Below are 576,716 nucleotides of genomic sequence, written 5' to 3' on the forward strand. Positions count from 1 at the left end.
TAGGTCTCAGGTTTGCACACTTTATGAGGGTGACTGTTTGGGGATAGGGATCACCAGTACAGAAAACACTGGAAGAGGATCAGGTTTGGGGAAGAGGTTAAAGCCATCTATTTTGGATGTGATGTGTTTGAGGTTCATTTGAGATATCTGAGTTGAGTGAGATACAATGGGCTGAAGATTTCTCTTGGGTCATTATTATCAGAGTTTTGGCCATGGGTGTGATGCTAGGGAAAGAACATGGAGTGGAAATAGCAGAGGGCATGAGGAACTCCAACATCACATCTGATCTTGGGCCCATTCAAAGCTCCGTAGAGTAATGCTATTGGTTAAATGAAATACCATATGCTCTGTGCCTGGTGCATAGTAGGTAGTATCTAACAAGTGTTGGATATACCTTCCTTCTTTCTGTTTTTACTCTTCTCCCTGTATTTAATTCCTCTCTTTTTTTCTGGCTGTAGAAACTCAATCTGAGTCAGCCAGAGAGTCGATGTGAATTCTTCCAACTGGAGAGGCCCGCGGGGTACCTGATGCCTGTGGCAGGTGTGCACTCCCCTCCTCTGACTCAGGCCTGGAAAGCCTGCCTCTCGAGAGCATTGGAAGCTGAGCTAAGGGTACTTTGGACTTTTGTTCAGTTGACTAATGAACAATGCTCAGAGAGCCAATTCTCTTAGCACACCCAGCAACATCTACAGAGAGATCACACTTTAGGATGATAATCATGCCATCTTACATTTCTAGAACATTGTATTTTTTTTTTTTTTCTTACAGAGAGTTTTCACTATGATTATCTCGGTTGTTCATCTCAGGATTTTTCATTATAAAACGTATTTGCATATTTTATTTACCTATCATCCTTTTCCCACTGCTGAAACAATAGCATACTGAGCAAACACGCATATGGATGGCTTACCAAGTCACTCCACTCTTATCCTCGAGCTTTCTTTCTCTTGTGTTCCCACTATTTTTTAAATCATGCATTTTATCTTCCTGGCCATATTCTTTCACATATATTCCCCAAATCATCATTCTGTTCTCTTTCCTTTTATTTTTGGCATGTGCCCTCTTCATCTCCACCCCCTGATACCGAAGGTTCTGGCCCTGCAAGCCCATTGTTCTAGCACATTCTGAGACTCACATTTATGACTCCACTTTGTTGCTCTCCGAGGCAGGTGCTGTTTATTCTGCATGGAAGCTTAATATGACCTTTAACTAGACATTTGTTATGCAGGACAACCTGGTGATCATACAGCCTCATCCAAATTCTTCCTTTGCCCCTGGCATCTTAAAGATTCCTTTTTCTGCCTCTTGTCTCAAATCGCTCCTTTTTTTATTTTTCTGCATAGTATTCTCCTGATTTTCCTTTCTATATTCTGAATCCTTATTTTCTCCTATCTGTGTTCATTCTCTCAATGTGCCAAGCACCTACTACAAATCAGACTTTGTACCAGGCTCTGAGGATGCAAAGCCCCACAGTCTGGTCTTGGACCTTGAAGTGCACATGGTTTGCAACAGTGGGGGGTGTCTCACCTGGTGGCACATTTGAATCATCATCTGAGGTGCCTTTAAAAAAATACTAACAGCAAAGTCCTAGCCACAGGGATCTGATTTAATTGGTCTTGAATGGGACCCAGGCATTGTTATTTTTTTTTTTTTATTTTTTGCAGTTTTTGGCTGGGGTTGGGCTTGAACCCACCACTTCCGGCCTATGGGGGCGGTGCCCTACTCCTTTGAGCCACAGGTGACGCCTGGCCTTGTTACTTTTTAAAGGAGATTCTAGGGTGTGGCCAGGGATGAGAACCACCCTTGTCTAATGAATGAGACACACAGAAACGAAGGATTTGAACACAATATGGGGGCAGAAGTGAGCACCATGGGCTGGTGGGGAATAGAAGGAAAGCCTGTCATCTGGCCGGGAAACGGGAAAGCAGCAAAGGTTACCCAGAGAGGACAGCTCAGTGCCCCATCTCGTCCCAGAGGGCCTCTCTCAGAGTCCTCCCTTCCTGCCAATCTTCCAGTCAAGCGGGAGAAATGAAAGTCTCTCCTCCAAGGAGAGAGTTACCTTCTGTTTTCTTAAGGAATGGAAGAGCGATGAAGAGCATGGCTTTGGGAGTCACAGACACCTTCAAATCCCAGCTCTGCCACTTCCCAGCTGTGCGATCTTAGGTAAATGGCTTCAGCAGTCCTGAGTCTCGGTGCTCTTGTCAAACTAGTGTGTGCGCTTACACATGGGTGTGTGTAAATCGAGGGAGCACCAGTATGGGATGCCCTGTGCCTTGCCCTGCCTTACATACAGTAGGTGCTCAAGACAGTATAGCCATATAATTTTTAGGTACTGCCAGCACCTCTCCCAGTGGCAAGTGCTCAGGCAACTGTTTTTGCCCTGCTGGTGTGTCCCTGCTCCAGGGGGACGCGTCCCCTCCTGTGCCATTGTGCCGTCCTTGCAAGCCCTCCGTGGGCATGCTTCTCTCCAGGGCTTTCTCTTCTCTTCCCTGGTTGTTTTGTACCTTTTTGGCCTCCAGAGTTCTGGCCAACATTGCTCCCGCCTCACTGCTCTCAAGTGTATCATGTTTTGAACGTGATGACTCTCCTACAACTTGCTGTTTGCCCCTCTGTGATTTCGCTGACAATGGCTGAATGGTCTGCTCGGCACCCGCAGCCTTTTCTGCTGCTGCCGCCGGTGTGAGTGGTGGGACTTCAGCCATGGCAGTGGGCTCCAGCTTGTCAGAGCTGCCTACCATCCTTTTTTTTTTTTTTTTTTGAGACAGAGTCTCACTCTGTTACCCTGGGTAGAATGCTGTGGTGTTATAGCTCACAGCAACCTCAAACTCTTGGGCTCAAGAGATCCTCTTGCCTCAGCCGCCCAAGTAGCTGGGACTACAGGTGCCAGCCACAACGCCCAGCTATATATATATATATTTTTAAAGTAGAGACAGGGTCTCATTCTTGCTCAGGCTGGTCTTGAATTCCTGAGCTCAAGGGATCCACCTGCCTCAGCCTCCCAGAGTGCTAGGATTACAGGTGTGAGCCACTGTGCCTGGCCTGCCCACTTTCTAAATGCATCACTGTCACCTTGGCTAGCCATCCCTCTTCCTGGGACAGCCATCGGAGGCTTGCTCAGTCTTGACACAGCGCCCAGAAACAGATGCTAACTCCCTGGGAACACTTTCCTGGGTTTATAGCTTGGACAGTTTTGGAATTTTGCTACATGCTTCCTCTACAGCCTGCCTCCCACGTTCTCTCAGCCTTCCCTCGCCCCTGAGGCAGAGCTGTGGACCCTGGCTGCTGTTCACACGTTTATCACTTCTCACCATTCTCTGCGCACCCTCCTCTCTCAACTGCGCAGCCACCTCTGACCGCCTCGCCCTCCTGGAGAGAAAGCCAGGGTAGTAGGCAGGGGTGCAGGGCCAGGCACAGGCGTTTATTTTTCGCAAGTATTTTCTGCTTCAATTAGCACCTTAATTGTTTCTCTTTTCCCTCATTATTATTTACCTCTGCAAATTTGATTATTTTACTCCATAAAACTTCTAAATTCCTTAAAACTTTCAGCTGTGAAAGCCTTTCTCTTATTGTCTTTCCAGATGGTCGAACCCCGTTTGGCTTAGGAAGGGTGAACAAGACTCCCTTTTTATTGGTCTTCATGTGGACTGATGACACCCTCCCAACCAGATAGGCCTTCCTGCACTCTCCAGCTCCTCTCCCGGGGAGAACTCATCTTGCTGGAGTTCTTAAAACAGGCCTGGGAGATCCGCAGGGGGAGCAACTATTATTCTTGTTTTTAAAGTAGGAAGATGAGACTTAGCAAGGAAGGGACTGAGGACTGGAAGGGGAACTGGCTCTGGGAGCTGATGCAGCCAGTGAGAAGAGAACTGGGAAAAGAATACGTGCCAAGGAATTCCCAGTTCGTTGCTTGGGGGAGAAGAAGGGCAGATACTGGAGCCCCTAATGCCAGTCATCATGTGAAAGGTGCAATAAAATGTCAGAAATGCATACACAGTGTGAAAAGTTCAAAGGAAAATTCATTAAGTTCAGAAATACAGGTATGCTTAGGACTGAAAAAAAGATAGGAGTGGTCTAATCACTTATGGGACTCACTGTCACTCTGCTAAAGCAGAGAGAAAAACCCAAGAGCCAAAGGGTCTTCCATGGACTGGGGCCCTGCTGAGTGCTGGAGCTATTTTAAACACCTTCTATGCTTTTTTTCTTTTTTTTGCCAGGGCCCGGTTTGAACCCGCCACCTCTGGTATACGAGGCTGGCACCCTACTCCTTCAAGCCACAGGCGCTGCCCCTTCCATGCATTATTTTGTTTAATATTCACAACAGATGAATGACCTACTAGGCTGATATGATTATTCCCACTGACTCAAAGCTCCCTGAGGTCAAGGCACATGCCCAAGGTCACAGAATGACTTAGTAGCTGATTTGGGGTGAGAACCCAGCTTTCCCCCACCACATTTTCAAGACTCTGTCTCACAGTCTGCCCAGTTTTATGAAGGAGAGATGTACACGTGGCTTCTGAGGGAGGGATACATTCCTTGAAAGAGGCTGGAATTGGGGAGGACAGCTCTGTCCCTCAGGCCTCCTGCTGGCTGCAGCACCCTGGCTGGGTGGAGTCATGGGTGTGACTGTATGTAGCTGTCCTTTCCTTAAGCACACAGAGAAGGAAGGTTTCCTGCTTGGGGATAAAGTTCAGAGAACAGCCTCACCCAGAAGGTGGGGCTGGGTACTGTGGTGCTGGCAGGCTGCCCACTGGGAATAGCTAACCAGAACACCTAGGATACGGCGTGATAAGGGCTATGACAGAGCAAGGCCCCAAGTTCATGCACTTTTCTCCGGGTGTTAGACTCTCCCCACCTCCACCCTTTTCATGCTTCCCATGCCATGGAGAGCCTGTGGCTGGGAGTCAAGATGTATGCTCTCCCCTTCTAGGCAGAGTTCAGGATCCATGTTTCACAGTCTTTCATTCTTAGTGCGTTTCCTGAGCCCGCCCCACGCTGAGGCCCTGTGTAAATACTGGAGTTGGTGAGAGACTCACCGACTGCTGCTCACCATCTCACCTCACCCGCCCAGAGCACCTTCCCTGGTCCTCAGTTCTTCCTCAGTGCACATCTCAAATGTCGCCTAAATTGATAGGATGGGTAATGACGTGTGATGTAGCTAACACTGTGTGCCAGGTACACGTATGCATTTATTTAATACTTTTAACAAACCTACAGCATAGATATTATTCCCATTTTGCAGATAAGAAAAATGAGGCATAAAGAGTAGCCTGTCCAAGATGACACTGTTAGTAAACGGCAGACCTAGGATGATACCAAGTCTATTTCCAAACACAGAAGTTGGAAGCTTGGTGTGGGGAAGGAGCCTGGCTTGGGGTCAGATCCTGGTCCCATCACTTTAAGCATAATGAATACCTATTTACCCACTATCGAACTTTATCAAACCTTAACGTTATGTCGTATTTGCATCAGATCTCATTTAAGGAACTAAACCATTATTGAGAGGTGGCTTAGCCATTTTGAACCTCAATTTTCTCATCCCTAAAGGGAATAATACATCCAACAACATATAGTTGTTTTTGAGGTTTGAAAGAGCTAAAAAATGAAATTGCTGATTATTTGTACATAATAGTAAGTATTAATTTCTTTCACTTCATGTCTTCCAACTTTGTTTTCTTAATTTTTACTTTTTTGAGAAAGAGTCTCACTCTGTTGCCCTGGGGTTGAGGTCTGTGGCATCACAGCTTACAGCAACCTCAAGTGACCCTCTTGCCTCAGCCTCCCAAGTAGCTGGGACTATAGGTATCTACAACCACACCTGGCTAGTTTTTCTATTTTTAGTGGAGATGGGGTCTCGCTTTGCTCAGGCTGGTCTTGAACTCCTGAGCTCAGGCAATCCACTGGGCTTGGCCTCCCAGAATGCTATGATTATAGGCGTGAGCCACCGTGCCCAGCCGCATCTTTCAACTTTGAATCAAATATTTGAATATAAAACTTCAGCATAGGATAGGATGTTAGATCTGGAAAGGATCCTAGCAATGATCTGGTCCAATGCGTTGGCTGAAAGGTGAGGAAGGGACAGCACCTGCTCCGGGGCAGTCACACACTAACCTGGTGATGGCAACAGTGATCGTGACTTGCCTTTTCTAATATCTGTCCTGCCTTCCTCCTTAGCAATAGTACTCCTGGTTTTCAGTGGAGCTCTTGATGTCTCAGAAAAAAGATTCCTGCTTTTCCTTGGTGCTAAGTGTGGTCATTTGACTATGTCTGGGCAATGAGATGTCAGTTAAAAAAAAAAATCACAGGATACTTTCTAGAAGTCTCCTTTAAAAGGGAGGAAGCTGGCCCTTCTCCCTTCCTTCCATCTTGTTGCTTGGAAGGCAGATCTGGTAACTGGAGCTCTCCATGTCATCTTGGGACAGGAGGATAAGCCACATTCTAGGAATGACAGTATCTTCATGCTATGCTGAGTTATGGGCCCCTGGATTTATTTCACATGAGACAGAAAGAAACTCGTCTTGTTTAAGCCACTCTTACTTGGGTTTCCTGTTACTAGCCGTCTAACCTAATCCTGACTGACGGTAGATACAGACTAAGGCCAAGGTCAAGAAATGTTTACTGAGTTGATGGTGGGTCCTCCAGAGGAGCCCGGGCTGTCTTTTCCCATCTCGGCAGGTATCTGTGAAAGAATCTGGGATTTTGGACGGCACCTGTGGCTCAAAGAGGTGGTGCGCCAGCCCCATATGCTGGAGGTGGCGGGTTCAAACCCAGCCCCAGCTAAAAAAAAAGAATCTGGGATTTTCACAACAAAACACCTTGAAGCCGTAAAATGACTTCTCTTGCCTTACGTGGCTAGAGTTAGAAGCCTGTGTTGTGGCTGGAAGACGGTGCTCTGGTATGGGGGTTGGCGGGTCAGGTCAGGGCTCTGTCAGTCTTTCCTCTTTAGCCATTTAGGGACAAACCTGCGGGCAGAACTATCCTTCGGTTCCAAACATGGTTCTCTGCATAAGGTTCATCCCTCAAGCTCTAAATGGAGGGGCTGAAGAAGTCCGAGAAAGCCAGGAAGGGTTAGTGAGGCAGCTGGATTGCCTCTCATGTTCCTCCTGCGGCTACAGGCATGTTTTGAAATTGATGGTTTCTTTCTTTTCTGCAAAAAATTGTTCCTCTCTTTGCTTTTTATCTATTTTCTAAAGTAGTTTTTTCATCATGAAATATTTTCTAAGATCAGCCAAGAATAGAAAAGAGTATAATGAATACTTATTTACCACCATTAAGCTTTATCAAATCTTAACATTATGTTATGTTTGCATCAGATTTCATTTAAGAAACCCAAACATTACTGACATAATTGAAGCTCCCTGCGTACGCCACGCCCACCCCATTCTTCTCCTTCCTCCTCAGAGGTAACTATTACCATGAATCCAGAGATTATCATTCCTAGGTATGTTTTTACACTTTTGCTTCATATTTATGTATCCATTAATACAATATAGCATTATTCAGTAGAGGTTTAAATTGTACATACAAATTACAGCATATTCCACTTATCCCTGAATATTCCATTGTGTTAATTTACCACAATGTGTTACTCTATTTTCCTGTGGATGACTATTTATGCTATTTCTCCCCCCACACCTTTATTTTTTATAACCTGGACAATGCTGGGATGAATTCCTGTACTTACCTCCTCCTGGGGCACAGTGAGAAAATGTCCTTAAGGCAAGTATCAGCCAACCACAGTCTATATGCCAAATCTGGCCGCCATTTTTTTTTTTTGTTTTTTTTTTTATTAAATCATAGCTGTGTACATTGATATGATCATGGGGCATCATTCATTAGCTTTACAGACCATTTACCAAGTTTCACATATACCCTTGTAAGATGCACCGCTGGTGTCGCCATTTTTGTATGGGTCCCTGAATTAAGATTAGTTCTTACATTGTTAGAAAATTTGAATTTTAACTTTTAAAACTATAGTAAAATACATATAACATAAGATTTACTGTTTTCACTGTTTTTCAGTGTACATTTCAGTGGCATTAAGTACAGTTACACCATTGTTTACCATCACTGTCATCCATTTCCAGAGTGTTTTCAACATCCCCAGCTGAACCACCGTCTCCGTTAAACAGTGACTCCCATTCATCCCTCCCCCAGCCCCTGACAACCACCACTGTACTTTCTGTCTCTATGGATTTGAGTACTCTGGGTACCTCACCTGAGTGGAATCACACAGCATCCGCCCCTTTGTGACTGGCTAATTTCACTCAGCATATAGTATCCCTAAGGATTGTCCACATTGAGGCGTGTGTCAGAATTTCTTTCTTTTTTAAGGCTGAGTAATATTTCCTTGCATGTGTATGTCCTCTTTTGTTTGTCCATTCATCCGTGGATGGATGGTTTTTACATTTTTAACGGTTAAATAAAAGAAGACTGTTTTGTGGCATGTGAAAGTTCTATGAAATTTTAATTTCAGCCCATTAAAAAGTTTTGTTGGAACACAGCCTCAGGCATTTATTTAAGCATCGCCTGTGGCTGCTTTCCCCACTAAAATGGCAGATAATTAAGTGGTTGCAACAGAGACCATATGGCCCGCAAAGCCTAAAATATTTACTATCCGGCCCTTTACAGAATACGTTTGCCAAGTCCTGTCTTGTGTTATGAAGTTACCTAGAAGGGAGATGGTTGAATGGCAAGGTACGTGCATCTTCAGTTTTCCTAGATATTGTCAGATTGCTCTCTTCAGTGATAGAACCAAGTACTGTTGTGTTTGGGTTTTTTGGTAAACATTTTTTCCTTTTTAAACAATCAGATTCTTTCTTTAAATGAAGGTGCTGGGAGAGTCCTGAAAGGGCATCCAGAAGTCAGTTTTGTTGTTGTGTAACAAACACCTTTAACATTTCCAAGGCTTACAGCAAACATTTATTTTGGGTGACCTGCAACGTGGCTAGAGTTTGGCCCATGTGTTATGGGCTCACTGCAGCTTGATTCCAAGCTGTGGGGTGGGTCCAGGCCTGCTCCACACGCCACTCATCTTCCCTGGACTTGTACTTAACTGAGGCACACTCCTTTCATGGAATAAGGCACAAGAGGGGTAGGTCCAGTGGCACAGACACATTTCAGGGCCTTGTTAGTGTCGGGCAGTCATCCTATTGGTCAAAAAGTAGGTAAGACCAAAGTCAAGGGGCTAGGAAACACATTCTATCTACCGTGAAACCACAGTAAGAATGTGGATGGGTATAATTCTGCTAGACAGGAGTGAAGATCTGGGACCAATAGTTGAGTCTACCATAGGCACCAATTTTTTTTTTTTTTGAGGCAGAGTCTCACTTTTCTGCCCTTGGTAGAGTGCCTGTGGCATCATAGCTCACAGAAACCTCAAATTCTTGGGCTCAAGTGATTCTCTTGCCTCAGCCTCCCTAGTAGTTGGGACTATAGGCATGTTCCTGAACACCCAGCTATTTTTAGAGACGGGGGAGGGGTGTCTCGTTCTTGCTCATCATCTCGTTCCCGCCTCAGCCTCCCAAAGTGCTAGATCAATTTTCTTTCTTTTTTTAGATTTCAACTTTTCTTGAAAACCATGTGTAGAATTGTAATGTATATGGAGAAAAGTGAAGCTGCCCTGATTGGGGTGATGATGGACTGAACTCTGCCTGCTCAGTTTCCCTCTACTCCCCTGCAGGGCATAGCCCTGTTCCCCACCACTACCCCAAGCTTCAAAGAGTGTAGTTTGATAATCAGTCCTCTAAGTAGTTTCCTCTTCTAGGAGATATTAGAACACTTCCTCTCCTGCAAGACCCAGGGATCTGAAGCACTTGGAGCAGACCTTCTCTGACCTTGGGTCTCAACATGTGGCCCAAAGGGTGCCCCCTAGTGGCCACCCCTGAGTGCTGGCAAGGTCAGGTGACAAGCTAACAAATGAACCTGATTTTTTCCGTGACTCAGCCTCAACTGGTTGGTTTGCTGCAACTTCAGCTCCTTCCTGCCTCTGACTCACGTGAAGAGATCCTCATCCTGTGGAGCAGTCATAAGTCCCTGTCAGGTGAATAGTAGCTTTTGTCATTGTTGCCTTTTATGGGGGTCTAAGGGCAGGGAATCTGGTTGCTGTTTCCACAAGTGAGCCCCAGGTTAGCCCCTTTCCGTGTGGCCTCTCTGATGCTTTACTCTCCAGAGGCAGTGTGGAAAGTTCAACTGTAGGAGTTAAAGTGCCCAGGTGACGGGGCAGACTACACCCTCCTCCAGGCCTGTGAGGTTGCTCTGCATAGGTGCTAGACCAGGGAGCCAAGTCCCCCTCCCCCCTCCCCGCTGCCCCTCTCCACGTGGCAGTGGAGCCAAGCTCCCCACCCCCCGGCACTGCTCCCCAGGCTCAATCAGCAGCTCCAACTCCATGCTTGATGTTTCCCATTAGGTCTTCCCAATATTCTTGTCCTTTGCTACTTTACAGGATCTGTGCTTTTGCTCTTGGAATCTAATTAAGATGAGTGATTTAATGCAAACGACCCTGGGAAGTCGCAAGAAAGGCAGTGGCATCTCTCATTCCTACAGGGAAGGGTGGTGGAGATGAGGAGGAGGCGTGGCCTTGGGGTCCACAGGGGCTTTGTGTCGTAGTCATTCATTATACAAATGAGCACCTATTTTGTACCTTGATCCAGGCTAGGCACTGAGAAGATAGTGACAAATGAGAAAAAAAGGCCAGACACCTGTTTTTTTACCCCCACCCATTTGCTGTCGAGGTCTTGTCCCATATGGAGATTTGCCAGTATTGGCTTCTGTGCGTCTGGCTGCTCCGCTGTGAGGAGACGCTGAGACGTGCGCTCACCCCAGCCAGCCAGGCTTTACGGCTCTGGGTGCTTCATCCCTGAGCTTGCTTTGCCTTTGAAATAAGGACCTCGAATCTGTCATCTAGGGTTACCTTCTTCAGGTCTGAACCCCCAATTCTCCCCCTATTCAGCCCTATCCTGAGCTCTGACCCCCTGGTTCTAGTGGGTTCTTGTGAAGCACTGAATTGAATTCTTCTGATAACATAATTAGGTAAAAGCCCACAGACTTCTTCTGATGGGAAAACTGAGCGATAACTAACACCACCTTTTCCGGAGGGATGAAGGGTTAATCAGGAGAACAGCAAGTTTCCACTTCTAATGGAGAATGTTTAAGGAAACAACTGCGTAGTGCAGCTGGCCTCTCCTTCTCATGGGGATGCCTCTGCCCTTGTCTGTCTCCTCTGCCTCCCTGCCTCTTTGCCCCTTGTCAAACCAGACTCTCCAATACTCCCAGCAGCTGAAATCTATGTGCACACTTGAGAGTTCCGGGTCTGCCTCGCTGGCCGACCGTGAACTCTGAGCGTGTTTGCGGGGTTCTATTTTAAGCAGCGTGGGTTCAGAGCTCAGTTTCAGCCCTCTGTGTGGGAGCCCCCTAGCGGGACGCTGGCCATCTAAATTTCAGATCCAGTGGAGTGGCTTAGCTGGGATCATTCCTCCAGGGTTGCAGCTCCTTGTATTTTGAATGATTACTTTTAGACTTTTAGCCTTAGGACTTGGCATTTCAGAGTGTTAGGTCTCTGGACAGCTTAACTTATCTACATTCTTGTTGACCTTTAATCAATAAAAGATGGTCTTGGCTTAACCAAGGGACAGATTGTGTTTTACAAGGTTGCTTTCGTTATAGAGGCTCAGGGGTAAGACGATGCCTTTCCCACTTTAAACAGTCAAAAGCAGCCATTTTAACCTCTTTGGATGGGTATGTGTGTGGGAGTGAAGTGGAGGGAGAGAGACGATATTGGAAAAACACAACTTTATATATATCCCCATCTTTAGACCGTAACCCGTCCTCATTTTAATTAAATGTCCAGAGTCACAAATGTCCAATGTCGGTATTTCTATATGTAAAATGTAATGGACGTGTTTGTGTGTGTGTTTGGATGAGAGAGTAGCGGAGGCTAACACACATCTTTCTTATGGAACCATAATGGGGTTTGAGGATGTTTCATTCTTTCTCGTGGAAATCTTAAATAAGAATGCAGTGGAGCTGAGGCAGGCCATGCATTGATGGGGGCTCATCTATAGCTCTTAGAACACAACAATGATAGTAACTTTTATTAAGCTCTTACTGAATGCTTTATCTCACTGAAAACTCACAGGCTCCTAAATCTTTTGCACTATTAGCATCCCTCTTGACAATTAGGTCACTCGACAGAGCATGGCAGAGGGCGGTTGAACTCAGGTCATAATTGGCATCAAAACTCTGTAACCTCCATCCTGTAGTGACCAGAGATGTTGGAATGATGCTTCCAATGGAATGTTTCTTTTTCCTTTTGACAGAAATATTTCTTTTAAGGATGGGTCAGAGGCCTAACAGCAAGACTGTGTATTTCCACGTCCAAGTTCTTACACTTCACTGGGCTGCCTACATAGCCCAAGATCCATGGCTGCCTCTTGGGAAGTTGTGGAAAAAAATGTCATTCTTTTTGCTCAAAAATACCACCCCCCCACCTTGGTGGCTCTTTAATGAGGACACTATTCAGTGAATTGCAGTTCTCTTAAACTTTTTTTACCGTGCTGATCCGTTATGATTTTTTAAGAGAAGTGTTAAAGCACCTACTTTGTGTAAAGCAAATTCACGTGTGCTATCTCCTTATTCTCCTCACACCAACCTAGAAAGGGTGAAGTAGGCATAATTATTTCCAGTTTACAGCTGAAGAAATGGAGGCGGGAATATAGCCTTTTTTTAGTATACGGAGACTAAAAATACCATAAGCAAAACCACCAGGTAGGTGGCCAGGAGGCACAGTTGGAGAATGATGGCTTCAAAGGGTCCACAGAGATCATCAAATCAGAACATCTTACTTCACAGTCCAGGAAACTGAATGGGGGGTAGAGGAATGAGGCAGCCTGTCTCACATCACCCAGAGGGTATGGACGGAGGGAACTTAATACTGCTCTGTGCTGTGAACCAGAGTGCATTGACCTTGGTCCAAGTGACATTTGGGACTAGATAATTCTTTGTTGTGGGAAGCCGTCCTGTGCAACCTCCCTGTAGGATGCAGCCTCCCTGACTCCTATTCACTGAATGCCAGCTGCATGCTCACACCCCAGCTGTGATAATCAAAAATGTCTTCAGACATTGCCAAGCATTCCCTGAGGGTGGGGTGGGGTGGGTGAAAAACCATCCCCAGCTGAAAACCATTGCTATATAAGATACCCCTTCCAGGCCCTTAAACAGTGTGAACCTGGAGTTCAGCTCGTCCTTTGTAGGTGGAAGGGAAATTGTTTTGGGGTGCTAAGTGGAGAACATCCTTTCTCCCCATCCAAACTCCTAGCATCTTAGGAGAATTCTGCTGGAGCTCCAGAAGTCAGCCTGGTGAGAAGACCTCTCAGAGAGGTGTAGGGAATGAGAAATGCTGATCATTTTCTCTCTTGCACAGAGGAAGATGTCCAAGTTCAGAGGGTTGAATGCACCTTTAGAGCCAAGCATGATTTCTTTTCCACGTACCATAAACAGCCCCACAGAGTATCCAGGTTCATTGTTCCTCAACTCTGGGGCTCTGAGCAACACTGTCAGAGGGCTTCTTTTATGCACTCTGTGTCAATCACAAGGGCAGTGTGTGAGTGCACAGTTAGCCTCTGATCACAAGGGTAGTGTGTGTGTGCACAGTTAGGCTCTGATCACAAGGGTAGCATGTGAGTACACGGTTAGTCTCTGATCACAAGGGTAGCGTGTGAGTGCACAGTTAGTCTCTGATCACAAGGATAGCGTGTGAGTGCACGTTTAGGCTCTGAACACAAGGGTAGCGTGTGAGAACACAGTTAGGCTCTGATCACAAGGGTAGCATGTGAGTACATGGTTAGTCTCTGATCACAAGGGTAGCGTGTGAGTGCACGGTTAGGCTCTGAACACAAGGGTAGCGTGTGAGCGCACACTTAGGCTCTGATCACAAGGGTAGTGTGTGAGTACATGGTTAGGCTCTGATCACAAGGGTAGTGTGTGAGTACACAGGCTCTGATCACAAGGGTAGTGTGTGAGTGCACAGTTAGGCTCTGATCACAAGGGTAGTGTGTGAGTACATGGTTAGGCTCTGATCACAGGGGTAGCGTGTGAGTGCACAGTTAGGCTCTGATCAAAGGGTAGCGTGTGAGTGCCCAGTGATGCTCTGGGGAGTTAAATCTGGTCCCTGCTCTGGCTCTTACTTCCTGTGGGCCGTGGAGCAGTTCACTTTCCCTTTGGGGAGCTCTGTCCTCACATTCATATGATGAGGACCCAGACTGCAGAAGTGATGAGCAATCTTTGCGCTGTTCCACTCAGCCATCCCATACTCCCTGAGAATCAAACAGGGCAAACAAAAGTGTCCACAGGTCATATTGATTTTCATTAAAAATGACAGTAGTTTTATTAAGTCCTATGGAGGAATATATGTAATACTTAGAACTCAGATTAGCCTGTTTTGTTGACAAGAAGGATGCCTATAAAAATGACTCTCTCACCATTGAAATGTTAATAATTTGGCTTCTTTTTTTTTTTTTTTTTGTAGACAGTCTCACTCTGTCACCCTGGGCAGAGTGCTGTGGTGTCATCGTGGTTCACAGAAACCTCAAACTCTTGTGTTCAAGTGATGCTTTTGCCTCAGCCTCCTGAGTAGCTGGGACTACAGGCATATGCTACTATACCTGGCTAGTTTTTCTGTTTTTAGTAGAGATGGGGGTCTCACTTTTACTCAGGCTGGCCTTGAACTCCTGAGCTCAAGTAATCAACCAGTCTCAGCCTCCCAGAGTGCTAGGATAATAGGTGTGAGCCACCGTGCCTGGCCATAATTGGACCTTTTTGAGAAGCAGCGCCAGGGAGGCAGGTTTCTAACTATTCGTTCTAAAATTACATCATGAGCTCTGTGGCAAAATGAGATTGGCCACAGGTCAGGTGTCACTGAGGGTGGTCTGAAAAGTCTTGTGAGCTCTGATGTACAGAGTACAGGTAGATCTGTACTTTTTTGCATGTGCCAGGAGAGTGCCCCCTGGTGGTAAAACCTCAAGCTCCACCCAATCACAGCAGTGTCCTGTGGCTCTGGCAGGAAAAGGTGGAGGGGTTTTGAAATAAAATCAAAGCTGGCTTATTGAGAGAGTAACTGGAGAATCACATTGTTTGGAACCTTCCAAGAGGTGGTTATGGATGTTGGGGCTTTTAGTGAAGAGCTTGGATTTTGGAGTCAGACATGGTTTCAAAACACTGCTTAAGGCTGTAGGTACTTGGATAAGTTACTTAGCTACGCTCTGCCCTGATCTATTTGTGAAAATGAGATGATAATAAAACTCGTACCCACCTCTCAGATTTGTTTTAGGAGTAAAAGAAAGGAGTGGGGGCTGAGAGAATGATTGAAGATGAAGCTGGAAAGAGGGTCTTAGCACGAGGTACCCTGCTAGAGTTCAAACTTGACTTTTGAGATGAATGGGAAGCTTGGCCGTCTAGCTAGTAAAGTTTAAATAATCGTAAATCTTAAAGTAACACAATAGGACTTGTGCATCAGAAAGAAAATTGGTGGCAATGTAGACAAGCAAGTGGAGGGACCCGAGAACTGGGTGGTGGCAATGGGGCTGGGAGCTGGGAAGGATGGTCTGGAAGTAGTATTGTTGGAATGTGGTGCATATTGAGATGTGAGGGGAAAGGGTGCCGCCAAATACAGCAACATGCATTTGTATAGCTGTTAAAATGCTTTCCCATAAACCTTCTTACTTGATGCTTAATTTTATGTACTAGATATTATAATTATCATTCCCGTTTTGTTTGTAAGGAAACTAGTGGTCAGAGACCTTAAGCCACAAGATAAGACAGTAAGCAGCAAAGTCAGAACATTAGACGTGGGTATTTGGTTTCCAATTCTGGCTCTATCTCTTAGATCACACTGACTCTCAAGATTAAGTGTGTAGCCACTGAGAGAGTGAGATTCAGTCCTGGTCCAGGGTTGTGCAATCTTCCTAGTTGCTAGGAGTCTCTGATAATTAGAGTCCTCAGGTTGCTAGGCAACCCAAGTTGTGAAGAGTTTCAGTTTATTATTTCAGTTTATTATAGGGCTTGGGTTGTTAGAAGCCCCAGGTTATTCACTTTTTCAATTGATTAAAAGCTTCATGTTTCTCAAAGGCCCTAGGTTATTAGAGACATCAGGTTTTTTGGGGCCCCGGGCTGTTAAGAATTTGGGCTCTTGAAGTCATTAGGTTGTTAGTCCATCCTGTTGCTAGGAGTCGCTGGGTTTGTAGAGGCTATGGGTTTGTAGCCACCTTCGCCTTTTGAAGGTGTTTGTTTACTCAAAGCCTCACTTTCTAGTAGGCTTTCCCGAGGCCCAAGTTGCCACCAACACAGACTCAGATCTTTAGGTCCGTTGGCTGCCCAAAGCTGTGGGTCAGCCAATGAGTTTTCTCCTATCCACTCAGCCTCTATCTGGTCAGAGTAAGTGAAGTATATGTTTTCATCAGATGTTTCATCATAGCTGACTTTGTTCAGATTCCGTTACTGCACACCCTAATTCATTCTACTCAGAGCTCCAAGTGCTTACTTAGGTAATGGTGGTAAGACCTTCAGAGCAGCAACTTCGTTACGATGTTGAAGCATACTTGGGTTATGTTTCTGTTGTAATCATTCACTGTCTAGTCAGTCAAGTTTAAATACTCTTAAGTCAGAGTTGGTGAAATAATCTGGAGTTGACAGCCTTTCACTTTCAATTATTTCATTATTGGAAGTGATTTGTCAGAACAGTGCAACTAGCCTCTGTGTGTTTTTCGTTTGTAAGAATGACTTTTTATTTTCAAATAATTATAGATTCATAAGAAGTTGCAAAATAGTACAGGGAGATCCCATGTACCCTTCATCCAGTTTCCTCCAATGGTTACATCTTTTATGACTATAGTACAATAGCGAAATCAAGACATTGACATTGCTACAATGTGTTTATAGTTCAATGTCATTTTATCACATGTGTAGATATGTGTGCCCACCACCCTAATCAAGATATGGAACTATTCCATTGGCACAAAGATCTCCCTTGGGCTACCCCTTTACAGTTATGTTCATCTATCCCCTCCTCAACCTGTGTGTTTTAAAATGTATTTACCTAACCTCTCTTCAGCACCTGTGTGCCTCCCCCAGTACGAGGCCTTGCAAATACAGAAATAAATACAATAGAACCTTCACAGTTGATCACCTCCCTACATTGATGATCTGCTTATATTGATCTAATTTTCATAGATCAGACATGCACCACAGACATACATCAGTACAGTAGGCTTAGTTTCTTATGCTGACCACCTCTGTATGTTTACCCATTTATTTCAGTCCCTTTGGTGGTCAGCTTACAGAGGTTCTGCTGTATAATACACTCCTTGCTCTGGAAGAGCTCAGGGCCGGGGCCACAGTCACATACATTACAAATTATAGTGTAATATGGTAATTCTAGACAGGGATAAACTCGAGGTGCTGGGACAAGCAAATTGATTGGGGGAGCTCAGGGGTTACAGACTGTTGGATTAATTCTTTCTGCAAAAGTTATAATACTGGGTTGCTTTTGAAGGATGAAACAAAGTTATCTGATACCTAGTGAGGAAGGGCTTTCAGGCAGGTAAATCTGGGGAAGAGTCGGTAGTTCAGAATTGCCAGAGCGGAGGGGGTCAGGGGAGGGGTGGGGAAGTGCTGGGAGGTGAGGCTGGAGAAGTGGCAGGGGACAGACCATGGAGGACCGTCTGGGCTGTTGACTGAATGGGGTGACCCAATCCCTCAAGTGATGGAGACCCTTCGAAAGTTTAAAAAAGGGGGGGATGGTGCATTTGGCCCTATCATAAGCAAGAGCCCTCTGATGCAGAGAGACCAGGCAGGAAGTGACTGCAGGGCCAGATGAGAGATGTGAGGGCTTCAGCCAGAGTGGTGGGAGCAGATATGGAAGAACTGTCTTTGAACTTGTGAGGAGATCAGGATGGGAACACAAAGCACCAAAGAGATGAACAAGCACTTTCTCCAAGATTGATGCTTTTCCTTCGCCTTTAGGTTACATCAGTTTCCCAGAGAGAAAATCCTAGGATACAAGTACAAGGAGATGAAAGCAAGGAGCCTGATTCCCTGCTTATCTAGAGATCTTGCAACTGCAGCAGGGCCAATGCAGCACAAACCGGGATGGGGTTAAACAATCTCACAGCATTCCTCTGCAACATCCGTTAGGCCCATGTTCAGAGGGGTTTCTGACAATTCAAGTGCTGTTCTCAAAAAAGTTTATTTCTGCACCATCCAAATGAATAACAATTAAAAGTAGCCTTTTATTGAGTGTCTTCTTGGTGCCTGCGACCGTGTAAGATGCTTTGCATGTTATCTCGTTAATCCCCGTGGGGTGGCAGTTCTTTTCCCTGTACTGGTGAGGATGCCAAGGCTGAGCAAGGCTAAGTGAACTTCCAAGTCACAAGCTTTATGAAATCAGCTTTTTTTCATAAGTTTTATGAAACCAGGGGTCCAGCCCAGCGCTGCTGCCCCAAGCCTGCTGCCCCATACTTCACAAGCCACAAATCACAAGAGGAAGGGAAGAACATCAGCTTGGAGGGGCACCAGGTCCAGGAAGGGAATGGACATGCATTGAGGGACTTTTTTGTTTGTTTGTTTCTTTTTGTTTTATAATTATAGCTGTGTACATTACTGCGATCATGGGGCACCATACACTGGTTTTATAGACCATTTGACATATTTTCATCACACTGGTTAACATAGCACATAGAGGGACTTGATAACTGTTAAATGATTTTCTCCAACTTCACATGAGGCATATGTCCGTCAGCGTTCTCTAGAGAAACAAGCCAACAGGCTGTACCTATTTATCTACATGTGTTTATTTATTTATTATTTTTTTGAGACAGAGTCTCACTTTGTTACCCTCAGTAGAGTTCTGTGGCATCATAGCTCACAGCAACCTCAAACTCTTGGGTTTGAGTGATCTTATCTCAGCCTCCCAAATAGCTGGGACTACAGATGTGCACCCCTACACCAGGCTAGTTTTTCTATTTTTAGCAGAGACAGGATCTTGCTCTTGCTCAGGCTGGTCTTGAACTCCTAAGCTTGAGCGATGGATCTGCCTCAGCCTCCCAGAGTGCTAGGATTACAGGAGTGAGCCACTATATCAGGCCTATTTACGCCTATTTATGAGAAAGGGAGAGATTGTATGTGTGCACGTGTGTTATATACATATAAATTCAGAGAAAAAGAGAGAAAGAGAGAGTTGGATCATGTACTTATGGAGGCAAATCTCAAGACCTGCAGAGTGAGTTAGAAACTGGAGGCCCAGGAAAGCTGATGGAATATGTACATAGTTCCAGTCTACAGGTGGCGGGCTCAAGACCCAGAAAAGTCAGGTGTTTTGGTTGGAGTCTGAAGGCTGACGTCTCTGATGTCTCTGGTGGAAGGCAGCCAGGCAGGAGGGAGTCTCTTACTTGGGGGGAGGTTCTGCCATTTCCTCTATTCAGGAGGAAAGTGATTAAGTGATTGGTTGAGGTCCACCCGCATTAGGGAGGGCAGCCCGCTTTACTTTGTCTGCTGATTTAAATGTCAATTTCACTCCAAAATGTGCTCACAGAAACACCTAGAATAGTGTTTGACCAAATATCCTGTGGTCCAAGTGGACACATACAATTGCCCATCACACCGGGGAAGATAGAATAATAAGGGAGTTACAACACTAAAAGAATATGATGGTGTAAAACTACTAAGTGTAGGGGTAAGTGGCTTTACACAAAGCGTGGGCCAGGTGAGGGTCCTCATCTAGGAGCTCTAGGCTTGCCCTGCTTGGAGCCGGAGGTGGATTCAGCTTCTCCTTGCCCACAGTGGCCCTAGTGTTCTCTGGGCCAGCCTCAGCAGTCTCCTGGGCTGAGGTTCTTCTGAATCACTGACTGAGTGCCTTTCATTCATTTCCTCATGTCTTTACTCACCCTGCACTTTTTAATCTTTGTTCTTGACCCTGAGAAAATAAGCAGGAGAGACACAACAGGTATCTGCTAATTGGTGGGAAAGATAAAGGAGAGGATCCTGGTAGAGGGTGAGAGATGCTGAGATTATCATGTGCAGGAATGTAGGTAAGTCAGCTCCAGGGGTCAGGGAGGAAGTCAATGCTCTAAGGAGGACTAGAAGCTAGCCAGGGAGTAGGGACAGAAAAGTAGATTTGACATAAGAGATCAGACAATTAAGTTCTCAAACTCATCCAAGAAAAAGTGCTATATGTACCTCAATGCTGAATATCACTGCTGTCACCTCCAAAGTACTCTCCCTGGGAAGCCATGCCCCAACACCAGGGCCTAGTTCACCCTTCCCAGCTCTTTTTCTTGCATGAGTTTGTGAGCTTAATTGTCAGACCTCCATAACAATGGTTCTAATGACATTTCAGTAAAAGCGTTCTAAAATTGCTCTAAAGGGTGGACTAGGCTCTGGCGCTGGTGTGTGACTTCCCAAGGGGGCTACTTCAAAGGTGACCATAGTGATACTCAGCAATGAGGTACACAGTACATTTTCTAGAATGAGTTCAAAAACTTCATTGTCCAACCTCATACATGATGGCTTAAATAAGCCAGGAATACAAAATGTCACTCATTAGGGAACTCTAAGAAGTTTGGTTGGAAGGGGTGCTTTGGAATCCCCTGGAAGCATTATGAAAATACTAATGCCTGGGTCCCACCCCCAGAAGTTTTGATCTATTGGGCTTGGCCTGGGGTGGGGCCCTGGAGTCAGTAGCTGTTCTAAAGTGCTGCTGGGCAGCAGGCACAGGGCAAGCCTTGTAGGAGAAGCTGCTGAAGAACTTGAACTTGGAGGAAGCAGTGGAGGATCTCTTTTAGGATATGGTCAAGAATCTGAGCTTGTGATGGGGACATAGGAAAGACTCGTGCAGAGCTCAGTGGAGAAATAAGGACCCTCTGGACTCCAACCGTGGCCTCATCTGCCCTCATAACTGTTTCTTCGAAGCAGCTGTTTCTTATTCCCCACTTAAAAGTGAAAGTCAACTGGGAAATAACAAAACACGTAATAAAATAAAAATAAGCTGAAAAATGACTCAATAAAAAGAAGCAATAAAATAGTAAAAGTGGGCCGATGCAGTAAAACCCCCAAAACTCAACCAGACAGAATCACCACCAAGGGCCAGGCAATAAAAACAATAGCTAACAACGTTCTGGCCCAAGTGTTGAACATCTCCATGCACTGAGGCAGCTGAGCTTCGCCACCCCCCAGGATGGAGGGAGGATGATTGTTCCCATTTTACAGAGGAGGGAACTGAGGTTTGGGGAGATGAAGTGCAGTGCTCAAGGTCACGGCAGGCAGGGCAGGGTGATGACTGTATTTTAATCACAAGAAAATGGAGGTCAACTTGCCAAGACCATAGAGCCAGTCAGCGGCAGAGTAAGAAATTGAACTAAGATTTTTTTTTTTGAGACAGAGTCTTACTATGTTGCCCTTGGTAGAGTGCCATGGCATCACAGCTCACAGCAACCTCAAACTCTTGGGCTTAAGCGATTCTCTTATCTCAGACTCCCAAGTAGCTGGGACTACAGGTGCCCATCATAACACCTGGGTATTATTTTGTTGTAGTTGTCATTGTTGTTTAGCAGGCCCAGGACAGGCTCAAACCCATCAGCCTCAGTGTATGTGGCTGGTGCCCTAACCACTGAGCTATGGGTGCCAAGCCTGAACTCAGATTTTTTAACTTAAGTCTAGAGCTCTTTTTCATCAATAAAGGTTGAAGACTTGCTGTACACTGGAGTCATTTGGAGAGCTTTGAAGACAAACTGATGCTAGGCTGAGTGTGGTGGTTCATGCCTGCAATCTGAGTATCTTGGGAGGCTCAGGCAGGCAGGAGGATTGCTTGAGGCCAGGAGTTTGAGACCAGCCAGGGTAACATAGTGAGACACCGTCTCTACAAAGAAAACAAAAAAAGACATATTGATGCCAAATAGACATTTCTTCAAAGAAGATGTACCAACTGACTAACTGGTATTTAAAAAAATGGTCAACATCACTAGTCATCAGGGAAATGCAAAACCACAATGAGACAACACCTCACACCTATCAGGATGGCTAATGTCACCCCCCCCAAAAAAAAATCTCAAAAGACAATGAGTGTAGATGGTGAGGGGGTGAGAAATTGGAACCCTTGTGCACTGTTGGTGTGAATGCAAAACAGTGTAGGTGCTACAGAAAATAGTATGGAGGCTCTTCAAAAAATTAAAAATAGAATTACCTTATGATCCAGCATTCCCACCTGTGGACATTTATCTAAAAGAATTAAAATAAAGATCTTGAAGAGATATTGCTGCTCCCATGTTCACTGTGGTGCTATTCACAATAACCCAGAGGTAGAAGCGATGTAAGTGGCCCTGCCCGGATGAATGGATAAACAAAATGTGGTGTATACACACAGTGGAGTTCTACTCAGCCTTACAGAAGGAAGAAATCCAGACAGAGGCAATAATATGGATGAACCCTGAGGTCCTTATGCTAAGAAAAATAAGGCAGTCACAGAAAGACAAATGATTCCACTTAGAAGAGGTACCTAGGGTAGTGAAATTCATAGACTCAAAGAGCAGAATGATACAGTGAGGGGTTAGGGGGAGGAGGAAATGGGAGTTACTAATCAATGTGCGTAAAGAGTCAGTCAAATAAGATGAACAAGCTCTAGAGATCTGCTGGGCAACATTGTACCTATAGTCAACCATACCATACTGGACGTTTAACAATTTGTTAAGAGGGCAGATATCCTAAGTGTTCTTGCCATGGGTAAAAGAAAAGGAAAAGAAGGAAGGAAGGAAGGGAAGGGAAGAAAGGAAGGAAGGAAGAGAAAGGAAGGAAGGAAGGAAGGGAAGGAAGGGAAGAAAGGAAGGAAGGAAGAGAAAGGAAGGAAGGAAGGGAAGGGAAGGAAGGAAGGAAGGAAGAGAAAGGAAGGAAGGAAGGAAGGAAGAGAAAGGAAGGAAGGAAGGAAAGGAAGGAAGGAAGAAGGAAAAAGAAAGAAAGAAAGAAAAGAAAAGAAAGAAAGAAGTCTTGATACTGGGCCAACTCTCAATTCTAACTTGGGTAGTCTGGGTGGGGTCCGGGCAGGTAGGGTGAGCATGGTGTGAGTCAACTTATTGATGGCTGACCTAGGGCCTTCTTTGCAGTGATTTCCAGTATTTATCAAGAACCTGGTAAGTCAAGCACTTTGTAGCTGTCTCTATGACCCCTCCTAATATTGTCATCCTTACTTGGGAGTTGAGGAAATGGAGAAGTGAAGTCATGCTCTCTCACACCCAATTGGTGGCCACTAGGGCCCCTGTCCAGCCCTGGTCTGTCTGACCCCAAAGCCTGTGCTGTAGCTGCCGTGCCACATAGCCTCCAGGCAGGGCCCCTGGGGGGGCAGACCTGGCATCATACACCTTTTCCTTATACTTTTCTGTCCTTTAAGCTTTAGCATCAATACTGTAACCTCTGTCCTGTCCCTACTGGACAGTCATCAACCAGGTGGAGAAAGGGAGTGGTTTGTGGCTCAGGATTCAGGAAGAAGAACTTTCTGGGAGTCGAAGGAGCTCAACAGTGAGATGGGCTGTCTGGGGAGGTGGTGGGCACCATAAGAAGGACGTGTTGGGAGGAGGAAAGTCATCTCTTAAAGGAGAGAGAGAGAGAGAGAGAGAGGGAGGGGCAGGCCAGGGTGTTAGGATGAGATACCCCTAACATGCCCCTGGAACCTGCAATCAAGGGGCTCAGGTGGACTGGTCAAAGCACAGCAGGGGAGTGTTGTTGGAAGATGATCTCACAGAGCTGGGAGTTCTAGAAGGCCCAGGTCAGTCTGGAGCTGCTCCTTCCCATCATTCTCTTCATACTGGGTGCCTGGGACCCTGGCAGTGTCGTAGGGGGCGTGCTGAGCTGAAGCAGGGTTTGGGGCCACGGCTGCTACTGCCCTTGCCACCACCATCCCAGCCCTGGTGGGAAGCACCCCTGATCAGTGAGCCCCCTTTCCCTCCTTCCTGCAGCTGTCAACCAAGGCCCTAGGTGGGTCTGTCCAGAGAGGGGCATAGAAACAGCCAGGTGGTGGTTAGAGAAGAGGGGTATCCTGGCGTGGGAGTGAGAGGAGCTGAGGGAGATAGGAGAAGACCTTGCTCTTCTGGCAGGTCTCTGGTCTCTGAATCAACAGACCTTGAACCCCTGGGCCAGCTGTGAAATACTCAGATAGAATTACTTTTAAGTCATTTTGCTCAGGACAAAAAAAAAAAAATCAAAAACAGTCACTGTGAAAGCAGTCGATTTGGCTTTCTCCTCTGCAAATTAGGGATATGAATCCTACTGCCCTGAATTATTGAGAGGATTAGATGAGATTAAGTCAGAAATCCTCCAGAAAAGGCCTGGCACCATGCCCACAGATTTTAAGAACTGGACCAGGTTACGGCTTCCTTCCCTCTCCCTCCCCATGTGTTGATGAGAAGGGCTCCTGTCCTTGTTGTCACGCCTTCCAAGGGACTTCAGTTGAAGCAGCCGCCGCTGCTTTCGGCTTGGTTCTCAGGATATGCAGACAGATTGAGCCCAGGCCACTGTTCTCTGGAGTTCACTTTGGCGTGGGAAGGAGTGACTCTGTTACAGACTAGTGTGACAGAGGAAGGTGGAAGATAGGGCGCTATGGGATTTGGGGGGGGCAGTGGCCTGCCAAGGGAGTCTCCCCGGGGAGCCCACTTCTGATGCAACCCTTGAAGTATGAGTGAGAGTTACCATGAAGGGAAAACAGAAGGTTAATGTTCTAGACGGCAGGATCATCATGATGACCGGCAATGTGGTGTTGCTGGACCCTAAAGTGTGAGTGCGGGAGGGGTCAGCAGGGCTGGGTCTCGAAGGGAGCAGTGACGAGGGGCATCAAAGGCTGTCTCAGGGCTGGGCTGTTTATTTAGAAAGCCCATTCTGATGCTGCATGTGTGTAGAATAGTTTGGAAGCTGTGATGATGGCCCGTGCTCAGGAAAAGATGGAGTTCTTGGAGGGATGGTGTCACTGGCGAGACTTGGGGCTCGGTTGGTTGGGGATGGGTGAAGGCTGTGGAGGTGAAGATGGAGGAGTGTAGGATGGCGTCCATATTCCAGTTTGGATAAGTGGCCAGCCCACAAAGGGAAGGGAAGACAGGCAGGGGAGCAGATCTTGGTGGGAACCCTTGTTCTGTTCAGACATGCTTTGTTGGAGGTGGCTGAGCGACACCAGCTGGAGGTCCCCAGGAAGCAGTTGCTGCTGAGGTCTCAGGGGAAGAAGCATTAGGAGGCCCTAGGCCCACAGGTGGTGGTAACAGCTGGAGGGTTTCCTGATGTGGGAGGAAGGAGGACTCGTGGTAGAAAGGCCTGCAGTGCACATCAGCACTTGGCCCGGCCTGAAGTGGATTCCACAGAGGAGGATGGGAAGAAAAAGCCAGAGGGGGAGGAGGGAACCCGAGAGAGGGGAGCACCATGGAAACCAAGAGGGGCGAGCATTTCAACAAGGGGGGGTGGGTGACAGTGGGAAGTGCGGCTGAGAGCAGGGGCCACTGAACCTGGAGAGCAGTTCTGGAGAGTGGTGGTGATGGGAAAACCCATTTCCCTGGGTTGGAAAACAAATGGGAGGTGAGGAAGTGGCAATCCCCAGCCCCATGGGTTTGGAGGAGAAGAGGGAAGAAGACAGGTGCGCGTGGACAGAGAGGAGGCTTGGTGGGAGCTGAGAGCTCAGCATGTCTGTGGACCCGGAGGCAGGAGGAGCAGGCAGGGGAGGGCCGACTGATGGAGCGAGGCGTGGAGATGGGCAAGGAAGGAATCTAGAGCTCAGAGGGAAGACGGGCCTAGGCACGGGCGGGGGCCTCATCCTCACACTGGGGGCTGGAGCGAGGGTGACGCGGCTGCTGCCGAGCTTGCCAGTGGGATGGGGCTCAGGCAGAAAGGAAGACATCCCACATGTGACCACCTTGCTTTTCTCGGTGCAGCAGGAGGTGAGGGCATCTTCTGGGAGGGAAGGAGTGGGACAGGGTGGGAGGTGAGGTGCTGAAGGACTGATCCCCAGGGCTCCCTTTGAAGGAAACAGGGGAGAGAAAGCCGACCAGAGACAAGTCTTAGTATTAGTGTGAGCTGGAGCTCACACCAGAAATAACAACTAACCTATTTTTAGTGCAAAGAGCTAAGTTCTTCCTGCACCTCTGTCTCATTTATACTTTCAACAATTGTATGAGGCAGGTGCTATTCATGTCCGCATTTCATACACGAAGAAAATGAGGCTCAGGGGAGTGTCCAGAGTCAGAGATGTAGCCAGGAGTGGAGGGGGTGTTCAAACCCAAGCCTTGCTGCAAAGCCATGCCCTTTACCAGCTCGTCATCCTCAGTCATTCAAGGTCCCGTGGGGCTTGGAGACCAGGGACACCCTGTATGAGGTTGTGCAACCTTTGACTTTCACCCTTTGACTTTGTGAAAGGCGGACTAAAGGTGGTGGGGGGGTAGCAGTCATGGAGAGATGTGGGGAGACGTGTCAGAGGTGTCATCAGAGGGAGGTTAGAAGGTTGTAGTGGTGGGGAAATGATGATGTGGGAACAGGGCCATGGGAGTGGGGCACTGAGACGGTGTGTGTATGTGGGGGCATTAGGTGCGAGAAGGAGAAAGCCTTGAGACCAAAGCAGCCAGGTGTGAATGTTCCCAGGGGATTGGGGACCGGCTCACAGATGATGATCAGAGCCAATGACCAAACCGGACAGGGCTGGGGGCTTCCAGGGAAAAGGGGTATTTGCAAGGCTTTGGTCTAGAAGAGGTGGTGGGGAAAAGGGCACTTTCAGGGCTGTGTGGGGTCTTCTGTGTGGAGAAAGAGCAGTGTTCCCTGGAGAGGGCTAGGGATAGCATGTGCTGGGGGAGCCCTGCTTCAGCTAAGGTCGGGAGATGGAGGCTCAGTGCCAGGCCCCTTGGCAATCGGGCTGAGGGATGGGTTTACACTGGTGGCAGTGCTCAGCCCACCCCCTCTGGGAACATCTGCTCACGGCCATACCATAGTGGGGCTTTGGATTCGTGTAACTTTGGTTCCAGCTCAAACTTTGCCCAGGCGTAGTTGTAAAATCTTGGGCCTCAGGACTAAAAACCACCTAGCAGTAGTATGGCGCTCAGAATGGGTTCATTTTCTTCCTTTCCCCTCCTCTTCCTTCAGCTGCGGGCCGGGGTGGTGTGAAGCAGAATGGGGAAGGAGAGGGGCTGTTCTCGGAGCCCCTCTCTGGGCCTCGGGGGCCTGACTGCTCAGGGCTGTGGTCTTCTGCCCGCTCCCCTCTCCCTGTTCCCAGGGGCGTGCTCAGGCCTGTCCCTTCTCCTTCCAAGGAGTAGCTGTCTGTGAGTGGACCACCAGGGCTGGTGAGCTGCCTGCCACCCCGAAGCTCAGGTCTGAGCCAGAGTGGCCGGGGCCCTGTGCCCACCGCCACATGGAAGCCAGGAGGGGGGCTCCCGGGAGGCAGCTGTGCCCACCTGTGATCACGGTGCTGGCCCTCACTTCTCTGCTCAGCTGCCTGCTCGCCTCCAGCGAGGCCAAGGTCTACAGCCGCTGCGAGCTGGCCAGAGTGCTGCACGACTTCGGTCTGGATGGATACCGGGGATACAACCTGGCCGACTGTGAGAACCCCTCTGCCTGCTTCCCTTCTCTCTGACTCCCACCCTTCTCCTACCCACCGTCCTCGTCTGTCATTCAAGGGGTCGCTCTGGGAGCTTTTTGAGCTTTAGCTGTCATCTGTGACACCAGGGTTACGTGAGCTGAGGGGTAGAGTTCGCTCAGCCCTGAGTTTAGCACACAGTAGGCAGGTGGCAGGCAGCCAGCCTGGAGTCACCCCTTCTTTCTCCCTTGCTGGTGAAGCTTGCAGTCAAAGGAAATGAACAACTTTGTACCTCGAACTTCATCATGGTCACAAGGATCAGACGTTCCTACTGACGTTTAGGAAAGGCAAACTGACTTCTGTGAAGTACAGTCACGTCTGGACTCTTTTTTTTTTCCTCTAATTCCAGCCCCCTCTATAGGTCCTGCCTGTGCCTTCCTAACCTTGCCTCTAAAAATTCAGCTCTTGTAAATTCATTCATCACACTTATCGGGCCCTGCTGTGTGTGTGCTGACCAGTGAGGAAGTGGGGAGATCGCTAACCTTAAGAGGCGGAGGCCTGAGGCCCAGTCCTGTGCCCTACTGTTTGGTAGCTGAATGTGACCTCAGGCCGGTCACTGAGCCTGAATAGATGCATCTGCTGTGGGTGGGTGGGCACCTGCATGTGTGGGACCTGTCCTTTGAGTGCTCCGGCCTAACCCGAGGGCCTGCGCTCTGCTCTGCACAGGGGTCTGCCTTGCTTACTTCTCGAGCGGCTTCAACACAGCTGCTGTGGACCACGAGGCCGATGGAAGCACCAACAATGGCATCTTCCAGATCAGCAGCCGGAAGTGGTGCAAAAACCTAAGCCCGCAGTCCTCCAACCAATGCCAGATGTACTGCTCTGGTAGCCGGGCCGGGGCACAGGGCTGGCTGGGGTTGGGCCCCTGCACCAGCCTGTGCTTCTTCCCCTGCCTTTCTGTCTGAGTGGGGGTCCCCCCTAAATGAGGAGAGGGAGATGGGATGAGTGATGAGGGTGGATGCTCCCTGACTCTGATTTGGGGTCCCAGAGGAGATTGGCTTTGGTGCCGTAGGAAAGAAGGGGAATTGTTTCTGAGAGCAGAGGTGAGGGAGAGGGTGGTGACACCTGTGCTTCTGGAGTGGTCAAGAGGCAGGACTGGATCTGGGGCAGAGGAGGATGTGGGTGAGTGACAGGGAGAGAGACCCCCTCCTATGCCCGACAATGCCTCCCGTTCCCTCATTGTGTGTTTCCATGGCTTCCCACCCCAGATTTGTTGAATCCTAACCTCAAAGATACTGTTATCTGTGCCATGAAGATAGCCCAAAGGCCCGAGGGTCTGGGCTACTGGTAAGTGAGTTGGGCTGGAACACCCAGGTGGTGTGGCCAGGCCTGGTGGGCAGTAGCAGGGTACTGGCCCCTTTCCTTGCCTCATTTTGGTTGAGGACCCACATCTCCTTCCTGTTCTCTGAGCAGTGACTGGTGATGGCAGCTGATGTGGTCTCTCCTCTCCCCTGTTCCCTGTTCCCAGGGAGGCCTGGAGGCATCACTGCCAAGGCAAGGACCTCAGTGACTGGGTGGATGGCTGTGAATTCTAGGATCCCCACCGGATGGACCAGACCACGCACAACAGGCTGGGAAATGTGGTTTGGTTCTCCACCCAGGTGTGGGAAGGCAAGCCAACTAATAAAGTCTAGTTTAACACTGATGTGGTTCTCAGCTTCCAGTGTGTTTGTAGGTCCCTTGGGGTCTAAGCACCAGATGCTTCCTCACCTTACCCGTCCACCCGGGCTGGCTTCAGGTGGACTGTAAAAGGCCTGCCATTATTCCTGGTGGTCTAGGGTGGGCGGATGGGGGGTGTCAGTGCCTATTTTGTCCACATCTGGCAGAGTTTGGACCTAGGGCTGCCAAATTTAGTAAAACAAATAAATTATAAAAGCAAACAACAACAAAAACAGATGCCCCGTTTTGGATATATAATAATCGCTTTTAAGTAGAAATATCTCCCAAATATTTCATAGGGCATACTTATATTAAAAAATTATTTGTTGTATATCTGAAATTCAAATTTAACCAGGTGCCCTATATTTTACCTGACAACCCTAGCTGAGTCTGGGGTTGTGAGCTGCAGACAGTGGCCATTCTGCCTTGGCCCTCCGGCTAGAGCCTGCTGACACACTCACTCTTGCCACCCTGGGGTGTCGCACATGGAGGGACAGCCGCCCGGGCTTCCGCTTCTTCTCTCGCCTGCTCTGCAGTGCCCTCTTGTGGCAGGAAATTCAAGTGTTGCTGATGGAGAAGGTGGGGCCCCTTCTGGGTTAGGAAGTCACCACGTGCTGTCCACCACCGCTAGGACGCGGGAGGCTCGAGTTGGGGGGCTTCGGTGGCTTTCAGGCAGCAATCTACACAGCCAGTGCAGTTCTTGCTTTCCTCGGTACACGGCCTGCGGGAGCTCAGCCGAAGGCAGCGCTGTTCCCCACTAACCTGTAAGGATGGAGTCTGAAAGAGGGAGGTGGGTGGAGTCTCAAGACCACAGTGAAAGTAGTGGCAACAGCAGCCATGGAGGTGACAGGGGGATGTGTGAGAGGGTAGCAGGGTACTGGCCCCTTTCCTTGCCTCATTTTGGTTGAGGACCCACATCTCCTGATGAGATGAGGGTCCTGAGTTTGGACTGTAGGTTCTTCTGGTTTCAAAGAATGTTGTAGGTACTGAATTGTTTGAGACATAGCTGGTGACTCCTAGGGAGGGGAGGGGACTACCATGTCGCCTCCCCATTTTCCATCTCTGAATGCCACTGGGTCACCAAATACCAAGGGGCGCTGGACATCCACTACTGCTGAGGCAGACCAGTCCCTTTCCACTGCTGGTCTGGTGAAGGTGATGATAGAACTTGAGAGCTGCTCATTTACATATGGGCACCAGCGAAGGACCCTGCTGGGAATGGGAACTTCCATGACTAAGGGACCCATTACATCAAAGGCTGGGAGAAGCTGCTATCTTTTAAATATTAAAGCAAACCCTGTGTGCCTACTGTGTGGTGTGCATTATCTAATTTACACCCTGGAACAACAGCCATGTTGTAGGGACCATTATGATCACTATTCTATAGGAGATGAATGGCCCCATGTGTGGTGTCACTCACTGTACTTTGCAGAGGGGTTCTTATGGTCACCTGGCCAGAGACCTGTGTCCCATCTGTCTTTGGATGATCTGTGCCCTCTACTTCCTTGTACTTCAGATGTCTGCTGCCTGCATCACCCGATTGCTCCACTGGGCCTCATTTAGCTCATCTGGAAAAGGAGTGCAGAAGTAGGCAGCGTGAGGCTCTTAGAACTGAAGGGAGAGTTGTCGAAAGGATTTGGGGACTCTGGGATGGCATCATGGTCTCAGGGCCACCCACAGTGGAGCTGGGCAGGGGTCAGGCCTTGACGAGGAATCCAGGAAGCCTGGCTGGGTGGTTGCTCTGGAGCAGGTGAAGATGGAGGATTATCTAGGGGAGAGTTCCCGACCTCCCTGGGGAGGGACTACCTGGAAGTGTAGCCAGGGGAGCTTCAGGCTCAGCTCCCAGGTCGGTTAGAGCACCAGGCTGTGTCCCGGTGCCTCCCTGTCCCTGCTTCCATATTGTTCTCACTCCTTCTACTTGCCATTAATTCTGTCTACTTACCTTCTTACTGTCTCTGGAAACTATCCCTCTTTCCATTCATACACAGTTGCTTTGAATCGAGCCCTCATTGCTTCTTCCTGGGGACAATTGCAGTGGCTTCCTAAGACTGTCCTTGCTTCTAACATTGATCCTTGCTAGGCCACCTCCTCCTTCAGAGTGAATTTTCCAGCCTTGTATCCTGGCCCTAATCTTTGAATTCAAGTTCCTTGGTTTGATATCCAGGGTCTTTCATGACCAAGGATCAGCTGACTGGTACAGATTCATCTCTCAACTATTCAGAAACTCTTGCTGATCTGGGTTCTGTTTCTGGCCATCAGTTCCCTGAGCGTAGCATGTTGCTTCAGACCTTTCACCATCACTGACTGTTCTTCCTCTCACTCATTATACTCCAGTTAATAAGCTCTGTCCTTTGAGTGCAACAAGCTATTTGTACCACAGGGCCTTTGCACATGCTATTCAGTCTTCATTGAATGCCATTTCCTCAGATCTTTGAGTGGCTATTCCTTTCTCTTCAGTCAGACCTTGTCTTAGGTATCTGCAAATCTGCCTGCCTGGCAACTTCTACCCATCTCTCAAGGCTTCAGTCAAAGTCTGCTCTAACTCAGCCAGCCAGCCAGGCCTAGGTGCGGCTCCTTCAGTGAGTGCCCTGGGCCTTGGGAACTTTCGTAGCTCTTGCTGCTCGGGTTTTTGTGTACACATCTGTTGTCTACCTCTGTCCAACTAGAATCTGTGTCTTGATATAAGAATTCTCAGTGCCTACCACAATGCCTGGCACATAGAAAATACTTGTGGGGTGATGGAGTCAGAGACCCCAGCCTGGTGTTAGGACATCTTCCTCTTCTTCCAACTGGTGTACTTTGGTGTCCGCCAATCACTTTGTATTGGGCTTATTTTAACTTGGTTATAACTCCATTTGAAAAGAAGCTCATCTGGAAAGCTTTACATTAAAGACAAACGGCCCGTACAAGTGACAATTTAGCCAAATGAGCTCCTTCTTTCCAAGGATGGCGTAGAGAGCAGCTTCAAGGAGACAAGATAGCCAAATCCCCCACCTCCTTATTCACAGCAGGGGTGGGTATTACTTATCAAGCAAACAAAAAATCCCGCCCTTGTAGCCCTGCTCAGAAACAAATGAGATGTCACCAGTGGGGTGTGTTTGGAGGCTCAGTGGCAGCCAGAAGACATTATGCACACCCACTCTTTCCCAGATGCAGCAGACGCAGTGGCTGTATTCTTTAAGAACCAGACCGTGGGAATGGCTGCAAAGAAGAAGCTACAGCTGCTTTTTGCATACACAGGTCTCCTCAGCCTTCAAATCTCTACATGCATAAAATAATTGTATGAAATCACATACTTTCAAGTTTTCCTGTTCCTAGTCACTTTCTGCCTGTTCATTCATTTTGCCATCTGTGGGAAATGTACTTAGCACACAAGCCGTGTGCGGCAGGTACCAAAGGTTTAAAAAACTGATGAGAGGAAAAATCTTAAAATTGATCGAATCCTATCCAGCCTTTTTTCCCCCTTGATGTAAATTGAAAAGTGACAGACATTGTGTCGTTTTAGGAGAAGAGATGTCGGTGGCTCTTTGTGGTGCTGTCATGTTTTGAAGGATTGTTTAGCACTTTCTAGATGGGGTGACTTTGCCTAATGTTGGTGGATCCCTAGGGACTCATGAATGGGCTTCAGGAGTCCACAATCCTCTCAAAATTGTATGCGAAGTTATATGTATATCTCTGGGACCATGTGCGTTTTTTCATAGCTGTCACCTTATTTTTCGGGAGTTAGTGACCCAAATGCGATGAAAAAATCAATGTTTTACACAAAGAAAAAGAACAGAGGAGGTGTTTTATACACCTTAGCTCATTTAATCATAACCCTGAATACTAGGTACTAGCTAGCTAGCTCCTCATAACCCTGAATAATAGGAAATCATCGTTTCCCTTTTGTAGATGGGAAAACAGAGGCTCTGAGCAGTAAAGCAAATATTTGCCTAGACACCTCATATTCATTTGCAACTTAGACTAATGGACTGTTGGAGGTGGGACATACCCAAGGGACTATCGGCCCATTTCAAAGTCTCCTCTTTTATAGAGGAGGAAACTGAGGCCCAGAGAGGTGAACTGCCCAAAGTCATGTGGTCAGATACAGTAGAAATGGGTGAGGAACTTAGTGTTTTGGCTCTCTCTGTCCGAAGTCTTTGCCGACCTATTTGCTTTGTTCCTGTAAAAGCAAGTGAGCATTGGTCAAACCAAATTCGTAAGAGATTCAGCTCCTCCCACCTGTCCTCAGCAGAGTTGGGTCTCGCAGCCCTGTTTCACAAGCCCTAAGCACCTCTCCCTCCACCCAATACTTAATCAACTAGCCTTAGAAATACATAAACACACACATAAACAAATTCCATGTGCTAAGACACTAGGATTCTCATGTGAGTGGGAAGGAAGCCACTAGCTAAATAAATCAGCCCTTGGCTTGGGAGGTATCTCTAGAGACTCCCAGGGAGCAAGGAAAGAGCTGGAAGGTCTCTGGGTTGGATACCCTTCTTAGCATGGGGATGAGGCCCTGCATCCTTTGGCACCTGCCTACCTCTTGGTGGTCACTTAGGACATTTCCCCCTCACTGCTTTGCTTGTGTTCCCCAGAACCTTTGTGCAGTCCCTTGAACTGGGGCTTCTCCCAGCCCCCTAGGTTGGCAAATGCTGCTCTCTCCCTCCCTTCAACTGGAAAACTTGGGTGCATCTTTTATAGTCATTTGTTTAGTTGTCAGCATTCCCTGCTCAGATTATAAATTCCTGAAGGCAAGTGCCTGGCAAGTGACTGACAGTCAAGGCATCCCAGCCAGGTGACAGGTGGACCTGTGCTCTCCATGACTCCGCCCGTCCTCCCTTCCCCGCTCCCTCCCCAGCTGTGCCAAGGAGCTGTTCCTACAGCCCGGGCTGTGCAGAGAGGGTAAGGGCATGGGGTCAAGGCCGGCTGCAACCCTCTGCAGAAGCAAATTCCTTGCCCTCTCTGAGTACCCCCTTTCTCTTTTGGGGTCATGAGATTTGTTGGGACCTCATGGAGGCCCTCAGCTCTGAGCAGAATTTGGTTCTCAAAATCGAACTGAATGATCTGAGCTTGTGGGGGAAGAGGTTTTTCCTGGGTCTCTGGGCTTGGGTAAGTTGTGCGGGGAGCCTTACCTGTGGGGACATATTCCCCACCAGGATCACACCTGTGGGCAGGACCTGCCTCTGCCCTCCTTCCCAACCCCCCACGAGCCTTTCTTCCGAGACCCTCTGTGGACTCTGGTCTCCCCCTCATCAGTGCTTACAGATCCGCAAACTCCTCACCAGGTGTGTTCACGGTTAAAACTCCCATAAAAATAGCTTCCAACTGGAAAGAGGAAAATACAATAACTCTGGCCTCCCTTTGCCTAAAACACCAGAGCAGTGGTGTGTAAGCAGGCAGCTTCGTCCCTTGGCAAGGATTTCTCAGTCCTTTCACTCGCTTTGACGGCAGCCCACCGCATGTGTTCTGTTTCTGAGGTCATGTGCCATTAATTAACTAATTTATCTGACCCTCTGAGGTCACTGGGAATTCAACCTTGTGTTCCAAATTCCCGGCCTTCGTGTCATTGCTTGGATCAATCCTGATAATGTGACATGTCCTTGAGTCTGCTCTGTCCAGCCCACCTCTCCAGGTCCTCACTAAGGAAATGACTGTACACACGGCTACTTGTTTGAGATGATGATAACAAAACACACCTAGGAATGTAGATGGTGTCTTTTGTTAACTACCGATTAATAACCAGTAGCTAACTATTGATTTGTTCTCTTGAATTATATATATATATATATATATTTTTTTTTTTTTTTTCTTTCTGTAAATAGGTAAAGAATGTAGACCTGGTCCATGCTGAACAAAACCAGAATCCCAGAGTCAGTAGGGGCACATCCCCATGTGAGCCCTGAAGCAATCCAAACACGTTCAAATATTCTTTGCACCATCGCAAATTGATCTAAAATTTTTTCCTGCAAAAGAAGTCAGAAAGCCAATGAAGCTGTTCAAATAGCAACTTGTGCTATAGATTTTTAAAAAATGTATGAAGCTGTTAAATTGGAACAGGCAGGAGCATAGAAGAGTCTCCCAACTCACTGAGTAGATATTTAATTTGGTTCCTGGCCTTGATGGGAGCAGTTTGAGGCCACCCCCCTGCAGATCCCTGCTCTCCTGTATCTGAAAGTCTTTTAAGTCAAGAGTGAGTTTGTCTTAGGAGAGGGACTTCCATGCCCTGGCAAAGTCTGGAAAAGGGATCACTTTCAGTCCTTCTTGCTTTAAATGAGTCACCTTGGTGGGTCTATAAATGGAATAGTGAGCTTGGGAGCTTAGAGGAATGGCTTGGCACTGCCACTCACTTGCTGGGTGAGCCCAGGCCAGTTTCTCCTCTGCTCACTTGGACAATCAGAGCATCAGTTGTGTCATTCAAAGGGCCTGTGGAAGCAGAATAATGGCCTCAAAGATATCTCCATCCTGATTCCTGGAACTTGTATATTTGTGACCTTACATGGTAAAAGAAACTTGGAAGGTGTGATTAAGTTAATAACCTTGGGCGGGAGTATCATTCTGGATTATGTGGTGGGCTCAGTGCAATCACAAAGGCCTTTAAATTGAAAATGAAAGAGATAAGTGGGAGAGAACTCAGAGATAGAGGGAACTGTGACTATGGAAGAAGGTCAGAGTTTTCTGTGATGTGAGAAGGACTCGCCCTATCACGGCTGGCTTTGGAGATGGAGGAAGCAGCCACAAGCCAAGGGATGTAGGCAGCCTCTAGATGCTGGAAAAAGCAAGGAAATAGATTCTCCCCTCAAAACCCAGAAAGAAATGTAGCGGACACCTTAATTTTAGCCCAATAAATGCCAGACTCTTGACCTACAGAGTCAAGATGACCCTGTGAGCTCATCTATTCGTGTTGTTTTAAGCCACTAAGTTCGTGGTGATTTGCTAAGGCAGTGATAGAAAATAAAACAGGGCCATTTCCTGCAACTTTGCTCTCTGTTGCTAAGAATTAAAAGTTAACAGTTCAGGCAGCCCCTACTGAGAGATTGCCTGGGAGGAGGCATCACAGAGTGTACTGTCCCATCTTCTTTCTGGGTCCCTGTACTGCCAACTCCTGGGAACTAGTCCACTGGACAGGGGAGGTTGTGCTGTTGTAGTACTTCAATCCTGAAGGGGCCTCAGGAGAGCATCTGGTCCTGCCTCTTCCCTGTGCACGGGTGAGGTAGCAGCTGTAGCCTAAAACTGAGGGAGCGGAGGCCAGAGAGGGACAAGGTCTCATCCATTGTCACCCAGCCACTGAGAGGAGAAGGTCATGGGGCCAGGGCTTTCAACCCCTGGCATAAGACTCTTTTCGATTCATAACAGGGGGTCTTGAAGGAGAGACAGAGAGATAGACAGAGGAGGTTGGATGGCAGAGCAGGGCCCAGATCCTGATCCCTGTTCTATACACAAGGGGGAGGGCACAGCCACGTTAGGGCTCTTTCCTGTCTTGCGGGAGACTTTCACGGGGAAGGGACTGGGAAGGAAAAGGTTGCGCTGGAGGAGCTGCTGTTTAGGATGCCACGGGGGAAGGATTGTGCCCGAAGGAGAATCTCCCTTGCCTCTGGAGGCTTTAAAGGGTGCACCCTGCCTCATCTTCTGCACAAGCACCTCTTCTCCCCCACCTCTGTCTCACTCAGACATCCTCTCAGGAGAGCAAATGTGACCCTGGGAGGGACAGAGCAGGTTGGTTTGCTGGAGGTGTGGAGTTTTGAGAGAAGGTCAGATAGGATGGTGTGTGGGAGGTGGCTGTGCCGGGCCTGTGTCTGGCCCAGATTCACTGGCAGGGTCAGGAAGAGTCAGGGCAGCAGACAGAAGAACAGAGGGACACGGAGGCCTCCTTTACGACTTCCAGATCTGAGTGGCATTGTTCTGGCGGCCATGTGCCTGTGGTGTAGGGCAGCGTCCTTCTGGACGTGGCCAGGATCTGTCAGTGGGTCTTGCAGCATTTACATGGCTGTGTTCAATCGTTTTCAAAGAGTTAGAATAGAATAAAAGCATAGGGTGTGCACATTTGGTAAAGGTAAGTGTTGCTGCATACGACTTTCCATACGCATCATCTACAGTTTTTGAGCTGGCAGGTCCGACCCTTCCCTAAGTCTTAGGGAGAGAGCCCTGGATGTGGAGAAAAGGCAGAAATGACTCAGCCATTTCCACAAGACCAGCTTTTAATATGACTGTGGTTTGAAGCACGAATAAATAAACGCCAGAGAAAATGGAAAAACCAAACTTCAAAACATCAAAAAAGCATAAAACAAAGCAAAGCATAACAAATCTCCAACAGACAAACATAGAAGCCCCCAGATGAGAAGAATCAAGACTATACAGTTGTGTCACGGGGAGAGAGAGACGACATGGGCACCATGGATGACGCTGGAGTCACCCTGGCCACTGTCAACAGGCGCTGGGGCGGGAGAGAGGCTGACACGGGTCACCTTCTGTGACGAAGCCCCACGGGCCAGCTCGGGGCAAGGGGTTTGTGGGCAGGTTAAGAACCTTCACGAACCACACGAGGACCGAATGAAGCAGAGAGTTCTGTGGTTTCCCTCTGATCGTGCAGTTCTGATTCCAGGGTGGCCTCTTGGTGACTTTGGAGCTGGAATCTGGTCCCACTGCACGGGCAGCAGAGTGACGCTGGAAACCGCACAGAGGAATGTCATGTACAAGACAGACGTGGAGGTGGCGCCGTAAGAAGTCTGAGCATGCAGGTGCTTTATACATCTGGCAGTGAGATGTGATGGCAGGTTGGTTCTTGGACAGTTCCAGAGTGTGACTCATCTCTCCTAAGAGGGACGCACGGCGGGGCCCAAGGACGCACTGTGTCAGCTGTGGCCAGAGCGAGGTTTTGGCAGCTAGTTTGCAATGTGTGCATAGGGGGCTCTTGCTTCTTTCCAGCGTCAGGGGCCATCCCACCTGAGCTTGCTGTCCCCTGTCCTGTGTCTTGGGCCTTAAGGTCTGTTTGGGGGATGCTGGGCAGCCCGAGGGGTGTCAGCAGGCAATCTCCTCCAAAGTCCCCAGGGCCGTCTGCAGGGGTACGTTCACAGTGTGGCTGATGGTTTCAGAGTGGTTTGGCATCGTGTCACAAGTGCTCTGGAGGGAAAGGAAAGACGGGGGTTTCTTAATCATTCAGCAAAAATTCATTGCGATGCCACCAGCAGCCCAGTCTAGGCCCTGGGGAATAAGCGTCCCCATTCTGGGTTGCTCCTGTCCCCCACCACTGATTTGAGGCAGATCTTGAGGCATGAGACCAAATGGAATCTGACCATTGTCTCCCTGGATGCCCCCTAGGGCAGCGGGAGGGCTCCTTGGATCTGTATCTGAGTGGTCTCCAGCCTTCGGCTGGGTGGCCCTGAGTCCTGCCCTCTCCCTTGGGGGCTTCCTCTGGGGCTTTGGTGGGGTAGGTAGGTGTAGCCTGTGACTAGACCTGAAGGCAGCAAATGCCAATTGCTGAGGCTGAGCAGGAAGGGTGGAAGCCCCCAAAGCTGTGGTCCCCAATCCCCGGGCTGTGGACCAGCACCGGCCTGTGGCCTGTTAGGAACCATCAGAGTGGGGATCCCACTGTAAACTGCACAAGGGAGGGAGCCACGTTGTGAGCTCCTTTTGAGAAAATAATTCTTCCCCACACCTTGTAGGTGGAAAAATTGTCTTCCATGAAACCAGTCCCTGGTGCCAAAAGGTTGGGGACCATTGCCCTAAAGATGAGAAACAGAGTTGGTCAGAGCTGCCCAATGGACCTTTAGGGTTAAGCTGGCCCCTGGGAAACATAGTTGTGGGTCCCAGAGCTGGGTTTGTTCTTTAGGCTGGTTCTCAGGCTGCCGTGGGATGGGAACCAGAAACTAGCCGGGAGGCTGGACCGGGGATCTAGGGAAGAGCTGGAACACGGGACAGGATGGAGGGGGAGGTTATGACACTGAGACCTTCTGAGGGAAGGTGAGACTACGGGAGTGGACAGGGGACCACTTAGCCTTTACTATGGCCCAGGCACTGAGCTGACTGCTCTACAGATGTGATCTCACTTCACCTGCACACTCCCTGAAGGCTGATTTGGTGCAGATCCCCCCAGGCACACAGCTGGGCCAGCTGAGAGCACAGCTTGAGCCCCTTCCACACTGCCCTCCCCTCAGCAGAATCTGCTTATGTTCAACAGAGGCTGCAGGGGTCCAGAGAATCCTGCAAGATTTGAAGCCAGGTAGAAAGACAGTATCTAAAACAGAAACGGGAGCTCGTATAGTGGGACGTGGCTGGAATCCACTTTGGATTTGTCGACTTTAAGTAGGCAGTGGCCACTCACTGGGCACGGTTCTCCTAGAGCTGAAGGTGCTGATGTGGGGCCCACTCCTGGTGAGGGGGGAAGCGGGTGATATCTGCACCAGTCAGCCAACACCTGGGCCCAGGAGTGGACTGTGTTTGGGAAGGAGAGTGGTGGACAGCCAGAGGGGGCCGCCTGTCTGGCTAAGGAGAGACACAGAGTAGGGCAGAGGTTAGGCTGCTTGGGGTCCGGCTCTGATGCTCATCAGCTGTATGACTTTGGTCTTCGGGCTTCAACTGCCTCACATACAAAATGCCTGATGGTATAGCTACAATGGATAATGTTGCTACTACCAACTTCACGGGGCCCCATACTTTATATCCCCTTCAAATGGCCTGGAATGCCCACAGTGCCCCCTGCTTGCATTTTGGGGAATAAGGGAGTACATACATGGAGGTTCTCTGTAACCCCCATGCTGTCAGATGAAGGAGCAGCTCCCTTGCCTAGGAGAAGCGGGATTGGGCCAGGCAGGACCTACCCTTGGAAGCATCTCCTAAGCTGCACTCTTGGCTTACCCAGTTGTCTTTGGGACGGGTCTTAGAGATAGCCTTGAGGCTCAGTTGGAGTGTCCTTGGATTTGGGAACTCACAGGGTATCCCCAATCCAGGAAACGTGTGCAGCGAGTCCCATCCTTCCTGCCCGGCCCCAATATCTGGTTTCCTATCGCCCGTGAAAGCCAGAGTAGCAAAGTGCTCTCTGGCAAGGCGTGCTCTTACCACGTCCTCCTCATGGCTCCCTTCCTCCTCCTCTTTGCCAAGCAGGTCTAATAGCTTCTCTTTGATCAGCTGCAAGAGAAGCAGGAAGGGGTTGGTCAGGCTGGGAGGATGGTGCAAAGGCAGAGGCCCTTCCTTACTCAGCTCGGCTGGGGACCTGTGGAGCAGCCAGGGGCTCTCAGGCGGTGGCACAAACTCAGCCTCACAGCTGGTTCCATGTGCCCATCTGTCTGACTCCAACCTTTGGGCAAAAATGGGATTTTTTTGCAGGAGCTAGATCTCGAAAGAGGTAAAAAAAAAGGCTCCTCCCTGCCTTGCATCGTGGACGGCTGTCTTTGCAGCGAGAGAGCTAAGTGGCCTGTGCTGGTGTGTCTGTCTTTTCTGAGGCTGGACCTAAGGGACAAGAGGATTATTCACTTTCTAGGTCTGACAGCTGCACAGTTGATGAGATCAGGACATGCCCGAGTTCATAACATTTTATTCCTAGCAATAAAAAGAAGTTCTTAAACATGTTACCTGGTGTGATTCGATGGCCATAACTTTGTATAGCTTTGTCACAAAATTAATAAAGCAGAATAAAATCTGACCATGGGACCTGTTTCAAGTTTGGGATCACCATTCAGAGAGGGATGAGATCCTCCAGAGGATGCTGGTCATGGGGGCACTACCCTGTTCCCAGTGGCCTCTGGTCATGAACAGCCCTCTCTGGGAGGAAGAACACTGCCCAGGAGGTGTTTGTTGGCTGTGCCTACACTTGAGAGATTTTGGAGGACTTCGCAGGTCTGGGCTCATTGTAGGAATTCTGAGGCCATGGCCTTTTCCAGGGAGGCAAAGTGCATTGCTCATCTCACAGCCAGGGGTGTGGACTTTTCTGAGTGAACATAGGGTGGGGGGACAAAACCTAGGGCAGCCCCATCCACAAGCCTGTTATTAGGTGCAGGCTGGAAGACTGACAGCCCCTGGAACTCCCAATGCCAGCAGCTACTGTCTGTTTGAGGGGCTTTCAGGGGTTTTCTTCCAGCTGCTCTTCTCCCCCTCCCCACTTTTTTTTGAGTCTTCCTCTGTCATTCTGGATAGAGTGCTGTGGCATCATAGCTTACAGCAACTTCAAACTCTGGACTCAAGTGATCCTCTTGCCTCAGCCTCCTGAGTAGCTGGGACTATAGCAAGCGCCCAACACAATGCCTGGCTAAATTTTCCATTTTTAGTAGAGATGGGGTCTCGCTCTTGCTCAGGCTGGTCTCCAACTCCTGAAGCCCAAGTGATCCCCTTGGCCTCCCAGAGTGCTAGGATTACAGGTGTGAGCCACTGTGCCTGGTTCCAGCTGCCTTTTGAGGGTGACACCTCTGCAGTCTGATGGCAGCCTGAAGCCACCCTGGGTTCTCCTTGCACGGGGTTGATGAGAATTGAGGGGAAGTGCCCCTTCCCTAAGACTGGCTGGGCCATGGAAGACACTACGCAGGTGACGGGCCACCTGAGCACACACACTGTCATCATAGGAAGTCCAGATGGCGGCGCCATCTCCTCAGCCTCAGGCCATTCTCTGTGTGTGTGGCCTGAGTGTGTGTGCAGGTATGGACACACCCATGTAGGAAGCCACCACCTCCAGCCTAGCTGTGGTGGGGGGCTCAGAGCTGGCCTTGCACAGTCTCACCTCCCCCCCTCCCTGCCAGTGTAGACACCCACTGCTCTGCCCACTCTCTGAGGATGGGCCCATGGCTTCCGTTTATCTCACATCCAACCTCCCTAAGACTATCCCCACCCCAGGCCTAGGATTTGGTGATCAATGATATCGGTGGACAGGAGAAATCAGGCCCTGGGTGGAGAGAGGCCACCATCTCTCCTCTGCCACAGTTCCCAACGTGGGGCATGACAAGGCACCAGCCTGTGGTCTTTCCCTGTGCACAGCCCCAGATCTTACCTCATAGATATAATCAAAGAGCTCTAGTATTGTGAGGATACTAGCACCAATAAACAATCCCATCTGACCGCCAATATCACCTGGAGAGAGAGGAGGAAGGCCAAAGAGGTTGTCTTACTCACACAGCTTCCAGGAAGGGGTGATGAGGCCACAGTGGAACCCAGACCTACTGAAGCATCCCCTCCATGGGAGCCTGGGCCTTGTCGCATGGAGGCCGGGCCTCTGGCAGCCCCCTCCCTCACTGCATGGCTCTGAGACCAGTGGGGCTGAGGGCTAACCTGATTGCTCATTGGAGGGGCTTAGACTAGCTCTCACACCACAGGGGCATGGGCTTGTTCAGAGACAGTCAGAACCACACTGTGTCCTGCTTGGGCTCCATGCTGGGAATACGGAGACAGGATCTGTGTGGTCCTCGCCCTGGGCATGGGCTCAGTCTACCCTAAGAGGCTTGTACCCTGGATGGGTGGTGGCCCCAAATATGCCCCTGACCTACCCATTCATGGCCTTCAGAGCCACTTTGGCGGTGCCTCTGCCTTTGGGGTAAGGTAAATGTTTAATCGGACTCTTTCTAGAGCTGAAGTTCTTATCCTGGGGCGGATGGGCCCCCTTGGTCAAAGTTTTCTGGATTTGTCTCCAGATCCCCTTGCATCAAACTCTCCTGGGAGACTTACAGTCAGTGTTGATGCTGGATATAGCTTAGGCCTATAGAATCAGAACCTCTGGGGTTGGGGTCTGGATGTGTGTGTGGGAGGGAATGATTCTCAGGTCCACTCTCTGGAGAGGGCTTCAGATGGCGGGAAGCCCTCCTGAAATTGAATGCAAACTGTGTGTGCACCTGGGCACTTGTAAGAGTGTCCATAGCTATTAACAGATTCTCAAAGGGGTTCTGACCCCCTAAAAGCTCAAGATGCTCTGCTTCAGAGTCAGCATGGTATGGAGCTGGGGAGTGACCACCGCTGGTGTGCGGCTTTGATGAACCCTGACCTTCGCAGTAGCTTTGCCTCCAAGGGATGTTTGGTGGCAGTGGGGGTTGGAGGGGCTTGGAGGAGATAGACTGTGGAGCGACCTTCTCAGCTCTGATACCCAAGGGGGTTGGCCTCTGGAGGGAGGGACAGAGACAAGGGCACACTGGGGATGGGGAACAGTTCCACGGAGATGCCAGGTTGACCTCTTGCTCTGAGAACTCTCTGGTGGGTAGTTCTGGGCCACCTGTCCCCTGCTATGGCTGCCTGGGGGCCCCACCACATCTCCAGGTGAACAGCAGAGATGGTGGGGAGGGTGCTGGGCTCAGAGTGGCTCCCCCTTTTCCTCCCTCCCTCCCTGCTCTTGCTAATGTCTTTAATGGAGGCTTCTGGGGGAGTGTGTTCCTACAGACATGCGTGTTACGTGTGAGGTGTGTGTGTATACATGTGTGCAGTGTGGGTCTGCAGTGGGATGTGGAGGGGTATGTGCCAGGGTTCGGGGTGCACATACCTGTATATGTGCAGAAGCCGGCCAACGTCTGGCTGTTGATGGTTTTATATCAGTGGCTATCTCTACCCGGGTTAGGCCCATGAGTGTGTGTGTGAGAGAGAGAGTGTGTGGGCAGAGTGAGTGTGCAGGAGTGACATGGGCCAGTGGGTGGGTGACATGCAGCCTGCCTGCCCAGGGCTGTGTGTGCATGGGTGTGTCTCTGCAGCTGTGTGACCAGCCGTGGGGCTGTGTGGCCTGTGGACCCATAGGTTTGGTGTGTGCATGCGCAGGCTGGGGTGGGGTGTGCCACAGGTGGTGTGAGTGCCTGGGAAGTGCCCATGTGCATTGACACTGGGAGGTGAGAAGGGGCCACGTGACACTGAGGGAAGGGCGTGCCGGGCCTGCTGCTGAGGGCGCCTGAGCACACATGCTGTCATCATAGCGAGTCCAGATGGCAGCACCATCTCCTCAGCCTCAGGCTATTCTGGGTGGGAACAAGATGCTGGGAACAAGCTCATCCTCATATGTGATGTGGATGTGACAGATTCAGAGCTCAGACCCTCCTTGCTCTGAGAGAGAGAGAGAATGACTCTGAGTCTGTGCCAGGGGAGGGAAGGGGACATGAGATGTATCCTGAGTCGTCTTTAGGAAATAAGGGTCTGAGCCAGCACAGGGCAGGTGGCAGCAGGGTGGTGAGAGGCCTCTATCTCTGGTATATGGCCTCGACTGTGGGGCCCAGCAGGTTGGTGCCTTTGGAACACAATGACCTATGAGGCTGAGTGACAGCCACCTTAACTCAGGGGGGACCGGGGCTATGGCCCTTTCCCCAGCCTCCTGTAGGTGTAGAAATGGTCAAATAGCCCCCGGACACACCAGGTGGTCTTGAGTCCCTGGCATGGTCACTGTCCAGGTGCCAGAAACTATTTTTTATGGCCCTTCTCTGGGCCAGGGGGTTATCATATTTAACCATCACGACAAACTCATACAAATGGGTTGAGCTTCAGCAAGGTGAAGCCGCTTGCCCTATTCTCACAGCTGGTGTGCAGTGGCCTTGCATGTAAAGCCATTTCTTCTCTTATACATCCAGGTAGAGGGCACCGCTCCCTGCTGGGATGCCGCCCTCACCTGGTCCAGCTCAGGCAGCCACCACCCAGGTGTCAGATCCTTTCTTGAGAGTGAGTGGGAGTTGGAGAAGGGCTTGAGAAGGGCAGGTCCTTTAACTGTCTGCTCTCAGGCATCTTGAGACTTTGGGTCTGGGCTGGGGCAAGTTTGAAGTGAACTCCCATTATGTGCCCATGGGCCAGGGAATTCCTGGGAACTTGGGGTGGCAGGCAGCTTTGTAAGTATCTGGGGAAGGGGCCCTTCGTTTGTGTTTGACAAAGGACTCTTGCTCCAGGGGTCAACACCTGGCATTCCCAATGCCACAAATTTGCCCTCCAGGTGAAGCTCCAGGGGACCTGCCAGTGCCCTGCCTGGGGGCCACCTTCCCTCCCTCTGACAGCTCCTTCCTCCCTTTGTGGCTCTAGATTCTGACTCCAACCCAGGGGCAGAAGACCATGGAATCCCAGAGGGCAGGGCTGGACAGGTCGTGAGACACCTTTGAGCTCACACTCTTCATCGTGTAGATGGGGAAACAGAGGCTTAGACTGGGGGATGAACTGGACCTGAAATCTCCACCATCCTGGGTTTCTCCCCATTCTGGGGCAGGAGCAAGAAAACCAAAAGGCTAGACTCCTCAGGAAGCCGCGTGTATAGATCCACCTGACCCCCGGCCCACCCCCACCCCCAGCCCCCTACCATCCTCTGAGAGATGTGAAAACTCGTCCAACTTACCAAGTAAGGCCGCGACTTCATACGCCTTCTTCTGTTCAATTGTCTCGTAATTGAGAGCTTCAAAAAATATATCCAGAACAAGGATGTTCTCTCTGCCGAGGGAAGATTTGGTACCAAACGTGGTTAGAAGCACGGGCATCCGCAGGGGGCAGCTGACACAGCTTTCCCACGCAAAGATGGAGGAACGGGGGTCCAGGGAGTGAGACAACTTGCCTGAAGTTAGAGCTGGTTAGTGGCAGAGCTGGAGCCTGAAACCAAGTGTCCTGACCCCCAGTCCTGGACCGGGGACCTACATCAGCTGCCCCCTTTTGCCCTTTATTTCTACCTCCCCCCTCTCTTTGCACCCTTATCAGGAACCTGCCTGTCTTCTCAGTCTCTGAGCCTGCATAGGGCCTGCCTGGGTCCTTAGCATGAAGAGTTTCGTAATCTCCCGACAAGGCTTGCCTCAGCTGTGGTTCCTGCTGCAGCTGGCTCCCGGCTGGCCCTTGCCCTCCTGAGATCCTCCACATCCCAACAACTCTTCCTGGCATTGTTGCTGTGGGAGGCCCTGCCCTGGCATTGCTGAGTCTGTTGCCAAAGTCAGGGAAGGTTTTAGGGAGCAAACCTTTGTCTGGCTGGGTTGAAGGTGGGGTGAGTGTTTCTGGCAGAAGCACAGTGGCTCATTCTGCTCCTTTGGGCAGGTGTGTTAGCGGGACACATCTTGGCAGTCAGTCGTTACTGTCTGCCCACTGTCTGCCGTGCAGCGAGGCTTGGCATCTCCTTTAACTTGGCTCACGCTACCCTCATGGCCCCTTTGTTCTCAACCTGCTGAGCAGAAGCTATCCCAGGATGGGGTTTGGGGACTGTGTTGGCAGGAGTTAGTGGCTGGGGAAGAGAGGAGCAAATTCTTCTCTCGCCACTCAGGGCTCACGGAGGAGCCGTTCAAAGAAACACATCTCTTGTCTGGTTGGTGGCAACTGCCTCCTAACAGGCTCCCTTCTTCCCATCTGGCTTGCACCCGTCTTCTGTACTGCGCCTGAAGGATCTTCCTAAGACTGCTAAGTTGATTCAAATTAAATACAATTACAGTTCAGTTCCACAGTCACACAAGCTACGTTTCAAATGCTCAACAGCCACGCGTGCCCAGTGGGTTCCACGTTGAACACATTGCAGCTATAGAACATTCCCTTTATTTCAGAGGGTCCATCCTCCCGGGGAACACTGGTCTGAAATACAAATTTGAGTCTGTCGCTCCACTCTGAAAGTTCTTCAGAGGCTGCCTATTGTCTTGGGATGAGCCCACTCCCTGCACCCTGCACACCCTCCAGCTCACCCGGCAAGACCCCTTTGCTCTGATAGGTCCACCTTCCACTTCGAGATTCTCCTAACTGTTCTGTGCTGATTCTCTCTGCCTGGGCCCCCCTCTTCTCCCATATCTTTCCTTCACATATTCTATGAAAATGCATTTTTTGAGTGCTGTGGCAGACACTCCATTAGTATTTGGTAGGCAGCAGAGAACAAAAAAAGACAGGTTTCTCCCCTCCGGGGGCTTCCAATCTACCTGGGCAGGCAGGTGCTGACAAGGAAACCATATGGGTGTATAATTACACACTGTGGTGTTGTAAAGGAAAATGGACATATCAGGGTCCTTAGAAAGAAAAGGATCAAGAGGGGACCTAATCCACCTGTCAGAGGAGGTGACATTTACATGGAGATCTGCTTAATGAAAAACCAGTTGGCCGTAGGGACCTGCCCAGGAGAGAACGTCCCACCCAGGAAGGAATGAGTGAGCCAACCCCACCCCAACTTTTACATTCCCACCCTGCCTTAACCCCGTGCTGACTTCTTTTTCTGTCTCACCCAAGTGAATAAAGGCCATGTTACCCACACACAACCTGGACTTCACTTCCTTTCATTCATGTCTCAGAATAACCTCCCGTTTTTGGTCCCGAAGCTCTCCATTGGGAGGAAAAGTATTTCAGGCAGAGGAAAGAGAAACTGCAGGGTCCACCTGGGCAACTCCTAAAATTCTCTGAAGCTTTCCGTGCCAGCTGCAGTTAACCTCTCCCTCTCTCACACCGTCTGCATTTCTCCCGTAGCCTACTCCACGCAATCAGACTCAAGTTCCGCTGTGTACTTGTCTCTCTATAGACTGCAAGCTCCTTACGGGCAGGGGTTGCTTCTCGCTCCTCCTCTTTGCCTTCTGAGTTGAACTAACCTCTTACCTTGGCCTTCCTCCTCCATTGTCCCAAATCTCCTGATCATTTCCCCTCTACCTGCCCACCGTGACCACTTAACTTACGAGATATATTTTTCTGATTTGTTGAATTTCTTCTCCAGGTACTTGGCTGATGTCTTGCTGGGGATCTTCACCATGGAGAGCTCTTTGTTGTAACGAGTCAGGTTGCAGGGTGTCCTGCACAGACAGTAATTGCTGTCCTTTTCTGCCAGCAGACCTACAGGGAGACGGGGAAGGGGCTTAGTCAGGTGTTGGAGCTGGGGACTGGCAGCTGGATTCCAGCGCTGGGAAGTGATATGGAAGGAGGTGTAGGGATTGTTGAGTTTTAGGGGAACTGTGTGCTTCCTTTTATTGCCATGGCACTTCTAAAAAATTGTTGAAGTGTCACCACTTTGGCAGAATGGGATCCAAAGGATTCCCAGCCTCTTCAACTTGCCAGGAGTCTCTACTCTGCTCCAAGCCTCAGTGTTCTCATCCACAGAGTGGGCCACTGTTAAAGCAGACGTGGGAGACTATTTTACCTGACAGCCAGGGCTCTGTGGTTTTCCAGCTGAGGGTCCCTCCTAGCCTATGCCTAACTGCTTTGCCTGCTGGGTTAGGACATAGGCAAGGGTCCTCAGATCCTTTCCCTGCAGGCAGCATCCAGCTTCTGGAACTCTTTCTCCCTCTCCTTTCTTCTTCCACTTAGATGATGTGGTTTAATGCACCATCTCCCTCTAACAGAGAGAGAAGGCAGAACCCTTCTCGATCAAACATCAGCCAGGCTCATCATTAGCCAGCCCTCTTGTCATCTAGGCCTTGACCTTGGATCCCATCCTTGCTGGGCCCACCTGGCTCAGTTTTAGCAAGACTCCTGATAAAGTCAGTGTGGAGAGAGTCCCCTACCTTAGATATCTGATCACCTGGTCTGCCTTCAGCAAGAATCCTAAGTTAGGGCGGCGCCTGTGGCTCAGTGAGTAGGGCGCCAGCCCCATATGCCGAGGGTGGCGGGTTCAAACCCAGCCCTGGCCAAACTGCAACCAAAAAATAGCCGGGCGTTGTGGCGGGTGCCTGTAGTCCCAGCTGCTCGGGAGGCTGAGGCAAGAGAATCGCGTAAGCCCAAGAGTTAAGAGGTTGCTGTGAACCGTGTGACGCCACGGCACTCTACCCGAGGGCGGTACAGTGAGACTCTGTCTCTACAAAAAAAAAAAAAAAAAAGCTTAAAAAAAAAAAAAAGAATCCTAAGTTAGTTTAGCAAGAACCCCCTCCCATGGATGAGACATCATTCTTCCAGGTTATTTCCCATCTACCGACCTGGTACCCTGCTTGATGGCTATGAGTCACCAGCCATGTCTGCTGTAATCTGAGTTGAACCCCATCTCTGTCCCCTATTATAACTTGACATCTGTGGCAGTAACCCCGAGTAAAGTCTGCCTGTTTTAATAAGAGTCGGAACAGTTTTTTTCTTTAACCCCACCCTCTCCCTTTCCTCCAGCGACCTCAGTATTTCTGGTGTCCCTTGTTTATTATTGAGTCTTTGCACCCGTTAGAAGTCACCCTGTCTTTTCTCAGCCTGGCCTCCCCTCTCTAGTCCTCTTGGGGGCATCTGGGCCTGAGGCCAGCACTGCCCCACTTTGCTCCAGGAAGTGCAGCTGCTGAACCAACTCAAGGGCACATTGTTTAAAATTCTCTCTGCTGCTTTTGATTATAAACCACCTCCCGGGTCCAGAGAGAGCCAGGCGTGTGGAGTGGGTCTAGCTTGGGGGCTGCAGCTTGTCTGTGCCAGTTCCCTCCCTGATGGTTTTCCAGCTGGGGGTTCAGCCATGAACACCCAGCAGGGCTCTTGGAGAGGAGGAGGGGCGGCTCTGTGCCCCCCACCCCCCGCTTGCACACACGGACTGAAAACCTGGCCTCACCTGTCCTGTCTTCCCTCACATCCCTGGGTCTCAACAGAGCACGGAACGGGGATGATGGGACTGCTTTGGAATAACCTTGCCCTCCTGTGGATTCCACTAGAATGTGTAAGGGGAGGTGTCACCAGACTCCATTGTCCATCCTCTCTCCATCTTCATTCTCTCCCCTGCGTTCCTGAGCACCCCTTCCCTCTGAAATCTGTTCCTTCACCTCTATCTCTGCACCTCCTTTCTCTCCCCCAGTCCCTTTCCCAGCCTTCGTCCCTTGCACCAATTGCCTCCCAGCCTTCTCTTTCTCCTCCTCTCCCTCTCTTATCTCTCCATTCTGCTCAGTCTCTTTCCTCTCACCCTGCTCTGAGCCTTTTTCCGCCCATTCTCCCCCTCCCTTCCGGATGACCTCTATGATCTCACTCTCAGGCTCTTGGCCCCATCATGCCCTCTGCCCTCCCCCTGGCCCCCATACTGACCTAGGGCAGGCTCTGCACACTCCTTGTGCTGCTCAGGGGTACAGAAAGGGGCATCCCCTGCAAAGAAGAAACACAACAGGGAGTGACTTAGGCAGGGACACTCACGTCTCCAGCACCTCCCCTGCTTGGGCTTGGGGAAGTGAGTGCCTTCTGGTTCTGGTGTTGGCAGCAGCCTCCCACTGGACAGTCAGAGGGAGCCTGGGATCAGAGTGAACCCAGAGCCAGGAGATTCAGTTCTGATCTGCTGCGTGAGCTTGGGCAGACCGTTAACCTCACTGAGCAGGAGACAGCAGGATGTGCCTGGCTAACCAGCTTCTGTGGGAGACAGGTGAGCTTGCCTTCAGGACTGACATTGGGGAGGGGGTGGTAAGCACCTTCTAAACCCGGGCCATCATCACATCCTTTAGCCCAAACAGGTACCCTTTGAGGTAGGAAATACTATATCCCTTTTACCCATGAGAGATTGGGGTTTAAGCATCCCGCCTTCCTAGGACCCCAGGGCTGGAAGTGATGGAGCCAAGCTTTGCACCTGGGTCTCTGATCTGGAGGCTGGGGCTCTTTTCAGCAAAATAAAACTGCTGTATGGGAGCAAGAGGCTTTCTGTTTCTACTTTGCTTTGCTCTTTATTTCCGCATTAGTAACTGAGATGTCACTAACAGGGTCATGGAGGGAATGATGAAAACCTCCACTGTTTGCCTTTGGCTCAGGTTTCACTGGGGAAGATGTGGCTGGTGGCTCAGTCTAAGCTGCAAGCAAATAATATTAACCAGTGCTGGCATATTTTGGGGTGAAATCCTCTGCACCTTTTTTCACCCTTGAATTTCATTTTATTTCAGAAAAAACATTCCTGAACACTTGATCTGAAGGCTGATGGTTGAGAAGGGGGCTTAGAGTTGAGAGGGGACAGAGACATCTAATCAGCCGTTCCGGCGTCTGTTGCCCATTTGTGTTTACTCCAGTCTGCTTTTCAAGCAGTGGAGAAGGGAGAGAAGGCAGGAATTAGGAACTGTGAGTAATACCACACTACCTGGGAAAGGAGAAATCTGTGTTATCGAAATGGAAATGCAACAGCTGAAAGTACAGAAAGATTCAGCAGGCTCTGTGCTTCATGCGGGGCTCCAAATAACTAACGTAGGGTTATAACTCTGCAAATGCTCCAGAGAAGTTTCCCCGAGTCCCGTGAGACAGCATGGTGAGGAGACCTCTCTAGGACCACAAACAGCCCCTCTAAATAGTGAAAAGAGAAGTACAATACAGAATAATTTCTAAGAAATGTCGTATTGAATGAGGCTCGAATTCTGCCAAGCAGTCCTGCTATGCGGGGTTCGAATTTGTAATTTGTATGTTCACTATATGTAAAATAAATTTGTGATTTTCTAAAACATCGTTGTATTTTGATAAATAGCACAGAAGTAAGCTTCAGCTCTTCTGATGGCTAAATTTTTCAACTGACTGGTTATACATAATAGTCTGGCTTTGACAATGACCAGGAAAGTTTCAGTTATCGCCATAGGAAGACCACCGAGTCTACCGAAACTGTACCATAAACACTGGTGAGAGAGAGGAAAAAAAAAAAAGCAGTGTTAGAATTTCCTCTTTGGGCTCTCTTTATGGAAACATAGGATCTGTTTTTTTAACCAAGTGCTAATGTTAAAGTCCACCATAATAACTTTTTCTTGCCATTTTCCCCAAAGCCCTTTTCAGAACAGAAGAGCTGGATGCTTCCTCCTTTCCAGGAATAGATTAAGTGACATGTTTCCCTTATTGCTCTGTCTTCTAGGAAGCTCAGGTAATTTTATTATTATTATCATTATTATTATTTTATTTCATTTTATTTTTGAGACAGAGCCTCAAGCTGTCGCCCTTGGTAGAGTGCCGTGGCATCGCAGCTCACAGCAACCTCCAACTCCTGGGCTTAAGCGATTCTCTTGCCTCAGCCTCCCAAGTAAGAGGGGATTACAGGCACCTGCCACAACACCTGGCTTTTTTTTTTTTTTTTTTGGTTGTAGTTGTCATTGTTGTCTGGCAGGCCCAGGCTGGATTCCAACCTGCCAGCTCTGGTGTATGTGGCTGGTGCCTTAGTCGCTTGAGCTACAGGCGCCGAGCCTGGTAATTTTATTATTACTATTGTTAAAATAATACAAATTTATTATCTTACAGTTTTTCAGGTCAGAAGTCAGACACAGGTCTCATGGGGCCAGAATCAAAATTTGGGGAGCTCTATGTTCTTTTCTGGAGGGTCTAGGGAAGAATCCATTTCCTTGCCCTTTCTGGCTTTGAGAGGTCACTTCCATGGATTCGCTGGCCACCCAATGCATTGATGACCCTCTATCTTCAAAGGGAACAAAGCTGAACCTTTTATTATAGTCACATCTCCCTCTGACCCTCGTTGGAAAATGGAGATTAATTTTTTTTTTTTTTGTAGAGACAGAGTCTCACTTTATGGCCCTCGGTAGAGTGCCGTGGCGTCACACAGCTCACAGCAACCTCCAGCTCCTGGGCTTAAGCGATTCTCTTGCCTCAGCCTCCCGAGTAGCTGGGACTACAGGCGCCTGCCACAACGCCCGGCTATTTTTTGGTTGCAGTTTGGCCGGGGCTGGGTTTGAACCCGCCACCCTCGGCATATGGGGCTGGTGCCCTACTCACTGAGCCACAGGCGCCGCCCAATGGAGATTAATTTTAAAGACTCATGTGATTAGATTGGGCCTACCAAAATAATCTCCCCATCTTAAGGTTGGTTAATTTTAATTATATTGGGAAAATCCCTTTTGACAGAGGCAGTTTTAAAGATCAATAATTCTAATCTTAGATACTTAAGAAATTTCTGGTTAATAATGAAACAATTCAGAATTTAGCTATAAGGATTTTCATTTTAGTTTGAGTTTTAATAGAAAACAGTTGGTATTGAACTACATATCCAATATAGGAATTTGGTTAAATTTAAATAGCTATGACCTAATAATGAAATATAAGCAGCCACGAAATATAATAACAATGTTCGTGGCACATAGTAGGTCTTTAGTCATTAACATGACTTTTGGGCTGGCTGTGTGGCTCACGCTTATAATCCTAGCACTCTGGGAGGGTGGATCACTTGAGCTCACGAGTTCAAGACCAGCCTGAGCAAGAGAGAGACCCCATCTCTAAAAAAAAAAATAGCTGGGCATTGTGGTGGGCACTTGTAGTCCCAGCTACTCAGGAGGCTGAAGCACGAAGTTGGCTTGAGCCCAACAGTTTGAAGTTGCTGTGAGCTATGGTGCCAGGGCACTCTACTAAGGGCGATAGAGTGAGCCTCTTGTTTCCAAAAAAAAAAAAAAAAAGAAAGAAAGAAAGAAAGAAAGAAAAACAAACCCCAAAACTGTGACTTTTGGTTCCTTCTTCCCATGTGCTAATATAACAATCACAGACTTCTTCAGAATACAAGGTAATTTATGTCCTGGCCTAATAGATTGGGCCTACCTCCATCACACATGGCAGGAAAAGAGAGAACTTAGATAAATTCTTGAGAATGTGATCCTCACTTGCTTCTCTCTGTTTTCATGTTTATCTCAAACAAAAGAAGTTCAATTTCTACTTTATTTGGTCCTGTTTTCTCCCAACCATCAGCTTTCCCCACGTGCAGTTTCTGTAATCTATGTAAAAATGTTCTAGCGTAGTTCATTGATTTCACACACATTTTAGGGCATTTTAACATAGGACATGGGATGCATCTTAAATCAATGGTGTATTGTAATGTAATTGGTAGAATATTTTCTCTTTGTGATACTTGAAATATGGGTTTATCCTCAGATCAGTGAGGATAAACTGATTTTATTCTTATAACAGTTAATCATGTTTTAAAGATAAGAAGGTGAGAACAGAGAAGTTCAGTAACTTGTGCCACATCACACAGCGAGTAGAAGAGGCTGAATTACGAAGCAAGGCCTCTGTCTTTAGCCCATCTCCTTGCATGCTGCAATGCCAGGCTCTTCCTATACAAACCAGCTACCACTCTGCACTTCAGCCTCTTACACGCGGCAGCCTCTAATGAGATGGCTACATGCATTATTAGTCTGACAACAGAAGTGTCAGTGCATGCACTTTTATTTGCTAGCTACTAGACTTTTGCTTCATTTGAGAGAGTGCTAGACATTTGGATGCAGGAAGGGAAACATCTGACTGAGAGCAATAAACATCTGGATACTTAGGATGTACGACATCAGGATGCAGGAATTGCAAGCCTCCCGTTAGCTGGACACAAAACTAAAAGGTAAGAGCAGCAGACAACTGGCAAACACTGAACACTGAGATGAATGTCCTCCAAACCTCAGAACTTCTGGACACCAGGATGCTGCCTTTGTGGATGAACTGGGTGTTTCTATCTGCCCTCTAAAGGTTTAGGCACCAAATACTAGAGTCTTCCCAGCGGAACATCCTTTTGGATCTGAGTGGAGTGGATGAAGCATTGCAATGCCCGTTAAAGTGAGGATGCAAAGGAGGTCCCACGTGGCCCCGGCGGGGCGCTGCAGCCACCCTGCCCTGCGCTCACCTGGCATGTGAACCATGCGGCAGTTGCAGTTTTCCACTATGTAGCGGGTCTCACAGTCAATCCTACAGGCGGTGATGCTGTAAACAGGAAAGAAGTCGAGTCCCATCTCTGAGGATCGGCACTCACCCCACGGTGGGGGCAGATAGGTGAGCTGCAAGACAGAAGAAGGGGGCAGTGGTCAACCCTGCTGCTGGCTCAGCTTCAAGAGACGCAGCGGCTCATTCCTTCACTTATTCAATCAACAGACACTCACTGAGTATCTGCTACATGACGATCTAAACTCCACTGACCTTGTGGGCCTTCAACATCTGGCTCCAACATGATTTTTCCTACTTTATCTATTATAACCTCCCCCTGAGCACTGTTCTCCTCAGTCACCATGTGACTTCCTATTCCACACTTTATCCCCTCGCATCTCGTGGAATGACCCAACTCAATTCTACCCTCTTGGCTTGAGACATTGGAACCCCAGATTAGACTTGGAGGAAGAAACCCACAGGAAGATTTGGGATGTAATGGCTTTTGGTGCAATCCTCATTATCCATGATCCTTGGTCTGGACTAGAACAGCTCTTAGTGCCGTGGTGAGGATGATGCTCCTTTGGAGAAAATGACAATCCTATTCTCAGAGGTCAACTGAGCATCAATGTTCTTCTAGCGCCATGGTTCTTGCCTGGTGGGAACGGGAGGGTGGAGGATGAGGGAACTAATGGTTGTTGAGCATTTACTATGAGTTAAGCACCAAGTCCTTCACAACAATTTTTTTTTTAAGATTGAAGAATAAACAATACCATAAAATGTATAATATTTAAGTGCATAGCACGAGTTCTGGCAAACCTAGGCAGCCACCACCCCAACTAAGAGAGAGGACATTTTCATCACCCCAGAGAGTTCCTGTCTGTCCCTTTCTAATCAGTCTGCAACTCGCCTGGGTTGTTACTGTTATGAATCCTCTCACCACACCTTGGCTTTGCCAGCTGTCAAACTTCACACACATGAAGGTTTACGCTGTGTACTCTTTTGCGTCTGCTTCTTCCACTCAGGAGAATGTTTTTGAGATTTATTCACGTGGTTGTGTGTGCTAAGAGTTCATTCCTTTTTATTGGTGAATAGTTTCCCAGCGTACGAACACACGACAATTTGCTTGTCCACTTACCTGATTATGGGCATTTGGATTGTTTACAGTTTTGGGTAATTATGAAAAGTCTCTACACGTATTTATTTATAAGTTGTTTTGCGGACATATATTTTAATTTCTCTTGAGTAAATGGTTAGGAGTGGAAGAGCTGGTTCATAAGTGTAGGTACAACTTCATAAGAAACGGCCCAACTGCTCTCTAAAGTGGTTCTACTACTTTATATCCCCATTAGTAGCATATGAGAGTTCTAGTTGCTCCACATGCCAGATTGTGACTTCAGAAGTGTACAGTTGTCTCTGGTTTCTGTATAGAGTTCCCTCATGATTGATGATTTTGAGCACAATGTTGTGTGTTTATGGGCCATTTACATATTATCTTTTGTGAAGCATTTGTTCATGCTTTTTGATCATTAAGAACAACGTGTTGGCGGCGCCTGTGGCTCAGCGGGTAGGGCGCCGGTCCCATATGCCGGAGATGGCGGGTTCAAACCCAGCCCCGGCCAAAAAAAAAAAAAAAAAAAAAAAAAAGAACAACGTGTTTATTTTTGATGTTTATCATCGAGTCATAAGAGTTCTCCATATATTCTGGATTCAAGTCCTTCGTCAGACATATGTATCATTAATATTATCTCTGTACTTCCTATAGTCTCTTCCCTCTTTTTCTTTCCTTTCCTTTTTCTTGAGACAGAGTCTTACTCTGTTGCCCAGGCTAGAAGGCGGTGGCATCAGCCCAGCTCACAGCAACCTTAAAGCCCTGGGTTCAAGCGATTCTCCTGCCTCAGCCTCTCGAGTAGCTGGGACTACAGGCACCTGCCACAATGCCCAGCTTGTTTCTCTAGGGTCTTGCTCTTGCTCAGGCTGGTCTTGAACTCCTGAGCTCAGAAAATCCACCTGCCCCGGCCTCCCAAAGTGCTAGGGTTTATAGGCATGAACCACTGTACCTGGCCTTCATTTTCTTTCTTTCTTTTTTTTTTTAAAAGATGCTCTTTATATTTAACTTTTTTTTTTTTTTTGACTGGGGCTGGGTTTGAACCCACCACCTCCTGCATATGGGGTCGGTGCCCTAGTCCTTTGAGCCACAGGCACCAGCCGGCCTTCATTTTCTTAATGTTATCTATTTTTCCAACTTTTAAAGCAACCTCATTAAGATATAATTTATATACAATAAAATACAAAAATTTTACTGTACAATTTAATCAATTTTTATACCCTTATAATGACCACCCTAATCAAGATACAGAGCATTTTCACAAACCCTCCCCAATTCCCTATTTACAGTTACTCCCTTCCCCACAACCTCCAGGGCGTCCACTGATCTGCTTTCTGTCATTACAAACCAGTTTTTTCTGTTCTGGTCCCACGTATTCTATATGAACAGAACCATGCAGTATGTATGCCTTTGTGTCTGGCTTCTTTCTCTCTGTAAAATGCTTTTGCGATTCATTCATATTCTTGCCTGTATCCGTAGGTTCATCCTTTTTATTGCTGAGTTTCACTTCTTCTTGTCTAGTCTTTATTCTTTTATTTATTTATTTTTTCTTGTCTTGCCGCATTGGCTAGAAACTCTACTATAATGTCAGAAAAAACTGGAGAGAATATCCTTACCTTGTTTCTGATCTTAGGAAGAATGGGCTCATTAATTCACCATTAAATATGTTAGATAGCTATGACTTATATTTTTCTCAGATGCCCTTCTCAGATTGAGGAAGTTCTGTTCTATTTCGAATTTGCTGAGAGTTTTATATCAGTGCGTGCTATGCTTTGTGATTTCTGCTTCCACTACAATGATTTTTTGCCTTTATTTTGTTCATGCAGTGAGTGATATTGATTGATTTGGAGATGTTAAATGCACCTTACCTTTCTGGGATATATTCCACTTAGGCATGATTTCTTATTCCCTTTATATATTGCTCTATTTGATATGTTAATATGTTGTGGAGGGTATTTGGCACCTATGTCCCTGGTGGATATTTACTTTCCTGGTAATATTCTTGTCAAGTATTGGCATTCTGATCCTGCTGATCTCATAAAAAGAGCTATGAAGTGTTTCCTCATTCTCTGTTTTCTGAGTTTGTGTGGACTTGCTACCATTTCTAACTTAAATGCTTGATAGAATTTGCCAGTGAAGCCATCTGGACCTGGTGATCATATGCGTGCGTGTGAAGATTTTTAATTATGAATTCAATTCCTCTAATAGCTATAGAGATGCTCAAATTTTCTATTTTATTTTTTGTGCTGATTTTGGTAAGTTGAGTTTTCATGAAGAATGTGTTCATTTCATCTAATTTTTTGAATTAAGTCGTATATAATATTCCCTTATTATTTTTCTTTTTTTTTCCCTTATTATTTTTCAATATCTGTAGGCACTATAGTAATGTTTTCTCATTCTTGATATTGGCAACTTGCACTCTATTTTTTCTTATTGTTAATGATTTCTAATTTAATTATATTTTGGTCAGAAAACATACTCCCCACAGTTTAATTCCTTTATAATTTATTGAGATTTATTTTAAGGTCCAGTATATGTTCTATTTTGGTGAATGTTACATGTGTGCTTGAAAAGTATGTGTCCTCTATTACTGCTGGTGTAGTGTTTTATAAAAGGCAATGAGGTTAAGGTTTTGATAGCTTAAATCTTCTATTAACTTTACTGACTTTTTTCTACTTGTTCATCAATTGCTGAGTGAGAAGTACTGAAATGGATTTGTCTATTTTTCCCTTTAGTTCTGCCAATTTTTGCTTTGTCTATTTTTGAAACGTATCATTAGGCACATACATATTTAGGATTGCTACATCTTGATGAATCAATCCTGTTATCCTTGTGAAATAGCCCCTTTATCACATGCAGTATTCTTTTCTTGAAGTTTACTTTGAGTAATATAGACATAGCAGCTTTATTATGCTGTTTTTCTTTTTCCATCCTTTACTCTCTCTCTCTCTCTCTCTTTTTTTTTTTTTTCTGAGACAGAGTCTCATTCTGTTACTCTGGGCTAGAGTGCTATGGTGTCAGCCTAGCTCACAGCAACCTCAAACTCCTGGGCTCAAGTGATTCTCTTGCCTCAGCCTCCCAAGTATCTGGGACTGCAGGTGCCCGCCACCTGCCACAACACATCTGGTTCATGTTTCTATTTTTAGCAGAGACAGGGTCTCATTCTTGCTCATGATGGTCTTAAACTCCTGAGCTCAAGCAATCCACTTAAGATTACAGGTGTGAGCCATGGCACCTGGCCCATCCTTTTACTTTTAACCTGTCAGAATCTCCATATATTTAAGGTTCATCTCGGTTCGGGAGTGTTTTTAAGGTACATCTATTTGAGAGTTGAGAGTTGCTGTTTTATCCTACCTGACAATTGCTGCCTTTTAATTTGAGGGTATGATCTATGTAAACCTAATGCAATTCTTTTTTTTTTATTAAGACAGAGTCTAACTTTGTTGCCCTTTGTAGAGTGCTATCATGTCATAGCTCACAGCAACCTCAAACTCTTGGGCCCAAGCAATTCTCCTGCCTAAGCTTCCCCAGTAGCTGGGACTACAGGTGCCTGCCACAACACCTGGCTATTTTTTTTGTTATTGTTGTTTAGCAGGCCCGGGCTGGGTTTGAATTCACCAGCCCTGGTGCATGTGGCTGCTGCCCTAACCACTGAGCTCCGGGCACCCAGCCTACCTAATGCAATTCTTGATATGGGTCAGTTGAAGTTCTTTGTTTCTTAATTGTTCCCGCTGCCAGTTTTTCTTTTGTTCTCTCTTTCCTGATACCTTTTAGGTTGATTGAGTGTTATTTTAGTAGTTCATTTCCTCTCTGCTGACTTTTGATTTATACCTCTTTGTAGTATTATTTTTAGTGGTTGCTCTAGGATTTATGATATTTAGTCCTTCACTTTATCACAATATAGCTTGAATAAATATTATACCAGTTCACACACAACTCTATTTATAGATTTTTTGTTGTTTATGATATTGTTTCATGTATTCTGTTTCTACATCTGTAATATATACTCTATAATTCACTGTCATTATTTTTGTGTTAAGCAGCCCATGACTTTAAAAGAAGTTAAGAAAAAAGAAAACATGTTTTTATTTATCCCCATAAACTGTTTTTTATTATTCAACATTGTTCTTGTAGAGCTGTACTTCCCATTTGATGTTATTCCCCTTAACCTGAGGAACTTCCTAGAACATTTCTTGTAGAATGGGTTTACTCGTGGCAATTTTTTTTTTTTTTTGCAGTTTTTGGCTGGGGCTGGATTTGAACCCGCCACCTCCGGCATGCAGGGGCTGGCGCCTTACTCCTTTGAGCCATGGGCGCCACCCTGTGGCAATTTTTTTTTTTAGTTTTCATTTATATGTACAATGTCTTAGTTTTGTCCTTATTTTTGAAACATATTTTGGCTGTAGAAAGGTTGATAAGTGTTTTCTTTTTTTCATTGTTTCAGGATAATTGAGGGTACAAAGAATTAGGTTACAATGTTTGCATTTGTTAGGTAAAGTCCCTCTTATAATCATGTCCCACCCCCAAGAGGTGTCATACACCCTAACATGGTGGGAGCTCCCCCATACTGCTCCCTCATTCCCCTGTCCCCTACCTTGAATTGATTTGAGTTTTTCTCTTATATGGGTGTGTATTAGATCGTCTACTGGCTTCTTATTAGAATTGGGTACATTGGATTCTTGCTTCTCCATTCTTGTGATACTTTACTCCATCTGGGTTAATACAAAAGAGTAAAATCTCCATCTTTTTAATGGCTGAATAGTATTCCATGGTATACATATACCACAGCTTGTTAATCTATTCCTAGGTTGGTGGGCATGTGGGTTGTTTCCACATTTCGGTGGTTGTAAATTGCGCTGCGATAAACAGTCTAGTGCAAAGGTTGGTGAAGAATTTTCTTCCATCATTTTAAAGATGTTATTCCTCTGTTTTCAGGCCTCCTTTTTTTTTGATGCGATTCAGTCATAATTCCTTTTATTGCTTTCTTGCATATATTGTGTCTTTTTTTCCTCCCTCCGGCTGCTTCTGAGATTTTCTCTCCATCTCTGCTTTTCAGAATTTAAGCTACATCATGCCTAGGTGTGATTTTCTTTGTAGTTATCCTGCTTGGGGATTGTTGAGAATCCTGGATCTGTGAAATGATGTTTTTGAAAAAAACTGGAAAAACACGAGGCAATATTTCTCCAATCATTTTCAATTGTTTTTCTGCCCGATGCTGGCTCTCCTCTTCGAGATGGCAATTACACACACGTATGTCTACTTGATATTGCTGCACAGATCACGGGGGCTCCACGTGCTTTCATCCGTCTTCCTTCTCTTTGTGTCTCATCTGAATAATTTTTATTAACCTGTCTTCAAGTTTTACTGTTTTGTATCCCATCTTCTGCTGATCTCAGACAATAACTTGTAAATCTCAGATATTGTATTTTTCAGTTCGAGGACTTCCATGTGATTTTTAAAACACGTTTCCATATCTTGCCTAAAAGTTTCTCATTATTTACACGTCTTTCTGTGATAAATTAGCATGTCTATTATTGTTATTGTAAAGTGACTGTTTTCTAATTCCAACCCTGGAGTGCTACATAGATCTGTTTCTAGGGACTGGTTCTTTTCTTTTCATGTTCTCTCTCCTTCCTCAAGTGTCTAATAGTTTTTGGTAGCACCCTGGAACAGTCGTTTTTTTCATTGGATAGTGGACATTGTAGAGAACTCTTTCTAGTGACTCTGGATAGGCTATCTTCCTCTGCATAATACAGAGTTTTGTTTTGGCAGGTAGTTAAATTAATGGTGACTTGTGTTGATTTTTGTGGAGGGATTGTTTAAGGCTTTGTTCAAAAGTAGGTGTATTTTAGTTTTTGCCTGAGTCTCAGGTATAGCCCTTAGTCTTGGGAATAACAGACACTTCTGGGGTTTCCATGGAAAGCCTGAGTTGTTTATCAAGTCTTTCTAATGTGGTGGAACTTAAATTACAAAATCTTTCTCCCCTGCAGTGGCAGCTGCTGAAATTATTGCTCAGCTCTTTCAACTGCTGGTTTCCTCTTGGGCTTCTTCGAGTCTCTCTCCATCCATATGCAGTTTAAGCTTCACATTAGGATTTTAGAGGTCTTTATGTAATAATTTAGGGGATCCCCCAAGAGGGGACCAAGTGGGTCCCCTATTTCTAGCATTTTCCCTCATAATTTTCAGCCTTCCTGGGAACCACCCTGAACTCTAATTTCTGGCTCTTTAACTTAATGCCTGCTGGTTTCTGGTTGAGTCCCATCCCCAGTATTCCCTTACAACTTTGAAATACCTTCAGGGGAGAGGCCAGGTAAATAAATGTGTTCCCTCCGGTTTGTGCCTGTTTTTCCTTTTTTTCTAGTGCTGTCAAACAGCGCTTTGAATACATTTTGTCCAGAGTTTATGATTGGTGTTTCCAGGAGGATTAGTCTGATATTAACTATTCCGTCCTTCCTGGAAACAAAAAGTCTCAAGATGTGGTTAATTTAATAGTCTCAGGACTTTTTTTGAGGTGGTCCCATTTTCATTTTATTGATGGGAAAATTGAGTGTCAGAGAGGTTATGTAGCCTGTGCAAGATGACACACCTGCTGAGTGACAGAGCTAAGAGATCTCTGACCCCAAATTTATGCTTGTCACATGGTAGGTACTATGGTGCCCCCATATAGAAAGAAATCAGGAGGAATGGAGAAACACGCCAAGGAGGACTTTTCACACCTCTTTCCTTTTGTTTTTCTCGGTTTCTCCGTTCTTCCTTTGCCATGGGAGTTTGCTTTACTCTCTCTCATCTTCCCCTTTTCAGTTTATGAGCTAACCCTGCTTTCGCAGAGATTTCTTGTATGACCTTGAATAAGTCACTGCTCCCAGCTGGACCTTAGTTTTCCCATGTGGATTTGGGGTTAGATCATCTCCAAGGCCCATGAGAGGGTTGCGATTCTATGATTTGGAATGGACTGGGTCCCCTGTATTGTTCGAGAGTGGATGCATGGGGCGGTGCCTGTGGCTCAGTGGGTGGGGCGCCGGCCCCATGTACTGAGGGTGGTGGGTTCAAGCCCGGCCCCGGCCGAACTGCAACAAAAAAATGGCCGTGCGTTGTGGCGGGCACCTGTAGTCCCAGCTACTTGGGAAGCTGAGGCAAGAGAATCGCTTAAGCCCAGGAGTTGGAGGTTGCTGTGAGCTGTGTGAGGCCACAGCACTCTACCGAGGGCCATAAAGTGAGACTGTCTCTACAAAAAAAAAAAAAAAAAAGAAAGAGTGGATGCATGGATGTGGGAGGATGAATTACATCTTTGGGCAGGGGCAGGGATCTCAAATGATGAAAATTAACTTTGTGAAGGGGGCATGTCTCTTCTACTAAAACAGATTCTTTGCAATGAGTGGACAAGGACTGTAGCTGGTGATGGGCCAAAGTTTATTCAGGGTCAGACACTCCCCTTTTTGGTTGCAGAGGTCACGATTCCGATATCCCACCTACCCTGCTATAGCAGACTCATCATTTGTTCCATCAGCTTCTCTGAAGCCTCATGCACAGCAGCAGCTGGAAAATTACAGTATGCACAGCACCGACTCTGGCTTGCCAGTGAGTGTCTGAAAGTGGGTTGGAGTATTTGTTTATCCTGGGCAAGCAGAGCCTCAGGGGGACACTGAAGCTCTGTCTTCAGATATCTGAAGGACTGTCTCATGGAAGAAGAATTAATTTGTTTTTGGGCATCCCCGAGGGAAAGATAGATACAAGAATAGTCGTAATAAGGGATGTGGGATGATAATAACATTTATTGATGTTGCAGGCACTGGGGTAGGCACGTTATATGCACTGGATACATGCCGGCTCAACATAAGGAAGAACTTTCTATTCCACTAGTATAATTCAATAATACAATTGTTGTCTTGGGAGTGTGCTCCCCGTCACTAGAGCTGATCAAGTAGAAGCTACACAACTACTTGGCTGGGTAGGAAGAGAGAGATTCAGGCATTGGGTGTACAGTCAGATGAGGCAACATCTAGGGTCTCTTAAGCCCCCTATGTCTAATCATGTACTCGAAATCTATTACTTTAATTTGAAAATTAGAGATGGGGAAGGACCCAGACAGAACCTTGAACTCCCCTCTTTCCTGGGATAGCTGTGTGACTTGGGGAGAGCTACATAGCCCCCAGCCCCAGCTTTCAGTCTCTTCATCTGATTCAGTAAGATGAGTTCAGAGCCCAGTGGCTAGCAGGTGCTGACCAGGATTCAGTCCTCACCCCCTTCCCTGATTAACTGCTTCGTGTTTTTCTATCCTTTCTTCAACACACTGCCCCACTCTCCTCTCTTCTCCTTACACGTTGGCTCTATAGGCCAGCAAATTGCTGTCCTTTTTGGCTTCAGTTATTTTGATTTGGTTTCTTGTGATAAAGAACCTTGCTTAATTCCTCATTTCAGACCAGCACGTCAAGACGTCTCCAGGCAGCTGAATCTGAGGGTGTGGAGCCAGAAGTGTGATCCAGGCTAGAGATGTGAGTGTGGGGGTCACCAGTGCATAAGACACGGGTTGAGCCAGCCCAGGAGAGAGGAGACGCCCAGCCCTGAGCCCCGAGGTGTTCCCCATTTATCCGAAGGCTCTTCCTCCCCTGCTCTTTCTCCTTTGTGCCATAAAAATGGGGGCTTTGATAATGGCTCAAATTTATGAACTGCGCAAGGAACTCAGAACTTTTATGATGGAATCTCCCGGTGCTTGCCTTTCATCACTCCACTGTACCGAAGCCTCTCGCAACAGTCGCCTTCATTTTATAGAGAGAAGCTGCTGTTTGCTCCTAGGCCTGGGGATGGACGTCCATCCTGGTGGTGGTCCTCAAGCAGGGTCTCCCCCAGCCTCTCCCAGACCGCAGATCCCGAGGCTCACCAGCAGGTGGCGCTGCAGCCAGCGCGGCCGCAGAGGCCGAGTCTGTGCAGCCGGGGCGCGAGGGGGTCCAGCCCCCGCTCGGCTGGCTTTCCTCTTTAGATCCGCAGCCTACACCCTGAGAACTTGACTCAGGGCGGGGGATGGGTGGTTGAGTGCTGTAAGTGAATGCCAGGAGGAGGACGAAACTGTGTAAGAGTATGTTGTTCCTCTCCTGGAAGGGATAGGAAAGCACTAGAGGAGGGAAAAGGAGAGGGGAGACGCTCATGGAGCTTATTTCATAGGCACTGGACACCTGCCCAGCCTCCTGCATCAGGGGTGGGACACACCTGTACCGAATCCCTGCTGGTTCTCACTAAGCCACGTGGCTGAGACCCTGGCTTGGCTTCTGCTGGGAATGCCCGTGTGCTGGGTTTGAGTCCGACTGGGCCACTCGCTTCGCTGGGGGACTTCAGGTGAACAGCTGAGCCTCTCCGACCTTCCCTTCCGATGACAGTCACCGCGACAGTAGCTACTTGAGAGGGGCGCTGTGAGTCTGGGACGCGATAAGGTATGCGTAGCTCAGCTGTTACCCTCCGTTGACGTCTGGACCCACGTAAAACTCAGCCCCTCATTAAGTTCCCTGGAAGGCCCACCTGCCCCAGGCATCCAAGCACAAGGGAGATGTCAGAGGTAGGTGGAGGAGGGGCCGCAACAGAGGGCACCAACACCTTCCGCGGGACTCCCCTGCTCCTTCCCTGGGCCTCTGGCCCCTCCCCACTTTCTCTCTCCTGCGTGCTCTCCGTCCGGCCTTTCCCAGAGCAGAATCAACATAGACTCCCAAGCAGTCATCATATTCTAAAGTCTCAGCACATGGCAACATCCTTCCCCACAGTCTTACCTTATCATAATATTTTCCCAAGGAAAGCCAATTCCCTCCCTAAGAGGAATTCTAAAGCTGGATGTTGGCTGGGCCCCGTGGTTCCTACCTGTAGTCCTAGCACGCTGGGAGGCTGAGGCAGGTGAAGTGCTGGAGCTGAGGAGTTCGAGACCAGCCTGAGCAAGAGTGAGACCCTGTCTCTATTAAAAATAGATGAATTAGCCAGGCGTGGTGGCGGGTGCCTGTTGTCCCGAGCTACCAGGGAGGCTCAGGCAAGAGGATCACTTGAGCTCAAAAGTTTGAGGTTGCTGTGAGCTATGATGATACCACTGCATTCAACCCAGGGCAACAGAGTGAAACTCTGTCTCAAAAAAAAAAAAAAAAAAAGCTGGATGTTAGGATGTTTTTCAATTCCTTGTAGTGTAACAAGATGGAACCCCTCCAAGAAGGTGTGCTGCAGAAGAGAGGCTGAGTACCCTGAAGCCCTGGCTGCTCTCCAAGTGGGCATTGCCCTTCTATCTCCTGGAGTCCAGTGAGCAGGGTCTGGAGCCCACCAGGCCACACCTTTGCATCAGTAACACAGAGATACACTCTGATGATCTGTGCCCCCACGTGTTTTGGGCGGTTTCTGAAGTGTTCTCTCTGGAATCCTTATTATATCCATGTACTTAGCTGCGAAGCGAGCGTCCAGAGGTTTAAACCTTTTCTTCACTGCAGTGCCAGCAATGAAATCATGCTGGGAGAAGAGCACTGGTGGGGCAGGAATTGTCACCTCTCTGCGCCTTATTTATCTGCTGCATAGAATCAGGAGTCTGGACCAGATATTGAGAAACTCCAGAGTTTTGAAAGTCTTTGAGTCTTTGTACATCACTTACTGCAGTCCAGGACAGAGGGTGGTCAGTGGGTGGGCGGCTCTCAGATGATTTGTCTGGTGTAAATATTTGGCTCAGAACATGTTTTCTTCCCTTCCTCTGTCTGGAGAAGCTGACCAAGATGAGGCCAGTGTGACCCTGGCTCAGAGCCAGCAGAAAGCCTTCACTCTAGGAAAAACTGCCTTGAGAGTGAAGGCAAAAAAAAAACCCCTTTGCAATCTTTTTCAGAAACCATAGTCAAAAGGGTGTTCAGTTTGCTCACGGAAGCTTTGATTGACCAGATAATACTCAGCCTGAGGGAGGTGGCCTCTAGGGGGTGCAGGGAGAAGGAATGGGGGTGCCCTCTGGACTGTTACTTTGTTGCAGGGCCTCAGAAGGGCTGTTGTTGTTTTTTTTTTTTTTTTTTTTTTTTTTGTACAGACAGAGTCTCACTGTACCGCCCTCGGGTAGAGTGCCGTGGCGTCACACGGCTCACAGCAACCTCTTAACTCTTGGGCTTACGCGATTCTCTTGCCTCAGCCTCCCGAGCAGCTGGGACTACAGGCGCCCGCCACAACGCCCGGCTATTTTTTGGTTGCAGTTTGGCCGGGGCTGGGTTTGAACCCGCCACCCTCGGCATATGGGGCTGGCGCCCTACTCACTGAGCCACAGGCGCCGCCCAGAAGGGCTGTTGTTAGCCTTGCCAGCCCAGTGGTCTAGCTCAGATGAACCAAGTACTTCATTTACTCCTAGGACGTGTCAGGCACGGGGCCAGGCACAGGTGAGAAAACAAGGTATCTGCTCTCCAGAGGCTCCTGTTTGGCAGAGTTCTTCTTGCTACCATCTTGGGGTATACCCCCAGCACCCTGAGGCCTATTCTCTCTTTTATCCTCCAGCTCGCACAGCTAAAGGGTTGGGGGAAGAACACTGCACCACCACTGACAGGCTGTGTGGTTTTGGTCAAGTTACCTGACTACTCTGGGCCTCAGTTTCCTTATGTGCAAAACAGAGATAGTAACCTGGAACTCCATCGGCGCCTGTAGCTCAGTGGGTAGGGCACCCGGCCACATACACCCAGGCTGGAGGGTTCAAACCCAGCCAGGGCCAGCTAAACAACAATGACAATGACAACAACAAAAAATAGCCGGGTGTTGTGGCGGGGGCCTGTAGTCCCAGCTACTTGGGAGGCTGAGGCAAGAGAATCACTTAAGCCCAAGAGTTTGAGGTTGCTGTGAGCTGTGACACCGTGGCACTCTACCCAGGGTGACATAGTAAGACTCTGTCTCCAAAAACAAACAACAAATAAACAAACAAACCTGGAACTCCCAGAACTTCTTGGGGGTTAAATGAAACAGGGAAGAGAAGCACCTTACATAGTGTTTACACGTAGTGTTTGTTGTGCCCAAGTCTGTAGGTTAGAGAAGCACTTAGGAAGCACTTAGAAGAAGCACAGGTGTCAGTCTGATGGCTGGTCCCACTTGCCCATCCTAATTGGCATCCCTGTCTCCAGACAGACCCATATCTCTTCCTGCTCACTTGACTTCCTGGCACATAGTAGGTGCTTGATACTTGTTTGTTGAATGAATGAATGAATAAGTGAATTTCCCCATCCTGCTTTCTCCTGGTCCAAGTGCAGAGGACCAGTACAAGGGGCTGTCTCCTCTAAGCCAGGCAGGAGCAGAGGGTCCATGCTGGTCCCCACGGGCTCCATACTGAGGTAGGGTCAGCCCTGGATCACATCTGAGTCCTGGACCAGCTGACAGCCAGGTTTTCCTGTATGACCTTGGGCATGACACCCACCCACTGCATCCCATCTGTAAGAGGCACTGTGCTCTGAGAGGCTACCAGTTGGCCTTTCAGGGCCTCCCTTTTCCACCTTGTGCCTTGTGAGCTCCCCTCTTTTTCCCACCATCCACTACAAGGCAAACTTCTGTCTTGCCTACCCGGATGGAGAAGAAATCAGAACCTGCTTTTTGAGTCATAACTTTCGGTTTGGTGTTTTTATTGCCTCCTGCCGAATGATTTAAGTGCGTTCACAAATGATTATATTGCGCCCCTTTTAAACAATTCGAAAATCAAATAAAACGCTAAAATCAAACCCACCAATCAGCCGGTAACAGAGGCAGCAATGGGGTCTCAGGGGAGACATGTCTTTCAGGCAGCACAGAAGCGGGGGGCCCTCTTCCCCTGCCCTGCCTGGCTTCAGTGAGGGTTGAACCCACAAGGTCAAAGCAGAAAGGAAGGGATCAGGAAAAGCAGAAGTCACCATAGAGAGATTGGACAGTTATAACTGACCTGCCAGCTGGTGCTTATGGTAGGTACTTTAAAAAATATCTCTCTTAATCCTCACAATGACCCTGTGCGAGTAGGGTAGGAACTAAAATAAAATCTTAATAAAAATAAATGGTTCTCCCCTCAGCGACTGACTGAATGGACCCCCATCTTGGATGCCTAAAACCGAGTTGCTAGCATTGAGAAAGGAGATCAGGTGTGCCTCCTCGTGTCCCTCCCCTCTTAGCGACGTCCTTCGTGGCCCACTGACTCCTAAGTCTCTGCAAGACCTACCTGGAGCTCCTCAATATACACAACAAACCACTGGAGTCTGTCCGGTACTTTGACTCTGATTAACACTTTATCTTCTTCCTTTTTTTTTTTTTTTAAGACTTTTACTATGTCACCCTTGATAGAGTGCCATAGTGTCACAACTCACAGCAACCTCAGACTCTTGGGCTTCAGTGATTGTCTTGCCTCAGCCTCCCAAGTAGCTGGGACTACAGGCACCTGCCACAGCGCCCAGCTATTATTTTGTTGTAGTTGTCATTGTTGTTTAGCAGGCCCAGGCCGGGTTTGAACCCTCCCGCCCCGGTCTATGTGGCCAGTGCCCTGACCACTGCATGACAGACACCAAGCCCAGACACTTTATCTTAAGCATTCCTTTTCACTGATTCCTGGTCTTTTACACAGATAACTTTCAGTGATTGTTAGCTAAAGACTCTGTAACCCCACCTATAACTGTGCAAGCTCTGCTTCCAGATGTCCCACCTTTTAGGGCCAAACCAACGGATGATTTCCATGGATTGATTTGTGACCTGTCTTGTAATCCCCATCTCCCTGAAATGTACAAACTCAGACCGTAACCCCACCACCTTGAGTCCACGTGCTCAAGGCTTCTTGGGTGTGGCTCCAGTCATGATCCTAAAACTTGGCCCAGAATAAACTTCTTTAGATTATTTTACAGTTTGGCTTCTTTTCTGTCAACAAGGAAAACCCACAAAAAAAAAAAAAAAAAAAAAAAAAACAAGGGTGAATATGGACTGGCCCAAAGACTGTAGACTAGCTGATGCTATAAACACAGCTGACATTTGTGGAAACCTACTAGGTGGCCCTTGTAAGCATTTGCCTAGTACTGACTCACTGCATCCTCATAATAGCAGTACGAGATTGGTACTTATATTGTCTCCATTGAGAAGCCCCCATGAAACTGTGGCCCAGAGTGGTTGGCTGACCCTGGTTACATAGATAGTGGGTGAAAGAGCTGGAGGGGAACCAGGCGGTCTGTGTTCTTCATGACCACCTTACCTGCCTTGCTGAAAGAAGGAATATGCCACAGCAGGGTGGAACCACAGGAAGCAGAGGTAATTATTGCGTGGGTGGGTGGAGGCCATCATGGAGATTTGACAGATGGGAACTTGTGTTCTTTGGACCTCAGTATGGGAAATAGCTATTAGATTATCTTGCCCTATGCCACGTCACTAAGAAATGGCAGGGGAAGGATTTAGTCCCGGGATTGTCTGACTGCTGGGCTACAGGTTGGGAGCCAGGGACATCCCAATCTCTGCTTTGTTCACCTGCTGCCCTCCCTGGGAGACTTAGTGTTTTTATCTGTGACATCTGAGTTCAGAATAGGTCATCTTGAGGGGTGGTCTATGAGTACTGTAAGTGGCAGGTGCTCTACCAGGCAAACCACCTCCACCATCCTCACTACATGGCAGACATCACCAGTCGATCACAGATATGGTCTTAGCACTTACCTAAACACTGTCATTTGATTGAAATTGGAAATGAGAGGAAATGTTCCATTTTGGGAGGCTTCATATGTAGGAACCATCAAACCACACATTGCTAAATATTCTCAGAGAATAGACAAAACTTATTATGTATTATATAAAATATAGAATGTGCTCAGCATGACTTCCTGGCAAGAACAGCAACCACACCCTGCTCTCTTGCGAAGGAGCATCCCTGGCTGGCATGTGGACCATCAGACCAAGTAAGGAATCACCCCATCAGAATTCAGGGATGCTCTGCTCCTGTGCCAATCACATGCAGTTTGTTGTGCTGACTGGAAACTCAGTAGCAGCCGTAGCTGATGTAGGACTTTAATGAGCAACTAAAATTAATTTAAAAAGTGAACTACCCAGGGTTTGTGACTAATAAAATAATAAGCTCATATCCATTGCCAAAATGTCTAGGAGTGGGAGAGAATGTGACAGGAGCAGAAAATGTGAATTGGTTATTCAAAAAAAGCAAGAGGATTATTTATTTTATTTTTTTGGAAAGACTATAACTTGCTTCCTCTTAACACAACTTTCACCTTGAGCCTTGCTTGTTCTAAATATGCCTCTGAAGCTTGACAAGAATCCTTTCAGCTTTGATGCCGTGGGGGCAGAGACAGCCTCTGCAGATTTGTTTTCATCCGTCCATCCACCCACTACCCACCTTCCACATCGCTAATAAACATTTATTAAGCACCTAACCTGTTTCAGGAGCACTGCTAGGAAGGAAGGCTATGAAGATGAAAAAGATGGGATCCCTACACCCATGGGGCTTCCCAGTTAGAAAGAACAGACACACCTGTTACTAGGAAAGTGACCAATAATGTAGAAATGGGGAGTAGGGGGATGAAAGTAGTTTATGAGGCAGATCAGGACTGGGAAGGGTGTTTTGGGAAAAGGGAACTGCACAGGCAAAGGCACAGAGGTATAAAGAGTCCCAACTCGCACGGCAGGCTGCCAGAGGGGTGAGCAGCAGATTGGGGTGCAGCAATCAGGGCCTGGGGATCGGCCCCAACCTGTACCAGCTGAGTGACTAAAATGCTCTCCCCAATTGTGACTGTGAATCCTTCAAATGCAGTGAATATACATCACTAGCAGGTACAGCCTCTGCTAAATTCCTGTCCTCCCCACCAGTGAAAGGGCTGCCTCGGCAGAAGAGCATTTTGAGTGTCTGTGTGCAGGTCACTGCACCATTATAATCACATCTTCATGGGGACACCATTTCTTGGGTAAATGCTGTCTGTGCCGCCAGAAGCGTGTTCTCAGCAAATCGCCTCGGTGTGTGATTTGTTGATTGAAATAGAGAGAGGAGAAGGGATCCAGGGATGCAGGCTGGGAGATGGCCTCACACAGGGGAAGGAGCAGAGGCTTCGGGGTCAGGCAGGCCTGGCTCCGTCCCTTACAGGCTGAGGTAGGGCTGGGACTTGACCTCTCCAGTTTCCTTCAGCCCCTCCCACCAGGGCTGGCCAGCACCTGCAATGTGCTTTGTCTTTCTCTGTCCAGGGCCCAGGCAGGTCAGTGCAGCTGGGGTCCTCAGGACATAGTACGGGGGTCCTGATTCTTCCAGCCCTTTCTCTGACCAGCACTCTCAGCTCTGTAAGCTGGAAAGTGGCAGTTGCAGTCTAGACTGTGTCTCTACCCTGCAATTTCTTTCCTCGTCTTCCTCTGCCTCCTCTTCCTTCTTTTCTTTTTCTGGTTGCATTTCTGTATTTCTAAGAAAACCCCTCAGTCCAACTTCTACCCCTGACTGAAGAGTCCTGTGGAGGCAGCAGGGGTGACCGTTCTCTATGCTAAATTGGGCTGTTGCAGAGCTTCCTGGTACAGCTGTGTGGGGTGTGTACTGCACATCTGTACAGTAAGAGGCTGTACTCCCCTGGACTAAGGGTGTGCAGGGGCAGCCCTGAGCAGTCTGTCTCCCTGGACTCTGCTCCGTGGCTGGTCATCCATCTTCAATCCCTGTCCTCCCACTCTTTCCCTTAACTCGTATAACATTGACATTGTCCCTCCTACGGGAGACATTCCTCTGTGAGTGAGCAAAGCAGGGGACTCGGGCATGGTCAGTCATTTGTGGGCCACGAACTGGCCATTTCTCATGATCTCTTATTACTTTGCTTTATTCCAATGGTTTTGTTTTGAAATGGAAGTTGGGTCCAGTTAGAATATTCACTTTATGAATATTTTTAAAAGTGGAGCACACCATTAAAGTATGTAGTCCGCATTTCCTGCATTCGCTACAGATGGAGCACAGAATTTGCGACAATTTTGGCTTTGGTTTCATTTAAAAGCCACTTTCCATACATCTGAGTGGGGAGTGAGGGGCTGTCCTGGTCCCAGAGTGGCTTCTGCCCAGGCTGGGGGTGTGAATGAGCGGGTGCTGGGTGTGTGTGCAGGGGAGCTGGACACAGGGAAGGGAAGCCTGCCCACTCTGGTCTCTGCAGCCCTCCTGTCCCCCCCTCTGGCCACTTGCCACCTTGTGCCCTACATTACCCCTCTACCAGCCCCAGAACAGATTCTGAATCGGGGCTGGAGGAAGTGCTTTTAGCCACCCCAGCAACCAAGCTACAGGTCTTAGTCCCGAGTAAAGAAGGGAGGGGCTGCTCGCGTGGGCAGCCAGGGGCCTGGGTTCCTGCACGTGCAGCCTCAGCTAATCCTCACCATCATTCTCGCGTTAGGGGTCAAGTGGCAGCTGCAGTAAGCCGATAGCTCCATGCCCGGCACTCCACCAGGGGGGTCCCTGGAGGCCCAGCAGAGGCAACAGAATGAGCCTGAGTCACCTTCTCTCTGTGGGACTCTTCTGTGGGGGCAGAGCCAACCCGGGACCCCGTGCTCAGGAGCTGGGGGAGTTTCTTCCCCGTGCGTGTGACACTGCATGATTGAGGCTCTGCTGTGTCCTTCTAGACCTCAGGCGACCTGGCAGCCAATAATTGTCATAACATTCATCTTTTATTGTCCCTCCCTGTATCTTCTCAGTGGGGATGGGGGGGGTGTTACAGGTGTAGCATACGAGGGTTTGCTATGGGATTCTGCAAAAGTGAGATGTAGAATCCAAAGCCTCTGCTCTTGAGCCACTTGGCTCTCCAAGCTGGGGGAGAGTTCTTGGTTCTAATCTCTGTAGCTGTGTTCGGTCCCACCTCGGTGCCTGCCTTCTGTCCAGGCTGGTCTCTGGTTTTGGTGTTTGTAATACCACAGTGTGTTCCACAATTCCCTAAATAATTAAATTTCATGTGGGGCTCATTTGAATTTTGAAAACCCATCTCTCTCTCTCTCTCTTTTTTTTTTTTTTGAGACAGAGTCTCAAACTGTTGACCTGGGTAGAGTGCCGTGGTGTCACACAGCTCACAGCAACCTCCAACTCCTGGGCTTAGGCGATTCTCTTGCCTCAGCCTCCCAAGTAGCTGGGACTACAGGCGCCCGCCACAACACCTGGCTGTTTTTTCGTTGCAGTTGTCATTGTTGTTTTAGCTGGCCCAGGCTGGGTTCAAACCCACCAGCCTTGGTGTATGTGGCCAGCGCCCTACCCACTGAGCAAAACCCATCTCTTGTTATATGTTAGTCCTTCAAACCGTGGCCTCCTTTCCCCGCCCTCCTAGAAATGCTGCAATCTTGGCACACTGGGTCACATGGCTCACATGAGTCAGAGCTACTTTATAATCTTAAGAAAAACTTCTTTTCCACTAAATGATTTGAATTTGGTATAGCTGAGCTGTGTGGCTGCCAGCACTGGTTTTAAAGTCTGTGGGGTGCATCACAAAACAGTTTGAAGGGGAATTGGGCAGACACCACCCTTCACAGACATAATCATGCATGCTTTGGTCATTAGGAAGGACTTCAACGGAAAGATAAATACGCCACCCGCTTCAGGAGTTCAGTCATCCATATGTGTCATAGACTGTATTGTGGACGTTGAAGCCTAATTCCCAGGTTAAAGGGCTCAATTTCTGGAGGAACTGTACATGTCCTAATGCATATACCTTACTGGTTACGGTTATTACTCTCACTCTATAGCAAAGGAAACTGAGTCAGGAGAGGTCATCTCACCTGCTACAGGTTACACAAATGGTGAGGTCTAATTCCCCACATCTGCTCCAGGTCTGATGCCCTGGGTCTTCAAAACCTGACTGGTTCCCCTAGGCCCCCAGACAGGGGTTCTGCCTGAGTCCTGCAGTCCTTCCCAGGGCCTGGAGTCCTAGGTTGGGTTTAGGTCTCTGTTGGTACAGAGTCCTGCCTGCCAGCCTGTACTGTGGAGTGTGGCTGCACTCCACAGTATTAGAGAGTTAATTTCACATGGAAGGGGCAGTTGGGTCCCAGGTATTCTCTTCTCTTAGGTTGGCCTGCCCTCCTGGCTGGGGCCTAAGAAGAACACGCACCCTCACATTCCCAATTGGGGCCCAAGGGGCAGCATCCATGTCCACACAGGACAACACGTGGGCTCCTGAAAGAGATCGTGTGGGGATTAGAGAGGCGGGAGGGGGCAGGCGAGCTACTATGTGATGCCAAGAAAAGGGGATAGAGGGCGTGCCTGTGGCTCGAAGGAGTGGGGTGCTGGCCCCATATACTGGAGGTGGTGGATTCAAACCCAGCCTTGGCCAAGAAAAAAGAAAGAAAAAGGGACATACTTCGGAATTGGGCACGTCTGGATTCTAATCCACAGCTGTCTCTTCATCTGCAGAAGGGTGACACCAATCCTACCCCACCGGTTTGCCATGGAGACTGAACAGAATGGCCTGTGAGAGTGTTAACACAAAGGAACATAGCAAGTTCTCACTCAATAACTCAGGAGGTAGCCTGGTGTGGTTAAAAGACTGGACTGTGACTTTAAGCAGACCTGAGCTTGGGGTCTAGCTCTCTCTCACGTACTGGCCTGGTTTCCCCACCTATAAATTGGGAATAACAGTACACATTTCCCTGCTTGAGAATTTTTATATTTCATCAGTTGTAAGACATATCCTACATCCTAACATCTACATTCTACATCCTAACAGGTCTCTAACACTGTACCATCAGTGACCTCTCAGTATGGTGTTAGAGTTTAACTGGTACTATATTCCTTTCCGACTGTCACATAAAATAACATTGACCCTTATAGTTGTGGTCACCTTAGATTCTATGAAATCCAGTACATGAACTTGTGATTATGAATGGCTCAGCACAGGGCCTGGCACAGAGTGGGAGCTAGTCGATGGCAGCTGTTATTGCCCGGAGGACCATGCACAAGTTTTAAAGTATCTTTGAGCTTTGGTTACCTCATCTGCAACACTGGAATAATTATCTCTACTTTATAGGGCTAGAGAGCATCAAATGAGATTAACAAATAGACTGAGGCATCTACCAGACCTTCTGCATGTGACAGGAGCTCTCCAATACCCTCCTCCCCCCTAGGACTACACCTCCGGAAACATCCCCTTTTCAGATTTTTGGCCCCGGTCAGGTAGGCTACCCAAGGGAGGGGAGGGGACTCCTCATGTCTGAGCTTTCTGGGCTCTGCAGGGAAATCTTACCTCCTGCTCACAGTTGCCTTCAGGTGGTCCCAAGGATCAGGCAAGGCTTTTTGAACCAGTAGGGGAGATGAGGAAAGAAACCTGCTTGGCTCCAAGAAGACCTTGACTGAAGACCTGGAGTCTAAGCCTGGGGATTGCAACTAAGAAGATGTAACCCCTTGAGCCTTCTGCTGAGGTTGTCTTTATATTTGGATGAGGCTGCTGGGAAAATCCCCCAGTTCTTGGATCTCAGTGGAGAGATCACTCCTCGACCTCCACCTGCCCCTCAGGGGAACACCCTCCATGTTGGGGACAGAAGGGAGCATGTGCTGGCTTTGGTTGTTGCAAAACCAACTGGCAGCATCCCTTCTCTGTGTGCACAAGACACCACAGTCTGGATCGGGATCAGCCAGAACTAGTGTCAAATCCTGTTGTGGGTAACCATGGCCGCATGATGTTTGCTCCACAGGTCTCGGTGTCTTTATCTTTATTATCTGCAAGGTTAATGCAGATGTAGGGTCTGCCATACAGTTATCAGTGCTTAAAGTTATTAAGCTGCCTGCCCCGCTTTTCTCTTCCCCTACTCAAGTGCTTTAGAAAGATCATAAGAAAAGACCCTAAGCGATATTGACTTCAACTACAAAATGCTCAGATGTCTTTCCTGCTGCTATGATACTTGTCTTTGAAGTGAACCTTCCCCTGGAAATCTGTAACATCACAGATGGGCAGATGCAAACGATTAGGCCACGAGGAAGTCCCAGGGGTTCAGCATTCAAAGAGGAAAAAATAACCCTCATTTAAGCCCTTTGCTTGACTCCTTGAAATTGTCCCATGGCCCTGGGCCCTCCTGCTTGAAGGTGGGGAGAAAGGCACGTGGAAACACCATGACGGAGGGTAGGAGCAGAAAGCCTAGACTGACACTTTGCATAGATCGGTTACCGGGTAGGCATTGCTGTTAATTTCAGCTACCTGGAAGAAGATTCTCAGACAGACACAGGAAGAAACTTGCCCTTGGTCTAAGTCAGGATTCAGACTTGACACTAAAGCCGTGTACCACTAGCCTGTAGTCCCCATAGCAAGGTAGCCCTCCTGTCCATGACAGGTGGTAAGCCACAGCCCGCATTTTATCAGGGACCCATTGAGAGAGAGTCCCGTATGTGTCAGGGTGCTACACTGAAGCTCTTCTCTTCCCTTCGCAATGATGGACTGATACATCATTGCCATCTTCCAGATGAGAAGACTGAGGAGCACAGAAGCAAAGTGGGTTTTCTTTTTTTTTATTTTTAAAAATTTATTTTATTTTTTATTTTATTCGTTTTTGACAGAGTTTTACTTTGTCATCCTCTGTAGAGTGCTCTGGTGTCATAGCTCACAGCAACCTCAAACTCTTGGGCTCAAGCAACCTCAAACTCTTGCCTCAGCCTCCCTCCGGAGTAGCTGGGACGACAGGCACCTGCCGTGATGCCGAGTATTGTTTTAGAGATGGGTTCTTGCTCTTGCTCAGGCTGGTCTTGAACTTGTGAGCTCAAGCAATCCACCTGCCTCAGCCTCCCAGAGTGCTGGGATTACAGGCGTGAGCCACCATGCCTGGCAGACTCAAAGTGGTTTTCTTGAGATCGTTTAGCAAGTCATAGGCAGGGTTAAATGAGAATCCAAGGTGTTGGACGCCCCGTCCTACCACGCATTAGCTTGGTGACCTTGGGCAGGTTAGTGAGCCTCTTTGTGTACAGGTAGCTCTGGGTGAGATAGGGTTTTTATGAGCTAATATATAAACAGAAAATAGCACATTGCCTATATGACATATAGCTGGCATTCAATAAGCAGAGATCCTATCCTTTATCATTGGGAAAAGAAGTATTTTGGTTTGCCTTAAGAAAATCCAATCTGTAAAATTCATAACTTTGGGTCAGGGTAGGCATTATTTCAATTATTCAAGGATCCACGATTTTCATGAAGGGTTTATCCAGGGTCCTTGAAATGGCAGCTACATACGCACACTGCCATGCCTGATTACGAGTCATTAGTTACTCGACAGTGATGTTAGTGGGAAGAGAGAAAGAGCGAAGCCTGCATTATCGAAAGCCAGTGCTAGGACTGCTAGAAATCAAATGGTATTACAGGAAAAAGTAGGTCTGAAAGAGTACCCAAGGGAAAGATTTCATTTAAAAATACCCATCTCACCCTCTTTCCTTGCAACCCATCCTTTTGTTGTTCAAAGCAAGATAGAAATGCACGGAGCCAGGCACCCTTAAACATTTCCCCTTCAACTCTAAAAGTGCAGTGACTGGTGATTGGAATGAGCCTTCACAATGTAAGACGCCAGGGTTGTAATTGTTAATACTTTTGGCCGTAATTTATCCTGTTTTCCCTTTGGGTAACTAAATAGCTTTGATCACGAGTTGCCCATTTGGCTTATAAGTCTTCTTGATGAATCGCTCTCATTCTCCCGGTCCCTTCTCTGGGCTGCGGTAATTCTTGACAACTGCCTTGGAGCCTCAGTCTCCTGTGGATGCAGCGGGGAAGAGCCATCTATTAGGAGGAACACGTGGAGAACAAAAAGCCCCTGGCTTTGGGAGTTGGCAGGTGGAGGGAAAAGCTCTGTCCTCAAGACAGAGAGGGCAGAGCCCCGGATGAGGGACACCATCTGTGCCCAGTGATCTCCAGTGTGTGAGGCACCCCAACTTGTTTAGGATTCTTGGATCAGGGGTAAGTGGGCAAATTCTGCCTACTGAGCTCCAGTGAGTGCCCAGAGCATCTTCATTAAGAAAATGCCATGTGCTAAACTGTGTACTCACTGCACAGATAACCAAGAGCAGCATAGTAGAGATCATGAATGCTCCAGTATTGAAGGTTTCATCTTTCTAGGCTGATGGCTTTCCCAGTTCCCACTGAATCTAGGTGAAGTCTGTGAGTAGTTCTCACAAATGAGGTGTGGTAGAAATGATGTGGGACCTGTTGGCTGTGGCAGTTAAGAGTAGAGGTACTCTCGGGAGGCTGAGGCAAGAGAATTGCTTAAGCCCAAGAGTTTGAGTTTGCTCTCAGGAGGCTGAGGCAAGAGAACCACTTAAGCCCAAGAGTTTGAGGTTGCTGTGAGCTGTGACGCCATGGCACTCTACCAAGGGCCACATAGTGAGACTCTGTCTCCAAAAAAAAAAAAAGAGTAGAGGTATTCTCTTTTTCCCTAGATAATAGCTAATGAGAGAAGAGCCTGAAAACCTGGAGGAAGACAGAGACCCAAGATGGAAGAAGCCTGGATCCCTGAATGACAGCGTGGAGCAGAGCCCCACTGCCATTGCATTAGCCTACAGTATGAGTGAGGAATAAATTTTTATTATGTTAAACCACTCTGATTTAAAGGTTGATCATTATAGCAGTTAACCTCACCTGTCTAATACAGGCAAAACTTTATTTAACAGAATTCAAGTTCTCCAACTTAAGAAAAACCCAGGTGGCAGTCTATTCTGGGTTAGCAGGGTGACTTCTATTAACTAGGTCGTATATTGCAATTCATCTCTGATAGCTGCTAAATGGAAGTTTAGCTTATACATTGAAGAACATTGGCTAGATGGATTCTTAATTATTAGACCATATAAATTATTTTTTCAGGGGGTTGAAAGGAAGAACATGGCCTTTCTATAAAAGGACCTTGAGCCCTCTGTTTTCTCCCTTAGCCTCCACTAGATATATGAGCAAGATTCCATCTCCTCAAGTCAATGCAAGTGTCCCTTCTCCACGAGTTGAGACTGTCATCTTTCTTCTGGACGATTGCAACGAATTTCTAACTGGCCCTCTGCCTCCTGTGAACCCCCCTCCAATCCGACCTTCGTAAAATGAAGATCGAATCAAACCACTCTCCCCTTTGAGAATATCCAAGCTTCTTTTCTTCAGAAGACCCTCCATGATGTGTCTTCCTATCTCTATTTTCATTTTCCCCCAAACCATCAGGCTCTCTTCTCTGTCTTTGCTCTTCTCCTTTTCTTTTTTTCTTTTTTTGTAGAGACAGAGTCTCACTGTACCGCCCTCGGTAGAGTGCCGTGGCGTCACACGGCTCACAGCAACCTCTAACTCCTGGGCTTACGCGATTCTCTTGCCTCAGTCTCCCGAGCAGCTGGGACTACAGGCGCCCGCCACAACGCCCGGCTATTTTTTGGTTGCAGTTTGGCCGGGGCTTGGGTATGAACCCGCCACCCTCGGCATATGGGGCCGGCGCCCTACTCACTGAGCCACAGGCGCCGCCCTGCTCTTCTACTTTTCTGATGGATTATTCTTCCTGCTTGTCAGCCTGCAACCACTGGCCCAGCCTCCAAGGCTCAGTGTGTGTCCCTCTGCCAAGAAGCCTTCGTCATTCACTCCTTCTGGTGTCCAGGCTTGAGTTCTATCCCAGCACCTGCAACACCTCTTATTTATTTATTTATGTTTTGAAATAATTTTATAGGCAAGCGTTCTCTCCATGCAGGGAATGGCATAAATGTTAGGGATTGCAAAATTTCATAGTTTCCATATACCAATTATTTCATTTTGGATGACTTCTATAACATTACACGAGATACAATGTTCGTTTTGTCAAAATAAGGTATTGAAATCTTAAAACATTAAAACTTAAAAGTTTCTCAAACAAGGTACCAAATATTTCTCATGTATATAAATTCCTAATTTTGAAAGGAAATATATTTCCGAAGGATAGAGGTCTCATTTCATGCTCCTCTGGAGTATTTCTTTATCTTTAAAAACATTATTAACTATTTAATTCATTCATTTATTTTTTATTAATGTAAGGGTATATTCAATTAGCTTACATTGTTTGTGTTTGTTAGGTAGAGTCCAAGTTGTAGTTGAGCCCTTCACCCAGGAGATGTGCCATACACAATGTTAACCTGAAACTAGTGGATGAATGACTACGTGCCCACACGAGAGAAACACACATTTAAATTCAAGAAGGGGGAGGGAGGAGGGGATTTGGTAAGCTCTCACCTATCGGGTACAATGTAGGGATATATGGCACACCTCATTGTATTTATTGCCTGACAGGCCCACATCCTGCTAGCCTTCAAGCTTTCTGGGGAGGGACATAAGGGACTGATGTCTCTTCCCTAGAGCTAGCCCAAAGGTGGGGCTGAAATGACTGGAAAACTCCTGGACTCTGTTGCTGCTAATCAAGCCAGTAACCAAGACAACTTTCCCTCCTTGTGCCTCAGTTTCCACATAAACAAAACTGGGAGGTTGCTTGTCAAGGGACCGTCCTGGATGGTCTTTCAGGGTCTTTCCAGTTTCAGCGTTCCAGGATTCTATGGTTTTACCACTAACAGTGCAGTCATGTGAGCGAAATCAATACTCAAGAGTTTTTTTCTGTGTACAAGCCACAATTCTTCTGAAGACTGTCCTGGGGGGGTGCATGTGGCTCTCAGCTTTGCCTGACACCAGAGAGAATTTATCATCACAGAACAGCTTATGGTGCAGGTTTAGCAAATGTGGCGTCTCAGACGTTCCAGCGTTTCATTTATCAAGTAAACATGGCTTCGTTATTTAGACTTCAGTCACTTGGCTCATAAACTATCACTCAGATATAAAAACTGGGGTAAGATGTCCTCTTTTATTGACCCTGATGAGAAATGGGCACCATCAATTATGTCTCAGCCTGGGAAGAAAGGCCATTTGCAGGCTTGTAACTTGTTACACAGTCACTATTTTAGGACATGATACAGAGTGAGCAAGCATTCTCAACATCACAGTGCCATTACACGTGGGCTCAGGGGGTTTCATCACCATTGGCCACGCTGCCGTGGGAAAGCTTCCTTCCCTCTACCCAGCCCATGTTAGCCCCTGGGTCAGGGCTCTCCTACATGAGTTCTCCAGGGCTACTGTTGGGGAGGTTCCCCCCACTCCCGGCACTCCAGGAATACAACATAAGGGAGTCAATCGTATCTAAGGGAGTTACATTCATAGGTTTAACAAGCTCGAGTGAGAATGTGGCGGTTGTGTCATGATGCTGGCAACCCTTCCCTGCCAAATGCCTGGCTTTGGGCACATCGGATTAGGCCCCTGGTGACTACAAGTGCAGAGACTCCTTGGGCACTCCCTACTCAGTGCTGGCCACCCGATTCATCTGACTCCAGCTAGGCCCCTCACCTCCTAGCTCAGCTGCTGTCTTTTCCTCTACTGCTCCAGGATGACTGTTTCCCCAGCAGTCTCCTTTGGTTTCCAAGGGCCTCTGGGGTCAGCCAGTCTTCTGACGACTTCCCGTTCCCCCATCTACTCCTTATTCCTATATCATGGCTGAGTTTTCTGATATGCATCTGAAGTCCTTCCTCTTCCAGGAAGGTTTTTTGGCTTATTCTTCCATTTGGCTTCTTCACTCCTGCCACACTTCCCATCTGATTAGTGGGTGCTAAGTGGGCATAGTTCTGTGCCACCACTTATCTTTTTGTTCTAGAGGCTTCAGGATCTTTGGGAACAGAGCCTGCCTGGTGGTTCTTCATGACCCAAACTCCCCTTGGTGCAGGACACCCTGGAGATTCTCATTAGCATTTGTTGCATGACACCATCACAGAAGTTGGGGAAGAAATGATTCCTCAGGTGAAAGTCCAAATCCTTAACTTGGTCTGCAGGCTCTGCTTGACCAGTCCCACCGGCCTCTCCATTTCTTCTTGTTCTATTTCCTGACCCAGGCTTTCTCCTCTGTCATGGGATCTGCTCACAAGCTGATTCTTACCTCTGTGCCTTTTCTTTCTTTCTTTTTTCCTATCCCTCCCTGTGCCTTTTCTCAGGCTGTTTGCGATGCCTGGAATGCCTTTCCTCTCACTTTTCACAAAGTAAAGGGTACCAATCCATTGAGACCAGTGTAGACAGCAGTTCCTCCAGACAGCCTTCCCTGAGCTCCACGTCTGAGTGAGGACCCCTCCTCTCGCTGTCACAGCACCCCGTGCTTCTCTCCTGGCACTCGGCACGAGGCCTCATAAACAGCAGGTTACACCCTGGCCTGCCTCCCGCACCAGGAGCTCCTGAGGGTGGGGCTCCCATTTAAGAGTCCAGACCGTGAGATGCTTGTTGAATTAATGAATGGACAGATGGGGGTGGGGGTGGGCCATGGGAGTCCTGCTGGGGCTAGAAATAAGAAGATACAAGGAGACTTCAGGCTGAGGTCCAGAGGCAGGCATGAGCAGCCAGGCCCAGACCGGGGGTCAGGGATCCAGTGAGGTGACGGGATCTCTGTGGCTGAGTCAAGGAGGGTCCGGTATTCCCAGCGGGGGTCCCAGGAAGGGGCGGGGCAGAAGGGAAGGGCTCAGTAAGGGCAAGGGGGTGCTGGAGGTGCTTGTCTGGGCCCAGCCCCAATCCTGTGCCCCACCTCTGGCTCTTAAAGGGATGGCATGCGCCTCTGTCCTCACTGCCTTCCTTCCTATTTCCGCTCAAAACAGACAGTCCCTCACAGTGTATGCAAGCACAGAATGAAAGGGGGCGCCATGTAAATTCTTACTGACCGTGAGCAAGCGGTGGCTCCGTGTTCTCCTCAAACAGATTCTGTGTATGTGGGTGCATGTGTGCACATGTGTACGAGTGTGCGTGTGTGTTTCTCCAACTGATCAGTGCCAGAATCGTGAGGGTATCCTGTTCCAGTGCAGACGCCGGTTTGTGAGGACCAGAGCAGGGCCTGAGACCCTGCATTTCAGACAAGTTGGTGGTGCTGAGCTGCTGGCCCGGGGACACACTGAAGAACCAAGAACTGGTGAAAATCAGAGCCTCTCCCCCGGGCTCCTTAAACATATTCTTTGAAGATAAAGGTTATGGGGGTATGGAATTTCCAGAATGTTTATGTCAAGAGAGACCAGAGCTATTACCGTATATCATTAAATCTAAGACGATGACCTTTGTAACCATTTTTCTGCATACCACAAAGAAAAAACTACACTGATGGATAATGGTAATGGTGCATTGTAAGACATCGCCATTTCACTGAGATGTGCAATGTGTGGCTTAGCATGGGTGGAATGGGATACTCGATGCAAACATTCCCTTCTCCCCTCTCTGGGACTGCTGGGCTGGCAGGAGATGGAACTGGAACTTGCTGTGGTTTCCTTTCCTGAGAGGCCCAGAAGGTGCTTGGAGAGCATTATAGGCCCTGGGAAGGGGGAGATTTCACCAGGCTCCCAAGGAACCTTCCAGATCCCCAGCTCGGACCTGTATTGCAGGCTGAACTCCATCGGGAGGAAATCCTTTCTGTCCCTTGGCAATCTATTTCTACTAAGAAACCTCAAGCCTTTTATATTCAGGATGTCTTTTCCTTTTTGTTCAGGAAATTCAGAAGTTAAATGAATCCCAGATGGCACAGTTTGAGCCTTTCTGCCCTTGGCCACTCTTTACAGGAATCAGAGGAAAAGAAACTACTCCGTGTCCTCTTGGTCCCAGCTCCTTCATGATAAACGGTGAAATTAATTGAATAGTGGAGCTGGTGCACCCAGGGCAGTGGTTCTTAACCACACCGTGCATCAGAATTGCCTGGGAATGCTTATATGAACCACAGTTGCCCTGGGCTCACCCTGGAGATTAGAATTCAGTTGTTCTGCTGCAGGGGCCAAGTATTAGTAGCTCTCCAAAGCTCCCTAGGGCATTCTCATCCTAGAGTGAGGTTGAGAACAGTTAATCTTCTAGTCCAACTTATTTGACAGATGAGAAAACTGAGGTCCAAAAAGGCCAAGAGATTTGCCTTATGATAGGTGGCAGAGATGGGGCTTCATTTTCCCCAGGTTATCTCTGGATTCTTCATTCAAAGGTCCTACTGAGCACACACAAAGATACATAGCTGTGTCTGCTTGCATGTGTGTGTACATGTGTGTGCATGCCTGTGTGTGGGAGACAGGGAGAGAGAGAGATTTACTCTGTAGTGTACAATTCATGCAAGACTTCATGTTAAAAATGGACATGCTGGGTGGCGCCTATGGCTCAGTCGGTAAGGCGCCGGCCCCATATACCGAGGGTGGCGGGTTCAAACCCAGCCCCGGCCAAACTGCAACCAAAAAAATAGCCGGGTGTTGTGGCGGGCGCCTGTAGTCTCAGCTACTTGGGAGGCTGAGGCAAGAGAATCGCTTAAGCCCAGGAGTTGGAGGTTGCTGTGAGCTGTGTGATGCCATGGCACTCTACCGAGGGCCATAAAGTGAGACTCTGTCTCTACAAAAAAAAAAAAAAAAAAAAAAAAAAAAATGGACATGCTTGGTGCTTTTTACCTAATCATCACTCTTGACAGGTCTTGGGGGTGGGGTGGGGGGAGATAACCTTGTCCCAGCCCACCCCATCATGGAATTTAGTCTTCCTTAGGGAATGGGCACATTACCATAGCTCACAGGCCTTGTTTCCCAGCCTTTGAGCCATGTTAGGGCTCTCTCTGGGCCCTCTCCGAGTTCCCTATTCCCTGCTATCAGACAGCCAAGAGCCTCACATCTCCATAGTCACGTGCTGGGCGTTCAGGGCTGGTGACCTGGGATGCTCTATAAAGTTTACTGGCCAATGAATGACTCATCAGGAATCAATATAGTTCCCATCTGGGAATGCTCTCAGAAAGAAATTAATGGGAAGAATGGGCTATTAAATTATGCTGGAACGAACTACCCCATTGAGCTGGTATCTGTAAGCAGGTGATCTGCTGTCATCAGGAAGGTCTAAGTGTGTTTTCAACCCTTCTCCTGCTGCCCAGGGTTTTCTTCTGAAGCCAATGAAGGGCTCACATGTGCTGTCACTTGCGTCATCTCCTGAAGCTAATGACCATCTGTTGAGAGGCCCAGGCTGCATTGTACCGAGGTCTCTCTGGATTTTGAACTTGCTTGTTTATTTACCTCTCCAATGTCAACAGGCCCAGTGTGAATGTGTGTGTGCATATGTGTTTGTGTGTGTGTAAGGAGATGGAAGGGAGTGAAAACAGCAGAGCAGGACTAATTTAGGGCCGTCAGCTACACAATTAGGGCCCCAGGCACTGAATGGTAAGTGGGTTTTACAGTCCTACCTACTATACAATAGTTTTCCAACTTAGGGGTTCATCTGTGTTACTGCGAGGCTTGTTAGAATGCGCATTCCTGGGCCTCACCTTTAGTATCTGATGCAGGAGATGTGGGGGAGCCAAGGATATGCCTGCTTGCCAGCTGCCTCTGACACACTCTGAGTTGGAGCACATCTACCTTAAGGAAACTTCACATTAAATAGTAGGGTGATGATGGGCAACATTACCCTGTGAGACCTCAGTACTGAGCGTAAATCAAAAGGAAGGATTTGATGACTTTTAGGTATTTTCCAGCTCTGTTTACCTGTCATTTCCCTACCTATCCAGGGAGGTAGATACGAAGAAGATGGCCGAAAGCCAGTGGATAAGGCATGAAAGTTTATTTATTTATTTAGAAATAAGAGTCTCACTCTGTCTCCTTGGGTAGAGTACTGTAGCATCATCACAGCTCACAGCAACCTCAATCTCCTAGGCTCATGTGATCCTCCTGCCTCAGCCTCCTCAGTCGCTGGGACATCAGGACCTTGTCATGACTAGGTAAGCTTGCCTGGCTAGCGTTTCTATTTTTATTAGAGATGGGGGCTTGCTCTTGCTCAGGCTGGTTTTGAACTCCTGAACTCAAGTGATCCATCTGCCTTGGCCTCTCAGAGTGCTAGGATTACAGGTGTGAGCCATCGTTCCCAGCCCAGTGTGAAAGTTTAAAATGCTGGCTGTCATGTGTTCTCAGCAAGGCTAGCTTTGTTATAGGGATTGACTGCCACCCCTAGAGCCTGCTTTTCTGAGCAGAGCAACCAATCACTTTCTTGCAACAGCCCTCCAGGGAATGGAGGGAAGATGGTTTTCAAGCAGAGGCCCACTGGTTCCCAGTTGAACTGCACAGAATGGCCTTGGTCTGTGGTCTTGCTTCCAGGGCTGAGTCAGGGTTGGAGGTTCCAGAGGGGGCACTGGTTGAAGTCTGCAGTGGCTAAGTCAGCCCTGTCACATAGCCCAGTCGTATAGTCGTAGGCCAGCCTAACTTCAGGGGCCATCTGAGCTAGCACACTTATCTGGGATTAGAGGTGGGAGCATCTGGAAGGGCACAGAAAATGGACGGTGCAACTGCACAGATTCAGAACAGAGTACCTGGCTGGGCCTTGCTTTACAAATCCAAGTTACGGGTAAAAGTCAAGAATACAATTTATAAATTGATACTAGTCTGTTTTCTTTTGAGACAGACTCTCACTATGTTACCCTTGGTAGAGTGTGGTAGCATCACAGTTTATAGCAACCTCAAACTCTTGGGCTTAAGTGATTGATTGTCTTGCCTCAGCCTCCCAAGTAACTGGGACTACAGGCACCTGCTGCCACAACGCCCGGCTATTTTTTGATTGTAGTTGTCATTGTTGTTTGGAGGGCCTAGTCTGGATTCAAACCCACCAGCTCCGGTATATGTGACTGGTGTCCTAGCTGCTGAGCTACAGGCGCTGAGCCATGCTAGTCTATTTTCAAGGAACTGCATATTAAAACATTTCAAAAGGCTATGGTGGGATGCCCTCTGTATAACCACACAAGTCCCTGGACTATAAATGGCAATTACTAGGAAATTAATTTTGACCAGCAAATCATAGAAGTGATTGAAATTTTACAAGGGATTTTCATATACATAAGCTTAGTTATCCTCATAATAACCCCTGGGAGGCAGGTAAGGCAGGCTGGTAAACCAAAGAATAAGTGTTTAATGACAGACTTAATGTTGGAACTTGGGCCTTCTTTCTTGAAGCTCGGAGCTGTGGTTTATTTTGTAAGAGTAGATTTCCATGTTTTGTTATTTTCTAGCAAAGCAAACCTGTGGTTTATTTTGTAAGAGTAGATTTCCATGTTTTGTTATTTTCTAGCAAAGCAAACCTGTTGTGCTCTTAGCGTGACTGAAACTTTATTTCACTAAAATAAAGTGAAGTATCTGTACCTGATTTTTTTCCTTCATGAGGAGTGCAAAAGCTATCTTTTTGCTTCTTGCTATCACCTTGCTTCAACAGAGCCCAGGCCACGATACAGCTGTACGAATGGCAGGCCCTGGATTGTCTTGCCTATGGCTGTCAGCTGCCCAGTAACCATCTAGCTTCCTTCGGTCCTCTGTCCCTCTTCCCTTTTCTTTTTTGCATGAAAGTCTTTGAGAAAATACATTTGGCACTATATTTTCAAGAGACTTACAAATGCTCATTTCTCTTGACCCAGTAATCTCATCCTTTTAGAAACTAACCTTAGGAAAGAATTAAAATTAGCCTAAGAAAAAGATGTTCAGCGGAGTATTATTTACAATAGCAAAATCAGATAAAGCCATTCACGTGTTCAACAATAGAGGGGTGATAAGTAAATGATATGTCCTTTTGATGGAAATATTATGCAATCATTAAAATGATGGCTGTGAAAAGAGAAAACACTTTCCACATGATGTTAAGTGAAAATATGCACCTGCTTATACTGTATGATTATGGCTCCCCCCAATAAAACAAAACCCAAGATAAAAAACCCCACAAAACTACATGCAGAAAAAAAGAGATATGAAAAGGTATTTTTAAGTATAAAGCTCAAGATATTTTTTGGTGGTTAAATTTTTATTCTTTCTATTTTTCTGCCCTTTTGGAGGTTACAATCATGCACATATATAACTTATAAAATGAAAAGATATCATTCTTCTGCATAGTACTGTGAGGAGTGATTAGGAACGTGGAGCTAGAGACAGGCTTTGGCTTGAATTAGAGCTTGGTCACTTAGCAGGCTTGTGGCCTGGGGTAGCTAAGCCCAAGTTTCCTTAGCTGTAACATGGGGACATATCAAAGCTAACCAACAGATTTTTGGGGGGATGTTAAATTAATTTACTAAAGTTAATGGTCCATATAGTGGCTCTATATGTGTTAAAATGATTGCATGTATTATTAGTCAAATAATATGTGGGAGAGGATGCCTCCCCCGGCTTCCTGCAGATATTTATATTTATTTATTCACCCAGTGGGTATTTATTGTTTACCATGTGCAAGAAGTAGCAGCAAGGGAATGTTTTCTGTGTCATTAACCTCAGCCTCATGAGACATAACATGTTGAGGAGAGAAAACAGAAAATTGAATACAAATCGGGCTATATAATCGAACAATAGACAATGGAGCAAAATGAAAAAACCTGTGTAGCAGATTCTCAAAGTTTTGATTCCATTTAACCCGTCCCACAGACCTTTGAAATTGGAATGATTTTCATTCTACTTTGACAGATGAGGACTGAGAAGGGAAGGCCCCTGTTCAAGACCCCACACTGGGTAAAGGTGGAGCTGGGCTTCTGCCTCAGGCCATTCAGATACTAAAGCTGCATGCTCAGCCACCTCCCGACCTATGGCACAAGGGCTCTCCTTGACCATGTGCTTCCCCATTGTGGAAGGGCACTGAGGCCACCTCTCGCATCTGGATTTCCCTGGGGGCAGAGTGAAGGAGGCCCCTCCTGCCGGTCTTCCCTTGGGCGCTGATGTCTTTCTTTCTGGGAGAAGGCAACGGCTTCACTGCCATTCAGGGGCAGTAAGAACTTCTGGAATTGGGGACTTACCAGTGAGCCATGAAGGTTAGCGAGAACAACTCGAAACACATCTTATTGAAGACTTTTGAAAACAGTGGTCCCTTGGGGGAGAAAGGCTGTCTCCTAAAATGTGCTAACCATGGCATGTACAGCATATAGATTCGCACCCCACCAACTGGGGCGAGGTTCTGGACCCCCTGAGCATCTCATACATATCCAACAGGTGTGCAACAGGGATTTGGGTTGCCCAGCCTTGTGCTAGGCTTGGGCTGGAGGGTGAAGGATGTCCTTCTGGGCCATTGAAGAGATAAGACACACACACATATTGAAGAATTTAGGTTAAAAACTCAGTGTCTGAATTCTGAACCAGGATCAGAAAAGCGAAATTTTGCAGGGCCTGCCTCTCCCATCTAATCCGTTGCCTTCACTTTACAGATGAACAAACTGAAGACCCGGAGAGGAAAAGTGACTTTGGCAGGGACACCCAGCAGTGGGGCAATGCTGTTAGTCCAGGATAAAGTAAGTCAAGGCAGGCTTTTGGAGGTGGTAAGCCACCTGCGCGTCTGGAACCATGACCTTGAGTTTTGAAGCACAGTCATTCATTCACAAACATTTCTACATGTTTCCTGGGGCCAGTCCTCTGCTGGGCACCAGGGTTGTAAAGATGAATGTTTAGAATGTGCCTTACAAGGTGCACCTGGTATAGTGTGCGGACAGAGACGAGAGGTAGAGAGTACAGGTGGTAAGTGCTATCTTGGCAATAGGTGGCAGCCTAGGCTACCTGGGAAGGTGAATTGGAGGCTGTGAAGTGATGAATAAGTTACCAAACAGGCCAAGAGAAAGGGCATTGAGGCAGCCTGGGCAACAGCATGGGCAGAAGCCCAGACTATTAAGTGAGCATGGCTCTCTAGGGGACTGACAGGACGTTGATAATGACTGAAATATAGTTCTTCAGCATAAAAGATGGGGCCAACTCATGGCAGGGCCAGGCCTGGGCAAGGGTCGGTAGGTGCTGCTGTCAGAGGAGGATGAGCGTCCAGGAGTAAAGAGAACATCTGTACAGGATAACTCAAGTACAGGAAAAGACCTCTGTGGGCATCTGAGAAGGCTTCTTGGAAGAGGGTACGTTTGAGCTGAGCATGGAAAGAAGTGTTGGATTTGTACATAAGGAGCAAGAAGAGATGGAATTCTGAAAAGCAGAACAGAGCAGGCAAGATTCAGAGCCAGGAACCCGCAGGGCACAGCGAGTGCTCCGTTTGGCAGAGCGTTGACGGCATCAGGTGTGAACTTGGATAACTGGAGGCCTTGAACGTTGGTGTCACAAAACCATACTTTATTCTTTAGGCAAGGAATGCTGAGGGTGACTGAGTGAGGGTGGGGCAGGCTTAGGGATGCCTGTGATGTCTGATTTTCCAGAATGCCTCAGTTTCCTCAAATATACCTGGAACTGTCCCATCAGGGCAAGGGAGAAGCAGACACATGACTCAGATAAAGAGGAAAAGAAGTGAACTTTCATGTTTCATGGTTAACTAGGGCATGGAGGTGGGCCAAGGTGAGGCCAATTGTACCTTCAAAATCACTTCGTGCCTTGGCTGTTGGGAATAACTTTAATGCTTCATCAAGCAGCCCTCTCTCAGGACTTTGCACCCTTGCCCAGCAGCCTGGGCCCCAAACAAAGGGGCCACGTCCCAGGAGACTCCTCAGTCCTGGGCAAATCAAGACGGTTGGTCCTTCCAGTGGCAACTCCTGGAAGGTATAGAAAGCTACAGAAATTTTAATATAACTTTCAGTCTTCCCATCCCCAAATTATGAATTTAAGCAGTTGCGGCTTAAGGTCAAGCCCTAAATTGGTGAATTTATAGGTATAAAGTTATTAATATCTTATACCACCGTTTTATATCTATGGAATCTGTGCTGTATCACCTCTCTCATTCGTAATATGGATAACTTGTGTTTTTTCTCCTTTCTGATGAATCTGGTTAGAGGTTTATCAATTTTGCTAATATAAAAAAAACATCTTTTGGCCTCATGATTTTCCTGTCTAGTTTTTCAATTTATTTTATTGATTTCCACTGCAGTCACTATTTCACTTCTTGTGCTTACTTTTGATTTAATTTGCTCTTCTTTTTTTAGTTTCTTAATGTGGAAGCCAAGGTCATTGATTTGAGACTTTTCTTCTTTTCCTGATACAGGTGTTTGATTCTGTAAATTTCGCTCTTGGGGCTGGGCTCATGGAATCTCACAGACTTTCATATGATAGGTTTTCGTTTTTATCTACTTCAAAATACTTTCTAATTTCCCTTTTGATTTCTTCTCTCACCCATGGATTATTTAGAAGTGGGTTATTTTGCTTCTAAATATTTGGGTGTTTTTCCCCCAGGTCTCTCTCTGTTATTGATTGCTAATTTGGTTTCATTATGATCACAGAACACATTCTGTATGACTCGAATCCTTTTAACTTTATCGAAGGCCCTGAATATGGTCTATCTTGACAAATGTTCTGCGTGTACTTGAAAAAAAATGTGTGTTTTGCCCTTGTTGCATGGGATGCCGTATAAATGTCCATTAGGTCAAACTGGTTCACAGTGTTGTTTGAATCTTCTGTATCTTTGCTTGTTTTCTGTCTACTGGTCCTATCAATTATTGAGAGAGGGATTTTGACGTCTCCAGCCATAACTGTGGATTTGTCTGTTTTTCTTGCAGTCCTATCAGTTTTTGCTTTGTGTGTTTTGAGGCTCTGCTATTAGGTTTAGGACTAACAGTTTAGGACTGTTAGGTGCTCTTGATGAATTAACCTTTTTATCATTATGAAATGATCTTTTTATCTCTGGTGATATTATTTGATCTGCGGTCTACTTTGTTTAGCCATTTCAACTTTCTTTTATTAATATAAGTATGGTATATGTTTCCATCCTTTTAACTATTTACGTCTTTATTTATTTTTTCTAGACAGAGTCTCACTCTGTTGCCCAGGCTAGAGTGCCATGGCATCAGCCTCGCTCATAGAAACTTCAAACTCCTGGGTTTAAGCGATCCTCCTGCCTCAGCCTCCCAAGTAGCTGGGACTACAGATGACGGCCACGATACCCAGCTAGTTTTTTTATTTTTGGTAGAGATATGGTCTTGCTCTTGCTCAGGCTGATCTTTAACTCCTGGGCTCAAGCAATCTACCCATTTCAGCCTCTCAGAGTGGTAGGATTATAGGTGTGAGGCACTGTACCCAGCCTATATCTAAAAAATATTTTGGGAGGGTGACCAGCACATAGCTTGGATGCAGGGGTGGGGAACCTGCAGCTTTGGGGCCACTTGTGGCCTTCTGGATCCTTGAGTGAGGCCTTTTGCCTGAATCCAAATTTTACAGAACAAATCCTTTTATTCAAAGGGGTGCAGCAGAGAAAGATGAAGATTTTCTTACCTTCTTTGGTGTTTAAAAAAGAACAGACTTGAGCTGGGTGCGGTGGCTCATGCCTATAATCCCAGCACGTGGGACGCCAAGGTGGGTGGGTTGCCTGAGCTCACAGGTTCGAGACCAGCCTGAGCCAGAGCAAGACCTTGTCTCTAAAAAAAAAAAAATAGCTGGGCCTTGTGGGGGGCACCTGTCATCCCAGCTACTTGGGAGGCTGAGGCGGGAGACTCTCTTAAGACCAAGAGTCTGAGGTTGCTGTGAGCTGTGTCGCCACTGCCCTCTACCCAGGGCTACAAAGCGAGACTCTGCCTAATAAAAGAACAGTCTTGAAATCAGAAAGAAGGCAGCAGTCTCCCCACCTCCAAACCATTTGCATGAAATGTGATGAGTGATGTGTTAGATTTAAGTCCATTATCTTGTTATCTATGTGTTTATGCGATGTTCTATATGTGTTTCTGGTCCCATTTGTTCTTTGTTTCTTTTCCTCATTTTCTGCCTTCTTTTAGAATAAATGAAGGGAAAGTATTTTGGAGCTAAAATTGGACTTTTTTTTTTTTGGTTGGGTTATAAACTGAAAATTTTTGTTTTGCTGTTTTAGTGGTTGTTGTAGCGTTGATGGTATAAATCCTTCACTCATCACAGTCTACCTTCAAGTGATATTATAGTGTTGCGCGTAAGGTGTGAGAACACTGCAGTGGTATTCTTTCATTTCTCCCCTCTTGGCCTTTATGGTATTGCTGGCATTCATTTTACTTATACGTATGTTGTAAACTGTATAATGCATTGTTATTAATTAGGGAGTCAATTATCTTTTGAGTAAATGTAAATAATTAGAGGTCATGTTATGCATTTACCATTGTAACTGCAATTTCTGGTGTTCTTTGGCCCTGTTGCCTGGATCTGTATTTCCATCTGATGTCATTTTCCTTTTACTTGAAGGAAAATCTCTTGGCGTACAGATCTGCTGGTGGTGGATCTGCTCAATACTCAGCTTTTATTTGTCTGAAAAAACCTTAGTGTGCTTATTTTTTAGAAGAAATTTCACTGGTATAGATTTCTAGGTTGGAGGTTTTTGATTTTACTACTTTACAGATGTTACTCTGCTGTCTTCTCTCTTGCACTTTTTCTGATGAGAAGTTTTGTCATCCTTATCCTTATTTCTCTGGATCCCATTTTTTTTCCTCCAGATGCTTGTAAGATTTTTAAATCTTGTAAGGTTATTTTTCTCCAGATGCTTGTAAGATTTTTAAACATTTTTTTCTTACCATTGATTTTGAGTGAACTATTTTTGGCATAGTTTGGTATAGTTTACTTCATGCTTCTTGGGCTTGGGGTCATTAGAGCTTTTCAGACATGTGGGTACATAGTTTTCATCAAATTTGGAAAGAATTTGGCCATTGTTTTCTCAAAATTTCTTTTCTTTTCTGCCTTCCAACCCGCCTCTTCCCACATCTTCGAAGACTCCAAATACACGTTAGGACACATGAAGTTATCTCATGCCTACTTGATACGCTTCATCTTAATTTTTTTTTCTCTCGTGGGTGGTGCCTGTGGCTCAAAGGAGTAGGGCACTGGCCCCATATACTGGAGGTGGTGGGTTCAAACCTGGCCCCAGCCAAAAACTGAAAAAAAAATTTTTTTCTCTCTGTGTTTCATTTCTATTTCCTCAAGTTAATTAATCTTTTTCTCTGTTAACATTTAATTTGCTCTTTCAGTATATTTTTTTATATTCAGTAAATCCCATTCAGTATATTTTTCATCTAAGACATTATCGTTTTTAATCCTTAGAACTTTAACTTGTTTTTTTACAAAATACATTCCATATCCGTACTTTGAACTTATGGGATCTAGCTGTAATTGTTTGAATATCCTTGTTGGCTATTTGTAACATATGTTAGTTCTGGGTTGTGTTTGATTGATTGATCGCTCACCTCATTATAGATCATATTTTTCTATTTCTTTGCATGCCTGGCAATGTTTGATTGGATGGCAAACATCATAAATTTTATTATGTTGTTTGTTGGATTTCTTTATATTCTTATAAATATTCTTGAGCTTTGGTCTGGTACACACTAAGTTACTTGGAAATAGTTTGATCCTTTTGGGTTTTGCTTTAGTTTAGGGCTAATTATTTGCCATTACTGAAGCAAGACCCCTGTGGATATTTTACCCAACATCCCATGAATTACGGGGGTTACCAGTTTGACTGGCAGCAATAGGCATTATTCCCAATTCTATATGAGTGCTGGGCACTGTTTTCCTCTAACTCTGTCAGTTTGTTCTTTCCATGGCCTTTGGTAATTTTCTTTCTTTTTTTTTTTTTTTTGCAAGTGAAACAGAAGTTTATTAAGAACGAGTAGGGAAATTTATTTATTGAGCAAAAAGGAAAGAGGAAAATAAAATCCTTCAAACACAACAGATTGGGCCCCAAGTTGGTTGTCACTGAAAACTAAATGTTAAGATAAGATTATACATATTATCTAACCTTGTTGATCTGTGACTGCAAGGGAATGGAACATATGTTCCTTTGTTTCTCAACTTCTGGCACCAGGAGCCTAAATTTTAAAGTTAAAAGTTAATCTACTGTATGTCTTGAAACTTCTATAAAGAAACTGTTTATAAGCCTCCCTGGTTATTTATGACTTTGATAGAATGTCTTTTTTTTGAAGGATGCAAAACATTACAGTTTGTTTTACTGCATGACGCTACATAAAAAATTACTGAAAACTGTAAGGCTGAGATACAGTCATTGATAAGCTCATTATTAACTGTACACTTAAGATAGGTGGACATACAATCTAAAAACTAGTTCCAAAAAGTACATAAACAATTTCACACAATGAGCTTTAAAATATGGTTGAAATTTGTACTTTCATATTACTAAAAAGTGCTTCAAATGTACTACTGGAAAATTGTTCTTTATAAATTACACTGGGGTAATGTCAGATTATAAACTGTAAAAGGCAATCATTTTATAGAATTAGAACGCTAATATACATAGTGTGATAGCCAAACTTACTTGAATCAGTTTTCAGTTCTCACCCAAATTGTTGATATAACATTAAAATTTTTTTATCAGATTGTATATGAAACCCGCACATTGTACCCCTTGATTGCACTAATGTACACAGCTATCATTCAACAATAAAAATAAATAAATTAAAAAAAATTTTTTAAAAATCTGTCTAATAAGCAACAAAAGTCTATTGAATTCAAGTTATGCCATGTTGAGTGATAAAATCTCTAAATAAAATCCACTTCTCTTTACTTTCTAAAATGTGTCTATAGGTAATTAAAAAGCACATATGTGGTTGGCATTCTGTATCTTTCTTTTTATTTATTTATTTATTTATTTTTTTGAGACAGTCTCACTATGTTATCCTCAGTAGAGTGCCATGGTGTTACAGCTCACAGCAACCTCAGACTCTTGGGCTTAAGCGATTCTCTTGCCTCAGCTTCCCAAGTAGCTGGGACTACAGGTGCCAGCCATACCTCCCAGCTGTTTTTTTTTTTTGTTGTTGTTGTTGTCATTGTCATTTAGCAGGCCCAGGCCGGGTTCGAACCCACCAGCCCCAGTGCATGTGGCCGGTGCCCTAACCATGGAGCTATGGGTGCGGAGCCATGGCATTCTGTTTCTAATGGAATGCACTGCCCTAGTGAAATGTGTGAATATATTTTACAAAACACACATAGAAAAATGTTGCTATGGCTTGTGCTCCAGCTCATGCATATAGTCTCAGATACTTGGGGGGCTGAGGCAGGAGGATGCCTTGAGCTCCAGAGTTCAGGTGACTGTGAACTGTGATCGAGCCATTATATGCCAGCCTGGGTGACAGTGCCAGATTCTGTTTCTGAAACAATGAAAGAATAAATAACTTGAGATGTAGTCTTAGAAAGAAATACATGGAAAAACAAGGAACTATATCAAACAAATGGATGACTCTCATAGATGTATCATTGAGTGAAAGAATTCAATCCCATGCCTCTCTCCTCCTCCTCACTACTACACACTTCACGTGCCTATTTATATGAAAATAAAGGTATCTGCTGAACCCCCAGGGAGGACCCTCTACAGATCTCTGCAGTTCTTCCTCAGTGGAGTCCCCTCCTCTCTGGGACTCTGTCCTGTGAACTCTACCTGCCTTGGTCTTTCTGGACTCTTAGCTCTGCTTCCTCAGCTCAGGGAGTTATTAGCCTCTGCCCAGGGCTGCATGAGGGGCCAGGAACCTCTCTGGGATGTAAGCTGGAGCAATCCTAAGGCTCACCTTTTCTTGTTTCCCATCTCTCTGGGGTTGCCCTCTTTTAGTTATCTAATAGTCAGTATCTTGATAATTGTTTTTCATCTACTTTGTTTTTCTTGTTTGAGGTGAGAGGGTAAATCCATAGTCTGTACCTACATCTTGGCTAGAAGCAAAAGTTAGAGACTCCACTGCCACCATGGTCCAAGCCATCTCAACACCAGGCTGCCTTTAATACTGGGATAAGTGTCATTCTGAAGTAGGCTTGAGTCAGAAGAGCTGCTTCTACTGTGTGTTGGTGTCACTCCATCCAGAATGAGGGGTGCAGCTACTTCACAACTTGCAGGACTTGCATCGCTTTGCCAAATCTGTTTCTCTCAACAGCCAAGTGGGCTATCCCCATGAGGTCTTTTTACCCAGTTGACAGGGAGAGAGTGTGAGGCCTAAAGAGGGATAGTTGACCTGCCCATGCCTTCCTAAGACAGCGAATGGGAGCCAGGACTGTACCCAGGGCTTCTAGTCTCAACTCTGGGGCTGGCCTGGCTGCCTGCTCTCTCCTGCATAGCCAGGCAGCAGTCCGAGGGCTTAGCTTTCATTCCTGATCTGTAATGACACATTCACTTCCCCACTGGGAAGAGGATGAACAATCCAGTCCCCTGCCAGAAAATACACGGGAAAGAGATGCAAAATGAATGCCACCCCAGGTGGGCCTCGGTGCTGCCTGGGTGTGTGGCACGCAGGGTACAAGCCTGTGTTTTTTGACAGTTAACATGGTGTTAATATGAGTGTGTTTCCTTGGAAAATTTCAACAGTGACTCACTCTCATTTCTAGTAGGATCAATTGAATAATGAGCATGCCTTAGGGAGGGAATAGCCGGGAGTCAAGTCAGGGCACACTTAACCACAATGGTTGCTACTTCTCAGGAAGTGGGTTGCTGTCACAAAGCAGTTTCTTGAGAGCTTGTAAAATAGCATAATAGCCATCACATTCAAAGAGAAGCTGGCCTGAGAAAGGGACGTGTGGCTCTGAAATGAATTCTCTTTTATCAAGGGTCTCATTTCCTCACAGTTACCAGAGAATTACCAGGAGTTCTGTCCACATGGAGTGGTCAGAGGCTCTGGTCCCTTTGGTGGCCTGTGAGCTCAGAAGCAGTGTGGATTGGTGCAGAGAGCACAGGCTGTGGAAGCTGAAAGGTCTGGGTGTGGATTGCGCCTCTTCACTACCGAGCCTTTGTCTCCCCATCTGTAAGATGGGCACAGGGAAGTCTGTGTTGTAAGCAGGTTGTGATGGGGTGGTCTAGAGAAAGAAGCAGGTGCATGGTGCTTCCTCATTGCCAACATCATTCTGGTGGTCCTGAGACACTAAGAATATGGAATCAGTTAATAAGGAGAAAGTAACATTAAAGTCCAATGATGAACAAACTGGACCAGAGGAGATCGTGGCAACCTGCCCCACCCAGAGCCCTACTGAGAGGGTCCAGCCTCTACTGGGCTTTGGGCTAGGGCAGTGGTTCTCAACCTTCCTAATGCCATGGCCCTTTAATATAGTTCCTGTGGGTCGTGACCCACAGGTTGAGAACCGCTGGGTTAGGGGAGCTTCTGAGGAGGTGAAAACCTCCTGTGAGCTGTATTAGGAGGCCTGGCAGCAGAGGGAGAGGGGAGAGGACCCTGCATACATGGAGTAAGGAGAGAGAGTCACAGAGAGCAGGGCCTGGCTTCCCAGGTCTGGGACCAGCAGGTGCACGCTGTTTGCTTTCCAGCAAGCCCTCCCAGCCATACTAACCCTTGTCTGGCATCAGCCCCGAGCTCTCTGCTCCTGTGCTCCCAAGAGCCTAATAAGGCAGAAACAACAGTAGTATGTGCAGACAGGAAACTGCAAGGAAAGATTCCAAATCATAACCGTTATTTCTTCTAAGTAGGGGCGCTATGGTTAGTTTTTGCCTATTTTTCTGTCCTGCTCCCTGCCCTGGAATTTCTACTAGGCACATATAAAGATCTTCAAGGAAAAACAAAATGAAAGCAGGACCCAGCGGCCTGGGGCTGCCATGGCTCCTTCGCCCTGCGCGTGCCCACCCTTTAGAAGGGGCTGTGTCTTTGCTGGTGGCAGGTTTGCGTGGCTCCCCTCCCTTTCCCCAGGCCTTCTGGTCATTTCTACTTCCCATTTGCTGAGCTGACCTTCCTGACACTGGGGTTTCTTACAGCACCTGCCCAGGGGGAGACTTCTGGGTCCTATGTCCAGGTTCCCCGGTCTCTTAGTTCCTCGGAGCGGAACACCTGGGGTGCCTGAAGGCGATGCTGCTCAGCGGTTAGAGACGACCAGGCTTTGGTGTCATCTGGTCCTCATTCCAGGTTGTGCCCCTTTCTAGATGTGTCCTTGTGTATGTTTGATCAAACTCTCCGTGCTGTAGTTTTATTTTCTGAGAAATGGTTTCCAGTCATTTCTGCCGGATGAGATGCGAGAGGCAGGTAAGGGATCGGACGCGTTTAGAAAGCGCTGTTCTCCGCCGCGGAAAACGGTTTCAGGGAATTGTACCAGTTGTGACGTCTGCTCCACTGCAGAGACCCCTCTGAGAGGTGGGGAAGCCCTGCTGGTTCTCCTTCAGCCGAGGTGCTGAGCATGTCTAAGCCCAGGCTCCTTCCTGCCTCTGGCTTCAATAAGCTTCAGGAATGAGGTGGGACTGTCTCCCCATCACCCTGAGGGTTACAGAAGCAGCTGCCCCAGTGATGGGACTGGTTTCCTGCTTGATCTCAGGGCAACCTGACCACCCCAGCCAAGGTGGCCCACTCTTCCTGCGCCTGGTGCTGGCACCCATCAGGCCTGTGGGTGGCGATTTGGGGCTCAGCTCGGTTCAGTTCAGCACAGACTGAGCCTCTACTGGACCTGAGCATTGGGACAGGGGCTTGGTGGGGATGGGAGTGAGTCTCAGTCCCAGAGACAGACATGGAGTGAGCAAAAGGCCTGGATGTGCGGGAGCTACAGTAGGGCAGGGACTGTAATTTCCTAAAACTGAGAGAAGGACATGCCAGTGAGGCAGCCCAGAACCTGATGGCTTTGAGTTGGAGGGAGAAAATGTGGCTTTAGAAGCTAAGGAATGGCTAAGGACAGTTGTCAATCTACTCCAACCTACTCAACTCAACTCAAGCCAACCCAACTGAATCTCATCCAACCCACTGAATGAATGAACTCAAGCCCACATGGCCTGGGGGCTGGCATGGGGACTGGCATTGCTAGAACTTAGGAATCCTTCAATAGTTTTAAGAACCGTGGTCTCTCGTTGCAGGGGGACTTTTCCTTTTTTTAAACTAACTTCAAAAACAGACAAAAATCTAGGTTAATACTATAAAACCTTTTTGTAAATAGCTGCATCATGTATACCCTTAAAAATTGCACACTTAGTACGTGAAAACACAAATTCATTCTTGTTATAAACATTCCAGGGATCTAGAAACAGTGGAAAATTGTTCTGCTCACTCTCTTCTGTTCCTTTTCTCTTGGTATGGTCTGCACCTTTCTAATTTTTCTGGGTACTACATGCATAATATGTGCATTTATAAATACACGTATATAGTTTAGTGTGTGGCAAATAGGATCACATTATATATATTGTTCTGCAACTTGTTTTATCCACATACAAATAAGTCTTGGGAAACTTCCTCAGTGGACCTCTAAATCTCTCCTTACCCAGTTTTACTGTTGCAGGGGGTGGGGGTGCTGAAAATACATATGCATTTGCCCTCCTGAATTTAATTCTTCTTTCACTGATGAACATTTAAGCTGTTTCTAAATTTCTGCTCATACCAACAGTGCTGCAGAAAAGATCTTCATCCATGCCTCTTGGGACATGTTTATGTATTTCTTTAGGGCAGATTCCAGGAGGTGAAACTGCCAGGATGAAGAGAATGCATGCTTTTTTATTTTAATAGGTCCTGCCAAATCCCTGCACATCACCCCAGCCCAGAGGCTCCAGGTTACACTCCCTTCAATAGTGTTCTCATCTGCCCTCTCCCAGAGATGGGTGGTTTCTCTGCTGGGGTCCAGCTCCCCTTCTACTCACCTACACTCTCCTAGGCTTGCCTACAGACCTCAGCCCAGTGCCATTTTCCTGTCCTTTGTCACCCAAATGCGTCAAGGCCCCATTTCAAGGACTCTGAGTGCTATTGCAAAACATATAGCAGATAAATCAGGGAGTGATCACTCATTTCAGAATGATTTGTTTTTTTCTTCCACAAGTGGTCCGACTGCAGGGTTTAGAGCGATCAATGAACCAATATTGATTAGGCCTGTCATTTATTCATTCATTGACTTACAACAATAGGCTTGGGCCACGTGCCGCGGAACCCTTGCCTTCAAAGGGCGTTCTCTCAGTAGATGGAACAAGACAGGAGAATAACTTGTGTTATTAAGTAAATTGATATTAATAGCCAGTTGGATGATGTAAACATTTTACATGGAGAGAAAGAGGGAATGACAGAGGGAGAAAGAGTGAGAGAGAGAGAGATATCTCAATGAGAAACCAGAGGTGTTTTGGAGATAGAGCAGTCTAGCAGACAAGCGCTAAGATTTGCAAGCCTACAGAGAATGATTACTGGGCTGTCACAACATAAACAAATGCAAAGGCCTCTTCAGCTCTAATGGCTGGGCCACAGTTGCTTTCAAGCGTGAAGGAGGAGGGGAGAACAGGAAAGAGATGTCTTTTTCAGGCACCCTTGCCAAGGGAGGGTGACAGTCAGTTAGGACTGTACATATTCATTCATTGAGGGAGGGTGACAGTCAGGACTGTACATATTCATTCATTCATTACAGTTGATGTTTCCAAAAGATTTTTTTTTTGTGTGATTTTTTAACCTTTAAGGAAAAGATAACACAGTGGTTAGCCTACAACTCTGAGTGTCCTCTACAGACTTTTTTCCTCTGTTACGAAAAAAGTCGGAAACCAAGGCCACACTGTTCAGAGTTCAGAAAGAGAGACGCTCGTGCATCAAAAGATAATGTGGTACTGGGCAGCAGGACCCGGCCAATGTTCTGATTTATTAACTTGTCTCTGAGTAAGATAAAGTAGGTGAGTCAATAGACATCAGACCTTCTTTTCTCTGCCTGGGTCTAAGGAGGAAATAAGCCATTGAGAGATAAGCCACCTCCTTCTGATGTCAGAGCCAGGGCAGAGAAGGTGCAGGAGAAGCTGGTTTCCCCTGATGGATGCTAGTGAGGGTGGGCGCCACCCAAGGTCTAGCCTTGCAGCCAGGCTGCCATGTCAGTTACTAGCATTTCTAGCTTACATTTCCCCCCATGTATTTAACAAAAGGGCTTTAAAGAAATATCCTAAGGCTGCTTAAATTCAGTTCTACTACATCTGAAGGCTAAGCAGAACTTAAATGGATGGTAAATTATTGAGGTTAGCCCTCAGAGATCGTTGAACAATATTCCATCTAAGAATTAGCAACTCGAATTCTTTCTCTAAGAAGGATACTGGGGGTACATGACACACACAGATAAAACTCTTAATCCATGATTGATTGATTGATTGATTGATTGACTGGCTGCCTCTCTTGCTTGCCCGTGAGCTCTGAGAAAAACCAGGCCAGGCTTGGTCACTGTTGTGTCCCCCATGCCTGGCACTTAGTAAATGCTCAGTAGAAGAGTGAGTCACAGACTTGGGCAGGAGGGAGGCTTGAGGCCTGTGTGCGGGGCAGCATGTAGATGGGAGGGGGGTGTGCTGGGCTATGTGGGATTTAACCACGGGGAATGGTGATAGCTGGAGCCAGTTGGTGGATGTTAGACTCTGTGTTATGGGTTGGGAAAGACATTGATAGGCACCAGGCAGGGCATGACATGATAAGGCCCCCCGCAGTCCATTCATTCATTCATCCCATTCAATTTATCAAGCATCTTCTATATGCAAGGCACTGTCTGAAATAGATATAAAGAACAGAAATAAAACAGAGTCACATCCTTGAAGAGTTACCACACTGGTAGGGGAGATAGAGCTAAGTAAACAGATAGTTCTAACGTATACATTTTATGCTAGAGATTCCCACAGCATACTCCAGGATGGTATTCTGGAGGAGGTACATCTGAGATGACTCTTGAAGGAAGGACTTGTGGAGTTAGGGGAGGAAAGGGTGGGAAGGGTGTTGCTGGCAGAGGGAGAGGCAGGGGCGAGGGAGCTGCTCAGGAGTATCACGCTGCTGTCTAACATCGCCGTGTGTGGAGCGGGAGGTTGGGGTGTGTGAGATACTGCTGAAAAGGGAGCTGGAGCCAGACCAGGAAGGGAGATGCTAGGAAGTATATTTTAGAATGATCCTGTTGGCGCAGAGAATGGATCGGAGAGGGAAAAGCGGACAGCAGGGATCCCGGTAAGCTATTCTTACCCAGGCAAGGAATCATAAAGACCTGAATTAAAGTAGCGTCTGGGGTGGGGGATAATAACAGCTAGCATTTATTGGGCACTCAGTGTATACTAAGAACTGTTCTGTGGGTATCACAGGTATTAACTTAGTGCTCCAGCTACCCTCTGAGGTAGGCACTGCCATCAGCTCCATTCCACAGATGGGTAGAAGGAGGTGCCAGGTCCTACATCTAACTGATGTGGATTTGCACTCAAGCCATTCGCAGGGTCAGGGAATCTAGGGAGAGCAGCAACTTTGGGGTGCAGCTGTGGCGATGAGAAGAGGTTGAATTAATTTAGGCTGTTGATTTGAGATGCCCATGGGACTCTAGCACCTCCACTGTTAAGCCTGGAGCTTGGCAAAGAAGTGTGGGCAATCGGGCAGTCATGGGGAGGGAGAGGACAAACACAGCACCCTGGGGCAACAGCAGAGAAGGGCTGGCAGGGGACCTATTGCTTATGAAGGGGCCAAGGCAGGGAGGCGAGAGGAAGCCAGTGGGAGCGGAGAGGAGGGAGTGTCTCAGGGAGGGCGTGGTCGACAGTGGGCATTCCATAGAGAACTGGGGAGGGGGGAGACAGAGGGGTATCCTTGTCAACAGAGGTTGGTTTTAGTCATAGAGATGTCACGGGCAATGTCGGCAAAGAAAAGTTTCAGTGGAGTACTGGAGTTGGGCTGGAAGAGAAGGGAGGTAAGGAATAGAGCAGAACAGGCCCCTTATCCACGGGGGATGCGTTCCAAGGCCTGCAGTGGATCCCCGAAACTGGGAGTAGCACCAAACCCTGAATACACTGTGTTTTTACTGTGCATGCATACCTATGATAAAGTTTAATTTATAAACTAGGCACAGTATGAGATTAACAATAACTAAGAATAATTATAACAACACGCCAGCGTCGTTGCTCTTGCCCTCTGGGGCCATTATGAAGTAAAATACAGGATATGGAACCCAGCGCTGCATCGGATCCCGTCAGCTGGTAAGTGACTAATGGACAAGTGGTGTATGCCATGTGCACAGGCTGGACAAAGGGACAATTGGCATCCCCTGGCTGGGATGGTGTGTGATTTCATTATGCTACTTAGAATGGTCTGCAATTTAAAACTTCAGAACTGTTTCTTTCTGGTGTTTTCTATTTAATATTTTTGGGTCATAGTTGACTGTGGGCAACTGAAATTGTGGAAGGTGAAACGGCAGATGTTGGGGGGACGATACCATAGAGAGAACCCTTTGGTGACTCTGTTACAAAGTCAAGGAGACGGAGAGGCTACAAGGCAGAGGCGGAGGTAAAGAACGGTTTTATCTCCTCCTAAGACCTGAATATGTTTTTACATGATAGTTTTTGGATTCCCCCACTAGCACTGGGCACAATCCCTAGCTCATCCTAGCCAATTGGCCATTCTGTTAAGACCCCGTCTCATCTTCCCCACCACTCCCCTGCCATCAGTTTCCACCTTGAGAAAATCAAGGTCACATTGTTCAGGGAAAAAATGGTGGCAACCCGACTCTTACCATAAACATTTGGGGATCTGAAGCCACTTTGGTGGCTGAGGCAACAAGTGATTAAACAGCTGAGCTAGTAGATGTTTAAATGATTCTTGTTTTCAGGCTATTTATGGGAAGCAGTGTACCCTGTTGATGCTGAAGGGAATGGCCACACAGCAGCTGTCTCACCCTGGTGCCTCCATGCGGTGGAAACTGCCATATTTATGCAGCTTCAACTTTGGCCATTTGGAATTCACCAAAAGCATGTATAATAAATTCTCTCCTCTCCTTGGAAAAAAAACAACTGGGCAGGCCTCCATTTCTAATGAGGCCTGTGAAGCACAGATATTAAGGACCATGCATCTGGCTGTCAGATTGACAAATGAGTCTTCTCTTTTGAGAGGCACTTAGGAAGTTGTATTTGGAAGCTTGAGTGGAGGTGTGAGAGGCAGGAGGTGGGCATCTCACCCAATGGCTGGGCCTTTTTATTTGGGGGTGGAGTGGGGGATACTGCTTCTGGCCATGAGCCATGGCAAGATTCCCTCTAAATGTTGTAAATGTGGCCACCTTAGGCCAAAGACAAAGGCTTATGTTTCTGCAGGAGCCAACAGGACCCAGACAACTTGCCAAAGACCCAACCAGGGCTGGTAGGACCTAAGCATTTGTGTTTGCCTTTATCATACCCTCAAATAGGCCAGGGGGGCAGCTGTTAGTTGCAAGACTCATTTGATGCATGACTACAAGACCTTCTCTTGGCACTTTAGACACAGCTCAGGTGAGCTACCAACGTAGAGTCCAGATTGTGGAGTGGACTCATCCCTGAGTGCTCATTCCTGATAGTCATGAGCTTGTGGATGAATGTGTTCTTGGTGAGAATGGGATGCCCCTGGGCAGTGACTTCCAACCCTGGCTCCCCCAGGCATTTCTGAGACCATCAAATATAAACCCAGGTCCATCTTTTCCAGAGAATTTCCTGAACAATGGGGCTGGTGAACAACTGATTTCCCAGAACCTCCAGATTCACTCCTGGGTCCACCAAGAAGTACAAGCAAAGTGGTTGAATAAGTGTTTGATGAAGACACGGATAAACATTAGGAAAACAATATTTGCCCCCAGGCCCTTTAAGGAGGGGTGAAAGATGATGAAAGCTTCTGATATCACATCATGATTGGGAGTGCCACCAGGACAAAGAGTCTGATTGGTGATGTCAACCTAGAAGGCAGTTTAGTGTTGTATTCTGACCACACGGACACCCCAGCTTTACACTTTCACTTATGTCCATTTCGTTTATTTAATGCTCCCCAAATTCCAGAGTTCTGTCCCGATTCTCTATTCTGTTCATTGGCTCCCATCTACACACACCCCTTTCATGAGCTTTGTTTTTGATTAGAGTGTTTAAGTTTGCAATCAGAAATGATACGGATATCATCACCTGTCACAGCTGAGCTTCACAGCCTCAGGGAGAAGGAGGGCCCTCGAGGCAGATTTTAATGGGCATTTTGGAAGAGGTGAGTGGGGAGAGATGAGGGAGGAACTAGAAGATAGCACTGGGCAGTCCATTCATTCTTTCCACAACAGTTATCTATTGAGCTCATCTGCAAGCAAGGCACTCAGAATCTGAAAGACACAATACTTGCCCTCGGGAGCTCCCAGTCTACAGTGAGACAAAGGCTGATGAAGGCTGGAGAGGCAGATGTCTGTCAGGAGCAGAGATCCCCAAGGGGAAGTGAGCTTGCAAGGAGAATGTTATATCTCTTAGGAATGTGACCCAAAGTGCCAAAATCCCAACTTCCTTCTCGGAGCACTCCAAGGCAGGGACCAGGTCTTTCTGACCTTCATTTTCCCAGCACATTTGGTGCACAAGGCGTACTTGCTGAAGGAATAAATAAAGGTACAAAGTGTTGTATGGAGCCGCTACCTGTTCCTTGGAGGGAAGCAGGACGGGACAGGGAAGCCATGGTCTTTGAGTAATATCTGGAAGCATGAATAGACTTTTGCCAGGTAGATAGGACAAGAAAGGCTTCTGGGCAGAGGGAACAGAGGGCGCAGGCCCACAGAGGCAGGCAGCAGGAGCATGGGGTGCATGGCCCCCCACTACCAGGATGTGGGGCACATGCTGGCTGGCAGCAGCCGGGCTGGGAAGAGCCTCAGGAGATGTTCTAAGGGAGTTAGATTAGTTAGATTGTTGAAGATCCCTACCAGCCCTGGAAGTCCAGGCATGTAAGGGGCTCAGCTGGGGAGTGGTATGAACACTGTGTGTGTGGGCTGAGGAAAGGGCACTGCCAAGGAGGGTGGCCAGGGACGCTTTCCTAGAGGTTTAGGGCTGCTGTCCACCCCAGGTCCCGCTTCTTACCAGAGCAGGGGAGGGTGTTCAGCTCACATCCTTGTCACAATTTACCTCCAAGCCACAGCATGAAGGAGGGAAGAGCAGGAAGTGGGTGCAGAATTGCTGTCAGCCAAACTTCCGGGTAATCCCTTTGCCCTTGAGTGAGCACAGGCAGGGACTCCCCGGCTCTGAAAGCTGGAGGCCTTTTGAGGTCATCTTGATTCCTCTCATTCCACAGATGGCAAAACCAAGGCACAGGGTTGGGGGAGCGACCTGCCCAAAGCCCCACGACCCAGCAGGACTAGGGTCTGTGCCCCTGGGCTCTAGGTGGGTCTGCTCTGCCCAGCATTGGGCATCCTTGTTGTTTTGGGCTTATGGCAGGAAAAGAAAATGCCCACCAGCCAATCCCTCCCTGAATTGGCGCCCGGTGCACTCTCCCTAGAGTGTTTCCCTGAGTTATAACCGTGCAGTGTGGCGGAGCAGAAAGAACATGGGCTTGAGAGTCTGATGGATTTGGGCTGAAAGCCCAGCCCTGCTGTCTCCCAGCTATGCAGCCCTGAGCAAGTCTCTTAACCATGCGGTTTTGTCATCTGGAAAGGGGAGATAACAGTACCTCCCTTGCAGGGCTGTTGTGAGGGATTGAATGATGTCCCGTAATGCCTGGCAGAGAGTGTGCGCTCCCAGTAGTAACTGCTGTTCTTCCACCCCTCCCAGGGCTCTGCTCCTATTTCTGTTTCCAGCGTGTTTTCCTGCCGCCTGCCTCTGGTGGTCCTGGGATTGTGCTCAGCAACTGAGCCAGGCGGGGGCATTTCTCACGCCGTTTTGGAAGGCAGGGACATACCTAGGCTTAATTGTGTTGGGAGCAAATGCAGATTAAAAAATAGCAATTTTTTGTCTCTGTTATGGCTCAAGATTGTATTCTTTTGGATTACAAAATAAAATGAAAAGAAACGGAAAGGTGTGTGTGTTGTGTAATTATGCACGGCTGGGATAATTTTTTCCATGCCAAAGGACTTTCCCACTTGCAAAAATAGTCACAACAGGATTCCTTTAAGTTACCAGCTCCTCTTAGGGTTCTTACTCTGGGGTCAATTTCCCAAGCAGGATTCACACCAACCTTTCAGAAAAGAGCTTTCTATTCCCTACTGCTTTGTTGCCCCTAGCCCTCCTGCAGGATTCTCTTGAACTTGGAGCTGAAGCGGCAAAATTCTGGATTAAGGGGGATGCAGCCGCCATATTTCATTGATGTGCCGTAGACTGCCAGATGCACTATGGTTTTATGGACCACGGATAAGGAAAGACACTGTCCATTGTTAAGACTAGTTTGACCATAAAACAAATCCTGATTTCAGACATGTTAAAATGTGGAAACAAATGTCTCTAACAAGCGGTGAAATTCCGTGTTTGAGGACCATGTCAACAAGATAGGTTAGCATCCTTGTAGGATGAGAACATACAATTGGGGAATGATTGCCAAGTTTTACCTGGCTTATCATCATTTTTTCCCTTTGTTAAAGAAACCACTCATCTCTGCAGAGACTGGGTCTGTATCTCCACCGCTTCGCTCATAGTAGGTGTTCAACAAATATTGCTGAATAAATAACCAGAACAGACCCCCATTATAAAAGGCACGGAAAGCCCAGCAAAGAAAATAAATCATTCATCATTCCCCCACTGTGGGTATTTTGGCTTTTTTCCTTCAAGTCTTATTTCCTATGAATATGCTCTTTTATATTACATGTAAACATAACATATTATTAGATTTCGCTCGGGGATGTGTTTTTGTATTTTTCTATTAATATAAATGAAATGATGAAATGAGATGATGCGGAAATGCTTTGAAGACTGTAAAACGTTTAACAAATATCTTATTAGTTGTAATAATCATGAAAATACTTCTATGAATGGGGCTGATTTTCTGAGAATATACTTCAAAGCAAACAACAAATTTGTCTTCTGAAGCTGGGAAGATAGTCTATTTTCTCATCCTACTCACCACGGGGAGTCCTTCTGTTTCAAACAGGGAAGAGAAAGAGGGACTTAAGGCCACTTAGAAGTCATCAGTTCCAATGTCCCACCCAACTCAGAAATGTCTTCCATCTCACTAATGGAGGGGGGGTGGGGAATAAGCACGTTCTCCCCCAGAAAAAGAGCAGCCCCCAGAGCACTTCCTCCTCTCCAGCCTTTGCTGGGGGCAGGGGGAGAAGTTACTCTCTGGGTCTCAAGGCATGCTGTTTGCTCACTCTGCGTGCTGTAGCATGTACACACCACACACATGTCAACACAAGTAAATAAATTCATGACGGCGGCCGCAGGTATATTCAACAAAGTCAGGTTTGCCTTGGACAACCAGTTAAAAATGTACTTGTAGACAGTCAGAGAATTCATATACACATTTGTTAGTTTAATCTGTGCCTGGTTCTTTGAAGGGATGTGAGTTTGTTCACTCAACAAAAAGGAGTGCTGAAAAGTGTTCTCTTTATGAACAAACTCCTGCTGGGCTCCAGGGAACCCTCTCATTGACTAGGTCTTAACATTGGCCTATGAAGACTTGAATGAACACTAAGCTAGTTTCTGACTGCTCCAGGCAGTGTCCCTAGGATGAATCCAGCCCCACTTAAAGGGGCCACCTAAGGAAACTCAAGGCTGCCAAAAGAATTTACTATTTGCTCTAGCGAACACTTGAAACTAAGGCCCTTGCTGCTCAGTCTCTGGGGGAGGGCAGGAGCCCAACTTCACCAAGTCTGCATGGGTTTCACAGGGACCAACTCACACTGTCCTCCTGGGTTTCATAATTTTCCACTTCTCCCGACTCTGCTCCCTCTCCTCCTTCATTCTCCCTTTGAGACACCCGGTCCCCTCTATACAAATCAGATTGGGTTCAGTTCACACTGGGCCTCCTTCTTTGTTGTGGTAGCATATTACTGCTTAAAATCTGCTCTTACCATATCAACTGGTGTCTTGCTTTGTTTGCCTTTGATGGTCCTCAAGAGCCCACCTAGACTAACAGCCCCAGGCTCACTTAGGCTGCCTGTCCCTGGGCTCACCTTTACGGGATAATCCATGTTCTCACTCTTCCTGACTCTCGGATCCTTAGCCCTAAACTTGTCCCCCTGCTGTCTGCCTCATATCCTTCTTATTTGTCTTCAAGGATGCATTTTTCCGGTTGTACCATGTGGTTCCCACCTTGCACACCCTTGGGCACTCATTTCTGCTCGTACCATCTGTCTCAGTCTCTGGGAGCCCTTAGAGGCCAGGCCAGCTTCCTCGCCTCCCCGCACCCTGGCCCCTGTTTCAGAGCTTCCATTCCACCTCCAAAGTGCTGCCGTGAAGGTTGACATTGGCCTTCTGAGACCAGAAGATGAGACCTACACCATTGTCGCTTTCCAAGAGGGTCAAACGTATAGCTCATTTATAGATTTAAAAGCAGTTTCTAATGCAGGTTATTGCTTTATAATGTGGCTAAACAGCTGCAATCATGACTAGATGAACGATGACATTTGAATTAGATTTTAAAAGCAAACTGAGCTTTTAAGCTATGCGCATACTTCTTTCTTACACTCCATTACAGTTCTCCCCAGGTCTCCCCTGCTCACGCCCTGGAGCCGGATGCCTCCACCACTCTGCCTGAAGCCTCCTCCAGCAAATTGTCTTGAATGATCCGGTTTAGGATTCCCTCCCAGTCATAGCCTCTTGAGCTTTTATTCTAGACAAACCAGACACCAAGTATCCAGGAGATTAGAGAAAGAAACTGTTCATGTCTCTTCACAGTCCTGCTTTGAGACTTCCTCCCTACTGAGAGTTTGCAAAGGCCTCCCTTCTGAGATGTAAGACCGACTTTGACGTGAGGCTTTGCCTGTTTTCCCTCTACCAGCTGACAGAGTCCATGCAGCAGCCCCGGCTGGACGGGGTCCCCTTCCCAGGGCTACATCAGAGAGAGAAGGCAGGAGCCCAAGCATGAGAGTTCACACCCCTTAAGCCCTGTGGCAGGAGAGGGATGCCTTCATCCCTTTTGTCTTTGTAGGTTGCTTTGAATTGTATGAAGACAATGATGAAACAAATCAAACTCTGGTTAGCAGTTTCCTTCAGCATCTTCTGCCCCCCCAAAAGAAAACTCTATTAAAAAAAATTAACTTGCAAAGTCTACTGTGACAGAATGTTCTGGAAAAGAACCCCCCCCTCCCCCCAACCAATTCAGTGAAAAGGAAAATAAGCTGGGTTTCCTCATTCAATTTGGTTGGTCCAATTTCAGGAACCAACAGGTGGTACAGGAGATGTGGTGAATGGGGTTAGCCAACACCTATCTCTCGTTTCAGCCCGAAGCCCTGGGCCACGCTCAGCCCTGTTCTAGCCTCCTGGGTGGATTCAGAGCCTGCCGAGAGTGGGGATGCCTTTTCTCCTCCTTTTGCCTCTGCAGGTGGCTGGGGTATGCTGAGGACCCCCAAGCTGGGGAGCCCAGGGAACTTACCCTCTGCTCTTGCGTGGCCACGAAGGTCTGGAACCCCGGAGCCACCCCAAAGCCCAGCTCTTGGATGAAAGGTGGCTCAGATTGACTGTGGATCTGAACTTTCACTCCTGCTTCAAACGTCGTTTCCTCTGAAAGAACAAAGGTGGACAGAGCCACGGGTCAGTAACAACAGATGGTCATGGAGTCTTGGAATTGAAAAGCTCAAAGAGATGCTAAAAAGGCTGTGTGGTAGGCAGAATCAAGTCCCCCAAAGACGCCCATGTCCTCATCTCTGGAGACTGTGAAGAGATTATCTTATTGTATAGCAAGAGGAACACTGGAGATGTGATTGAGATGTGATCTTGAGACAGAGAGACTACCATGGACTATGGTAGTCTGGATTGGTAATATGGATTATTACCATTGGTAATAATCTCCATTGGTAATATGGATTACACTGTGGGCCCAGTGTAATCACAGGGTCCCAGTAAGAGGGAGGAAGGAGCTTCAGGGTCAGAGAGAGAATGGAAAAATGCTCTGCTGCTAGCTCGGGAGATGCAGAGCTTCTAGAAGCTGGAAAAGGCAGGGGAATGGATTTTTCCCTGGAGACTCCAAAAGGAACACAGCCCTGCCAATAACAAAAAGCACTCAAATCAGTCGAGCCTGGTGAAGCTCACTTTGGATTCCTGACTTCCAGAATTTTAAGGTAATGAATTTGTATTGTTTTCAGCCACTACATTTGTGGTCATCTGTTGCAGCAGCTGTGAGAAACCATAACAATTCAGGTCAGAGGCCAACTCCTGCCTCAGTTGTCAAATCTATAGAATGGGATTATGAAGCGAGTCAAGCTCCTTTATTTCATTGACTGACTTTCCTGCTGGGCCATGAGCTGAAGGGAAAGATATCAAGAGGCAGAAAACACGATGATGTGGTGGTGGAAATGAAAATGCAGGGCTTACTTGTCTGCCAGCGCACCCCCCACCTTGGAGCTGCAGGAGACGGGTGACTGGGGGTGAAGCTTCCCCGCATTTGTACTGTGGCAGGAGAAGTAGCCCTTGGCAGCGGGAGGTGGCAGCTGGCTTGCAACGGGTGGAGAACCACTTAGGGGGTTGTATCAGCCCACAGTGGATCTCCTTTTCTCTCACACTCTCCAAACTGCCTTCAGAATGAGCTTTGCAAAGTGCAAACCTGCATAACTCTCCCCCTTGCTCAAGGGAGCCCAGGCTCCTTAGTCCGCCCTGTGCCAGCCTCGCTCTGGGCACCCTTCTGCTCTGAGGCACTATGTGGTTGAGGCCTCCAAGCCTGCCTGCGTTTGGTGTCACTGGCCCCTGTTCTGCATGAACACACGAGCGTCTCCTGCCTGGAATGTCTTTCCATGCTGTCCACCTGACGGTCTCTCCTGCCTGGAGTGTCTTTCCACGCTGTCCACCTGATGGTCTCTCCTGCCTGGAGTGTCTTTCCACGCTGTCCACCTGACGGTCTCTCCTGCCTGGAGTGTCTTTCCACGCTGTCCACCTGACGGTCTCTCCTGCCTGGAGTGTCTTTCCACGCTGTCCACCTGACGGTCTCTCCTGCCTGGAGTGTCTTTCCACGCTGTCCACCTGACCGTCTCTCCTGCCTGGAGTGTCTTTCCACGCTGTCCACCTGAAGGTCACTCCTGCCTGGAATGTCTTTCCACGCTGTCCACCTGACGGTCTCTCCTGCCTGGAGTGTCTTTCCACGCTGTCCACCTGAAGGTCACTCCTGCCTGGAATGTCTTTCCACGCTGTCCACCTGACGGTCTCTCCTGCCTGGAGTGTCTTTCCACGCTGTCCACCTGACCGTGTCTCCTGCCTGGAGTGTCTTTCTACGCTGTCCACCTGACCGTCTCTCCTGCCTGGAGTGTCTTTCCACGCTGTCCACCTGAAGGTCACTCCTGCCTGGAATGTCTTTCCACGCTGTCCACCTGACCGTCTCTCCTGCCTGGAGTGTCTTTCCACGCTGTCCACCTGACCGTCTCTCCTGCCTGGAGTGTCTTTCCACGCTGTCCACCTGACGGTCTCTCCTGCCTGGAGTGTCTTTCCACGCTGTCCACCTGACCGTCTCTCCTGCCTGGAGTGTCTTTCCACGCTGTCCACCTGAAGGTCACTCCTGCCTGGAATGTCTTTCCACGCTGTCCACCTGACCGTCTCTCCTGCCTGGAGTGTCTTTCCACGCTGTCCACCTGACCGTCTCTCCTGCCTGGAGTGTCTTTCCACGCTGTCCACCTGACGGTCTCTCCTGCCTGGAGTGTCTTTCCACGCTGTCCACCTGACCGTCTCTCCTGCCTGGAGTGTCTTTCCACGCTGTCCACCTGAAGGTCACTCCTGCCTGGAATGTCTTTCCACGCTGTCCACCTGACGGTCTCTCCTGCCTGGAGTGTCTTTCCACGCTGTCCACCTGAAGGTCACTCCTGCCTGGAATGTCTTTCCACGCTGTCCACCTGACGGTCTCTCCTGCCTGGAGTGTCTTTCCACGCTGTCCACCTGACCGTCTCTCCTGCCTGGAGTGTCTTTCCACGCTGTCCACCTGACCGTGTCTCCTGCCTGGAGTGTCTTTCCATGCTGTCCACCTGACCGTCTCTCCTGCCTGGAGTGTCTTTCCACGCTGTCCACCTGACCGTGTCTCCTGCCTGGAGTGTCTTTCCACACTGTCCACCTGACCGTGTCTCCTGCCTGGAGTGTCTTTCCACTCTGTCCACCTGACGGTCTCTCCTGCCTGGAGTGTCTTTCCACGCTGTCCACCTGACGGTCTCTCCTGCCTGGAATGTCTTTCCACACTGTCCACCTGACCGTGTCTCCTGCCTGGAGTGTCTTTCCACGCTGTCCACCTGACCGTGTCTCCTGCCTGGAGTGTCTTTCCACGCTGTCCACCTGACCGTGTCTCCTGCCTGGAGTGTCTTTCCACGCTGTCCACCTGACCGTCTCTCCTGCCTGGAGTGTCTTTCCGTGCTGTCCACCTGACCGTCTCTCCTGCGTTATCATTTCCACCTCTCGATATCCTCCCTTTCAGCTTATGGCCCAGCAGAAAAGTTAGTCAACGGAAGTTCGTCACTAAGATTAGCCCTCTAACGTCACCCAGAGCCACTCTTCCACACCTGCCTGCTGAAGCCTCTGCCACACCACGTGTGATGATCCTTGATCTGACTGTCCAAGGTCTAGGCCAGTGGTTTTCAACCTTCCTAATGTCACCATGTGTTTTCATTGTTACGAAGGGGTTGCGACCCATAGGTTGAGAACCGCTGGTCTAGGCTTTCTCTCTGGATCTCAGAGGTCCTGCACAGGGCCAGGCACACAGCAGGCACTCAGTGACGCCTATTGAATGAACGGATGGGAGGTGTGTTAGTCAAACCTCCCTCGCATCTTAATGGGCAAGGCCAATCTGCAGTTCAAATCAAGGAATGTTCTCAAAGAAGAGAATGGAGAGAGGATGGATACATGCAGGTATGAAAGACAGAGGAGGGCGGAAAGTAGGGTTGGGGGTCAAGGAAGAAGGGAGGGAGGGTGTGTCAGCACCGGGGCTGTGGTTTGGGAGGGTTTGGGGACAGACTGTAGCTGGCACAGCAGAGGAAGGCTCAGAGGGAAGGGCTGGGGCCAGCCATGGGAATGGGCGCGACCCGTGGAAGGCCTGGGGGCTTTGGACCAAGGCAGGAGTCCAGAGCTGGGTGAGAGTTCCAAGGCCAGGGTTACATGGAAAGAAAGGTCTGGTCAGCAGACAACCAGGAGGAAGGACAGGCAGGCCTTTCATAGTCTAGAGAAGTCAAATGGCTACCACAGGGTTTCAGGGAAAGAGACCCTCGGCCAGGGGTCCTCTCAGATATGGTTGACGGAGCAGGGGATCCCCTTCCTCCAGCACAGTCCATTGTTCTGCAATTTTTTCACCTAGATCACCCTGTCCAAACTCCAGCCCATATGCCCCTGTACACCTGCGGTTTATGTCAATGTCTCCCATCGACGGTGAAGCCCTCGAGAAAGGAGAGATGGCGTCTTATTCATTCCAGGGCCCCAGCGCCTGGCCCGGTGCCTGCCCCACAGATAAAGCCTCAGAAAGGCTTTTAGATCAGGGAGGACTGCCTGCTTCCTGATGTCTGCCCAGAGAGGGGCTGGGGAGAGGGCCAGGAGCCCGGGCAACAGGGGAGAGGAGGGAGCCCAGGTGATGCTGGAGTTGTGGGATGCTTGTGCCAGGAGGAACTGAGATGGCAGCGCCCTCAGTGAGCTGTGGGAGGGAGCAGGAGAGATGCCAGAACTTGTTTTCCAGGGCCAGTTGCAGCTGTGTGCTTACTACACACACAGCCCAGCCGAAGAAGCCTTACAGACAGCAAGCCAGGCTCTAAGGAGAGGACCTGGGGCCAGAAGAGGGAAAGGAGAAAGGAAACCTTCCCTCAGGAATGCCACATGGGCTGGGCGAGACAGCTGGCTGCCGCCCTTACTAAGGACTGCCCAAGGCTAACCTGGGAGGGTTAGGATTTGGAAGAGGGGCTAGTTTATTCCAGAAGCTACAGGTTTTTTTTTTTTTTTTTTAATATACAAACATCCAACAACCCGATGGACCTGAATGGGAGAGGGGGATGGATAGGGCTTCTGCTCTCTTTGGAACAGTACTGCCCAGAGGTGCTTTCTGGGAAAATGAGAATGTTCTGTCGCCTGTGCTGTCTGCTGTGGAGGGCTGCGCAAGGCAACTTGTATGACTGAATTTTTCATTTATTTAATTTCAATTAATTGCAGCTTAAATTTAAATAGCCACATGTGGCCAGCGGCCACCTTACTGAACAGTGCCGTTTCAGAACACACGTCTGTGAGCAGCCGCCAGCCCTCTCAGAGCTGCGAGGTGATAAGGACCTTGCTGTCCTTCCTCGCTGAGCAGGTGCTCCGGAGGGTCCCTTGTGCATGGGTGCTGGGTGATTGGGGCAGGGTTCTGGGCAGGAGAATGGTGTGTATTCATGATCAGACCACAACAGCTGTCCCAGATGTCCCTCTCAATGTCCCCTGCTGCCCTGCCTGCCCCCCAAGCTTCCCTAAAGCCTTATCCCACATCTCTGGATAGCAGCCACAGCTCTATCTGTGGCCTCACACCTGCCCTCACTCTCCTCACTTGCCTGGGCATGGTGTGAACACCCTAAACACAGACCGTTAGAGTGAAGGTGATGTCAGACCTTCAGAAGGGCTCAGGCCAGAGGGCTTGGGTACCACTTCCTAGGACCTACACCCAGAAAGTCTGATTCAGTCACTCTGGGGTAGAACCCAGGAATCTGCATTTCCAGGCACTCTGCTCCAGCTTATCTGAGGTCAGCCACATTTGGGAAAATAGCAATCAAGTCCAGGGAAAAGAAGCAACTCTCCCAGGGTCACGTAGTGAGTCAGGAGCTGTGAGGGGTAAGGAGCCAGTCTCCTCGGTTCTAATTCAGGACTCTAATAAGATGTGACCAAGTGTCTTGGTTCATAGGTCTGGGGTTCCGAATGGAGGCCGAGGAGAGGGAGTATCTTTTTCATTATCATATCCCTTAAAGCCCCTAGACCGTGGCTTACAGAGCTCAGTATACATTGAATGGAGCAAAGGAGTGTGTCTGCTGTTCCCTGCCCTCTGGCCAACTGAGAGTCTGCCCATGTCCTTGTGAATACTGAGGAATACCAGCACCTCATGACCCAGGAGGCCTCACCTGCTGACAGGCAGATGGGAGTTCACACACAACAACAATAATAGCAGTAACAACAGTGGGGAATTGCTCATGTCATTTATGGTCCCAGTGCAAAATGAACATGTGGGACTCCTTCCTAAAAAATTATTGTTAACCAGTAAATTAGTTTAAAAAATCTGTAAAAGTCAACATTCTTCTTAGAAAATAAAAGAATTTCAAGAGGGTGATCGCAGAGCACTAAACCAAGTGTACTGTTGCCTCTCTGAGCGCCCAGCCCTGTGTGATGCCCTGGTAATAACCTGCATTGGCGCTGGACAGAATTGTTCACATCCTGATATCCCTCTCATCACCAAATAATTCAACACTGAGTTCCTTCAAAGAGTGCAGGCTGTTAATGCAGAGAAGGATTTGTTTACCCATCGTGAGTGCCAGGATTTGAGGCCCCAGAGAGCGAGCAAGCAGAGAGGAATGGAAACTGGTACATACACGGTGCTGGCAGCCCTTGTTAATTGGGACCAAGCTGAAACCCAGACAGCTCAACATGAAAGAAGATGCCGAATCCAGGCGACTGGGGTACAGCAGAGTCCAACTTGCAGAAGCCAGACTCTCCCAGCACTTCTCAGGAGCACAGCCGTGGCTGGCACACGGTGGGATCTACCTGCTCCGTGGCTGGCACATGGTGGGATCTACCTGGCAGGGGAGAGGAGTGCCTTTTCTGTGGGTGCAGAAAGGAGCTGGGAGCTCTGCCAGAGGAGGCAGGAGAGAGGGGCAGAATGCATCGTGGCACAGGGGAAGTACATCACAATAAAAGAAGCTTACATCTTTAATCTTTGCAAATTACGGGAAACACACCAAGGAAATAAACGCTGGAGAGAAGTGGGAAGAAAAGTGTCTTTGAAAAGCTGGGGGAATTTTCTAGGCTCAGACAGGGGATGTGCTGATTATAAAGCTATCTTGTTTTGGAAAACTTGACTTTACAGCAGTGGGTGGGTGAGGGGACCCTAACTGCCCAGATGGCTTGAGAGGAGAGGGTGGGAGGGCAGCCAGCCATGGAGGGGTGTCTTGCGGTCCAGCAAGGGCCCTGTGCAGGGAGCTGCTCGCTGTGCTCCTACCCTCGAGCTCCCCCACTCCGTTCCCACCCTGGGACTTTGAGTTGCAGAGACTATTGAGGGGCTCCTGGCCCTCTGGTTCTGGTTGGGATCAGGCAGTGGTGGGCCAGGGTGGGAAGCTGGAGGGAGAGAGGAGAGTCAGGCTGGAGCATTCACTCTCTCCATTCTCCTTGCTGGGCACCGTGGGCTAGTGGCATGTCACTTTGGAAGGCCACAGTTCTGGGTGGGTGGGGGAGTTGGGGAGCAGCTCTTCCTATCCCTCTCTCCTTGGGTCCAGACACCAGCCCCTTTTTTCTTCCCTTAGGTGTGGTCCTGGCTCTCCTCGCTCCCAGCCCGAGGGCCTCACACTTCCACTTTTGCTTTCCTAAGCCTTGCCCACACCTTTGTGAACAGTTCTTGATTAATCTCTTCTTCTAGTCCCCAATTAGAGGGTGCTATTGATTTCTGATGGGTAGACCATCCCTGGGCTCTCACTTATCTGCTAAGAGACAGCAGCAGGAATAACAGCCATGATGTTTGAGTGCTCTTAGGGATGGAGACCTCATTCCCTTCAGTGGAAACCATGGTTTCCAAAGAGTATCCTTATAGGGGCTGAAAACTGCCTGCTTGTAGATTTTACCCTGTCCCCCATCTTACTTTAGCTCCACCCCTTCTTCTACTCCACACTTCTTCAAGGATCTTGAAGGTAGATCACCCCCATCCCAAATGAGAGAGTCAGGCATGGTGAGAGAGGTGCAGAGAGGGTCCACGTTTTATTTATGTTTACATGCCCAGTGCCTGGCACAGTGATGCTCATTGAGGTGAACAAAGTACCTGGCTGACCTCCCACCCCACTTTGTTTTCCAGATGTGCCACTGACATGCTGGAAGGTGAGTGGATTTGTCCAGGTCTCGTGGTGAGTTTGCAGCCAAGCTGGTCCACACAGGGGTGAGGACCCCTGTGGAGGCAGCTGACAGTGAGTTACGGGTAGGTGGGAGGCTGTGTAGGGACTCATAGCCAGGGGTGAATGAGTTCATGGGGGCTCAGCAGGGGCCCAGGCTGGGACGCCCATCTGTAGGGACCTGGCTGGTGTGACTGCTTGTGTGGCTGGTGTCTTCCTGGTCTCTGCTGCCTGTAAAATCATGTAGCTTGAACACTGGGAACCTAGTTTGTCAAGGTTCATCCTTTGGGACTCACCATTTTGGGCGATCAGAGAGAGAGGCCTGCAGAGTCCCAGTCTGCGTCTATCAGGCCGCTGGGCTCACACCCTGCAGCGGCTCCTCTGTCTGCCACTGTCAACCCACTGCTGTGGTGCCACTCTGCATTTCCTGGGGACTGAAAAGCATGTGTGTGCATGTACCTGTCGTGTGTGTGAGATCAGAAGAGAAAGAGACAGACAGAGAGAGAGAATGGGAAAGAGGGAAAGTATCTCTGAAATGAAGGGCCATTGCTTTATTTCTTCCAGTTTCTCTAAAGCATTTCCTGAGCTGCTGCTTTGGAGTTCAGAGAACAGAGAGAAAGAGCTGACCCTTGGGAGGACCAGCGGTGGAGCTGGGCGCTTCACACCATTCTGCATCTATCCCCTCAGCCACTGGGCAGTCAGGCGTCAGATGCCTGCTGTGGGCACGTACTGCTGGCAAGGGCTGGGGCTCTAGCAGGAGGCCGAGCAGAGTCTCTGTCTTCCCGGAGCTCACCCTGGGGGGCTGAGAGGGGTGGAGAGATGGCTGCTGTCGGCCAGGGCAAGGAGAAGCAGAGCAGCGGGGCAGGGTGGGTGTGGCTCTCCTGGGCAGCAGTCAGGGAGAGGCTGTTCAAGGCGACAGTGGCTGTGCAGCAACCTGAGTGGAGCTGGCACGTGAGCCAGGGGACGACCGAGGCAGCAGAAAGACAAATGCCCTGGAATAGGGATGCCCTTGGCCCATTTGCAGGGAACACCCAGGAAGCCAGAGTGGTAGGGACATTTACCCCTCGCAGTTACCCTGAGAGGTAGGAGGTAGCTCTCCCATTGTATGGATAGGCAAACAAAGGCTCAGAGGCCTCAGCTTGCCCTGGCCACACAAAGCAAATCCAGAACCAAATTCTTATCTTTCGGGCTACAAGGCCTGCACCCTCCACCTCGTGGCCTTGCCCAAATGCTTAGTGTTTTTCCAGTGTCACTGGTGACATTCTGCGTTGGTTGGACCCCTTGGGACTTTTCCATCTGGGTCCTGAGCTGCTGAGCTTTGAATCCCTCTGGGACATGGCAAACATGAGGTCAGCTTTGGGGTTTACCCACAGACCTCATCTTACTGGATCCTCCCAGCTGTCTCCAGGCAGGTGTCCATATCTCTATTTTATGTGGTATTAAGTTTTATTTTATTTTCTCCATTATCTTCATTTTACAGGTAAAGAAGTCAAAGCTCAAAGAAAGGAAGGGACAAGCCCAGAGTCTATGAATTGGGGCTGCATAGTTTTGGAACTAGGAGAGCCCTTGACACTTCTTTAATTCAACTAACTTTTTGTCTTTCAGATGAGGAAACTGAGGTCCACAGAAGAGAGACCAAACCCTACGGCAGGTGGCAGCAGGGCAGAGCCCAGGGTCTGAGTCTCTTGACTCTTTGCCCTCTTCTGCCCTCTGTTAGCTAGAAGAGCACTGGTCCCAGATGACAGGCCAGTAAGTTCCAAGATGGGCAGGGATGGGCCCAGCAGCCTTTGTTTGTCCATCTCAGAGTTCAAGGGAAAGCCCAACGAGTGTGGGACAGTGACAGTGATGGGGACCAGAGTCTCAGGCCTAGTCCTAGAGAGCTCTAATGGGAAGGGCCTTCTGAATGCTGTCTGTGGTCAACTAGGGGCTCCAAAGAGGCCCGAGGTCTAGAAAGAGAGGCAGAAAAGGACATCAAGAAAATTACTGACTCTGAAATCACAGAGGCCTGGGTTTGACTCCTAGCCCCTCCCTTAACAGCTGTGAGACCTCGGGCAAGTTACATTGCCTCTCTGAGCCTTAGTTTCCCCTTTGTTAAAATGAATGGGGGCCCGTCTCCATTCTTTAAAGAATTTTAGCTTTAAAATTCTATGTGCTGAAGACCATGTGCAAATCTCTTCACCTCACTGCATCTCATTTTAATCTTCTACAAAATAGATTAAAAAAAAATATACGGCTGTTTGGAACTCAGTCAGCAGAGGTTGAATTTTCTAAAGACAGCACAAAGAGCTCACCCACTGCCGTCTCTCTAAAATTGGACGGTGAGCGTCTTGTTCTCCCCCTCCCACCTCCCCTTGTCAGGGAGGCCCAGGAAAGTGGCGTCCCTCCCCAAGAAGATCCAAAACCATTCCGGAGATGGGCAAGCTCACGCTTGACTGCTCACAGGTGACATTTTGAGGCTTGGCAAGCTTCCAGAAGAAGAAAATCAACATTGTGGCTCCACGTGGGATGGGCTGCAATTGTCTGTCCAGGGCAGCTGCAATGTTCTTGTGAGTGGCTGGAGATTCAGGAGATCAGGTGGCCACAAGAATTTGGTGAAAGCTGCAAACTTCAGTTTCTCCTGGAGCACACTAGTATTTCAAAGACCCTATGACATCAAGGGCAGAGACGAATACACTCTGTAGAACTGAGTGTTACCTAAAGCAACATTTTTGTTTTTTAAGTTTTCATGAAGGAACACTATCTCTTGATGGAAAGAACGAAGGAGGATTAAACCAGATGTGGATTCAAATATGAGTTCTAATATCTTTTAGCCATGGGATCATGGCACAGTCCCTGAACATATTCAGGAGCACTTACTGCATTTGTTAAATCTGTTACATGATTAGAACTTCCCTCTGTCATAAGAGTGGAGAGGATCAGAGGCCAGGATGCCGGCAGAGCTCTTTATACACTGTAGAGGGATGCACCCACTTTGGGGAAGGAGACAGTTAATGTTAGGATTTAGTTATGTGACCGAGAAGTGTGGCTACACTTGCATTACTGCTAAACACAATATTTTCAAAACACACATTATTGAAGGCACCGCATGCAGAGTTGGGGTTAGTCTCATTACAAAATGATTTACCCCAACAATTCTTTAAATAATGAGTTTCCCTAGTACATTCGGGCCCAGAGATTGCAAATTACTTGATAGGAAGGCTGATGATACTGGGTGGGTGACTGGCATCCAGGAGATTTTGAAAAGCTACCAGAAAGTCTTTGAAATTATAGGGGAAGTCTGTGGATGGTTAAGGTTCTATTTATAAAAATTCTGTTTACACACACTGACGGCGGAAGTTAGGTACAAGCAGATTGCAGGACAGATCATGTATATAGATTGTGATGTGATTATAGAATTCGAAATCATCCAAAGCATTACTGCATTCATAGTGACTTTGTGTTATCGAATGTTTTCTCAATCAATGAATAAGAAAAGCATGATAACTTTCATGTGAGGGTGATGGCTGAGAAATATTTTTGATGTTAAGACCTTCCAAATGGTGAGAAACAGTGGTCTAGATAAGAGCTTTTCACACTTGAAAGTACATCTGAGTCACTTAGGGGACCCAGTTACAGGGCAGGTGCAGGTGGGCTGAGCCTGGGATTCTGCATATCCGACATCTCCCAGGTGATGCCAGTGCTGCTGGTCAGAGGACCACTTTGAGTATCAGGACTCACAGGAGAACATCTATGTAGGGTCCTAAAAGAAATGTACACATATTTTAAGCAATGTTATCTATGTTATTACCTTTTGAGGTTGAATAGAAGGGACTGTTACTGGTACATGTTCATTTTACTTGCAATATGTATGCTTTTCTGTATGAAATAATTAATTCCAATAAGATCTCTTAAAATGTGCGTACATTTTTGGGGCACCCCCTGTATACTTTAGCAGAACACATCAGGCCCCTGGTGTGATCTGGTCTCTCCTTACCTCTCCGACCCCAGCTCTCATCCTTAAAGCCAGATGCCAGCACAGCTCCAGGCCGTTCTTGGCCTTTGCTTCTCATCCTCCTCCCTCTGCTCGGGACCTCATCTCCCCGGGACCCCACATCTTCCTCCAACCCCTGCACACTGCACAGCATCCTGCCAAATAAACCTGAGACGAAAAGCCAAGGTCATCCCCTCTCCAAAGGTCCTCTTTTCCTGCCTTCCAGAACTGACCACCACCTCCTTTGTTTTCCATCTATCTTGTATCTATTATAGCACTTGATGACATTAATTGTTCACCTTTCCCCTGACCCAATTGCAAATGCCTGGCACTCCTTAAGCACTTTATTATGAAAGCTGTTGGATGGATAAATTTCCAACTTCTGTATAAAAAGAGCCCACAAGGTATTCCCTAGGTTGTAAAATCTTCAGAAACCTTTATCACTGGAGTGCCTGGCACATAGTAGGTACACAATGGAGATTTATTAAATAGGAGACACAAGCAGGTCTCATTCCTCTGCTTTTGGATGTTCTCCTCTGATCACTGCCTGGCTGGCTGGGAGTTTTAACTAGACCACATATACAGGGTTCCATAAAGTTCTTGCGCAATTTACTATGTGAAACTATTTTAAATTGCACATGAACTTGTATGCAATGATGTCCACCTGTATTTTCTCTTTTTCCTTTTTTTGACTCTTCTTTGAGCCCTTTTTATTGTTGTTGTTGTTTTTCTTTGCAGTTTTTGTCCGGGGCTGGGTTTGAACCCGCCACCTCTGGCATATGGGACCGGCGCCCTACTCCTTTGAGCCACAGGTGCCGCCCCACCCTGTATTTTCTGCATAGCACTTAGTATGTGCTCTAGGCAGGTCTTCCCAGAATGATAAAAGTCAAGTTGCTGGGCAACACTTGTGGCTCAAAGGAATAGGGCACTGGCCCCATATACCAGAGGTGGTGGGTACAAACCTGGCCCAGGCCAAAAACTGCAAAAAAAAAAAAAGTCAACTTGCTTCTGGCTGCTTCACAGGCACCTGCCTCCAACAGTGCTTCTGATTTATAGCACCAGTGGAGACCCCCCTCCAGCACGGAGGCCCACTCGGACAGTGAGCACAGTATCTCTGCTGGCTACTCCCCATCCCTGTGCTCTGGACTCTCAGAATCCAGGCCAGAGCCTGCTCCTCTCATTCTAGGAAGGTCCTTAGGACCTGGCGCCACAAGTATTTTTCCTGGGAGCGGCAATGTCAGAGAAACCATAGCAACCATCAGCATCCACGCCTGCTATATCCCATTTGTAACGGGAGATAGGAAACATGCTACCCCTGATAGCTGCTCAGGCCTTCCAGCTACTCTGAACATTTATGATTATTTTTAATTTAATTTGTATTTTTATCAAAGCAATATATGTACATAATTTAAAAGGCCAAATGGTACTGCGAGGCTTCTAATGAAAAACAGCAGCTTCCTGCCCCACCTCTTCCTACTCCTTGAGTCCCGCTTCTCAGAAGTAACAACTCTCACCTAACTGTTTGAGAGGTTTATTTCCACGGATGTTAACTGCTTGGCAGTTATTTCTTGGTTTTAAAAAATTTTAAATCCTATCTACTGAATTCCTATCATGTAGGAATCATCCACGATCATATTATACTGGCTGCGTTTCCTACCTAATCACAGGAGATGAGGATCTAAGCTCCTGAGATGAAGTATTGCACCCACTTCCTTTCTTATCACCCTCCAAATACAGGTATATGATGGTTTGGTTAAATCATTATTCCGATTTTACATAACTATCATTCTGTAAATATTGTCTCCAGCCCAGCCCTGTAGTATATAATGTTTTTAACCTCTTTCTTGTGACACGATTTTGTTTCCTTTTGTTTTGTTTTGCTTTGCTTTCTCCTTGTGGGTTTGTTTGGCTTGCTGGGTACTATCACTAGAAATCTCAGGACTCTATGGGTGAGCTGTAAAACACCTCTCAGTACAGCCAGCCGGATCAGTAGGGGTCATCCCTGCTGGGCCTGCCCTGTCCTGCTCCAAACTGGAACAATTGCTCTCTAGACCTCCTGCTCAACTGTCATCCGGGTTCTTCTCTTCATTCTTTTCGGGGAATTCTCCTTCTGTCAGATCCCCCGTTTCTGGCTTACACAATCTTCTTTCTTGATTTACATTTGCATGTGCTGGTAACTTCCTGAACAAGTCTTTGTGGGAGACAGACTTTGTTGAAACCAAATTCTACCCTTACTCTTTGTTTGTAGTTTGCTGGGTACAGAATTCTATCATAGACAAGAAATTTTTCGTCTCCCAATTGGAAGGCATCATTCCATTGTCTTTTGGTTTCTACTGCTTCTGTTGAGAAGTTTTGAGCCATTCTGATTCTAGATCTCAGATGTGTGACTTGTTTTCTCTTTCTGGACACTTATAAAATGTTCTCTTTATTTCCTTTAGCCTGAGTTTTGCCAGGATATTACTTCATTTGGTTGTTTTGCCATAATTGCAGGCAGGACTTGGTGAACTCTTCATCTAGAAAATCATCCACTTCAGTTGAGAAGTTTTGCTGTATTAGTTCTTTGGCACCGTCCTCTTCTCCATTCTTTTGGTTTAATTATTCTAGAACTCCTTGGATTAGAATGTTGGACTTCCGACTTAGAAAAAGAGGCGGAGCAAGATGGCAGCCGAGTAACAGCTTCCTTGCATCTGGGCACCGTGAGTCTGGGGAGATAGGACTCCAAGGCATCTCTGGCTGGTGGGAACTGCCTATCATCACTCCTATGAAGATACAGGGAGTCAGCGAGAGACTTCTGGACCCCAAGAGGAGGACTAAAACAGTGGAAAACCGGCAAGTGGTCGCGTGTGTTCAATCCGTCTAAACCCGCCCACAACTGTAAGTTCAGTAGCAGCGAGACTGCAAACCAGAAAGGCCTTACCTGTGAACTGTTTTGATGTCCTTGGACTTGGCACTGAGTTGAATTGCCTTGGGGAAGGCCTGAGCGGGAGTGCGGAGAACTTTGGCCGTTGTCTAGGGCCCCAGTCTGAGCCGCTGAGCCAGACGGAGCTAATAGTGTTTGGTGGTGGGTCACACGGATCCATTGTCAGTGATCTGCCCCGGCAAGCTCCGCCCTCAGGGTCACAGAGCTAGAAACGGGTGGGAGCTGGTAACCCAGCAACCAAGTAGCCTAAGGGTGGGGTTTGAGCCGCCTTGCAGCCCTAACCCTCAGGGGCAGAGTGAGACCGTTTTTGGCACACTGAGTAAGTGGATAGCCACTTCAGCAGCGATTCCAGCGAGAAAGCTGGGAAAGCTTCTGCTCAGCAAGTTTACAAGTCAAAGTGCCTTTTAAGTAGGCTGAGGAGAGATTTAGGGTGTCTACCTGCTGGGGTTTGAGAAATCAGCAGCCTCCAGTCGTATCAGAACTGTGACTAACATCTCATACCCCAGAAGACCACGTGTTGCCCAGACAATATTCAATAACATATACAAACTGCTTTGTTTTTGGTTGTGTATTTTTTTCTTCTTTTTTTTTTGGTTTGGTTGTTTTTTTTGTTTGTTTATTTTGACGTTGCTGATGTTCTTTTGTTTTTTTAATTTCAATCTTTTCCACACAGATCCCTTTTTCTTTCTCAATTTTCCTAGTTTAATTATAATTTCCCATTGCTGCCTTTTTTAATAACTTCAACTTCATTTTTGCTAGTGTTTCTACCAATATAATTTGGTTTTTCACCCAATTTTTTCCCCTTAAAATTTTCTGTTTGCTTCTTTTGGTTTGATTTATAGCATTTTTGTCTTTCCTCTCTACTTGGTGGAGGTGGGGTACTGTGTCTGATCAGGTTAGCAAAGAGCTGCTGACCTCAAGGGAACCACGCAACTGGGCACCCCCAGAAGGTGGGGTTTTTTAAGGTTGTGTCAAAGTACTCTACTGTACACCTATATTGCCCTGTCTCCCTCTTTCTGTGCCTCTCTTCCTTTTGTCAATATTCCTTATACCCACCCCCTCTCCTTTCTCTATCTTTCTTTTTTTCTTATCACTCAGTCCTCCTTTCTTTCATCCCCTTTTTTTGCTCTTCAACCTTCCCACCCTTCTGGTCCTGTAACCCTTAGTCCACAGGCACAAGAACTTAAAGAGCAAGAGGAAGTGAAAGGAAAATTAGGGCAAGGAAACAGATAAAAGAAATCACTCATGAGGAAGAATCAGCAGAAAACTCCAGGCAACATGAAGAACCAGTCTAGAACAACCCCACCAAGGGACCATGAGGTAGCTACTGCAGATGATTCCACCAGTATAGAAATGTTAGGAATGACAGAAAGGGAATTTAGAATACACATGTTGAAAACAATGAAAGAAATGATGGAAACAATGAAGGAAATTGCTAATAAAGTGGAAAATAACCAAAAGGAAATCCAAAAACAGAATCAAATAAGAGATGAACGATATGAAGAATATAAAAAGGATATAGCAGACCTGAAGGAACTGAAACAGTCAATTAGGGAACTTAAAGATGCAATGGAAAGTATCAGCAACAGGTTAGACCATGCAGAAGAAAGAATTTCAGAGGTAGAAGACAAAGTTCTTGAGATAACTCAGACAGTAAAAGAGGCAGAAAAGAAGAGAGAGAAAGCAGAACGTTCACTGTCAGAATTATGGGACTTTATGAAGCGTTCCAACATACGAGTTATAGGAATTCCAGAAGGGGAAGAAGAATGCCCCAGAGGAATGGAAGCCATACTAGAGAATATTATAAAAGAAAATTTCCCAAACATCACCAAAGATTCTGACACACTGCTTTCAGAGGGATATCGGACCCCAGGTCGCCTCAACTCTAACCGAGTTTCTCCAAGACACATTGTGATGAACCTGTCCAAAGTCAAGACAAAAGAAAAGATTCTGCAAGCTGCCAGGAGTAAGCGCCAGTTGACCTACAGGGGCAAATCCATCAGAGTTACCGCAGACTTCTCTAATGAAACTTTCCAAGCAAGAAGACAATGGTCATCTACCTTTAATCTACTTAAACAGAACAATTTTCAGCCCAGAATTCTGTACCCTGCTAAGCTAAGCTTCAAAATTGACGGAGAAATCAAATCATTTACGGATATACAAACATTGAGGAAATTCGCCACAACAAGACCAGCTCTACAGGAAATACTTCAACCTGTTCTGCACACTGACCACCACAATGGATCAGCAGCTAAGTAAGAACTCAGAAATCAAAGGACAAAACCTAACCTCCACACTGATGCAAAAGATAAAACTAAGCAATGGACTCTCACCATATAAGACGAATAGAATACTACCACACTTATCAATTATCTCAATAAATGTTAATGGCTTGAATTCCCCACTGAAGAGACATAGATTGGCTGACTGGATTAAAAAACACAAGCCATCCATTTGCTGTCTGCAAGAAACACACCTGGCCTCAAAAGACAAATTAAAGCTCCGAGTCAAGGGTTGGAAGACAATTTTTCAGGCAAACGGAATTCAGAAGAAAAGAGGAGTTGCAATCTTATTTTCAGATACATGTGGATTTAAAGCAACTAAAGTCAAAAAAGACAAAGATGGTCACTTTATATTGGTCAAGGGAAAACTACAACAAGAAGACATTTCAATTCTAAATATTTATGCACCCAATTTAAATGCTCCCAGATTCTTGAAGCACACCTTACTCAGTCTGAGCAATATGATATCTGATAATACCATCATAACAGGGGACTTTAACACACCTCTTACAGAGCTGGACAGATCCTCTAAACAGAAATTAAACAAAGATGTAAGAGATTTAAATGAGACCCTAGAACAACTATGCTTGATAGACGCATATAGAACACTCCACCCCAAAGATAAAGAATATACATTCTTCTCATCACCCCATGGAACATTCTCCAAAATTGATCATATCCTGGGACACAAAACAAATATCAACAGAATCAAAAGAATTGAAATTTTACCTTGTATCTTTTCAGACCATAAGGCACTAAAGGTGGAACTCAACTCTAACAAAAATGCTCAAGCCCACCCAAAGGCATGGAAATGAAACAATCTTCTGTTGAATAACAGATGGGTGCAGGAAGAAATAAAACAGGAAATCATTAACTTCCTTGAGCATAACAACAATGAAGACACAAGCTACCAAAACCTGTGGGGTACTGCAAAAGCAGTTTTGAGAGGAAAATTCATCGCTTTAGATGCCTACATTCGAAAAACAGAAAGAGAGCACATCAACAATCTCACAAGAGATCTTATGGAATTGGAAAAAGAAGAACAATCTAAGCCTAAACTCAGTAGAAGAAAAGAAATATCCAAAATCAAATCAGAGATCAATGAAATTGAAAACAAAAGAATCATTCAGAAAATTAATGAAACAAGGAGTTGGTTTTTTGAAAAAATAAATAAAATAGATAAACCATTAGCCAGACTAACTAGAAATAGAAAAGTAAAATCTCTAATAACCTCAATCAGAAACGATAAAGGGGAAATAACAACTGATCCCACAGAGATACAAGAGATCATCTCTGAATACTACCAGAAACTCTATGCCCAGAAATTTGACAATGTGAAGGAAATGGATCAATATTTGGAATCACACCCTCTCCCTAGACTTAGCCAGGATGAAATAGACCTCCTGAACAGACCAATTTCAAGCACTGAGATCAAAGAAACAATAAAAAAGCTTCCAACTAAAAAATGCCCTGGTCCAGATGGCTTCACTCCAGAATTCTATCAAACCTTCAAGGAAGAGCTTATTCCTGTACTGCAGAAATTATTCCAAAAAACTGAGGAAGAAGGAATCTTCCCCAACACATTCTATGAAGCAAACATCACCCTGATACCAAAACCAGGAAAAGACCCAAACAAAAAGGAGAATTTCAGACCAATCTCACTCATGAACATAGACGCAAAAATTCTCAACAAAATCCTAGCCAATAGATTACAGCTTATCATCAAAAAAGTCATTCATCATGATCAAGTAGGCTTCATCCCAGGGATGCAAGGCTGGTTTAACATACGCAAGTCTATAAACATTATCCACCATATTAACAGAGGCAAAAATAAAGATCACATGATCCTCTCAATAGATGCAGAAAAAGCATTTGATAAAATCCAGCATCCTTTTCTAATTAGAACTCTGAAGAGTATAGGCATAGGTGGCACATTTCTAAAACTGATTGAAGCTATCTATGACAAACCCACAGCCAATATTTTACTGAATGGAGTAAAACTGAAAGCTTTTCCTCTTAGAACTGGAACCAGACAAGGTTGTCCTCTGTCACCTTTACTATTCAACATAGTGCTGGAAGTTCTAGCCAATACAATTAGGCAAGACAAGGAAATAAAGGGAATCCAAATGAGAGCAGAGGAGGTCAAACTCTCCCTCTTTGCTGACGACATGATCTTATACTTAGAGAACCCCAAAGACTCAACCACAAGACTCCTAGAAGTCATCAAAAAATACAGTAATGTTTCAGGATATAAAATCAATGTCCACAAGTCAGTAGCCTTTGTGTACACCAATAACAGTCAAGATGAGAAGCTAATTAAGGACACAACTCCCTTCACCATAGTTTCAAAGAAAATGAAATACCTAGGAATATACTTAACGAAGGGGGTGAAGGACCTCTATAAAGAAAACTATGAAATCCTCAGAAAGGAAATAGCAGAGGATATTAACAAATGGAAGAACATACCATGCTCATGGATGGGAAGAATCAACATTGTTAAAATGTCTATACTTCCCAAAGCTATCTACCTATTCAATGCCATTCCTATCAAAGTACCTACATCGTACTTTCAAGATTTGGAAAAAATGATTCTGCGTTTTGTATGGAACCGGAAAAAACCCCGTATAGCTAAGGCAGTTCTTAGTAACAAAAATAAAGCTGGGGGCATCAGCATACCAGATTTTAGTCTGTACTACAAAGCCATAGTGGTCAAGACAGCATGGTACTGGCACAAAAACAGAGACACAGACACTTGGAATCGAATTGAACACCAAGAAATGAAACTAACATCTTACAACCACCTAATCTTTGATAAACCAAACAAGAACTTACCTTGGGGGAAAGACTCCCTATTCAATAAATGGTGTTGGGAGAACTGGATGTCTACATGTAAAAGACTGAAACTGGACCCACACCTTTCTCCACTCACAAAAATTGATTCAAGATGGATAAAGGACTTAAATTTAAGGCATGAAACAATAAAAATCCTCAAAGAAAGCATAGGAAAAACACTGGAAGATATTGGCCTGGTTGAAGACTTCATGAAGAAGACTGCCATGGCAATTGCAACAACAACAAAAATAAACAAATAGGACTTCATTAAACTGAAAAGCTTCTGTACAGCTAAGGACACAATAACCAAAGCAAAGAGACAACCTACACAATGGGAAAGGATATTTGCATATTTTCAATCAGACAAAAGCTTGATAACCAGGATCTATAGAGAACTCAAATTAATCCGCATGAAAAAAGCCAACAATCCCTTATATCAATGGGCAAGAGACATGAATAGAACTTTCTCTAAAGATGACAGACGAATGGCTAACAAACATATGAAAAAATGTTCATCATCTCTATATATTAGAGAAATGCAAATCAAAACAACCCTGAGATATCATCTAACCCCAGTGAGAATGGCCCACATCACAAAATCTCAAAACTGCAGATGCTGGCGTGGATGTGGAGAGAAGGGAACACTTTTACACTGCTGGTGGGACTGCAAACTAGTACAACCTTTCTGGCAGGAAGTATGGAGAAACCTCAAAGCACTCAACCTAGACCTCCCATTCGATCCTGCAATCCCATTACTGGGCATCTACCCAGAAGGAAAAAAATCCTTTTATCATAAGGACACTTGTACTAGACTGTTTATTGCAGCTCAATTTACCATTGCCAAAATGTGGAAACAGCCTAAATGCCCACCAACCCAGGAATGGATTAACAAGCTGTGGTATATGTATACCATGGAATACTATTCAGCTATTAAAAAAAATGGAGACTTTACATCCTTCGTATTAACCTGGATGGAAGTGGAAGACATTATTCTTAGTAAAGCATCACAAAAATGGAGAAGCATGAATCCTATGTACTCAATCTTGATATGAGGACAATTAAGGACAATTAAGTTTATGGGGGGGGGAAGCAGAAAGAGGGATGGAGGGAGGAGGGTGGGGCCTTAGTGTGTGTCACACTTTATGTGGGCAAGACATGATTGCAAGAGGGACTTTACCTAACAATTGCAATCAGTGTAACTGGCTTATTGTACCCTCAATGAATCCCCAACAATAAAAAAAAAAAAAAAGAAAAATTAAAAAAAAAAAAAAAAAAAAAGAATGTTGGACTTCCTGGATTGATCCTCTAATTTTCATATTTCTTTCTCTCTCTATTTCCACCTATTTGCCTTTTTGTTTTACTTTTTTGGAGGAATGTCCTCAATTCCAATCCTTCCATGGATTTTAAAAAAATGTTTGCAATGATATTTATAAATTTAATTTCTTCTTCTCTGAATGTTCCTTTTTAATAGCATCCTGTGTTTGTGTTTATGGATGCAGTAACATTTCTTATCTCTTGAGAATTTTAATTAAAGTGTTTTGATGTTTTCTGCTTTATTTTTTATTTATCAAACACATACTGTCTATTATTATCCAGCCAGTTTCTAAACACTTCATAAATATTAACTCATTTCAATGCTCCTAACAACCCTATGAAATACATAATATTATTGTTCTCATTTTAGAGGTGAAGAGAGGTTAAGTAACTTGAGGCTCAGAGAGGTTAGGTAACTTGCCCAGAGTCACACAGCTGGTTAATGGTACAGCCGGGATTTGAACACAAGCAGTGTGGCTCTATTTGTGCTGTGGCCCACTGTCTTTATTTCCTCAATGTTTCTTTCTTGTTTGGTTTTGGATCCTGTTCTATCAGTGGTTTCCCTCAATGTCTGGCTCTTTGTGCCTTCCTGGTTAAGAGGTCGTTAGAGGCTGCCCAGCCTTTCCTTGTGTGTTTGTGGACTTAGGAAGGACTTATCACTCTAAGGGGACCTTACATAGGCAATTTGAGGACTTCCAACCATTAATGTCTGTGGCTCTTTCCTCTGAGCTCATCAGTTTCTGCAGGAAGGGATCATCCAAACTTCTGCTCAGGGGTGGATGGGGTAGATGAGTCTGACTGAGGTTCTTGCTACTCAATGAGCAGAATTTTTGTAGAGCTCCTCAGCTGGGCCTGATCTCCCCCAGTCCTGTTTCAATATTATCTTCTGCTGGGGCTGCGGTGTGGGGAGAGATCTTTTTTTGTTTGTTTTGGGCCGTGGGCGGATTATCTGGGGAACTAACAGCTCCTTTTCGGGACTTTTAACTAATTCTTCTGGGGTGAGCTGTACCTCTTATTCCTGTCTTCAGCAGCGGGGGGTGCCTTGAATTCTTGATAATTTCTGGGGCTTCTAGGGTGAGAACTCCTGACTTTTTTTGGCCTCCCTGGTGTGGGCCCTTAGTTTTCAGCCTTGTCTGCTCTGCCACCTCAGTTGCCACTTACCCTCTGCCTTACATCTTCCCCAATTTTCTGACATCTACACACTGCTGTTTTCTCTTCCATCTTCTTTGTCCCATGGGTTTATACTTAAAAGAAAAAGCCTCGATTGTCATTTATGTGGGGTTTGGGAAAGAGACCTCCTGTAAACATATATGTTGAACCCACAGTGTTTAATCAGAAGGCTAGATTGCCATCTTCCCTGAGGCTCTGGTGCTCTGCGAATATGTCATGAACAAAAATGTCATGAACTTCTTCCCATCCTGGGAGAAGGCAGAGATGCTTAGAGTTGGTTTCTGGGATGGACACAGCCATAGCACCAAGCAACACTTTTTCGTAACAATAAAAATTCCACCGCCCATCTAGTGGTTTTCAAACGTGGCTCCTTGGGGTTGGAAGTAGGGAGCAAGGGAGAAAGCAAACAGGATCCCCATCTCCAGTTGAGCCGGAGATGTTCTGCTTTTGTCTGTTTTCCATGTGGGGACTGTGCTAAAGCTTTCTTTCAATATAATGATAATGCTTTTGGAAAAGAACAGAGGGAAAAATAGACAAGGAGGACCATGGCAGACCTACCATTATCCCATTCTCTCACCAGAGACATCGCAGAACCTTTTCCTCGAGCTATTTTCATGGCACTGCTTCTACAATCACATTTTGAATATTCAAGGAATTTGGTGATCACTTTTGGGTTTGGGTACGGGTTTTAAGCTTGGGTCACTACTTAACCAGGTGTGTGCCCCTGGAAAGCTTACAACCTCTCTGGGCCTCCATGTCCTCCTCCTTCAATGGGGATTATAATGCCTTGTCAGGAGGGTAAGCAGGAATGTTCCTGGCACATAGTGTAGCTACTCATTAACTTTAGCTTCTCCCTTGTTCTGGCCCTAGCAGTGTGCACAATTCCAGTAATTTTGTTTTCTCTTAATATGGATTTATCACTGGTATATATCAGTGAGCCAAGATCCCTGACCTCTTGAAAGGGGCAGAGAATGAAAAATAAATAAGTGAATTTTATATGGCATACTTGAAGGTGATACATGCCAAGGAAATAAGAAAATGTCAAGCAGATATAGAGGGGTGGGAGTGGGGGGTGGGGTTACAATTTTAAACAGGGTGGTCAGGGCAGGACCTCATAGAGAAGGTGACACTGATATCTGAGCGAAAGCTTGATACAGGAAGGCAACTAGCCACTTGGATATCTGAGCAATGAACATTCTAAGCAGAGATTACTAGCAGAAGCAGGTGTCCTAAAGTAAGAGTGTCCTGGAAGCAGCAGGGAAGCCCACGTGACTAGAGCCGAGTTAACGTGGCTGGTAGGAGGTGATGAGATCAGAGGGACCCTGGGTGCCAGATCTTTACTCCTATTGTAGCACAGCTTTCGAAAAGAATTCTTTTGCTTAAAATTATATCTAATATATTATTGCATTTATGCTTATTTAACACTGGGCTTTGGGGAAATCAAGACTGAATATATTTGATAAAATAAGCGTATTTCATCAGAGTAAATGAAAGATAAAAAGGGATGAGAAAAGAAGGTGCCTACATATGGTCTTTTCAACCAAGGGTGTCCAGGCTTTTTTTTTTTTTTCTTTCCCTGCCACACATTGGAAGAAACAGCATTGTCTTGGGCCACACATTAAATACACAAACAATAAGGAAAGCTGATGAGCCCAAAACGGGTCTGTGCATGCTTTTCGTGATATCTGACATCACAGATAAGCAAAACAGGCCTCAAATCATACACGTACAGCCCATGGGCCAGAGGCTGGACACCCCTGAATGTATTTAGACGTTGAGTTCCTTGGAGAGCTCCCTGCACACTGATTCTGGTTTCCTCGGATGTAATTCACTCTCAACCTCACCTCTCCCATTGTGTGGCCATTCATGGGACAATGTGCCCAGCACCGTTGTTCTTTTGGGAACTCCTTCTATAACCATTCCTCACCCAGCCTCCTCAGGGTTTACCTGTATTATGAGGGAACTCACGCCCCTGCTCACTGCTGATTGGTCCAGGGGCAGGCACCTGACTGGATCTGGGCCAATGATTTCCTTCCCTGTTTTGTTTTTTTTTTTCAAACAGGACACAGTCAAAACAGTCTCCTGCTGGTGGTGGAATCTGTAAAATATAAAACTCAGGATCCTATTGGGAGACATGTATGGAAAAAAAGTGTGTGGAAAAAGCCTGCCTCTAGTAAGAGAGAATGAAAGAGATTCAGAGAGAAGAGTGAGAGGGCCGAGGACGGAGGAGCCCTCGGTTCTAGTTGTTTCTGGCGCTGCTTCCTTGCCTCTCCTGCTGGCTGATTGTTAGCTTGTCTTGGGTTCTGAGGGCAAAACAATTCCTTTTATGCCTGAGCTTGTTTGATTTAGGTTTCTCTCACGTGCAACCTAGATAACCCACTGCCTATTTCTTTTATCTTTGAAGTCACTCAGAGGTTTCTACACAGAATTTCATTTTTAACAACCTCCCCCCTGCCTTCAATTTAATTTCCATTAAAAACCTCTGGCCATGACGTCTGCACGTCTATAGTCCAGGACAGCTTTTCTGAAAGTGCATTTTGTGAGATCTTCATAAAAAAGAAGGTTTCCATGGTCAAAGGCATTTGGGAAATAGGTGCTGCATGCAATATTCCTATCTTGGAAATTTAAGATGTAGCACATCACAAACTCCTATGATGAATAAATGCGTTTAATGTTGTCTAATCAGGGTTCCCTAGATTCTTTTTGGACCCCAGGTCCTTTTTATTTTCATGCAATATCCCAAACTCCTGACATTCCACAGGGCCCATTTTAGGGTACACTCTCTAGGTCCCCCAGTGACTGAGCCCACCTTCTTTAAAATGGCATAGTACCAGGGTACCCCACACAGAGATGCTTGCCCAAGGGCATTGTCAGCCTGGAGGAAGGGACATTTTTGATGATTTTCATAGAGTCATCCACAGTCTGGGTGTAACCAAAGGAGGTACCTTTCTCTAACTCACTTCTTGATGCGTTACATGTTGACCATGGCCTTGTGAACCATTGCTACCTTCCCTAAAGATCCTTCCTGTTGGTCAGAATTATGTCCAGAGGAGTTATTTCCTCCTTAAATATTTGAGAGGTAAAGCTATCTATGTGGCAGGAAGAATGTACTAGAGACTCTGCTTTGAGCAGAATGGGCCTTCTGGATATTGAAGTACTTCAGACTCCCAAAGTGTGAGATATTTGCAACATCCTCTGCCTCTGGATTTTCTGCCTATCCCCCACCTACGGGGGGGTCGTGATCATCCTTCCACTGCTGACTGTGTGCAGAGAGCTCTCATTTGAACTTTACAGCCATGCTGCAAAGTTACTGGGTTTTATTTGCTTTGTTCATCTCCATTTTACAGATAAGGAAACAAAGGCTCAATCAGCTGTCCTCAGTCACAGAGATAGGAAAGGAAGGGCTGGGATTTGACCTCGGGTCGGTCTGACCCTATCATGCCATTCTTTCTGTCCTCCTACACTGCCTCTGCCATCAAGCTGCCTGTGCCACTCCTCAACAGCCACATTTTAGTTCTTTTCCTTTCTTTTTCATGGTTACCCAAATACCTCCTGTGAGGCCCTGGCTCCTTCCTCTGGGGACAGAGAGGTGGGAATCTCAAGGAAAGAAGATGGCATTGTGAGGCCAGCTGGCTCGGTGCGTCAGGAAGGCTGCCTCTGGATGGCCACGGCAGGGCTGGGCCTGGCTCTACCCACAGTCCTCGGGAGCAATGACCAAGCAGCAGAAGTGTCTGTACCTCTTCTGCGTCTTCCTGGACAATCATTCCTCACCTGCCAGAGCCTATGTCTCATCCTTGGCTTCTCTCCCACCCACGTAGGACTCACCCCACCAGACCAGGAAACAGCTTGAGGCGACCAGATTCTCCAAGAGGCAGCTCCTTGCTTAGTGGGTTCTCAGCCTGAAGAAAGGGAACTATGGAGGTGGCCCTGATGTGAGAATTCAGGGGCCCTGCTTGGGGGAAGTGACTGAATCTCAGCCTTCTTCTCTGGCAAATGGGGGCAAGGAGTTCTGCCGGTCACTCTAGGCTATGGTGAGGGGGAAGCCAGGAATGAGGAATATTGCAACCCCTGAGGAATGCTGGGAGGTGGTTTCAAGATAAAAAATCCCAGAAGCCAGCTTGGTGCCCATAGTGCAGTGGTTAGGGAACTGGCCACATGCACCGGGGCTGGTGGGTTCGTACCCAGCTGGGCCTGCTAAACAATGACAACAACAACAAAAAAAAATGGCTGGGTGTTGTGGTGGGTGTCTATAGTCCCAGCTACTAGGGAGGCTGAGGCAAGAGAATCTCTTAAGCCCCAGAGTTTGAGTTTGCCGTGAGCTGTGACACAATAGCACTCTACCCAGGGCAACATAGTGAGACTCTGTCTCAAAAACAACAACAACAACAACAAAAAAAAAATCCAAGAAGCCACCCAAAGCCACCACTAACTGCTGCCCGATATGGTAGCCACTAACCCCCTGTCCCCCCTGGCTGTCTAACTTTAAATTAATAAAATTAAAATTATATTAAAAAATTCAGTTCCTCATTCTCCTAGCTGTATTTCTAATGCTAAGTTGTAGCTGGGCATTGTGGCAGGTGCCTATCGTCCCAGGTACTTGGGAAAATGAGGCAGGAGGATCTCTTGGGTTTAGGAGTTTGGAGGTTACAGTGAGCTATGATAGTGTCACTGCACTGCAGCCCGGGCAATGGAGAGAGACTCCCATCTCTAAAAAAACCCGATAATAAATAAATAAAGATAAGTGTGCAATCACCATGGTGGGTTGTGGCTAATCTATTTGGACAACACAGGCAGAGAACATTTCTACACCCCAGAAAGTTCTATTGGACAGCAACGATCAGTTTCTTCCCTAACATGTTTCTTCTGCCCCACCCCCCTTTGAACCTGTCCTTCCTGCAGACTGCTTCCCCAGAAACCCAACCTTATAAGAAATGGTTCAGGGGTGTACAACCTGTGGCCTGTGGGCCGCGAGTTGAACACTCCTGAAGTGAAAGGGACCGATCTCTCATTTAGGGGTACAGCTCAAGGACCTGACAGGCATCCTGTCTTCTGCGTCCCTGTCAATGACCTGCCCAGTGTCAGGCACGGGGCGAGCCCTTAATCCTGACGATAAATTAGTCCTGACTTGGTATAGCTCGTGGTCCAGTCAGGATGACTAATGGTGCAGAGCTTGGGTCGGAACAGTCCTCATTGTATAACTTCAACGATGTCATTGCTTCGTGCCAGGCCTTAGGGGGATGAGGATGGTCTACAATAGATAGTCTCAGAGGTTCTTCCCTGTTCTGACTATCTGTGGCTTTGGGGTACAGAATGCAGACCTCCTGGGGTAACCCAGTGGTCAGAGCCCTGCAGGGCCTTCCCCGCTTCCTGGGCCCCAAGCTGAGGGCCCAGGGCCTCTCTTCTTGCCCTCCTCAGACTCCTCTCCTGTCCCCCTGGCAACCCTCTCATTGTGACCAGCCTTAATCTTACTTTGGATCTGTTTCCATGCTTCTCCTTCTTCGTCATGTCTTTACCCTCTCTTCCTGGTGAAACTTCAACCTGTCGGCATGCCTTGGCGTATGGCTGCATCACTCTAATCTCTGCTTCTGTTGTCACACTGCCTGATCCTCTGTCTGACCTTCCTGTATTGCTCTTATAAAGACCTTTGTGGTTATGTCAGGCCCACTTGGATAATCCAGGACTATCTCAAGACCCCACCCAAATACCCTGTGCACTATGGTGCTGTCACGGAGCTCCTCTGTGACTGTGTGTCTCTCCTCAGATCAAGGACTTGGTCTTTGTTACTTTAACATCCTTACTTTAGTGTAAAGCCTGAGACAGTATACAGGGTTACTGAACAGTTTGCTGAATAAATAAATGAATGCCTTAAATAGGTGTCAAGGCCCATACACCTGGGACCCCCTACAGCTCACATAGGCCAGCGTCTAGGCCCCCGAGTCCATGCTTTGGTTTTCCAACACTTCACGGCCCCTCCACCTTCCTGTTGGGCAGGAGCCTGCTTTCCTTTTGCCTGGACTCCTAGCTGGATCAGGATGGCTGGAAGGGGAAGAGGCTGGTCCATCCTTTCCTCTTCTGAGGTCAAGCCACTTACCTGCTCCACCACACCTGCTCCTTCAAATCTTCCCCAGTGCATCCTCTCCATACCTCCCGCCCCCACCCACCTTCCCTCTCCAGTATTCCCATGGCCCGCCCCTCCCCTCCCCTGCGAGAGCTGAGGAAACCCAGCGCATCCCAGCCCATGCCTGGGACATCTTTACACATGTCACAGACCCCTGCTGGAGAGCAGGCCTTCCCAGGGTGGGCGAGGCCTGGCCACCTGAGCCAAGCCAATGCTTCAGATAGGTCCTGCACCCCTCTGCCATTGCCAGCGCCCCGGTCCCCATGCCCAGCTCACCTGTCTCTCCCCAGATGGGCAGGTACTCGTCCTGCTGAATGTCCAGCATGAGCTCCAGCCCGTTGCCTGTCCCCCCCTTGACTGTGGTGAGCAGAGGTTTGCCATCCTCGCCTGAGTTAAACATGTAACACTTCCCATATTTTGTAAACACCTGAAGGAGAGAAGAGAGAGAGAAGCACATGGGTGACTTCAGATGGAGGTTCACAGACTGGAAAGACCCCCGAACTCTCAGTGCAGGTCAGAATCTCCACAGCCCCTCACGATCACCCCTCCTGGAACCACTGATTCTTCTCCCGGGCTGATGATATGAATTTTGCCAGGTAGACTTCTGGCATCTAAGAATAAATTTGACATCCTTTGGGGTTTGTTGCAATAGGAGCTTATCTTCCCTCCCTCTGAACACTGGCCCGGGAGGCCCTGTTTATTTCCAGGCGTTACCTATCATATGTGTGGTCCCGCGCCTCTGATCACACCTCCAGCTCCAAGCTCTGTCCCAGGCTCCAGAGACACCGATCTCACTCCTCTGACCCTCAGCTCGACCTCAGCCTCCCCCTACCCCATCAGACAATTCTTCTGCACCCATGTCCCAGGAAACAGCATCGTCACCTGCTGAGGGGCACAAGTCAGGCCCTCAGAGGAGCTCAGTGCCTGCCAGGACTCACTCTGCACCTGTCTTGAATTCAGCTCTTTCTCTTCTATGCTGCTGTGATTTAGGACTCAGGAATTTCTTGTCTGGACTGCTCTGGGCACCTTGCTCAACTCTTGGACTTCAGACAACCTTCTCCAGCTCATCCTCTAAGCTAACCATGGTGCACTCTTTCTGGAATGCAGATCTGATCCGTTAAACCTCTTCTGAAAACCCATCAGGGCTCCGTCCCCTCAAGCTGAAATCCAGACCCGCCTTGCCCCATCTTCCATGACTCCCTCTGCCTGTTCCTCCTGTCTTTCCTCCTGCAGCTTCCCACCTGACCCACAGGGATCTGCTAGCAGGTTGACTAAGGGCTCACGTCTAGCCAGTAGGCTCAGGGATCATTTCTGCTTACTCACTGCTTGCTATCCACAGGGGTCCCAATGGGGTGCTCTGGAAATGTGTGAATGAATGAGAGAGCAGGTGAGTGGGTGGAGCCAGACCAAGTCACTTGCCCCACCGCAGACACGCCCAGCTCTTCACACACGGTGGCTTTCTGTTTCTTCCTTCTGCCACCTATAACTCCTCTCATTCCTCTTTCTGCCCGGACAACCTCCAGCTGTCCTCTAAGAACAGACCAATACATTTCCTCTTCCAAGAAGCCCTCCTGAGACCCTGGACCAAGCTGGTTACTGCCCTGCCTTGCTGCTCCCCTCACGCCTTCACCATAGCCCCCGCCTGGTGGCCCTGAATAGTTGGTTCTGCATCTCTTCTGAATTGGCCTCTGCCTCTCATTTCTGAGTCCTGGCCCTTGGCGCATGGCTGGCGCACGGCAGCTCTGTCCACTTTTGCTTGATGAAAGCATAATTACAGAGAGTTATAGTGGTGGTGTGGGAAAAGCTCAGGGCAAGGAACGCAGAGATTTTTATCCAAGTTTTGACATTGATACTTAAACCTTCCAAGCCTCAATTTCTCCATCTATAAAATGGGAGTTCTCGTCTTTGCCTTTGCTAACACTCAAGGTTATGAAAATGATCAAATGAGGTAAGGCATGCAAAAGTGCTTCAAGAAGGATAAAAGCTTTCTACAAATGCTACGGGTTATTATGGTTATGGAACTGCTTTGGAACCTCAAGCTGAAGCCAAATTACATCTGGCAAAATTGGCTGGAAGAGAGCCAGGCTGACTGTGCTGGATCCCTGCAGCTCCTGGAATTTGGGCCCAGGCCACCTCCTGGACCAGGCTTTCCTGCACTGTCCCGTCCTGCAGGATGTAGGTCACAGGGAAGCTCGTGGCTTCCCTTCCTTCAGTGCAGAAAAAGGTGAGTAGCAGGAATGAGCACTGGACACTGTTTCTTTCATGTGATCTTGATAGCTAGATGAAAGGAAGGAAAAGGAGCCTTTGCCATATGCCAAACATTGCCAGATGCTTACTGCTGTTGTCTCATCTAACCCTTGCAACCATGACCTTGGCGGGGGGTACTGCTATGCCCATTGAGCAGAAGAAGAAACCAAGGCCCAGAGAGGTTAAGTGACTTGCCTAAGTTCACACAGCTAGTAAATAAAACGACTGGGATTCACTCCATGTCTAATTCTAACAGACATACTCCTGGTGTGCCGTCCTGGGAGGGACTTGAGGGTTTTTGTCACTGGGATGTTTTTGAGCCACATCCTGCTCTCTCTGCTTTGTTTTTCACATCACCCACTTCATATGCATGTGTTCCTACTATATGCAAGGATTAGAGGGATTGCAAGAAGTATGTGCCCCATTTTCTGTCTTCAGGCCCTGTAGGAAGTGCTAACTGAACACCAGATTCTGTATATTTCTCCAATATACAAATCAGCTCTGAGTAGCACTATTCCGGGACAGTCAAGGCCCACTCTTTCAGCTTCATAGTGGGGGAGAGCAGCTGGAATTAGCACGAAGTCCACATCAAATGTGGTTTTTCAAAGAACTGAGTTTTATCGTCACTACCGCATCTAGCTAGCAATTGAACTTGGCTAATGCACTTGTCCCTTGGAGAGATGATCTTGGGGACCACTGTCACGAAGAGATATGAGCATTTTATAGTTAGCACATCCATCACATGGGGTTCAACACATCTGGAATAACTTCTGCTGTGTTCCAACAGAACTTTTATTTTTTGTAGACACTCCAAGAAGCCTATCTCCAAAATTGCTTATCATATTCATTTGCCTATCTGTATGATGAGATTTGCAAGCAAATGTATATTTCAGCTTAGTATCAGATTTCTGCGAATTCCCACTCCATCATTCAGCCCTCCCCACTATCTGGGCCGCAAACTTCAGGCTGGGGTTAGTGTGGCATCTACTGAAGTCGCCTGTGATCCCAGTCCTGCCAAAACATGCTGAGTGTTGTTGATAAAGTTGATCCTCCCTGAGTGTCTGAGGATGAGGACAAAGAGTATTAAAGATCAACTCATGGAATACTATTCAACCACAAGAAAAGACGGAGACTATACTTTTTGTGTTTACCCAGATGGAGTTGAAACACTTTCTTCTTAGCAAAGTATCACAAGAATGGAGAAAAAAATTATCCAAAGTACTCAATGCTAATATGAAACCAATATGTAAACAACCACAAGCCCACACTAAAGAAAAACACAAGTATAGTCTGTGGAGGGGGAGAGGAGAGGAAAAAGAGGGGAGGGGGGAGGAGGGAGGGTGATTGGCAGGATCTCACCTAATGTGCACAATGTGAGGGTGTTCAGCACCCCCCTGGGTGAAGGGCTCAACTACAACTTGAACTTTACCTTAGAAATGGAAACAATGTAAACCAATCGTTTGTAACCTCACATCAATCTGAAAAAAAAAAAAAAAGATCAACCTGTTCACTGCCCTGCTTTACAGATAGCGAAACAGAGACCTGGGAGGGAGGAAGTGACTTGCCAAAGGTCACCAGCCTCCCTCAGTTTCCCCACTGACAAGAAGAGATGAGGGCCTATGGGGGTGCTGAGGTATCCCATCTCTGAACTTCCATTGATCGTTGTCTGCGTACCTGCGTTGTGCAGACACAGAGCAGATGAGTCCTCCTAGCGCGGGATGATGAGCGGCGGGGTGGCGCTCAGGGACTTGCTCCCCTCCCTGGCTGCCCCTGGCTGGGGCTGGCACTCATCCTGGCCCAGGTGGCGGCTCCCAGTGGTGCCCTCAGTGTCCATCTAATTTTTTGCTCCTCCTCTTGGGGTGGGGTGCTGGGGCAAGTTCACAGCTGATATAGGTCAGCTGTGAGTGGCAGGGGAGTGAAACTAGGAGGTGACATGGCCAAGTCTGAGAGGTGACCAAGTGAAAATCTATGCTAGTCAAATTCTATGTCAAGTCAGAACCATGAGGAGGAGACCTAAATTCCTCTATGACTTCTGCTGCATTTAGGATGAAGCTCCCAGTGCTCCCTGGAGCCCTGTACAGCTCAAACCCTATGCCCTGTTTTCCCCTCTCATGTGCTTCAAACGTCCTGGCCTCTTCAGTTCCCAGACCCGCAGCCCGTTCTTTTCCCACCAGGCCTCTCCATGTACCCCCTCCTCTCTCCGTTTCTTCTGCCTAAAATGTTCTCTCAACACAGGTTGCCAGGCTAACTCCTGATCAGGCTGCAGCTTGAAAGCTACCACCTCAGAGAGGTCTTACTCAGCTACCCCAGGCCATGGCTTCCAGCCTTCATTTAAATTGGGGCTTGTTTTTTCAATTCGTTTTTGTTTTGGGGGTGTGTATGTGAGAGAGGGAGAGAGAGAAAGAGAGAGAGTGTGTTTTTTGAGACAGTTTCATTCTGTCACCCTGGCTAGGGGAATGAAACCAGAGTGCAGTGGTATCATCATAGCTCACTGCAACCTCCACCTCCTGGGCCCAAGTGATCCTCCTGCCTCGGCCTCCTGAGTAGCAGGGCACTACACGTATACATCATCACACCCAGCTAATTTTTAAAACAATGGTTTTGTAGAAATGAGGTCTTGCCATGTTGCCTGGGCTGCTCTCAAACTCTTGGGCCGAAGCGATCCTCCTGCCTCAGCCTCCCAAAGCACTGGGATTATGGGGGTGAGCCGCTGTGCCTAGTCTGGGGCTTATTGTTTTACAACCTCACACCCTCCCATATGTTTCCTTTATAGTATCTGTCAAAGTATGTGACTAGATGAATATTTATTTGTATAATTATTTGTTGAATGTGTTTTCTTTCTTCTAGACTGTAAGCTTCAAAGTGGAAGGGACTGTGTGCCTTTTGTTGAATGAATGATCAAATGAATAAATGAACGCTCAGTGAGGCTCTGTGGCTCCACCAGAAGGGCCCTTCCCTGCCGGTGACTCACCAAGGCTCCGGCCGAGCTTGTAGTGACATGGGCCTCCTCTCCTTCCCTCCCTTTCTTGGCGGTGGCCTTCTCGGCTTCCCACTCGATCGTACCTAAGCATTTCTGCTGGCTTCTGCATGAAGGTATCAGTGGAAAGAACCCTTTCAGAAACTCAGATGTCTGGGGGCAGTTAACTTTCATGGGTGCCAGCAAAGGGGCTCAGAGAAAGCCCAGTGCTTGCCAGTTGCACACTGTTGCCAGGCTCCCTGCTGGGGCTACTGAGCCAGCTGCTCCTGCCTGGGTTTTTTTTCAGAGGATTATTTTCCTTTCTGCTCAACATCAAAGGCCAGAAAACCATTTACATGTGGCGCAATTTTGCTACAAACTTGGGACAAGATGCACCTCTCCTTCTGCATTTTGGGGCATAATGCTGTGTAAGAACACACGCTTCAAATTGACGCCTTGTTGCCCCCAGCCGGAAAATACCATTTGTTTGAGTTCAGCCTGTCAGGCTGAGCTAGCGGCTTCTTCAGACTTGCCATTCTGCTAGGCGCTTCTTTGCTTTCCCGGTAAGTGCTGACAACCCCTTTTGTGGATGGCACGGCTGGATTTACTGGGCTGCAAAGAGTCTAGAATTGCACTAACTTGGGTTGGTTTGTAAGAATCAAGTAAGAATTAAGAAAGATGTATGTTTCAAACCTGGATCTCCAGGAGTGAGGGGAGCTTCTGAGATAAAAACAGGCCCCATGATAACCATCTTCATCGCTGACATTTGCACAGTGTGTTACTATCCAGAGACGGGGTCGACGTAGAACTTCAACTTTCTCAACGGCCCTGCCAAGTTGCGTTGTACTCATGCCATCATAAGAAAGACCCGGACCCCATTGCAGGTGTAAATCAGATGGTGATTTATGACACCTGCGCTGGCGGGCCGCCGCCCCAAAGGGCAAACAGCGGCGAAGAGAAAAGCAGGCTGTCTTTTATACGATTTTTGTGCTGTGTTGGCAGGCAAGCTGGTGAGCACAGAAGCAGGACGTGGCGGTCAGCTCAGGGGTGGGGTTACAGTCAGGGGGGCTACAACGTGGCGGGGTTACGGTGAGTTGGCTCAGGGGGTTCCGTAGTGGCAGTTGGCACCAGGATAAACTTAGCGTGGGAAATTTTGCTTGAGTAAGCTTCCCACCATTGTTTACCCATTGCCACGGGGTTGGGATAAGTTCTACCATTGTTTTACCTGTGGCTAGGAGTTTTTTGGGAACTCAGGGAACTTCCTTGTTCTGAAACCTGTTCTCAGACTTAACCCAAGGGGCGTTTGAGATGCACGGGGACTCAGGCTGAGACGGTTAGGGGCCTTTAGGGGTCTCTCTGCTGGGTAGTACGGTTGGAGGGAGGGAGCTAATGATTCCCGAGCTTCTGCTCTGTGCTGGGCCCTGCTTGGTGCTTTTGTAGGTATTATCTCATTCTTTTTTTTATTAAGTCATATATACATAGATCATGAATACATTTATGCCTTTGTGGGATTCAATGTGTTGATTATTTGTACAAATTGGAGTGCTTACATCCTGCTAATTAACAAATAGAGAGGTAGATGTATGGAACAGAATTGAAGAGCAAGAGATGAACCCAGATACTTATCGTCCTTTGATCTTTGATAAGCCCATCAAAAATATAAACTGGGGGAAAGATTCCCTATTAACAAATGTTATCTCATTCTTAATGATGGTCTCAACCACCATGCTGCAGAGGCATCTTACAGTCACACCCCTTTTTCACAGGCGAGGAAACTGAAGCTGCAGAAGGGAACAGGGCAGAGATGGGAGAGCCGGGACTCAGGAGTGAGACCTTTCCATCTGGGAGTTAAAAGGATGATAGCAAGGCATCTGGCTGATGCCCTGTCAAGCCATGGTGCCTTTCCTGACTCCAGTTTCCTCATCCACAAATTGGACAAGGTAATTGTGCCATGTTCTTTTGAGGGCTAAATGAGAGAATGTAAGTGCATTCTTTTGGAAGATTGTGTGGCAGACAGCAACTCATTATGAATCCATACGAAGGGGGGAGTACTAGGTTCCTCTTTTGGGGCAGAAGAAAGATGAGTTATTTAGGTTATGGAGAGGGGACCAGAGAAGACTGAAGAATGGGGGAGTTGGGGTTCCTATCCTCTCTGCTTATTCCCGCATGATACCAACTCCATCTTAAAGTACCTAAAGGGGATGAAAACAGCCATGTGCCACTGGTTCCTGATTCCCCAGTGATGTTGAGTGTGCTCTTGGAAGCCCAGGGTAGTCCACGAGATTACTAGGGGCCAAGGAGATCTGTAGGAGGCAGAGCTGCTTCAGGGCATACAACATACTTTGAAGATCCAAATAGGAATTCCAGTAACTGAATAGCAGTTGCTTATTGGTGCAGAGGATACCACGGATCTAAAACACATTCCAAATCAAAGAAATGCAGAGTGGGGGATGGGGAGACAGTCGCCGAGGCATTCCAGTAAGTCATAGAGTAGCCAAGCCCCAGCCTGGCCTTGCTGCCCTCCCTGGACAGCTTTCAGTGCTGCTTGCTCTATATTCACCATCATTAGACGAGCAGCCCTGTGAGGTTGGTATTATCTCTATTTTACAGATGAGGAAACCGAGGCCTAGAGAAGCTGAGGCAGGTCACAGAGCTAGGAGGTGGAGAAGGCAGGGCTTCTCTTATTCCAAAGCCTATGCTCTTTGACTCCATCCCCCATGACTATAGCTCACACCCTCACCACTCTCCCAACCTGCTCTGCTCCTGGCAAACTGGTGAGGCTAGTGCTTCACTAACATTAGGGGTTCCAACCTGGTGCTGCGGCAGGTGCATCTTGGAGCCAGAGGAGTCGTAGAAGAGTGCAGACACCAAAGGTCATCTCCAAGCTTCTGATTTTATACATGGGGAGTCAAAGGCTCACAGAGATGCGGTGACATTTCCTGGGCCACACAGCTAGTTTGGGGGCAGATTTGAAGTCTGACTTGGGCTTGATGGCTTAGGCCTGTGGTTCTTCCTCCAAGCCTGTTGTTTGCACATGCCAGGGGTTGGAGATGATGTGTAGGGTTCCTCTCCCCGGGGCACTACATCCAGGGATAAGAGTAAAATTGTCAAGGCTTGGCATGACCTGTTGGGACTTTCTGCCTTACAGAATTCAGGAAATGCAAAGTGGAGCCCTGGCTGGGAGAGGTTAGGAATGGCTGATACCCACGAAGACACGGTTTTCTGCTCCAATTAATAGTGCAAACAGCATTTCTACACCATGTACCTACTTAAGGAGATAAATTATGTATAAGCCCCCTTAAGGACTGTTGAAACATCCACTTACCAGCACACAACTGGGTCTGCGAGCATCAAACCTTCTAACCCATTCATTAGTCCTGACCTTTAGGGTTTTTCCTCTCTTCTTTCTTATTACACTTGAAGGAAATGAAATTGCACTGCTCTAAAATGCCTCTAAAACTTAGCTTTTTTTTTTTCCCTTTTCTCTGAGTTGATTCTGTTTTCCTCTCAGTGAGTTACTAGAATTTCTCATTAGGCTGTTTTCAAAATAATGTGCTTGTGAAAGCCAATCCTTTCGTTTTGTTTGTTTTGTTGCCCCCCTCCCCCAACCTTTCAAACTCCACAAACACATTTCACACAATTGGGAAGTGTGAAAGTGAGTCTGTCAAATGGGTTACCAGGCTCCCAGTAAACAAAATGAATCTGTCTTTTGTTTTCTGAAGCTGTAGTTAAGGAGACTGGAAATTAAATACAGGCTATTGCAGTGGCTTGTGCCTGTAATCCCAGCACTCTGGGAGGCTGAGGTGGGTGGATTGCTTGAGCTCAGGAGTTCAAGATCAGCCTAAGTAAGAGTGAGACCTGTCTCTACTAAAAATAGAAAAATTAGCTGGGCATTGTGATACATGCCTGCAGTCCCAGCTAATCAGGAGGCTGAGGCAGGAGGATTGCTTGAGCCCAAGAGTTCGAGGTTGCTGTGAGCTAGGATGATGCCATAGCACTCTCCCCAGGCAACAGAGTGAGACTGTCTCAGAACAATAAAAGAAAGAAAAGGAAAATTAAATACAGCCAGAAGTCATAGAAGCAAGGAGGCTGCCTAGATGGTTACCTCTTTGAAGGCAATGGTCCTTACAAACCCTGCCTCCTCATTCATCTGTTCCTACAGCAGGAGCTTTTGACCACTTTTTTTGTTCTAAGAAGTGCCACACGACTGTGCTCTTTCCCACAATGAGACGAAAGAAGTGATTTCAACAAGTATCCATGAAAGCATCTCCACGTGGCCCGGGCCATGGCTGGGAAGGAAGGAGATGAAGAGAGGGCAAATTCGAATGTAGCCCCTCTGCCCCCTCCGCCCTTCTCAGTCAAGAGGCCACCATGTTTTTGGGGACCTCATTAATGTCCTTCTCCTTCGAGGTTACTTTTCTGGGGAAAAGAGACGATGAACAGTTACGGAGCCTTTGCCATGAGGGGACGCTGTGCTGGTTGCTTTGAATGTCCCCAGGCTGCTACGGTTCACGGAGCCCTTTGGTGAAGAGTTGTTCCCCCCCAACTTGCAGGTGAGAAAACTAAGACCCTCAGGGGCTATCTACTTTGTCTGAGGTCCTACAGCTAGAGGGGGGTTTGCTCAACATTCCCCCTTCCGTGTCGATGCTGTTAGAAGAAGGCTTTGCATTAGCCAACCGCACGGTATGGTAATGTGACCCCCCTCCTCCCGGCTCCGGAGCCCATCTGCTCAGATGTGACATTTCCTGCGCCACTTTCACTAAGAGGCAGAAGCTCTCCCGTCTCGAGCCTCTGAGCTCAGAGCGCAGCCGGGGCCTTGTCTGCTGGGCAGCTGTCCAGAGAGCTTCAGACCATGAGGAAGAGATGTGTGAATGCTACTCAGAAAAAAGAGCATCAAGCTGCTGCAAATGTGTCTGTCAGTTGGGAAACAACATGGAGGGGAGCAACAGGCGGCTGGCTGGTAGTGTTCTCCTTGTAATGTTCTCTTGGTGGACACTGACCGAGGCAGAGGGACAAAGGGGAAAAAAGCACTCACCACACCGGTGTCTGTGGATGAATCCCCCCTGACCACACATCTGAGAAGCCCCGGCCGCTGGGTTGGGCCCATTTGGGATTATGAAGAGGGAGCTGGGGAACCAGAAGCCTTTTGGGTGAGACTGCAGCTGGGCTGTTTAGGGAGCGGGTTGGCAGGGATCTGGGCTTGATGGAGACTTCAAAGGGGGCACGAGGACAGGTTGGTCGCTCTCTCTTCGGAGGACTCTACTGTCTTTCTCCTGAAGATAGGAGGGGTTGTGTCATTTCCACCTCTGCACTCCCAGTGCCCGGCCCAGCTCCTCACACAACCTTTAATGAGAGGTTTGGGCGAAAGAAAAAAAATCAAGCATGGAACTGGGGACTAGGCAACCCCAGCTTCTGATGCTGGCTCTGCCACTGGTTTGGGGAAGTCATTTCACTCTTTTGGCTCTCAGTCTCTCATTTTGGTTTTAACAGCATTTCTTTTATTTATTTATTTTTTTATTAAATCATAGCTGTGTACATCAATATGATCATGGGGCACCATACACTTGGTTCATAGAATATTTGACACATTTTCATCTCATTAATTGAATGAGTCTCTCATTTTGGAACGGTTGGTGAAAACTTTCCAGATAGGGTTGTTGTAAAGATCAAAAGGGCTGTAATGGGTCTGCAAGTGCCTTGCAAAACACCAAAACTCCCTAGTCCAGGCAGGGAGCCTTCCTGTTTGTGGTTTGTTTAACACTGAAGGAGCTGGGGAGGGAAAGAGGTGCTCCTGGGCTGTGGCTGGGAGTGCATCTGAGGTGCTATTCTGTCTGGGAGCTCTCATTCAGTCTGTGAGCATCTGTAGAACAGCTCTTGTGTTCTAGGCACCACACCAGGCCTTGGGGATACAGACGTGAGCCTACCCTTCAGGAATTGCCCAGTGGGGAGGGGGGCCTTGTGGAGTGTTATTGGCTCGTGCCAAGCATTGTGAGAGCACCCACGAGTAAGCCGCCTAATGATGGTGGGCAGTGGTGGTGGTGGTGGTGGTGGGGAGGTGTGGGAATATCATGGGATTTTCTCTAGGAACAGTGGTGGTGACAGCAGTGGTATTTAGCAATTTTCAACAGATCCCCTAGACTGACTGCTGGTCTCAGGGGGTACTAATGTTCTCAGACAGGCCAGTGGTGCCAGCCCATGCTTCTGGCTGCCCCGTGAGCCCCGCCTGTCTGCTTATCAACCCAGCTCTCTTGCACTCTTGCCATGGAGTACAAGGCAAACAAGTACAAACTCTGACCCTCTAAGTAGACAACTATGGCTCTGCTAAGAGGTGGAGAGGGTGAGTGGAGGAACACAGACTTGGAGTCAGAGCATCCTGGCTGAACACCTGCTACATCCCAGGGACCGTGCATAGTGAATAATGGCGCATAGCTGTCAGGGAGTGGATAATTATGAAGACAGAGAGGCCATGACTGAGAACAGTTGGCCCCTGATTCTCTCCAGGTGAACCTGTCAGCCTCAGAGGTCTCCAAGCCTGGGTCTCTCGCCTGCTCATCAGCGACAGGGCACCAAACCAAACCTGGGTGTGCAGGACCAAGGCACGTAAATTACATAAGGAAGAGCATATTTCTAGTGAGCCATGGCTGACTGCAAAGGGCACTCACCTGGCTGCAGCCAGACCAGGGAGTGGGACTCAGGGAGGTTCTCTGCTTGTAGCAAGGCAGGATCCCAGAAAAGAGTGAAGGAGAATGGGTGGCCACAAACTGTCCTGTGCTCCCATCTGCTTCCCCCACTGCCTGTCTCTGCTGCCCCCACTGCTGCTTCCAACCCTACTGACATGCTTTCTCTGGCCCCAGCCCCGTTCCAACTCCCAGGTGAAGCAGATGGGAGTCAGCGTGTGTTCACAGCACAGCAGCCAACACAACACCCAACACGCTGGGGACGAGGCCCCGGGTCTGCCACAGGTGGCAGGACATCTTGCTCTCCATTCTGATTACCCAGGACATGGTGGATTTGAAGTGCCTGACAGGAGGGATCCATAGGATAAAATTAGTTAATAATATTATGATTATTTATAGAGATTCTGCACCTGAGCTCTGATATCTGGGCTCCTACAGGATGCGATTTCAGGGTTCATGGTTCTCATGGCAAGTTTTTCTTTTTTAAATACTTGATGTTATTTTTGTTTCTTTTTTAACTGAAAAATTCATGGAGTACAAGGCAATGTTTTGATACATGTGAAATGATCAGATCAGGCTAATTAACATTTCTGTCACTGCACATAGTTATTATTTCTTGGAGGTGAGAACATTTCCAATCTACTCTCCTAGCAATTTTGAAATATACGATACGTTGTTGTTAACCTAGTCACCATGCCGAGCAGCCAGACTCACTCCTCCTGTCTGATGGCACTCTACCCTGTGACGGACACTCCCAGTTCCCTGTCCACTCTCCCAACACTGCCCCCGTCAGCATTACAAACGGCCAACGGATACATGAGAAAAATGCTCACCATCAATGACCGTCAGGGAAATGCAAACCAAAACCCCAAGGAGATAGCACCTCCCACCTGCTAGATTGGCTATGATCAAAAAGGTGAAAGATAGCAAGGATTGGTGAGGAGGTGGAGAAAAGGGAACGCGTATCCACTGTCAGTGGAAATGTGAATTCGTGCAGCCATTTTGGAAAACAGGATGAAAGTTCCTCAAGAAATTGGAAATAGAAGTACCGTGCCATCCAGCACTCCTGGGTGTGTATCCAGAGGAGCTGAAATCAGTCTGTTGAGGAGATGTCTGCACTCCCACGCGCACTGCGGTGCTATTCTCAGCAGCCAAGACATGGGAGTAGCTGGAGTGCCCACCGGAGGATGAAAGGATTAAAAAGAGTGGTGTTTATGTACACAAAGAAATACCATTCAGCCTTAAAAAAGAAGGAGGTGCTGTCATGTGTGACAACGTGGATGAGTCTAGGTAAAAAAGGCATCATGCTAAAGGAAATAAGCCAGGCACAGAAAGAGAAACACCCTATGATTTCACTTGTATGTGGATTCTAAAAATGACGAATTCGTAGAGAGTAGAATGGTGGTTACCATCACAAGGTCTTTCTTTTTGAGATAGAGTCTCACTCAGTTGCCCTGGGTAGAGTGCTGTAGCGTCACAGCTCACAGCAACCTCAAACTCTTGGGCTCAAGCCATCCTTTTGCCGCTGTCTCCTAAGTAGCTGGGTCTATGGGCACCCACCACAACGCCTGGCTAGTTTTTTTATTTTTAGTAGAGATGGGGTCTCACTCTTGCTCAGGCTGTCTTGAACTCCTGAGTTCAGGCGATCCACCCGCCTTCGCCCCTCCCAGAGTGCTAGGATTACAGACATGAGCCACTGCGCCTGGCCCATTATAAATAAGTTCTTTTTTTTTTTTTTTATAAATAAGTTCTTTTCACAGTTTCCTGCCTAATCCTGCCTGTGATTACAGCCCTATTCCTGCTTTTAATTGTTGCCTGCTGGATTTGTAGGAATACGTGCCTGTCTGGTTTTGCTGTGGCTGTGTACAGATCCCTTCTGGAACATTCCTTCGATATTCCTGCGGAAGAAGTTTACATCATCCTGGTTGAGTATTTCTGATCAGCTGAACTTTACCTTCCCTTCCCTTCCCAGCTCCTGGTCTAGACACCATGGGGGCAGCTTACCCCTCCTACTGCGAGCATGCTTTATGCTGGGATAACCAACCCCGAGATAAGACACATATCAGACCTTGCACCTGCCTCTTACGCACCTGTGGACAGTCCCCTTCTTGTGAGCAGATGTGGAATGGGGCAGGGGAGAGGTGGGAATCAGAAGTGTGTTCTGTTGTGATTCTGGTTAATTTTGCATTATTCTACAGGGCTTCATTGAAAGTGATGCATCAGTGGAAATGAAATGATGGTTTATGATGTTTACAGAAGAAAAGCAGATGTTCCAATTAATGCCAGGGTGGAAAACAATCCCAAGGCAGGCTGATTCGAAAAGCTGGTCAGGAAAAGGTCAAACAGGTAACTACCAGCCAGGCACTAAAATCCTCAAACCACATTCTTACCGATTTCATGTTTTCTCATAAAATCATATTTCAGTTTGTCCAGGAACTGTTCAATGTCCTTGTCTTCTAGTTCTTTCCTGCAGCTGGTCTGGGAGATGGAGTTGCACATGACTTTAGTAGCACAGCTTACGCGGTGAATGTTCAAAGCCACCCTAGATTCTCAAATGCAGAAGGCTTTCTGGAGTTTAATCAGATTGCTTTCCTGACATGTGAGCTCAAGGCCTGGCTGGCAGACACAGAGGATGCTGCCTTCCCAGCTCCATAACCCATCACAACGCTCTTTCCCTCTGGGGCTCACGGTTGTTCTCAGCCAGAAAATTCTGGGTGCCACTATGAGTCTATTGGTGTTGGTGAGTGAGATAAACCCTCTTGGTCATCCTTGTCCCAGAAGAAGGGAAGTTCTGCTGGTGGTCCCAGTGTTTCTCTAATGAGGGGCGATGCCCTGGAACGGGCAGGTGCCAGAGGGTGCCCTGGAACGTTGGGGGGAGGTCCGGGTAGGTGCCAGAGGGCAATATGAGGAGCCCAGTTTGAGGCTTTGTGTATGTAGGTGTAGGAAAGAGTGTTTGGATTTCTCTCCCACGGCTTTGGGATCTGGGACAAGATGAAATAGTCTAGGCTTTCTTCCCAGGGGAAAGCACCAGGCATTCCTGGTAGCCTGGAATAACTGTGTAGCATGAAGGCGTGAGTTTGTAGCTGCTGCTAGGTAGGCTGCCACTCTTGTGCCCTTGGCTTTAAAGGTGCACAGAACCTTTCTCTTGGGTGGATTGTGGATTGCAGAATGCAATGTGTTACTTAGCTTGCCAGATGCCAGGAGCTAGGGTGGACTTGCCAAGCTTGCTCCTTCTATTGCTGTGTGAGCTGAATGTGACCTCTGCCCTCCATGCCCGAGTTTCTCTCCGGTCCTGCCAAATTAAACCACTGATAATTGCTGCACCGAGGGACTTGGTGACAGAGGCAGAGGTAGGACTTGCCTGTTTCAGAAATATCACTTAGACTTGGCCCCTGCACTGTAGTGGAGACAGCATGGACTTTGCAGTCAAATTATGACTCTGCCATTTATTGGATTTTTACGTTGAGCTAATATTGACGGAGCCTCCTCATGCCTTACTGTCTGATGCTGGCCGATGAGAGTCCCAGGTGAGTATAGCTTTAGCGTGCCACTTGACTTAGAATCTGAGTATCAAAAGACTTAAGATGATTAGAGGCTTTCAAAATGAAAGACAAAACATTCTTTAATTCATTCAACATCTAATGAGCACCTATTCCATGTCAAATCCCTTGCTGGGTTCTGGGAATACAAAGACAAATAAGACATGGCCACTGCCCTGAAGTAGTTCACGAGCTGTCAGAAATGAAGATGAAACAGCTACAGAGCAGGGAAGAGAGAAAGCAGCTGCAAGATCATCACGGACTGGTGCACGTCAGTGTGCACAGCACAACCCTTCGGGGCAATTACAGAAAGCTGGGTCCACCTGTGTCATGTTCGGTCCTGCCCGTCATTCCTGCTGAGCCCTGCGCATTTGCAGCAGGACCTGTTTTCTGCTATTGCTTTTGTGTCGGCACACCCTGCAGCCTGTCTATCCCATCCTCTCCACGCCCCACCTCCTCTTTGGATCTTTGGATCAGGACCAGTGTCAGGACAAAGCAGATGAAGACCCAGGGCAAGAAGTGTAAAAAGGCACTCCCTTCCTGGAGCTACACTTGTCCTAACCTGAGAGGGGCACCCTCTTAAATTTTGCACCTTATCCAGGTCCTGCTTGGGATAAAGTCAGATGAAGATAGGAGCAGAGACAGATGTCACGAAAGTGAGCCACTTGCAATGAACTCACAAAGTAGACACTATCGTCCCATTGACGGGTGAGGAAACCGAGACTCAGAGGAGGTGAATTACTTGCAGAGGCTTCATGTGCGCAGAAGTGGTGGAACAACACAGGGCTTTTTTACTTGGGTAGGTTCCGGGTGGAACCCAGTTTCTGCCAGTCCTGAGCCCTGTGACCTTGGGCTGGTTACTTACTTTCTCTGAGTTTCTATTTCCTCATCTGTAGAATAGGGATGATGAACACTTCTTGGGGTCACGTGGGAATGAAATCCAGGCTCTTCCGTTTCTGTCTCCATGACTCTGCTTTGCCGTGTGTCAAATGCTCCGGGGTTGCCGTGGGGACCAAGGGAGATAATGGACGTGCTAACCCACGGTGCAGTTCTGAGGGGTTCTGGGCAGTATCAAATGTCAGTTCTTTAATGTGCTTTGCAGTGGTGGTTCTAGCCCTGTCTTTCGTCTGTTCTGGTGAGTGATGGGGGTAAACATTCGTTTGCCTGGTGAGTGCTTTTGGAGGTTCTTGGTAATTGCTGCAGGTCTTTTCCAGAGGGATAATTGAGACTTATGCAACATGCCAGGCTCTTTACACGCAGATCCCATGTAAACCCCCCCCGAAACCTGACTCTTACTCCCATTGTTAGGGAAGAAGAAATGAAACCCGGGAGAGGGTGAACAACTCGCCTAACTTTGTAGAGTGTGTCAGAGGCAGACCTGGGATCCCAACCCATGTCTGTCTCCTTAAGAAGCTCCCCACTACACAGACTATGAAATAGAGACAAAAAATACTTGCTCATATTTCTCAGCAATGGGATTAAACCTAAGATTTGCGCTTGAATGTGTTCCAAGGAGCCAGAATATGAATTAGACCAAGTGCAAGCCAGTATATTGAGACTCTTGAGTGGCAATTACTTCTCAGGCATGGCAGAAGGGTCGCCTGGTGCTGACTAATGAAATGAGTCTTTGCTCTATCCCCAAAATTCAGGTGAAGTTTCAGAGCTTTGTTTCCCAAAGCCAGAGAATCGAGGGAGACGGGTTAGTAGCTTTCTACAGGTTTAAGTCTTGTTGGTTCTGCTTCACAATATCGCTGCAGTTGATTTCTTCCCCTTAACCCTGCCTAGCTTCAGCCGTGCAGCGGGATGGAGCTGCTCCTCTCTTACCTGGCGAACCACACGGCCTCCCGCGGGGCCTCCCTGCCCCACGCCCTGCCTCCCACATCCATCTTCCACAAAGCAGGCAGGGGGACCTCTCTGGAAAGCAGACTCCCCTACTTATCCCATGGTTGCAAACTCCTTGGTTGGACCAGGACACGGGAACGCCTGTGACCCAGGCGCCATGGTACCTCCTTACCTCTAGTTTCCTGCAGCCCATGGGTCAGCTCTGCCTTTGTTCAAACACACCATCTACTTCCTAACTCCCTACCTGCAGGCATGCTGACTCCTCTGCTCAGAACATACTCCTCTTCCATTGAGTTAACTCTAACTCATACTTCATACTCCAGCCTGGGAACACTTCCTCCAGAAAGCCTTCCCTGATTACCCACCCTCTTCCTCAGAATCTGTTAGGTGCCCTCCTGAGGGCTTCGGCATGCTTGCCGACACCCTGTCACACTGGATGGTCTGCTACCTCCTGCTTGAACTTGACTCCTCTGAATGAGGGTTGGGTCTGGGGAAGCAAGTTTCCTTCAGGGTGCCATGCAACTTCCCTGCAAGCGGTGTGATTGTCATTGATGCCCATCTCTCTACGTGGGGCTGTGAGCTCCAGGCTGTCTGGCTTTCACACCCCGCCCAGGTGCACTGGGAAGCAGACTGCAGTTGGGAACCTGCCTGCAAGGTCTACCAGGCAGTGTTCTTGGGCTCCCCACCTATGGCTCACACTTATGTGGCAGGAGCAGTTGAATGCCCATGCAATTGCACCAGAGGCCTCAGCTGACCCACAGGCATGTTTGGAGCTGGAGTGGCCCTTCAGAGTGGTCCTGGATTGAGACTTGGGGCCAGCTTTGACATGCCCACTGGATTTGGGCCAACCCTGGGGAAAGGACATACCCCGGGCAAGGCTTCTCTCTTCACTCGAGGGCAATTCCTAGACGGGGAATTTCCAGAGTGCAGAGCTGTCATCTGCCAACTCTGGGTGGAGGAGTGCCTCGGTGTTGCAAGGGTGACCCTAGCATCTACCACACTGCCATAATCCTGGTTGTCTGCTAATTCCAGGGATTTAGCAGGTAACTGACAAATGCTGAATAAATAACACATCCATTTATTGATCTCTCTTTGTTCCACCCCTAACAAAGGGGTGAGATTGTGTTTTAATTATTTACCCAAGTACAGGGCCTAGCTTAGCACAGGTACTCAATAGGAATCTTTTTTGAATGAATGAATGAATGATAAAATGAAAGAGTTAATGCAGTAATTTATTTTCTTCAAAGTAGGAACTTGGCAGGTTGGCAATTCCTCCCACAGCAAACCTCTCCTGTCCTCGGGGCTGCGGGTGGCATATGGCTAGAAAGAGGTTAGGTAAGGAGGAAGTCAGGTTTTTTTTTTTTTTAATCAATGTCACCAGACAATCCCCTGGTGACAAACAAGGGACAGGCTGGTGACAACCAAACAAGGAAATGGCCGGAGGAACTGGGGGTATTTAGAATGGAAGAGAGCAGATTTAGAGAGAATCACAACTGCTATCTGCAAATAGTCTGAAGAGGTATCATTTGGAAGAAAGAATCAATGGATTCTGTTCTGCTGTGCAGGAGAATTTGGGTTGGACATAGGCGAGGAACTTAGTGATTAAAGTGCCCAACAATAATCTTTCTGGGGAGATAGACATATTTTATATCATGATATGGGTATGGGTTACAAACGTGCATTCATTTGCCAAAACAATACCGGTAAGACATCTCATGTGAATGTACATAAATTTTACAACAAAAAAGAAATATTAAACCATGGTCATTGCCATCCTTCTCCTTCCTCCTCCTCCTCCCAGGTGAGGGATGGGAGTGTAGTGGAAACACTGGAGGGCCTGAGTGACAGGTACATGGGGTTCACTGTACCATTCGGATACTTTGCAGATGTTTGAAATTTTTCATAACAAAATAAATAGATGTTAATTATTTAACAATGGTGAAGCAACCCCAAACAGTTTTATTGTCTTCCAGCTGGACTGCATTGGAAGGCAGTGAGCTCCCCGTCACTAGAAGTAGTTATGCAAGTATGAAAATGTGTGTTCCTCAACCTCTGTACCCCCCAAGAGCCCCAGATGTTGGAGGCTGAGAAGGAGACTGCAGGATAACCCTGGGCAGCATCCTCACGCTTTCCACCTGGTAGGGGGCCTTGTCAGGTCTGTCTGGTACTGCGGAGGGCCTGGGAGAGAGCTGGCTTCTCCAGAGCCAGGAAGTGGAGTCAGAGCGCCTCATTCAAGATTGTGGGAGGTGCTGGGGGTGGAGGCAAGGCCCTAACCTGGAAGCGGGGAGTGGAGGGAGGTGAGAATCTGAGTCAGGATGAGGAATCACAGATTTGGAAAGCAGCCCAAGCCAATGACAGCGTGCGTTTGGGGGTTCAGATCCATAGGCCACTACTCACCAGTTGTGTGTGCATGTGAACCGGAACGAGGGACCTAATCTCTGTGAGCCTCAGTGTTCTCATCTGTAAGATGGGAGACAGACTACTTCACAGGGTTGTTGAGAGGATTAAATGAGCGTGGGCATCCGGCATGTAGCCTGCTAAGCTTATCACAGTTGTTATTATTTCCAAGGGGCAGAAAAGCCCAAGCAAAGCTAGTATCCAGTGGGAAGAAGGGGATGGGGTTTGAAGGCCTGCTTCAAATACCAGCTGCCACTGCAGGCTTACATTCTCCGGACGGCTAAGGGATGGGTTTCTGAATGGGTCAGCCTGGCGTAAACTGTGTGTGTGGGGGGGAGTCTACAACAGCCCTTCCACTGATAAAAATCTAGGACCCTCCGGTAGTGATTTTCAACCAGTATGCCGTGAAAAATTTTAAAGATCATTAATTAAATTATTTTTGAAAGAAACTCAAAGAACAGCAAGTATATTCTTTTTTTTTTTGATCAACATAATTTAAGCGTGCCGTGAGTTCGAGTGTGCCATGAGATAGAAAGGTTGAAAAACACTGCCCTAGAGGAATTCCGAGCAATTGTCAGGAGTAATTGCTAGGCTTCTGTAGAGCCTGGATCATTCCCATCTCCTGTGGAAGTACACAGTGCTAGAGAGCTGTTTGTCCACACTGTGAGGACGTAGTACCCCAGTGACGCCCCCATGGCTCCCAGACCTACTCAGCTGCAGCCTCTGAGGCCTCTGAGGCCTCTGTCCTGACCAGGCTCTGAGTCCCACACAGTGAATCCCACAAGGCAGGAAAGGATCTTTGTCTCTGGCCCACCCTGGCCCACCACGGTGTCTAATGGCTGTGTGCTGGGTAGACAAACAGATGCATGAGCTATGCCTGGGAAAAGGCACGTGGTGCTCTGTGAGGGTGGGAGAAGGTCACTCTGGTCTGCAACAGCCCGCTATCCTCAAGAGGCTGATGTCACTGCAAGCGGGCAGCCCTGTGGCAGACAGTGGCAGCCTCTTTCCTTCCCTGGTGGGCTCCGAGGTCTGTGTAGCTGCCCCACTGAACACGCCATATATCACACACCTAACGGCGCATTTTAGAACTTAAGTGGCAACCACCAAATGGACCCAAGAAGGAAATTAGAGCCAAGCACACAGTGCAGAGGAGAAAAAACAAATCAAGAATAGCCTTGGAGAAAATGGGGGCAGATATAATCGCCCTGAGACAAAACCATCTCTGAGCACTGAGAGGCCAGGAGGAGCTCCTTGTATTTAAAAGGAGCCCATTATGGAGAGTGGGGCTAGACACTGGGCACGGGCAAGGCTGGCCCTGCCCTCGGTGTTCTAAAATGCCCTATGACCTCCTCCCAGGTACCTATTCAGGTTTTCCTTCAATGAGTATTCTGGCACACCTACTATGTGGCTCAAAGTCATATACCATAGCATTTATACTCACAAATGCAGGGACAAATTGTCTAGCTTCAAATACTGGCTCTGCCCAAGGGCAGTTAGTTAATTTCCCATGACTCTGTTCATCTTTGTAGTACCCTCCACCTTACAGGGCAGCCATGAGATTAAGAGATAACATGGTTAAAGGGTTTGACATGGCAGTGGGTATGTCCCCAAGGCTCTCTTTCTTCCTGAAGCACACATTCTAACGTGCTGGTGGAGGGAGAGCACTGTGGTCCTGTGTTTCCAGATGCCCTGAGTCCAGCTCAAGGACTAGCACAAGGAGGCGTGCAGGGATTTTATCTGAACAGAGCACAGAGCTCGAGTGTGCACACACACACAGACATACGAGCACACATACCGACAGATACGCTCACTTGTGCTCACACACACATGCCTCCTCTGGACCCTCCGGTCCTTAGCAGGTAGGTGGAGTTTTCCAGTTAATGGGAAGACAGCTATTCCTGGGGCCTGGCTTTATGCAGATGTCTTCATTCCAGGAATCTCTCGTTTCTGGCATCTGAAGTTTCCCTCTCTTTAGAGCTTGGCTCTGCATTTGATGTTTTTTAAAATTGTATTTTGTGCTGCATTTATTTCTACATGCACGTCGTCTGTTGGCTCAGTCCATCGTGAGGACGGAACTAGAAATCACAACCTGCATCTTAACAACATAGAAATGAACAGGAAAGGGCTCCTACCCTCGGCACTGTCTAGTTTCTCTTGGCTGGGGGGACAGGTGTGTAAGCAAATAGCTACAATAAACAAAAAAAAGACATGTGGAACATGGAAGGATCAGTGGCACATACCAGGGGAGAGCCAGGCTTGGGCTGAGTGACCAGTTCTGGACTGGGAGAATCGGAAAAGGCTCCTGGAGAAGGTGAGCTTTTTTCCATGGCTGGATGGAGAAGGCGGCTTTCAGGACATCCAACGTGGGGAAGGGCAGAGGGAACAACATGAGGGAAGCACAGAGGCGTGAGTGCACGCGTGGGGTGCTCTGTGAGCAGCTAGCAGGCTGGTGGGATGGCAGGGAGCCTGTGGAGGTAGGAGATGCTGGGTGGGACGGGAAAGATAGGGTGGGCCGAATGATGGGGACCTAAAGACTGGGTTAAGACTATCATGTAAAACAGATAGCTTACATAGCCAGGCGCTTAGTCCTCTGTGGCTCTATGTGTCATTACGCCCATTTTAAGGATGAGAAACTTAGGCTCTGAGAGGTTACAAGACATTCTACCATGAGCGAATTATTATCCCAAACTTAGTTCTTTCAGTACATAACTAAGGGCGAAGATTCAAACTCAGACCCGTGAGCCCAAGCGTATGACGCTGCTGCCATGAGGCAGCTCAGAACCCGCACGGACTTCAGGGAATTCATGGCGAGGCAGGGCTGTAACGACCCCCCAGGGCAGGCACTGCCGTGAGATGAAGACCCGGTCGGGATCCCTCCACCTCATCACTACCATCCAAAAGAAATTAGAAAGGGACAGAGAAGCTGAGTGGAGGTTACAAGCAGAAGAGAAGGCAGAGAGATGTCAGTCAAGGCTCTCAGAGGGCTTGGGGGTGGCAGTGCAGGACAAGGGAACCAGTTCTCCTTCCTCAATAGAGAGTCTAGAAATACCACAATATCTCAGCTCATTTGATAGGACAGAGAACTGGGGTACAGAGAAAGGAGCCCCAACTTCGACTTTGGTACTTGATTGACTGATAGATATCCCATTTCAGATGAAGACAGGGTGACTCAGGGAAGGAAGGTGGCTATCCCAGAGTCACCTGCTAACGAGTGGCAAACCCAGGCTTTCTGACTTCCAGGCTCGCCTGCAGTCGTTCCGCTTAGCTGGGCTGCCCAGGTGACCATCCTCCTCTTCCCCACTGCACCCCAGCCACGTGGGACCTCCAGCAAGTGCCTGGAATATGCCCTGCTCTCTCCTCCCTCCATGGAAAACCCTCTCTAGGAGTTCCCTGCCTGGAAAACCCTTTCATCCCTTCAAGTGTTTACATGGATGGAGCTGGAACACATTCTTCTTAGTAAAGTATCTCAAGAATGGAAGAAAAAGTATCCAATGTATTCAGCCCTACTATGAAACTAATTTATGGCTTTCACATGAAAGCTATAACCCAGTTATAACCTAAGCATATAGGGAAGGGGGAGAGGAGGGGAGGGAGGGGGGAGGATGGGCGGAGGGAGGGTGATTGGTGGGATTACACCTGCGGTGCATCTTACACGGGTACATGTGAAACTTAGTAAACGTAGAATGTAAATGTCTTAATGCAATAACTAAGAAAATGCCAGGGAGGCTATGTTAACCAGTGTGATGAAAATGTGTCAAACTGTTTATAAAACCAGTGTATGGCGCCCCATGATCGCATTAATGTACACAGCTATGATTTAATAATAAAAAATAAATAAATAAAAATGGTTAAAATGGGAAACTGTATGCTATATATACATATATTACCATAATGAAAAGAATGAGGTAAAAAAAAAAAAAGAGGCAGTGGAGGCATCCCATCTGGGCAGCCTTCCCTGAATCACTGCCTTGCTGTGCCTTGCTGGGCCTTGTTCCTGGGTTGATTTTTGGTATCTGTTATACTGTGGAATTTATATGTCTGTCTCTCCCTTTGATTTCAGGCTCCCAAAGGGCACAGATTTGCTCTTGTTCATCTCTGTATCCCAGGGTCCTATGCAGGCATATGGCAAGCTCTCAATCACTATTACTGTATTGATTAGAAATGCCCTTGTGGGGAAAAGGGGCTATGACAAGATTGGGAAGGGGCAAAGATGCTGCCAGGCAGGGGCAGACAGGCACCACCACTGACTCCCTCGTGTCACTGTGGGGCTGAGGGAGGGCTTGAGCATAGAAGGCATTTAGCACCGGCCTAAGGGCATAGGGACAGAGGCAAGCGGGGCTGGCAGCCCTAGGGACAGCTCAACCCTGTGTCTGCCTATTGGAGTCAGTCTCTGGAAAAGTACCAGTGAATTAAAGCTCCATAAAAAAATCAATTAAGTCCAAACTCATTTATGCCTTAAGTTCCCCCAAGCCAGTGAGCCAGAATGCAAACTGGGACGATATTTCTCCATTTCTCCCCACATCTACATTGGTCTCCAGTGAAGCAGCCATGACACATTTTATTTCAACTATAAATGCGGCAGATAGACTGATAGTGAAGTAACGGCTGCTGGGGGCCCTCATCTCACTGAAGGTGCTGTCCATGTCCTGACCCTGGACTCTGACAGAGCACTGGAATCTGTGTGTGGGGTGTGTGCGTGTTTGCATGCGTGTACCAGGGGTGTGTGCGTTGTGTGTGTGCAACTATTGTTTGCCACCTCTGTAAGTGCAATTTGCACAAGTGTGTTGATTCACCCATTTATTCCACACCTATTTATTGAGCTCCTATTATGTACTGGACATTGCACTTGCCTCTGGTGTTCTTGGGATGAAAGAGAATGTCTCAGCCCGACCCCTTGTGGGTTCTATAGTCCAAAGGTCTAGGAGGGAAGACAGACCATCCCAATAACGCGTACAGAATGCCATGCGATTGCAGACCTGCTTGAATACCTGGGTGGGCTCATGGCTGGCTATCTGTGTACCCATCTGCTTGCATCAGGGAGTGAGTGTGTGTGTATTGTTGTTGTGTGTAAGCTAAGTCTCTAGCTGGCTCAGATTGAAGACTTACTCTGAAGGCAACTGCGATTTGGCGATAGCCCATGTGCTGTGATTTGTATGTGTGTGGGTGGGGCAGAGATGAGAAGAAAGAATTACAATTGTCAGGAGCATCTGAGTCCGAACAAGGGAAACAATACCTAAAGAGTGAGTACAAGGCACTCTCCTCTCATTTCCCCTTGAGCTCACATGGCCATTGCCCACTCACAAGAACCCTTCGGAGGCTGGGGCTGGCCCTTGTTGCTGGGGTGGTTGGAGAAATCCTGGACTGGGATGATGGGGACATGAACTCTATTCCCAGGCCTGCTGCTAACTAGGAAATCCACTTTCAATGGGGCATGTGGAGTTAGGAGTCCAGAATCTGCCACTTTACTAGCTGTGCAACCTTAGGCAAGTCTCTTAGTCTCTCTGAGTCTCAGTTTCCTTACCTGCAAAGTGAGAGTAGTAATATTGTCTCAGGCTAGCGTCACAGGCTTTCTGTGACAACCCTGTCCGAAAGCGTTCATACAACCATGGGATGTAGCTAACATCACTGACACTTGTCACTCCTACTCTGAAGAGCCACCGCTGGCTAGGCCTTTCTAAAGCACACTATAACTCCTCTTGTACCTGACTGTTTGCAGAGTACTTTCCAAAGTATTGTCCAGAAAAACACTATTTTTGTGAGATGCTTCATAAGGTGAAAAAAAAGACTCTGTGGTCAATTAGATTTAAAATGCTATGCTAAATTGAGTCAAACGTATTTGTTCTTGCAGGACTTCTCAGAGCGTTGAATGTGCCAATGTACATTGTGAATCTCCAAGAGGATGGCAGAGTATGCACCAGTTATGTCGTAGGTTGTATCCCTCCAGGGGCTAGACTACAAGGCCAGTGGTATGTTTGGGAGGGGACCGCAGGCAGCCCCAGTAGGGGAGTGTGGAGATGAGGCAGGGAAGGGAAAGCACCCAGTATAGGGTGCATTCTGAGTGAGTTCCGCATGGATGACTGGGCTTAACTCCGAGAGATGGTGAAAAATCATATGGCAAGAGCAGGGAGGAAGCTGGGTGTTCGTCTGCTCACTCCCATTGATTATCGCTTGAGAGCTGCTCCTGGAGGGTTGACCTGCCCTGTGCTCCTAGAATGTTCCCAGGCCGGGGGATGCTCTCAGGTAGGAGACTCTATGTTCAGGAAATCCTTGATAGCAGGAGAAGAATGTGTGGAGGTGACATGGACGGAATGCTGAGAGCTTCTGCTCCAAGTTCCTCTTCTGGCTTGATCTCCCAAGGTACAACATCCCACACAGATTAGTCAAATCTATTTTTCCAACCTTATCTCTTTCTATTCCCCCTTACCCTGAAAGACAGGCTGCAAGGATCACTGTAGCAGGAGAAGAGTCGAGGCAGGGGGTCACAAAACATTTCTTCCAACCAGGACTTTCCTGGGACCTTCCAGACCCCTTTGCACAAATGTACACTTGATGTAGCCTCATGAACAGGGCCCGGGACTCATTGTGGGGGACAGAGGTTCCTAAAAGGTGGTTCTCCAAGGTATCCAGCACGGCGAATGCCAAAATTCTCGCTGGAGAAGCCAAGATTGAGGCTGTTAAGCTTTAAGTACGAAGTGCCGTGAGGGGCCACAGATGGTCGAGGAGGGCCAGCGCAATACTGGAATGTCCCTTTATAATCCACTGCCTCAGGGGTACCCTGGTGCCCCAGGGAAGCCACGCTGGATTGCTCCGAGAGAATGTCAGAGCTAGAAGCACAGGAGCCCAGGGGATTATTTAACCTTAATCACATAAATACAGATCGATCTAAAAAATGGTTGTCTATTTTAAATTGCACACGAACTTAATGGCAACCCTGTATCATGAGAATTTGGGATGAGAGAAGCGAAAGACTTCCCTGATGTCACTCAGCAACCTAAGAGCAGGGCCTTAGAATCGCAATGCATGTTTCTTGCTTACTGGTGAGACCTTCACTCTGGGCTCCTCAACTAACAAACCTCCTCCTTTGACCATAGCCGACGGGTCCCCTGATGAGACAATAACCCACGTGACTTCCCTTTGCTCAACCCCTGCCCCCCAATCCCCCACCTTCAGTGGGCGCCACCAAATCCCTCACTTCCCCCTTCTGCTCACCACTGCATATCCCTCGGAGGGGTCCCTGCCGCCTCAGGTAGTAATAACATTTCTGATTTTCAGACATGTCAGCAAGTTTTGCCAGGCAAGGTGAGGGAGCGCGAATGCTAATCCTCTGTCTGGGGACTACGTTAATATACTAGGCTCAACTGACATTTGAAAATTGCTTATTTTAATTGGCCGCTTTTTGTATCTCCAAGTCCAGGATCATAGAGTATTTAGTGATGGTGGCTGGACTGGAAGAAGTGCTGGCCTGGGAGTCGGAAGGCTGGTGAGCTGAAAGTCCTGGGGAGCTCAGGTCCCTGGGGTATGACCTTGGTGTGGAACTTCTCAAGTCTAGACCTCAGTTTTCTGACCTGAAAAGTGAGGGGTGGGGCTGGACAACCCCTAGCTTTCCATGATTTCTGACTGTGAGACTCCCATCAACTTTGCCTTGAATTCCAGGTCTACCAGCAATGTCATCTTGTCGCGACTTTGGGACTACTGTTTTATACGCTGGGGACAGACTCTTTCCTGTTTACCTACTGGACTTATCTCCCAGGCCGTTTATGGCTTCAGGGGGGCCAGCTGCGTCATAGCTGCTTGGGGACGGTAATAAAATACAGATTCTTAGGCCTAGCCCAGAGCTTCTGAACCAGACCCTCTCGTGGCAAGGCACAGAATCTGGCCTTTAAATAAGCTTCTCAGGTGTTTCTCATCAGTCTTGAGTTTAAAGATGCCGGCTTATTTGTATTTTACCTGGCACTCCCAGATGGTACGCTCGCCTTTCCCTTTAGCTGGCTGGGCCCACTGAACATGCTCTGAAGAATTGCTCTGTGCCTAATGTCTGAGCAAGTTTCTTCCCACTCCCTAACTCTGGGATAGCTTTTGAGTATGTTGGAGAGGGATTGTGATGTGGAAGGAAAAGCAGGAGCTTTGGAATTACAGAAGAATCAGAAGCGCAGCCCCACTACTGATGATCTTTGTGACTTTGGGTGAATTTCCCAACTCCCTGAATCTTGATTGTTCTCCCCTCTTTAATGGGAGCTATGGCAATAAGCAAACATATGTAAGTAGCTGCCACCTTGTACAAGCTTAGGAAAAGCTATTCCCTCCGCCCTAGGGGCTGAGGCCTGCTGTGGTTTGTTTGAGGTAGGTGTCACTCCACACGGGGTGATTGGGCTGAGGCTCACTGGGGACCTGATACAGAGAGCCTCGCAGTGGCTGGAAGACTTTTGCTGAATTCCCCAGCCTTGTCCTGCATGAGACCCACTGCTCCCTGTGTGCGTCGGTTAAAGTTTAATTGGCTCCTCTGTGAGGCATGCATTATTAAAGACATGATGGATTGGCTATTAAACCCAGCCAGGCTGCCCCAGTGAACGGGGACTCTCCCAGGGCACATGCCATCCAGGCCACAGGAAGAGCTGCAAGACAGCTCAACAAGATGGGGATAAACTTTGTCCTGGATGGCGGCGGCAAAGCTTGAGCAGAGCAGCACAGGGGCCTCCTGCAGAGCTCTGGGGGTTCTGAGTTCTTCATTTGCAGCTTTTAGTTTGTGAAGATAGACAGTCACCTGTCTCCCCCATCGGACTAGGGGTTCCTTCAGGACAGAGCTTTGTCTCTCTCATCAGATTGCGACTCCTCTGAGGACAAGGCTGTTCCTCTCCCATCAGATTGGGGCTCCCGTTAGGGCAGAACTGTGCACTCTCCATCAGGCTAGGTTTCCTGGGCAGGGACCCATCTCCACCATAAGTCAGAAGGACTCCTCTTCAAGAGTGAAGTTGCCCATGGCCCCAGACGTGGTCTATTATACATTTCTCTCCCAGCCCCAAGGCTCCAATTGCCCTGACGGCTCTGCCCTTTGCTTTGTAAGCAGTTAAAAAACAGAAGGCAGCCAGCTTTCTTTTACAGGTGGTTGGTTTTTTTTTTTTTTATTGTTGGGGATTCATTGAGGGTACAATAAGCCAGGTTATACTGACTGCAATTGTTAGGTAAAGTCCCTCTTGCAATCATGTCTTGCCCCCATAAAGTGTGACACATACCAAGGCCCCACCCCCCTCCCTCCGTCCCTCTTTTTGCTTCCCCCCATAACCTTAATGTCATTAATTGTCCTCATATCAAAATTGAGTACATAGGATTCATGCTTCTCCATTCTTGTGATGCTTTACTAAGAATAATGTCTTCCACTTCTATCCAGGTTAATACGAAGGATGTAAAGTCTCCATTTTTTTAATGGCTGAATAGTATTCCATGGTATACATATACCACAGCTTGTTAATCCATTCCTGGGTTGGTGGGCATTTAGGCTGTTTCCACATTTTGGCGATTGTAAATTGAGCTGCAATAAACAGTCTAGTACAAGTGTCCTTATGATAAAAGGATTTCTTTCCTTCTGGGTAGATGCCCAGTAATGGGATTGCAAGATCAAACGGGAGGTCTAGCTTGAGTGCTTGAGGTTTCTCCATACTTCCTTCCAGAAAGGTTGTACTAGTTTGCAGTCCCACCAGCAGTGTAAGAGTGTTCCCTTCTCTCCACATCCACGCCAGCATCTGCAGTTTTGAGATTTTGTGATGTGGGCCATTCTCACCGGGGTTAGATGCTATCTCAGAGTTGTTTTGATTTGCATTTCTCTAACATATACAGATGATGAACATTTTTTCATGTGTTTGTTAGCCATTCGTCTGTCATCTTTAGAGAAAGTTCTATTCATGTCTCTTGCCCATCGATATATGGGATTGTTGGCTTTTTTCATGTGGATCAATTTGAGTTCTCTATAGATCCTAGTTATCAAGCTTTTGTCTGATTGAAAATATGCAAATATCCTTTCCCATTGTGTAGGTTGTCTCTTTGCTTTGGTTATTGTCTCCTTAGCTGTACAGAAGCTTTTCAGTTTAATGAAGTCCCATTTGTTTATTTTTGTTGTTGTTGCAATTGCCATGGCAGTCTTCTTCATGAAGTCTTTCCCCAGGCCAATATCTTCCAGTTTTTCCTATGCTTTCTTTGAGGGTTTTTATTGTTTCATGCCTTAAATTTAAGTCCTTTATCCAACTTGAATCAATTTTTGTGAGGGGGGAAGGTGTGGGTCCAGTTTCAGTCTTTTACATGTAGACATCCAGTTCTCCCAACACCATTTATTGAATAGGGAGTCTTTCCCCCAAGGTATGTTCTTGTTTGGTTTATCAAAGATTAGGTGGTTGTAAGATGTTAGTTTCATTTCTTGGTTTTCAAATCGATTCCAAGTGTCTATGTCTCTGTTTTTGTGCCAGTACCATGCTGTCTTGACCACTATGGCTTTGTAGTACAGACTAAAATCAGGTATGCTGATGCCCCCAGCTTTATTTTTATTACTAAGAACTGCCTTAGCTATACGGAGTTTTTTCCAGTTCCATACAAAACGCAGAATCATTTTTTCCAAATCTTGAAAGTAAGATGTTGGTATTTTGATAGGAATGGCATTGAATAGGTAGATTGCTTTGGGAAGTATAGACATTTTAACAATGTTGATTCTTCCCATCCATGAGCATGGTATGTTCTTCCATTTGTTAATATCCTCTGTTATTTCCTTTCCGAGGATTTCATAGTTTTCTTTATAGAGGTCCTTCACCTCCTTCGTTAGGTATATTCCTAGGTATTGCATTTTCTTTGAAACTATGGTGAAGGGCGTTGTGTCCTTAATTAGTTTCTCATCTTGACTGTTATTGGTGTATACAAAGGCTACTGACTTGTGGACATTGATTTTATATCCTGAAACATTACTGTATTTTTTGATGACTTCTAGGAGTCTTGTGGTTGAGTCTTTGGGGTTCTCTAAGTATAAGATCATGTCGTCAGCAAAGAGGGCGAGTTTGACCTTCTCTGCTCCCATCTGGAGTCCCTTTATTTCCTTGTCTTGCCTAATTGTATTGGCTAGAACTTCCAGCACTACGTTGAATAGTAAAGGTGACAGAGGACAACCTTGTCTGGTTCCAGTTCTAAGAGGAAAAGCTTTCAGTTTTACTCCATTCAGTAAAATATTGGCTGTGGGTCTGTCATAGATAGCTTCAATCAGTTTTAGAAATGTGCCACCTATGCCTATACTCTTCAGTGTTCTAATTAGAAAAGGATGCTGGATTTTATCAAATGCTTTTTCTGCATCTATTGAGAGGATCATGTGATCTTTTTTTTTGTAGGGACAGAGTCTCACTGTATTGCCCTGGAGTAGAGTGCCGTGGTGTCACACAGCTCACAGCAACCTCTAACTCTTGGGCTTACGCGATTCTCTTGCCTCAGCCTCCCGAGCAGCTGGGACTACAGGCGCGCGCCACAACGCCCGGCTATTTTTCTGTTGCAGTTTGGCCGGGGCTAGGTCCGAACCTGCCACCCTCGGTATATGGGGCCGACGCCCTACTCACCGAGCCACAGGCGCCACCCGGATCATGTGATCTTTATTTTTGTCTCTGTTAATATGGTGGATAACGTTTATGGACTTGCGTATGTTAAACCAGCCTTGCATCCCTGGGATGAAGCCTACTTGATCATGATGAATGACTTTTTTGATGATAAGCTGTAATCTATTGGCTAGGATTTCGTTGAGAATTTTTGCATCTATATTCATGAGTGAGATTGGTCTGAAATTCTCCTTTTTGTTTGGGTCTTTTCCTGGTTTTGGTATCAGGGTGATGTTTGCTTCATAGAATGTGTTGGGGAAGATTCCTTCTTCCTCAATTTTTTGGAATAATTTCTGCAGTACAGGAATAAGCTCTTCCTTGAAGGTTTGATAGAATTCTGGAGTGAAGCCATCTGGACCAGGGCATTTTTTGGTTGGAAGCTTTTTTATTGTTTCTTTGATCTCAGTGCTTGAAATTGGTCTGTTCAGGAGCTCTATTACTTCCTGGCTGAGTCTAGGGAGAGCGTGTGATTCCAAATATTGATCCATTTCCTTCACATTGTCAAATTTCTGAGCATAGAGTTTCTGGTAGTATTCAGAGATGATCTCTTGTATCTCTGTGGGATCAGTTGTTATTTCCCCTTTATCATTTCTGATTGAGGTTACTAGAGATTTTACTTTTCTATTCCTCGTTAGTCTGGCCAATGGTTTATCTATTTTATTTATTTTTTCAAAAAAACAACTCCTTGTTTCATTAATTTTCTGAATGATTCTTTTGTTTTCAATTTCATTGATCTCTGATTTGATTTTGGATATTTCTTTTCTTCTACTGAGTTTAGGCTTAGATTGTTCTTCTTTTTCCAATTCCATAAGATCTCTTGTGAGATTGTTGATGCGCTCTCTTTCCGTTTTTCGAATGTAGGCATCTAAAGCGATGAATTTTCCTCTCAAAACTGCTTTTGCAGTATCCCACAGGTTTTGGTAGCTTGTGTCTTCATTGTTGTTATGCTCAAGGAAGTTAATGATTTCCTGTTTTATTTCTTCCTGCACCCATCTGTTATTCAACAGAAGATTGTTTCATTTCCATGCCTTTGGGTGGGGTTGAGCATTTTTGTTAGAGTTGAGTTCCACCTTTAGTGCCTTATGGTCTGAAAAGATACAAGATAAAATTTCAATTCTTTTGATTCTGTTGATATTTGTTTTGTGTCCCAGGATATGATCAATTTTGGAGAATGTTCCATGGGGTGATGAGAACAATGTATATTCTTTATCTTTGGGGTGGAGTGTTCTATATGCATCTATCAAGCACAGTTGTTCTAGGGTCTCATTTAAATCCCTTATATCTTTGTTTAATTTCTGTTTAGAGGATCTGTCCAGCTCTGTAAGAGGAGTGTTAAAGTCCCGTTATTATGGTATTATCAGATATCATATTGCTCAGACCGAGTAAGGTCTGTTTCAAGAATCTGGGAGCATTTAAATTGGGTGCATAAATATTTAGAATTGAAATGTCTTCTTGTTGTATTTTTCCCTTGACCAATATAAAGTGACCATCTTTGTCTTTTTTGACTTTAGTTGCTTTAAATCCACATGTATCTGAAAATAAGATTGCAACTCCTCTTTTCTTCTGAATTCCATTTGCCTGAAAAATTGTCTTCCAACCCTTGACTTAGAGCTTTAATTTGTCTTTTGAAGCCAGGTGTGTTTCTTGCAGACAGCAAATGGATGGCTTGTGTTTTTTAATCCAGTCAGCCAATCTATGTCTCTTCAGTGGGGAATTCAAGCCATTAACATTTATTGAGATAATTGATAAGTGTGGTAGTATTCTATTCATCTTATTTGGTGAGAGTCCATTGCTTAGTTTTATCTTTTGCATCAGTGTGGAGGTTAGGTTCTGTCCTTTGATTTCTGAGTTCTTACTTTGCTGCTGATCCATTGTGGTGGTCAGTGTGCAGAACAGGTTGAAGTATTTCCTGTAGAGCTGGTCTTGTTGTGGCGAATTTCTTCAATGTTTGTATATCCGTAAATGATTTGATTTCTCCGTCAATTTTGAAGCTTAGCTTAGCAGGGTACAGAATTCTGGGCTGGAAATTGTTCTGTTTAAGTAGATTAAAGGTAGATGACCCTTGTCTTCTTGCTTGGAAAGTTTCATTAGAGAAGTCTGCTGTCACTCTGATGGATTTGCCCCTGTAGGTCAACTGGCGCTTACTCCTGGCAGCTTGCAGAATCTTTTCTTTTGTCTTGACTTTGGACAGGTTCATCACAATGTGTCTTGGAGAAGCTTGGTTAGAGTTGAGGTGACCTTGGGTCCGATATCCCTCTGAAAGCAGTGTGTCAGAATCTTTGGTGATATTTGGGAAATTTTCTTTTATAATATTCTCTAGTATGGCTTCCATTCCTCTGGGGCATTCTTCTTCCCCTTCTGGAATTCCTATAACTCGTATGTTGGAATGCTTCATACAGTCCCATAATTCTGACAGTGAACGTTCTGCTATCTCTCTCTTCTTTTCTGCCTCTTTTACTATCTGAGTTATCTAAAGAACTTTGTCTTCTACCTCTGAAATTCTTTCCTCTGCATGGTCTAACCTGTTGCTGATACTTTCCATTGCATCTTTAAGTTCCTTAACTGACTGTTTCAGTTCCTTCAGCTCTGCTATATCCTTTTTATATTCTTCATATCGTTCATCTCTTATTTGATTCTGTTTTTGGATTTCCTTTTGGTTATTTTCCACTTTATTAGCAGTTTCCTTCATTGTTTCCATCATTTCTTTCATTGTTTTCAACATGTATATTCTAAATTCCCTTTCTGTCATTCCTAACATTTCTTTATAGGTGGAATCCTCTGCAGTAGCTACCTCATGGTCCCTTGGCGGGGTTGTTCTGGACTAGTTCTTCATGTTGCCTGGAGTTTTCTGCTGATTCTTCCTCATGAGTGATTTCTTTTATCTGTTTCCTTGCCCTAATTTTCCTTTCACTTCCTCTTGCTCTTTAAGTTCTCGTGCCTGTGGACTAAGGGTTACAGGACCAGATGGGTGAGAAGGTTGAAGAGCAAAAAAGGGATGAAAGAATGGAGGACCGAGTGATAAGAAAAAAAAAAAGAAAAATAGAGAAAGGAGAGGGGGTGGGTAAAAGGAATATTGACAAAAAGAAGAGAGGCACAGAAAGAGGGAGACAGAGCAATATAGGTGTACAGTAGGGTACTTTGACACAAGCTTAAAAAACCCCCACCTTCTGCGGGTGCCCAGTTGAGTGGTTCCCTTGAGGTCAGCAGCTCTTTGCTAACCTGATCAGACACAGTACCCCACCTCCACCAAGTAGACAGGACAGACAAAAATGCTATAAATCAAACCAAAACAAGCAAACAGAAAACTTTATGGGATAACATTGGGTGAAAAACCAAATAATAGTGGTAGAAACACTAGCAAAAATGAAGTTCTAGTTATTGAAAAAGGCAGCAATGGGAAATCATAATTAAACTAGAAAAATTGAGAAAGAAAAAGGATCTGTATGGAAAAGGTTGAAATTAAAAAACAAAACAACATCAACATAAACAAAAAAAACAACCAAAACAAAAAAAAAAAAAGAAAAAAAAAACACAACCAAAAACAAAGCAGCATGTATTTGTTATTGACTATTGTCTGGGCAACATGTGGTCTTCTGGGGTATGAGATGTTAATCACACTTCTGATACGACTGGAGGCTGCTGATTTCTCAAATCCCAGCAGGTAGACACCCTAAATCTCTCTTCAGCCCACTTAAAAGTCTGAAGCTTACCCAGGAAAGTGCTTGGCGCTGGAATCACTGCTGAAGTGGCTATCCACTTAGCAGTGTGCCAAAACCGGTCTCACTCTGCCCCTGAGGGTTAGGGCTGCAAGGCGGCTCAGACCCCACTCTTAGGCTACTTGGTCCCTGGGTTACCAGCTCCCACCCGATTCTAGCTCTGTGACCCTGAGGGCAGAGCTTGCCGGGGCAGATCACTCACAATGGCTCCCTGTGACCCACAGAGAAACACCATTAGCTCCGTCTGGCTCAGCGGCTCAGACTGGGGCCCTAGACAGCGGCCAAAGTTCTCCACACTCCAGCTCAGGCTCTCCCCAAGGCAGTTCAACTCAGTGCCAAGTCCAAAGACACCAAAATAGTTCATAGGTAAGGCCTTTCTGGTTTGCAGTCTCGCTGCTACTGAACTTACAGTTGTCCGTGGGTTTAGACAGATTGAACACATGCAACCACTTGCCGGTTTTCCACTGTTTTAGTCCTCCTCTTGGGGTCCAGAAGTCTCTCGCTGACTCCCTGTATCCTCAGAGGGGTGATGATAGGCAGATCCCACCAGCCAGAGATGCCTGGAGTCCTATATCCCCAGACTCACGGTGCCCAGATGCAAGGAAGCTGTTACTCGGCCGCCATCTTGCTCCTCCTCCGACTACTTCTTTTCAAAGAAGAAATGGCTTCTTTTACAAATGTTTAGGAAAGCTTGTCTTCGTCACCTTTGTCTCTGCAGCCCGCTCCGGCTGCAGGTGCCCTCGGCGCCGGCTCCGTGGCTCCTGCCGCCCCCACGCCTACAGCTGCTCTCCCTGGCGGCTTGTTGCTTCCTGGCTCTCTCCTCCCCACCCAAGCTCACGCGCGGGAGGTTGTTGGGTTTTAAGTAAAGACAGTTCAAATAATTTATGTCCTACTCAGAGGGAAAACTGGGGAGAGGAGGGAGGGGTAGGTTTTCCTGGTGAGGAAAAGCACCATAAAACGTCCCGCTAAATGCTCACTTGCGGCCTCCAGGCCTTCAAGTGCAGAGCAAACACCCATGATTTAAGTTACGCTCAAGGGACGAGTTAGTGCTACAGCTGTGACTGCAGGTTTGACCTAACATTTTGGGGTTGAACTTGGGCTTCCCAGTAGACAGAGGACAGAGAGGGGAGAGCTGGCTCCTGGGAGAGGACAGGATGGTCTTGTAGGGTTGGTGGGAGTTCCTAGCAGATATAATTCCCATCCCATGGGCTTTAGGTCTTATTCATTAAATTTATACTCTGATCTCTAATGGCAAGAGCTGGAGTAGAAGGTTAGGACCTGGGTTTCTTCCAGCTCTGCTGTAAACTAACCAGGTTCCCATGGGTGGATCCCTCACCCTCTCTAAACCTCAATCTTCAATGACTTGTGCTTTTTCTTAACACAGTCTGTAATTATATAGGGTACCCATGAAGTCTAAAAACTTAGGTGAATATACATAACATCAGTAAAGACATTCTTCACTTTGTTACAGAATAACACACTATCCGTGCTTGCAGACATTACTGGCATATCCGTGTGTGTGAGATGATTTGGTGAAGACCAGGAGTTTTTGTCCTCTCTTGGCTCTTCAGCCCTCTGCACAGTGCCTGGCGTGTACGGAGAGCTCAACACATATTAATTAAATGAATAAATGAGTAAAGTGAACAGCAAGGCTTATCTGGGGAGTGGGAGGGTAAGGAAATACAGCGAGGACTCAAAAAGTGGGCTTTGAGAGAACACGCTCAGATGTGTGGGACACCCAGCTCATTAGCCAGTCCCTTTAGAGGTAGGATTTCCACCCAGAGGATTTGGTTGTGATCAAAGAGACAAGGAGAGGGAGTTAAGATCCAGCATGCAGAGATGAATCCACACTTGTCACTGGGCTGTTTCTGAGCATTTATAGATCCTTTCTCTGTCTTCAAAGGATAGCTGTATCCTTTCATAAAGGGTTAGACTCTGGCCCTGAGAATTTGGACTCATGGTAGGTCAATTCACACCCAGCTAGGAGTCCTCAGCAAAGCAGAGAAGCTCTCTCTTTCTTTCTCTCGCTATCTGAGAGAAACACTTTGCACAGGTGTTCCTCTTACCTGTAATGCCCAGCCCCTCCCTAGTCCATTTGGCTCCATATTCTAAGGCTCAGCTCAATGACCACATCCTCTATTCAGGAAGAACTGACCACTTTCTCCTTTGTGCCTCACTGGACAAATAGGTATTATTTTATATGCATCTGAATAGCTTAGAAGTAAGCCATTTAGTATCTATTCACCCACGTTTCCAAGTTTGATGGACACCCTTTAGGTGTATCCTGCAGATGGTAAATTCCTTTGGCCATTGGTGTGGTCAGGTTAGAGTGTATGGCACCTCCCCCATGGGCCCTGTCCATGGTCCTGAAGGCTAGAGTAGTGTTTTCCTGGCCCCTGGAACATGGGTGCTTCCCTACCTTTTTCTATACACAAATGAAAAAGCTCAATAAGGGCTTGGTGGTGGGCTGAGAGAAGAATCCACAGTGCTTAGGGAGACCCAAAGGAGGAAGCGATTAGTTCTATCTCTCCAATGCAACTCTGAAGCTTGCTAGGGTGCTGGTTGGTGATGGTCACTAAGTGAGAGAGGAGTGTGGGAGGGGTGCATAAGCCTCTGAACTTGCTTTTCATAGATGCTCGTTAAACAGGTAAAATATAAGTATCCTGACATGTAGACGTGTCAGGTGGACCACACTTAGTGATAGCTAGAGGTTGGACTTGGGGTGTGCTAAGATCTTTTGCATTTTAGGAAGCTATGAATTGTTCATTTTGAATAGTATTAATATCATGATGAAAAGTAATTATTACCTCCTTTAGAACATTTACAACATAATTTTAAAAGTGCAATTGATCAAACACCTAGTATGTGCCTGATGCTATGAGAGTTGCTTTTGTTTTTCATGTATTATCCCTAATCCTCCAAATAGCCCAGTTAGGGAAGCTATTTATTATTCTCGTTTTTGGAAGAACAGAGAATGGTTAGAATAGCCAAACAAGCAGCTCAAGGTCACAGAGCCAGTGAAAAGTTAACTCCAGACTTGGTCTCTACAGACAGCGTGTGGGTTTTTACTAGTCTATACTACCTCATCTTTTGCCTATTGCCTAGCAACAGAGAAAAAGTTTCCATAGCAACAATAGTAAAATAAATATTAGTATTTAGATAATTTGATTTTTTTTTTTTAAAACTGATTGCTCAAACTCTAAGCAAGTATTTCACATCTGGAAATGTAATGGAAGGAAATAGTCCTATGGAAAAGGTTTATGCACAAAGAAATGTACTGAAGAATTTTTCATAATCTTAAAAAAGCGACAAGAAATGTCCAGCAACAGGGGAATGATTAAGTGCAGTGCGGTGCTGCCTTGGGTGTAATAAACCTGGTCTGTTGTAATGATTAGCCCTTCTGCAACATCAGGAATATTGTTGGCTCTGTCTTGCCTGGTGGGGAAAGGGCAGAAGTGGGAGTCCACAGAGAAAGGGGAAAGAGGGGGACCAGGAGGGAGTTTGAGAGCAGGAAAGGACAGGTGGAATCCCCACAGCCCTTCATCCTGGTTCCAACTCTTCCAAGACCTCAAATGCACTTGAACCCTGTGAGATACTCTATCATTTTCCCAATAAACGCCTCCCTTTGCCCGTTAGTTAGAATTGGCTTTCTTCTATGTATAAACAAGATAGCCCCAATTTAAACAGCAGGGGTTTAATAATCTGTGTTAGTAGGGAAAAAAATGTAAGGCTGCAAAGGTGAAATGTGTAGTTCCAAGGTGGCAAATCTCTGGACCTGCCAAAAGCAGCCCGGGGGGGAAGAACCAGGCATAATCACTGGAGCAGGTGTACATAAACCCCAGAGCTCATGAGGGATGGGGAGCTGGGCACCAGGGTGGGCCTAATGTGGCAGCTTTAGGACGTGTACCTGGATGCCCAGCCTCCCAGAAAACTCACCTGTCTGCAGATACTACAGAAGTCAGACGAGTACAGTATGAATCTGCTTCTTCATTTTCATTAGTCTAGAAGTTCCCTGACAACCAGGGTTTTCTTCCGTTGGGCTCTGCACTCCCAGGGCTAGCACAGGGTCTGCTGCAGAGCGGGTGCCAAGTGAGCGCGGCTTCACTCCCTGGAGGCAGACTGGGGTTGCATTTCAGCTCCCTTCTTGCTGCATATATGGGGTTGCTATTTATACATAGTCTCTCAGCTTCAAACCCACCCTTCTATTTCCTTCTCTGATGCTGGGGCCAGGTCTCTGCAAACTACATTCTCCAGATCCCTCTTGCCAGGAAATGGGTAGGCCTGGGTGGCCTTGCAGGAGACTGGAAAAGGGACCTTCTACCAGCTTCCAGCTCAGGTCTACATCCCTCCAGCATGGGAGGACATGGATGGCCGTAGTCTCCGGGTTCTTTTGGCACTCCCAGCACCACGCAGTACCCATCCTACCAGACACTTCATCTTCTGGGCTGCCAGCCCTGTCTCTGGTCTAAGCAACCACTGGGCAGCATGCCAGCATCTCTTTGGCACCTGCCTGGCAGCAGCACCTCCCAAGTAGATCCTGCTAACACCGTTTCTCCCCCTTCCCTCCCAAGCGCCAGAGCATGGAAACAGCTTCCTGTAGTCGCTAATCTCCAAGTTACCTCCCCACCCCCCTTTATGGTCCTCCAGCCTTTAACACAACATGTGTAAAAAAATTCCCAGATTAAACAGACTTCATTTGAAATTTCTTGCCTATTTCTGTATTCTTGACAAGATAGAATGTATTTAACCTTTTTTGAGTTTCAATTTCTTCATCTATAAAAATGGGGGAATAATCCTTCACTCAGGAAGATACTGGGAGAGTTCAATGACACGACAGTCTAGTTCCCGTCAGAGCAGGTGCTAATAGATGCTGGTTACTCCCTTTGCCCCCTGCCCCAAATAGTCAGCCCCTCCATGCAGGGAATTTCTCCTCTTGGTGACTCACTGAAAGAACTGGTCTCTAGGAATTGTGTCCCGAGGGGCAAGAAGCCTCACTCTCCTGCCAGTCAACACACAGGCAGGGCCAGTGGAGACCCCCAGCCCCGTGGAGGCAAAAGTATTCTAAACATTTTCAGTCTTCAAAACCCTTTTCCTCCTCTTAGCACCCCTATCTTAGTCACTTGAGCAGATTCTAATTTGGTCTCTGAAATAGTCTTCCATTGCCCCAGGCAAGTGCTGTTTCACAACAGAGATTTGGAGTCAGTGACAAATCCCTGGAAGTCAGCAGAGTGAGGAAAGGGGAAAAGCAAAACCACCCATGTGACAGATGAATGAATGACTCCCGGATGAACGGCTGAATGAACACCCCTGGCTACTGCGTTCTGGGTTTGGTACTCAGAGAGCATCACCTTTTGCATCCATGTTACAAATGAGGAAATTGACACTCCGGGGAGTTAGGGAGGAGGCTCATGTCTTAGCTTCCAGGTGGCAGAATTGCAGTTTGAAGCCCACCTGACCAGCTGGAGACCTTTTCTCTAGGTCTTCTGATTTAGCTGCCCACTATCAAAATCTGGGAAATAGGCTCTGGAATCTGAATAGGTGACATTCAGATCACACTTCTCAGATGCTGAGCTGCTGCCAGACTCCCAGACAAACAGCCAGAACTTCTGGGCTAAGACAAGAACATTTTGTGCAGATGAGGCAGAAAAAAGATTCTGTGCCCAGCCCGTGCTTCTGGAGCAGGGAGAAGACGTCCATGCCAGCATCACACCTGTGTCCTCACCTGCTGAACCTTGTCTTTGGCTAGCTGGATTACAAAGAGCAGCTGAGGTCTAGGCTGAAAGGAGGGGAGAGGGGGAAAGGGCTTGGAAGGACCCAAAAGTCTATAAGATAAATGGCAAAGGCACAAAGCTGTCAGTCTGAGAGGTCTTATTACTTCAGACACTCTCAAGGGGGAACCCAGCCCATAGAAAACCCAACCTGGGCCACCCTGGAGGGCTAATGTCAATCCCAGGGTCAAATTGAGAATTCTCATTTTCACTGTGGCTGTTTCTGTCTTATTCCTTCATGTCTCTCAAACAACTAACTCCTCGCTCTGAAAATTTGCTTGCTTATTTTTACCCTACATTTGAGGGTTTAATAACATCTCCAATTTGGATAAGGTTAGAGTAACTGGATAACCTATTACAAGGATGGGGTAGATGGAGGGAATGCTATTATTTTTATCATTGTAGAAAATTTGAGGAAATTTAACTATTTTAGAAAGTACAAAGTGGACAGCGAAAATTATCCCCCCCCCCCAACAAAAAGCAGATTTAGAAAGCAAATAAGAGAGAAACCAGCGGAAGCAAACATTGGAGATGGGTTAGAAAGTGCATGTGATCTGTGAATTCAGATCTAGATTTTCTGATAGCTGCATCTGAAAAGAGAAACACTTTTATCATTGGCTAAGATGTGGTGCAAGTTCAGCTGGTGTTTAAATCTAGAAAGACAGGTGGGCTGATGTTGTTGTACCAAATAGAAGCAACTGCAGCTTTGACAACATTAATATACACCTCTTCTTGGGCTAGAGGAAAGAAGTGTATTCTCGCCACATTTCAATTCACGGTTTCTCTTTTTTCTTTCTTTCTTTCTTTTTTAACGTGCAGCAAGACACAGCAGGATTGTCTTAGAAAGACCAAGATGTAGCGGCACAGAGAAAGCAAAGTAAGCCTTCCATGTTTCCACCATAGGTTTTAATCGAGGGAGAATATGTTAATGATTTTTTCTAATGAGCAAAAATGACTCCATACCCCGGAGAAGTCCAGGCCCAGTGCCAACTTAGACTTAGCTGGCAGGCAGGGCAAGGAAGGAGACTAATATTTAGTAAGCACCGTACCTTCATCATCACTTTTAAAAACTTGAAATGAGCTTGTGGACCTGAATCCAGCTTTGACTCGGGGGCTTCCCTCTCTGAGCTGGAGTTACCTGCTGCACTCATCTTCATCACAGATTGGAGGGCCGGGATGCACACTCAGTAAGTTCACTTGGAGTGAGGCCATGTCCACGCCGGGACAACTCTAGAAACCCACTTCACTTTCCTGAACAGATAGGGAAACTGAGGTCTGCAGAGGGGCAGAGATGGGGGTGGAACTAGGCCTCTCCCTCGAGACAAGGAGAAAGGCAAGCACCATGAACTGTGAAGTCCTAACCGCGATGACTTGTCAGGGCACAGGGTGTGCACAGTGAACACAGCGCTTTCGCACCTGCTGCGTCATTTCGTCTGCCTCACAGGTTGGCAGGGAGATGATTAGACCTTATGTTTGTAGCGAGCGTCATATTGCACACACGTCGTATGCTCCCATGTACGCCAGGGCAGCGACGGCTAAACCCATTCCATGGATAATTAACTTGGGGTTTGAAAAGGGGAAATGCACGGCTCAAGGTCACACAGGAAGTGGCAAAACTAGGACTTCAATCAGGTCACCTGACTTCATATTTAGGTTTTGTTCAATATCGTCACGCTGCCTTCCACGTCAGTATTGGGATGGGCAATGCCCACACGAGGGAAAAACAATTAGTAATGGGATGGGCTGTGTCGTGGTTCTCAGCTTTTCCGATGCTGCGGCCCTTTGATACAGTTCCTGGGGGTCGCGACCCACAGGTTGAGAAGCGCTGGGCTAGAGGAAGCACACTTGATATTAACACACCGTTTCCAAAGTGAGTGATGCTTAAGAGCCTAGGGTCTAAGGCCAAACTTCCCGGGTTTAAACCCCAGTTCTGCCACTTACGGCTGTGTCCCGTAACCTCGCTGTGCCTCAGTTTCCTTATCTGTAAAATGGAGAGAATAATAGGACCATTCTTGTTGCTTTATGGTGGAAATTAAATGGCTAAGACAGAAATCACTCAGAAGGATATCCTGCTCATCCTCAGTGAATATTTATAATAATATTTATATATTTTTAATATTGATACTTATAGAAATATATATTTACAAATATTTATGCATTTAAATATTTATATGTTTAATAAATAAAAATAAATATTTGTTTATATAATATTATTATATAATATAATATTTATATATTTATATAATATTTGTAGAATATTATTTATAATAATAATGATAATAAAGTAATATAAAATAAAAATCTTGACACATCTTTTCTGACACTTTAGTTTCAGACTTCTGTTACATTTATATTTTCTTTTGCAGAAAAATGGAAAATATAAAAACAAAGAGAATGAAAAAATCACTATATTCTCTCATAGCAATAATCATGTTTTCATATTTTTCAGCTGTCTTCTTCTAAGCACATGTAGAACTATGTACTTTGGTAGATTTTTATAATGTCTGTTGTGGCTCAGTGAGCAGGGCGCTGGCCCCATATACCGAGAGTGGCAGGTTCAAACCCAGCCCCGGCCAAATTGCAACAAAAAAATAGCCGGGCCTTGTGGCGGGCGCCTGAAGTCCCAGCTACTTGGGAGGCTGAGGCAAGAGAATCTCTAAGCCCAGGAGTTGGAGGTTGCTGTGAGCTGTGTGATGCCACAGCACTCTACTGAGGGCAATAAAGTGAGACTCTGTCTCTACAAAAGACAACAATAACAACAAAACAACAGCAACAAAAAAGAAATAGGTGTCTTCCTATACCATTAAGTAGTCTGTAAAAATAGAACTTCCAGCCATTACAAAATAATGCCGTTCTATAGGGGAACCATAATTTATGTACTCATTACATAAGGGCTGTATACAGTTGGGTTTTTGTTTGTTTTTGAGTGAAGATACTGTGTCTGCTGTTGCCTCCCAGACACAGTGCCTGGTACACAGCAGGTGCTTAACAAGTATCCACGTGAATGAAAACTCATGTTTTAATAGGTGTTTCCAGAGAGTTCACACCAATTTATATTCCTACCTTCATCACTTGAGTGGATTCCTTATTGTAATCTTAGCAGCATTTGATTTAAAAATTAGAAACAATCTTTGCCGATTTGTTAAGCAAAATATGGGGTATCACAGTTTTCATTGTTTATCTGATTAATAATGAAGTTGAAAATGTATTCATATTTTAATTAGCCACCTGCATGGTATTTTCTCCTCTTTTCCCTTTCTGCCTATTTTCTTTCCATCTTTCCCACTTTCCTTTGAAGGTACCATTTCTGCAGGATCAGGTCTCAGCCCAGCAGTCCTGATACATTTCCTCGGATGCCCTCTAATCCCTGAGGTTCATAACAGTGAATTGGGTGCTTGCTAATTATTTTAAGGTAATTGCATGAATAAATTCAGATGCTCATTAATTCTGCGAAAGCTGTGACAGCTCTCAGGTATTAATGAATTTCTCGCTCAAGTTTAGGGAGCTGGCAGTTGACACACAGCTTTCCTGACATTTCAGCTTCACATTGCCATTTTGTTTTCCTGTAATTCCATGCACACCTGATTAAAGTTCAATTACGGCTTGGAGGAACTTTCATCGTAGGCGTTAGCATCCAGTTAATTACTGAGAAGTGATGACAATTGAAGACAAATGGATTTTATTTCCTATCATGACAACAAATCCCCTCCCTCCACTCCCACCACCTGCCCAGTACAGGTGCGTATTTCTTTGGCATGAATACACGACCTGCTGTTCAGGAAATAGAAGAACATTCCAAAATTGGAGGGGCAGGCTATTTGATACCTTGCCTCCTAAATGTCCAGATACTCCTGGAAAGATGTCCATCATTCTCTTTTTGGAATATCTTTAGAACCCAAAGTCTCACTTCTACCAATGATTACTTACTCTAGGGTTGTCTTATTGACGAGTAAGAAGTTTCTTTCTTTAGTCAGAGCGATGCTATTCCTGCGTTAATTTCTGCCACTTACTCTTATGTGACCTTAGAAAGTCCTCTTGCTATGGTTTTCTCATTTCTAGATTGATGGTCCTTGCTATGGTTTGAACATGCACCCAAAAGTTCACCTGTTAGAAACATAATCTCCAGTGCAAGTGTGTTGAAAAGTAGGACCTTTAAGAGGATTTTAGCCATGAAGCCTCTGCCCTTCTGCATGAATTAATGCCATTATTGTGGGAGTGGGTTAGTTCCTGTGGGACTGGGTTCCTAACAAGAGGATGAGTTCAGCCCCCTTCCCTCCCCTCCCCTCTCCTCCGTTTCTCCACCTCCCTCCACCCTTCCGCCTTCTGTTATGGGATGACACAGCAAGGAAATCCAAGTTCCAGGGGCCTGGAACTTGGACTTCCCAGCCTCCAAAACCGTAAGAAATAAGTCTCTGTTCTTTATAAATTACCCAGTCTCAGGTATTGTTATGGCAGCACAAAATGGGCTAAGACAGTCCTGGAGTAATGACCTTGTGTCAAGTCATAATTCTAAAGTATGAGATGTAAGTAAAGTGCTTCACACACGAGAGTCACGCAATAAATGTCTCCCCTTTCTGCAATGCCTTTTGTTTCAACAAGAGGGTGGGAGGAAACCAGGGCTGATTAAGGGCCTACCATTAATGTCATCTCACTGGGGACTTCCTCTACATCATCTTATTTAGCACTCACTACAATCCCATGGAGAAGACACCATTATCACCTTTATAGATGAGGGAGCTGAAGTTCAGAGCGGTTCAAGGTCACACAGATTTGGTGGTGCGTTGGAACACTACCAGGTCGTACTGGGCATGGTGGGGTTGGCCTAGGAGAGGGGTACCAGGGAGCACAAGGAGCATACACTTCTGCAGAGTCAAGATGCCTTCACAAAGCTGCCTAACGCTGCAAGGTCATGAATGTTTCAGAGGTGGATGAGATGCCTACAGACGGGGTCAGTAGAGAAAGCTTCAAGGAGGACAGTCTGAGTTTGGTCTCCAAGGTGAGATGATTCAGATAAGAAGCAAAGCAAAGCAAGAGGAAAGAACACTAACAACTAAGGCAGAGAGGTGGACAAGAGAGCAAGGGGGATGGATGGAGGAGTCCCTGAAACAAAAGGTTTGCACAAGGAGGCGGGAGAGAGAGTGCCGAAAGAGAGGTTGGCACTCAGACCAGGGAGGGTTTCAATGTCAGGTTGAAGGATCTGGACTTATTCTTGGGACTCAGGCCCCAGAATGTCAACCCTAGAGAGAGCCTCAGAGGAAAGAGTCAAACAGGGTTCCCTGCTCACTACCCCTTCCCTGCTGAGTTACACTGCACATGAGCAGTCCTGAGCAAAAGAAAAACACAGAGGGCATTTATTTATTTTGTTAAGTTTTTACCAGGAAACTCTCATTTCAATGCTATTTTATTTCTTTAAATTGGATCTAGAAGCTTGGCAATGGGAACCCTCCCTGACCAGGCTGAAAGGCAATTCTGTTGCCCCTGGGGTTTCTCATTCCGAGAAGAGATGCGATACCAAAGGCTAGGATGGTGCAGCCACTTCCTCCTAGAAGGCCCCTTCTTCATCTTCCTTTGTTTTTCAATTTCCAGGATTTTGTGGCTCGTATTTAACTCACTTGGCTGTCACAGCCCTCCTGGGACAGGTGGTCATCCCCATTGCGGAGATGAAGAATAGAGTCTGGGGGCTGAAGTGCCCTCCCAGGATCGCACAGCCAGGGAGGGGCAGAGTCCTCACCAACAGTCAGGGCCACCCTCTCCTTTCCTGGCTGACCTGGCTGCCATTCCTGTTCCTTGAAGGAGGAATCATGTAGAATGGCTTCACTTGCAGGGGTAAGAGTCACTGTGGGAAGGAAGATCTAGGGGCATGTGTACTAACCGAGAGTGACACAGAGGCATGGGGACAGTCTAGGGAACTGAGGCATATATTCCCTGAGGGCTTGCTATGATCCCTACCCTCATGCACACCTTCCCATCTTTGGTTGGGTGGTGAGGGACAGGTGTGTGTGGGGATTACTCGGGTGCAGTAATGGTAGTTTTTGATGTCCTATTTTGGTGATAGTTTTGCAGGGTTTATACTTTCACAATTTGTGTGTTTCCTAGGTCATGTGATTAATTTCATGTCGATGGTGGGCACTCATGTTTCCCTCCGTTCCCCTTCAAGGTGAGACTGATGTATTGCCCAATGCTGATGGCGCCATGGGCAGAGGCCTCTGGCATCAGCTCCTTTAGGGACGGCCTCACCTGGAGAGGGGAGCTCCTCCCAAGACCTCACCCCCTGCTCAGACAGCCCATGTCCACTCTGGATCCATGCACAGTTGCAGAGGCCTGGCCACCACGGCCCTACTTGGGGTAACCAAGGGGGCCACTGGGCTCTGAGCTCCTGTGGGTATGGTTAGGGCTCTTGCTGGGTCTGCTGAGTCATGCTTTCACCTGCTCCCCACCAGCTGTCCTGTTTCCTTCTCCTCTGGTCCAAGTCCTGATCCCAAGGGTGCTCCTTCATTAGACTCTATGTCAGAGTCAGCTTCCTGGGAACTAGAGTGACCAGGCACCCCAGGTTGCCCAAGATGTGGGCCACAACAGTCCTGGGCAAACCAGGACCCTGCAGCAATCCACTTCTTTTATTGTAGGGAGGGGAATCTCACTATGCTGTCCAGGCTGGAGTGGCTAGTCACTAAATCCTCAAACTCCTGGGCTCAAATGATTTTCTCAGCTCAGCCTCCCTTGTAGCTGGGACTACAGGCAGGTGCTTCCATGCCTGGCTCTGTCTGTATACTCTTATACTTTCATGGTGACAAATTATCTTTTATTTTTTAAAAAGTTGGTACTACGTAAAGGGGCATGTGTGATGTCCTTCTTAACTCTTCCCTAACAACTCATGGCAATCTTGGAGAAGCAGTTATTATTATTATCTCCCCAATATTGGGGAGGCAGGTTTTATTAACCCCAAGAAATTAGAGGTCAGAGAATTTAAGAGAATTCTCCCAGGCCACACAGCCCAATAACCATTTGAGAGTCAAACCCAGGCCCACTGGGCCCAATGCTTGAGCTCTGCCCTCCAGACCTTTTTAGTTTTATGACATATACTTTGGTTGTATGTTCCAAACCACACATGCAGGTAACTAGGGAGGCAGTGCAGAGAAGCGCCTACTGAATTCTAAATATGCCTGGAGTTTTTTGAGAAATAAAATCGCACGCTTCATTCCATGCCCACCTCCCGGCGCAGGTCTAGTTTGAAGCATCTGAACTTTCTGCTAATTACTGTCACATTAATTAAAAAATAAATCCCCTCTAATTTCATAACAGGTGGTTTGTGAGGCTGGAAGAGAAGTCGAAACTTGTGTGTAATTAGTCTGTGGTGTATTTGCATTTCTAATTGCGCTGGAGGACGCTGAGGGCCAAGCTTCCAGTCGCCTCCCCGTCTTTCACTTCCACTGCAGCACCGAGCTGCTGGCGGCTGGGCAGGGCCCCCTCTCCAAGCACCAGCTGTCAGTGCAGCAGCTCCAGCTGGGGTCCCAACACTTCCAATCCACACGGAGATCCACCGGGCTGGCGGGAGCCTGGGGCACATCAAGGAGCTCAGCACCCAACCCCACCCCTGGTATTGGCCGGGTGCTCAGTACATGCTGGCCGACTGTGGCCGGTGCTGAGCTAATCCTCACCTTGCTTATCTGACAGTGCGCTCGGATTTGCCCCACGGGTGTGTCTGCACATCCGTCTGGAAACCAAAGGTTTGTGGACTGAATCCATTTCCCCTGTGACTTCAACATCACTTTGGGTACAAGCTATTGTTTGTCAGGAGCATCTTAATGCTTATGATTTAAGTTTCTTTGGCCACTTCTGCCTCCACAAGTCTTTTTGTAAGGGAGTTAATGAGCCACACAATGCTATTTATGTGCATCGCAAGTACTTTTTCCTACGGCCTTAACTTAATGCCAGGGGAGGACATTCAGCTTGGAGTCAGTCTTACCAGTGGTTAAATCCTGGTTTGACTGCTGTGCAGCTGAGAGACCTTGGAGAAGTCCCTTAAATCACTTTGAGCCTCAGAGTTTTTTGTGTCTACAAAATGAACAAAACTGCAATTTGGTCTTAAGTTTCTCAAACTTCGCTACACATTGGAATCACCTGGGGAGCTTTGAACACTGCTAGTGCCTGGCGCCTAGAGCTGGGGGTCGTGGGGCCGGGTGGCTGGGGCATCACATTTTTCGAAAGCTTCCCAGGTGGATTTATTGTGCAGCCAGGGCTGGGAACTGCTACGTGAGTGCCTCAAGGTGCTAAGAAAATGCTGGTTCTAATCATCCCTTTCTTTTGCCCAGGGCCATGGAGCTGAACCACACTGGGTCTAGAACAATGGTGCTAATGCCGTGGCCCTTTACTACAGTTTCCGTGGGTCATGACCCACAGGTTTAGAACCTCTGGTCTGGGAGGAGCTAGAGGTCCCACCCTACAGGGCAGGACGGGGACCCAGAGACTGCAACTGGCTTGTAAGATGGTGAAGGCTTGGTGAAGGCCATGAATGATGTCATTGAGGAAATGGCACTATATTTTATTTGGGTCCAGCCTTACATCCACCCCTATTTGATTTCTATAAGATAGGCACCGTGACATCCATTTATAGCTGAACAAACGGAGGCTTTAAGGTAAGTGACTACATATCCTTTAAATAACAGAGCCGCAAGCCAAATGCAGTCTGATTAGAAAACTCCTCCTTTCCCCTATACACGTGGCCTTCCTTGTGTCAGTAAATGGCTCATTATAAGTAAACTATATCCTTGTAGTTTCTTCAGTTAGACACCCTGGGGTCACCGCCTCTCTTTCTGTCACATCCCGCATCTAACCAGATAGGAAATCCCCCTGGGTGTATCAAGAATCCAAGTGTGTGGCCATCTCCCCACTCCCACCTTGGTCCAGGCACCTCCATCTTTCACCTGGAACACTGACAGGTCTCCCTGCTCTTCCCTATACAGGATCTGCAGCAGAGTAGCTGTGGTGACTTATCAGTTGTTTCCCAGACCCAGCCTGCCATCAGCTTCAGAGCCATGGTCCGCACCACGGCCTGCCCTGCCTCTGTGGGCTCACCTCCCTCCCTGCTGGCGCTGACTGCTTTCCCGCAAGCTTCTGCCTGGAATGCTCTTCCCGGGGGTGCATTCCACGTGGCTTGCTCCTTTCCCATCTTCAAGGTTTTCAGGATGACTGAAATGTCACCTGTTTGAAGTAGAAATGAACGCATGGCCCACCCTCTGCTCCTCTTCTGTTTCACTTTTCTGGCTCATCACTGTCTGGAATCCTCTGCGATGACCTTACTGACTTGCTTATTGTTGTCTTCCCCGATTAGGTCTGCATCTGTGTTTTTCCCGCTGTTCCACCCCAGGTGCCTTGAACAATGCCCAGCACTCAGGAAGTGCTGAGCAAATACTTGCTGAGTGAATGAAAGAATCCCGCTGCTGCCCATCCGGGGAGAAGTGAGATGACCTCTGAGCTGTGGCTAGTGAAAAGACAGGGGGTCCCCGTTGGGGAGGTGTGTCCTGGCAGCTTGCACCTCTTCTCCTGGGTCTTGGGTGGAGGAGGACATGGTTAGACTGTGAGGGGCAGGTGGCCCCAGCCTGCACATCACCAGGCTCGCTGCCTTATCCTTGCTTTGTTCTCTCAGCCCCTCCAGTTCCTCCTGTAATGCTGTTAATACTATTTTATGGATGAGGAAACCGAGGCTTAGAGAAGTTCAGGAACTTGTCCAAGGTCACACAGCTAGGGAGTACAAAAGACGACATTCCAGGCCAGGCACGCTGACTGTCGCTCCTGCTTCTCCATCCAGTGTATCAACCTCAAGTCCTCATGAACTGGGACATCACGGTCCCTCGTTTTCTACTCAGCCTGAAGCCATCCTTTTGTCCACTGTTTCCTGGGGCAACCTGGTTCGTCCAGAGCCAGAGTCTAGGGCAGAATTTCTCAATCTGGGCACTAAGGGGCTAGATAGTCTTTTGTTGCAGGGACGGGGTGTTTTGTGGGTAGAAGGATGTTTAGCAGCTTTCTTAGCCTCTACCCTTCTCCTCCCACAGTTGTCACAACCCAAACTGCTACCACATATCTGTCCCCTGGGAAGTATAATCCTGCACAGTTGAGTGAATGAAGGGACGGCCCAGGGGACCTGTGGAATATTAGCCACTGACAGGGCCCTGGTCTATGCTGTAAATGCTGGGGATCTCCAGGAGGATGCCGAACTAATCCCATAACACAAACCCTCTTTTTGTTCTTTTATGTCAGTGGATCTCAACTGACTCCTTGGGGGTCACCACAACATGAGGAACTGTATTAAATGGTCACGGCATTAGGGAGGTTGAGAACCACTGTTTTAGGTGAATGACTGACTCTGCCAAAGAATTTTCACCTGTCACAGGGCCTGCTTCTCAGTGTCCTGAGAAATGCAGGATAGCTCGATTGGCTCTGGAGGCAGACTTCCTGGGTTCCAAACCTGATTCCACCATTTAGGGGCCACGTGACCTCTGCTGGCCACTCACTCTCTCTGTACCCTATTTGTGCAATGAAGACAGTCCCTGCACCCCACTCTAGTGTCGGAAGGGTGCATGAGACGATGCCTGCATACAACTTACTGCAGGGACAGGCGCGTGCCCGTGTTCAATAAAGGTCAGCCCTCATAATTAAGTGATGTGTGAGGAGTTACTGAACATCAATATTCACAAATGAGATAAGCTGGAGTTTACCGCAGACTCTGAGTCAGTGATCTAGCCCAGAAGTCTGGACGCCAAGCAAACTGGGCGACACGGCCAACTCCCGCCACACCTGAGCCCAGCTGAGAGTTCGAGCCAGTGACGGGGGATGGTTACCAGCGAGGACGTTGGCAGCGTCGTCTCCAGTTGGTGCTACTCTCCAATTGCCACCGTTCTCGTTTTTTAATTATAAATCACCATTAGTTTAGTTTCTTCATTACCCATTTAGTTGATTGTGGTGTGTTTGCTTAACAACAGTAATTAGGGCTTATGCTTTCTCAGTGGCTGGGTTTTGAGGCGTGTATGCCTCGCTGTTCAGCTATGAATCAGCATCTCCTGTTCCTAAAACAGATCCTTCCCTTGTCTTCCCCCCAAATCGCTTGCATTGTAGCACTGTTGTATTACGTCTGAGTTTTCTTCCTGTTAGACAGAGGGGATGGGAGGGCGGATGGCATGGTGCCCTTTTATGCTGCTGAAGTGGGCTGCAGTCCAAAAGATGGGGCACACGGTTCCAGATCAATCTTTTCTCTCAGCTGGGGGTAGTGACTCATGCCTGTCACCCTAGCACTCTGGGAAGCCAAGGCAGGAGGATCCCTTGAGCTCAGGAGTTTGAGACCGGCTTAGCAATAGTGAGACACCCCCCCACTCCACTCATCTCTACTAAAAAAAGAAATGAGCCAGGTGTGGTGGCAGGTGCTTGTAGTCCCAGCTACTTGGGAGGCTGAGGCAGAAGGATCACTTGAGCCCAGGAGTTGGAGGTTGCTGTGAGCTAAGCTGATGCCATGGCACTTTAGCCTGGGCAACAGAGTGAGACTCTTGTCTCAAAAAATATATATATATTTTCTCTCCCTCCTATTTTAGAGAGAGAACTGAGGCCCAGAGAGGTGAAGGGTCAGAGGTCACACGCAGCTGCTAATATCTAGTTCTCCTAATTACCTCCCGGGGGCTCTTCTTCCACGTACCACATGACCTAGGCCAGTTCTCTTCCCTCCAGGAAGGACTTTGGGTCCTAAGAGAACTGGTTTGAAATTGCTCACTCTTGGGTTAGGGGCGCCTCCTGGATCTTCCCACATGGTTCTGGTTTGCAGCAGAGACATGTAATGTGTAAGGCAGGGACTCTGGAGTCAGACTATTTAGGAGCTGTGTGACCTGGGCAAGAGATTGAATGTCCCTGTGCCTCAATGTCTCTGAAGGTTAAGGTAGCACTCACCTCCTAGATCTGGAAGAATGCAGCAAGATGGTTCGGGTAGTTTGCACAGTGCTTGGCACACAGAAAATGCCCAGTGAATGATGATTATTGCTAATATTTTTAGGTGTCCAGAGCTGATGTCCTACTCACACCTGGAGCCTCTCAGGAAAGAGAACAATTTACAATGCTTTAAAGTTTAAAAACTAATTTTATTTGCAGAATCTCATTTGATCCTTAAAGCAACTGGGGGCGAGGATTATTATCCTTGTTTTATAGATAGGAAAACAGTCTCAGATATGCAGTGATTTAAGACTTGTGGTTTGACAGCCAGACAGACCTGACACTGCTTCACTCCTGACACCGTTGCACTCAGGTCCTGACTCAATGCTCTCTGCCTCTTCACTTACACCCCACTCCGTGGTCACACAGCCCAGAGCTGCTTTCTATTCATTTCTGGGCCACTTGGAGACCATTCTCCCCATGTTCTGCATGGACAGAGCCTCTCTCCCATTCCCTTGCAAGCGACCTTACAACAGAGACTGTTATTTCTTGAAAAGTTATATAGGAGAGGGTGGCATAGAGAGGGGATGCCCCTCTGATAGGACAAGCCCTGAGCACTGCTCACAGGTGGGCAGAGGCCCTTGGGCATTTCTGAAGATCTGGCTGCCAGCTAACCCTAGGACCTCTGAGTCATTCAGCAAGAATGCTTGGAGTGAACAAATCTGGGGCAAGGTCAGGAAACATCTTCCACTGAAACTGAAGCTAATAAATTTGACATAAAGGAGGTAAGATGAAGCCATCAGCAGCAGAGACCCAGTCTGAGGGACAGCTTGGGGCTGGGTTGCTTGAGAATTGAGGGGATTCCACAAATCTTATCACAAGCCTGGAATGGTAACCACGAGAGAAGTAGTGACATACATTGTTATAATGAAGACAAGGGTCTGTTTCAGAATGAAAGAGTCGCGATTCAGGTATCTCCTGTGCTAAGGAAGGGCTGGGGAGCCTACTGACATGAGCATCCCAGTCCTCCTGCTACAGTGTGAAAGAGGACTAATGTTTATAGAGCACCTACTGTGTGCCAGGCAGTGTGTCAGACATCATGTCTTCTTATGTGTCCTTTCATCTCCAACCGAATCGTTCCTACCACAGGGCCTTTGCACATGCTGCTCTTCCTGCTGCTTCTGCCTGTCCTTTGCATGGATGTCTCCTTAACACCATTTAGGTTTTAACTCCAAGTTTGTCTTCTCTTAAAAGCCTTCTCCAATCCCAGTTAAAGCCATATCTCGACCCCATGCCACCATCACACTCTGGCATACTGCCCTCACCTATTTTACCTTCTTTAATGCACTTATTTACACCCAAACATTTTATTTATTTGCTTTCTCATTATCTACTTCTCTCAGTAGAATGTAAGATCCTTGAGGGTAAGTTTTCTTTCAGCCTTATTCACAACCATATACCGGAGGCCTAGAATACTGCCTGACACATAGAATTTGGTCAACAAATACCTTGGTACCCAGAGGCTGGGGATTTTTCCCTTGCATTTTATGTGAACCTAGCCAGGATCCCAGGTGATAATACACCCATCTCAATCTGCACACAGGATCACGGAGCATGAGCGACTTTCCTGGCTAATGTGTGACAGAGCCAGGATTTGGACTAGATCTTAATTTCAAACCTGTACCTTTGAGACATCACATTGCTTCCCCAGGGACCTCAGATCAGCTTAATGTACAACACTAGCTGTTAGCATGACCAAGATACCTTTGTTTCCCATCAAGCAATGCTTCCTAAGGAGATCTTGCTGAGAGAAGGAGGTGCTGATCACAGGACATGAATCTTTCATGCCCACCAGTGAACTGCTGCACAGAAAGTTAATCACTTAGCATTCTATTCACGGTCCAGTTTTTCTGAGAGCTTGGTTAATACCAGCTCCTATCCCTGCCTCAGAGAAGCGGTAACTCCTCGGGGGCGGGGGGTCCACATCCAATTAGCTCCTGATCAAACAGCTGGGAAGTAAATCCTGCGCCCACCCCCTGAAGTTTGAGTGGCTGCCACGTGGTCTTTGGGATGAATGAGGCACGCTCAGATGTCACTTGTGTCAGCACCTTGGGCCAAAAAGCATCACTACGCAAATGTTACCTGGAATATCTCCTCAACCCCAGAAGGGTAGCCCAGTTTTTTTTCAAGTGATATCAGATAGAACAAGATTTCTAAACAAGCAAAGGCTGTGTCTAGAAGTCAGCTGTGGGAATGCTCGCCTGGCTTCCTGCCAGTCCCAGCCTATCTCCAGCTGAACCCCCAGCCCCCATTGGTAGGCTGAGCCCCGACCAAGGCTCCAGAACATGCCTGGACTCCAGCCAGTCTCTCCTCTGGGCAAGCTTGGACTTCATGCTCTACTTTAGTCACTGGGTAAACATGCACGTGGACTTGGCTCACTCCTGCATCCCAGATCTAGTGATCAGGAATGCATGTCACAAACAAATTGCTATTTTGCAATGGCATGGATGTGGGGGCAGTGGCCTGTTGCTTCTCTGCCTTCCAGGTAGCAGCTCCTCTGGTGGGTACCTTCTGTGGGTTACTCTGAGGGCCATCTGGTGACCCATCCTGGAGCCTGGTCCTTCATTTTTTCCAGCCATTTTGAAAGCACCCGATTTCCTTTCATGAATCCCTTTTATGAAATGACTGTTTCTCTTTCCTGCACTGAACTCTGACACAGTTTACGATGGGTGTGGTCTTGGGCTCAGCTCTGGGGACAAGGAGGCAAGCCCCACATGGTCCTGCTCCCAAGATGCTCAATCCACCGGGCGGGAGTGGGGCTGGGTGGTGTGAGAACACAAAGGGAGCCACTGGCTAGACGGCTGGCAGGGGAAGCTCAGAGGCTGCAGATCACGGAGGTGGCATCTGGGTGTCAGAGAGGGCTCCCCTGAGCAGAAAGAGGGCAGTTTATACAGCAGAGAAACAGCGGCACAAAGTTCTCTGCAGAGAGAAGTATGCAGAGCTCCCCAGAAGCCTGCCTCCTGCCTCTGAACGTCCCTCCGAGGGGGGGCCCGGCTGCCTTCAAACGGACTCTCCACCCTGCCTCTACAGGGTCCTGGCATGCCCCCACCCTCATCTGCACCCCAAGCCCTCCCATGCTGCCTCTGCTTCATTCTCTGAGGCCAGCCCCTACCAGTTGTCATCTGCCTGCCACCTGCCACCACCGATGAGAAGGGGATCTCACCTAACCTTCACTTAGCACTCACGCATGCCAGGAATAAGGTGCTGAGTGATCTCCACACACCAACTCATTCGCTCATCCGTTCATTTGCTGAGCGCCTGCTAGATCCTGGAAACTGCTCTAGGCATGGGAGACATTGCATGGAACAAAACAGACCCAAGTATATGGACCTTACATCCCAGCGAGACAGACAGGTGATGAAGAAACAAGTCCTGCATGATACAGAATATACCAGACAACGGTAAGTGCTAAGACAGGACCAGGGGCCAGGGAACGCCAGGGCCAGGGCTGTTTTAGATGTGTAGTCAGGAGGGTCTCACTGAGAAGGGGCATTTGAATAAAGGGGCGAAGGTGGGGAAGGAGCAGCCCATGCAAACATTTAGGGGCAAAGCACAAGGCAGGGCTGGGGGAACCCTGAGCCCCGCAGGGTTAGCCACTGTGCTGACCTCCTTCCGAGGTGAGGGCTCTGAGAGAGCTAGGGTCTTGCTTGGGGTCCTGTCACTGGGATTCGAGGTGTGTGTGTCCTGCGATACAGAACACGCTGACACACCCTGCTGCGGCTCATTCTCTCCTGATTTTGGCTCCAAATCCGGGCAGGGTTGGCCTTTCTGACCTGCCTGTGTCCTGGCCCAGGGGCTGCCCCCAAGCCCTGCCACCAGATCGCCTCTCTGCTCTTCCTGCCCTCCCTGTGCTCTGCACTGACAGCTGACACAGAGCTCACCTTGCTTTGGGCAGGATGGTAGTTTCTATATTTAGGCAACCCATGAGTCTTTTTGGGATTCTGATGAATCGCTGTTTTCCTGGGCTCTGGCTGGAAACATTCATCCCTGTGATTCAAACGTTAATGCTCCCTGAGGCCTTTCCCAAGGGAGTTACTGTGGGGGGGTGGGGGGAGGATTGGATGTGGCAGGGCCTCCTCCAGCCGCTGACCCAATTCCTTGTAGCCTAAGTCTCAGGCAGGAATGGAGATGGCATTGGAGGGGTTGAGAGCTCACCAGGCTCTCTGGAAACAGCTGTCCCCTTGCACACCCCAATTATACATCCGCAGTCACTCTCACAGACTACAGACAGTCTGTCTCACACACACCTGCACAAACCTCCTGACTAGTGCGGGGTTTGCTCAAGGTTTGGGCACTCTGGGGCAGCTGTGTCCTGCACTTGAGCCTTTAGGAATAACAAACTGCCCTCGGAGTCAGGAACTGCCCCAGAACTGCCCAGTAATCTTCTGAGGCGAGGACCTCTCAGAGGGACTCTCGCCTTGTCTGAGCTTCCCCCGCATCCCCCCTCTGTCAGGAGCTGGCCAGTTGGCCATTTCTTCTCCTTGACACATTGCTAACCACCAACACGACACCAGGTCCCCACTGTCTCTTCAGCATGCTCTGTCTCCACCCTTCCCTCCATCCACATGTCCCCTTCTTCTCAGCTCATCATGTGCATTTAAGCTTCCCTGCTATTTCCACCACACGCAGCTGATTGAGAGGTAAAGACAACAGGGACTAGGTTGGCAGAGGTCACAGCAGCTGGCCCAGAGGCCCCTCTCAGCCCTGGGATCCTACCTGGGCCTGCTCCGGACCGAGAATTCCCAGTGGGGACTCCCTGTGCTAGGAGGTCTGTGGTTTGTCTACCAACCCTGCTCATCTCTGGTCCCAGAGCTGGGCCCTTGTAAGGAAAGAAGGGGGTAGAGGCTAAAGAGATCACTGTGCTAAGGTGAGATCGGCAGAATATTGGACCTGGTGGTCAGGCTTGGTTTAGTCTAATTGTCTCAACATTCACAAGAGAAAACTAATGCCTGTAACGTCACAGAATGGCTCAGGCTTGGATCAGGTTTTCTCAGTGTTGGGCTGTGTTCTCAGGTGAGCGTACTTGTGTACATGTATGTGTGAATATATGTGTGAATACAGCAGTTGTACGTATTTCAAAGGCTGGTTGGGAGGGTGTTTGGTAGGGATGGGAGATCTGATGATTCTCTAAATAGGTTCAGCTCATGAATTGGCCCCCAAAGGCCTTCTTTCTTGGTTCCTGGACTCCTGGTGTCACTTTGACTAACCTCCTTCTCATCCACTTCAGAGCTCAGCTCCAGTGAGAGTGACAAAGACGTCTCTCCTGGGTTCCTCTGGTAAGATCCCCAGCCACTTGGAGGAGAGGAAGAAGGACAGTAAAGACAGTGGAGAATTTCATTTTCACGTCTTACTGAAGGTGTTCCCTCTAGACTAGTTTTAGAGTAGACTTTCACTCATCATTCATTCCATCACTTGCTCAATAATTATTTATTGGAAACCAACTGAGATATTCCAAACATTATGTGGGGGGATAATAGGGCCAAGGATTCCAAGGAAAGGATCAAGGACTTATACCACATCTTGGGGAACTCCTCCTTTATTACCGTAGCGGACACGGTACTACCCAGAGACATTAGGCCTGAATGGACACTGGGCTTGGTCTGAACTGGACTCAGTTCCAGGGTGGGAGAACTTTGACAGAACAGTCAATAATCATCATTGGTGCTATCATTTATAGAGTTCTTCTGCCAGACACTTGTCTAAGCACTTTCCAGAATTTACCCAATTACTCTAATTTTTGATTTCTTCCACTAGAAAATGAGGAGGATAATCCCTTCCTCACCCTGTTGTTGTGAGGATTAAATAGATAAATTAGTGGTTATAAAGTTACCAATATATCGCTTGGCCCATAATAGGTGCTCAATGAATGTTACTTCTTTCATTCTCTTTTCTACTATCAAATAGCTCATAGTCCAGAGGGGGAAATCATCTATGAAAGGAGATGATGAACATAAAGTTAAACGTCAAGTTCCAAAGGATAGGTGGGACTAAGTGCTGTGGGGGTGTCCAGAGAGCAAGGAGTTTCCTTTTGCTGAGAAAATTAAGAAATGCTCGGTCCCACGTTGTTTCTGGGGTCCCTAAACCTTGCCTCACCTTCTCAACTACAAGTGCCAATGGCATGCCTTGTGCCCTGTGTCCCCTCTGTGAAAGTGGGACCTGCTTCCCTAGGGCCTCAGATAAAGCCCACTCCTCCTGGTCTCTCATCCTTGCAAGTGACCGGAGGGAGATGGCTGCAGGGAGAGACAGCGAGAGCTGAGGTGCTGGCAGAGCCTAGAGCCGGAGCATTCAGGATTCTGCTCCCCGGTCCTGGGGGAACTGGCATTGCATAAAAGCTGGCTTTGCAGAATGCATCTTGACAACTCATCAGAGAATGTCAAATTCAGCTAAAGCTTGAGAAATGACAGTGATTTGTTTGTTTCCACTGAAAAGCTGAAAAAAGAGGCAGGGTTTTGACTCGTTCCAAAGAAAAGAGCATCATTTGGCAACAGACTGAAATCACAGAATCACAGTATCTTATGTCTGGGAGAGACAACAATACCTATTTTATAGAGAGGTTGTGACAATGAAATGAGCCAATGAATATAAAATACCTCATACAGAGTCTGGCACATAGTAGGTGCACACTGACAGATCATGTGATCCAACTCCCAGATTTTAAGGAAGAAGCACCATCCTAGCTCGTGACACTCAACATGTCTCAAACCACACTTGCCATCTGCCCCTCCTCTCTCAATACCCTCTCATTTTATCATCCAGCAACCCCTTTACCTTTCATTTCTCTTGATGCTACCACCCTGCCAAGTGGTGAGCCAGCCAGTGCTGAGTGAGAGACTCCTCTCCTGACCTCACAGGGGTTCTGCCCCCACAGTGGCGCCTACCTCTGCATCTAGCTTCTGAGCACTGCCACCACCACCCTAGCTGAGAGTTCTGTGTCATTTCTCACTGCACCATTGCCACAACCTCCAAATCACCCCCTCCCATTTCCCATCTCCAGTTTTTGTGTCTCTTATCCCCAAGCAATTCTACTTACGATTCTAAATGAATTTACCTAAGGTGGTTCTGCCAGTATTGTTTAATTTAAAAACCCTCAATGGCTCCTCACTGTCTACTGTATTAAATGCAAACTCCTCATTTGACTTCAAGGTCTTAACCCAATAGTACCCTGGGCCAACCCTATGAGCTTGGTTCAGCAAAACTAAATCATCTGCTATTTCCCAATTATAGACTCTGTGTCCCATTTGCCTACCCTGGGTCCTCTGCTTGACATGCCTTCCTCAGTCCCCAGTTGCTTCAGTCTAACTCATCTCCTGGGGGCCTTCAAATACCATTTCCTACAGGGAGGCAACCCTCCTGTTTCTACCACATGCTATGGTTTGAATGTCCCCCTCCAAAAGTCGTGTTGAAATTTAATTGCTTTTGTAACAGTATTAGTAAGTGGGTCCTTTGGGAGTTAATTGCATAATGAGGGCTCTGCCTTCATGAATGGATTGATGCCATTACTGGGAGAGTGTGTTAGTTATCAAGGGAGTGGCCTCCATATAAAAGGATGAAGTTTGGCACACTTTCTCTGTCTCACACACGCACTTTTGGCTTCTATCTTCTGCTGGGGGATGACCCTTGCCAGACACCAGTGTCATGTTCTTGGACATCCCAGCTCATAGAACCACAAGCCAAATAAACATCAGTTCTTTATAAATTACCCAATTTGTGGTATTCTGGTATAACAGCAGAAATCAGACTATAATATAAAGTTGGCGCCTAAGAGTGGCACTGTTGCTATAACAAATACCTGAAAATGTGAAAGCAGCTTTGGAACTGAGAGGTGGGTATAGGCTGAAAGAACTTGGAGGAGTAGTCTAGAAAAAGCCTGTTTGGCACAAACAGAGAAGCATGAAGGGAATTTCTGGGGAGGGGTCAGAAGAAAAGGAGAGCTGTAGGGAAAGTCTGGAACTTCTTAGAGACAACATAAATGGTCATGACCAGATTGTAGATAGAAATATGGATGGTCAAAGCCATTTTGATAAGTTTGTCAGACAGAAATGAGGAACAAGGTACTGGAAACTGCAATCAAGTCCATTCTTTTTGTGCAGCTGCAAATAACTTGGTGGAATTGTTCATGTCCTAGGAATTTATAGAATACAAAACTTAAGAGCAATGAACTAGGCTATCTGGTGGAAGAAATATCTAAGCAGCAAAGCTTGCAGGCTTCTCTATGGCTACTTTTAACCACATACAGTGAGACACAAGAAGAAATGAAGACAGAATTTACAATTAAAAGGAAAACAGAGCAGGAAGAGTTAAAAAATCTCAGCCTGACTATCTAAAGAATAAAAAGGCACATTTAGGAAAGCAAACCCAGGATGTGTTCATGTCAATCCTTTGCTAAAAGACATTAATATGAATAGAAGGAAGTGAGGTGCCATCCATCAAGACAATGGGGAAAAGACCCTGAAGGCATTTTGGAGACCTTTGAGGATGTCCCTCTCTTCCCAGGCCCAGAGCTGGAGAAGGACAGATTTGGGGGTGCAGGTTAGGGGTACCCTCCATGGACTCATGGCCCATGGCTGCCTTGGGACTCTGTTCTCTATATTCCAGCATAGCACTTCTTGGCTTCCCCAGCTGTAACTCAAGCAGGCCCAGTTGTGGCTTGACCTGGAGGGTAGAAACAGTAAGCTTTGGCAACACCCATGTGTTGTTAATTCTATAGGCATGTAGAATGCAAGAGCTGTGGAGGCATGGTTTCCTCCACCTAGATTTCAAAAAATGCCATGAACTTCCCAGAAAACTAGGCAGGAAATTTCCACAGGGGAAAAGCCACTGCAGAGTCCCCATTAGAGCAATGCTTTGTGGAGCCCTGGTAGTGGGGCCACCCCCAAGACCACAGAACTGTGAGGCCACTAGCATGCAATTCCAACCTGGGGAAACTTCATGCATGCAACTCAATGACTCCAACCTGAGACAGCTGAAGAGTGGGTTGATCTCAGCAAAGCCACTGGGGGCAGGGCTGCCTGAGGCCTGGAGGCCCAACTCTTGCTCCAATGTATCCAGGAAGCAGGGCGTGGACTCAAAGATTATTCTCCAGTTTTAAGTCTTAACATTGTTTTCTCTGTTGGGCTTTAGATTTATTTGGGGCCAGTTAACCCTTTCTTCTTGCTTACTTCTCCCTTCTGGAAAGGGAATGTCTATCTTATGCCTGTCCCACCACTGTATTTTGCAAGTGGATAACTTGTTTAAATTTCATGGGCTCACACATGATTTGCTTCAAGATGAATTGTTCTTTGAGTCTCACTCATATCTGATTTAGAGGCTCTTGACTTTGGACTTTTGAGTTGGCAATGGAATGACTTAACACTTCTGGGAACTATTGGAATGAAATAAATGTATTTTTTTTGTGTGAGAAGGACGTGAGTTTTGTGGGGCTGGGAGTAAAATGCTATGGTTTAAGTGTCCCCTCCAAAACTCATGTTGAAATTTAATTGCTGGTATTAAGAGATGGAGCCTTTAAAATGTGATTATGCTATGAGGGCTCTGCTCTAGTGAATGAAATAATGGTATTGTCATGGGAGTGGATTAGTTACTTCTTATCTCTGCTCACAGGCTCACTTCCACCTTCCACCCTTCTGCCACGGGATGACCCTCACCAGATGCTGGCACCATGCTCTAGGACTTTCCAGCCTCCAGAGCCATTGAACTAAACTTCAGTTCTTTATAAATTACTCAAGCTGTGGTATTCTGTTAGAGTAGCAGAAAATGGGCTAATGCACCAGATGTTATCATTTTTTTCCCCTGTGAATCCTCAGAACATGATGGCTTAACCCTCCTATGAGATACTCCCCACAGCAGACCCTGTGTCATGAACACTTGTGGACAGGTCTTATCCACTATGAGGAACCTAAGTTGCCTTTGAATCCTTTACAATGCCAAACAGGAATGTGAACACTGCAGGCACTAAGTAAGTGTCAGCTGGTCTGCACTGTGGCATTTCTACTGAATGGCCAGGTCATCCACCCTGGGTTAAGCCTGTGCTGCCTTCTGCTCAGGAATGAGACGTCTAGAAATCTGGAGGCTCTTGGGCTGCTCTGGTTGATCAGCAACTGCAGATAGTATAAAACTGCCAAAGTCAGAGACCCCTTAGACATCATCTGATCTAATGTTATCATTGTATAGAAGAAACTGAGGCCCAGAGGTGGGCGATGACTTGTCTGGGGTCACACAGAGTCTGAACTGTGACTAGAATCTTAGAGACAAGAGGGGACTTAGATGTTGCTAGCTGAATGAAGTGATTCATTACTTTATTCGTTCATCTATTTAAACTTTCTTCACTGAGTGCCAGAAACACACCAGGTACTGCATAAGGTCCCTGAGGATTCAGAGATAAGACAGAGTCCCTGCTCTCAAGTGATGTACCGCTTAGTTGGTTGAGGAGTGGAAGAAACAGTTATGTCAATAGACAGTCTGTAAGGAGAGAGGTGAGTGAGGGGAGTACAGAGGAGGGCACCCCACCTGGCCTTGGCCAAGGGTAAAGATGATGTCTTCCATTGCTCCTGGGGTTACCCGCACCTCAGCTCCTGCTGCGCTCAAAGATGAGTCTCTTCCTCCCAGTGCCTCTCCCTGCTGTCCATGGTGCTGACACAGGGTTTGTTTGAAGCAAGGAAATGGGGAAAGGTGCGTTACCTCATCCAGAGATCCGTGGTGAAAGTTCACATAGACGAAGCTTGAAAACCACTAATCTCTGTGCCTTACTAACAGTGACTACGGTTACAAATGAGCAAATGGAAGCTCAGAGAGGTTGTGTGATGTGCCCAGAATAACACAGGTCGTAAAGGGGGAAGCTTGGCTTTGAATCCGTGTCTGTCCATGTTCGAATCTCTCCTCTTTCCAAAATACTACCCAGAGGTACACTGGAGACCCCTGGTGTCTCTTGTGGTCCTGGAGACACTGGAGATGACCCCACAAAGCTTCAGAGTCAGTAAAACTGCCGAATCTTATGTACTTCTCTCCACATGCAGAAGACATCTGGAGTAGATGTTTACGATGGGCACCACATTCCCAGCCCTCGCTGCTACTTCTGATAGTTACAATTCTCCTCCAGATTCTACTGTAATACCATCGTCAGGATGGATTAGGTTCTTTGCAGCCTCTTGGTGACCTTTTGTACAACGAAGTGCTGAGGACCCCTCAAGATGAGTCAGTTCTCTTGAGACCCAATCATGTCCTGGCTAGCAAAGCAGCAGAGGAGACGGAGCTTTCTGGAAGCTAATGACATGGAACCAGCAGTGAGGACTGTGCTCCCAGCAGTGTTGGAAACATGCAGAGTCATTATGTGGGAACGTGGGAGTCCTTCCAAGGTAACCAAGTGTAGCCAAGCCGTTCTTTTGGTATATTTTTCCTTAAGTTTAACTCACCTGAAGTTTATTTTTCACAGAAATTCCTGGCAGGGCAAAGTCACTGTATTTGGAGGAGACTCATGATCTAAGTGGCAGGATTTGGATTCAGAGAGACTCAACACTTGGAAGTCTAGATTTAAGAAACCCACTGACAGAAAGATTCACCTCTAAATTCCCTCCATATAAGAAATGGCTTGCCATTGTCATTTTCAAACAGGTCATTAATTGTTTAGCTAGGAGGTGGGGGAGTGTGGTGTCAGACAAAGTTAAAAGCACAAGGAGGAAAAAAAAATTTCTAACAACCAAAGGTCCTTTAGGAGAGCTCTCGAAGTATAGCCGGGAGGTGGGGTGGCACCTTAATCACCAGGGCCTGGTTTTGCAGCACTGCTCTTCCCCTTCATGTGGGTGTCACTGAGACGTTGTCCAAATATTTGTGGCTCCTTCACATGCACACCAAGAGACTTCCCATACTTAGCAAACAAAAGGAAGGGCCGGCAGGGCTGGAAACCCAGCAGGACACAGCGTGAGAATTTCCTGCACTAAGGACTGTGGGGATCTTATAGGTCAAAAGACTAGAGACCAGATTGCCCAAACTGTCATCAGACACCTTTCTACTACATTCACATCAAATGTTCACCCCACTTTTGCTGGGGATGTGGTATTTTCCACTTCTTAAAGCAACACATTCCACATTGCTTGGAAGTTGTTCTTGCTGAACCCAACATATGGAGCTCTGCTCAACTGGCCTAAGTATGCCCTCTTCCCCTCCACAGCTCTTCAGATGTGTAACTCCACCAAGGTGAATTTCATGAACACCGGAATTGGCTGCTCAGACGCCAATGTCTACATGCTCAGGAAAACATCAAATCCCTCAGTGAACACTGGTGATTTGATACATTACCTCTGTGCACCAAAGGGGCAGCACCAGGGCCCCAGGAATCAGAAGACCCAAGTTCTCAGAATCTCAGCATCACCTGCAAGACCCAAGTTCTCCAGCTTACTTTGCCTCTGGCTCGAATATTAATATTTTCTTTTACCAAGGAAATCTCATCCAAACCCAAAGATTTGTTTGACTAGCAAACTTCTATCTCTAGCCCAAACTTCTTCCCAGAATTTTAGACCCCTGGGTCCCACAGCTTACTTCATTTCATGTCTTAGTAGTCTTAAAAGCTCCTCAAACTCAACATGTCCACACTTGTCCTCCTGTGGGGACTCAATCCCATGAACTGGGGCTGCTATGGATCCAGTTGTACAACAAGAGTTGTCGTTCACCCTTCTCTGTCAACATCCTCCCACCACATTGTTCCCTCTGCCTGGAAAGCCCTTACATGCCCCCACAGTCTAGTTAAATTCTCATCCTTCAAATTTCAGCTCAGTGGCCAATTCCCCTTCTCATAGCACCATGGCCCCCTCTCTCATCACGTGGGTTGGAGCTGCGATGCTTATTTTCACTTGTTCAATCTTTGATTAATGTCTGTCTGTTCCACTGAATTTTAAACTGCATGGGGGTAGGGGGAAATGAATCTGGTTTTGCTCACCATTTCATCATGTCCCCTGATGGTACAGTACGTGTAGCACAGAACTTTCCCAACACACACTAGTGGACAGGCACTGTATCCTGCACCCCCCCAATGATCATGTCCTAGAATTCTGCTGGTGAGGCTAGCTGCCTTTTATACACAGGACGCCAGAGCACTGGGCAAGCAAAACATTATTTTCCATGTATGGAATAGCCTTGGAGCGACTGAAGTCCCTGGTTCCAGCCCACAGGAAGCAGATGGCTAAGCCAAAGTGAAAACCCTGCTGTGCCAGGGCAGATGGGCAGCACACACACCACGCTGGGAAAGAAGCAGTTGTTACAGTGCAAACATCCTAGACAGAGTGCAGCCCCAGCCCCACACGTGTGACATAGTCACAACACAGAACCTCTGGACAGCTGCCTTGCCCCTGCTAGAGATGCCAGGTACCCAGGAAGAGAGAGGCCCACCTCCTCAGCAAGGTGCAGGAGTGACACCTTCTCCCAGGCACAGACCCTCAGTGCCCATGAGAATCTCAGCTGTGAGCTCTCCTGGCTCAGAGGACTCGGTAGGGTGGCGCACTGCAATGGTTCTCCATGCATGGTGCCCCTGGGAACTTGTTAAAGATGAAAATTCTCAGGCTCCATCCTGGTGGTACTAAATCAGAAGCTCTGGGGGGCGGGGCCCAGGAGTCAGAGCTTCGGCCAGCCCTCCAGGCTGTCACTTTGTGTCATGCGGAAGTTTGTGATCTGAGGATGTAGTGGGAAGAACAACTTTGGAGAGAGATGGACCAGAACTAGATTCCCGGCCGCTCCTAGGCCTGGCTGCAGCCAGCTCCTTCAGAAGTTTGAGGATGGTTTTCTCAACGGCCAGAGGGGACATACATACAGATCGTGAGGGTTCTCATGGAGGGTGTGGGTATGCGGCAGGTGTTCCATAAATGTCATTTACCTCCCTTCTTTCCACTACCAACCCTGTTCTAGAAATGATGAGGCTGACCCAGGCATCTGGTCACACAGAGAGGGAGAGGGACAGCCAGGATTGGGGCACACCTGTCTGGTTCCTCATTCCTTTTACCTCACACTCCAGACATGAACAGAGTCAGAGACAGGCTGTACTGAATGTGCGGGTGACAGCAGAGCCTGGCTGATGTGGGCCAAATCCACAGGCCTTGCTCCGTTTAAGCTGAGGGTGCTGAGAGAGCAGGAGGGCTGACTGAACGTGTGTGTGCGTTTGTGTGTGTGGAGGGGTGCGCTTGTCCTGGCCCCCTTCCTGCCTCATGGAGGGTGGATACAGAAAGCCCCACCCGTGGCTGAAAGCTCATGAGGAAAGTAAACTGCTTGAAAACTGAGCGCATGAAAGCCAGCCTGGTGGTTAAGAACGTGGGCTTTGTATCAGGCGTATCTGAGTGCTAAGCCATTTACCAGCTGTGAGATGTTGGGCAAATGTCTTAAGCTCCCCAAGTGTCAGTTTGCTCCTTGAGAAAAAGAAAGAAAGCATAGCCTCTTCTACGACTGCTGTGAGGATCACGTTAGTAAATGTGGGTGAAGCTCCAGGCACTGCAGCTAACACAGTCAGCACACCATTGATGTGACATTCTTTCCTGGACCTTGGCTCCTCCTGGCTAGATCTTGTGTTCCAGAAGACCAGGTTGAGAGTAGACCTTGAAGCTTTGGGCTGCTGCATTAACCTGGTCCAGGCGAGGGTTCTCAGGTGCCTCCCAGCCTTAGAGGTCTGCTCTGCAGGCCACAGAAGACCAAGTGTATTCACTTCTGGTGATTCAGAATGTCTTGAAGGAAAATCAGGTGAAAATAGAGGCAGACTCTCCTACACCCACTCGTTTAAGAAAGCGCAACACATTCTGAAAATCAAATCCATGTATCAATTCATTCATTCATCACTATCATTTACTCTGTGAGAGGCGCTGCATTCATGCTGGAGATAACAGAATTAATGAGACTTGGTTCCAGCCCTCCGGGAGCTCACATCTTAGAGGGGGTGCAAAGGACTCATTGGCATTGGTGCTGCTGTGTCCACAGATGCATTCTCCTACCAGGCACATCGTGGGACTATTGTCCCCTACAGTATGACTTCTGGCCCTGAAAGGAAGCAGCATGTGTCCTGCAGGGAGGACACTTACATAGCCAGTGCCTCCCCTTACCCTTCCATGAGCCGGGGGCTGGATCCCTGAAGGATCCACTGTCGATCCATGCCACACACGTAACATGGGCAAGAAATGAGTTTGAGGGGCAGACGCCTGTGGCTCAAAGAAGTAGGGCACTGGCCCCATATACTGGAGGTGGCGGGTTCAAACCTGGCCCCAGCCAAAAACTGCAAAAACTGCAAAAAAAAAAAAAAAAAGAAATGAGTTCATGTTGTGTTAAGCCACCGAGATGTGGGGGTTATTCTCACTACAGGGCAACCCTGCTCATTCTGACAGATACAGCCTCCAGACACCAACCGGCCCCTGCATCTTGGTCATTATGGCTAGAGTGTCCGAGGGGAGGCCACCTGCCCCTTCCTCCTGCCAAAAATACAGCTTCCTTGATCAAAATGTAAAACCCCAAGCAATTAGGATGCTATAAATTGAAAAGTTTTTCCCAGTGAATAAGATGAGTCTTATTTCTAATGAATATGAGATGGCTTACATGAAGCTAAGTACTCTGGTGATTATAAAATAGCTGACATATAATATCAACATTTCTTCTCCCTCTGCTAAAGTGGCCTATTAAATTAATACTGATTAGACATTTCCTTTTGCAAAACCTCTTTCCCTGGCACCGATTCTTTGCAGTTTTCGGCTCCACGTTTGATCTGCTTTTCTACTCCTTATCTCTTCAGGGGGCATTTTAGACATGTCTTACAAGGAGCTGTTTTCAAAAGGCCAATCTTGTGGTTAGTTTGCGTCCCCCCAGTTTCCAAAGACATTTCTGGGTCCCTATCACTTCATTTTTATAAACCCTTCTTTCTACTTTACTATCATTTAATTGTTTTGCCTTTGCAGGACTAGAGAGGAAAAAGAACTCACAAATAAAAAAACAAAAAGCTGTTTTATTCCCCCGACTGGAGTGTGTAGTATTGTGGAGCTTGTGAGAGATTGAAAGGACTTAATGTGGTTCCGACATTTACAATGATGGACCTGCTGTTAAGGAAGCAGTGTTTGCAGTTGGTAAGAGTTTTCCCATCCGTTCATCGCACCCAGGGCTGCTGCCTCCTGGGTGTCTATGGGACCCGCTCACACCTGCCCTCCCCGTGACTGCCCGCTCCACCTCAGACCTCCCCATCTCTTCCCTGGATGGCTCCAGTTGGCTCCTGACCAGTCCTGGTGCTCCCAGACTTGCTTTTCCAGGGTATTCTCCACCTTGTAGCCAATTCTAAAATATAAATCTGAACTTGCCAGGCCTTTGCTCAACATCCCTCCCCACTGTTTTCTGGGAAAAGCCCAATTTGGTGCAATCCTGCTCTACCCTCCATCTGTCTTTCTCTGCCTCTCCTGGTGCACACCCAGCAGGCCATGTGTCCCAGGAAGATGCCATGTTCTTGTTCCCTGGCCCCTTCCCAGAAGGTCCTTCAGACCCCTGCTTCTCCTCTGAGAAACTCCCACTCTTTGTCCTCCGAGACCTGGCAGGTGGCATCCTGTGGGCTTCCCTATAGCACTGTGACGCTGTCCACGCTGCATTGAACTGATCATTTTTCTGTCTCCCAGACGACACTGTGGTACATCTCATTTCCCTTTATACCTCCAGAGCCTGACATTTGATAGGTGCACGATAAAGACTTTTTTCTTTTTTGAGACAGAGTCTCACTTTGTCACCCTTGGTAGAGTACCATGGCATCATAGCTCACAGCAACCTCCAAATCTTGGGTACAAGCAATTCTCTTGCCTCAGCTTCAGGATCAATAAAGACTTTTTGAATATGAATGAACAAACCTACTGTATCACTTGATCTTGATGACAATTCAGGAAAGTACACCGAACAAGAATTATCTCTCATTTTATAGATGAGGAAACTGAGGTTCAGGGACACACAGCCTCAGACTACCTTCCTATGACCTCACGCTATTCCCCAGAACCCTTGGTCTGAATGTCCCATCGCAGAGCACTGCAGTATCGTCCCCAAGGGAAGAGTGAGTGTCTGTACCAGCCAGGCTCTCCTTAACTGTGCAGGGGCAGGCGGAAGAGAAGGCAGTAGATGTAGCAAAACCTGCACCTGTTCATCCGATCAAGTCAATTCAATTCAATCCAATCAATTCAAACCACTGAATCCAAATGGTTTTGTTCCATATCCCAGAACACTGGTGGCCCAGGGCAACTTGCATCCATAAGTAAAATGGAATTTCCAGCCACAGTGATGTTGGTTCCCCCTGCAATTCTTCCACAGTAGTGATGGAGCTCATGTGGGGTGGGGGAAGCTCTTCAGCGGATGCTTGACTCATGGGGGAAGGAAGGCCTCCCACCCTTGCAGAGGGACCTCCTGTGCCCCACTGGCCTTCGGCCTGCCCAGTGAATCCAAGTCATTGAAAATCAAGGGAAACTTTATGCTGTATTTTACAGAGTTGATGGCCCTCCAGGCCCTTCAAGTTCCCCATATTAAAGAGGGGCTCCCGTGCTCCTGGGTAAAGACAGCAGTGTTACAAGCAATGGAACGAGAAGGGAGAAGTGTGATGCTGAAGGTCATAGACACAGCCTTTGATAATAGGAGGAAGGAAAATGGTCCTAAGGAGGAGGGGTCACCATCAGACAAAGGGGATCCCCCAAATATAGCAAGTCAGGTTGGAGGATGGGGTGAGATGGAGGTGGGTGCTCTGGCCCCATCAGCAGCAGGAAGTGGGGGCGTATGATCTGCACCCTGATCTGGCTTGCTGAAATGCAATCGACCCCCCCATCAGCTGACATCCTGGTATAAGATAAGCACAAGAAGAGGCAATTACTGAAGGCACCAGTACCCGGAATCTGGGGATCCCAGGCCAGGGCCTAGGATCACTCTCTCACTTTCTCACTCAACCAACTTGTTTTGAGTGCCCACCGTGCACCAGGCATTGTGCCAGTCAGAGCTCTGGCCTCGTAGGGCACTGGTCTAGCTCTCTGGAGTCCAGTCTAGCTCCTGGCCTTATCTTGGTCAAGGCCTCTGTGAGACCTGATAAAGGCTGAGGACCTTCTCTCCAGAAAAGAATGTATCTAGTGTGTATACGTGTGTGCCCGCACACACACACACACACACAAACACACACAGATGTACTTACATTCTGTGTATAATTCAGGGGGCTCCTAGTTTCCCCTGAAGCTTACCCACAGCTCTAGGTTAAGATTTCCCAGTTTATAGTTAATTGCAATGTACTCTATTTTTGAAAATTGCCAAGAGAGTAGATTTTAGTTGTTCTTACCAGAAGTAAGTATGCCAGATAATGCACATGTTAATTGGCTTGATCCAGCCATTCTATGATGTGTTATATTTCAAAACAACATACTGTACATGATGAATATATATAATTTATATCCATTAATTAAAAAATTTAAACATATGACTGTCATACAGAAAATAAGTCTGTAGTTCAGATACAGAAACAGACATGTGAGTGAAGTGACTCTCTTCAGGGCAGCGGTTCTTAACCTTCCTAATGTTGTGACCCTTTAATACAGTTCTTCATCTTGTGGTGACCCCCAACCATAAAATTATTTTTGTTGCTACTTCATAACTGTAATTTTGCTACTGTTATGAATCGTAATGTAAATATCTGATATGCAAGATGTATTCAGGCGACCTCTTTGAAAGGGTTGTTTGACCCCCAGGTTGAGAATTGCTGCTTTAGGGGTAATGGAGTTCAAGAAGATTTGTTATTTAGCCAACAAGTATTTATTGAAAGCCTACTATTTTTCAGGCACCAGTGCTAAGCACCAGGGACAAAGTGACAAAAAAGACCAGGGAATCCTTGTCCTTTGGATCTTACAGTCCAGTTGACAGGGGCAGTGGCATTTGAACTGAGTCTCAAGGTCCGGGAAGGAAGGTGGGGGAGGGCACCCAGATAGAGAGAGTTGCATTCAATGGGGAGTGACAGCTGAGTTCTGGGTAAGTAGTGGACTGGCATCATCTTCCCACTGCACCCCTCCACCTGTGCAGTGGGGGATGATCAGTTTCCAATGCTCCTTCCTGAAGAAGACAGCCCAGCAGGGGAGGGCCCCATGCGGGGAGGGAGCCTCTGTGTGTGCGCACACATAAACATGAAGGAGCTGGCCAGCTTACTTACCTCCCTGCAACCGTGCCCAGAGCCATCACCAGGGTTGCTGCACCCAAGGTACCCAAGGCATCCTAGAATAGAATCCATCCTAGGAGAGAGCCTTCTTTCCCCCACACTCTCCAGAATTCCAAGTGCGTAGAAATGGAAACTCACTGTTTGCTGAGATACTGAAGTGTCCCAGGGCCCAGTGCAACCCAGCACAGCTTAGGTGCCTTGCTGCACAGCTGTGACTGGGGCTAGGGTAAGGAGAATATATGTGCAACTTTCAACTCAACTCCCTCTTCTCAGGCTCAACGCTATTTTTCCCACCTGCAAGACTTCACTCCATTTTAATAGAAGGAAACCAGCTCCTGCCTTCCAGTTTCTTGGCACGTTGAATACCCCCCTATGATATTTTTGGCAGAGTCATTGCTGGCAGTTAGAGGACGTTTTGTAATTCCACAAAATAATCATTGAATTAAAATAAATAAATAAAAAGAGATCCAGAAAAGGCACACAGGCACGTCTGGCTTTATAAAATCACTGTCAGTCAGCAGGCATATGGGTTCCTGAAACGTTCGGTAGAAATCACAATATTGTCAAAAGGATCCCTGAAATGCATCCCGCTCTACCTGGAAAGCTTTTTGTTCATCCTTCAGAGCCTCTTTGGATGGTCCCTGCTTTCTAAAGCCTTTTCTGGACCCTTTCTAGTGCAAGGGAACAGATTGTTGTGGTATCCCGCCACGTGCCAGAGATTGGGCTGTGTTTTATATCTATCTATCTATACACATATATATGTATATATATTCATATGTGTATATATGTATATAGCTTAAATATATATATATATTTCAAAACACCCTCCCTAAAACTCCATAGGTAGATATTAGTGCCATTTTACAGATGAAGAAACTGAGCCTACAAAGTTCACAGACTTCTACAAGATTCCACAGCTCATAGGTGATGAGGCCAGAAGTTGGGCAGAACCCCACTCACTCTACTTCAAATGGCTGCACAATTAGCTCCTCTGCTCCGATGGCCCTTTTGTTCTGACTTTTCATCACAGGTCACACCAGTCTGTAACCATTTGTTGAATGGTTATCCCCTTCTTGCACTCTTTGACGCAAGGGGCCAGGGAGTGTTTGCAGAACGAAAGTAGGAATTGATTACAGATTCCATCAGAGGTGTTTTATCTGCTGTTCCAATCTACTTGTAATTCCATCTCAGATTCTTTGACTGATTCTTATGGCTCACCACCTAAACAGGACAATCACCTCCACTTTAAGAAACTTAGCCTTCCCTCAAACTCTCCAAAGAATGAAAACAATTGCAAAGTAATGACCGGGAAACTATTGAAAGATTTGCTATAAGATCTTGACTTACTCTTAATAGGACTTGATCAAGGATGCTTCTGTTTACTTTATTTATCTTCTCTTCAAATTTCATTTAGCAGATAAAGAAACAAAGGCACAGAGTTATGAGGTTTTGCCCTAGTTACAGAGCTAGAAAGTGGTGGAGCTGGTGCTTGAATTCACGCAGGCTGACTCCAAACGTGACCCCTGAACTACTTTGTGATACACCTTACCATAGGCTCTGGGAGCATCCCAGGATAACCCTGTCCCCTTCCAACCTCTTGGCCACCCAATCCCTAGCCCAGCTCCTGTCCTTCTTATTGCCTGACCATCCAAACCTGCCTTAGAAATGCTTTCCTGCTTGTCTGAGATATTCTCTCTCAAGACGAGGCTGTGCTTTTGACCTTACGTCCTCCACATTTCATCTCTGGGCAATGAACCCCAAACCAAGCCCCACTTCTCCAGGAGAGAGTGACCAGACTCTGTCTGCCAAAAGAGCAAGGTTCTGTGGCATACAGCTCATTCTCCTAATGAGGGGCACGTTTCTTATCAGATGCATTCAGCTAAAGGAGGTGAATGTTGGCTGTGTTGTTAATGCCAGAACTATTCTAGGGCTCCCACATAGGGGAGGGAATGTGGTCTGAGTTAGCACATGGTGCCTCTGGGAGGCATCATGAAAGCACGGAGGAGCACCTTGTACTGCTGCTGCTTCCCTCTCCTTGACTGGATCTCTCTGTTCCCTGCATGCTCTGAAGCCAGTGCTGCATTGATAAACATCCACTGTCCCTTGTGGATGAGGTTGGTGGAAGAAATAGCTTGATTAAAGTCCTTCCTTTCTTTATATTTCACCACCACCACCACCACCACTACCTTTATCACCATCATCATCACCATCTCCATCAGCAGCATCATCACCATCATCATCTCCAGCACCAGCATCATCACCATCATCACCTCCATCAACCAGTATCATCACCATCCATCGTCTCCATTACCAACATCATCTCCATCATCACCTCCATCAACAGCACCATCATCACTATTACCATCACGATCACCATCATTGCTATCATCACCATACCCATAAGCACCACCATCACCACCACCACCACCGATACCGTCACCACCATTACTACCATCATCACCATCACCTCCATCAACAGCATCATCATCACTATTACCATCACGACCACCATCATTGCTATCATCACCATACCCATAAGCACCACCATCACCACCGCCACCACCGGTACCGTCACCACCATTACTACCATCATCACCATCACTACCTCCATCCCCACAATCATCACCACCATGAAAAGCACCACCAGTGTCACCACCGCTATCACTGTCACCACCATCATCACCCATCACCACCTTCCACCAGCCTCCACCCCTAAGGCCAGGAATCACCACCAGTCTACCCAAGGATTTGAGGGTTGCTGCCTTACGGGGAAAACTTCTACAAGGAAACTCAGGTGGGAGAACTGTCATCCATTTGGGGACCCTCTGATGTCTAGAAACTGTGCTTCTTGAAGGTAATTACTATTGACCAGAATTCTGACTGTAGATGACATTTGGGTACATCCTGTGTTTTTGGAGTTCTGTACGTGCCAGCTGAGACCTACGTGTTTAGCTGGAGGTGCAGGTCTTTGAGGAAAGTCTGTCCAGTTCCACACTCAGTTCCTTCTGGCCACTGTGGAAAACTGAAGGGCCACAAGGGTATGCTCTGTGTCACATCTGGATCATCTACCTTAGCAATTTACAGAATCTTTGGGGAGTTTGGTTGACTGAGGGAAAATAAAGCCCTAGGTTGAAAAGCATTTGGCCACTTCCTAGATGATTAGGAGCTGGGAGAGACTTAATTGAGACTGCCAACAGTTAGGCGTCATGTGTAGTCAAGGTGCGAGGCAGCCTAACAGGACCTGGAGCCAGAACATCAGAGTTGGGATCCCTGATCCACCACGTAGCAGCTAGGAGTGCTTGGATAAGTCATTTGCCCTCTCACTGCTTTGTTTCATCTCAAGCAAATAGTAGAGCCACTTATAATAAAACTCTTTATATAGAGAAGAGCATTAAATCCTTTCAACAACTCCAGTAACAAATTGCCACAAACGGGTGACTTAAAACAATACATGTTGATTCTCTTAGTTTTGGAGGCCAGAACTCTGAAGTCAAGGTGTTGGCTGGGCCATCTTCCCTCCCAGGGATCTAGGGAGAATCGTTTTTACCTCTTCCAACTTCTGGTGCCTCCTGATGTTCTTTTGCCTGTGGCAGGACTCTAAGCCCTTCCTCTGTGGACGTCACCCCTGTATTTCCTATCTCCTTTCCTTTGTCTTAAGGAGACCAGTCATTGAATTTAGGGCTCATCTTAAAAGACTGAGGATGATCTCACGCTTGAGATCTTTAACTCAATTATTATATCCCTGCACATTACATTTGCACTATTTCCAAATAAAGTCATATTCACAAACTCTAGGGATAAAGACTTGGAGGACACAATTCAACTCACCACACCTGTGACATAGGTGCTTCTTTTATTTCCATTTCACAGGTGAGGAGACTGATCAGGGTCATAGCTAGTAAGCAACAAATGTGGAATGCAAACCTAGGTGGTCTGGCTCCAGAGTATTTTTTTTTAATTACCATATTAAATGAATATTTATCAAGCCAGTGTATAGCTAGGGGCACAAGCATAGAAAAAAAGAGACCCCCAAACTATCTGAGGAAGGACCAAGAATCCATTGTGCTTGTAGGAGGGTGAGTGGGGAAGGTTGTCTCAGGGGCTCAAGTCACAAGGTAATAGAGGCCAGAGTGTATAGAACCTTCGGGTGACATTGATGTTTAATCCAAGTGTGATGGGAAACGGATAGAAGGTTTCAAGCACAGAGTGACAGTATCTGCTTTGTTTTTAAAAAGACCTCACTGTGACAACTTGGCACACTGTTGTGGGTCACAGGCACAAACAGGGATACCAGTTGCAGGTTATTATAATAATCTAGGCATGATAGGATGACAGCCTGGGGCAAAGAGGCCGGAGCGGAGGAGAATTGGTCAATGCATATTTTGAAGTAACAGCCAACAGGATTCCCTGGTAGGTTGGATGTGGGTTTTATGAGCAAGAAGACTCAAGGACGATGATGAGATTTGTGAACTGGAAAGCTGGCATCACCACTGACTCCTCTGCTTACCTCCCAGGGTCCTTAGAAAGAACCAAATGAGATAGTAAGTGGAAAGCGCTGGGTGAGCTCCAAGTGCTGCCAAATGCCGTTTTTTGATGTTGTTATTATTACTGTTTCGTGATCTGAAACTTCTTCCAGCTCTAGCTTGCCAGGAGGTTCCCAATTTGGGCTGAACTATTGTCAAGAAAATCAGCACCTCAGTTCTGGGAGAATATAATTAGCTGATTAAAATTTTAATCTGTACTTTTGTAGCACCTCATTTTTACCTGTTCGTGTTGAGTACATATTCGAGATTCAAGAAGCCTATCATAATGGATGAGACAATATCAATATAGACAGCAAGGAAGAAAATAGTGGCAATTTTGAAATTATCTCCTTGAGATCTTTGTCATTTTCTTTGTTGAGCCATTGTATTTAAATGCAGGAGGTGCAGGCTCTTGGCTCTTCAAGGTGGGAAGTATACAATAACAGGCTACCCTTCTAGAAGCAACAAATTCATTTTTTTCCAAATTCGCCCAGGTTTCTAGCAAAATCCTTATCAATGTGCCAGTTTCCTGTTGATTTTTCTTAAAGAAGAGTAATGTTACATATTTGATGCATGAGCGTACTGGTGGATTTTCATTACCTTTTTAGGTTCATTTATTCAAACAGTTCACAGCTTTTATTAACAGGAGGTCACTATTCTCATCTTCCCTGTTTTACAGATAAAGAAAATAAGGTTCAGAGAGGTGAAATTGATATGTGCAAGGCCACACTGCTATTAAGAAGCAAAGCTAAGATTAGAAGACCATCTGCTTCACTCCAAAGCATTGCCACTATGCTCTACAGTAAGTTTCAAAGCAACCGGTTTTACAGAAACTAACCTTTATTTACCCCCCTCTTTGCAAAACAGTTCTCGTTAACCTTAGTGAAGAGTTGGAATCATAGTGACTTTAATTAAAAAACAGTTTTATTACTTTCAAATGTTATATAAATTATCAACTAAGATATATAAAGCACAAATAATGAATATGAGGGGAGTTAATGAAAAAATTACAATTCATAATAAGCCTTCAGAATGCAAGTGTGTAGCATAAACATAAAAGACCTTTAACATTACAATAATTAATTGCCAGACTCAGAAGTTGCTGATGCATGACAGGAAAGCTTAATTTGAGAGCCCTTAATTTTAAGGAAAGGATACTGATTTTAAATGGATTGACTTTACCCAACGAGACTCTCCTCCAAAGTTCTCAGTAGAAGAGGTTATTTCAAACTATTTAAACGAAAAGACCACAGGCACTGTATCTGCTTTTATAACAATATCTGGATGAATAGAAGTTAAATTAAAAGGCATTTATTGTACTCATGATGCATTTATTGTCTCTCCTATCAGCGCTTCTCAAACACTATTTAGGGCAGAAATGGAATACTGTCTCTCTCCTGGTCTATTTTCCTGTACTTTTATGAGATTTCAAGGTTGGCCTTCCAACTCCATACACAGTAGCATACGTTGCATAATAAGATTGGTTAGAGGTAGAAAGTGGCTGACTGCTGTGGAGTCAAGACCTCCCATAGAGTCCTGGCTCTGTCACTTCCAAGTGGTGCAAATCTGAGCACATCCCTTAATTTCTCTAGGCTTCGGTTTCCTCATCAAATTATGACAATAATAATGTCTATGTCACAGGGCTATTTTGAGGATTTGAACATTGTTTGTGAGATGTCTATTGCGACAACTGTTACATGAAACAAGGCTGCAATAAAGAGTCTGTTATTACAATGGGGCTGTTCAACCAGACCCCTTTGTTTTTAGAGAGGAGGAACTCATGCTTCAGGAAGTTAAAGCAGCTTGCCCAAATCCACCTGGCCATCTGGTGACCCAGAAGGTATAAAAGCAGAATGAAGGTGTCCTGCCTCCAAGCTCAACACCTCATCAACCATGATGTTCACGCTGAAGAACATCTCCTCTTAAATACCTATCACGAAACCTCTCCATCTGGAACTTCCCAGCCAAGAGAGGCACTGCCTGTGACAGGACATGCTGAAATGGACAAAGTCATCAGTGCCCTGAATTTCCTAAAGTTGCTGCTGTCTGAGATTTAGGGAGAGAAGGACCCAGCCCACAGCACTATGCACTTACCATGGAACTTTCTCTATGACATGTGCTTGGCTCCCAAACACATCAAACCCCTGGTCCTCTGTGCCCTTCACAACAGACTTACCAAACGTGAATACTGAAACTGCTCTGGATTGTTCCAATTTTTGTCCTTGGGCCATGTTGTCCTCTGGCCCCTTTATACCTAAAGCTGTGGTTCTCGACCTTCCTAATGCCATGATGTATTTTCATTATTACAAAGGGGTTGCGACCCACAGGTTGAGAACTGCTGATCTAAAGCCTAGAACTTCTCCAGAGAACCAGCCCTCAATTCTCATCCTTTGCTACCCCTTTAACACACCTCCTTGCATCCTTAAGCCCTTGACCTGTAGCCACGGTAAGCACCCAGTTATACCACTAGACCTGTTAGCCCCATATAAGTAGTGGCATGGAGATCTCTGGCTTTGCTGGGTTTATTCCAGTAAATTTAAGTCAATAAAGGCAGTCCTATTTCACACAGTGGATATTAAACTTCCAGAACTTATTGCCCCATCAGGTAGTACAGATTTACATGACATTTAGCACCTGCTTAATATAAGCAAATGTATTAAAATCGTTAAGTGTTAAAACCTCCCCCAAGTATCCCAGGAATCAACTCCCATCACCCCTTTAACAAAATTAACAAAAGAAAGAAGTTTGCCCCAAAGATTTATTCAGTTCTAGTCTTCTGACACTGTCTCTGGAGTCTTTTATTAAAATAAAACAAAAACAAAACAATAATAACAAATGCCTCAATGGATATTAGACTGATCATACCTTATCTGTTATGTTGTCCCCTAGTATTTATAAAAATTCACTCTAATATTTTAAAATATCCCCTTCCTAAAGCAACAGGTTGTCTTCTAGTTTTTGACTGGGTTTTGCTAGTTCCACTGTCTCCTTCATGACATGTTGTTCAGGGTTCAGAGAGATAATATAGTCTCCACGAAAACAGCACCCCATCACCTTCTTGGGTGACTGTTTCAGTTAGGAAATTTCTGGCTGCACGTTACAGGAAAAACCACCTTGGACTGGCTCACACAGCAGAGAATTCTTAGCTTACATAAGAAGCCTAGAACGTTTTCAGACACTGGACAATAGGGAGTGCAAAACAACGCTCCCTGAAGACAAAAAACAGGCAAGGAGAACCCTACCATTTCCCCGTCTGATTGCCGGGGGAGAGTTTCTAGGCCATGGTGGAGAGAGGGAGAACCCTAACAAAGCTGGACAGTCTTCTGGAATTGAGATGACAGAGTTGAAAATTCAGGAAGGCCAGGCTGGACATGGTGACTCACGCTTGTAATCCCAGCACTCTGGGAGGCCGAGGCGGGTGGATTGCCTGAGCTCAGGAGTTAGAGACCAGTCTGAGCCAGAATGACACCCAATCTCTAAAATAGCCGGCTTCCCCCTCTGGGTTTAGCCATTAAAAAAGATGGAGACTTTACATCTTTTGTACTAACTTGGATGGAGGTGGAATACATTCTTCTTAGAAAAGCATCACAAGAATGGAGAAGCAAGAATCCAATGTACTCAATTTTGATATGAGGACAATTGATGACCTAGTACATTGTGGGGGTGTGGGGAATGGGGGAGCGGAGAGAGGGAAGGAGGGAGGGGATGGGGGTCATGGTGTTTGGCACACCTCTTGGGGGAGGAACACATTTATAAGGGGACTTTGCTTGACAAATGCCATTAATGTAACCTGGATCTTTGTACCCTCAATGAATCCCCAACAATAAAAATAATAAAAAATAGGATTCGGCACCCATAGCTCAGAGGTTGGGGCACCAGCCATATGCACTGAGGTAGGCAGGTTCAAGCCTGGCCCGGGCCTGCTAAACAACAATGACAACTGCAACAGCAACAATAAAAAATAGCTGGATGTTGTGGCAGGTGTCTGTAGTTCCAGCAACTTGGGAGGCTGAGAGAAGACATTTGCTTAAGCCCAAGAGTTAGAGGTAGCTCTGAGCTGTCACGCCATGGCACTCTACCGAGGGCAAAGAAGTGAGACTCTGTCTCAATAAATAAATAAAAATAAATAAAAATGGCTTGGCTTTGTGGTGGGCTCCTATAGTCCCAGCTACTCGAGAGGCTGAGGCAAGAGGATCACTTGAGCCCAAGAGTTTGAGGTTGCTGTGAGCCGTGACGCCAATCTACTAAGGGCACAGAGTGAGACACTCTCTCACACACACACACACACAATAATGTATACGCTCTGTAACAGAAAATCAGGAAGGAAGAGGAAGGCATGAGTAACACTTAATGGTGAAAGAGTGATTTTCCCCTAAAATCAAGGACCAGGCAAGGACAGGACAAGGTGTCTGCCTAGTTCAGTATGACAAGAAAAAGGAATAAAAGGAATATACATTGGAAAGGAAATAGTGAAACTCACGTTGTTCACAGGTGAAATAATCATCTACATAGACAATCCTAAGGAATTGATTAAAAAGCTGCCAGAACTAATAAAATGTGTTTAGCAAGGTTGTAGAATACATAATCAATCGGTAAGGCACTGGCCCCATATACCGAAGGTGGTGGGTTCAAACCCAGCCCCGGCCAAACTGCAACCAAAAAATAGCCGAGCGTTGTGGCAGGCACCTATAGTCCCAGCTACTCGGGAGGCTGAGGCAGGAGAATCGCTTAAGCCCAGGAGTTGGAGGTTGCTGTGAGCTGTGTGAGGCCACGGCACTCTACCCAGGGCCATAAAGTGAGACTCTGTCTCTACAAAAAAAAAAAAAAAAAAAAAAAGAATAGGCCAGTTTTGGGTGGTGCCTGTGGCTCAAGGAGTTGGGCACCAGTCCCATATGCCGGAGGTGGTGGGTTCAAACCCAGCCCCGGCCAAAAAAAAAAAAAAAAAAAGAATATGTAATCAAGTATATAAAAAACAATTAATTGTGTTTCAATATATTAGCAACAAATGATCAAAAATTAAAATTTAAAACCAATATCATATATAATAATTGTTAAACATATAAAACAGATAATTTTGACAAAAATATGTGTAAAATCTATATGCTAAAAACTATAAAACACAGCTGAGAGAAATTAAAGACCTATATAAATGCAGAGATATGCCATCCTATCAACAGGAAGACTCAATGTTTTCAAAAAAACCAATCCTTACCAAATTGATTCATTTAGATTAGATAAAGCCCAATTAAAATCCCAGCAGGATTATTAAAAAATAGAAATTGACAATCTGATTCTAAAGATTATATGACAATATAAACGCCCTAGAATAGCCACACAAAAAAAAAATTGAAAAAGATGAACAATGTTGAAGGAGTCACACTCCCCAATAAAACTAGCATGAAGCCACAGCAATCAAGGCAGGGTGGCCTTGGCATAAACACAGATCAATAGGTCGGAAAGTCTAGAAATTGACGTGCACCAGTAACATCATTAAGGAAATGCAAATTAAAAATACAATGAGATATCATTCCACTACACACCCTCTCTGATGGCTAAAACTAAAAAGACTGACCATCCCAAGTGATCGTGAAGACAGAAAACATCTGGAACTCTCTCACCTGTGCTGGTGGAGATGGAAATAGACCAGTCATTTTGGAAAACAGTTTGGCAATGTCTTTAACTGTGTTAATGTACATCTACCAAAGTACCTACCCATTCCACTCGGAGGTATTTATCATAGAAAGCCTAAGTCTCTGCAAAGTCTTATAAATGCATAGTTATTGCAGCTTTATTTGTAATAACCCCAATCTGGAAACAACCCACATCCCCATCAACAGCCTAAAATGGATTAAAAAGAAACTGTGGTATACCCATGAAATAGAAATACTACTAGGCAATAAAAAGGAATAAACTGTTGATACATGCAACAACATGGAAGAGTCTAAAATTACTATGTTCAGTTATAGAAGCCAGACCAGAAAGACTGTATGATTCCAACTGCATAAAATTCTAGAAAATGGCTCGGTGCCCGTAGCACAGTGGTTACAATGCCAGCCATATACACCAAGGCTGGTAGGTTCGAACCCAGCCAGGGCCTGCTAAACAACGATGACAACTGCAACAAAAAAATAGCCAGGCATTGTGGTGGGCACCTGTAGTCCTGCTACCTGGGAGGCTGAGGCAAGAGAATCGCTGAAGCCCAAGAGTTTGAGGTTGCTGTGAGCTGTGATGCCATAGTACTCTACTGAGGGTGACATAGTGAGACTCTGTCTCAAAAAAACAAAAAATCTAGAAAATGCAAACGAATCTATAGTGACAGAATCCAGATCAGTGGTTCCTTATTTAAGAAGATGGCAGGAAGAATGAATTGTAAAGGGACGTGATGAAACTTTGGGAGATTGATTATTTTTTTTTATTGTTTCAGGTTCATTGAGGGTACAAAGAAATAGGTTACACTGATTGCATTTGTTAGGTAAAGTCCCTCTTCTAATTGTGTCCTGCCCCTGAGAGGTGTGTCACACACCGTGATCCGCCTTCCTCCTCTCTCCTTCTCTCTCCCTGCTCCCTCGTTCCCCTACCGGCTACCTTGAATTGATTTGAGTTTTTTTCTTATGTGGGTATGTGTTAGATCTTTTGCTGGCTTCATATTAGAATTGAGTACATTGGATTTTTTTTTTTTTTTGAGACAGAGTCTCACTGTTGCTCTCAGTAGAGTGCTGTAGCATCACAGCTCACAGTAACCTCAAACTCTTGGGCTTAAGCCATTCTCTTGCCCCAGCCTCCCAAGTAGCTGGGACTACAGGTGCCCACCACAATGCCTGGCTATTTTTTTTGGTTGTAGTTGTCATTGTTTAGCAGGCCCCGTCTGGGTTTGAACCTGCCAGCCCCGGCGTATGTGGCCAGCACCCTAACCATTGAGCTATGGGTGCCAAGCCAAGTATATCAGATTCTTGCTTCTCCATTCTTGTGATACTTTACTAAGAAGAACGTGTTCCAACTCTATCCAGGTTAATACAAAAAATGTAAAGTCTCCATCTTTTTTTGATGGATTTTTTTTGTATTGATGTGTTCACAGCTGTATGTATTTCTTAAGACTCAAAAGATTGAATCCTTCAATTATGTGCATATTTTCTTTTTTTTATTAAATCATAGCTGTGTACATCAATATGATCATGGGGCACCATACACTTGTTTCATAGAATATTTGACACATTTTCATCTCATTAGTTGACATAGCCCTCCTGGCATTATCCTAGTTACTTTGTCAAGACATTTACATTCCACATTTGCCAAGGCTCACATGTACCTTTGTAGTATTTTCGTATGGTGCTTGTGCCTCAGTAAAGCCGTACAAATGTTAAAAGAAGAAGGGAAAGGAGGAGGGGGAGTCACCAGGAGAATGGGCAATGTGATCGAGTGCTTTCTCCACCCAGTCATTCCCAGCGCTGATTTCTCCAGGGCCATTTCTCCATGTGATTGCAGGGAGATCATAACCAGCCCTGGAAACTCTGTCGTTCACGTTTGCAGGAAGGAGAGGCAGACTTCACAAAGCTCCCTCGGGAGATAGGAAGCACTCTTCAGAGTCATCCAGCAAACTTCTCTTCGTGTCCTGTTGGCCAGCAATGTGCTATTTACCGTTTTCTGAATCTTCGATTAATCAGGCCTACGCCACGATTCAGTGGAAGATGGGGGCCTGGATTCGGAGGAATGAAACCCAGGGTTCAGCAGTGTGATCTCAATCTAAGTAGCTGTTATTCACCATGCCGTGAAAAAACTGTTCTTTTCCTTTTCTTTATCCTCATCTCCTTCCTGTCTTCCTTTCTTTTTAATAAAAACATGTAATGGGAAGAAGCTGCACATGAATTCCAAAAAAGTGTTTGGATAGATTTATGAAGGATGGAGCTGTACCCAGGGACACGAAGATGGGGTTTGCTCTGCTGTTAGTGGTGAGGTTCATTATTAAAGACTATCCACGTTGCCTGGGTCTGTCAGATGGGCAGGGAGCAGAGGGGTGGTACCTCCTCAGGTGCCTTGCTCCCTGACTTGAAGCATTCACCAGCTCAGATCTCAATCTGAATTCAACCATGATCAGGAAAAATTTGACTGCTTTATAGTACAGCAAATTCAGATTTCAAGAGGAAAAAAATCGAGAAGCTGCCTCTCTGATGCTATTTCTCATGAATGCCCAGATATTAATATTTTACAGGCAAAAAAAGCAGTACCCAATTTTCTGATTGACATTATCTTAGACAATAAAAGAGATAAGTTTTAAAAACACACATTTTCTCTGCCCATATGTATTTTTTTTTTTTCTCTGAATTGACCCTTGATCAACAAGGATTGCTCACTGCCAGTGGTCTAGAGGGCAGAGAGCTTGTTAAGCACCCTAAGTATCAGGGAAATGTTTAACCTATTTGACAGAACTAAGGCACTTGAAAGTCCTTTAATAGCATCATTTACATGTTAATGTTCTAATTATGAAGATGTTTTATCTGTTCATTTCAAGAGGGGGAAATCCTACTTACCTGTACTGAGAGCCCTTTGTTAACACCTGATAAGTGTCAGGAAGTGATCAAACTTTCCCCAGGATGAATCTGGAAAATGGAGACTTCATTTGCTGTAGGTCTCCTTCTCTGCAGATTCACCACCCTCTCCCCTGTTGACTGCCTGAAAGATTTGTGCCCACAGCCCAGGGACTAAATGAGGAATGTGGAAATGAGTCTGTGCTTACAGCCGGCTTCCGGGCAGCCAGAGTCTACGAGCATTTTGCTCACATTCCTCTGGAATCTTTAACCACGTTCCTGCCGATGGCTCCCAGCCTTTCTGCGAGGGCTCCCTTCCATTCCCAACAGCCAACCTCCGTTGAAGGCTTGTCCTCTTCTGGGCAGCCCCTGCACCCAGCACATTTCCAGGGGGAGGTCCCTGGAAATTTACATCCACCTGGGAAACAGCATTTACCAATGAGACAGGTGCTGGGTGTGTCAGGGCTGCAGCTACCTGGCTACTTATTGGGATGACTCCGTGATAATCTGGACCTGGGGATCTTGTTCTAAAGCAGATTCTAATTCAGCATCTGAGCTGGGGTTGAGACTCTGCATTTGCCCCTGGCCACTTACCAGGATATTTGTGCAAAATGATCTAGACCTGGGGATCCTGTTATAATACAGATTCTGATTCAGAGTCAAGATTGCAGGCGATTGCTGGTTTGGAATTACGTGTAAGAGTCCCACGAGTCTGATCATTTCAGGGATGCCCCCATGGCACTGAGTGAAGTTTCTATCTCTGGGATGTTGGCTGGTTGCCTTCCTTGGCTATGCCACTTTCCAGGTCCCAACTCACTACTGATTATTTGAGGGATTACTTTCTAACAGATCACTTTCACATGATTCCCCATCTCAGGGTCATCTTCTGGGGACCCCACCCTGAGGCACCAGTCCCGAAGCACCTTGGCAGGTGGGGGACACTAATCCAGACCCACTGTGACTGGGCACCAGCCTAGATCTGCTGCTGCATCCTCTAAGCACCCCAGGGGCCAGCCCTGCTTGATACTCATGATCTTCCCGGGCCTCCTGACTTTTGCGTATGCTATTCCGTAAATCCAGAATTCTTGTCTTCCCTTTGCTGCACACTGAAAATGTCCTCATTTTTCAGGACTCACTTCTAATGTCACCTTGCCAAGAGGCTGCTTCTGACTTCTATATTCCCTCCTCTCTTGTGTTTCCCCAGCATGTTGCTTATGCCTTGGTTTCCCTGCCCCAAAAATAATGGGTGTGTGGTACTTGCCGTTGTCAGTCTCAGAGTTGTGATGATCAGATGAGATAGGAAGATTGCTCACTCAGCTGGTACGATGATGACGATTACATACGAAAGACACACTACCCATACTCTCCCTACGTAGAGTTTTTCTCAAATAAGGTACAATTCTTTCCTTTTTAAAGATCTATCTGTGAAATACTGGAATTATAGCACTGGAATGCAGGGAACATAGTCACATGTTTATATGTACAACTCTAAGCCTCCAAGTTTTCAAATTAAGATATCGATCTGTTATTCCCAGATGAGGAATCTCTTGCTGCTGATTAACAACACTGCAGCCCAGTCTACCACTGCCTACCACACCCTGCAGAATGAAGACCACTGTCAAAGTTGGTCAGTGTCCATGTTTTGAGGACAGGATATGTGGTGAAATCCAGCTTCTAGGGTATCTCAAAGGTCCCTCAGGGCCATCGGTTTCCCTCGCCAGCACGCTGAGCTGCAAAGCTGATCACAATAGGCTGAGTGGGAAGCTTTGGGGGAGAGACAAAAAGTTTAATGTTTGCCACTTCTTAAAGAATGATGACAGCAGCCAGGCAGAAATATCTGGGGCTCAGCTGGATGTGTGAAGGCTGGACCGAGAGGTAGGAGGTAGGAAGATGGGTGTGGGAACAAGCTAAGTCAGGCTCTAGGCTTGACAAATTATTATTCAGCTGGCTTGCCTCAATTGTGACATATTATTTATTAAAATGGAAAGAAAATTTGAAAAGTGAGATGTCAGCCCCAGCCCCAACCTTCCTGAGCACAGGCAGCTGGCACAAAGCTGCCTCTGCACAGCCTAACAACCCAAAATGACAGCAGCATGGGGGAGGGAAAGTCATCTGTATTTAGAGTCCTACAGGCTCAGGGAGAGCGCAGCTGCAGCACTCAATATCCGCATGACCTTGGGCAAGTCCTCTGCCCTCTCCAAACTCAGTGGTCTCACTGTAAAACCAGGATAGTCATCTTAGAAGGTCATTGTCAGGATTTAGGGAGATTGTGGATAGGAAAGCATTTGAAGATAATTTCATTAGGTTATAACTATTAATGTGATAATGGTCATGATGGTGACTGGGCTGAAATCATATAGTTTTTTTTTTTTTCTTTTGGCGACTCACTCTTTTGGAATCTTACTCTGTTGACCTGGGTAGACTACTGTGACATCCTAGCTCACAGCAACCTCAAACTCTTGGGCTCAAGGGATCCTTTTGCTTCAGCCTCCCAAGTAGCTGAGACAAGTGCCTGCTAGTAGGCTGCACTCAAACTTGTGAGCTCAAGCAATCCTGCCTCTGCCTACCACGGTGCTAGGATTACAGGTGTGAGCCACCACACCTGGCTGAAATCATATAGTTTTTGAGGATTCTTTTTTCCATTTTTTAAATCTAGTATAGTAAATGGCTACTGGCCATCAATTCTTTTACATTAAGAAATAATCCCTGTCTTTAGGGGGTTTGGAGGCTATCAAAGAACACAGACTTACAATGCAATAATTAAAAGATATTACTTTGGGTCAGAGACTACACATGGTCACCTTCATTGTATAGACAGGGAAACTGAGGGTTAGAAAGTCTAGGAAGCTGGGTCATATTACATAGCTCTGGCCTGGCTTTCAGACTCTCCACTACACCTCAAGAATGGCTGCCCTCTGCGGACAGGGTATGTGTCCTCCTGACACCCCTGCTTCCCTGTTGAGTCTGGGAAGTGACTGCATTCCGCTAAGCCTCCGTTTCCTCCTCTGAAAATGTGGCATGTGCACACAACCTGTCTTACGCACAGGTTATATGCCTACTATGTGCCCAATGTCCCGCTGGCTGCTTTACATGTAGGGAAGGAGTGAATGAGCGATAATGGTCCAAGGTCAAATGCCAGCTGCACTTCCTGGCACAGAATGGACACCCAGTGAAAGGTCTGAGCAGACCGAATAGGTGACGTGGTCTTTCCTACCATGCATTCATCAGCCTTGTTTGGCCACCGAGGAAACTGGAACTTGAGAGGTGAAACAACTGACTTGAGGCCACATAGCTCCTAAAAGGTAGAACTTAGCTACAAATCCTGGCCTTTTCCACCACACTGTGCTGCCTGTGGATTGAAGTACATGAGATGAAGATGATGGTGATGATGGTGCTGATCACTTGTAGAAGAATGTCAAGGGAACCTGCAGCAAAAGATGCTCCAGCCTCCTTTGGCCACCGAGAAGGATAAAAGTTCCACAGAGTTGCCTGTAAAGGGTCCCTGTAGCTCTTGGCTGGGCATTTCCCCAGAGCCCAGCAGGAGTGTGGAACCAGTTGAAGGGTATAAACAGAATTGCCTCCCTTGGTGGAAGCAACCTTCATTGTCAGAAGCATGAAGTCCAAGTGCAGGGCCTGGGTCACGGTACTGTTCTTGTGCTTGGTGGTGGCAATGCCTCATGTCATGAACCACTCAAGGGCTAAGAGTGCTCTTTCGGGCTTGAGATAGCCATGGAAGAGGCTAAAATTCAATTTTGGCAGGTGGGAAGAGGTTGGATATAAATATTTTAAGTCAACAAATATGATTCAGAAGGCTAATTGGAACGCACTGACACCACCAAGGGCTCCTGGCGGAATGACACACAGATGGGAGTAGGAATCTCCGCCTCGGCTTCAGAACACATACTGTAAATCGCGTGGAGGAAGCTGTCCCCTCCAGAGACACACATCTAAGTCCTCTCTAGAAAACTGGTGCAAGGAACGGGGAGAGGCTAGGTGGAGCAGAGGATGGGCACTAAACAGAAGTCTGGCTTTTTGTCTTGGGTCCATCTACTACTTTCTTTCTTTTTCTTTATTATTAAATCATAGCTGTGTACATTAATGCAATCATGGGGCACCATACACTCGTTTTATAGACCGTTTGACACATTTTCATCATACTGGTTAACATAGCCTTCCTGGCATTTTCTTGGTTCTTGTGTAAAGACATTTATATTCTACATTTACTAAGTTTCACATGTACCCTTGTAAGATGCAACACAGGTGTAATCCCACCAATCACCCTCCCTCTGTCCATACTCCCTCCTCCCTCCCCTCCCGCTCCCCCTTCCCCCTATTCTTAGGTTATAACTGGGTTTTAGCTTTCATATGAAAGCCATAAATTAGTTTTATAAGAGGGCTGAGTACATTGGATACTTTTTCTTCCATTCTTGAGATACTTTACTAAGAAGAATATGTTCCAGCTCCGTCCATGTAAACATGAAAGAGTTATGAGAAAGTCACTTTTAACCATTCTGAGCCTTAGTTTCCTGATCCGTAAAATGGGTAGAGAGTGAAAGTGACAGTGGGCAGAGGTTAGATGTGATGATCTTTAAATTGCCTACCTCTCTCTAGGCTCTGCCACTGTGTGATTCCAGGAACATATAGCCACCTCTTAGATTTTACATTTGTTTGTACCTGGGGGTTTCGCACTTGGGCGCTGGAGCCAGTCAGCCCGGGTCCTAACATCAGCTCTGCCAATCACCCCATGGGCCCTGCTCAGGGCCCCACACTTTATGTTTCTCTGGTCTTCTTCAGCTGTGCCCTTCTCTGCAGAAGCCAAACGAATGTGCCCATCTGGAACCCATGTTCTCATGCCAGGTCACAGCCTGGGTTCTTGGCACTCTCTGCCCCAGTGACTCTGGGCCAGCTTCTGGGACCCAGGTGGACCCCACCTTTGGGTCCTTGTCCTTCGGTGCAGACACCCCCTTACTCCCACAGTGTGGCTGTGTGGGAATGTCTAGGCATTAGGTGTGTTGGCTGAGATGTCCATGTGTGCATAAGAAAGATCCCTCACACTTAAGAAAGAGCTGGAATAGGAATAAGGTGGGGTGAGCTGTGGAGCAGGGACCCTCTCCTTGGGCCACGGGTTCTGGTCTGGAATGCCCAGGAGTATGAGAATTCTGAATTCAAACTGGGCTTTACAGTCATTATAAAGGTTTTTATAGTAGGATGATAGAACATTTTACTTAATTTGTTGGCTGGATTCAAAACTTTCAAATATTTAGACATGTGTCGCATGGGCCTCCACTGGTATTCTTGCTATGAGCCCCACGGATGTTAGTGGGGAGCCGGGACCCTGGGAACATTGCTTAACCTCTTAGTACTGGGTTTCATCATCTGTAAGTTAGAAATAATGAGAACGAACCTGAAGGAGTTGTACAGGCCAACGAGTTGACCCCTGTAAACCAGCCCTATGTCTAGCACATAGTAAGCGTTCAGTAAAATGTTAGTTGTTGGTGGTGTTATGTCATCCAGATCTGGGGTTCTACCCCCTAAACCATGCAGACTTCTTGGGCCCCCCCTGCAATGACTTTAACTTGTCATCCTGTCTTACCACCTAGCATATGGTGACTGATCCAGGTAGCCTGACCACAGCACTTCCTGGCATACTGTTACTTCTTGTGGTCACCGTAAGCCTGGGTAGCCCCCCACCTTGGTGGAAACTCCTCTGTCCCTCTCCTGGGAGCTTCCAACCCTGGTGGAAAAGGACTCGCCATTGGTAAGAACCCATCGCCTGCACAGCAAAAAAGCCAGCAAAAGAGAAACGCGCATTGAACTATTTGAAGACAAACTGAAATGGGAAAATAAAGCCTTCTTCAGCTCACCTACCCCCTCTGGGGTAAGACATGTGGGGAGTTAAAATGCACAAGCCTCTTCTAGATAGCAAATAAATAAGTTTGAATTCAGGCCGCAGACCTTGGCTGTGTCATTAACCATCTTGCTGAGAGACTTGGCTCAGGATAACAAGCTGATGGGAAGGATTGCTCTTTCCATTAAACTCTGCTATCATGAAACAGCCTTCTGTAGCTCCTTCGATACGCTTATTTTATTTTTCTGGCATCATGCCAGTTAAAAGTAGGATAAATGATAAGTCTGTTAACAAATACCTCAGTTGATTTTATGATCGAGATTGTAGAGGAGGGAGCCGCTGGGACCATCCCCACACTGTGGGCTCATAATCCTCTCGGGCATCGAACATTTATTAAGGACCAGTAATAAAATCCCCTGTGATGGTATAATGGCTCATTCTAAATGCTTCCTGCTAATAAAATGAGCATTGATTTGAAAGACAATATTTAAATTCTATCCACAGCATGTGAAGGAAAGGACAAGTGTCTCAAGCGTGAGAAGCACTTAGCCAACTTGTTTAATCATCAGATGCCCTGTGAACTGTGTGATCTTAGCAGACGGGGAAATGTTCACCAGGCAATGCTGTCAAAGGGAAGGCACCCACAACCTGGGGTTCAAATCCCAGCTTCTCACATCTGGGCTGGGGGATTTGGGACTTGATACACAAACTCTCTGAGCCTTTGTTGGCTGCTGCATGAAACAGAGGCATTCAAACCTCTCATGCACTGTGACTTGGGGGGCTAATGGAGCGATGTACATAAAACAACGTCACGGCATCAGTACATTCCGTCTCTCCCCTTCCTGTGAGCCTGAACATGGCCCTGCCATCGGGTAAACACATCTCTAGCTTCAAGGAAGCTATGAACAAAGCAGCAGGCTTGGAAATAGATGACTCCTCTGTCTCGTAAAGACTCTTCACACAAGTACCTTGACCACCATCACATGTCTGTTAATAATCTGGTTGTTAATCAAATGAAGCTGACCCTGACGTTCTCATGAGTGCAGTCTTTCAGTGGTCCACACTCCCCAGTATCTGAGACCTGTTCCCCACCTTCCTGATCCTCTCCCCTTCCAGCCTCACCACACACACCCTTTTGCTCTTCATGGGCATTCATTGTCCCAGCCCCGTGCTCTGTCCCACCTTCCCGGCTTTGCACATGCTGTTCCCTTTACCTTGAGCACCTTTCCATCATCTGTTACTAAATATCCCCCCCTTTCCCTTAAGGCAGTGTTTTTCAACCTTTTTTTTTTTTTAGCTCACGGCATGCTTGAACTTACAGTTAAACATCTGGGGCACACTTAAGTTATGTTGATTAAAAAAAAGAGAGTAATAAAAAGAACACACTATGCTTTGAGCTTCTTTTGAAAATAATTTAATTAATGCTCTTTAAATGTTTTTGAGGCTCACCTAACGTCCTTTCACAGCACGGCAGGGTGCCGTGGCACACGGGTTCAAAATCACTGCCTCCTTTCTAGAAGGCCTCCAGAGTTAGCTTTCCCTCTGACCCCTGAGCTTCCCTCCACCAGCAATGACCGACTTGCACTAACATTGCTGCTGCTGCGGCTGCTTCCTCTTCCTCTTTTCTGTCTTCCCCGTCTCACATCTCTATGTCAGGCAGCTGTCACTGTGCCTGGCATAGTCAGCAATGTATGTCTTTGTTGACTCAGCCCTCATCCCCCAGGAAAATTTGACCGGTGAGATTTAAAAATCTGTATGCCAAGGACTCACAAATGAATCGGGCTTGGCCCACTCCCCTGACCTCTACATGCACACACCCAACTGCCTACTTATATATCTCACTCGGATGACTGAGCCTCTCCAAAACTGAGCTCCTGGTGGTCCTTCCCAAACCTGCTCTTCCTTCCCTTCTTAGCAGGTGGAAGCACCATCTTTCCATTGCTCAGACCAACAGCTCTGGGGTTGTCCCGTTATTGCCCACATCCCATCTACCTGCTCTGGCTGGGATTCTGTCAGCTCTAGCTTTAAGACAGACTCCAAGTCTGCCCCCTTCTCATCACCTCCATCCTCACTTGGATATTGCCACAGCCACACGAGGGACATCTTCCTGCTTGCCTCCATCTTTTCTCCTTCAGTTCCTTCCCAGTGATCCCGTGAAATGACACCACTCCTCTGCCCTACACCCTCCAATGACTCCCTGCCACAGTCATAGTAATGGCAAATTCCTTACCACGATTATAAGGCCCTACACAGTATGGTCCCTGCCACCTGCCAAGTCCACCTCCACTGTTCTTTGAATATCCTGGGCAGTCTCCCACCACAGGACCTTTGCGCTGGCTGTTTCCTCTGCCTGGAATGTTCCTTCCCCAGAGCCACAGGGCCAGCTTCCTTATTTCCTCCAGGTCTTTCACAAATGCCACCTTCTTGGGAGACCTTCTCTGGCCACCTTATCTAAAATTTCAGTTCTGAACACATATTCCCTTCCCCTGATTTATTTTTCTTTTAGCGTTTATCAGAATTTCAGTTCTGAGCACATATTCCCTTCCCCTGATCTATTTTTCTTTTAGCCTTTATCACTCATACTATATATTTTACTTATTTCTCTTCTTTATTTGATGTCTCCTCCAAGCAGCAAGGGCATGGATTTTGATCTGTTTTGTTAAGTGCTGTATCCTCTGTGTCTATAGCAGCGCCTGACCACAGCAGGCATTAAATGGATCACAGTGCCCATTTCTAATCTTCTTTAGAAACTACTCCCAGTGGACCCCCAGCACCCTGGAACCAGCAGGTGCCACAAACACTGGTGATGGAGATGGGTACCACAATGAGGGGCGAGCAGTCTTTGGTCACACCAGCAATAACAGAACATTGGCCAACTCTCCATGGTGATGCTGTGGGTCTGTTCTGTGTGGTCATTTTTGGAGGGAAATGATGGTCTTTGGCTAACTAGGCTGCTAGAAGTAGGAATGGTTTTTTCCTCCAGAGAATATTTTGAATGGGATTTCAGAGCAGGAAGAACTGAAGTGTGAGATGGGGAGTGGTGTGTGGGGGGCAGGGGACTTCATCCCTGGAATTGTTTTCCCTACCTAGGCGTGCAAGGTGAGGCCAGAAGGTCCGTGCCTCCCGTCAGGGGCCCACTAGGGGGCGCAGCAGGACTCCAGCTGGTCTAGGACTAGGCACAGACCGCCAAGCAGTTGTGGGCACAGTCTCGTTCCTTCATTAACCTAGGTACATCTTTAAAATCAAATGAAGAGTTTCTATAGAAGGAAAATGTGACTTTAAGGTAGAATTCCAGTTTTCATCATTCACTTCCTAATAACATAGGTGTCTAAAGGGCTCCTTTTTGTTTTATTTAGTTTAATCCTTTCACTTGAGGCTTGTTCCTTGAGGCTCCCAGGTTTGGGGGAGGGGGATGACCCTCATTGGTCTCTCTTTACTCTGGGGGGTGGCAATGTCCTTCAGAGTGGGTGATGGGCTCTGTCTTCATTCTTCTTCTGAGACCTGCCCTGCTCCTTGGACACATGGGATCAACACAGCCTCTTGCCTTTCTGTACCCTGCTCACACCACTTTTCCAGAGTCAGAGAGAAGAAAGCTGCAGATGGCCATCAGCTTCGGCAAGAAAGGGTGGCACGTGCTGCCTGCTCTAGGAGCTCAGAGGCTCTGCAGGTGCTAAGCTGGGGACTGTGGCCCGGAGTTCTTTTGACTAAGGACTTAGGAAAGATGGCTGTTAGAAAACAGGCCAGAGGGCTTAGAGGATCAAACTGCACCGACGCCACAGGGTCTGACCAGGATGGAGCATGAGGAAGTCCTCAGGCAGGGCCCAGGAAACAGGAGAGAACAGCAGGTTGAAGCTGCCTGCAGCAGCTCTGCTTCTGTGGCTGGAACACTGGAATGTTCGCTCTTTCCTGGGATCCTTTCTGACTCCACCACGGAAACATGGAGCTCCTTTCTCTGAGCACCCACAGTCCCTTCCTTATGCCCGTCCTGCTGTGCTAGAATCCAAGTCTGCCTTCTGCCCTAGACTGCATGTGGCCTGAGGGCCAGGACCTCACCCAGTGAGTTTTTCTTGTCCCAAAGCTTAGCAGAGTATCTGACACATAGTAAGGTGTCCCACATACTTTTTCAGATCATATGTTTTTTAGTCATTCTGGGTAACAACGCTCTGATCCAGCCCAGTCCTGGGTTCCATCTTGGGTCCAGCCCGCCCAGCTAGGGAACTAGAGCCCTCATGAGAAGAAAATGGACCTTTGTAGAATGATGCAGAGAGACATTTTCCGTCTCTCCTCAGATGCCCACTCTCACTGGTAAGGCAGGGAACTTTCTCCAGTACTTCTGCCCTCTTGGGAAAGTTCTAAGGCTGCAGCATCCACTCCCATCCACTCCTCTGCCCCCTTTTTCATTCCACCCATTTACGGAGAGGTGCTGATCTTATGAGGGAGGTGTCTAGCCTTCACTACCGGCTACTCCTCTTTACTCTGGGGAGTGGCAGTGTCCTCCAGGAGTGGGTGATGGGCACTGCCTTTATTCTTTTTCTGGAATCTGCCCGGCACCATGGATGTATACTGCAGACCTAGGCACTCGCTGTTTGTTCTGCTCCCTGCTCACAGGCTGAGCACCCTGGTGCTCTTGCTAGTGTCTGGCTGAGTGGGGTTTTCACAGTCTGTTTGACTGACTCAGGCAGGGTCCAAGTTCTAAGTCGGGGTGAGGGTTATCAGACATCTATTTCAGCCTCAGGTAAGCCATGTTCCCTCATCTGGCTCAGGCCGGAGAACCTGCATTTTGGGAGGTATTAAGCACACACCTGGCCTTGAATTAAACTGATGTTTGGTTGGCATTTGTCTAATTTCTATGAGTCAGACCCAGTGGGGTGGCAGGGTAAGAGAGGCTTAGGTCCCTTCCCCTGTGAGAGGTGGGCTTTGACCTGCTCTCATGGTTTCCGTCTCCAGTGCTGGGTCCATCTTTTAGACCTGGTTATTGTCTGGTCTTTTGTCTTGCAAATATCAAAATCCTACAGAAGAATTTAACCTGTCATTTTTCTGATTAGTTCCTACCTGCCCGCTCCCCTGTCTGGCTCTGGCCACTATGTTCTTGTCCCTGCAAGCACAGCCCTTGTCCAACTGCTAAGGCGGGAGCCCCTTCCTGCTGTCCAGGCAGGATGAGAAGGCCACCTGCTGCTGCCCTGGGGCCGAGCAGGAGGACAGCCTCTCGTGAGCATTTGCGATTCTACTGCCTGGGATCTGTTCACCTTGCTGGTCACTAGGCCCTGATTTCTGTCTTGAGGACTCGCCTGCCCCACTTCCACCCAGCCCACGTGCTTCAGATGAGGCAGACTCCGCCCAGACTCCAAAGGTGGAAACTTGAGATGAAGCCAGGCCAGCTGGTGCCTTTTGTCCTCCAGCAAAGGTGGCTCAGACAGAGGCATGTGAGCCAGGTCAGGCCAATTAGGGCCAGCAACACTCAATTCTATAGTGTGTGTGTGTGTGTGTGTGTGTGCGTGCATGAACGGGTACATGCATGTGCACACTACTGAAGAAGGGGACTTTCATTTCCACTGGATGAGAAGCTGGGAGGATGGAGAACTAGGAACTTCTAGCAGCCATTGTGAAGAGCCAGGAGGGCCCCAAAGCATGCCAACACTGGGGAGACAGAGACAAATGAAGAGAGACTAATCTTAACCCGGTGACAGCCTTTGATGGAGGGATTGAGTCATGCCTGAAGGCAGAACAGTTTACTTGGCTGGACTATTCCATTATATAACCCAATAAAGTCTTTCTTTTTTTTTGCCAGGGTCTCACTCTGTTGTCCAGGCTGGAGTGTAGTGGCATGCTGACAGCTCACTGCAGCCTCAAACTCTTGGGCACAAGTGATCCTCCTTCCTCAGCCTCCCAAGTAACTAAGACTACAGGCACATGCCACTATGCCCAGTTAATAAAAAAATATGTATTTTTCTGTAGAGATGAGGGTCTTGCTATATTGCCCAGTCTGGTCTCAAACTCCTGACCTTAAGTGATTCTCCTACCTTGGCCTCCCAATATGCTGGGATTAGAGGCATGAGCCACTTTGCCTGGCCAGTCCTTTGGTTTATTTAAATAACTTTGATGGGCATTTTCTCACTCGTACCTAAAAGTGTCCTGACTGCTACAGAGCTTTCTACTGTCAGCTGATCAGCATGCAATAGGCTCTCTCCTCTAGTCCTTGCTCTGTGGGCTCTGCGGCTTTCTCTCTGTCCTCAGTTGGCAGATATCAACTTCAGCCTCTGCTGGAAGGGGCGCCTGGCTCCACAGACCAAATGCTCTCCCTACTGGGCCCTCATCCACTATCCTCAAACATAGCACTGTGCCCTCCTGGCCTCGCCTGATCCTGAGAACAGCACACTGGCAAACTCCTGCCTGTGCTTCTTGGAAATGCTGCCAGCCTGGACCAGCAATCCCCAAGATATGTTCCAGGGTCCCTTTGGGTGCTCTTTGGGAACAAAAAGAGGTTTGCAGTTTAAAAACAGTTGACAAAGCCTTGTAAACAAATGTGGAGAGCCACAAGCAAATGTACTTATCGAAGGTCCTAATGAGCATTACCATAAAGGGCAGTGCACAACATACCATCATTTAGCATTTTCAAACATATTTGCTATGGAACAGACACTTCTGTGTTGTAGGTAACATATCTGTAACAACCTGAACGTGCTTTGGGAAGTATTGACTAGAATTTGCATAAGTTCCTTGGGCCTTGCAATCTGTATAACTGGCCTCCTGTTGGACGGAGCCAGCCATTCAGTTCTACTTGGGGGCCTGCCTCCTCCATCCCAGCCTGGTAATAGGACATCATTTCTTCCCATCAGAGCTCCCCACGAGCCTCAGGGCTGGGCCCCCGGAGTCTGTGCTGTTTCTTGGCAGAACATTCCCACAGCAATGGTGGCAGAAGACAATTAGGTTGGGCCGACATCCATTCTTCCCTGGGCTGTGTGGACCCCTGACACCCCAACTCTGAGACCACAGTATACATGGCTACCTGTAAACAGACCTCAACACTAAACCGTGATTGCTGTTTCAAATCAAATGCGCTCAGGGTCAGGATGGGAGATGAGTTTCCAGGAATTAGGGCCTATAAGGAAACCCACCAGAGGCAGGAACACACAGGATGGCCACAGGAGGCCTCCTGGAGACTTGGGTGGAGAGGATGGAGAGAGAGCTGAATTTTAATATGTTTTTGCTCTCAAAACAGCAGTATCATGCTTCCCAGGAAACAGAAATGCTTGTTGGGTATTGCCTTGTAAATCTTGAGATCTTCTATGGGACGAGGTCAAAAGAGCCAGCCGACCCAGGTATGATTAGCTCTGAGATTGGGGGGAGGGAGGAAGAGGGGAGGCCACCACTTGTTGGGTACCTATCATGTGCCAGGCTCCTGCTGACTGTGCTGCATCCATAATCCTCTTGACTATGTTTAAAGTCCAATGAAGTGAACAGTGTTTCTGCTATTCCAGGGAGGAAACCAAGATGCTAGTCTTCTGACTAATGGAGGCACTGGAATTTGAACGGTTGGACAGCAACATAACTGGTTGCCCAACGTTATGTCCTGAAAGGGATTTCTCACGGGCATTATGAGCACAGGACATTCAGACGTTGTTGGTTCTGTCCTGTGACTCTCCTTGGATGAGGCTGTCTTCCCCTTTCCACCCCTTGACAAGCCCTCAGCTGTGTGTCCAATCCAAAGTAGGGCGTCCTTCCATAGGTGTGGGTCTTTCTGATGGGGGGAGATGAGGATCTGAGGGGACACAAGCTGGATCCAGGGGGAAATGCCAAGGTTACCCAGATACCTCCCTATTGGATGAGCTGCTTTCAAACTGCCCCTGGATGGGTTTCTGGAGATCAGTATTGCCAGAGTGCCAACAGGGTGGTTTGCCCCTAGGAATCACCAACATTTTTGTTTGTGTTTTGAGTACCCCTAGAACAATCATTCCCAGGGGTAGCAGCAGAAAGTGAACTGGACCGGGAGCCATGAGTTCAGGGTCCTGTCCCTGGCTATGCCCCTTCCTAGCAGGTGACTCCTCTTCCCTCTCTGAGCCTCAGGTTCCTCATCTGTAAACTGGGCTTCATAATTCCAGCCTCCCCACTTCCCGGAGAGAACAGATGTGGCTCTTGATTTTTACTGAGCATGAGTAAAATGCCAGGTACTCCCTGTTTTGAGGAGAGGGGCTTACAAAGCAGCATCATACAAGATCCCTGCGCCCAAGCGATTCATTTTGTACAAAGAGGATGGATGAAGGTGGTGAGCGGTGGTTCACGTTTCAGTAGTGTTCTGGGGCGCCCACACTCTTTGTTTCATTTAAAGCATATGATGGCTGTCTGAAGTAAGCAGAGCAAACATTCTTATTCTCATTTGACAGATGGAGGCAACTAAGGTTGCAGAAAGTAAAGCGACTCGCCGAGCGGAGATAATGACATCTAAAGTCTGCACCCGCAATTCATTTGCACAGGGTTTCCTTATGTATCATGTCATTAAATCTTCAAAACGTCCCCGGGGGGGGGGACTCATTACTATTAGACCTGTATTATAGATGAGAAAAGGAACAGGGCCGATTGTCAGTTCCTGGAGAGGAAGAACCAGACCATCTTCATCTGTGTATTCTTAGCACCAAGCACAGCACTGAGCAAAAAAAAAAAAAAAAGCAGCCCTGTGGCAGATGCTCTCAGTGTCCTGCCCATATCGCCTTGGACTTAACCATTTTAGTGCACACTGGCCCCATTTGCTACAGCACCTGTGTTTCTTCCTCCAAGGGCTTTCTCTGACGCCAAGAGCCCTCTTTGGCCAGAAGCGCTGGAAAGTAAATGGTCCCAGCAGCTGTCCTCAACCAAACTCTCGGGGGTACATTAAATACCCCCACGCCCTCACCCTTCAGGGGAGATGACTCCAAGGTGCAAGTTCCATCCTGGCTCCCACAGTTCCCAGTGGGATGAAAGTTCTCGTTGCCCGTGGTGTTAACTTAATTAATAATGTCTTTATTTTTGATTAACTTTCCTTCCCTACTTTCCCTGTCTGTATTGTCTCCCAAAGAAACTAGTTGTCTTTGACTCAGGGTCTGCTTCTAAGGGAGCCAGACTAAGACCAGGTTTAGTGACGGCTTCCGCGGTGAGTGAGGGAATGCAAGGAGAAATGAGAGAATGGATCCCATCCCTGGAGCCCTGGACTGGGGAAAGTAAAGGTTATGGCGAGCCTTGGCGTGTCTGCTTCATGGGGACTGAAGTGGGCTTGGGAAGGGGTATATAACCTGCTGGCGAAGGTGTGAAGAATCAGAGGAAAAGTATTATAAATCTTGTGCTGGCTGAGGTTAGAGTCAAGAGTGTGATTACAGGTTGGGCAAATGATCTATGTTGCTTAGACTCTTCCCACAGGGATGCCTGTTGTCACTCCTGAGTCAGGCATGGCTACCCTTTATCCCATCCCAGACTTGGGGGCTCCAATCTTCCATCGTCTGTTCTCTGAGCACAGGGAGCTTGTCTGTCCCTTGGGGGAACCCTTACTCTTGCTGGCACTTTGCCTGGAATGATCTTTCCCCCAGAGCTTTGCCCCGCTCACTTTTTCTGCTTCCTTTGGATTTCAACTTAAAAGGGACCTTCTTAGAGTTTGGTTGCTGACAAACCAAGGGACGCACTCCTTCTCACATTCTCTAGTCATATTTTCATCATAAAATCTGTATCTGCAGAACCTTTACTTATTATTATTGTCACGTTTATTGTCCCTATTAACTTGTTCTTCATCTAAAATGCAGGCTATTTTATGGTTGGTGCTGTTCACTGATGGAGCCTCAGCATTGAGTACAGGGCCTGGCACATGGTAGGTGCTCAATAAATATTTGTGAATGAATGAATGAATGAATTAAAGAATGACTGATAAGCTAGGGAGAAGATGGCAATGGGCAGGGGTGTGGAGGAATTCTGCAGTGGGACGGACAGTGCCTTTGGCTGCCTTTTAATGTTCTAGTGAGTATTTATTTGGACTAGCTAGGTGTCTTTAAAGGAACCATGTGAGTTGGTGGCCGGTTATGAGAATGGCTCTAAATCACTCACTTACAGGTAGGAGAGTCGGAACCTAAACCTCACAGTTCACAGAGCCCCTGCTCATCGTCCTACACGGCACCCTTGGAACAAGACCTTCTGACCACTTCACCCCGTCTCCTACCACATTAGAGACAGAGGCCATTATTTTTGTTGTTGTGATATTTAAAACTTTACTTAGATATGATTTCTAGTTTATCTGTTGCCAACTTACGAGCATAGACATTGCTTGGCCACATGAATAATTTGCCCTTATAAAAAATCATGCCACATAGAAAGAAATGTCCCTGCCTAAAGCTTCTAGACCGTGGTGTTTCAGCTCTACTGACATTTTGAGCCAGGTAATTCTTTGTAGTGGGGGACTTTCCTGTGCATTTTAGGGCGTTTTTAGCAGCCACCCCTGGCTTCTACCCGCCGGATACAGTAGTTCTCCCCAGGTATGAAAACCAAATACGTCTCCAGGCACTGCCAGTTGTCCCTCTGAGGACAAAATTGACATTGCTGAAGAACCCCTGCCTTGAGCTGCAGGAACTCAAGTATGAGATTTGTTCTGTTTTTATTTCTATCCTCAGTGCCCAAGTTAAGTGTCCCATAAATAACTGTTGGATGAAAGGATGGATAAATGAGCAAGTGAATGAATAAATGAATGCATGGACATAGCTGGTGTCCTTGGACTGGGCTTCCCACATCACCTGACTGCACCAGCTGCCCCTTCCTCTGTGTCCTCCCCACCCCTGCCCTCCCTGCCCAGTCAGAGCCAGCCTGGCTCCCCATAAACTATTCCCAAATAGGTGGCAACTCTTGACCTGGTCTATCTCAGCTTTGAGTGCAGAATCCAGAAATTTCTAACTTTTACCCTAAAGTGAAAGAGAGAAAAGAGGTAACACTTGGGAGCGTGCGCAACAAATGCGCCCGCCCATTGGTGGCGCCCATCACACTCTTGGGGACCCAATCCAAGAGGCCGCAGCCAAGAAAGTTTCTGAGCTGCCCTCTCCCCGCAGCCCCACTTTCCTCCACCCCACAGATGCCAGTGGAGGAGCCACCAGGCAGTATCACGCTGTATAATGAAGCAACTGTACTCAAATCCCACATAAGAAAACGAGAGGCTGCTATTAGACTTTAAGCTGTTCGTGTTCACTCAGCCTCTGCTAATGAAAATATAAGCTGCATCTGAGCCGAGCCTACTTCCTCACGTGGTCCGGTAAATATCTTAATATCTCCAGATTCCTTCCTGCCTTCTAAATTGCGTGCATCACTTTTGACATTTACGAGTTAGCTATGATGCCTGTGAGATTAAACCACCATGAAAACCCTCCATCTGCACGCCTATCCCCCACCCCCTACCCCAGGCTGCCAGACTGAGCTAGAATCTCTGAGACTGTTAGAGCTCATCCCATATGGGTGAGACTGGAGGCCAGCTGCAGACCTTTCGGGGCGCGATTCCCTCCCCGTCTCTACTTGCATCACACATACCGGGGGGTTTCATTTCATTTCAACAAGTGCCAACTACGTAAGCACCTTCTACGTACCAGGGAATGTGGGGGCAGATGAAGAGGAATGAGACTTGGCCGTACCCCCCACCCCAAAGGACCCCCCCCATTCATAACAAAGGCCATACCTCCTGCGTGCCACCCACCCTGCCTGGGTGCTCTGTACATATACCCCCAGGAATTCTGCAAAAGAAAACAGGGTATTGGTTTGTACCTTTGTCTCCTGGTTGAGAAACTGGTAGGCTTTGAGTCATACACAACTTCTTAGGGGGATTCAACCAAGGCCAATCTCTTTCCCAAGCCAGCGTGCTGTCTGGCTTTGACAGGAAGACAGACCTTGGATGACTTAGCTGCATACTATATGGCAGGATGAAAGGAATGCCAACTAAAGGAGTAAACAATGCCTGTGGGGTGGCAGAGAAAGAGGGGCTTCATTCACATAGAGGACTTGAGGCATCCAGGTTGAGGAATAAAGAGGATTTTGATTGGTGGGAAATGGGAAGGGTGCAGGGCTAAAGCACAGAGGCACAATAGCGCAGAAGTACACAGCCCTTCAACGGAGCAAGGGGTCTGCGGACAGAGTCCTCAGCAGAGGAGGGAGCTGAAGATGGGACCAGCTGTTGTTGTAAGCCACTATATTTGTGGTAATTGGTTACAGCAGCCCTTGGATGCTTAGACACTTTCCAGAGCAAAGAGGAAGAAAAATAAATCTCATGTGCTCAACCTTCTCGACTTGGTGTTCAAGGATAACATGTCAGTAACTTCAAGTCAGCCACGGTGGAGAAGGGACATTTACACCACGGACATGGGCATTCAGACCCACCCCCAAAAGCCAGTCAACAGATAACTAGGCAGCACACACAGAGTATTGGGAGACATTACCTTCAGGTGAGCTCAGGAACCCAGGTCTTAAAAACCAGCAGGGTAGTAATGCTGGTGATGAGGACAAAGTCCTCAAGAAGTTGCGGGCATGGCTAGAAATTCAGATTTCTAGAGGTGAAAACCAGAGGTGACTGGCTCCTCCTCCTCTTTTCTTCCCCCCCCCCAGAAAAGTGAAAAAGCCATATCTAAAGAGAAGTAAATATCTCCTTAAATGAAAAAAAAATCAAAGCAAAGATCTGACCTGCTGGAGTTTCTCAGCAGGAAACAGGCAGAGCTGACAGCTCCTTCCATATATTACCAACCTATATTACATTACCCTAGACTCCCTTATTCAGAATTCTCTTACCATAGATCAGCGCTTTGCCCCTTTCATTACCAGGTAATCCAAATGGACTTGATGCTAACTTAATTTCTAGGATAATAGAGGCCTGATCTGTTTGTGCAATTGGCTCTTGTACCCCAATAACATTTGCTGACTCTTTAAAATCAGCAAGGCTGCACCAGACCAACGGACCCTACTCCCCAGTGAAGAAGAGTTTGAGGATCCTCCTGGCACTCCTGGCTGCCTCTGTTAAGTACCTGCAGAGTGCCAGCTATAATGCTGAGTGCTTGGCGTGGATCATGTTTGATCTCTGCCAGCACCCAGAAAGGGAGCCATTGTGCCTTCCATTCTATAGACGAGAGTCATCTTGGGAAGGCTGAGAAACTTGTCCAAAGTCACACAGCCAGGATGTGAACCCCTGTTTGTCTCTAAGGATCATGCTGTTTTAACTGCCTTTGGTTACTGTGTATAGTAGACTAGATAACAGTCCTGAAAGATATCCACCTCCTAATCCCTGAAACCTGTGACCATTCCCTTATAGGACAAAAGGTCACACATTTGTGGTACTTTGTTATAGCACCATAGGTGTCTTAGACTCTTTTGAAAGCAAGAGGAAGAGAAATGAATCAAGATGTGAATGTGGGAAAGAAAGGGGTGTGTCATCAACCCATGAATTGGATCAACAAACTGTTGTATATGTACACCATGGAATACTATTCAGCCATCAAAAAGGATGGAGACTCTATATCTCTTACATTTCCCTGGATGGAGTCGAAATACTTTCCTCTTAGTAAAGTATTCCAAGAATGGAAAAATAAATATCCAATGTACTTCATAGTAATATGAAATCAATATATAAAATTCCATGCTCATATGAACAATAAAACACAAATATAGTCTAGTATAAGGGTAGAGGGAAGCGGGAGAGGGATGGGGGAAGGGAGAGGATGATTGGCAGAAGGAGGGAGGGCATGAGGCGGGATCTCACCTAATTGCACATCGTGAGGGTGTATTACAAGCCCCTGGGTGAGGGGCTCTTCTACAGATGGAAACTTACTCGGGAAATGAGAACAATGTAACCTCAAAATTTGTACGCTCATACTGATTTGAAATTTTTAAAAAATGTGTCACATACAAGAAAGGAACAGGGTGGACCTGCCGGTGTCCTCGGTTCTCTGTAAGCACATGGGGCCTGAGCAAGGGGCTCTGTTCCCTCTTTCCACCATTTGCCTCCTCTTAGCCACATGACTTCAATTTGAACCAATGCAATTTATAATGAGGACAAGTGTCCCTTTGCACCCCGGGAGAAGGCCAGGAGACAGCTGAGTGGCAGAGGCCAGCCCAGGCTCAGGCTCTCGTGATCTATCTCAGCTCCGCCAGCCACTTGCTCCATGATCTTGGCTGAAGGCTGTTTCTCTCTGAGCTGCTGGAGGTGTTGCAACTTCTCAGATCCAGCCCTCACATTTTTATATTTATGTGCTGAGCAAACATAGTTCGGGTAGAATACCGAGCCCACAGAAAGAGCAACCAAAACGTCCTGTGTACAGATGCTGTGCATTCGTCTTTTAGGCAGACAGGGTCCGGAGGCTTGTGCAGGCTGGGTAGTTGTCCCTCGGGGGGACGCTCCAAGGCACATTAATTTGGGAAGATTTTTCTGGCTGCCAGGGCTAGAGGTTGGGCATAGATGCATCCTAGGAACTAGAGGTGGAAAAGCAAAACAAATAAACAAACAAAAAACCTTGGGAAGATCACAAGCAACTCCTGGCAGTCTGCAATTTTGAAGTCTCCGAAGATGAGCTTGCAGAGGCAAGAGGCTCCTCTGCCAGCAGCTCTGGGCCCCCTGCAGCAAATTAGAACGCGCACAAGATTCGTCATCAGGTGCTCCACCCTGGCGGGTCTGTATTCTCTGCCCTGCACCCCGGGCTGCTTCCTCCCTAGTAGTTTGAGGAATGGGGAGAGAAGATGAGGGTCCGGCAGTGGGTGTGCTAAGTGGACCAAACCATTCTTTGGAGGCCTGTTAGAGCTCTGACAGCTCTGGCCACTGAACTGGACCTTGCAGTAGTGGTGAGCTCAGGCATGGGAATAAAGCTCAGTGGGTCACAGTGCGGCTTAACTGAAAGACCATGACCTTGGTTTCTGAAGGCCTATGCCCTAGTTCAAGAAGGTTTTACCATCCTCTTTTGGGACTTTCTTAGACACTTTCAGCTTCAGCTTCTGGTCCTCCAGCGAGTGAGTGATGAGAGCTTTTAGGAGCTGGAGAGCTCCCCCACTTCACCCCTGGCAGGCTACATCCTAGCTGTCAATGTCTCTGAGCCTTAGTTTACTTGTCAGGAAAATTGGATTACTTACCAGAAGTTTGCTGGAAGGCTTGCTGAGATAGCCTAACTCAGCAGGTGGTACAGGTCGGGGAGTGTTGACTTCCTCCCCTGCCCCGCGCTCATTCTCACAGGTTGAGAGAATAAGACATTCCTATGATAGAGGTGAATGTGCTGTTGCCATTCTTTTCAGGTGTGGCTGGGTTCACGCAGCAAGGGATGCTTGGCTGGAGACTGTGCCTGCCTCCCCCTACCCACTCATCTGGTGTTCTGACAAGTTCCTGTCCCTCCGGAGGAGACACAGTGCGCACAGTGACTGGGTCCTAAATAGCAAAGGGCCTGCTCGCCAAGCTCGGAAGCATCCCTGCCGCCCATCCGAGGCCTCTGCCAGAGGCTCTGGGCACCTTGCTGCAAATTAGAATGCCCACAAGTTATATTATCAGGGGCTCCACGCTGGCGGGTCCTCATCCTCTGCCCTGCACCCTGGGCTGGTTCCTCCCTGCTATGCTTTTTCTCAACAGAGTATGACGCTGACCTGCTGGCCTGGTGGCTGACTTCCCAGTGACTGTGTCCTGCTGGGCTGTCTTACCAGGACATGGGTGAATCAGTTTATCCCCTGTGTCCTCCAGGCCTGACAGAAGCTGTGTGTGTGTGTGTGTGTGTGTGTGTGTGTGTGTGTGGTGGTGGTGGTGGGGTATATCAGGGCTCCTGAGCACTAGGCTCATAAATCTACCTCTTCACGCTCAGGCTGGTGCTGGCTTATTGTGCCTGGAAAGCACAATATCACCCTCAAATCTTGAAGCCCCAAGCAGGGCTCCTCAAACTTCAATTTGCACGCAAAGGGAACGTATTAAAATGCAGATTCTGATGTGATAGGCCCTGGGTGGGGCCTGAAACTCTACATTTATAACAAGTTCCCAGGTGATGCTGATGTTGCTGGTCCCTGAGTATTGGGGACCTAAGGGATCGCCCCAGGCAATGAAACTGCAAGGTACAAGAAGGAAAAAGGGAACTGAAATTGCACGTGTGCTGCACACCGGCTGCTGTGCTAGGCCGGTGAGAGTTGCTACCTTCTTAGTTCTCACAACAAATTTGTAAGGAAGGGATTAGGATTCTAATTTCCCAGACAAGGGAATAGAACTCAGGAACACAGACATACACCTGAAGTCACATGGCTGACAAAAGGAGGCAGGGATTGAGTTTGTGTGCCCAGTTCAGGCTCTTTCTCTGCTGAGATGTGTTCCTAAAATGAAAGAGAATCTTTGTTGCAATTCACAAATAAGGAAATACATGTGGTAAGTACATACCCAGAAGATAGTTGATCTCATTCTTCATCCAAAGTGAAAAGAAAAATAGCGTGAGATGGGTTCTCAACAGTCAACATAGAATAGATATTTTAAAAGTACGATCGCATGTGGGAACAGGTGTGGCAAAATGGGGATTCTCACATCGTTCTGGGGAAAGAGCAAATTGGGGCAACTGATTGGAAAACAGGTGGCACTTAGCAAGAGCTAAGAAATGTTCCTACTCTTTGACTCAGTAATTCTGCTTCTGGGAATCTGTCCTAACGAATTCCTGAATTTTTTTTTTTATCCCAGTACTATTCAGGATAAAGAATAGTAGAACCAATTTAAACATCTAACAGTAGAGGAATGAGATGTAATTTATGGAAGATCCACAAAATGAAGTTTTATGTAGTCATTGAATAATGTGTAAGTAGTATCATGAAAATGCTAATGGTGTAAGGGAAAAGAGCGGTTTGCAAAATGATACGTGCAGAATAATCTCAAATTGATGCTAAAAAATCCAAACCCTTAAGCCTCATTGGAGAAAAAAATAACCGAAAGAAAATAAAACCCAACGTATTAGCAGTTAAATTTGGGTTGTGGGATTAGGGATGATGTTTTATGTATTTTCCCAAATGTTTTTAATATACATGTGACTTTTATAATGATGTTTAAAAAACATCCTCTCCAATAAACTTAGGTCTATAGCACTTCATCCAATGACCTAAAAGTCAAATGTAGACTAAAGTTCTACAGATTACTCCTGTTTTCTCATTGACTCCGGTCATCATCTCAGAGACACAGAACATTCTTTTCTAAATGACCATTGACCGGCAGCAGCTTTGGTTTTTCTGTTCTCAGCTTTTATGGTTAAATATGTCGTTATCTCTAAGCAAAAACTCTAAAGTCATCGAGAGAGGGGTCATCTGTGCATTCAGTGGGCTGTGCCCTATGGGTGCGAGGTGAGGGACAGTGTGGCCTGTTGGTACAGGGTGTGCTGGGGGGGCTCATGGAAGGTGAGATGTCCTAACTACGAGATGTTAGACAAGGAGGGGACAGAAAAGTGCTCCAAGGAGTATTTGCAAAGATTGCAAAGGGAGATGTTGAGAGTGTGGGGGGTTCAAGGAACCATCTCAGTGTTTGGCCTGGCAAAAGGGCGGTGTGCTTAGGGGAGGAGAAAGACGGGGTGGAAATAGCTCGGCTCGCCGAGGACTGTAGGTGCCATGCTGTGGGGTTTGGATTTTATTTGGAAGGTGATGGGGAGCCCTGAGGGAGTTTTAAAGGGGAGAGGAGCATGGATTGGCCTTTAATGAAGCTCACTCTGGCTACAGAGTGGATGTGAGACGGTGCTTTGGTTGATACTGTGGGTAGGGGTAGTGATGGGCCCGTCAGGGCGTGGCTCCAATCACTGAGGTGAGAAACAATGAGCAGGTGTCCGAGGGGAGGGAGGGGGCTGGAGAGATGGGCGGGGGAGATCTGGGTGGGAAATCAGCAGCCAGAGGTCTTGCACGTTAACTGAATGTGGAAGGCTAAGTAGAAGGAATTCCCAGGTTGCTGGCTTGGGAAACCGGGTTGACTGTCAGAACATTTATGATTGTTAATTTGTATATTTTTGCAGGTTTAAATGTCAGGGTAAATAAAAAGGTAATTTGACTGGAAGAAATATAAGTTAGATACACCCTTTCAGGTATAGACAGAGGGTGCCAAAAATATGTATACACATTTTAAGAAAGGAAAAAAAAAACTGTATTAAAATTGTTTCTGTTTGTATACACACACGCCCACACACGTATTTATACATAAAATGTAAGTGCATACATGGACCAAATGCCCACATCTTATCCACCAAGAATGGTGAAGACAGGAGGCCAACTCCTTTTTGGAACCTCTGGAAGTCCCTCGGTGAGCACTTAGCAGCTTAGCACGGGAGAGAGCACAGTCAAAACTCTGGCCCAGTCTCATAGGCGGCCCTGCTCTCGGACAGAGAAAGGCACTGTTTCCTGGAGGCTTGTCCCTTTGACAGACAGCCAGGCCAGATCAAGGTGGAAGGCAGAGGGTGGAAAGTGAGAAGGTTACAAAAATACAGTGGTTTCTGGGAAGCTCTCAAGTATGTAAAGCTGGGCTTCTTTCTTCAGGAAACTGTCCTTAAAAAGGTGGACGGGAATTGTGACACTGTCGTTTGCTTTTGTATATTTGTGAAATACACACACACACACAAAACACATGCCTGCGTGTGCCCATTTTACAGATGAGGCTCAGCATGATTGAGTCTTCTATTTCTCATCACCGTCCTTGTTATGGCTGAGCCAGGCCAGAGCCCGAGTCTTCAGCTCCTGAATGTTTGCCTGTCCCATGTGCTGCTGTGCTGAATGCCTCATTCTGTGCCCACCGCTGCCCCAGAGTAGGTTGGAAACCAAAAAAGAAAGGAACTGATAGCTTGGTGCTGTAAAATCAACTCCAGACTAACTCCAGACAGAGCTGGGTCTGAGCTCAGGTTCCCTCTCTTCCTGGCTACTCAGGGCTCATTCTCTTTGAACCTTGGATTTCTCCCCTACATAAGAGCTTCACTTTGTAGCCTTGTGAGATTGAATGAGATAATGGTGGTAAAGCTCTACATGCTTATTTCCTTTCTCTTTCCTTACAGAGACTTCCAGAGTGGTGAGGCTGTCCTGGCCCAAGGGCATGCTGAGCAGCAGCTCCCCCTTTGAGATGTCTGGAGAAAGGGGCCCTGAGGACACAGGGCCAGCTCTGAATGGTGTTACACAGTACGCACAGAATCCCCAACCCAGCCTTGTCAGATTTCTGTATAGTAGTATGGTAATTTCTGCAGCAAAATCTCCCATAACGGTAAAGACAAAGTCTTCTTTGCTACATAATGCAATTCATGGTTTTGAACATTTTTATTTAAAATAAATTAGCCGTACTGTTGATTCTGGCACAGAACCATGGGCTGCGTTCTCAATCTGCCCCACTGCAGCACAACGGCTGCCTCGGAGTGAGGTTTACGTCCCATCCTCGGGGATCCAGGAGGCTGACAGGGGTTGGGTTGAAAGTGGCCTCCTGAGGCTACAGGGGTGGGTCCAGGTTGGGGGTGCAGAAGGCCAGGCAGACACCTGTGCCCCACTTCTCATGTCGTGCCCTTGGGAAAGTCAAAGTCATCTGACCGCTCCCCTCAGCTGAGAGCATGTGCTCTCTGTGCGTTCTTGAGTCCAGCCCAGTGCCGGGCACAGTGGAGCTCAAAGTCTGTTGGGCAAATGAACCTCTGCTTTGCCTTTCCTAAAAGGTGGGTAAAAACTTCTACCTTGAAGTTAGGATTGTCATAGAGATGCAGAATAGACTACACCAAGCTTCAAGAAGATGCTTATTACGTGGGAGCTCACCTTACTATTCTTATCATTATTACTAGCTGAGCACTGCCTGGTTGGGGGGCTGTGTAACTCTCCCCTCTTTGGGGTATGTGGCACACATCACACATATTAGGTATTGACTTGATGATAGTGGATTTTAAAACCTGTTTTCCAGTGTACCTCCAGCGGGGATAGTGAATCCCATTGGGTTGTTCAGGGCGCCTCTCCCCCCTCCTCCAACTCGCTCTCCTCTCCTCCTCACCTCTTCAGGGGATACAGAGATAACCGGGGTGGGGGGGCGGCTACTGTATTTGATGACTCAGGATCTGCCAGGCGTGTTTTTCCAACCCTGCCCGTGAAAGGAAGAGCCAAACCAGGCCCCAGGAATTATTTTCGGTGTTTTCTCCAGCTATTCTTATCTCTAACATTTTGCAGTGGGTGGTGAGAGCTGGTGATTTTCCTTTCTTTTGTGCAAACGAGACCAGAATAAACAGCACGGGGTGAGTCACTTCAGATCCTTAGCGCTTCAATTACTTAAAAACTCAGGGGCCCGATGAAGCTTAGAATGTCACCTTCTCCGGAACAGCCATAAGCAGATGGGAAATGCTCCACGTTCTAAGTAGTCGATGGCTTCCCGGCACAGGAAATCTGCTACTAGCTAGCTACTAACGCCCAGGGAGAAGAGGCAGGGAGGCAAACCAGCCTTTAGAAGGCCCCCCTGGATGCCAAGTGCTTTACACACATTAGTCCATGCCTTACTTCATTACTCTTCACAATGACCTTATCAAGTAATACGCTTAATGCCCACGAGGTCATAAATAACAGCTCCCACGGATATTTCTTGCCTTCATAGGTGTCAGGCCCACTCCTGGCGTGTTTCAGCCATTTTCCCCTTGCATCCTTCCAACCATCCTGACATTGTCATTGCTGTTTCCCCTTCAGAGATGAGAGAAGTGACGGTCAGAGCAGTGAGTAGAGGGAACAAAAACTGAACCTGGGTCCTTCTGCCTATGAGGCCCCTAGTCTTAAGTCCTGGATTTCCCAGACTGTGTCCTGAGGAACTCTCAGGTCTCTTGAGGTGCTAGCAGGTATTATCAGAGATAGAAAAAAAAGTTCTCTGGTTCAGACAGTTTGGGAATTTTTGGAATAAAATCTCCCTACCAGAGTTCGCACACTTTCCTTTTTGAAAGGTCTGAGTGGGCTTGGGTTAAAGAAGTTTCTTGACTCTGTTTAGCCTAGCCATGTCTCTAACTTGCTTGATCCCTGGTTTGTCCATTTCCAGAATGTTCATCCCTGTCTCATGGTCCCCTGAGCACCCGCAGGACAGTGCAAATTTACCCCAGGGTTCCCACTGGGGTCAGCTTTGTGGGGAAAATGTCTGATTAAGAACAAGCAGAATTTAAAGCATTATTGTCAAAAAAGGAACAGCATGGTCTTGAATGCTGAATTGATAACAGCATCATGTGTTACTTTCAGAGGAAGTAGCACTAAGAGACCCTCTCCCCCGCCTTTGGCTTTCCCTAGTGACACACTAGCCTCTGATCACACACCTCCAGGGACAGGGTGCTTGCTACCCCACAAGGCATTCTGTTCTACATAGAACTATTAAGAAAAGAATATAATTGTGATGGATGTGTTAATCAGTTTAATGTAAGCATTTCACATTGTATATCAAATCAGAAAACTGAATCCCATAAATGCATCAATGTACACAGTTATGATTTGATAAAAAAAAAAATAGAAAGCTGCTATTAGAAAGTCCTTCCTTCTGCTGATGTGAAACATGCTTCTCACCAGTTCTGGCATGGTGGTCCCTTTTGCCTCTGAGAGCTCTCAAAAAGTGTGAAGGCCACTGTCACTTCCCCTCCACTCTTCTGTTTTCTAGGCTAAACATTTCACTTCTTCCTCACATGACTTCCAGCCTCTTGGGAGAAGTAGATACACTTGGAAAGGACTCAAGGCAGTTCTGAATCTTGGATCTCTGATAGTACATAACTATCTGTGTGACCTTGAGCGATTTAGTTAATTTTACTAAGTTTCAGTGACTTTATCTATGAAAAAATATATATATATATATATATATACTTACTAGGTAGAATTTTTTAGGATTCAATAAGATAATGAATGCGAAGCACCCAGCACAATTCCTAGCCCCGGGTAGGTGATCAATACATGCTATTGATGTCACCTCTCCACCTCTTCACTTCTTATACCTTTCTCGTCCCTTTCCTCGGCCTGTGTGGCATGTTCTTTATCACCATTCCCCTCCACGTGATGCTTAAAGAATTCCAGATGGAGTCAAACCCCTCAAGCAGAAATTGGCTTTAATTCTCTCATCCTGGAAACCAGTTCTAGGCCTGGTTCTGCTGCAAATCCAAATGTGATCTTGGCCAAGTTACTTCCACTCTCTGGGCCTCTGTTTCCTACACCTGAGGTCCAACTCTCCTTCCGGGATGTTCGCCAATGTTCAAACACCCTTTCACATCACACAAAAAGCCAGAAAATGATCTGAGTTTCAGAAACAAAGGCAAAAAACATTTTTACCTCCAACAAAAGAAGAATCTGTAAGGACCAGGAGCTAGTAGGATTGGTTCTTTTTCTCTCCCAACTGACTTGACTATTTGAGTTTATCTTCAAGTGATCTCAAAAAAATGAGAAATCTGGCTGATAAGACTTTGGGTGAAGATTTAGGCTTCTAGATTCTGCTCCTATCTGGCACCGAAGCAAAACAAAGTTGTTTTAGAGGCTTACAGATAGCTGCAAGTTCTGAATGAGAAAGGTTCTGTAGGTTTGTTCTTAAGATGAACTTGTATGCAAGTTGGAACAGGTACATTTACCTGTTACCTATAATAGCCTCCATTTGTTCAATGTGAGTCATACATCATTCAGATATTTGTAACTCGGAGACTTGCTCTGCTTCTAAGTGTGAGCTGTATGTAAGTTTGTAACTCAGGAACTGCCTATTTTTTTTTTTTTTTTTGGAGGCACTCTTACTATGTCTCCCTTGGTAGAGTGCTGTGGTGTCACAGCTCACAGCAACCTCTAACTCTTGGACTCAGGTGATTCTCTTGTCTCAGTCTCCCAAGTAGCTGGGACTATAGGCACCTGGCTATTTTTTTGTTGTTTGGTAGGCCTGGACTGGGTTTGAACCCGCCAGCTCTGGTGTATATGGCTGGTGCCCTAGCCACTGAACTATAGGTGCTGAGCCTAGGGACTGCCTATATTTTCAGAGGACTCAATAAAATAAATTCAGTCCTTTTAGATTTGATTTTTTAAAAGAGCCATAATGTGTATTATGAAGAGTTTACTGATCTTTTTTTGGCCACAGAAATTATGTTTGAGCTTTAAAATGAAGACATTACAGAGGATAATCTTATCTTTTTTTAATGAAAGTTCACCCTAAAGATAATTATTTAGAATTTAGATTTCATTTCTCCACCGAAACAAAGTTATAACTGGTGGTCAGATTCCTAGGCTGCCCAATAGATACTTATTTAACCAATTCCCAGTGACTGTGCATTGTGTCCTTTTTGATTGATTTATATGTTATTGTCACTGCCTTCTGTGGTCTCCCATCATTTGCAGGTGGGGGGCCTCTGTTTTGAATCGAGTGTGTTGGGCGGGGGCTGTCCTGGAAACTTAGCTATTCTCTGGGGTAGGTGATGCTCTACAGTGCAGCAAAGAGAGACTGTGGCAGCTTGCGAGACCCCTGGGATGCTCTCTGTGGTTGAAGAGGGACATGGTGACTGGGGGACTCCTTACGCCCTTAGTTACAACTCAGGCTTATCCACCCAGCGACAATTAAGCAGTGAAACCAATGTATAGATAAATAAAATATCCATACAGTGGAATGCCATTTGATAATAAAAACTTGAAGTCCTGCTATACGAACCTTGAAAACCTAAATGAAAAAAACCAGACACCAAAGGTCAAATACTTTATGATTCCACTTCTCTGAAATGTCCAGAAGAGGCACATTTATGGAGAGAGAAGGTAGATTAGTGGCTTCTTACAGCTGGTGAGAGTGGGGATGGACAGCCGTGGGTATGGGTTCATTTTAGAGGTGGTGTTCCAAAATTCAGTTATGGTTATAGTTGTACCTCCCTCTGTATAGTATTAAGAAACATTAAATTGCAAACTATACATGGGTGAATTATTTGGCTTGCAAATTACATCTCAGGAAAGCTGTTTCTTAAAAACAGAAACAAGCAAAGCAGTTGAGGGAATGTTTCTCTCTCGCCTGTGTTCCAAAGAGAGAGTTCTCTACTTCTCAGGCTTAATGCTGGCCTGCATTAAGGAATGTTTGTGGCATGGTGATTTGTAATTTCGGCAATACTTCTACGGGTCTCTTAAGGGAGAACGTCTTGTGCAAAATATTATCCGGGACAATGATACTCCAGCAGCGTTCAGGCAACCGTTTGCTCCTGCAGCTAACTTTTTCTGACCACCTATTTTGCACTGCATAGCTGGTGAGCATCAGGGATCCAGATTCACATCAGAAATCCAGGTTCACACAACCAGGGAACCACATTCTAACCAGGGAGCCAGTTTTTCCACTGGGGAACCAGGTTCCCAGCCAGCATCCAGATTCACACCAGGGAATCAGATTCTCACCAGGGAGCCAGTTTTTCCACTGGGGAGCCAGGTTCACAGCCAGCAGCCAGGTTCATACCAGGGAATCAGATTCTCACCAGGGAGCCAGTTTTTCCACTGGGGAGCCGGGTTCACAGCCAGCAGCCAGGTTCACACCAGGGAATCAGATTCTCACCAGGGAGCCAGTTTTTCCACTAGGGAGCCAGGTTCACAGCCAGCAGCCAGGTTCATACCAGGGAATCAGATTCTCACCAGGGAGCCACATTGGCGGGGGGGGGGGGGGAGTTGTGATGTGTTAAAAGCTCTAATTAGCCCCATTTTAGACCTCACCCAACATCCCACAGAACTGAACTAAAACACACATAACCATCCCCTTCTCCTTTTTCTCCTGTTTGTCCTTCAATGACAGAATATATTTTTTAAAGGAGAAAGTAAACAAATATCCAAATATTTGATTTAACCACTAAATTAATTAGGGTACTTTATAAGATTTCCAGCATGACTTTAAAGAGGGAATCTGCGTGGTTCATGTAAATGCTTCTTTACAGAGTATTTGGCATTAGATGGGAGAGCTTTGAGACAAAGAAATCTAGAGAAAAAGTGTTCCAGGTAACCACCATCAGGACTCTCTCAGTAAAGGGGTGACGGGGTTGCTGAGAAGATAATATAAGTGAAGCACAGTGCCCCAAATCTTACTGGGGGGTCTCCTCCACATCAGACGCTATGCTAGGACCTAGGTGGGGCTGGGGTCACAGACCGTGGAGACCTAGATTCTGCCTTGGAGGGACAGAGTTTGCTGGGAAGAGGATACAGGGCCGAAGACAGTTCTGATCACAAACACCTGAGTTTTGCACATTGCATTAGGAAGGGCCGAGATACGCAAGCACCTCTGTTGGATTTCTTTTCAAGGATTTTACCAGTAGACCAGCTTCTCGGTAAGAGCTCCTGGGGTGGACTGTAAGAGGCTTGCACACATTGTCTCAATATGGAAAGCAACTTCAAATGCAAGCCAAGAACACCGGGTCAGGTGTTGTGCATGTAAGCTTGGCAAATCCTATCATAAAACCAATGGGGCTGTGTTGGAACTGGCATTCTCCGTCTGTCTTGTGTTAATTATTATGCACTCATTTTCTGGGTCTTGAATTATTCATGAGGCCAGATATAAAATATGATGGTGATTGGTAGTCTCCAGCTGTGGCACCTGAATGTGCACAGATACCACATCTGCTTCCCAGAAACACTGACTGGGCTAAGGAACTGACAGGTCACAGGGCTTTGAGGAAGGCAGAGGGTGGCAGGAAGGGACGGGAGAGGTCAGCAGGAGAAGGTGAAAGTGGATTGATCAGCAAATGGACTAAAATATGGGGAACAAGTGCGTGGACCCAGCTGGAAGGATGAGCTGGATAAGTGTCCAATGAACGCAAGCATGTTAAACCACCCACACCAGGAGGGGGAAACTGGGCCTCCTCCTGAGGGAGTTTCTTTAACTCTTGCTGCCGTCCAATGAGGTAAGAAGGGAGTGGACACCCAGCTGTTCCGTTTAATCCTCACGACCTTATGATACGGGCGTAGGTATCGCTGCTGTACAGTGCTGGAAGCTGGGCTTACAGAAGACACCTACAGTTGCTCGGCTATTAATAGGAGTGTGGACTTCAGAGCACGCTGCCCCGCACCTACTGGCCAGACACGAGTTGTGGGAGAGGTGAGCAAAGCTACGAGCATCGGGTGCTGTTGCAGGGGGCAGTGATCCAAAGCTTCCTTCCCTGGGAGGAGCAGTTAGCTCTGCAGGGAATCCGGCCAGACTGCGCCTACAGCGCACCTTGGCTGAGTCTGATGGGGAATTAATAGCCTCTGCTGGTTCCTCCACCTACCCCCAACCCTGCTGTTCTTTGCGTGACCTGGCGTAGAAGGAGCACCTCCTGAGTGGGAGCAGAGTAGCCTTTCACGGAGGGCAACTTGGTACTCGATCAAAATGAAAACTGCCTGATGTCTTTGACGCAGCCATCTTAGGGAAATGTTTGCATGTGTACAAAACCAAGTGTGTACTGGGGCCATGTTTGTTATGACAAGAAATTGGAAACAACCCAAGAGTGTAACAACAGGGGGAGATGGAGTACCATACTCTGCGCAGACAGGCAGGTATTGATCCCCCGCTCTGCTGCTTACTGTCTGTGTGGCGTGAGCAAGTTGTTACATGAACTTTTCTGAGCCTCAGTTTTATCATCTGTAAAATGGGAATAATGATAGTATTTTCTTCATGGGGTTATTGCAAAGATTAATACATGAAAAATGTTTTCAACAGTGCCTGGTCAGGGGTTAAGAAATGTTAGTAATTAACAATGCTCCATAAATATGAAGTCATTGATAAGGGTCCCTTTCTCTCCCAAGCCCTCCGAGACTTAGATGGAGGTATCTGTGTAGTCAGTTCTGGTCCCAAGGGGCAGCTGACCCCATGGAGGTTAGGGGTCTTAAACAACATGCTGCATTAACCAAGTAAACTCCTATTCATCCACCAAACCCCTGCTCATATGTCACTTTCTAAGACTTATCTCAATCCTATAACAGAAAGTGAGAAGGGTTGCCAATCCAGTACAGCTCTGAGCAGCCAGCTGAGGCGTGGGTGGGAGCCAGACTAAGTGACCAGTCCAGCCTTCCCTGGCTCCTGGGGCTAAAGTAACACAGCCATAGTCTTTGGTGTCAGCCAACAGTGGCCTGGGCCGCAGTGGAGGGGCAGGGGGATGGATGGGAGAAAGAAATTTCTTTAGCTTGGTCACTGGTGTGGTTACCTAATAACCTTCCTACCATTACCACATCACACTTTTTCTTTCCTCTCTTACTTTTTCATTTGTTTATCAAGAATTTATAGAAATCTCACCATGTGCCAGGCAGCATCACAAGAGTTCTAGGCACACATAGACAAAGGGGACTCCGATCTCTTGAGGTGCTTGTGGTCTATTGGGAGAGACAGACAAGGATAGAGATAAGTACAGAGTATTTGTGAGTCCCACGCAACCAGGACTTCATCTGCTTTGTTTATCATTGGTTTCCAATTATATAAAAGTGCCTAGTCAGCAGTAAGCCAATAATAATATTTGTAGGACAGATATGCATAGCAGCATAACTTGTACAAGGTGCAGAAGTGGTGCATGCCAGTTCTGTTGTGGTGGCAAGAAAATCTCAGATAGAAAAGGCCATACAAATAGGGTTTTGAAGGATGAATAGGAGTTTGGTTAATACAACATGTAGTTTAAGACATCTATAACATGGCTGAAATTATGATTTTGAGGCCACATAAAATCAGTATGGTATATGTTCACAAATTATTGAAAGGAGTGATGAGGGTGAAGAGGTTATAAATATTTGTCCTCTCCTTGACACCCCCTACCCCTGTCACTCCAGACATTTTCTTCATAATCCTTGTCCTCCCAGTTATGTCTAATCCATTTATCTGTTTGTGTGTTGTCTGGGTCCCTGTCTGGCTCATAGTTAGTGCTCAGTAAATGCTCATTGAGTAAATTAATAAATATGGGAAAAATAGAGGGGGAAAGAAACAGCCACATCCAGGGCCTCCCTCCCTGTCTGGGAAGGTCTGGGGCAGTGCAGCCCAACAGAAATAAAAAAAAATAAAGCCTCATAAATGATTTCACATTTTCTAGTAGCTATCTTTAAAAAAAGTAAAGAGAAAGAATTAATATTCTATTTCACCATTACATCCAATATTGTACAACTTTAACATGTAATCAATATAAAAATGTATTGAGATTTTTTTTCCCCCTCTACAGGGCCTTTGAAATCCAGTATGAGCTTCACACTTAGAGCCCATCTCACCTTAAGAGTAGCCACTTTTCAAGTGCTCAGTAGCCATATGTGGCTTGGACAGTAAGGACTGAGGCCTCTACTCGGTTGCCCACTAGAGGCTATCCGCAGGGCAGGCCTGGGCCCAGCACTGACTCAACACCCTGGCTGGAGGGGAGATGTCTGACAACAAGGGAATGAAGTCTTTTAAGGTCATGTGATTTATACTGTTGCTCCCTCCCCATGTGGCCACCCTGGCATGCTACCCTCAGCCCCGGGTATGGAGACTGTGTTCCCAGGCCCCTCCTTCCCCGAGCTCCAGTCCCTCTCCTGGTGCCATCCCCTCCAGCTCTGCTGGGAGTTCAGCACTTTCCATGGTGCATTTGCAATGATCGAGTGTGACAGTGAGACCCAGTTCCTTTGGCCATTTTAAATATCCGGACAAAGGGGAGGGAGTGAAGGTCTGGGCTGTGACTGTGAAGCCAGGGACACATGGAGGCTCTGAGGTCCATGCAACCATCTGTCTAAAGTGCCTCTGTCCTCCTGGCACTGTGGCCTGGGAGTGTGTAATCCCCCTGCGACTGAGGAGTACTCTGGCCCCACAGTGGTGGTGGCATCCCTGGCAGTGTTCCAAGAGCTTTGCTATATTATCTTGTAGGAGCCACACAGCAGCGCAATGCGGTAGGTGTTTGATGGATCCCGTGGTACAGAAAAAGAAACTGAAGCACACAGGGATTAGATAATGTGCCCAAGGACTTTAAGGTAGGAAGGGGCCAGCCCAGGACTTGAGGCCAGGCCATCTGGCACCGGGGTCTGTGCCCTAGGGAAGGTGCATATATGATCCTTGGGGACCAGGAGGAGACAGAGTTTGCTTCTCACTGGCAGGGTAAGAGGTGGGGGAGCAGGGGCTCCAGCAAGCAGGTGGGGACTCTGAACTGGGACTTGAAGGAGCAGTGGGCCTTGAACCTACGGGAGTGACCGGGATAGCATTCCTCATGTGGGCTCCTTACGTTTCTCCTTGGAGGCATTTCTAGTGGGGCAGCACTTGGACAGAGCCAGGAAGTCCTCCAGGGCTCCCATGACCTCAGCATCATTTAAATGGTTGGCAAGAGCGAGAGCTCCGTGGGTCTGGGGTCTCCTTCTGGGGTGATGACGATGTTCTGGAACTGTAGTGGTGACGGCTGCAGAACACTGTTAATGTGCTAAGGGTTACAGGACTGAACACTTTGAAAAGGTTGAAATGGTGAATTTCATGCAATACAGATGTTATCACGATTATAAAAAAGGTGACTTTCTCGAGGAAGAAGAAAGGAAGCAAAGCCCACCAGAGGCGGCAGTGCGGATCCAGGCCCACCTGCAGGAGTGTGCGTCTGGTCCACGTGGTGGGACAGCCACAGGATATTCATCCCACTCCTACGAGTGTGCGACCCACCGAACCAGCGAGGGGTCACGTCTGTCCGAAAACCTCAAACAGGTGAGAGTGACTGTGCGTCACTGGGGAGAGAGCATGGTGACAACTCAGCGAGGCTACGTCACCTGCGAATGAGTTAGTGTCAGTGTTTACGGCAGCCTCCTGCCAGCCAGTGTCTACATCCACCATCCTTCCCTCCACAGGAGGCAAGTTCTGTCTACTCTCCAACTCTTTCCATGGCCCCTTGTGCCTCCATCCCTTAAGGAGTGAACAAGGACACAAAGCTGACACAGCCACACCCCACGCTCCTCCCCACCCTCCAGGAGCTGGAGCTCGGATACACTGAGACACTCACACGGAGATCCTGATCTGGGCTTGGGGGAAGGCAGGTCACCTGGATCTGCTCAGCAAGGGGGGCAAGGGGTTGGGCAGGAGGTGGCCATGACATCTCCCTTGAGACAGAAATACAAGAGACTGTTTATGGCGGGTGGTTTCAGCGAGGAGGTGTACCAAGCAAGAGGAAAGTTGTGATGGGGAGGAGGATTCGCCAGGAGTGGAGGGAAGGGGACTAGAAATGAAATAGCTGATAAGCCCTGACGGAAATTACAAATAGCATCCTGGCTTATCTGGGTTCATCCATTCAATCATTCATTTATGTGTTTCTCCAACAAACAGTGCTGTGCCAAGAGCTGCGGGAAGGCCTGAGAACACAGACATGAAGCATGCGGTCTGGGTGTGGAGGAGGGGGGAAGCCAGGGTGACCAGCGCTTGGCTGGGGGCCTGCACAGGCTGCCCCCAGGGCACGGAGGAGGGGAAGTGTTTCCAGCTGTGGGAGGAAGCTCCCAGGCAAGACTTCAGGGAGGAGGAAATGCCCAGGTTGGACCTTGAACGGCATGTGTGTTTTCCCGTGCAGATGGGAGGGGGATGACGCTGTGTGAAGGGCATTCCAGGAGGGGAATGAGGTCAGCAAAGACATGGGGACGTGAAACAGCAGGGCTCATTTCGGGAATTGAAATACGGCCAGAGCAGGGGACGTGTGGAAGACGATAAATAGACGTCGCCCTGTTGCTGGTCTAGCTGGCTGACCTTGGAACAAGCTGTTTTTCTGGTTTTGAAAATATCTCCATCTGTACAATGAAGGGATCAGATTAGATGATTCTCAGGGGACTTTCCAGCCCTGGCTGCTCCTGGAGGGGCTGAGTTCCCTGTCACCCAAGATATTCAAGCAGAGAGTAGAGAACCCATCAGTGGAATTCTAGCCTTTCATGGACATTTGGACCAGATGACCTTGAACATCCTTTCTGGCTCCACGCTGTCCTGATTCTAGGATTTTGAAGCCCAGATGGGGCCTGTGGAATTGCACCAGGTAGCCTGGGTTGGTCACGCAGGACATCTGTTCCCCCACTGCATCCCAGGTGGGACTCCTTCTGTTTCATGAGAGTATACACAAGGGCGGGCTGTTGAATTACTAATTTTCAGGGGTGAGAAATGGTCAGAAGCCCCCACAGGGCTGAGAGCTGGCAGGTGGCCTCTCTGAAGTGACAACAGCCAGCTGTGGGCTCCAGTCTCTGCTATATTAACTCAGTAGGTATTGGAGACTCTATCTTGCTGGTCTCAGAAACTGCTGTAGTGAGACCATCTCTTGTTTGTGAAAGCTGATACCCAATGACAGATTATTAATCATCCAGAATAAAGGGAAGGTGACAGAGAGCCCTGCCTTGCCCATCAGTTCACTTCCGGCTCAGCTTGGCCACTTCCTCAGCTTGCGAACTGGGAGAAGTCATGCCCTCTCCATCAGCGTCTGTTTTCCCTGCTTTTAAGATAGGTGTAATCACGTCTAGATGCACCAAATAAAATAGTGGGGGGCAGTTGGGTAAGCGGTCACACACAGTATTGACATTGGGCTTACTGCGAGTGTTGTCACTGACTTCTAGCAAATGTTCAATGAAACTATACAAAATCTGCCAGGCGCAGTGGCTCACGGCTGAGATCCTAGCACTCTGGAAGGCCAAATGGGAGGCTGGATTGAGCTCATGATTTGGAGACCAGCCTGAGCAAGAGCAAGATCCTGTTTGTACTAAAGGCAGAAAAACTATCCAGGAGTGGCGGGTACCTGTAGTCCCAGCTACTCGGGAGGCTGAGAAAGGAGGATCACTTGAGCCCAGGAATTTGAGGTTGCTGTGAGCTATGATGTCACAGCACTCTAGCCTAAGCAACAGAGTGGGACACTTGTCTCAAAAAAAAAAAAATGGACAGAGATGGTGATGGCTTTGACATATGAGTCTTTTTTTTTAAAATGATTGCTTTGTGAATAACTTTTCAGGCATATAAATCTTGTCTAAACACAGAAGAGCGTTAAATTTGGTTCCATGTAATTCACCTGTTTCTTGCACAGCTCAATGTGTACGTGGCTGCTATGCTCTGGGGAATGCTCTGGGGAATGGCAGAATCAGAGGAATTGGTTTTAGGATAACCCAGTGGGTAGCTCAGGCTCTTTTCTTGGGAGCCCAGCAGTGCCCCTCCCACAGCCAGTCATGGAAGCGATGGGTATGTTGGTGAGGTCTTTGCAGCCAGGGAGGCCTGGGGACCCATTCCTGCTCTGCCACTTACTTGCTATGTGACTTAGAACAATTCTCCTGTCTAAGTCACAATTCCCTCAACTATAAAATGGGAAATAATATTGCCAACCTTAGGGTGTTCTGAGGATTAGCAACGATGACATAAAGCACGTAGTCCTTATTAAAGAGTAAGCCATGCCACGTTCTGGGTGTGGATTTTGTTCAATGAGATACTAACAGAAACAGCCGAGCAGCATCAACCTAAATCTGCCATGTAAACCCAGAGATGCTCACTCATTTCCCATGTGGGTATGGAACATGCATCTTCTGATAGTTAATACCAATGCAATATTTATCCAATGCCTGCCATGAGCTCAGTAGAAGGTGCCTTATGTGCAGAATTCAGATACAGAAAATCTCTGTTAAGCAGAGGGAAGAGCTAAAGAGCTGCCCAGTTTTGGGAGGTTAAGATGGGGCTCCCTTGTCCTTAGTCCTTAGAGAGCTGAGCATCAAGGTGGAAAGATCTGGGCAGAGGAATTGGTTTAGGGTCAAATGCCAACCTGTGTCTAATTATGAAGCATGAGAGGAGAGAAATGTTGCCAGATGCCTTCTTGATATCAGGGTCAGAACACGGCATTAGCTGGCCGGGCACTTGTCTTCCCTGCCTTCCAGAGAAAATGTATCCCATACCTACCCAGGCCTGGCACCAACATTTGTGAGACTCAGCACCCCTTGGGGAGAGGATCCCAGGCACCTGGAGTGAGGTGTGGGGAGGGGAGCTCCTGATGGGCATGGGCCAAGGACTGCTCACTCCATGAGGAGTGGGGGGAGTACATGGCTGGAGGAGGCTACGAGAGAGCTATCTAAAGCACAGGCTATCTAAATCTTCAGCTGTCCTGTGGCCCCAGCTTGTGTCAGGTCTGTTTGCTCCTGGCTGGACCCTGATGCTCTGTCCTGGAGGCATTGCTGAAATCCCATTCCAGACTAGATGGGTCACCATGATGACTGTGAGCACCGGTCTGAGCCTCAGATATTAACTCTGACACCCATCGAATCCAGGCCTGGGCACTGTGATCAGGTACTAGCCCATTATTTCTCACCCATTATTTCTCCCATTATTTCTCAGGGCTTCAGAACTACAACAGACTGTTTTCTCTCTAGCCCGCTTATCTGGTTAGAATCTTGTCCCACCCCGTATTTCTCAACAATGGCATCAGTTGCTTGGCTGACATCTCTCAAGAATAATGTTGGCCCCACGCTGAGTTGAACCATGAGGAGGGGTGAGCAGGGAGCCTTGAGTGGGAGTTAGGATGCCTGGGTGCTACTCCACACTGATACTTCTTTATTGTCATAAGATATACAAACAAATGAACCATTTTAACTGTTTTTTTTTTTTTTTGGTGTAATACTCATGCCATTTATTTTTATAAAAAATGTCTAGTGGTTACGTGCAATGGTTCATATCTGTAATGACCAGCACTCTGGGAGGCTGAAGAGGGTGGATCGCCTGAACTCAGGAGTTTGAGACCAGTGTGAGCAAGAGTAAAACTCCATCTCTACTAAAAATAAAAAAACTAGACAGGCATTGTGGTGGATGCCTGTAGTTTCAGCTGCTTGGGAGGCTGAGGCAGGAGCATCAGTTGGGCCCAGGAATTTTAAGGTTGCTGTGAGCTGTGACACCACAGCACTCTACCCAGGGCGACAGAGTAAGATTCAGTCTCAAAAACAAAAAAATCTAGTGACCTCTGCAGCCTCAGTTCTCTCACCTGCACGGATTCCTCCCTTTCTTTTCATCCTAATGTTTATTGTCGGTGACATCTCTAGCATCAGGCTGGGTTCTTCATCAACCCTCATCACAGTTACACTAATAAACTCCTAAAAGAATTAAAAAAACTGTTAACCACCTTGTGGCAGACTGAATGTGCTCATCTTCCCTAACATTCCAATGCTGAATTTCTAGCCCCCACCGTGATGATATTTAGACATGGGGCTTTGGGGCGGGCAATCAGATGTAGATTAGGTCATGAGAGTAGAACAGTTGTGGTGGGAATAGTGCCTGCAGGAGAGGAGGAAGAGAGAGAGATCTCAATTGTCCCTGCCATGGGAGGGCACAGTTAGAAGGCGGCCTTCTGCAGGCCAGGCAAGGAGCCCTCACCAGGGACTGAACTGGCCAAACTGGCCCCCGGATCTTGGACTTCACAGACTCCAGAACTGTGAGAAAATAAGTTTCTGTAGGGTAAGCCCCCCAGTCTGTGGTATTTTATGATGGCAGCCCACCCAGAATAAGACACACCCCAAACATTTGTAAGCAAATGCATCTAAATGCAATTAATTTTATGTTTGTGCTTTCAAAATATTTTCAATAAAACCTTGGGCTGTTGAATTTATGTAAAATGTCCACTCTACAACCTCAGTGACAAAGCTGTCCTCCCTGTCAGGCCAATCAGCCAATTCTGACTGTGGTAAGAGAGGTGAGAGGTGGGTAAGCCGGGAGGCGGGTGAAGGTGGAGGAGCCTTCGACACCTGGTTGCCCCTTGAGTGCGGCCTATATGTTTCTTTGTCTTTGGGGTCTTCTTCTTCTGGGGCTACATGTTCTTTGATGGTCCCTGGGATTGGCACAGGGAGATTTGTGCCCCTCAGGGCAGCGACCCCTAGAAGGTGAGAGGCCTGCCTTTCACTCCTGAAGTAGAGGAAGGGGGCTTTGAAGGGAGTGCTGAGAAAGTCTACTGTGGCAGCCTCCAGCTCTGCTCCCTGCAGACCGCACAGAACTGATGATCTGGAAACGGATTCCTTTACCGCCTTCTGTCCCTGTGCACCCCGTGGAAAGTCCTCACGCACCCTCGACGGAGCCAGCTACCCTAGATGATCTCCACGGGGCCCTCCTAACAGTCTAGAGTTTGATGTCTTGGGCCAAAGTGTACTCTGAAATTCCACGTAAATCCCAAATCCTCCTCCTCCCAACCAGCTCCCAGGTGCGTCCTAGGCCTGCCCTCACACCATTTCCCCGGGAGGGTTTCCCTGTAGAAAGAGAAAGCTCACATGCTGCCCACCCTGTGGGTGTCATTTTCTCCTGAGGTGAAGGCTACTACCTGACCCTATCCATGTACACACGAACTATTCCCATAATCCCCAAACTGAAATGACACTGTGAGTCACAGAATCAAATATTAAAGCACACACACACACACACACACAAAACCACAGAACAAGGGAACTCCAGAAGCATAAATCAGCTGTTGAGGCATGCTGTCTGCAAAAATCTGCACATCTCCCTTTCAACTGGGTTTTTTTTTTTTTTTTTTTTTGGTTTGGATTTTTCTGAATGCCATTGGCCTGAGTGGATGTAGGCCACACATGCTGTGTAGGCCAGCTCTGCTTTACACAATGACTGTTAGAAGACGGTCTAATACCTCAAATCCCAGTGTTAAATGGCTTAAGGAACCAGTTCTTTAAAAAGAGCTCCTTATTCTACGGAAATACACACACACACAAACATACACACTTTTATTTTTTTATGAAGCTGAATGTCAGGAGATACCCCCAGTGCATGTGCTTACCAAATTAGGCTGCTGTACGCTTGGGTTCTGTAAGCGGGACAGCCCTGCTGAGCCCTGGATGCTGTATTACAGGAGGAAAAGTAGGTCACGGCCACAGGCTGTCAGTCCTCAGCATAAATCAGTTTCAGGGAGATAAAACCCATCACCCACAAGGAGGCAGGCACGTGGACATCCACATGGCCGTCCATGTTCTTCTTTGAGGTTGAGGCAGAATGCACATTCCTGGGGAATGCGTTTTATTACAACCATCAAAATGTCCCAAACAGTTTTTTTTCTTTGAAGGTAGCAGCTTTTTAAAGGGAAGGCAAAATTCATAAAAAGCCGGGGATGTTATGCAACTTCACCATCCATCTTTCACAAAGTTTGGGGCAGGCTGAGCACCCCCCTGTCATTTACGAAAATTGAGGCCCAAGGGGCTCCTGGCTGATATGTGGTCTTTCTGTGCCTTGGGAAAAGCCAGAGGTGTGCTGTCCCAGCCGGGCACCTGGAAGGTCTGGCTTGGTGAACTGGTGGCTTGTGTGTGCTGTGTCTGACTGCATCAGCAGGCCCTGTGATGGGAGGCAAGTGGCTTCAGAGCAGCCTGGGTCTGCAGCCCACATAGGCTCAGCTCACCCACCTCCAGTGCTTGTTGGTGGTACCAGCCCCTGTTCTCCTGAATGGCCATTTCATGCCGGGCGCTGTTGGTCTGGCCCTAACAAGGCCAGAGGAGCCTCGGTACTATATCTGGAGATTGCTTACTCACTTCCAAGGCTACTGTCATAGGTAAGTTGGGGAACTGGACTCCATGGTACTGGCTAAGGACCCAGAGCACCCAGTCAAGTGTTGACTAACTCTAATTTAGTCTAGAATAAAATGCTTTGAAGATATAACCACTGTAAGATAGGAAGATATTGTGTAACTTGTAACCTGTGAGAAGGAATCTATTTAATGTATGATAACATTGCTGATGTTTATTTTACTGTGAGAATAAAAGGTAATAAAGGGAAAGGGAGGAGAGAAGTTCTTTGGGGAGATGTCCTGGCTGTTCTCAGGAATCTCTGGCTTTTCTGTAAATAAAAGTGAAACTGTTCATATCTCATCTGCTTTTCCGTCGATTGGCTTGGGTGACAGATGGATGGACTCCTTGGTCCGGCAACAAGGAAAGATCTAGTCTTTGATGCTTCTCATCTTTGTGCTACTGTAACAAAAATACCATGGACTGGGTGGCTTACACAACAAACATTTATTGTGCACAGTTCTGGAGTCTGGGAGGTCCAAGTTCAAGGTGCCAGTAGATTCAGCATCCGGTGAGGCCAGCCCCTGCTTCATGGATGGTGCCTTCTTGCTGTGTCCTCACACAGAGGACACGGGAAAGGGAACCTTCTGGGGTCTCTTTTTATAAGGGTGCTAATTCCAATCATGAGGGCTGCATTTGACAAGCTAATCAAATTCCACCTCCTAATGCCATCACCCTGAAGGGTGAGATTTTGAAATATGGATTCTGGGGAGTAAAGCCATGACCACATCCTTGGCCCTCGGCTTCCTGCACGCCCTCTCTCGGGAGGGCACATGGCTCTGGTCCCACTTGTTTTCCTCTCTATTGCACTGGCCTTGCCGTCTTCTATTCTTAGAAAGCACTGCTGGACCCTGGAGCATGACATGTAGGACACACACAGCCACACTGGACAGACAGGGCCACCCACAGCTGCCTTCATTTGCAGGAATAACCACAGGCACAGGGGAAGCCAAACGTGCCCCTATTCCTTCTCCTCTTTCCCAAGGTCCAGTGGTCCATCATTACAGGGAAAACCACATGCGGGGTGTGGCTCCCTGCCTCTCTCCAGGGCCGATGTGTTCTAGACCAGGCCAGCGCCGAACTGAGCCGGTGACTCACGTGCAGGATGAGAACTGGTCTCTTCCAGCCCTGAAAATCCATACTTTATTTCTACTTTGAATCATTTTTAGAATGAGTCAGGGTATAAGTACAAATTCTATAAATGTAAGTGGTTATGGGAGCAGTGGCTTGTGGGCTGGGAAAGCCTGTGGGTGACCCCAGCTGAGGTCCCTGAGGGCACAGGTGTCACCCCGGCTTCTTGGCTAGGCCTCTGGAGGAGGCCTCCGTGCTACTCTGTCTACGCACCCCCAGCACAGCCCTGCGGAACAGGAACTGCCTAGGTGGGCCTGGCTCCTTGGCTTTCACGTAGCCAGCCCTGAACTCCTGTGAACTCCTGGGTGCCAGAGAGGAATGTTGCCCCAGGTTGGATCAGACCCAGAGTCACACCTGAATCTGATTTATTAGATGATGAGATTTGGGACTTTTTGAGTTGATGATGGTTAGACAAGATTTTAGGCTTCGAGGTGATGCTAACATGGGTAAGACTTTTGAGGATGTGGGTGGGGAGGGGTGAATGTATTTTGCAAGTAGGATGGATGTGAAATTTTGGGAGGCCAGAGGGAGACGATAGTGTCCCCCTGAAACTCACGTCCTCCTGAAACCTGAGAAGGGGACCTTATTTGAACATAGTGTAAGTAGTTGAGGATCTTGAGATGAATTCATCCAGGATTTGGAGTGGACTCTAAATCCAATCACTGGTGTGTTTACAGAGAAAATGGGGAGATTTGGGCATGGAATGACACAGAAAAAGGCCACATGTAGATGCAGCCAGACATTGGGGTTTATTGCCTTGTACAAGTCAAGGAACACCTGGAGCCACCAGTGGCTGGAAGAGGCGAGGAAGAAGTCTTCCCTGGAGGCCTCAGAGGGTGCATGACCCTGCCAACACCTGCTCTCCCAAACCTGGTAAAAGATAGATGGAGACTCTGGACTTGTGCACTATTTGGCTTTTAGCAACATGGTTTCTGGTCATCTCCCAGCAGCTCTAGTGGACTAAGATTTCAGAACAGGGACATGAAAATTTCACAGCCATGTCAAAGGCAGTGCTGCTGAGAAGTCTATCGTCTGGGCAGGCAGCAAAGCCCATCTGAGCCAGTGGAAGTTCCTGCTTGGCGTCTAAAATTGTCCCGAGCACAGAAAGGCCTCATGGCTGAATGGTAGCATGTCCCACTCTGGATCAGAAGTTTGCATGATCAAAAATGTCCCAAATGGAGGTTAGTGAGGCATGTCAGAGAAACTGAACATCACCCAGGACTGGGCCTGAAGCTGCACACAGCTGGGACCCCTGGGGGGTTTGGTGTGGGGAAGGTTGTTGGTCTCTGGAATTGGGGAGACCTGGCATTGCCATTTGGTAGATGTTTGGCCTTGGTCAAGTGTTTTCACATCTGTACTGTCAGTGCAATGTAGCTACCCTTCCAAACTCTGCCAGAGAAGGGTTGAGGAAGGAGTAAATGGGCGAGGTGCCCCGGGTGTCCAACACTGTCAGTCTGAAGCCCATCCTTCTGTGTCACTAATGCTATTGTTAACTCATGAGCCCGGTGCCTACTACTCTCCTGTGCAGCCATCCCCATTCCTGGGTCTCCTACTAACCACCAGTGAGCACTCACCCTGTGCCACACGCTGTGTCACTAGCTTCTCGTATATTATCTCATTAAATCCTCCCTACTGTCCTGGGAGCTATTATTATCTCATTTTACAAACGAGGAAGCCAGGGCACAGAAAGTTTAAGTCATTAGGATTCAAACCTCATAGGGCTGTGTGATGCTGAAGCCGGAGTTACTCAGTGTTATCATAAAGGCGGCAGTTGTTTTCATGGTCATAGATCTTGTCTTTGTTTTTGTTGAAAGCACCGTTCCTCCACCTGACTTCATTACCACCCAGGCCTGAAGTCATGTGCTGGCGAAGGAAGATTCCTGCAGGCAAAGTCACACAGGCTGTGCAGGAGAAACCTCATGGGAGCTGCACCCTGGCGCTGCCAGGGGCTCTGGACTCAGCCGCTGCTCCTTGGACTCACTCGCCCTGAATGAAGAGGAGGCCGGCAGTGTGGCCTGGGGCGATGCCGAGGCTGTGGCTGCAGGGAACTGCTTCCTCTCTGGCCTCCTTGCTTCCTCCATTGCCTCCCTCCAGGCTATTCTTGACATCAGAGCCAGCCAATGTAACTCGCTGCTGCTCTGCTCAAAACCTGCCCAATGTCTAGTTAAGGCACGTGCCTGCCGTGTCTTTGTGATCTCACCTCATCTCCTTGTCTACCTCTCCTGCTGGCTGAGCTCTGGCCACACCGTCTTCCCTGCTGTTGCTGAACACACCAGGCCCACTCTTGCCTCAGGGCCTTTGATACATGGCTCCCTTGGCCTGGAATATTCTCCTCCCAATATCCACAAGGTTTACCAGTTCCCTTTACTCAAGGCTTTCCTGAGCACCCTAATTAAAAATGCAGCCTTCCAGCCTCAGAAACCTCTGCTCCCCTTTCCTGCTTTTGTTTTCTTGCTAGCACTGACTCCACCAGTCATCCGTACATTCCACTTGTATGTTTGCTTACCCATATGTCCCTTATAGGTTGAGTACGATGATTCTGCAGGACAGCGATTTTTTCAATCTGTTTTGCCTCCTGTTATATACTTTACTATCCAGAATACTGGCACATAGTAAGCATTCTGTAATATTTGTCAAATGAATGAATAAACAAGACTCCTTAAGATGGTACAATGTAATTGTGTCTGGCATGACACACAGTAGGTACACAATAAGCGTTAATATCCTTCCCATCTCACTTACACACACACACACACGTAAGTTTCTTTTAAATGTAAAAAAAAGTCACTGGGATCTGAGAACAGAACCAAAGAGACATTGGCAAAGCACTCTAAATTCAAGTACTGGTGCATGTTCAGTGCCCACCTACAGTCTCTCTCTCTCTGCAAGGTGTCGTCTATCTAGATTCCAGGTCCTTTGCACATGCTGTTTTAAAATGTTCCTTCCTCTGGGAAGCCCACTCTGACTTCCTAAGACTAGGTCAAACTCCCTCATGGGTACTGCCCCAGCATAGCATGATTCTACATCTGTCTGTGGACTTGCTGTCTACCTTATTAGACTGTGGAATAAAAGCCAGATCTGGGTCCGGCACATAGTAGGTACACAGAAGATTCTTGTTGGATGAGTTTATAACCCAGGATCCCAAGGTGAATGGACACACCTGTAGATAGTTGATCGGGATGCTGTGGTTCCATTCCCACCTTGACTTGGGGTCTGCAGACTAAGGGACCCTCCAGGCTGTCTTGGGGGAGCACAGATGGCTATCACAAAAATCCTACCTCCTTGCTTCCTTTCAGGATAGATGTCTTAGCCTGGAGCAGCTTAACTCATCAGGCCTGGGGCCCTGCAGACCTTTCTTTGGCTTCCAGCTCATCCCAGAGCATTTCTCTCAGGTCCGCTATTGCTGGTGCCCTTCCAGACCAGACCCTCCACCCCAATGGCTATGCTTTGTTGAGGTTGAGTAAAGCTCCAAGACGGCACCCTGCCAGGGAGAGCTCTGGGTGCTCTGCAACAGGGCAGAAAGCACACAGCAGTCTCATCTCCAGGGACCTGGCCAGGGACCGTGCTGCTCAGACATGAAGTTCTTTGGATGAGCATTTGCCATTTAATTAGATTCCCACCTGATCGGCTTGTACAGCCATGGGAGGCAACCAGAGGAGCGGCGGCTGCTGCAGTGTGTGGGCTGGGCCTCCCATGTCCCTGCCTGTTCCTGCTCTGCTCCTCTCCCTCTGGGCATCTTTCTCCATAAATCAAGATGTTCATATGACCATGTTTCTGTCCTCTCCAACACCCAGCCCTTCCAAGAAAAACAACTGCTGAAAACAGGACTGTGGCATGCCGCTATCTGGTGTTTTTGGCTCTTGAGATAAGTTTACCCTTTTTGGAGAGCCTGCTCCACATTACCAATGAGCCTTCAGTGCATGTTTTATCCCGTTTATCACCCAGACCCACCTCGTGATGGGCAAATCACAGACTTCCTGTGATAGATCAGGACACTGAAGCCCAGGCAACATCCGAGGGTGGTTCCAGGTCGCAAAGCTTGTTACTGGCAGAGCCTGTTACTAGCAGGTCTCCCTCATTCGGTGTCTTCACACTAAAACCACACAGTTGCTCTTAGATGTTAACAAATGGGTTACCTGGGTATTGGACACTTCATTAATAAGACCTACAGGATGTTGGTTCTTGAACGGAGCTAGAACTAGGGAAAAACAAACAAACATATTCACCTGAGTTAATTAAGGGGCTGCTGCTGCTTTTCCTTTGCTATTTCCTTCACGTGGTGGGATCTCCATTCACACAACAGTCAGCCTTTCTCCTGGGCCCCCCTTCCTTCTCTGCTCTCCCCATAGGAGAAGGGCTATCCTAGCCTGGCACTGTCTCTGATTGGAGGGCATGCTCATATAATTTTAGCATTCAAAATAAAGTTAGAAAGGTCATTTTCCCATAGATGTGAACCACCCCTCTGTAAGACCTTCTCAGTCATAAAAGTAACATTTTTGGCTCTTCTATCCTGTTTAATCTGTTATTCCTTTTTTCCCAGTGTTCGCAACCTGGGCAGGAAAGACATCTGTATTTAAGGGGTGATCTTGAAGACTAACAAGCTGGTGATCTAATTCCATCTGATTCCGTCCAGGACATGTGCCCTTTGAATTGACCACATGCACAGATGATGCCTACGCCTGTGGAAGTATCTAAAGAAGGCACGCTCCCTGGCCTCCTGGGCTGTGCAACCAAGCGAGGTAGACCCAGCCAAGCCGCAAGACACATCTGGTGATTCTAAGGTGGAGTACTGAGACACCTTCACAGCGCCACTGTGCAGTGATGGAGCCATCTGCTTACATCAATATTCTAGCTGATAGTTGCCGTACATGGAAAACCCAATCTCAAAATATTCGAATACAATAAGAAATACTCTCCACTTTAATTCTGAACCTTTACAAAACAGAATTCATTCTTTCCTCAATGAATCAGAAAGTCCTTCGCGATCTTTCAGAAATTTTAGGACATCACAATTGCCTGTGTTTTATAGCCCGGGACAGTGCCCAGTTCTTTTTTAGTTAATCTTCAATGCAACCAACCCTGGACAGACAGTATTATTATCCCCATTTCACAGATAAAGAAAATGAGGCCCAGAGGATTTAAGTTAACATTTGAAGATGACTTAAATTTAATTTAAACCCAGTCTGTGTGATTCCAAAGTCAAGTCCATCCCAGCACCTCTCACTGCCTCTCCATAAATGGAAGCGTGTTAAGCCCTTGACATTCATGAGAATCATCCTGAGAGGTCTGGGAGCTCCCGATTTACAAATTCTACTATAGACCCGTCATCCCCTCCATAAACATCTATTTTTTAGCTGAGACCTATTCTTTCTTGGTCTTCTTTGTGTGTTTTCCCTATTTCTATTACTGGCAGTGGTGTTTAAGGGTCTTCCCAGGGTACTTTGTTCATTTTGTGGGGATTGCTGTGCAAGGAGGGTGGGCAGGAAACAGGGGGGCTGTGTCGAAGGGTGAGTGCTGGATGCTGGACTGTCCACCTGGTTCACCTGCAAACCACACACTCGTGCCCGCTCCCCAGCCCAGCTTCCCGGGGCACCTGTCAGACGTCCCCAGCACACGCCATGTCTGCTGCAGTGGGCAGATGGGCGCGCTCCACTATGAGAGCACACACGTGTGGGTGCTCATCTTCCCTACTCACATGCACCCCTGCATTCATTCTGGGCAGAAATACTGAGCATGGCGGCTCCAGGACACTGGCAGCTGACGACAGAGCTTCCCAAAGCATGAAGTCGTACACCGATGGGCACTTTGTTTTCTTAATAACTATCCATTTCACAAGGATCGTTGGGATAAGTGTAACAAGTACATCAGACTCTGATTTCACAGGTAATGTGGCTGATTTTCCGTCCATAGCAATGCCATGGAGTTTTTCCCTGAAAATATACTGAGGTAAACGAAATGAGTCAACTTGAAGAACAATATTTGGTAACTAATAGTTTTGCAGTACTTAGCTGTGGCAGAAACCCCGAGGTGGCCGGTGGGTGAGAGAGGAGGGGATGCTCTGCCTGCCAGGGTCTGGCGTGGGCAGGAGATGGGAAAGAACAGACCTGAGGCCAGCTCCTGGGCACTCGGAGCTTCAAAGAAGGGAAGTCCTGTGTTCTGGCTGCTAGACAGAAAGAAAAAGACCAGTCCGGTTCCACCATTAATAACTACGTGTGCAATAGACAGTGTAATATTGGGGGAATTCAGCAGACAGGGAAGATCCCTTGAGGAAGAATTAAATACATCTTTGAAAAGGTGAATGTAAAAGCAGGATGTACTCCTGCTATAATCAAAAGCTCTTCCAGGGATTTTTTTTTAACTTAAAAAAAAAAAAACAAGAAAACTTTTTTTAGTGTAAAAAATTTCAAACAAGCAAAAGTAGAGCGAATAGGATAGGGCATTCCATACAGCCGTCTCCAGCCTCTCCCTAATCGCCTTTAATCCTCTGAAGAAAGGGCCATCTAACTGGGAGTTGGAAACTGAGTTCTAGTTTAGCTAGGCTATAAGTGGCTTTGTGACCTTGGACAAGTCACTTAACCCCTCCAAGCCTCTGTTTCTTCTTTTATAACATGAAAAAGATGAACTAGATGATGTCCCAGGAACCCCGTGTCACCCCAACCCTCTTCTGTAAGGTCTCAAGATAGCAGTAAGTGCACAGGGCTGGGCCAAACGCGGCGCTGGGCACATTAAGCTGATAAGGGCTTTCTACCCTTTAATTCTTTGCATAACCCTTCCTATGGACATAGCCTAAGGACTTGTGGGGACAGGCCAAATGATCCTGTTAGGAGAGATGTTCACATGAGGTTCCATACTCCAAGATGTGTCCTCATCTGGAATGAAAAGCCGTATATATTTGGGGACAACTGTGTATTTGTCTACAACCTGCACTGCAAAGGCAGTTTAGGTGACCATCTATTGATTTGAGAAAACCACATTAACAACCAGACTGGAAAATAACACCCCTGAGAAGCCCATGAAATCCTAATTTACACCATTGGGTGGTCTTTGTTGGTCAAATTAATCAGATCATTGTGTATATGAACTCACATATAAAATTCTTAGCCCTGTGGCCTGGCACTATGTCTTACATATAATTTTTATGATTTCTATTTTCCATGCAGATGTTAACCAAAAGGTTTAAGCAAATGCATGGAAAGCTCATCCACAATCAGCTTTGGTAACAAAAGAGCAAACAAAGGCATCATAATCTACTTTTCCCAGAGAATCTTTGCTTTCAAATAGCACCCACTCAGCAACTATTATTCCCAAGAGTGGCGTGTCCTGGCCACGCCTTGCTGCTTGTTGACAACAGGGCTCTCAGATGGTCCTTGCACGTGGAGTCCTGTACTTTCAACACATATCATATGGTCCTATTGCTAACCTCGCCCTTCTCACCACTTCAGCATCTCTGCTCGGGTGAGGATGCAGTGGAAAGAAACAAGGTGGTACATGAAGGTGCAAAAAGAGGATGGGACAGGGAATGGATGGCTCTGAGTTCTGCATTCTGCTCTTGATTTGGCCACTGTGTGATCTTGGGCAACACCCTCCTCCTAGTGCTTCTGGTCTCATCCGTACAACAGTAGGATTGAGCTGGGTCATGCAGGGTGTTTTTAGCCTTGACACAATCCATTCTACGGTAATGATCACACAATTATATTAATATTGATCATAGCAGCATAACAGTATATAACAATAACTGTATGTACTATAGACACTCCCAATCAGGCCCTCATCCCCAGGACTGCTCACCATAGTTTTAGTTACTCTTCAAATACACTTTCACAAGGCAAGTGAATCTATCTTTCTTTCATGGCTCCTATCTTTCAGACACTCATAATCTAATGGAACAGATAAGGAAAAGATCCATTAAAGCGCAGTACGAACTATTATGGAACTAGGAACAGGTGCTTCAGGAGTCCAGAGGAGGATGTTAGGATCCCCAAGGGGCTGGAATTTCAGCTCTGCTTTGGGTTACACATCTGCTCTTCTACACCAAGCCCATATGGAAATCTCCATTCACTCGAAGATTGTTTGCTGAGCTTCCAGTGAGCCCCAGGCCCCGTGTTGGCCATTCTGTCTGAGGGTGAGCATGCAAAGTCCGTGCCTTCTTGAAATCACTGACTGTAGAGAGGCAGACAAGGCACAAATAAAGAAACGAAAAGGTGGGCTGTAAATTGTGAACAGAGCTGTGAAGGAAGCTCGGGAATGATGTTCAAGACTGATAGGAGGGGTATGCCTAGATATCTTTGGGGGGGACTCCTTGAGTAGGAACCAAGGGTGAGAAGGGGCCTATGCATGAGAAGTTGGGGAGAGCACTGGAGGGTAATGCAGGCAAAGGGCAAAGAGCCTATGGGCTCCTCAGGAAACTGGGAGCAGGCTGAGCGCCAGGAGCCCCAATGTGAGGGAAGGGGCAGGAGGCCAGAGTGGTGTCAGAATGTGCAGGCCCCGGAGAAAGCCCAGGAGGGGGCACTGGGTGGTGGTGGGGGCAGGGAGGCATCTGATTCCCCTGCTTCAGGAGCACTCTGGACGCCCGGTATAGAAATGAAGGGGACCCTATGGATTTGCTTGGAGGTGCACCATCGAGGTGAGAGGTCATGGTAGCAGTCAAGATGGGGAAGAAGTGGGTGGGCTCAGGACAGACATTCAAAATGGACTTGGCTGATGATGTGTAAAATGTGGGGGTGGGAGGAGGGAGAGGGAGAAATAATGAGAGACTCCCAGGGTTTTGGCTAAAGATATGGGGCAGATAAAGCTGCTGTTTACAGAGAGGAGAAGTGCAGGGAGGGAAACAGAAGACTTCTGGGTTCACAGGCTTCCCCGAGGATGAAATGGCAAGATATGTAAACAACGCCCAGCACACTGTAGGTTCTCCATACATGTCAGCCCTTTCATCTTTTTCCTGCACTTATGTAAAACCAACTTTAATGCACTGGGGCAACTTTACTGAAACCCAAGCAGAGCCAGCAGCTAGACAAATGAGCAGTGGGGGTTGGGAAGTGGCTGGGCAGGGGGTGCTGTTCAGAGAGGCTTGCGGGAGCCCTGTGGATTCAGCCTCATGCAGAAGGAAGTCAGGAATCCCATCTGACCTGGGCACGAGGGAAGTCAGCCAGCAAAGCTGTCAAAAACATACACTGAAAGGAGCAAGTGCGTGGTGCCTGTTTACAAAGCATTTTTGATGTATGTTGTCCTATTTGATTCCAAGAGCCTCCCAGAAGCAGAGCCATAATCCCAATTTTTGGGATAGGGAAGCCTGGGTTTAAGGCTCATCAGGGACTTGTCGAGGCTCATGGTGAGTCAGGGCAGCCCCCAGCCTCTCTGGTTGTCATTTTGAGTTCCACAGAACAACCATTTTATCCACCAGCTGCTACCAGAGTAGGCCCTGGGACCCAGAAAGCTTTCAAGAGCCTACCAAAAAACAAAAAAACAAAAGAAAAAATTGGAACCTGAAAAAATGTATTGGCTCCAAAATACAAGAAGAAAAGGGCGGAAATGGAATGAACGAATATTTATTTACATGTCTTACGAGATGTCAATTTCATGAATTGTGCCACAGAGCATAAAATTTAGTTACATTTGAAAACACTGTGTGGGCCAGAATCTCTTTCACTCTGCAGAATATAGGATGCGTGTTCAGAAGTCATGCCAGTGGTGAGTTAGGTGGTGATTCGAATAACCACAAATGCAGAATTAAAAAAATCCTTTAAAAGTATTTATAGCAAAAGTTGTGTTTTATGGGGGACAAGAGGTTTGTTCGAGTGTGTCTGATACAGAGTGGGGTGTGGTATTAGATACAAGTGTCCAGAGCCTGAGAGATCTTAGATGTCCAGCTGTCAGCTCTCCCTTGGATCTATTTTAAAAGTTTATTTGGTTTTTGTGAAACTCTGTGAAGCCAAAAAGATACACCTGAAATTGCTGGTGGGTTTTGAACCCACAAGCATTTTTGGAGCGAATGTTTCCAGGAGGCAGAGGCCAAGAGACAAGAAAAGGGGAAGCTCACCTGTGTCCACTGCCAGCCAGGAGGCCAGGATGGAAGTGACCCAGCAGGAGCTTCCCTTGGGGCTAGCTGGGGCAGGAGTGACTCCACCAAGACAGAAGTAGGTCCCCCGGGGGGGGGGGTTAAGGAGAAGAAGGGTGGGTCTTCCCTAAGAACAAAGGCTGGTAAGTTTTAGTTTTATAGATCCTGCCTGCATTCATTCATCTAACAGAGATTTCCTGAACACTTCTTCAGTGACAGATGCTGCTTTAGAGATTTGGACTATGTCAGTGGACAAAAAAGATAAAGGTCCCCACACCTCAGGGAGCTTATAGGTATGTATCTAAAGTATATGTAGATGGAACTGGGGAGACAACCAGAAAACAATCAACATAATATGAGAATGATATAATATGTTTGAAGGTGATCAAAGAGTATTAAAAAAAACGAAAAGTAAGAACAGGTGAGTAGCATATAGATGGCGTGATTTGCAGCTCAGGGTGGCCATGGTTGGCCTCATTGAGAAAGTGAGATTGAACGTGACTGTAGGCTTTCAAGACTGCAAAGTGAGACAGCAAACCCATCTCAGGGAAGAGCATTCCAGGCAGAGGGAAGGAAGGGCAGGTGCAAAGGCCCTGGGGTGAGTGTTTGTCTGCCTGTTCACAGACTAGCAAGGAGCCCAGTGAAGCTGGAGTGGCTGAGTGCCTGATGGTGAGACACGTCTGAGCAGTAATGTGGACAAGAGAATTGAGCCACCGTAACGGCTGCAATTTCCTCTGGGAAGAGGAGCCACTGGAGAGTTTTGAGCAAATGATTAACATGATATTATGGATGCTTAAAAGAATGTGACAAGAATAGACTGCAGGGAAGTCCACTAGTTTTTTGTGGCTGCCTTAATAAATGACCACAAACTGGGTAACTAGGTGGCTTAAAATGTCAGAATTTATTCTTGCACCGTTTTAGAGACCACAAATCCCAGATCAGTCTCACTCAGCTGAAATCAGTGCACCTGCAGGACCCTACTCCCTCTGGAGGTGCTAAGGAGAACCCGCTCCTCCCAGCGTGGGTGGCTCTGGCATTCCTCGGCTTGTGGCCACATCACCCGAGTCACTCTGTGTTGACTCTTTGTGAGTCAAGTCTCCCTCTGTCTCTTATAACGACATCTGTGGCGTCATTGAGGGCCTACCTGGCTAATCCAGGAGAATCTCCCCATATTCAGATTCTTAATTACACCCACATTTTTCCAAATAAGGCAAACTTTACAGGTTCCAAGGATTAGAACCTGGTGTCTTTGGGGATTGTTGCTCAGCCTAGCAGGGGGGAAGAGCAGAAGCCAAAGGTCCTGCTGGAACTTCCAGCATCATCCGCCAAGACACGGTGATGGTTTAGAATGGGTGGGAACAGTGTGGGTGGTCAGAAGAGGTTGGATTTTTGATCTATTTTGAAGGTAAGGCCAACAGGATTTCCTGCTGGGCGGACGGTGGTGGGAGAGAAGAGAGGGATCACATCCTCACCGAGACACAGAAGACTGTGGGTGCAGTAGGTTTCAGGCATAAGAACAGGGGTTACAGGAGTTCAGTTTTAGAAAGGGGTGGGGGGATGGGAGATGTGTTCTAAACACCCATAAGGAGATACTGAGTAGGTGGGTGGGAATAATGGGCTTCGGGGAAAAGGTCTGGGCTGGAAATTTAAACTTGGGAGCATCGACATAGAGACAGCACTTACAGCCATGGGACTAGAGGAGATTGGCCAGGGAGTGAGTGTAGAGAGAAAAGGGTGCTAAGGGCACAGCCCTGAGGTCCTCCAACACTAGGGGCTCGGGGAGAAGAGGAGCAGAGGGATCTCTGCAGAAGGAGTAAACCCTAAGACAAAGGAAAAGGACCAAGACAGTGTCATATCTGGGCATCCGAAAGAATAAACATATCAAGGAGCCTAGGGAACAACATGGGGCCTCTAAACTAAGACCAAAAGCTGAGCTATGGCTGTAGCCCTGCCTCCCACCTGTCCCTTCCTCGACTTGGTCTCATTCCACTGGGAACAGCTGGCAGGCATCTGCTCACCCCGGAGGCCCCTTATAGTCCCCAGACCCCAAAGCAAAAGAGCGTCTGCATAAACCTGGTTCTGCCAAGGCAGGGTGGGCTGTGAACCCATTTATTCTGCATGCAACGGGTCACGGAAGTGGCTGAACCTACCCAGTCTCTCAGGATGTGATTAACAAACCATAGGCTTGGGCCTGGAAAACAGTGAGTGAGGCTAATCCTGAAATCGGAGGGTCTGAGTTCACGGAGACCAGAAAACAAAAGGACCACTGGGAATCAGGGAATCTTGGAGCCAGACATCTCTAGAAAGCAATCCTGCCCCTGACACTTGCAACCTGTATCAACCCGAGGCAAACTGCCTATCCTTTCTAAGCCTCAGTTTCCTTATTTGTGAAACGGGGCTATACACATCTGCTTCCCAGGAAGGGAAAGAGATACTGTGTGTAAGCTACGAGGTGCATCATAGGTGCTCACTGAAATTTTGGGCATTTTCCCTCTTGTGTTGATTTGAAACTATTTGAATCAGTTCTGACTCACCCAAAGGGACATGTCCCTTGTTAGAGGAGCCAGGGACTGCAGGTGGCCAGCCCGGGGACTTGAGGCCACAGCCAGGAGCCTGTTCCTTGTGTGGGGCCACTGGCCTTCCTGTTTTAACTCTACAGCACATTTCACATGTTTGTTTTATAGGAAAACATTTTACTTAACTTAAAAAATCCAATTTGGCAGGCATGCTCCCTTTCTTTCTTTGGAATGCTGTGCCATCCCCTGGCTCGCTCTCTCTCTCTTTCTCCTAAGAAGATAAAAGAAAGTTTCTACTTTTGTATATTAAAAAAAAAAGCCTTACATAGAATCTTGATGCTTAAACCAAATGCAAGACGCTCTGGTTGAAGTAACGAGGTGACTCCTGCCAGACTCTGAGCCCAGGGCCCCTCCATGGAACCTTACAGATCCAAGGAACAGACTTAGAAAAATTCCCTCTACAAGCAAACCTTGTTTTTTTTTTTTTTTTGGGTCCAACAGTTCTTTTTTTTATTAAATCATAGCTGTGTACATTGATATGATCATGGGGCATCATATACTAGTTTCACAGAGCATTTGACACACTTTTATCACAATCATTGACATAGTCTTCCTGGCATTTTCTCAGTTATTGTGCTAAGATATTTACATTCCACATTTACTAAGTTTCACATACACCCTTGTAAGATGAAAAAGTATTCAGCCTTAATATGAAACTAATTTAAGGCTTTCACATGAAAGCAAACCTTGTTAATGCCTCTGAGTTAAAAGCTATACATGATTGGCATTTGATGAATGGGGGCTGGTGAATGTTTTTAAGATTGTCATGTATAGAAATGTATTTGTATGTATACTTTATTTCCATGTTTAACCTGCAGATAGGCCAAATTCTCATATATACCTACTTGTTATTTTTCTGATGTCAAATTTGCTGCATGGTTACATTTTGAGAAAGAGGTTGATTTAGCATTTGTAGTAAAGTTTAAAAATGCTTTGACTGTGAGAGAGAGCGAGAGATGGATAAATCTAGGGCTAAATATTTCTAAGTTCTCTCACAACGATCTCAGAAAACATAACTTTTTCTTGCCTTCGACCTTGATGATTCCATGAAGTGGATTGAGTTGTCATGCGATTAGGATGATGTTGTTCAACAGTGGCAGGGACGAGAGTAAAGCAGGGTTTGATTGAGCACCTATGACATACCTGATACCATCTGATACCTTACTTTAGTTAATACTTTTACCAGGGCTCTGAGGGTCCAGGAGCCATTTTTCCCGTTTTACATATGGGGAGACAGAGGCTGAGAGAAGTTAAAGTGACCTACCAAGGTCACACAGCTAAACAGCTTAGTGTCAGGACTCAAACTCAGAGCTATATGCAAAGACTACGCTCTTCCCACATTGTTTCCAAGGGCAAAAAATACCACTAATTTCATGATACAGTCATTGAATTGATCTCCAAGTTCTTGGATCAGCTCTAGTTTTCCAGTCTACACTACGAATGCTGAATCCCCTGAGGTAAGCTGGTGTAATTGAGTACATGTTTCAGATAGGAAAACTGAGGCTTGGAGAGAGAGATGCACAGAGTATGGGAAGAACTAGGACCTTGGTATTCCCTCCGAACCTTCTCCCAATTAAGAGGGTGAGCTGTGGCTTGGCGCCTGTAACTTAGTGGTTAGGGTGCCAGCCACATACACCGAGGCAGGTGGGTTCAAACACAGCCCAGGCCTGCTAAACAACAATGACAAATGCAACAGAAAAAGAGCCAGGTGTTGTGGCAGGTTCCTGTAGTCCCAGCTACTTGGGAGGCTGAGGCAAGAGAATTGTTTAAGCCCAAGAGTTGGAGGTTGCTGTGAGCTGTGACACCACAGCACTCTACCAAGGGTGACAAAGTGAGACTCTGTCTCAAAAAAAAAAAAAAAAAAAGAATGTGAGCTGCACATCACAGCTCCCTTGCCCAGAAGGCTTATGCCCCCCTCGTTAGCAGGACTCATTTTGTTTTCAAACTGCACCAAGTTCTCTCATCATGGCAGCTTTTTCATTTATTAGGTGCTCCATTTCCCTTCCATTCATCATTCATTGCTCCTACTTTTCATTTTTTAAGAGGTGAAGGAAATGCAAATTAGCAAATGAATGTCATGCATAATACAGCCAGCTCTGATGCAAACAGCCTTTGTTACAGTCTGCCCTGTCCTAAGACAAATCGATCTACAAAGGCCCTATCTACCTCCTTTGATGCGTTGACCCAGACCCAGCCTGGAGACCATATTCCCTGCCGATGGCCTGCTGGGAAAGAATGGCGAAGCCTGCTCCATTAGGTCTGCAGCTCCCATGGTTATGTTGGGTAAGGTCTTCAGCACTGTCTACCTTAGCCGTAGGGAAGTGTGTTTATCCAGCCTGATGATGGATGTTCCAGTGCTGTTCATATGTCCAGCCCCCTCTCTCTTAGCCTCCATTTCTGTCCTAACTGGTGTGTCCCTTGAACTTGATTCTGTTCCTTGGCAAGTCACCGGAATTTTGCAGCTAACCTGCCTTTGTCTGGTATCTGGTTTATTACCTATTTTCTTTCTTTTATCCAAGAACTTGGCTTTCCCTGGGCTGTGGCCACAGCTCTCCATTTTGATAACACACTCACAGATGGCCTGGGTCTCTTAGACTTAGGGAAGACTTTCCCACCCTTTGTACTCCGCCTCTGTTAGGACTGATTGGTTCTCATGGGTGGAATCCATACCTACTCGGATCCCCCCAGGTAAAATGTGAGCACACATTTGTATGTTAAACTCCAGAAGAAATGACAGCTACCATTTAGGGCAGGCTGGTCACCATGTGAAGAGCCTTTGTTTGTTAGACATCAACTTAGTGGGCGCTCACTAATGTAAGAAGGCATTATAGTATTCCTACTTCACAGTTGAAGAAACTGAGTCTTAGAGATTACACAGCTGCCAGAAGACAGAGCTGGAGTTGAAGTTCAGGTCCATGTATTTTTAGCTGTGTGCATTACTGCCTCCCAGCAGGTTTGAGCAACTTCAGGAACTCAAGGCCAAATAGTGGTATTACTGACTGTGGTTTTTAGCTGGATTTTAGTCATGAGTGTACACAAACACATGTGTGTGTGTACAAGCACACACCCTCAATTGTATCATTGGGAGTTATATGAACGAAAGCAGAGTCGAAAATGAGAGATTACCGCAAGGTCAGCATTATTAATGCCTTGTGGAAAACATTCCACTTCCAAACAATTAGGTTGATGGATTTTCCTACATTTTTTTCTTTTTCCTACTTATTGCTACAGATGTTTACAAGAAGAAACAAAGGTTCCTGCCTCTGCCGCCTTATTTGTGTTTGCTAGCAGATATGATTCTCTGTGTATGGTCCAGACAGTTGGGGCCTCAAGGATGAAATTTAGGCTGGGGGAGGATTTGAGGGGTATGAAGGACCATCTCACCCCTCGAGTTTCTGGTTTTCATGAAAAGGAAAGGAAAGTGAGGACCTTATTTAAAAGTGAGAATTTTTAAAATAAGTGAGTAGTTTAGTCGCTTCTCCCAAGAGCCTTGGATTCACCAACTGTAAGATGTGGAAGGGCCTGATGTCCAAGAACATCCCCGTTTCACAATGCTGAGACCATCAGATGGGGAGAATTAGGCGAGGAAGCACTCTCTAATTCACCGTAGTCTGTGCCTTCCAACCATCCTCTGGTTCCTATTATTACATGGGTTCCCAGATCTTGTTTCCCCTGAATTTTTGTTGTTGTTGTTAAATTACAGGTCACAGCAGACAGCTGTAAAAGAGAGGACCAGATTTTTTTCTTTTTTTTTTTTTTTTGAGACAGAGTTTTACTTTGTTGCCCTCAGTAGCATGCTGTGGCATCATAGCTGACAGCAACCTCTAACTCTTGGACTCAAGTGATTCTTTTGCCTTAGCCTACTGAGTAGCTGGGACTACAGGTACCCACCACAATGTCCAGCTATTTTTAGAGCTGGGGTCTCACTCTGACTCAGGCTGGTCTCGAACCTGTGACCTCAGGCAATCCACCTGCCTCAGCCTCCCGGGGTTCTGGGATTACAAGATATGAGCCACTGCACCTGGACCAGGAATAGATTTCTTGGGGCAAGTTTTCCAAAAGCATTTCCATCAAATTGTCAATGGTTCTGTCAACAGGTACTCTGGGACTTGGTGGCAAAATCCACCAGCTGAGAACATCACAACTGCCAAAAAAGCTCAGGTGACTATTCCAGAGGTGGCCTCTGAAGGTCAGAGAATACTGGTTAAGGAGCTTCTGTCCAGCCTACAGTCCTCTCTCTGCCTCCTCCTTGCTATCACACTGTCACCAGCACCATCATCTTAAATGCAAACTACAAACATGATCATACCATCCCATCTTTTCTTCCTGGTTGAAACTCTTCAATAGGGACAAAATCCAAGTCCCTTAATCTGGCTGACAACTTTCTAAGAGGTACCTACCTCAAACCTACCTACCAGGATCATTAAACCTCATGCAGGCTCTGGACACGCCAAGCTTCCTCTTAACTCCAGGCTTTTGCCAATGCCGTTCCCTCTGCCTGGCATACCTATTTCCCCGCCTTCATCTGGTGGGCTTCTATTCATCCTTCAGGGCTTTGCTCAGATATCCCCTCCTCCATAAAGCCTTCCCTGATGTCTCTCCCACTTTTTGGATATGTCAAACCCAGCCTAACGTAAAATCTGTTTTTATTACTGTCAAGTGTCAAGTTTTAAAAGGGTGTTTAATACATAAGAACAATGCTCCTATGGTAGCAATAAGTCAAAAGAACAGGACACAAGAAAGCATGCAAAATGGCTTAATTTTTGCTAATGAACTCCTATACAGACAGACACACAGACAGGTGCATAGGTTCATAAAGGAAATTACCAGAATACTGACAGCGGTTACCACTGATGGAGGAGTTATGAGTGATTTTTATTTCCTTCTTTGGTGTATATAATTTATCTACCTCTTGTATGATAAAGCAGGTTATTTTGATACTCAGGCAAGATGTTTATTAAGAAAAGAAATAGTTTTACTGAAGAAAAAACAGTGTTAGATCTATAACGGCTGATGGAGCCATGTCTATGATATGTGAAAAGGTAAAAAGAGCAAGCTTTAGATGGATGGGTACAGTTTCCAGTTAAAAACACACAAATATGCTGACACGCGAATGTGTCAGCAAGGAGTACGCTGTGGATATTTTCACATCACGCTGACAACGTTGGTTATCTTGGGCAGAAGAGGAGGGGCAGGTGGAGTGGGGGAGGCAGATCATTTACATTACTTTTATTGATCTTTGTGTTGTTTTATTTCCCTTACTATCATCCAGCATATATCACTGTATACATTTTTTTTTTTTAAAAATCAAACACAGAATAAAAGACTCAAGATAGCAGGAGAGACTGAGGTGCTTATAGTTAATAATATAAGATTCCAGGCAAGTCACAGTATTATCCCCAAAATTGATTTTCTGGATGCATCGTTACAGTAATTTATTAACATTTTTAATTTGGAAATTATATTAGAACCTCCATAATTGACCACTTCCCTACCATGACCACCTCCTTAAGTTGACCATAGACCAGACGTGCATCATCACGTGGACGTGTCAGTACAGTGGCCTCATTCTTTATGTTGGCCACCTCTGCATGTTGACCGGTTCGTTACAGTCCCTTGGGTGGCCAACATACCGAAGTTCTACTGTATTTTAAGTTTAGAGAAGCAACAAAATGCTACAAAGAATGGTACAAAGAACACCCACACACGTCCCCTTTCCCCATAGTCACCTCTTAAATATTTTGTTCCATTTGCTTTATTATTTGTTTTTCAATACAGTCATGTTTAGTTCATACTAGAAAAAACATTACAGGTTTTTATGTCACTATTTACATCAAACTAATTGCCTTGGGTTTGAGGGGCAGCTGCAAAAAAACGCTATTTGGCAGACATGCCGTATGTATATAAACATATGGGCAGGTTGTCCTTTGCAGCTTTCTCTGTGGTAGAAAAAAACTGGAATACCACCAAAGGGGTCTGGACACACAGACCGGTGAAATAAATGATAGTCGATTCTCACAATGGTTTGTTATGGAGCAATAAAAAGTAAGAAGAGGTTGGGCCTGGTGGCTCATGTCTGTAGTCCTAGCACTATGGGAGGTTAAGGAGAGTGGATTGCTTGATCTCAGGAGTTCGAGACCAGCCTGAGTAAGAGGGAGACCCTGTCTCTTAAAAAAAAACTAGCTGGGCGTTGTGCAAGAGCCTGTAGTCCCAGCTACTTGGGAGGCTGAGGCAAGAGGATCACTTGACCCTGGGAGTTTGAAATTGCTGTGAGCTATGAAGCCACGGCACTCTACCAAGGGTGACAAAGTGAGACTGTCTCAAAACAAACAAAAGTAAGAGGGATTTAGGTGAGATGATGTGAAATATGTCTGAGATGCACTGAGTCAAAAAATGCAGAGCACAATGTGAATATGAGCCCAGCGTGCCAAGAAAAAACATCCATGTTACAAAGAGACACAGAAAACTGGTGCTTGACTTTTAGGAAAAAGGTCGGGGTCTTCCTGTCATATCCCCTATCATATGTTCTTTGGTGCTCCCCACATTTTTTAAAAACCATGTGCATGTCCTACTTTCATGATAAGAAAATTAACTGACATAAAAAAATTGCTGTAAGAGAAAACCTATCTACCAGTCCCTCATATACCATTCTCCCCCTTGGTTATGGAATACAGGAGGAGGCCTTGCCCTGTCCCCAGGGTTTCTGGGCAGACTAAACCCCCCTGAGGAGTCTCCCCAGCAGCAGCTCTTCCTGCAGCAGCTACAGATGCGGAGAAGGTGGCCTGTCAGGCCCCTGGGCCCCATCTAGCCCACAGATGTGCTTCCTGTCTTCAGAGTGCTTTCCAAATTGCATCAACATCGAAAGAAAATGGAACAAGTTCACATAAAAAATTCAGATTCCTGGCCTAGCTGGAGAAAACTGGCAAAAGTGGGTCGGCACATGTGAGCACAGCCATGGGAGGCAGCTGAGTATGGGCTGCTTCAGCAGGTAAGTACAGCCCGTCTCCACCTGTTAGGGCCACCAATTTGCAAAGCCCAGCTGCCTACCTAAACCCAGCTGATGCCTGAAGCCTGGGAATTTGCAATCCCTGCTTAGATGTCACCCAGGCTCACAGGTAAGGCCCTGTCTCCTGATGGAAGGGGGAATAGAACATCTCTGCATTTCAGGATTTCAGTCTGACAATACGTCCTCCTGGGGTCTGTCCGAGCATGTCCTGAGAAGTTCCCTCATGGGAGAAAGGTTTTTCTTTCATACTGTCAGTAGACTGGCAGAGGCTGTGGCTCAGAGAGGTGAGATGACTTGTCCATGGTCACATAGCGTGTAGTCTCAGGGACAGGACAGAGCCCAGAGTGCCAAATGCCCATCTACTGCACACTCCGTGGTCCTGCCTTGCTCCCCACAGACTGGCTCTCAGACAGGATGGCAGCTGAAAGTCAGGGCTTCCTCTGTGTGTGCACCCCATCCCTCCCTCCTCAGGCACCTTCTCCTGAGTCAGGCAGGAGATGTCACCAGAATCCTATCATTCAAAAAAGACAAGTGCAGTCACAATGACAGCTTCCTTCACAACTCACGCATCTCAAGAGGCAGGACAGGACAGGGCCTAAGAGCGTGGCTTTGAACTATGGCTTCAGTACCTACTGGCTGGGTGACCTTGGGGAAGTTATTTGTCCCTCCGTCCCTCCGTTTCTCACTTGCTAAGTAGAGATGATAATAACAGCACTACCTCAGGGTTGTTTTGAGGATTACACAGTAAGTGCTCCATAAACAAAAGTGGATAGAATTTCTACTTGATGGGAACTACGTTAAGTGTTCTGCATGCTTTATCTTGGTCCTCCCAACTGAAATCAGGTAGATGCCATTCATTCATTCATCAGTCAAGAGCTCAGAGAGCTCACATTTCATCCCTCATGAAGCTCGCATTCCTGTAGAGGTGAGGGAACACAGCCAGTCAATCCATCAGTTCAGAAAGACTCAAGAGTGGTCCACGTTAGGCAGGAAAATCATACAGAGGACGGGATAGTGGGTGAGGCTGGGTAGGGAGCCAAGTAATGTTTAAGGAGCCTAAAGGAGATCTTAGTGCCTGAAACCATGAGCAAGAAGGAGAGAGGCCAGATGCAGGGCAGTCAGGGGGCCAAGAGTCAAGTCATATAAAATGCTCTCTGCTTTATATGAGAGCAAACTAAAGCTCAGAGAAGTAAAGTAACTTCCCTCAGGTAACCCAGCAGTAAGGAATACAATAAGGGATTTGAACCCGAGATCAGGTGGGTTCATACATATATATGTATATGTATACATATGTGTGTATATATATATTTTTTAGCCACAAAGGTACATTGCCTTGTGTATGAATAATTAACATTTACAGGGCGACGTGGACACACACTCTCAACTATCCCTGCTGCTCCTGCTCCAAACTGCTGAGAAAGTAGACCCAGAGTAAGAGATGGTGAAGGAGTAAGCGGGTGTTTGTGAGTGTGTAGGGAGCAGGGCAGAGAAGAAAGGAAGGGACTTTCCAGGTTCCCTTTCTCCAGCATACCCATATCCACATGGCAGGTTTAGGCAGCCACTCTGGGTAAGGGAGAGCACTCTTTCTTCATATGAAAATTGGCATTTGCCCCAAACCTGTCAGTTCTTGGGGTATCTCGGCGCTGACAGTTTTAAAACACCAAAGGCACTTTAAAAAATAAAAATAGCACATTTCTAAATGCAACATCCTTTTTAGTCATGATACATTTGGCTTATGTCACCAGTGGCATTATCTTGTACACAATATATTGCCCTGTTACAATTCATGCCATCAGTCTGCAAAACCGGGATCATAAAATCCTGTAATTTATAAGACAATTTTATAAACCTATGTATTATACATGTGCAGATACCATTGCCTGGCATTCCATAGACAGTAGCCACCTGGACCAGGCGTCAGGCCCAAAGCAACTCCCGCCTCCCATTCTGCAAATGCAGCACTCACCAGACAGGGCGAGGTGTGTCTAGTAACGGCAGAACCCCCTTCCTGAGCAGTGAATTAGACAACAGGCTATGTCCTGGTGATGGAGGAGAACGGACACTAAAACAGCAAGATTGGATGGGGAGAAGAGAGAGTGGCAGCTTGAAGACTGGTCATTTATTTCATGAGCCCCCTTGGTCATTTTATCACAGGGTCCGAAGTGGGTATCATGCACTCAGCCAGGGATAGGGATGGAAGTAGGATGCAATCCTTCCAGATGCATGGTTTCTCAAACCCTAATGCATATGCAAATCACCTGGGCACTCTCTTGGACCACAGGTGCTGGGCTCCACCCCCAGAGTTTTCTTATTGGTGGGTCTGGAGCCCTGGGATTTGCATTTCTACTGATGCTGCTGGTCCTGGGACTCCACTCTGAGTCATTCTAGTGACTTCAAGGAAGTCCATATTAAAAATGCAGAGGGTGCCTGTGGGTCAAAGGAGTAGGGCGCTGGCCCCATATGCCGAAGGTGGCGGGTTCAAACCCAGCCCCAGCCAAAAACTGCAAAAACAATAACAACAACAACAAAAAGCAGAGGGAGAAATGATCTGCCTATTATCACAGCAGAAGCAGAGGCATATCTGTGAACAGAGCCCTGTTTCTTGGAGCCCCAGCCCAGAGTGCCTCCACTGCCTGTCTCCTGGCTTCATCCTCGAGTGTCCTCCAACCACAGGAGCAGCGACAGCGAGGGGAGGCCACAGGAGGGCTGCCGGACACATGCGGCTCATGGAAGAACCTGCCAGGAACATTAACTCTGCAGGGGCTGGTCGGAGCACTCGGCAGAGGCCACTCTAGGCTTCCCAGCGCTCCACTGAAGGTCAGACAGAATCATCTAATGGCTTCTTGAAGGGAAAATGATCGTCTGATGGTTTTTTCTTGCTGAACCTCCTCACCTCCAGCAGCCACACGATAGATCGCTGCCTCCAGGGGGCCCAGGAACATGAGGCCTGAGCTGTGGAACAGTTTTCCATGAGAGGTCTTAATGACTTAAGGGATCAAAGGTAGCAGGCAGGGATGCCATGCCTGGCTGAGGCCTGCAAACCGCAGTTGCAGCATCTTCACCTTTCCCCGTCCCTGTGCTGGTTCCTGTGCTTGCTCTCTCGGGGAACAGCCCCCGTCCTCCCCAGGGGTGACCTTCCTACCACCACCAGCCCTTGCTGGCCAGCTCCCTGCACGGTGCAGGCCCTGGCCCCTGTGTGTCTGCATGTAAATGAGTCGTGGAGACCAAACTCTGGCCTCCCACTGCCACCAAGCATGATTGCAAAGATGCTTTATTGCCACTAGATTGCTCTTCAATGGGAAGCGCCGCTTCAGAACCCTTTTAAGCCTCTCCGACAAACATTTTGATTTCGTTCCTTATTGCCCTGATCAGACTGAGACCCTCATGCTCCTGATTTGACGGCTGACTTAGAAATAAATAGCCCAGCATGCTTTCCCCAATCAAAGGACCATTTGTACTGAGTAGAAAAATCCATTTGGGACCCAAATAGTATCTGGTTCTCCATCACTAATTTAAGAATCGTCGTTTCCAGCATCACACACCCTCCAGACTAGCTCTTTGCCCGTTATTCCCAGCTCGGTTATCAGCATCAACACCTTCCTTCTGGAGCAAAATGGGACACTTCAGATGGATACCATCTCCCCCTGTCAACACGCCTCCCACATGGCGGCATCATCTATTCCAATCCTCCTGCTGTTTTTTGGGCTCAACAGCCATTCTCTGAGCTGCTGCTAGGTACCTGGTGCTGGGTGCTAGGTCCTTGTCCTCAAGGACCTTCCAGTTTAGTGAGGGAAATGCCAAGGAAGCAGGGAACTAGGCTCTGTCCTTTGTCCCTGGTGACCTGGACAAAGTCAGTGAACTTTAGCTAAGTGACGAGCCCTAGCCCTGTCCCCAAGGAGCTCACACATAAGTCAGGGAGACAGTTGTGGAGACAGTCGTAGATCCAGTTCTTTGCAGTAGTCATAACAGCTGAGATGCCCACAGCACTGATGGCATGCGTCCAAGTGCTTTCTATTACATACGCTAGTTCATTTTGGACCCACACCTGTCCTTGGAGGTAAGTACTATGAATATGTGAGCCACACTTTACAGATGAGGAAACTGAGGCACAGAGAAGTAACTTGCAAGCAGCAGAGCCAAGAACTGAACTCAGGACATCTGGCTCCTGAGTGAGGGGCACTGGCTGTCTTTACTCTGGCAGTGTCTCTAATTCCAGAGGAAGCCAGCTACCATGCCCAGTACCTCTCTACATCCACCCAGGGTGCTGTGGCCACTCCTTGCCACTAAAGGATGATGGGGCCAGGAGACGTCTCTGCAGGGCTGGGACCCTCTCCCAGATTGTGTCTGAGATGAGGATAATGAAGGGAAGCTGGCGTGGGACCAGGTTGTCAGGCTGGGGACTGAAGGGCGCTTCCTCGGAACAGTCTGTGCTGGACTGGCCATGTGGGCTCTGCTGTGCCGAGGGAACACTGGCCCACCCAGTGCCTGCTTCAAAAGACCACCCACGTGACTCCCTACCCTGGACATGGATTTATCAGAACTCATCTGCCTGTTTTGAGATTCACTGCCCGCCTCTCACCCTAAGAGTCTCTTTCCCATTCTTCCTCTAATCTTTTCCTGAATAGAAGGAGGGAGAGAAAGTGGGCAAAGGAATGGGCAGAGGGAGGAGAAAGGGAGAGGAAAAGGAAGGAAGGAAGGAAGAAAGAAAGGAAGGAAGGAAGGAAGTAAGGAAGGAAGGAAGGAAGAAAGGAAGGAAGGAAGGAAGGAAGGAAGGGGGAAGGAATGAGGGAAGAAAGGAAAGAAAGAGAGGAAAGAAGGAAGAAAAGAGGGAAGGAAGGATGGAAGGAAGGGATAAAAAGTCAATAGTTGCTCAAATGCCTATAGGACAAATCTCTCAGTGTGTTATTCAAGGCCCCCCACATTCCAGGCCCCCACCACTTTCCAAACCACCTATCAAAATCTCTCAAAGGGTCATTCATTCATTTAAAAATAATCTGTGTCCAGTGTGGGACAGATATTCTATTAGACTGTGGTTAAACCTTGGTGAGCATGACAGGTGGTCCCTACCCTCACGGGGGCTGATAAGACATTAAATCAATAAACACACAATATTCACTCACTCGTTATCCGAGTGCTGTAAAGGGAAAGAGGAAGGTGCTATGAGAGAGAAAAGCAAGGTCAGAACGGGGTGGGCATCCCTGAGCAACAGAAGCAGAAAAAGCCCTGCTGGGGCGGCGAGGTGAGGGGTGTAGCACCGAGGGCTGTAGGCTGCCCCAGAATGAGGAATGGACATGCGGGTCTCAGCCAGGCAGGGAGCACCAGGGCTAATGTGAAAAGACATGCGAGGACTTTAAAGAAATTCATGGCTATTTGCTCTATAAATGAGATCTTTGGAGAAATGTAAAGGATGCCGCTTCGTTCATTAACTGGACTGCGCGCTCCCTGAGGGAAGGGCATCTGTTTGTTATTCAGCTGGGTGTTTCCAGGGCCCTTGCTGAGTGCATGGTGTTTATTTATTCATAGATGCAACACCTGGTTACACAAGGGTGAGCCGGTCCGCTACAGCAGCAGGTGTTGCGTGACGTATGTTTATTCTGTATACTGCACCGCTGTCCCTCTGAGCTGTGAGGATAACACACAGCAGAAAGGACCCCTTTCTGCCCACTCTCGCCATCGCCGTGCGCTTTGTTCAAGGCCCTATTGTAGGCTGCAGTTGTAGGCTTTTTATGTTTGGGTTGGTTCGCTAAGCTTTTCTCCCAAGAAAACCTTGGGTGTGAATCCCCAGTTGGAAACAGACCAAAGTAGAGATGTTCTGGCTGGAGCTGAGCTGGGCAGAGTGGGCTGCAGCCCTGTCCGTGCCCAGGCTGGAGCCCAGCCACTCCTGCCTCGGGGGCTTTGCACAGGCCCCAACCCAGACTTTCTCTGGCCCTGTGAAGATCAGGGTGCTTCTAGCCTTCAGTGAAGGACCATTTCAGAACCCAGAGGCCACATTCTGCAGGAGCAGTGGGCCCCCATCACCCATTCTGGAAGCATCTGGGCTGCACAGACCTGGGCGTGTGAAGGTGTGGCTTGCTGGCAGCACAGCCTGCTCTCTCCCTGCTCTGCTCACAGCAGGGGTTTCTATGGCACAGGGCACAGCTCCGCTCCATGTTCCTGCTCTTCACCAGACAGAGGGTGGGGCTGGCAAGTCTCAGGTGACAGCAGTTGAGTATTAGTAAGTCCCTAGAGTGCAAGGCCCTGGGGTGTGATGAGTGGTAGAGAAGGGAGGGAAGGGTGAGACCTTTGGGCGAGCATTCCACTCTGCTTCCCACCAGCTGTGTGACCTTGGCAGGTGACTGAACTGTTCTGGGCTTGTCTGTGTCTGTAAAGCCCACCCACACAGTTACGGTGACAATGCGAGTGGAATCAATCCATAGGGACACCAGGTGTATGGCAGGAAGCATGACATCTGTCAAACGCTTCACCACACAGAAGTGTGGACTGTCCCCAGAGAGGTGCCTGGCACACTGTGGGCACTTCAACGGCAGCTCTTCTGGGGGCCCAGAGAGGAAGGCAGCCACCATGGATGGAGCATTCAGCATGTGCACGGCTGGACTGTGAGCAGTCTGCACGTACTGCCTCACTGAATCCTCTCGGGAACTTTATGAAGCAAGTATGAGGCCAGGTGGGGTGGCCTTAATCCAGCACTTTGGGAGGCCGAGGCAGGAGGATCCCTTGAGCTCAGGAGTCAGAGACCAGCTTGAGCAGGAGCAAGATCCCATCTGTACTAAAATAGAGGAATTATCTGGGGATTATGATTATGGCTGGTGCCTGTAGTCAGTCCCAGCTACTTGAGAGGCTGAGGCAACAGAATGGCTGGAGCCCAAGAGACTGAGCTTGCTGTGAGCTATGATGACGCCACAGGACTCTACCTAAGGTGGCAGAGTAACACTCTGTCTCAAAAAAAAGAAAAAGTAAGAATGCTTTCATTTTACAGATGAGAAAGCCAAGGCGCAGAGAGGTGAAGTAATTTTCCCGAAGTCACACAGCTAGTCAATAGTGGAGGTGGGAGGTGCCTGACTCTTCACCCCTGCTCGGAACCACTTTGCCACACTCCCTTCCTGCCAGGCTGCCCGTGTTGCTGACAACACACAGCAGAAGTGGCTGCTGCATTTCTCTAATCGCCCTCACTCCTGATGAGGAACTGTGTCCCAGTATAATGCCAGGTCAGGAATCAAGGGATCAGTGTTTTGGTCTCAGTGTTTCTGTGCCTTGGGCGGGGGTCAGAGTGTTGATAGCATGAAACTGGACCATCCTGGCTTTAAGGCACAAGTCTAGGATTCAGATGGTTGTTGGAAAAAAGCAAGAGCAGAGTTGGAATCACATATTTGGGGAAACAAGTTTTCCTAGCCCAGTTGAACGTGGTCTCTGCCCAGTTTCAGCCCCAGCCTAGCCAGGAACGGTTATGGGCATCCTACCCTGCCCAATGCTCTGACCACTTGAAGGTGGCCACCTGCACTGGAGGAGAACTAAAGAGGAGGTATAGGTGAAGAATTGTATGCTGTGTGACCTTCACGGAATTTCTTGACCTCTCTGGGTCACGTGACCATGACTCCAGGCTCAGCAGATTCCTTGTAATTTCTAGGTATGGCATTTTCTTTCAAGGCTCCTTTGCCTGGGCTGTTTTCACAACTTATCTGCCTTAAGATCTAGCATGGAAAGGAGAAGGGGTCAGAGGAAGAGAGGTGTGATCTGTTCTCTTAATATACGGTCTTTATGTTCTAAGTATATTGTTTCTCTTTTGGCGCCTGTCCCAAAAGACTTCCTAGATTATGAGCCGTGACTCTGGTTCCCACAGTCTTGGGTTTACCGCTCTCAGGATGCCATTTCCCAGGTGGCCAAGGTCTGTCCATTCTTTTGTTGCCTCCACACAGCAGGGAAGCCCTGGAGGGAGGTTCCCTTGTTCATTGCTGTTTCTTAGCAGCTACCACCAAGCCAGGCTGGAGAGGAGCACAGGGTTGGGGGAACAGAGTTGTGAGCCGTTCTCTTAAATATAAGGCCTCTATGTTCTAAGTGTATTGTTTCTCTGCTCAGCCCCACCACATGGAGACGGAAGCTGACACTTCCAACCCTGGCCTCAGAAGCCCACCTGAGCTGGCCCCAGCTGCATCCCCTCACCTGGCCCACTCCACAGCGGTCTTCCTGAAGGTTGTGGAACACGTCCTGTTCCTTCCCACTCAGAGCCTTTTCAACAATCTTCCTTCTCCCCAGTGCTGGCCTGGGGAACTTTCCATGTTCTGCTCCTTCCATTCAGACCTCGTCCACACTGCTGCTCTCCAGAGACACTCCTGACTGCGTATTAACAAAGTCATCCGATCACCCTCTGCTATCCCCCCGTGTTAATTCTGCACACGGCACCTGTGTGTTTTTATCCTTCTCCCCTCCAGGACAGAAGCCCCCTCAGGGCAGCAACTCCCATGGTTGTCTTCTTCCCTGCCGTATCCACAGCATGGGGAACAATGCCCCATTCAGGGCAGGCGTTCAGTAATTATCCACCTCATGAAAGAATGAAAACTGAATTCCCTTCCAGCACAAACTACTTGTGATGAATGAAAAACAACAGACTTGCAGTTTTTCATTGGGGTCAAAATTAAGTCTGCTCCTGCATTTAGTTCAAAGAAGCAAAAGAGAGTAGAAAACCCTTTTTTTCTTTTTTTTTTTTTTTAGTGAGGGAGCACTGCAGGGCCCTGGATCTGCCTGTCCCACTCTCCGAGTTACAGCACAGGTGGCAGACACTGCTGCCCGGTGGTCTCTGTTGAGACCTGGCTTTGGGCTAGTCCCTCATTCGCACACCACAGCTGTCCCCTGAACATGCATCCCCCACATCGGGATCCAGACGCTAAGTGGATGATGGCTATGATTAAACTGCCTTTTAATTATTCAATGAGATGTCAATGGCGCACACCATTGTGACATTATAATGGACTCTGACTCCCTCGCAAATGTCAAGAAAGGCAGGGGACCATTACCTTGTCAAAATGTTGGCTCCCTGTGACTTTATTTCCAGTACACCGGCCAATTTTTCAAGGAGCAGGGAAGAGAGGAATGAAGCGGGGCGGCTGACGAGGGAGGCTGCTTGGGGTGATTCTGGGGACGTAAGGATGTGGAAGATTCTCTGTGGACTTAACAAATCTTCCACTTTCTGGATGTAACATTGATTCTCAAGAAAAATGAAGTGTTAGGGGTAATCAATCAACCTTTTGGCTGCTCCGTGGGCAAAGGGTCGTCAGATGGGCAGAAGCCTGGGCAAGGATGGGGCAGCCACAAGACGAAGAACATATTGGTGCCATCCTGGCAGGGCTTAGTTTAGTTAATTAAACAACCACTGACTGGGGAGTTACAATGCCAAATATGGTAGTGGGCCAGTCCCTAGGGAGGGGCTGGGATACACATTAACAGGCACACAAGCAGGTACATATACACACGTGCACATCACACACATGCACACACCTGTACACGTAACCACACATACACACCAATATAGGTACACACAAGCACATCTACACACATGCACACATGCGTGTATATACACACACACGTGCACATATACACAGAGACACACATGCACACACACACTCACACACCCGAGGAAGCAAGGAGCTTCGGTTTAGACTGGGCATAATAAAAGCTGCTTCCAGGCCTAGAATTATCTTTAACTAGTTGTGCAACTTTAGAGAAGTCAGCTCTTTGGGTCCCAGCTGACTGAACTCTCACAGCATGCCAAACCCGAATCACTTCTGCGGTGCAATGATGCAGCTGATGCCCCGCGCCATGCACTTGCCTGGATCGCTAATCACCATGTAGTTCTTGGTCACCGATTCTGAACCCAACACTGTTCGAGGACAGAAGTCAAGTGTGACAAGGCTTCTGCTTTCGGGACACTTAGTGGACAGCCATGCCCAGAAGGTGAAGCAGCAAGCAGGCTATGTGAAGGGGAATTCTGGCGCCGGGCTGATGGTAAGGGCAACTGGAGTTCAGGGAAAGGAATGACCAGTGTGGGTTTGAGCAAATGCAAAGAACTCTTGCTGGAGGTAGGAAGGGACAGAGGTGGGGACAGGGTGGGCCCTGGGAGGGCAGAATGCAATGTGTGTGGAGCATGAGGGAGGTGGCAAGGGGCAAACAGAGGCCTCAGGGAACCGAGGATCCATCAGTTCCCTTGTTGGAGGCGGTGGTTGTGTTCTGAGCACTGAGCAGCTATTCTCTCTTATTTTGGCCTTGGAGTCTTAATTTCCTTTTAGGAAATTATTTGTGCCTTGTCATGCATGTGGAGAGATCTTATGAATCAAAGGACATGCGACCCAAGCTACACTCCCAGGGTTTCGACTCTTGAATACAGTTAGGCTGGGCATGAAAAACGCCTGGTGTTCATTCATTACAGGGACACGGCCCTGACCTGAGGTGATTATTGCCACTGTACTCACATATCAGTTCTTGCTCTTTTCCACTGATTTTCCAGCCTTTCTATTGATTCTATAAGCAATTAGATATCCTTCCAGTATAATGCTTTTTGCTTGATTTAGTCAGGGTCATCTTCTATTATTTACAACCAACAACCCCCAACTGGTATCCACCATTCATCCATTCACTCATCCATCCATCTATTCATCCATCCATCTATTCATCCATCCATCCATCTCTTCATCCATCCATCCATCCATCCATCCATCCATCCATCCATCCATCCATCCATCCATCCATCCATCCATCTCTTCATCCATCCATCCATCCATCCATCCATCCATCCATCCATCCATCCATCCATCCATCTCTTCATCCATCCATCCATTCATCCATCCATCCATCCATCCATCCATCCATCCATCCATCTATTCATCCATCCATGCATCCATCCATCTATTCGTTCATCCATCCATCTATTCCCCAGTATATTTTTGGAAGATTGAGAACCAGTGGGAAGTAAGTGGGGACAGACAAAGCACAGAAGTTTAAAGGGAACTGCAAAAAACATAATTCTGAGTTAAAAAAATTAATTGTATGACAACAAGCAACCTAGTGCTAAGTAATAGAATCTAGGTGGTCCTCTGTAGATAAGAAAATGTCATCAGGGCCAGCTGGGACTTACTGGAGGACTCTGTGGAGGGGACTTTTTAGGAGCAACGTTTCCAAGACACCAGCACATGTAGAACACAGAGCAACATTCCACATCACCAAAGTAATCTTCCTTAACTCCCAACCATCCTACAAATGAGGATAAGGAAACAGGCTCAGAAAATTTAGGCAGCTTGACCTCAGCTGACCGAACATATCGAATATTTCTACCACCGTTCTCAGGGTTTTTAAATACACAAAGGAGGAGGAAGGTCACATCTATTAAATGGCAGAATCAAGACTCAAATCCAGGTCTTCCTACCTCCAGTACCCCTGCTCTTTCCACCACCCCATACTGCCTGGCGCTAACACACTGAATGACCTTGGATGAGTTGATGCACTTCCTTGGGAATTAGTTTCCACCCCTATAGAAGGAGGGGGTTGGATGAGAAAGGTCCATTCTAGCACTACATTTAATGAGCCCACAAACAAGGGTGCCCTGGTCCTGTCTTTTCTCTGTGCCCGCATGTGAGCAGTGTCCTTAAAGAGGTATTCTGACTGCTTGCTTCTCCTGGGGCCCTGTATTTCACCAGATCCTGCTGATATTTTGAATTGAGATTCTTGCACCACGTGGGTAGAATAAATCCAGACCCCCCATGTCGGCATGCAAACTCTAGCTCTTACAGAAGATTTGTCTCCTCAACCACCACCTAGAACCTCTGGAAGACCCCTTGGTTCCTTTTGGTTCCTTTAAGTGAAAGGCCCGCCTCTTGAGAGTCCTTTGTGCAGGGACCCTACCTCAGGTGGTCTCAGGTGATAACTACCCTACCTCTCCCCAACACACTCCAGTCTCCTGGCCTGGAGCTATGACCTGGTCCATAGGCCCGCAGGAAGCCGGCTCTCTCTGTTTACCCCTCTGGTTTTAAGGTCTGTCATTATTTCTGGAATCTAAGGATTCCTTCCTTCCCTTTCTTCTCTTCTTCCCTTCCTCTCTCCTTCCCTCTTTTTCTTCCTTCCTTCCTTCCCTTTCTCCTTCCTCTAGTTTGTCTGTGTATTTAAAATCACTGGGAAATATTTTCTCTTTGGTCAGCTTAGACCATGTCATTGCCCAAAGTTCAACTACCTGTTACCTGTTGGGAGAGATCAGAGAGGGAGTTTCAGATCTAAGCCTATTCCCTCCACCAGCTGCCTGGGTTCAACAGGCCCTGTAGGCAAAGCCAGAGCCCTCTCCTCTCCATCTGTGCAAAACCTTCTCTCCAGTCTAACGAGGGAAGCCTTCTGGGTCCCTTCACTTAGCTTTCACTCTAACCAGACACACTAATCTCATTTACAAATTTTACTGTCCACAGTGAGTGATTTTTTTTTTAAATCAATAAACGAATTCATTGTAAAATCAATTGGTTAAAAATTAACATTTTACCTTTTTCTCCAGCCACCCACCCAAACCCCCAGGTTGGCAAGTTATTTCCATTAAAAGGAAGAAAGCCTTTAATAATATAATCATCTTTACATTTTGAAATGATACGCCTGCATACTGATTACAGAGGCAATTATGTTATAATGAGCCTATTTCCTCGTCCCGGGCCCCTCTCACCTGAGAGCAGTTTCCTAGCTTCCCTTCTTGCCTTGGACTAGACCCGCACCCCTCCTTCCTCTCCCTACACTGTTGCCAGAGAGGTCTTTCTGAAATGCAAATCTGGTCCTGTCAATTCCACATACCCTGCTTAAAATTCTTTTCTGGTCTTCCATCACCTAAAAAGGGTCTCAAACCCACGTGAGCTGTTCTGGGCTTGAGAATGGGTTTCATCCGACCTGTATGAGGCTGTAAACATTTTAAAGCAGGATGCCTCCAGGCAGAGTGTGTGTGCTTTGGCTGACCAGTGGCCCTACTGCCCCTATCTGCTTCCACCTGGCTACTCCTTACATTACCAGCCTGAGCTGTCAAGACAACTACATTTCCAACCCTGAGTGAAGGCTGGATTGCTTAACTGACATCTTCCCTTCCTGGCTTGGGCCCGTCTGCAGTACGTCTGAGTGACAATGACTCTACTTGATGGAATGGTTTCAGAAACAATACAAACTGCTTCTGCTTATGGGGCACCAGGCCCAGAGCTAAGCCCTTGAAAGACATTATCTCATTTCAACTGCACAATAATCCCACACAGAGGAGGAAGCTAAGGATCAAAGAGGTAAGAGCTTGGCCAAGGTCAGAAAGCAAAGAAGTGGCAGCGTCAGGCCTGGGTTCAGGGATATCTGTTCCAAAACCTATGCTTGCAAGTTCTACCCTGTGCTGCTTCCTGTTTCTGAGTGGTAGAGAGGCCCACCCTTTGCTGGCCACAGAGATCGGACCATACTCCCTGGGGACCCCTGTCCCACAGACGTCGTCGTCTTTTTTTTTTGTGAAGCAGGCCTGGGCTGGGTTTGAACCCACCACCCCTGGTGCATAGGGCTGGTGCTCTAACCCCTGGGCTACGGGAGCCCCCTTAGTCTTCTTTCTATGTCGGTGCCCTTTGAGTTTCTCTGCCATCTCCCTGTCACTCCCTCTTACCTCCTGCACCAGCTCCTCTGCTTCCTGAGCCCCAAATATTGGTGGAGCCAGGGCCCAATGCTCTGCCTGCCACTCTTCTTTGTCTACACACTCAACTTATGTGACCCCATCCAGTCCCCGTGACTAATTCCATATATGACTCCAGAACCCCAGTCTCCTGTCCTGCCTGAACTGCCCTGGAGTTTGTATATCCAGCTACTAATGGGGATGCCCAATAGTTCCTTTAATCTCAGTGCACCCTGGATGTTGAGTTCTACCTCATCCCTCTCATTCTCCAAATCCACACCCCCAGCCTTTCCTTTCTCAGTTCACATTACCTGTAGGAGCCCTGAGGCTCAGGCCCAAGACCCGAGGGTTGTCTTTGAGTCTTCCTTTGGTCACTGTCCACACCCAAATCCAACATCAGACCTCATCAGAGTCCCCTCGACACAGCCAAACTGGACCGCACTCACCATCTCCAGCCCACAAGCGTCTCTCACCCCAAGCATTGTACCTGCATCCTAGTTTATCTTCCAGTTTCCATTTTTACTCTCACCCAAGCTCTGCAGCCAGAATGATCATCTTGGAAGGCACGTTCATTCATGGCCTCCTCATACCTAAACCCTCCAGGGGCTTCTCAGTGCCCTGGGAATAATCTACAAATTCAGCCCAGTCTGCAAGGCTTGCCTCAACCTGGCCTGAGCCTCCCTCCCCAGTGTCAGTGGCTACCCCTGTCTCCCTCCATTCTGGGCAAGGCACATAGGCCTTTTTTCTGTCTCTGAAACAGACCAAGTTCCTTCTCACCTCTGAGCCTTTGCACTGTCTTTCTGCCTGGGATGTCCTATTCCTCGGTCTTCCCAGGCTGTATCCCCCCATCAGTTAGGTCTCAAGTCACATGGTACCTCCTGAGACAGGGCTTCCCTCGATAAAATATCTTGCAAACACCCTTGTCCATTGCCCCATCCTATCCTCATCTATTATTATATTCAGAGCCTTATCACCAACTGAAAGTGTGTGATTTGTTCATGTTTCCAGTCTACCTTCGCCCTTCCCAGCCTACCCTGCTGAGTTCTAAACTATCAGCTCCATGAGGGCAAGGACTGCGTCTGTTTAGTTTGTTTGCTGTGGTCTAGAACTAACAGGGTCTGGCGCATAGTAGGCCCTCAATTAATGTTGTTTGAATAAATGACAGAGTTCTGAAATTGATTTAAGGTGAACAATTCTCTACTGGGCACTTATTTTGTGTACATAGAGTATCAGGCTCTGAGGAAAATTCTCTTCTATTTTCTTTCTTTTTTTGAGATGGAGTCTCACTTTGTCGCCCTTGGTAGAGAGTGCTGTGGTGTCATAGCTCACAGCAACCTCAAATTCTTGGGCTCAAGTGATTCTCTTGCCTCAGCCTCCTGAGTAGCAGGGACTACAGGCACCTGCCACAACGCCTGGCTATTTTCAGAGACGGGGTCTCACTCTGGCTCAGGCTGGTCTCAAACTCATAAGCTCAAGCCATCCACCTGCCTCAGCCTCCCACAGTGGGAAAATCCTCTTCTTATCACATAAACCTTGCGGACCCTACTCTGTCATCAACATCGTCACCACCATCATCACTGTCATCATCAGCAGTAGCAATAATATCCAAGGTATTTATGGTGCTTTACAGTGAACAAAATTTTTTTTATACATTATCTCTCAGGAGTCTCAGAACATCTCAGCAAAGGAGATTCGTCACGAACTTTTGTCCACTTTGTACAAATGAGAAATCTAAACTCCACGAAGAAATCATTTGCCTGACATCATCCAGCTCCAAGCTGAAATAGAAGTGACTCAGACCCAACACTTGGATTACACGCAGGGTCTGAACTGCCCCCCTCCATGCCGGCCTCCTTTGCCACCTGGACACAGGTGATACAAACAGAGCCCAGGACTCACCTCTGTTCTAACAACACCTGGTTAAGAAATTGCCCCTGAGTCTGTGGATTTTCATACTAGCAATGGAGGGGAAGGGATAGCTTTGAACTTAAAATCTGTGATAGTATTTTATGACTGTTAAGAGGAAAAAAAAAAGCTTAAGTTGAGCTTAGAAGGTTGGTTAAAGAAAAACATATGAGATTAAAAGAGTAGAAAAATGTAAATTACTAGTGACTTTTTACCGCATGCGCTTACAAGCTGGAGTGGAGAATTAAGAAGTTATATAGCTGGGGTTTCTAACCATGACTTATCACAGATGAATTGTCTATATTTATAGCTTTTTTTTTTTTTTCCATCTTGAGATAGTAAGCAATCCCCTAATATAGGGTTGCTGTTCCCCGCCCAGGAACCGTGGGGGCTGTGTGTCCTCAGCAGAGCTGTCACAGCTGAGAGCACAGCAAGGACTCAGGAGGGGAGGGTGTGCTTGTTTACCATCCCTCTGCCTGGAGGGACCATTCCCTTGTTCAATCAACAACCACAGGGGGGAGGTGGAGGGAGGGAGTACTCCTCCCTGCCAGGCCCCAGCGAGGAGAAGGAAGGCCCTACGGAAGCAGAACGAGTCCACGGTCAAAGCTCCCTGACACAGCTGTCCTCTCAACTCACTTAGTCCTTATACTCACAAGTACCACTGCTACCTCCACTTTACAGACGGAGCAATCAAGGCCCCGAGAGATTAAACAACTTGCTCAAGGTCATGGATGGTGAATTGCTTCTCAAAGTCCCAGTCCTTGAAAAATATAAAAAGTAGCAGGAGGGAAGAAAAGAATAAGGGGAGAATGAGAGAAATCACGGAAGGAAATACAGTGGAATCTCTGTAAGTTGACCACCCAAGGGATGGTAACAAACTGGTCAGCATATGGAGGTGGGCAACATAAGGAACTAGGCCTACTGTACCCATACGTCCATGTGGTGCACGTCCCATTTATGAAAATTAGGTCACCTTTGGGAGGTGGTTGATGTAGGCAGGTGGTCAGTGATGGAGGTTGTACTGTGAGTATATTAGTCGGTTATCTGCTTTGTGCCCGGCTCCACAAGGAGTCCTGCCTGGTTGTCACTTTTCCTCCTCATAGTCACTCTGTAGAAATGGGTACTATTTATGTCCATTTTACAGATAAGAAAACTGAGGCACAGAAAAGTTAACAAACTAATTGAACATACTTTGGAAGTACTAGAATTTGAACTGACATGTCTGTCTGGTTTCATTTCTTACTGGCTGGATGGACTTGGGCAAGTTACCTGAGCACATCAAACCTCTGTCTTCTCATCTACGAAGCAGGAATAGCGTTCTCCCCTCACAGGCCCTGCATGGGAAAGCACTTTGTAAACTAGAGGGCAGCATAAAACAAACTCTGATCTAACACTTGCTTGTGGGTAGATGGGGCTCTGGCTGCTGTCTCATTATCCAGGGATGAGGAAATTGGGGCTCCCTGGAGACTCCAAGTTACCCCCGGCCACAGAGCTCAGCCTCCTGCCTCCTGGGGTCGTTCTCCAACATTTTTCCTTATGAGGGAACCTAACTGGGGAGAGGGGGAGACTTGAGCTGGTACAAATTATTCACAGTAAAAATCGGAATACAGAAGCAAGTCACCCTGATCTCAAGGTCACTGACATGTTGCCTTTTTTTTCACTCCTAGAATGTCCACCCAAGAAAGCTGCACAGATCAGTGATCTATCTGGCTATATTTTAGCCGGACTCTCAACTGCGACTGAAAAAACATACTCATGTCTAGGCTCCACTCCGAGTCATCAGAACCAGAATCTCTAGGGGTTGAGCTTTGCCTTTAGTAATTTTTAAAAACAATTTCCCTGGATGATTCTAGTGTGCAGCTAGAGTTGAAAAGTACTGATTTATGATCTCCTCTGTTTCTGGATGGGTACCAGGGGTCCCAAGAGGGGCAGCTATGGCTCCAGGGCTGCCCAGCAGTCAGCGCAGAGTGTGGCTCTGGTCTCTGGGCTCCCAGCTCGGACTCGTCCTCCACTCCCTGCACTCTGCAGGTATGGGCCCAGGGACCAGATGAACCTGGTGCCTGCTGGTATGTAAGGATGGACATTGCCTCATTTCTCCCACTCCCTCATCCCCCCTTCCCAGACCTTCCTGTCCCCAGAGAAAGCCCCGGGTCCCTGGGAGGCCTGGGTTGGTTTGGGTCCTATACGTCTGCACCTGGGCTACCTACACCCTGCAAACTAAAGTGGAGAACTGAGGCAATTATCTAATGTATTAGCAAGCCTGTCCCTGCGGCACTCCTGCGAGCCAAAGTAATAAATACAAAATGGTAATTTCTCTCTGGAAGCCTGACCTCTTGCCTCCCACACAACTTCCCTCCCACCCAGAAGTCATATACCATGCCTGGTTGTCCTCTCCTGGATGGGACGGCAGTCATTCTGAGTTATTTAAATATCTCAGGCAAAACCTGCTTTTTTTTTGAAATCTGAATCATCACACAATAACCTCAGTTCTCCCTCTGCAGCTCACTTGTCTGGCCAGAGCAGATTCTTCCAGGCTTCAGGAGAAAGTCATAAAAATGCCCTATAGGTATTAACTAATGAATCCCGGTGGCTCACGTCTTTTCTGTGTACCTTGTAGACTAGCATCAGCCCCGAGAAGAGGGTGAGAAGAGCTGTGTGGCTGAGAACTGACCTCTCACTAGCTTTGTGACCTTGAGGAAGTCACTCCACTTGCCTGGGATTGGTGACTCTTCTGCTACCTTCCTCTAGAGATGTTGTGCTAGTCCAAATAAAGAGAGGGTGCAAAACTGCTGGCATAGACTCTGTCCTTGGAGAAGACAAGCCTTGAATCCGGAGCCCTCACTCTTTTCCCACCACAGGGCAAAGTCTCTAGGGCACCCGTGGCTGTGCAGCACAGGGGAGACAAGGGGGTTGCAGGGCATTCCAGGCTGAGGAACAGCATATGCAAAGACGTGTGGCAATCCAAGCAGCTCAACATGGTGGGACGCATCATGTGGACGGGTGAGAACTGGGGTTGGCCTTATCTTGTAAGCAGGGAACTACAAGATAACTTAAAGCAGGCATCTTAAAGATAATAAATGGATGGCCCAGTTCTTCAGCACTCAACTAGACAGGCCATTGAGGGGTCTAGTCTCTTGCCTGGCTCCAGGATACTATGGGAGCAGAGGGGATTGACTTGATGACTTGCAGTGGATTCATTTTATTATAATTAGTGCCCAGCACAGTTCTTAGTCTCTAGAAGGTTCTAAATAAATGTATGAATGAGTCAATGAAGCTGTCAATCAGTGAATGAATAAGACAGTGAATGAAGGAATGAATTAATTAAAAAAACAGGTATTTAATGAGTGAATTGAATGGATAGTCCAAAGCATGGTTCGCAAACTGCCTTAGAAGTTTTAATGAATGGACTAAGAGCAACAAAGCACGGGCTTCCAGCCACATTAGCTAGAAATGCTCCAGTACCAGCCTCAAGGCAAGGCTTGATCTCCCCTCAGTAGCAACATGTTGCTCAAAGACAAAAACCAATGACTGTGATCAAGCCCGAGGTTCTCCTCGGATTCCCACCTCTCACGGACTCACAGACACGTCCACTGCCTGTGGATTCCCACCTCTCACGGGCTCGCGGGCACGTCCACTGCCTGTGGATTCCCACCTCCCACGGGCTCGCGGGCACGTCCACTGCCTGTGGATTCCCACCTCCCACGGGCTCGCGGGCACGTCCACTGCCTGTGGATTCCCACCTCCCACGGGCTCGCGGGCACGTCCACTGCCTGTGGATTCCCACCTCCCACGGGCTCGCGGGCACGTCCACTGCCTGTGGATTCCCACCTCCCACGGGCTCGCGGGCACGTCCACTGCCTGTGGATTCCCACCTCCCACAGGCTCGCGGGCACGTCCACTGCCTGTGGATTCCCACCTCCCACGGGCTCGCGGGCACGTCCACTGCCTGTGGATTCCCACCTCCCACGGGCTCGCGGGCACGTCCACTGCCTGTGGATTCCCACCTCTCACAGACTCGCAGACAGGTCCATGTCTACGAAATCAGAAAGAGGCTCATCCTTGAGGGGAACTCATTTTGAAGGTATGTGACTCTGTTGCCATTTCTCCAGTCACAGGGTTTCTGTCACTGATTTGTCGTTTTGGTATCACCTGAAGAGAAAGGAGTTATCCTTAATGCAGACTCCCAGTTGCTGTGCTGTCTGCATTGCTACTGAGCGCCAGCGTGAAGGTGGCTTTGCTTCTCAGAGCAGGATTCAGGGCAAGGTGGGCTCACCTTGAACTCTGTCCAAAAGGGACCATTCACTGTAACACACAATAAAGTGTCAGGGTTGTTACGCACCAGGGTCTATCCCGGGCAGGGGCCCTTCCCTTCCTCTTACTCCAGGCTGTTTTCCCTTTCAGCCGTGTAGATCCTAGCTACATAAACTGTAGCCTGTGAACCAGGTGGCATTGGTGTCACTGGGGAGCTTGTCAGAAATGCAGGATCCCAGGTCCCACCTACTGAACCAGAATCTGCAATTTCATAGTATCCCCAGGTGATTCTCATGCACCGCGTGAAAGTTATTGAAATTTCTTTTTTGTTATTTTTCTATTTTGGATTAATATGAGGGTACATACAATTATGTTACATTGTTTGCATTTGGAAGGTAAAGTCTGAGTTGTAGTCGTGACCTTCACCCAGGAAGTGTGCTATTTACCCCTACATTTTACCCATTAAGTGGGAACTTACCACCCCCCATACCCCCTTCTTGAATTTAATCAAGTTTTTCTATCACATGCGCATGTTGTTATTTATTGACAAGTTCCAACTTAGTCTTGAGTACCTGGGATGCTTAATTTACTTTACTTAGGAGAGCGTTCTCCAAATCCATCCAAGTTGTAACAAGAGATCCAAAAACCTCCGTCTTTTTAATGGCTGAATATTATTCCCTGGTATACATATACCCAAAAGAACTAAAAGTAGCAGCCAGAGTTGAAAAGTAGACCTTCCATGTGATCCTGCAATCTCATTACTAGGTACCAACCTCAAAGAAAAAAAGTCATTTTATCATAAGGACATTTGCACTCAAAATGTGTATAGCAGCGTGATTTACAATCGCAAAGATGTAGAAACAACCCAACTGCCCTTCGCCACATGAATGGACTAATAAAGTTATTAAAATTTGAGAAATTATGTCTGTAGGTAACTCAGGCACCACTGTGGGCCCTCCCGGTCAAGGATTCAACCTCCTGACCAGGTCCCGCAATGCCCTCTGCTTCGGTAGGGGAAGACTTCTTCCATGAGGTGACACTGACATTGAGACTTCCTCCATGAGGTGACACTGACATCATTGAGACTTGCAGAGAAACAGATTTAGATGCCCAGTAGCAATTCGCCACCATGAGCCAGGAACGTTCCGGAGCAGGAGTCGGAACTGACCTGGCTCTGGCGCCAGCCGGGTAGCCTTGGGTGAGCCTCTCTGAGGCTTAGTTGTCCCATCTGTAAAACAAGAACAGGGCTGTGTGCTTTTCTATGCCACAGGGTTACAATAAAGGTGAAGAGACGTGAAAGATTTGAAAGTTCTCTGTGAAATACAAAGCTGGAGAAGGGGTCTGTTTTTGCTGTGGGCAACCAGCCATCCTGACCTAGCACTTTAGAGGCTGAGTAAGGAGGCTCTATCTGAACGTCAGAGGCTTGAGACCTTTGCCCTCATGGAGATCGATCAGCGGAGGACTGTGGCTCTAAGTACTTGAGATGTCATACTCCAAAGAAAGGGCCTGGCTAAGTTGGCCTCACCGATCTGCCCTTAGACAGGGATTGTGATCAGATGCTTTGGGTTGCAGTCTTTTTCCACTCACTTGGAGTTATTTTTTAAAGGAAAGTTCAGCCTGAGGACCTTACATTACATTAGTATTCTGGAGGGCATTATTTCTAGAATGGCTAGAAGCATGCTGCTCTTTCACACTGTGTGTGGGTGAGAGAGGCAGCCACGTTTTGGAAGGAGCCAGATGTACCCATGGTACTAAGAACAAGAGATGGAGCTCCCGGAACTGGATTTTCCAGCATTGGAGAGAAGGAGGCAGATCCTTCCCTGACTTGGGGCTTTTGGTTTGCTGTCCCTCCTGCTCAGAAGGCTTTTCCCTGGTCCCTGAGCGACTCCTTGCCTCTCATCATTCAGGTCTCAGGAAAGATGTCACTTCCCCAAAGAATTTGTCCTTCCCTGCTGCCTATCCTCAAGCAGCTCCTGCCACCCTCCATCAGATGCCCCATCCCCACTTGCTTTTGCCTTCACTGCATTTATTAATATCGGGAATGTCTTGTTCATTTATTTGTTTACTTGCATATTATCTGCCCCTCCCCTCCGCAACATGCAATATGTTTCTGAAATCCTCAGTCACCTGGGGGTACATGTTAAAAATAGACTGCTGGGCCTCTCCCCTATAAATTCTGATTCAGTAGTTCTGGTTTGGAGTCAGGGATTTTTTATTTTTTTATTTATTATTATTTCTTTCTTTATTTTTATTGTTAAGTCATAGCTGTGTACATTAGTGCAATCAAGGGGTACAACGTGCGGGTTTCAGATTTTTTTTTTTTAAACAAGCCCCATGGTTCTGAGGGAAGACTTGGAAAGCACCGATCCAATGTGTGGGGTCTGTGAGGGAGGCACCCAATCCCTTTTGGGGCCCAGAAAGGCTCTCGATCACTCTTTACTGAACGCATCCATGAATGACAGATTTAGTCCACCTCAACATTGGTGGAACCATTCCATTTCTGGTTTCAACAATTCAGTATTCCAGACAGGGAACTTACTGCCTCTGAGGCATAGCATTAGGTGCTGGGGCAGCTGCAAGATAGAGCCAGGCATGGACCTCGCCCTCAAGGAGAGGATAGCTGATGCGGACGGGGAGTGAGTACATGCATAGGGTTTTAATAAAAGGAAAAGGACCATAATAGGGGTGCCAACAGAGTGAGTTTAGTGTGGTTGAAAGGGCAGACAATATCTCTTTACTGACAGATAATTTGTGTGGAGGAGTGGCCTGAGATAAACACAGAAGACTTTTTATTTTTCTTTTTGAGACAGGGTGGAGTGCCCTGGCATCATAGCTCACAGCAACCTCATACTCTTGGGCTCAAGAGATCCTCTTGCCTCAGCTTCCCTAATAGCTGGGACTACAGGCGCCCACCACAATGCCCAGCTACTTTTTCTATTTTTAGTAGAGATGGAGTCTTGCTGTTGCTTGGGTTGGTCTTGAGCTCTTGAGATCAAGCAATCCACCCACCTTGGATTCCCAGAGTGCTTGGATTACAGGCATGGGCAACCGCACCCCGCCCGTTTTTTTAAAACAGAATTTTTGTTTGCTCTCCTGTGTTGATTTGTTGCACGTTTTGCACACATATATAAGGGGTTAAAAGGAGGCAGGGTGGGAAGCAGGGCTCCCTCCTACCCACCCCACCCACCCTCCAGGCCCTGCTCAGAGGCAGCCCATCATATCTCAGGCATCCTCCTGGGCAGACTCTGGGCATATCTAAGCACCCAGCTGTCTAGAGTAGATAGGGCTTCAGAGGCAGAGATGATAGATCAGGGCATCCAGAGGAAGGGAGCAGCCTGAGCAAGGGTATGGAAGTCGGAAAATTCCCTGGAAAGAGATAAACAGCTCATAAAGGACTTGGCTTTGTGCCCTTGGGCCATGAACCTGTCTGTGACTCCAAGTGAGTGGCAAGAGAGAGGCCAGCTCAGGTAAGAGGCACTGACCTGTCTCATTGGCTGGTTAAACTTCTTGGAACATAAGACAGGAGAAGGAGGTGATGAGAGTGAAGTAGCTAGAGGTCAACATAAATCACAAATATTCAAAGTGCAACCTTTGAAGAGTGTGAGGTGCATGTCCTCATCACCACTTCCTCCATTAACCTTCTGAGCTTTGGTTTCCTCATCTGTAAAATGGGCATGCAGTGATTAACCCTGGGAGCTGTTCTAAGGATTAAAGAAGATAATAGACGAAATGAAGATAATAGTTTTGCAAGGATGGAAAAACAAATAGAAACCAACATATAAACAATTACATGCTCATATGAACAATAAAACACAAAGATAGTCTAGTGGGGGGTAAAGGGAGGCGGGAGGGGGTCAGGGGCAGGGGAGAGAGTGATTGGCAGAAGCAGGGAAGGTGTGAGCTCGGATCTCCCTCATGTACACATTGTGAGGGTGTATAACACGCCCCCTGAGTGAGGGGCTCTTTTACAAATGGAACTCTACCCTGAAAGTGAGAACAATGTAAACTAAAAATCCATACCCTCATATTAATTTGAAATAAAAAACAAATTAAAAATAAAAGAAGAAATGAAGGTAACAGAGCCTTGTGCAAAGCAGACCTTCCGTTCTTTTGTTTTCTCTCTCTTATGTCCCACTTCCGGGCCACTGGTTCTACCTTAGTTGCCAACGTTTCCTTTGTAGAGTTCCTAGCTGACCCTCACGATATCATTTAGGGCAAGGTCACTTTCAGCAAGTTGACACCCTCACTCCTGGCACACGGGGGGGGGTCTACTCCTTCTTGCTCCATTTTCTTTCCCCAGTATCAAAGAGCCCACCTAAGTGATCTCCTCAGCCACAGAAGAGGGGACGCTGCTGTTCCAAAGACATGGCAAAAGATGAAAGGCTGAGACACTTGTCCCTGGCTGCAACTTTTAAAAATGAAACTACTTAGATGTGAAAAATGCAGTCATGTTTCCCTGGCTGGTTAAAATATTTGATGCTCATAGAATATTCAACAACAACAAAAAAGGCTCTCACTCCATGTACCATCGAAAATGTAATGTAATTATAGCGATGTTAAATATCCCCAGCTGTTCTGAGATATTTGAATCTTAAATCAAGCCTGCCTGGATACATCCTGCAGTTGCAGCTGGAGATCCACCCAAGTTCCATACAAACATGGAGTTGGTCAAGTCCAGGCAAAAGCTGTGGGCTAGAGTCTCCCCGTCCAATGCTGGTCTGAGGATCCCTCAATCTGAACTGTTGGCAGGTTCTCCAAAGAGAGGCATGTGCCTCAACAGGGCCATGCAATCTGGCAGGTCATAAGCATCTATCCAAATAGTCTTTCAAATCCATGTGCAGGGAGCGTAAAGAGATAGTGTAAAATAAATGGTAATAAAGTGAATAAACACGCGTCTCACTCCAGAGCCTTTGAGGTGCTTCTATAAATCAAATTCTTTCCATAATTTGCTCTGTGAGACTGTGCTGAGAAGCAGAATCAAACCTCATCTGCTTTCCTGAGCAGTAGGCTTAGATTTATGGATGTGAGTTCACAGTGGATGCCCGTGCCATATCAAAGTGGGAAAATAATTTTTGTTGGGAGGGGTTCCAAGAGAAGATTAAACCCGTCACTTCTAGAGATCAGAGTAACTACAACATTCAGATCAGATATGCCACCATCAGAATGAGAAGGGGATGGCCAGAATACACATTTTGGAAGAAGAGAGAGTTTACAAAAGAAGAAACTGATAATACCATTAAGATACAAAGTAGCATTTGTAGGCCAAACTGCAAGAGTCTATTTCAAGCTTCCCAGTGACTTGCATTGTGACCTTGAAAAATCCACTCTCCCTCTCTGATTTATAGTTTTGGTCAGATACTGAATGGCCAAGAAACAGCAAAAGGTTCTGACCGACCCAGAGAGGTGTGATGTGAAAACAACGTAATGATTCCTTGCGAGAACTGTGACAACATACAGAAGGCCATTGAAGTCTATTCTTCCAAGGCCTTGAAAGTTTTTCTTGGAAGAAATGAGAGGGTCACCTGTTTTAAGGAGGATGAGGATGATAGTGATGGCTCATATTCATCTAGCATCTATATGCCTGTGCTGGGCTTTTACATACAAGAGAGTAGAAACACTTTCTGTATTTATATTCCATTTCATCCATCCAAGACTAACCTATGGCTGACTCTCAATAATTTCTGGATGGATTAATAAATTACCTTTAAGTTTCACAATTACCCCGCAAAGAAACTACATGTTTTACAAATGAGGAAACAGGGTCTCAATGAAGGTAAGCAGCTCCCTAACAGCCATCAGCTAATACCCGGCAGAGCTGAGATCTGAACTTGAGTTTGTCCGACTCGTGAGGCAACCTTCTTTCTAATCCAGCTAGCCCCCTCCTTTCTAAGTTTCCAGGATCCAAAGTCCCAATCTTTGCATGAATGTGTGGTTAAAATACCCCCATGCCCTTTTTGAAACTAGGTACTTGTTACAAATTCTTTTATTTTCTTGATTTTTGGACAGATGCTGTTCCAAAACTACCCAGCCTGGTGGGTAGTTTGCTATGTGGATTCAGGTCTAGCATAGCATCAAATGACACGAACGTGTGGTCTTACAGTTCTGGAGGTCAGAAGTAAAACACGAGTCTCGTTAGCTAACGTCAAGGCGTTGGCAAGGCTGTGCTCCTGCCAGAGGCGTTAGGACAGAGTCTGTCTTCTCCCGCTTCCCACACTTCTTCTTCCATCCTCACAGCTGACAAAGTAATGTCTTCAAATGTCTCTCTGACTCTCCTGTCTCCTTTTGTCATTGATAAGGATCCAGGATTATAGGCGGCTCTTCCAGATAATCCAGGGATGTTCTCCCCATCTCATTAACTTAATCACATCTGAGAAGTCTCTTTTGCCACGGAAGGTCATGTATTGACTGGTGGGAGGGATGAGTTCGTGCACATCTTTGAAGGACCATTATGCAGCCTACCACATGGCCTTTGCCCCTTGTCCTCTGCTGAACCTGCTCTGGTGTGGCAAACGCTGCCCGGTGGCAATGACGCGTCTGCTACTGCACATCCTCCTGGGTTCGTCCGGAGCTCAGCACCCTGCCCTAGCCACTCTTCTCTGCTTTTCCCCAGGATGCTCATTCTGCAGGCACATTTATGGACCTGGTGAATTCAACAAAGCTGAGAAAGCCACTGGCTCCCTCCTTATCAGCATTTGTGGGCTTCCAGGAGCCCCCAGCCTTGCCTCTCAAAGTGTGGGTGGTCTATGGACCAGCAGCATGTACGTTACCCGGGAGCTTGTTATAACAGAAATGGAATTCTCGGGCCCTGCCCCAACCTACTGAGTCAGGATCTCTGCTGAGAGCTTAGGGACCTGGGCATGCTAAGGTTTGAGAAGCGTGCCCCTCTGGGGGGCTCTACATTCATCCACTGCCATTTGGAGTATGCTGGAACAGTTCTGCCCGGGGAAGAAGGGCAGGTCTCCAGGGAGAGAAGGGGGAAGGCAGTCTCCAGTTCTCTTCTCAGCAGCCAGCCTACCATCACTTTTTCCCAAAGAAAATTTTCCAAGGCAGGTAACATCTGCTCAAACCCACCCTGACCAGCAACAGAGGAGCTGGGGGAGGAAGAGGGGTATGGACCCTTAGATCTGAGTTCAAATTCTGGCTTTTTTTCCACTCCCATGCCACGTGACCGTGGGCAAGTAACTCCCCTCTTGGGAGTTAGGCAGGCAATTGAGGGCGATGAGTGCTCTTCATTGCTGCAGGGATACAATGAGATAGCAAATGTACAGTAGCACGTCCTACCCGGCTGTAATAAATTAAGACTCTGCTGATTAGAAATGCAGATTTTTTTCTGGCCAAAGCTGCACCAAGATTTCCTTGTAGGAATAATTGTGATGTAATGTAAAGAGCATTGACTTTGGAGCTCTAAGATTAGGGCTTCTGACCTAGGGAACTGAACCACTCTGTGCTTTAGCCTCCTCGTGGGTATCAGGGAGAAAAGAATACTTTTCTCTCCAGTCTGTTGGCAGGCTGACATAAAATAATGAATGAAAAAGTGTCTGATAGAGAGAAAGAGCTCAATAAATGTGTGTGGAATCAGAGGAAACAATTTACTTAGCAAATTAATAGTATAAACAATGGTGTCAGGGGAGATATTCGACGTGCTCAGGAGAACCAACTTCCCGAGTATGTTAGCAGCCTCTATTTGTTTTACCAACAATTCATGTTCCAATTATGAGTGAGTCATCTATTTTTGAGCACAGGCCTGAGCTGTATCTCAATTTGGCAACATTTCCTTATCCTGGACTTTAAAGTTACTAGTGTCCTTGAGAGAATGAAAATGGTAATTTAGTTGTGGCTTCAATAAAACTTTTCCACAACTCCTGAGTAGAGTCCCCTCCCCTAGACCTTTTGTCTTTCTTGTACTTATAAGACCAGTCTTTCCTTCTCAGGCTTGCAGGCCTTGGAACCCAGGATGACAGTGAAAACAAACTTCAGCTAAGGCTGGGAAGACAGTGAGCCATACCCGCTATGGAGGGGTTTGTTCTTCTCAGAAGCTCTGAGCGTTGGCAGAATGGAGCATAGGAAAGAACGCCGGTCTTGGACCTGGACTGACCTTTGGTTGAATCCTAACTCTGCTGCCAGGATTCATCCCAGGTGTGTGACCTTGCGCTTCTCTTGAGCCTCAGTTTCCTCATCTGTATAATGGGTTCCATAGCACTCATTCGATTCTGGTAAAGTCAAATGTGACTGAGTGTGTAACAGGTGCTCAATACAAATCCTAGCTGGTTGCATTCCCAGCCTCACTCCCTACATGATAGGCAGCTCATTTTATTTTTTATTTTATTTATTTTTTTTATTAAGTCATATACACATAGATCATGTATACATTAATGCATTTATAGGGTACAATGTGCTGATTTTATATACAGTTTGGAATGCTTAGATCAAATTAGTTAATATAGGGTTTCACCTCGTTTACTTAATTATTGTATTAAGACATTTATATTCTATACTTAGTAGATATGACATGTATCCTTGCAATATGATCCATAGGTGAGGTCCCACCATTTGCCCTCCCTCCATCAAACCTCCCCCTTCCCTTCCCATCCCCCTCCTCTTCTCTTCTACATCCTGGGCTATAGTTGTGATTTATCTTAGACCTGGTCACCTGATGAAGCACACTGGCATACCTTTGCAGGCCTATTTACCAGAAAAATATAAGATTTACAGTCATCTTTGTGGCTCCGTGCCTAGCACACAGTAGGCACTTCATGCGCTTTGGTTGATCGAATCTCTGAGTAGCTGATCCATGCGAATCTCTTAGGAGAATGAAAGCTACAGACATGTGAAACAAATGGCCTGGCTATTCCTCCAGCCCTTCTCAATCGGCAGACATCTGATTGATGCATTCATGACTGGCCACAGTGGCCCCCAAACAGCCACTATCACAATCAGCCTGACATCGGTCAGTGTGAACATCTGCAGACCTGAGTGAAGTTACATTTGATTCCCTAAACTAATTTCCCTGAAGTCAGATAACCGGAGGAGGTCTTTTCATGTTCCTTGTATAAATGTCTATTTAATCCCCATCCTGTCTCTAGCACTTCGATAACTTGTACATTTACCCCTTAATCACCGTTTCAGCTCTGCAAAGAAAAGAAATGGTTGGTTGAAAAGCTTGCACCATCCACATCATTTAAGCCCTCCTTTTCCCTGCTTGCCCACTTGAATGAAGAATTTTCCGCTAAGTCCCATTGGTCATTTGGCTCATACCCTCATATTACAGGGGAAGATCCTGAGGCCAAGGTCACCCACCTGGCCAGGCCAGAGTGGAGGCTGGACTGGACTTCCCAGAACAGCACCTGCCTCACATCAATACTGTTCCTTCCTCAACCAGCTGAGGAAAGCACATGTGCCTTTGCAGTCGTGAGGACTCGGGTTTGAATGCCACTTTGCTACCTGCTGGCTCTGTGACTTTAGGTGAATTAAAGACGCTCCCAAAAGTGCAGTTTCCCCATTTGTAAAATGTGGATTCTCACACAACGTGCCAGGGTCACTTGGAGAACTGAGACGGCGTGAAACATGCCTAGCCAGGGTCTGGCACAGCACAGCTGCCCGGTGCTATTTGCCCTTGTCCTTCACTCAAAAATGCTTACTGCAAGTAAAAACAATGGAAATAGCTCATCTGTCTTGAATGTTCGCATGGTGCCAGAAATGGTTCTAAGTGTTTTACATGTATTAGCTTATTTATTCCTCTTTTTCTGAAGGCAAAAGTAATTTTCTTGACTACTTCAAGCTCACCATCCTCACAATTACTGGGCTGCCTGGCCTAGCACCACTTCAGCAGTTAGCTGATTTTAAACATGTTGCTGAAATGATTTCTTGTTTTCTGTCCTGGCAAGTAGCAGCCTGCTTGCTTGATACGACAAAATGTGATGAAACCAAATGCTGTTTCCTTGGCTTTTTGTACATATGATGGCCCAAATTTTGAACTTAAGGTTAACTCTTGCAAAGGTGGGTAGGAAATGGAGAAAGATGCAGGAGGCTGTGGCCTCTGAGGAAGTTAAGGAATGGGGTGGCAGCGGTGTTCGGACACAGGTGAAGTCTCCCTCTACAGCCTAATAGCCAGTAGTGGAAGAGGTCTGGGTTTTCACTGCAAAGTTCAAAACCTTTAGTTTTGGCTGGGTGTGGTGGCTCACGCCTGTAATCCTAGCACTCTGGGAGGCCGAGGTGGGTGGATTGCCTGAGCTCAGGAGTTTGAGTCCAGCCTGAGTAAGAGCAAGATCCTGTCTCAAAAACTAGCTGGATGTTTTGGTGGGTGCCCATAGTCCCAGCTACTCAGGAGGCTTGAGCCCAAGAGTTTGAGGTTGCTGTGAGCTATGATATCACAGCACTCTACCGAGGGTAACAAAGTGAGACTCCATCTCAAAAAAAAAAAAAAAAAAGGAAAGAAAGAAAGAAACTTTACTTTGGCCCATGGGGACCCATCACACCATTGCATCATTACTCCAGGATGCACCCTCACTTTAGCACATCCAGTCCCTCCTTCCAGCCACCTAGAACTGGTCTCAGGGCCTCCAGGGCACATGTTTAATCTCGTTTCATTCCTCTGCACTCTCTCATTTGGAGGTGCTGTCCCCTCCCCTTCAAATACTCTCTCTTTTTCCACTTTGGGACTCCTATTCACCCTTCAAGATTCAGTTTAGACATCACCTCCTCCAGGAAGCTGACAAAGGTCCCCAGTCTCATCTGGATCCTCCTCTGAGCTCTTATGGTACCTCTGGAGGCCCTAGCACACGTTCACACATCTCTCTCCTCAGCAACACTGCAAGTGCCTGGGGAACACGCACCGAGCCTTATTTAATTTTATACCCCCAGCTGCTAGTACAGAACTTGGCATATAGCTGACACTCAATAGATACTGGTTGATTGAGTGAACAAACTAGGAAATAAGCCTAGATAAGTGGTCATAAGATACTATAATTATGCTAATACTAATTAATACCTGCTACCATCAGACTCCAAGACACAAGCCTTTTGCATATCGAGCTACTGCTGCCCAGGCATGTCCAGCTTCTGCACACACATTATCTCCATCCAGGCTCTCTGAGGCGGGAATTATTATCAGAGGTGCAGACAGTAAAGTGTCTGTCCAAGGCACACAGCAAGGACAGGGCAGAGGCAACGTCCCAAGCCAAGTTCGGCCTGACGCTTTCCTCTGATCCATGCCACCTGTCACAGAAGGCCCTTGATCCTTTCTCTCGCAAAGAACTCTGGATTGGCCTCTGGTGGTCACTGCTCCCAAGCCCTCAGTCCCTCATCCAGGCTCCCATACCCAGAGAGCTGAGCCTCACAGTTCTGCACCCTGCCTGGTTATCAGGAAGGCTGCTTTCCTCCACCCCCAGGAAAACCCCAGAAGGGCCAGAGTGTGCAGAGCCCAAGTCCACAGCTGACGCCAGAGAAACAACACAGGCATTCAGAAGCTGATTGCTTTCTCTGACCACTGAGAGATTAACACTTGCACAGCCGCAACAGAGAGAACTGTGAATAAATACATCCCAAGTCAGCCTGTAGAATCAGACCCACCGGACTTGGTGATCCCGGCTCGGGTGATCCCCACCATGGTACTTACTGGAGTCAGTGGGACTAGGGAACAGCTGGCTCATCCTCCCTAAGGAATCCCTTGGAACTCCTCGCCTCACTTGTTACTAGTCCTCTTAGGACTTGGGCAGTACAGGTGTCTGAGAGAGTACTTGGCATCCTTTTCCCCACTTTCCCTCCTCTGCCCCACAAAGGAATAAATGCCCAGAAATGCATTTCACTAGTGTTCCCTAGAGGAATTAAGCTGAAAGTCTTGTTGTGGGTGATCGGGAACAACAGGAAATCTTGGATTAGGAAACTGAAGAGCAGAGAACTCAAGTTACTTGCTTAAGGGCACACAGGATTTGAGCCCAGCATTGCAGCTTGAGAGTTCATATTCTTAACCCCTATACTATAGAACCATCCCATCAAAGATGACAAAAGCTGGAGACAGGGCAGTAGAACTAAAGGGAAAATATTCCTGATAGGCCTTGGTGCCTTTGAAATTGCTTCTGGCTTCTACGGATAGAGAGGTGAAGCTTTTAATTCTGAGCCCCTTGGAGAAACCTACAGCATACAATGTTAAGGGGCTGGAAACTTTCAGGACACGGCCATGACAGAAAGCCACTAGAGGTCACTTTGGTGTCTAGGAACACATAACTTGGGGAAATAGAGGTAATACTTGTGCTTGGGTGCATGTGTGCCTGCAAAATCTTCAGATACAGGGAGGTAGGGTCCAGGAAGACAAGAGAAGAGTATGCCCCAGTGGGAACAACCCTACCCTCCTTAACTCTTTAGCCACTGATCTGTACAGCTTATGGCCATGCCTGCCAAAGAGGTTGAAGTCAGGTGGCTCCTGAAGATACTGTGTCCTCTGCGTGCCCCAGTAACATGTTGCTGAGTCTCTGAGCACCTGGACCACTTAGCATAGCTCTGCTTTCTGCCCTTCCAGCTCCTAGAAGGGATAGGACTTGGTGGTGGTGGGGGGGAAGGAGGGGAGGGCAGGAGTCCTACCCTCCTACCCAAGGGTCTTTGAGAAGAAAGGGCCAAAGTCAGAGAGGAAGGGTTGTCTGTAGCTTCTGCATAATGCATTTGGTCATATGCAAAATTAGACTTGGAACTTGCTGACTTTGGGCATTGAACAGATTTCTAGAGCCTCATTTTCCTCATTTCAAAAAATGGTAATAAAACTCATTGCTAATGCAGGACTGTGGTGAACATCGTAAGTGCACACTGGCTGTTAGAATGCAATTCCGCACACTTTGTAAAGCAACAGTCGGAAGTGCAGAAATACAATTCATGGGCCGTGTTGTAACACTTAGAGCTGAAGCTAGGGCCTGCTGATACGTGCATGTAACCTTGAACTTCAATCTAACTCTAGAGGGTGCTAATTAGTAGTCAGCCAAAGAACAATAAATAACAAGAGTTCACTACCTTCCTTCATTCACCTCTATGGAACTCAGAATTGTGCTTGAAGTTCTGGAAGAAGTTACTTAGAAGCATGTTAATGACATCTCCTGCTTGCCAAGGCAGACAGCCACCAGGGAGATAGACTTTAAAGGCCAGCTGAAAAGCCCAGAAAATAAGGAATGTTTTGGGAGTGGATAATTCCAGGGCTCCTCTGTAGACAGGCTTAAAGCAAAACCAGCAGGACAAGATTGAAGCCAGGGTTGCCATCCTAGACAAGGAATAGCCCACCCAGCCAATGAGAGACGTGGGCTGACTGGCATTATACCAACACCTGTTGGAACAATCGTATCTCTTCACCATCACAGAAAAAACTTTGTCAGAAATAAGACTGTCAGAGTGATGAATCAGGGCTGGCAAAATCACCATCAGAGTGCTACCAATAAACGGCATACACCCCAACCTTCCCTGCACTAGTGGAAAAACCCAAACTGACCAAAGGGCATTTACACACGAATGGCTGGACAGGCTTGTGCCATGCTGGGGCCTGGCACCAGAACTCCTCCAAGGCAGACTGCACAAGGCAGATACCTTCTGTCCAACAGCTGTGTTATCCAGACCCACAGTAGGGGAGACCTGCACAGCAAATGGTTTACAAACCCTGAGCACAGCTTCTTCTGGCCCCGGCTGTTGTGCCCACATCCTGCCACACTGCAGAGCATTCCTCCAGACCAGAGACCCAGGCTCACACCTCAGGGAAGAGGGAGGGGAGGCGGAGGGCCCAGGCTGCAGAGCATTCCTCCAGACCAGAGACCCAGGCTCACACCTCAGGGAAGAGGGAGGGGAGGCGGAGGGCCCAGGCTGCAGAGCATTCCTCCAGACCAGAGACCCAGGCTCACACCTCAGGGGAGAGGGAGGGGAGGCGGAGGGCCCAGGCTGCAGAGCATTCCTGCAGACCAGAGACCCAGGCTCACACCTCAGGGGAGAGGGGGGAGGCGGAGGGCCCAGGCTGCAGAGCATTCCTCCAGACCAGAGACCCAGGCTCACACCTCAGGGAAGAGGGGGGAGGCGGAGGGCCCAGGCTGCAGAGCATTCCTCCAGACCAGAGACCCAGGCTCACACCTCAGGGGAGAGGGAGGGGAGGCGGAGGGCCCAGGCTGCAGAGCATTCCTGCAGACCAGAGACCCAGGCTCACACCTCAGGGGAGAGGGGGGAGGCGGAGGGCCCAGGCTGCAGAGCATTCCTCCAGACCAGAGACCCAGGCTCACACCTCAGGGGAGAGGGAGGGGAGGCGGAGGGCCCAGGCTGCAGAGCATTCCTCCAGACCAGAGACCCAGGCTCACACCTCAGGGAAGAGGGAGGGGAGGCAGAGGGCCCAGGCTGCAGAGCATTCCTCCAGACCAGAGACCGAGGCTCACACCTCAGGGGAGAGGGAACGGAGGCAGAGGGCCCACCACTGCTCAAGTCTTTGGGATGCTCCAGACTGCAGCACCAAGTTGCCGGGGGCTGCTGCTGCCTCCCCCACCAAGCTGTCTACAGCTCCAGTGTTGATTAATATTCCAGAGTTTCCTCCTCAGTCCTCCTGGACTCCTAAATGTTTTAGAACTCTGAAGCCATAAGCTGTTGAGGATGGTAAGCCTGCTTAGGGACTCGGAGGGATTCTCTTGATGGCCCATTTTTGAAGAGCTTCCTATTGGTTTTCCTAAAGACAACAAGCCCACACTAGGACATCCCCACCCCCCAGATACAGAGCAGTGGCTGGAGTCCCGTGGGCCTGGAGAGGAGGACGGGCAAGGAGGCTGCAGTACGCACACACAGGGCGGTCAGGACTACCCTGAGGGTGTGCGTGGTGACAATGGGAGAGGGGCCGGGACAGTTGTGACTGGGGTGAGGCCGCTCCTCCCACAGTTAAGTCCAAGTTCCCACACACAGAGGAGAGACTCACGGGACCCAAGAGAAGGGTCCACCTAGGTATCCCGGAGAGGTGACACCGCAAGGGAGGCGCCTGGTGGACAGCCGCAAGGGGCTGGACGGGGCCTCCTGACTCGTGGGCAGCGGGGCACCGAGGGAGCGGGTTCGCGCGCAGGGCAACTCACGGAGGAGAAGTTGTGCGGGCCGCAAAGCTCGCCGCGGTACTTGCAGGAGAGCAGCATGTCCTCCAGCTGGTGGCCCAGGCGGTCCATGAAGGCGGCGCTGATGCCCTCGAAGTGGCGTGGCGGCAGGAAGAGGCGGAAGTCCGCCAGCTTGCGGAACCACTGGCGGCGCGGCTCGTCGCCCCGCAGCAGCTCGCTGACTAGCGGGCGCGCCGTGCGGTTGGGCAACAGCAGCCCGAGCCAGTGGCCGGCATAGTACAGGTCCCCCTTGGAGAGGCGCGGGAAGCGCAGCGGGTTGTTGTTGCACACGGTGACGGCGGGGAAGGGCAGCTGGCGGCTCCACTCGCGGTGCACACGCGTGTGCGACGGGAAGCTGAGCCAGTAGAGCAGGCGGTTCGAGGACCAGGACAGCAGCAATCCGAGGGACGTGCAGAAGGCCAGCACCCACAGCGCCCGCCGCTGGAAGGAGCCCCCCGCCGCCGTGCGCCCCGCGCACATGTGCCGCAGCCCGTGCAGTTTAGCGCGGCTCAGAGACGGCCGCCCCCTGCGGGCGACCCCCGGCCCCTGCAGCGCCCGCTCGCCGCCTCTGCCGCCCCTGGGCTGCCCGGCCGCCGTCACCGCCGCGGGCGCCGGCTCCTCGCGGGCCATGCGGAAGCGTCCCGGGCCGGGGAGCGCGGCCGCGGGCAGCCCGGCTCCGCCGCTCCGGCTCATTCATTCAGCCCCCGGCTGGCGACAGCGGCCGCAGCCCCGACCGGGCGGAGCCGCCATGGGAGTCCGCAGCAGCAGTGGAAGCAGCAGCCGCGGCAGCCGCGCGCAGCCCGCGCCAGGGAAGCGTGCGCCCGAAAGGAGCTCCGGTGGCGCGGCATGCCCGCCCGGCGCCGCCGCCGCCGCCTCCGCGGGCGCCCGCCCGGGACTGAGCGCCGCCTCGGCCCGCCGCCGCTGGCACTGGCTTCTCCCGAGCGCCTCCCAGGCTCTCCTGGCCCCTAGTCTTCCTGGAGGATGCCCGGCGCTGGGCACTACTTCTGGAGGGGCCCCACTGGGAGCCGCCTCTCCAGTTCCTGGGCGCTGCGCCCGTTTCCCCTCGTCCTGGACCTCGGGGGACCCTGAGCTGAGTCCCCCCGCCCCGCCTAACCCCAGCTTTTACGCTGGTCCTGGCAGAGGGGCCACTCGGACACCATGCCTGATTTGGACATCCCCAGGGACCCCACCAGCCCGGCCCGTAGCCCAGCGGTGCTGGGACACGGGAGCGGAGGCGCCAAGGCACGAGCGCCCCCAGAGGCGCACCGCGGCTCCTGGCTTGGCGGGTAGGGTGGGTGTGTACTGGGGTGAGGGGTCGCACGCACTGCCGCTGCTGTCCTCTTTCCCTTTCTTCCAGGACCCTTTCTTCTGACTGCTCCCGGGCTGCTCCCGGCCGAGACCGCCGAGGCTCCGCAGGTCCCGCGCCTGAGCTCTGCGAGGAGCCGGCTTTCGCCTGGGGCTGGGGGGCTTCTCAGGGCGTCCTGTGGGAGCTGTTCGCTGTCGGGCCCCTTCAAGGCTCTGGCCAGAGCGAAGTGCCGCTTCTCCCCTCAGCTCTCCCGGGTGCCTTGCGTCTCCAGAAAAGCGCGGCCTGGCTGTCCCTTGTTTCTTCTCCTCTCTGCCCTGGCGGCGCCGGGAGCTGGGGACTGCGGAGCTCCGGCAACACCTCCGGGGGTGACCCGTACTCGCTTCTCTGTGCGCCTTTCTCCTCTCGAGACTTCAAGCCCGCGGTGGCAGCGGCGCCGGCTGCGCTCCTCTCCCGGTTGCCCGGGAGAACCCTCCTCGGGCCCCGGGCGAACTTGAGCACTGGCCGCGCGAGGCTGGCGCGGCTGGGCTCCGAGCACCTGCTCCTCCGCTCGCTGGCCCGGTGGCTCCGGGCGGGCGGGGCGGCGGCGGCCGTGTGCGCCGTGCGCTCCTGGAGACGCGGTGCTGACGCGTCCCGGCTCCTCCTTGCTGCATTTTAATTCCTGGCCACTGTGGCCGCTGCACACCGAGCAGGAAGCCTCTTGCTGGCGGTGGCCGGGTGGTGGTGGGGGAGGACGCGCTACACAGATGTGCCTGGGTGTGCAGGCTTGTGGGAGAGATACAGAATAGTAGAACCCTTGGGTTTATGGGGGCCGCGTGTACATAGGTGTGAGGGAGAGCAAGTCTCTGTGTAGTGACTGTAGGGAGAGCGAGTCTCTGTGTAGTGTGGGCATTTGAGCACGTGTGTGGGTCTGGAGCCATGCATTGAGTGTAGGATGTGTACTGAGCATGTGTGAATGGGCCTTTCTTTGAAACTCTTGGTTGTGAGCCTGTCTGCGGTGTGACACGGTGGCTAGTGGAGAGTGTGTGGTGTGTGCAGGGTAGAGTGTCTGTGACGGCATGGATGCTCTGTGTATGTGCATACAAACTTAGTCCTGCTGGGTGTGAACCGCTGTGTTGACCTGTAGATGGACAACCGGGTTTCTGGATGTGGTGTATGGCGGTGCATGTAAATGAATGTGTGTGTTGTGGTGCTGGGAACAGGAGGCCACTGGAAGGCTAGGCTCAGTGGCACAGCCCTCCTCTCTGCCTCTTAGGGACTTTCCATGTGTGCCTGGCCTCTTCCCTGGAATAATCTGCTATTCAGCTCTGGTGCAGTGGCCAAGCACAGCTCTGGGGATGGGAAGGGATGCAACTTGCATAGACAGGAGATCCATCCTTCCAACCCCCACCACTGGGACCCTGCAGCCCACTGATTAGCGAGATGTCAGTTTTCCCTCCTGGATGTTTCCATGGTCTTCCATTAACCGTTGGACACTTTCGATCACTTCAGTTTGGCTTTTTAACTATTCTGCCTTGACTTGTTTGGATGGATGGAGTACATAGTGTTCTGCCAACTCCATGTCGTGGGTGAGATTGGGAGGCCAAGTGCAGCTCAGGGTCCCTTAGGGAGCTGGGTTCAGCAGCCAGGTCCCCAAAGCGTCCGCTCTTTCTGTTGCACTATATGGCCTTGCACTTCTTTTCTCTGGGCTAGGCACCTGCAGGACAGGGCTGGAGTCCTGCTGTTTGAGGTGCAGCATTTCCCCAACCACGTTTCCCACATCATTGTCTCATTGAGGGCTCATTGGACAGGTGACACTTTGGGCCTGCTGTTCCATAAGATAAAGGCATTTCCCAGAGAGTAGACTTTGATGGGGGTAGAGAAAGTGTGAAGTGCCTCTGAGGGTGGGAGGGCATCCCAGTGGAAGAAGGACCAAAGCCCTTTGGGGACAAGAGACCTGGTGGAGGAGAGATCTGTGGGGAAGAATTTCGCCTGCTTTGTAATGAAGAATCAGGGCCAGATATGTTGAATGAGCAGCTGGTTTCCAAGCGGAAGAAACTGGGGCCCGTGGTGGGCTTTCCCTCTCCACTGACCTGGAGGGTGCCCTGCAGGGTGGCAACTCCTCACTCTGGCATCTAAACCCCCCTAACTCCTGCTCACCCATACACACATCCACTCAGTCACACTCGGACAACACACATGTGTAAACACACATACACACATATGTAAACACACATGCACACATCACACACAACACACAAGCACGCTATGTACAGCTCATGCAGACACACACTGCGTGCACACACATGCTGTATGCGTACACATGACACACACACAACACACCTGCCGTTGGGTTTTCCTGTTAATTCTCCAGATGATACCTGGGTCGCTATGAAAGTTTTGAGACGGGCTGTGTTATGTTCCATTATTTCACTTCTAAGAAACACAGTTGACAGCGTCCTTTCTGATTCATCTGTGCAAGCTTCAACTTGGCTGGCTTATCAGTGTTGCTGGGAGGGCTTCATTTGTGTCTGTCTGTGCAGATTTTATGTTTCTTGATTTTTGTGTATCTCAAAATGTTCATAATGACCCACATACCTCTTTCAGGGAGAGGAAGGGTATCTTCTTTAGGCCCTCAGGGTCTTGGCACAGAAACCAGAGAAAGATACAGCGGCATCTAGTGACCCCTGGCAGTGACTGATGGCTCTCTTTATGGCATACACATATGGCCTGGTCTCTACATTATAGGAAATGCCCCATCCTCACCATCTTCTTCTGTGACCAACACTTTGACCAATGGTGATGTTCTAATCCTTCTTCAAATCCCAGCCTTTTCATTTCCTCCTAGACAAAGATTGCTTCGATTCTCCCAGACAAACTTGGGTCCTACTTTCTGCACGATCCCAGTACACCTCTAAGATTGTTCTCATTGTAGCACCTTGCCATGGTTTGTACATAGGCCTTTGTTCTGGACTATGAGTCCTTTGAGGACAGGGACTACACCTCACTCGTAGCTGTGACTCTACCTCTTAGCACAGTGTCCTGGGACATTGATGAAACACCAGAGCCGGAGGGGAAAGGAACTAATATTTCTTGAACAACTACTATATGCCAGGTGCTGAACAAGGCACATGAATTTATTTACTTTCTCACTCCAACCCTGCAAGGAAGGTATTTTGGCTTTATTTTTGCCATTGTGGATCCAAAGGCTTAGCGCACAGGTTTTGAACCCAGCTCTAACTCATTGCAAAATCCAAGACTTCCCGTCTCCATTGTGCTTCTTTTAAAATAATAATTATGATGATATAGGACTTCCTAAGTGTCAGGACCTATTTATTCCAAGTGTTTTACTCCCAAAACATGTGCTTTAATGTTATAAGTGTTTAATCCTCAAAATACTGCAAGGTACTTTGAAGACGAGAAACCCTTACTGTATTGAGGTTAAGTTACTCGCTGTTAGCCACACAGTCACCAAGCAGGAGAGCAGCCTTTGCATGCAGGCAGGCTGGCTCCATCCCTTGTGTTCTCAAACCCTGGTCCACACTGTCTCAGCTCTCAGAGCTATGCTGAGAAAAACAAATATTGAGGCAGTACAGGAGCCAACCCACATAACCTCTCCACCAAGAAATTAGAAGGTTGTATTGTGATTTCCCAATCACAGGCTTTTAAGAAAACTTCCCGTTTCTCATTTATCTCTAAAACATCTGTTCTCCTCACCTGGCATCCTGGTATTCTGTGTGATGTCTGTGTGCGGTAGCAGAAAGGTCTTCTTGTCAGCCAGCCCACACTAAGCCACCACCATCAATGGTAAGCTCTTTTCTCCCATGAAATGAGTTTCTTGGGAGGGGAAGGTTGATTTAAGTCCATGTGGTGTTCTGTTTTTGTAATACAATTTTCGGAGCTGACACTAGTCTTAGCTTGATCAGTCTTCATGAGAGCCTCCAAGTTCCTGTTTTCTCCTAATCCCTCCTACTCTGTGGCTTGGAATTGGAAAATAACCCTCCTTCCTACCCGCTGTAGGAATTCCTTCAACATCCCTTCAGTGCCCTGGTAACTGATTCTATTCTGGAACATCTTGCCTTGTTTAAAGTTTCTTCCTTTCATCAAATTGAAATCTGTCTCCTTGTGTATTTTCCCCATTTTTCCTCATTTAAGTGTGATCTTTCCTGCACATGGACATTTTTCAAATACTTTACAGAATGGGAGGACTGTTGTGCTGAAAGGGGCTCTCACAGTGAACCTGCTAGTGATGTCTTCAAGACCATCTTTGCTTCTCCAGGACAAATGTCACCAGTTCCTTCATCTGTTGCTCCAGTAGCTTCTGCTCCTCATATGGCCTCTTGGGTGCCATCATCCTTGCAGTGTGACCCTCCAGCCCTTTCAGTCTTCATCTGGTCCTTCTAGCCTCTGATCTTTCCTCTGGTGGTGGGAAGAGGTCTCATTTGTTCTCTTGCCTTTGGGATTTAATGGAGGTGATGGGTGGAGAGATGAGACAGTAATGATGGGTTCTTGGTGTCCCTGCTTAGAAGGCTGAGTGCACTTTTCTTTGGAACTGTGGTGCTAATGGTGATAGAGCCAACAGTACTTTTAATATTCAGGTTTATCGATGTCAGGGGGCACTAGGGCTGTTATGGGGGTACCTGTGATCCTAAATCTCTCCCTATCTCTCCTTCTTTCTCTTTGTCTCTCGTTTCTGTACTGTCATGTCACTTGTCTCTCTCTTTCTCCTCCTCCTCTTCATTTTCCTTCTCTTCTTTCTGTCCCCCCCTTTTCTCCCCAACTTCTGCCTGAAGCCTGGGGGTTCTTTTAGAGATCAGAGTCAGATACCCTGCGGGCAGTTAGGGCGGGGATCAGAGAAGAAGACCTACAGGATAAGAAAGTCACAAGAATGTGACGATGCTAAGCTAAGATAAACGTAACCCACAGGGAAATTGCAGTTATTTTACTTTAGCCGTAGCACATTTATCTAAGGTAAAAGGGGAAATTCCTTTAATTGGAGCATGCGCACAGTTGAGGGGACAGTGTTCCTAAATGTACTACCCTCATTAACATAGGAAAAAAAATCACACCCACCGATACCATGACAGTTTACAAATACCATGCCAGCGGCTGGAAGTTGCCCTATAAGGTCAAGAAGAAAGGGAGGGTTTCCACTTCCAGGAACTCTCCATTCCTTTCCCAGGTAACCCATGAATGTTTTACCCCCAGTTTAGCATATTATTAGGGATTAGCATAAACGGACAGACCCTAACAGTGAGGGGTTCCTTCTTGGAACAGTCTATTCTCTTCCATCTTTGAGAGTGTACTTTATTTCCTTTACTTTGTCTTTGTGACCTTGAACTTGAATTCTTTCCAGTATTGGCGGTCAAGGACCCTCTGTGCTGGTAGGGGCAATAGTTTGTATCAGTATCGCTTTCTGGTATCTTTTTAGCTCATGCTGCTGGTGGTGTCTACAGTCCAAGAGGTGGCCACAGTGTTACAGGACCCCAGCACGTGGCCAATAGTCATGATAGGGATTCTTGCACTGGTGGAAAGAAGGTGAGAATTTTCTGTTGTGGTTTCAGCTTATTGTACACTTATTCGTGCACAGCCCTCCCTCCCTTCCACCCAGGAGCTGGCACTCGGGATGCTCTTCCTTCTCACTTTCCATGTGGCCCATTGCCTCCACTGCCCTCTTCCTTCGTGGTTTTCTTGTCCACACTTGGCCTCTTCTAGTTCTTTCTTCTCCTGGGTTCATTATTAGACTCACTAGATAGAGTTTTTTGTTTGTTTTTCCTTTTCAGTTATTATTTCATTTGAGTTCGAGCTCTTAGCCTCCTTTTTTCTACCACAAGGAAATCCCAGCCATATGAGGTTAAATAAGGGCCCATGGCCAGTAGAAGAAAGATCACAGGCTGGAAGGTCCAGGTCCAGAGTAAAAACGAGGACAGCCTGACACTCTTTAAGGCTGGAGGGAGCTCCACTGAAGCACTGTGACCCCTGTCTAATGGATAATCCTGAAGAGTGGGAGTTGGATACGAAACCTAATTTAATCCTTTCACTTTCACAGGAGGAAGTCAAGGTCCAGAGAGGGGAGACACTTGCTATCAATCGTACAAGTTGATACTGATAAAGGCATAGCCAGAATCCAGGTTCCACTTCTACTCACCCTGTGAGATGAATTTTTAAAAAATCTATTTTGAAGTTGATAATGTATTCACAATTAGGTTCGAACGGTTCAAGAGATATCCAACCTGGGCAGCTCCTGTGGCTCAAGGAGTAGGGCGCTGGCCCCATGTACCGGAGGTGGTGGGTTCAAACCCAGTCCGGCAAAAAAAAAAAAAAAAAAAAGAGATATCCAACCAAAGTTCTCTCTCTCCCATCGACAGCCCACCAGCCACTGAGCTTTCCTCTGTGGAGGCTACCAAGGTCATGGACCTATGTGATCTTTTAGAGATGCTCCGTGCATGTAGCCTTCATATGCCTCCTTATTTTAGACAAATGGTTTCAAATAGCAAGAGCTGTTAACTAGAGTAATTGTATTTTATGTTCTGCACATCCTTCCCCCCCTGTATTTTCAGTTATTTTATGGTTGCCTTCCTTTGGCACCTCATTCCAACTTCTGTTATTTTTCTTAACTTCTCATTTCCCATTATCCTGCTCTCCCATCCAAACTGGACAGCAGGTCCTATGACAAGGTGATACACAGAGCTTGCCATCTTACTAGATTTTTCCTTAACTCTTTGTAGCTACACTGATAGATGAAAGCTCTCATGTGGATAATCTCAAAGAGCAGGTAATGCAAATCTGTTTCTGTTTCCCTCTGAAGTGCATTATGTTATGTATTTGCAAAGGCTTTAATTTTCTGTTCATATTTTCCTTAAGCTAATTATAACACATGCATTTATGCAATTGAGTGACCTGAGCACGTGGCTCTATTTGGTCTAGGAAGAGGGTCCAAACATGCATTGGTTGGCAGAGAAAGCCGTTTGGGATTCAGAAGTTCCTGTAACTAATGTACATTCAGGATGGGTAAAAATGTACCAAGGGTGTCAGGGCCAAAATTAGTCTTAACAAGCATGCACGTGAACTTTGGAGAGGATATTGAGCTAAAGAGTTTAATGACTTGCCCCTGGTCACTGAGAAATTGATCTAATGATGGTGATGGAGGTGGTGGTGATGATATGATGATGATGATGATATTGACTTTGACGGAGTGTTAACTATGCATCAGGCACTGTGCTCAACGAACAGGAGTTAACTCACTTGATCCCGACAGTGACTCAATGAAGAATGTACCTTCATGATAGCTCTTGAACACAGGAGGAAACTGGAACAAAAATCAGATAAGTAAGTAACTTGTCTAGTCAGTGGTTGGAATTCAAACCCAAGCGTTTTGGCTCTAGAGTATGAAGTTCTAATTAAGGTGCTATAATTAGCTGAAAGTAACGACTGTAGTGGATATTTATTGAGCACCTAATGGATGTTGGGCACTGTCCTTGGCAATGGGAATACATCTATTCAGATGTGGTCCCTGCCTTGGCATGTCATTTAGTGGTGGTGGGGGGGAAGCATAGGTAAGAAAATATCAAATATTAATTAATTATTAAAAGGCAATTTTAATAAAGCATGATAAGCCCTCTATGGGGGATGAGTACAGCATAATGAGAGGGTCTGGGGGAAAGGTCTTTTCCCCTTGGCTGCTTTGAGAGCTATCTCTGTTTTCTACTTAATTTTTCCATTTGTTTTTATTTTCTCACCCCAACTCAGAGAATTCTGTTCCCTCTGCCCACCCAGGATCTGAGCGAGGCAGAGGTGAAACTAGCACAGCCCTGTCTTGAGGAAGCCCGGGTCCTTTCTTCCATAATGGTCATGTAACCTCCTCCTAATTGGGCTTTTGTGTTCCTGGTGGCTCTTGCTGACCTGTGACACTCACATTCTAAGCTCAGGCCCCTACACTAAGTAATCTGCCCTCTTGCCACAGCATCCCTTTGCCTATCATTGTTTTATTCTGTGTTCTCAGTTTAAACAACTGAGCCTTGGCCGTGGCCATAAAGTTAGGAGACAAATGGAGCCTTGCAGGCTTTTCTACCCAATTTGCTCTCCCATACACATAACAGAACTCTTGTTTTTAAGCACAGTCACCTTCTCCAACAGTAACTATCCACTCCTATGATGCAAAGGTAGGCAGTTAAAATAGGATTTAATGAAATATAAAACCCAAGGTAGAATGAGGCATTTTATTCACAATTCCTGGACTGTCCCCTTTAACTGGCTCTCACCTGGCTCTCACCTTGGCTTCAGGGAGTATTAACAAACCAGTCCCTGTTGTGCCCAGTTGAAATCCCCCACAAAGACCACCAAGGAGCTGAGTCTGATGCAAAAGCAAAAGAAGCCGTTTTATTGTAAGTTCAAACTTGGACTCCTGGGGCCTCCGGTACAATGGATCCAAGACAGGAGCCCTGGGCTCTGGAGTAGGGGGTTTTTATGGTCCCATGCAGCGGGTGGGCGTGCACAGCTTGAAACAAAGGGGGCACTTCTGGATTGGTCAGGTGGGGGGGGGGGTCCCTGATTAGTGGGCAGTTGTCTCATGATGCCTGGTCTTGCCTGGGCTTGCCCGGATGCCTGGAACCTGGAAGGTGAAACTAAATGGGGGTGGGTGGGTGGGAGGATGAGGGTGGGGAGCGGTGTGCGAAACTTAACTTCTAAGCTGGCGCTGATTTGGTTCTTTCACCCTGAGTCCATCTTGAGACAGACCCTCTGCAGCGGCTGGGAGATTTACGGCCAGGTTGGTTTGGGCAAAGCCTCCATTCAAGGAGGCTGCATTTCTGGGTAGTGCTCCTCTGTCTCAGCCACTAGCAGTTTGTTGACTCCCTTTCCCTTATAAAAGACCTGGTCAGACCACTACCCGGCATTTCTCTACTCCAGTTTATCTTCCCTGTCCACCCACAGGAGGAGCAGAAAGGGAGAGATTTAGTACTTTGTTTTGCAGTCCTGTGCAGCCTCGTGTGATCATCCAAAAAGAGTTAAAGGATGAGAAAAGGAGTGGGGACAGGGGCGGAGGGTGACACAGGAAACCAGCTAGCACGTGCACCGCGTAACAATTCTTCCGGAGTACAGGTGGGTGTCAGCCTCCCTATTTGACAGATGAGGACATACAAGCTTTATCTTTCCAATTTGATTCTCTCTGTTACTGGTTGGAGCATAGGTTCAACCATCATGGCCATGACCCCATACCTCAGCCCTTTACTGAGCACTGACCAGTGTCAGGCACTGAGTTAAGCCTCATTTTCTAGGTGACGGAAATGAGTCCCAGAGAGGTAAAGTTCTCTGCCTGGGGCGGCACAGAGTGTCCCATGCAGGTGGCACGGCTCGAACCCAGGTCGGAATGTGACACGTTGGGAATGATTAGAAAACAGAAAACTGGGAATTTCAAAAGACACGGTGGGGGGCTGCATAATTCAGAGTTTTGCAGAAACCCATGGGGAAGATGAAGGAAGTGAAGGCAGAATTTGCTGGGCCTGCAGCAGGTTCTCAGCATCCGCTGTAGACCTGGGAGCCATGTTCTTCCCAGTTTGGGTGTGATGGTGCCATCGGGGCAGAGCTAAAACTGTACCAGTCTATTCACTGGGAATAGTTTGAGAGAAGTAGCCATGGGTACAAGCGCCAGGCGAGGCCAAGTGAGTTTGAGAAGGCCACACAAAATGTTTCCTCTCTCCACATCCAAATGACGTTCCACACTGACAACCACACGTGGCCACAAAGTAGGGACACAGCTTGACAAACGCAGCTTTTCACTCCGTTCCTCCTTCTTGCTTCCCCCTCCTCTTATTCTCTTTTCCTTCTTTCCTTCGCTGTCTTCCTTTCCTTTCCTCCCTCCCTCTCTCTCCCTCTCTCCCCTTTTCCCTCTTTCCTTCTAGACTTCAGCCTTGCTTTCTCCTTTTTAATCAACGCTTGCTTAGCACAGCAGGGCTTAAGTTTACTCATTCAATATTTCTCAGCAGCGTACAGCACTAAGACATAATGTTAGATTCAAAACGGTTTTCTGAATATTCTTGGAGTTATAAAGGCAAGTGCATGAGCTTGGTGAGTAATAAGACCCAGGAAACAGTCCAGCCCCTTTGACACGGTGATTCCATTCCCCAGAGGGGTTCCCAGAGGAAGTGACCCAAAAGTAAAGAAAACATACAAAGGAATTCACAGTGGAGATGTTCATAACAGAGGAAAAAAATCAGCAGTTCCCAGGCCCAACAATAGGGGAATGACCAGGCAAAGAGTGGTGAGAGTATGTCATTATAAAATTATGCTATTTTAAGACAAGAACATGATAAAGATGCCAATGTTTTGTATTAGATATAAAAAAGCATGGAATAAAATATATCTGGGTCCAAAGAGCACATCACCTTGATCACAACTTTAGAAAAACATTTTTTTTTTTTGAACATGCACAACGGTTAGAAGAGAATTAGGAGAGACAGGGTTTATTGACAAATAGGTTCTTTTGGTAAAGTTAATTTGATTTTAGGCAAACAAACAAAACCCAAGCAAGCTTACCGGGGCTAAGCTTGGGAAGACACATGGGCATCAGAAGATTTTTCTGCCTCTATAAAGTAGTCGTAATTACTAGAATAAGGGCCACTGCACCCCGGGACTTTTGGCCAACCTGACCAACCTTCCCACCCTGGCACTGCCCCCCCAGCGAGTGAAAGGGAGCCACACATGCTACTTGGGGTGGCCAACCACATTCGTCCTGACCTGTGTCCGTGTCTCCTCTTGGCTTCTGACTCCTAGATCCTTATCAATGATCAGGCTGTGCCAAGGTCCTTACCTGAGTCTCAATCCCTCTGAAACCCAGACCCCACCCGTGAGGCCCATGAGTGACCCATGATAAAAACCAACTCAGATGCTAAACTGTCCCCAGTAAAGGAGAGGTATTTGGACAAGAATGTCCTGTCAGGTGGTGTTTTTCTTGTGTCCTTTCAGATTTCCATGTCTTTGTCATATGTTCCTTGTCTCTGCTCTGAGGTCTTACTGACTTGTGAATGAAGTCTTGGCTGGATGACTTGGGTGGGTGCCCCGGGTGCTGGCTGGACCTCAACACCGAGACAGGCCTGTGCATTTTCTCCCACTGCAACTGTGTTTCCATCTTCAACTGCGGTTTGAGTTCTCCTTGGTCTCAGCACCCATAGCGCTCTTCTTCCAATAAGGAAAATTACTCTTTGAGCAGTCAAAAATGCATGTCACAAAATCCATAACAATAATAATAGCTTTAATTAATTGACGATATTAATGTGGCAGGCCTGGTGTTAGGAACTTTGCATGCATTATCGCCTTTGATTCCCACGGTAGCCCTAACAAAGGGCTCTTATTTGTTATAAGAGGATTATTATTTCTTTTTGTACAAAGGAGGAATCCGAGGCTGAGAGACATCGAGTGGTTTAAGGCCAAACTCATTTTTGCTGATGTCAAATCCTCTCCTCTGCCCCCACCCCTACCCTTGCATTGTGTGTCACAGTCAAGTCTTCCAGGCACTAAAGATACCAAACCGTGATTTAAGCGTGAGTGAACCCTTGTCTTTTCACGAAGCCTACCTGGTCTTACTTTACCCACAGTGTCTTGCTAACATGCTTGTTACTTGTTGTTCAAGCTCTCAACAGACTAAAAATAAAATATGTTATGAAAGTAAAAAGATAGGCTTCAGATTCAAGAGTGCTGATACCCACCCCGTATAGCCAAAGCCTGGCGACAAAGGAGAAGACAAAAACAACTACAAAAACAGATAAAGGACTAAAACATGATGTCATTTAATGTTGGGGCAAACCCTACACATGTCAAATAGCCCTGAGTCTTTTAGCCCAAAGCAATGGTTGGAATTTACATGCTTTGTGACCTTGAGCCATTAAGATTACATTTCATTGTGTATCAGATGCGCAAGGAGAACGTGGGATATATTGGAGAGAGAGTTTTAGCCAAATGGTTCCATTAAAAAAAAAAAATGTCATGGTGCTTAAAGGAATAAATAAATTCTTAACTTTTAGAAACACTGGCTAGTCCTGAAAATGACACTTCTTTACAGAGTCTGAACAAAAAAGATTCTATTCTCTAGTCGGTCCATTGTTTCAGCCATCAATGTAGACAAAAATTTCCCCAAAGTCATTTTTTTGATTGCCAAATAGTTCTTCCATCCTTGGCTCAACATTCAGAATTGGTTACACTGCTGCCAGTTTGGTTATGTTGTGGGTGTTTAGTCATTCTATAAAAGGGAGTTTCGTGGTATTTAAATGTTTCTCTCTCTTTTCTGTTTCTTAGACTAAAAACAATGACAGACCAATTTTTACCACGTTTTTCCCCTGTAAGAAGGAACAATGAAGGAGGAATGCAATTCTCTTTGAGAAAACAGTTCTAACCTTCATGTCTCCATCAGAAACATTTAAAAATTTTGTTCTGGAGAACTCAGGAAGTCTTGTGCAGTAAGTGACAGCAGAATTCTGACTTATCGAGGGTGTCAGAAGTTAATGCGGCTCACCTATTAGCTTCCTGAATGCAAACTTCCCTTGAAGGGCTTATGTTTTCTTTTCCTGGTCTGTTTTTCCTTTTCAAATACCCACTCATTGATTGATACAGAGAAATGTGAAATGTCTGGTCTGCTTTGTGAAGTATTGACAACATATCCTTTCAATTTGGAACTGCAGTTTTACCCACGGGAAGAGATATTTTGGTCATGAATTCCAAGTCTCTTTTTTTTTTCTTTTTTTTGTAGAGACAGAGTACCGCCCTGTACTGCCCTCGGGTAGAGTGCTGTGGCGTGACACGGCTCACAGCAACCTCTAACTCTTGGACTTACGCGATTCTCTTGCCTCAGCCTCCCGAGCAGCTGGGACTACAGGCGCCCGCCACAACGCCCGGCTATTTTTTTTTTGGTTGCAGTTTGGCCGGGGCTGGGTTTGAACCCGCCACCCTCGGTATATGGGGCCGGCGCCCTGCTCACTGAGCCACAGGCGCCGCCCCCAAGTCTCTTTTTTTATCTAGAAACCTTGGAGTTATCCTCAGCGAAGCCCTCGCTTCCACCATATTCCATCCGTCACCAAGGGCTGTCGACGCTATCTCCTCAGTCTTCCTCAAGTCCATGACCTCTGATCCATTCTCATGGGCAGTCACTGACCTTGGTGTAAGTCCTTCTGGTCTAGAGCTCATGACTAACCCTGTCCTTCCAGCTCTAACCTGAGCTTTTTGTTTTTTATTTCTTTCCTCTTTAACCCATTCCCTACTCTTCCATTCTAATTATGTCGTTGGTCTGCTCAAAATCGTTAGCGGCCCCTCATTTCTTACTGCACAGCTTCACAGACACACAGTGGGTTACAGGGAGTAATAGACATCAATCCTTGTAGCTTTGGGGACATCAGAAGCCCCAGGGACTGCTCAGAGTGCAGCATTGTCCATTTATCCCAGTGTGACGCATATACATTACCTATTTTCATCTTGAAACACTTCCAGGAGGTTCTGGGAAAGCCCATTTTATAAAGCCCATTTTATAAAGCCCTTCTCACACTGGCCCCATCTACGCTACTAGCCTCTCGGGAGACTTTCTGCCCTACAAACCCTTTGCCCTAGCTTTCCCAGATTAAATCTACGTCACAGCTTTACAACTTGATGACTTTGAGCTTGAAGCCCAGGTGGCATTTCCTTGCTTGATACTTCTTCTACTCTTCGTTGGAGACTCCGCTCAGCTCTCCCCTCTCCAAAGCCGTCTCCCTGCTTCTGCAAACAGGATTAATCACCCCCTCCTCTGTCCTCCATTGCAAGCTGGCGGGGGGAACTTGAGCAAGTTACTGAGACTCTCTAAGTCTTAATTTCCTGATTTGAAAAATGGAGATAATAATACCTGCCTTGCAGGGTTAGCATTAGGATTAAATAAAATAACACATGCAAAGCATTAAGCATAGAGTTTGGCATACAGTAAGTACTTGGTAAGTATTTGTTGAATAATAAATGGAGATTGTTGTTATTAACTCTCAAACTTTTGCCAGTGCACTTATCCTGTAATTGTGCAGTAGCTGTTAATTCCTCTTTTAAGCTTTTCCTGCTCGTCTCAGTACCACAGACTCTGCGGTGCTAGCATGTCAGGAACGGGTCTTCGGTTTGTTCACTGGTGCGTCTTAAACACTGTCAACAGTGCCTGGCACATAGTAGGCCCTTTATATGATTTGTGATTGCCTGCTTTCTTCATTTGACTCTTGTGAGAGGCAAATGTGACAATGTCTGTGAAATACTTTGAAAGTATAAGGATCGTACAGATATTTTGCAAATCTGGGATTTAACCCTTTACCTACACTTTCAGTGTTAAGGTTGTGCTGACAGCATCTGAAACTGCTTGCAGACTCATGTTCCCTGACATGATGGGTATGTTCTAGGGAAGTCTGAGGTCTGCTAAGACTACCAGTACTTTTATCTGTTGGACAGAAGTAACCAGGCAGACATTCTAATTTTTATCATTACCTTCAGAAATAGATGCCTGAACAGACGAGTCATTTATGGATCTGTCACCTTCAGCTCCTACAATGGTAATACAGATATGGTTTCAAGTACTTTGAATACAGAACCTACTTACCCTAGTTCTCTACACCAGGGTGGTCATGCTTATCAAGAGAGGGGAAGTCACCTTGGGATGGGCAGGTGAGGGACATGTGTACACATTGTAGGTGAGATCAGAAGCTCCTTTAAAATCAGCTGATCCAATCTCCTTGGTCCCATTTATAGAGAAGGAAATCGAGGCTCACGAAGAGTCAGTGACTTGTCTAAAGCCATCCTTCCAGCTCTGGGACTCTCCTTTCCTATTTATCCCTTCCACTAAACTACAGCATCTATATCAGAGAAAGGAGAAGGCGGTGTTCCATCAGAAGAAATGACAGCGCCTGAGAAATTCTGATGGTGCAAATTCTGTTGAAGGGCCCCACGTGTATGTGTCTGGTAGCGCAGGCCAGCGAACAGAAGCCTGGAAGTGAAAATTCTCTGCACACGAAGGTGAGTGAACACAGAAAGGCACACAGGTAGCTTGACAGCAGATTGTGGCGTGTGTGTGTGCATTGCACCCAGGCAACCACCTGCACAATTTTATTGTGTTTTAATTTTTGCTGCTTCATATGTGGGGAATTTGGGTGGGGGCATATAAATAACATGAAGCTTTTAGAAAATTAGTTTTCGATGTGTTAGAATGGATGGGAGATGGGACAAAGAGGAGACAGGGTGATGGGCACAGTCTCCTCTGCTTGAACTGAGGAAGGCCTGGGCATGGTGGTGACAGTGGGCAGGGACAGGAAGGGAAGGATAAATGTGAGAGACTGAGAGACGCCGGCCGGGAGGGAAGATTCCGTGTGACACTCCTAATGATGAAGTGGTAGCAATGAATGAGGTGCCAGGGTGACAAAGGGAAAGTCAGACAGGTAAACAAGGCTGGTGTGAATGTCCCTTAAAAGGCTGAAAGGGCTGAAAAGCGCTCAGCAAATATTTGTTGAATAATGAATGGGGCGTGTTATTTTTAACTCTCAAACTTTTGCCAGTGCTCTATTCCCATAATTGTGCAATGTCTGTTATTATAATTCCTCTTTTAGAGTTCTCCTGTTCATGAGTGCCACAGATTCTGTTCCATTGGGATGTCAGCTCTGTGAAGGAAAGGATCTTGAGTTTGTCTGGGGGTGTATCCTAAGTATCTTGAATAGCCAATATCTTGGCACCGAGTAGGCCCTTTATAAATGAATAAGCAAAAGAAAAGTTTTTTTGAGACAGAGTGTCACTCTGTCACCCTGTGAAGAGTGCCAGGACATCATCATAGCTCATGGCAACCTCAAACTGCTGGGGTCCAGCAAACCTCCTTCCTCAACCTCCTGAGTAGCTGGGACTACAGGTGTCCGCCACAACGCCCAGCAAGTTTTGCTATTTTTAGTAGAGACGAGGTCTTGCTTCTGCACGGGCTGGTGTCCAGCTCCTGAGATCAAGTAATGCACTCACCTTGGCCTCCCAGAGTGCCAAATAAACAAATTTTAAATCTATTTTAGCTTTGAGTAAGAGAGATTTCTTGCCTGGGGTAGAGAGCCAAGCTAATTAAGGAAAGTAACCCAATGACTTTCACCTTATCTTTTAGGAAATTTCTAAATTTACATTTTCTATCCTTGAGGTGGTGTCAAATCTTGATGACCATACACAATTCCTTTAAGCCACCACATCTTCCTCCTCCCCAGTCTTCCAGGGTAAGCAGATGTTCCTGAAGTTCAAGGCCCAGGTTCTATACAGAGGACTTGCTACATCCTGCTCCCAGGGCCTCCTGCTTTATGCCCTTTGCTTTTTTTTTCTGTATCTCCTTTCACTGTAACTAAGTCACTTACACTTGATCTTGGAACTTCCTTCCTTTCTGATTTCCAACCCCTGCTGGATTGCCTTACTTAAATACCTCTCATGATATTGCCTATACCCAGCCAGTCAGAAACCAAATCCTAGTCATAGAACCTTACCTAACATCTGGAATACTGCTGGTAGTCAGTACGTGTGTGTCATTGAATGAATGATAAATGAGGAAAAAGGAAGAAAGGATTAAAAAAACAGAAGGGAACAATTTTATTCTTCTGATAGATTTGACCTAGATGACACCAAAAAAAATTGGTTGAGCTGGTGTATTTCTGGTACAAGGCAGAACCACCTACATACCAACATTATGAATCACTCACATAATTAAGGTAAAAAGCTTTTTTAGCAAAAAAAAAAAAAAAAAGGCTTGAATGGTAGCATCATTGAACTTGTCAACCCATTCAGCAATAACTACCCATCTCCTTTGTCATCTAGACATGATCTGAACTCCTTGGACCAGAGGGGAGTTTGGCATTTAAGTAGCTACTTTCTATACACGTTGAAAAGAGCCCCCTGATTTAGGGCTGGTAAATTGCACCTAGAGATCATGAAGTGGTAACTGACCAGTTCTGTTTGATTGAAATCTCTTCTTTCATTCCCAACATCTCCCAATTCTACCGCGGTATCTTGGGTCTTTTCTCAGTTCTTTTTTTTCTGCCACCACCTCCTTCTTTTCTCCTCTCTCCTCTACCACTCTCTCTTCCTCCTCCCCCTCTTCTGTTCACTGATTCTGACTTTTAAACCTCTCGGCTAGATGTGGTAGATTGTCTGCACACATATATCTCTTTTGTCTCCAAACCCCCATTAAAATAATTGATAGCAAAAGAAGAAGGAAAAAAGAGGATCCCTTTAAAGACAAAGAGGAGACATCAGTGGATTTGATATTTCAATCCAGTTTTGAAGAGCAGAACACAGATGGCAGACTAGAGCCGTCATGCACTATAGTGCTGACCAAGGGTGGGGAGGGTCCCACCAGTCCTGAGCCTGAGCTAGGTCACCCAGCCGAATCCCTGTACTTCACATGCCTCCTAGGCTGTTGAGCTTAGCATGTCGCAAACTGAATTCATCGTCTTCCTGCTTTACCATCACCCTCACCTTCACTATCATCTCTATCCCCTTCCTCCTCTGTTCTAAAGTGTTTTCTCCTGCCATCTTTAGGATGGCAACATTGTCCACAAAAACTGACGTCCACCCCCCAGGTTCATCCCTCAAATCCCACTCTTTCTATGGAATTCAGTGGGGGCACAAATCGTATCACAATGCCAACACGTGCTCCTGCATCCGTGCCCCCACCAGACGGTGAGATCTCAGAAACCCATTTTATTTTTGACAGTAATCGCTGAGTTGAGCACAGTGCTTGCCACATGGTGGATGGTAAATAATGATTTGGTAAAAGATGTCTTGTCTCTGGAGGGAGTTTTGCACCTAGAAAGCCATCACTCTTCCTCCTTACCCCATGGAATCAAGCCAGATGATGTTTTTATGAGTCAAAAGTGGTTTTAAAATTCAATAATAGAATATGTCTTACGAGACATATAATAGATATGTCTATCATGCAATAGAGTCTATTACATTCCTCTGATCCTAATACTCTATATTACTGTAATGCTACCATTTTATGCTTATTTACCGAAGCCTGGGTGTTGTGATGTCCCTGTGACATCTCATAATCCCTTTGATATCCATCTGTATGCCCAATCTGCAGGGGATAGAGATGACATTTATGATAGGGGGTGGGGCGAGATAGTATTTAGAATACCATCGAGCCTGGGTATCAGGATGACTAAGTTCATGACCCAACTCTGCCATGATACTTACCCTTACCCTATAACTTTATGACAATCATTTTTCCCTTTCTGGGAATAGGTTTCTCACCTTAAGATTGGACTAGATGACCTCTAGGATTTGTGTTTCACTAAGAGCTGATCATTGACCTTCATAAAGAGCAGCCTGGTCTCATCTTCAGGGAGATAATGCACACCGAGATTGCTTCCTTAATTCAGGTGGTGAATGAGCATCAGCAGGGTCAGCAAGGTCAGCAAGGTCAAAGGTTGGGGACCAAGGTGCTGATCTGAGGGAACAGCCTGGACTTTGATCCTCAGGCTCAGAACCGAGTGAAAAATGCCTCTGAAGAAGTTGGACACTGGCTGTGCACGAATTTGATCCTTATCTTGTATTTTATGCTATTCTCTCCTTTTATGTTTTTCTAGAAGAGGAAAATTACTCAGAGTCCAGGAGACAGAGTCTTCTCTGGGAACATACACCTGCTGATTTCAGTGATGTTTGCTGTACACAAGATTGCTTGGGGGCTGTGAGGAAAACTTTTCTTATCTTTATCTATACGTTGTGTTTTTCTAAGACTGGTATACATCTATATAAGAAAGTTGCATTTTTGTCTTAGCATTACTAATCGGTTCCAATGGCTGGAGCTTTCTTGGGAATTGTCAAAGCCTGCTTTTGCAGCCTCTGGTTAGAGATGCGGATTAGGTAAACCCGAGCCCCTTCTGGGTTCAAACAAATGGGGGAGGAGAGGTACAAAGCTCAGACTCTGCACAGTTTGGATTCCATCCTAGACCAGGGAAGGCAAGAGAGGGAGGCAGCCCTTGTTTAGTTGAGCACAGTTTGGATTCCATCCTAGACCAGGGAAGGCAAGAGAGGGAGGCAGCCCTTGTTTAGTTGAGCACAGTTTGGATTCCATCCTAGACCAGGGAAGGCAAGAGAGGGAGGCAGCCCTTGTTTAGTTGAGCACCTGCTGTGTGCAAGCCGCCACTCTGGCTGCTTTGCTTCTCACCTGATCTTTTCAACCATGCTTACAAACTGAATTCATTGTCTTCCTGCTTTACCATCACCCCCACCTTCACCATCTTTCTTAAATATGGAAGCTGACACTTGGAGAGTTGAAATAACTTGCTCAAGTTCCCACACTAAACTGGGAATTTGAACTCAAGTCTTTCTGATTAGGTCTGTCTGACTCCATGGCTGTGATCTTTCTCTTAGACAATGTCCATTCTGGCCGCACCTAGCCATTGTTGTGTGTGTATATGTGGGGTAGATGGTGGTTGGTGGTAGCCATCAGGGTGGGGGATGCAGGGCAGCCCGGTCTTTTCTGAGCATATATTTATCTTACATGCAGGAAACTGCTGATTCTTCATGTACCTGTTTGCCCTGCTAAAAGCAGGGAATCTAGGAGGTTGGGGATAAAGAGAGAATTTCTTCTCGTCCAGGTGTGGGGAGCTCAACTCCATTAACACCCCAAGGTGCAGGTAGGAGTGGGGTATTGTGGAGCCTGGAACCTGTGAGGGAAGCTGGAGGTTTTCATTCGAACACAGACAGGAGGCACTTCCCTGCCATCAGCTTGCTTCCTATTCTGTGTGCTTTCTTTAGAGAATCACTTACTTCCCTAGATTCAACTCTCATCTCTCTTCTCCCAAACACCCTCCCCTTAAGTTTCTCACCTCAACAAATGACTCCCCCATCTGCCCAGCTGCTACATCAAGAACCCTGTGTCATCCTGGACTTCTTCCTCTGCGTTCTCCAGGGAGTGTCAATCCAACTCTTAGTATCTTTCTAAGGCTTTCTCTCACTGTCTCCACACTCACTGATTTTGCCAAGACCCCCATCACCCGGAATAATCCATTGCCATCCACTCCACCCATTCCTTCTTCTTCTTCTTCTTTTTTTTTTTTTGAGGCAATGTCTTATCCTGTCACCCTGGGTAGAGTCTCATGGTGTCAGCCTAATTCCCAGCAACCTCAGACTCCTGGGGAGTTGACGTTCCTCCTTCAGCCTCCCAAGAAGCTGGAACTACAGGTGCCCCCCACAAAGCCCAGCTAGTTTTTCTATTTTTACTGGGGATGGGGTCTTGCTCTTGGTCAGGCTGGTCTTGAACTCCTGCGTGCAAGTGATCCTCTTACCTCAGCCTCCCAGAGTGCTAGGATTACAGGCGTGTGGCACTGGGCTCAATCTCTCCCATCTGATCTTCATGCTACCACCAACTTGAGACTCAGCACTAGTGTTTTTTACACCCCTTAGCATGCTCCCTTGGGTCTTCAGAATAAATCTCATACTCTGCAGTCTTTGAGAGTACCTACCAAAGGACAAGAAAGGACCTCCTACCTTCAATCACACAAGGACCTAGGTTTGATTATCGACTCTGTTACCTATTGCCCATGTGACCTTGGATGAGCCATGAAAACTCTCCAACACTGTCTCCTTACCTTTAATGTGGAGCTAATAGTGCTGACATTGTAGATTTTTTTAAACAATGAATCAAATGAGAGTAGCATGTGTACTCAATTGAACGAGTGCCTGGCATGTAGTAAAAAGCTTTGGGGCAGCGCCTGTGGCTCAGTCGGTAAGGCGCCGGCCCCATATGCCGAGGGTGGCGGGTTCAAACCCGACCCGGCCAAACTGCAACCAAAAAATAGCCAGGCGTTGTGGCGCGTGCCTGTAGTCCCAGCTGCTCGGGAGGCTGAGGCAAGAGAATCGCTTAAGCCCAGGAGTTGGAGGTTGCTGTGAGCTGTGTGAGGCCACAGCACTCTACCGAGGGCCATAAAGTGAGACTCTGTCTCTACAAAAAAAAAAAAAAAGCTTTGGATGGTAGCCATACTTAAATTGCAATGTTCTAAGATGTTACCAGGACTTTAATGATATGACACAGGAAGTGTCATGTTTTCCAGGTTCTACCGAAGGGGAGAATTCTATTTCATCATGGATTCCAAGTTAGGAAGTGACTTTTTTTATGAAGGCAGCATGTTGTGCTTTTCCCAATGCACAGTAGAGAAAACATCATGGGACCATCCCTGGAGCCAACATGGTAGACATCAGGGAGGACCCAAGTGCAGATCACTTAAAGTCTGGAAGATCAAGTGCAGCAGAAGTGCCCAGCCATCCTATGATGAAAGCAGTGAGCCATGAGGGATGCACATACTTAACATAAAGGTCACTGAGAAAGAATTGGTGTGGAGGCAAAAACTCAAGATCTTCCATATCGGTAAACAAGACCTAACAGGAAAAGTTGGCGTAAAAGCAGCCCTGCACACTAGTGGGAGAATCCCGCCGAAGGGACTCAGAATCTGTCCTTAACCACAGAGATTAAGAGTTATTCCTTGGAGTTACTGCTTGTTCTATTATCTGGTATCATAATCCACTGTTCGGTTTATTGTACATAATTAGATCCAATAAATGTGTATCTTTTTCATCATCTCTTATACATCTCTGTGTTTTCTTCACAAAGTGCAGAGCTAAAGCCCTTCTAGTTATTATGATATGTGGATACCTGGCTGGGGAACTCCTGCATGACATTTACTAAAAAATCCCTTTTCTGTGAAGCTGCTTGAATCTCTGCTCTCATATTTTCTCTCTTGTACTTGCCCATTTCCTATGCCGTTTGAAGTATTACAATTGTTTCCTGGCTGAATCTGAGGAGAAACAGGCTCTTCCCTATCTGGACTGGAATAGCTAAGCAGGGGAGGGCCATCCAGAGAAGCCACAAGTGATGGTGGCTGAGACTGCTCTGACTATCTCCACTGAGGGATTATTGCTGGTGGGACGTAGATGAATAGAGATGAGGAATTTCAGGCAAGCAGAAGGTAGGGTCAGCTCTCATTGGCGACCCCTTTCTCCTTGGAGTTCTCTCACAAAGGGCATGCTGTTCTTTGTAAGATCCTCAAGGTTTTGCTTTACTGTGGTTATGTGCAGGTGGCGATGTCATGAAAAAGAAAAGGGGTCTGGAGCTGCAGACATGGGCTTGCCTTCTGGTTCTCCTCCTTGCCAGCTGTCAGAACCTTGGGCCAAGCCTGGGACCACCCAGATCCTCAGTTTCCCAATGAAACCTCATTGAAAGGCTTTCAGGAGGATTAAGGCAGCTGGCACAGTGGGCTGTCAGCATGGCTTTTGACACAATAGTATTAATTTCCGTCTTCCTAATTTTCGTCTTCCTTTCTCTTTCTTTCCATCCCAAACCATGAGGAGGGGGTTCTCTGGATGCTATTAATATGATCAGAGACTACTGGGCTTTCCCAGGACAGAATTCCTTCTTGGCTGAGCACATACATTTCCTGGAATTTAGGTATTCTGAGATGTGGATTCCAGCAAGAGGATCCATTATTCTGTCCCCATGTGGACAGGGAGAGAGTGAGACATCCATCACTGCACTTTAGAATTCCTGGTACTTCAGTTTTGAAGTCTGCCCTTCTTAGGAGGGCTGGGAAGGTGGGGGGTTATTACGTAACATGAATTTGGTATTAAGATTTGCACATTGAGTTTTCATTACTGGGCCTCATGAAAAGCAGAAGAACTCAGTGTAAAAGGTTTAAAAAATATATTTTTTAAAAACAGGGATAGACAAGTCAAGGGCTGTGACACATTCTTCACTCTGTGGTTCTTAAGAACAAAGGCAAATGGAAAAGAAAGATTCTATTTTTGTGTGTTGAAAGGACTTACTTTAGGTCAGGAAAATAGCCAGTCTAGATGTTTAGTTTGTCAATACAGCTTGGACCAGACCTCTCTTCTTCTTTTTTTTAATTAATTGGGAATTTGGCAGTGCAGGGAGGCGGGGAGGATGCCTGAGACATGCAATCTTGCCTCATCACCAAGGGCTTAAAGAAATTGGGCCTCCTCTGGCTGAGGAATATGTAAATATGGTTTGGTGTCAGAGAAACTTCAATTTCTGTCTCATTTCCATTCCTTATTATCTGTGTGACCCTGGGTAAGTCATTTAAGTGCTCTGAGCTTCAGTTTTCTCAGCTGTATAATGGGGGTGGCAGAAACTACCTTGCATATTAGGGCAATTAAATGTGATCTGGTATCTGGTAGCAACCCAGTGTCTGGTATCAAGTGGGTGTTAGGTGATTAAACACATAGCTGGAGCACACCTCAAAAATGGGCCAAGAAAGAACGATGTTGCCATCTGAAAGCACATCTCAAATAGAACCCAAGGAGGAGGGAACCCTGGGCCTGCCCATTCCAGCAATTATGCTGAGATTTATCCAGAATAAAGACTCAAAGGAAGAATCAGGTAATTAGAAAGCACATTTTGTATTGTTTTTATTTTTAAATATCCTCCATTGGTATTCCAAAAACTTTGCAGTATCTTTTTTTTTTTTTTTTGAGACAGAGCCCAAGCTGTCGCCCTGGGTAGAGTGCCGTAATATTACAGCTCACAACAACCTCCAACTCCTGGGCTCAAGGGATTCTCCTGCCTCATCCTCTCAAGTAGCTGGGACTACAGACACCTGCCACAACGCCCAGCTATTTTTTGGTTGCAGCCATCGTTGTTTGGCGGGCTGGGGCTGGATTCGAATCTGCCAGGTCAGGTGTATGTGGCTGGCGGCTTAGCAGCTTGAGCCACGGGCACCAAGCCGTCTTTGCAGTATCTTAAAACAAAGTATATGGATGCAATAAACTGAGAAGTTCAAAAATAGTTGGGAAAGCATTCATTGCAATTGGGCTAATGTAGTTACTGTGTTTAAGGACTGAGCTTTGGGAGCAGGCGAAGAGGAGGCAAGAATGGGTTAAGTCAGTCTCATCATCAGAGAAAGCACAGATCCTGCTGTTTAAGGGAGGAAACAATTTCCTTGGCATTGTATTCTCAAAGGAATTTATCACAAACCCCTAGGAAATTTATGACACGTTAACTGATACCCAATACCTAGAGCAACATAGGGAACGATGTCTTCTGCCAGGACCCTGTTACTGGTGTGTTCGTTTGGCCTTCATCATCTTGACCCTGGATGAAGAAAGCCAAGGAGGATAATAAATCATGGTGGAGTCCTGGCTTGGACATCAAACAGACTTGGGTTCAAATCCTGGTTCAGCCACTTCTAGCTGTACGACCTTGTGAATTGATTTACTGTCACTGAGCCTCATTGTCCTCTGCAAAATGAAGCTCATACCACCAACCTCTCCCTCCCGTGGTATGGCTGTCTGCATTGTGTGAGCAGTCGGGTGAAAATACCCAGCTTGGAGCCTGGTACAGAGTAGGTGCTTAATAAACTGGGTCAATTTTATTCCTCTTCCTTTTATTAGAATGTAACCTTGTGTGCATTTTTTTTTTCTGGGAGAATTTAAGCTAATGAACAAATTCATTTTCAGATGAACAAATTGCACCTTCCTGTGTTTGGTTTCATACTCTCTAATCTTCCACTGACACCAGAGAGATGGATCTGAAATACAGATGCAGATGGGTCTCCCCACTTCTGAACACTCTCCCTTATTGCTTGGTTGTCTACAGACTCAAGTGCAGATTGTTTGGCTGGGTATTCAGAGTTCTTCCCCTCGAATTCTCTGCTAGCTTCAGAGCTGTCCTCCATGAGGACTCTGGCCTCTAGGCATTATCAACGACTGACCCATTCCTGCATGTGCATGGTGTGAAGCCAGGGCTGTAGCCTCTGCCTGGACCATCCTTCTCCTCACCTCATGGTCAGCGTAGCATGCAAACGCATTCATTCTTCAAGATTATGCACACATTGCCTTTAGTTACACCATCTCTGGCTACTCAGAGAGTTCCTTTTTCTCTCCCTGGACACCCCTGGCAACTCTGTCATATTCTCTTGTAATATTCTCTCTTTCTTTCTCTTGCTAGACAATGAGCTTTCTGAGGCCCGAATGCATGCCTGGTCCTGCCAGACTTTCCTTCAGCGCTACTTGGCACCTCCCTTGCAGCTTGTACACACTCTGGCTCAACCCCGTAATTCTGCCCCATGCTGGTGTTTTTTCCGTAGCATTTTGGGCACTTTGACAGCTGTCTATTTTACCTTAGCATCCTGAGTGCTGACCTTCTCTCCATACTGCAGAAATAAATGCTTGTTAAGGACCGAATGGATGCATTATGAATGAACAAATGAATAGGAACCTCTGAACCTAATGTCACCTATTTTCCAATATGGGGTGGAGAGTGGATTCAGCTTGACATTTTAACCTATTTCCATCACAAGCGCATCTCATTAAATGAAGTTCTCTGGGATTAGGTTCTAATATTGGGGTGTAAAGTGAAAATCAAGCAAATAAAAACCACCCTTGGGAGTCTCTTAGGAAGCTATCCTATTGGAAGTACTATTGGCCAACAAGTCCAGCCTATTCAATTTCTTTTCCACACTGGAAAGGTCGATGTTGCTTTCCTGGACCCTAGAAATAAGGAATTGGCTTGTGTTTAGGTTTAACACTGAATCAAAATATATATGATGAAAAACTGGACTGGGGTGGTGGCTCAGAGAAAGGACTCTGGGAGGGCAGGTGGTGATGGCATGGCCTGGTGGAGGCTACTGGGCCCAGGTATTTAGAAAAGGCTCAAGCTGAAAGAATCAAAGTAGAGACCAAGATGGCATGGAAGGATGAAGACAGAATGGGCTGAGGATCAGGGAGCCCATGCAGAGTTAGGATGGGTCCCAAGAAAAAGAGTGAAGAAGATAAAGAGCTTTGAGATATGGGGGCAGACTCTAAAAGCAGAAGCTGGGGAGGCAGGAAGAGAACTGCAGGTGCACAAGATGCTTCTGCAAAAACATAGGACCGTGGGCTTGAAGAGCTGCAGGCCCTTTGCACCCTGGGGCTCCCTGGGCAGGCTTTTTGTGATGCAATGTCTTTCCCTTTCTCAGGGCATGGTAAGTTTCACTTTTTAGAAGACGCTTTAGTTGCAAAGTAATACTCTGTTACAGGATTCAACCTTGAATATTGAGGTCTAAAAACAGAAGCAAAAAAAAATCCCTCTTCCCTCCTCACGGCCTCTAGCCCCAATCTGCAAAGGTAACTCACCCATGTTTGGAGTTTAGGATCTATATCCTTCCATGTATATTCGGAACCCATGCTCAAACAAACACACTCACACAGGGGCGTTTTAAAAATTACTTTTTAAAAAATGTTGTTGCTACCTGCATTCTGTCATGCCTCATTTTTTTCTCACACTGTGATATATCACAGCATCATTCTCCACCCTCAGTTTTTTCGGCTGATATTTCTCAAAGCGGAGAAGGCCCATGACAGTATTCGATGACAAGAGGCTATTAAGACCAAATCTTCATGTTCTAAGAAAGCTTTTCTTCCACCCAACTCAGTCGGTTAGCCCCCGTGAACTAGAAATTAAAGATTTGTGTTACTAATGATTATTTTTTAAATAAAATTTTAAGGGCGAAGCTTTGCTGGAAATACACACAGTAATTGTGTTTACTGATCGTCACTACTTCCCGAACAGCAATTCACGGTAAAAAACTCAAGTAATTAGAACAATAAGCCCAGGTTAATTAAAATACCGGGTAGCATTTGGGCAAGAATAAAATTCACTTTGGAGATTTTCCAGCTGCACATTCATTTTGCAGGCACTTAATTCACCCAGGGAGCCGGTGCTGACAAGGTAAGGCGCTCGGCGCTAATCAGCACCGGTCCGCCTTTGATCATGCCCTGCACATTTTTCTTCCCTGGCTCCAGGACCAGCTTCGGAGACCTGGATGCAGTTGCCAGGAGAGCAGCTCTGCCGTCACTCAGGCCTAATCTTGGGTACCATTCTTGTGTTATTACCGTCCATGCCACTTGCCTTGATGGTCGTAGCCTGGCTAATTAAAGCAATTAATCAAGCCCCCAAGAAGTTTGGATGCTGTCTGGAATTTCCTCTGCCTTTGCCCATACCCTGCTGCTGGAGGCCTGCTTCCCTTGGAGTGTCGTGGTCCGCACGGCTGCTCAGAGTCTGAGGCATGCTGGGAGGAGCTCCTCCTGCTGCAATCAAGGGTCCATGTAAGAACACCCCTCAAAAATGGACACCCCTCTAAAATGTTGTCCTGGGCAGTCTTTGCCCCAGGGTTGGGAGAGCAGCTCCTGTGTCGTTCTTCACACTTGCTCTGGGGGCAGGATCCTAATAGATGTCCCAGCCCTCCATAAGGGCAGACTTGTTTTGTTAATTTTGTACTTCTTAGAGCTTCATCCAATATTTGCCTATGGGGGCACCCGATAGAGATCCCCTCACTTCCTTACAAGTATTTTCTACCCACTGACTTTTGGTTTAGGAGTATAATTAAGTCAACAGGTGTTTTTGCAGGACCTCCCTTGGGTCAGGTATTGAGCTGAGCACTGTGAAAAATCAGAGATGGGCTTGGATCTTGCAGGCAAGGACTTTACAGCCTGGTGGGGAGGTCAGACCTGCACAAAGGACTGTAAAACACGACTCGCATAAAGGACACGATAATGGAGCAATAGAAGGCTGCTGGCTAGGGAGATCCCAGAGCGCTTCCTGGAGGAGGTGGCAGTTCAGTCAGGCTTTTGATTTTTGTGAAACAGATTTGCCTGTGTACGGGGGGGTCTGTGTGTATAGGATGTGTCTCTACATGAGCTGGTAGGTGGGGCAAGGGGAAAATATTGAGCTGCTTCTAGGGAATAAAACCTCAGCATGGTACCCTCATTAGAAAAGAGCCAAAGGCTGCGTTTGTGTGGAATCTTGTGTTTATTACAGAGACAGGGACAAAACATAGTTGAGACAGAAGCTGGCAGCCCCCAGCAACATTGTAGGGTAGGGGAATTCAGGACTCAGCTTCCCCCTGCTCTTTGCTTGTTTCCCTTCTGGGGACATGCACTCTTCTTCCTTCCTGTGTCCAGACGTGCTCTCTGGGTCTCCAGGGCCTTTCTGCTTCTTCCTGCCTTCTTCAACAAAGCCCATCTTTAGGAAGAGATCTAATCCTCTCCATCTGTGTGGTGTCTGAGCCTGGGTGCCAGGCTGCCTGTCACTCCTGGGACTGCCTTACCACAGGACTAATTTCTCCTACTGCAGAACTGTGAGGAGGGTTTGGTGCCAAAAAAAGGTCCTGATCTACACTCAGCTGTCTTTCCTGCCTAGGAATTGCTGATAGGATGTGGGCACGCCTCCCTGCTACCCTGCCTCCACATCACAATGTCATAGCCAAATACTTTTCTAGGGGCAAGGCTCCCTCGGCTCCTGCCTTTTGAGCAACAGGCTTTGTTTCTCATTACTTTAATTAACGGAGTAAATAAATATAGCAGGATGCCTTGCCGAAGACCTGCCTTGCTTTTATTTTTCTTCTCTGCAGTAGTGAAAGCCCCTTTGATGATTGTTAGGAAGATGTCTGAGGTCCCTGTGGAGGTCCATGTGTATAAGACACCCTGGAGATAAACAGGGTCACTTCCCATCCCAGAGGAGGGTGGGGACAGCTGCCCTGAGCAGAAAAGGGGACATAGCAAGGCTCTTACTGTTTTGAGTTTGAGAGGGGAAAATGCTGTTCAGTTTCTGAGAGAAACTGATCTTCAAGGAAGAAAGGTGATTTCAGGTCCACAGAAGATAGTCACCAGGAACAAACTGGGGGCAGCCAGGAACATAGAGAAAGTCAATGGGAAGAGTCAACTTGGCACATCCCATGGGGATGGTTCTGGATGTGCTCAGCACTGAGAGAATGGCTTGCCTTGCTTCAAAGCCCCACAGTGTCCCTCATGAGAATATGGGCAAGGAGCCGCCCAGTATTATTTACTGCGGAGGGAGACCAGCTGATCACAACCACACCGCAGAGCGGCCATCAGTGGACAGGGGAGACTGTGCTTTCCCTGTGTTAACACGGGATACAGACCGTCTCCTTTCTGGGTCTCGGTAACCCCTAGGATTGGGGGCAAACTCCTATGGGGGAATTGAGAGCAACCCAATAAGCTAGGAACCTCCAAACAAAATGAGCCCCTCAGGCTCTCATAAGCAACTCACGGAGCAGCAAGAAGCAGGAGAGAATCATCATCTACCCCGGCCCTGCATTTAGGAAAACGTTCTGATAAAATCAGACGTCCAGCAGCTTCCTGATAGACATTGCCTCCCGTCGAAATGGCTTCTCCATAAAATTCTCTTATAACTTTTGAGTCTATTTTTTTCCGAAGGATGAAGATAATAGACTTTTCTTCTCTGTGGTTGTAGTTTTTAAAAAATTTGTTGTCGTCGTTGTTGAGGCCTTCTTATTTCAGTTGGCGGGTTTGAGCAGCCGAGTCCTTTAAACTTTCAAGCATCTCATTTCTTATTGGGACAGCTCTTAGTGTTCCACGTTTCAGGGTTAGAGGTGGTCGGAGCCGTGAGGGACTTTGCAGCCCCTCTGACCTCATTCTCTCATTTTGCAGACAGAGAAACAGATGATGGGATCAGGGAGGGCAGGTAATGGGATTGCACAAATTCAGGGAGCCAGTTGGAGGCAGAGATGGAGTCAATGGAATTGAGGTGGACAGTAACCTGTTTGAGGGTTTCGTTGTTATTACTGGTTCAAACACATCCCCTTGTTGACTCATTCTGAGTTTAGACTTCGCTGGATTCCATTAAGTAATTTGCTTTCACACATGGAGCCCTGAAGTCATGATGTGTCCGTTCTTGATTGGAGCTGCAAATACTTATTTTCCCTCGCCTTGTGCTTTCTGGAGATGCATCCTTCATGCACTCAAGGTTCCCTCCTCTAAAAACCCTTTCCTATCCCCCCAAGGGAGCCCATGGCTCTCTGTGCTCACTGCATTCTTGTACCTGTTTATTTTGTGGGTATCATCATATGCCCACCACCCAGCCCACCTTGAACTTTTATGCCTCTACTCCAGCCCATAACACATAGTAGTCATAAAGCAAATATTACTCGAATAAATGCACGTGCATTATTTCTTTGGGCCTAAGTGCAATATTTTGTATTTAATAGATGTGTGATTGGTTCGTATTGTAAAGCCACAAGACCTTAGTTCTTAGTTCTGCACATTCTCAGCACATCAGAGTGGAAGGAGCCAGGTTAAGTTCCCACGTTCATTTTTCTTTTCCTTTTTTTTCCTCACACATATGAAACCTGAGGCTCAGAAAGGAAATCACCTTACCCAGGAATGCACAGCTTGTTTGTGTCATAAATAAAACTGAAACCAAACTTCTGTGAAAATGCAAAGTCCTGCTTACTGCTGGATTTTTATCACTTAGTGGCACTGAAATACATATTCCTATATAATACGCGTGAGCACAAAAAAGATTGAGGATGATGTTTCTAGCATTTATTTTTATTATTATTTTGTTTCTCCCCAAACAGAGTCGTTCTGTACTTTGCTGGAGGTGAGGATTCAAACCAGCCATTTCTCAATCTTCAGAGAAAGCAGGCTGTGATTACCCCGTGTCAAATTTTTGGTAAAAATGATTCCTTCTCACACGGAGAAAAGATATATACTGAAGTTTCATTACACATTTTCTTTTCTGCTGAGTTTACAGCCCTTTTAATGAGAAGCATGGCCCAGCTTAACTAGAGCATTGAAAATGTGTTCTCCTTCAAGCTATCAGCAGACCCTGGACAGGATGGTTTGGACCAGAATTTCACAACGCTGGGAGTTAAACAATAGCAGGAATCATGGTGGCAACATTACATCTCAGTCTACCCCAGACTCCATGGCTTTCCTCCCAGTTGTCTGGAGCACAGGGAGGATCACAACCCCTAGAGAATGCCACACAGCAGGATGGACTAATTCTCTCGTGAATCTGGTCTCAAGGGTGTGGGAGTGGGAAGGTGGGTTTGTCTTCACTTCCATCACCACCACTCTAGCTCTTGAACTTCAGATCTTGGGAGATCAGAAGTCAAGGCAGGCCAAAAGTGGGAGCAAATTCAGCTCTGTGCGTGGGTGAGAAGTGAGCCTGAACCACTCCATCCTGCCTCCAGAGAGATAGCAGCAAAACCCGTGGGAAGTAAGATCTAAATATTGCCCAAATCCAGCCAGGATGAGAGTCTTGTCTGCCTGTCTCTGGTGGTATGCAGGAAGAGTCTTCCCTGAAGCAACTGGAGGTTTGTAACGCACACCAGTACATTACAGCAAGCCTCTATTAAGTGCCTGCTGTGTGCCCAATGGATCCACTGGATTCATACAATAGAATTAGAAATCCTGACCTCTGCCTTCAATGAACTTACCAACTAGTAGGAAGATTCATTGATTCATTCATCTGTTCATCATTTTCTGAAAGCCTATGTTGAGTTCTATAGGATATTAAGTCCCAGGGGTAGGGATGGTTCAGACACAATACTTCCCTTCTATAATGCCACCATCTGATAGACTGATTTGAAGATGGGTGCCTGTCAAATCAGTGACAGGGACTGGGAATGTGGAAAGAGTAGAGCAAAGAGAGGGTTGTCTCACCTGGCCAGAGCATTGGTTAGACAGGGCTTCTCAGACAGGTGACGCTTGAATAGCATCACATGGGATGAGCAAGAGTTAGTGCAGAAATGAGGTGAAGTGTGCACGGTGCCCTTCTAGGAATCAGAGGTAGCTGAACTATTAGACTTTAGGGGATGGCTCAGTAATTCATGAGAACAAAAGACTGGAGTATTTGAAACGGTGACTATCTCTTTTACTTTCTGAATATACCCACAAATATCCAGACAATAATTTAACAAACAAGATGGGACTGAACTCTCAAGTGCTGCTGGTAGGAGTACCAATTAGTATAACTGTTTTGGAAAACTGGCGGTATTTGCTAAAACTAAACATATGGCTACCCTATGACATAGTCATTTCACTCCCAGGTATATACTTAACAGAAATGGGTACATATGTTCACCGAGGCTTGTACAAGAATAGTCACAGCAGCGCTCTTCCTAGTAGCTGCAGAACTGCTGAGATGACCTTCCAGATAGAACAGATGAGTAAATGGTGGTGTGTTCATACAGCAGAATCCCGTACAACAGTGAGCAGGCATGACCCACCTCTACAGGCAACAGCACGGATGTCTCAACGCCTGACATTGAGGGAAAAAAGTCAGGCATAAAAGTGTTTAATGTACGAAATGATTCCATCTTCATAGGAAGTACAGAAACAACAGACAAAACTAATCCGTGCCATTAGAGGTCCCAGGTTGGTAGTGGTCATAACTGGAAATAAGCCTGGCGTTTCATTGGTACCAGTAATGCCCTTGTTCTTGATTTGGGTGTGGGTGGCATGAAGGTGTTCACTTGGTGGGGATTCAGCAAGTAGAGCACTGTCTTCCACATATATCACACCTCATTAAAAAGTCAAAAACCACGGGTAATACCCAGGGAGACTACTATGGGATAGGGGCTGATTGTAAGGGCTGTAGGAATTTAGAGCATGGAAAAGGTCTCAGTGGTGAATTGGGTCCTCCTGTGTTGATCTTGACACAGAGAACAGTGGGGATTTCTGAGAGGTTTGTGGCATTAAATCAAGCACTTCGTTTTCCCTCAAAGAAGACCTCATGCCATTCATTTAGCCTTGGCAGTGGATGTTACTATTTCAGGAGGCAGGAAAAGGCTGTGGATAGAGCAAAGTTTTGTTTTGTTTTGTTTTGTTTTCGTGATTAAGTCTCTGTACATTACCATTGGGAGGGTTGGCTCGTTGATCCCTAGTTTACACATCAGATGAATGGGATAATAGTCTGCGGTTGCTGTTCTGGAAGAGCTGTTGCTGTGATTTACTCTTCCCTGCTGGCCTCTGCAGGATAAAGAATGTGATAGACAGATGCCTATAGGAGGGGCCGTTGTATCCAGGCCCAGGGGGCTGGGAGGTAAGGGATTGCTTATAGCTCCCGTGCCTGGAGCTGTGTGTGCAGAATCAAGACACCAAGACTGGGTGCACAGAGCTGCCCAAAGAAGCCTGCCATTGAGATATCCACGCTCTCGTCTCAGTGTTTCCTGGCATCCCCGGGTAATTGGCTTACCCCATTTAGAGAGGAGGCCAGGGATTGGTGCTTCTAACAGCGTTTGCAACAGTACAAAGGCTGCCTCTCCCTGTACCTCAAAGAAGAAAGCCAGGGGAAAGGAGAGGTGAAGGTGATGCTAATCATTCCCCTGGGCTCCGGCCTGCCTGCTGCCCTCCTCCCTCCAGTGGCCAGGAATATCAGAAGACAGCCACCCTGAAAAGAGATGTGACGTTACCTACGATTGTTCCTGACAGCCTGCATCCCAGCCTGGCCCACAGCCACGGTGGAGGGAGAGGAGGAGAGAAAAGAACGTGGACTGGAAGCTGACTTTATTCCAGGCTCTGTGCTTCATGCTTTTCATCTGACACTCTTCCCATGGTTGGGCTGGGATGCTGAAGACACCAAGACAAACAAATAACAAGTCAACCAAAGTAGATACTGCTGCTTGGAGCTCACCGTCCATTGGGGGCAACAGACGTTAAAGAGATGTTTCCACACATGATTCAAGAAATGAATCTGTGATCTCTGCTGGCAAAAAAAGAGAGAGTAAAGATGTCAGAGAGCACATCGCAAAGTGAACTAAACTAGTTTGGGGTAGTGGGGGAAGGCCCTGCAGAGGGGGTAGCTTTGAAGCTGGTACCCGAAGGCTGAACAAGGGTCATGGAGTGGAGAACCTGGGGGAGACATTCTAGACAGAGACAACAGCTTACACAGAGGTCTTGAGGCAGGAGGGACAGTGGTGTTCAGAGGAATCAAGAGAAGGCCAGGCTGTTTGATGTGTGGTTTATGAGAAGGGAGGACATATCTGGAGGCAGTCATCATCCGGATCCCAGAGTCTCGGGGGTGGGAAGAATTTAGAAATTGATTTCAAGAGTGAAGGGTGGCTATGGAAGGGTTTTAAGTAGGATAATGTGATGTTTATACTTGTGTTTTGAAAAGGTTGCTGCTCTGACTTCTGGAGGACAGAGGGGTAAGTATGAGGAAGATCAGAAGGAGGTGATGGCCACAATCCAGGTGCAGGATATGGCAGGTGATGTTGACAGAGAGGCATTAGTGATGGGGAAGAGCGGAGAGACTTGAGCTAGATGTCAGTGGTAGAATGGATAAGATGCGATGATGGAAGGGACACAGAGGGGAAACAGGTGTCAGTGACGACTGCCAGGTTTCTGGCCCGTGTAACTGAGGTGATGGTAATGAAACTGCTAGAGAGGTTCCATTCCTGAGATGGGGAAAACAAAGAAAAGCACATGTGTATAGAACATTACAAATTCTGCTTTTTGTTTTACTTAATCGTCAGAGGAACCCCTTTTTTTTAGATAAGAAAACCGAGTTACAGAATGGTTAAGAAATTTGGCCAAGGTCACAGAGCAAGGCGTCTGGCTCTTGGCAGCAAGATACTTCGTGATCATCTCAGAGAATTGTGTCTGTTGTACATTCCTGCAACATGGTACAATTTACAGAATGATTCCAAAGACATCATCCTATTTTATATTTTACTCGTACAGCCCCATGAGATAAACAGAGCAGGTATTATTATACCTATTTCATGCGAAGAAAAATTGAGGCCATCAACGTGATAAATGTTAGAGAGCTGTATAGCTGGTGGGAATAGGATCGGAACTCTGGGCTCTGTGATTCTGTATGGGCTTTCCCCACTATACCTCAGTGCTGTGTTTCACAAACACTGAAGTCAGATAAATTGCTTGGCTGACAAATGGGCAATTCATTTAACCTCTCTGAGCCTCAACTTCTTCACCTGTGAAATGGGGAAAATAATACAGCCTCCATGGCTTGTCAAGAGTGTTCAGTAAAGCATTGAGCTCAGGACCTCACACAAAGGGAGCGCCCCACTCTCTTTAGATGGGAGCCCGCTGCTGAGGACGTACTTCTGAACCCCAACGTCCCTTTTCCCTTGAGGGTCCTAAAGCTGAGGAAAGCCTGGAGAATAGCTGAGGGATGTTTCCCCCAAGGGCCTTTTGTTATGCCCACCGTGTCCCGTAGAGACCTTGAGCACAGTTTCCTCTCTCCTACCTCGTCCCCTCTCTCACAGTCAGTCAGTTGCAGAGTCTGGACCATTTTTCCTTCACCTCTTTCACTTTGCCCTACTCTTCCATGTCCTCAAACAGCTCAGTGCAGATTGCACTTCCTTCTGCCAGACCCTTCTCAGGAACCTTTAACTTTTTAATTCATTCCCCCAAGTGCTTACCCAATCCAGCTTTTACTTCCCTGTGTTTGACTGTCGTCTACACGTGAAGCCTAGACCTCTTGGTCAATGACTTAGTCATCTGTCAGTCTCTCTCAAGCTCACCTCCCCGTGCTATTCAACAGGGAACCTCTCCCCAACCAAGAAAGCCAACCCTCTTTCCCCAGGCATCACTCTCAATCCCTCCACCACACTTCTGACCGTATGGGTCCTCACTCCCAGAATACCAATCACCTTCCTTTCCAATTATCTTCCCATTTCTTCAAGGTCCCACTAACATCTCACCTTCTTGGTGAGGCCTCCCCTGACTTGCTAGACTACAATTCTCTTCTTCCATCCATTCTCAAAGTACTCAGCATGGTTTCCAAGCCTTGAGGATGGATTCTTATTCTCTGTGCTCAGCACAGCCCACTACCCATTGTACATTTGGGACCCTTGCATAGTCTTAAATAGATAGTGGTTTATAACACATGTTTTAAATCCATGAAAATCCAAGAAATGCATTCATTTATCATTTGTTTGATTAACCACATAAAATGGACTGTCCTCCTACCATGCCCTCTGCACTATGCTGGGGATGCCAGAATGAAGGAGATCAGTTTCCTGCCTTGAAGGAGCTCAGGGAGGTAGACGATGTGGAGAGTAGACAGGCAGTGATCTTCATTGCAATGCTGTGGACGTACGGGATGCTAAGGAGGTTCATCAGAAGAAACTCCTACTCTAGACTGAGGCAATAATGGGGGTGTCATGGGTTGAATCATGTTTCCTGGAAGGATTATATTGAAGTCCTAACTTCCATTACCTGTGACTCTGACCTTATCTGTAAATATGATCCCTGCAGATGAAGTCAAGTTAAGATAAAGTCACTCTGGATTAGGGTAGACCCCCAGACACACAGGGAAGAAGGCCACGAGACAAGGGAGGCAGACATTTAAGTGATGCAGCTGCAGGCCAAAGAAAACCAAGGACAGCTGGCAATCACCAGGAGGAAGGAAAGGAGAGACTCTTTCTCTTTAGGGCCTTTAGAGGAAGTATAACCCTGCTGGCACCTTGGTTTTAGATTTCTAGTCTCCAGAACTATGGGAGAATACATTTCTGTTGTTTAGCAGCCATAGGAAATTAATGCAGAGGGTAACCAAAATAAGTGAGTCCTGAATGGAAGAAAAGGCACTCAAGGTGACATTTGCCATGTTACAAAATTCACTATGCTGGTTGTTCCCCGGGGTGTAGTGAATTAAGTTTGGGCTCAGGCAACAGCTGAGAAGGGAGGGGGAGCTGGCCGTGGTGCTGATGGACACTTTGGGCTGATGGAGGAAGCTGGGCTGGGCTGAGAACCCTGAGCTGGATTGAAACCACCCAGGATTGTGAGGGAATTGGATGGTCATTGTGCTTCCTCCTGTTCTCTCCGCTCCCTTTCCCTTTCACCCGACCTTCCCTCTTCTGGGATAACCAGGCTGCTGTACATCTTAATACCTGCCCCTCCTGCCCCCCGCCAGCCCCACCTGCACTCTCTCTGCTTCTGGTGACTAGGTTTCTATGACTGAGACACAACCTCTTTGGGGGGCACATGTGATCTTGTTTTTTCCTCCCCCAGCCTTTGAAGAATTTCTAAGTTGCTTCCTTTGGGATTTCCTCTCATTCACTCTCTTTGGCTTCCCATCTCCCCTCTCCCCTTTTTCAGGCAGCAAGGAAAAAAATCAGGCCAATGAGCTAAAAAATAAAACCCTTATCTCTACTTAATCTTTTCTTCAGCACAGTTGTTGTTTATGAAGTTTTTAAAATAGAGATTCAGCAAACCCTGTGATACTAACCAGTATGTATATATATATATGAAATTAGTCTCCAGGGGACGCCCTGCTAAAAATAGTGATTATGTGAATCTGAATGTTTTCAAACACCTTTTTCCTCTTGCTATATTTTCCCCTTTCCTGGAGCTGGGGATGATTCTGCTGGGAAATCTGGGTGGAACTGATTTCCACCCAGGAAAGCTGCCTAGCCAGAAGCTTTCCTTATTTAAGAATAAATCTCTCTAAGAGGCAGTAAAAAGCTCAGCGTTTTTGGTTATGGCAGGAAGTTTTAGGTTATGAGGTCAAAGACAGCATTGAGTGGATGACAGAGTAGCCATAGGTTTGAACCCTAGTGTGTCACTTACCAGTGGTGCAGCTTTGGGAAAATCCCTTACTCTCTCGGGGTCTCAGCTTTCTTATCAATGAAAAGAAGGTATTCAGGCTCACGTTGCAGGATATTTTAGGACCAGGGATACATACATGCACAAGGAGATAGTGGGTGCTAGCAAAGTGGGAGCCAATAGTGTGATGAGACTGTCAATTTCTCCTTGGCTGAGAAATTCATTAGCTGTAGGGCTCCTGGGTTAATGCGAATAACAGCCTGCAGGGCATAAGGAGGTCTGAGCTAAAGGGTATAGGACCCAGACTCAGAGTCACAATTTTACAAATGAGATAATTAGGGGCCCCACAATTTCAGAAGTGGCTTGGCTAAAGTTAAAAAGGTCATCACACAGCCAAGATATCCTGGTTGCCAGTACAAGTACCCATAGGGTGTCCCCTTGTACCTGGAACTATGTGACCTCTCTAAGGAGAGGTTTGCACTTTACGTACAAACTTGGGAGACATTCAAATCTTGGTTCTGTCCTTGACAGCTTTCCCCTGACCTTGGGCAAGATACTTAACCTCTTTCAGTTCCACTTTTTTATTCATCTTCACCATGGTGATTGTCATCATGGTCTTACAGGTGTGTGAGGAGGAGAGGAACTAGGGGTGTAGAGAGAGCAGGTGGAACTGTCAAGATGCACACTCATGCGGGTGATTGGACCTGCCCTCTACTCCCCTTCAACAGGGAGAGGGAGAAACATTCTTGGGGGAAGCGGGGGAGGCACTGCCCTCTCACCTGCTGTGGTTCAGGTGGAAAATGTGTTCCTAAAAGTCCCATCTGTGTTAATAGGAAAGGGGTCTGGGTTCTCATCATGGCTCTGCTCTTGGTTTGTTTTATGGCCTGAGATCAGGTACTTTGCCGCTTTTGTGTTTTATATATATTTATTAATCTGTGACAAGTAGCAGTGGTGGGTCCAAGCTGACCATATCTCCAAGGTTATAAGCCACACTCCCCTGCAGCTGAAGTCAGCACTGCCCATTCTGAGGAAGGAGCTCTACCTTCCTGGGGCTGAGGCATTTAGGTTGACCTGACCTCCTCACCCCCGGCCCCTTGGTGTGTCTGCTGGGAGGGGCATCTGGAACTAGACACCTGCTCCCTCCTGATTTTCTCTGCTCACTTTGTACTCCTTGAATGCCTAGGCCTCTGGTGTCTGGCGGTACTGAGGGGAGGGCCAGCATTTCGCAGAGTTGGGGCTGTTTGTTGAGGCAGAGTCTGCACCCAGATACTCACCATAGTGAGTCCTGATGCCCCGGGCACGGCTGCATTGGCGTCATCCTACAGACATGGAAATTGGAGCCCATGCAGTAGGTCCAATATGTTATATAAATATATAAAAACACAAGAGAGAGAAAGTAACTGACTACTAATAGGGACGGTCCTAGCATGTGGACCTGTCTCTACGACCCTAGGCCCGTGCTATTCCTAGGACCCGTCTGCCTGTCTCTGCCGCTGTCCTTTCCTGCATCCCACATTCTTGCTGCTTCTATTCCTTTCTCTGCATTGCCTGTTTTTTCCTTCTTGGTGGCATATTCTAGTTCATAAGGATTGACTCATAAGGACAGACCTCCAGGGGACCTGGGGAACTGGCATCTTCACTCTATCAATGGGGACCCTGAAGTTTAGAAAGCCCCGGTGCAGGTGCTGGGGCTCATTCACATGCAGTTCAGGACAGAGACCAGAGGGGAGATACAAACTTTCACGGAGCTCCAGGTACGTTCTGGGTATTGCCCTGCGTGTGTTTGGTGGGGTTATCTCATGTAATTCTTTAGACAGTGGACACTGTTACAGTCATTGTCCCAAGAAGGAATCCAAGGCTCAGAGAGGTTAAGATGTTCATTAAAGACATCTCAGCAGGTGGAGTCAGAATTTTCAGTCTACTTGCTTTTACTTTTAAAATCACAGAGATTTCATGCTTTTTAAGTCACAGCCATTTCCTGTTTACCCTGCTGGGTGTTGCCTCAGTTTCTTCTGGATAATTAGTTTCTAAAACACCAAAGGCACCAAACTGAAAGAGGCAGATGAAAGCAGGCACAGATTTCACCTGCCACATTTTCTTTTGGTCTGCACTCCTGCATAGATCTGTATTGACTCATGAACAAAGGAAGCCTTCTGTTAGGCCACATTGCAGTAATCCATAACCCACTATGTTCAATAGAGTCACTAATATTTACTTTGCATTTTCTGTATACCTGATGGTGCACTGTGTACTTCTACATGGATAATACCATTTAGTTCTCACAACAGCCTTATTATTATCCATATCGTATATATGAGAAAACAGAGCTTTAGAAAGGGGAGGTAACTGCCCCAGTCATCCTGCTAGCAGGGAATAGAGCCGAGATCCTAACTCGGCACCTGCCGTTAAGACAACCGTTTATAACTTGGGCCACACGTGACGATCACCTGGAGAACTTTTTGAAAAATAGTTCATCATGTCCTTCCATTGACCAGTTGAATCAGAGTCTCTGGGTCATACAGCATAGGATATTTGTGATTTTTTTTTTGAAAGGTCATCAGGTGATTTTGATGCACAGTTAGTATAAAAAATCTACTGTCTCACCAGCGGAGGAGTCTTCACTACTTCCTGAGGATGACTTGTTTCTTTTTTTTTTTTAAGCAGGCAAAAGGTATGTTTTTATCATAGAGAAGTCTTAAACTTTGTGGGGGTTCGTTTTGTTTTGTTTTTGCATTTGTTAGGAAAAGTCCCTACGATGGTTGCATCTCAGTCCAAGGAGATGTGCCTCTATCCTCACTGTGCCCATGAGTGGTGACCACACCAATCCCATTCCCTTCCCCCCCTTTCTTCCTCCCCTCCCCTCAACTGGAATTACATTGACTTTCTGTCTTGTGGGAGCAAGTATTCATTGGTCTACCGGCTTCCTATTACTGTTAAATGCATTGGATACTTGCTTTTCTATTCTTGTGATACTTTACTAAAAAGAATGTTTTCTAACTCTATCCAGATTAATACAAAAGATGTAAAGTCTCCATCTTTTTATGGCTGAGTATTCCATAGTATACATATACCACAGTTTATTAATACATCCAGGAGTTGATGGGCACTGGGGTAGTTTCCACAATTTGGTGATTGTAAACTGAGCTGCAATAATCGAATGCAGATGGCTTTATGATAAGATGCTATTTTTTTTCTTCTGGGTAGATGCCTAGTAGTGGGATTGTAGGATCAGATGGGAGGTCTAATGTGGGTTCTTTGAGGACTCTCCCTACTTCTTTCCAAAGAGGCTGTATTAGTTTGCAATCTCACCAACAGTGTAAAGCTGTTCACTTCTCTCCACATCTGCACCAGCATCTGCATTTGGGACTTTTTGTGTTATAAGCTACTTTTTTCCCTCTTGATTTTTTTTATTAAATCATAACTGTGTACATTAATGCATTTATGGGGTGCAATGGGCTGATTTTATATACAGTTTGGAATGCTTACATCAAACTGCTTAACGTAGCCTTCACCTCACTTACTTAATTATTGTGTTAAGATATTTATACTCTTGTCCTTTTTTTTTTGCACTTTTTGGCTGGGGCTGGGTTTGAACCTGCCACCTCTGCTATATGGGGCCAGTGCCCTACACCTTTGAGCCACAGGCTCCGCCCTATACCATACTCTTAACAGATTTGACATGTACCCTTGTAATACACACCATAGGTGAAGTCCCACTGATTACCCTCTCTCTACCCAACCTCTCCTCTCCCCTCCCCCTCTTCTTCTCTCCTTCATCCTGGACTATAGTTGTGTTTTATCTTTCATATGAAAGTACAGGTGATTATAAATTGGTTTCATAACAGTACCGAGTACACTGGATACTCAGTACTATTGGATATTTTTCTTCCATTCTTGAGATACTTTATTAAGAAGAATATGCAGCCTTAAAAAAAATGATGATGCCTGTTGAGCAGGCAGTGTCTGGTGTGGTGTGAGGAGGCGCACCTTGGCCTCTGGCTCCCTTCTTGGTGCCAGGGAGGCTCTACTGCCAGCCCTGTCCAGTAGAAATACAGCAGGAGAAATAGGTGTAATCACACATTTTCTAGAGACCCTATTTTCTTTAAAAGTAAAAAGAAACAAGTGAAATTAGTTTTCAAAGCATATTTTATCTAACCCAAAATAGACAAAATATTATCATTCCAATGTGTAATAAACATAAAAATAATCACCGAGACACTTTACATTTATATTTTTGGTAGTAAGTCTTAGAAATCTGACTTTTTTTCCTATCAGTATGGCATTTTTCGAGACAGGGTCTTGCTCTGTCACCCAGGCTGGAGTGCAGTGGTGCAAGATCACAGCTCACTTCAGCCTTGAATTCCAGGAGCTCAAGCAATCCTCCTGCCGCAGCCTCATGAATCAAAGGTAGCCTTTTATTAGGCCACATAGCAGTGATCCATAGTCCATTATGTGAAAAAGAGTCACTAATATTTATTATGCATTTTCTGTATACCTGATAGTACACCAAGTACTTCTTACATGGATAATATCAATTAGTTCTTGCAAGAACCTTATTGTTATCTATTTTATATATATATGAGAAAACAGCTTTAGAAAAGGTAAGTAACTGGCCAGTTTCTCAATTTTTTGTGAAGACAATGTCTCACTGTGTGTCCAGGTGTGTCTAGTACTCTGGGCTCCGAGGGGTCCTACCTCCATAGTGCCAGAATTATAGACATGAGCCACCGTACCTGGCCATAGAACATTTTCACTCAGATTAGTCACAGGTGGCTAGTGGCTATTATATTGGACATTGCCACTTTAAATAACTTTCTCTGGCCCTTGTTTCCTAAAGTCTCAGACTCACACAGAAATTATAGAATATGCACAGGAGATACTTTCCCTTCAGGTGTTTTTGTGTCCTCATAGGCACCAATCTGTCTTACCAACTCTAGGTAGCCTGTTCAATCTCCAGTAACCACTCTCTGGTCTCCCAGTGCCTGCTGCCTCCTGCGGCAGGGGCTGGCCTTGGGGAATGTCACTTTGGCAGGGTGACCAGAGATCAGTCATCCTTTTGCATCCCCTAACTTTTTTGTTTTTAAAAAGTGAAATGTCTCAAAGAAGCAATTTGATGATACAGATCAGGAGACATAAAAAATATTCATTCTCTTTGTCCAAGTAATTTTCTAAGAACACACTTTGAAAGGCAGAGTAAGTTTCAGGCCTACAGGTGCTTATCAGGGCCTTATTTGTACCATAAAATAATTGGACACAACCCAGATGTTCATTTCTAATGTAATGATTCCAGGGGCTGCGGGGAATCATGCAGCCATTTTAAACGGTATCAGGGAGTTATCATAAAGAGGACTTTTTAATTTAAACGAAGAAAGAGAAAGGGCAAGAATCGAAACTGCTTATCCAGAATTATAAGTAAATAAAATTATCTCAGCTCAACAGAATAACAGCAAGAAAATATATGGAGTTTGAAGTAGTTAGGGTGACAGGATGAGGGGAATTTTTCCCTTCTTTTCTTTCTTTTTTTACTTTTGTGTTTTATGAAATGAGTGAGTACATATTCCTCTCATAATAAAATAGACTTTATGATAGTAAATAATGTTAAGGACAAGAAAACTTTAAAAAGCAGTTAAAGAGTTTCTGCTGTCGCACATTATTAGAAAAGCATTTGGCTCTGCCTACAGGCTCCGGGGGGAGGGGAGATGGGAGGAAAGAGGAGGATTATGGGTATAAAGGCTCCTGTCCTGCCAGGGCAGATTTGCATTTTGTACACTGATGCCTCATTTCTGACAAATTTGGAAAGTCTTTTCCTAGGGCCCCGGACTAGGGCTGTTCCTTAAACAAAAAGCCGGTTTGTGAGGACGATGCCTCTTCAGTGGTGTTGGCACAACAAACTCTTTCTTCGGTCTGGGGCTGCAAAATGGATGTATTCAATGCCTTCAGGAAGGGACAGGACAAGGGGGCTGCTCAGTTTCTCTAAGTCTAAAATGAAGTGTCTGAGAAGCACAACTATTTTCTAATCCCCTAAGCAGCAGAGTCCTGTCTCAGGGGATCCAGTGTGGAACTCTGAGAACTTTTAGAGCCTTTGTGTCCCAAAAGGGGTCTCATCACCTCTGCTTATTCCAGAATAAGTTTGGAAGAGGGCGCATCAGCTTCAGCACCTTACAAGAAAGGTGTTAATGTACCCATTTCACAGATGAGGGAACTGAGACATGGAGAGGGGAAGGAAGTCACTAAAGGAGTATGGGGCACCTATGGGGTTCACACTCAGGTCTGCTTAGCCCTAACACACATGCATTTTCGGGGTGTGATGCTGTCTGCCTCCTCTTCTCCCGTTTCCCTCTGCAGGAGCTACAGATGTGGGAAGAATTCCCCGTAAGATAGAAAACCTGGGTATCGAGCTGGCTCTTAGCTCTGATCAACTGTCCTCCTATGAAACAGTCATCAAACGTGTCCTGGTTCGATGAGGACATGAGATCCTGAGGTTCCCCTCAGTAATGTGTATTCCCAAAGTTCAAAGGCAGTTTAACCCAAGAGGGCATTCGTACAGAAAGAGGGTATCTGTAGTCCTCATGGGAGAGGAGGGCAAGGCAGAATATTTGGTAGGGGTTATTTAGAATGCAAGCAACTGTTCCTCCTTCCAACATGAGCAGCCCAACCCAAGGCCATGAAGGCTCATGTATCATCCTCTCCTGACAAGGATGGACAAAGGGTCCTGTGTATTCAACAGGTGACAGGGTTGCCTTCCTGCAGGCAAGCGCGAGACTGATGATGCTTTCAGTGGAAGATGGAGAATAACTCAGGCGGGCTGCAAACATGTGAGCTGTCGGCGTGGCTCACGGAGTAATTATAGAATAATACAGTGTACGCTATTAGGAGATAATAACAATAAGCCAGGATTGACTCATCACTTTGCAAACTTGGGGCTGACGAGCCTGCCCGTTCCATGCTAGTTCTCAAACTCTGCAAACCAGTGGAATGTCGGCCAAGCTTGGCAGCTGGATTAAAAAGTGACAGGTCTATTATCCCTCTGTACATTAAATTGTGAGAATGCAGCAATAGGAAAATATAAATGCCAGCATTTAGACTAATATGAGCATGAGGGTCCAGGCAAAATGATAATTGTCAGGCACTTAAATCCCCCAGAAATGAGATGTACTTAGTCCATGGAAAGCTGAAAATAAACTGAGGGCGTAAGACAGATAGACAGGCCTCGTTCCAACTAAAAGGAAAACAAAGTGATAGTAATAATGAAGGCTAGAATTGCTGAAGCACCTACTGTGTGTCAGGGTGTCAGGTAATTTATATATATTCCATTCAAACTAATTCCCACAAAATGGTGGATGGGAAAACTTACTCTCATTTTGGGTTGAAGAAAATGTGACTTAAATAATTTAGGTAGCACGGTCAATGCCACGGAGACTGTTACATGTGGGAGTTGGGTTTTAACACCAACTATGATAGACTTCGAAGTCTAGGCATTTTCCACCACAGCAAGTTGAATCTCAGGAGGTAGAAGGGTGGCCCAGTGAGTCCACAGGCATGGTGGACAAACAGGAGATCCCGTACTTCTGAAAGGGAAAGAGCCATTCGATGTGGGTACCAACAGGGTCACTGAGGGGGTGGCAGAAGCAGGTTCGAACAAAAGAAAGTGCACAGCTGAGATGCTACAGCCACATGTGTGTGGCCATGAGGATGTTTACGGTCAGAACCAGTGATCAAACACTTACGAAGCCCCTGCGCCACATTCAGTCTCAGGGCCCCGCAGATGAGTAAGATTCAGTCCCTACACTCAAGGAACCCACAGTTCAGACTTCCAGTCCCCTCCCCCACGCACAGGTGCTGCACAGAAATAATGGACTCAGAAGCAGGAGGGACTAAGTCACAGGGCCTCATTGGAATGGCGGTGACATTTGAGTGAGGCGTTTGGGGGTGATTAAGAATTTGATGACGGAAGGAGAATAGGAAGAGAGCAGAGAGATCTGCCTAAACCAAGGCACTGAGGCACGAAAGTGCCGGGGGTGTTCTGGCCCCAGCCAGCCTGCGTTTGTTGAGGCAGCGTGGAACACACAGGCTGGAGAGAGAGGGACGGGTGGAGTCACTGGCTGTGGGCAGACGGTGATGAGCGTGAGTACCAGATATGTGCTGCGGCCTTGACCCTGTAGCAGTGGGAAGATAGTCAGGGTGGTCTGGTTGAGGTGATGGGAAAAGATTCTCAGAGCAGAATCCGGGACAGGGTCTGGAGGCTGGCAGGGACTGGGAACCAGGAAGCCGGCACCTCTGGAGGGAGGAGGCTGCCTAGAAAGCAAAGGTCGGAAGTCTGGGATCCTAGCAGTGGGAGAACAGAGCACTGGGGTCCTGCTGGCTCAGAGCCGCCTGGGCCTGGGATTTCCAGGGGCAGGCGTCAGGTGTGGCGGAGCCCCAGCTGGCAGTTTCTTTCCCAGGGCTGCACAGGAGCCTGCTGGTGTTTCACGATGCCCTCCCCAAACCCTGGGGCTGGTCTCCATGCCTAGTTCTCCTCATGGTGCCCCCTCCCTCTGTCCTTGCATTGGGTACTGCCACCTCAGGTGTGTGGGGCAGGTGACAGGGTGGGAGTGGTCTTGGAGAGACGCAGATCTGGCGGTCTCTGCCTCCCTGATCCGCTGCTTGTTCACTAATACCGATCCCGTCTTTATTATAAACTTAGATCATGTTCATCAGATTTTTTGACATTCATTTTGATTTTTTTCAAAAGCACTTCGTTAAAATATTCCATATTGTGGTCACTGAAATTTTTTGTACCTGAACAAGTGCCTCCCTCTCCTCACCCTTTTCCGGGTCCTGGAGGAGGTGGCGGAACTGATGAGCAGCTACTGTGGGCAAGGGGACTCCCAGAGAGCCCTGGTCCCCTGCTGCCCCCACAGAGAGGGCATCGTTAGTCCTGCTCTACACACGAAGCTGGCGAAGCCCAGAGAGGTTAAACGGGTTGCCCAAGGCTGCGTGTGTCTGGCAGTGATCAGCGTTTCCAAGCTTCTGTCGGTGAGCTAGCCTGCCTCTCTCCCTGGCGAGAGTCGTCTGATTCTATTGTGGTGTAGCCTGTCGGATGGGGTGGTGCAGCTTCTGCTGACTGATAGAAAGGAAGCGGGGGACAGAATTGTCAGTGTGCTCCCAGCACAGAGGAGCCAGGATGCTCTGAATGACACAAATGGCCTTGCTTCTTGAGACAGAAATATTCCTGGAGCACAGAAGGTGATTCATCGGGCTGCCTGGACTGGATGAAAATATCTCCTGAGAATTTCCAATTCCCTTTCTTCTAATTTGGGCTCTCTGAGCACTATCTCGTGCTGACGTTGTGCTCCTGAGGGACAGAGGGCCTTGGGACACAGTGGCCCTAGGGCATGTGTCAGGCTCTGACTTGGTGTCCTCTGTATTTGAGCACATTGGCTCTCCAGTGGTAGCAGTGGCAGCTAGGCAGTGCTTGGACTCTGCACTCTAACAGACCTAGGTTCAAATCCCAGCTCCACTAGTTAATAGGTTGGCAATGGCTGTCACTTGTTGAGTCCTGCTGGGGCTACTTTACATACATCAGCTCACTGATCTGCACCCTACATTTTGCAAATGTGGAAACTGAGGCTGTGAGGAATGTCCTCACCCACTAGCATGTAATAGTAATGATAGAATCCAGATTTTAACACCAAAGTTCTTGTTCTGCTTCCTCCAACCCATGTGCCTGGGGACAGGTTACTTTACTTCTCTGAGCCTCAGTTTCCTGGACTGCTCCAAGGGGCTAGTAATGCTTTCAGCATTCTTGTGAAGATTAAATAAGATAATTGATCCGGCAAACATCTATTAGGTGTCTGCTGTGCCCCTGGCTCTGGGCTAAGCAAAGAGAATGGAGGTGTTCCTTCCTAGATGCTCTGGAAGGGCCAAGAGGTTGGCAATGTCCCTTTCCACTGGGATCTCGTGGGGTGCCGGGTGAGACAGGGAAGTTTGTAGCACCCTGGGATAAGTGTAGCATTGGGTTGGAAGGAGGAAAGGTGGGGGGGTGTCCTGGGGTGGCTCCTAGAGGAGGTGATATCCAGTTGGAGTTTTGAAGGAATGAGGGGAAGGTAATTCCAAGCAGATGGAGCAGCGCGCAGATCACAGGGGAAAGAAGAAACAGGGTGTGTGTGCAGCGATGGCCACAGATGGGAGGCCAAGACGTGTGTCTCTGACAGGAAGGATAACTGCTACCAGGACAAAAATTGTTATTTGAATGAGGGGGCGCATGATCTTAGTATATCAGTGGTTCGAGGGTCTCCAAAGGGTCTTTGTACACAAACAGGTGTGTGTTCTATCCGTGATATTAATTTTTTTTGGCTGTAGAAGAGGGAGAAAGTGTCTGAAAAGGCTTCAGTGTGCATGAACCTTAAGAATACCACTTTTTGCAGCACAATGCACAATTGCAAAGGTGTGGAATCAGCCTAAGTGCCTTTCACATCATGAGGGGATGAAGAAAACGTGGTAAATATGTGGGGGCTATCCAGAAAGTATCCAGCCATCGTCAATACTATTGTTCACAGTACATGGCTGGATACTTTCCAGACAGCCCTTGTACACCTCAGAGCACTACTCAATGATAAAAAGGAATGAAATAATGTCATTTTCAGCAACACGGAGGGAACTGGAGACCATTATCCTACACAAAGTATCTCAGGAACACCCTATATTCTCTGTAATAAGTGAGTGCTCATAGGTGGGTACACGTGGGCACAGAGTGAGGTAGAGCAGTGGTCCCAACCATTTTAGGACCAGGGACTGGTTTCATGGAAGACAGTATTTCCGTGGAAGAGGGGGCTGTGGGTAGATGGGACAGAAGGTGCAGCTCAGGTGGTGATGCAACCAGTGAGGAGTGTTGTTGGTTCCAAATTCTGCTCTATATCAGAACCAGGCTGCAGCCTGAAGGTTGGGGACTGCAGATGGAAAAGGCATGAGCAATCAAGAAGGTGGGAGGGACGGTGCAGGATAAAAGCTGACCTATTGGGTACAACCAACACTATTCTGGTGGTAGGCACATCCAAAACTGTGACTTAAGCATTATACGAACTATCCAGGGGACAGAAATATTTGTACCCCCTTAATTAACATGGAAATAAAAATGAAATAATATTAAATAATAATAAAAAAATGGTACCCTAACTGAAATAAACCAGTCACAGAAAGAAAAATACTGTGTGTTTCCTCTTACATGAAGGATCTGGCGTAGTCAGAGTCACCGAGATAGAAAGCAGAATGGGAGTCGCCAGGGGCTGGAGCGAGGGGAAATGGGAAGCTTGTGTTTAATGGGCACAGAGTTTTAGCTTGGGGTGATGAAAAGGTTCTGGAGATTGGTTGCACAATAATGTGCATTTATCAGTATAGAACTGGAGACTTAGAAACCGTTAAAATGGTAAATTTTATGTCATGTTTTTTAAAACCACAATAAAAATTTTCCCAAATTAAAAAAGAAGAACAAACAAAGCCTCTGTAGGGATAGTAATGAAGAAAAGGTTGAGAAACACGGGGCCAGAACACAGGGTGGTGGGGGTAGGTGGGGTTGGCATGGAGATGAAGCTGGGCCCTGCAGGATCTTGGGTCTTATGTTCAGTAGACTGAAGTTTCAATCTTATAGGTCTGGGGTCAGCCAACTTTCTGCAATATTTTTGATTCTGTGGTCCATACGTTCTACTCAGTTGTCCTCTTGTAGAACAAAAGCAGCCATTGTCAATATGCAAATGAGTGGGCATGGTTGTGTTCCAATAAAACTTTATTTATAGAGACAGATATAGCGGGATTTGGCCCATGGGCCAGAGTTTACTGACCTCTAACAGCCCCTCAGAAAAGTTCATTCAGAGTATACAATTGATATTTTAAGAAACCACTTTGGCATCCATGAAAGACTGAATTGGAGGGAGAGTGAAGTCCTTTCTCTGGGGCTCCCTCCTCTTTCTGATCTTGTACAAAGCCAAGGCTGTGATGACTCCCCAGCTCCCAACATCCCAGGGAGGTAGGAGCTATGAGTCTTTGACATCTTTTTAACTGTGGTAAGAAGAGATAGAGCCAAATTTAGCAGTGATGACACTTGGATGGATATCTGATATTTTTCTGTAGGTCATCTGTTAGCAAAATGCACACTCCCCTTTCCCCCGGCCTCCCCCACACTCCGGTGTCTCATGGCTTTGATTCATTAACTCCAGCTGCTGGAATTACAGGTAACACTCAGAGTTGCATTTTAAGCAAGCAAGGACGACTGCTTTAAAAGCAGCCCCTCTATAAAGGTTAATATTTTAAATGCATCTTAAATGCCCAATACATAATCAAATGCCACAAATATGGAAATGTCAGTAGCATCAGAAATCAGAGAGCAAGAAAAAAACAGGTCACCTTTGAACTCTGTGTGCTGTATTTTATGAAGGCCTGGGCTGCTAAGTTGGGCTGCCAACTGGGTTGGAAAAACACCTTCAGCTCCCCTGGGGCTATGCATGGAGGCTGAAGTGGCCAGGAGGGAAAAGACCACCCCAGGAGATCTGAGGTGGGGCACTTCATCCGGGCCCAGTCTCTTAACCTGCTAGAGTGCTGGTTTCCTCAGATGCAAAGTAGGGATGTAATTATTTTTGTGCTACTCACCTCACCTAGAGGTTTAAGAACATTCCTAACTATGAATCTACCATAAATTTTGGATATTGGTTCTTTTTCTAGCTCCTAGGCCAGTGCTTAGCACACGGCAACTGCTCAGTAAATGCTTATTGAATGACCCCCTCATCACTTTCTTCCATCTTTTTTCTTCCCATGGGCCTTGAGGTTTGTTGATCTTAGCTTAGATAGATACTAAAATTTCAGGTCTGGTCTTCCCCAGGCATACTTGGGTTTTCTGAGAGATGACATCGGAGAAAAACTTTTCTAAGATTTGAAGGGATAAATATCTGATAGGGTAATTTCAAGTAAATCAATAATAGTCCAGGGAGGAAGATGTCCATGAGCCTCAGATTAGGATTACAGGAGGGGCTCCTCACCCATGAAACTGGCTTTGTATATGTGAGCGAATGTGTGAGGATATATGTGTTATGGCACAGTGGTGGGGGTGTGGGCATGTGCAGGTGTGTGAATGAATGAGTATGTGCACATGTGTATGCATGCACAGGCCAGGGCAGGAGAGGGTGTCCAGGGAGGACCATTTAAGGAGGAACTCACTCTCAGGTGCTGAGCTTGCCCTTGTGTGGTCCTAAGAGTTAGTGCCTCCTTAAATATGGTGTCCTGTGTACCTCACTTACCTCGCCCCAGGCCTTGACTTGGGATAATCATATGAGCATAGGGAAGGAGCATCATTTAAAATGCAATGCATGAGAAAGAGCTAATACCCTGTCCTAAAGAGCCTTCCAAATCAAGGATGGATTTCTTCAAATATTGGATTTGAAGGGATCTCTTAAGCTCATCCAATCCAGTAGTAATCAAATGCTAGTGTGTATCAGAATGACCTGAGGAGAGCTTATTAGGCCTCCAGATTCCCAGGCCCCATCCCCAAGATTCTGATTTGATAGGTCAGGGTTGGGAGACCTGCAATCCGTGTGCTTAATACTCACACAGTCTAATTCCAGATAATTCTGATGTGAGCGTGCCAGAACTGCCCATGGAGAAACTCTTATAAATAAGGTGATCACATAATTGCATCATCCAATCCAGGTTACTTTGACAGTGAAAGGAATTTATGGTAGTTTAAATAAGGTGTTGGTAAACTATGCCTGTTTTTATCAATAAAGTTTTATTGGAACACAGTGATGCCCATTTGTTTATGTTTTTATCTATGGCTGCTTTGAAACAAAATGTCAGAGCTGAGTAGTTGCAACAGACCCTACCTATGACCTGCAAAGCATGAAACATTTGCAATCTGATCTTTTGCAGAATCAGCTTGCTAACATCTGGTTTGGATTGTTGCTCAGCAAATATTTACTCCATACGTATGTTTGGTCACCTTAACTATAGTCTAATCTTCCTTTCACTTAGATTCTAAGTGGTTCTCAACCTTCCTAATGCCGCGATGTATTTTCATTGTTACAAAGGGGTCACGACCCACAGGCTGAGAACTGCTGACTTAGAAGGAAGGCAAGGCCCAGAGAGGTTAGTTAGGATTTGACCAAGCACATTTTGGGCAATGCCTGGATGCCTGATTCTAAATTGGGTTGTGGGTATCTAATTGAACATCCTCTACAAAGAAATTCTTAGTGGTTTTTGGAAGAAGTCAGAGTGGACTCAGAGGGAGGTGGGTTGAAGGCTTGCCCTGGCAGATAATGCCCTCTTTCCATTCTCAGACTGATGATGTCTCAAGAGGAATGCTCCCTACCCACTGCCAAGCAAAGAAATAGGAAGAAAATTGCAACAAAAGGGAAGTCACACCATGAATAATTACATAGTAGTTTCATATTTGGATTAAACTTAATGTTGCTTAACAGAAGAAAATGCACCGTGAATAAACAGAGATCAATTCACACCACCATTAAGTGGCGGGTGACACTAGTGGAAGACAGCTTAAATTTTTCTGGGCCAAGTGCAGTGGCTCCTATCTGTAATCCCAGCACCTCAGGAGGCCAAGGTGGGAGGATTGCTTGAGCCCAGCCTGAACAACATAGCAAGACCCCATCTCTACCAATTAAAAAATAAAGCAGAGAGTAGTGGCACACCCTCACAGTCCTAGCTACTCAGGAGGTAGAAGGATTGCTTGAGCTCAGGAGTTCAAGGTTACAGCAAGCTGTGATCATGCCTCTGTACCCCAGCCTGAGTGACAAAGTGAGACCCTGTCTCTTAAAAAAATCTTCCTAAACAGCAACACTGGCATGTACAGAGGGAAGAGGGTCCTTACTTGGAGGCCTCCTGTGAGGAAGTTAGCAAAGGAGAAAGGGCAGCCTGTGAAATTGTTACTCAAGTGCTAGGGTTTCAAACTGCAAGTGGCTTTTGGTGGTGAGGTGTGTGCACCTGTGTGTACACATGTGCGGGGGGCACATGTTGAGTGTCACGTTTGTGCAGCTGTGTGCATGCCTGTGTTCTGTGATTCTTGTGTGTTTGTGTCTGTATGTGCTGACGTGTATACACACATTGTTTATGGGTATGGTTACGTGTGTGTGCTCTTTTTACCTGACGTTGTCAGGCCCCCTATTCTTACCCCCTCTATAATCCACCTCTCCTGGGGGAATTGAATGACTGTCTTCCTCTCTGTTGACTGATTCAGTCCACATTAGGACTGTGATGATTAATCTCAACCCAGCCTGGGCCAGGAAAGTCACAGCTCTGGTTTGGGGGGAGTGAGTATATGAAGGTGACTTTCCCGGACACATGCAGCCTGGTCCAATCACTTCTGTTTATTCGAGGATGGCAGATCTTTTGGGCAAAGCTCAAATCCTGTCCAAATCTCCCCGTCCGAACCCCCTCCTTACTTCCAGATAGGGCCTGCCCAGTGGTTTATACCTACGGTGCTGCCCCATCACCTCCCTTCTTGGGGCCAGGACAGAGCCAGGTGGGCAGGGCAGGGTTCTGGGTCTGGAGGGGATGGGCTTGAGGGGCTATTCAGAGGGACTAGCTGTGCATATATCTAAGGGACACATACAAATTTTAGCCAAATTGAGGTCAGTATCCATAAGTAGCTTCAAGTACCAGGTCTGAGGGGTCAGAGCAAGGCTGAGCTTGGTACTCAGGGGACTAAGGGGTGGCGGTCTGAGTTAGGACAGTAAAGAGGAAAGAGCAGGTTTGAGGCTTTGTGCATGTCTCAGAGGGGCCAGACTTGCAGACAGGTCCTGTCCACTCAGGGCCAGCTGAGCCTGCACACACATCCAGGGCTGGACCAGGCTGGCTGCAAGGGCCCCTCTTATGGGAAGCCTTCCCCAGTGAAGCCCATTTATCCTTCACCCACTTGGACCTTTGCTCCCTTGCCTCATCCTCTCGAGCACACACCTGTGCATGGTAAGAGATTCTATTGTCTTCCCCAAGAAACTGTTCGGCTTCTCTGGACATTGGTTCTCTGGACATCAGCTGCCTAGGGCCCAATCTTCTCCCTGACACTGGTCATCGATGGCCTCACCTCATTGCTGAGTTTCACAGGTGTCTGAATCTTATCTCTCTAGCCAGACGGAAGCTCCCCAACAGGGGTGGCCTCTGCTGCTTTCTGTCCTTTCTCTGCTCTGTGCTTGTATGTCCTCAAGCCATCTCTTCTGATTGAGGCGTGGATGCAGCTGCTGGGATCACAAAGCCTTTCGTGCATGAAAGACATTCAGCTTCGGCCCTGCATTCCCCAGTCTCAACACTCTGTGTCCATCTCCCCACGGCCCGCAGGCTCAGCCTGGCCTAATCCTGAACAAGCCTGGGCCCCTCTCCTCATGCCACCACTTCCACTGCCCCCACGTGCTCACACAGGTGTGATCCTGTCTTTCCTCCCCGTGAAGGTCATGGGTGGATTCCTGCGGAGGCCTCTGAAGAGCCGCTGTGCCTTTGCCCACCCTTTGCCCCGAGCACCTGTACCGTCCTTCATGCTGTCCTCTGTCTTGCAAATGTTCTCCGTTCTTCAATGGATTTGCCTAAAGCTCCTCTTTGAAGCCTTCCCAGATTCCTCCAGGCTGAGTCTGGGCTCCAGCCTGTTCTCTCCTGGAACCTGTTTCATCCTCATGAAAGCACTTAGCTCATGATGGTGTCAAAATTGGGTTAGATGTCCAACCTCCCTAGCAGATAATTAACGCTTCCAGGCAGAGACCACATCTCAATCGTCTTTGTAGCTCCCCATCCTTTAATGCTCAACACAGAGTGGGTTCTCCGTAAAAATGTTGAGTAACTCCTTGGATTGGCTGCCAGAGAAGGAGGCTGGCTCCTCCCTGAAGCAGGGTGTGGGTGCCCGTTACCAGGTGGTCAGTGGCAGGGATGTCTGGGGCCGGGCAGAAGAACCCAGCCTCCAGCAGGCCTGCAGCTGGGGGTCACTGTTACCTGGCAGGCTAAACATGCTGTGCCCATCCCCCCCATGGCTAGACCGAAGCTCCCGGACGGGGTGGCCTTTGCTGCATTGTCTCCTTTCTCTGCTCTGTGCGTCTACATCCTCAGAAAGCAGCAAGGCTACCCTGCCAGGGAGCTTCGGTCTGGCTACAGAGATAAAGAAGAGGGCCCCAGGGAAGGCTGGAGCAATAGCAGGTTCTTGAGGCACAACAGCTGGAGGCAGCTGCTGGCGAGGAAGGAGCTTGGTTAGAAGAACTGAGTTGGAATCCTGATCTGGCCACTTACCACTGAATAACCCTGCACCAAAGATGTAGTCCCTCTGGCTCTCAGTTTCCTTGTCTATAAATTGGGGCTAAAAAATTCCCTGTTTTGGGCGGCGCCTGTGGCTCAGTGAGTAGGGCGCTGGTTCCACATACCGAGAGTGGCGAGTTGGAACCCAGTCCCGGCCAAACTGCAACAAAAAATAGCAGGGTGTTGTGGCGGGCGCCTGTACAGTTCCAGCTACTCGGGAGGCTGAGGCAAGAGAATTGCCTACGCCGAAGAGCTGGAGGTTGCTGTGAGCTGTGACGCCATGGCACTGTACCGAGGGCAACAAAGTAAGACTGTCTCTAAAAAAAAAAAAAAAAATTTCCTGTTTTATGGATTAGGATGGAGGTTAAATGAGGTTGAACAGGCCCAGTTTTCACAGAGATTCCTTGACTACAGCAGGTCTCTCTGTGGTCTCGCCTCCCGCCTAAGCCTGTTCACACACTTTTTAATGTCACTAACCTGCTACTTGAGGGATGTATTTACCTGTGACTGGTGAGTGAACTAGGCACCCTTTAAGGACAGAGGCCATGTCTCAGCTTCAAATTCTCATTACTTGGCACATGTAGGTGCCAACATTTACTGCTGGATGAATGAATATAAATTGTTAGCTGAGGAGGGTCAGGCCACTGTTTATGTAGCAAACCTTTTTTCTTTTGGGCTGAGGACAGTAGCTCGAATTAGCAAACCCAAAGAACATTTTATTATTATTTTTTTTTGATTATGTACTTTTTTTTTTATTAAATCATAACTGTATACAATGATATGATTATGGGGCATCATACACTCACTTCATAAACCATTTGACACATTTTTATCACAGTGGTTAACATAGCCTTTCCGGCATTATCTCAGTTACTGTGCCAAAACATTTACATTCTACATTTACCAAGTTTCGCAAATACCCCTGTAATATGCACCACCAAAGAACATTTTAAATGAAAAAAAAAAAAAAGTTTAAAAAAACCTTTCCAATTTCGATAGCACCAGAGCTCCTGACTACCAAAGTGTTCCAGATAGAGGTCTTGCCAGGGAGGCCAGTCAGGTATAGATAAGGCTCCTTTGTAATTTAGTAAATGTCCATTTGCATTGGAATGCAGCAAGTTGCTCCAGTTCTTAAAAAGAATCTGTTCTCTAGAGTAGGCCACCTATGACCCTTGAGATGCCAGAGATAAGAGTTTTTTTTTTTCCTCCTTAGTAATATTCTTCCATGTATTCCTTCAACAAACATCTATAGAGCTTTTCCTGAGTCTGGGCTCTGAGAACTTGGCAATGGGCAAGATAAGGTCTCACGTACTTTATGGTCCAGTAAGAGAAGATGATCCACAAACAAATGAAAAATAACCACGTGACTGGGAAATATGGAGCAGAGCGTTAGAGCTGGGTGATGTGCTCATAAGCTGTTGGGTGGCTACCTTTGATTGGGTGGTCAGACCAGGGAGAGAGGGAGCCCCAAACAGAAAGAGAAGCTAGTACAGAGGAGTGGAGGTGAAATGAGCCTGATACACTCCAGTAGCGAACCAGGGGGAAGAGGGACACAAATGAAGCTGGAGAGGAAAGAAAAGCCTGAACCGTTATGATCCCAGGGGAAAGACTTTGGATCCTGTTCTGAGTCCAACAGGGAGGTTTAAGCGGGGGAGTGACGTGATCTGACATAGGCCTTAAAGCAGTCTATAAAGTCTCTCTCACTCCTGCATGGAGGCCAGGAAGACCGAGAACGGAAGCCAGAGACGAGGTAGGAGGTTATTCCAGGGGTCTGACCAGAAGTGGTGGTGGGTTGGAGTAAGGTGTTAACAGGACAGAGGGGAACAGACAGGGATGTACATTTTCCATCGTATTTGGAGTCAGTGGTCTTTGTTGATTGATTGGCTGGGGAAGAGGGTAGGGAGACAGAAAGACAACTTCAAAGCATTGGGCATGTACCAGGCTGAACAGTGACATTTTCTCAGATGGGAAAGACTCCGGGGGAAATAATTTCTGTGTGTGTGTGTGCACATGTACACGTGCGGTAGGGACTGGAATGTTTGGCGTTCAGGAGTTTTGCTCTAGTCACAGTGAATTCGGGATACACGTTAGGCATCCATGCAGAGATGTCAAGCTGAGCCATTGGATATTTGCAACTTGAGCTCTGAGAAGTGATTAAAGCTGGAAATACAGACCTGGGAGTCATTTGCATATAGATTACCAAGCAAAAGGAATGCAGCTAAAGAAGAGCCAGAGGCCCCAGACGGAGCCCCGAGGCACTCCAGGATTTGGAGGTTCAGCAAAGAACAGGGGGACTGGCACAAAAGAGCAAGACCGAGCAGCCAGGGGTGTGGGAGTGGAACCTGCAAGTGCCCAAAGCCAGGGAGAAAGCGCGCCAGGAAAGAGGGATGGGAGGGGGACACACAGACAGGCCAGGGCACCTTCTCTTGAAGGAAGTTCTGCTGTGAAGGGAACGTGGAGCAGTGGCTGAAGAGTGAAACGGGGTGCACATGCTTCTGATAGAAGATTTGGGAACACGTTTGGATATTGAAGGAGATGCTTACAGAGGAAGGGAGCGAAGGATGGCGTAGAGGAGGTAGCATTGCAGAAGCAAGCTCTTTGGGAAGGAAAGAGGAATGGGCAGCAAAACGCAAGAGGAGAGTGGCTTTTGAGAGGAGCAAGGACACTCTGTCCATTGAAATAAGAGGGCAGGCAGACAGCATGGGCTCAGACAAGCACCTCTGAGTGTGGGAAATCTTAGATGGTGTCTCTCCGATTGCATTCAAGTAGTTGATAAGGACTGTGGCTGTTGTCTGTGAGTACATATGTGGGTCTTCGGGGAGAAAGGATGTAGGAGTTTGGAGTAGAGAATAAAAGCTGCAGAACCATCATTTCAAAGAATAGGCAAGTGAACCCAGGAGGAGGAGTGTGATGGGATTACCAGGCAGCATCAAGTGCCAGTTGGAGACTCCTGGCCGTGAATTTCAGGTTAGACATATGAGTGTGAGTTTTTCTCTGGCAACTCCCAGCAGATAGCGAGTCAGATCTAACCATGCTTTGAGAGGTGAGAAGAGGTAGAGGTGGGAAAGGAACGCAAGGTGTTTGCTAGAGAGCGGGCACAAGGATGAAGCATGTGGTCCTGGAAAGGCGGGAGGATATTGGGCGTGAGAAGTACAAGGTCATCTGTTCAGAAGCCTTGATGAGTCACAGAAGTGTTGCACACAAGCCCTGGGCTGGTAAGACAAGAAGTTGTCATCAGAGGGGGTACTGAGAGTCAAGGATTTACCAAGGTGGTGCAGTCCTTGGCAATGGAGGGTCTACGGTGCCCCAAGGCAGCATCTGCTTCTCGCCTGTACCTATTCTTATCATTTCAGAGGAAGGCTCACTGCTCTTCTCTCCTGGTTGCTAATGAGAAGCCAGAAATCTGGATTTGTATATAAAACCGTCACATTTTAAAATATTGGTAAATAATTTAAAATGTTGTAAAATACCGCATGGACTAAACAAGACCTGTGCAGGGGGGTTGAATTCTGCTTAAGGCACATCCGTTTGTGATTTCTGATGGAGAGACACCTGGGCGGGGCGGGGTGGGGCAGGATCAGGAGTAGGTGCCTGTGGATCACGGAGTTGCTCTGCCTCCGGTGCTGGAGGGCACCTCCTCAAGGCATCTTAAAGCTTCTCGCTGTTTCCCAGGCACCTGGGCTGACACCAGCCAGGCTGCACGCATCCCCACCTCTAGGAGAAAATTATCCCTTCTATTCCCTCGCCCAGAATGTGCTCTGTCTCCCCACGACCTCAATCCATCCCACTGCTTTTCAAAGTGGTTTAGAAAGCAGAGAGCTTGGAAGTCTCAGTTTTGTTTTTCTGAAATGCCGTGAAATATTGACATATTTAATTCGTTCACTCATACCAGAAACGATTTTTCTAGCAGGAAATACGGCCATATTATATATATTATACAGGTCTCTGCAACTCAAAAGCAAAATAATCTCACATAAAATATTTTGAAGGAAACACATTCCTGGCTTCCCATTAGCATTTATTTCCACTTAGTTCATTCTCCATGTCACCTACAGTTCTCACTAGCAGAAGAGCAGTAGCAGGCATCCAAAGCTTAGGAACAATTTATGGACAAAAAATACCCTACCTCGATACAGACAAAATGTCTATTCATTAAGCTAGTGTGTTCTGGGAATTGGAACTTCTTTTATTCTAAGTTAGTGGTTAAAGCCCGTCACCCTCCTGGTGAAATGGTAGTGTCCCCAGAAAGTCTGAAAATTTGCCCAAATCTTATTCATTCTTCAAAGTCTAGGTGAAAACCCACCTTCTTCATGGGGTCTTCTTGGGTTCTGCCTGGTCCTGGTTATCACCCTCGTGTTAAGACGCTGTGTCCCACACGCACAAATTCCTAAGTGCGTGCCATCTGAGATCAGCACGGCAGGCCCCCCAGGTCTGTCTTCCTGCTTTATCACTAGCTCATGCACCCCGGGACTAGGTGTCATCTCTCTGCCGGGCCGACCAAGGGCAAAGAACAGCCTCAAAAAATACTTAATCACTCATCTCTGCGAATCAGGACCTTGCAACGCCTAGCCTTCTGTAAGTCATAGAAAAACTAAGAATGTGATGATAACCTTATATCTTCTCCCACACACACAAAACGCTCATTCATAGGAGACAGCACCATAATATCAGGGTCCCACCCCCCAAATTCCCTGAATCTTCTTAGTCTGATCTACAGGAAATAAGATCTCTTTCTTTCTTTCTTTTTTTTTTTTTATTAAATCATAGCTGTGTACATTGATATGATCACGGGGCATCACACACTAGCTTCATAAACTGTTTGACAGTTTGATTTGGGGATTCCACAGAATTGCCCTGTTTCCATTTGTCTCCTGTCTCTATTCTGTCTTAATTTTCACAGAGGGTCAGCTAATTCTTACTCTCCTTGTTCTTAATATTAATATCTGGAACCTCTACTCGTAGCCTGGAAAGCAGCATAACTTTTAATGTCAGAAATCCCTGGATTCAAATCTTGGTCCCCTCCCCAAGGGCCCACTGTCTACTTGGAGACTATGTGTGTGGAACAGCTCCAGGTCTCAGCTCTGTGACCCTTCCCATTGCAAGTGAGTAGGTGAGAGGGTCCACGAGGGCCCAAGCCAGATGCTCATCTCTTCCTTGGCTGCCCTAAAAAGCCACCCAGGACGTGTGTTTCCCCACAGGCCTAATGACTTCCCACTCTCCTCTCATCAGCATCGTCCCTGTTTACATGGGGCCAGGCACAGAGCTACTCAGTACTTTTCTCCTTGAGATCCTCTCTCCAAATGAGCCTTTTGTCAGAACTGTACTCAGGGCTTGCCTTCCCCCCACCTCCAAGCCGTTCCTGTGATTACAAAATGCTTGATTGAGGAACTCGTCGAAATGCGTTCAGAACGAAACTTTACTACTCAGAGAAGATTTCCAGGGCAAATTAAAGTCTCAGGGGGGTTGGCGCCCTGTGTTTATGATCCCTGGGCAATTTAGAGCTTTTTTGAAGGTTTCCTTTATCCTTCCACTCAGAACAGGGGAGGAAGAGTCACGTAGGGGTGCAAGACTTGCTGGGCGTGATGCTGAGAGGGGAAGTGGGGTGCCTGGGATTTGGGGCCACTGTCTACCAGCCAAGAGTCCGAGTGAGCAGGAGCAGGGTGGATGGTGGTTCAGTTTTTTAACTGTCTTCCTCCTGTATGTCCAGGACCCCCATGCTCATATCTCCTCTCTTTTCACTCCCTGCTTTAGTGCCTCTACTCCCACTGTGGCTGAGGACGGCTCCCCAGTCTCTGTCTACAGCCAAAACTTTCTATTTTCTCCATCTGAGTCTCCAACTTCACTTCTACCTGCACATCTCAAAGTCAACATGCCCAGAACTGAGCCCCCACTCTTCCCTGCCAGCCCACTCTTTCCTCTCCCCAGGAGCAGTAGGCTGGCAATCTCAACAGCAGCCAGTTAGCCCCTCTGGTGTCTGCCCATGGTCCCCGAGGCCGCCGCCCTGCTGGAGGGGTGCAGGTGGATGCTTCTTGCCTCGTGCTGCAGGGCTCCCTGACAATGAGGTCATCACTGACGTATGTACCTCCCTTGCTTCTGTGTGACAGAAACATCTAGAGAAGATGACTTCCCAGGGCCCTTCTGAACCCACCCTCCCGTATTTCAGTGATCGTCTACCTAATTCTGTGTTCAATAGAGCCCTTGCAATAGAACCTTGCCTCTGTGTCCTCCTTCCTAACCCCCCTCCCAACCGTTTTCAGAGATAACTTCACAAGACTGGAGGAAATTCTGCCACGCCCTTCCTGCCTGGCCCGCTGCCCGCCTCACATGCCCAACTCAGGTGCACCTCAAGGCTCGCCAGGTCCTCATAAATGGGGGGACTTTTGAAAAGGAGGAAGCAGCCCTGATGGAAACACTTAAAAATTAACAGAGCAAAGTATAGAGTGGTTGAGCAAGGGAAAATTGGTATTTCAACACAGGGAGAAACTTATCTAAAGGCAGGTGGAACCACAGGTCAGATGGTGCTGGTACTGAGCACCCCACAGGAAGCAGTTAAGACGAAAAATAAAGATTAAAAAAAGTGTCGCACTTTATGGGGGCAAGACATGATTGCAAGAGGGACTTTACCTAACAATTGCAATCAGTGTAACCTGGCTTATTGTACCCTCAATGAATCCCCAGAAATAAAAAAAAATAAAAAATAAAAAAAGAATGTCACAGTAGATGAAGGTAGTTTGTAGAATGTATAAGAAGTCAGAGTTTGAGTAGGGGCTGGTGAGCCGTTTCCACCACCCCTCTACCGTTGAGCTTTGTCTTAACATTTAGAGCTTTTTTGTGCCTTTCGATAAACTCAGACTGTCTCAATGTACGTGTCTTCTTTTATTTCATCCTGGTTAATCCATCTGCTTGGAAGAGAGGTTGTGATTGAGAGGCTCTGGCTGGGATACTCCCTGCTGTGTCTTGAAGGGAGCTTTTCAGAAGACTGGTGGTAACCAAGGCTTTTCTCTGTACTTTTTCCTATGAGAGGTGGTTGCGTAACAGGGAGTGATCCTAGCAGGCGCTTGTCCCAGACCCCCGTTTTGGTTCCAGCGTTTGTTGTTTGATGGTGGTGTGTGTTTCAATTCTTTTTGCCTGACCAACCATGAACCCATGAAGGTGCAGTTTAAAGTTCCAGCAGGCCTTCACTCACCTCCCTGCCGCCCTCGGGCCTCCCGCCTCGCATTTTCTTTTCCTTTCTCCCTTGCTGCTCTTCTCCACCCCTGTCCCTTCTCTTCTCTTCTGGTGAACCCTTCCTCATTTCCGTCCTCTCTCTTCCCAGCACCCTGTCTCTGGGCCTTAGGGGTGCACATGTCTTCAGGGAGGCACCATCGGCGTCTTCACATCTGACTTCTCACTGGATTTGGAGCTCCTTGAGGGTCCTGGCTTGTACAAAATTCAGGTTCAATAATTGCATTGTGATCAGAAGACTCCCAAGTCTGTGGAATGACACTCAATCTTCTTGATTTGGTATTGAAGACTGATTCCTTTCCAGACCCTTCACACTGCTAGCTGTTCCACTCCAAGTACATTTTACTTAAGTCAACAGCATGCTTCATCCTCTGTAAGCATGTCCTGGACATGCCTCTTGCCATGGTGGGACTCTCTGCTGCCCAGCCTCCACCCACTTCTCCTACACGAAAGTCTGTACTTTATCTGTTCCTTGAAGCACAGCCAAATGTCACTTTTTCCTTTTCCTATTCTAGAACCTGGAGTGACCATTGGCCTTTGTCTTGTTTTGTTTCTTTTTGAGACAGAGTCTTACTCTGTTGCCCTGGGTAGAGTGCTGTGGTGTCATAGCTCACAGCAACCTCAAACTCCTGGGTTTGAATAATCCTCTCACCTCAGTCTCTTGAGTAGCTGGGACTATAGGCCCCCACCACAACACCTAGCTAGTTTTAGTAGAGATAGGATCTTGTTCTTGCTTAGGCTGGTATCGAACTCCTGACCGCAAGCAAACCACCTGCCCTGGCCTCCCAGAGTGCTAGGATTACAGGTGTCAGCCACCATGCCCAATTGACCGTAGGTCTACTTTTAATGGACCTTAGTTCTTTGGGCCTTATAATAGAGTGACATATTCAGTTAAATTCACCTGTAATTACTTGCTCTTTGGAGTCACTCTGACTATGGACAAGGTCTCCATCAATTATACTTACCATGTGTATCATGGGTTCTTCCAGATCTTTCCCCATGATGGTCAATGCTGGTCTTTCAGTTTATCCCTCCCCATATTCTCTATCTTTTCTATCAAGTCTTCAGAACAGCGTTATAAGGTCTCCCCATTGCCCTCTGGTCCCCAACAGTGCAGCCCTTCTAAGTGCCCTGGTTCTTTCCCACAGTCCCCCATCACTAGGCCTGGTGGGTCCTCCACTGGGACAGTCTCTCCCCAGCTTTCCCATAGGCCTGGTGGGACTGACTCCTTCCAGTCTCAACTCAAATGTCACTTCTCCTGGCCCTCCTGCCACGTCAGCTCCCCTGATGACACACTCAGCTTGTCAGTCTCCTGGAATGATCACTTGAGGACCACTGCTCTCTCCCCACACATGTGCATGTACAGCAGAGAGCAGGCGCTGGGTGCACATCTGCAGAATGGGCGCAGATGTGCACGTATTACCCATAACAGACGGGAGCAGCCTGCAGGCATCTTGTTCATCTTGGTTGGGGACAGGAAGTTGTCCTGCGTGTATGTGTATATCCAGAGTTCTAACTGGTGGTAGACAAAGCAAAAAGCACCAAAGACCCTGTGTGGCAATTTGAGAAGCATATTCAGAGCAGCCCTTTGGGTCAAAGCCCACATAAGTAAAAAGCTATAAAGTAGTGCCTGGGTTTCTATTACGTGGTGTCCTGAGAAATTTCCAGGGCAGGATTGTTATGGGGGTACCTGAGTGGAAGGGGTTTTAAAGACCTAGGCTTTTCCCTCCCCTTTGCATTTCTGAAGCACACAGCTTTAAGATTGTAAATTATTTGAATGGGGAGACTGTGTTTTATCTGTCTTGGTTTCCTCTGCTGCCATAACAACCCTTGATAAATAGAAGATTCACAAATGTTTTCTGAATTTATCTCAATCACAGCCTGAGCCCTGATAAGATCCATCCATTCATTCAACACTTTTTGCACACCTATTAATTGGCAGGCAATGAGCCTACAGCTGTGAACAAGGCAGGCAAGTTTCCTGTTTGCTCAGAGTTTACAGTGTAAGGGGAGTTGGGTCAATGCAATCGATGCTAAGCTAGGAAAGATCAGGGTGAGAGAATCTCAGAGAAGGAGCAATTAACTTAGAGCTGGGGCTGGGGGCAGTGGTCAGGGGAAGCTTCCTGGAGGAAATGACTTCCAAGATGAGACTTGATGGATGAGTAGGAGTTAACTGGGAATAGGGGATAAGCTTCAAGAGTGTTTCAGGAGGGAAAGGGTGTGAAGGTCAGAGAATTCCACATGGTTCACTGACTTGCTCTGGCAGGAGTGAAGACTGGTGGAGGTAAGTGACGAAGCTGGTCCCTGTATGAGACCTGGCCTGGTCAGAGGAGATAATGGTCCAGGCACTTTAATAAATTATTTTCTACTGAGCTTCAGAACAGCATTATGAGACATGGATCATCATACCAGTTTTTCAAATAGGGCTCAGGATAATTCAGTGGCTTGAGGAAGTGCATAAAGCCAGTCAGTGGAGGGACTAGGTTTTAGATCTGTAGCCTAGAGCTCTCCCATCCCTGTACCACCTCCAGATTCTGAGGCTACAGAGGGGGGAAGGCACCCATGCTGGGCAGACACTGGGATCAGAAGCGTGGGAGTTCCCCCCACCCCCATGACGTGGGCACCATCTGCATTCCTAGGCTCACTGGCTGATCTCCCCCACAATTAGGCTATGCTGCCTGTCGCCTGGTTGGGGGGCTAGAAAGTTCATCCCTGCCGATAGCACTTGTGTTCACAGAGTGTGTTAACTTCTTGTTTAATAGTGTTCAAATGAGGCCCCCAACCCAGTGTGTTCAGGGCCAGCACCTGGCTGTATGATTTGGAAGAAGCTCCACAGTCCTGAGGAGCATGAAGGCCTCATTATGTAATTAGGTCTTTGGAAAATGAGCTATTATTCTTCAGCACTGCAATCAGAGGGCTTGATGCAGCTCAGGGATCCAAGAGTTGCTTGGGGGTGGGGGATGTCTCTGTTGCTCACGGGTGCTGCCACATGAAGCTGTCACAGAGCAAGGTCTCTCCAGGGTGTCCTGGCCTCGGTGGGTGTTCTTTTCTTATCTTCCACTAGAGAATAGCTTGGGGTTTAGGGACAGTCTTGAGCAGTGGTTCTCAAACTTGCATGCAGACCACAGCCCAGGGAGGAATTGTTAGAACAGAGTTTGCTGGGCTCCACCTCCAGAATTTCAGATGCAGATGGTTGGAGGTAGGGGCTGAGAGTTTGCATTTCAATCAATTCCCTGAGGAAGGATTCTGATGGTGCTAATCCAGGGAACCTCACTTTGAGAACCACTCTCTAGAGTGACCCGAGATATCAGCGGCCTCAGGAACATCCCCTACCAGACCTCACAAGCACAGCTGAGTTCCTCATGCTCCCATATGCACAGGGGCCACCAGGTGAGCTTCACAATTTAGTGAGGGAGGGGAAGGACAGCTGTTATTCCTCTTTCTCAGATTTGAAAGCTGAAGTCTGAGTTTCAGTGACTTAGAAATGGTAGAACTGATATTAAAACTTAAGTTTTCTGTGGCCCATGGTGGCAGCTTACCAGACTTAAATTTGCACCGATAGATGTTTGGGTATTGGTGGAATCACTAGTGATGCCTCCAAATTGAGATTCTCCTCTTCCCGGGCACCCATCCAGAGCACATTTGGTACCTTCTCTGTGGTGCCTTGTCTCCAGTTTCTCTCCATTGCAATGGACCAGGAGCAGTGTTTACTTCTTTCAGGCCTGGCCCACATAAACCTTCCACCTGCCCTCGTCCTGACGCTTGCTCTCCCTCCTGCTTAAGGAATGTCAGCGTTCAGGGTGACTCTGGAAGTCATGGGATCCTGGGGCCCTGAGTATGTATGTGAATTGAGCAGCTACCCAGGCAGGACTTTATGTAATAAACTTCCACTGTGTTAAGCCACCTGAATTTGGGGGCCTGTTTGTTACGGCAGCCTAACCCTGCCCTATCTAATATGATTAGTTGCTTAAAGTGTGATCTCAGGATGACTTGAGACAGAATCACTTGCTTTCTAAAAATTAAGATTCCTAAGCCTCAACCCATCCCTACTGAAATAGATTCCTTGGCTGCAAAATCTGGCAATCTGTATTTTTAACAAGGATCCCAGGTAGTTGGTATGCACACTAAAGTTTGACAACCATATATATTCTGGATCTGGGGTCGGCAATCTGTGGCATGCAGCCAAATGTGGCTCGCCACCTGTTTTTGTACAGCCTGTGAGCTAAGAATGGGCTTAACATTTTTAAATACTTGAAAAAAAAAATCAGAAGTCAAATAGTATTTTCTGGGATGTGGAAAGTTTTATTGGAATACAGCCATGTTCATTTGTTTATATATATTTTTTTGTCTGCTTTTTTCACTCCAACGGCAGAGTCATATAGTTGTAACAGAGACCATATGGCCCACCGAGTCTGAAGTATTTACTATTTGGCTCTTTACAGAAAAAGTTTGTGGACTCACGTTCTAGATCCTAAAACTCCACTTTATAAAGTGTCTTCTCAGGAATAGTTGTATGTGGAGATGACATCTTGTGATGTGATGTGGCAGAACAATGTGATCACTTCTTCACTCCTTCATTCATTCCTGTATTCATTCTTTTCACAAACATTTACTGGGTACACTTAAAGTGCTGGACATAGCGTTGCAAAAGGGAACATGATAAGTAAATAACACATAAACTTGGCAATTAGGTTTTTTCTATTACAATGAAACTTATTAAATAAAAGGCTAAACATTGAGTAATCTCTAATTACTGTACTACAATGTTACATATTATTGCACAAGGATTTGTTTGTAGAAGGCATTAACAGAAAAAGGTTCATGATAGGAGACAACTGTACCTACTTGGAGATCCTTCAATTTATAGGAATAGAAAATAGTAAAGGTTGAACTGGAAGCAATTGTAGACAGAGAACTATTTGTATTTTCTTTTTTTTTCTTTTATTGTTGGGAATTCATTGAGGGTACAGATGTGTCACACACTGAGACCCCACCCCGCTGCCTCCTTCCTCCTCTCTACTCTTCCCTTCTCCCACTCCCCTCCCTTTTTCTCTCTCTGCTCTCCCTTTTCCCCAGCCCCCACCATGTCATTAATTGTCCTTATATTAAAATTGAATACATAAGATTCATGCTTCTCCATTCTTGTGATGCTTTACTGAGAATATTGTGTTCCACTTCCATCCAGGTTAATACAAATGCTGTAAAGTCTCCTTTTTAAAAATGGCTGAATAGTATTCCATGGTGTACATGTACCACAGCTTGAGAACTATTTGTATTTTCATTTGCAAGAACATGAGTCAGTAGCAGAGGCAAAAATGTGCCAGAAAGAAACACCCAACAGAAACAGAGCAGGAGGAAGAGGGTTCAGAACCCCGTGAGGCCACATGGAGAGATGATCCAGATGCATTGGAACAGCATGGCCTTGGCCTCCTGGCAAGCTCTATGTCCCAGTGGCAAGAGGGGAACAGGTGAGCCAGCCAAAGCAAGTTGAGAAGAGGCTATGGCAGGCTAAGGGAGCATAATTAGGTCCACCATGATCCAAACAGAAATTAATTTCTGAGAGTCCAGTTGGAATGTAGTTAAATTAGAGGGAACAATTTCTAGGTAGTACTGATTCTTGGTATCAGGTAAGATCTAGATTTTAGGTCAAGGAGATATATGTAAGTCACTGAAATGAATTCCTGAAGCAGGATCCCATCTCAGAACTAAGAGTTAGTTGAAAATGAGCCATAGTATCAGGCAGTCAGCACTTACTTGGTTCAGGGCCCAGCTCTAGTTGTAGTAGAAGTAGCTGAAACTCAATGCCAGAACTAGGACAAAAGTTCAGACTAGCAGTGGGGGCCAAGTAGGGATGTCAGGGTTCCAGAAGTACCTAGAACTTAATTCTCATCCATATACCAAAAACTGCTCTCTTAAAAGCTAGGTATAGTCAGCCATCTGACAAAGTTCTAGCCAAGAGATATAAGAGAGATGTTTCAAGAACCTTGTAGAAACAGTCCTTAAAGAGAGCTGACTTAAGAAGGTGGGGCACCTTGTTGCCTTCCCAGAATATAAATGCCATATGTAATGCCCCGGCAGCCTCCTGGGCTGGGAAGTGACTTTGAGAATGAAAGCACACGCTGGGATGGCGAGACAGGACTGTGGGAATCTAGGTCTCTGTTAACCCTGGAGCAGCCACATCAGACTTTAGCTCACTTGTCTCCAGATATACATCTGATAAAAATAAATTTCCATCTTGTATAAGCCAGTTCTTTGGGGTTTTCAGTTATAGGAAGCTAAACTGACTTCTTTCTCCTCAACCCATCCCCTCTGCCAGGTGCATTTCCCAGCATGGGGCACATGGGTCACTGATCGCAGGGAACTTTTGATGGCATTAACTTAGACCCGCATGACTCTACGATTATATATTTACTTTAATGTATACTAGAGAAAATATAGCCAAGACTTCCGACTTGTGATTGCACGAATAAGGCTTGTGTTGTTGTTTACATTTAAAAACTAGTCAGCCCACGGAACATACTCCAAAATTGACCATATCCTAAGCCACAAATCTAACGTCAGCAAATTTAAAAAAATAGAAATTATTCCTTGCATCTTCTCAGACCATCATGGAATAAAAGTTGAACTCAATAACAACAGGAATCTGCATACCCATACAAAAACATGGAAGTTAAACAACCTTATGCTGAAGGATAGATGGGTTATAGACAAGATTAAGAAGGAAATCACCAAATTTTTGGAACAAAACAACAATCAAGACACGAATGACCAGAATCTCTGGGATACTGCAAAGGCATTAAGAGGGAAATTTAGAGCACTGCAAGCCTTCCTCAAGAAAATGGAAAGAGAAGAAGTTAATTACTTAATGGGACATCTCAAGCAACTGGAGAAGGAAGAACACTCCAACCCCAAACCCAGGAGAAGAAAAGAAATAACCAAAATCAGAGCAGAATTAAATGAAATTGAAAACAAAAGAATTATACAACAGATCAATAAATCCCAAAGTTGGTTTTTTGAAAAGATCAATAAAATAGATAAACCTTTGGCCAACCTAACCAGGAAAAAAAGAGTAAAATCTCCAATTTAATCAATCAGAAATGGTAATGATGAAATAACAACTGACCCCTCAGAAATTAAAAAAATCCTTAACGAATACTACAAGAAACTGTACTCTCAGAAATATGAAAATCTGAAAGAAATCGACCAATACCTGGAAGTACGTCACCTACCAAGACATAGCCAGAATGAAGTGGAAATGTTGAACAGGCCTATATCAAGTTCTGAAATAGCATCAACTATACAAAATCTCCCTAAAAAGATGGCTTTACATCAGAATTCTACCAAACCTTTAAAGAAGAACTAGTACCTATATTACTAAACTTCCTCCAAAATATAGAAAAAGAAGGAATATTACCCAACACATTCTATGAAGCAAACATCGCCTTGATCTCCAAACCAGGGAAAGACCCAACAAGAAAAGAAAATTACAGACCAATATAACTAATGAATATTGATGCTAAAATACTCAATAAGATCCTAACAAACAGAATCCAACAACACATCAAAAAAATTATACACCACGACCAAGTGGGATTTATCCCAGGGTCTCAAGGCTGGTTCAATATATGTAAATCTATAAATGTAATTCAGCACATAAACAAACTGAAAAATAAGGACCATATGATTCTTCCAATTGATGCAGAAAAAGCTTTTGATAATATCCAGCATCCTTCATGATCAGAATACTTAAGAAAATTGGTATAGAAGGGACATTCCTTAAACTAATAGAGGCCATCTACAGCAAACCCACAGCTGATACCGTATTGAATGGAGTTAAATTGACATCATTTCCACTTAGATCAGGAACCAGGCAAGGTTGCCCATTGTCTCCATTGCTCTTTAACATTGTAATGGAAGTTTTAGCCATTGCAATTAGGGAAGAAAAGGCGATCAAGGGTATCCACATAGGGTCAGAAGAGATCAAACTTTCACTCTTCTCAGATGATATGATCATATATCTGGAAAACACTAGGGATTCTACTACAAAACTTTCAGAAGTGATCAAGGAATATAGCAATGTCTCAGGCTACAAAATCAACACCCATAAATCTGTAGCCTTTATATATACCAACAATAGCCAAGCCGAAAAACAGTCAAGGCCTCTATTCCTTTCACAGTAGTGCCAAAGAAGATGAAATATTTGGGTGTATACCTAACAAAGGACGTGAAAGAACTCTACAAAGAGAACTATGAAACTTTAAGAAAAGAAATAGCTGAAGATCTTAACAAATGAAAAAACATACCATGCTCATGGCTGGGAACAATCAACATTGTTAAAATGTCTATACTACCCAAAGCAATATATAATTTTAATGCAATTCCTATTAAAGCTCCATTGTCATATTTTAAAGATCTTGAAGAAATAATACTTCGTTTTATATGGAATCAGAAAAAAACCTCGAATAGCCAAAACATTACTCAGCAATAAAAACACAGCAGGAGGAATCACCCTACCAGACCTGAGACTGTACTATAAATCGATAGTGATGAAAACAGCATGGTATTGGCACAAAAACAGAGAAGTAGATCTCTGGAACAGAATAGAGAACCAAGAGATGAATCCAGCTACTTACTGTTATTTGATCTTTGAGAAGCCAATTAAAAACATTCAGTGGGGAAAAGACTCCCTATTTAACAAATGGTGCTGGGTGACTGGCTGGCGATCTGTAAAAGACTGAAACTGGACCCACATCTTTCACCATTAATTAAGATAGACTCTCACTGGATAAAAGATTTAAACTTAAGACATGAAACTATAAAAATACTTGAAGAAAGTGCAGGGAAAACTCTTGAAGGAATTGACCTGGGTGAGTATTTTATGAGGAGGGGTCCCCAGGCAATTGAAGCAGTATCAAAAATACACTACTGGGACCTGACCAAACTAAAAAGCTTCTGCACAGCCAAGAACATAGTAAGTAAAGCAAGCAGATAGCCCTCAGAATGGGAGAAAGTATTTGCAGGTTATACCTCCGATAAAGGTCTAATAACCAGAATCCACAGAGAACTGAAACGTATTAGCAAGAAAAGAACATGTGATCCCATCTTGGGGTGGGCAAGGGACTTGAAGAGAAACTTCTCTAAAGAAGACAGATGCACAATCTACAAACACATGAAAAACAGCTCATCATCCTTAATCATCAGAGAAATGCAAATCAAAACTACTCTATGAACCAAGTGTATGGTGCCCCACGATTATACTAATGTACACAGCTATGGTTTAATAAAAATAAATAAATTAAAAACAAAAACAAAACTACTCTGAGATATCACCTAACCCCAGTAAGAGTAGCCCACATAACAAAACCCCAAAACCAGAGATGTTGGCGTGGATGTGGAGAAAAGGGCACACTTCTACACTGCTGGTGGGAATGCACACTAATACGTTCCCTTCTGGAAGGATGTTTGGAGAATACTTAGAGACCTAAAAATAGACCTGCCATTCGATCCTGTAATTCCTTTACTAGGTTTATACCCAGAAGACCAAAAAATCACAATATAACAAAGACATCTGTACCAGAATGTTTATTGCAGCCCAATTCATAATTGCTAAGTCATGGAAGAAGCTTGATTGCCCACTGACCCACAAATGGACTAGCAAATAGTGGTACACGTATACCATGGAATATTATGCAGCCTTAAAGAAAGATGGAGACTTTACCTCTTTCATGTTTACATGGATGGAGCTGGAACATATTCTTAGCAAGTATCTCAGGAATGGAAGAAAAAGTATCCAATGTACTCAGCCCTACTATGAAGCTAAATTATAGCTTTCCCATGAAGACTATAACCCAACTATAGCACAAGACTATGGGGAAAGGGCCAAGGAAGGGGAAGGGAAGGGGGAGGTCAGGGTGGAGGGAGGGTAATGGGTGGGGCCACACCTGTGGTGCATCTTAGAATGGGTACAGGCTAAACTTACTAAAGGCAGAATACAAATGTCTACATATAATAACTAAGAAAATGCCATGAAGGCTACATTGAACAGTTTGATGAGAATATTTCAGATTGTATATGAAATCAGCACATTATACCCCTTGATTGCACTAATGTACACAGCTATGATTTAACAATAAAAAAAAGAAAAAAAAAGGAAAACCAAGTCAATTCAAAATAAATGGTTGAATAAAGAAGAGAACAGTCAGCTTGCAGGAATGGGGACCATTGAGAGGAAGGAATTTGAATGACTGAAGGTTTGCAAGTTTGCAAGGTTTGCACAGTGCACAGGGAACAGTGGTACAATTAAACCTGCCTGCTGGGAAGTCCAGGGGCTATCTTGCCCACAGCAGGAGCTCAATAAATACCTGTGGAATGAATGACAATGTACACAGCTCAGTTCCTGAATGGGCTGCAGCAGCATCCTGAGAGCAGCTCTGCACCTCTGCCCGTAGCCCACCTCCCCACCTCTGGGCAAAAGACCCTAAACTCTTTCCTTGTACAGTTTTCCAATTTTCCCATATGCAATTTCTCTTTTCAAAGCACGAGGCAGTAACCTGCTCTTAGTGATTTTATTTCTCAGGTTTTATTAAATGGAGCTTTTAGCTTCGGCCATTTTACAATCCTGCATTGATCTCTTTCTCACTCTGGCTCATTGGCTGGGCCCCATTTCATGTTGTTGAAATAAAAGGGAAACGGCTTTCCATATAGAAGATCTATGGCTGCTTGCTTCTCTTAAGTATAAATACATTTTTTACCTGTGTTCAGGTGGAGCCCTAACCAGAGCTTGTCTCCCAGGGATGGGAGGAAAGAGGAAGTCCTTTACTTTCAACCAGCCCCACTATCCCCAGGGACCTTCTTACCCACATGTCCCTTAATCTCAGCATTGCCCCAAACGCATCAAGAGGACAGCAATCCCGCCCTGGGTGTGCAGACCCCTTTTCAGGGTTCAGAGTGCTTTCAGATCTCTGGTCTGAGTTTCTGCCTGCACAAGGAGACCTGAGACCCTTGGGGTCCTCAGCCCCTGGGGACTGGGGAGGGGTGGTCACTAGTGATTGCCAAATTCTGGGAGGAAAAGACTGGGAGAATATGTAGCTAAGGAGACTCCAGCGTTGAATGGAGGAGAAGCGGCATGCTGGAGGAGGAACAGGACTGTGCTGCACCCTCATTCAGAGGGACCCTAACGTTATGGGAACTGGCTGAGAGAACCACTGGGAAGCCCACATGGGAGGTGTTGTGGGATGGTGGAGAGAATGAGCAATGGCGTAAAGGACAGATCTAAGTCTTGGTAGGAAGGCTGAGACCATCGAGAACCAACCGGGGCAGAGTGAGGGGAGTGGCTTGTACAAAGTGGTCCTGAGGGTGAGAGGTGAAGCTGTGGTTGGGAGAGAACTAACCACATAGCTTCATCTATGGGCAGCGTTGTGTTACTCATCGGCACGCAGAGGCGGGAGACATTAACGACACAACTTTAGAAGTCTGGTTTTAAAACACTGGGATCTGTGACCCATGTTGGTGCAATTGCCCTACTTGTAATAATTCCCAGCATTGTATCTGAGCTCCATGACAACGGTGAAAGAGGGGCCAGCACGATATCCCCGTTTTACGGGTGAAGTAACTGAGGTTTGCAGAGGCTTTCCCAGGGTCGGACTGGTGATGAGTAGCAGAATCCAGTGTAGCTGCCCAGCCTCCAGTTTCCACGTCCAGAGCTCTTTTCATCCTCCCAGTGACTCTGCAACTTGTGAATCCTAAAGTCAGACATTCAGAGCAGTCCCTGCCCTCGCTACAGTAATAATACCTTTCCCTTCTAACTCCTGCCACTTTGGCTTCCCTTTGTAGCCGGCACCTCCAGTAGGCCTGTATCGACTGGAGTCTTTTCTCCTCCTTAACCTTCACTTGGGTTTATGGTCCCTTCAACTGCTGTATTTGTCTCTTTCTCTCCTAAACAAATTTCATTAAGAGGGGGATTTAGGGGTCAGTGCTAGTTCTGCCGCGTGTTAAACCTCAGGTAGTAAACTCGGTGGTAGCAAGAGGAAACAGGAACAATGAGGGGACCCATGAAGTGATTTCCAAAATCATAGGGGCTCTGACCCCCTTGGGGAATCTGATGAATGATCTAACCCCTTTCCCCTCACAATGGACCTTTTCTCATTCAACCAAAGTTTTTGCAGGAAACTATAGGGATTCTTGCACTCCCTGAAGCATTTCTGTAAATGCTCCAGTGGTCCAGGGACCAGGGCTTCAGAAGCATTTGGAAGGGAGGGGTCCGGATAAGCAAACAAGTGGTGACATTATAATACAGTCAGATGGGAGAGAGAGGTAAGGAAGGAGCTGGGGAGGGTGTGTGTGTGTCGGGCTTGGAGTCTGCCATTTCATCTCCTGAAGTTTCATAATCACAGGCTTTGGGGTAGAGGCTAGCTGGCTACTATAGGTCTTTCAGTCTGAGACCAGGAGGGTCAGGTCTGCGGGGCAAGCTTCAGGCATGTTGGAGAACACAGGAGGGAAGGCCAGGAGTCCGAAGGGGCTGATGGCAAAGATCTTGCAGGTAAGAGGGCACTTTAACTGGAGAGCGTAGTACCTCACCTCTGGAATGGAAGTAGTAATGCCTTGCTCACTGTATTTTGGAAAGTTGCAAAGACAAAGGATGGCAAGGACTCACCCCTGCACTGTCTCCTCTGCACAGTGTGTGCCTGCAGGGCAGGGGCCAAGCACGGTGCTGCTGTATCCTGTCACCCAGGACAGTGCCTGCTATGGAACAGGTGCGTTTGGATAAGAATCACCAGAGTGGGCCCCCTTTGAGCACCTACTGAATACGTAAAGAAAGGGAGGGAGAAAGGGGGGAAATGATTTGATACTATTCCAAGGGGGTGACATATCAGGTTTCCAATTGTCCACCTTCCACAAATAGATGTCTTCCTAAAACTGTATCTATGTGTAAACTGATGTCTGGTAGGAAAAATCCTCTTAATGACTTTAATAAGAATTTTAGAAATGCTTTGCTTCTACTTCCTCCTGGTTAAAATTGGCAGTTGCCAAATATATGAGCCTCTAAAGTATTTTTTTTCCTATAAGGGAAAAAAATGCCCAGGAAGTCAGCTCTTAAATGCACAATTAATGCATTTAAGAAGGGGAATGAGAGCACTAGTATACCTTTACACTTCAGAAGACTGTCATTTCCCAAACAGATTCTCTTTAAAGGTCTCAATTATTAAAAAAAAAAAAAAAAAAAACTCAATTGACTCACTCACAGAGCCCCAGGCACTGGGTGGAGCAGGAGAGAGCCTGCTTCCTCCAAACTGAATCCTTAGCTCCATTTTACAGTTTTGGAAAGCATTGCCTGGAAAGGTTAAGTGACCAGCCCAAGGTCACATAGCAAGTTCATTGTGGAGTAGGAGGCAGAGGCTTCTCTATTGCCTGCTACAAATGATGTTAGAGAAAAGCTGAGTTTTTATAATACCAGGGTGACTTGTAATGTAAAAAAAAAAGTCCTCCTCTCTGCTCCCACCCCGTCCCAAGCTCTGCTGGAGGCAGCATTTGTAGAGGAAGGAGGACAGCAGCTGGACACACCTGGGTCAGAGTCCTGGCCCTGCATTTTGAGCTGCGTGGCCTGGGCCATTAATCACCAATGCTGTGTCTGTCCACCATCCACACTGGTCTGTCTGGTCCCCACTGGTAGGTCATCAGTTGGGCCCCACTCTGGGGGCTGAGTGTTGGGAAATGAGAAGCCAGAGAAAAGTTGCCACGGCAACAGGGGAGCAGCACCGGCACTCTCTAAGGTGATCTATGGCTCTGCCCACGTCAGAGGTTCGCTTGTTTGCTTCCCATCTGGGCCCTCCAAGCTTCCGGGCCGGTGTGCGTTGGGGGAATGTTAATGCCACTCCCTGCCTCCTGCCACCCTTTTCTGGGGCAGACACCGGCCTCCCTTAGCAAGTGGCTGGGGACAGTCTGCGCGAGGCTGCTTTGGTTTTTAGCTTTCTTTCCTCACGAGATAATGGCCACATCACATGTCAGATCTGGAAGAAATCATAGAGATCCTTCCAGTCCAGTGCTGTCCTTTGGCATATGGAGAAACTGAGGCTCAGGGAGGGACAGTGACTTGTGGGAACACACACTGTGAACAAGAAGGACCAGATGGGAACTCACAGTCTGGGGCTCTTCCTGCAGCACTTGATGGCTTTTCTGGTGTTAGGTGGAGGGGCCACTTGGAGGAAAAGCGCCATAACTGAGTGACCCTGGACAAACCTCTTCCCTCCTCCAGACCTCCGTTTCTCATTCTGATAAAGGAGAGTTGGACTTGATGATCTGTAACTCTCTACGTCGTTTTCAGAAATGAGATAACTTTTAGATGACTCAAGATGGGTCAAAATGGGACTTGCAAACCAAATCCTATGATTCCACAGATTTGTCTTGGTGTCTTTAGAGAAGTTTCATGGCAGTTTTCAGGAGGTAATCAATGGCTTAGCCATGAAGACCCATTCCTTACAGTGTCTGAGTACTGTGAAGCCCTCCTAATAAGTTTCGCTGCCTCCAACCTAACTTCCTAGTCAAGTATGGAGGGTGATCTTTCTTCCTAAGACCCACCTCTGAGCAGGCCATCCTCCCCTTGCTTAAAACTCAGCTGCAGGTCTACGGGGTCAATGCCAAGCTCTTTCACATGGACGTGAGGCCCTTCCTGGACACAGCATTATGATAGAGGTATCATAAACATATTTGGATGTCTCCAACTTTGTAGACACGGACCCTCCCACCCCTGTCCACCTCCTGTGTGCCCACTTGTCCTAACTCCCACCCACTCTTCAACTCCAAGTGCGGGTATCTCCCTGACACTTGGAGGTCCTATTCTGTGCCCCCTCAGCTCCTGCTGCTCAGCCCTGCTTGAGTTCTTTACATGCCACATAATTATTGAATATGTCATCTGCCTCTTTCATTTGGATGCAGGCTCCTTGGTTAGGGAACGAGGTCTTTCTTTTTTTTCCTTTTTGGCTTCCTAATGTTTCCTGTGGAGTCCAACATGTGGGGGGTACTTGGGTGGTGCTGCTGGATGACTGAATAAATCTCCCTTTAGAGATTCAATTCATTATGCAGTTCTGGGGCGTTGTCTAAAAATAATTCTAAGTTCAAGTCGTGAGTGTCTGTTACTCCCTGTGTTTGTCAGCCTGTCAGTGTATGTCACCAGAGGAGGCTATCCTTGAGCTGTTCCCTGGCCTGAGAGTTACAAGTCTCTCAGATGAGTCTCTTTTCTTGGAGAAGTCACTTCTCCTTCCGTGGCTATTAACTATCACAACAGGCTGGGCCTGATTCCCCCCGAATCCTTTTTGATCCCCTTATTATTTCATTGCCCGTATTTCTAAGATATCCAGTCAGCCATCACTAGGTAGCAAGCACAGTAGCTGAGAGTAGTCAGAGTGAGAAGGAAAAACATATCCTATTGAGTTAAGCTTTGGTTGCAGGGGAATGTCAGGAACAAGGGCACTGGCATGATAGGACTTGTCCAGCGGGGCTCCGATAACTGCCCAGCTGGGCAGGAAGGAGCAGGCAGACACCACAGGTCCAGCTCGGGTTGGTCAGCTCCGGCAGGCTGGAGCAGCCAGGTGGCAGCTGAGGGCAGGATCAGCAACTAGGCCTGCAAGGCTGGTCTTGCTGGAAGCAGAGCAGAGGCTGCCTGCTTCCAGCTCGCTGACTCTCCCGTGGCGGTGTAGGGGACTGGAAAGGCCGGTCATAGAGCCCTGCTCTTGACTGGTCCTGGGAAAACTTCATCACCATTTATGCTTTGAGCTAATCTTAGTGACTGTTGATTCCTTGACTTTATCCTAATGAAATCTCAATTTTTAAGCTAGTTTTATGATTGTGTGATCTAGAGAAAGGCCAAACTCTTGGGTACAGCATTCAGAATTCCCCACCATCTCTTTCTCTCCAGCCTCATCCCCTTCCCTATGTACTTCCCCACCCCTCTCTCTAGATGCCCGGGGCTTAGCTCAGGCCTTTGAAGGCAACCTATTTCCTCACACCTTGGTACTGGCACATGCCCCATCCTTCCTGTGTCTTCTCATATTTTCCTGGCCAACTCCTTCTCACTACTCAAAACTCAGCTCAGCTGTCACCTCCTCCAGGAAGCCCTCTCTGATACCTCCTCCCTGGAATTGAGATCAGAGATCCTTTCTTATGCTTCTGTAGCTACAGTGTTTTCTATTATAACACCCACTACAATGTTTCTTTATCTGATTACTGTCCCACTAAAAATGAATTCTCTTATCGTTAGGGCCTAGCACAGTGCAATAGTCTACAAAGACTTTTTAAAATTGAATATCGAAATGACTCCTCAAAAATGCAATCTCACATTAAAAGTCCAGTCATGGTATTTCAATGGGCACTGGACAGCAATGGACTTGGGCTTTAGGTTCTTGAGAACCTTGTACCCCTCATTAAAGAATACTATGAAGAAATGTTAGCCATGAGCACACTCCCTTGGGCAGCACGTGCTGTGGGTAGCAAATGTTACTTTGGCTGTTCTATGGACTAAGCATTTCTCTGTGCTTATGGAACTTAGCAAACATGGTGCGTACCTGTGTGCTGGGTGCTACGAGCCTCACTAGAACTCAGCCAGCCAAGGAGCGTCCACAGGACCTGCTCAGTTAGCCACTTCGCAGGGTAGCAGAGTGTGTTTTGTTGTTCCTTTGTCACTCTGCGGTTCGTGCTGGTGCTTCTGTGGAGTTTCCTTCAGGGAACTCTTAGGAAATACATTCTTCAGAGGGTGGGTTGAGTAGGGAAAAGACCAGAGGCTCAGAGGTGAATGTGAAGGGCAGGTCAGAGAAGAGAAAGAGAGAATGAAAGTGCGTTAAAGTTGACAAACTCCCTCGAGGAACATTCGGGGGTAGAAAGGAGTGCCAGGGCATTGCTCCCCTCAAGTTTCACCGCTCCCTTTGGATCTTTGGTTGCTTTTACCTGTAAGAGAATCTCACTGGATCAAGAGACACAATGCTCCAGGGCCGAGCTAAGACAAGCTGAACAGAGAGTTACCTGTAGCGTCGAGCACCTGCTTTTTTGCTGCCCTGCCTTTGCCCCCTGCCCCACCGCTGGGGCTTACTCTGATCCCTGCCCCTTCATGCCTGCCATCAGGGGCACCTGCTCCGCCTTGTCTCTGACTCACCTGTGAGCAAAATCAGAAGCTTCCTTTTGTCTTTTTCAGCCTCATTAACATAGGTTTTGTTTTCAGAAGGATCTTTAAACTAGGTGACATTGACAAAGACAAGACCACCACCACTGCCAGCAACCCCACAAACACAATAATAAACTAGCTGAGACAGAAGGGTGCGGAGCTCTTATCTGGAACTTGCTTTATCCTTCTCTAAAGGGTCATGCCAAGCACCAGCTTTGTCCAAGCTTGGGTATTCTCTTCTCTAGTCCCCTTGAAAGGAAGAGAAGGGGAGGCCCAGTGTCTGTGCTTTTATTCTTCCACCCAAACTGACTGCTGTAGCATGAGACAGAACCACAGAGAAGGGAAGCTGGCTAAGGTGGCAGATTATGTTTTCCAAGATGGACTCGTGGATATTTATCTCATCCGCCACGCTATATTCTTCTTACAGTGTGGCATTATACTCCATCAAGAAGTGATATCTATGATCCCTCTTCTTAAAGCCAGTGTGCCTTGAAAAGTGCCTTCACCAGTGGGACACAGGGGAAGGGCACTGCATGACTTCTGAGTCTAGGTGGTAAAAAGTAAAGTGGCTTTCACCGGGTGTCCACATGCACCTCAGTGACCCTGAGCTGATAGGTAGTAAGTGTGGGCACCCCAAAGCTGCCATGTTGGAGAGACAGCATGCAAAGGCCACGTGGAATCAGAAAGAGATGCCATGAAGTCCCAGCTGCTGACTGTCTGCAGTCTTCCAGCATCAGCCACTGATAGGTTAAGCTTCAGATCATTCCAGCTTCCAGCCCTGGAGGTTTCCAGCAGAGGGCCCAGACTCCTGGGACCAGAGACAAGTCTTCCCTGCTGTGTCTTATTTGAATTCCTGACCTAAAGAATGCATAAGCTTAATGAACAATAGTTTTACAACACTAGGTTGTGGGGCAATTTGTTAGGCAGCATTAGATAATCAGAGCAAACAAGGAGAGCGTTTCTGCAGCCTTGCTACTGAGCTGCTTGCCTTTACACCACACTCACTGCTGGTCCTTTGCATGCTCCGCCTCTCGTTTCCTGCCCCGCTTCAGGCTTCATCTTCTCCTTTACTTAGATGCTGCTTCTTTGGCCACTTTCTTGACCTCCCTCCTCACTGGTGATGGAGGTTCTCTCTCTGCTTCTGCTGTTTCTCCTCCTCTGCTCCTTTTTCACCCATATTAGCTCAGGACTCCCTGCCATGGCACCAGCTTCCCAAAGGGCGGCCCTGGACAGGGATCTGGGCAGCAGGCACTGCATAGCCTGGGAAGGCAATGTCCTCACGGAGGACCTTGCCCCTCAGGTAGCACTCACCTGCACTTAAACCGTCCAGACGCAACTATGCACCCTTCCTGTTCTGCTGGATGGTGAAACAAGGCAGAGGTGCATGTGATCAAGGCCCCCTGCTTCCCAGTGAAGACCATCTCTGGTGGGGAGTAAAACAATGGGAACGATTGCAAGAAGACCCCAGAGAATCAAAATACCCCAGGTGGAAAGAGTCCCACCCAGAGGTGCCAAATTGCTGAGAGGGTCTCCAGGAGCCCCCACCCTAATCTTGACTTCCCCAGGAATGGTGGACTTTGAAGGGGAAGGCCAGTAAGAGTGAAAGGCACAGTGTGTCTCTGGTACCTGAATGCACTTTGAGAATGAGCTGGATGCTTTGGGAAGGTGATTTATGAGCCTGAGTCACCTAATTGGAAACAACCCAGAGGTAGCGATCAGACAATGTCAAGTCCTCGCACTTCCCTTCCTTGCTGTGTGACCACAGACAAGTCACTTTACCTCCTGAGGCTTCTTTTTCTTTGCTGCAAAGGGGGCTAACTCCAGCCTGCCCTGCCCACTCCTGTCATGAGGGTCAGATGACAGGAGGCGCAGGAAGACACTTTAATTAAAAACTCAGCACGTGCTGTGCGGTGCGTGCAGAACTCTTCTGCTGCCATGTCACTTCATCTTCATAAAACCCCAGCAATGTAGGAATCATCACTCCATGTTACAGATGAGGAAACAGAGGGGCCGTGGGATCACCTAGCCCGCCCAGGTCACATGGCTAGTAGGAGGCAGAGCTGGCACCCCAGCTCAGATTGCATGGCACCGAAGCCAATGTCCTACCTACTAAAGCACGATCACTATCACTCCTGTGGTGGTTATTGATCTAAGTCTTTTCTTCTACGACCTCTCTTGGGAGCATGTTCTTAGTACAAGGCACATGGAGTGCTTTGGCACCATGAAAGAGTATCTGGTTGTCCCCAAATTCTTTTGCTTTCAGCCATGTAAGCCACATCCAAAGTAATTTAATCAGATTTCTGCACGCCATCACTCAAGGAGGCCTGGATTCCTTAGATTGAGGTACTAGAGGAATGTGGGGCCAGAAGTGATGCCATCGTGATGGTGATGAGGACTATTTCTAGTACCTGCTGATGGCATAAGCAAGGCCAGGCAGCATGACCTCAAGGACATCCATCTTGCGGACAGGCTTAGTCTCTGCCACCTACAGAGAGAAAGGAGTGAGCCCACACGCTGGCAAATCCAGCTGGGATGAGCCACCTGGCTTGCAGTGGGCAGGAGATTTTCAGCATGTTCTGCCCCCACAGTGCTCTGCCGTAACTGCATTTTCTGCCCAAAGAACACATTCACCGAATAGGCAGCCTAGCAGTTCTGGCAAAACAAGCCACAAGGCGGACGTGCCATGCTCTGCTTTCCAACAAATTAGCCTAGAACACGCAGATTCGGGCTACAGAGAACCAACATATGGGGAAATGCAAGTGCATGAGCCAGGCGTCCTTGAGGGTCACTCTCCTGTTGCTCGGGGGGAGGGGCCTGCTTCCTTCCCATTCAATACCTAGGCAAGGCTGCTTAAAGACCCTGGCCATCTCTGGAAGCAGGCTGGAGGGAAGGATACGAGGAATTCATTGCCTCCTACCTGGAGGAAGCTTCTGAAAGTACAGAGCAAATCCTGGGATTGGCACTGGGAAATCCACCTCCAGGAACGAACTGGTTCCCAGAATCCCCAGTGGGACTCTCTCTCTGCCACGGCAGGGTACAGCAGAAAAGCAGGACTCAGAGAAGCTCAAAAATGAGTTGGCCTTTTTGAGGCCTGATGCAGATCTTATTAAAAGCTTCCCTTCCTCCCTGGGACTTCTGGTTTTCACATCTGAACTCTGCCACTTTCTTGCCTGCACGAAGTGGGTGTGTTATGTACTTTCCCTGCACTTTGGGTCTCTACACCTGTAAAATGGGCATGATCATGTGTCCATCAGGCTGGTGGTGATCAAATGATGGGACATGTCTAAAAAGCCCTAGCAAACTCTAAATACACCATAGGATTTGTTTTTGAGGGAGAGAAGGCGGATATGAATGAGAGAGCAAACACATCTCAAAGCAGCATGTGCCTCCTCTTTGTGGGAATGAGGTCTGTTGGGATTCTAATCCTCTGAGATTGCACTTGAGAGATCTGGGAAGATTGGTTCCAGAGCCTCTGAAATGATTCAGAAATTGGAAAGAGAAAGGTAAAGTGACTGTGTTTGTTTATTCATGTGGGGCCGATGGCAGATGTTGGGGGTGGGGTATAACCTGGAAAAAGGTCTGTGTGTCCTGCCAGGTGGAGGTGACTGGGGGAGGCAGTGAAGGTGGCTCCCCGCAAAAGGCTATGGCCCTAGAGAACCCAGGCCGGGAAGAATACTCAGGAAGTACTTCTCTGGGCTCACTGGGCCTCTCCTGAAGCTGCAGCTTGTCTATAGGGGATGGTGTAGGGGCCGAGCCTGCTCAAATACTTCCTTCCAAGAGCATCAATGTTCTTGAAAAGTGTTGGAGTAGGACTGAGGTCTCAGAGGGCTCAGGGTGTAGGGGAGGCAATCACAAGGCCAGTTGGTGTTAAGAAGGAGTGATGGGTGGCCGGTGTTAGCACAGAAGCATGGTGGGACTTCTGGCTCCGATGCCCATTGCAGGAGAGTTCTCTCTCTCTGTCTCTTACCCCACCCCCAGCCCCGACTTCACATCTTATTTGGGTTAGGGCACGGGGGAATGTCTTTATCTGTGGTACTCCTGGGGTTCTGATGACCTGGGATGGGGCCTTGGGATCAGCAGAAAGGTAATGACTTTGAAGCTTCAAAAGCAAAGCTAAGGCATGCTGACTATGAGCAAAACTGGCCCATGCCAAGAAGGGGGCCCAGGAAGGATGACAGCATGTCCCTAAAAGTGGTGGCACTGACTTTAGAGGGGCCTCATAGGGCATGTGGTTGTGTTACCCAGAAATGCAGGAAAATATTTCAGACGCTAGGATAAAAGGAGGAGGGTAATGGGGACAGGGCCTTGCCGGCCCATGGTCTCCCCATTGCAGGACACGTCCTCTAGCAACAGAATCCTCTAACTGCCTCATCTGGACAGTCCTTTTTCTTTTCCTCCTTCCCTCCAGTGCTGCTGCCACCACGACCACTGCTCCTTCTTCCTCTTCATCACATCGTCATTATCATCATTTTGCGTAGCAATCATTGGCCACTGACCATGGCCTTGGACTCTCTCAACATGTTTTATACCAAGTACTTCCCATTCTCACAGTTACCCAGGAGGAGACATTTGATGATCCCCACTTTATAGATAAAGAAATGAAGTTATGGGTGGCACCTGTGGCTCAAGGAGTAGGGCGCCGGTCCCATATGCCAGAGGTGGTGGGTTCAAACCCAGCCCCGGCCAAAAAAAAAAAAAAAAGAAATGAAGTTATAAATATTAGTCGTCTATTTTTTGAGACTTTGGGAAAAAAAGTAAGAAGTTAACTGATGACTTCATACTGAACCTCAGAGTCAAAGCATTCTATAATAGACACACTCTTATCTGACAATGTGAATGTGACTTTTTTTGCATTATTATTATTGCTCAATATTTCATTGCAGCCATCGTCTGATTTCTTTTCTGAATGTATTTATGTTCGTTCATTCTTTATGAGGTTTTTGTTTCTAGTCCTTATCTTAGACATTGTTACTGTTATTAAATTTTAAGCCTTTTTGATTTTGTGAAAGCAAAAAGTGGAAACCAAATAAACACATGTACATGTAAAAAAAAAAAAAAAAAAAAACAAAGGAAAGAAAAGAAATTAAAGATTAGAGAGGCTAAATAATTCAGCCAGGGCTCCACAAACTTTAAGAAGAGAACCTGGGCTTCAAGTTTAGTTCCACTCTATTCCAAAGACTAGGAAGTCCCTTATTTAGAGAAATACAGCTGGAGAGTACTTTTTACAAATTAAAGGATTTTTTTCCTGTAACTGGCTGTGATGGTTCCTTGTGAGTTTCTCTCTTCTAAGCCTAGCTCTCACGGCCTTCCCATTGCCAACTTCTTATGTACAGTTTGGCAATGGCTCTGCCTCAACCAAATTCATTTTGCGCTGTCCCTTCTCTCTGCAGTACCCTCCAGGCAAACAGAAGTACTTGTGATTTTCCCAATCTACTTCTCACCTTCTGAAATTTGTCCATTTTCTTTTTTCCTCCTGGTCCCTGGACCTTCTTTATATGCAATCTGCAATTTGTTGACATCAAATGTTTCTTTTAGGCTTAGCTCAAAAAGTTCTTTCTCTGTGAAGATGTTTTATGTTTTTTCAACCCTTGCCTCCCCTGATCCTCATCTCCTGTTCCCAGTCTTGGAGCACAAATGACTCAGTCAATCCAGATGCTGTCACTTTGGTCAAGTCCTTGCCCCTCTCTGGGCTTCACTGAGAGAAGAGGAAAGAACCCAGGCATCGTTGCACACTATTTTGTCCAAATACGAGAGCAGGATAGAGTGGAGCTCCACAAGGCCACAAGCTCTGCCAGTTCAGTGGCCAAGTGGGCAGAGCCCTGGACAGCAGGTGCCCTCTCACCAGGGGCACAAGGTGGGCCCAGGGAGCGCCCTTCCCTTGTCATCACAGCACAGAGGCTTTGGAACTAATAGGTCTGGGATTCAAGACCACTTCCAGCCATGTGATCTTGGGCAAGTCGCTCTCCCCAGGGCCTCAGTTTCCTCCTCGCTTTCTAACTTTTGAGTGTTAACCAAGTCATCAGGGATGTAATCATGTCACGGTCATGACACATGTGGCTGTCCTGTACCTGCTCCTCCTCTTCCTTTCTCTGCTGGACACCATCTTTGCCGCACGGGCAGGGGAGCCCCTTGCCCTCTGTTCTCTGGCGAATTCCTAGCCACAGAGCATCTGGCCTCCAAACCCCAGAAGCAGCGTCGGCTGGCTCTGAGGGCTGGCAGCTGCGGGCCCTGCCATGAATGCCGGGTTTGTCTGCTGGCCCAGGGAGGGGCTGAGGCCGTCCCTGTGGGGCGTCCCCTCTGCCTGCCCCTCCTTCCTCCCTGCCCCAGTCTGGGTGGTTCGTGCTCTGCCCCTCCGCACTCTCTGGCTCTCTAAGCATGTGAGTAGAGGCGCTCTGATGAGCTGAGGGGTGAACTGGATTATGGAGCAGGCTCTTGCTGAGGGGTGATTTTTAAATGACCAGTGATTGGAAACGAACTGCCAGGAAGGCAGTCTCGGAAAAGTGCATGTCTCCACTTCACTGGGGCTGTGCCATGACTTCATTTCTCAGGCTCCAATGTCACCCATCTGGGAAATAAAACTGCCCTGCTTTCTATCCAGGAGGCAACAGCAGTGGAGAAGTCCGACCCAGAAGAATGACATGGGGTTTGGAGGGCCGAAGTCCTTGCGGGTTAACTTTGAGCAAGTTACCTAACCTCCCCGAGCCTCAATTCTCTACTCTTTCCCAAGGTTGTCATGATGAAGTGATAACCAATACGTGGAGGGGATACTTGGTCACTAAAACTTCTTCCCAGATATTAGCACTTGAGGGTTATTGGGGCTACTCATACTTTACACCACGGCAGTTGTGAGGTTCAGGTAGATTCAACAAGCAAAGCGCTAAACACGGTGCCTGGGGTACACTCTATGAAGTTTTTCCTCCTTTGTCAGTAATCACAAAGCTGTTTGCTTCTAAGCACTTTGTCCACCACTGGTCTCTGAGACACTGAAGAACTCCCAGCATTTGGGACATTGGAAGGGGCTGATGCCCAGGGTGTTCCAGCATGTTCTGGGGCTCCTGTAACACATGTGAGCCTCACACCTCTGCTTCCATTTCATACCTCTGCTGACTTTTGGCATCCTATAAAATGAAGGCAATCAGACCAGTTCTGTTTACTTCCTAGGGATATTGAAAGGACCATCAAGGTGAGATCTACGTCACCTTTAGATGGTCGACTATGGCGCACATATAGTTACAGCTCTTATTAATTTGGCTGTGGCTAATAGAGGGTGTTTCATGATGTGGCCAGAGGCTCCCAAGCTGTAAGTGGGTCTCAAAGAGAACAAACCAAGCTGACAGGCATCTCCTTCATTATCAGTCAGACGTGACTTCAGCAACTGGCACGTAGAAGGAATTGAGTGTCTAGCTCAGAATAGACACCAAGGTTAAGATGGTTACATTCATTCTCATCATCTGTGTGATGCTGACAATGCCATAAAGACTGCTTACGTGCCTGCTCTACACGCAGCCCTGTATGTGCGTGCTATTTGAATTCTCTTTTTAATTTTTATTTATTTATTTTTGAGACAGAGTCTTACTCTGTGGCTCTGGGTAGAGTGCCGTGGCATCATCATTGCTCACAGCAACCTCAAACTCTTTAGCTCAAGTGATCCCTTGACCTCAGCTTCCCAAGTAGCCAGGACTACAGGTGCTCACCAAAACACCTGGCTACTTTTTCTGTTTTTAGCAGAGATGGGGGTGTCACTCTTGCTCAGGCTGGTCTCGAACTCTTAAGCTCAAGCAATCCACCACTTCAGCCTTCCAGAGTGCTAGGATTATGGGTGTGAGCCACCACATCTGGCCTGAATTCTACCTTTGAGACAGAAAGTGATTATCTTCTTCTTATGAAGGGAAAAAACGTTAATAATGGGTTAAGTGATTTGCCCTCATGGTGGTGGCCATGATGGAGACCCATTGATGTCCAGATGTTTTGCATCCAGAACTCATCTTCTTCTCTTCAGAGACTAGGGAAGGCTGGCAGTCTCAAATTCCTGAGATGTCAGGCATCCTACACTGGAAAGTGGTCATTGGCTTTTCAGCAGTTGATCCTTCTGCAGCTGCGGACAGCAGAGTCCGCAGGCTGTGAGGCTGTCCCCTTTGTCTTTCATCAAGGATGCAAACAGTCTCCAAAGATCCCTTGCACTACAAGATGCCTGAATATGGGTCTGCATTTTAAAAAGGTGAAGGGGTCCTTCCCAAGTGCCTCATAATTGCTGCTATTCTGCAGATTGGCAGCCTGGATATCCCTTTGGACTCTGAAAGTTCCAGTCCCTCCATGTAAATAGATACAGTGCAACCCGGGTGATTAGCAGCCCCCGAGCACTGCTAGGTGGCCTAGAATTGCTCCAGTGAGAAAAAACATAGAGCCAAGATAGGCCCTTGGAAGGATTCATGTTTTAAAAAAGAACTGGAATCTCTGCTCATAGTTCTAGATAGAAAGGTCTGGGCTGGGGGAAGAACTGTGGCTTTTCCCAGCAGGGGCTTGGAACACTGGGTGGGTGGCTGTGCTTTCTTTGTCTACAGAGAACAAAGTGAAGAATCCTTTTTCTGTCTCTAGCAGGCATGAGTGTTGTTCAGAGAGGATTTATTAGCTGTGAAACCAAAGCTTGCCATATCATTTACGAGAAATGCCATGGCAGAAGCGCTCCTTTGTAATCGACCAGAGGGAAACTTGGCTTGCTTGGAGCTGACTGGGTCACAGCTGCACTGGGTTGTGGCACCAACAGCATGGGAGGGTGGACTCCTCGTGGCCCCGCTGCCGCCACCTCCACATCCCACAGCTGGAACCAGGGACTTTCATGCCTAGCAGGTGTAGCCCAGCCACAGGCCTCCTTCTGACATTTGAGAGTGACTCCTGACTCTTGTGTCCTCTTATTCAGGAGGATGGCGTGAAACGCTGACTCTTGCGTCAGACAGTTCCAGCTCAACTCTGCTGAGTCTGACATGTGTCCCGGGGTAGGCATGGAAACTTTCCTTCCAGGTGTGGCTAGTGATTCTAACACTCACCTGGGAAGTTCATTCTGAGGAGAAAATGAGAAAAAGTACAGAAAGTGCTGAGCGCAGTGTCTGGCACAGGCTAGGTGTTCAAAGTATGGGAGTGATCGCTATGATCGCAAAGGATATTAAAGCAAAGGTCACGGCAAAGTCAGGCCCAGGCTCAAATCCCAGCGCCTCCATTACCAGCTGAATGGCCTATAGCAAGTTCCATAAAATGGACCCCTTGGCAGAAACAGGAGCTGAATCCAGTTTGTAGGGTTAGCATAAAGATGGACTGGATTGAAGTAAGGTATACGTGTATGAGCTGCTGCTGCTTCTGATACATAGGAGTTCAAGAAATGTTTTGTAACACGTATCTTAATGGCGACATGGTGGGTGCTTGATGTCCCTTTGTTCTTTGCTGTGGGGTGCAGTGTTAACCCCTTGTTGGATCTCCCTGGTGCCGAAGGCGTGTCCTGTGCTCACATCAATGTGAGTGACCTGCTGGTCCAGACTCTGGGCTCTGTCTCTGCACCTGACTTCCTCCCCGGACTCACAGTGGAAGAAACGTCCTCAGTGGGTGGGTCCAGTTCCTGTCCCCACACCTTTCAATCTGAGACAGGTATCTGGGTCATGCAGAGCTCAGATGCAGAACAGGATGCAAGGAGTCACAGAGTGGAAATTGGAGCTGACTTTCCAGGGGAACCAAGAATCAATGATGCTGAAATTTTAGATCAAGTCTGATCATTTCCAGAGACACTGGCTAGGTTTGGGGGGCCTCTCTATCAGAAGGCTGGTGAAAGATGTATCTCCAGACCCCAAAATGACCTTCATCATAGCAGGTGGCTGCATCCAAAGAAATATCTCTGATGCTACAAACTCAAGTGACAGATCTGTGAAAATTCAGCCCCGTGCCATGGGACGTCAAATCCAAAAAACAGAAGGAGAATGGGAGGGCTCCTACTAGGAGCTGCCCTGCAGACCTACCACCTGTCAGGCACTGCGCTGGATACTCTACAAACGTTATCTCACTTAATTCCCTATCACGGGAGTCTGATTATGTTTTATTTGACAGAGGAGGACATCTATCCAACTGGTAATCTCTCTCTGAGGCAGGGAGTGCGTCACTTTCTTCCATTCAGCCCCCACAGTGGTAATCACAATATTCAGTACACATCAGGACCCTGATAAGCATTGAAACAGACAAGACAAGTGAGTTTCTAGTTTGCTTTCTGCTTACACCATACTCTCAAATTTCATGCTGTTTCCAAGACTTGCCATGTCACCTTCTGGCCCATGTTTTTGTGCCAGCATTTCCCTGTGTTTGCAAAAGCCGTTCTCCTTTCTTCATCTAGCAAACTTCCTTTTCCTCCTTCAAGATCCAGCTGAAATGTCACCTTTTCTGGGAAGCTTTTTAAAGTTGCTTTGGTAAAGTTAGTATCTCCCATGGAGGGTCCTGCAGCAATTTGTACACCTCTCTCTCCACCTCTCCATGTATTACATTAATCACAAAACTTGATTATACACCTTTTTCTTTCATTAGATCATGAGCAGCTCGAGGGTGAGGCCAGGTTGAAATTGCCTTTGTGTCTAGAGTGTTTCTATACATGTCAGGGAGGCAAGACCATGCCTGCTACCTTGTCTTCTTGAAAATATTCCTTAAACCAATTCACTTCTTTTTAGTTTGAAAGCAGCATATTCAGCCTCTGCTTCCTGTGAGTGGAAGTACTTTCCAGATATTTGGTGCCAAGAAATGGATACACAAAAAATTGCCACGAAGTGGCTGCCGATTACAGGCTTCATGGTGGAAACACTTCCCAATATCAATAGGAAATTGACCTTTGGACTCACACTTTGCCCTTTTGTGAGTTTGACACGAGTGGATCAATTCCTCATGTCTCACTGTCTAGACGTTTAGAGACAGAGTTAGGTTAGCCTGCACCAGGGCCCCAACCCAGGCCTCTGCTCTTGGCATGACAAAGTCAATGTTTCTGTCAATGACTCAGACAAATACGATGGGCTTTTTGCTCATTGAGTTTACAGATGACAAGACAGTGGCAGGGATGGTGATTATATCAGATGACAGAACGAGATCCAAAATAATTGCAATAAGCTGGAACAAAGGGTCAACTCATTTAGCAGGATTAATTTTGGGTTCCGAACCCAACTGCATGGGGAGGGATTGGATGAGGTGGCGTGACTTAGCAGAAGCGTGTGGGGTCAGAGGCTTGTTTATTTGGGAGTGAGTTAGACCCAAGCCAGAGAGTGCTGTGGCCATTAGGAAGCTGAGTGTGCATTTTAAAAAGTAGAGGTTCTAGAAGGAAGGAAGAGGGGGTCCTGCTGGACTTGTCTCTGGTCTGTCAGCACCTGGAGCGTGAAGCACACTTTCCACTCCCCACCCTTTGTGGACAGCTTTGTCCCAAAGTGGTTTAGGCCCCAGGAAAAGTGACCTGATCCTGAGAACATTCAAATCCAAGAGACTGGGGAGATTATTAACCTGTAGAATAGGAGCTCATGAACAAACATGACTACATTTCCAAATACTCAAGATTTTGTCACAAGAAAGAATTATTTTGTAAGGTCAATGGAAAGAATTAATATTAATTGGTGAAAGTGTCAGCCAGACATATCTCTGTTCTATATAAGAAAAAATGTTCTAATAAGTCAGCGCTATTCACCAGGGGAATGAGCCACCCCATGTTGCTGGGAGCTCTTCTTTATTCGTCAGGAGTGTTGCAGGAGGGATTATAATGTTGGAGGCAGGTATCAACTTCAGGTGCCATCCACATTTGAAAGGCTAAAATCCAAATTACACTTGTTTACCTGCTACTTTAATAACTAGAGTTTCCCTGGGCTTTCCTAGCCCAGGCGGGAGGAGAATGAATGAATGGGATGAACTCCATGCTGTATCTGTGCTTCCAAGGGCAGATATTGACCTTGGAAGAAGGGCAGGTCCTTCAGTTCGCTGTGTGCATAGGGTAAGTTTCTCTATGTGCAGCTCCACTTTTTTCCTAAGCAAATGGACTTAGCACTGTGGGCATGCCCAAGCCTATCTGAATCCCCAGTGTATGGAGTTTGAGCCTTGTTACTGGTCCTCGCGTTCCTTGGATAACTGGGTTGTTTGCACTTCAAAACTTGTTTCCAGGAGGTGGAGCAAGATAGTGGCTGAGTAACAGCTTCCCTGCAACTGGGCATGGTGAGTCTGGGAGATAAGACTCCAGGCATCTCTGGCTGATGGGCTCTGCCTATAATCATCCCTTTGAGGATACAGGGAGTCAGCGAGGGACTTCTGGACCCCAAGAGGAGGACAAAAACAGTGGAAAACTGGCCAGTGGTTGCGTGTGTTTGATAGACTTAATCCCGCCGGCAACCGTAAGTACAAGCAGCAGTGAGACTGCAAACCAGAAAGGCCTTACCTGTGAACTGTTTCACTGTTTTTAGACTTGGCACTCAGTTGAACTGCCTTAGGGAGAGCTTGAGCAGGAGTGTGGAGAACTTTGGGCATTGTCTAGGGCCAGATGGAGCTAATAGTGTTCAGCTGTGGGCCGCAGGGAGCCATTGTAAGAGAACTCCCCTGGCAAGGTCTGCCCTCAGGGTCACAGAGCAAGGATCGGGCAGGAGCTAGTAACATAGTGACTGAGCAGCCTAAAGGCAGGGACTGAGCTGCCTTACAGCCTTAACCCTCAGGGGCAGAGTGAGACTGGTTTTGGCACACTGGAGCCTCGGGCTATTGCCCTGGGTAGAGTGCCGTGGCGTCACAGCTCATAGCAACTGGTCCTGGTCCTCGCGTTCCTTGGATAACTGGGTTGTTTGCACTTCAAAACTTGTTTCCAGGGCTTGTTCGAACTCCTGGGCTTGGCACCACCCGGACCTCCATAAGAGCTGTGCCGTGACCCGCAACCTGCCCCCGCTGGGCTTCTGCATGCCCTGAACAGGAACTGCGGGAGCCGTGCAACCCTGCGTCCTCCCTCCTGTACGCTCCCTGCCTCCACACCGGCCCATTCATCTGGCCAGGGACTCTGGTAGCCGCGTGCCCTCTGGAGCCCTCCCTACCTCTGCTCAGAGCCCTTCTCCAGGCCAGAGACTGCTGGAGCCTTGGGCTCTCTGTGCCAAAGTCACTGGGCACCAGGCACTCCCAGAACCTTGTGCACCACCTCCTGCCCTGTTGCTGGATCTGGGTGTGTCACACTCAGGAGCTGCTTCCACAACCAGAACTCCCTGGCTGGGGCAGCCCCAGAGGAACTACACAGGGTCACTTCCTACAAAGATCCAGCAACAATAGAGTGATCCCGCTGGGGTCTAATCTTGGAGAGACATCTCCCCAACTCTGAGGATGGCCAGAGGCAATGGTGAAAAACAATCATGAGGCAAAATCAACAGAAAAACTCTGACAATATGAATAATCAGAGTAGATCAACTCCCCTAAGGATCAATGGGGCAGACACAGCACAAGATCCCATTCACAAACAAATAGCTGAGATGTCAGAAATCAAATTCAGAATCTGGATAGCAAATAAGATCGAATTAGAATTCCAAGCAGTAACCCAAAGATATCTCAAGAATTCAACAAATTCAAAGACCAAATGACCAAAGATTTTGACACATTGAGACAAGAAGTTGCAGCCCTCAAAGATCTGAGAAACAAAGTAGAATCCCTCAATAACAGAATGGAACAAGCGGAAGAAAGGATTTCTGACATTGAAGACAAAGCTTTCGAATGCTCCCAAACTCTCAAAGAGGAAGAGAAATGGAGGGCAAAAACAGATCACTCTCTGAGAGAGCTCTGGGATAATTTGAAGAAAACCAATATTCGTCTTATAGGGATCCCCAAAAGCGACAAAGTGGCTTCACAAGGCACAGAGTCTCTTCTCCATGAGATTATGAAGGAGAACTTTCCAGACATGCCAAGAGATTCTGAAATTCAGATAGCAGACAGTTTCAGAACTCCAGCACAACTCAACCCAAATAAGACATCCCCCAGACACATCATAATCAATTTCACTAAAGTTAATATGAAGGAGAAAGTTCTGAAAGCAGCCAGATGAAAGAAAACCATCACCTGCAAGGGCAAGAATATTAGAATAACTGCAGATCTCTCTGCTGAAACCTTTCAAGCTAGAAGAGGATGGTCATCGACTTTTAATCTCCTAAAACAAAATAACTTTCAACCCAGGATCCTGTAGCCAGCTAAACGGAGCTTCATTTATGATGGAGAAATTAAATACTTCAATGATATTCAAATGTTGAAGAAATTTGCCATGACTAAACCAGCTCTCCAGGATATTCTCAGGCCTATCCTCCATAAAGACCTGCATAATCCTCCACCACAAAAATAAACCCACCTAGAAAATTTTGATCAAATTCCAACTTCCACAGTCAAAAAAGGATTAAAAATGTCCACCGGACTCTCAAAAGGCTTATCAATATTCTCAATTAATGTGAATGGTTTAAATTGTTCTCTAAAGAGGCACAGCTTGGCGGACTGGATACAAAAACTCAAGCCAGATATCTGCTGCATACAAGAATTGCATCTTACATTATAAGACAAATATAGACTCAAGGTGAAGGGATGGTCATCTATACTCTAGGTAAATGGAAAGCAGAAAAAAGCAGGCATTGCAATCCTATTCGCAGACGCAATGGGCTTTAAACTAACTGAAATAAGGAAGGATAAGGATGGACACTTCATATTTGTTAAAGGTAATACTCAATATGATGAGATTTCTATTATTAATATTTATGCACCCAACCAGAACGCACCTCAATTTATAAGAGAAACTTTAACAGACATGAGCAACTTGATTTCTTCCAGTTCCATAGTAGTTGGAGATTTTAATACCCCTTTAGCAGTGCTGGATAGATCCTCCAAAAAGAAGCTAAGCAAAGAAATTTTAGATTTAAACTTAACCATTCAACATATGGACTTAGCAGACATCTACAGAACATTTCATCCCAACAAAACTGAATACACATTCTTCTCATCAGCCCATGGAACATACTCCAAAATCGACCACATCCTAGGCCACAAATCTAACCTCAGCAAATTTAAAAAAATAGAAATTATTTCTTGCATCATCTAAGACCATCATGGAATAAAAGTTGAACCCAATAACAACAGGAAACTGCATACCCATACAAAAACATGGAAGCTAAACAACCTTATGCTGAAGGATAGATGGGTTATAGACGAGATAAAGAAGGAAATCACCAAATTTTTGGAACAAAACAACAATCAAGACACGAATTACCAGAACCTCTGGGATACTGCAAAGACAGTCCCAAGAGGGAAATTTATACCACTGCAAGCCTTCCTCAAGAAAACAGAAAGAGAGGAAGTTAATAACTTAATGGGACATCTCAAGCAACTGGAGAAGGAAGAACACTCCAACCCCAAACCCAGCAGAAGAAAAGAAATAACCAAAATCAGAGCAGAATTAAATGAAATTGAAAACAAAAGAATTATATAACAGATCAATAAAACCCAAAGTTGTTTTTTTGAAAAGATCAATAAAATAGATAAACCTTTGGCCAACCTAATCAGGAAAAAAAAGAGTAAAATCTCTAATTTCATCAATCAGAAATGGTAATGATGAAATAACAACAGACCCCTCAGAAATTCAAAAAATCCTTAACGAGTACTACAAGAAGCTCTACTCTCAGAAATATGAAAATCTGAAAGAAATCGACCAATACCTGGAAGCACGCCACCTACCAAGACTTAGCCAGAATGAAGTGGAAATGTTGAACAGGCCTATATCAAGTTCTGAAATAGCATCAACTATACAAAATCTCCCTAAAAAGAAAGCCCAGGACCAGATGGCTTTACTTCAGAATTCTACCAAACCTTTAAAGAAGAACTAGTATCTATATTACTAAACCTCTTCCAAAATATAGAAAAAGAAAGAATATTACCCAACATACTCTGTGAAGCACACATGACCTTGATCCCCAAACCAGGGAAAGACCCAACAAGAAAAGAAAATTATAGACCAATATCACTAATGAATATTGATGCTAAAATACTCAATAAGATCCTAACAAACAGAATCCAACAACACATCAAAAAAATTATACACCACGACCAAGTGGGATTTATCCCAGGGTCTCAAGGCTGGTTCAATATATGTAAATCTATAAATGTAATTCAGCACATAAACAAACTGAAAAATAAGGACCATATGATTCTTTCAATTGATGCAGAAAAAGCTTTTGATAATATCCAGCATCCTTCATGATCAGAATACTTAAGAAAATTGCTATAGAAGGGACATTCCTTAAACTAATAGAGGCCATCTACAGCAAACCCACAGCTGATACCGTATTGAATGGAGTTAAATTGACATCATTTCCACTTAGATCAGGAACCAGGCAAGGTTGTCTCCATTGCTCTTTAACATTGTAATGGAAGTTTTAGCCACTGCAATTAGGGAAGAAAAGGCAATCAAGGGTATCCACATAGGGTCAGAAGAGATCAAACTTTCACTCTTCTCAGATGATATGATCGTATATCTGGAAAACACTAGGGATTCTACTACAAAACTTTTAGAAGTGATCAAGGAATATAGCAATGTCTCAGGCTACAAAATCAACACCCGTAAATCTGTAGCCTTTATATATACCAACAATAGCTAGGCTGAAAAAACAGTCAAGGCGTCTATTCCTTTCACAGTAGTGCCAAAGAAGATGAAATATTTGGGAGTATACCTAACAAAGGATGTGAAAAATCTCTACAAAGAGAACTATGAAACTTTATGAAAAGAAATAGCTGAAGATGTTAACAAATGGAAAAACATACCATGCTCATGGCTGGGAAGAATCAACATTGTTAAAATGTCTATACTACCCAAAGCAATATATACTTTTAATGCAATTCCCATTAAAGCTCCATTGTCATATTTTAAAGATCTCGAAAAAATAATACTTCATTTTATATGGAATCAGAAAAAAACTCGAATAGCCAAAACATTACTCAGCAATAAAAACACAGTAGGAGGAATCATGCTACCAGACCTGAGACTGTACCATAAATCGATAGTGATGAAAACAGCATGGTATTGACACAAAAACAGAGAAGTAGATCTCTGGAACAGAATAGAGAACCAAGAGATGAATCCAGGTTCTTACCGTTATTTGATCTTTGAGAAGCCAATTAAAAACATCCAGTGGGGAAAAGATTCCCTATTTAACAAATGGTGCTGGGTGAACTGGCTGGCGATCTGTAAAAGACTGAAACTGGACCCATACCTTTCACCATTAACTAAGATAGACTCTCACTGGATAAAACATCTAAACTTAAGACATGAAACTATAAAGATACTTGAAGAAAGTGCAGGGAAAACTCTTGAAGGAATCGGCCTGGGTGCATATTTTGTGAGGAGGACTCCCCAGGTGTGCCACACCTTCTGGGGGCAAGACATGATTGCAAGAGGGACTTTACCTAACAAATGCCATCAGTGTAACCTGACTTATTGTACCCTCAATGAATCCCCAACAACAACAAAAAAAAAAAAGAATTAAGACCCAGCTAGTACATGGTGGACCAACTGCTTTGTCGCTGCTTTTCCTAGCAACCTTTCTCTAAATAAATACTGGTCCCCACCTCCCCCCCCAAAAAAAAATACACTACTGGGACCTGATCAAACTAAAGAGCTTCTGAACAGCCAAGAACATAGTAAGTAATGTAAGCAGCCCTCAGCATGGGAGAAAATATTTGCAGGTTATACCTCCGATAAAGGTCTAATGCCAGAATCCACAGAGAATGCAAACGTATTAACAAGAAAAGAACACGTGATCCCATCTCAGGGTGTGCAAGGGACTTGAAGAGAAACTTCTCTAAAGAAGATAGAAGCACAATCTACAAACACATGACAAAAAGCTCATCATCCTTAATCATCAGAGAAATGCAAACCAAAACTACTTTGAGATATCACCTAACCCCAGTAAGAGTAGCCCACATAACAAAATCCCAAAACCAGAGACGTTGGCGTGGATGTGGAGAAAAGGGCACACTTCTACACTGCTGGTGGGAATGCACACTAATACGTTCCTTCTGGAAGGATGTTTGGAGAATACTTAGAGACCTAAAAATAGACCTGCCATTCTATCCTATAATTCCTTTACTAGGTTTATACCCAGAAGACCAAAAATCACAATATAACAAAGACATCTTTACCAGAATGTTTATTGCAGCCCAATTCATAATTGCTAAGTCATGGAAGAAGCCCAAGTGCCCATCGACCCACGAATGGACTAGCAAATAGTGGTACATGTACACCATGGAATATCATGCAGCCTTAAAGAAAGACGGAGACTTTACCTCTTTCATGTTTACATGGGTGGAGCTGGAACATATTCTTCTCAGTAAAGTATCTCAAGAATGGAAAAAAAAAGTATCCAATGTACTCAATACTACTATGAAATCAATATATAATCACCTACACACTGATATGAATGTCAAAACATAACTATAGTCCAGAAAGTAGAAGGGAAGAGGAGTGAGTGGGGAGGGGAAGGGGTTTTGGGAAGAGAGAGGGTTTTTGGGGACCTCAAGTAATGTGCATAATGCAATGGCATATTTCAAAACTATTAAAAAAATGAGTATAATTGTGATGGATGTATGACTTAGTTCAATGTAAGCATTTCGCATTGTAGTTCGAAGCAGTACTCTGAGCCCCATAAATGCATCAATGTACAAAGTTAAGATTTAATAAAAAATTAAAAAGAAAAATAACTTGTTTCCAATGGTAAATCCCTGGAAGCCAGGGCCAGGTCTCTTGTGCTAAACTCTTTACCCACAGCACAGTGGTTAGGAGTGTATGCCTTAAAGTTGGACAGACATAAGTGTAAATTCCAAATCCTGCTTCTATCCTGTTTTAGCTGTATGAGTTTGGGCAAGGTTTTAACCTCTCTGAGGCTCAGTTTGCTTGTCTGTAAAATGGGGCTAATAACAGTACCTACTTCAGGCTGTTGTAAAGATGAACTAGAAGAACTTCACAAATGGTAACACAGGGTAGGCACTCAGCATGTAGTAGCCACATTGCTTTGCAATGACTGCAAGGCTGAATAGAACATCTGTGGCTGCTGCCCAGTCCTGAGCCAGGATTTCTCCTGGGCTCTGCACCAGGCCCCATGGCCCTCCCTTTGGGGTACATTTGGAGCTATTCATTTCAGTACCCTGCTTTCTCAAGAGAGGAACCCCACTGTTTTAATCGGTGGCCACTATTCCTGCATCCCACCATCTTCAGGGCACACCCCTCTGACTTTGCTCCCACCCCAAATCATTCCAATCCTAACTTTCAGATTCCTCTTATTTCAGGGGGAAGCTGTTCTCTCATATGCCTGGCATTTTAACAACTTTCATTGCTATTGCTCATTTTGATCTGTTTAGTAACATGCTTTAAATGAATCCCTTGTAATAAAAAGATTTCATTAGTAATGGAGACAGCTGCGTAATGCAGTGAGTTCATTAGTTTTACTTTTCTGATGAAGCTCCCTGGAGTCAAAAGTTTTGCAACTATGCAGAGTTTTGGCAGAAAGCTGAGAAGAAGGGAATTTGCAATGCAGGGACAGCTCCACAGGCTGTGAAGAGAGTGGAGTTTGGGCCTGCAAAGACTGAGTGGAAAGGGCAGAGAAACCCCATCTCAAGGCCGGTTGATGTTCAGGAGAAAGGCCAAAACCATGACGGAGAAAAGCTATTGTGGGGGATCCTATGATAGTGACGGACCAAGGTCTAGAGACCCCACCTGCCTCTATGCACTCACAGAGATAATGACATTGCCTCTCTACCTTGGCAGGTTTCTACTACTGTGCAGGTCATGCTGTACTTGATTAGCTAACACAATGAAGGAGCTATGTCTCATTCATCTCCACAGTCCCAGTATCTAGCGGGGCCTGGCACAGGCAGGTGTTTGGTAAGTTGAAATACATTCTTTGCCCTCCATTATTTTCCCTCCGTGTGCTCCCTCCTCCCCATATGCATGTAACTTTGACAGCTAACTCTAGACTGGTGACAAAAACATCTCTCTCCACCCTCGATTTCCAGAGACTCACCTGTATCTCCAGGCGTCCATTTAGCTCCTCGGTGTGGCTGTCTGTCTTGTATTTACCTTATACTTAATGTGCCGGAAGCTAGATTTTTCCCCACCCCCTACACCCCAGCCCTCTTACTACACTTAGAGTTTTTCAAGTGTTACTTATTTCAGCGAGTGGCATTACCGTGCACTCAACAGAGAACCTGGAAATTGCCCTTGCTATCTCTCTCTGCCCTACTGCTGTGATCTAATCAATCACCAAGTTGTGCTGATTTTACCTATTAAATAGAGTTTGAAACCGTCCACTTCTCTTTATCGACTCTGCTACCATCTCATCTGAGTTACAGCCATCCTTCACCTGGGCTCTAATTTATACCAACAACCACATCATTCTCCAACCAGGAGCAAGTGTGATGTATCGGATCACCTCACACCTCTGCTCTATGGCTTCTTCCTAAAGAGCAATCCCATCGGCATCTCTCTTGTGCTCCATGGGTCCCTGGCAAGTGCGGTCCCTTCTGCAGTCTCTGGCCTCATTTAGCATCATTTATCATGAGGCTTTCAGACTTTGTCACACCTCTTTTCTTAGTTCCTCCAACACACCAGTCTCCTTCCATCTGGGCTGTGGCCTTGGCATTTCCACAAAGACCTCTGAGTGGTAAATATGTGATCGGTACAATGCTAAGCATTTACATGCATTCTTTTTATTTAAATAGCATAACAATAAGCTGGGAAACAAGTGCTCTTCTAGGCCAATTTTGTAGATGAAGAAACTGAAGCTCAGGAAGATTAAGGCACGCCATCAAAGGACTCAGACCCAGCTCTGAGCCAGTCCTTCTGGAACGCAGTCAAGCACTAATGGGAGGGTTTGTCATCCCCTTTCCCAATCAGATCCTCAATCCAGACCCTGCACCTTGGGGTCCAGGTCTTGGACCATGAGGGGAGTCATTGGACCTGGAATCTTTCTTTCTATAACTTTTTCCTCATTATTCTGCTAACAGACAAACCACCTCTTCTTAGCCAGGTCTAGTAGGTTCTGAACAATGGCCCCCAAAGAAATTAGGTTCTAATCTCTGGGACCTATAGTGTCACCTTTTATGACAAAGACTTTGCAGATGTGATTAACCTAAAGATCTTGAGATAGGGTGATTATCCAAGATTATATGGGTGAGCCCTGAAATAGTCTCAAGTGCCTCTGTAAGAGGGAGGCATGTGCCACAATGTGACCACAGTTAACAATACCTTATTGTATACAGGACATTTTCTAAGACAGCAGATCTTAAATATTTTTACCTATGGGGGAAAAAAGAGGCAAAGGAAATTTTGAGTATAGACCAGAGGAAAAGGCAGTGTGGTCACTGTGACAGAGATTGATGTGATGTGGCCACAAGCCCAGGAATGCCAGCAGGCATTAGAAGCTGGATGAGGCAAGGAATGGATTCTGCCTGAGAGCCTCCAGAAGGAGTGTGGCCCTGCTGAGAACTCGCCTTTAGCCTGGTCATACTGATTTGGGACTTCAAGCTTCCAGAACTCTGAAAGAATCAGTATCTATTGTTTTAAGCCACTCACCTTGTGGCCCAGGGTTACTGAGAGTACATTTTTCAGCTTTGTAGAAAAGTTGATCTGGGAGAATGATAACTGCACCCAGTGAAGCAGAGAACATGAGTGGTCAGCCCCCTCGTGCTGCTGGAGGGACTGGTTCCAGCCATCCCACAAGCCGGCTCCTTGCCCTCCACCCTCTCCCCACATAGACACATTCAGGGATGGTCTTTTCTCCTGTTTTAAGATACAGACTTTTATCTGCAGTGAAGACTCATTCACCAGGATGGCTCCAGCTACGTTTCCAGGGATGAACTTAGTCCAGAGCCACCTCCTAGGGTAATCGGCTAGTTAACCACAGCGGGTGGACTAGTGTGGTAAGCTCTTAGTATAACATATGCTCTGCTGTAGTAATAAATAAACCTCCCAATTTCAGTGACTCAATGTGGCAAATGTTTGTTTCTGGCACACACAAGGTGCAGGGTGGGGTGGTTGTTTGCCCTGTGGTAACTCATCAATCCAACTGCTTCCATTTTGTAATCCCCCATCTCAGTTCCTGGTCCCCATAAGCCCCTCAGTTCCTCTGAGCCCACGTGCTCCTGACAAATTCACTCTCACTTTTGACTGCACTCCAACAGCACAGCCCATCTGTTTATAGCTCAGTGACCAGGGCTGGCCACCTGAAACTGAACTGAACTGCAAAGGAGGATGAGGAATCTTGACATGAGTGCTGGAAGAGGAGGAAAATATAGTGAAATTTACTAATCAATACCAGAGGGAAGTCACCCCAGTTCTGACAGTGGATTCTGGGCTCAAAGGGAAATTTCATCACATGTGAAAAATCACTGGGCAGGGATTCAGCAAATATGTCAGCAGAGCAAAGACAACATGAAGAAGCTAGGAGGCTGGTTCTTACAAATGAGACGGGATAAGAAATTAATGATGGCTCTCCCAGGACTAAGATTCCTAGCCCATTCGTTATATCTGTCTGCAGAAGCAAGATCAAGGGAGAGGTTTGGAAAGCACATATCACATGGCCCCTGGCACAGACATTCTTTTCTGTCTTCATACATGCGAATCAGTGGGCCCAGTGTACGTTCCTGCAAATCTAAGATACTTGGCAAAATATTTATGAACAGGAATAAGGGAAGCTGACTTTGGGGAAATGAGGGTTGAACGTAATAAACATTTTCCAAAACTTGAGAGTAAAGTGATAATAAGGAGTGAATTATATTAATCTTCATTAAACAAGTGTGGCGAACCAGCTCTGTGTGGGCCTGGAGAATTAGGGCCGGTGAGGCCTGGCCCTAAACTTCCACGTGCCACCCTGCTGCTTGGAATGCCTCTTTTCCTTCTTCTCTTTTTCTCCTTTAGTTAACTCCTCCTTTTCCCTAAAAATGCAGCTCAGTTGTTCTGTGTGTAGACATACAGTTTGTAATTATGTACTGTGTCTAGTAAATATCCTCCAGATCTAGCAGCCTACAGAACCAAACATGTGCTATGTCAGTTTCTGTGTAACCCAGGAATCCAGAAACAGCTTAGCTGGGTGCCTCTGTTTCTCATAAGGGTGCACAGTGTCTGCCAGGGCTGCAGGCTCAACCAGGGGACTTCTGCAGTGATTAGCAGGATTCAGTCCCTTGAGGACTGTTATATTCCTCTGCCACTGTTGGCTTGGGCCTCCCTCCGTTCTCTGAACCTCTCCATGGGGCAGCTCACAAGACAGCAGCTGGCTTTCCTCAGAGTGAGAACGCAAGATGATAAGCCACAGTCTTCTTATACCTTGCAGACTCTTTGAGTCTGTAATCTCAGAAGTGACGCTCATCACTCCTGCCATATATTTTTTATTAGAAGTGCATCGCCAGGGGCCAACCCCCATACAAGGTGAGGGGGTTACATAAATGTATGAAATGGTTGGGGCAGAGATATCACCTAATCCCAGTGAGGAGGGCCTGCGTCAAAAAGTCTCAAAGCTGCAGATGCTGGCAAGGAACACTTTTACACTGCTGGTGGGACTGCAAACTAATACAACCTTTTTGGAAGGAAGTCTGGAGAATCCTCAAAGAACCCAAATTAGACCTCCCGTTGGATTCTATAATCCCATTACTGGGCATCTACCCAGAAGAAGAAAAATTGTTTGATCATAAGGGCATTTGTACTAGATTATTTATCCCAGCTCAATTTACAATCGCCAAAATGTGGAAACAACCTGAATGCCCATCAACCCAGGAATAGATAAACAAACTGTGGTGTATGTGTACCATTCAGACTACTGAATAGGACTACTATTCAGCCATTAAGAGAGATGGAGACTTTACGTCTTTTGTATTCACCTGGTTGGAGGTGGAATGCATTTTTCTTAGTAAAGCATCACAAGAACAGAGAAGCAAGAATCCAATGTACTATATTTAAATATGAAGGCAGTAGATGACCTAATACATGGTGGGGGGTGGGGGAATGTGAGAGTAGGGAGAGGGAAAGGATGGGGGGGTCATGGTGCATGGCACACCTCTTGAGGGTAGGACACAATTACAGGAGGCCAAGCCAAATTACATACATATTTCAAGAGAAGTTATCTACGTATTACTTTTCGAAGTTGGATTGGAGGTCCCATTACGGGTCAAGTGTACCTAGATCATTTTGGAAATGATCAATTTTAATTTTGACAAACTTTACCTAACAAAATGCAATCAGTGTAACCTAGTTGTTTGTCCCCTCAATGAAATCCCTCCCTGCCCACCCAAAAAGAAGTGGTTGGAGCAGAGACGGTGGGGGCCGTCTTAGGGGCTGCCTGCTGTAATGTTCCTTCCTCCAGAAAGTAGCAGTTGGCCGGATAAAGAAGGAGGGAGGAAATGTTCCCTGCAACATCTCTAGCAAGTCTTCCCTAATCCTCTCCCCACCATGTCCCACATTCTAGTTTGCTGCTTAAAATCTAAGAGCTGGGGGAAAAAATTAGAAATGATCTCATCCAGCATCCTCATTTTTTTAGATGATGAAAAATGCAGAGAAGGGATGTATGACCTGCTGGAAAGGACAGGACTACTCGCAGAGTGGGGCCTAGAACGGTCACCTGCCTCTGCCATAGACTTCATCCTTCTACTCTTTCCCACACACTGTCCTCCTCAGTGCCTACGACTTGATCGGCATTGGTCATTTTATAGAAATTATTCTCTCAAAGGCCACCTGGAAGCTTCTCAATCAGGTATTGGATCTTGACCTGCTTCTTGAGTTCCCACTTCCTTTGGCTTCCGAGAGACCACATGGGTCTGGTCACAGCCTCCCTCAGTCCCCATTCCCACCCTGTCTAAGCAGAAAAAAAGAAAAAAATTCACAATATCCCAGAGACTCAGTTTTCCTGCCATCTGGGCCCTTGAAGGATTGATCTGGCTTTGAAGCTTTGACAATCACCTCTCTTGGTCTGGCCTTGAATTGTGCTGCGGTTGCCCCATATCTAACTGCCTGATGGGTGTGTGCATTGACAGGCCAATGTCCGTCGCATCCAAACTCAACCAAGATAATAAGAACATCTCTAACTATCGTTTATTGAGCTCACATATAGAAGGTGCCAAAAAATATACACACTTTTTTTTTCTTTTGAGGCAGAGTCTCACTATGTCACCCTTGGTAGAGTGCTGTGGTATCACAGCTCACAGCAATCTCCAACTCTTGGGCTTAAGTGATTCTCTTGCCTCAGCCTCCCAAGCGGCTGGGACTATAGGTGCCCACCACAATGCCCAGCTATTTTTTTGTTATTGTTGTTTAGCAGGCCCTGGTCAGGTTCGAACCCACCAGCCCCAATGTATGTGGCTAGTGCCCTAACCACTGAGCTACGGGCCCTGAACCAAAATCTACACACATTTTAAGAGAAGTTATCTATGTATTACTTTTAGAAGTTGGATTGAAGGTTCCATTACTGGTCGAGTGTACCTAGATATTCTAAGCCTATCCATTTTACCTGAAATTTGCACACTTTTGGGGAATGATCAATTTTACTTTCGACATGATCTCTTAAAATGTGTTTACATTGTTTTGGCATACTTCTATATATCAGGTCCTATGTTAAGAGCTTTATGTATATTTTCTTATTAAATTATATCAAGAACATTCTGCTATAAATAATAATCACATTTTAAAAAACGATAATCACATTTTAAGGATGAGAAAACTAGGCTCAGAGAGGAATTGACTTGTATGATAACCTATAACCAACAAATGACGTGTGTTTTGTTGATTTCAGAATTTGTGCTTTTAGCCATTATATTCATGATCTTTCCCCTAAAACTACTCCCTCTGGACTGTCTCACTTCTGTTTTGCCCTGTCCTCAGCATCACAGTCTTGGTGTTTAAAACATGTGATGTTGGCTCAGTGCCTGTAGCTCAGCGGCTAGGGTGCCAGCCACATACACCAGAGCTGGAGGGTTCGAATCCAGCCCAGGCCTTCCAAATAACAATGACAACTACAACCAAAAAATGGCTGGGTGTTGTGGTGGGTGCCTGTAGTCCCACTTACTTAGGAGGCTGAGGCAAGAGAATCGCTTAAGCCCAAGAGTTTGAGGTTGCTGTGAGCTCTGATGTCACAGCACTCTACCCAGGGCAACATAATGAAACTCTGTCTCAAAAAACAAACAAGCAAACAAACCAACCAACAGAAACATGCGATTCTGTGGAATACTTCGATGACTCTGTGTGTGTTGTTCTTTCTGCCTGGAAACCCTTTTGCCTCTCATCAGCACACATCCCCCTCCCTGGCCCGCCTGCCCCCTCTCCCGCCACCTCCCTGCTGAGGACATCACTTCTTCCACACTGACTTCATTGGCTAGTTTTTTGCGGTAGGAACCCAGACCCCATTCATGCTGAAATGGTGCCAGAGAATGCTGCTAACCCCTAACCTGCAATGACCTGGGCACCTCCAGGTATTCCTCTGCATGGCCCACTTTATAAGAGCAGGGACTGCTATAAATGTCCCTTTGTAGCTCCTGTCCTGGCATCAGACATCTGATGATAAATCTCATTCCTTTAATTCTCATAACTAATCAATAGATAAACCTTTTGCTAGATTTCTCATAATCTCTTCTTCTTTTACCATTTGCCCAGCCCTGAGCCCAAGTTCATGTCTGCTCTGTCTCATGCAGCCCATCGCAACTGCTTTCAACTGGCCTCCTGGCTGGCTCTTTGCTCCTCTGTTCAGTTCATTCTGATGATTTCTGTTCTATTAACATTACCGTGTACACATTGCTTGCCTGCTTGATGGCTCCCTGACCCCTATGTAATGAAGCCCAAGGTCCTGAGCTTGGCTTTCAATAACCTTCCCGCTGCCCCTTCATGCTCCCTCCAGTCTCATGGCCACTGCAGCACGTTATATGTGACCTGTTCTAAAGCTTGCGCCCCACCGTGCCTTTAGTGCTCTACTGAGTCCCACTTCCACGCCATGGCTCACACTGCTCGTCCTCCTTGGAATGAATGCTCCTCTTCTTGGAATGCTCCCCCCTTTCCCCACCACGTGTCAGAACTCTGCCCTATCTTCACATCCCAGCTTCATTTTCATCTCAGTTCTGCCTGCCTTTTCTGACAACATGACCCATAGCACCTTTCCTCATCTAGCATAGGGGGAGAAGATTGAATTTTACCATCTAAGAGATATGGGTCAGAATTTCAACTACCGATTGGTTGTGTAGCCTTGGGTGAGTTATATAACCTCTCAGGCTTAGCAAAATGGGAGTAATAATACCTATGTCACAGGGCTGTGGAAGATGAAATGAGAGGATATATTTTCTGAGGGGGGCTCCAACTGGTGATATAAGATGTGGCATTCTAAGATTTCAGATGAACCAGGGACACATGGGGGTCCATACAGTAGACTTATCATGCCACTCTCCACAGAGAGAAAGAATTCACAACATCATTAGGCTTGAGTGAGACAGTACCTTGGTGATAGGGACCAAGCATTACAGAGAAGGGGCTGGGTCCTGGGACCATGCCCCTGGATTTGGACTCCAACTCTTATACCTTCTGGGAAAGTTCCTTCACCTCTTTGTGAGTCTCTTTCCTCATTTCCAAATTGGGGATTAAATATAGAACTCACTTGATAGGGTTAACGTGGCAATAGGCAAAACATGCATAAATAATTCAGCACACTTCTGGCAGGCTGCAAGTCTTTAATACATGCTAATTATTGTGTTTTATATTATTATTCTCCAGCCTGGCCTCTGTGGACTTGCCTTCATCCTGGGCCAAAGGGCTGTGAGTAAAAATGAAAAGAGATGCTTCACTAATCATCCCTGGGTGAGCCTGATGGGAGCAGAGGGAAGCCTGCACCTCGGCATCTGCTACAGAGGGTAGCACAAGTGACAATGGTGTCACAGAAAGCAGCCTGGAACTAGGTCACCTGTCGGAAGGGAAAGAGCAGCAGCTCTCAGCCCTGGCTGCAAATTGGAATTGGGTTCTTTCAACAAATGCTGGTGCCTGGACATCACCACCAGACTTTCTGATTCAAGGTGTTGAGCTGGACTCACACATGATTGATTTTTAACAGTTTTTAAAAGTGGAAAACCCTTGACTAAGGACAGACAGTGGTCAAGGTCAGAATGATGTGAATGGGTTGGGGGACAGAGGGAGAAGAAGTTTGGAGAGTAGAGTGGGGCTTAGGGAAAGTGACCTAGGGCTGGGATTAGGGAGAGACAAGTTAGGCACCTATGGAGATAAAACTTATGAAGAGTGTGTGCCTCTTTAAGTTTGAGTCCTAGACTCCTCATCTGCCTCACCTTTGAACCAGGTCTCCCTGGAAACACTCCTGAAGACTTAGAGCAAAGTCTTAAGTGTTTCCTATGGCTCCTTGTGTAAGTCAGTCATGTCTTTTTTGAAGCTGATGACAGAGAAAAGACTAAATTTTTATTCTCACAGTACTCCCATATGTTCATCAGCCATCCATCCATCTACCAATTTGACCATCCAACCACCCACCCAACAACCCACCCATTCATTCATCCATTCACTCATCCAACCACACACCCACTAAACCACCCACATACCCATCCATCAATCATCCATCCACCCATCTACCAATCTGACCATCAAATCACCTACCTATCAATCTACCCATCCACTCACCCATCCATTCACTCATTTACTCACCCATTCCTCATTCGTCCCCCCATCTATCCATCTACCCACTCATCCATCCATCCATCCTTCCTTTCATCCATTTATCCATCTATTCAATCCCCATTCACCTATTTATTCATACAGTAAAATACGTTGAAAGCCTATTACTCACAGACACCTAGCTAGGTCCTTATAGGTCTAAATTGTTAGTTACCTCTCAGTGCATACATGTGTTGGGTGGTTTCTGTCTCTGGTCTTAACTTATAATGAAGAAGACCAAGAACTTTGGAGCCAGAGTCTGGGCTAAGGGTGCCAGATGAATGTCAATGAAGGTGAATAATTGAGATTTTCCCACCAAAGCCCTGGTAATGTGGTAGAAGAGCAATGACTTTGGCATTTACTAGCTGTGGAATTTTGACCATCTTGCCGAACCTTCCCACAGTGCAGACTTGAAATTTATAAAATGGAAACATAGGTGGTGGTGATAGTTAAATAAATAAATGATCATGGAAGGCCTGACTCACAGTAGATGTTCATAACAAAAGCCAGAGAAGCTGTGAATGGAACCAGCAGAACATTTGAATTACCTTTAGCCTTTGTCTTTCACTTTTTAATCAACTGGAGAGGAACATCAGATTGACCCTATCCAAGCAGATCCTAAGCAGGCAAACTTAGAACTTGAGATTGGAAGGAATTTAAATGTAATCTAGTCTAATGCTCTCATTTCACAAATAAAGAAACAGGCCCAGAGTGGAGCAGTACTTTGGCCAACACTGCAGAGCAGGTCACTGGTTAACTCCTGAGACTGGGGAAAGCTCAGAACTGCTCTTACTACAGCATTCAGAAGCAAATGCACCTCTGGTTGCTGCTGAATAGAAACCAACCATTTTTAACAATTATGGCTCTGAGACTGGAACTGCCACACATCGAAACTTCATACATCTTAAACATCTATTACATGTTAGGTGTGTGCATGCCTGTTGTCTCATTCAATCTTTACAAGAACCTATGAAATAGGTATTATAATTAATTTCTCTATTTTCTATATGGGAAACTGAAGCTAAAAGAGATTATGTGACTTTCTAGAGACTAATTGCTGGGAAATGATGGGGTTGAGCTTGAACCCAGGGCTTTGTGACATTAAAACTCATACTGTCTATGTCTTAATCCATTGCCCCACTTATAGCAACTACCCCCAAATAATGTATAAACGTTTCTGTGACCAGGGATGACCTCAAGTTAGATATCTAGGTCTAGGTGGAGGATTGGTAGCATTTCTCATCGCAGAGACATAGACCACTTCTTTAACAATCTTTCACATATTGCTGCAAATATATCAGAGAGTACTTCAGTGATGGGGACAGGCTTTGGGAAATCCACCTACCTCACTTTTTTGCCTCTTTAAGTACCTGAAATTCTACCATTAGCAGTTCATTTCCTTGGCTGATCTGTGGGGCTCATCCTGAATAGCTGAGAGTGGGGATGAAGGTTCAGTAAGTCCTGATAGCTCAGCATGAGTGAGTTTATGTTTCTCTTACTCACCTGTTGACCTCTGACTCATCTTTCAAGGCTGAGCACAAATGGCATCAAACACAGGAGCTTAGAACATATTCTGAGTCATCACTTGGTGCTGTGGGCTAAGGATACAAAGATTATTAAGGAAGTAGAGGTCCTGCTTAGGCTGCTCACTGCCTGGTGGGAGGCCAGCCAAGAAATGCACAATTACAATGCAAGAGGAAAAGGGCAATAGTGACCATGAACACAGTGGTGTCAGAGGAGGTGCTCAGCCCTGGTGAGCGTAGAGTCAGGGACTATGTCTGCTGCCAAATTCCCCTGGAATATAGTTTCTCCACCCACAGCAACTCACTTAACATACTGAACGACCCCTGTCAGAGCACTTATCTTGTTGTTGTTGTTTTTGAGATAGTCTCAAGCTGTCACCCTGGGTAGAGTGCCCTGGTGTCACAGCTCATAACCTCCATCTCTTGGGCTGAAGCGATTCTCTTGCCTCAGCCTCCCAAGTAGCTTATCTTGGCCATTTTTGAAGTTCTATTTCCTTCTCTTAGGATGTGAGCTCTTGGGATAGGTATCACTTGGCTCTGTAGTCCCTTGGTTAGGATGGGACCTGGCATGTGGTAGAGGCTTAGTAAATAATAGTTGAAGGGAAGAAAGGGTGAGAATATAGGATGTTCTAAAGAGATAATGGGATTGTGGGAAGATCAGGGAACTTAGAGGAAAGATACAGACATCTGAGAGGAGGGAAGCTGGTTGCAGAAGGTTCTTGTGAAGCACATTAAATTTACCTTCTGTTTTGACTGGACCTGGTCCTGGGACAGGGTAGAGGCCAAGGGACAGCCCTGGAGGCTCAGGAGAAAGGGACTGAGTGTCCTCCCATCACCCCATCAGCATCAGGTCAGTGTGACAATAAAGCTTGAAGTACAGTTCAAGATCTAGTGAGAGGAGCCCGTCAGCCACATTCTGTCTTCCAGCTCTACAGCACTTTAATTTTGCTGTTAATGTTGATTGAGATCCAAGTTTTTTTTTTTTTAGCAAGATCCAAGTTTTATTGTGAATAATTCACTGTACCTTATTTTTAAATCTCTCTTTAAGCAGATTTTTTTTGAGTCATAATGATTTATATTTGCCAAATAATGGCCTTCTCAATGAGGATCAGAGTGGAAAAATAGAAGGCGGAGTTTTCCATGATGGTGGGAGCAGTGCAGGGAATGAAAGAGCCCCAGGGAAATGCTTCTATTCTCTCTCCACAGTCTACATTTTGATCTTACTCTACATTTTTGTTTTTCCTTTGCTTGCTCATTTTCTAACATACCTTATAATTTACTTTTATACCAAGTATTGTTTATCTTCCCCTCCTACATTAGAATGGCAGCTTCAAGAGGTTATGAATCTTTGTCTATTTTGTTCACCAATCTATCTCCAGCATCTAGAATGGAGCCTGGAAGGTAGTAGGTGTTCAATGAATATTTGTTGAATGAATGAATGAATGAATAAAAGAGTGCAGGTTCATGTAAGTTTCAGAAGCCACCCTAGGTAAAGAGAGGAGGGAGCTTATAAAGTTTCAGAATGATGACTTCTTCAAACCTGTTGGGACAAAGATGGCATTGAGTCTTTTGGTGTGGTGGTGGTGGGAGCCATGGTGATGATAATGGTAATGATGACAGTGATGACAATGGATGATAATTATGGTGGTGGTGATGATGATGGAGGTGATTGATGGTGATGGTAGTGATGATGATGGTAATGATGGCAGTGATAACAATGGATGATAGTAGGAATGATGGTGGTGATGATGATGGAGGCGATGGTGGTGATGATGGTAATAATGATAGTGATAACAATAAGTTATAGTGGGAATGATGGTGGTGATGATGATGGAGGTGATGGTGATGATGATGGTAATGATGATAGTGATAACAATGGATGATAGTGGGAATGATGGTGGTGATGATGATGGAGGTGATGGTGGTGATGATGGTAATAATGATAGTGATAACAATGAGTTATAGTGGGAATGATGGTGGTGATGATGATGGAGATGATGGTGATGATGAAGGTAATGATGATAGTGATAACAATGGATGATAGTGGGAATGATGGTGGTGATGATGATGGAGGTGATGGTGGTGATGATGGTAATAATGATAGTGGTAACAATGAATTATAGTGGGAATGATGGTGATGATGATGGAGGTGGTGGTGATGATGATGGAAGTGATGGTGATGATGATGGTAATGATGATAGTGATAACAATGGATGATGGTGGTGATGATGATGGAGGTGATGGTGGTGATGATGGTAATAATGATAGTGATAACAATGAGTTATAGTGGGAATGATGGTGGTGATGATAATGGAGGTGATGGTGATGGTAGTGATGATGATGGTAATAACGATAGTGATAACAATGGGTTATAGTGGGAATGATGGTGGTGGTGATGATGATGCTAGTGATGGTGATGATGATGGTGGTGATAGGGATAATAATGAGCGAATGGACTCTTTCACACGCATTGAACTTTAGAAAATGTGGAGCCTTTCCATATGCTTTTGACTTTGATCTTTACAACATCTTTCAGAGGTAGCAGGGGGCAACAATATTGGCACCGTTTTTGGAGACTAGTAGAGTTCAAAAGTGACTGTCTAAGACTGAACAGCCATCAAAGACAGAATTGGGACTGTCATTCAAGTCTTACTGCCCATAAAAAGCCAATTTACTCATTTCCTCCTATGTGGCACCTTGCTGAAGGCTCTACATTCCTGGGAATTGGGGCATTGTAGACTCAGACATATCACCCCAGATGCCTCACTTGCAGGTGACTGAGGTTCTGATAGTGATGATGTCATTTTGTGGTGGGTATGTTTTGCTGTATTTCCAGAGAAAAGAAAACTGGAGGGAGAGGAGAATAAAAGACAGAGAAGGGCAGAGATGAGGGATCAGCTAGTCTCAGTGAAATAAATATGGGGTTGTAGGTAGCTTAGCTCCTGAACATTTTCTGGGTCCTGGGCCCCATCCTCCATGAGGCCCTACTCTACCTCCTGACTCTGGGCTCTGTTTATGAATCCAACTGTAGCTAAGCTGGCACTTTTAGGAATCCTCAAAGCAAATCACTGAGCCCAGACTCTTGCACTGAAGCTTGGCTGCAGGCACACTGGGGTGAGAAGAAGGAGCGGTGAGGTGGAGGGCTTGCCTCACACTCTCCAGGGATTACATCCCATTTCCACTCTGCTTCCGCCTTCTGTATCCCTCCGGATCCAGCCCAGCTCACTCTCCATGTAGATCCTGGTCTGACCTGCCCCCAGACTCCCCTCATCACCATATGCAGACATTAGTGCCTGGGTCCCAACAGTAATGGAGAAGCAGTTTCTGCTTTTTGTGTGATCACACTTTTGTGATGCTCCTTCCCACCAATCCCATCATAAGTATCCTTTTTCAGCCTTCCAGGATTCCTAATGGGAAAGAAAGCCATGGTCAGAAAGCCCTGCCCAGGAATCAGGTCTCCTAAGGGAGCTTGTGAGTGTGCATGTGTGACAGTGGTGGGCAATGCCACACTGTGACCTGGGTTCAAAGTGGCCATCACTCTGTCACTCCCCTATGCTGAAGACCTCATCTCCTTGAGGAATAGAAAAGTGAGTCCTTTGCAGACAGCTTGGGACCTTACTTACCTCACTAGTTAACTTCCCAGGAACTTTCTCAGATAAAGGAACAAAATAAGCAGAGTTGGGTTACCATAGAGACACAGGCCTTGGCCATGAGTCTGTTCTGGACCATACATTAATAATTTATTTTTTGCCAATGATAAGGCTGGTCTGAATTAAGACTTCACTGAATTTTGTTTGTCTCACCAAGTTCTTTCTCTGCTTCTTGAGCCACAAAGTCATCTTGACCGGAAGTTTTTGGGGTAGGGTGTGTGGAAGGAACCTGGGTGCCAGGTGCCCATCACAAGGAAGTAGCAGTACCCAGGAGGTCTGCTAAAATTTCAAGAATGTGGATGATCTTGGGAAGACCCAGAAAGAGAGAATGAGCTAGACGATGGTAGGAAAGGTTGTGAGGGGAGCCATGGAGGGTATAAAGCAGAAGCACAGAAGGTGAATGTCGGCTGGAGTAGGTTTGGGTAGTTGTGAGCATTGGCAACCTCTCCATCCCCACTCCCCTCCTAAAACATGCCTGATAATAGGGAGACGTACCAGCCACAAGTCTCTCCTTTGGGAAAAACTAGAACCTTTATTCTGATAGCTGAGAAGGCTCTAGCATCTCCCGAGGACCAAGCAAGCTGCACATAATCAAGACTTTAAAGAAAAAACAACTACCATTTGTTTCCATTTAATTCCATTCCAAGGCCTATTCTATGCCAACCACTGAACAGGGGCTGAGAACTCAAGTTGTTCAGATTTTGCCTCCCATCTGTCCTTACTCTTAGCCCTTTCCAGTTCCTATCTGCCTCCTGCCCAGCTGCTCTCTATTACAAATAGGTGTCTGCTTTTAATCCAGCTATTTCAGTTGCCACAGGTTGAGGTCTAATGCAGTGACAAGTAGTCCCCAAATTTCAGTGGGTTAAAACAACACTGGTTTGTTCCTCACTCACACTACATGTCTAAAGCAGGTCAGTGGAGGATTCTGATCATCTTAGTCACCAGGAGCTCAGCCTCACAGAGAGTTAACCACGCGGATGACATCACCCTCTCAACAGAGGAGAAGGCAAGGGGAACTGCTCCCACCCAGAAGAGGTATGTGTCACTTCTGCTCATATATAATTGGCCAGAGGAAGTTACATAGCCATGCCCAACACTATGGGGTTAAAGAAGTACAGTCTTCCCGTGTGTCTGGAAGAAGGGAAGGAGAATGAATAGGAGTACTACTAATGACAGCATCACCATCCACAATCTACTTCCTGAATTCTGTTCTTCCCCTCTTCTCTCCATGAGCTTCTATCTGAACTCAATTGCCATTCTAGTGCTAGAACTCCTTGTCTTCATGTCCTTCTCCTTAACTTTGCCATCTGCAGCTTCCTCCCTGCCCCCTATTCTCTGCTCCCTCTCAGCCCCTGGTGGTCACGCCTCCCATCACTTGGCTACTACATTGGATGGCTGTGATTGAACACAACCTCAGCTCTAACTCCACAAGTTTCCGTTGCCCCTAATTGAGCTTAATGATTTATGTCTTGTAATGGACACAAATGGGCAAGAATTCCTGGATCTCATTAATAATATTAAGTATGCCAGAAGTAGGATTTTAAATCCTAAGCAAAAATTAAATGACCATAAAATCTTTGTTCACTTCCCAGGAGACAATCCTGTTTCAACTTGACAGTTTAATTAAATGCTGGCTAAATTGGACACAACACTTTTAATAAACAGGACTTGGCAGGCCTGGGAGAGAGATAGAAGGGAGGTGAGAATGGGAGAAAATGAAGCTCACAATGAAAACAAAAGGAAATTAAGTTAGGAGAGGTCCCTCTCCTATAGAGTGACCTTTCTGGGAGCTCTAACTATCTCTAAATGACATGAATGGCCCAGAAGATTCTGAGAGAATTGATTCTCTTCTCTGACTCCAATTTCCTGCAGAGCCATATTATTCCATAAGGCAAGAAAACTGTTGTCCAGAGATGTCCTTGGAAGATCATTGCAAGATGCCTGTTGGGTCCATGTTTGTCTCCTGAACCAACCTCCTTGCCAGATCCAAGCCCACAGGGAATGCTGCTGGCCAACTGGGCTTGGGGTTGAGATCTGAAGGGCCATATTGCATGGAGTGCTTCATACATAGGCTCATCTTTCAGCCTTAGCCTTTTCTTCCATTTGATGGTCTTACCAATGGTAAAGCTTTTGGATTATGAGTTTGTATGGTGAAAGTATTTTTACTTCTCCTAAGATTTAGATTGCTAGTAGAGATTTTGCTGGTGTAGGGAAACTTAGGTTCAGTCTGGGTCCTGGCTGCAGATTCCACTGCAGAGCTCACTTAAAGCTCATGAGTGCACTTGGGAAGAGCCTATGAGAAGTTCTTTGGTTACCATTATAAGTATCCTTAACCAAATACAGGTGTCTGTCTCATAAAAATCATGAGTATGAAGGGTATGAAGATTTGGAATAGGAAGAAGGCAAGCACAATTGCTTCCTACCTCCACTTCCTGTGACTCTGCCCTCCAATCAGAAGGAATTTCTTTTTCACTTATATTTGGGGTGATAGTATCTCTCCCCTATCAATTGTCTAGATGCATTGAGCTCATCTTTGCATTCAGAGTAATTTACGTATGTGTGGCTGTGTTAAAGTTGAGATTATCTACCTTCTTACATAGAAAAAATATCTTTTAAACAAAGAAAGAAATTAAAATTTGTTTAAAAGTATTTTATTCTTCAGTGAAATGCTTCATGGATGAATTTGGCTACAAGTACCTGGAGTAAGTGAAAATGATCTGTCAGCCAGGTATGGAATTTGTTGAACATTGAACAAGAATAGTGTTGAGGGAGAAAACAACCTCCATCATCATTTGTTGTTCCCTTTTCACTTCTATTAATGAATCTTATGAACCTAAAGCTGGTGGAAACCTTGGCAATCAGCTGGGTTTAGGGGTGAAGACACTGAGCCCCAAAGAGAAGAAGGGACTGAACTAAGCCCCACAGCAAGCTGCAGTTGAGCCATCAAAAAGAAGGCTTCATGAATTAATGAATAACTGTCAATTACAGAGAGATTAATGGTCTTGATGTTATTGGTGGCTGGAATTTCTAACAGTGCAAAGCTGAAGTTTTATCAAGTCACCCGCTAAATGAAAACAAATTTCATTCTTTTATGCTTACTTCCACAAAACTAGAGCGATGTTCTTGCTTACAAGCCCTCAGCAGCTTGAGTGGCCAAGTCCAAGTTTGGGAAAGGAAAGGTTTAAGCGATAGAGGGAAAGGTGAAGGCGGCTTAGGAGTTGCTTGGAGTTGGGGGTGGGGACCCGGATTGACTGTAAATGAACAGGTTTCTTTTTGAGGTGACGGAAAAGTTCTAAAATTAGGTTGTGGTGATGGTTGCACAACTCTGCAACCATCCACATACTTAGTAAGCAACTGGTTACTAAAAGTTGTTGATTTACACTTAATTGAATGAGTTCTATAGTTTGTAAGTGATATCTCAATAAAGCAAGTAGAAAAGAAAAAAAAATACAAGAACGAGAGTGAGGGCTCCAGACAACACTTTCAGGACAAGAGCAGAGGTGGATGGTACATCCTGGGCCTCCAGATCACTTGGTGTCTACCTCTGGATGAAGGAGCAACATCTGAAGCAGACGACGTGCTTTCCCGTCAATTACGATCCAAACCCTCACCTAAAAGCTCAGTGCTGACCTGAAAGTCCATCAGCTTCTATCAAATGCATGTTTGAGTCGATGTTTAAGAAGGACCATATAGGCGTCATGTTGCCACACCCCCCCTGGGCCATGGAAGACCCAGAGAGCCGAATGTTTACACTTCATTAGGCCAGATCCCCAAAGAAGTGCTTTTGCAGCTGTGACAATATTCTCTCTGTTTTATCAAAGTCCACTAAATGAAATGACCACATAAAGATGATGTAGATATTTCAGGCTATTATGTTGCCCTTCCTGTTATTGCTTGATGTCCTTTCCATGAGACCCAATGTAGCAAGTACCCTATGGCGTTGAATATTCATAAAAACGTTTATGTCCAAAAAACTTGAGTGATGTATTTGGTTGGCAGGGGGAGCCACTGAACCCATTGTGGTTTCTTCTTCTTTCTTTTTCTTTTGTCTCAATTGCAGAACACTCTGGGCTAGTGTTAGAGCAGACAGACAGGGATGGGCTTGTCTCTGATACAGTGATGTCTCTTCAGTCAGTTTCATGTCTCTTTCTCTCACACTGATTCATTCAGTCAAGTCAGTCGTCAAATGTTTCTCAAGAGCACAGTATTTCCAGGGTTGGAATGATGAGTCCGACGTGGCCTGTGCCTAGGACGGAGAGGCAGGTGTGGAAATGATTGCACATAGAATTCCATGGTAGAGACCTGCTTCAGAGCCTACAGGATTAGGAGAAGGAAAAGAAAGCCAGAGAAGAGAAACAGAGGACAACTTTCCAGACTACCATACTAGCTATAATGTCTTGTTTTCTGTATTTTTGATGCTTTGGTGTTTGTGACCTCCCTGAATGGGGAGAGGATGTTCTTAACAGAACTAGCCAATTCTTAGAGATTGCCAAGGGCTCAAGAAGCAAGGCTTTCAAAGCCAATACCCAGGATTCCCTCCTCTGATTGGCTGTTACATTCAGGAGGCGAGTTTCCTCTGCTCTAATCACCCGTGGTACATCACCCCACAGCCCCAGCCTGCCAACATTATTCACACCAGGCAATCCTAAGCTTTCCTTCCTGACCATGCCAGCCTTCCCCATAGAAAACACAATGAAAGCTCTGGGCTGTGCTTTTCCCTCCTTGCTTCTGCTGCTGAAGAAGGCTGGTCCTTTCTCACATGACCCTGAGGGGCATGGTCTGCCTGCACCGCCTGGGAAATATTAGTAATGAAACTCTTCTGAAGGGACTGGCCTCCCTGTGTCATTACCTGGTCACCTCTGCAAGTTGACATCTGTGGGTATACTCAACATGAGCTCATAAAACTCGAGGAACAATTGGGAACTTTCCAGGTGGAAGAACATTCCAGAAGCAGAGCCAGCTTGTGCCTTGGCCCATAGTCTGGCTATGGGAACACCGAGTTCTGTGCTCTTTGAAGACAGTCTGTTAACATTCCTTTTTCAATGTGGATGGGGCATGAATCATAAATAACAGTGTCTGGACCAAATCGTATCTGTACAGGACCAGATATTTCTCAAGGTTCTGACTGCTCTTTCTTTTGTTCCATCAGAGAAGACAGCACGGGGCAGAGTTTGAATCCTGGCTCTCTCGCTCTCACTAGCTGTGCGTGCTTGTACACATTCTTAAGCTTTCTGTGCTTCAGTTTCCTCATTTATAAGATGAGAAAAATAGCAGTTGGGCCTCTGCAGGGAGTTGTTGTGAAGATGAAATAGGTTAATATTTGTAAAACATTTAGAACGGTGACCAGCACATGGGAAGGGCTATGCAAGCATTTGCAGAATTATTTCCAAATCCTGCTCCATGAAGCGTACTTGTTAGGACTGTGGAACCTATAAAGACGTGGAAGGTAATATTCTTACCCCTAAATGGTTTACGAGTATAATGAGAGCCTAGAGAATCCTGGAAGATCAAAGGGCTGTTCGCGAAAGTGTATTTTCGTGAGATGTTGAAAATGATGTAGGTGATAATAGACTAATGTTTTGGTCTTTATACACTCTCAGATAGAAAAGGAAATAGAAAAGGAAGTAAGGAAAGTGAAACATTGTAGAAAGAACACTGTTTTTGGAATCTCAAAGACCTAGGTCCGAGGGCCTGGGAGAACTGGTTTCCCACATGTGCCATTTCCTAGCCATGTAATCCAGTTAGTTAGCTTTTTTGAGTTTTTGTTTTTTCCCTTGTATAATGTAGGTAATCATACCTACTTAGCAGGTGGAAACAAATGAGATAATAATAACAAATGAGATAATAATAGCAGGAGCCAACATTTATTGAACACTTGCTAAGTGCTGGCTCTGGACTAAGAGTTTCATGAGGGAATCAGCTCAGTGAATGGTCAGCAGCTCAGTGCCCAAGGCCATCAAGTTACAAGTGGCTGAGCTGGGATTTGAACTCAGACACTCTGATTCCAGGGGCTATTTTAATAACTGTTATTTTACACTCAGGCTCTCAGAGCTGCACTAGAGCCAGTGAGCACTCACATAATGACTAGCATTGTTATTAACTGTGTAATAACTTTGATATGTTTGGCTTCTGTTTAGCACCTGAAGACTCCCTTCAGGTGCTATATTTTCTTCCCATCCCCAGAACCAGCCTGCTGCTGCTCTCATGATGCATCACTCTGGGCAAAACATAGATTTGATTCTCTAAAATTCTCAAGTTCATATTTTCAAGTGATAAAGAGCAACATTAAAAAAAAAACAACAACAGGGAAAAGTCCAATAGGCTCATAGCCACATTAATCAAAAATTGATAAAATAAAGTTAGTAATGAAACAGTCCGATTAGAGAAACAATTTGAACCTCAGGCTTTGCAGTTGGGGAAAATTAGATTGGATAAATGATTTACTCTAAATGGATTTAATGCAAAAACATTAGGACCTGCAAACCAAGCAAGCCCAAGGAATTCTGGGAGCCAAGTTGGGATCAGCTTGGCTTGGTGGCAACCCTGTCATTTCTGGCTGGGTCAGCTTAGGTCTTGGATTGAGTGCCAGCCCAGACAAGGAGGGTGCTGGCTGGTGACTCAGTCCACGAGAAGGCCCCTAATGACATTAGGATGTTAGCATGATGAGGCTACTTCCAAATCCTTCTTGTTCTGGGAGGGAAGGCAGTTCGGGTCACCCAGACCTGACCTGTTTAAAGTCTGTGGCTTTCCTAACTCTATAAGAATGGTGACATGTGTATGTACTAAGCCTCAGGGAGTGGCTTCCCGTGAGTTTCCTTTCTTGCTTACATCCTGAATAGAGTTTAACACACAGGAGGTCTTTACAATATATCAATTGGACTGACTTATGTTAACAAAAAAAGAGAAACTAGCTTAATTCAATAACCAGTCTTGTTGCATTTGTGGCTTTTCTTTTCTGTTCTGATTTTCATTCCCCAACCAATGTCATGGCCATGTGAGGCGGTGGAGGGAACACCAGGAGCAAGCAGACCCGGCTCCGTCTCTCGCATGCTGGGCTAGGCTGAGGCTATAGATGATGGGTGGTGGGGACAGTTGAGTACAGTGTGCTGAAAAGAGGCCAGACCATGATCTGAATGTGGCTCTGGTCCTTAGCTATGTGAGCCTCCGTTTGTTCATCATTAAAGTCCAGATAAACATCGACTGATAAAACCAAGCCATAGGTAAGATGATAGATAACTTAATTTTTAAAAAGTTATTTGGCATTTATTAGATGCTTGCTAACACACTTGCAATGACCACCCTCCTTTCTCTCCCCTTTCTCCACCACAGTAACAATAGCTTTATCCTCCACATCCTGGGTGAAAACAAACAATGAATGGTAAGCTAGGGGGAGAAGCCCAGATACCAAAGAGCACCAAGTCGATCTTTGCAAATGGAACAATCAAGAACACCTTCTTGGTATCCCAGGGAGAAGGCAGCAGAGTAGAAAAGCCACACGACTGGGGAAGGAAGGGAGCAAATGACCAGGAGAGGAGAGGACAGGGAAGCTGCCCGGGCAGTGCTCCGAGAGCCCAGGGAAGAGAGTGTGTATGGAATGTTCTGGTCCTGCCTTTTCAACCCCAATATTCAGAGCAGGACAGAAACAGAAGTAACCTGCAGGGAGCCAGGTGCTCTGCGCAGCACCCTTCCTTTCCTCCTCTGGAAGGGCCTAAGCATCAGACTCAACACCTTATCTAAGGAAGCCCTAATGCCAGCCCTAACATTAACCTTAACACTGAATTTGGCCAGAACAAGGCAGAGTGACCGAGATGCTCCAAGCCAGCATTGGCCTCTCTCAGCTGCGGTCATTGTATCTTTATTCTTCTGTCCCCCGTCCCTCCATCACCAATTAATTCATCCAGATGGAATAGAATCATGGCTGGGGGATGAAAATTCACAGCAGGCAGCAGTAGCTTCTGAATCTCTGACAAAGTTCAGTCTTGGGGAGGAGGAGGCTGAGGGAGCTGAACAAGTTGTCATGTGCCTGGAGAGGGGGCACAGGCCATAGAGACCCAGTTGAAGAGCCTTAGTTGAATTTCATGAATAACTGATCCTCCAGGAGCCTAGCCAAGTTTAGGTGGCCTCCTGGCCAACTTGGTTCTATTCTAGCACTGTGTGGCTTGAATCAGCTGAGCCCAGTTTCCACCTGTCCACATACGCCCTGTTGATCCAGCTCATCCCTGCCTGTACCAGTCCAAATCAGCGGAGGGCAGTTCCCTCTAGCACCACTCAGCAGAGCTCTATCTGTTCAGTTTGGTTACAATGGCTTGGACTTGCAGTTCTCAACCATTGATGATGGACAGAAACTGGCAGATGGTCAGTCTCAGGGTTAGCTCAAAGATGATGATGTGGAAACTCTTCCAAGGCAGACCCCAGGACCTGTACCCGCCCGAGACAGGTGGCAATGAAGCTGCCAAACCTGGAAGTTCCAGGCATCTCCTGACTAGACTGCCCTTTGCAGCAACAAGTGACGAGGGTCCACAGCACCCAGAAACCACCACTCTGGAACATGCTACTATAAATTAAAAAACACACGTTCTGTGCCGAACTGGATGTCTTCTCATACTATTAAGTATACTTCTCATACTCATGACTAGTATACTTAAGTCATACTAAAGACTTAGAAATATACAATGTTGGTGAGAGGAAAATATGAATGGAGAAAAGCCTATCCTTTAGCACAGTATTTCCCCCTCTGAACTGAGAAAAAACTCAGCAGTGCAGGATCGCCCAGGAACACATTCATCGGCAGGTCAGGGTTTGAGAACTCAGCTTAGACTCAAGACCCCTTGGTGAGCCACACCTTCCCCCCATGCCTCCACGTCCATCTGCAGCCTCCCAGCACATGCTGTCAGATCCGGCTGTCATCTCAGGGCTTGTCCTTAGTTCACATACTCCTCCCCACACACCTCATTCCTTTTGCCAGTCAGTCTTGATCCTTCCCTGAGTCAGTTGCCCTCTGGATGCCCCTCCCTTCTCCACCCCTGTATTACTACGTCATCTTCTGGGGACAGGTAAAGGCATCCAGCATGTACCTTTCTCTTTGCAGCTATTTTTTGAGCATGGTTTTGTAATCTCTGCAAGGGCAGATGTTTTCATTATATCCAGCCAGGGACGTCTAGGATTCAAGTGGATGCAAGTAATTACTTATTGGAACTGGGTCTGGTACATAGGAGATGTCATAGAAATATTTGTTGGATGAATGGCTATGTGAGTCAATAAATGGAAGAATAGACAGCTGAATAAATGAAAATTAAGTCCATGAATGTGTAAGGAAATGAAGCCTAACAATTACAATAGGTGAAAGAATATGTGGAAAATGAATAAATGAATGAAAGAACAAATGGTCACAGTCAAGTCGACACTGTGGACAGTAGTGAACACAGGCGGCTTCTCCAGGGTCGCCAACCAGGTTTGGACTAGTGAGTGTGGTTTTGGCCGTCCTCATCAGAATCCTCATTAGAGCAGCAATTTCCTACCCTATTGTATCAAGTTTAGATTATAGGATTGTTACCATTTGTCCTCAAATGATTAGAAAAACTTTGAGATGGTTAAAAAAAAAAAAGAGCTCCATTTATAAGCCCCCAAATGACTATCCTTGCACATCATCAGGCCAGATTTCTAGAGTTGGACTGTCATTATGTCAATCTGATGTTAATTAAAATGGTAATTGGATGAGAGTTTTCAAACAGCTTCCCTCACTGGGCAAGTGAGCCTTTGTGCTGGGTTGATTTTTGAGGAAGAGAAGCGGCCAGGCAAGGGAGAGGAAGGCGCTGTGGGCTCTTCTAGGCCTACAGCTAGCCCGGGCATCTATCTGCTCCTATGGGCTTCTGACAGCAGTTTGACATTGTGATTTCATTCCGATTCAGTGGTTTATGAACCAGGGAGGCTATAGGAAAAACGAATCAGGAGAGGAGCCTTGGCATTCAGAGACCCAGGTTTGCAGACCAGCTTCACCATAAACTCACGGTGTGGTTTTTGAGCAAGCGTCTGAGCAAGCTATCTTTGAGCAAGACCATAGTGAGCCTCAGTTTTCTCATCTGTGGAATGGGATCATGGCACCCACCTAACCCTCAAATGAGATCAAGGTGAAAAGACTTGGCTAACTCTAAGGTGCAGTATATAAAGGAGATCAAAGTCTCATAAGTAAGTGTCCAAAGAGTTGAATTGAATTGAAGAGAGTTGAGTCGAATTGAGGGTTGAACAAACCTGGGAGTGCTATGGCTTTGATTCAAAGCTCAATAAAAATACAAAATAAAAAAATACCCTCTAAATTGCATTTGGCCATTGGCTCCTCTGGCTTGCTGCTTTTTATTTGTTTGTTCAGACTTGATCTATCTTTGAGGATGGGTGGGCAAGCAGAAGGCTACCTGGATCTTCTTTTCTGCTTCTGGAATATGAGAGGAGCAGTGAGAAGAGAAGGAGACATTGGTGCCCTAAGATAGTTCCAAGGCCATAGAGATGAAAGGAACCGTGAATTTGCCACTGCCGAATGGGCTGTGTTAGTCTAGCTGCAGATCATAAATGAAACCGGGAGGCTGAGAGGCAGCTAAGGCTGCTCCAGGTGAGCAGGAAGCAACACCTGCCCTTTTAGGTACAGTATGAGTAAGGCAGGCACTTCTTCCTCTAGAGATCAGGGGCACCATTCTGTGCCCTATGGTGTGTTTCCCAGGCTCTCAATGTCCAGAGAAGTGTGTGGGACACAGCCCCAGAAGCAGGAGCTTCCACTCTGGGTTAAGCTCCTAAGAGTTCTTAATCATCAGAGAAATGCAAATCAAAACTACTTTGAGATATCATCTAACTCCAGTAAGATTAGCCCATATCACAAAATCCCAAGACCAGAGATGTTGGCGTGGATGTGGAGAAAAGGGTACACTTCTACACTGCTGGTGGGAATGCAAATTAATACATTCCTTTTGGAAAGATATTTGGAGAACACTTAGGGATCTAAAAATAGATCTGCCATTCAATCCTATAATTCCTCTACTAGGTATATACCCAGAAGACCAAAAATCACATCATAACAAAGATATTTGTACCAGAATGTTTATTGCAGCCCTATTCATAATTGCTAAGTCATGGAAAAAGCCCAAGTGCCCATCGATCCACAAATGGATTAATAAATTGTGGTATATGTACACCATGGAATATTATGCAGCCTTAAAAAAAGATGGAGACTTTACCTCTTTCATGTTTACACGGATGGAGCTGGAACATATTCTTCTTAGTAAAGTATCTCAAGAATGGAAGAAAAAGTATACAATGTACTCAGCCCTACTATGAAACTAATTTATGGCTTTCCCATGAAAGCTATAATCCAGTTATAACCTAAGAATATGGGGAAAGGGGAGGGGTGGGAGGATTGGCGGAGGGAGGGTGATTGGTGGGATTACACCTGCAGTGCATCTTACAAGGGTACATGTGAGACTTAGTAAATGTAGAATGTAAATGTCTTAACACAATAACTAAGAAAATGCCAGGAAGGCTATGTTAACCAGTGTGATGAAAATGTGTCAAATGGCCTATAAAACCAGTGTATGGTGCCCCATGATCGCATTAATGTACACAGCTATGATTTCATAATAATAATAATAAAAAAGAGTTCTCACCCAAGACTGAATGCCTCAGCAGGTAAGAGGAATTGGCAAATTCATTCATTAATGGCCAATTGACACCTCTATTATCAAGACTAATCATTTGTTTTTATTGAGCTCTTTCCCCTGATTAAAGCCATTAGCACCGATGAGTAACCATCTATCAATCAGATCAATCAACAAGCTTCCTTAAATGCCCCCAGCTCGCAGGGTCCCAGCAAGGATGCCGTCAATTCTCTCTCTCCTCTGCCTGCCGCTCTCCCCTGCAGTGCTGCCTTTCTGGCCGAGCCACTGCCAGCTGTTCCTCACCATGACTGCTCTGCCAGCCCCTGACCAGACTCTGTTTCACGTCTTGGCCAACAAAGCCTTGCCTGACCGCGTTTTCCCTTCCCAACGCCATTTCCTGCCGCGCTCAGCCAGGTCTGGCTCCCAGCAGGAGTGCAGGGTCTTTATACCATGGCCACCCTTTCTGCTGCAGATTTTCCTTGGCCTGCCCATTCCCAGGCTTGACCTCATTAGCTGCCCCTCACCTGTCAGCTCTCAGCCTCCCATAGCCCCTGCAGATGTACATCTCACCCCAGCTCCCTGCACCCTCGCTTCCGGGCTGGCTGCCCATTCTCTGGGTTTGCTTGCTTGAGTCTTAGGTCTCTCCCTAGCAGGGAAGCTCTCCAGAGGCACAGACCACCCCACCCCTTCTTATTCACACTGGGTTTTAGGGCCAGGGCGAGGCCAGTGAGGGGCCTACGGGACATCCTCTCAGGAGCCCTCACTCCCAGCCACTGACTCCTTCCCAGAAGCCCGAGGGAGTCCTCCTTGAAACTTGTCCCAGCAGCAACCCGGCTCCCCTACCTCAGTCCCAGGCCTGCTTGGTTCATCAGCTGAAGACTGGACAGCCAGATGGCACACTCAATAGATACTGGTTGAGTGACTAAATCGGAGGGAGGAGACTGAGGAAAGGGAGCTAGTTAGGGGGAGAAGAGAGAAGAGGTGAAAGCGTGCCGTGGCAGCGAGGAGGCTGGGGGTGCAGCACCGAGGGTATGTGTAGGAAGAGAAGAAGTGGGGACCGGCTCTGCGCCCATAGCTCATCAGATAGGGCACCGGGCACATGCACTGAGGCTGGCGGGTTCAAACCCAGCCTGGCTCTGCTAAACAACAACAACAACTGCAACCCCCAAATAGCAAGGCATTGTGGCAGGCACTTGTAGTCCCAGCTGCTTGGGAGGCTGAGGCAAGAGAATTGCTTAAGCCCAAGAGTTTGAGGTTGCTGTGAGCTATGAGGCCACGGCACTCTACCCAGGGCGACATAGTGAGACTCTGTCTCAAAAAAAAGAAGTGGGGATGGTCTGAAGAGGTTGGGGGATGAGGAAGGAGGCTCCATGCTTGGCGCCTGCCAGGGCCCACCAGAGAGGGAGGGGGAGTGGAGCTGTGGGAGCTGGAGGTTGGGCAAGCTGTGGGCCAGCTGGCTGGGGTGCTGGCTTCCTGTTCCCACCCCAGCAGCTGCCGTCTGGGCTTGACCCAGACCCACTGGAGGGGGTGAGTCTGCCGGGGGGGGGCTCTCCTCTTCCTCTGGTGCCCTGGTGCTCATTGCTAACAGGAGGGCAGAAACTCCAGGGTCTTCCCAGGACTCTGGGAGAGAGAGTAACCGTCTGTCTGCACTGAGGATGCCAACCACGTTTCTCTTTTAAATTCTAATTCGGTTCTGTCACTGAAATCACATTAGGCCCCACTCAAATCCTCAGAATGACATCTTTTAATGTTCCCGGGATATGCAGATCAAACAGGTTCCCAAGACTCTCTTCCTGTCCTCTGACCCCTCTCTCCACACTGCTCTTTCTCCCTCTCCTGAGTGTCTTCGGATTCGGACACGCAGATGGGTTTCTCAACCACAGAAGATGCCCTCCTCGCCCAGATACCCTCCTTGCCCATCAGGAGGGCTGAAGACAATCTGACTGTGGTCTTCCCCCACGCCAGGGGGAAGCAGTCAGACCTTCGAGGGCCTGGTGTAAAATGGCAGAGTTGCCTTTAGTTGCACTGATTTACTCTGTGACTCTAGGAAAATTGCTTATCCTCTCTGGGGCTTGGCTAAAACAGGACGCACTTGGACTAGGAGATTTACCAGCTTTTTAGTACAATTGCCCTGCAGATTCTACAAGGGATTGCTTCCCAAACACCCCATGGACACCAAAGCCTGTGAATGCTCAAATCCCTGGTATAAAATGGAGTAGTGTTATTACGTAACCTACGCACATCCTCCCATGTACTTACCTCCTCTCTGGATTATTTATAACACCTAATACAATGTAAATGCTGGGGAAACACAATCTAAGCTCCATAGCTGAGCACCTCCCTGCATGGACCGCCTCCTTAAGTTGACCTAATTTTCATAGATCAGACAGGCACTTCATGTACGTATCAGCGCCGTAGGCCTAGTTCCTTATGTCAACCACCTCTGTAAGTTGACCAGTTTGTTAGAGTCCATTAGTGTAGTTGTTATGCTGCATTTTATATATTTGTATTGAATTGTTATTTTTAGTTTTTATCATTTTTGAATATTTTTGACCCGTGGTCAGTTGAATATGAGGTTGCAGAAGCTATGACTACAGAGAGCCACTGTACTTTCATCTAAGGGGCCTCAGATTTTTTTTTTTAGAGAGAGAGAGAGGCGCTAAAGGAATAAGAGCAGACAGAGGGAAGAGGATGAGACAGAAAGAAGAATCCTAATAGCATTTCGTCCCGATGACACTGAGGTTGGACTTCTTTTTTGAGAACTGATGGAGATCCTGGGATACCTGAGGGGAAGCTGGTGCTCTGTCCTTTTCTGGCTGGAAGCTGCATGGGCCCTGGGGGACAGTTACTTTCCCCAAGGGAAATGATTTCCACAGTGGTGCAAGTCCGGCACTCGTGCGTGTGCAGATCAGGGAGCCGTAGTTCTTGCCTCTCTATCACAGGGCTAGTTTGTGGATGGGAGGCTCCTCTGCCTAGATTTGCTGTCAGCACAGGAGAGCTCCCTGGTAGGACCTATGCACACGTTCTGAGATGTCACTACTCTGGGGGGAATTCGCTCGCCCACTTTCGGAGGCCAGAATCAAGGCAGAAGCTAAAAATCACATGGATTTGGAAGTTGTAACAGAAGCACAATTCATTCATTTTCTCATTGTCCTCCCTCCCTGAACAAATTGACCAGGCCTGGACCATCCGTTCTGGCAGCTGACGTTCACACTTAGTCTTTTTTCCATTTGTACTGCAGGGTCCTTGCCAGTGAACAACTAGCTCTTGGCACCACCAATCTTCTCCGCCTCCTCCCATGAGCCTTCATCTTTGTTGTTTGATTATCTGGTTTAATTTTGAGGGTCTCATGACTCCTGGGGGATGGTCCCCAACAGGGATGGTAGATGTTGGGGAGCAGGCCTGGGCCGAGCTGCCAGCTAGGGCAGGTGACTACCCGTGTGTCTGCTGGGTGCCTTCCCTGCACTGGCAGCTGAGGGTGGGAGCCATGGCTGTGCACTTGCTGGAAGATGGCAATGGCTTTTTAATAGCCAGGGGCCCCCCTCATTCATCTGCGCGTGCTGAGTTTATTTTGCCATTTGTCAAATTCTGACTCTAGGGGACCCAGGTTCGGAGTGGTTCAGGCTTCAAGATTGATGACCCAAGTGAATGACAAGTCCCCCTTCTCCTCTAAATGAGGCGGCACTGCCAATAGAAAGCTCCACAGCCCTCCCCTCTCTGAAAGGCCCATTTCTCCATCTCTGCTGAGGCTGGAGATAAAATATTTATTTGGGATCTCACAGATATGCCACAGCTGCCTCCCTGCCTGTGCTAGTCAGTGGGCAAGATTCTAAACAGGCTCAACCTTGGTTCCATTTTGCCAAAGAGAGGAAAGGGGGGAATGAAAAGGTTTCAGTTCTCTGCTTGGAGAATGGATATTCCCAGTGTAGAAAGCAGCTCTTTTAGAGGGGGTCATGTTCCTTCCACTGCTGCAGACAGACCTCAAACACACGCAGATGCCAATATCCTAAAATCTTTAATTATCAGGGTTGTGAAATTTTAAAATCCACCCAGCCCAAAGTCTCTACTTCCTGAAACCCTCCTAGAACATTTCTGCCTATGTGTGAATGCTTTCCGTGATGGGGAAATGACAGCTTCTCAAAGCAGATGATTCCTTATTTGAAATTATCTGTTGCAAGCATTTCTTAGATTGAGTTGGCGTCTGTCTCCCTGTGGCTTCCACCCAGTGGATGGAGATTATCCTCGGAGACACATAAGACACATCCGTTGCTCTTCTTCTCTGTGCCTTTCAGCACTGAGAAAGTAATCTTGTCCTCTCTGAGACGTCTTCCCTCCAGCTCAAGCCCTCAACAGGCTCTTTCACACTCAGCACTGGGGACGTAAAGACAAGTGAGTCTGGAAGACCAGGGCACATGCCCCAGAAGACACACTTTCACACCCCTTCGCACCCCATGCTGATTGTTGGAAAGAGGGTTCACCCACCCACATTCCAGCTTTGCCTCCCTCTGCTCCTTCCCTTCTTAAATCACCCCCAATAGAGGGCAGTTGCCACTTTAGATCTAGGAGCCTCCTTGGGCTGTATTTTACTACTAGGTAGGGGTTGTGGATGTAAAGAGTTCACTACATGGTGTGATGTCCCCTTTGCAGTCTGGTTGCTATGAACTAAGGTGGTCAGGCAGGGCTGGAATCCTCAGGGTGGGCTCAGCGAGGCTTTTTCTGCTCTTTCCCTCTGTGCCTGTGGCCAGATCAAGCCCACTTTGTGGACTCAGCCATCTCAGAATCCGAAGCAATGGGCCGCACTCCAGCTCTCAGTGTGTGAGCGTACGTGAGTGTGCACGCATGTGTGGGCAATGTGTGTACACACATGTGTGGGCACCATGTCAAGGGCAATGAGGACTTGCCCATCTATAAGAAATGGGCCTTGCCAGTCTCTGTGAGAGCAACTCCCTCGTTTGAAACTCCACCAGGCAGCGTGGATGTTAAGAAGGCAGGAATCAGGAATACCTGAGTTTCTGGGTTAATATCACCTGGATGGCACCAAATACCTTTTTAATCTTCAGTTTCCCTGTGGCTTTTGTAGTGTGACATCCAGAACTAGACTGAAAATATGCCTTAGAAAATAAAGGTGTGCTCTGTGTGTGGGAGGGAGGGAAGCAGAGAGTTCAGACACAGAGGCGCCCATGCCTCGCCTGCCGGAGCCCGCTGGGGAAGTCTTGCTCGCACCCTTTGGCCTCTTTCCTCTGTGCCCTGCAGGGAGTGGCTAAGGGCAGTGAGACATGTGCGCTGGGTCTCTACCTTATCTTGGCTATTGATCTGTGGGCACTGGTACGAAGCAGCTCAGAAACTGAACTGGATGTGCTTAAAGAAATAGTGTCAAGAGGTCCACCCACTGGGGCAGAGGCACCTGCACATCTGAGATGAGGGATTTGTCCAACTCTATTTCGTGGCAGCACAATGCTGGCCGAGTTCTGTCACTTTCTGGGTGTTTCTGGAATGACTGTTAAAATCATGACAGTGGCTTCCAGTGCCAGAAAAGGTGGAGGTGAGCAGTGGGTAAGAATAAAAAAGCAGATAAAGATTGCTGGAGAGAGAATAGCCTCAGGTCTCTATGTGTTTGAAAGAAAATGCAGCAAAATCCATCAAAATTAAAAACATTCTTACTCTTTGATTTCCTTTGAAGGTATGTTTTTCACAGATTTGCTTGTGCATGTGGGCAAAGATGTGCCTATAAGGACAGGAATTGCAGCATCCTTGGTAGTCTCCAAGACAGGAAGCAACTTCAACTTTTATCTGCAGGGGATTGATCTCCAAAAATATGATCAGAAGCGATCAAGGAATACAGCAGTGTCTCAGGTTACAAAATTAACATTCATAAATCGGTAGCCTTTATATATACCAACAATAGCCAAGTTGAAAAAACAGTTAAGGACTCTATCCCATTCACAGTAGTGCCAAAGAAGATGAAATATTTTGGAGTTTATCTAACAAAGGACGTGAAAGATCTCTATAAAGAGAACTATGAAACTCTAAGAAAAGAAATAGCTGAAAATGTTAACAAATGGAAAAATATACCATGCTCATGGCTGGGAAGAATCAACATTGTTAAAATGTCCATACTACCCAAAGCAATATATAATTTTAACGCAATCCCTATTAAAGTTCCGCTGTCATACTTTAAAGATCTTGAAAAAACAATACTTCGTTTTATATGGAATCAGAAAAAACCTTGAATAGCCAAGACATTACTCAGAAATAAAAACAAAGCAGGAGGAATCATGCTACCAGACTTCAGACTGTACTACAAATTGATAGTGATCAAAACAGCATGGTACTGGCACAAAAGCAGAGAAGTAGATGTCTGGAACAGAATAGAGAACCAAGAGATGAATCGAGCTACTTACCATTATTTGATCTTTGACAAGCCAATTAAAAATATTCAGTGGGGAAAAGATTCCCTATTTAACAAGTGGTGCTGGGTAAACTGGCTGGCAAAATGTAGAAGACTGAAACTGGACCCACACCTTTCACCACTAACTAAGATAGACTCTCACTGGATTAAAGATTTAAACTTAAGACATGAAACTATAAAAATACTAGAAGAGAGTGCAGGGAAAACCCTTGAAGAAATCGGTCTGGGTGAGTATTTTATGAGGAGGACCCCACGAGCAATTGAAGCAGCTTCAAATATACACTACTGGGACATGATCAAACTAAAAAGCTTCTGCACAGCCAAAAACATAGTAAGTAAAGCAAGCAAACAGCCCTCAGAATGGGAGAAGATATTTGCAGGTTATACCTCCGACAAAGGTTTAATAACCCAGAATCCATAGAGAACTCAAACATATAAGCAAGAAAAGAACAAGTGATCCCATCGCAGGCTGGGCAAGGGACTTGAAGAGAAACTTCTCTGAAGAAGACAGGTGCGCGGCCTACAGACATATGAAAAAATGCTCATCATCTTTAATCATCAGAGAAATGTAAATCAAAACTACTTTGAGATATCATCTAACTCCAGTAAGATTAGCCCATATCACAAAGTCCCAAGACCAGAGATGTTGGCGTGGATGTGGAGAAAAGGGAACACTTCTACACTGCTGGTGGGAATGCAAATTAATACATTCCTTTTGGAAAGATGTTTGGAGAACACTTAGGGATCTAAAAATAGATCTGCCATTCAATCCTATAATTCCTCTACTAGGTATATACCCAGAAGACCAAAATCACATCATAACAAAGATATTTGTACCAGAATGTTTATTGCAGCCCTATTCATAATTGCTAAGTCATGGAAAAAGCCCAAGTGCCCATCGATCCACAAATGGATTAATAAATTGTGGTATATGTACACCATGGAATATTACGCAGCCTTAAAGAACGATGGAGATTTTACCTCTTTCATGTTTACATGGATGGAGCTGGAACATAGTCTTGTTAGTAAAGTATCTCAAGAATGGAAGAAAAAGTATCCAATGTACTCAGCCCTACTATGAAACTAATTTATGGGTTTCACATGAAAACTATAACTCAGTTACAACCTAAGAATAGGGGGAAGGGGGAGAGGAGGGGAGGGAGGGAGAAGGTGGGTAGAGGGAGGGAGATTGGTGGGATGACACCTGCGGTGCATCTTACAAAGGTATATGTGAAATTTAGTAAATGTGGAATGTAAGTGTCTTAGCACAATAACTAAGAAAATGCCAGGAAGGCTACGTTAACCAGTGTGATGAAAATGTGTCAAACGGTCTATGAAACCAGGGTATGGTGCCCCATGATCGCTTTAATGTACACAGCTATGATTTAATAATAAAAAAATGATCAATCCAAATGATGGACTAACACACAACCTCGAAAAAGAAGGACATTGATCTAATTGTGTCCATGGAACTATCTTTGAGACATCCGAAGCGGAGAAAACTGCAATGTGATTCCATTTGTGCAACAGAAAAAGGTCCATTCACAGACATAGGTGCTTTCGTATGCTCAGGCTATTTCTGGAAGAAGCCGTATAAAGCTGGTAATACTGTTTACCCCGGGTGGTGAGTGGTGACGAGGGAATAAGAAACAAGAGGCTTGCCTTTCTTTACATACCATTTTCATTATGTAAATTCATGATCATAAGCTTGTACTACATTTCCAACAAAGATAGTTCAGAATAAAAAAGAACCATATTCCTTCTGCACATCTGCCAGCTTCTTATTGCCCCAGTTGAACACTCGTGTCTGCAGGATATGGTGTGAGCCCAGCGCCGGGAAGAAGCGGGAAAGATGGTTGGTGGAAACCTACTTTCCAGGTGGGGAAACAAATACACGCAAGTGGTTATTTGACAAGTCAGAGGAGGGAAAACTTGATGTTGACTGAGGAACGGATGAAGATTTTATGAGACTATTTGTAAGATTTTGGAAGTATTTTCTTCCAGAAAATTTTGGAAGAATTTTGGGACGTGAAGGTGGATGATTGGGGCACAGAATGACAGGTGGGGAGAACAACGGGAACCAAAGATCCAGAGTGGGAAGCAAAGAGCCATGTGCTGTCACCCTGAAGGCACCTTCTCATCTACTTACTGGACTAGCCCAAAATACCGTTTTCTCCTGGGTTTAGGCATCATTTACTTCCCAGAGTCTTTGTGAAGATATAGATCCTGCTTTTAGTTGAGGTAGAAGAAGTTAGATGCAGTGGGGGTGCCAGCCAATCACTAAGGTCTGAATTAGCAGCATTTGCCCATTTCCAAGGTGTAAATCTTCCCACCAGGGTTGACTTTGGCTCCTAACTCACAATGGGGGCTGGGAAGAGGTGCACATAATGAGCTGTTTTAAGCCTGAAAGAGCTAACTCCAGAATACCACGGGTGAATTAGAATCTTAGACTATCAGAAATAAAAGGGGCATTAGCAAGCGTTTACCTTGAACCTTAGCTACATAGAAGGAAATTAGTGTTTGCACAAGGTCACAAGAAGTGGCAGAGTTGGAACATTTTCTACTAATTGTAACTTTAGGGCAGTTTTTACTTTTCATTGGAAAGCACTGATATAATAGAGGGAATGGAATATGGGCCAGCATAGTTCCGATGGAACAAAAGGTCACGAAGAGAAGCAGAAGGGTTCCTCAGAGAGAGCTGAGTGAGTTTCCAAAATGGGGTGTGATCCTCCAGAAGGCTCTGCGTGTTGGGGAGCACGTGAAAGGACTAGGGCAGGGAGGAGGGGCCGTAGTTCTGAGACGTTTTAGGGGAAGGGCTCAGATGACAAAACCCCCAACTACAGTTTTTTTTTTTTTTTTTTTCTTTTGGCCGGGGCTGGGTTTGAACCCGCCACCTCTGGCATATGGGAGCGGCGCCCTACTCCTTGAGCCACAGGCACCGCCCAACTACAGTTCTGTTCAGGACTGACTTTTCATTCTGGACAGGAACATAATGACCTGATATATGAAAAAGAAAAAACTTGGCGAGTTTTTTGTTCTTAATGATGTATGTTGCACTTGGGCAAGTCACTTCCCCTCTGCAGACATCACCAGAGCCTTCGACCTTACAATGGGACCTTGTGGAAGGGGGCTAGCCGATCATTTTCCTACAGTCTTCCAGTGGGATGGTCTCCATGGCTGCAAAGAAGCCCTAAGAGCCATCAGTGTAAGGGGCTAGGGGAGAATGGGTGCAGCAAGGGAGACCTACTTATTTATATCCAATGGGAGATAGACAAAGAGAAATCAGAGCAACCAAAGACAGAAGAGAGATTTGTTTTTGGAGGGCCAGGAGCAGAAGATGGATGAGGGAAGAACAGACAAAGAACCCTCTTTGTCACGTCATGCATTTAAAGCATGGGATAGCCCATGCTAAAACTCTTCAGTGGGGAGCAATGGTCTCCAGGCAAGGCCCAAGTTCCTTTGGCTCCAGTGACTTGCATTTTCTGCCTTCGCCCACCTTTCTGGCCTCTTCTCCTGGGTCCCTTCTCCCCTGTCTCCTAACCAATGCTAAACAAGTACACACTGCTTGCTAACACCCTGCAGGGTTGGAGGCCCAGCCTACGCACACACCTGTGCTTGGAACGCTTCCCTCCACCACATTTGCCTGGCAAACTTCTGCTCAGTCTTCAAAATCCTGCTCCAGAATTCCAACATCTTTATGAAGGCCTTTCTTACCCGCAGCCTCTTCCCTGACCTGCCTCCAGATAGAACTTGTCACCTCCTGCCCGGAGCAGCTGCTTCTGAGGAATGCTATTGTAATGGCCAGATTGCAATTTCCCTGCAAGTTCTATTCTCATCTCCCCCGCTTCTTTGTGAACTCCTCAAGGGCAAGGAAACCCCCTTCTCCACTCCTGAGGTTGGAATGAGCTGAACTGATGATTGGTTCTCAGATACAGGTAAAAATGGGGAAGGATGAAGGGAAGAAAGTGGCCCTTGGAGCCCCCAGAGAAACTCCTGGGACACAGAGAGTGGGGCACGCTGGACAGACTCAACAACCCTTGCTGAAGGCTCACTGGGAGTGCTGAGCCCCTGAGGGAAATTGAATGACATTCTCTGCAGGCAGGAGAGTTGCAATAATAATGCAGTGAGGTGGATGAAATTCCTGTCCAAGGCCACCCGGTGCTGGGCTCCAGAAGAGAGATTCCAACTCTCTAGGAAGGAGGCTCTTTCTCCAGCTCCCACACCATTCAGCCCACAGCGCAGGGGTCACGTAGATGTTGTGGGATGTCTCTCAGAACCTCCTCCAGCACTGGAAGTCTTACTACTAACTCCTCTCTTTTTTAAAATTTAACTTTTAATTAAAACCATAAATAGTATCCATTTATCGGGTACAACATGATGATTTGATATACAATGTGGAATGCTTAGATCCAACTGATTAACATCACCATCACCTCATTTACTTGTTTTTTTTTGGTGGTAAGATATTGAAAATTTACTTGTAGTTATTTGAAATATACCCCAAAAGAACACAAATCATTTTACCACAAAGACATTTGTGCCAGAATGTTTATTGCAGCCCAATTCATAATTGCCAGGTCATGAAAGCAACCCAAATGCCCTTCAATCCAGGAATGGATTAACAAGCTGTGGTATGTGTGTACCATGGAATACTATTCAGCCATAAAAAGATGCAAAAAAAAAGTGTTTACGTGGATGGAGTTGGAACACATTCTTCATAGTAAAGTATCTCAAAAGTATCTGACTCCTCTCTTTCCCTTCCTCGATGCTGATCTCCCTCTCACGCCCCAGTCAACCTCCTGCGCCCCAGTAAATCTCCGTCCCACACTCATGCAAGGGTAATGTCAGCCAGCCTGCTGCTGAAGCTGCAGAGATCAACAGACTGGTCAGAGGTTGCATGCCCAGTGGGGCTGAGGGTGGGTAATCTCTAGGGACAATGGTAGGAATTGAGGCAGCAGGCAGGAGGGTGACATCAGCAGGGCAACTGAGACTACCACAGAGAGAACTGCGGTCATCAAAAGTCAAGAGAGTGGTGCGCAGCCTGCCCTGCCCCGTGGAATGATTTCAGCAGTGGTGGGGAGGTGATGGTGGAAGTGGGCCCCACTTCAGCTGCCACACGGTGAGGGCTCTCACCAGCCTGACCCATCTGTCCTGCAGGGTGCCTCGGCTGTGCTTATACACCTGGTGATTCTCAACTGGTGTGTTGCAAATATTTGCAAATATTTGTTTGCACAGGAAGTATATCCTTTTTTCTTGTTTTTTTATTTTGTTTTTAGAGACAGAGTCTCACTTTGTCACCCTTGGTAGAGTGCTGTGGCGTCACAGCTCACAGCAACCTCCAACTCCTGGACTTAGGCGATTCTCCTGCCTCAGCCTCCCGAGTAGCTGGGACTACAGGTGCCTGCCACAATGACTGGCTATTTTTTTTTTGTTGTTGTTGTTGCAGTTTGGCCGGGGCTGGACCCGAACCCGCCACCCTCGGCATACGGGGCCGGTGCTCTCCCCACTGAGCCACAGGCACCGCTCGGGAAATATATCCTTTTTAAAACTCTTTTTCTTGGTTAACATACTTTAAGTGTGACATAGGTTTTTACCTATAGGTTCAAGTGTTCTGTGAGATAAAAAAAGGTTGAAAGACACTACCCAGACTCATTTTAAAACACTGATTCTAGGACCATGCCTTAAGAGATTCAGATTCAGCTGGTTTGTGGATAGATCTGGGCACTGGCGTGTTTTAAATGTTCACAGGGGAGTTCTAGCGTGCAACTAAGTGCGTGTTAGGACTGAGCACCGCTGGTGTGATGGGAAGACGCCAAGACAGTGTTGGCTTTAAATTTAGTTTCTCCTAGCGCCTAGGAGAAGTGTCGGGTGTGGTTAATAATCCTGAGCTTCCATTTCCTCATCTGTAAAATCATGAAAATAATATGTATTTTGTAGAAATGCCGTGAAGGTGACACGTTAAGGACAATGACGCTGATGATGATAATAGCTTTCCATTCATGGGGCTGTTATTATGATCACGGTTATTACTGCTTGTATTCAGATTGAGCCTTTTGCCCTTCCCTCCCCAGGGGACAGCACTCGGAGATAGACCTGCCTCCCTCAGCCCCTGCATCCCTTTCAGAGAGTCCTCTGTCCTGACTCTGGCTGCCGCCACCCACAGTTCCCTAGACTGGCTGCAGCAAACTGATGGTAAACCAAAGCCTCTCCTAGGGTCGACCAGATCACCGGATGCTGGCATCTGTGATCTCACTTTTCTTTGTGTCCATAATGACACATGCTGTGGCTCAGTCCTTCAAGAGGACACCGGCCAGTGTGTAGCTGGTATGTTCAAAACTAAGCAGGGCCCGTGTCACTTATTTACAGGGGCAGCACCAAGGCTCAGGACGCTCCAGGGACACCTTAGTGTGGCACCAGTTACCACGTGGCTTTGGATAAGTCCCTCTTCTTCTCCATGACTCAATTTCTTGCTCTAAAACCTGGGTGTGTGGTGGGCAATAGACAATTGTATTCAGGTTGATGCTGCTGGTTCTGCAACACCCTTCACGACCAGAGAGGCCTCTGGATGGGAGCAGGGGCTGACATCATCCCTGCCTTCTTCCACAGAGACTCTGAGAAACACCCCAGAACTCTCAGGGGGCCTAAGAGTCTGTCCTGGTCACTGCCCACCCTGGCGTTCCTCACTCCTGCACCCCCAAGGGTTGTAAGTCTCCCCATTTCTCCTCCTGCCTTCTAGTACTTTAAATAGCCTCCAGCACACTGTGTGGCTGCCAGAAGTTGTAATTAAATAATGTCCAGCTGTCAGAAAAGCCATTATAAATGCTCCTTTTGTCTGCACCACTGTCTGGGAAGCCAGGAAGGAGAGAAACCGGAGGGTTATAAATATGAAGGGCAGAAGTTCAGTGGGGAGCCTGGGGGCAACGGTATTAGGGACGCTGAAAATCACTAGAGGAATTAAAGGAAGAAGTGTAATTAGTCTAGGGAAGAGGTCTGAGCCCGGGCTCTGGATGCATGTGCGCGTGGGATAGCCTGAAAAGAATCTGAGAAGCTGGGGTCTTTATCTGGAGCTGAGTCCCCCAGGCTGCAATTAACATCTCCTTTTAAAATCCAGAGGGGAAAGGAGAAAGGACACCGTGAACCCAGGCCATGCAGGGAACATTGTCAGATCAACTTTCTTTATTATTTTCTTCCTTTCCTTCCTTTTGAACATTCTTGAAGCTCTACTATATTTGAGGACGATAGAGACAAATTTGAAGATTTATTGAGCATGTATTAAGTGTTAGACAGTTTCTGTACATTACTCCCTGTAAGTTTTCCAACACACCTAGGAGAACATTAGGATGAAACTCAGTACTGTGTTGTACATGAGGAAACCGAGGCTTGTTGAGATCAAACAACTTTCCCAAGTCACACAGCCAGCAGACTGGAGGTTAGAACTCCATTAGCCTTAGCCTCTAAACTCCATGAGGGCAGAGGCTGTGTTCTAGCGAGGGTGGCATGTGGCGCCTGGAGGCCTTGAGAATTATTATGGAAGAAAGAGAGGAAGGGGAAGAAGGAGGGAAGGGGAAATCAGCTCCCATCTGTCAGACACCAAAGCCAGTGGTCTTTCTAGCACGTCTTATCCTCCCTGGAGTGTATAGGCAAGCAGGCATGGACTAGAGAAATGTGCACAATATTCCAAGGAAAGGAATTGTTCAAAATACGTGCAAAAGTGACATGATTAGAAAGCAGAAATGTGAGGGTGGAGCTACAATGCTGTATGGTGAGGTAGAGGGATAGCCTGCAGCAGGACAGAGGGGGCTGCATGGAGAGGGCAGGGATGTTCAGAATGTGGACACAGAGACACAGTGGGCAGGGAAGGTTGATTAGACAGAAGGGTTGGTGAGAATCACAGAAAACCTCCTAGAGAGGGGATAGACCAGTGATCAAGGCGTTTTTGTCTCCTTGGCATCTAGTGTGACTCTTAGGGATTAATCCAGCCATGACGTCCTCTACTTGGGCATTCAGAGAGATCCACTGATGGATTTTGTGGCAGCAAAAAAAGGTATGAGTGGCTCCTGGGATGGGCACATGTTGGTGGGGAGAGGAACCTAGATCCTGGCTGGCCCCTGGGAGACAGATGGGTCAGGTGCAGCCTCAACAAAGGTGGTTGTGGGGTGGGAGGCAAGTGTGGGGACTTGGGAGCCAGAGGACCCAGTTGAAAGCTTGGTCTCTGACTCCACTTCTGTTTCTTAGAAGTCCCCCAGTGTCCTGCAGCCTGCCTGCTGTTCCCCGCAGCACAGGGTCTGGCCAGTGCCCAGGGATGAGGAAGGCTTGTCCGAGGCTGTGGTCCAGCTGTCTTTTGCTTTTGCCAGCTGTGCCCTGAGAGTGGCAGGAGCACAGCTCATGGAAAGAACAGCCCAAAAACAGTGGTTTTGTGGATCATTAAATAATTACAGCCAATGCATTTCACGTTTGGGGACGGGCTGTCTGGCAGCGTCCTTGAAGGCCCAGATGGAAACTCACAGGACCATGAGAAGGCCTGTGGTAGAAGGATTTGAGTTTCTGGGATAAGAGCCCTCCCCACCGAAACACAAGAGCCCAGCCACCAATCTCTGTGCGGGACAAATGCTTGACCACCCCACAACTTGGCTATCTCCTTGATGGGGAGACCTTGAAGCCAGCTTTAGGGCAGGTGGTATAGAAACTTCTGTACATGAGGGGATCCCAGGGCCAGGATGGATCCTAGGTAAGGAGTGGGGATTCTGAATGTCATGTGTCTACCATCGGGGCCACGCAGGTGCCCTGTTGTCTGCACGGGCAGCCTTGGGAACAGCTCTAAATGTTTCTGGGCCTTGGTTTTCTTTCTTTTTTTTTTGCCAGGGCTGGGTTTGAACCCACCACCTCTGCCCTATGGGGCTGGCGCCCAACTCTGTTGAGCCACAGGCACCGCCCTGGGCCTTGGTTTTCTATTCACAAGCGTTCATTCAACAAGTAGCTTGTGAGCACCTGCTGTACACCAGATGGTGTGTCATGTAGATGGGGGGCAGGCAGCAGCTGAAAATATGTGATCTTTGGCCTCATGGAGCTTCTAGTCTAATGAAAGCAAACCAGTAATCACACTTGTAAGTACATGCTTACAATTCACAATGAAAGCAAAGATGGGAAAGAACAAGGTGCTATGGGAGAGCCCTTAGGCTGGGGAATCAGGGAAGATCTCTTTGGGGAAGTGACTTGCAGCTGATACCTGAAGGGTAATTGCAAGTTATCTGAGGCAGATTTGGAGGAAGAGCTTATGCAAAAGCCCCATGGAGAGAAATAGATTAGTACATTAGGAGCTGAAGTTAATCCTGTGTGGCCAGAAGCCGTGAGCAAGGGGCAGAGGGGGATGACATGAGATTAGGGTGGAGGGCGGGAGAGGGGCCAGGGACAGAGCAGCCCGTGGGGCACGACTCTGACTACTGGGAGACCACTGCTCAAATTTGGACAGGAGGGTAATGATTGGATTTGAATGCTAAAAATAAAAGAATGTGAAATGGAAAAACAACAACAAAAACTGCAAAAGTACCTGGGCTTCTATACAGGAGGGAAAAGAAAAAAAAGGAAAAAAGATTTGAACAAGTATTTTCATGTTACAGAATCTACCCCGAGGGAATAATCTGCTAGCAGAACCAAGAATTATATACGAAAGTATTCATTATAGTTAAAAAGACCAAAGCCATTCTGGCTGTGTTGTGAAGAGAATAAACACTAATAAGTCTTGCCTGCTTCAGAATCTATGCAAGAGGAACATGAAAGGGCTTTGTCAGAGGTAACGGGTGGTACCCGTTTGAGAGGGACCCCAAAGCCCCCATCCTCTCACTCTCCACTCTCTCAAGAGCACTTAAAATGCTGATTATCCCTGGAGCTTAAAGCTTTAAATCTATTAAAAAGGAAATATCCCAGGGAGACTCACGCTTTGAGTTAAGTGAGATAATTCACAGGTCCTCAGCCCCCAAGGAACTAGAAGCAGTGATTCTCATCCCTGGCTGCACTTTAGAGCTACCCGGTATGGTAGTCAGCTTCAAATACCACCCCCGCCCCCAAAGAGCTTTATTTCCTAGTTACAAGTTCACTTTGAATAGGACCATCCTGGGTAATCAAGAGGGCACGGTGGAAATGATGAAGTGTGACTTACAAGGCTAGGTCATGAAAGACATGGTTTTGTCTTTCTTTCTCTTAGGTCACTTGTTGTGGGGGGAGTTAGCTACCATGTTGTGAGGATGCTCAAGCTAACTGGGGAGGAGCCCATGTGGCAAGTAAGTGAGGCCACCTCCCGACAGCCATGTGAAAGGACTGCCCTAAAGAGATCCTCCCCCACCAGCTGCCATCCTGTCTGCAACCTCATGAGCAACCCCAAGCCAAAATTATCCAGCCACACCACCCCTAGGTTCCTGATTCACAGAGGCTATGAGACAGCATGTTTATTTTTTTAATTCACTGAGTTTTAACTTGTTATATAGCATTAGATAACTAAGGCTCCTGGGGGTTTAAAATATATTGATACTCAAGTTACATCCCCAGAGATTTGGCTTCATTTGGTTTGGGAGAAAACTGCAGGCATTGGTATATTTAAAAGTACCAGATGACTTAACCCTGAATGTACATTCAGGATTGAAAACCACTGGACTGGAGTATCGTAGGTTGAAAAAACAGGGATTAGGATAGGCTTTGACCTCAAATTCCTGGGCTAGAACTCAGCTAAGAGTTCTATCCTGGGAGACGTCTAAAGCCTAGTTTGTGGTCCCAGTGGGCTGGGACCCAGGGTCCCAGTGGGCTGACGGTCAGTTATCTTGGTGTCCACAGTTTCTGCTTGTGGGATCCCTAAATTTTCTTAAAAACAAAGAGAAAGAAAAGAAGAGGTCTTAGCTTGGGGAAGAAGAGAGGTCCAGAGCCAGACAGCTGCTTCCTCTTTCTACAGTCAGTAGCTTTGACCATGAACACTCCCTGCAGTCTGACATCTCCCAGAGGCAGATGGGCAAGAGCCACACTTCTCCAATGACAGGCAGCCCTCTACCTTCTCCCACCTGCCACTGTTTAATGTCCAGAGCATGTTCCTGCCTCTGAATGTTCTCTTTGAAACTGATGAGCAGTGATGACAGCTGATTCTGAAAACCTTTGTCTGTTCTTGAATTTCCATGACTAATAGGACTTTGTTCTCATTCCTGAACAATAACTCAGGAGGCCCGGCTGTCTTTTTGCTCTCCCTCCTGTTACTTCCTGATGAAACCTGCAAGAAGATAATTAAAGTAATTAGAAAGGGATTCCTGGCAGATGAAGATGCTGATGGGATGTCCTCCCAGGCTCTCTACAGGCTGCATGTGAGAGGCAAAGTGGACGGTCTGTCTGGACTGTCCTGTGAATGGACGTTAGCACCAACCTGTGACTGTATGATGTGTCTGTGAATTCGGAAGCGTTTTAGACATTTTGTGAGCACCTGTAACACACTAGGTATCCTAGACACAGAATTTAGTATGAACCTCTTTTTGTTCTCGAGGAGCTTTTAGCTTAATAGAGACAAATAATGGAACAGACTAGGCTGTGTGATGAAAGCTCTTCTCGGGGTCCTAGGAGGTGAGAGCATCCGGATCAGCCCGAGGAGTCTTTGGAGGAGGTAAGACCTGAGGCATTTCCTTGCCTGGGCAAAGGTGGAGGGCCATGAGTACAAGAGAAATGGCAGGTATAACACGTAGCTGGAAGAACATGGGACTTCCAGGGAATTGTAAGCAACTTGTGTGTCTAAATATTTTCTTTGGAATAATGGCTTAAGGGTGGGTGTGGCCCAGAGGTATCTGGGAAGTATTGGGCTCCCGAAGTTGAGCAGCAGGTATGCACTGGGCAGAATTTGCTGTCTGTGAAATACATCCTTGAACCAACATTACTCCATATTCAGATCTGACTCTTTCCACAGAGCACAGAACCTTCCCCTCTATTGTCCTAGCCTAGGGTTTGCTCTAGCCCCATCTCCAGAACCAGTGACCATTATGTTATACAACAAGGAGGCATGTAGCACTCTGATTTACTTTCTCCTTGGCTGCCCAGCTACATAGACCCTGGCCCCTGCCTAGGTTGTGCTAAAACTGACCTGCATGGGTCAACCCTTCTGTCTCTTGCATTGGGCCTCAGGCCTCCTCTTGGGATCTGCATCCACAGGTAGCCTCAGCAATCTCAAGTGTTTTAATGAGATGAGGAGCTGGACGAAGAAGGCCTGGAAAGGTAGAAACCCAAATTTTCTAGGGGACTCCAGAAGGCAAATCTGGAAGGAATGGAAGCATCATGAATAGTGTGCTAGACTCAGAGCGAGGGAAGTGAGGGGGGTAAAAAAGCACAAAACATGGGTTAAGAAGGTAGGGGGCTTCTGGGTAGTCCCTACTTCATGTCACTGACCCTAGGACAGGAGTCACAGGTGTAGTGCCTTCCTTCAGGTGCAGGCAGATCAGGGAAGATGGTGGAACAGTGGACGGTGCCGGGGCCACAGCAACCTGGAAACTGGGGTGCATCGATGGGGGCTGCTGCCTCTCTGCTCCAGCCAGTGGTTGCCACATAGGAATGAGAGTCCAGTGCAACCAGACACTGGAACTTCTCAAGATAAGCCAGTAGTCTGGATTTTAATGGAAATTAGTTGGAAGTTCAAATAAAAACAAACAACCCCCAAAACTACTAAACATATGAAGTCTGATGATTAAGTTCACAAACTCATCCTAGAATAAAGGCCACATACCTCATTGCTGAATATCATTATGGTCACCTTCGAGGTATTCCCCTTGGGAAGCTACACACTGATGCCAGAGTCTAGTCCATCCTTAAAAGCAACTTTGGAACCCTTTTTCTAGAATGACCATCAGAACTGTCATCGTATGGCACAAAAAACATGCAACAACAATGAACGTCATTCAGCAAGACACCCCCAGATGTTCACAAGAACACAGTTTCGAGACACTAATATGCCAAGGACATGAAACTTTACCAAGTTGTTGCCACCGGGCTGCCAGTGGAAGTACTTGGTGGCAAGTTTGTGAATTTAATTGTCAAATCTTATATGACAACAGCTCTGATGGTCATTCCAGAAAAAGAGTTCTAAAATTGCTTTGGGGGGTGGACTAGGTGCTGGTGTCAGCGCAGAGGTTCCCCACAGGTGTAGGGAAGGTGACCATAGTGTTATACAGCAGGTAGCACTTTCTCTAGGATGAGTTCATGAACTTAATTGTCAGACTTTGTCTATAAGATGAAGGCAACATGGTGTTTGAAATTCACTAATTTTCCACAGAAAGACAAACAGAGCAGTTAGAGATCAAATCTCCCACATTTATAGATTTTTGGTAAACTGGATATCTCCGTGAATCCTAAAACACAGCAGGTAGAAATGAACCACTAATATCCACAGACCCTGCAGGGTCTCAGCGTAGGAGGGAGCAGGGAGAAGCAATGAGGTAGTGATGGAGCTGAGAGAAGGAGAATCCACGAACAGCCAACAGGTCCTGCCCGAGAAGGGCCAATTGAGAGGGGAGGGATCTGCAGTAGCGGGCAGGTCTGCCACAGGGATGGAGCTATCCAGACCGTGTCAATGTCCAAAAGTGACCAGATTCCGTAAACTGGTGAGAAACAGCAGGGTGTGGAACCAAAACAGACAGAGTAGACTATGGATAATACAACCAGAAGAAAGATAAAGTCCACATAAAAATGGGATACAAAAAGAGAGGCAGGAATTCTCAGAAGACCCGCTGCCGTAGTTTTAAATGCTGCAGAAAAGCAACCAAGGGGGGAGGGGGGGGAGGGTCTGTGAAGTTAGAAAAGTTACCCTGAGCCAGGCCTCCTTCACAAAGTCCAGGAAAACTACGATCACATAAAAATAAACACCATAAAAATATTGAGGGCAAAACCTGCACAAAATTATCCTAAGAGCAAAGAGACTAAGGTAGTTCTCTACACAGTGAAAGGATGCCAATCAGATACACCCAGAAAACAGATCAAAACGCTAACCTGCTATTTCAAAATGAGCTAAAGTGCATTAAGAAAGTGATGCGAGAACAACATAAATGAGAATTTAAAAAACGCTCAAAGACCGTATGACAAATGACAGACAGGAATTAGAAGCAAAAGATAAAAGAGTCATTTGGGGAATGAAGCCCAAACAAGAAGGAACACAAGAGTCAACCAATACAGTGGACCCTTGAACAGTGTGAGGTTGACAAGCAGTGTCCATGGATGTGCAGACTTTCTTCTGTCTTTGCCACCCCCAGCAACAACCACCCCCTCCTCTGCTTCCTCCTCATGGCCTGCTCAGCGTGAAGGCAGAGCCGATGGAGTCCTTTATGATGAGTCCCTTATATGTGGTAAATATATTTTCTCTTCCATATGATTTTCTTTCTTTCTTTCTTTCTTTCTTTCTTTTTCTTTCTTTCTTTCTTTCTTTCTTTCTTTCTTTCTTTCTTTCTTTCTTTCTTTCTTTCTTTCTTTCTTTCTTTCTTTCTTTCTTTCTTTTTTTCTCTCTCTCTCTCTCTCTCTCTCTCCCTCTCCCTCTCCCTCTCCCTCTCTCCCTCTCCCTCTCTCTCTCTCTCTCTCTCTCTCTCTCTGACAGAGTCTCATTCTGTTGCCCTGGATAGAATGTCATGGTATCATCATAGTTCACAGCAACCTCAGGCTCTTGGGCTTGCATGATCCCCTGGCCTCAGTCTCCTGAGTAGCTGGGACTACAGGTGCCAGCCACAAAACCCAGCTAGAGACAAGGTCTGTTTTCAGTAGAGACAAGGTCTCACTCTTGCTCAGGCTGTCCTTGAACTCCTGGGGTCCAGGGATCCACCTGCCTCAGTCTCCTGAGTAGCTGGGACTACACGCGTGTACCACAATGCCTGGTTAATTTTTCTGTTTTTTTTAGAGATGGAGTCTCACTCTTGCTCAGGCTGGTCTTGAACTCCGGAGCTCAAGCAATTCATCTGCCTCAGCCTCCCACAGTGCTAGGATTACAGGTTTCCATTTTTAGTAAAGATGTAGTCTCACTCTAGCTCAGGTTGGTCTTGAACTCCTGAGCTCAAGTGATTCTCTTGCCTCAGCTTCCCAAGTAGCTGGGACTACAGGTGCCTGTCACAGCACCCAGCTATTTTTAGAGATGGGGGTCTTACTCTTGCTCAGGCTGGTCTCAATCCACCTGCCCCAGCCTCCCAAAGTGCTAGGATTATAGGCATGAGCCATCGTGCCTGGCCCCTTATGATTTTCTTAATAACATTATTTTCTCTAGCTTATTTTATTGTGAGAATACAGTCTATAAAACACACAATATACAAAAATATGTGTTAATTGACTGTTTATATTGTTAGCAAGGTGACAGTAGGTTCTTAGTCATTAAGTTCCAGGGAAGTCAAAAATTACGTGTGGAGTTTTGACTCTGTGGGCAAGTCAGTGCTACTCACCCTGGCATTCTTCAAGGTTCAACTGTACAATAGATACATGCCTTGAGACTAATAGAAAGCAAAAAGGAGGAAATTTTTTCCAAACCAAAAAGAAAAAGACAAATTTCAGAGAAAATAAAAATGCTAAACAGAAGCATAGAATGTCCAGTACATAACAATAGAAGTCCCTGAAAAAGAAAAGCAGAGGAAAGGGACCTTATAATTCAAGACTTTGCTGAAATAATGATACAGGTAATAAAAAACAAAATCCGAACCTGCATATTGAACAAAAACAAACACACAGTGCACCTGAAAAATTGAGCCTAAATGGCCAAAGCCAAAATATATTCAAGTAAATTTACTGCAGTTGAAGAAGAAAAAATTATTTAGGCATCTAGCCAAAGAAGGAAATAGCTTACAAAAGGAAAGGGAAATTAGGTTATCATCAGACTTTTTGACAACAATGCTTTAATGCTAGTGCAAAATAAAGAAATATTTTAGAGGTACTTAAAGAAAATAGAATTCAAGGATTTTACATCCAGAAAAAGGGACTATTAAGTACAAAGGACATAGGTAACTAACTTGGGGAATGCTATTCTTTTTTTTTTTTTTTTGGTAGAGACAGAATCTTCACTTTACTGCCTTCGGTAGAGTGCCATGATGTCACAGGACTCACAGCAACCTCTAGCTCTTGGGCTTCCGCGATTCTTCTGCCTCTTATGAGCTCTTCTTGAGGCTTTTACTAAAGAACAAACTTCAGATAAGCAAAATAACCAAAGACATTGATGTTCAGGATTGGCGGTGAGCATTAAAAGCAGAGCCTTATGAAACGAAGACCAAACACAGCTAGTTCAAAGGGATAGAGTAAGTATGCAATGGCTATAGGATCTGAAAATATACAGGACAGTTGCAAAAATCCCAGGGAAAATAAGGAGAAACGTGCATTTTTTTTTCTAATTATTTTCAGTAATCATATCTGTAGTGGTCGTATTTGTTTTGTTTTTTTGAAACTGTTGAATGGTGAATGTGAGATAAAGCAAATGATTAATTATGGGATATTCTAATCTTATCATCTCCTGAGTCCTTCAAGAAACCAGGACACTTAGTTTAGAAGGAAAGAGATACAGACATAATAGAAAAGAGATTAAGTAAAACCCGGAAGTTCTGAGTTGGAATTGGAAATCTCGGTCTCAGGACAGTAAAATAAATGTTCTAGCTCTGTCCACCGAAAAGGCTTGGAAATAGTGAGAAACCTTGCAGCAAAGAACACCCCTCGTGTGTTCAAACTGTGGTATGGAGACACCCAGTTTCCTACTGTGAGGAATCAGGGCTTCTTGAGATATTGTAGATTTCAAGTGTGAAGCCAGAAACACACAAGATAAGTCTGGAATATTTTCTTATAATAAATAGCAAAGAGATTGTCAAAGACCACCAGAAGCTAAAGGATGTGCCTACCAGCTGAACCAGTGCCCCCTGGCCAAAGATGAGTCCATTTGAGTTACCAGTAAGAATCATAATGGAGGTTCAGCGCCCATAGTACAGCGGTTACAGCACCTGCCACATACAATGAGGCCGGCGGGTTCCAGGCCAGCTAGGCAACAATGACAACTGCAACAAAAAATAGCCGGGCGTTGTGGCGGGCGCCTGTAGTCCCAGCTACTTGGGAGACTGAGGCAAGAGAAACACTTAAGTCCAGGAGTTGGAGGTTGCTGTGAGCTGTGATGCTACAGCACTCAACTGAGGGCAACACAGTGAGACTCTGTCTCAAAAGAAAAAAAATCATAATGGGAATGGATTAAAATCCATTATATACATATTACATATACATACATACGTATATAGTATACTGGATATATATATATATCAAATACATTGAATATATATACTCATAATTTTATATTTTTATTATATCAAAGTTTTGCAAACTTGAAGTTTTTACACAGAGTATATGCTGAGAAAATCAATTCAGAATTTCTGAATCATTTTGTTGAGCAGGTTGGGAAGATGATAGGGAGCCAGTTATTCTCTTGAAATCCAATAAAGAAAGAGGACAGAGCAAACATGCTGCCTTTCCTGTATGAACACAAGTGAGCCATCAGCAAAACCCAGACAGCAAGTTCATAATGATTCGTGTTTGTCAACAGATAGAATGTGGGGGGTGGGGGAAGAGAGCGAGAGATGCAGGGATAATAATCTCATGCCTTCAAATACCTGTTAACAGTTTTAAATGGGCAAGACAAAACTATAGTCACCATGGATGCACACTTGAGTGATAAAACTATAAAGGAAAGACTAAGAACTGTGTACAGTGATCGTCAGAATACAGCCAGTTTGTGGGGGAGGGAGAGGGTTGTGATCAGAAAGGGGCACGTGGAAGGGACTTCTGGGTCTTTGGCGAAGTTTTGTTTCTTCTTTTATTAAGCCATAAACACATAGATCATGTATACAATAATGCTTCTATGGGGTACAATGTGCTGACTTTGATACAGTTTGGAATGCTTACATCAAACTAGTTAATATAGCCTTCACCTCATTTACTTAAGTTCTTGACCTGAGTAGTGGTTATAAGGGTGTCTGTCTTTGATAATTTCTTCAAGCTATGCATTTATTTTGTGTGGTTTTCTATAGTTGTTTGATTTTAATATAGAAAGTTTTTTTTTTATTTTTCTAAACTCACATATGTATGTATCTAGACCAAAGAAGACAAATCCACCAGGCTACCTTGATCATTAAGACCTCCAGGTTCCAATTCTGCCCGGAGGACTGGGCTTTGGATACGGCACAAGCACTTCCAACTGCCTGTTCTGTCCAGCCTGTAGACATTTGAAGAGACATTCATTTGTAGACAAATGAATAGGCAGAGGTCACGAGAGTAAATGGCAGGTTTTTATTAGGCAGCCAGGAATAAGCTGAGTAATAAAATAACAACTTGGCCCAGAGTAAAGGGCTCCCTGCATTTGACATTTCTACTTTATTTCTAACTGGAAGCCCTCTGGAGTCATACAGAGTCCCAGAAAATGTCATGAGAAATGTGTTTTTAGAACGGTGGCTCCATTGTTTTAGGAAAATTATACTTTAGCAACACCCAATATGCAAAATTTCAGGGCTATTGTGATATTTCCACCACGAATAGATTTTTCCTTTTAAAGAAGGGTTCAGCTTTAAGGTTCCTTTAAATAAGCAGCTTGCAGGATAAGGTAAGTGTTTGTTTACAGAGAAGTAATTGCTTCACAGGGTGGAGGGAGGTGTGGGCTGTTCAATGCATGGTTACAAAAAGACATTCACGGGTGGGAGGCCCCCGAAGTGCACCACCAGGCCAAGAGCGAGGACTATCAATCAGTCCATACTCTCCAGGCACAGCTCTGAAATTTTCTTCTTTACAAGCTTGAGTCCTTACGTAATCAGGCAGAATATGTGCTGAGAAAATCAGCTAGTTCAGAATTTCTGAATCATTTTGTCGAGCACCTTGGGCTGCCCATTTATCTCCGTCATTATTCAAATTAGACCTAACACAAGTTTTTGCTACTTTGGAGCTCCTTACCATCTGGGTTTCCTTTCTGTGTGTCCTCAGTGGTACGACTTCTAGTGAGAACAAGAGACTCCCTTTCACTACGAGGAATGAAAAGGCAGATTGCTCATTTTCCCAGAGTTCTTTGTGGCTAGGGAGTAGGCACATGGCCTGGGACCAGCCAATCAGAAACACTTACTCCAACAAGGTGGCAACGGTGGGGGGATTCTTGCCGGGGTGTGGCAGAGGGCAGCAGCCACGTTTGTGTGTGTATGACTCTCAGTTTAGACACCTGGCTCACACCATCATAGCAAGGTATCCAACCTTTTGAAGAAGAAGCATTATTTTGGGCCACACATGAAATGCACAAACACTAACCAAAGCTGATGAGCAAAAAAATGGTCCACGCATCATTGTCATGATATCCACAGACAGGCGGCAGGTGGGCCACCTCTAAGACAATGTCACAGTGAGGGGACAACGCTTCAAAGAAGACAGTTAAAGTGATAATTACGAGAAAATAGGAGAATCATTTTTATTTTGGATAAAGGGAAAAGTGAAGGATGGGGAAAAAACAAAAAGAAGAGAAGATAGGCAGTTGGAATAATGTAGGGGGCAGAGCCCAGGAAAATTCCCTGAGACAGCGTAAGGGCGTGTGGAGAAATGGGTCATCCAATGTTTGAAAGTCATTTCAAGGGCCGCAGTGTAGTTACTCCCCTTTATTCCCTGCTTCCTCAGCTACGTATCTACAGATAAGTGTCCTCCAGACTCATCAATGCTTTTCGGGAGTGGGGTTTGGGGCATGTTGAAATCAAGAACAGGCTGAGTTTTACAAATGTGTCATTTGAAGTCAGAGGAGACAGGAGAAAAATCAGGGGCCCAGAGCCAGAGGAGACCTGAGGAGAACTGAAGTCCTCTGGACATTAGCAAACGTCTTGGGGATGTGTTTCTACAGATTCATGAACAGGACTCAAGAGGCTACAGGATCTTGGCTGACCTCTGGATCCACTCAGGAGCCATGGAGGAAGCTTTGGCTCCAGTCTGGGAGGCAAGCCCAGGGCAGAGGGTGATGATTTCAGAGAGGGGAGTGTGGCTGGGCATCAGAGGTAAGAGCTGGTGCAGCCCAACAAGGCAGTGGGCGGGAGAGACAGAGCGGGACAACTACACTCACGCAGGCTTTATTAGTCTTTTTATTTTTAAACAGATATTTTGAGGTATCATTTACATACCATAAAATGCACCCCCTGTAAGCCTTCAGTTCAATGATTTTTGAGTTGTGCAATCATGATGATAATTCAGCTTTAGACCATGTCTATCGCCTCCCTTTGAAGCCAACCCGCTTTTCCATTCTCAGCCTCAGGCAAATACTGATCTGCTTTCTGCCTCTACAAATCTGCATTTTTAAAAAGTGCCATAAAGATGGATTCATACAATCCGCAGTCTTTGGGATCTGGCTTCTCTTTCACTTCGCGCGATGTTTTTGAGGCTCGTTCACGACATCGTGCGCATCAGAAGTTCACGCTTTTTTATTGCTGGGGAGTCCCCCAGGATATGTATACATCACATCTTATCTGTTCGACACTCAGTGGACAACTGGATACAACTGGATACAACTGCATACAAGTCTTTGGATGGGGACGTATACTTTCCCGGCTCTTAGGCAGATGATCTAGGGATTTCTGGGTCATGTGATAACTTTATGTTTGATCTTTTGAAGCAGTATCAAATCGTTTTTGAAAGTGGCTGTGCCACTGAATGTGGGTTCCAGTTTCTTCACATCCTCACCAATGTTCGTATTGCTGGATTTTCTGATTTGGGCCATGGCAGTGGGTGTGTGGCGATATCTCACTGTGGTTTCACTCCACACTTATCCAATGAGCACGGATGTGGAGTATATTTTCATATGCTTATTAACTATTCATGTATCTTGTTTGGTGAAATGTCTATTCAAATCTTTTACCCATTTAAAAAAAAATCAGATTGTTTGTTTTCTTATAATTGAGTTATAAGAGTTTCTTACACATTCTGGGGACAAGTCCTTTATACATATTACTTGAAAATATTTGTATTACTTGAAAATATTCTCCCCTAATATGTGCCTTGTACCTTTTCATTTTCTTAATGATGTCTTTTGAAGAAAAATTTTTTAGACAGTAGATGAAGTCCTGTTTATAAATTTTTTTCATTTATGTCTAAGTCGTCTTTACCAACTATAAAGTTAGAAAGATTTTCTGCTAAAAGTTTTATAATTTTAGCCCTTACATTTAGGTCTATTCACCAGTTTGAATGATGATGTAAAGATGTAAGTTTATTTATTTATTTTTAATCGCTGAGGTTCAGGACATGCTACCTCAAAATACGGCATCTTGACATTTGAGAAAACAGAAGAAACAAGAAGTCATTCTAACTTTCTTCTACCTGCCTCTTCTCTGAAGTAGGTCATAAGACTCTTATTCCAGAGGTGACCTCTCTAGACCCAGAAGGAAGAAATATTTTTATTTCTGAAGACATAGGAACACAGAGAAGAATCTGAACAAACAGATTCCTTCAGTTAATTAACATCAGATCACGCCCCCTTTTTTCAATCACACTTCTGCGCTGCCTAATCATAAAAATACACAGATTTCCGGGCAACGCCTGTGGCTCAGGAAGTGGGGCGCCAGCTCCATATACCGAGGGTGGTGGGTTCGAGCCCAGCCCCAGCCAAACTGCAACAATAAAAATAGCCATATGTTGTGGCGGGCGCCTGTAGTCTCAGCTACTTGGGAGGCTAAGGCAAGAGAATCGCCTAACCCCTGGAGCTGGAGGTTGCTGTGTGCTATTACGCCATGCGCTCTACTGAGGGGGACAAAGTGAGACTCTATCTCAAAAAAAAAAAAAAAGAAAAAAATGCACGGGTTTCCTTGTGTCTTTGGAAGTCTCTTCTATTGCATAAAACTTTAAATAAGTCTGCCATGGTTTTCTCTTGTTAATCTGTCTTTTATTATAGTGGGTGAGAAAAGATATTTCTTTGCAGCCCCTCCAGGGTGTTAATATCTAGTGGTCCCAGAACTGTTTGTTTACATACTTCCCCCATTAAGTTGATTTGGCACATTTGTCAAAAATTAATTGACCACAAATGAAAGAATTAATTTTTGACTCCCAGTTCTGTTCCATTGATCTGCGTGTCTATTCTTGTCAGTACACTGTCTTAATTTTTGTAGATTTATAGTACGTTTTCATATTGGGTAGTTTAAGTCCTCCAACTTTGTCCTTTTACAAAATAGTTTTGGCTATTTTAGATCCTTTGAATTTCCATATAAATGTTATAGTCAGTTCATCAATTTCCTAAAAATATCTGATGGAGTTTTCATTTGATGGAGTTGAATTTATAGATCTATTTAGAGAAAATATTGAGCCCTCCAATTCATGAATATGAACTGCCTCTTATTTTGATATTTTGAAATTTCTTTCAGCAATGTTTTATGATTTTCAGTGATCAGGTTTTTTAAAAATTTTTTTCCCTCTTAATTTTTTTATTAAAGCACAACTGTGTACATTAATGCATTTATGGAGTACAATGTGCTGATTTTATATACAATTTGGATTGCTTACATCAAACTGGTTAACATAGTCTTTACTTCACTTAATTATTGTGTTAAGACATTTATACTCTACTCTTAATAGATGTGACATGTACCTTTGCAATACGCACCATAGGTGAGGTCCCACCAATTACCCTCCCTCCATGCAACCTTCCCCCTTCCCGTCCCTCTCCCTCCTCTTCCCTCCTTCATCTTGGACTATAGTTTTATCATATAAAAGATAAAACATATTGGTTTAATAATAGTACTGAGTACACTGGATACTTTTTCTTCCGTTCTTGAGATACTTTACTAAGAAGAATATGTTCCAGCTCCATCCATGTAAACATAAAAGAGGTAAAGTCTCCATCTTTTTTAGGGCTGCATAATATTCCAAGGTGTACATATATCACAGTTTGTTAATCTATTCGTGGGTTGATAGAAATTTGGGCTGCTTCCATGACTTGGCAATTATGAATTAGGCAGAAGACCAAAAATCACTTTACAACAAAGATATTTGCCCCAGAATGTTTATTGCAGTGATTAGGTTTTATACTTCTTTTGTTAAATTTATGCATAAGTGTTTTACTCTTCCTGATGCCACTGTGAATGGAATCATTTTCCTAATTTTGTTTTTTAATTGTTCATTGTTAGCATGTAGATGTGTAGTTCATTTTGAAAAGTTGGCCTTGTATCTTATACCTTTGCCAAGTTTATTCATTAGTTCTATTAGTTTCTGGGTTCTTTTTATTGGTAGATTCCATAGGTTTTTCTATGTACAGGATCACGTTTTCTGCAAATAAAGACTTTTTTCCCCTTCCTTTCCTACCTGAGTGCTACTAGTTTCTTTTCCTTACCTAATTGCACTGGATAGAACCTGCAGTGATATCCTTGCATTTTTCCTGATTATCATGAAAATAGTCTTTCATCATTAATATCATGTAAACTGTAGGGTTTTCCTACGTGATGTGAATAAGTTTCAAAGCATTCTTAGTTTATTGGAAACATTTGATAATGAATGTTGTAGGATTTTATGAAATGTCTTTTTCTGTATCTATTGTGATCATGTGGTTTTAATCTTTATTTATTAAAATGGTATATTACATACATTAACCAGTCTTGCATTCCAGGGACAAAACCCGATTCATCATGGAATATAATGCTTTTTATAAATTGATGAATTCCGTTTTCTAATATTAAAAAAATGCAGCTAAGTTTATAAGAGATGTTGAGTTTTAGATTTCCTTTCTTTGGCCTCAGGGTAATACGGGTCTAATTACACATGTTGAGAAGTGTTCCCTCCTCCTCTATTTATGTAAGTTTGGTGTCTTTTCTTTAAAAATGTGATAGAATTCACCAGTGAAACCACCTCGGCCTGAACTTCGTGTTTGTGTGTGTGTGTGTTGGGAAAGGGGATTTTTAACTTTATTTATTTATTTTTTTTGTAGAGACAGAGTCTCACTTTATCACCCTTGGTAGAGTGCTATGGCTTCACAGCTCACAGATCCAACTCCTGGGCGTAGGCGATTCTCTTGCCTCAGCCTCCCGAGTAGCTGGGACTACAGGCGCCTGCCACAATGCCTGGCTATTTTTTTTGTTGTTGCAGTTTGACCGGGGCTGGGTTTGAACCCGCCACCCTTGGTATATGGGGCTGGCACCCTACCCACTGAGCCACAGGCACCGCCCAGGAGAGGGGATTTTTAATTATTAATTCATTTATTTATTTGTTAGAGAGTAGCTTATTCCAATCTCCATTCCTTCTTGAGTCCATTTTGGTAACCTGTGTCCATTTCCAGAATCTGTGACTCTGCGCTAGGCAGTCACCTCTATCTCTGCTCACTAGTGTCAAATATCCTTACCTTTATATTTTAGCCCAGCTTCTGAGGAGCTGCTCTCTTTCTACCTAGATGAGTGGTCATTCAACAAGTGGGCAGAGATTGTGCTCAAACACCTTATCCAATAAGCCTTCCCCTGCAGGCTGACTGGGGCGTTCATGCCCAGTCCAGGCAGTTTCCAAACCAGTCTGCCTGGTCTTCACTTTCCACTGGGCCCTCCCAGGTCTCCCTATATGTTTCAACAGCTTCTTGGTTAGAGAGAAATGTGTGGAAAGCTTATAGAGCCCCCTGTAGTCTCTCATTTAGGAGATGTCCTTGTTAAATTTCTAGCCAGTCCTCTGGGCTGTGGCTCACCTTCCCTGGGATCTCCACCCGAGGCTGAGAGAGCTGCAGTCCCCTGGAGCTGCTGGGCCCAGGTTTTGCCTTCTACTCCCAGTCAAGCCAGCCCCTTCTGGCATTAAGGCTGTTGATTTCCCCTGGCCAGGAAGAAGTCCCCAGACTTCCTCTGTTTTTACCTGAAGTTCTCATAAATAAACTACTCTGAATTTGTTGTTTGCCTTTAGCCAATGTTCCAGAGCTCTGAAAAGATTGTTTTTAACAATTTTGTCTAGTTTTATAGTTGCTTTTACAGAGAGGATTTAACAACTTCTTCACCCCTCTTCAGCCCCAAGTCCCCCAAGTTGTTTGAAAATGCTAGTGTGTGACCTGCCAACGGAGCTTCTCTTGCATAAAAGATGCCATTGGGCATCTGGAACTCGGGGAGTGACCTTTTTGAAATAGTCAGAGCTAGGAATGATGCCATGGAAGGTACGATTTGGGACAGTGGAGGGGTGAAGAGGAGGTGGGAGTTGAAGGGGCATCAGAGGTAGTGAGGAGGAGCAGGACAGGGGCACAGGGGTGGATTCAAGAATTAAATGTATAGAGTATTGGAAAATACAAAAAACAATTGACAGCCTACCTTACATCTCTTAGTGCCACCAACCCAACAGTCATTGTTTCCGTGAAGAGCTCCTCCTGGTGTCCTCCCTGATTGGGATGTCTAGTCTTCCGGGGAGTGGGCAGGTATTAGAGTAGCATAAGGACAGATATGGGAATGCATTGGCCATGCCACAGGAAAGGTAAACTGGCAGGGATCAGAGGCCAATGATAAGTGGACTTGACCTTCATACCAGCCTCAGCTAGGGAGGCGGCTACAGAGCAGAGATCACACCTCACCCCCTGCTGCCCTCTAATTCAGCTCTAAAGTACACACAAAGATTTGGTCCTAATACCTTAAATCAGGGGTGGGCAAGTTTTTGCATGCAGGCCAAATGCAGCTCATCACTTGCTTTATAAATAAAGTTTTATTGGTCCTCAGCCACACTCATTTGTTCCCTATCTTCCATGAATGCTTTCCTCCTATCTGGACAGAGCTGTGTAGTTATGGCAGGGACTGTGTGGCCCATAAGGTCTAAAATATTTACTACTACAGAAAAATTGTCCTAACCCTCTTTAAATAAAAACTACAGCTAACCCTCCTGAGGCATAAGAACGTGGATGGACCATCACAGAAAATCAGAAGACATGAGATCAAGCCCGGACCTGCTGTACCCCAGCAGGGCATCTGGTTCAAGTTTTGGTTCTCTAGGGTCAGAGGCTTACAATAAAATGGAGATTAGTGATTCATTCTGCCATTTGGGGTTGTAGTTTTCACAGGTTGTATCTGAAAGCATGTTGCCAACTGTTTAGCACCACACATACACTGTTCTTCTTGATGACTGCAGAATCTTCACTTTGACTTCCTAAATTGTCACATTCCTCTTGCTCTGCTGCCACTTGATATATTTATGTGCTCAAGCCTGTGATGTAGTTTTTTTTCAGGCACTTTGCCTTGGCTGGTGGGAGAGCAGGAGACCATCTCTATCACACAGCAGAAGGAGATGGGATTAGAGAACTCAAACAAAGCGAAGACCCTGTAGAAGTCAACACATTGGCCAGTAGCAAAGACTTGGTGCCAGAGCCTCCTTTCTTCCCAAGAACATCCCTGGTGGAGAAGACCATCATCAGAGTCCTGATCTTATGGATTATTTCTTTTCCCTTCAAGAATCTGAACATAGTACAGCAAGGATAATTTATTGGTTGACATGAAACTGAAATTTGGGCGAGAGCTTATTAATAATTGTAACACTGGATTACAACACAGAGCCTGGGATTCCCAACCTCCGTGGCTAATTTCTATAGCAAGGAAATGTGACTCCTCAGGCAGCTGGCTAAATTTAAGGGAGGGAAAGCCTCTGGCTTGCTGAAATTAGAATTCTCAGTGTGGATTCTTGACTTCAATGCTGAAGGTGTCTGTAATCTTCCCACAGGGCTTCTCAGGGGTGGAGGTGCAGTCTTCAGGTGCAGGAGGACAAAGGCCACCTCTTCTCTCTCAGCCCAGTGTCTGCAGTTGGATTACATACAGAATGAGCTGTGATCTCTGCTCCCTTTCTGCCTGCCCTTGTGAGTGTAGGTCCTGCATATGAGTGGATAGGATGCACGGACGTTGATTACATGTGATCACCTATAATAGAGTGGCTGGAGGTCCCAATGGCCAGAAAAGTGACGGTGAAGTGCATCTGAAGAAAAGCAGAGTCAGAGCCCGGCAGGTGTGTCTCCGCTGTCCTGCCCAGAGGCACCACTAGCCATGATGGGAAATCAAAGTGGCTTGTGAAAGCGGGTGCCCTTATGGGCATCATGTTTTTTTTCACCCCAAATGGAGAAGTCAGGAAATTGAAAGTAAATGGCTGGAGGCATGAGTGGTCAGGTCTCATAGTTAGAGGGCCAGAGAGAGAGAGAGAAGGAAGTTTATTTAGCAAGCAGCAGACACAGGCGTGGATAGATAGGGCAGGACCTTTTCGAGTTAGTCCTGGAACACCAAGTGTGCTAAGCTAGTTCTCTTGTGGTTGAAAATAACAGAAACCCTGGCTAGCTTTATGGAAGGAAAAACAGAGGTCGAGGGGTCCAGTTATTGAAGGTCTAACTGGGATATCTTATAGAACTGAGATGCCAAAGATAAACTAGAATTGGGTGTGGATCAGTAGGGTAGCTATAGTTCACAGTAATCTATTGTACACATCAGAATAGCTAGAAGAGAATAATTGAAATGTTTCTAGAATAAAGAAAAGACAAATAGTTAAGGCGATGGGATATCCCATGTACACTGGTTTGATCTTTACAAATTACATAAATGTAGTAAATTATCATACATACCCTGAAACTATGTTCATTCATTGATCATCAATAACATCTTTTAAAACAATGAGAATTGGGAGTTAGTTTACCATGGAGAAACCAGGCGTTGTCCTCTCTCTGCCTCCTGCCTCCTATTTCTCTTTATGTTTCCTTTATTTTTATTTTTCACTGCCAAATGCCGTTGTGGCTAGTCAGGACATGGCTGGGCTCCAGGAGATTGCAGTTGCTCATCTGTTTGGTTGTTTGCACATTAGACTTTGAATGCCAGAGGGCAGGGTGTTGGGCTGCATGGTGGCCCCAATGGTCCCTGGAACCTCAGATGTTACTTTATATGACAAAAGTTTTCATCTGTGAGCAAATTAATGATCTTGATATAAAGAGATTATCCTGGATCACCACTATGGGCCTTCAATTCCATCATAAGTGACCTTATAAGAGAGAGCCACAGAGGGGGATTAGACACATACAGAGAGGAGATGATGATGTGAAGATGGATGTGGATGTTGGAATGATGTAGCTACAAGCCAAGGAATGCTGGCAGCTGCCACAAGCAGGAAGAAGCAAGGAATGAGTTCTTCTCTAAGCCTGGAAGAATGTTGTCCCATGACACCCTGATTTCAGCCCACTGAAACAGATTTCTGGTCTCCTAAACTGTGAAAGAATAAATTTCTATTGTTTCTAATAAATTTCTATTTCAAGTGTGTGGGCATTTAGGACACTAATGTAAGTAGGGTCCTACTTGTCTTTTCCTTCCAAGCACCTTGCACGTACCCAGAATGGGCCCGGTGCGGGGTGGGGGGGTGATACATGGTTGTTGAATAAAGAATCCTCTGGAGGGAAATTGTGAACCTAGTACAAAGAGCACATAGCAGGAGACCTGTGGTGATTCTTGGCCCTGCCTCATGCTCTTGAGGAAGTCACTTCACCTTTTAGAGTCTTGGTTTTCACTCCTATAACATGAAGCAATAATATCTGCCTAAGGGTACGGTTTGGTGGATTAAATGAGAAGATGAACAGGAAATTATTTTGTAAGTAGAATATCACTATTTTTCTCCTCCCTCCTGACTGGGCCTTCCTGCTGTAGGCCCTTTGAGGCTGAGAATAACAACTAAACTATCACTGTATGGGGGGGCATCTATGTCTAAACTGTGGCGTAGAGAGACTAGGAAGAGCTTGGTGATAGCTTCGTGACTTTGGTCCATCCAGCTAATTATGATCTCCCCAGAACCACCTACCTCCTTCCTCCCCTCCAGCATTAGAAATTCCTGCTAATTGGGGGAATGACCTACTCTCTGGCGGGCAGCCTGCAGACACCTGCTACCTTGCCTGTGACTCTCCATCCTCTCATCCATGTGACTTCTCCACCAAGCTGTCATCATCACCTGCTTGTTTCTTGTCCTCTGGGCAACACACTTTTCACCCAGGTGCCTCAAGGGACTTCATTCCTTTTCAGCAGACCTGTTGCCGATACCCAGACAAAATTGTTTCCACAGCAACTCCCTCCATCAACTTCCCAGGGAAATACAGTGTTCCATGTGAATTAATGTTCTATGTAACTAAAAACCACCCTTTTAGTACACACGCACACACACACCCCGTGGTTGCTTATTCTAATGGAAAATGTGCTATACTTAGAGGATTACAGAGCTTCTTAACCTTTGATTCAGGGAGTTTCACACCTGGATTCCAAAGCTCCACAAAAGGATTCACAAAGTAACTTTTACTGCAGCATTCTCTGAATAAGGTCAAACTTAGAAACAGCTGAAACAGCCTAACCAAGGGTCTCGTTTGATACATTGTGGCAAGAAACTAAATAACTATTTCAAAGAATCTAGAAATTATATTCAGGTACACTATGTGTACAGTGAGGAAACATTGTTTTAAAATGGTAGTACATAGACTTTTATTATTTTCTTAACCAGAATGCATTGCCTCCTTCTTCCTGGTTAATGAACCCTGATTTTATTTAGGGCTAACCTCTCTCACATGAGAGGAGACCCTACCTCCAAGATAGAGCTTGACTTTCCTGAACCCACCATGTTTTTTTTTTTGTTTGTTTGTTTTTGAGACAGAGTCTCACTTAGTTGCCCCCGGTAGCAAACTCTTGGGCTTAAGCGATTCTTTTGCCTCAGACTCCAGAGTAGCTGGGACTACAAGTGCCCGCCACAATGCATGGCTATTTTTAGAGATGGTGGGTCTCATTCTGGCCCAGGCTGGTCTGAACTTGTGAGTTCAGGCAATTTGCCCGCCTCAGCCTCCCAGAGTGCTGGGATTACAGGTGTGAGCCACCTTGCCCGGCCTCCTGCCATGTGTTCTGTTTCCACTTTCCACTGACTGGCTTAGGAGCAGTCATGGGATCCAGTTATGGTCAGTAGATATATGAGTCTCATTCTGGGGGATTCTGGGAGTGTTTTCTCTGTTTCTGAAAGAGGTAAGCAAAAAGATGAAAACATTCTGAAGATAGATGTTGGTGTTAGTTGCACAATAATAAACAGTACGAATGCACTTAGTTCCACTGAACTGTACGCTTAAAATTGATTAAGATAGTAAATTTTATGCTATGTGTATTTTATCACAATAAAAAACAGGGGAAAAATACAGAAAGAGACTGCCTCCACTACTTTCTCTTCCTCTGGGTCAAGGGCTGGTGACTGCCTGGATGTGGGAATAATTATGTGCTAATATAAAGCCCTTGCCTTGGTGTCTGTCCCTGGGTGAGCTCACCAGCTGTAACAATCTCTGTACATGGGAGTGCCGGCGACTTCCACATAGCCTCTTGTTGGAGCTCTGTCCCCACATATCCAGCTGTTATCCTGATATGCTAGCTACCTTACCACAGGGGTTAAAATTAACATGCCCCAAATGAGTATTGTTTTTTTATTTTGAAAAACTCAAACTTGCAGAAAATTTGCCATTGTCAGACAAGGAACTCTGGAATTGCTTTCTCAAAGGCTCACTAATTGCTTGCTTTTTGCCTTATCCCATAGAAAATCTGACCTTCTCTGACCTTTCTCTCCCCTGAAATCTGCTGCTTTTCAGGGTTTCCCATCTCAGCACTACGATGAAACTCGTCTTGGCAGACTCCTGGGAGGTGTTCCAGATGCCTCTACCTTCCTCTTCCCCTGACATAAAACCAACCAACCATCTTGTTAATTCCATTTCTTTCATTCACTGTTGCAATTGCCTTCAAACGATGTCCCTCTAACCTTCTCTTTCTTTAGTCCATGTTTATTGAGAATAGCTGGAGTTCTATCTTTAAAAGAAACGCAGTCGTATCACTTCCGTGCTGAAAATCCTCAGTGGCGCAACCTCCACGGCTTACTGGTTTCTGCCCCTGATCTCTTCATTCCACTAAGACCAGGCCAGATTCCACACCCCATGTATTTTTCCTGTTAGTTCTTTTTGTAGTTATAATAGGGTAATTCATGTCCACGTGTGTTGACTACTATTCTCCCTGATAAGCTCGTTATGCTTGGGACTTTGATGGTATTTGTCACTTCTGTGTCCTCAGAATCTTTTCTGGGCCAGTTACACAGTAGCTGCTCAATAGACACACTTGTCAGATAAAGGAATATAGGAATGAATGAATGAATCTCCTCTAGTAAGCAGAATTTAATCTGCTATCAAATGAATGGAGCACCAAGTTAGACTAAAAGAAAAGATGCAAACTAAAAGAAAAACTCACTCACTGCTGACCTGGGTGAGTATTTGTCCATTTGTGTTCAGACAGTGCCCATGCACCTGCTTGGACGTGGTCGGGATTGAAGGAAAGGGCCTATATGTGGCCGTCATGCAGATCTGGACTCTGGCTCTGGCCCTGATTGTAAATCCTCGGTATGCTCGTGGCCTCTTTGAGCCTCAATGTCCTGATCTACAAAAGGGAGACCTACTAAGATAGGCCTGCACTTCTTCCCACCACCATTCTGCTGGCTGCACTGTCGGGAGTGCTTGAGACTTATACTACCCTTCTTCCCCAAGACTTTGACCTCCTCAAAAGCTGAGGAAAGGAAACCTTGGTTGTCACAGCTTCTGTCCTGCCTTTGAGTAGCAGCCCAGAGGTGATCATTGGTGAGTAGATGCTCCCTGTTTCGTGTGCTTCCTGCGTCCATGGCAGGGTCTGAAGAGAGAGGAGAGCAAAGTGGACCTTCTAGTACTCTGCATAACCATGCCATATGGGATTCTCGTTCTGGCTGGGACAGCTGTGTCCATGATGGTGGAGTTAGGATTCATGTGCTAGTTGTTTCTAAGCGTATTTTCTTTGTTGGGAGAGGTGGTGGTGTGTGTGTGTGATAGGAAGGTGGCAAGGAAGAACCAGGCATCTATGTGTAGAGTATACCCAGAAGGGGCTCAGATGTGCTGGTCCATAACCCAACTGAAACTTTTTCTTTTCTGCTGAAGCTATCAGGCTTTGTTAATGAAGCTCCCCCAAGTCAGACGGCTCTACATGTCACTATTTAGCACGCGAGAGGTAAAGACTCATGAAATGATGGGCCTTAATGTCTTTCTGCACAAGCACTGTGCTTATGGCGATGAGCTTTGCCTTTCCCTCTTTGCTGAATACTACATGGTATCTCCCTCCACCTCAGTTCTCAGAGTGTGTGTGTGTGTGTAGAGAGGGGGACCCTTAGATTATGTTTATGCCTAAAAAGAAAGCTTGCATGTGTGAATGCAGTGGGGAGCTGGGCACAGGTTCCCAGCTGGTGGCTGGGGACACTTCTCTTCCTTTTTGCAAACCAGTTTTCAGTAAGCAAAATAGGCTGCTTTTCCATTTTGAGTCTATGGCCTTATTTTTCCACAGTATCTCATGCTTTGGGACATATTCCTGACAGGGAGGGTGGCAGACTATAGGGTCAGGATCCCCTTGTAAATGGGAGGGTTATTTGAAGAGAGGCAGGGAAGGCCACGTGGATGAATGAAGCAGGAGGTGTTCTCAGAGGAGAGGCAGGCAGAGCGTGCACCTGCCAGGACAGCTCCCATCAGGGCTTTTAAATTTTGTATTTTGCCCTTGGTCTGTGAGGACAATCCCAAGCTATGTGCAGTTAAAAAAAAAAAAAAAGCTTTATTGAGGTATAATGGTTTCATAATAAACTGCTTATATTGAATGTGTTTTGACCTATGGACACATCTGCAAGACCATTACAACTGGATAATCTCCATCATCCCCCACATTGATTTTGGTCTTTGGCTCCTTTGTAATTTGTCACCTTCCCCACACCATTCCCAGACAATCAGGAATCTGCTTTCTGTGGCTGTAGATTAGTTTGCATTTTCTAGAGTTTTATGCAAATGGCACCATGTGCGTGTACTTTTCTGGGTCTGGCTTCTTCCAGAATCATTCCAGCGTAATGATTTTGAGGCTCAACTTTGTTGCTGCGTGTATCAACAGTTTATTCCTTTTTCCCTCCCGTGGGGATGTAACATAGTTTGCTTATCCATTCACCTGCTGATGGACATTTGGGTCCTTGACAGTAGTTGTCTATTACCAACAAGTTGGCTATGAGCATTTGCCTGTAAGTGCTCATCTGCTGAAATACACAGTCTTAAATGTCTCACCACCTCTTGTGGTAATAGTTCTTTTAGTTGTCCCCAACCTCTGTGAAGCCCAACACAGACATCCAGTCTTAAGTGGTGATGTTGTAGGAAATAAAGGGACAGGAAAGGTCAGTGTGGCCTATCTCATGTTAATTGTCCCTCATGCCGGTCTGCCTGGTGACCAGCAGCAGAGTGGACAGTGGGAAAGAAAAGAAAAAAAACAGTCCAGAGAAGCAGCCACACCAAGGATTTGATTAGAAGCAGCTGGGAGGCAAAGTCCCTTTCCCTCCAGTTAGACTCAGTGAGGGCAGGCTGACAGGTGAGGTGGTGTGTGAAGGATGCAAAGCCATCGTAGGCACCCAGCACGTCTCCATGCTATTCGGCTACCTGTGCTTCTTAACTGCTTTGCTTGACAGCTTTACTTGTAAGTTCTAGATTGCCATCTTGATAAGTGTCATTTGTAGGTAAATACTTTAAGGTAAGAGAGACATTACTCTGTTATTCTTTAGAACTATTAGACCAGGCTGGGCACAGAGGCTCATACCTGTAATCCTATCACTCTGTGAGGCTGAAGATGGGTTGCTTGAGCTCAGGAGTTTGAGACTAGCCTGAGCAAGAGCGAGACCCCATCTTTACTAAAAATAGAAATAGCTAGCCAGGTGTGGTGGCACCTGCCTATGGCCTCAGCTGCTTAGGGAGGCTGAGGCAAAAAGGGTGCTTCAACCCAAGAGGTTGAGGTTGCAGTGAGCTATGATGCTATGGCACTCTACTCAGGCAGACAGAATAAGACTCTTTCGAAAACAAACAAAATAACCCCTGCTCCACAAACACAGAAAGGGTCAGGAAGTTTGTGTGCAATTTACAATGTAAAAACTAATTTAAATTGCACATGAACTTTATGGACACCTTGTATATACTAAACCACACATAAATATAGTAATTATCTCAATCCATTCCTGCTACTATAACAAAATACCTTAGATTGGGCAATTGACTTATTTTTTGGTCATCTGTTTCATTTTATTCTTTGGAAATGGCTTGTTTAAATTTTTTTATTTGTGCAAATTTATGGGGTACATGAGGAACTTTGTTACCTGTATATAATGTGTAACGATCCATCTGTGGCATTCAAGGTGTACCATGCACTTTGTCAGCTTGGTCATCCTACTCTATCCAAGGCGGAATTTATTACTCCCGTCTTACTGGACGTTTGTCCCCTTTCCACCCACTTCTCTTCAGCCTGTCTCTTCCTCCACACTCCCCCTTCCCAGGCTCTGATTCCCATTTTTCACTCCTTATCCCTGCGTTCAGTTTTTTTAGTTCCCCCACATTAACTATGGACATGTGACGTATGTCTTTCTGTGCCTGGCCAATTTCACTCGGGATACCGCCTTGCACTCCTTCCACGTGGCTGCAGACAGCATGATTTATTCTTTATTATGGCTGGATAGTATTCCATTGTGGATATGCACCACATTTTCCTGATCCATTTCTCCACTGATGGACACTTAGGTTGATTCCACACCTTTGCTACTGTGAATAATGCTGCAATAAACATGTGAGGGCAGGGATCCCTTTGATATATTGCTTTCTTTCCCTTTGGGTAGATGGTGTGATTTTTAAACAATGAGATTTAGTGCTCACAGTCCTGGAGGCTGGGCATTCCCAGACTGAGGTGCCAGCAGATGGGGTGTCTGGTGGTGGATCTCAGTGTCCAAGACGGCTCCTTGTTGCTGGGTCCACCCGTGGAAGGAGGAGAAGGGCAGAAAGGGGGGTAGACTGCTCCCTTCAGTCTCTTATTCAAGGGCACTAATCTCATTCATAAGGGCAGAGCACTCGTAACTTAATCAATTCCCAAACTGTTCAACCCCTTAACACTACCTATTGGTTGTTGGGCTCCAACATAGAAATTTTGGAGGAACACACACACTTATATGACAGCGGTAACACGCACAGACCTTGTGTCTGAGATGTCCCGGGGTGTCTCTCTAATTCATAAGCCCTCTTTGGGGAGGAGGCTCTTGTTGTATGCAGGAATCCTAATGTGTCACACAGAACCAGCACTGTGCCTCACCTCAACTGTGTTATCATCACCCCTTCCAAATAGCTTCTTGGATGGTTGTTAACTTAGGCCTCTGAGTTCCCTGCATCATGAATTTCAAAACTCCCCAGCAGGCTAAAAGAACAGTGAAACTCAAGCTGATAGGGCTTCATTTATATCGCCCAAGCACTTGGGTATTCGGGCATAGCTGAAGAACTTACTCCCCACTTGCACTAGTGGCTCAGGATTGTCTCCATGAAGCTAAGCTTTTTTTTCAAAGTTTTTTTCAGCATTTATTTATTTATTTATTATTAACTCATAGCTGTGTACATTAATGCGATCCTGGGGCACCATACACTGGTTTTATAGACCATTTGACATATTTTCATCATACTGGTTAACACAGCCTTCCTGGCATTTTCTTAGTTATTGTGTTGAGACATTTACACTCTACATCCAGTAAGTTTCACATGTACCCTTGTAAGATGCACCGTAGGTGTGGTCCCACCAATACACCCTCCCTCCCTCCTCCCTCTCCCCCTTCCCCATATTCTTAGGTTATAATTGGGTTATAGCTTTCATATGAAAGCCACAAATTAGTTTCATAGTAGGGCTGAGTACATTGGATACTTTTTCTTCCATTCTTGGGGTACTTTACTAAGAAGAAAATGTTCCAGCTTTTGTACAGTTCTTTATCAGAGACTGTGAAAATTTAGGGGCTTTATAAGCCATGCTCTTCTACTGTGTCATTTTAAAGAGGAGCCAGTGGCAGCTCAGAGAGGGGAGATGCCCGCCCAGAGTCACAGAGCTTGTTAGGGGCTGGGCTGAAAAAGGAACCCAGCCCTCTGGGCTCCCAGTCCTCAGCCCTCTCCATCCCAGCTTCCCCCAGCCCCTGGCTCTCATTTAGTTTTTCTGCTCTTAATGTGTTGTCCTTGAATCGATTTTTCTCCTCTGCCTCATCCATTACCTTCAAGGTTATTTTTGGCGCTCTTCTCTGCCTCTTTCATTTCACAGATTGATTTCCCAGGTTTTGCTGAGGTTGGTGCCACTTCCCACCCCGGGGTCTTTGGCTTCATTATTGTTCTATTTCCTACCCCTTTTATTGTCTTCCTGGGGCCTGTGAAACAGACCAACCCCCAAGACCCTTGAAGCCTACCTTCCCTCCCTCGTTCCTTCCAAGTAGCCCCCAAGATGCTGCCGCTGTTTCCCATCATGCACTATACCCATTGCCCTTTCAGTCTATTCCCAGATTCCAAAATCTGCTCATAATGACAGCCCCCGGAGCTCATCCTTCAGTGATAATTCAAGGCGGCACCAGCTACCGGGTAGCGACTATTGATACGTCTTTCTGATGGCACCTTTTTCTTCACCAGGTTTTCATTGTGTAGAGATGTGTCTGTTTGAAATGATTCTTTCTCTTTTAACTATGCCGTGGGTGGGGCATCTACCCAGGTGCTTATTAGGGGATGGTTGCTGGAGTAAGGATGGTTTGGGGGTATGCGTGGAGATGGAAAAAGAGCTGGAGTGAGCATTGTTCAAAACTCCAGGATTCTACTTCCAGGCACTAGAATGTGAGCGGAAAAAGAGGGTGGCTTCACATAGCACGTAGGGTCAGACAATTCTGCTTTCAAAGCCCAGTTCTAGCATTGACCGACTGTGTGACAGGCAGGCCTGAGTTGGCCCATCTGTAAAACGGGATATTCAACAAATATCAGCAAAAATCCCTCTGCTTGACCCAGAGGTGGATGCTTTCTACCAGCGTCAGAAGAGGATGGCCTCAAATCCCCGGCTCCCCTCAGAGTAGCTATAATCCTGCACAAGCTAATTAATCTCTTTAAGCTTCAGTTTCCTTAACTGTAGTAATGCAGGAAGAATGAATCGTATCTAATAAATTGGTTGTGGGGATTATTGCACAAAAGTATGTAAAGTACTTAGCATGGGGCTTGGCATGAAGCAAGAACTCAATAAATGCTAGCTTTTAAGTGTTTGATAAACGTTATGTTCTTTTCTGTTGTAAATTTAACCTTTTTTTATGGTAAGTGACTGCACATCCTGGGGATCCTGTGAACTCTGAGAAGTTTGAGAAGTGGAGAAGTCATTAAATACTTTTGTAAGTGCTCGGTACATGCACTGGATGTGTGCTCTGCAGGGAGAAATACCAAAGTCTATGGAGCTTAAAACCTAATTGGGTGGCAAGCAAGTAGGCAAATGATGTCAAAACAATCTATCACCAGAGCCAAAATAATAAATTGCTAATTGAACAGCTGCTTTAACAATTCAGTTCTACATCCATTTATTAAGCACTTACTAAAGGCCTGGCATTAAAAATGAGTAGGACCCAGTTCCTGCTCTCCAGGAGTTGACAGTCTATACAGGTCCTGTGGCTAATCTCCCAAAGACCATGACAGTGGTGCTGATTGTGATGGTAACAGTGGTGGTGGCAGCAACACCTCAACCAATATAGGCTAAGGGCTTTGCATCTATTGTTTTATTTCATTCCCACAGGAATCCTTTGAGGTAAGTCACATACAGTTCTTTCATGGCTCAGAGAGTGAAGGAATTTGCTCAGTCTGCACAATTCCTGGTAGCAGAGTTAGATCCCAAACTCAGGTCTGACTGTCATCCAAGACCTTGCACCCAACTGCTACCCTGCACTACCCTTCTGATTAGAAGAGGGGAGTTACATGAATGCTGTGATCAAGGGATGTCACAGGGAAGAGGAGAGGGCATGCTGATTCTGACGAGGGTGATTGCTGAAGTCTTTGGTATCTTTGGGGCTGGGCCTTACGGGCTGAGTAGGAGACCAGGGGTAGGGGGTAGAGCAGAGGGAGCTCCAGACTGAGGAAATGTAAAGGGGCTTGGAACCTTTTGGTGTGGGTGGAGACCAACGAGCTGGGAGTTGTGGTAGGAGGAGGGGGGCTCTTGGTGAGAGCTTTGGAGTCAAGAGAGATCAGCGTGGACTGCAGGTCACCGAAGGCTGAGCCTGTGAGAGGCAGCCCAGAGGCTAAGGGTTTTGCAGGCTTTGTCTTTCTTACGGAATTCTCAACACCAAGGTCTCATATTACTTAACTTTATTCTGTTTGCTTAAGTAATTTATTCCAGGATAAGCAGGGACAGATGTTTTTTATTTTTATTTTTGGAGTTTTTTTCACATGTTTGACCAAGGAGCCAGGACAGCTGGGTTTTCTTGAAAGACTGACCCATACGGGCCCTGAAGCTGGAACCTTGGGTTTGAATCGCTCTGTATCAAAATGAAAGAATGACTTTGGGCATGTTCATCAACACCTTGGGCCCTCAAGTCTCCTCCTCCACACAGTGAGTTGCTGGGAGACATGGGTAGACAAACATATATAAAGCAGTTAGAACAATGCCTGGCACAAGACAAGCAAATTATATTATAATTAGATAATAATCATTGGTCATGGTTCAGGTACTGACAGGCCATGTGACTTATCTGAGGCCTAAATTTCTTAATGAGGGGCTGAATAATATTTATGTGAACCTTTCTAGTCTAAAATGATTCCATTCCCACTGGCTCCTTAGGCAAAGAAATTTAAGAACATAACACACCCTTAGTTTTCCTTTCTTGATAAAATGATGAACTGGAATAATTAGGGGTGCTGATGTGTGCTTCTGTTCTACTGAGCCTTCTTGGAGCTGATAATATTATCGAGACCAATGGCCTGGTTACCGGAAGCCTCCCCCTTGTCAGTAGAGAGAGACCACATGCTTCTTCCAATCGGATTACAAAAACTGTCCACTCCTGTGACTGCTCTACCTTCAATTGTTTATTGGTCTGGGATTTTTTGTGTGTGTTAATGACCCAGGGTCCTGACATTACTTAGGGGTTTTGATAATCACCATGTGGTTTTGGTTTTCCTCAGACTGTTGCCTGCTGAGCTGGCCCCAGGGTCAGCTGTGAGTGATTTGTCACCTGCTACCTGTCTGCGACCCTGTTGCTTTATGCTCTTTTCGAGTCCCTGGCCTGCTCGTCAGGCAGGCCGTATGGTTCCCGGGTGCTGTGTCCCCAGCACATCTCTCCACTGAGAGCCTACCTCCCCAGAGACACTCGCAGGATCAAATCCATCTGATGGATATTTAGCTCATTAAACAGCAATGGATTTAAACAGAAAAATGAAACTGTCCACATCATTTGAGCTCAATACATTTCCTTTCTATGTCTTAGTTTTAGTTTCTGAAGGGAAAGGCCATGAGCTCTGTGTAACGAGAGGCTCGTGGCTGGGAAAGGGAGGGAGAGAGAAAGCATCCAGGCACAGAGAGATGAAAGGAGACTGCTCCCTGCACCATCCCTCTGTGTAGGACGGGAACGGTGCTGGAGCCATATTTCTATATAATAAGCTGCTCGGCGGGGGCGGGCGCTCCCCTTCTTCAGGGCAGGGGAGAGAATGCTGGAAGGCCTGGCTGTGCCGTGGGGAGAAGGCCTCTGTCCCCGCCAGCCTGGGGGCAGCAGCTGGACCTCCAGCCTCGGTCCCTCCAAGCGGCTTCCCTTTGCCCTTCCAGACTGGGCTGAGACCACGATGTGGGCTGTTGCTGAGAAGCGACTATCTCTATGGGGAATGCAGCTCCTCTTCTTGAGAAGATCAAGGATATTAGGCAACATCAAGTTAATTTAGGCTTTATTTGTGGTCAAATTCTTCATGACTACCAAATCTTCTAGGGACTGTGAAATGGTAAACAAACAAACAAACAAACCCCCCCAAAAAAACATAACCAAAAGAACTCAGGCCTTTCACTCTATTCCAGGCTTCTTTTACTGACATTTCTGTGTTTGAGATCCCAGCTAACACATTCGAGAAGACTTTCTTTGCCTCCAAAACATCTAGTTTTCCTTTCTTCCTTACCTCAATGTCTAGACTGGCTTCGGGGGACCCTTCTCCCCTGCGATTAGCCTTCGGTGTCAGCTCCACTCTTGACCCTGGGGGTGGGCTTGGAGTGGCTTGAGCCATGTGTCCTGTCTCTGGGCAAGTGACACAGTTTGGGCAAATGACACATCAGGTGTCAATGAGGGTGAGGGTGTTATCTGTTGTTGGCAGGTGCGAGAGCTGGTGGACAGGAAGCCCTCTTCCTTCCCTGGGTGGGGTGCTGTGAGGCCATGAGGCTGCAGTTGGTGCAGCCCTGTCTATCTGCTAAGGATGAGATTGGGACACAGAGGGGACGCAATGGAAGGAATCTGATGACAATGTGAATCTTTGGAAGAAAGCACAGTGAAGCCAGACCACTTTTGGATTCTTCTGTTATGTGAGCCAATTCATTTCTTTCACTTTGGGCCAGTTTTCCTCTCAATTGCAAAGGGACGTTTTGGAATCGATAGTTCCATCAACCACAGAAATAGTGAAAACCAAACTCCTAAGATACTTTATTTGGTCTCATCAACAATGTCAATGCCTTTCTGTTTTAAAAGTACAGATTCTGTAAGAACTAATGATTATGGGGAAAGTGTAGCTGATACTAACTTAGGTTTTATGACTTATTTAAGGCCCCAGATGACCCAGGAGGCACCTACTGCTGTTAGGTCCATCTTACCAATGAGGAAACTGAGGCACACAGAGATAAGTGATTCGCCCGGGGTCACCGAATCAGTAAATGGCAGAGCTGGGATTTAATCTGACATCAGATTTCTCAGATTCTCTGCAATTCTAGTATTCTACGACCACAATTTCCAGAAACAGAGCCAATGACTCTTCCCATTGGGAACCATCAACCATCCAGCCAATTTCATTGCCCAGCTTTTCTCAATTCTATCTCTTTTGCCCAAATGATAATAGTCTGTTGCGTTCTTCAATCATTTTGCCTCCTTCTCCAAGTCTGACATTCTGGTTTCCGTGACATGCATCTCCCCAGCTCCATGTTAGAATATAAGCAGCTCCCTTCCACCTGCCCTTCAGCACCTGCTCTTCCAGAATATCCCCAAATGCAAGGTGCATTGTCCAAGGAAGCACTCAGAAGGATTAGACTCTGTGGGCATGAACACTTTTTCCTTCAGGTGTAAACATACATTTTGAAATCTTGTGCAGTTTGTGATATGCTGGTCCTGCTCAGGTCCCAAAAGAATGGGGGGCTGTGGGATGTTTCCCATTGCCCTTCTCAGTCCTCTGGCCAATTCTGTCTTTGGTGACAGAATCATCTGAGCCCAAGTAGCTGTTCTCCCAATTCCCCACTCAGGGGGTAAGATTTCTCAGATTCTCTGCAATTCTAGTATTCACAGCCAGGCTTCTCACACTCTGCTGTTCTCCAGGGTGCTGGCTACTTCTCAGTGACACCCAAACTCTACTTGCTCTGACTCACCTTTATGTGCCATGAAGGAAAGGATCTGAGACAGATCCTGCCTGCCATGGTCAAGGGCAGCCAGGGAGTGATTTAAAAAAGGACATGTGCCAACACGAGGTAGACAAATCAAAGCTTTGAGATATGACTGCCATTTAGGCTTTCCAAATGCTCACTGTCCTCTAGCACCCACTGTTAAACACACAAGAAGGGTGGGCCTTCTCTATATGGGGGCCGCACACATCCTGGCCATCCTGTCCCTTCTCTGTCCCCTCCACGCTTACTTGGTTGAATAAATGTGTACACATGACTAAACACCGCAGGGTAACTTTTACAAATCACACAAGTAAAACTTCAGATCCCTGCCTGGACCAGCTATGCCCCCATACCATTCACCCTACAATTGAATAATCTATCGATGCATCCATTTGGGCCTTCATCTAACAAAGCTTTATCAAGTACCTACCTGCACCACTGCAGAAAGCAGCGGGGATACAAAGATGAAAAATATATATTTCCAAACCCTTAGAGCTTGCACTTTAGTGGAAGAGAGACAGAGTATTTCAGTATATTCAGGTAAGCATTTTGACAGAGTTAATCATAAGGTGTCATAGGAACACAGAAGAGAGTCAGGCTTTGGGAGCCAGAAAAGGCGTCCCAGCAAAGATGACAGTTGCCCTTAACCATGAAGCATCACGGTGGCAGGTACTAATTATTAACTCTTCTTAGGATCTGTCCTCTCCTTCTCCTTCTGGTAATAGAACCTCCCAGGGTTCAGCCGGATACAATGGCCAGGGACTTCTTTGGAGCCATTTTCACATTAAGGAGTAGCCCCAGCCTAGCTTCTAGTCAAACAGGATGTGAGATGTACATCTGAACAGAAGTATCTTCTCTGCTACTTCCTCTTTCCCACTCCCCTTGTGTTGGGATGTGGATAAAGTGAGAGTGAGCCTGCTCTGACCACATGACCATGCCCTGGAAGATGAGTAAGCCACAAGACAGAAGGAAATGGTCCCAGGACCTGCCCTCCCTGGACCTTCCGCCCAGCTCTTGTTATAGCTGCTTCATCTGGGCGCCCCTTGTAACAGCAGAGTAAACGATGTCCTTGCAAAATAACTGACTGCCTTCACGCTCAGCTTTGCACAAGAAAGAGCCTGATGACATATCAAAATGTCCCCTCCCCTTTGTAAGTACAGTCTATAAGAAGCTGGTGGTCACCATACGTTGACGATTTCAGAGGATCAGGAGGTGAATGAAACACTGGTTTCTGGTGAGAGCCTTGAGCCATCAGAAACACCTGTATCATGAATAGTCTCTGTTCCCTGCTAGTTCCTCTCTCATGTTCCTCCTCTGCTGGATACTTGGAGATGGAGTGGTTTATAGCAAAGGGACAGGTGACAGAGCCTTGCTCTCCTCCTCAGCTTATAATTTGGGCCACCTGTGTCTCCCACCTATTTCCTGCCTCCCTCTTCCTGAGGGCCCGCTGCTGTTCTTAGAAACGTTATGTCTCATCTTGAACTTCTCTAATTCAAAGGCGCATTCCTGTTCTTATTTCTGGGATTTTCTAAGGCTTAGGAGACTTGATATCATATTCTACACAGTCTCCTTGAATTAAAATCTCAGATCCCGAATGCTTCCCAGCTGCACCTGTGTTTAGTTTGTATGCTTAGAACCTGTCACTGGACCCCATACAACCCCCAGCTCTCCTGTCCAAATTAGACCAACTCATAGGTGTGGCCGAGTTGACCCAGTATCTGTTTATCTGTACTGGCTCTTGCCCAGTGCCCCGTTGCCCCTGTCCCCAGGGGAGTTTCTGGCATGCTTTATAGTTGGAGCTGTAGAGCTGTCCTAGCACATCACCCTTATTCTTCATTTGCAGCTGCTTCCTGGTCACGAGACTAAGAGAATGTCTAAAAAACTTCGCTTTGGGCTAAATGTTAGCAAAGACAGAATGCTAAGGATAAAGAAATGCCTTCCCTGCCCTCCAGCATTTCCCGAGTGTTGTCTGTGGGTGAACTAGAAGATCATCAGCTGCCCCTCCCCTGCAGGAGTCACGGAAAGTCACCTGAGGATCCGAGGAGGGATGGTCACACTCCGGCTCTCCTGTGATTGTTTTTTTTTTTTTTTAAAAATTCAGATTAACATGAGGGTACAAAGGATTAGGTTACAACATTTGTGATTGTTAGGTAAGGTCCCTGTTGGAGTTGTGTCCTGCCCCCGGGAGGTGCACGTGCTGTGTCCAGGCACATGGTGGCCACTAGGTGAGAGCACACCAACACCCCCTTCCCACTGCCCTCTTCCCTCCAGCTTGAATTAAATCAAGTTTTTCCCTCACATGGGGGTATAGCTATTCATCTACTGGCTTCATAGTGGCATTGAGTACATTGGATACTTGTTTTTCCATTCTTGTGATACTTAACTAAGAAGAATGTGTTTCAACTCCATCTGGGTTAATACAAAAGATGTAAAGCCTCCATCTTTTCTATGGCTGAATAGGATTCCATGGTATACATATACCACAGTTTGTTAATCCATTCCTGGGTGATGGGCACGTGAGTTGTTTCCACATCTTGACAATAGTAAATTGAGCTGCAACAAACAATCTCATGCCAATATCCTTATGCTAAAATGATATTTTTTTCTGCTGGGTAGATATCTAGTGATGGGATTGTGGGATCAAATGGGAGGTCTATTTTGAGTTCTTTCCGTATTTCTTTCCAAAGAGGCTATATTAGTTGGCAATTCCACCAGTAGGGTTAGTTCCCTTCTCTCCACATCTGCACCACCATCTGGAGCTTTGGGACTTTGTAATGTGGGCTGTTCTCACAGGGGTTAGGTGATATCGCAGGGTGGTTTTGATTTGTATTTCTCTGCTAGCCTGTGATTTTTGCCCCTGAGCCCTGATGACCTGCACCCCTAACCCCATGGAGCTCTGTCTTCCCCCAGCCTTGGTGCGTGCCTCCGTGATATGTAGCTCACACTGTACTGCTGGGACTTCCAGGGGATAATGTATCTTCACCTCTCCAGAAACCAGCACAGCCCCCGGCACAGAGGAAGAGCTCGGGAAGGGTTAGTAAGATGAATGAATCCTTAGCATGGCTGGCATCCTGGTTACAGACCCTTCTGAGAGGCGCAAAGCAATCCAGCTTTGAAATTCCAGAGGTATCCGCAGCCCATTCTTTTCCCTCATGGGCCACAGGGCAGCGTGTGTGGTTCATTTTCCCAGTCCCAAGGCACCTGACACTGAAGCCTGCTTTGGACTTGGCAGTGACCTGTCTTTCCTCTTTGCATCCTCCAGATTGTGACAGGTCTTCAGCTAGTTCTTGACGTTCTGCTCAGTGGCTTCTGGTATTAGGGGAGGCACTCCCTATTTCTGGCTGTATCCTGTGAGTCCTCAGGCTGGTCCCAGGCTCCCCTTTGGTGGGTAGAGGTTTGCATGATACAGTATCTGAACCAGATTGGGGTGGGGGGACTACTTGTTACTGATGTTCGGGGAAGATATAAGAAGATTAAAAGATCATCAGTCTTGATTCCAGACTTCTAGATGATTCTATCCAGGCCACTTCTTCCTATCTTTTGTGAAAGTTTAGACATCCCTTGTCTCTTAAGCATTTGGACAAAACTCAGGTGGTATTCCCAGGCCATCTGAACCATCAGATTCCCTGACTCAGGCCTTCCCACAGTTTGTAAGTACCAATAAGGCACTTTTTCCTGCTTAGGAAGAAATTTCTCCCTTCCGATGTTTTGTTTGCCTTCAAGTCTATTTGAATACAAAAATACAATGGAATTCCATTAAGATAGTGTCCTGGGCATGAGACACCAGGATAAAAGACAGGAAATTGCCTTATTCTTTATGCAGCGTTCCACGAGGAGCTGACAGTTCCTGGATAACTTCGGGAAGCAAGCTGTTCAGAAAACAAGTGGGCCATATTTCATGCCGGCTTCCAGCCTCCCCTGGCTGCTTTTATTAGGAGCACAAGGGACTGTGAGAGCAATAAGATGCCAGGCCCATTTATAAGCAGTTCCTTCCAAATGCTGAATTTTCCTAATTGTTCAGCAGGAAAATTGTTCCTTGGGCTGAAAATGCACATTTTGAAGTCACTTCAGGGAAGATAGTGAAATGAATCGGAGGATCTTTGAGAGTGGCTATTGATGATAAAGAAACTTCTCAATTCCAAAGTTGGAAAGGTCTGCCCCTTGCCCTCGAAATATGAGGGGTCTGAGACACAGAGGGGAAGAGATTAATGGGCAGCCATACAGGGAGACCCCTGATTTGGGGGCTCCTGACCCTCTCCCTTCTTTTTGTACCTAGTTTTGTGGGGCTATGCAGAAAGGTTCTCGACTGAAGTATTTTTCTTGGCAGCCCTTGGATGCAAATCTTATAGACTGTAAGGATCAGGCTGAGAAAGTGTCCTCAGGCTACAGCCAGAGAGAATACAGTGAGACACATGGAAGCACTTCCCAAACATTAGGGCATTGGGATTCTGGGATAAGAGACCTCAGCAGGGCCTGGATTCTTTGTGCTAAGCGGACCATATTTTTGAAAGAATGCTTAAGAATACTTTTAAAAAATGTTTGAAATAGGGGTGAACTCAGAGATTACTAAAGTGATGAAATAGAGAATAGGCAATATGAGATTTATTTTCCTAAGGGGTTTTGTAGGTGAGAAAAATCACAAAATGTCTTGAGGCAGGTTAAATACCCCCAAAGGTGGGGAGACTGGCCCTGAGTTCTGGCCAGGTCTTGTCCAGGACTAGGAGTCTCAGACCGCAGCCTTCTGGACTTATCAGGTGGTTCTTCCTTAGATATCATGATTTTATGAAATAAATTGCATGTATGTATACACTTATTTAAACAGGTGACTCAAACATATGAATTATATCTTTGTTAGCAAGAAAAAGACTGTGCTACAGAGAGCCAGGAGGCCTCATGAGTAGCTGTCACTTCCCGTCCTTACCCCAGCCATGGCAGATTCTGAGTTTCTATAATATTGTTGAGCCAATAAATATATAAATCAGCCATCCAAGCACAGTTGAAGTCGGAGATGGAGGCAGTGGTTGGAAGGGCAAGGCCCACCTTGCATTCCTCCCCTCTGTCCTCCAGATGGCAGAACACAGTGACAACTCATTTACCCGGGGATGAAGATTCCAACACCCATGTATCTTTCAGGTTAAGCAGAAGACAGCTCATTTCAGCATAAAAACATTTTCTTTGGGTTCTTCTCATGTGAAAACATTTTAATCCTAATACATATTTCCCAAACACGACTTACTAAAAAGAAACATTATCTTTCTCTCTGTTTTAGGACAGTAATACACTGTTAGTTCCAAGATACATTTTTCCAGGATGCTTTATAATTAGGATGTCGTTGTCCATAGGTCATTTCTTTTAGTCTTCACAACTTTATGAAATACATTGCATGTGTGTGTACACTTAAACAGGTAGAAAAAAACTGAAGATTAGGAAAATAAAAGAACAATGTTTTTCAAGGTCACACAGCTAGTAAGAGTCAAAGTCAGGTTTTCAAATTCATATTTTCTGATTGCAAATCCATTGCCTGAGCTGGGACAGTGAGTGGCTGTCGACTTCCTTTTAGGGAACGGCTAATAGCAGCATCAGGAATGTGCTGGAGAGTGGGGCAAGCTGGACACAAGCAACCAGTTAGTGAATAAGGGAAGGAGACCTGACCCTAGGGAAAGGAGGTGGCCAACAGTCCATCACAATGCCCGAGCAGGTTGGTAATGGTGACTGGAGACTTTCTAGCTTCGGCAACCCAAGAGGGCCTGAGCAGTGGGTGGTGCCTGGCAGAAGGAAGCTCTTGGCAGAGACGGGTGCTACGATAGAACCAGACCCCAGCTAGAGTCAGACTTACAGTGCGAGCAGCAGGTCCAGCCCCCAGGGGCACAGACTGGGGTGGACAAAGCCCAGTGTGTGGACCTCGGCCAGGTGGGCTGTGGGTCTGTGCAGGGAAGCAGACCAAGTGCAGAGCAGAGGCCACGGGGGCTGGGCAGCAGGTGGGGGGGCACCCTGGCCTCCGAGGGCTAGGACTCTACATACACACTTCCAGGACACCAGCATCTGGGCACAGACCCTCACAGGATTCTTGCCAGGCCCACTCTGTGAACTTCCAGGGATCCCCCCAAGCTTCAGGAGGAGGAACTTGGGGATACAGGCAAGAACTCCAGCAGAAACTGTGACCATCATGATAATCCCTGAAGCAGAAGACACATAAGTGTTCAATGGAAACGGGGTGTAGAGAGTCCCAGCTGTCTGTGTCCTTGGACAGAGATTCGTGATTTCAGTGAATACCACGCTGATAATAACGACTCCTAAACTCCCTTTCAGGCTTAGTTAAGGATCTGATGTGATGCCATATTTAAAAGTATACAAGGAAACCCATACGTCACCCTCAAAGAGGAAACATGGGTGGTTCTCTGTTGTCTACTTAACTTTGAGGATGGAGAGTCGAAGAGGTTGGATTTTTTTAATATTTTTAATACAGCAGCTAAGGTATTAGGCCCTATGTACCTGCAATGTGCCAGATATTATGCTAAATATTGCAGGAAAACAAGGATGACTAACAGCTTGGGCTTTGGGGGCCAGAGCAGGCAGTGAATGTCTAGACAGGGAGACAAATGCTCCCCCAGCAATAATGCATAAAACAAGGCAGAACAGAATAGGAACTGAGAGAGGGTGTGCACAGAGCAGCTGCAAGGCCCCAGAGCTGCTAGTTGTTCCTATGGACTAGGGAGGTTGGGAAGGGATGCACTGGGCAGCTGGTGTCTGCGCTAGACCATGTAGGAGAGTTATAATCGAGGATAATAGCAGAATCCAGCCAGGATGCCAGAAATGGTGGGTTTGGATCTTAAACCAATGTGTAAGACTCTAACTAATGCTTCTAAACCAAGGTCACACTCTTGAGGTCCAAGGAAATATTTAGATAATTTACTGATGATCAGATCCTTTCAGACTCTGTTTCCAGCTGCCCTGGAGAGGGGACCTGTGTGTTTGCACAGTGATCAAGTGCTCCCTCAACATAGGCGATTCTGATGAGCGCCTTTTAGAGCCAATACCCCAAATCAGTTCCAAGTTTCATCAGGGTTAAAAAATCTCCTGGAGATTTTGTTACCGTAGAGATTCCTACATTTTCCCTCAAAGGTTCTGATTTGGGGTCTGGAGTGAGGCCTGTGCATTTCTGACACTCTCAGATGATGCAGAGATGCAGAGGGTCTGTGGATCACACTTTGAATAGCAAGGCTGTAAACCGTCGCCTGGCTCTATGGTTCTTGCTAGGATAGTGAGTTTCACCGCTAATCAGAATCCCTAGTTAGAAAATGCTCTGGGAAGCAAATGCATGATTTTCCATCCTGGGCCTTTTCTTAAAGTCACATACACCCAATCCCTGTGAAATTCATTCCCATGAAGGAGAAATAAGGACATGCCCAAGAAGTTCATGGAATTCACCTGCGGCCTCCACGCCTGCTTTCAGCTGACCCTCTGGCCCCGGCTTCTCAGTTTCTGTTGCTACACCTGATCTGTACAACTCTCCTGAACCTTGTGCATCCTGTGCTCTGCCTAGGGTTTCAGGACTATGTTCCGGATCTTTTTATCTTCCTCCTCAGAGTCCAACCCCTGGCCAGCCCACCCGATGCTTAGCAAAGACGTGATTTGATCACAGAAGGAACATCTGAGACCTGGGTGTGTTCTGCATGCCTTCTCTCCAGCACTCTAGAAAGATTTGTACCATGACTTTGGGTCACATTTGTCCTTTACATGTTTTTGATGAGCTTGATTTTTGAGAATATTGCTCATGAGAGCCATCTGTGATTGTTAGTGTGAAGAACTCCTAGTGTGGAATTCCCTGGATGGGATTGTTGAACCAGTTGACTGGCCCCAAGACTTGAACATTTGAATGAGTTAGCCATGGACAATGACACTTGCTTTTCAGAAACTTGCCCAGATAAATCTCTCATTGTGGGTTCTGATTAATTCTTTGTTTCCTTTTTTTTTTTTTTTTGAGACAGTCTTACTATGTCGCCCTCTGTAAAGTGCGTGAAGTCACAGCTCACAGCAACTTCTAACTCATAGGTTTAAGCGATTCTGTTGCCTCAGCCTCTCAAATAGCTGGGACTACAGGCGCCTGCTAAAAATGCTCAGCTATTTTTTGTTGTAGTTGTTGTTGTTGTTTGGCAGGCCTGGGCTGGGTTCAAACCCGTCAGCTCCAGTGTATGTGGCTGGTGCTGTAACCACTGTATTATAAGCGCCGAGCCTCCTTTCTTTCTCTCTCTCTTTTTTTTTTTTAAATCAAGTCTTTTATGCTAGAAATACTATGAGATAAGATGCCAAAAATGAGGAAATGAATTAGATTTGATCACCTGCACTCAATTTGCTCACAGTTATTAGTAAAGGAGACACACATGTGCTTCAGAGAGCTGCATTATAATCCTCCGTGTTATTAGAGCGGTGTCAAGCACAGGGAAAGTGCAGAATTGGGAGTATTCTGTTCTAATGGAAAAAAGGAAGCTTTATGGAGAGGGATACTGACCTTTCCCCCACTGGGAATGGTCAGACTTTTGAGAAGGTAACATTTAAGTACTGCGTATCACAAGAAATACGTTATTCGGAAGATGAACATGTATCACATCAGTTACAGAACCACAGAGAAGATTCTGATAGTACTAAAAACATTAACATTAACAAAACCGTCTGTGGGGTAATTTCTATATGCCAAGCACCGTGTTAAACGATTTACGTGCAATTTAACAAAATACTCCCAAACAAGCATATGAAGTGATAGTATTTTCCTGTTTTACAGGTCAGAAAACCAAGGTTTACAGAGATTAAACAATTTATTCAAGGTCCGAACAGAGCTGCAATTTGAACCCAGAAATTTAAACCAGTTGACTTTTAACCAGTATTATTTGTTAAACACTCACTATGCCCTGGGCACTTTGCAGAAGTTAGCCTTCCCTCTGATTTGTTTTTCCCTCACAGTTGTTGTAGCTGTGAATGTAAGTTGTCCTTTAAATCTTTGAAACAACCCTAGAAACTAGGTATTATGGCACCATTATATGGAGGAGAATGTACATTTCAAGAGGTGAGTTTTGCAATTTGATATAACCACTGAATGGAAAGCCTGGGAACAGAAGGCATGTGTGTCTGAGCATCAAAACCCATCTTCATTTGACCTTGCCAGATTCTTGCATCTTAATCGAATCCGTTGATGTCTTAAATCAAAGCGGTGATGATAACCACGGGTATCAAAATGGGCTACTTGGGAAGAGCCCATGCATTGCCAGGCGCAGTGGCTCACGCCTGTAATTCTAGTATTCTGGGAGGCTGAGGCGGGTGGATCACTTGAGCTCACAGGTTCAAGACCCGCCTGAACAAGAGTGAGACCCTGTCTCTGAAAAATAGCCAGGCATTGTGGTGGGCACATGTAGTCCCAGCCACTTGGGAGGCTGAGGCAAGAGGATCTCTTGAACCCAAGAGTTTGAGGTTGCTGTGAGCTATGATGCCACGGCACTCTACCGAGGGCAACAAAGTGAGACTCTGTCTCAAAAAAAAAGAAAGAAAGAAATGATCACACCATATTTGCATAGGCAGGGTGGGGGTGCTTGCCTGGAGAAAGAATAAAACAAGGCAACACACGGTAGACAGGGGCCAGCGGGGAGGTGAGGTGTTTAGTCCACTTCGGCATCTGACAACAGATGGATTTGGTGAGCTGGTGGGCTTTAGGCTGGAGGTTTGGAGCCCAGGAATTCCAGGTCCTAATATTGACTTCTAATCCTGGTTTCAAAACCTTGGCCTATTTGTTCCATCCTTCTGAGCTCAGTTTTCTTAACTGTGAGGTGGAAATGCTATACTAACAGCTTCCTTCTAGGTTTGCCATGAAGAGTAAATGAGTCAACCCCAAGCACAGAGTCCAGCCCACGGGCACACGATAATCAATAATTACCATCTTGCTGCCTGTTTACATTGGCTCCTGCTAGCTTTGATCAAGCAGTAAGAGAAAAAGGAGGCTAATTTCTTGAGCAGGAAGGATCTGATTCCAGCAGGGAGGCCCTGGGGCAGGGACTGGCGTGAGGGTCTATGGTATAATATCCATCTGTTTGGTTTTTTTCTCCAGGCCAGAATGCTGGTTTCGGGAGCCTTCACCCAAGCACTAAATCCACCTAATTGGTCTGAAAAGCATCAGGTAGATAAACATCCCGTCAGCCACTGTTGTAATAATGCCGGTGACATTTATGCCTGAGCTGAAGGATGCGGAATGAATGGAGATCAGACCCCAGGTACCCCGCCACACATGACTGCCCAGACTAGGCACCCCCCTGAGCCAAGAAATGCCAGCCTCGGCGGGGGGAGGCAGGAACTTAGGGGATTCATCAGGCGGGGATGAACACCATGTGGGGCTTCTTCAGGGCACTTAATGAAGAACTCACGAAGCAGATCAGATTTGCCCACAATGGAAAGAGGAGCCGCTTGAACACCAGACACTGTGCTGGGTAAGTTTCCCAACCTCTCTGAGCCTCTACTTCCTGCCTGTGAGACAAGGATCTCATGATGTCCTGGGCACAAAATGAGAGAAGAAAATGTGGACCCAGTCCTGTTCCTGCTCAGCTTCAGGTACTCCAGAAAGGTTGCGTTTTTGCCTCTTTCAAATTTTTCCTTCCTTTTTAGATCATCTTCCTCCTGGAATTGAATTTTTCTTTGCTCCAAAGACCTGTACACCCCCAACACAGCCATGAGGGCACCCCATTCATCTGCTCATTCATGGTTACCATTTTTAAATTTATTCATCAGTTATGTTCTGGTCACCCAAAATGTGCCAGGTCCTAGCCAGGTACCTGGTATACAAAGGATAATCAGATCTCTCCTCTGTCCTTGAGCGGTTCAGAGATAAATGGGGAGCAGTTACTTCGTATGACTGGAGTCCCAACAAGAAAGGATGGCATGCTCTGATTTCTCTACAAAAGGACTAATAAAAGAACCGGTGGAGCCAGCAGCAGGACAGCTGTCACCACCTCAAGGCCAAAGGCAAAGGGAAGGGAGATGACCCTGGAATCCAGTGACAGACACTCAGGCACAGCAGCCCTCTTTGAGAAGGGGAGGGACCTTTCATTGAGGACACAACTGGCCCAAGCTCAATTCCCAGGGAGGGAGCCTGACTCTGCTCCCCACTCCCTCTGGCCTTCTCCAATATTCCCCTAGTCACCAGAAGCTGAAGGGCAAGGGAGTCTGTTGATTTGATCCACAGAGGCCAGCCTCCCAGGGCAGAGGGCAAGGGGTGAAGGGCAGACAGCGGGTCTGTGGGGACTAATGCAAGATGTTCAGCATGGGCAGACACAATTCATTACACTGGTCAGAGTGAGCTTGGGAGCCCTCGCTGGGAGTGAGCAATTCCCGCTGCCCTTTCTGCCTCACTCCACTGCCCCTCATTCCCAGACTCTCAGGGGTGGAGCCGCCTCCCTGCCTCTAGTCCTCTCTGGGGATCATTTCCCCTTACTGCCCTGCCTCACTCTCCCACCTCCTCCAATGCCAAAATTGCACCTTCCTTTGAACACCCAACACACGCTTCTTCTGGCCATTGAACCTGCCATTTCCCACTCCACCCCAACCTAGCCTGAGACACTCTTCCTACTCCTCTTTGCCTGGCCAACTCTCAGTTGCCCTTAAAAAGTCGTGATCTACTGAAATATTTGGGAATTTGCAGAGAATAAAAATCAGACACCCACATACCCACTACCTGTATTTAATAGATACTGAAATTTTGCCAAATTTGCTTTAGATTTTTTTTTAAGAAACAAAGCATGGCAGATACGACGGAAGGGTCTGTTGCACCTCTCCTCCTCCTGGTAACACGATTTTGAAGTTAGTGACTACTCACCACTTTTGCTAGATTTTGCTGCTTTAAAAATGCACATAGTTGCCATTGTATTATAAATGTCCTCGCATAGCTTGCTTTTTGCACTCAACATTGTGTAGGTGTTTTGGCTTTGTTGGTTGGACATCATCTGATGACTCCCCAGGACTCCCCTCTAATGAAGGGGGTCGGGTAATGGTGTCTCTGGATTTAGGAAGAGAGACTTTCACTGAAATGTTATTAACACCATAAATGACAGTAATTGCCAAGTCTTGCTGCAGCTCCTCACCCTGCCAGTAGAGCCCTGTGACTGTGACTGTGACTGCTCATATCCCTCAGATTTCGATGCGAGGGAGGAAAGGCGACCTTAGGAGCAGAAGCAAAGGTGGCTGTCACCTGGGAGGGCACCTCCTGTCCTTCCCACCTGAACGCTTGCCAGCTGACCCAGCAGCTACCCCTCAACACTGCCAATTCTCTTGCAGCTTTGATCCATTCACCATGTTTAGCATCATTACAACATCAGATCTTCCAGACTTACATAGACACCACCTCTCCATGAGAGGAAAGAGGGAAAACTGGGAAGCTACATTGTATTTTATTTTTTGAGACAGTCTTACTCTGTCTCACTGAGTAGAGTGCTGTGGCATCAGCCTAGCTCACAGCAACCTCAGAATCTTGGGCTCAAGTGGTCCTTCTGCTTCAGCCTCCTGAGTAGCTGGGACTACAGGTGTGTCCCACCATGCCTGCCAAATTTTCTGTTTTTAGTAGAGACGGGGTCTCGCTCTTGCTCAGGCTGGTCTCGAACACCTGAGCTCAAGCGATCTTCCACCTCAGCCTCTCAGAGTGCTGGGATTACAGGGGTGAGCCACTGTGCAAGGCTACCATTTGGTAGCTCTGTTCACTAAATGAGGAAAAGCATGGACCATTCACCATCACCTAATCCTGGAGCAGCTCCGGCTTTAGACTCCATGCCCCCGTGCTCAGGTGTGTGTGCTGGATGTGCAGAGGCCGTGCTAACAAGGACCTTACTGGAGGACCGACGCTCTATCACGCCGGGAGGGTTTCTCCTGTTGTCAGTCCCAGGGACCTTAAGAATGTAACCCCCCTCCCAAATTTATAATCAATGTTATGCTTCTGAGCTACATCTATGGTAACACATATAGCTCTATTTCATTTATTTTAGCTGCTAAATCTTTTATCACATCTTATCCATTTCCCTATTGATGGACAGTAAAAGTCTTCCATCTTTTGCTGTTATCAACAATGCTGAGACAAAAAATCCTTGAGCTAATAGATATAGAGGGTATCAAAAATGTATACACATTTTAGGAAAGAAAAATCTGTATTAATAACTTGCAATACTCGAGTCACATTTGCCTTCTGCAATTATAAGAGAGCAAAATGCAAGGTAACAAATGTCATTGGTAGGTCATGAGTATTGTAGTTTCAATAGTTTTTTCTTTCCTTAAAATGTGTATACATTTTTGGCAACCCCTACACACACACACACATACACTTAGAATTGCTGGATCACACCCTATATACTGTCTCTGTAGGTAAAATATTATCAAATTTCTCTCCAAAACTGATGCATCCATTTCCTCTTCTAGCAGTAACATGGAAGAGTTCCTATTAGCACTTCCTTTTCCTAAATTTCTAGATTCCAAGTTTCAGGGCAGTACAAATATATTGGAAGCTGTGTGTGTGCTAGGAACTGCCCTAATCAGTGAGAAGTGATTCTAGCTTTGGGTCTGCCCTGCCTTGTACAAACATGTTCCCCACTCTGAGCTCCAGTGTTCTCATGTATAAATTGAAGGCATGGAACTAAAATATCTCTTAAGTTCCTTCTGCGTTCACTTTCTGCAATCTGTGCTTTGAATAATGGCTGACTTAAGGGGGTGAGGGAACCTTCATCCATTGATGTGTTTCTTCTTTCATCAGATCCTTGCCAGGCCCCTGCTGCACCCTGGACACTGGTCTCCATATAAACACGTCCACGTCCTTTCTCTCCAGTGCCTCACATGAAGGGGGAGAGGGGAGCCTGGGCCTGTGGTGTCCCAGATGTGGGATGGTGAGGAAGGGCTTCCTGTTGTGCAAGACGCACTTTGTATTAGGGATGAGTTGCAGCCTGCCAGGCAAGGTGCAAGGAAAGTCATTCCAGGCAGAGGAAGGCGTGAGGGCTAGAGGTGGCTCAGGGCATTTGAGGTTGTGCTGAGCAAGCCAGGTTGATTATCTATTGGGTCTGGTTGGTGGGGGGCCTGGGATGAGCAGGAGGAGCTTGGCAGAGGCCAACTGCAGATGATTTTGTGATCCCAAGACGTTTGACGTTTGACGTTTTCTTAATGCTACTAAGAGTCTTGAGTCAGATGACCTACGGACCCAAGGTGGCTTAGTAGGTGGGTAAGAGCTGAGATTCAGGTGTGACAGCTTGGTGAGCTGGGCAATGTCCCTTCGGGAGACAGCACCAATGGTGGAGAGCTCCCCTTGAGGGAGATGGATGACGGGGAGCTTTAGGATCTGAGAAAGATCCAGTAGGGGCACAGTGGAGAGCTGGCTGAATGGAAGGTGAGGCCTCTTGCTTCCCCGAGGGGCAAATTGCTCATGAGTCCCTTTGAGGTGGGGGGCAGAGGCTGCTGGGTAACCCTCATTTAGTTTTTATCCCTTCATTTTCCAGCTCGGTGCAGCATCAAACATAGCCTACTGTTCTTGGTCTCCAGAAATAACACAGAGGTCTCCCTCTCTCAGGGACTGAAAGTGTGGGAGGCAGACCACTTCTGCCTTCACTCATGAAGGGCCATGCCTGTGGGGCTGACTGCGCAGCCTTCTGGGTGCTTCGAGAGGTGGCACCCTTTACCTGCGTGGTTTCTGCCGGTCCTTCTAGAGGAGATTAGATCGGCCTGCTAGGCTGACCCCAGAATCCCAGGGGAGGTGTTTTATTATTGTCCAAAACATCTCAGTGTGGGAGAGCTGATGGAGGCTTAATTTCTGATGGGGAACCTGAGGCCCAGATAAGAGACTTGACTTGTCCGAAGTCACACAGTCAGCGGGGCTGTACAGGGGATGAGGATTAGAATCTTGGGTCCCTATGCTGTGTACCTAGCTGCTTCTGCTAAGCAGAATTCTTCTGAAAGTTACTCTTGAACCAGTAATGAAATCCAGGCTTCATCAGAAGAAAACATCTCATTCGGGCTGCATTTCAAGTGACGCTGTCAGGAATTACCTGAAGGAGTTCCTGTTCATAGTGACCTCCCACGTGTTTTTCTTTTATTTTATTATTTGGGATTCATTGAAGGTACAAAGAATTAGGTTACACTGACTGTATTTATTAGATAAAGTCCCTCTTATAACTGTGTCTTGCTCCCAAGAGGTGTGCCATACACCGCGACCCTCTACCAGGTGTTTTTAAAACCGCAGTTTGAGCTGTTTCTAAGTTTGTGGGAAAATAATTTTTTTTTTTTAAGCCTACATGATAGGACTTGATTATGTTTTGGTGAATGTTCTGGGTTTCTTCTGGCTGTGTGTGATCCCAATCTCTGGAGATGGTGGCCCAACCTCATTTGGACTCGGTTAGTTAGAAAGATGCTGTTTGTCTTGCAAAGTAAACACTCAGCTAAGTTTCTTTGCTGTGTTTTCATGAGTTGGAAGGATTTGACAGTGCACTGGGTTGGGGTGCTTCTCCATCACCGGTGACTTCTGGGGTGATGCTCGCCAGGGCCCTCACCTTCCATGCTCACAAAATCCACGTGCTCAAAGCCCTGTGCACGGCCCATGCTGGGGCCTGCCTGCCCAGAGGATGGTGTGGGCCCCCTAGAGTCATGAGCAATCAGGTTGTGATCAGTCCTTCCAAGGGGACAGGGGCCCTTTCCTGAGCTTCCATCCCAGCAGAGCACTGAACTCCCATTCCCCGTGGGCCACCTTTCCAATCCCTGCTCCAGGTCGCCTAGTTCATGGTAAACATCTCCATATCCTCAACCCCCTCATCAGCATCCCCTTTGCTCTCCTGTGTTAGGTAATTGGGGTAACGTGTTGGATTACCAAGGAGCTTCCCGTGAAGAATGCTCTCACCTTCATACCCCAGAAATCTCCCCAAGCCATTCCCAGTCCATGAATCCACCCATGCCTAATACAAACATCAATCTTTTGAGGGCATATGCCATCTTCCTATTGTTTCAAAAGTCAGTCCAAAAATATTTTCTGGGTGCCATTTTGTGCCAGGCACTCTGCTGGGAGCTGGGATATGAGGAGAACAAAGTGTCACATTTCCCGCCCACGTAGAGTTGTCTATCTGGTGGTCACAGTTCCTGCCCACGTGGAGTTTCTATCTCATGGTGGAGATGGACATTAGGCAGAAGGATATGCATGAAAAAAAAGAACAGAGTGGTGTGAGCACTGGTAACACGGGGAGCAAATGAGGAGGGCCTGGGGCTCAGTCTCCTCTGAGGAGGTGACATTCCACTTGAGACCTGAAGGGTGGGAAGGAGCCACACGTGAAGACAGTGGGACGGAGCCTGCAGAGTCCACGGTGAGCTGGAGCGGGAACTGGAAGAGGTGCAGGAGCGCAGCAGTGGGGAAGCCGGAAAGCTGGATGCAGGTCACGTCTTTTCAGATGGGAAGAGGAGCTGGGGACGCAGCGACCGCTGACCACATCCTTCCTTCCTATGAAGGCCTCCTGGTGGTGTCAAACACCAGAGTTAGGCATTAGATTCAGTCTGGTTCTCCATCCCAAACTTGCCATCTGCCTGAAGGACTGTAAGGCCCTTCAACTCCAAAGGCCTCTTCTCCCCCGTCCCCAGCCATCCCTTGGACCAGACCATCACCAGGAAAGGCTCCTGGCAACACCCATACTTTCTTTTCTCCCGCTGCAACATCCTTCCTTTCCCTCCTGGTCCCTCCCTTGGTTTTCCCTCCAGCTTTGTTCTTTGGCCTCTTGAATATCCTCTGTCACCCAGTTTTTAATTCCCCTCTCCCCAGCCTCCACTTCACTGGTTCATCCCATCAGCCACCAACCTTTCCCTGGTGTCCGTGACTCCCTCTTGCCCTTTCTGCGAAATTCCCATCTTACATCATTCCCTGGACTTTATCCCGTTCTCCTAGGGCAGGGCAGCTGAGGGCCATGCTGCAGGTGTGTCCCTTTGTGACCTGGAGATTCCCGATGCCTCCCGAGCCTGAAATGCTGCCTGTTTCAGGCCGCCCTGGCCATCTCATTTCCCAGGGCTTGCTCATTCTTCAGAGTGCTTATTTCAGATCCTCACAACTTTCCCCCAAACTTCTGAGTTCCAGTCCTCCCACCTGAGTCTCAGGGGATGACCACGTCCCCTACTTCTCCGTGAAGATAAAGACCACCGGACAGCAGCTCCCCCAGCTGCTGGCTCCACACTTACACATTCACCTGTTCTGTGCTCTTTCCACCGGGACCGCAGCTTTCTATGGGAATCGCTCCCCCTCTGCCGACCTCATTTTTGCCAAGCACAATGCACTCTTTTCCTGCCTCTGACTACCTGTCTTCTTGGCAATGGTTGAGCCGGCTGGCTTCTCCTTTCTCTGGACACACTTTTCTCCTAATTTCCATGACCACACTCCCGCCTTTCTCTGTTGCTCTGGTCTCTCCACCCCGGTGGTTCCCTCCTCTCATCCACTCGCCCTCCAGCCCGCCAGCTCTCTCCGATGCCGACTGGAGCCTGTCACCCCTCTCTAGGCTTCTGCTGTGACTCTGTTGTCTCCTGGATGACATTCCAGGTGGTGGCTGAGACTCAACCTTCAGGGCTTCTCCGTGGTGAGTTCTGAAGCCGCATCTCAGGCCCCGTGCGCTCTGGCCTCCTGGAGGAGGTGTCACAATCTCCCGCCCCCAGACCTTTGCCAGTGCTATCCCTTCTGGTGATGTGACCTTCTGTCACTTTGCTCCCAACAGTTCACTTGGTTTCTAGATGACAACCCTACTGAACCTCAAGTGTTCCAGACCTTCTGCTAACCAGGCCTAATCTTATGCTTGGGCTGGTTTTACATTTCCAACCTTCTGCCAACTCTTAGTGATATCCCATATTCTTGAGGAGTACTTTACAGTTTAAAAAAGTGGGGCCTTAGTGTGTGTCACACTTTATGGGGGCAAGACATGATTGCAAGAGGGACTTTACCTAACAATTGCAATCAGTGTAACTGGCTTATTGTACCCTCAATGAATCCCCAACAATAAAAAAAAAAATAATAATGTTCACACTCATTTTAATGATCACACACTGTGTCTCAACAGCCCTGTGAGGCGAGAATCCCTGCTGTTACCTCCACACCAGAGACAAGGAAACTGAGAGTCAGAGCTCTGTGACCTTGGACAAGTATACTTGTCTTAGGACTGATAGATAGATACTGGCCTAGGACTTGAACCTAGGTCTCCCGCCGCCTAAGAGGGGCTGTGTCCTTGTTCTCCATCCTGTGGCCATACCCCATCACTGCCCCGGTGCCAGCCTCACAGAGTGGTCCCTTGGCTCCTGCAGACTGGCGATGGAGGCTGGCCTCCAGATCCGAGAGCCACTCAGCTGGGGTGGGCTGCTTGCCAGCCTTCCCTCGGACACACCTGCTCGAGACGGGCCTGGCAGTGACAGCCGAGAGGGAGCAGATGGTGGAACACACCGCAACAAAATCTCCCTGTTCCTTAAAATGAAATGTTTTCCTTTCCTGACTCCACTTCCCTAGTGAACAGTGAATCTTCTGCTGACATAGCTAAAAATAAGTGACTCGGAAGGACAGAGATGAATGAGGCGGTGGGGCGTGGGGTGGTACGGTGGAGAGGTGGCAAAGAGACAGAAGTAGGGGGACATATTTAGGCTTCAGGAGGGTCTGTCAGGGAAGAAAAACTATGGCTGCACCGGGCCTCCCGCAGCCCCACCCCACCCAGGTCCACGTGGCCTCCTGCTGCCTCCAGCCCAACTTCCTTCCTTCCACCCCTGCTTAATAAAAGCTCCGTCACTGGCCTGGCATGTTGTGAATCACGGTATGGGCTCCATCAAGGCCACCATCTGTGTTTCATCCATTTTCCACTGCCCCTTTGATTGCAGTCTTGCCTGAGTCTTCTCGCGATGGGTCCCCTGATGCAGCCACACATCTGGGCTGCTTCCAAAGGAGCTGATGGGCTGTCGACTTGAAGGGGGTCTTTGAGAGGGGCTCTTCCGTCCAACAAGGTCACAGAGTACTGTTGTGTTTGCAAAGAAGGGGTGGAGGCAGACTGCCTTGGCCCACCCATGCACTGCAGCCAGGATGAGGTTTCTCCCCATCCCAAGCTCTTCCTGGCTGGCTGAGCTCATGTAAGTTACTAGCCGTCTCTGGGCCTCCATTGCCTCATGTGCACAAAGACTGGGGTCACAGGACTTTACTGTCCTGAAGGGAGGATGCAGACAGGATAATTTCTGCGTTTTCCTTTCCAGGGCTACGAGTCATGGCGCTGGGTTTGGTAACTCTTCTTTGGTAACTTTTGACTTGTAAATTGGAGGCTGGAATGGAATAAGCTGGTGTGGGAAGCTGAATAATGGCCCCCAAGATATCCACATCCTAATCCCCAGAACCTGTGGATATTACTTTATAGGACAAAAGGGGCCTTGCAGGTGTGATTAGGTTAAGGTGCTTGTGATAGGGAGATGAGCCTGGATTAGCCAGGTGGGCCCAATGTAATCACAGGGGTCTTTACAAGAGGAGGCAGGAAATCCAATAGGAGGTGAACTGCTACCCTCACTGGCAGCCCTCCCCACGGCCAGGCCTGGGCACTTTTCTCTGAAGGCAGGACGGAGGACTGTGAAGGAGAAGAGTTGAGGCTGTCTGTACTTTGTTTTCCCTCTGAGGGCAGGTGTCAGGGTGCAGGTGGGCTGCCCCGAGCCAGGTTCTGGGCAGAGGTCTGGTGTAGGGGGAGAGATAGAGAGAGAGGCGGGTGCAGAAAGGCCAGCTTTTGAAATCATTCCTTACTTGTGGAAAGGGTTCTTTTTTCTTATTCTTCTGGGATTTTTACAAACACCATATGATGTAATTTTGTGAGACTTTCTTTGAAAGCCACTTCCAGACAATCATTCTAGGCAAAGCTGAATTCATTTTTTACCTGGGGCCAAGAAGAGAGCTTTTAAAGACTAAAAAGTTCCAAAATCTGCAGTGGTTTCCTTTTGCTGATTAGGTTAAATTCAGAGAGCTCTGCCACGTGTTTCAAGCCTTCCAGTGATGACCTCTCCATCATCATCTCCTGTTATACCCCAGCAAGGCGACCAGGAAAGCTTCCGTTAATACTGATGAAAACAAGGCTCAGAGAGGTGAGGAAATCAGTCCAAAGTCACACAGCTAAGAGCTCTAGCTTTCAATCCTGGCTTTTCTACTTCCAAACTACGGGCTGAGTGCACGTGACAACCTCTCTAAGCTTTGGCCTCCTCATTTGTACAGTGAGGACAACGAGAGCAGTTCCCATAGAGTTGTGGTTGTGGTAAGTGATGAATGAGAAAAATGCATCTGTTTTTCTATGGAGCTGAGCTGAGAGTTAGTTGGTATCCATTTACAAAGGGAGAAGTAGGATGATATTGGAAGCTCGGCCACTCGCCACCACTCACCCTGTTTGCCTCTTGCCATGTCACTTGCCTCCCTGCCAAGCCTCCACTCCAATGAGACTTCTCCCCTAGTCAGAGACCGCCACACCTCCACACGCCATCCCCCGCCCTTGGGATACTTCCTCTCCCCCACTCACTTCCTCTCCACCACTCTACCAACATTGCAGACACATTTTTCAAAACACAGCGCACAGATCCTCTACTATTAACTTGACCATCAGGGTCAATTCTATCAAACTCTGTGAAAGAGCCTTCTTTATTTCTCAAGTTCAGGAAGGTATTCATTTTTAATGCATTTTATTTGCAAGCGCTAAAATGTGTTTATTTTGGTAGTTGTGTTCTTTTGTTACATTTGGTGACTATCCAGTTGGATTTTATTTTTATTTCTAATCACGGCGAAGACACGCATAAAATAAAATTTATCATTGTAACCATGTTTCTTAGTGTATAGTAAAATATTCTCCTGTGAAGATTCTCCCTCCCGGGGTGCTCTTCACTCTGCTTCCCCCAAGGCATTCACCTGTCTTGCATAATTTTATGCCAACCCTAAAACTCACACCCAGCTTCACTCTGAATAGCCCCTCCCATTCACATTAAGAGGGTCTGGGTATCCCTTCCTCTTCAGAGTGAATTTCCTCTAACCTTGCTCTTCTTCCAGTCCTGACAGCATGCCCTGTCCCCGTGATGATATGACTTTGACACAGAGTCAGCCTCTCTGATGTGGGGTCTTCTCCCTTCTGAGGCTCTTGACTTCCAATTGGTCTGGGTGACTCCTCCACCTTGCTCAACCCAGGCACGTAGGTCTCAACCTTGACCCTGCCTGTCAAGATGACCACTTTGGCTCCTATGTCCTTAACTTTTTACCTGCAAAACCCCTGCCCCTCCAGCCTCAGAAAGGAGACCACACACCTTCCCTGATGGTCCAGAGGTCCAGAGTGAGGATCCTGCAGGGAAACCATCTTGGCTGACCTGTCTGACCCTGGGGATGGGCATCTGTGGTGTGGCTCATTCTGTGGCTCTGACCCCTGCTCCACCCCTGTTTAACTGACTAAGAGCCAATATTACTGAAGGTCCCTCTGAGCCAGATGCTGAGCTGAGGGTTTTACATGCATCACTTTATTTAATGCTCATGACAACCCAGTGGAGGGTATTATCATCCTCACCAGGTGAATATGGAAACCAAGGCTCAGAAAAGTGGAAGGATGTGTAGCTGGTCAGCACAGGAGCCAGGAGTCAAGCCCAGGGCTGTCTGACTCCAAAGCCAGTGCTTCTAGCCACAAAAGAACTGCCTCTACTTTGTCCCCCTCTAGCCTTCTGGGCTGTCATCTCCTGGGACATTTCTCTTGAAGTCAGTGACCTCAGCCCCCACATGAGCCAACTTACTGCCCTGGACACTGGAGCTGCTGTGGTTTCTGCCTGCTCAATCTTCAGGACATCAGATCCCAGCCCAGGCCAACCTCTTCAGCTAAAATGGGCAAAGCCTCAGACCCAAACTCCAGCTAAAACTTGATTTGCTTCACCTGCAGACAAAAATGGGCTCCTAAGTCAAGCTTTTGACCAAGCAACTGGGAATGCCAGCCTTCCTGAGTGTTCATGTACTAGCCATACAGGCATTGCGAGTGCCCCAGGGCTGTACCATGTCTGCGGCATGAGAATTTGGGCCCTTCATGACCAGTCCTTGCAAGGTCTGTGTTAGTCCTGAGTGGTCAGGTAACCAGGGAGTCCTGGCTTTCCTCTGAAATAAGAAAGCAAGTCCACCAGAATTCCATTGCCCTAACTCTATCCATTCCTGGCTTACACATTTCCTTCTGGACCATTTGCATTTTATTTATATTTCATTAATATATAGTTGCAACACAATAAACATACAAATGCTTCTGTCATTTAGAACAATTAAATCTGGCCTACCACCTGTCTTTGTAAATAAATAAAGTTTTATTGGAACAGAGTCATACCTATTTATTAACATACTATCTATGGTTACTTTCACAATGTGTGGCAGAACTGGGTAGCTGCAACATGGACTGTTACAACCTCCAGTTCTGCTCTGCCCACCACTCTACACAATGGTTCTATTTCCTCATTTCCCCGCTCATTTCTCATTTGCAATTCTTACACCCACAGAGGCATCCAGAATAGACCTCTTAGTGAGCAACCAAGTGGGGTTCAGGCTGGAACGTCCACACAGACCACCGGGAAGGGAGCTATCCATCACCCGACTGACGCAACGCCAGGCACCCAGACCCAACTGAGGACTGCTTCTCAGGAGTTATGAGTCTCTGCTTCAGCCCTGCTGTTGTCCCTGCCTACAATTCATTTCCACGTTTGCTGTATCCTCCGGCTCCTCGGAAAGTTTCCACATATTGGCTTCTGATTTACTGCATGCGCGGACTATTTCTATGGGAGAGCGGCTAATAAAGAAAGGAAAAAAACTCTAAAAATGGATTTTTGCTGAACACCGCTTGCCAATGAGTTTCTTTAATTGCAGCATTAGGAACGTATACAATTACTTTCATCGAGCTGATCTGACATAGTAATTTGGACCCTGGAAGAAGCCAAATCAGTCTGGAGGCCAGGTCCCAGTGGTTTGGAGCTGCTGGCCAGAAGATCTCATCCTTCCCAGTGACTGTTGGAGAAGTTCCTCACTGGGAAGTCTGGCCTGAAACTGGAGGCTAAATGGTCTCTGTCTGATGCTTCCCTCTCCCGTGGGCATCTTGGCCATGGCCCTCTGCTCCTGCTAAGAGGGAAAGGCAAGAGGCCACGCTAGACCTTTTTGTCCAGGGAGTTTATTCATTAGAAATGTCTCCTGGACCAGGAGCTTAAGTCTCATGCCTCATCTTTTCTCCCAGTGCCCCTAATTTTACCTTCCAGGAAAGAGCTGAGAAAGTCTGATCTCTTTCATAGTAACTTTTTGGACACTTTAGGACCCTTTTGCTCTGTAATCTTCTTGCAGCCTAAACATTTCCAATTCCTTTAAACATTTTTCATTTGCCTTTAGTCCTAGGTCTCTTGGCAAAATAGGGCCTGGCCAGAAATCATCATACTAATAATGTAATAACAACATAGCTAGCATGTATTAAGCGTGCATGATGCTGCAGGGTCCAAGTGCATCTTATCCCAGAACTCACTGAATCTTCACAGCCCATCTATGGGGTTAGTGCTATCATTATTGTTTCCATTTGACAGATGAGGAGACTGAGCCCAGGACATGATAGTTCGCCTGTGAGTTGAGTCCTGGCTCTGCTACTTACCAGTTGTAATGCCTTTGTCAAGTTATTTAGCCTCATTTCTTCAACTATACAGGGGAATGCCCTAGGTCATGGAGACATGAAGGTTCTAAGAGAAAGTGTACATAGAGTCAGAATCGTTTTCTGAGTTCTTTTCTCGGGCAAAAGTGTCCTTCAGTTTGTCATTATCCTTCCCACATAGAAACTCAGAAAACCACACTCTGAATTTCTTCCTTCCTTCCTTTTGCCCAAGGTCACACCCCTTTACTGAGTGAACACACCTTTCCTCCAATTGCCCCATTCAAAAACAGCTGGCCCCGACTAACCAGTTCTCTATGACCCTGAGTAAGGACTCTGGGGGCTATGGGCCTAGGACAGGGTTTTTTTTTTTTTTTTTTTTGTAGAGACAGAGTCTCACTGTACCACCCTCGGGTAGAGTGCCGTGGCGTCACATGGCTCACAGCAATCTCTAACTCTCGGGCTTACGTGATTCTCTTGCCTCAGCCTCCCGAGCAGCTGGGACTACAGGTGCCCGCCACAACGCCCAGCTATTTTTCTGTTGCAGTTTGGCCAGGGCTGGGTCCGAACCCACCACAGAGTTTTTCAACCTTTTTAATCTCATGGCACACTTGAACCTATAGTTAAACTTCCACGGCACATCTAAATTATGTTGCTTACAAAAAATAAAAAGAATATCTTTACTGTGCTTTAATGATCTTTAAAAACATTTGTGGCACACCTAAGATCCTCTCGCGGCATACTGGTTGAAAATCACTGGCCTAGGACTTGGGCTGGCTTCAGCACTGCACATCTGTACCATCCGTGACCCACCTACACAGGTGATAGCCACTTTGCCACAGTTGTCAGCTCTCTCGGGAGAGGGTGACTGGTCTGTGGATGGGGGAAGCGGTCCTGATAACTGCTTGCTGCACTTTCCCCCTGGTACTTGGCCTCTGTAAGTCCAGGGGACCTGCTGCAGCCCTGGCCTCGGAGCTGCAGAGGTTTCCAGACACAGGCAGCTGAATTCTCTCTGGCACCTTGGCTCCTTTGATGTCAGAGCTATCTTCGATCCAGTTTTCCAAATGAGCAGTTATAGAAATAGAAAACAAGCTGCTAATTTAGTAGCTACAGCCGTCTTTAAACAAACACTTTGGAAGCATAAATACATAGGAGAACATTTTGGGAAACACGTGTAGCCTCGGGCCCGGCAGACCAAGTGGAGCTCTGCTTTCTGTGGGCTCCGGGGTGTGAGCCAGGCCTGATTTGCTGTGTTCTGTGCATTCTCAAAGGGCAACGCAGCCTTCTCAGAACTTCTTGTCTTTCTTGTTGTGTATCTGCCAATACGGTTCTCTGATTAACTTCCACTCTACACACTTTATTTTGTGATAGTGCTGTTGTGAAAAATGATACAGGGACGTCTGGGGTGCTCTTCACCCCGTTTCTCCCAAGGCATCCTCTTGTCTTGCCCAAGCGTGGTGTAGGCTTTCAGCTGGGGAGCGGGCTCCGTCGACGCTGCTTTGTGACCTGTAGTCTCCATAGCTTTTCTTTTCTCCTCTAAATTCCCTTCCTTTCTTTCTCTCATTTTCTCGTGCCTCCTTTTGCCAGCTGGTGTCCCAGCTCCCTTCCTCTTCTCCATTTCTCCTCTTTTTTATAGCTCTTGACTCAAGGGCTACTGGGAATAGTGCTCCGTGGGGCTCCTGTTAGAGCCCTGACTCGGGGAGGGTCCAGAGCGGACCCATCCTCGCCTTGCTGGGAAGCTGCCATCCTTCTCAGCTGGGGTCTTAGCGGCGAGTCACTTCCAGGCCATCTGTGTTCAGAGTCCATGAAATTCAAGGGGGAACAGGGGCTTCAGGATTGAGATTTATGCTGATCTGAATGTGTCCCACAGCTGCTGTCCTGCCGCTCACTGGCCACCTACTATAGAAGGCTTTACAGTCAAGTCATTCCTTTCACAGGTGGGAGACTCTTGTGTCATACCTGATTCAATTTTCTCTTGTAGTTTGGGAAACTGAGAGTCTGAAAGGAAAGGCCCAGGACCAGGAAATGGTGAGCTGGGACCAGACTCCTCCCACTCGGCAGACCCCGGTGCCTTTTCCTGGCCAGCACCAGAGAGGGGAGGCCATGGGGAAGATCTTGGCCCTGTCTCTTCTCCTGTGTAATTTCCTTTTGTTCCCTAGAGACACAGTGGCATCTGAGGGGCTAACTCCTCTGCCACGTATGGAGCTTGCACAGTGACCAACAGTGCATGTGTGGAGCCAGGCCTAAGGACCCTGAATGCAGGGACTGTGGCCTGGGATGAGCCGCCTTCTCTGTGAGCCTCATGGAAGTCGAAATGTGAATGGAAGAAGATGCCCAGGGTTTAACTCCACCACTGCACACACTGTGCGGGAACAGCCTGGTCATCTTGAAGTAGGGGTGACAGGGATGGGGCTTAAAGGTGGACTGGACAGGGCTCTCCCCAAAACTCAGATCTATGAACATAGAAGGCAGCAGACAGCCCATACTGCTCACTTTCAAGCATTGTGAACCCAGTTTTCTTTTGATGAAATGTTCTCCACCAGCTCGTGTTAGCTTGAATCACCTCTGCTGGTTACAACAGGTGGAGACAGAAGGTGGATGGTGTCCTGTGTCTGGGCCCACACTGCTCACTCACGGGAAATCTCCCTCTGCTCTGGGAGCCCTCTGACCAGCTGTGCTCTCTACAGACTCATCCTCTTGGCACTTTTCTAACTAAGCGGTTGCCACGCCTGATCGAGCATCAGAACCAACCAGAAAGAACTGAACTGCATTGAAGGCTTCTGGAGAGGTTTTTACATGAGGTGGAGCCAGGGGGGGACACATGGAGTATTCCTGGGGCAAAATTGAAGGAGATCTCAACTCTCAGGGCCCTCGAGGTCTGCCTCTCACAGAGAGTGCCTGCTTAAATTCCTTCTAGTTCTGGCCCCGTCTCTAGAGCCAAACTTCTAAAACTTTCCTAAAGATTTAGATGGGTGCTCTGGGTAGTTGGCCCCCACCTGAGGCCTTGTCTTTGCCCCTAATCTCAACAACTCTAACCACATTCATGGCTGATGTCCTGGGTCTGGGCAGAGAAGCCACATCCTAGTGCCATGGCTGACACCTGTCATTATTCTCATTTTCTGGGAAAGCAAGAAGGAAAATGATCCCCAATCTGGGGTCTTTCTTCTTTGGCATTATTTTTCTCATTCACTAAACCAAATCAATCCCTTCACCTCAGGTAGAATGATGCCTCTCTGGGAACTTAGGCTGCCTTGCCTCTCTGTTTCCTGTTGTCTTTAGAAAACCTGGGTAGTCTCTGAAGAAGATAAATGAATGGCCAAAGAATATACGAAAAAATGCTCATCGTCCCTAATCATCAGAGACATGCAAATCAAAACCACCCTGAGATCTCACTTAACCCCAGCGAGAAGAGCCCACATCACAAAGTCCCAGAGCTGCAGATGCTGGGTGGGTGTGGAGGAACGGGAACACTTTTACACTCTTGGTGGGACTGCAAACTGATACAGCCTCTTCAGAAAGAAGGATGGAGAATCCTCAAAGAGCTCCATTTGGTCTTACAATCCCATGACTTGGCATCTACCCAGAAAAAAAAAATCATTTTATCATAAGGATATTGTTTGTTTATTGCAGCTCAATTTACTAGTGCCAAGCTGAGGCAACAACCCAAGGGCCCCTCAACCCAGGAACGGATTAATAAACTATGGTACATGTATACCACAGAATACTAGTCAACCATAAAAGGAGATGGAGACTTTACATCTTTTGTATTAACCTGGGTGGAGTTGAAACACATTCTTCTTAGTCAAGCGAGAAGAGACAGGAAAAGCAAGTATCCAATGTACTCAATACTAACATGAAGCCAGGAGATGAACTGATATACCCCGCACAAGAGAAAACCTCAATTTAATTCAGTTGAGGGAGGAGGAAGGGGGAAAGGGGGAGGAAGGAGGGGGTTGGTGCGCTCCCACCTAATGGGCACAATGTAAGGGTCTGTGGCACACAACAGGGACGTTACCTAACAAATGCAAACATTGTAACCTAAACCTTTGTACCCTCACATTAATCTGAAATTAAAAAAATAAATGGGGTCCCCCCTGGGGTGGGGGACTGAGGTACTCTAACCCCCTTCAGTCCCTTCTGTAAGTGTGCCGAGGCTTCCTAGGTGCCAGGTACTTGGGTAGGCTAGTAGTGACACCAACCTGGTCCCCGCCCTCACAAAGCCCAGTGCAGTGCAGAGACATCACTGAGCACATAGCTGTCCCTGTGCGTGGTGCTGAGGGTGGTGGCAGAGAAATGTTGGCAGCCAAAGCCTGCGCAGACCAGCTTCAGGCTCAGAGTGTGGACTTCTGAGAAGGGGACGATGGAGCAGAGTTCTCAGGATGGATGAGCTGTGTTGGAAGGGAGGAAAGAATAATCTAGGTACAAAGAACAGTACGAAGGCCCCAAACAGCTTGAGGGCAGAGAATGGGAAAGAGGAACCAGGGGTGGGACCCTGGAGGCAGGTGGAGCCCAGCTTGCGTGGACATCGAGGTCTTTCCCTGGAAGCATCTGTCACATCTTGTAGAACTTTGGGCAGGGGAGTGACTCCATGGAACAGGCTTTATAGGGACATTGCTGGCAGCATTTTTGAGCAGACCAAAGGCAGGAAAGGTGGAAGGATAGAAAACCAGGGACATAGTCTAGGAAAAAAAGGATGAGGGCTTGGATCAGACTAAGAAGGGAAAGGGTGGCAAGAGTCTGCTCAGAGTCAGTTTCTCCAAGAAGTCCTTTCCTTCCTCTCCTCAAGGCTGGGGTGGTTGCCCCCGCTTGGTGATTTCGCAGCTTCTCTCCCACTGTGGCTGTCCCCTCAGTAGAATGGGCACTCTCAAGGACAGGAACCGCGTCCTATTTTTAATTCTCAACCCTGGAGCTGGCTGTGTACTGTGCTCAGTCCACATCTAGCCATGCCACAGTTCACAGTTAACAATTCCCAGCCGCCCCTGACAATTCAAATGCCCTTATTTCCAAGCAGTTTCCAGCTCATGCTTTGGGATGTGGGACTGTTACAAGTAAGGGTACAGTTATTGTGGTGCTTCTAATGTTCTTTCTCCTGGTAGTCCATGAGCATCTTGAGAACAGGGCCATATCTATTTGTTCACCATTGTGCCCCCAGAGTCCAGCACTCTGCCTGGCCCACAGTGGATGCCCAGTAAACATGGAATGAATGAATGGACAGCTTCCCCAGCCCTCTCTAAAATGCTGTCTTGTTCTGGGTCAAATCTTCCTGGATCAGAAAGGACCCAAAAAGTTCCTCACCCCATAGAACCAGATGGGCACTTGGAGAAATGTCCCAAGAGGCCGTTTCTAATCAGCCACCTCCTTTCTCTTATTCCTTGTAGGGTCATCTTGGGACATACAAAAAGCAGGCAGTTTCTTGAAGTAACTTATTCTTTTCATTCTTAGAAGAATAGGAAGTCCAGCAGGTGAATCACTTGAGCTCAGGAGTTCAAGACTAGCCTGAGCAAGAGCGAGACCCCTCTCTAAAAATAGCCGGGTGTTGTGGTGGGCACCCATAGTCCCAGCTATTTGGGAGGCTGAGACGAGAGAATCGCTTAAGCCCAAGAGTTTGAGGCTGCTGTGAGCTATGATGCCATGGCACGCTACCGAGGGCGACAAAATGAGACTGTCTCAAAAAGAAAAAAAAAAAAAAGAGAGAGAGAGAAAATAAGAAGTCTGAGGAAAGGCTGCAAGTTCAAGGCGGAAGGACCTCTAAGGAAAGGGCTAGAGTACAGTGAAAACAAACTTCTCTGAGCTTTGTCAGTGCCCTGAGTAGCAGAACGATCAGAGAAGTCTGGTTTTGATCTGAAATATTCTGTGCTTCCCTTGTGAGGAGCCTGTCCTCAACCAGGCAGGGCGAGTGAGGGGAGGGGAGCAGAAGGTGCCATTGTGCTGGCCAACACCTGCATCACAAACCCATTCCCTCACAGCACCACAACAACCCCCAGGGAAGCATCCTTGTCTCCCTTTGCAGAAAAAGGAAATGAAGCACAGACAGGTTAAGTCACTTGCCCAAGGCCACACAGCTAGTCAGAGATTGCCACTCTAAGGTCGAGTGGAGGCACTTCTCTTCCCCACCAGAACCTTCCACAAGCTCTGAACTAAAGGAATGTGACAAGTGATTCTCCTGAAACAAGAGGACAATCACAGCGCATGGCTACAGCCATGGAAATTTCCTCAGAGGGGTCCAGTTCAAGGGGATTGGTGGGATTACACCAGCGGTGCATCTTACAAGGGTATATGTGAAACTTGGTAAATGTGGAATATAAGTGTCTGGGCACAGAGAATGCCAGGAAGGCTATGTTACCCAGTGTGATGAAAGTGTGTCAAACGGTTTGTGAAGCTAGGGAATGATGCCCCATGATCATATCAATGTACACAGCTATGATTTAATAAAAAAAAACAAACAAAAAAAAAACAAGAGCAGTTCTCACTGAGCAAGAAGCGTGATACTGAGGGAGACCCAGACGGACGTGTGCACAGAGCCCTCAGTCCACAAAGCACTTCCGGAAGCTCACAGAATTGCCCCCCCCATTTTTCAGATGAGGAAACTGAGGCACAGAGACTGAAGTAATGTACTCACATCAATGAACTCACATGTCCAAGTGCTCACGCACTTGCGGGGGCAGGAGCACGCCCACAGCTACTGTTAAACAGTAATGCAAAGTTGCCTGTGATTCTGAGACAATGCCTGTGGTACCGACAGTGATTTTGTCCCCAAAGAGCTAAACATCAAAACAGCTCAACAAGGCAGGGAGACGTGCAGCGTGGGCAGCGTGGGCAGTGGCTGCCGTGGCGGGGCCCAGCATGGGAAGAGTTTGAAGGCCGTTGGGTGATTGACACGTAATGTCCCCAGAGACCCCTGACTCCTCAGGAGCTAGTGAAGCCCATTTAGAAGCACTGCTCTGGGCGAGGGAGGAGCAGGGAAACTGGGACGGACAATTGCTACTGCAGAGAGAAGCCGGCCAGGGGACAGCACCGGGAGGGCCACGCCTGTCCGCATAGAGCTGCTTGAGTAAAGATCCATGGGCCCTTGCTCTGTTCCAGGAACTGGGCTGGGCTCTAGGGCATGGGGATAATCAAATAAATGTGGGCAACCTTGAATTACCCAGTTAGGTAAGTTTACCACTGGACTTTGGAGAGCCTTTAACATGTGGAATGTGTGGGCAACATTTCTGAAACTTATCTGATGATAGAATACCTTTCTCCCAGAGTATAGAAAGGGCCATTATCCCCCCAGAACATAATTTGGGAAATATTACACCCCTTCATAGTCAAGGATGTGTTTTCCTCAGATTTGTTTTGCCCTCTCAGTCTAGAATATTAGATTGCACACACTATCAAATATTTCAGTAGCTCAGCATTGGAAGGGGCTTCCCAACCCCCTGGCCCAGTGTTCCCATGGTATGTGGCTGTGTCTCCAGCTTCCTCCCACACTTCTCTCTGATATTAGCATACCCGCCCCCTTTCACTCACTTTGGTGCCCATGTGGCACCTCAGGGACAGTGCCGCCTCCCATATGAGACAGGATGTCTGATGTGTCGGTACTTCTGAGCGCTGCCAGTCTGCATGGAGTGCTGGTGCGCCTGAATCCCGGTGGAATCCCCTTGGCCTCCCTGTCCCCGTGGGGCTTGTCTGTCTCTGTGTTATAAGCTACCCTCCACCCCTCAGGATTCTCAGCCCTGTTAATGGCCACGCGATGCTGGCCCCCTAAAAACAATTGTCAACATCTAGAAAGTACCATGGCCACCCACAAAGCCATCCACTGTGCCTCATGTGGACCAGTCCTGATTAGCTCCATGGTAAAGCATCTCCGTGAGTCGGAGCACCGGGATGCAGACGTGTGTCAGAAAATACAGATGAGAGAATTGGAAAATGCCAGTGCCAGAGGAGACCCCAGAGATTGTCTTGCCCAACCTTCTTTGTTTTTGTACAGGGAAAAACCGAGGCCCAGAGAGGGAAAGTGACTTGCCCGAAGCCACATAGCAAGAAAGTGGCAATGTCAAAAATGTGTCAGTGTTAGCATCCACAAAGAAGTCAAATAAGTGTTTACTAAAATGTATTCTAGAGAACACTGGCCTTTTGAGATGGTTAAATCTGTGCTGGAAACAATGTATTCCATCTCATTTGCTTGGGGAGCTCATTGTGCGCCAGCATAGTAGAGGCGCTGAAGAAATCTTACAGCACGGATCCAACTGCAGACTAATGATGGCTCAAGGCTGGAAGGGGAGTCTTCAGTGTGGGTACTGACACCCAGAGTAGAGGCCCAAGCTGCGGGGCAGCCAAGTCAGTCACCTATAGGCTACTGTCAAGATCCAGGGGACAGTGCAGGCATGTTCAAAGGGGACGGGCGTGACTTTAAGGAAGGTGACACCATGGGGACACTGATACTCTAGAAAAAGAGGAGGGTAGAGCATGAAACAGGACCTAATTCCTGAGAAATGGGGTGATGGCAGGAACAAGGGTGAGTGGCACCCTAGGAAGGCAGTGGGGGTGCTGGGTGGATCTTCCTTCTCTGCCTGAGCACCAGCATCCTGGGGCAACAGGGGCATCCCAGGTGCCCTAGAGATCTGGGCAGAGGTGGAGCAGTGAGATGTCCAGCTTCTCCGTGGAGTCTTGGGATGCACCTGTGGGTACAGGAGAGCACCCTCCATGCTTCCAGGGGAATGGCAGGTCATATCTGACAGATTCCTGATCACTCAGCGTCAACAGCTGCGCTGAGCCAGGGTCCAGGCTCATGGCGTGGCAGGAACCCCAGGAACCAGGTTATAATCCCGACCATGCCACTGAGCAGCTCTACGTTTCCATGAAATCAACTCCCCTTTCTCTGATCACACCTTCATTGCTTCTTTATTCCCTTCTATGACTCTAAATCCTCTGGGCCCTGCACTGATCTTCTGTCTCCCTGTGCTCCATCCATCAGTCTTCCTTTCCTTTTGTAGATCTAAAGTGAGCCTTTCACCCTGGAATTGTAAAAATGGAAAATTACAGTACGATCTTGAACTTAGGCTTTGTAACTCAAAAAATGTGAATTTTTAAAGAGATACAGCTTTCCCTAGGAAGCAAGCAGAATAACTCCTGGCGATTGGCAAGACCTGGCTGGAGCTCAGCAAAACAGGAAGCCTCCCTGGGCATCGGCTTCCCCACGGATAGCCTCACAGGGATCGATCAGGTGATTGGAAGGGCCAAGGAAGACAGTGGGCCTGGAAGTGGTTTGTGGAGTATTAATATGCACCCTATAGTGTGTCGTGCACGTGCCATGGAGGTGAGAAAATGGTGATAATGATGATAAGATTGCTGGGTTTTGAGGTTCAAAGTTGTGTTAAAAAGAGAAGTGGCGGCCTGGGCAAAATTGAGACCTTGTCTCTACCAAAAATAGAAAAAGCAGCCAGGTGTTGTGGCGGGGGCCTGTAGTCCCAGCTACTCCCAGGGAGGCTGAGGCTGAGGCGGGGGGATTGCTTGAGGCCAGGAGTGTGAGGTTGCTGTGAGCTATGGCCAATGCCGGGGCACTCTAGCTGGGGCAACAGGATGAAACTCTGTTTCAAAAAATAAAAAAAGTGGGGTCATCAAAGACAAAACTACCTCTTCTATTGAATACTTGTCCTGGGGCTGCTGTCATTGGGAATAGGACTAGAGGCTCTCTCCAGCCCCGCCCTACTGGAGGGAACCAGGAAAGGGGTTCAGATTATCTTGATCTCAAGAGAGTCCTATCTCATTCCACAGGCAGTAGGGAAGGGGTGGATGGAGGTTCTTCCTGGGAGCCAGGGTACCCCAGGAAAATTAACCAAGATGTTGGCTCATTTCCATCCAGCAACAAAGGCAACCATGTTGACGGAAGACAGAGCCCCTGGGTCAGTCTTGTCCATCCTGTGCTAGTTGCTGGCCCGCAGAGCCAACATATCCTGTCACTGCCTCTCCTCCCCTCTCCCTCCTTCCTCTTCTCCTTCCTTAGGTCAAACCTCCATGGAGGCCAGTGAATGGGTTAGGAAGAAAGGGACCTGAATGGTCACCAAACTGACCACAGTTCTAATCCTAGCTCTGCCACCAAAGAGCTCTGTGACCTTGAGAAAGCTATGGTCCTTTTCCAAGCCTTTCTGTTATCTGTAAAAGCACAGGATTTGGCCCTAGGGACACTACCAGCTCCATGTGCCAGGATTAGGATGAAAACTGAAAACAGAAGTCACACCAGGCCCACACCCCTGGTCTCTGAGCTCGGAGAGCTTGAGATAAAAGCACACGCCAGCCACAGCTCCCACTTCCGCCCCCACCAGGAGAGCGGGGTGGGTGGAGATAAGGAAATGCAGGGGGAAGGTTGGGGAGGAAACGCTTGTGCTTTCCAAGAGGCAGACCCCGAGCATCAGAAAAATCAGGCACTGGGTGACTAGGGAAAGGGGAAAATAAGGACGGTAGCAAGCATTACCCGACCACCCGCTTCTGACAGCCATCTTCCCATCCACGTTCCCCTGTAAGTTTGAAAACACATTCTGAAGAATTTGTTTCAAGATAATGATCACCTCTTTCTGCTCTTCTGGGCATCCTTGTACGATAGTGCCTACAGCTAAACACTGTATTTTAGTTGGGATCTAAATAGTCCTGACTGTCAGGTGGCTATGTTTCTTTACCTGGACACTCTACCATTCCCTGGCTTAGTCTCAAATTGCATTCTGCTTTTATAACGCACCTGCTGCCTCATGCTCTGGGTGACTGCTTAGCTTTCGACCAGCTACTCTGCCACTCCCCACAGATGTTTCTCTTATCATGACTGCAAATCAGCTCTCCCCTTCCTGTCCCTGTGATAGATTCCTGGGCTCAATATGTAGAACTTGACATTTATCTCTGCTGAATTTCATCCTGTTGGTTCAGGTCCATTGTTCCTAGCTGTCAAGAGAGTTTGAATCCACCACATCAGCCTTCTCTTCCAGCGTTGTGTGGATGTGTGTGGGGGGGTGGAGGGTGGTGTTGGCTGTGTCAGAGCTGGGATGAGGGGTTGCTGCTGCAAGGCAGGGCTGGCTCAGCTCCATGAGAAGGTGAGGAAAGCTGGATGGGGAAGGGTGGGGTTTAGGAAACAGGCCAAGCTCAGGGCTGGTACAAACTGTGGCAGGGAGTTTGATAGGGAACATGTACTGTGCGTCAGTAATTTGGGTTTGAGGGTAGCATGCAGGGTGGGTCAGGATGGCGGGCAGGATGTAGCAGCAGTCCTAGGCAGGTGCAACACCAAAGGAGCAGCGGTACTGAGATTCCAGAGGTCAGGGCAGCACAGTTGAGACCTGGTCAGTGGCCAGGAGAACAGAGGCACGAGACCAGTGCTCCGTAAGAGAGGGAGGCTGGTCAGGCAGGCTGTCTTCATTTAGATGCCCCTCTCTCCTTCACCTCTCTTCCCCAATAGACCACAAACCAGCTGATTCTGCCCCCCAACTATCTTGCAGTTAATTCTTTTCCTCTGCCTTTCTTTTACACCAATTTAAACATCACTGTTCTTGCTAGATCTATAGATTATTAGCTGATCTTGCATTCTTAATCCTTCCCCATCCACAGGATCTTTCAAGCTTATAAGTGTGGCAATATCACTTTCTACTTAAACCTTCTGATGGTGCCTCATCATTGTTAGCATGAAGTAGAGACTCCTCAGCACATTGCAAAGACCCTCTGTGATCTGGCTCCTGCTACGTCCTCAGACTCAACTTAAGCCACATCCATTCCAAAGGCATAGCGTGGACATGTCAAAACTATTAAGTGTAGAGTATAAATGTCTTAACACAATAATTAAGAAAATGAGGTGAAGGCTATATTAACCAGCTTGATGTAAGCATTCCAAATTGTATATAAAATCAGTACATCATACCCCATGAATGTATTAATGTATATAGCTATGATTTAATAAAACAAACAAACAAACAAATGCATAGCAAACATCACATTTGCTAGATCTCAGCACGCCCTGGTCTCTGCCTGGATTTCCCAGGAACACTTCTCTCCCCCGCACCCCCCGTGAGTTTTCTCCACCTTGGTGTCCTAGGCCCTGTGTCTGCTCCTAAGGGAAGCCCTCTCAGGACCCAAGGTCCAAAGTCTGGGCTACCTCAGCCCCAGGGAGAGCATCTCTCATAACTCATTATCTTGCATTTTATTAGTTTATTTGTCTACCTCCCTTACTAGCCTGCAAAATCCTTGAAAAGGGGATTGCTTTTTAAAAAAACCTCTGTATATAATATGTGATCAGCAAGTTTTTGATGAAATGAAAATGAATATCAAGGTTTCCAGCCACGAAGTCTGGGATTAGGGCTGGGTCTCAGGATACTGGGCTCTAGGAATAGAAGACACAAGAGAGGCTGGACAAAACCTAAGTCATTAGTCTGTGTGGGCATGGGGAGGAGGGAGAGAGAGAGAGAGGGAGAGACACTCTCATCTTTGAGCCTGCCCCAGACATCTCTGAATAAATAAGAATTTCCCTGATTCACCCGAGTATAGCGTTATGGAAAGAACCAGGGTGTATGTTTTTTGCTACTTTGTAGATGCGTGTCTTTGGATAAGCTAAGCTCATTGATCTCTCCAAGCCTCAGTTTTCTGAGGTGTGACATGGGGATAATGATGCCTAGCTCTGAGACAATGTAAATAAAAAAGCACATCACCCAGGTCCTGGCAGGCAGCAGCATGTGCTTGGTTATTGTGGCTGTTACGCTGAGGAAATGTCAGCTTGGTGTACCAGCTGGACGAGGCCTCGTCTTCCCTGCAGGGAGGCCAACTGTCATCAAAGAGCTCTTCAGGAAAAGAGGGCAAAGGAGGGGACAGGATGTTAACAGCCAGACCCACTGGGGACACACCCTGCACGCAGAGTCGAGGGGCTGGAACACTGGGACTGGCTGCTCAGGGCATCCCCTCCTCCCACAGGCCGGGGTCCCACTCCTGATACCCGACTCTCCATTTCTCCCCTTACTAGAGTGATTCTATCAGCCGTCTTTACGACGCTGCCTCGTGACAGGCAGGCGAGCTTCCTAGATTTCAGTTTATCTTTCATTAGCTGCTTTTAGATTTATGCCTTTCCCCCCAGAGAGGCCCCGCATGATGGAGGCCAAGGTGGAGGGGATGGGCCCAGCCCGGCCTTCTTGGTGGCAAAGTGTGGATAAATCACCTGGGGAAGTGACTAATCTCATCTCATTGGTTTAAGTTTCCAAGGCTGAGATTTTCTGATTTCCTACCCAGACTGTCTTTAAAGTCTGCTTCGTCTTAGGCCAGGGGATCAGCAAACTTCCTGCGCAAGGCCAGATAATAAATATTACAGGCTTTGTGGCATCACCTACAGCCTCTGTTACATAGTCTTTGTTTATATCTTGTTCTTCTTTATCTTTTGGGGGGCAATCTTTTAAAAATATAAAAACTATTTTTACTTTGGGATTTCACAAAAAGAAGCCATGGTCTGGATACAGCCTAACGTTAGAGGGCCGCGGTTTGCTGGCTGCTTCTTACAGCACTCACGGAGTGATCGCGTTCTTGCATTTCTGTCTCCCTCGCTCCCTTCCCTTCCTCCCCTGCTCCCTTCCTGCCTTCCTTCTTCCTACACGACCCAGAGAGCATGTAACAGGCCTGGGAGCTGTGCTGTGGCCCAGGGATGGAAAGATGAATAAAACAAGACCTCTCTTCTTGAGGACGTTCCGGTGTTTGAGGAGATCGAGTGTGACAGTAGATAGCAAAGTGCCCTAACGCCAATTACAACTGGCATGCGGTGCAAGAGCGTCACCTCCGGCCACTGCCCTGCAGGCCACAGACACCCAACAGAGAGAGAAGAGAGGGTCTGCCAGGGACGTGGGCTGGAGTGTGCCTGGCTAGTGGTGTTTTCCAAGCAGGAGAAGCCTTTAAGCAAAGGGGTGAAGGTAGGGAAGTACGTTTGGGAAGAAGAGTTCCTGAAAAGTTAGGTGGGGTCCAGAACATGCTGCAGCCGGGACAGGGTGTCAGGTGGGAGCCCAACCTCCAAAGACAGACTTGGTTCCGATCTCAATTCTGTTACTCCCCAGTGGGGTTTTGGGACCCTAAACTTTTTTCTTGTTTTCAATTTGTCAGGTTAAAGAAAGCAGTGGCTCTCTTGTGGGAATGTTGGGAGAAATATGTGAATTAACAAATGCAGAGTGCTTAGATGGCGGCCTACAGTTAAGTGTCCCGTCAATGTCAGCTGTTGCTCTCCAGAGCAGGGAGGAAGATGGCAGCCAGGGAGGATGGCGAAGGTTGCTGGTGCCAGATCGCACTTACCTGGAAGTGATTCTGGCCTTTAGCATGTAGACAATGGGATCCTTTAAAGATTTTAAGCCGGATTTTTATCTGCCTTATCCCTTTTTGATGACGAATGTTGGCAAAATCTGTAGAGCAGGTTTTGGGGACGCCCACCACACAGGTGAGTAAAGTGAGTCTTCAATAACTTAACCTCTTCCTCTAGGGCAGGCTGACCGGCTCATAACAGCAACCCCGAGTCTCCTGAACTCTGAGCTCCATGCCCTTCCCTTCTACACCGCGTGCTAAGCGACTGGCAGACGGCATCATGCCAGACTTGCCCCGGCTCCAATTAGCAGACAAATCAGAACTGGCTGGCAGAGCTTCGAGCCTGCTGCAATTGTGTTTATCATTCATCAGAGAAGAGAAGCGACCTGCCAGGCTGGTGAGTCAGGCCCCCATGGAGAAAAGATTTAAGGTGATGTGGCTTATGGGGCTTGTCCCGGGGGCTATAATTTGGATTGTCGGATATGCTTAGGAACAGAATATTTCAGTAAGTCACCGCAAGCTGAAGATAGCCCTCATGGCCCAGGGAGCGCTTTGAGTGCTTAGTACTGGTGGAAGCGGGCTAGATGGGGAGCTGGTAGCCCAGGTTCTGTCCTAGCCTTGCCTTTGTAGAGGGGGCGGGAGGGAGCACATCTTGTTTTTATTTCTGGGTGTCAGTGTCTTTCTGTGTCAAAGGAGGAGTTTGGGACACCCCAGCTTAGCAGTAGGTAGTACTATGTTGAAGTTCTGGAAAAATTCAGGGCCTCTTTTTAGAGGAATAAACCTCTGGAGGGGAAGGGGAGTGGAAGGGGAGTCTGAGTCTGAAGCTGGACTTTGCTTAAAACTCACTGTGTGACCTCGGGTTTTCCTGGTCACATTGGGAGCACGTGTAGGAACCAGGCAGAGTCTTTTCCCTTTGGAGTGGCAGCCACTGGCAGTCCCCACAGTGACTTCTCAGTACACTGGGCTTATTCAGGTCACTGGCTTCTGGATGTGTCTGAGAGCACAGCCCCTGCACAAGGCCTCATTATCCCACATTCTATGCCCAAGAACATGTCACCCTGATCTCTAAGACCAAGACCCAGCCCCTCCTGGGGGTCACTCACCCTCCCCAGTAAGGACATAAAGGGTGTTGTCTGCACCTCCACACTGAAGTGAGTCACACTAAATTTTTTGGTTTCCCAGTGCATAGAAAAGTTATACCTATGCTACACTATAGTCTGTTAAATCTTCAATAACATTATGTCTAAAAAAGTCTATACCTTACTTAAAAATACTTTTTCGATTTAAAAACTTGCTAAGGATCATCTGAGCCTTCAGCAAGTCATAAACGTTTTGCTGGTGGAGGGTCTTGCCTCGATCTTTAAGACTGATCAGAGTGGTGGTTGCTGAAGGTTGGGGTAGCTGTGGCAGTTTTAAAAAATAAGACAACAATGACGTCTGGGCATTGATTGACTCTTCCTTTCATGAAAGATTTCTCCGTAGCATGTGGTGCTGTTTGATAGCATCTTACCCGCGGTAGAACTACTTTCAGAATTAGAGTCCATTCTCTCAAACCTTGCTGCTGCCTTATCAATGGAGTTTATGGACTCTTCTAAACCCTTTGTTGTCTTTTCAAGAATGTTGATAGCATCTTTACCAGGAGTAGATTCCATCTCAAGAAACCACTTTCATTGCTCATCCATAAGCAAATCAACTCCTCATCAAGTTTTATCATGAGATGGCAGCAGTTCCCGTCACATCTTTAGGCTCCGCTTCTAAGTCTAGTCCTCTTGCTATTTCCATAGCGTCTGTGGTTATTTCCTCCACCGAAGTGTTGAACACCTCAAAGTCATTCCAGAAGGTTAGAATCAACGTCTTCCAAACTCCTATTAGTGTTGATATTTTGACCTCCTCTCATGAATCATGAATGTTTTCAATGGCATCTAGAATGGAACAGTGAATCCTTTTCAGAAGGTTTTCCGTTTGCTTTGCCTTAATCCATCAAAAGAATCAAGCCTTCCAAAATGTATTTCATAAATAATAAGACTTGAAAGTATAATTACTCTTTGATTCATGGGCTGCAGAACAGACATTGTGTTTGCAGGCATGAAGACAACATTCATCTCTTTGTTTCTCTCCATCAGAACTCTTGGGTTACCAGGTACATTGTCAAGGAGCAGTTCTATTTAGAAAGGAACCTTTTATTCCTGAGCAGTAGATCTTAACAGTGGCCTTAAAATATTCAGTAAGCCATAATGTAAACAGATGTGCTGGCTTCTAGGCCTTATTGTTCCATTTCTAGAACACAGAAAGGGTAGCTTTACCATAATTCTTAGGGGCTCTAGGATTTTCAGTATGATATACGAAAATTGATTCAACTTAAAGTCATCAGATACATTAGCTCTTAGCGAGAGAATAAGCCTGTTCTTTAAAGCTGTGAAGCCAGGCTGACTTCTCTCTAGCTACGAAAGTCCTAGATGGCATGTTTTTTGCAAAGAAGGCTGTTTCATCTGCATGGAATATCCAATGTTTAGCATAGCACCTTCATCAGTGATCTCAGCTAGATCTTCTGATACCACGTTGCAGCTTCTCCATCAGCACTTGCTGCTTCATCTTGTACTTTTACGTTATGGTGACAGCTTCTTTCCTTAAATCTCATGAACCAACCTCTGCTAACTTCCGACTTTTCCTCTTCAATGCCCTCACCTCTTTCAGCTTTTGTAGAATTAAACAGAGTTGGGCACTTGCTCTGGGTTAGACTTTGACTTAAGGGAATGTCACAGCTGATTTGATCTAAAAGTTTCTCCATATCAGCAACAAGGCTATTTTGGTTTCTTAGCATTTGTGTGTTTACTGGAGTAGCACTTTCGAATTTCCTTCCAGAACTTACCCTTTGCATTCACAACTTGTGTAATTGGCGCAGGAACCTAGCTTTCTGCCTATCTTGGCTTTCCTCATACCTTCCTCCCCAAGCTTAATCACTTCTAGCTTTTGATTTAAAGCTTTTGAGATATCTGTAACTCTTCCTTCTGCTTGAACACTTAGACACCATCGCAGAACTATTAGTTGGCCTAATTTCAATAGTCTCAGGGCATAGGGAGGCTTGAGGAGAAGAAGCAAAATGGGGGAACAGCCAGTTGGTGGGGCAATCGGAATACATACATTATTGGTAGATTAAGTTTGCCATCTTATATGGGCACAGTTCCTGACACCCTAAAAATGCTCACAATGGTAACATCAAAGATCCCTGATCACAGATCACTCTAACATCATAATACGATTATAATGGAAGATGTTTGAAATATTACAAAAATTACCAAAATGTGACACAGAGACAGGAAGTGAGCACGTGCTGTTGGGAAAATGGCAGGAATAGCCTTGCTCTGGGGCACGGTTGCCAAAAGCCTCCAATGTGTAAAGCACACAATATCTGTGAAGCACAATCTGAAAATGAAATGCAATAAAATGAGGTGTGGCTACAGTTCCTTCCCCAGAAGATGCTTTTATTTCTGTTCCCGGCTCAGTCTCCTTTCTTCAGCTTTAGACACCCTCCCCCCCCCCCCGTTCTTGGTGGAAATTCCTCTGGATAAAGGGCTGCCACCTCCAACTCAGCATGTCCTGCCTCAACTCACAGTGGCTTCCTGAAAGGTGGTTTTGCTAACAACCTGTCTAACAGAGGGAAGTACGCTATCAGACAGAAAGTAAGGGACATGAACTCACAGCACATAATCGCCCCTCTGAAAAGAAAACTCGTAACAAAACTACCCCCTTTGTTTTGTTTAATTAAAACACCTGTGGCCTAACTTGTTATCTGTAAGAGTCTTTCTCAGCCTCGAAGAGTGGACAGTGGGGGTGGGAGTTCCCCGCTTTAACTCTCTGCCTTAGCCCCTGCCAAAAATCAGATTCTACAGACTCAGATAAGCTGAAAAGTACACCCGTAGCCACTTTTGGTACCTGTCTGCTCAAGCAGAGGGGAAAAACAGCCATTTTTACCCTTTAAAACATCAGCTGCTTTTCCTCAACTGCCCAGTATTTTCACATTTCTCTGTATGCCATGGCCATTCACTCTCTCCTTTTTTCCCCTCTCTCTTTCTTGGGAAAATAAATAAACTTTGCACTTCTTTCTATGCTAATCTCTGTGGGAGAATTCTTTCTCCAACCCAGTGTGAGCACCTAGGTACCCTAACACTTCCCCCCACCTCTAATCTTTTTCATCATTCCTTATTTCAGTAAATAGCACAACCCAGTTATCTGGGTCAGAAAAAAGAGTCATCTTCCATTTTTTTCTTCACCCCTCGCCCTTCCCAGCCTATTAAAACCGAACTGTTATGAACCTACCTCCTGGAATGTGTCCAGTTCCTCCTAGTCTCACTGCCATGTCTCAGTCAAGGCCACCACTGCCTCTCATCTGCAATAGCTGATTAATTTGGGCTTCCCTTATGCCCTTGATTGCCCTCCAGCCCCATTCCATAAGACAGAGTGGTCTGTGAGAAACCTAAATCTGATTATGGCAACCTCTCTTTAAAACCTCTTTAGGGCTTCTAAAGACTTAGGATAAAGCCCTAACTCCCTATCGGGGCCTATAAGATTCAGCAAGATAGGGACCCTCTGTGGAAGACACCCCTATGCACATCCCCATAAAGTTCATCCTCACCAAAAGAAATAAGTCTGGGGCCTCCAGGGAGCAGCTAGTGGAGGTGAAGTAATCCAAGCCACAGAGGTCAGGAGTGACATGTTCGCCTAGGGCTCCCTAATGCTGTGCACAATGGTCCCAGGAGATCAGCATGACTCAAGTTAGTGGGGAAGAAGTCACTGTCTATGCTGAAAGACGAGGACCTTTTGGGCAGGCACGCCTCCTTGAAAAATCTCCTCCAGAGGCTAGAACTTCTAAGCTTCAGCAAAACACGAATGCTTCATGATTTCGACTTGAGAGCAGGGATAGAGGCCACCCCATGGACTAGTTTCCAAAGCTAGCTGGTCACGGCTATAGCTGTCCCATCCTCAAGCATCAGTTGTCCTTAATCTCAGTGCCTTGAGACTGAGGATTACAATACCTCTTTCCATGTATTATCCTTCTTCCTGCTGGATACTGAGTCTGGTGAGTTATAGCTTTTCAGCAGATGAGCATTTAGAAAAATAAAAACTGAAAAAAGATAGAAAATGAGTCCAGGAGGGAAGCAAATCTATCATATTTAAAAAGAGATCAAGGAAAGGACCCTGGTGCTGTGGCATCTAGAGCCGCTGCTTACTCTAGCTCTGGCCCAAGCTCAAATCCTCTAACTGTGCAGATTGGAAACCCAAGAAAAGCAACTTGCCCAAGGTGATGACGGCAGACTTGGCTCTAGAACCATGCATCCTGTGGTTCAGTCTGGTAGGGCTCTTGCATGATGTGAAATCATCTTATTAAGCAGTTCTCCAAAGTAATGGAATACATCTCACAGATGTCAGTTTTAGCTAAACGTCATCATCTGTCTTGCAGGTAGGTATAAGGGGGTGGGGGTGCTGGTGCCAGGGCACTGCTGCAGGAAGAAGAAAAACTAATGACAGTGAAATACTTTTGTTGTTTTCTATTGCACTGATTTGAGATCTTATTTACATGAAATCATACCTCACGTGTTGTTTTTCATTTATTTTATGGTTCTTTATCGAATTTCTTAGGTTGAATACTTAGCGCAATTACTTTCAGCTTTTCATAAACAACAATAAAGGCACTGAAGACTATAAAGTGTCCTCTGAGCACAGCTTTAACTATGTTCCATAGACTTCTCTGTAGAGTGTTCTCCTTTTTATTATTTTCTAGATAATATGTAACATCTTATATTTTTAATTTTTTGAGCCAAGGATCATTTAGAAGCCTTCCTTCCTGCCTTCCTCCCTTCCTCTTTCTCTCTCACTCTTTCTTTCTTTCAGCATTTCTTAATCTCAAAATAGTTGAGAGTTTCAGGGGTCATTTAGAAAATGATTGCTAAAATGAAATACCTGTCAGTATTTGCTGCCTGAAGACAGAATAAAGAGGAGTTGGCTTCAAAGAAGAAATAAACAATTAACACCAACTTCTCAACTTCTGTCCCATGTCACCTAGGTTGGGCATTTGGTCCTATCTGCTGATTTGGAGCAGTATGAAGTGAGAGGAATTTGGGGAACAAACCCACGATATCTTCAGTTAGTGTCTGTTCTCCTGCCTGCTTCCCAGCCTGTGACCCAGGGCACTGCTTCCTCTTTCTGCCCATACATTAGGCTCCTGTGCTTGCCCACGCCCAAAGGAAGCATCTTCCCAGAGGGCTCACTCCCATCTTCAGCTGGAAGTCACATCCTGCTCACGGCTGCTTGGAGGCTGTCTTCCTTCAGAGAATAAGCTTCCCGTGACAGTGTCTGTGGATAACAATCCCAGAGAAGATGAGGCCAGGACAGACCTGGGCCCCTTTGGGTCTCCAACCCAGAGATTTTAGACCCACAATGAGTACAGGTAGGGAGCCAACACCAACCTCCCACGGTGAGACCCATGTGCCAGACGTGCTACCGGGTGCTTGACATATGGAACCTCGTGTGTCCCTTGGGTAGGTGTCATACCTGTTTGGTGGTGATGGAAGCCGAGTCCTAGCTGTAGGCAATTTTTGCAGATTTCTCTGGCTCCTGAGCCTTTGCCTTCATGCTGCATACTCTAGTTTAATCTTGACCATCCACCAGGCCTTGCAAAGAACATTCAGAGGAGGGAACCTAGGCTCCAAGTTTCAAGGGACTTAGCTGTGCTTGGCACGGCAGGGCCCAGATGACATTGGAATTAGAACCACCAAAGAGCGCAGGTTCTCACATCGTATCTTCATGCTGATTCTCTCCTCCCTCCAGCTCCCTGTCCTCCTCCATCCACGGAGACATCACTCCCTGGAGGTGCTGGGAAGTGAGGGGGAGTGGGGAGGAATTAGGGGCAGGCAGGGAGGGGGAGTGTAGAGGGAAAGCTTGGTTTCTGGACAGGAGGCTGACGGGACAAATTGACGCTGACATGCTGAGCATTTTGGAGCCGCTCCCCTGGACTTCTGTCCCACCCCTATTGATCTTTCCAGGATGTTTCCCCACTGACCAGGAATTATAGATCTTTTTCTGGAAGGGGATCCTATGCCTTTACAATAGGAGTTTTATGACTGTGCTGCCAGGAAGTAGGATTTTTAAGGCCGTGAAAGGCCACGTGGTTTTGGAAAGGCTGCTATGCTGTCCCTTACCACAGGGGCTACTCTTTCCCCAAATCATCGGCTTTCTTGGCCCCTTAGCCCGTGTGGCCACAGAGAAGGCTTTGGCCCTCTGGCGTCCTCCTGCTGTGTCCCTGGAAGCAGGACCTTGATCCTCTCTCCCAGGCTTCTTCCTCACGTCTGTGCCAGCCCCCGGCACCACGGCCCGAGAAGTTGTGCTTTCTTTTCTACGGTGTTCATGGATGTGTGCCTGGCCTGTCACAGGTGCTAGAAAGTGTTCAGTGAATAAAGAAATGAATGAATGAATCAATCAGTACTGCAGGGGCCATAGCTGCCTCGTTGGCACTTGGTGGAAGGGGGCAAGGAGGGAAGCCAACTGGACACAGAGATTGCTCCATTGCTCTTCCCAAAGCTCTGAGCTGGGGACAAGGTGGGGGAGGAGGGCACATTCTGTGCTAACCCCCTCGAGATTCCCAGGAGAGACTCCAGAGCCCCAGCCCTGCCTCGTCTTTCCCACCCAGCCAGGGCTCATTCTCAGCCCTTCTCTGGGGCGCTCCGGTGGGCCTCAGAAGTAGACCCCAAGGCAGCCACAATGTTCCCAGCCTGGTTTATTCTGCACAGCTCTGACACCAACCTGCTTCCATGGCCAATGGGTGTTTGCAGGTCCATGGACTTAACCGCTTTCAGCCCTGTTTCCTTGTCCGCAAATGGAGATAACAATACTCTTGTGACTTGGTAGGAATAACTCAAGGTACAGAATGTGAAGTGTTGGCAGGGAGTCCAGTGTTTGTGAGTATTTCTCTCCTCGCTGCCACCACTTATTTTTAACAATGCCATTCCTCTTTCAAGCCTGTCTGACCCACAACTTCTGCTGAGGTCCCATAAGCTTAGCCCTGCCCACGGCTCACAGGACCAATTGTGAGGTTGAACCAGCCCCAGGCGCCCACTCTGACGTCTCCCCCGCTGATCTTGCCCTGACTTCCACCCTGTGCCAAGCACAGTGCCTGGCTGGGTGGAGCCTAGCCCTGCAGAATGGCTACCTGCCCTGGCTCTCCTCCCCTTTGCATACCCAGCCCTCGCAATCTGCATCACTCACTTGGAAATTACGGAAGTTATGGAGCACGGTGTGAGTGTGTGTGGGGGCTGCTGATGCTGAAGGCTGTCTCTTCAGTTATAAAGCTGCTTCTCCACCTGGCCACACATGGGCGTCTCCCAGAAAGACGTGACAATGCTGATGTCCAGGCCCTACCCAGACACTTGTAATTTCCTTGGTCTGCAGTGGGCCCTGGCTAGCAGGACTTTGCAATAGCACCTCCAGGTGAGTCTAACCTGACTGGTGTTGAGAATGACTGAGTTAGATTTGGGCTCTCTTATGTCAGGGACGTGGCTTTACCTGTTTTGTCACTTAGGTGCCTGGCTCAGTACTGCACATAACCGATGAGGAGTTGCCATCTGTGGGACACACTGCCTGACCACCCCCCCACCCCTTGCCGTGTCTGGACAAGGTGCTGCATCGGCCTCTTGTTGCCCTGGGTTTGATTTCCTCTTTCCTGTCTGTCTCTTTCACTAGACAATGGGCTGGCCTGGGGCGGGATCCAGACTTTCACCTCTGGCTCCTTGGTTGAAGCCCTCGCACATCAGAATGTGTCTGCCTCACAGACCTGGGAACGTCTTTGGACCTGGGAATGTCTTACTCCTTCTGTTCAGCCTCTTCAGTAAAGCCTCTCCATCCTCCTACCTGCGTCTCTCGGCTTCCAGACGTGGTCCTCAAACCCTCACAGCCTCTTCCTGTACAATTAATTATCCTGCAATTTAGCTGCTCATAACAAATAAATATTTGTTGTCACACTGTTTCTATGGGTCAGGAATTGGGAGCAGCCAGCTGGGGTGATTCTAGCTGAGGTCTCTCTTGAGGCTGCTGTCAAGGAAGCAGCTGGGGTCAGAGACAAAGCACATGGTAGAGAGAGGACCCGAGCCACAGCCTCAGTCTTGTTGAGTTCATAATGTCACCTCCTCCACAGGTCGCCTGGACCAAGTCTGGTGGGAGGGGCTTGGAACCACACAAGGAGGAGAAACCATATGCTGGAAGGTGACTGCCACAGTCCCCATGCTAAGAGCAGGCCCGGGGGTCCAGAGAGAGCATCCCTGCCCCAGCCTGGCCTCTGGTCATTATCCTACAAACATGTAGTGACCCCTCCTGTGTGCAGGAACGTGGCCAGAGGTGAGGGCTTCTTCTTGCTACTTTTGGAGAAGGGCTAATAGAATAATGCTCACCCAGCTATCAGTCCTGAACTCTGTAGAAATTTGCAAATGGAGACCTAGGAGTTTCAAACATCTCTGGAGTGTGAGCTTAGTTTTTAGGGCTATGGGGGTGAATGAGAGACTGAGGAATGCTGCCCATGTGGGCTCTGACAGGGAAGAGGCCAGGCTGGTGGAGGCCCAGGCTCTGTACGTGTCTTTACCCCGCCACCATCTGGAGCGGACTTCCTGAGGGACGTGGCAGAGTGCTGGCTCAGGGAGCAGCAGGCACTGAGTGCCGTCAGATGTGGGTGGGTCTCCTGTCTGCTCTCCCGTACCGTGAAAGCCCTCCACCCGCTGTGCTTTCCCTGGTTCTCTCCCTCAGTTTCCCCTTCTATAAAATGAGTTGATTGGACTAAAACATTACTTACCAGACTTTTTGCAAAGTGGCACCTTCATTTTCCAAATTAAATCTTATAACTAATGAGGGGAATACAATGTTACTGCCTCATTACAAAACGAACTAGACAATATTACAAAAGTTAACATGCGTCGAACGCTCGGTATGTTTTTAATGCTCTTCTGAAATGCTTTGCCCACATAAACTAATTGAATTCCCAACACGGCCCTGTGAGCTAACTGCTACTTTTTTTTTTTTTTTTTGTAGAGACCGAGTCTCACTGTACCGTCCTCAGGTAGAGTGCCGTGGCGTCACACGGCTCACAGCAACCTCTAATTCTTGGGCTTAAGCGATTCTCTTGCCTCAGCCTCCCGAGTAGCTGGGACTACAGGCGCCCGCCACAACGCCCGGCTATTTTTTGGTTGCAGTTTGGCCAGGGCTGGGTTTGAACCCGCCACCCTCAGCATATGGGGCTGGCGCCCTACTCACTGAGCCACAGGCGCTAACTGCTACTTTTAATCATCATCCCATTTTATAGAGGAGGAAGCCAAAGAACAGAGAGGTGGAGTAACTCGCCCAAGGTCACACAGCTTTATAAGTGACTTGAACCCACACAGGGAAGCTGTGAGGTCTTGCTCTTGATCCACTGCTGTGCAAACAGAAGCAGAATGGCCCTGGGGGGTGTGCGGGAGGATTGCTAGGAGCCTCCTGCTTATTCTCTTTTTCTTCCCCTCTTTCTCCACTGAGCACCCCTGTAAACACAGCCATAGACCTCTCGGGTGTGTGGAACTCTTCTTGCTGAGTTCTGACATTTGATGAGCTGTGACCATATTTCCCTAAGTGGGCTGTGCAGACACATGCACCCGAGCCATCTGGGATGCTTTATTCTCATACAGATTTCTAGGCCACTTTCCAGGCTCGCAGGATTGGAAACTCTGGGGGGCGGGGGAGGGTCCCGGGAGTATCTGTGTTGATCAAGATGCAAGTGGGTCTCGGACTCACTGATTGGAAGAACTGTTGCGTCATGGGCAGGGTGGGCATCTTGGTCCTAACCACTTGGCTTGAAAAGGCCTAGATTTAGCAGATTCCTCAAGGCGGGGAAGGCCTTCCTTAGGGAAGGTCTCCTTAAGGGCACTACTCCTGCGTCCCCATGCCCGGGCCCTGCCACCAGACCATCTGTGAAACATGACCTCACCTTAGGCCACTGACCCAGTCACGGTCACCCACAGTGTGCAAGGTCCTTCAGTTGCCCAAGAGCAAAACCTGGGTCTTGGTCATTGTGACATTCTGGGCCACAGTTAATCAGCACATTTGTGAACACACCCTGTGATGTGAGAACATTTTTATGCTTTGGAGAGAAAACAATTTTCATTATTTTTCAGCACAGCTCAGGAATCAGAGAAACAAATGGTGGTAAACATTCGTGTGTTAATTATTGTTATTCTCCGAGATTGTTACCACCCAAGAACTGATTATGAGCATGACTGCAGAGGGGATCTTTGCAATGGGAAAATCTGGCTTGTTACGGCCTCTCCCCAGGGGCCTCTTTGGCTGTTAGATTTGGGGGAAGGTCATTAACAAATACATTGTAGTCACAGGGTAATCATGTTGTGAGTATGAGCATAGCTGTTCCACTTAAAGACATGCTGCCCAAATAGAAAGGAATGACAGGGATGTGGGACAAAGGAGAGAGTGGGAAGACATTAAAATCACTCCTGGGTTCATTCTGGTGTCTGGAGCAGGAGAATACATTCTCTTGGGCCTGTCTAGCGTTTACTCAGGGAGTGACACTAGCAATTACCTGAAGATTGAATTAGTGAGTCTGCCCAACTTTGTCCAGCACTTAGGAGTCAACAGCAGTGGCCACCTGAGATTAATTACCTGGTCCAGTGATTACCTGGACAGTTACGTGTTCGATGACCAACATACAAGGAACCCCTAGAGGGACAGTTTGGGGAGTGGCCACTAGGAGGAAGCAGCGAGTCCCTGTCTGTCTGACCCCCTCCTACCTGGACGGCGCCCCTGAACGGTACAGGAGCAAGAGAAGGGTCTCTCCCGAAGGTTAAACCTTATTTGCTTCACAATAGCTGTGTCTTTGGGCCTCAACTCCATTCTTATTTTGGGATTCTGAGATAGCAGGGAGTTCTGTTTTAGGCAACTGCCCCTTCCAACCCTCTTCCCCAGGAAGAAATAACAAAGGGTATTTAGAATTGACATCCCAGCTTTAGGATTAGCCCTGGGGAACCAACAGGATAGGGGATTCTTGCCTTCCTCTTTTGGGTGTATAGGTGCTAGAAAATAATTGGGTTGTGTTTGAAAAGCAGAAGCTTCACCTTGGAAGGGAAGAGAGTCAATGAGAAGCTTGTGTGATGTGCTGGATTATGTTAGCCAGGAGTCTGAATAATAATGATTATCACTACTTTTCTTTCATAAAATCAGCTGACACTTAGGCTTACCATAGGCCAGGTGCTGCCAGGCATGGCCAGAGGAGGGAACTGGGTTCAATAACCTCATCATGGTCCAGGATCACCCAGGCCTGGCTGATTCCAGATAACTCTTTGGCCTCCTAGGTGGAAAGTAGAGAATAAAGGCCTCTGGGACTCAGGAAGCAAAGGCTCAAATCTCAGCCTGTGAAGGAAAATCTTTTAAAGGATAAAAATTGGTTGGAATTGAATAAGCGTGTGTGCTCTGCGTGGGGAGGTGGGAGGTGAAGAAGGCCCCAGACAATTAGCCCTGCCACTTGAAGCCAGACTTGTTGACAATTACTCACTCTCAGTGTGGCTCACCGGGACATGCAGGTGCAGTAGCCATGGTGACTGCAGGGGCAGAGACAGCTTGGCCCTGCTGTGGCTAAGGGAGCACAGCCACTGGCCCCAGGCTCTCTGGAGACAGAAGGGGCCACACAACCAAGGAGTCAGCCTCCCCCCCCCCAGTGGATACATACAGGGCACAGCCCAGAGTGGGAGGCTCAGGAGAGCAGGCCAGGGGATGGCAGAGATGGGCAAGGATGCCAGATCTGACTGGCAGAGCTGGAGGAGGCTGTTGAGAATCTTGTAGTCCACTCTTGCCACACTGGGGGTGGAGAAACTTGAGTTCTGGGAGGGGACGGTATTGCTTGAGTCATGTAATGTTTGACAGCACCCGTGGGTCTGGATCCCAGATCCCAGTTCTGCCCCACTGTGTCATAACTGACCCTCCTCCCTGCACCTCACAAACCTGATTCTCCTTCCTGCACCTCAGAGCCCTGCCGTGTGGCCGCTGCAGACACCTGGCAAGACAGCGCCCAGTCCGTTGCTCTGCGTGGGCCGGGGCAGGCAGGCCCCGTTCTCCCACCACCCGCGCCTCTGCGTGGAGCATCGCCTGCCGCCGCCGGCGGGCAGTGGTTCGGCCGGGACGAGGGCGCCCTCTGCTGGGCGGCCGCTGCCTGACCGGCGGGACGGCTGAGAGGCCAGCCAGCAGGGCTGAGTCTGAGAAGCTGGAGCAGGGGAGCATCCTTGTAAGCAGCCTCAGTGATGGCAAAATTGTGACTCAGGCCACCTGTCTCCATCCTGTCACTGTTATCCCTTGCTCAGGACCTCTGCTTTGGGCCGACGCTCTAGACCCCCAGACTTCTGCTGTGTCCTTCTGCATTCTGGGACCTGCCTGGTATGATGGGAAAGGAGGGCAGATTAACTACAGTGGAACCTCTGTAAGCTGGACACCCGAGGGACAAACTGGTCAGCATATGGAGGTGGTCACTGAAAGACACTAGACTGACTGTACTGATACATACAAGTGGTGCATGTCCCTTCTATGAGAATTAGATCATCGTAAGGAGGTGGTCAGTGTAAGGAGGTGGTCAGCTATGGAGACTCTACTGTATTAAGATTCCCCCCACTCCCTAAAGGGCTACGTTTATTTGCACAGCAATACAGCAATAGGCCTCTTCTCAGAAACTGGGTTTTACCTCAGCCAGAGGAGTGCCCTGAAGGCCACTGCTCCCCCAGCCTGCAGGTAGGGGGGGCCCTGTGGTGTCTTTGTTAGAGGCACCAGGTTACCAGTACCTCTGATCCTGGTGGAAATCCTGTCCCTTTCCAGTTCTTTGACTTGGAGCAGCTCACTAAAACTCTCTGGGCCTCATCTGTAAAATGGGAACAATAATTCTAGTCTCCTGGACTTCGCTTGGGTGTTACGTGAGATGATCTGGTAAACAGTCCCTCACAGGACTCAGGAATTATTGGTTTCTTTCATCGAGAGTCTCGGTTTTCTTGTCTGGGAGGCAAGAGTTCCTGTCTGCCCCAGTGACAGCCTAGACCAGGGGTCCTCAAACTTTTTAAATAGGGGGCCAGTTCACTCTCCCTCAGACGGTTGGAGGGCCGGAATGTATGTTATAAGCATTATTTTTCAGGTCAATAAATATATTTATAATATTAAAAAATAAAATAAAAAGAAAACTATGAACAATTCCTATGCACACTGCACATACCTTATTTTGAAGTAAAAAAACAAAAAACGGGAACAAATACAATCACACCGCCTCATGTGGCCTGCGGGCCGTAGTTTGAGAACCCCTGGCCTAGACCCATTGTGCGTTGGAAACTTGAGTGCTACTGTGACTTGTGGACCTGTGAATCCCACAAGAGCAGACCCACAAGAGTGCCACCCTCCACGCATATGCAAGTGCTAAGGCCAGGCCGTGTGGTGTTGGAGTGTCCAGGGAGAACCGCCACCTGTTTTCCACTGTGTGGTCCTGGGGCCTGCTCTGGACAAAGGCCAGGGGAACCCTTGCCTCTCCCACCTGACCCCAGGAAAGATCAGGGGAGGATCAAACCATCTGGCAGAGAGGACAAGTGATCTGCACAGCAAGTTGGGGACAAGAAGTATCAGGAGACCCCATCTTCTGAGCTGGGCCTAGATCGCCTATTTGCAGGTCCTTTATTTTTTCCCTTGAGGGAAGAGTGGAACTTCAGGGATAGCTCTGAGGTCAAATTCCCAGTTCCAACCCTGGCTGGAATCCTGTCTGTCTCTAGTTTTATGACTTACTGCCTCTGTGATCTTGGGCCAGTGCTTGGCCTCTTTGAGTCGATTTCTTTATTTCTAAAATAGGGATAATGAAGCCTCCTGCAGATGGTTGTATAGAAGCTTGAGGTGACACAGTGTGTACATGATCCCTAGCATAGAACTTGGCTTCTGGCAGGTTCTTTTTCCCACATGAACACTGGCTCAGAGAATTACGCCGCCCTGTTGTTATAAATGATTTCTGAGCCATCCTGTCCTGTGCCCTGCCTCTGTGCTGAGAAGCGCTCTAGTGCAGATTCTGCCAGGTAGGTCTCTGCTCACATGTGGCACAGCTCCAGGGATGGGAAGTCCACTCCTCACTGGGCTGGAGGCTCTGGATAGCTGGGAGGAGGGCAGGTTCCCACTGGACTGAAGGACATAAGTTCTGCCTCCATGAAAGTCTTAACACTGGTGTAATTTCAGGAAATTTTTCTAATCCTTTCTCTAAATCAGTTGTTCACTGACCCTGAAGCCTTTGTGTCTCCATCAACCAAATCCTCCCAGGGACCAGTCTCAACCTCCCTCAGCTCCTCTCAGCTTGGAGCTGGTAAGTTTCACTTTTAGCGCCAACTTTACCTGCTCCTGAGCTACCAGTGATCTCGGTGGTCAGTCCCTCTGTGAGGGACTCAGATCCACCTGCCTGGGCTCAAGGGTTCCTCTGACTGCCCTGTGCTCAGCCTCAGAGGTTCCACACAGTTCTTGCTCGTCTCTTTCTCTGACAGCTGGGTACTCTTTTTTTTTAGAGACAGAGTCTCACTTTATCACCCTCAGTAGAGTGCTATGGCATCACAGCTCACAGCACCCTCCAGCTTCTGGGCTTAGGCGATTCCTCTTGCCTCAGCCTCCCAAGTAGCTGGGACTGCAGGCGCCCGCCACAACTCCCGGCTATTTTATGTTGTAGTTTGGCTGGGGCCGGGTTTGAACCTGTCACCCTCGGTATATGGGGCCGGCGCCCTGCTCATTGAGCCAGAGGTGCCGCCCCTGGGTACTCTTAGAAATGTATCAAAACACACGGTTGTTGCCAACATTATAGAAACATTAGGTGTGATTCGCCTTTAATCTTCCCACCACACCTTCAGTGTAGTAATGTCATTCCCCTTCACAGATGGGGAAATGAAGGCTCAGAGAGATTCAGTGTCTTGCTCATGGTCACACAGCCAGAAAATTTTAACTAGTAGTGGAAGCTTGATGTGTTTGGTGATTAGGAAATTAATTCTCCCCACATGGGTATGAGGGAAATGAGAATTTATGCAAAACAAAGAAAGGGATCTTTTATTAGCATTGTTTCTCTGTGATCTGGTATGTTCTGGATGAAATGTAAAAGCAGTAGGAGGCGTGTTTGAGGAGCAGGAGTCAGAGCTTGTTAGGGGTGGGTACATGGCTAATCCAAAAGGCAGTTGTGGGTACCCGCTGACATGGCCGCTTAGCTGAGCTGGGCTTGTAAGAATAGGATCGAGTCACTTACTTTTCCAACTGTTTTTTTTGTTGTTGTTCTTTTGTTTGTTTGTTTTTAGACATGGAGGTCTCACTATGCTGCCCAGACTGGCCTCAAACTCCTCGGCTCAGGTGATCCTCTTGCTTTGGCCTCCTGAGTAGCTGAGACTACAAGTATGCAACACACCACCAAGTATTTTTACCTTGATTATAAGTGAGTCTGGCTGAGAGTGTGCTCACTGCACAGAAAGTTCAGTGGCTGCTCTGCAAATGTGACACCAAGGCACAGGAAAGGCTGAAGGTCCTGTGTGACCCCTCACGGGTAGCTGTCATCATGCTGACAGTGTCAACTGCAGACTCTCCTGCCTGCCATGCCTCCAATCTGTGTCAATCTGTGTCATTCCTGTGTCCTCAGTAATGTGCGTGGTGGCTGAGCCATGTGCCAGTGAGGCTGCACTTCCTGGCATCCCCTTCCCTGGGTGTTTCCGATTTGGGCGGCCATAAGAGAGTCTTGTGGGAGGTGTGGAGGACAGAGTGAAGCAGCCACTTTGTGGCTCAGACACATTGTCACTTTGCTGCTGGCTTGCCTTGCAGGGGCGAGGCTTCTGCTTCATCATCCCCTGGAAACTTTTGCGGCTTCTCTGACTCCTGGCCAGGCGGGTGAGTTGAGCTCTATGATGAAGCACCCTGCCTTCTGCAGCAAACCCTCACCATCAAGGTCACAGCAGTAAAACTATCGGAGATCTCTGTCTCTCCTGGTGTAATTCCGGCTCAGACTCATAGGATCTGACTTATCTTTGCTCTCCCTCCCTCTCCCTCCATCTGCCCCTCTCTACCTTCTGCCTTGCAGATATGGAAATTCAGTAGCAGAAGAAAAGACCACCACTTTTCAGAGACTAATTGTCTGGCTCCCACAGAGCAGAAGATTGGCTCTCAGTAATAAATCTCTTATTATTTATACCTCTTAGTGGTTTTAGTTTTCTTATTAAACTTTAATTGATACCATACTCAATATGTGTGGTGTCTGATGGTAACTGATGCTGGCCTATGACTCCTATCCATCCTTCAAGGCCCCATTTAACCTCACCTCCTCCAGGAAGCCTTCCCAGATCTCACCAGTCATAGCAGTTGTTTCTGACTCTGAGCTGCTGCAGCACTTACTGCTGTCCTTCTTTAAGTTGTAAGTTATCTTTCCACCAGCCGATGTCTAATTGTTCCAGGTCAAAATTTCCTCCACTCCACAGTTGATACAAATCTCTAGCCCTTCTCTGGAAGATTCTGATTCTGTGATTGTTCACTTAGAACAAGAACAGGATGATCAAGACAGTTGATAATCTCACCCTGAGTAAACTAGGAGCCTTAAGAAGACAGGATCCATGTCCTTGATTTATGTGGCGGGAACTGCTCTGGCCAACAATGACAATAGTAGATTTGGAGATGGAGGGTGCACAAACCAGCCTATTCTGGGGCAGCCTAGCTTGGAACTATTGGGGCAAATCTCCCAGATTTCTCTTTTTTTCCTGGGAAGAAAGCCCCAGGGCTCAAGGGCCAGAGACTTCATTCTTCCCTGTGATTCTGGGTCGGGATAATTCTTACTAGTTACTTCTTCCTCACTCTGTCCTGGAGAGAGGACAGTTCCCACTGACCACTGTAGGAGTCACCACCTTCTCTCAAGCCTTATTTCTTTGATCCCCCAGCTCGAGTCCCCCAGGTCTGGGTCTGGCAGAGCCAGGCTCTTTCACTTTTTCTTCAGGGCTTTCCCTCCACTTGTTTCTCTAGCACATTCTCACCCAACTCCGTGCTAGGTACAGAGTAGATGCTCATTGAAAACAGGGGCCAGGTTGTCCTCGGTCAGGACCAAGGCAGCCCCAGCAGGGTGAGGGCCTGATGGGAGCAGCAAAGGGGTCAGCGTTGCAGGCACCCGAGTGAGCTGTGAGCCCTACTTTCCCTGTGTCTACGAGACAGTGCGTTTCCCAACAGGACCCGGGCTGCCTGGGCCCTCCCCTCCCCAGCAAACCTCAGATTCCCCACTGCAAATAGTTCTATGCCTCCCAGAAAGGTCGGATCTGATGTCCACTCTGGAAGCTCTTGTGGGAATCCCTTGTAGCAGACCCATCTGTTCCCCTAATCAAGCAGGTTTCTCATGCTGGGCCCTAATTTGCTGAACCTGTGCATAACTGAGATAGATTATCTCTGTTCTCCAGCTAGTCACTGCCTCTGTCAGGGGACCCTGACTCCTGTGCAGGGGGACTGGGCAGCCTCAGTGCCCACCTCCTTCTAGGATCTAATCCCTGAAGAATGCAGATGGGTGCCTGGTGCCGGAGCGGGAGGGATGCTATTGTGCCAGGTGTGAGTGCTAGGGAGGAGGTGCTGAGGAGGGGGGCAGGATGTCCAGTGAGAAGCCCCAAGGAAAGAGAGCTTCTCCCCTGAGCCTTCCAGGAAGGCTCAGGATCAGGGGCTGAGCCCATGCATGGGCCAAGGAACTACAAAAGCCTTTAAGTCCAAATTGTACTCTCAGAAGTTACCAGAACTGAAGCATTTCTCACCCAAAGCTGTATCTGGGGAAGTTTTTGAGCTGGAAGCCCAGTAAATCCTGGCTGAGAGCCAGGGCAGCAGGATAGGGTGCTTGAGTGGGGAAAAAATGGCCAGGAGTGGGTATGGGGTCCCACTTTATAGAAATCATACTCGCATACTCAAACCAAAGCAAAAGCAACCAGCTCTGCAAAGAAGGTCTCTGTGCATAACAGGACATAGAAACATGTAAAACCCCCTGCCACCACCTGCGCCTGTCACCTGTGAGTATTGCACACTCACTTTGGTGTCATGTAAATGGGCACCCTGTCAGGCAGGGCCCAGAGAAGCTTCCTGGTGAGGGGGAAGGAACTGGATAGGGAGTTGGGGAGCTTGGTTCAGCCCTTCCCTCACTGTCCCTCTCCAGGCCTCTGACTCCTACTGGCCAGAGGGCAGGACTGGATCAGATGGTCTTTGAGGGTACTTTCAGCTTCCACATTTTCTGCAGCAGGAGGAAGAAGGACAGACATTCATGGAGGCCCTACTGTGTTCCAGATGCCCGTTTCACAGAAAGCCTCAGTACTCCTGAGGGGGCAGTGACATGCAGACAGTTAAGTGAAGTGCCTGAGGGGAGCAGGTGGCAGGGTGCCTTTGCCTTGCGCCCTAGGAGGTGGCACACGTACACACGCAGTTCCTGCTCTGGGGAGGCAGGGAGCGGCCAATGGGGCCGGCTAGACTGCTTCTGTTTCACATCAAGACAAGGCTTGGGCTTCCAGTGGGGGTAAAAAGGCCAGTCAATTTCATTAACCCCCCTCGCAGCCCCTGGAATCCTCCCTCCAGCCAGAGCATCAGCTACCCTGATAGCATCTGGGTCACTCCACCACAAACCTTTAAGCAATTCATTTCCTCCACTTACAAATAAGTCAATAAAAATATTTTCAACATAATTTCCCCAGAGAACAGGAAGGTAGAAGCATGCATTGGAAACCCCTGTTATCTTCTGTTGTCCCTGATGGCAGATAATGGAGACTGGTGAGGGGGATCGGCTGGGGGAGCACCGTGCCTGGGTAAAGATGGCCTTCAGAAAGCATCATCCTGCATCTGACTCAAAAGAGGAAGAAAAAAGACACACAAGATGAGGCTAACTGAGCTGCTCCCACCAGGCCTGACTTCCACCCACATCTGGCCGTGTGGCGTCCCTATCACCATCGGGAAGCGAGCGGGAAGCTTGGTATCAAGCACCCTCACCCTGCCACTTCCCCCCTGGCCTCCTGAGAGCTGATTAATTGGTCTGATACCAGTGGCTCATCAGGAAGGTCTTAATTAAGTCAGAAATTGCCACCTTGCGGGTTCCCTGGGAATCGATAGCCCTGGGGATGTCTCCTCCACCTGCTGTGTCACGGATGGTGAGGAAAAGAGGACAGAGGCAGGCTCCGGATCAATGGGATTAAAATATTGGAAGTGGGGAGAGAGCAGAGCGGCAGGGAACCTCCACTGCCTGGGAACAGTTTAGGAAGAAAGAATAATTAAGAGAGGGCCTGGGCTAGGGAGTCAGTCTCCAAGGCTGAATTTAACAGGCTGGGGGCGCTTTACAGGGGAGTAAACTTGGGGAGGCATCTTGGCCTTGAGCTGAATTTTTAAGATTAGATTTTTCAAAGACAGTAAAAAGTATAACAGTTATATTCACTGCTGACTGCCCATTAGAGTTGTCTGGGGAGTTTTTGAAACCTAGTGCTGCCCTGGCCCCATGCCCCTGCAATCAAATCAGAATCTGACACAAATGCTGGTGTATTGTAAAAGCCACCAGGTGATCCTACGGCACACCTAGGGGTGAGCACTGCTGGCTGCAAGGACGGTCCGGAGCCCATTGCTCCTCCAAGTGTGCTCCCCAGACCTGCCGCATTAGCATCGCCTGGGAGGTTGTCAGAACTGCAGAGCCTCAGACCCCACCCCAGAACTACTCCAGGAGAGTCTGCAAAAGCCCAGCTCGTTCCTAACCACGTCCAAGTTTGAGAAGCAATGGTTTAGACAGCAGGTTGCTCTGGATTCTATTCTGACTCCAGCATCAAAGAAATTCCTCAACTTCCTGCAACTCAGTTCCACTCTATGCAAAATGGGAATCATGATACCTACATGGCAGGGCTGTCAAGAGAGGAGGATGGAAGCGTCTCCACAGAGCTCCTAACACGACCGCAAGGACCACACAATCACTGCTCAACGGATGCTTGTTCCTTTCCCCTCCAAACAAGGGTAACATGAGATAATAAATGCAGGCTGTTTTGTCTCCTCAATCCTTCCCTAGGCAGACAGGGGGACTCCCGCCTTCATGGCCCTCTGGCTTCCTGCTCACCTATCTCTTCCTGCCCTCTGAGCACTGAATTTTAATCAGCTCCTTTTATGTTACTGAACTCCACTGGGTCTTATTTAGCTCACTTTGCTGGGTCTAGCACAAAGTAGGTCTAGGAAATATGTAAATAAATGGAAAGGCCATAAAAGATTCTTTAACTGGAGAACAGAGAGGCTGGGAGGTCATGTGCTTGAATTTCCGAGTCCTTAGACGTCCTATTTCTGTGGCTCTCTGAAGACAGAGGAAGGGGCCCCTTTCAGAGTCCTGAGTAGAAAGCAGCTAACAAAACACGGAATGGGATTGTCCGTATATTGGCTTCATTTCAGTACAAAAAAACTAAACGTTCTGTAGACCTAATTCCACTGCGAGCATCTAGAAAAATGAAACCAACTTCGAGATCAGTTCTAGACTTCCTTTTTTTACCCAGCGTACTCTGGCTAGGAAAAAAAAATGAGGGCCAGTCCCCTTCTGCTGTCAAGCCCCGTGTCAGGAGAGGGGAGGCTTGGCAGATGGCGGTGGTGCTCTCCTAATTCATGGGTCACCCCGGAGCTGCCCACAGACAGTGTTAGCCCTTTTAATGAGACCAATTAATTGGGGTGAACATGGGCAAGTGTACAGGCTCCCTGTGCTCAGGTCAGGGGCTGAAAGGGGAGCATGAGGCCTCTTGGGCTTGTACTGAGTGTTTATTATTTTTATTTTTATTTTTTTTTAGGAAGTCTGTGTTGCTACCAGAGCCAGGAGAGAGAGAGAGAGTTGCATGAAAATAATGAGAAACAGTTCATGGTCCTCCCTGGGGAGCCAGAGGTGGCCCAGCTGTGCCAGGACCCCAGGACCAACCTAGCAGGCAGCAAAGGTTTGGAGAGCACTCCTCATATCTTTGACAAGAGTCATTCATTTTTATTGATATATATATTTGCTCGTTCAGCTGGTTTTCCTGGTCCCTACTCCGTTAGGTAGATAAAATGCCTTTTCTGTACATTGTTTCATTTGATTTCGCTTAATTAGGTAAGAACTTCCTGAGTCAGGCAGTCTTCCCATTTTTACATATAGAGAAATAGAGGCTTAAGGAAGTTAAATACCTCAGCTCAAGATCACACAGCAATAGCTTAACAGGATTTGAACCGTAGACTGGCTGGTTCAGACTTCAATTTGTAGGAGTTGTAGCCATGGCTTCCTGGACCTTTAAAGCTTATGTTGCAGAATAGCCTAGGATCATGTACCACTGAGGAGGATGCTTTGTTTTGGGTAGTCCTGGGGGGCAGAAGGCCGGGCAGGGGACAGTGCTTTAAGGTCAACCCAATCTGAATGGCCTTTATCTTGGCTGATCTGACACCTTGAGCAGACCAAGCCCCTGGCAGAAAGAGCCCTGGAGAGTCAAGACACACATTCCCAGGCCTCTCAGCTGTTCCAGAGACATTTGACCTTGCAGAGGCCCTCAGCTCCTGCCATCTGGGGGTGTATGGCCAGATGGCTTCCTGGTCTCTGAGAATTAGGTTTGGCCTGATTCCTTCAGTTATGGAGTTGGTGTGTTCTTGGAGTCACTGCTCAAAATTCAGCAAATTGCAGAGAAGTCAATGTGTAAAGACTTCCCCTTTGCACTTGTGGTCACACACACACACACACATCCACATGCCTTCAACCTGACCGTGGCGACTGAGGGCTCATCCCACCACCATCAAGGGAGGAAGGGAGCCCTTTCCTTCCCCAATTCCCTGCTTCCCCAATCCCAGCTTCTTTTGCTACAAGTGGGGAGGCTGCAACCTCTCTCACATTTCTGAGAGCGAGGTGCGTGAGATTGTGGGGCTTGTCCCTGCCCATCCTGTGAGTAGGGGCAGTTCACACATGTGCCCGGCCATCGTTCCCCTGTCAGGCTCCCTCTCAGTTTTCTAGGTGAGAATAAGGGCCACATTGAGGGGGAAAGAAGGACATAGAACACAAGGCCAGCCAGAGAGGGGAGTGCACGGACGAGGTCATCTGTTTGCTGTTGTTACTCTGCTCCCTTTTCGCATCAGGGGAGGAGGTCTGTGCCCATGGCTGCGTGCAGAGAGGAGACCCAGGGCCAAACCCTAGACTATCCTTTAGACTGGGGAGAGTAGAGGCCAAGTCCACATCTGTGATGTCCATAGTTCTTCCTAGCAGGTGTGCGATGCCCAGCCCACATAACCCATGAGGCCAAGGGTCACACATCCTTTCACCCGGCACATTTTTCAAGCATCCACCGCGTGTCAAGCACCGTGCTGAGCTACAGGTCTGAAGCAAAGAGCACAATCCACACGGTCGCCGCTCACAGAGCTCTCCGTCTTGTGTGAGCATATATTAAACTACACAGGACACCGATAATTACACAATAAGACTACAGCAAGCACTGCACATGCCGGCTCCCGACCTTCCTTCTCCTTCCAGGACTGGGTCTGATCAGAAGAGAGACTGTGGTGAGGGGCACATCCAGAGGTGAAATCCAGCCCCGAATCTCTTCTCACCCTCTGGCTCTTGGGACAGCAGAAGCAAGTGAACGGGAAGGAGAAAGGAAGAAGATGCTATAAAAGGCAGCATGAAGCCTGAAGGTGCAAGTGCAGCGAGGGGGCAGAGCATCGCCGTGGCTTCCGTCTCTTCCACCCCACTGCCACCTCTCCCCCATTCAGAGCTTCATCACTCTTCTCCCAGATGATTGTGGCAGCTCCCTGTCTCCACTCTTGCCTTCTGTGCTCCCTCCTTGGAGGTCAGCAGGGACCTTTCTCTGCCTAGACAGAGTCGACTCCTTGGAGGTCAGCAGAGGACCTCTCTCTGTGCCTAGAGCAGCGTTTCTCAGCCTTGGCACTGGTGACATTTTGGGCTAGGTCACCCTTTGCTGTCTGGGGCTGTCCTGTGCATTTCAAGGTGTTTAACAGCAGCCTTTCCAGTAGTGACAACCAAAAATGTGTTTGAAGATTGCCAAATGCTCCTCCCACAGCCTGGAGGCAAAATCACACCACTCAGCGGTGATTTGAGAACCACCGGCTTAGAGACATTTTACCCTTGAACTTGACATTCAAGGGTCTCCACAATCTGATTCTAAACTGCCTTCCAGCATGCTCTTCTTCTGTCCTTTTCGCACATCTTATAATGTAGCCACAACCACAAACACGGGATTTTCTCCTTGCCATTGGCCGTGCTGATCTTTTGGTTTGGGGTGCCATTTCCCCATCTCTGTCTATTAAAAAAAAAACCTGTTTATGTCACAAGATTCATATCAAAAGCCTCCTCTGGGAAGCTTTTCTAGATCTCTAGATTTTTCTTTTCTCATCTGCCAAATAAGGACAAAAATCCTCTACCCTGGATTTTACAGACTCATAAGATGCTGCAGGAGACTGGGGAACCACTCGTCTGTCTTCAGGGTGGCTGACGGAGGTGCAGATAAGTGGCGTGTCCTGTTCAAGTCACACGGCCAGGTGGAGAATGAGCTGGGCCTAGTACCCGGGGCGCTGAGTTCCTAGGTCACTATTCTAACTCTGAGTATCAGCTTTTGCAAGACGAAGGAGCTATGTCATCCACAGGAAAGCCAGTTTTGTGGCTGTGAACCCGTCACAAGCCTCTCTGCACCTTCAGTGCTTCTTTCTGTCAAGTTAAGATCTAAGCCAGACACCCCCTAAACGTCAGCTCTTGCTGGTTTGTGTCCCTGTGAGTCTAATTTTTCATTTTGAGTAAAGATTGCCATCCAATCATAAAGTATTCTCATCATGAATACTTTCCCATCCGTCTCACTGTGGGGACTTGAAATTCCTGCCCTTGCTACATGCAAAAAAAAATGAGGCCAGAGCCCAGCTCTGGAGAAGGTTAAGGTAATGGCTTTGCTATGCACCATCACAGGCCTCGCATCATGCCTTTGGATCACTCCCTGGCATCGTTTCTCAAATTCAAACACCAACCAGAAGTGACAAATGATTCTTGTAATGTGCTCTTTGACACAAATCATTTCTGATTGCTCAGGACCCTGGACAACCTTGAGCATGTGGAATGGAGATGAGGGGGAGACGTCTTAGAGAATCAACAGCTTCCACTCCGTGCGGACGAAAGCCCTCTGCTCACGAGGGAGGCGCCGTCTGCGCTGATTGCCAAATGGATCGTTTTTCACAATGAGGCGAATCTGCCAGGGATGGGTCTGTGGGGGTGATGTGTCTCATCTTACAACATCCTAAGCAGCCTTCAAAGTGTTTTCAGATGCTGGTAGGAAAACAGACATTCATGTGTGCAGGGGCTTCTGCCGTATCTCATCTTCCCAGTGGGCATTTTATGTTATCCACCCAGCTCCGTGGGGGAGGAAAGGGAGCTTCAGAGAATTCAACAACTTTGCCAAAGGACCCGACGTGATGCTGTTAGATCTGGGACAGAATTCAAGGTGCCCCACCCCCCCAAAGACGCACTCTCTAGGGAGGGACGCCTCGAAGGTGTAAAGTCCTTTCAAAGTGCCTTTGTGGTGTGGCATCATTTTCTGTGGGTTATGGAAGAAAGCTTGGGGTTGAGGGCGGGAGTGTGCACTGATGTGAGGTGAGCTTGTCTGGAAAATGAAAGGGCAGGAATGGTTGATCCCAGATACCACCCCCGGTTCAAATGCATCGGGGGTGGCAGACACCCAGCATTGTTTCTTTTCTTAGCAATACAGAGACCCTATGAGGTAAGTATTGAAATTGTTCCCATTTTGCAGAGATAAAACTGAGTAGTTAAGCAACATGCCCAAGGCAGTGCTAGGGTGGGGGCTTGAGGCAGAGATGCATGGCTGTCTGCCCACCATAGATTCATACTCCCTTTCAAAGAGGGAAGATGTTCCTGGAAGGTGGCTGCTAGGCCTGAAACTGTGTGGCATGGCTCAGGGTCCCCTACTTTGGATTCGAATGGGGGGACCCTGAGCAACGCAGTCCCCACATTGACTAGGTCTTAGAAATGGATGTGGTGGGAATAAAAACATCACTTCTTGGCGTAAATGGTTATGAAGCTGGCGTGCTGTCTCTGTCTCCTCCTGCCAGTGGACGTTAACTGACTTCAGAAGCCAGCTGGTGAGGATGACAGAGTGTCCATCAGTCTGGGTCCCTGCATAGCCATGGGACACAGAGTTCTCACCTCTTCCCCAGCCTCCCCACACACTGCTGATGGCACTTTATGTCAGATTAGGTCACTGAGATTTCAGGAGGTACTTGTTAGAGCAACTAGCATCACCCCAGAGACAAAAGGATCTTGTTTCAGATGTTCATGCTCTTAGCTTCTACCCTGCAGAGGGACTGCAGGGTTGTGTAGATTTATGTAGGTCCTAGAACACTTTCTTCTTAGTCCCAGACCCCAGGGGTATTCTTTCCTGCTCTTAAGCTGGGGAAGCCAGGGGAGCCACATTTGTGACTCTAAGCCCCTTTCATACCCGACTGCTGTCCTCATTTTCCCATTTCAGTGAATAGTGTTAACATGTACTGAGTGAGCAGCACCTTCTGGGTTTCTGTCTTTCCCTTCCCCCCTACATCTTAACTTTTAACCACCCTTGTCAGCTATACCTTAAAAATAAATTCAGTGGTGTGCTAGCGCCAGCGTCCATTTTTCAAATTGTCAGAAATGTTGCAAATCTGTTGATATCACATTGATAGCTTGAAACAGTCTAGCATGGGAGTGTTTACACTGTGGGAATTGGCAAATGCTATAAACCAGAGCCACTCTGCTCCCACAAACACACCACTGAATGTTACAAATTTCACCTTGTCTCACCACTTACATTGCTACCATGCAAGTCAAAGCCAGTAGCATCTCCCCTGTGTTGTCAACACTACTGCGGTGGCCTCCTAACTGGCCTTCCTGTTCATTTTCTGCTCTTGCTCAGTCAGAGTTCCATACAGTACCCAAATTGATCTTTTTTCAATGCAAGGGACACTCTCCCTGCCCGAACCTTCTGTAGGGCTTCCAATTGCCCTTAGAGTGAAATCAAAGCTTCTTTTCCTAGTTGACAGTATCCTGAACAATCATACCCGACCCTCTTTCTCATTCAGCCTCCCCTACTCTGCCCCCACGCACTCCTCTCGGCCAGGGTGGTCGTGTTCCACTCCACAGATGTAGTGAGCTTGTTCTGGTCTCAGGGCCTTCGCGTTTGCTGATCCCTTTGCCCACAATACTCTTCCCCTGGATCTTCACAGTTCGCTGTTGCCTCTGCTTCATCCACCTTCTCACAGAGACCTTCCCTGAGCTATCCAAGGGAACTGCCCCCCACCCAGCCCTGTCCTATCATGTACTCTTCCCTGAAATTATATCATGCTCTTATTCACCTGTTTACAAGGAGAATGTGCTGCCTGCTAGGGCATACCCTTCTTGTGGGTGGGAGCCTTGCTTTGTTCACTGTATTCTCAGGGCATAGACTGGTGCCTGGCCCAGCAGACACGTGATGTACCTCCCTGTGCTAAACTGACAAACACATTCCTGATCCTCAGTATGACATGAGTCAGTGCTGCCGCATCAAGTCAGTGTATGCTCAGATCAAAGTGGGCTGAGGGTCCAGGAGACAGGGCCTGCAGGACCGCTGGACAGCTGGATGGGCTGACTACGCCCAAGGAGCATGGGACCAAGGGGGAAACTGGAGGAACAAGCCAACCAGAGCAGAAAGTTCTGAAAGGCACCTGGGAGAAGAATTGTAAACTGAGCCTCAGGTCAACATTGGACAATGAAGGGCCAAAGCAAGTGCGTTCAGGAGGGGCGATGGGAACAGAATTTGGATAGATCTATCTAAGGCTGCTTTGTCAGGGGGCTAATCCTTGCAATAACTTTGTAGCTATGTGGCTTCAGGGAAGTTACTTAACCTCTTGGAGCCTCTATTTATCTCTGTAGAAAAGAGTTAATGATCTCTTTCTGTGAATGATGTAAGCACTAAAAGAATAGAAAATTAAAAGCCACCAGTACAATATTTGGCATGCGGCAAATGTTCAACAAACGCTTAGTCACTGCTAATTTCCTTACTCTTTCCAACTTTCCTGCCTGGAAATGATCACTCCTTCTATTGTCTATGTTCTTAAGTTGGACCTTAGAACAAGGAATGGTAGGGTATTAAAGCTAAAACAGAATTAAAGACGAAAACTATAGCTATGTAGGGCACATCTCACACCCCAACAGGTGGAGTTGGGTTGGCTCATGAGAAGAGGGCAGGGCCTCCACATGGATGTGGCCAGTGGAGTCCTCATTCACTGTGGCAGCCAAAAAGGGATTCCCCAATTCATTCCCTGAAGTGGCATCTTCTAGCTGGTGACTGTTGTTACTGAGGCTTATGGAGTACAGGAGAAAACCAAGACCGGGGACACGTGGTGACTTGCCAAGGCCACGCAGCCAGTGCCTGCCAACGCCGGTGAGAAGCCAGTGCCTCTGACTCCCAGCCCCGCACTATCGATCACACCTGCTGACCTGAATCATCTCATATGTAGAAGCCCAACAGCTGCTCCAGAGCACGCTCTGTTCTCCTCCTTGTACATCCACGTGCGCATCCATCCGACCAATGCCTGGGGAATGGAATTCAATCCAAGGGCAGAGTTTTTCTACAAGGTAGGATCATGCTCTCTTTTGAAGAGGAGAGCTCGTGGCATGGGGCTGTGAGGATGGACATTCTTGGTGGTAGGAATAGAAACATGCACTATGCGTCCAGCAATGAGTACTTTTTAGGAAAAGGGATGTCAATCAATCTCTTGCATCTGAGCTCACAAAATCTGCTCAGGCCCTTTCTTCACCCTCTTCCCCCAGCAGGTGGACACAGGAGACAACACGTCTCATCTGCAGATGAAGAGACCGACTCACAGAGGGGGGCGATGACCTCCTCTGATGAGCCATGTGGCCTTAAACTGGAGCCTGAGAGGAGGTGACTATTGATTACTATAGTCCATACTCCTGTCACCTACAGATGGAGCTTGCGATGCCCTAAAGAGGTTAATTTCTGACCAGCAGATTTTTTTGCAGACATGCAGCAGGTGCCTTGCATTTTAATGGACCCTGGATGCTCCTGCTTGCAAAGAGGTCAACTTTCTAAATGGACAGCCAGATGGAGAGGCCTTCTGGAATTTCCCTGGGGCTGGGCAAGGCTGTTCCTGCCATTAGCTCCAGCTTTTCTTGTCCTAGAATGGTTCCAGTGTCTTCCATGCTGATAGCCTCCTTCTCCTGAGCTCCCTTCAGGGCTCTCAGCTGGAATTCAAGGTAGAGGGCAGGAAAGCTGGAAACATAAGCAGGGCAGCCCCAAACGCAAACATCTGAGGCCCAAATGCACATTCTTCTCTGTTTGCCAAGAAAACACATAGACAACTTCACTGTGCAGCGCCCTGTGGAAGTGCCATGGTGGTGGATTGCTGCGTGTACATTATAGGCACGAGCAACAGAAATTCAGCCCACGTGCTTTATGGCTGCACAGCCTGTTCACATGAACCTTATTTGATTCTCACAGGGGCCCAGCTCCACACGCTTGACCATAGCAGGCATTTGCTGAGCAAGTGCCAGCGGTACCAGAAGCGAATGCTGTCCTCCAGGAGGCCATGGTCCAGAAGGGGAGACAAGGACACAGTAGGGAAATACACAGGGGAGCAGAGGGTACAGCACGAGACCCACACAATGCCATGGGGGTCAGTGACCAGGGACTGCTCTGGAGGAGGTGACATCTAGGCTGAGGAGTGGACTAGGTGAAGGGGCAGCTAGACAACAGTGTTCCAAGCAAACAGCATATGCAAGAGCCCAGGACTGGAAGGGCCCTGCACTTGTGTGAGTTTCCTCAGCCTGCTGTAGAAAAGGACCATAGACTTGGTGCCTTCAACAGCAGACAGGCATTATCTCACAGTTTGGAGGCTGGACGTCCAAAACCAACGTGTCGGCAGAGTCAGTTCTGTCTGTGGGCTCTGAGAGAGAATCTGTCTCTCGTATCACTGCTGGTGGCAAGGGCTCCAGCAAGGGTTCCTTGGGTTACAGGCAGTGTCCCCCCTCTGTCTTCACATCATCTTACCCCATATGTGTCTGTCTCTCTGTCCAAATTTTCCTCTTTCTAAAAGGACATCAGTCATATGGGGTTGGGACTCACGCTAATCATCTCATTTTAATTAGGTCACCTGCTAAGACATGATTTCCAAAGAAGACCACAGTCATGAGCAGTGATGGCTAGGACTTCAACAACTTTCAGAGGGGCACAATTCAACCCTTAACGGCACTGCTCAAATAACTCAAGGTGACAAGAAATTGAATGCAGGTACAGCAAGGGGAGATCAGGCTAGCTGATCTACCGGGGCCTTCTTATTCAGAAGGAGTAAACCATGGGGAAGACTCTGCAGTCTAGTATAGATGTGGAGGGACCATGCTCTATGTTGTTACCACAGAGAATTAGTCACTCCTTTGAGTTCTTGGGGCCTCACAGTTTCTTAAGAGTATTTTCCCAGGTAGGTTTGGTTTCTCCACTTGAAGGTACATTTGTTGAGAACAGGGACCAAGTCTTATTATTCACTGGGACTCCCCCAGCACAGAGATCAGCATGTGGGCCATACTTAATAAATGCTCATTAATCTAATGCATTTAGCTCAGTTACTGGATCAGCTGAGTGCAGAGTTCCAGCCTCATTTAAATGTACTTTTCACATTATTATTGCAATATATATAATCTCTTTTGTACATCTTTATGCATATCCTTGATTTCTTAGGTTGAAATGTGTATTTCATCTTCTTAAAACCAGAATCCTTTATAATGTCATCCCAGACTCCTGAACATTATTATATGTGGGTTGCAAAACAGATCTGACTGGGTGTTTTGTTATTTTTCTTAGGAAAAAAAATGAATTATTTGTGTGCTTTTCATGTAGAGGGAAGTAATAGAATTGGTTTTGCCATCCTGAGGTTGACACGTTTAACACTTAAAATGGCGTTTATCCAACCTCAACATTGTTAGAGATTGTAAAAGTTTAATGATTTACTTCTAGGAGTTAAGATTTGACTAAGCCACCTCTCCGCTTTCTCTCTCTCTCTCAAGTTTGACTCCAGCAGGTTTGCTCTGCAAGAAGCAAGATTTTGTAGCCCTGGCCCTAGCAGTCTTTGTAATTGTCAAAGAAGAGCCTTTAGGAACCTCAGAACACCTCCCCAGACTGAGTGATTGGGTGCCTGAAGAATCAATCGGCTTGTGAAAAGGAAATGTAGCCTGCTATATTACATCTTCCAAACTGGAAGGAGCCAGGGGACAGTTAGCTCTGCCCATTCATTTTACAGATGGGTTGAGAGAGGCTGGGAGAGGAAGAGGGACTCACCTGAGCCCAGGGAGGGAAAGCTCAGTAGGGCCATTGCTGCAAAGCACATCATAATTGCAGTAGGCGGGATCTATATTATGAGGAACTCCTCTTTCTCAGGACTTTCCTGGCTCCCTGAGAAGTCTCATGGAGTGGAGTGAACAGCCCTCAAGATTGTCCAGGACTTCTCTCAAAGTAAGAGAAAGGAATACAAAGGTAGCTGAGCCCCCAAATCATAGCAAACCTGGGGCTCTGAACCTTCAGGCATGTACTTGCCCCCTGGGACTCTAATGGGAGTCTACCCTTCCTGAAGCTCACCATGCCCAGAGGTGCCCCATCTCCAGGAGCAGATACCCAGGCATTTTGCATCCAGACACCAGGATTTGCAGGCCCTTCACTTGGTCTGGTGCGTGGTTAAGACCCACTGTGGATAAGAATTTGGGAAGTTTGAATCTCGGCTCTGCCCCGTACCAGCTATGACCTTAGAAAAGTCCCTTTATCTCTCTGAGTGTGTTTCCTTATCAGTCTCATGGGAATAATCAACGTTTCTACCTCATAGGGTTCTTACAAGGACTATATGAATCCAATGAATACGAAATGCTTAACAGTCTCTGTTGGATACCTAAATACTCTATTTATTTTGCTGTGTATGTAGGTTCAATGATAAGTGAGAAACAAAGTCACTTCCAACCAATCTTTGATTTGTGTGCTGGCTTTAGCCTCTCAGGCAGGCATTTTTTGGGCTTCTGCTCAAAAGCCCTTTCACCCAGCACTCTCTCCCTTTCCATAAAGAGAAACCACAATGAGATATTACCTAACCCCAGTGCGAATGAGAATAGCTTTTATTAAAAAGTCCCTAAATAACAGATGCTGGTATGGATGTGAGAGACAGGAACACTGACACGCTGCTGGGACCGCAAACCAGTGAATCTCTGTGGAAATTATGGGAATACCTAAAAAAAACCCAAAGTCATCCTTCCATTTGATCCAGCAATCCCACTATGGGGTATTTACCCCACAGGAAAGAAAGCTATTTTACCAAAACTACACTTGCACTCAAGTGTTTATGGAAGCAAAATTCAGAATTGCAAAAATGTGGAATCAACCCCAGTGCCCATCAATACATGAATGGATTAAATAAATGTGATATATTGTATACCATAGATTACTACTCACCCATAGGAAAAAATGGTGAATTAATACCTTCTGTAAAAACCTGGCCAGAACGGTGAACATTCTTCTAAGAGAATTATCACTAGAATGGAAAAACAAACATATGCTCTCATTAAATTAAAACTAGTCGATCTACACCCATGTGCTCATATGTGCATGGAGTAAAGTGCAACAGAAATCAAGCAGGTGAGGGGGAGGGAGAAATGGGTAAAATCACACCTAACAGGTACAACGCACACTATCAAGATGTTGAGTACGCTTAGAAGTTTGACTCAATCTGTACAAAAGCAATTTAGGTAGACAAAACATTTGTACCCCTATAGTATTCTGAAAAGAAAGAAAAAAAGAGTGAGAAGTTTTGTGAGGTGCAGAGTGGAGGCTTGAAAGCACAGACTGTAAATGGCTCAAGCTGCCTCTCCCTGGAGCCGTTATTTCAGCATTGTTTTGACCAGAATGATGGCTTCAGCCACAAGCCATTGATTGGCCTACACAATTCTGCCATCCGGTAACTGATTAATTCTTCAGTAATGAAACTGCCTGTGGTCTCTGCTAGCATGTGAGCTCCCATTATCAAGCATTCATTCTTTGTCAAGTTCTCCAAGTACTTTACTTAAGTTACCTCATATACCACTCTCAGGAAAGCCCTTTCAACAGGCTTTGCCTCCACTCCACGGAGGAGGAAACTGGAGTCAGCTCAGACAGGTTAAGGAAGCTGCCCAGGGCACACAGCTAGTAAGGGGAAAAGCTAGGATTTGGACCCTGATCTGGTTCAGCCTTTCAGCCATATTTTAATTTAATTTAATTATTTTATTTTTTTAATGGTTGAATCTACTTGTTTTGTAATGAGATCTGTGTCCTGAACTCTGGGCCAGCACTGTCCGCTGGGCAGCCTTGTGAGCTTGATTCGGTGGGCAGACCCAGCCCTAGTAGAGCAACTTTGATTGGAACTCTGAGCCAGTACAGCCTACTGATTCTTGTCCCCCTGGAAACACTGTCTGGGCGGCAGATTCAGCTCTTGTCTGACTTTGTCAGTGGTGCCACTGCAACAGCGAGGGGTAGAATCGTCAGGGACAACCTATCAATTCAACTAAAAAAATATAATTAGCGTATTAAAAAAGAGAAAAAGAGGAAGAACCTGAAAGTACTCATGAGGAGGTATCAGCTGAACAACTCTGGCAACATGAAAAATCAGAGCAGATCAACGCCTCCTGGGGACATCAAAACAAAAACAAAAACAAAAAACACAACAGAGAATTCCATCCACAGAGAAATTGCTGAAATGTCAGAAATAGAATTTAGAATATGGATGGTGAATAAGATAATTGGAATGGAGGAAAAGATGGAAACAGAGAACCAAAAAGCAGTTCAGAAGTTGTCTTAAGAAATTAATGAATTCAAAGACAAGTCACCAAGGATATGGACGTTATGAGGAAAGATATAGCAGAGCTTAAGGAATTGAAAAAGGTATGTGAGGAGCTTCAAAATACTGTGCAGTCCCTCAGAAACGGAGTTGAGCAGTGCAAAGAAAAAATCTCAGATAAAGAAGACAAGACTTTTTAACTATCCCAAGCATTCAAAGAGGCAGAAAAATGGAGAAAAAGAGCAGAACATTCCCTGAGAGAGTTATGTGATCATTCCAAGAAATCAGACATCCAAATTATAGGGATTCCTGAAGGAGAACAGTCTGGTCCCAAAGGCACACATTCTCTGCTCCGGCAGAGGATTTCCCAAGTACTGCAAGAGACACAGAAATTCAGATAGTAGATAGTTTCAGAACCCCAGCATGACTCAATCCAAACAAAGCATTTCCTAGACACATTGTAATTAATTTTGCCATTGTTAATGTGAAAGAGAAACTTCTGCAAGCAGTTAGGCATAAGAAAAATATTATTTACAAAGGGAAAAGTATAAGGATGACTGCAGATCTTTTAGCTGAAACTTTGCAAGCCAGGAAAGGATGGTCATCAGTCTTCAACCTTCTTGAACAAAACAATTTGCAGCCCAGGATCCCATATGCTGCTAAACTGAGTTTCATTTGTGATGGAGAAATAAAATACTTCACTGACATCCACATGCTGAGGAAATTTGCTATGACTCGACCAGCTCTACAGGAAATACTCAGACCCATTCTTTATAACAGGCAACGGGAGAGTACACCACCAAAGTAAACCTACCCAGAAATTAAAGAACAAAGCCTAGCTTTCACAGTGGTGAGAGGTATAAAATTAAGCTCTGGACTTTGGAGAAACAAAATGACCAAAACTCTGCCACATCTATCAAGTCTCTCAATTGATGAGAATGGTTTGAACTCTCCTTTAAAGAGGTATAGGCTGGCCGACTGGTTACAAAAACTCAGGCCGGATATCTGTTGCCTAAAAGAAACTCACCTTACCTCAAAAGATAAAACAAGACTCAGGGAGGAAGGATGGGCAATGGTATTCCAGGCAAATGGAGAGCAGATAAAAGCTGGACTTGCAGTCTTGTATGCAGATACAATGGGTTTCAAACCAACAAAAATGATGAAAGACAAAGATGAACACATCAGCCATAGTTTTAAAAAGTCAGGTTTACCTATGCATACAATTTAAGTTTACAGTTTGTAAGCAGACGGTTCAGTGAGTTCTGACAGATGTATATGGTTGCACAAGCACACGATATAATCAAGATAGATCCTTTTCCTAATCCCAGAAGTGCCCTCATGGCCCCTTGCAGTCAATCAGCTTCTTCCAAATCCAACCCCTGGGAACCTGATTTTTTTTTTTTCTGTGCCTATAGCTTTGCCTTTTCTAGGGGGACATGAATGGGATCGTGCAGTTTGTAATCCTTTGTGTTGGACTTTTTTCATTTATCACTGTGCCTTTGAGATTGACCCACGTGGTCACAGGTGTCATTGGTCTTTCCCTTTATAGCTGAGTAGTTGTCCATTGTGAATAAAACAGTTCTTTTACCTACTCACCAGTTGACAGACATTTGTATAGTTTACAGTCGGTCGCTATTATGAATACAGCTGCCATAAACACGTGTGTACAAGTAGTTGCATAACAGGTTTTCATTTCTCTTGGGTAAAAACCCATGAGTGGAAATTCCTGAGTCTCAGGTTAAGCATATGTTTAACTTTATAAGAACCTACCAAACTATTTTCCAAACTTCTCTACCTTTTGAATTCTTACCAGCATGGCATGAAAGCTTTTTTCCAGCTACATTTAAAATGTTTAGGCTTAGCATCTCCCTCACTCTGAGCTGGGAGGTTGAGAATAATGAATGCCACATTTTGTTGAATGTAAGATGCCATCAATTTTAAGATGCACCATTATTTTACTTACCGGTAACAAAGAAAAAGAGTCTGACAAATGACACACGCTTTCTCATCACTAAAAAAAAAAAAGCATTTTATACTTATAAAAATAGCCCATATATCATTCCTATACATATGTTAAATGGAAAGTAAAAATAAAAGAAAATAGAGGATTGCTAGAACCTTTAGAATCCTCTGAATCTCTTTTGACTCTGAGTGTTCAGTGTCCATATTTTTGTCACTTGGAAATCTCTGGGCCATCAGGCTGTTGATGATGCAGGATTTTTTTTTTTTAAGTGCTCTGTTATTGTCTCCAGGATTTTTATTTTTTCCAAGCAGATCCCAATGCTGAGAACTGTCTTATTTGACTGTACTCGTATTTCACACCCTTCTCCCCACCAAGTTGAATTATGTATCACCAGAAGTTAAGTAGCTTCTGCTCAAATTTAGTAAAATGGTTTTTGGCAAATTGATGTTGGATGCCTTCAAGATAGTCCTGCTCAATAGATAAACCACTCACGACAGCCTTTATTGCTTTGAAATTTCATCCATCCTCTTTTTTTTTTAAAGAAATGTGGCAATTGCTTCTGCCTTGGGAAGCTATTGGTTCAGTATGTGGAACAATGACCACAAACCAACTGAGGTCTTGACAGTATGGACGGTCTTGGCACCCAGTCCATACATGAGCAAGCTACGATGATTTTCTCAGGATTTGCTGCCTCACAGTGATTGAAAGACATCTTTATCTTAACGATGTTAACACACAAAGAAGTTTTGCATCTTACAATTGACAAAATGCTGTATATTTTACTCAAAATGTGGGTTTCTGATGTGCTCTACATTTTAATGTTCCTCCAAGCCCCATCATAGACAACAGAAACATCTGCTTCCTCTTCAACACCTCCATCTTCCTTATAGCTCCCTACCAAGGTATAACTTACATATAATTACAGTTTCTACTTTGTAACAATGATTGTCCTTCAATCATAATTCTCATCTTACCTATTCTTTCTTCTTTATGCCATGCGCCCATTCTTTCTCTCATAAACTACTTCAAAAACCTCCTTTTTTAATCTGCTTGCTTTCTAGAAACTTCTGCTCCTTCAATCAGTCTCACTCATTATTCTCAGAGTAATCTACCGACACAGATCTGAGTATATCCTTCTTCTCAAAAGAATTTTCTCAAAACTCTTCCTTGAATACCCATTATTTGAAGGATAAAGCATCTACTCATTCAATATCTTCTACTTTCTTGGCCCTACGTTTCATGCCAACATTATTATTCACCATTTTCCACTCCAGACACATCCAATTATTTGTTGTCCTCCAAACACACCTACGACTTTCCTCCTCTGGGAATTTTTCATTGTGGATTCTGGTTATGCTTTGTCTAGAATGCCTTCTCTTCTACTGAAGACCTTTGATAGGTATGAAGCTTATGCTCGCTCTGGTCATATTAGCATGGGGCATTTATGGGTGACGTTTCCCTTCTTTCTAAATTGCCTGGAATCAGTTAATGTGTATGCATAGACACTCGTACAGTTGTGCATCACTTGATAACAAGGATATGTTTTAAGAAATACATTGCTAGATGATTCTGTCATTGTGGGACCTTCATATAGTATAGATACACAAACGTAGATGGTGTCGCCTACTACACACCGAGGTTGTATCCTACAGCCTATTGCTCCTAGGCTACAAACTTGCATGCCGTGTTACTGTGACAAGGACTGTAGTCAATTGTAACACAGTGGTCAGTATCTGCCAATCGAAACCTATCTAAACATGGAAAAGGCAATGCATTGTGCTACTACATTATAACAACTCTGACTTCATTAGGGACTAGGAACTTCTTGGGTCTATTATAATCTTATTGGACCACCGTCACATATGTGGTCTGTGGTTGGCTAAAACTCTGGCACATGACTGGAAATATATGTAGACATTAGCACATATAAACAGACACACACTCATACACACATCCACCCTATTTATTCCTACTTGTACTCTGATCAAATTGCTTCCTTCATATTTTCTCAGGACCTGACTGTACTGTCAATTGTACAGTCATTTATTGGAAAATGGAGATCGGAGGGCTACACTGGCTTATTTCGAGAGATAGATTCAATTATGCTATCTGAGAGTGTTAGCATTTTGGAGGCATTCCCGTGTGATAAAACAGATCTGGAACTTGGCATCAGCCGATACCCAGTCAAGCTGTTGCTCTGTCACTTACTACTTCTGTGACCTTGGGCATGGAAGGTAAACTCTCTGACTTGAGTTTCCTGAACATCCTGAGCCAATGTGAGCTCTAGTACCTTGTAGAACCCCTTCTCCTGCAGAGATAAACCTGGGGAAACTGCGAAGTGCTTCCCCAAGTCTTCATGGGTAGATTAATTCTGCCTGGCACCATTTCTTCTCAGTTCCTTGGTTCATGTTTTATAGCAGGGACATAGCTTGAAAAATTCCTTTCTCCTCTTCTGGACTGTGCACCCACAGCTGGGAAGCAGCTGGCCAGTGTAAGACCTCACTCCCAGGATCTCTTGCAGCTCATCACCGCTGCATGACTAGCTCTCATTAAAGCAGTGTGAGTGCTTGTGATGGGTGCTGCCATGGGGTTGAGGCTTTTATTCTGCAAGTAGCTCCTGCAAGCTCTCCTTCTGATTTTGCTGGCTAGGTGCAGATGACAACCAGGCCCTAGATCAGGGGTTCTCAAACATGAAGGTGCATCTGAACCACCCAGAGGGCTTGATAAAACAGATTGCTGGGCCCTATCCCCTGCATTTGTCATCCAGCAGTCCTATAGAAGGACCTGAGTGTGTGCAATTCTCACAAGTTCTAGAGTGATGCCAGTTTTGTTATTATGGGGATTACACTTTGAGAAGTACCGTCCTAGGAGATAGCAGAGCTACAACATGGGAAGAGCCTGGGTACCTCATGGCCATGGACAGGGGGCAGCGCAGCCCTGTCAATCAGATATACCCACTGGACACTGTTAAATGATAAGGAAATACACTTTTGCTTTGTTTGATAATTTATGGATTTTGTTGAGTCTGCATTGTAGCAGCAGTTCATCTATTGTTCAAAGCCCTATACCAATTCCTCTTGGGGCTGGGAGTCAGACCCATTGCCTGTTGCTGGCTATCCCTCCTTCTGGCCAGGACCCAGCTTTGGAATCTCTCACACCCTCCAAAGTATCTGATCACAAATGGACCATCACCCAGAGACTGAGAGTCCCCAGGTTCTACAAGCCCTTCTGCTCCTTGCTGTCCAAACCATGGATAGTCACTCCACTTGACAGAAGCTGAGGGTTCCCTCCAACTTACTGGACTTGCTAATGAGAACTTTTTTTTTTTTAATTTCAGGTTAATGTGGAGGTACAAACAATCAGATCAAATGCAAATAGTTTGCATTTGTAAGGTTAGAGTCCGATTTGTGCTATGTCCTATACCTGAGTAGTTTCCCTGGCTGGGGCGAGTCATCTTCCCCCACCCTAATTAATTACCCTTAATTACCCAGCAATTAATTGGTTGCTGCCCTGGACAGCTTTTTCCCAGGCCCCTCCTATGTCTGAGAACCCCCAGCCCTGGCAGAATGCTAGAACGCTAGGGGACAGGGTGCTATCAGAGCCTCCTGTACTCAATTCCTCAGTCCTAGACCTGCCCAGGCACAGAGGAGGTGCTCAGTGCCTAAAGTCAAAGCCATGTGATCGTTTCTGAGAGAGTCTCAGAGTGAGGGATGACAGATGGCAGGGGGTGGAGCCTTCCCAATCAGCCTGCACAGCCAGGCACAAGACACAGGTTAAGTGTTGTCCCACCAAAGTTCTCGGAGCCCCATCTTGTCAGAACGCAGTCTCTCAGACATAGCAGGGCAATTGTGTGATAATTATATATAAAAAAGTCTAACAAGTATTAAGAGATCACTAGTTCAATAAGAGCATGAAAGCTCAAAGCGGGATTCATGCCATTAACTCAAATTACATGAGCCCTAAGTCTGCCATCGTCTTCCTTTTAACCAGTGCATCAAGGAAAGGAGGCGCTTTTGCTGGATTATTAAAAGGATTTAATTAACATGGAATATTTCACAGGCAGACAACCTATGACAGAATAATTAAAATAGAGTTTGTTGAAATGCACATTAATTGGCTACTAATTATCACATTTTGTTCCCCTTTAAGGGCTGAAGATATCTCAGGAGGAGACGTTGCTCCATGCAAAAACACATCTCCTTGCTTGTTCGGCTCTGTGTTTAATTAGGACAAAGTCCTTCATTCTGCAATTACAGAAAACTGGAATAGAAGTCAGAGGGAGCAAATGAGGGGTAGGACCGGATTCGGGGCATGCAGTGTGGTGGGACAGAGCACTGGACTGGGTGGCCTCCTTCTGCCCTGAATTCACTACCAGTAGCTCCCCCACTTAAAACAGCTCATGCTGCCCTTGCCATTATATAAATTCGAAATCCCTGCTATCTGGTAAGTTATGGCCAGACCCTTGACTATCTTCCCAAGATTCTCCACCTTGCTCATTTCCTTCCAGCCACGCCAATCTTGTTGCTGTATCTTAAGCAAATCAAGTTCGTAACCACGCCGCCACAGGACCTTGGCACTTGCTGTTTCCTCAGCTTGGAGTTTCTTTCCCTGAATCTTTGTATTTGGCTTCTTCCCATCCTTCACATCTCCATTCAAATGACACCTCAGGGCCTTGCCTGACCACCAATCTAGGGTTATCCCCTTTATTTTCTAGCACATCCCAATATTTTATTTTATGCACAAATGTAACACTTTAAAATTCTTAGGTATTTATTTAGGTAGTCAATTTGTTATTGTTTGTTTCTCCCCCACTTAACCATAAATGCCATGAGGACTGAAACTGTATCTGTTTCCCTGATGCCTTGGAGCCCCAGCACCTAGGACACTGCCTGGCACATAGTAGGTATTCAATAAATACCTGTTGATTGAGTGGAAATGGGAGTGGAGGGTCCTTTCAGGTCTAAACCTGTAGGAAACTTTGAACTTATGGAGAACCAAGAGAGAAGCATGGCTATAGAAGACAGAATGTATTGGAACTCTTTCTAGTATCTCCCTCCTGGCCCTTAGCAAGGCCATAACCATGGTGGGCTTTCATGAAATCCATCCAGGCCTGCAATTCTAGAATTTTCAAACATCAGCAGGACTCCTGTCCACCTTGTTCAAACTTATAATCATAGATCTCTGCCCTTCACCCTTTGCTACCTGCTACATCAACCTGCTTCATGAGATTCTAGCAAGACCATTACCCTCCCTTCAGGGCTCATTTTGAAAACTAGCTTAGATAATGACTGACAGATGCGACCTCTGGCCATCAGGTGTGCACTCTTGTTTTTAAAATGGAGAGTTCAGATCCTTGATATGACAAAAGTGCGTTTCTAGGTTCTGACTCTGCAATTCTGTCCTTTCTTTTAGGGAGGTCTATGAAATGCAGCAGATGAGAGACCAGGTTTTAGATCTTCCAAAAGAGGCAGTAATGCCCCCCAAGCCCTCCACCTCTCCCCTCTGCCGTGTTGTGTCACTGCTTCTCCTCTACCTCACTGACTGGGATGACAATGGGATTTACATGTCCCTGCCCTATGTGAGCCATCTCCTTCTCATGGGGCAGCTAAACCTAGGGACACTGAGACAGCCTGGAGTCAGAGGCCCGGACCAGCCTTACCCACAGCATTTTTCCTGTTTCCATTTTGCTCTGTGCTTCTCGTTTTTTTTTTTTTTTTTGCCTTGAAGCAGCAGAGTAGAAATTAAAATTTCAGAGTTGTAGGTGAGGCCTAAGATAAATCAGGCCCTCTCTGGGGTCCAGTCCAGCTCAGCAGAATTCTGCACAGTCATTTGGAACTAGAGCTCCAGCTAAGAATAAAACGATATTTTGCCTACTTTGTGTATACATTGTAGAAATAGTTTATGGAGGAGTCCAAATACTGAAAGGGTCCAACAGTATTATTCTCAAGTAAGCTCCTAAAGCACTATCTCTTTTCAGGTTTGCTGTAACGATAACTGCTCTGGTCTGCCACATGGGCCCTCCTGGGCTCCAATGACTGGTAAGTGATCTGGGAAGACAAGGCTAGTATGTGTGATATGAGCAGGGCTGGACTGCTCATGGTGGACAATGGCAGTGATGTCACAGGACCCTCCTAGCTAACACACATTTGGGAAAGTTCTCATGTACGTTTTGGGACAGGGAACCACTGCTTTGAAATTTTGAAGTCGTTAGAGACCAGCGGGTCTAAACTCAGACACCCTAGACCTGGACCTGGTCACCTACCAGCTACTCCTGGGATTTGGTTTCCTTATTTGGAGAGGTAGTTTCATCCTTCATAATCCTGTGAAAAGAACATTAGCAAGGGCAATGAACCCTGAGTGGAGGAAGCAATAACCACTGAGTAAGGAGATTAGGGTTTTTAGAAATGGGTCTCAACAGATGATTAGGAGTTCAATAGGCAAAAAAAAAAAAAAAAGCTATGGTGACAAGAAGTAGGAAGAGTAGTAAGTAAGGAAAAGGGGTACATTTTAGATGGGGAACAGCCTGTATGGACCCTCTGCATGGCTGACCGGTAAATTGTGGTGAAACATGAGTATTAAAAGATAGGTTAAAGTTCTGTGTGGAGTTAATGCAAAGCT

The 576,716-nt window shown here is 46.8% G+C and overlaps 2 protein-coding genes and 1 long non-coding RNA gene across 4 annotated transcripts; 2 read left to right on the plus strand and 1 right to left on the minus strand.

The window, feature by feature from the left end:
- The first annotated feature begins 10,002 nt into the window (after positions 1-10,002).
- On the plus strand, positions 10,003-29,229 carry SPACA3 (sperm acrosome associated 3). Its single transcript, XM_053570075.1, has 5 exons — positions 10,003-10,039; positions 27,303-27,590; positions 28,295-28,453; positions 28,837-28,915; positions 29,097-29,229. Exons 2-5 carry the CDS (start codon positions 27,404-27,406, stop codon positions 29,161-29,163), a joined length of 492 nt encoding a protein of 163 aa, XP_053426050.1. The 5' UTR covers positions 10,003-10,039; positions 27,303-27,403; the 3' UTR covers positions 29,164-29,229.
- Positions 29,230-37,449: 8,220 nt separating this feature from the next.
- On the minus strand, positions 37,450-323,440 carry LOC128570574 (acid-sensing ion channel 2). The gene is made up of 10 exons (XM_053569873.1): positions 322,713-323,440; positions 140,205-140,355; positions 111,702-111,829; positions 54,633-54,783; positions 50,105-50,161; positions 47,809-47,962; positions 45,528-45,619; positions 42,243-42,322; positions 40,325-40,393; positions 37,450-38,389 (listed from the first exon to the last, which is right to left on the minus strand). The coding sequence occupies exons 1-10, from the start codon at positions 323,418-323,420 to the stop codon at positions 38,288-38,290; spliced, it is 1,692 nt and encodes a 563-aa protein (XP_053425848.1). The 5' UTR covers positions 323,421-323,440; the 3' UTR covers positions 37,450-38,287.
- A 13,357-nt stretch (positions 323,441-336,797) lies between these two features.
- LOC128570576 (uncharacterized) lies at positions 336,798-345,577 on the plus strand. Of its 2 annotated transcripts, XR_008375589.1 has the most exons (5): positions 336,798-337,156; positions 338,491-338,549; positions 338,746-339,009; positions 342,597-342,697; positions 345,066-345,577. It is a non-coding gene; the product is annotated as an uncharacterized LOC128570576 (long non-coding RNA). The 2 variants fall into 2 exon arrangements; XR_008375590.1 differs by lacking the exon at positions 342,597-342,697.
- The last annotated feature ends 231,139 nt before the right edge of the window (positions 345,578-576,716 follow it).

This window comes from Nycticebus coucang, chromosome 18 (assembly GCF_027406575.1).
Source record: "Nycticebus coucang isolate mNycCou1 chromosome 18, mNycCou1.pri, whole genome shotgun sequence".
NCBI classification, from domain to species: Eukaryota; Metazoa; Chordata; class Mammalia; order Primates; family Lorisidae; genus Nycticebus; species Nycticebus coucang.

Coding starts and splice junctions, on each gene's coding strand:
- SPACA3 (XM_053570075.1), top strand. CDS start 27,404: ATGGAAGCCAGGAGGGGGGCTCCCGGGAGGCAGCTGTGCCCACCTGTG. Junction 27,591..28,294: donor GGGATACAACCTGGCCGACT/GTGAGAACCCCT, acceptor TGCTCTGCACAG/GGGTCTGCCTTGCTTACTTC. Junction 28,916..29,096: donor CCCGAGGGTCTGGGCTACTG/GTAAGTGAGTTG, acceptor CCCTGTTCCCAG/GGAGGCCTGGAGGCATCACT.
- LOC128570574 (XM_053569873.1), bottom strand. CDS start 323,420: ATGAGCCGGAGCGGCGGAGCCGGGCTGCCCGCGGCCGCGCTCCCCGGC. Junction 54,784..111,701: donor TGGCCACGCAAGAGCAGAGG/GTAAGTTCCCTG, acceptor TCTGTCTTGCAG/CTCACCTATCTGCCCCCACC. Junction 42,323..45,527: donor TGAAGTCGCGGCCTTACTTG/GTAAGTTGGACG, acceptor CTCTCTCTCCAG/GTGATATTGGCGGTCAGATG.